We start from the raw sequence: 576,716 nt of genomic DNA on the forward strand, positions 1-576,716 counted from the left end.
TGGTAGCACTTCATTATTTCCACAGTGAGTGCACTTTATGCAATTTAAGAACACTCTATATCACTGGACTATGTTGAATGCATATTGAATGCATCACAGTGTCATCACTAGGAGTGCATTTTATACAAACAGATATTGTATTTGATTAATATACACTTAATTATTAATAACCATTCTAGACCATTCTGAGTATACATTATTTATCACAACCCTTTGGACACGCCCCCCTAGCCAGTTTTCTACGCAGGTAATTACCCTATGGTCCATGTGTACAGTTCTCAGCTTGTAGTTTAAGCGTTTGTGGGGGACTGTATTAAATGCTTTTGCAAAATCCAGACACGCCACATACACGGCCTGTCCAGATGGCAGATCACATCCTCGTAGAAGGTTAATAGGTTGGTTTAGCAAGAGCAACCTTGTAAACCCATTCTGATTACTGCTAATTATGCTTTTTTCATCATCAAATTCTTGGATATAGTCTCTTATCATTCCCTCAAATAGTTTACAAACTAGTTTGTAAACTACTGACGTTAGACTGACAGGTCTATAGCTCCCTGTAATGGATCTCTGCCCTTTTTTGAATATTGGCACTATGTGGGCTTTTTGCCAATCAGCTGGTACCAATCCTGTCAGTATGCTGGCCAAGAAGATTAGGAATAGCGGTCTGGCAATAACCTGACTAAATTCATTAAGGACTCTCGGATGTAAGCCTGGTGATTTATTTATGTTAAGCGTCTCTAATCCTTTTTGGACTTCGGCCTCTGTTAGCCACAAGGGTAGATCCTGTGGCGTGCTGCTAACAATACTGTCTTGGTTGTTATACCCCTCCTTTTTCTGTGTGAAGACCAAGGAGAAGAAAGCATTTAGCACAGCGTTCTTCTCCTTGTCGTCTGTAACCACCTTCCCTTCTTCGTCCTTTATAGGGCCTATTTGTTCAGTCCTCGCCTTTTTACTGTTAATATATTTAAAAAACTTCTTGGAATTATCTTTACTCTCCTCCGCTATGTGTCTCTAATAGTCTTTTTTAACTGCTCTGATTGTGTTCTTACACCTCGCATTGCATACCTTGTATTGTTGAAATGCTGATACTGACCCCTCCACTTTGTACTTTTTTTTTAAAAGATACATTTTTATTAGGTTTTCAAATAGTACAAAAATCGCATGACGTACATTGTGTTACATTTTAACAGCTATAGTGACATACAGAATAACTTTGAAGATTTGCAGCTGAATGAACAGTATACATAGAACTGTGGAGGCAACCATATGTCGTCACCTTATGTGATCTCCTCATAGAAGTAAAGCTGGAGAGCGCAACCTAAATTTGGCAGGGTTCTCCTCTCCACCCAGACACCCCTTACGGGATCAATTCTGTGTCCGGGAGGAGAGCAGTCCCCCCCAAGAAGTGGCTTGGGATCCCAACCATTTCGAGAAACAACTTGTTTTCAAACCATATTACGGTAGTAACATAAGTACAACAACCGAACAATTCAACTCCCTGATAGTGGAGCAGAGAACATCTGTCGAAAAACTGTTAATATAGTAAATAAATATATCAGGGTGAAGGAGGTCATTTTTCCAGTGGAAGAGTATTGGTGTGTGCAATCCATGTTGACCAGGGACTCCATTTTTGGACAGCATGGGCTTTCTTGGAGCTGCTGCGTGCAATTGTCAGTTCATATATGTGATGTAGATGTGTGGTGCTTATTACCTCTGAAAGGGTCGATGGAGTAGGATTCTTCCACCTTCTAGTTATTCCCAGTCTAGCTGCCAACAGGATGTGTGAAATAGAGTGTCTCATCTTCGTCGGATATTGGTCTAGGTTCAGGGATAGTAGAGCTAGGTCAGGACGTGGAGTAATTATAACGTGGGATATAGCAGAAATTAACTGGAAAGTTGATTCCCAAAAGGGTGTCAATTTGGGGCAGCTCCAGAAGATGTGGAGCATATCCCCTTTGTTCCCACACTGCCTCCAGCATTTCGCGGAATGCTGATCAGAAAACTTTGACACCCTGTCTGGAGTTAAGTACCACCGTTGGGTTAGTTTAATGGTCAATTCCCACAATGTGGTGCATCTAGTATTCTGGTAGGTGGCCTTGATAGCTTTGGCCCATTGTTCAGATGTGTACAATAGGTTAAGATCTCTTTCCCATTTGAGCATAGAAGCAGATTTATCAAGTATGTGTTTTTGTTGGAGCAGGGTATAGAAGAGAGAGATGCCCTTGTGTTTGCATGTCGGGTTTGTAAGAAAAATCCATGCAGGGTGGGGGATTTTACAGGTCCAGTTAGGGGAGGCATGGAGGTAATGTTTGGTCCTAAGGTATAAGTAGAGGTCCGAGTCTGGTAGTCTGTATTCTTGTTGTAGGTTAGGGAAGGGTTTTAATTGCCCTGACGTGAATAGATCGTCAACATGTAATATACCCTTATTCTGCCAAGGTGTATAGGATACCAGGTCAATTTTCTTTTGGAGAACGAGTAGCGGTGTTTTAAGGGTGGCCCTGTTGGTGTATTTGTTGGTGAGGTGTAGGAATCTTTTCCAATTCCGGAGGGTGGCTAACATCGTAGGGGGGAATTGTGGATTATTGGACACTTTGTACTTTTTAAAGGCCATTTTTTTGTCCTTTATAAGACATTTTACATTTTGGTTCAGCCACCCAGGTTTAACCTTTGTTCTTCTATATTTATTACCCCTTGGAATGCACTCGGTGATACATTTATTTAATATGTTCCTAAAGCATTCCCATTTTTCCACTGTGTTTAATGTTTCAAGGATTTAGTCCCACGTAACAACCTGCAGCATTGAGCGCAGTTTAGAAAAGTTGGCTCTTTTGAAATTTAGTATTCTTGTACTCCCCTCGTGCCTCCCTTTCCTATGATTTACGAGGAATGTAAAAATTCTGTGGTCGCTAGTTCTCAAGTTGTTCCAAATTTCCCCATCTGCAATCAGATCTGTATTATTTGTAATTAAAAGATCTAGAAATGCGTTAATCCTAGTCGAGGAATTCACCAATTGGAATATGAAGTTGTCCTGTAGAACATTTAAGAAATGGCGAGCTTTTAATGAGATGGCTGTCCCTTCCGCCCAGTCAATGTCAGGATAGTTGAATTCCTCCATTATGATGACATATCTGTTTCAATAGTTTTTATTAAATGTTTCAATAAAACAAAGAAAAAAGAGATCATTTGGTAGAGCAGCGAACAATCCTTGTGTGCGCTCCAAGCACGTATCATAGGAGACATACAACTGAGAGGTTTAATAGAGATTAAGGCAGACCCAGGTTAGGTCTGCTATGAGGTCCAGAACACACTTTAACTAAAATATAAGGCAGGTCCGTTACTGATAATAAATCACTGGTAGAATGTTTGAACTTATTAAGCTCTGCGAGGCAACCGTCCGACTAGCCATCTAGTGTATTATGTGTATGCAAAACAGTGTGTGCACGGATACATAACATTATTGAAGTAAAACTATAGTAAAGTGGTCCTCTTTCCAATGTTGCGAGATCGGTAAGGTTCAATGGTCAAACATTACAACTGTTTCTTATGGGGGGCATGATGACATTTCTGTGAAAGGAGATCCAACTCCACTTCTTCCCACAGGTTAGGGGTTCTGTAACATACCACCACTAGTAATTTCCTGCTTACTTCAACCCTTTGGAGTTCCACTCATACAGACTTCACCTCTCCCCTGCCCCATCACTGATGTGATTCCGTTCTTCGACCCGTAAATCATTCTTGATATATAGACACACCCTTCCCTCTACTATCCTCCCTGTCCGTCTAATACAAGGAATAACCCTGGATGTTTGCCAGCCAGTCATGTAAGCTGTCAAACCAAGTTTCTGTTATCCCCATGAAGTCCACATCCTTCTCATGTAATAGCAGCTCCAGTTCCTACATTTTTATGACTAGGCTCCTGGCATTTGTGAACAATCCCCTGAGTTTTGTATTGGTGCAAAAAATTTTTTCCATATGATCTTTCCAGCTTAGTTCTTAATTTTGTAACTCTTTAATCCCAGGATTAGATGTTATGGATATAATATCACTAGTGTCTCCACTAATCCCCTCTGTCCTATACTCATTGCCGGTTATTTATCGCTACCTCTATACCCTCTCCTCCACCTAGTTAAAAAAGCCCCTCCAACTTTGTGGCCATTTTTCTTCCCAATAAAGCTGTACTATCCCCATTTAGGTGCAGCTTGTATTTACTAAAGAGCCAGTAGCCGACTGAGAAGTCAACCCAATTCTCCAGGAACTTGAAACCCCTCTTTCCTACATCAGTTTCTCAGCCACTTACAGTATTTGCTAAGGTCATCACAGAGGATAAGGTAGCACACTTTACTTCTGGAGGAAAAGAGATTTAACCTCCAAGTAGGGAAAGGCTTTTTCATGAGCTGTGAAAATGTGGAATAGGCTCGCTCAAGAGTTGGTTCTTGCCAGCTCAGTAGATTGTTTTAAAAAAAGGATTCTTTCCTAAATGTACATAATATAACTTGATACTAACATTTAGAGGTAATGTTGATCCAGGGAATATTTGATTGCCTCTTGGGGGATCAGGAAGCAATTATTTCCCCTGCTGTAGCAAATTGGATAATGCTTTATTGTTTTTTTTTTGCCTTTATCTGGATCAACTGTGGGTGTAGGAGTATGTATTTAGGATTGTATACATTTTCTTTTTTCCCTTATATTGGTTGAATTGGATGGACTTGTGTATTTTTTCAACCAGACTAAATAGTCTGGTTAACCCTGGGAATCTTAGAATCTGGAGAAACTTCTGGACTTCTTACTGAACTGACTAGCAAAGAAATGCATGCTACCATTACTTCCAAACATTTCTAGTCTCTCCTTCTTCCATTCTGTAAATTTGGATACATAATTGAAGGCCTCAAGATCATTAGGAGTCTGCACTCTGGTGAGCTCATCTTTTACCTGTTTAGAGAGCCCTTAGCTGAACTGACTTTTTTGTGCTGCTGTGTTTCAAGTGGTATCTGCGATCCAATGTTGGAATTCAGCTGTATAAGTTAAGGGCAACAAATTATATAGTTACATAGGTATGCAATCTTCTTATAGCCTAGGCCAGTGATGGCGAACCTATGGCACGCGTGCCACAGCTGGCACGTCAAGCCCTCCCTGTCGGGACGCCAGGGGAATCCCCCAGCCAGGCAGTCACTTGCACTGATGTTGCAGGCAGGGAGGAGCAGGCTCTCTTCCTTGCATAAGTGTCAGTGACATTGGCAGGGGAGTGGGCAGCCAGTCATCTTATTCCATGTGTGCCATTTAAGAGGGGTGTAAAATTCTTCTTTCTCCACCATCCAGACTTTGTTCAGCAGCTTATTGCCTCCCCCGGACCCCTACACTTCTGGTAAGGCATTCAGGGATTCCTTTCTGCAGGTACCCTATTTCAGCTCCCCCTGCTCCAGGACGACTTTGGTTCAGTCTGTCCTAGTGCAGCCTGTGAAAAAGAGAAGGGGGAGGGGCGGTGCTCGGAGCTGATTTTCCATGGGGAGAAGTGCAATGGCTGCTAGCTGGCATCTAGGCGGCGGGGATATCGAGGAGTGGCCGGATGTCGGGGATTCCTTCAATACTGTCTGGGGAGAGCTGGACGATGAGGCAATAGAAAGGTAAAGAGGAGGGTGGATCCTCCGATCTACATTGTACTGTGTGGGGGCATGTTAGTAGTGCAGGAAGCATGTGTCATGTACAGTAGGTGAGTGTAATGGTCAGGTAGGTGAGTGCATGTGTCATGTAGGTGAGTGCATTTGTCAGGTAGGTGAGTGTAATGGTCAGGTAGGTGAGTGCATGTGTCAGGTGGTGCATGTGTCATGTAGGTGAATGCAATGGTCAGGTAGGTCAGTGTATGTTGCACAGTGCATTGTGCATTCTTTTTGGTCCCTTAGGGCTCATTCAAAGCTGGCAGGTTTAATTCTGTGTTGGCACTTTGAAAGAAATAAGTTGGTTTTGCGTCGCGGTTTGGGCACTCGGGTTCAAAAAGGTTCGCCATCACTGGCCTAGGCCATCTTTATGTAGAGCAACAATTCTTTTTTTCATATCCTCAGAGAGTTCTTTACCATGAGGTGGCATGTTGAACTTCCAATGACCAGTATGAGAGAGTGAGAGTGATAACACCAAATTTAACACACCTGCTCCCCATTCACACCTGAGACCTTGTAACACTAACGAGTCACATGACACCAGGTAGGGAAAATATCTAATTGGGCCCAATTTGGACATTTTCACTTAGGGGTGTACTCACTTTTGTTGCGAGCGGTGTAGACATTATTGGTGTTGAGTTATTTTGAAGGGAGAAAATTTACACTGTGATACAAGCTGTATACTCACTACTTTACATTGTAGCAAAGTGTCATTTCTTCAGTGTTGTCACGTGAAAACATATAATAAAATATTTACAAAAATGTTTTCTGCAGGGGCAGCCCTGTTATTTGTTAAAGAAAATAATTCTACCTTGCATCCGTGCATCGATTAGAGGGATTTGAATAAAATCACTATTAAAACCACTACCCACTTCCCTAAAGCCCCGTACACACGAGCGGACTTTTCAACATCCAAAGTCCGTCAGACCGAGTCCGTCAGACTATCCGATCGTGTGTGGGCTGCAACGGACTTTAGCTTCGCAAAAGTCTGACGGACTTTAGAAATGAAGCATGCTTCAAATTTTCCCGACGGAACTCCGCCGGACCCGGTCCCCTTCGAAAAATTTGCTCGTGTGTGTGCTACTCCGACGGACTAAAACCGACGCTAGGGCAGCTATTGGCTACTGTCTATGAACTTCCTACGTCGAATCCAGTCGTACGTCATCACGTTCGACTCCGTCGGAGTTTGGTGTGATGGTGTGTGGTCAAGTCCGTTCGGTCGAAAAGTCCGCCAGAACTCCGTCGGAACTCCGTCGGAACTCCTTTGGAGGTCTGTCCGACTTAATCCCTCTCGTGTGTACGGGGCATAAGACTTGATTCACACCTATGTATTTTTTGTGCTCTTTGCATTTTGTAGATTTGCACTACAGATCGTGTTCCATAGGAAACAATGTTAAATGGACTGTAGTGCAAATCTGCAAAATACAAAAAGCACTAAAAATGCATAGGGTTGAATCAGGCCTTAAAGTGGTTGTAAACCCTTAGGCCGCGTACACACGCGGGGACTGTTCGCTTAACTTTGTCCGCTGAACAGTGTTTCGGCGGACAGTCCGCTCGTGTGTGGGCTTCAGCGGACAGTTTCAGCGGACAGTCTGACGAACAAAGTTCGAAATTCAAAATTCCGAAAAACTGTCCGCTGAAACTTGGTTTGAGCGGACAGTCCGCCCGTGTGTAAGCTTGTTCGTCAAACTAAGTCTCGCGCATGCTCAGAAAGAATTTACACGCCGAAGGTTGCATTGCAGTGTATAGGACATCGTTTTCTAGTCCCGTCGTACGTGCCGTTCACGTCATCGCCCACGGTTTCAGCGGACTGTTCGTTCGTCGTGTGTGGGCAAGTCCGTCCATGCTAATTTTGAGCGGACTGTCCACTGAAACTGTTTGACGAACAAAGTTGAGCGAACAGTCCCCGCGTGTGTACGCGGCCTTACACACCATTTTGCCAACAGGTAAGCCTAAAATAAGGCTTACCTGTAGTTACTGCAAATATCTCCTAAACCTGCACGGTTTAGGAGATATTTAGGAGATATTTACCATATACTCTTGCGCCAATGTCATCGGTGCATGAGCACTAAAGAAAGGGCACCATTGTGCCATTTCTATAGGACCTGTGCCGTGACCGTCGGCTCCCGCATCACAGAGCCAGAGTCCACGGGCCCGGAAGGGAGAGGGTGAAGATGGACGCGGCCACCAGCGGGGACCTCTCGGACATCATGGGCTTTGTTTGCAGGTAAGTGCAACATCATGGGCTAGTATGCAATGCATACTAGCCTATTATGCTTTTACTTTGCAGGGGAATAAAGAGGAAGTAAAACCCATCAGAGTTTACATCCTCTTTATTTTCTGAAATGCTGGAAAATCAGCGTTCTGCCAAAATCTTTACAAAACTAGATTAACAGGGGGCATATAACCTTGTCTGCATCAGTTGAGGAGACGGACGGAAAACCACCTTTAGAATCAGATATGGGCATTTTAAATCTTTTGTTATGCCTTTGGTCTATGCAATGTTTCCACAACTTAGTAATTGCTTATCTGGATGATATTCTCATATTTTCTAAAAACCTGGAAGAGCATCACAAGCATGTTTGCACTGTCTTCAAGAGATTAGGGAAGAATCAAACTGGAGTAATGTGAGTTTGAACAAACCCAGCACCAGTTTTTGGGCTATATTGTTTCTCCAGAAGGAGTAAGTATGGATCAAGATCAAAGCAGTGATGGATTGGCCTGCCCCTAGAAATGTTAAGGATATATGATGTGTTGGATTTGTCAACTTTACGGAAAATTAATACATTTCTATATTGATTATTGTACATTGATGCACTTTTATATAGATTTATGTAAATTTCAGGTTGTCACTGCAATTATTGCATTTATCGCAATTATCACACAGGGTTGCATATTTCTCTGTTGCATATGAAAACATGTGTATACAGAGGTGCGTATGCTACACAGGTTGATATTGGGAGTATCACATAGGATTGCAATTTTTTATTATGATCGCAATTTTAATCGCATAAGATTTCATTATTATGCTCACTAGATTTTTTACATAGGAATGGAATATCTCACCACCAATTTAACTGCAGTCAGTAATATTAGTATTTAGTATGATTATCATTTGATTAAATTTGGATAGCACAGCATTATATTGGTGTAAATGCTTATTTGACACGAGCATTTAAGACGTGGTCAATGCTAGCAGCTGTCCTTTAATAATCTCTAATTATCATTTGGATGTTCACATGGTAGCTCACAAGAGTTTGTTTGTTTTTTCGATTTTTTTTTAATCTTCAGCAGGTCAGCCGTGGCAGCCAAGGGAGAGGAAGAAGAAGAAAACCAGAGGAAAAAGAAGTGGGGGAAGAAGAAGCCGGAGGAAGAACAGAGGAAGAAGTAGAAGACCAGAGGAAGAAGAGGGGAAGGAGAAGCCGGAGGAGGACCGGAGGAAGAAGCGGGGGAAGAAGACGACATTTTTAATAGAGGACTTGTCAAAAACTGGCTATTGTCTTTTGTCATATGCACAATTTTTTGAGGAATGGGTAGGGGTACGAAGTACCCAATACTCATTCACATGGGGGGGGGAGGGATCTCTTGGCCCCTTTGTTAAAGGGGGCTTCCAGATTCTGATAAGACCCCCGCCCGCTGACCCCGACAACCACCGGCTAGGGTTTTCGGGAAGAGGCTCTTGTCCCCATTAACACCCTCCCCATGTTGAGGGCATGTGGCCTGGTACGATTCAGGAGGGGGGAGCACTCGCTCATCCACCCCCCCTTTTTCTGACCTCCAGGCTGCATGCTTGGATAAGGGTCTGGGTCTAGATTTTTTTTCAATCTATATTGCGGGGATCCACGAGCAAGTTTCAACATTGACTTTTTTCCTTTAGAAATGTCATTATTGTTGTGGCATGTTCTAGACATCGCACAGATGCGCCACTTTACAGGCAGACTAAGGGGATCCCCCAGGCACGATGTTTAAAGGAATTTTAAATTTTTATTGTTTTACTTTAAGCATCATTAAAATCACTGCTCCTTTAAAAACGATAATTTTAAAAACTTCTTTTTGCATTGATACACGTCCCCCAGGGCAGGACCCAGGTCCCCATACCCTTTTTATGGCAAATAACTTGCATACAAGCCTTCAATGAGGACTTTTGATTTTGCAGGTTTGAGCCCCATTGACTTCAACTATTCCCTCATATACTGTTTTGACAGGCATGTTCGCCGGGAATAGTGCGATATTCCATTTGCATGTCAGCCCAGTTGAAGTCTTAATTGGCTTGATTGGCCGCTATTATCATGTACCATGCGATCGCATATTCACGCTTTAGTAAATGACCCCCATAGTGTCCATTTTGTTCCTACACCCTTCTTTCTTTATCCTCTTTCACATATCTTTCTTTAATCATCTGTACAGTATGGTATTGTAAAATATTGTCAAACACCCTCAATCCAGTTCTGTTTGGCAGTGTTTTTGGTTGTTTATTTGATATTTTAAAATGTATATTTTACAGTTTCTGTAGCTTGGATTATTTCCCTTGAAGAGAAGATGAATGCACACACACATACACACGCACACACACACATCTCTTTTTGCTTATATTGTGTATACAATGAAAATAAGGCAATATAAAATTATATATTTTTGTATAGTAAAACAAGAACAAGTAAATTTTACATTATACAGTGCTAATCTTTTACAGCAATACAAAGAAGCAAGCAGCATACTTTCAGGAACTCCTGCATTATTTGGTATATTTGGTATATTACAGCAACAGACAAAGTTAAAATGAAGTAAAATGTTCACTTAACCCTCCTTCTCATCAGCAATTCTTGCCTTTCCTCGCCCTCCTGCCATTCTGATTAGGGAACTTGTCACAACTTACAAAGGACCATGGGCTTCTTTGCCAGCCCCATGTAATAGCACTGGGCCAATCACATATAGGGATTAGCAATATAGATTTTTTAATTTCAACAAATTTGCTACAAAAATTAGGGGACTTCAGCATCACTGGAGTTCATTGAAAAGGAAACATTTTGGTGGATTTATTTGTGGCCTTTAAATTGCTCCTGAGGGTTACAGAAGCCCTCAATATCTGTTCTTATGCCAAAGATTACCCCTAATTAGCTTATTTAATACAATCTTTTTGAACTACAGAAAAAAAAACTTGATATAATGTTATAACAATTTGAAACAACAGTAAACAAGTACAGAATACTAAATGAAAAAAAAAAAAACTCTCCCAAATACACCTAAAAAACACACCTTTTGGGAAATTAAAAGTCGATTTTCTAAACAAAATTGATGATTCCCTCTTCAGCAAAATTTCAACTTTTTGTAACTATATGTCAAACTCAAATTCCCCTAAATCATTCTGCTCATCCCTGAACCCTAAGTGTAGTGAGTCCACTTATTCCCATGATGTTGGGTGTTTAACTCTGCCCCCAGTGGCTAAACTAAATGGTGGGGAACGAAGGAAAGATGTCTTTAGACTGCTGGAGAGGCAAGGAGTTAAGCAAGCCTTCTACATTCTGTTCATGAGCAAAGAAACAGTTCATTTTAGGACAAAAGGCCTCTAAACCTAAAACACAAATTGCTTTACACAACTCTTTTAAAATATAATTTGTTGTTATCAGTGTATACATTCCCATATCTTACAAAAATATAGCAAAAAATATAGCATGAATTCACACAACTGCAACATCTATTGTACATTTTTTTTTGTTATTTCTCATAATAATGTTCAACTCACAAAAATACATTTTGCAAAACATTTATCTACTGAATGCTTCTATTATGCTCATAAATCAGATTTTTTTTTTTCACTATTACCACCATTATTTTATCACCAACTCAAATGGCTCATTTTCTTTGTCATCAGTAGACACTTCACAGAAGTTCATCATTAATGCATGAGAATGAAAATACTTTGAATTGGGACTTATGTGACCATTTGCATTAAACAGATATTCTGCAAAGATGAAAACAAAATTTTATTTTAATCAATCACTTCAAGCTGAAGAGAGGGTGATTGCAGCGTTCTTTGTAAGCTAGACTAGCAGGGGGCGTTGCTAATATTTTACAAGAATTGTGGTACTATGTCTGAGCCTACCTTAAAGAAGAACTAAAATATTTAGGGGCGGCAACTGTTAAGACAATGGACACTTTGGTAAGGACTATGTAATGTACCACATAGTGTGTATAGTGCGGAAGTCTTTAAGGCAGAGCGCAGGGTTGTTCCATGCACAGGGTGCAAGGGTCATGAGCATGTAACAGAAAGAGTGCTGCAGTCAGTGTCAAGATTAGGAACACACATTGCAGCATTCCAAGAGTCATGGTTGTGTAATGCACAGGGTGCTGGTGCCTGAGATGTGTAATGTCAAGTGTTCAAGGGTCAGAAATATGTAACAAACAGAGTGCTGCAGTCAGTGTCAAGTTTAAGAACACATATTACAGCATTCCGGGAGTCATGGGTGTGTAATGCACAGGGTGCTGGTGCCTGAGGTATGCAGTGTCAAGAGTTCAAGGGTTAGAAATATGTAACACCTAGAGTGCTGCAGTCAGTGTCAAGTTTAGGAACACATATTACAGCATTCCAGGAGTGATGGGTGTGTAATGCACAGGGTGCTGGTGCCTGAGGTGTATAATGTCAAGAGTTCAAGGGTTAGAAATATGTAACGCACAGAGTGATGCAGTCGGTGCTGGGTTTAGGAGTCCATAACACACACAGAGTATGTAGTGTACAGAATGCAGGGGAGTGTAATGCAAAATTGCGATCAGGTGTACAAAGCAAAAGAGTGCAGGATTTAAGGCTGTGCAATGCTTTGCATGGGTCAGCAGAATGTAGAATTTCCCCCCCCAAGCAATACTCTCCCCCACTTTTCCCTTTCAGAAAAATATCACCATTTCCCAACAAAATCCAGCATTGATTCTCTTCCACCGCCTAGCACAAACCCCCCCTTCTAGTACAAATCCTTTTCCCTTCCAAATCCTTCCCAGAACAATGCCTCTCTTTCCCCCTCCAATTCATTCCTCCCAGCACAAATCTTTGTAAATCCCCCCCACCTCATCATTGTGTACTCCCTAGTACAATTTCCCCTCCCTCCCAAAAATTACAGACCTCAGATACAGCGCATCTCAAATCTGGGAAATTTCCTTCTTCCCAGGCTTCCCCTCATGTTGTGTCAAGGAACACATCAGAGCTGAGGAGAAGCCTAGTGGTAGCTTACATTGGCTCTGATATGTACAGCTAGTGACAGGCAGCTGGTGGGGAGAGATGCTGGCTGTTGCAGTGTCAACTGTAGCAGCCAGCTGGTGACCCGAGGTACCCCAAAAGAGATACACAGCACTTGAGCTGAGTGACCGGCACTAGTGACCCCACTGATGATTAGACAGAAAGACAGCAGTAAATAGGACATAATCATTTCAAATCACAGCTTTAGTTCAAATATCCTTAGTTCTAACAAATCTCCCAAATCTTAAATACATATATAGATATCTATAAAATTGCAATCAAGCACTATTTTATACATTACAACTTGTGTTTTAGGTTACTTGGTCCTTTAATCCGTTGCTGGTTTATACGAAATACCCTAGACAATCAGGATATAGGCAAGCTACATTTTTAATGGTATTGTCATTAAATCCTATTTGATGTGATAAACAATATTCAGCATAAATTCTGGGGTTCACATTCATAGCAGTCTGTTAGCATTGCTCTTATTCAAATCTTTCACTTTCAGTTCTTTTATTGCTATAACTTTATATTATGATGCTCTTTCATTGTTTTCATGGTTTCAAGTGAAAAAGCCAAATGGCAAAAATGTTGGCAAGCAGCTTTGCCCTTTCTTTTTTCCAAGTCCAAAGTGCATTGTTGTGTAACTCACAGTCTCATAATCAAGTGCATTTCATTAAATGCAACAATATTTTCAGCTAAACACTATAAAATGCAACGCTCATCCCACTACAGGTTATCCTTTGTATAACTCAAGCTGTAGCCATCAGGGCCATGTCCTCTGGCTAACATGAGCTCAAGTAGCTGGTAAAAAGTTAGAGATGTCCAAACTAGTAGTTACTATGGCAGCTAGGGTTTCAGTTATCTATTTTATATATAGTATCCACCAAGCCAGAAGACTAGTCTTTACTCTGCAGAATCATTGTGCAGGCTTTCAGCAGATTCTCCCACATCCGTCAATATATATCTTGCTTGAAAAGTCTAAACCAAAGAAGACATCACTTGGCAGAACCACAACCATCGAGGTAGTCCAATATTTGAGTTCAAATCTTTTTTATTGAAGGCATTACTAAGAAAAGAAAAAAAAATATCAATTGTAATTAAAACATTTGTATTATTTTAATGCTGAATAATGGCAGCAAAAAGTTTACGAAGTAAAAAAACTTTTTTGAAGTATCTTAAATAAAGGTGTTTTCTAGTTTAGATTGAAATTACAGTCCTTCTAGAGACCACATTATACAACAACATTTCAATCCCCTCATAATCGGAAGTGTGACTAAAGTGTGATTATTATTTGTTAGGTGTGTTAAACATACAAATGATCACTTCCAGGAATTCTGTCAGTATATAAATAAAGAAAATGTTTTGGCTGACTTGTTTTTGAAGGTGCATGCTCTGGGCAGCTATGCTTATCTTTTCACTAACTTCTGAGTTGGCACACTATATATACCTTTGGGGCTTCTATACAGTAAATAAATCACCCAGTTTGCCGTGTTAAACACCCAAACACAAAATCAGTGACCAAGTTCAAAAATAATTTTATTGCTAATGATAATAAATTTCTTCAACAATAGCTTGACCAAATAGCCTTCAATATATATTAAAAAAAATCATAAAAATATATCAAAAATAATTCATAAAATGAATACATCATTCTGTGCTCAAAAAGTATGAGACAATTTACTTTCTCAAAAGGTGCAAGATGAATCCAACAAGAGCACCACCCCCCTAATCCATGTGCGTGGCCCCTAATCTCCATGCAGCATGGCAAACGCATGGATTCCAATGTTTTTTTTTTTTTTTTAGAAGCACATGATTAGAGCCTGAGGCTCTAATTGGCTTCAAAAAGGGTGGGCTCGGGGCGCAGAGCACTGTGCCCTGAGCCCACCCAGTTGTATGATAATAGTGAATATTCACTATTGTCTTCCTGATTCTCCTCTCGGCCAATCAGGAAGCGGTCAATTAAGACCTGACTGGCCGAGAGGAGAAGCAATCATTTTGACAGCCAGGGGAAGGAGGAGGGGAGCCACCATTAAGCCAGAAAAGCAGGGTGAAGCTGCCCAGGCGAAGGAGATGGAGGGGAAGCCGCCATGAAGGAGGAGACGCAGGAAGGAGTTGAAGCTGCCGTGACCTAGATGGGGTAAGAGTGGGGCTGGCAGGTGGACAAACAAGTAAGCGACGGGGTGGGAGTTGGGGGAGGGGAGGGGACTGATCAATTGACCAACTTACCGGAATCCAAGGGGTTGATTTATTAAAGGCAAATGACTGTGCAACTTTGAAAGTGCAGTTGCTCCAGAGCTTAGTAAATGAGGCAAAGCTTCACTTTACAAGGAACAACCAATCACATACACAGAAAATAAAAAAAACAGCATTTTTGCTTGCACATGATTGGACGATGGAATCCACCAGAGCTCTCTTTCATTTTCTAAGCTCTGGAGCAACTGCACTTTCAAAAGTGCACAGTCTATTTGCCATTGGCAAATCAGCTCCTAAGTCTCTGCCACCATAAGCTGTTCCTTCAGAGTGCATGCGCCACTGATGTCACTGGCTGCATGTACTGGAAATATCTCCTAAACTGTACAGGTTTAGGAGAGATTTTCAACACCTATAGGTAAGCCTTATGAAGGTGATGGGTCAGATGTGGGCTATGGACACCCACAGGCTTCAGCAGGTGTGTGCTTTGCAGAGTCAGACAGAAAGATATTATTTGTTCTATCCTGGCTAAATCCATGTCTGCTTGTGCACCTTATGTGTACTCTGAACTGCCCTGTGAAGTGCAGATGACTGTTCTGATTCGGAGGTAAGAACTAAAAACTTCTGAAGTGTGTGACACCTAGGGTTGTGATTGTCAACTTCACTGTAGAGCCATGGCATTCATTCCTTCCTTATTCCATTCCAATGCCAGTAAATGTGCATGTGACTCAGTCAAAAAGAAAAGTAGCAGCTGCTCCGGTGATGCAGGAGTCAGCCTGCAGACCTTTGATAGTTTTAAGACTCCCACAAGTACCATAATGGGTCCCAGCAGACATAGAGTAGTAATAGTTGTACTGACTTCTAATCTTAGTGACTTTTAAAGTACAGGGTGCAGGGCAGCTACATGGCTCTAGCAGGAGCATACTCTTGAGGGCCGCAGAAAGACAGAAACTGTGCATCAGCGCTGTCTGTAGGGGGTATAGGCAGTACTCCTCTGCTAAGCCTGATGGGAGTACTGCCTGTACCCTTCTGTTGGCACCCCTACATAACTTTTTTGTACATGCTTGTTCTTGGTCAGTGACCCATCAAAAAAAGGTATGGATGACAGCCTAGATCTTTCATTTTCAAAAACAAGTCAGTAATGACAGCTCCTACACTTGAATCCTCATGTTTTCACATTAAAGTAAACTTGTGGGTAGGCTTGGAGCATTAGCATTTTCTCATCAAGCAGGAAATGAGCCCTCATTGATCTCTGGAGCTGCATGTACTGTGAAGCAATTCACCCTCAAATGAACAGCAGAATTACTGAAGCTGCTCAGTTCATTGTCTTAGCAGCTCAGTTCACCCGTCTCCTCCTTATTAGCAGTGATTCAGCAGCCTTCCAACCACCCATTCTCTAATGTAAATAGACAAGGTGCTCTGAGAGGGGAAGCATGGTGAGCTAAATGCTCAGTAAAGGATTTGAGTAACTTCAGTGCTTCTGCTGTACATTTTGAGAATGAATTACTGCACTGTACCTGCAGCTACAGAGTTCAGTTTAAAACGTGTTTTCTTTCTTGAGTAATGTAATATAAATAATTGAATGCACCTAGCCTCAGGTTCACTCTAATGTACATTTTTTAATAGTAGGAAATCAAATTTGAAATGTATCACCAGTTTTATATTTGCTTCACCAAAAACTCAACATTCTTGATTATATGCATTAATATGACTAACTATGTCAGTCTTATGTTTTACTATGTACAGTAACTAGATCGATGATTCCTTGTTTCTGAAACATATCTTTTCATAGGAGGTAGTTGTGCTGTTTAAGGCCCTTTCACAGGGGTGGACCGATCAAGTTTTTCAGACGAACCCAATCAGACCCATTCTCCTCTATGGAGCGGTGGGTGTCAAGGGACACATGTCCGTTGACGCCTGCCGACATCTGATCCGATCCTGTCCACTAAAAACACATCCATACCCCATCTGTCTGATGGATTTGATGGCAGGCAGGCATAAACAGAAAGGCGGTTCACTTACATTTAAACGCCCATAGAGGAGAGTGGGCTGTGTCTGTGTCCGCTCTGAATAAGTTGAGCGGGCGTGGGCCAGCCATTCACCTGCTCAGCAGGATCAGAGGACAGATTGCCAGCTGAACAGGTGGACTCCAATGGAGCCTGTTTAAGGCACTATAAAAGAATTAAACTAATAGCAACAAGAACATCAGCATCATGCTGATGGTGATGATGCAGATGTAAGATATTTAGGCTGGTTGGTGGTCAATAGTGGTAGTAGCAGTAGTATTGTTTCCTTTCTGTATGATATACAGGATTTGGCATAGTAGGTTGCTCACAAACCAAGCATTTAATTAAAAAATTACCTTTACTTTTCCTTTATCATCCTGATCACATGCTTCACTGTAAAATCCTCCAGTTATCTGAAACAGGAACCATTCTGATTAATACTTTACACATGTACTATTCAGGCTCATCTTGGTGTCCCAGTAGAGAACACTGTGACAATAATGCAAAAAAATCATCACTTTCTGCCATCCCCAAAAGAAGAAGACATCTCCTAGGTATTTAGAATGCACTTCAAAGCATGTTTTGCAATGGAATTTTGAACATTACATTCTACTGCTGTCATAAGACATCATATGGGAATGACCGATCATGATGATTTTTAAGATAGCTACCCTTTAAGCACAATAATTACAATTTCTAACATTGATTAATATAGGTAATCGGATAATAATATAAAAAATAACCATGGTGGATATAACTTTCTTTAGTATAGGTGTAATGCATTTGAAATAATATAGATCTGGTTTAATGGACAGACTCACATAAAACTGATATGTTAATGCTTGAGATGAAAGTTATTTTTGTGCGAAGATGTCCCTTAAATAATCAAATTGATGCTTTTTTGTTGAGACTGTCATACTCAGTCATATGTCATACTCACCATTTTTGTGACATCTCCTGTGAATGTGACTGCTTTATTTGAATGATGTTCCTGTGAGCCGGTACTGCTTCCTCCAAGTGAGTTCTTCCTGATTCCTGTTAAGGTGTTATGAAATAATTTGTATTAGAACACAATATGGACCTTCATATTATTATTTTACAGACTCAACAATTCTTTTGAAGTGTGTATACAATTAGACCAAGAGGGATTTATTACACATAGTTATTCAATACACATCATATGAAGTGCATTTTAGTTAATCCCTCCAAAACTACCAATATCCCAATTGTAGTTGAAATCAAGAATGTATTTAACAGCTTTAGTTAGCACCCTTGGGTGGTATATAATGTATGCTAGCCATCTTGGTTTCAAAGATATAGTAAGTGTTATGACCTCTAATATCATGGAAGCAGTATTTTTGTGTAATTAACTGTACATTTTTCTAAATCTGTACTGATTCCATCTGTTAACTTCAAACTCGGTACATACAATTTGTCAGGAGTAGGAGCACTTTTACATGTTGTGAAACGTTCATCTATGGCACTAACCTTTAAGTATTTCTGGTTTTAGGATATGAAAATCATCTAAATTGACTAATATAGGTGGGGTGGTGGAGAGTTTTTGGAGTTTCATGTTTATGATATAAATTGTTGACTCAGTGGTTCCTTCAAAATTACATAAGATCAACTCAGAGCTGCCATCGAAATGTTGGTGGGAATGTGGTGGTGTGGGAATGCATGCTTATATATGGTGGCATTGTCCAATCAGCCAGTTATACTGCGAAGATAATAATCCTGAAATACTAGAAATCAAAGAAAAAGGCATATCTATCTTGGAGTGGTTAAGAGAAATAGATATAACCAGATTAATGGAAGAGTTGATACATCTACAAAATAAATCCCATGCAAGATTTTATAAAATCTGGAGAAGTTAGATTGAGTTTAAACAGTTTTTGGCATATATAACTTGTAGCTAAATGCATTGGAGGAGGGGAGAGGGGGAGAAGTGGAGGGATCCCCATGATATGGAAAGGTGATGGTGGGTAAGGAAGCAAGAAAGGTCAGATAAGGTAGGTCCCTGCTGTTGTTTTTTTTTCTCTTGGTAAAAATGTATTTGGGTGACACAGTTTGCTCCTATTCTCTCCTCTTGTTGTCCCTATCCTCCTTTTAGAAAATAATTACAGTTGCTATGCTATGACTATGAATGAACAGGGTCCTAGGATACACACTTGTTTAAACAGTGCCTTGCAAAAGTATTCACCCCCTTGGCTTTTTACCTATTTTGTTACATTACAGCCTTTAATTCAATGTTTTTTTAATCTGAATTATATGTGATGGATCAGAACACAATAGTCTAAGTTGGTGAAGTAAAATGATAAAAATATATACATAAAACTATTTTTCAGAAATAAAAAAATGATAATTGGCATGTGTGTATGCACTCACCCCCTTTGTTATGAAGCCCATAAAAAGCTCTGATGCGACCAGTTACCTTCAGCAGTCACATAATTAGTGAAATGATGTCCAATCTAAGTGTCACATGATCTGTCATTACATATACACACCTTTTTGAAAGGCCCCAGAGGCTGCAATACCTAAGCAAGAGGCACCACTAAAGCCGTGTACACATGTAGCCGTCTGTCCGACGTACTTAGTCTGGCGGACTTCCCGCCAGACTTTCCGAACGGGCTACTTGCCCACACACGGCACTTTTTCAGCGGACTAATACGGCGTACTAAGTCCGCCGTACTATCCGCCCTACTTTTGAAATGAACGGACTCGCCCACACACGCGGAGGAAAGTCCGCTCATTTCGAGCGCGTCTCCAGGTAGGCGGGGCCCGCGAAGGAGATGTCGCTGGCCCTGCCGCCTGGTATGGACTTAAAGGGGAACCCCAACGCCGAAAAAAATTGGCGTGGGGGTCCCCCCAGGTCCACATCAGGCCCTGGTCCGAGCACGCTACCCGGCCGGCCAGGAAAGGGGGGGACGAGCGAGTGGCCCTCCCTCCTGAGCCGTACCAGGCCGCGTGCCCTCAACATGGGGGGTGCCTTGGGGAAGGGGGGGCCGCGCGGCCCCCCCACCCCAAAGCACCTTGTCCCCATGTTGATGAGGACAAGGGCCTCTTCCCGACAACCCTGGCCGTTGGTTGTCGGGGTCTGTGGGCGGGGGGCTTATCGGAATCCGGGAGCCCCCTTTAATACCGGCCCCCCACCCTATGTGAATGAGTATGGGGTACAATGTACCCCTACCCATCCACCTGTAAAATAAAGTACAAAAAAAAACACAACACACAAGATAAAATAGTTTATTACACAGCTCCGGGGGTCTTCCATCTTCGGGGGTCTTCTCGCCGGACTCCTCCGCTATCTTCTTGTAGCTCTTTTGCTAGCGGAGGAGCCCGGCTTTCTTCCTCGCCGCCAGCCTCTTCTTCCGACTTCGGGGGTCTTGTCCCCCTCTTCGGTTCTTCTGCCGGGCCACCGCGCCTTCTTCTAGCTCTTTTACAGGCGGTGGCCCGGTCTTCTGTCGCCGCTCGCTCGTCCCCCCCTTTCCTGGCCAGCCGGGTAGCATGCTCGGACAAGGGTCTGATGTGGACCTGGGGGGACCCCCACGCCGATTTTTTTGGCGTTGGGGTTCCCCTTTAAGTCCATACCAGGCAGCGGGGCCAGCGACGTCTCCTTCGTGGGCCCCGCCTACCTGGAGACCCGCTCGAAATGAGCGGACTTTTCTCCGGGCGGGAAAAGTCCGCTCATTTCAAAAGTACGGCGGACTGGCATACACACGGCTGGATTGTCCGCCGAAATGCGAGTCCGGCGGGAAGATTGGAGTGTAAAACTACTTTCTTAGTCCGCCGTACTTTCGGGTCAAAAAAGTATGCCGGAGGCTACACACGGGGGGATTGTTTGGCGGACTTCAGTTTGCCTGACTTTTCCACCCGCTTGTTTGATCGTGTGTACGCGGCATTACCAAACACCACCATGAAGACCAATGAACTCTCCAAACAAGTAAGGGACAATGTTGTTGAGAAGTACAAGTCAGGGTTAGGTTATAAAAAAAATCCAAATCTTTGATGATTCCTAGGAGCACCATCAAATCTATCATAACCAAATGGAAAGAAACGTGGCATAACAACAAACCTGCCAAGAGACGGCTGCACATCAAACCTCCCGGACCGGGAAGGAGGCAGCACAAAAACCTAAGGTAACCCTGGAGGAGCTGCAGAGTTCCACAGCAGAGATTGGAGTATCTGTACATAGGACGGCAATAAGCCGTATGCTCCATAGAGTTGGGCTTTATGGCAGAGTGGCCAGAAGAAAGCCATTACTTTCATCAAAAAACAAAATGCCACATTTTGAGTTTGCGAAAAGGCATTTGGGAGACTTCCAAAATGTATGGAGGAAGGTGCTCTGGTCTGATGAGATTAAAATTGAACTTTTTGGGCATCAAAGAAAATGCTATGTCTGGCGCAAACCCAACACATCATATCACTCAAAGAACACCATCAGTTTTTCAGCAGTCGGGACTGGGAAACTGGTCAGACTTGAGGGAAAGATGGATGGTGCTAAATACAGGGATATTCTTGAGCAAAACCTGTACCATTCTGTGTGTGATTTGAGGCTAGAACAGAGCACAATGACCCCCAACACACTGCTAAAGCAACACTTGAATGATTTAAGGGGAAACATGTAAATGTATTGAAATGGCCTAGTCAAAGCCCAGACCTCAATCCAATAGAAAATCTGTGGTCAGACTTAAAGATGGCTGTTCACAAGCTCAAACCATCCAACATGAAGGAGCTGGAGCAGTTTTGCAAGGAGGAATGGGCAAAAATCTCAGTGGTAAGATGTGGCAAGCTCATAGAGACTTATCCAAAGCGACTTGGAGCTGTGATAGCCACAAAAGGTGGCTCTACAAAGTATTGACTTTTTGGGGGTGAATAGTTATGCACATTGACGTTTTCTGTTATTTTGTCCATAAATAAAAATCTTCCATGTTGTGGCTTGTTCTGTAAATTAAATGATGCAAATCCTCAAACAATCCATGTTAATTCCAGGTTGTGAGGCAACAAAACACGAAAAATTCCAATGGGGGTTTTTACAAGGCACTGTATGTCTGGTATAGTCCTTTTTTCATTGTGTCGTGTATGAGATTGAATTGGACTGTCTTTTGTCATGTATTTATTTGTATTATTTAAAATGAATAAAAAAGAATTTAATATTATGTTTATGTTAGGTTTCATCCTTTACAACCTATTTTAGTACACTTCTTTAATGTTTTGACTGACACTGGTACTGAAGATTGGACCCTTATGTTTGTATAGCCTTCACGATTATTAATATTAAAGTGTTTGTAAAGATTTTTTTTTTTTAAATTCCAAACATGTTATACTTACCTGGTCTGTGCAAGGGTTTTGCAAAGAGCGGCCCTGATGGCTCCTCTTCTTCATCGGGTGCCCCCACGGAGACCCGGATTCCCTGGGGGCACCCGTACAGGCACGCTTACGAGTCCTGCTGCTGCATCCATTGACACAGACAGCAAGCAGGACTCGGCCCGCCCCCCGCTCCCTTGTCACTGGATTTGATTGACAGCAACGGGATCCATTGGCTCCTGCTGCTATCAATTTATCCAATGAGGACCCGAGACAGCGTCTGGAGCTGCTGAGCTTGTGCCCGGCGCTGGAACGATTGGGTTCAGGTAAGACAAAGGAGGGATCTGGGGGGCAGCTGCAGCACAGAAGGTTTTTCACCTTAATGCATAGAATGAAAGGTAAAAAACCTTGAGACTTTACAATCCCTTTAAGTTCATTTCATGGAACATCTTAGGAATGAATACATATCTAATTTTAAACTTTCTTAATAATTCATATTATTCTGTTAAATAGAGCACATGTAGAAAGTTTTCTTGTACATAGGAAACCTCAAATTAGATGGATGTTTTTTTTTCAACCTATACCCCCTTCTAATACTGATTTCTAAATCTGTTTCCTATTTATTCTTCTTTACTGTGAACCAAGCCCCTTACATTGTGTTTAGCCTATATTTGACTCCCTCCTGCACAGTAAAACTGCTTTACATAGTAATGTCAAAGACATATAAGATTTGGGAATTGCATTATAGCATATCTCATTTTGCTTATGATGAGAAAATTCTTTTATAGTGATGCAGTGTTTAAAATATCTTGGTGTTGAAAATGAAGACACAGCACTGGATTTGACTATTACTGGTAAATTTAAATGCTCATGTTTTCCTCCCTAAATCCATCATGGATCACTATGAAAGTCTTAATACATTGCTCCTAATGGTGGTCACTTTCTTGTGGCATCCAAATACTCCAAGACTTTGTTCATCAATCCTCAATGCTATGACATTTCAGTGTGATGTCACATTACAAGGTAGTTATTACTCCTACAACTGGCATTAATTTACTAGTGGCTTTATCTGCTAACAGATAATACTTGCAAATATCTAGACTGATAGCCTAAGGTCATCTCCTATTATTTGTGTATCACCCTCTACTTTAGTTAGGTGCTTAAAGTATTTTTTTTGTAGTGCAGGTAAATTTAATCAGGCCTAGCTGCAGGGACAATGGGAGCTAGTGCTGCCGGTCAAGTCTCCAGGAGGGATCCACCGGAGTGCAGCCAGGAGGGCTGGTGAGTGGCAGGCACAGTTGAGAGAGCTGGGGAGGCATGCCAGAGCGGACTGGGAGTGTGCAGTCTGAGATGAATGTAGAGCCAGCAGGAGAGACTGTGATGTCATGGGCAGTGGAGTCAGGCAGCTGCAGCCAGGTGTGCTGGCAGGGCCTGAAGAGGACTGCCTGGGAGCAGTAGTCCACTAAGGTCAGCTAGCACTAAAAACGTTCCTATTTTTGTTGCTACACTAAAGGGGTTCATGGTCCCTGCCTGCAAATGGCAGTTGTTGGGTCTACCTGTGCAAGCTGTACCAGGAACCAAGTATTGTACAAGAGAGAGAGGAACAGTGTACAAATAAGCATTGTGCTGGGGGGACTGGAAGTCTGGATGTGTAAATAGAGGTTCTATCTGATCATCTTATTGATCCTATTATTGATTCTGGGCATCCCATAATTTCCCTTACCCTATCCAAGTTTAAAATCCCTCCAAAAGATACAAAACAAACATATGGACTGTTCATTGTCTCAAGAGTGACTGGGAAGTGAATGCTAGGCTGGGCAGGGTGGCAGGTGGACCACAATATCCAGCAGCCCCTACGGGGGTACCGTTACATGTGGATATATCCACTTCATAGAAGATGTTAGCTAATGTCTCCTACCATGTGCAGAAATTCTGTATGAAATCATTTTACCTACTTGAATCACCCTTTAAACACATATATGTTCAAATTTAAAATCATATATTATTTTCAACTTTGTAATTCCAATATTTCTAGTGTCAGAGAGTGTTAAGTCATCAGCCCACCTTTCTGCCTCAGCCAATCAGAGGAAGCTTTGTATATTCACAGAATACAAAGCTCTCTATGAATGGCTGAGTACCACTCAGACTGACCCGGAGTGTTCCGGGTGTGAAACAAGAAGTCTCTGTCTCACATCCGGAACCCAGCTGAAGCTACATACAGCTCATACAATACTTAGAGCCAGTGCAGCACTTAGTGAAGGGAATAGTTTTTTTGGACCAGCTTCATCATTTAAAGTGAAAGGAAACAGGAGGAAGGGGGTTAGTCCCCAAAAATCACAAGATGGCCAACATGATGGTGCATCAGGTCAGGCTAGGGGACATCCGCAGTGGATCATGATTTGGTGCATTATTACGCTTGTGTAATTCCTATTTTTGTGAGTATGGATTTATGTTTTTTTTTACTAATAAACCTCTGATAATGCACTAGGTACTTACACCCCCCTATGTGCTCTTTTACAGTCTGGTAATTTGTTCATTCTGTTTGAAGCAGTGGTACACTTCAGTCTGTTCATAAAAACAATGTAAGTTCCCATCATTAAATATCAGTCTGGGTCTCATAGTATACACTCTCTGAGGCTGCAGAATAAACCTACAAAATAAATAGGCAAAACATAAGTTGTGATTAGTATCTCTGGATTCATACCTGCAGCTGGTAAAAGCTCTAATCTCTGCAAGCTGTTCCTCCTTGATGGATTAAAGCTGCCCTTTGATAGACGCCTTTGTCGACTTGACAGCATGGCTGCTGGAGACACAATACCTGGAGGAGGCACTTTTCCCATCCTAAAATACAGCTCCTCAATCTCTTTCTTCTGCAGTGCTTGTAAGACCTGAACTTCAGACATGTGTCTATTCACAAAACAAAAAAGGCATCAGTAAGTGCATGGTCATTATGCAAACTTTTATATCTAGTGTCATGTAAATTTACCATATCCTGTACATCATTTTTATATGATGCAAGCTTACTTATGCCTTTCTGACAACAAAACCATGGATTTTTGTTCGAAGGATGTTGGCTCCAACTTGTCTTTCATACACATGGTCACACATATGTTGGCCAACAATTAAGAACGTAGTGACGTACAAGACTTACGCGCAGTCTCCATTACCAATGCTAGTTATATCTCCGGCTCATACTTGATTCCGAGCATGCACTTCTGTCCGACAGACTTGTGTACACACGATCGGAAAGTCCAACAACAAACATTTGTTGGTGGAAAATTTGAGAACCTGCTAGCACACATTGGTTGGTGGAAAGTCCACCAACAAATGTTCGATGGAGCATACACACGGTCGGACTTTCAGCCAACAAGCTCACATCCAACATTTGTTGTTGGAAAATCCGATCGTGTGTACGGGGCATTACTCTTCCAAAGTTAAAAACAAGACTATTATCGCTCTTTAAACCATGAACATCTTAAAGCTCTTGACAAAACATAATTAACCTTTACATACCATTCTCATCATAAAAGTAAAAATAAACCTCAGATAAATTCTCTTACCAACAGGAAAAGTAATTATTCACTATAGCCAGAGCATGTCCAGTTCTCACCAAAATATAAACACTACACAGTCCTGGGCAGGTCGGGCAAATGAAAATAGAACAATTGGAATAGAACTACTTACTTCTGTCTTAGCTGTTGAAGCTCCTCAAATATCTCCTCATCTTCACTCTCAGTATCATCACTACTGAGATAGGCAATACCTCTGGTGTAATGCAGCCAGACCTGAACTGTGGAGATCTGTTGGGGTGTCCTTTCCTGATTTTCCTCTTCACTAGAAGACCTAGAATCTACATCTTTCATGTTTGCTGAAACTAAAACGCTGTCCACATTATTTTCCTCATTCATAACATGGTCATTATGAATGCATTGTTCATTGCCAGTGATGTCCTTGCATCCATCTTCTGTTGTAGGGTTGTTGTTACTGAAAACACATATACATCCCTCTGATACTTCTACAGTGTTACTTACAGGAGTCAAGTTTTTCATGTCACCAGAATATTGACCCCCGCAGCTTTGGCCACAAACCCCAGAGTCTGAGCAGCTAAGATGCCTAGCATGGTCCCACATAGGTGAGTCTACATTGGCACTGGGGGTGAGTCTTCCGGATTCTGATACATTTCCTTCTGTGTCCTCATCTGTGCTAAAATCTGTGTCCGATGAAGCAGTCTCATACAGCTCTGGAGTGGTGTCCGATCTCGGAGATATATCAAGGCTGCTGTTCACATCCCATGATTTATTACAGTTTGTGGGTTCTTTTGCAGTTGTGACTTGAAATCTCCCAACAACTTTTGGTTGGACCTCTGTAAGAACACAAAGTAAAGAAACTGATTTCAGTGGTTCAGTATATTATTCTGATCTTTAATCATAGTGAACAATTATTTGTTCTACAGTGATCATAAAAAAAAACTACTTTTGAGCTTTCTTCTTAGAAATATAAATAAAATAAATATTTAAATATACATTTTTTTTGGATTCTGAGAAGTATTTCATGCAAACTTTCATTAACAACAAACAATATCCTTTAGCAGTAGAAATGTATACCTTTTCGTGGTGGCCCCTTTCCCTTCATCAACCCAGACATCAAGAATGCCCTGGAACTCTCCTTAAACTTTTTGCAAAAATGATCCAAGAGGAAAACCACTAATTACACACTTTATTGGAGGAGAAACTACAAACCTCAGCTGTATTGTCAGTATTGGGATGAGGAGATAAACTTGGATTTAGTAGGCTTTAACGAGCAGTGCCCTCTGATTCCTACTGTATTAAAATTTATTGTAATTGTACTGTCTGCCCTTTTGTTGTAGAGCACTGTGTAAACTGTACATAATTAATTTCAGAGTATTAGCTTGAGCCTAGCTGCAGCAGAAGTTCTAAAGGTAGTACATTTCCTCCGAGCTGGGGAGAGATTAAACTGTACTGCTAGGAGAGCCAATGGCCCTTACAGCAGCTAAACAAAAGCAAGAGAGACCTATGCCACCACAGGGGCCCAGAACCCTTATACAGAAGCAAATTGAGGGGTGTCATTTACAACCTGAAAGTCTGAGTGATGGACCTTATGGAGGCAATCTTCTCCTGAGGAGGAGGATTCTGCTTTGGACTTTGTCCAAGATTAAACCCAGGTACTTCAAACAGTTTGAGGTCTGGAGGGCACACTTTGGAAAGTTGATTATCCAGCCAAAGTTTTGCAGGAACTGGATGTACCTTTCGACGTTGACAGACAAGGTCCTGGCTGAGGAATCCTTAAAGGGTAAGTTCACATTTACAGAAAAATCTGCAAGGTGAATTTACACAGGACCCCTCATCAACCCTGACCTGCAGCGCAGCGATCTCCTGTTATAAGCCCTGCCATTGCTGCCTCACCGTTCCCATTACATGGGCGGCACCAACCAATCAGAACCCACATAGCCCGTCCTCTTAGGGGCAAGAAGACGCGTGAATGCCGAGGGGATTTCTAAGCCCCAGACCGGTGAGGCAGCTATAGCAGAGCTCATAACGGGAGATCACAGTGCTGCAGGTCAGCGGAACTGGGGGAGTGAGGAGGGGGACCTGTGTAAGTTCACCTTACAGATTTTTCTGTAAAGGTGAACTTACACTTTAAGCAAAGATCATCCAGGTAACCTGTGAAAAGAATACCCTGGGTTCGTAGAAGAGCCAAAAGCGGGGCACACACTTTCAAAAATACTTAGGGTGCAGAAGAGAGCTCCAATTGACGTGTCACAAACTGGAAGTGCTTGGTCTCCCACAACAAAATACAAAACACATTGCTTTGATGGGAATATGGAGATAAGCATCTTGTACATCTACTGATGCAAGAAATTCCCCTTGTTTGAGGGAAGCAATGACAGACTCTAGGTTCCATCTAGAATTTTGGTACAGAAATCTGTTAAGGGATTTTAAGTCCAGTACCGGGCAGATGTCCCCATTTAATTTCAGGATTCTACATAGGAAACCTTGCAACCATTCCTCTGAAGGAACTGGTATAACCACCCCCTTTTGCCTGAAGTTGGTGCAGGAGAAGTCATTAAATGTGTCTTCCTTTGATCTGTAGCTGGAAGACTGAAAGGCAAAAAAGCAAGGAGGGGGCAGGATAGAAATCTTCTTTTGTAGAGTAGAGATAGAAGCCGTAAGAGTAGGATAATTTAGTTTTTTTTTCTTATTGGATACAAGTACCTTCCCCTCAGTTCTTTTCTTGATGAACTTGTCAAGGGATTCCCAAAAAAAGGGGGTATTCACTAAAGGACACAGTGGTGTTGAGTAGTGCAGACACTTTCTCCTTTGTAGGTACTTTTTTAGCAGCAAGTCTATCTAAGCAACATAGTTGTTTTAAAAAATGTCTGTACCATTTCACAGCAGATTAAAGCAATGTGGAAATATGAAATGAGTATTCTGATCATGTACATTATATTTAATGTTCTATATTCTCTGTCTTTTCACATGGCACATCTCCATAACAAAGTATTCCCCCAACTGTGATTGAAAATATAGTATAGGATAAGATATTCAGATTGTCTTAGGATGTACATTCAAACTATTTAATACTATAATAAATTCTACTTACCACCCAAGATTTTACAAGAAGGCACAAGACTTGCTGGGGGTGAAGGTGAGGGAGGACCACATTTAGAGATTAGTGATGGTGCCTAAAAAACACCCCACAAAAAAGTTAAAATAAATATGGTACATACACTTCATTTACAGATCACTATAAATCTTAGAAGAGCAGCTGTATAGGTAGAAATATGCAGTTACATAAATGTTGACGAGGGCATAAAGACCCACTTAAGATGAGTGCAGTATAAGTGTATGTATAACCATAAACCTTTTGGTTTAGTTTTAGATATAAAGTAGGTATAAATTAAAATTTTTGCTGCTAAATGAAAAAAGGGAGAAGGAAGTGGGACTTTGAATGAAGCATGCAGGTGTGAAAAAGATCAAATGTATTATATATGTCAGTAATAAGGTAAAAAGGGTAATCATGATTCATTATAAAATCAAATACAATACATATACAGTAAAACCTTGGTTTGAGAGTAACTTGGTTTGAGAGTGTTTTGCAAGACAAGCATTTTTTTTAAATAAATTGTGACTTGATATACAAGCAATGTCTTAATATAAGAGTAGCATCATGTCACAACTGAGTATAAAAGAGAAGAGAGGCACCGCTAAGCCCTTGTACACACGGTCGGCGATTCCGACGGAATGTGTCCGATCGGACCGTTTTGTCGGATATTCCGACTGTGTGTGGTCTACATCGGACTGTTTCCGTTGGAGTATCCGACGGACCAAGTTTTCCAACTTTTTGGTAAAATTTTCCGACAAAATGCTCCGATCAGACATACTCCGATCATGTGTAGAGAATTCCGATCGGACAAAGTGCCACGCATGCTCAGATCAAATTCCTACACCAAGGCTATTGGCTACTAGCGTGTTCAAGGAGGTCCGATCGCCAAAATTTTCTTTGGCCCGAGGTCCGAATCTCAAGTCTGTGCTATGATTCAGAAAATATTGTAGTAACTGTATATCTATCAAAAACATGAGAAATGTACAATTTCCTTAGCATTTCAACAATATTTATTGTCAAGTTACATCTAGTGTCCCCAGATAAAGTTAAATCTGGTGTCCCCATCACAGTGCCCCTTTACATCAGGTGTCCCCATTACAGTGCCCCTTTACATCAGGTGTCCCCATCACAGTGCTTCTTTAAATCAGGTGTCCCCATCAAAGTGCCCCTTTACATCAGGTGTCCCCCTCACAGTGCCCCTTTACATCAGGTGTCCCCATCACAGTGCTTCTTTAAATCAGGTGTCCCCATCACAGTGCCCCTTTACATCAGGTGTCCCCATTACAGTGCCCCTTTACATCAGGTGTCCCCACCACAGTGCTTCTTTAAATCAGGTGTCCCCATCAAAGTGCCCCTTTACATCAGGTGTCCCCATCACAGTGCCCCTTTACATCAGGTGTACCCATCACAGTGCCCCTTTACATCAGGTGTCCCCATCACAGTGCCCCTTTACATCAGGTGTCCCCATCACAGTGCCCCTTTACATCGGGTGTCCCCATCACAGTGCCCCTTTACATCGGGTGTCCCCATCACAGTGCCCCTTTACATCGGGTGTCCCCATCACAGTGCCCCTTTACATCAGACATTCCTGTCAGAGTGTCCCCTTACATCAGATGTCCCCATCAGAGTCCCCCTTAACATAAAATGTGCACATCAGGGTGTACCGTAACATAAAATCAGGGTCACACTGATGGGTAAATTTTATGTTAAGGGTCACGCTGATGGGCACATTTTATATTAAGGGGCACTCTGATGGACACAACCAAACGTGCCTCTTAACTTAAAATTTGCCCATCAGAGTGCCCCTTTAATATAAAATGTGCCCATCAGTGTTGCTTTTAAAATAAAATATGCCCATCAGCGTACCCCCATCACAGCGCACCTTTAAATCGGGTGTCCCCATCACAGTGCCCCTTTACATCAGGTTCCTCCATCACAGTGCCCCTTTACATCAGGTGCCTCCATCACAGTGCCCCTTTACATCAGGTGTCCCCACCACAGTGCCCCTTTACATCAGGTGTCCCCACCACAGTGCCCCTTTACATCAGGTGTCCCCACCACAGTGCCCCTTTACATCAGGTGTCCCCACCACAGTGCCCCTTTACATCAGGTGTCCCCACCACAGTGCCCCTTTACATCAGGTGTCCCCATCACAGTGCCCCTTTACATCAGGTGTCCCCATCACAGTGCCCCTTTACATCAGGTGTCCCCATCACAGTGTCCCTTAAGATAAAATGTGCACATCAGGATTTCCCTTAACATAAAATAAGTGTCATGCTTAAGGGGCACTCTGATGGACACAACAAAACGTGCCCCTTAACTTAAAATTTGCCCATCAAAGTGCCCCTTTTAATATAAAATGTACCCATCAGTGTTGCTCTTAAAATAAAATCTGCCCATCAGCGTGCCCCTTAACATAAAATAAGGGTCACACTGATGGGCACCTATTATGTTAGGCCGCGTACACACGCGCGGACTGTTCGCCCAACTTTGTCCGTCCAACAGTTTCGGCAAACAGTCCGCTCAAACTTAGCATGGACGGACATGGCCACACACGACGGACGAACAGTTTGCTGAAACCGTGCGCGATGACGTTTCGGCACGCACGACGGATCGAAAATTTCGACGTCCAATACACTGCAATGCAACCTTCCGACGTGGAAATCCTTTCTGAGCATGCGCGAGACTTAGTTGGCCGAACAAGCCTACACACGAGCGAACAGTCCGCTGAAACCTTGTTTCAGCGGACAGTTTTTCGGAATTTCCGTAAGACCTTGTTCGGCCAACTGTCCGCTGAAACTGTCCGCTGAAGCCCCACACACGAGCGGACTGTCCGCCCAAACACTGTTCAGCGGACAAGGTTGGGCGAACAGTCCGCCCGTGTGTACGCGGCCTAAGGAGGCATTCTGATGGACAAATTTTATTTTAAGGGGCATGCTGATGGGTATATTTTTAATGTGCACATTGATGGGCATATTTTGTAGGGCACATTTTGCTGTACCCATCTGCGTGCCCCTTAACAAAATATGCCCATCGATGTGCACATTAAAAATATACCCATCAGCGTGCCCCGTAAAATAAAATGTGTCCATCGGATTACCTCTTAACATAAAAGGTGCCCATCAGCGTGACCCTTAAAATATGCCCAACAGTATACTAGTGTGCCCCTTAAAATATGGCCAACAGTGTGCACAGTAAAAACATTCTGATTTATAGATGACTAATGTGCCCACATACCTTAACTGCAGGAGGGTGGGCACAACTGAAGCTGCCTCGCAATGAGATCCAGGACCCGGGAATCGGAAACCGCGGGCAGCAGGGGGGCGGGGCACGCACGTGACGTCACACCCCTACTGCCCGTGAGTGTCTCTTCAGCTCCGAGAGACGCGGCCAGGAGCAGGGGGCGGGCGCATGCGCGCAGCGTCACTGGTTGCTGGGGAAACCCGCGGTCCCAGCAAACCAGTGATTGCTGCTGTCATTTACTACACTGGCGGCATGGCGGTCCGGGCAGAAGCGCTGCTCGGTCCGGACTCGGACCGCAGGCCGCCATTTAATGAAGGCTGTAATATAGCAAACTCTCATGGCTGATGATTAAAAGAGGCAAATTCAAGTATGCATGCATCTGGGTAAAACCTTCAAAATAGACCATCTGCCTCGCCGCCATTGACGTCATCCCTTCCACTCTGTGCTCCACAAGTTCTTCAAGCCTCACTTTCAGATCGCTCTACTGTAGGGTAGTCTTCCTGGTCACCATTGCAGACTGGCAGTGGTGAGAGCGGGCGGTGTGGAGGATGGTCTATGTGGACAGCTTTACCCCGGATGCCTGCATACTTAGATGTGCAACTCAACCATGTGAGTTGCTAAATGTTGTACCTTCATTAAATGTAACCATATTGCTACACTTAGAGGCGCCTCTCTTCTTTTTTATACTTTGTAGCTCCTGCTGGAATTTGCTTCTAGTATCCTTGTGAAAGGCTGCCATTTGTGGATGGACATTTTATGGTTACACAACCTATCACATTGCTATAATCTTTTTATATGGACTATAAAGTATAAACTGAAGGACTTATGAATAAATAGTTGTGGAATGAATCATCTGAGTTTCCATTATTTCTTATGGGGAAATTCGCATTGATATACAAGTGCTTTGGATTACAAGCATGTTTCTGGAACGAATTATGCTCGCAATCCAAGGTTTTACTAGATATACATATAATAAAACAAAATGTCACATGATTGCAGACATATATATGTATTGTATTTGATTTTATAATGAATCATAATTACCATTTGCACCTTATTACTGACATATATAATAAATTTGACCATTTTTACATCTGTGTGCTTCATTCAAAGTCCCACTTCCTTCTACCTTTTTTATTTAGACAGAGATGTAGGCACTGGACCTTAATAGGTCACTGCCTCATTTAAAGTCCCAAACTGTTCTCCTCCTTTTTACATTTTTGCTGCTAAGTAGTTTCACCCTCACTACTTGTCCTGGTTTCAATTGTCACCAAAATATAAGGTGTTATGAAATTAAACATTTTACAGTTGCAACCATTACAAGAAGTGAGGGCAACTTTTCTAATGGGGACAACTGTTCCTGTGGCAACTTTCAAAGAGGGGATTTCCCCTAATTTTAAAGTGTTTTTCTCTAACTTTCTGTTGTGTCACCAGCACGGGAGTGAAGGGAAATCTCCCAGATAGGACATTGACAGCAAAAAATAAACTGGGAATGGTTTTAACCCCTTCTTTCCCAATCCAAAGTAAGAAAAAAAAGTTTTGGCTATACATACACTATAAACTCTTAAACTACCCATGGCATGATTCATTGCTCAAGAGTCTTGGCTTTTAGAAAATGATTTTTCTAAAAATGTTCAAACTAAAGTCTCTCCAAACCAATAGATACACAATAGATGTCTGTGAGAAACCATGTCAAATGCTTTAGCAAAGTCTAAATATATTACACCAACAGCTATCTCTCTGTCCAAGTTTCTGCTTACTGCCTCATGAAAGGAAATTAGATTTGTTTGACAACATCTGTTATTTGGTTATCAATGCTGGCAATTCTTATAGTACTATTTGCGATCATATGCTTTTGTATGGGGCTCTGTATTTTCCCCTCCAATATTTTCCTAACAACAGAAGTTAAACATACAAGTCAATAGTTACTGGGTGACCTTGATACTAGAGCTGCACGATTCTGGCTAAAATGAGAATCACAATATTTTTGCTTAGAATAAAAATATCACCATTCTCTCGCGATTCTTGTGACGTAAAATCTTTCACATTGTACAAAAAAAAAATGGGCTAACTTTATAACTTTACTGGTTAGTTTTAAATTTTTTTATTTACTCCATTAAAGTAATTTTTTCCCAAAAAATTGCATTTGAAAGACCGCTGCGCAAATACAGTGTGACATAAAATATTGTAACAACCGCCATTTTATTCTCTCGGGTGTCTACTAAAAAATCTATATCATGTTTGGGGGTTTCAAGTAATTTTCTGCCAAAATAAAATTATTTTAACTTGAAACCAACAAATGTCAGAAAAAGGTTTAGTGTTTAAGTGGTTAAACTTTTTCACTTACACACAAAGTCTATTCCATTGACAAATTGTTACAATGTTAACTCTTAAGTTCAACTGAAAAGAATGTTTTGATTCTTGGCAGACTGCCCTGTTTTCTCTTCCTTTCTTTTGACTAATGTGGCTTCAGAAGAGCAGAGAATTCTTTGCATAGAAAGAATTATGAAACACTTTAGTCAAGATCGAGGTAACGATTCTTGATGATTAATTGTGCAGCTCTAGGTTTTCAACTTTAGCTAAACCCTTTTTGTGCAAAAGAGAGCTATCTCTGACCCCTTCTTCTTTGTTTTCTGTCTTAGGGAATAATGCCTTCCAACCAGGTACTCAGGATTCTTCATTCATAGCTATCCAAGAGAACAGCATATTTCAAGCCCAACCATACATAGACCCTCCCTGGCCCCCCGACTTAGATCAAACCCGTTTCTCACTGGACCCTTGGAAGCAGAAACAGCTATCTCATTTCTCATCTCTTTAAGAGGGAATGTTCCCAAACAAGGCCAGCTAGACATATTGTATTCCTCTACTTTAGCAGCATGATCTCTCCTCTCCATTTCCCTTCCTGGCTCAGTGGGAGAGAGATATTGGCTGTGTATTCACCCAGAAAGGAGATGTCCAGGATCTTGACCTTATGTACCAAATCCTCAATCTGTAGTAAATATCAAGAATGCGAATATAAAGTCATGACTCGCTGGTACCAAACACAGCAAGCACTCCATAATTTTTTTCCAGTGGCAGCAGAGATGGACACATTATTCATATCATTTGGTCGTGTCCCAAACTTGACAGGGTCTGGGGGCAGGGTCACTACATTATGCAGAAATTCACTGACCACTCAATATTTAAATCTCCAGGATTCTTCTCACTTCATCATAATAACTTTCCTTTGGGACATACAGGCACTCAGTTTTGATCTATATGGTAAATGCAGCCCATACTTGCATTCCTGCAATTTGGAAAAAAAAAACTGCACCACCATGATAAAACAGCAGTTTAAAAGGGTTAATGACATTATGCCGATGGAAGATCTCACCAGTCATCTCAGATACAGTACTGTTCTGCATAAACTGCTGTCCTTATACAGTATGTCAAAAGCTAAAGCTGTTATGCACTAAATGTCTAAATTGTCATTATCAGCCTGCATTGTATTCTTTTTTGATTTGTATTCCTTTTTAGATATTTATGCCTGGGGTAATTCACCTCTACTTTCTGAGACAAGATAAAGAACTGATAGGAACAGGACAAGGCAGAAATATTTAGCCAGCACTGAAAGAATTGTGATGCTGTCAGACAGAGTACCCTTGATTACTGTTGCAAATGGTGATGCTAAAGACCAACCAATAGGATCAGTAGGTATAGGTGATATTATCTGTCCTACATATTGTTAAGTGCATATAAAAACAGATTTGACTTTGTAAAGCAGTAATTGTTTAGCTCTCAACAGGCATGTAACTATATAACAATATTTCTATTGCAAAACAACATATTTACTGGAATGGTGGCACCAGAGAGTACAGACATATGAGCCATTTAGCTACAGGTTCCAGAGACATCTTCTGCAATGCAATTCTCCAGTGATGGTAAATATGTTATGCATGTTATTTTCTTGGATCCTGAAGCGTTATTGATGCTTCTAGGCTGTCTTTATTCTGTAAAATTCCATGTTTCTCTCATAATTCTATTATCTGAGTTTGACTGGGAATGTGTTTACTTGCTAGAAATGTTTAGGCTAAATAGATCAGTATGGTTGTAATTGTTATGGGAACATGTACATTTATAACTGTACATATTGTGTGATTTGACATCATATGGAGGTAAACATCTTTTCTAGATTGTTATTCTATTTCTCTGTAATCAAACCCTAAAATTTATTGTAACCCATCCTACTTTTATATTGTATAAAACAGCAATCACCCATATTAAACTGAACATGTTTTGGATCACATCTTGTGTGGGTGTCAATTTGTGTCTCCCGGGATCCCGGTGGGGGCAATCCAGCGGTCCGGTTCAAGTCCCCAACAGGCCTGGTGGTAGCGTCGGAATGCAATATTATCTAAGGTGAGTGAATTGTACCTGACTTTTTAGCTCATTCTAACACCTCAGCTCTAATACAGTTTGCAATAAAAGCGAAGAAATTGGTTGGTCCTAGCGGCATGATTTGTTTAGCTGTATTAGCACAGAGCAGAGATTTGTTTAAATACAAATCAGGGTGCGCTCTGCATATAGATTTGTTGAATCAACTCAGGTTTACTTGGCGGAGGCACCAAGTCGTGTTCGGCTGATGGCTGGAGAACTCTCACTGCTGTATGCTGCTTGTATTATATTCTGCATGCTTAAAGCCATTTTAAGATTTGTATATCCTGGATATAGTCAGATCTGTCCTAGTTTGGGTGGAAATGACTCGGATGTTTTAGTTGCAAGACATCTGTTCCCTACTGCCTCGGCCTCTCAAGAGCAATGGGACGTCCTGCCACCGACACCCGTGGTGATCCCACCACTACCGGGCCAGGTCCAGGACCAGGAAGAAGGGATAGATGGTGGTGCCCAAGCCAGCGGAGGAAATTTCTCTGACCGCGCTGAAGCACACCTAGAAATACAGCAGAGAAATGAGTGTCAGAAAGAAATGTTAACTAAAATAGTTAAGTGTCAAACAGAAGAGGTTAAAACTGGCCAGAGAGATGGGTGCCGTGGGAAGGGGGTGAGCGTTTATTTCTGGAGCACGGGTCTCTTCTTGCACCGGACTCAAGACAGCCCACATAGCAAAGAAGCAGGGGAAGCTAGTGAGGAAGTACAGTTAGAAGCCCCCCCTTTAATTTGTTTTAAGACCTTTCTCATTGGAAAGGCACAGTTCCATTTTTTTATAGACAGTACCCTTTGTCTCAGGAAGGGATTGAAGGTATCAGACTTTTTGTGCAATCTTTCCTGCAGCAAAGGATAATAAAGGAGTGATATCTCCATGTAACACTCCCATCAGTCCTGTGCCCAGTGCAGATGGTACCTACAGATTTGTACAGGATTTGAGAACAAGTAGTAACTTTGTAGTACTCATAGTCATAGCCCCAATTGTCCCAGATGTATTGCCGCTGATTGTCTCTATACCCCACAGTGCCAGAGTTTTTCTGTGATTGATTTAAGTAGTTTTTGTCCATTCTTGTTGAAGAGAAGACATAACTGCTTATGGTTTTTCCTTTTTTGAAAAAGACCCAGTATACCTGGGCCGTTTGCCTTAAAGAGACACTAAAGGTTCCCATTTTTTTCTTTTAAAATAACAAACATGTCATACTTACCTCCTCTGTGCAGTTGGTTTTGCACAGAGTGACCCCAATCCTCTTCCTCTGGAGTCCCTCTGTAGTGCTCCTGGCTCCTCCATGCATCGAGTGACCCATCGGAGAAGGGCTCTCCTTTAGGGCACCCATGCGGGTGCGCTCCCGTGTCCTGCTGCTGCGTCCATAGACACAGACAGCAGGACTCGGCACCTCTCCCCGATACCCGTGTCATTGGATTTGATTGACAATCTATCCAATCAAGAGCCGAGACACCAGTCAGAGAGGGTGTGGGTGTCTCCAGCGTGGAAAAGAACAGGCTCAGGTGAGTAAAACGGCTTGTGCACTACAATAGGTTTTTACCCTCAATGCATAGAATGCATTGAGGTGAAAAACCGGGAGGGTTTACAACCCCTTAAAGGCTATGGTGACTCACCTGTAGTCTACTCAATAGCGCTCCGTGAGACTCTACGTTCATGGTCAGCTGAAAATGCTTGTGTCTTCCTTCAGTATGTCAACGACTTTGTTGTGCAGTCCTTCCCCGATAGTTTTTCAGTTAGACACTATTGGTTTTGTTGAATTGCCTGTGAAAAGAGGTCATACGGTTTCCCAGTCCAAGGTCCAGCTTTTTCTCCCACAGGTTGAGTATTTGGGGTTCACACTCACCCCCAGGGAAAAAAGTTCTGCAAGGGTTACAGCTGTCGTGGGAGTGGCAAGCTCACTAAACAAAAGACATGCTGTCCTCTTCAGGTACGATTGGTTACTGCCGCCAATAGATACCTGACTGTTACCATTTTGACAACATACTCAGACAAAGCACTTAGACAGAAGCACTGAACCTGGTTACTTGGGATGATTAGAAAATATATATTTGTACAAGATTAAGAAAACTGCAATGGATATTGCCCCGGATCTGGGACTCTTGGTGTGTTGTAAACCATTTGTACACAGGGAACAACTGTAAAACCATGGCAGCCATCCTAGCCCAAGACTACAGGAGTAAACTGAGACCTGAAGTCTTTGTTTTCCAAAGTAGTTTCAGTTCTGGTACAAGGTATTTTGGCATGTCTATGCACCCTAGGGCCCAGCGCCATGGGTGTTAAGATGTCACCCAGGATGACTCTGTTACATGCTATATATTTACATACCTCACACTAGGTATTATTTTTGTGTAAGAGTCTGAACACTCAACATATGTCTGCTCAGAGGCTCACTGGATATGAGATTATTCTCCTTTCCACTGCAGCTCTGACCGCTAGTTTTGCTCCACCCACCACAGGACCCACCACAGAATTTGGTGGAACAAAATTACTGTATAGACGTTATGCATTCTATGACCTCACTGAGGTCTGGTTCATGTTCTAGGTCCTATGACAACATGTATTACGTAGATAGCTCTGGGGTTATGCTCCCTGATGCTATTCTGGAAGCCAGGCAACTTAAAATCCTATCTGCACAAGTTGGTGACATTAACAGGAGCTGGGTGATGTTCGCTTTTTATCTATCTAATAACAAGCTTGTTTTATCTACAAATCTGTAAGTATAAACTTCTCTTTTTTAAAATAAAAGACCTTATGGTATTACACTATGTGGATCCATTTGTATTTCATGTCTAATGCCACTGGAATAGTTTAACACTTGCCACATGCTTTGAAGCTCGCTTATTTGAAAGTGGGATCATCCATCCTCGAGGTCCACCTTCAATTTAATTGCTTCATACCTCATTGAGGCAGAGTCCTCATCATGCGTGTTTGACCCCTGTTCTGTAGGGTACATGCCTCCACCTTATACAGTAAGCGTGCCAACCTTACTTCACTTCATGATCAAGCACTTTCACAGTTTTCAAACATTCACTTGTGTTGATACCTATTTACACCAGGTTGGTGTTTCCAATTAAGATGGACTAATATGTTGTGCCAATATTGCTTTATTTGCACATGGTTAAGCTTATTTCCATTTTTTTCATTATCAGCAGTTTTCAACTAAAATGGACTAATACGTTGGATTATTTTTTCCTTCATGTTTTTTTTCTTTTATTTACATATGGTTTAGTTCATTTACATCTTTATATTGGTGTATTTTATTCACTGCTTTGAGTGCTACACTATAGTTTTATTTATCATTAACAGGAGCTTGTCAACTTTTTGAGGGACAGTAGGTCAACATTTTACATGGATCCCAAATATACTCATAGACCTGTCCGTGATCTTGGTGGAATCTGGAAACAGAGAGGTTTTGTAGAAGCAGATGGCAATTTTCAATTCTGCTCTTATAGATGATCTCTTAGAAGCCATTCAGATCCCTTCACAGCTAGCCATCATTCACTGTAGGGCACACACACACACACAAACAAGAGAGATTTTGTATCTCTTGGAAATGCACTGGCAGATTGGCCTGCAAAAGAGGCGGATTTATCTTTCCTTAGAACAGTGGACATGGTTGACCTGTCCCCTCCCATTTTATCACATGAGCATATGTTACAGACACTGCAGACTTTTGCAACAAAGGAAGATCTTCTGTATTGGTCTTCACAAGGTTTGGAAATGACTCCGGAAGAGTTCATTGCCAAAGAAGGGAGGGTAGGCATGCTCAGAATAGTGCCCCACTTTTTTTTATTAACTCCTTTCACACATTTGTAGATTGAAATATTTGTTAGTAGTTGTAGTTTTTAAAGTGGCCAAAAGTATTCACCTGTAATAGTGAAGATTCTAAAATAATGGTAAAGATATTAGTAAGGGAAATTATACCAGGATGGGACTGTCCATTGCAGATTAATTCAGACAGTGAGCCAGCTATCATTTCTAAGGTTATTCAGGAACTTTTAAGGCAATGACAGATTGAATAGGAGTTCCACATTCCTTGTCACTTACAAAGTTCTGGTATGGTTAAAAGGATGGATAGGAACAATTGGGAACAGGATTAGGAAGGTTATTGGAGGCACATTTGCCAAATGGGAAATTGTTCTGCCAGCAATACTAGGGGGAAGCACAAATGGCACCTGCTGAAAACATCTAAGCTATCACCGTTTGAAATTATTATGGGAGACCATTTCCAACACCCAGGGAAAAAGGCCCACCTGATTCCATAGTTTTAAATTGAGTCAAGAAGAATATTGTAGTTAAATGATTCAAACTTTGAATGGCATCTATGGTGATGTATCTGTGTCTTCACAGGAATCAACACGCCCTTTCCAACCAAGAGATGTGGTCATAGTAAAGCAACTGAATAAAGTCAAGGGATCTGGATTCCCCTTTGGACCACAAACAATGGTGATCGCAGTGACCAGAACAGCAGGCCAGACAGAACAGTGTCCCCAGTGGATCCAAGCGACCAGAGTAGAGAGAGTAACAAAGAAGGACAAAGCAAGTGATACAAGACGCCGGAAGTGAGACAACAGACAAGCCAAAAGAAGACACAGAAAATGTCCTGGCTACTGTCTCCCCAAACTTCTGGGAAAACACTTTGTGGTCTTCTGATCCTGGTAGTATTTCTGCCAACATGGATCATACCAAACTGTGTGCATCACCTGGAGGAATTGTGTGTTTTGAGGATAATTAGAGTATGAGTTAAAATTGCCCATGACACAAGTTGTTGCTCATATCACTATGTACAAGTTGTACCACATGTAGAATTCTAGTTCACATAACAGAAAGAAAAGAGCTTGGTGTGACACACTCCACCCATGGAATGCTAAATGGTATTGATTTAGAGACTGTCAGAAGTAAACTTGCAGCTGCTGGAAAAAACAGTGTGGACGGTCTCCACATATTGGGTGACTGGAGCCCCATGCTCTTAGCACCCCAGGTGGCACAGTTGAACCTAGATTAACCGATGGTGGCTCAGCTTGGTGGTTTGACTGTGCTAACAGGTAATTTGACTAAGGGTCTTGCAAATTGGAGAGCAGAGAGATATGTTGAAAAACAGACCTGCATGCCCAGGTTCCAGACAACTGAGTTCTCTTTTCAAGATTCCTGCAGATCATTGGGTAATATCTTTTCCTCAGGACACAGTGTGTCACACCAATATATTTAGCGGTATGTCTAGTTTTTATTCAATGGGACATTATAAGGTGTTTGTCTCTAAAGATTATAGAATCACTGTGTGCAAATTGTTTGCTCTCCCTATCCCTATGCCAGATGTATTCATTGATACGGTTGCATAATGGGAACCGAAAAATGATGGATCTTATAAAACTGTAGGTTCAAACAACACCTATAGCTTGGATGACTGTCAGAAAGATAAGGGTCTTATTTGTACATATAGGTCTCCTGTGTTTGAACCCTGTTTATTGTCTAGGCCAGATGTTAACAAGTGTACTTGGACTTTATAACCACAGGGTTTTAATGCACTTATAGAAGTAAGCCCACAGCAGATTTGCTTGGCAATAGAAGTAGGAGTAAACATCACTGAAGTGGATACTCATTTGCCCTTTTCAGGTTGTATGCACAATATTTCACTTTTGTGTTGGCATGGGAAAAATTATGTGTTAGAGTCACAGAACACTTCCACAGTATCTACTGGAGACCAAATGCACTCACAGAGGGTAATTTCACATTGCCCATAGGCCCAATTGTAGAAATACTCAAACAACAGAAGAAATCTTTGCAATATCTTAAGACATAATTTGACAGTACATCAGGCAATCGTAAAAACTACCATTATGAGAGGTAAACTTGAAGCAGCCAGTACCCAGTTAGCACAAGACGACCATCATTTGTGGCATGGTGTCTTCACAGGTTGGTCACCGACAGGAGTTGAGGTGGTGAAAACTTTCTTCTACACACTTGCTGTCTGTGTAATTATTTTGGTTATGCTTATTGCTATTTGAATGGTACTATTAAGAGGAAAATGAACAGAATGATCAATAAGGCTGATGATGAAGCCTGGGCAAGCCTATTTCCAAATTAATATGGAGCAAATGATCATATTCATGATAAAATAGGGGATTAAAGGGTTATTGATGCTTCTAGGCTGTCTTTAGTCTGTAAAATTCCATGTTTTTCTCATAATTATATTATCTGAGTTTGACTGGGGATGTGTTTACTTGCTAAAAAATGTTTAGGCTAAATATATCAGTACGGTTGGAATTGTTATGGGAACATGTACCTTTCTAACTGTAAATATTGTGAGATTGTACATCATATGGAGGTAAACATCTTTTTTTGAATTGTTATTCTATTTCTCTGTAATCAAACCCTAAAATGTAATGTAACTCATCCTACTTCTATATTGTATAAAACAAAGGGCAATCGCCCATATTAAACTGTCAATTTGTGTCTCCCGGGATCCCGGGTTGGGCAATCCAACGGTCCGGTTCAAGTTCCCAACAGATCCATACAGCTGATTATAACAAATGCAGTCTGTTCCTGGGTCGGATCACAAAGCGTTTGGGAGAAGTGCGTGGCTAGGGAGAAAGCTGAAACATCATGGCACAACTCCTGTTGGTAAGAGTCATTGCTGGAGCTGACAACAGCATTGGGAATGAGAGGCAAATGGCAAAGCAGGGCTCAGTGGCTATATAGGCTTTTGCTACCATAGGACAGTAGCAAAAGATAGCAACATTAATATGAAACATGGAATCTGATTTCAGAGAAAAAAATCTATTGCAAGAATTTAATATAGAGTGGTACACCAATAGTGGTAGATGTCTCTGGAAAACTAGCCACAAATAATGCATTACAAAACGTAGGCCAAAACAATGTATTTTTACATTTTATTCATGATATTGTCAAATGTGTCTCAGTTTAGTTTGTTTACAAGTTTGTTACAAGACTGTCCCAATGACAACACTTTCAGAATGGCCTCTAGCAAATTGGCAACTACCTTGTCTCTACATTTGATAAGTGGGCTTTATATACTAACAAAAACAATAAGGTTCTTGAAAGAGTGGTTAAAATAATGTATATAAAACCATTAAAACACGATCTAATTTGTTCGCCATTTACAATGTTTGTTGTTATAAAAGAAATAGGAAGCTGTGTGCATCACAAGTTGTCTCCGTTTACTTAAATTCAATTTTTCTTAACTACAGGTGATGCCACTTATCATAGTGCCCAAGGATGTGCCATAACTGGCTACAACAGGACACAGACATCCCAATACCTAAATAAAGTTTCCCTGCCCTTAAACAGACCCTGTCATCAATAGGTAAAACATTTTAAGTGTGAGCACAAAAAAAAAATCTAATATTTTACATGCTTAAATGCAGTATTTTCCCTTTCCATAATGCCGCGTACACACGAGCGGACTGTATGGCGTACTTAGTTCGTCATACAATCCGACGGACAGTCCGTCGTACTTTCGACTGAACGGACTTGACCACACACGGATGCACAAACAGTCTGTCGAAAGCTTGCGCGATGACGTGTACAGCACGTACGACGGGACTAGAAATAGGAAGTCCAAGACACAGCAAAGCACCCTTCCGCAGTGTAAATCCTTTCTGGGCATGCGCCATTCTTAGTCCGTCAAACTAGCATACTGACGAGCGGATTGTCCGCTGAAACCAAAGTACGACGGACAGAATTTCGAAAAATCCGAAATTCTAAGTACGCCGGACTGCACGCTGAAAAAGTCCGCTGAAGCCCACACACGAGCGGATTGTCCGCTGAAATGTGTTTCGACAGACTAAGTACGCCATACAGTCCGCTCGTGTGTACGCGGCATAAGTCATTTTTTTATTCACTTGCAAACTGTTTTCAAACTTTCTAGAACATTGTAAGGCCAATTCCTTAATACAGTCTCCTATCTATTTGTAAATGATAGCCTTCTCCTCTACTGAGACAGTCTAATTGGTGTTTGTGCTGACCCAGCATATTTGCCCCTCCCATCACCTCCTTAGGCCCCTTTCACACTGGATGGATCCGTAATGGTCCGCCCCGTGAACATCCGCTTGCTCAGCAGGGATCGCTCTGTTTATCCCCACTGAGCCGGCGGATGACATGGCGTTCCCTGCACACTGTGGAGGGACCACCTTGTCAGATCTCCGCTCTCCCCTATGGGGGGATTGGATGAACACAGACCGTCTAGCCGTGTTCATCCGATCCGATCTGCAGACGGATAGAAAAATAGGATTTTCCTCCATCTGCAGAATCGGACAATAGCGGAGACTGACGATATCGGGTGTCGGCGGATGTTCATCCGCCGACACCCACTATCCCATAGGGATACACGTATGTCCGTATTTCATCCGCAAACGGATGGATGAAATACGGACATACTGTCCGCATGTGTGAAAGGGGACTTACTTTAATACAGATGCCAGGGGTGAGGCAAAGGCGAATACTATAGAATGTTACTTGAGTGACAGCTCTGAGTCTGCTGACACCACATCCAAGACCTGAATGCCCAGCAGCAGCCTCAGGGCCTTTGAATGTCTACACAATGAAGGCTTTTACAGGTAACTACCTTGCATAAAATAAGTTAATCCTATGGGAAGATTTTTGTTTAAATAAATGTTCTAGTGACAGGGTTTATTTAAGAGCTTACAATCTATAACTCTAAAATGTGTACAACAGCTTTTTGGGAGCAATTCCCACATCATATGGTCCCCATAAAAAAAATATTGAATTGTCTTCATTATATGTGTTTAACTATACTTGCCAGTAATTTTTAAAAACTAGACAGAACAATCCACACAAACAACAGACACAAGGGAAGCAGCTATTAATGTAATTAATGTAATTATGTGCATCACCACTTTTGAGTTATACTTAAAATGTAAGGAAGGAGTTGCCATCTTTGCCTCTGTTTAATCTAAAACTGCCACGATGCTGCACATGTGATCAGTTATGACACCAGCCATTGGATGGTTTGACAGTTTGGTTGAGAGCACAACCAATGGGAGTGTTACATTTACGGCATGTTTTATGGATGGGGTTACTTTCGCTTTAAAGCTAAAATCCAGGCAAACTGCTAAATATTCAGTCCTGACATTTACACAGCTATGCCACACAGCACATCACTCTCTTGATTGATGTGCTGATTTTCCCTCCTCATCTCTGAGCTCTGTAGTACAGGGACTGCAAGAGGTTGATACACATCAAATGAAGGTACACTGCTTACATTTATAGAATACATTTAAGGATGTAATAATGATTACAGAGCTACATTCATTTGTGTATTTCACATCTGCCTGGAGTTTAGCTTTAATGAGGGGTTAATTAGGGTGTACTACGATCAATAACAGCCAAGCAGCTGGCAAAATCCAGTAGTCTAATAGTATAAAGCTATAACACCTTGGACTTAAGAAGACGGGTCTCCTATGCTACAGATCATAGCATAGTTTATGCCTAAAAAGGCACAGAACACAGAAGTTATCTGCTACACGGCCTGTTACAGCAATGTTCTGCATCATACATGCCAGTATGAATATATGAATTATCTTAACAGTCATGACAATATTATATTGGGAAAAAAAACATTGTCGCTTTGCTTCTAAAACATCTGTATTTGCTGGGATTAGCAGAGCAGACTTCTGACTGATTCAGAATAGTTCAGATCAATGTCAGGTTCATGTCATTGCCTTTTATATAAAAGAGGGAGGATAACTGCAGCTGATGCAGCCTTAAAGTGTAAGCTTACAGTTAAAAAAAAAGAAAAGAAAAGGTGTACTAACACCCTACACCCTTATCACTCTCTGGTCCCTGCTGTACTGATTAGTTGTCTTTGCCTACACAGCTGGTATAACAGTCCAGGGATTTGAAATCCCAGCGCATACTCCACCTTCTTTCTTTAGGTCCCATCATGCCTCTGCTTCTGGGTGTCATGCTTGTGGCTGTCAGAATCTTGCTATGCCTCATGGCATTTGTAGTTTTGCAACAGCTGGAGGTCCACTAATTTCATATCCCTGCTTTAGGGCTTCTTGGACATTTCTGAGTGATTCCAAAATGGTCAAAATGGTCCCGTGCCATTGCTGACCAATTAGAGTCATTCTGATCCGTCATGGAAGCCCTACAGAAAAAAGTAGAAGAGAGGGGATTTCAAATCCCTGGACTGCTACACTTGCTGCACAGCCAGTGACAGTTCATCGCCCGCTGAGAGTGAGGAGGTTCTAGGGTATTAGTTCACCTTTTCACTTTTTGTAAAAAGATGAAGTTACACTTTAACACATTTGAGACCTAAGGAAAATACCAAATGTTGAACTTTAAGTCTACAGCCTGTTTCACCATGTATGCAGGAGACACCGGTGGAAAGAAGAATATTTATTTTGAGGGGAATGTTTAATCAATTTTGGAGCATTATTTATTGGCACATATCAAACGTATTATCAGCACTTATTCCAAAATGTTAGCTGTTTAACGCATGCAATAAAAGCGAATACATCACAGCTCTAGTACGCAATATACTGAGAAAAGAAAAAGGCGCACACATACTCTTAAAGCTGGACTCCAGGCAAGCAGCTCAATATAAAGGTGGAATACATACACTATAAGGGAGCTGTTTTCCTGCAAAATGATTAATAGTTGTGGGTTCATCCAGTCCTGAGATTACCCCATCCTTGCCAGATTGCATAGCAAGATCTTGAATTTTTACAGTTAAAGTATCACTAAAGACAAAACTTTTTTTTTTGGTTTTGGATGGAGTGGCTAGTGATTAGAACACATGTCAGTTTTTATTGCGGTCTGTGGCTCCATTAGGGAGATTCATCCTTCTTTATTTGTCCTGTTTACCATTATCATTGAAAGTGAAAGTAAAAGAAAATAACAAATTTTGGTTTGTCCCCAGAAATCTAAGCCCTTGTACACACGGTCGGAGAATCTGTCGGATTGAGTCTTATCGGACCGTGTCGTCAGATAATCCGACTGTGTGTGGTATGCATCGGATTGATTCCGTCCGAATCTCCGTCCGACCCAATTTCCCAACATGTTGGAAATATTTCCCGACCAACTGGGCCGGACGGACCTAATCCGATCATGTGTAGAGCATTTTCATCGGACCAAGTGCCACGCATGCTCAGATCAAATTCCTACATCAAAGCTATTGGCTACTAGCCTGAATGTAGTCCCATTGTTACGAAAATTACATCATCACATTCTGAAAGATCGGATTTTTCGCCAACTTGGCCCGACCGTGTGTATGCAACAGTTTCGGACACAATCCGTCGGACTAAATCCGACGGGCAAAATCAGACGGATTTGGTTGGCAAAATCTCCGACCGTGTGTATGTGGGCTAATAGGGAGGAAATCTTCCAATGGAGACACTAGTCCCCAAGGAATTTCCTTAATTTGCAGGGATTTCCTTTCACTTCCTGTTTGGCTATGGGGCACGAAGTGAAGGGAACACAGATGGCGAAAAAAATATCTAACTGTCAGGGGATTGCTACAGCAGGTCAGGGATGCGTACACGGGTTCCACTGTTGGTCTGCCGAGCAGGGCCACAGTGCGTGTGGGTGCTTGTGCACAGGTCTACACGATAACTGTTGCTTGGCGCCAATGGGCCTTTAAAAGAACAGTAGCTGCACTTGTGCAGTGGTGTTTGATCTGCAGCTTCCCCGAGTTCTGAACCTGTACCTGTATCCTTATTACCTGTATTGACCCGGCTCTGCTGACTACACCTGCTATGTCCAATCATGACCTCAGCTTGCCTTGACCCTGCTATTTCTCCTATACCTGATATCCTGCTGCCAACTTTTGCTTATCCATTTGACCCTGCTTCAGCCTGCCGCTTGCTATATCTGATTACCTGTGTTTGACCCGGCTTGTCTCACCCTGCTTCAGCCTGCTGCTATCCTGCATCATACAGTGTCCTGGGCTGCTGACCAGCATCCGCATCTGCTGCCGTCCACGTTCCGATCCTTCCTGGTGACCCATCATCTGCCTATCTGTGCTAGCTACCACAGATCACACAGGCACTCCTAGCACCCTGCGCTCTCGGGGCCACAGTTGCAACTCCGATGGCTCCTGAGCCAGGGCTGTAAGAGAGGTCTCCTTCTACAAATAAGGCTCCACTACACAGTATGTGACACTAACAGAGGTTACAACCCACCCGCTGCTCTTTCCAAAATAAAAAATAAAAGTTTTGCCTATAGTTTCACTTTAAGAAAAATAACTTGGTCACCACCATCTCTGTAACTGGAAAGTAAAGGATCAGCAGCAGACAGCTAAAGCTGTCCTTCTGATCACTTTACTTTTTACTTCTGAGAGCATATTGGTAGCACAATGCATAAACAACACCTGTGACTGGACCTTAGTGCTGTCCTCCCTCTCCAAGTGTAAGTCCCGCTTTAGCTTAGGTTCACATATGTGCAGGTCAGAAACACTGCACTTTAGCAGACTCAGGCAAAAAGTTCCCCAGGAGGGGAGAGAAAAGGGGGGCCACTTAAGTGACAGAGGTGCAGGGCACAGTATAAAGGTACAAATACTTTATTTTAATACAAATCATATAACATGTTTTATGTTGCACATAGTCCCTGACTCCCTGCATGTCGTTGAATAATTTGGTCTGTCCTAACAGACAAGTTGAATAAATGTTTGCAAGCCCCTTAACCATAATCATGGCCACTTCATTATGTTTTTAAACAATTTGTGTTACAATAAAGTATTTATACCTTTATACTGTGCCCTGCACCTCTGTCACTTAGGTAGCCCCTCTTTTCTCTCCTCCCTGGGTAACTTTTTACCTATATGCTTTAGGGCTGAGTGACAGTTTAAAACTAGACCGAGCTGCATGAACACAATGTTTTTTTGAATTAAGCCTTTTTTAACAATATTTTTCTCTTTAGCAGACATGCAGGAGTGCCTTTAATTCTTTATGGGACCCGTGCATCGAAAAAAGCGGCAAGTTTTTGCATGCAGGAAACGACATGGCGCTGCATTACCATGTGGTTCCATGCAGCATGCTTTTAGAAAAGACCCATTTTTTACCAGTGTTTCTCGTGGTTACAGCAACCCATTTAAATGAATGAGCTGCTGTACCCATGACGTGCATGCACAAAAGCACCTACAATCGTGTGAACCTAGGCTTACAGAAGACTACAAGAGACTGATACCAAGACAAATGCTGGCACTTATAATAATAAACACACAGCTGCATTATATTGTATTGTTTTTTTGCTTGACGTTCCGCTACACTTAACATAATACCGTAAATATAAATTTGATTATCCCTAAACTTACCTGTTAACCTTAGCCTAACCCCTAACAATGAACTTAAAACTCAAGTGAAATTTATACTGTCACAGCAATGAATAATAATATGGCAATACTAGCTCTGAAAATACTATTTTAACAAAAATGGAATGCATTAAGCATTTTAGTGTCTATCAAGTCTTCAAATGTATTGCACTTCAGTGAAGCAAAAGCTGCTCTGAGTATCGATGCAAGCTCTGTGCATATCAAAATGCCTGGATAATGCTAATTAAATCCCTTTTAAAAAATATAAAATTGCACTAACAATGAAATGACTCGATCTGGTAATATCACCAAAGTACAATATTCACTGGACCACCAGATCTCGCCACCAGTTGAGTGACTCTGTGAAGCAAGCAATTTGGGAGAGCAAGCAAGGCAAGATGGATTAACTGATGTGGAAGTCAGAAGAATCGGTAGGGAGGGACACTGACATCCAAAAGTTGGTTATAAGAGACCGTTGTGGTGTCCTTAGTGTATAAATTGTAGCTCCGCTAAACTAAAAAGAGGTATGAATTACCTTAAATAGGCAGCAGAGGACTATAGTAATGGCACCCACAGGTGCCCCATGTGTCTGTGGCCTTGTTCTGCCTGTCTGCCTATGTGTATGTATATATGTGTACATTTTTGTAAATATTTTCATATTTATCAGTGTATAATACGCACAGGCGTATAACATGCACCCCAATGTTAAGAGAGAAGTTTAAGGAAAAAATGTTTACACAGCCCCATTACAGGACACAGCCCCCCTGCACAGTATACAGCCTCCCTTCCCATTTACAGTACACAGCCCCCCTCCTCCTTCACGGTATACAGCCCCCTCCCCCTACACAGTACACAGCCCCCCGCCTCCTGCACAGTACACAGCCCCCCTCCTCCTGCACAGTACACAGCCCCACTCCCCTTGCACAGTACATAGCCCCCCTCCACCGTACACAGCCCCCTCCCCTGCACAGTATACAGTCCCCCTTCCCCTGCACAGTACACAGCCCCCCTCCCCCTGCTCAGTACACAGCCCCTCTCCCCTTGCACAGTACACAGCCCCCCCTCCACCTGCACAGTACACAGCCCCCCTCGCTCTGCACTCCCAAGAGACTGGGTCTCCTGGGACAGCACTACCAGCATACTCTCTACAGTTACGAAAAAATCACTGGCAGCCCCTTCTACACTGCTCCTCCTCTGTCATTGTCATAAAATGAAGCTTCTAAATACCTCGTTACCTCATTAGCTCTGTTCTTTCAATGACCCAGTCACATGACTGCTCTCCTGTGACGTTTCATAGATGTTCATGTGACCACTCTCCTCCTCCAAGCAAGATACACTTGGAGGAGGAGCAGTCAGAAAAAAAACGATGTATTTAGAAGCTTTGTTGTACAATGACAGTAACACAGGAGAAGCAGTGTAGGAGAAGGGGCTGGCAAGTGATTTTTCTCAACCTTAGGTTATGCAGGCAGTGCTGTCCCAGGGCCACGAGAGGCGGGGCGGCCTGCCTGACACCCCCGCAAATGTGTGGCATCCGGGCAGACTGTCTATTCCCCCCCCCCTGTTGGTAAAAAAAAATCATCTGCGTATAACACGCAAGCACTGTGTACCCTCTATTTTCAGGGGAAAAAGGTACGTTATGCGCTGATAAATTTGGTATATCTTCTCATGTGACAAAACTGAAGAAATTACACTTTGCTACAATGAAAGTAGTGAGTGTACAGCTTGTATAACAGTGTATATAACAGCTGTCCCCTCAAAATAACTCAACACACAGCCATTAATGTCTAACATGCAATTAATGTCTAAAATATCTAAACCGCTGGCTACAAAAGTGAGTACACCCATAAGTGAAAATGTCCGAATTGGGCCCAAAATGTAAATATTTTGTGTGGCCACCATTATTTTCCACCCTTGCCTTAACCCTCTTGGGCATGGAGTTCACCAGAGCTACACAGGTTGCCACTGGAGTCCTCTTCCACTCTTCCATGATGACAGCACGGAGCTGGTGGATGTTAGACCACCTTCCATTTGAGGATGCCCCACAGATGCAAAGCTTGGAGGCAAACGTACAGGAGGCTTCCGCAAGCGCTCCTTAAAAGAAAGTCTTTCTCTGAGTTTGGAGTCAATGAGGATGGCAAACGTGATCAACATCTCCAGCTCAGTGGGTATATCTCGGGCTGCTATCTCATCCTTGATGGAATCCAAGAGACCATGAGAAAAAGCAGCCACGAGGGCCTCATTGTTCCAAGCAACGTCTGCTGCCAGAGTACAAAATTCAATGGCGTAGTCGGCAACAGTTCTCATACTCTGTTTGATGGACATGAGGCACTTGCCAGCAGAAGCGGAGTGTGCGGGAACATCAAATACCCTTTTAAAGGAGGCTGCAAACTCAGGGCAACTCAAGACAACAGGTTTTTGCATATTCCATAGAGTTTGTTTCACTTTTCTAGGGAGCTGCTCTTTGTGTATATTTCTTATTTGTTTTTGCTCACATGGCGCGGAATTTGAGCAGTTGAATTGCAACTGCCTTGTTCACGTCTTCCATAGAGGGTTTGCCCCCAGGCCAAGGCTCTTTCAGAAAGCAAAGATATCACGAAACTTACTTTGCTTCTGTCCATGGGAAACGCCTGGGGTAGCATCTCAAAGTATATCTCAACCTGTTTGAGAAACCCTCTGCATTGAACTGGATCACCCCCAAATCGCTGGGGAAGTGGAGCGGAACCAGACATACCTCTTATAGAGGTAATACTCGAGGCGGGTGCCTGCACAGAGACTGGTGCAGCAGCAGGGACAGCCTGCAACTCAGGTTGTACTGGAGCAGCCACAGTGGGAGATTCCAGGTAAGCCGTGGAACTAAAGCGGGATTCCGCTGCCGAATCTTTTTTTTTTTCTGTGTCTTTGTTATGCGTTTACTAATGTGTTTTTGTACTCACTACTTGTGGCTTTTTACTCCCCGGCTTGCCGATTTCTTGCGGAAGAAACTGTTTTAAAAATTCATGCCGGCTGTTTCCATGTTGCTTGTGGGCATTTGAAGCCCAAAAGCATTTCCTTCCGGGATGCGGTGATGCTGTGCTCCCAGCATTCACCGCTCGATCCCACGCATGCTCATTGTTAGCAGCGAGCAGCGCCATAAAACTTCGGGTTGCCATCACAACGGGCGGCGTCCTCGGAAGTTCCCGCCCTGTTGTGATGGCAACGAAATAAACAATGGTGTCTTCTGACACGTCCTCGTCACATGACCGGCGTCATGTGACGCCGAAATCTCACGAGATTTCGGCAGGACAGCGTTCCCCACTGATTCATGGGAACAATGTGAGAAACCTGCCAGGGGACTTTGCGGAGCCGGGGAAAGGCGATAACCACGCCTACTCCCACAGGAGGAGAGCCCGGAAGTCACCTTTGAAATGTAAATTAAAAGTTAATTACGGCGATCGGATTTTTATAAAGGTTCGTTTTGGCATCTATGGGAGAAACACTATGGCTTGCGAGCTTTTTAAAATGTGAGTACAACACCGCTTTAGGAGCGTTTGTAATGCCATGGCAAACTGATCCATGTGGTGATCTTGCTCATTCAATCTGGAAAAAATTGGAGACATGCTTGACCAGTCCATCAACTTTACCCTCAGCTTTTTTAGCAAGGCAGTGGTCATTTTGGAGGTGTGTTTGGGGTCGTTATCATGTTAGAATACTGCCCTGCGGCCCAGTCCCCGAAGGGAGCGGATCGTGCTCTGCTTCAGTATGTCACAGTACATGTTGGTATTTATGGTTCCCTCAATGAACTGTATTCAACCATGACACTCCCACCACCATGCTTGACTGTAGGCAAGACACATTTGTCTTTGTATTCCTCACCTGGTTGCTGCCACACAGGCTTGACACATCTGAACCGAATAAGTTTATCTTGGTCTCATCAGACCACTGGACTTGGTTCCAATAATCCATGTCCTAATGCCGCGTACACACGACCAGACTTAGGTCCGACAGACTTTCGACTGAGTTCTGACGGAGTTCTGACAGAGTTCTGACAGAGTTCTGATGGACTTTCCGAATGAACGGACTTGGCCACACACAATCACACCAAAGTCTGATGGATTTGAATGTGATGACGTACGACCAGACTAGAATAAGGAAGTTCATAGCCAGTAGCCAATAGCTGCCCTCGCTTCGTTTTTTTGTCCGTCGGACTAGCACACACACGAGCGGATTTCTCGGTAGGAACTGGGTCCGGCGAAGTTCTGGCGGAAAAATTTGAAACATGTTCCATTTCTAAAGTCTGTCAGACTTTTGCAAATCAAAAGTCCGCTGCAGCCCACACACGATCGAATAGTCTGCCGGAATCATTCCGTCAGACTTTTGATGTTGAAAAGTCTGGTCGTGTGTACGCGGCATTAGTCTGCTTGTCTTCAGCAAACTATTTGGGGACTTTCTTGTGCATCATCTTTAGAAGAGGCTTCCTTCTGGGATGACAGCCATGCAGACCAATTTGATGCAGTGTGTGTTGTATGGTCTGAACACTGACAGACTGACCCCCCACCCCTTCAACCTCTGTAGTAATGCTGGCAGCTAGGGATGAGCCGAACACCCCCCGGTTCGGTTCGCACCAGAACTTGCGAACGACCCCCGCGTTCGGAACGAATGTTAGAACCCCATTGAAGTCTATGGGACTCGAACGTTCGAAATGGAAAGTGCTAATTTTAACGGCTAATATGCAAGATAGTGTCCTAAAAAGGGTTTGGGGACCTGCCTCCTGCCTCAGGGGACATGGGTCACTGCAAAAAAAAGTTTTAAAAACTGCAGTTTTGGCGGGAGCACTGATTTTAATGACGATTAAAGTGAAAAAAAAAAAGTGAAATATTCCTTTAAATATGGTGCCTGGGGGGTGTCTGTAGTATGCCTGTGAAGTGCCACGTGTTTCCCGTGTTTAGAACAGTCCCTGCACAAAATGACATTAAACGGAAATAACACCATTTAAAACTGCTTGCGGTTTTAATGTTATATCTGGTTCCTGCAATATGGTTGAAAATCATTGAGAAACATGGCATGGGTAGCCCTCCCTGCCCATTACCAGCCTATTTGGGTCTTGTACGCATATTAAGGGGAACCCCGTACCCATATTAAAAAAAGGAAATGCGTGTGGCCCCCAGGCCCTATATACTCAGAACAGCAGTATACAGGCGGTGCAAACAAGACAGGGACTGTGTAGGTTTGTTGTGTTAAGTTGAATCTGTTTGTCATTTTCAACCGGTACATTTTTAAAGTGTAGCTCCAGTCAAAAAAACGATTTTTAAGCTTTTTGGAAAACATAGGGAAGGGTTATCACCCCTGTATAATTTGTTTTGTCGTCCATCTTTTTTCATCTCACTTGCTGCTGTCTCCTTGCGTTTGCAAGTAGGAGATGTTTGTAAGTTGGATGTTTGAAAGTAGGGGCCTGCCCTATATTATAGCGGTATGTACTGGGTACAGAGCACGCAGACAGCACGCACTATCTCTTAACACTAGTGACTGCAAGCTCTATTATTAACCACTTGACCACTGGGCACTTAAACACCCTTAATAACCAGACCAATTTTCAGCTTTCGGTGCCCTCACATTTTGAATGACAATTACTCAGTCATGCAACACTGGACCTATAGGAAATGTTTGTCCTTTTTTCACACAAATAGAGCTTTCTTTTGGTGGTATTTAATCACTGCTGGGTTTTTTATTTTTTGTGCTATAAAAGAAAAAAGACCGAAAATTCTGCGAAAAAATGAATTTTTCTTCGTTTCTGTTATAAAATTTAGCAAATTCGTCATTTTTTCTTCATAAATTTTGGCCAAAATTCATACTACTACATATCTTTGGTAAAAATAAGTACAAATTGGTGGATATTATTTGGTCTTTGTGAAAGTTATAGAGTCCACAAGCTATGGTGCCAATATCTGAAAATTGATCACACCTGAAGTACTGACGGCCTATTTCCTTTTTTTTTTTTCCACAAAATTGTCATATTATCAGGTTATTTCACACACACAGCATATGCATACCACAAATTACACCCCAAAACACATTCTGCTATTACTCCCGAGTACGGCGATACCACATGTGTGAGACTTTTACACAGCGTGGCCACATACAGAGGCCCAACATGCAGGGAGCGCCATCAGGCGTTCTGGAGCACCCAGGCCAATTCTGACATTTCTCTCCTACATGTAAAAATCATCATTTATTTGCTAGAAAATTACAGAGAACCCCAAAACATTATATATATATTTTTTTTTTTAGCAAAGACCCTGGAGAATACAATGGTGGTCGTTGCAAATTTTTATCTCACACGGTATTTGCACAGCAATTTTTCAAACGCGTTTTTTGGGGGGAAAAAACAGTTTTGTGCTTAAAAAACAAACAAAAAAAACAGTAAAGTTAGCCCAATGTTTGCATAAAGTGAAAGATGAATGAAGTTATGCTGAGTAAATAGATATCAAACATGTCACTCTTCAAAATTGCACATGCCCGTGGAATGGCGCCAAACGTCGCTACTTAAAAAATCCCCATAGGCGACGCTTTAAATTTTTTTTTACTGGTTACATGTTTTGAGTTGCAGAGGAGGTCTAGGACTAGAATTATTGCTCTCGCTCTAACATTCTCGGCGATACCTCACATGTGTGGCACATGCGAGCCCATGGGGACATGGGCGCTTTAATTTTTATTTTATTTTTTTATTGTTCATTTTACTTTATTTATTTTAGTTTGACATTTTTTTCCCCAAAAATATATTTTTGATCACTTTCATTCCTATTACAAGAAATGTAAACATCCCTTGTAATAGGAATATGGGGTGACAGGTCCTCTTTACAGTGAAATCTGGGGGGTCAATATGACCCCACATCTCACCTCTAGGCTGGGAAGCCTGAAATAAAAAATAAAAAAAAGATTCTGGCTTTGATCGTACTGGCGAGTTGGTAGAAGCACCGGAGGGCGGTGAGGGGTGGGGGGCGTCTATGGCTGGGTATTTCAGGGTATCACCGAGTATGGCTGGGTATCTCTGAGTATGGCTGGGTATGGCAATTTATGGCAGGGTATTACAGAGTATTGGCGGGGTATTGGCGGGGTACTACAGAGTAATAGCAGGGTACTGCAGAGTATTGGGGGGTACTACAGAGTAATGGCAGGGTACTGCAGAGTATTGGGGGTACTGCAGAGTAATGGCGGGTACTGCAGAGTAATGGCGGGTACTGCAGAGTATTGGGGGGTACTGCAGAGTAATGGGGGTTACTGCAGAGTAATGGGGGTTACTGCAGAGTAATGGGGGGTACTGCAGAGTAATGGCAGGGTACTGCAGAGTAATGGCAGGGTACTGCACTGCAGAGTAATGGCGGGGTACTGCAGAGTAATGGCGGGGTACTGCAGAGTAATGGCAGGGTACTGCAGAGTATGCACTGGTATTGCAGAGTATTGGCAGGGAATTGAGGGGTTAAATTCGGTGAGCAGCGATGTGGGCACTGCAGATGCAGCCCACATCGCTGCTGACACCGATCTCTTTCCCCTCCGCTGTACCGATCGGTACAGAGAGGGGAGGGAGGAACCGGCGACGCCGGTTTGTTTCCAAGTGATCACTCCGTCATTTGACGGAGCAATCACGTGGTAAACGGCCGCTATGAGCGGCCGTTTACCGTGATCCGTGATGCGCCGGGTCCTGTGGACCCGGCGGTCACGGATGCTCTCGAGTGCGCGCACCTCGGGGCAAGCGAGAGCAGAATTCTGGGAGGCCGTTAATTAACGGCCTCTCAGAGTTAAACAACCGCCCTGAAGCCGTTAATCGGCAATGGGCAGTTGTTAAGTAGTTAAAGCTAGATCACTAGCTATATAGGTGAGGTGAATATAGTGGTGTATACTGCAGTCAGGGCACAGACAACAACCACTACACAGCAGCAAGATAGGAAATCAGCCAAAAACGATTGGTGTGTACTGTGTTGAAGGTACACAGAACACCCACTGCTTCAGATGCTAAGTAACACACTACACGAGGCCGCCTCAAAGGCGGCCTTATATAGTGTGGGGCGTGCACTACACAGCCTGAGCTATGATTGGCCACAGGCAGGATGCCTGTGGCCAATCATGGCTCTCCTCGCTGCCGGCGCTGCGATTGGCCAAGCATGCGGGGTCACAGTGCATGCTTGGCCAATCATGGGGCAGCAATGCACTGCGCGCGCGCGTCACTCGAATTTTGACGCGAACGGCCCAAACGTTCGGAATTCGCCGAACGGCCGAACAGCCAATGTTCGAGTCGAACGTACGTTCGACTCGAACACGAAGCTCATCCCTACTGGCAGCACTCATACGTTTATTTCCCAAAGACAACTTCTGGATATGATGCTGAGCACGTGCATTCAACATCTCTGGTGGACCATGGCGAGGCCTGTTCTTAGTGGAACCTGTCCTGTTAAACCGCTGCATGGTCTTGCCCACTCTACTGCAGCTCAGTTTCAGGGTCTTGGCAATCTTCTTATAGTCTAGGCCATCTTTATGTAGAACAACAATTATTTTTTCAGATCCTCAGAGAGTTCTTTTCCATGAGGTGCCATGTTGAACATCCAGTGACCAGTATGAGAGAGTGAGAGCAATAACACCAAATTTAACACACCTGCTCCCCATTCACACCTGAGAACCCTGTAACGAGTCACATGACACCATGGAGGGAAAATGGCTAATTAGGCTCAATTTGGACATTGTCACTTAGGGCTGTACTCACTTTTGTTGCCAGTGGTTTAGACATCAATAGCTGTGTGTTGAGTTATTTTGATGGAACAGCAAATTGTCACTGTTACACAAGCTATACACTCACTACTTTAATTTGTAGCAAAGTGTCATTTCTTCAGTGTTGTCACATAAAAAGTTATAATAAAATATTTACAAAAATGTGAGGGGTGTACTCACTTTTGTGAGATACTGTATGTGCATACATGGAGGGAGGGTATTTAAATTTTTCTTCCCACCTTCAAATAATTACAGGAAATGGGTTAATTGGGGTGATAATTTGATCACCCTCTTGAAAATCAGTGTGATGCACATAAATAAATACTTTAATAAATGTTGTTAACGTGGTCAACAGTAACAGGTTAAGCACGTTTACCATTAGAAAACTGGAGAAATTACTGCTGAAAATGACTTATGATATATGTGGATATTTAATTGAAATTTAGTAATTTAAAACTGAAATTACCATATGATATATATATATATATATATATATATATATATATATATATACATATATATATATATATATACATATATATACTCTTTAATGCGGCTGTACTGTGTACTCAGATTGATTTTTTTTTAATTCTGCACACTGTGCTATGTGCTAAATACGCTGTCCTGACCACTGCACTTTTTAGGCTGGGAGTCCAGCTGTCAGGACTATGCAATATACACACAGCACATAGAGTGCAGTGGTCGGGAGCTTGTAAAGTACAATGTGTATAGAATACTCCTGACCACCGTATTTTACACTGTGCTGTATGTTACATATTTATGGTCACAGCATTCTGTACACTGTACTCAATGTTGCATGGTCTTGACCCCTGAACTGTATACACTGGGCAGTAAATTCTATACTGCTTACCGCTACACTCTATATGCTAAGCTGTAATTTACAGAAATCTGACCACTGCAACTTGTATTTTACATGCTCCAACCATTGCACACTGTATGCTGACTGTACAATACATACTCCTGACTCCTGAACTTTGTACACTGTGCTGTATATTACTGTTGACCACTGCACTTTGCAAGCTACCTACTCCGGAGCAATACGCTCTATACACTGGGCTGTATATTGCATACTTCTAACCACTGCAGTCTGTAAGGCATACATCATACCCCTGACCACTAATGCCGCGTACACGCAGTTGGAGAATCCGTCGGAATGCATCTTATCGGACCGTGTCATCAGATAATCCGACTGTGTGTGGTATGCAACGGACTGATTCCGTCCGAATCTCCGTCGGACCCAATTTTCCAACATATTGGAAATATTTCCCGACCAACTGGGCCGGTCGGACGTAATCCGATCATGTGTAGAGAATTTTGATCGGACCAAGTGCCACGCATGCTCAGATCAAATTCCTACATCAAAGCTATTGGCTACTAGCCTGAATCTAGTCCCATCGTAACGAAATTACGTCACCACGTTCTGAAAGATCGGATTTTTCGACAACTTAGTCCGACCGTGTGTATGCAACAGTTTCGGACACAATCCGTCAGACTAAATCTGACGGACAAAATCCGACGGATTTGGTTGGCAGAATCTCCGACCGTGTGTACAGGGGCTTAGTGTTACTAAACCTTGGACTCTGCATTCACTATTTCTGGTCTCCTACAGTACACAGAACATGACAATTATTTTAGTAAATATAAACTGCTAAATACCTTTTCTCATCAGCAATATATAAGTCTTGTGATTTCTATCAGTGTCTGGTTAAAGCTTGAAGGGGGAGTTTTCATTCTCCTCCGACCGTCCTATAAGGCTGCAGGACCTGTGCCGATCACATACACCCTCCCCCAAAAACAAAACTCTAGCAATACACACCAGACTGAGCATGTGCAGAGTAACTCCAAACGATCTGTACTATCAGCAAATGGATTGGGGACAGTGGAAGAAGGGGAGGATCGGAAAATGCAAGATCAAACAGGCTTTTTATACAATGCAGATGATTAACCCCATAGCATCTACAGTGAGTATAACAAGCATGCTTTACTGCATATACAGACTGATTTTACTATTGTGGGTTTAGTAACACTTTAACTGTGTACATTACATACTTACTCCTTTACTTATTCCGGACCTTTGCACTCTGTACATGATATACTCCTGACCCCTGCACCATATACACTATGCTGTGTATTACATACACAACCTCTGTGCTATATATATTTTAATTATATATATTACAAACACCCAATCACATCACTCTTATGGGTTCCCAAGGGTGCACATAGTCTTTCACAATGCTAGAAAAGCCCTTGTGTATGGATATATGTACACATTTGCATACATATATGCTTTTTAGAAAAAAAAGCTCCAACTTTGCTGCAGAAATGGGGTCACCTGTATTGCATGTGAACTAAAAAAGTATAAACCATGATCAAACTGACTTTTAAAAAGGCTTCATTACAGAAGGTAGGTATTAGCATTATGAACATAATAGAACTTTTTATTTAAAAAGTCAGCAATCCAATTAAAGTTTAAGTATAGTTAAACATATTTTTGGGGTAACAGCTGCAGTCACATAACTTAACAGTAATGAAGTGTATACTGCGTTCTACGGGCTGATGGTTACAGTAGAAACCTGGTTTATAGCTTTTAGTGTAACATTGCATTTGGCGGCACAGTGGTGTAGTGGTTAGCACTCTCACCTAGCAGTAAAAAGGGTCATTGTTTCTATTCCCAACCACGGCACTACCTGCCTGGAGTTTGCATGTTTTCCCTGTGCCTGTGTGGGTTTCCTCTGGGTACTCTGGTTTCCTCCCACGCTCCAAAGACATGCTGGTAGGTTAATTGGCTTCTGTCCAAAATTGGCCCTAGTATATTAATGGGGACCTTGGATTGTGGGCTCCTTGAAGGTAGGGACCAATGTGAGTGTGTGATGTACAATGTACAGGGATAGGGACAATTGTAGACATTCACTCAGGTTGAACTGGATGGACTGGTGTCTTTATTCAACCTTAATAACTATGTAACTATTGCAGTACATTGAAAAGGGTTCTGATGGAGGTCTGCTTCTTTATTCCCTCTCCTCCATTGACAAAAGTCCTTGCATTGCTATCACAAAATATAGCACATTCTGGCAATAGGGAAAGTGCATAGGAATGGCAGAATCCTCTCCCTATTGTGTTAGCTGTCACCATTGGTGGCCTGTCCATTAGGGGCACTGCCCCCTCTCTACTCGCCATCCCCCCATATGGTAAGGGATAGCTTCATGCATACCAAACCATACCGTGACCACCCCCTATTCATGCGCCTGACCCCTTTCAGGGCACTGGTCGGCATACTGTTTGCCACCCCCCCAAATTTTTTTTCCACCAGCCGCCACTCAAGTAACACTCTAATGTATTCCCCTCCACTCCTGCCCTGGCAACTATATAAATAGTTATGTAGAGAGGTGAAGGGAGGGGTGATGGAGGGTGTAAGAGGAGTTGGGTGACACCCTAATTTAGGGGAATCCCCAGAGGACTTATATTGCATCTCTCATTCCACATATATAAGTGTGAATCACCATACCGAAGAACCAAAATATGCAAAGAAAATTGAGAAGAGTTTCCAGATGGTCAGTATATTGTGACCCCAGGCAGTATGCTATCGGAAAGGATTATGTTTATTGGACTCAAAAAGTCATTTACAACAGAAAAAAATAAATAAATAATAAACCTCCACCTGACACCGCAATAACAACGTTGCTATTGAATCATTTAAAATGTAGCACATACAAAGCCGATGTGCCTAAACTCAGGGGAGCGGGTGAACATATCCTCTGTCTATGATGTGTGTGAAAAATCAATCAAAGGTTTGCTCAGTTGAGCAATATCAATCCCCATTCGCAGGGATAGTGGATCAAATTGCATCACACATAGACAGTGAGAGACCGGCTCAAGAAAGTGTGAATACAGTGGCAGATTGGGATCAATGAGATCGTCTGGTGAGTGCTGGTACATAGCAAACCAATCCCCCTTGTTTGGAATGGGGTTGATGGAGGACCTTGGCCAACAAGGCAGTAATTATGTACTACCAGAAGAGGAGAGGGCTAGGGTATGCGAGAGCGTGGTTGTGCCGGAGAATTGACACTTCTGGAGTAGCCAAATTTTCTAGCAAGTGAATTAAAAAAAAATTACAGTAAAAAAATGCTGCATCTTTAAAAATTTTATTTTAGGGCTACTTTAATTACAATGGCACACCATAACCCATTGTAACCAACCAAGACCAGCTTACAATATTTTAGCTATGTGGAACTAAAACACCTATTGGATTCTACAGGTTTGAGTTCAAGATAGATGGCAGGCATGTTAGTCATCCATTGGCTTCTTATAAAGTATATATCTCACAGACTCTGGTGAAAGCATCTCTGTACCTGAATGGAATACATGGTAGACAATTAAGTATTTTACGCACAAATGGAGGAGCCGTTGCCTTTGGACATGTCCTCCTGGGAGTTTTGTTAGCACTTCCAGGGCAGTGATATTGGGCACATTTATGGTGCCATGATTAATACTCCATATAATAGCTGAAGAGAGTGCACTGAAGGCCATGGCTGGGAACAATTGATGTGCCATTTTTAAAGGAAAAATCTATTTGATTCTCTCTTTGTAAAGATAATTTGTTCTTATAAGTAAAGTTCTTTTGCATAATCCAATCATTTGGACATCACATTTTAAATAGCACCAAAAAAGCTCTTGTAATGCTGGGTACACACAACTTTCCATCAGAATAAACTCCGAAGGTCTTTCTGACGGAGTTCCGATGAAGTTCCAACCGAATGGACTTGCTCACACACGATCACATCAAAGTCCGTTTGTTTCTAACGCGATGATGTACAACGGGACTAGAAAAGGAATTTCAATAGCCAGTAGCAAATAGCTGCCCTTGCGTGATATTTGGTCCATCGGACCAGCACTCAGACAAACTATTTTTCCGATAGAAATTGATTCCATCAGAAAGATTTAAAACATGTTCTATTTCTAGGTCCGTCTGAATTTTTGAAGAAAAAAGTCTGCTGCAGCCCACACACGGAATAAATCTATATATAGTTGTGGCCCCTCCATGGCAAATTAAGAAACATCCCGGTTTGAGTATACTAATGTGGATTAGCCTGTGAAGAGAGTACAAAGTTTTCGGCAGTGGCGGCTGATGCTCCATGTTTTGGGGGGCGGCAAACAAACTGTCTGCCACCCCCCCCATTTGGTCGGTCGATCAGTCAAAGGACAAACCCCCCGTCGCTCATTCGTCAGCCCACCAGCTCCACACTTACCCCATCTAGGTCGTGAGCAGCTCTTCCTCCTCCTCGATGCCTTCCTCCTTGGCAGGCAATACAATCAATTCTCCTCTCAGCCAATCAGGTCTTAAGACGTGCTTCCGGATTGGCTGGGAGGAGAATCAGGAAGACAATAGCGAATATTAATTTGCTATTGTCACACAACTGGGTGTGCTCATGGCACAGTGCTCTGCGCCCTGATCCCACTCTTTTTTAAAGCCAATTAGAGCCTCAGGCTCTGATCATGTGCTTAAAAAAAAAAAAACCCATTGAAATCCATGCGTCTGGCACCCTGCATGTAGATTAGGGGCCGGGCACATGGATTAGGGGGGCGGCGTCCCTGAGCCCCTTATGGACGGGCTGTCCCACTGGTTTCCTGGTAAAAGAATTATGATAGTCATGCATCTATAAGAAGTTATAGTGCCCTATCAGTATAACTGGAATGTTTTCCTTCTTGCATTTTTGGTGTTGTTTCTGCAGGATGATACCGACTACTAGATCTTGTGTCTGGATTGGATGTTATTTTTAGCCTTTTATCTGCTGAGAGGAGGTGTTGAAAGGTTTTAAATAGGTAAACCCTGCCGCTCACCTGCCTTGGATGAGGCAGCACGTTCAAAAAGACTGTAAATGGTAGCTTCTGAGCTGAGATGGTATGTGTATTGTCCCTCTTGCATCTCTAAAAATATGTCCGTCTCCACAGTAACACAATACAGAAGAAGGCATGGTAAATCAGTAATTTGGGGAAAAAAATCAGCTGAAGGGAACCTAGAGGCCTTATGGGCAACTAGTTATTTGTCCTCTGCCTACCTACCACAGCTCCCAGAGTTATGTCCCTCCTTATGTCAATAATTTCTTTTTCATTTTTAATTACATTTTTATAACATTTTTTTACAAAAAGCTTTATAAAACTAAGAGCACACATTACATAACATGTGTGCTTGATTACATTTTTATGTGCCAAATAAAAAATTTAAAAAAAATAAACAATACAAAACACAAAAGAACATACACACATCACTTCTCTAACATATGCCTTTTAGTTAAAAAACAAACAAAAAATTTAATAATGTTGCTCAGGAAACAAGAGGCATACAGTCATGGACAAAAATACTGGCATCGCTGCATTTCTGTCAGATAATGCACCACTTGGTCCAGAAAATTGTTGCAATTACAAATGTTTAGGCATTCACATGTTTATTTCTTTTGTTTGTATTGGTATTGCACAAACAAGTAGAGAACTCCAAAAATTGACTGGACAAAATTATTGGCAACCTCAATTTAATATTTGGTAACACACACCTTGGAAAAAATAACTGAAATCAATCGCTTCCTGTAACCATCAATTACACCTCTTTACTGGAATCTTGGACCACTCTTCTCCACCAACTGCTCCATGTCTCTCAGATTGGAAGGGTTCATTTGCTCAACTGCTGTCAAGTGGTCAAGATCTCTGGAGATGGCCTCGTAACTTTGAGATTGTCAATGTTTTCCACAATTTTTGTTCTCAAATCCTCTGACAATTATTTGCTGCTCTTTCTCTTCTCCATGCTCCGTGTGGCACATAGAGACACATAACAGAAAGGTTGAGTAAATTTTTCACCATTTAAACTGGTTGCCGGTGTGATATTGATATTGATATTATATCTATATTGTCAGCACCTGTTAATTATTACAGGTGAGTTTAATTACAAATCACAGGAGCATCACAAACTTGGAATGCAATTATTTCTTACAATTTTGAGAAGGTGCCAATAATTTTGTCCACTCCATTTTTGGAATTTTGTGTGGAATGTGTCAGAGTTAGTTGCTTTTTTTCACTTTTTTTGTGTCATACCAATACAAACAAATTAAACAAACATGAAAAATACCTAAACATTTGTAATTGCAACAATTCTCTGGGTGAAGTGGTGCATTATCTGACAGAAATGCAGAGGTGCCAATATTTTTGCCCATGACTGTACCTGTGAAACTATAACCATATACTGGGCTTTATATTCTCTGTAGGCCTTGTAGGATGTCCCTTCCCCTTTAACTGTACAACCTGTTTAGTTGGAGAGTGAGGTATTCTCCATAGTTAGGAATGGGATGGGTTAGCTACAGTGTACTGGTGGTCCTGAAAATGATTCAGAATGTAGCAGGAGAGCTGTTGTTGGCTTTCCCCTTTGGATAGAGGCCTAGTCAGGAACTGAGAACTGTGACCCTAGCATAGGAATTGAGCAGAAGACACAATATCACCTTGCTTGAATTTATTGAAGAGCTTCCCTAATAGAGGACTGTTATCATCTGTATGGGCTATTTGGATACTGCTTATAAAACATATGAATTTGCATTGATGCCACTGTTGTGGACTGTTTTCACTTACTTAAAATAAAGAGATTCAGTGCAACAAGCAGCCTCCATGTTGTGTGATGTAAGAGACTAAAGCCCGTACACGATCGGAAATCCCACCAGAAAAAGTCCAATGGAGCTTTTGGTCGGATATTTTGATCATGTGTATGCTCCATTAGACCTTTTCTGGCGGAATTCCTGCCAGCAAAAGATTGAGAGCAGGTTCTCAATTTTTCGAATGGAAATTCTGATCGTCTGTAGCAATACCGACCCGCAAAATTCCTACACATGATTGGAAACAATTCGACGCATGCTCGGAAGCATTGAACTTAATTTTCTCGGCCTGTCGTAGTGTTGTACGTCACCACGTTCTTGACGGTCAAAAGTTCAGAGAACTTTTGTGTGACTGTGTGTATGCAAGCCAAGCTTGAGTGGAATTCCGTTGAAAAAACCATCCAAGATTTTTCCGACGGAAATTCCACTAGTTTGTACGGGGCATAAAAGTGTGAATCATAATGCACAGCCAATATCTGGGGGATGGAGCATTTATGAGTAACTAGTGAAAGCATGATCAGCCTATGAGCTGGTGGTGGTTAGGCAAAGAAACCACTTTCTTGGCCGTGAGAGAGGACCCCCCCCCCATCCGTGAGACATGTGTCAGATGACCCAGACCCCCATGTCTCCTGGGCCCCTGGTGTTTGGCTATACTTCTAGAGCCATAATCTGAACAACAATTGTATTGCAGGACCCTGTGTGATGTGTGCTCAAGTTGTTTGGGGGTTGTTTTGGACTTGTGGATCAGGGGGGTGAAGTGTCTCAAACTGCCATCCGTGCACAGATTTGGCAGGCAGTCAGGACTGCCAAATCTGCAAAGGAAACTGTCTATGAAAGCAAACTGTCTATGGAATGAACTTGACTGCATCTGTCACAAAGGACTGAAGGAGTCCCATTGCTCAGGTATACTCCAAATTTTACCTTGGTTGGTTTAGCATAAATATAATTCATACTGTACTGTGTATAAATGCTGTATATGAACCCCTGACACACAGGGCTCCATATCTTTATTCATATGCTATAATATGATCAATTCACTTAAACCAGTAGAACAATGCTTTTTGAATGGCATTGGTTTACTTTCACACACTTACAACTATGTATATTTAAAGCAATTCTACAAAAAAAAAAATGTACGTATTTTAAAAATACTGCAACGCATCCCTGACTCCCAAAGCAGCGTATTTATCAAGAGCATTCACCCATCAGCTCATGCAAAGATGTAAATAATAAAGTGCATTTGCTGATCTGATTTACCAGCAGATTTACCAGGTTTGGTCCTATTCCCCAAACCTCTGGATCTCTTTGTCTTTGGGGGAAAATCTAGGTCCCAGCAACATTTGCTGTATTTACCAGATTTCATTTATACGGTCTAATCCTGTTGTTGACCTTCTCAACATAAGAAAGGCAAATTGCTTCTGCATCTTCACTTCCCAACGCTCATTAATTCAACATGATGCTCACAAATTAAACCTTTAGCCATAAAATCCTTTGCCACTGCAACCAGCCCAGATGCATATTCTAAATACCATGAATCTGCAGGGCAAGTGGTCAGCGAATGCTAGCAAATGCAGGCAAAGATGGGCATGATGTGCCTACATTTGCTTACTCTTGATATATATTGCCCTTAATTAATGAAGCAAGAATGCAGATATAAACCATGCAACCTGCACCAAGCCAGCTTTAAAGTAAATATTTTAGTTAAGGCTTGGCATAATATATAGTTATCGTATGTACCATATAGGATCATTTGATTAGTAGCAGAGAATCCCTTTTAGGATTGTCAGTTAGTCGCAAGGCTCAGTCATGCGCATAGCTATTTAACATCATATCTAAGCAAAATGTCTATCATAACGTAAGGAAGGAAGCAGTAGTCAACTCTGAACTATGTTTCAACGGTTCTACTGTCTGCTTATTGTAACATTACTGCCAATAAAAGACAGCCATAGTGAAGCAGTATTTGCCTCCATCTACAACAATGATTCCTACTTCAAGTCTGTACCTAATGAATAACACCAACCTCTGAATGTGAAATCAAACACAGCAGTACTATACACAGAAAAACAGTTTTGTTATAAACAAAGGTTCAGTTCTGGCAAGCTCCAAAATATATCTACATATTGTTCTCAGATCCCCAAAGGGATAAATGCATTTATGGATACTTAAAAATAACACTCATCAACCACTAAAGTCCAGTGTATAACCACCATACTGAACGACTCCACAAGTTCCCACACACACACACAACCTGCCATATATAAGTAAGAACAATGCAAGGAACCTGGTAAGGGCTCTCAAAAGCAATTTTCTGCAAAGGCTTTTTTTACTGTGTACATTTTGGGATAGATGCAGGAGCAGTTTTCAGTAGATTAAAAAATATTGTCTTAATTTATGATTTTGGTCCAAAGAATTCCATTTACAGACTGTGTGAACTATAATTGGCTTTTGGGTGGGAATCCCCTAGCCATCCAATTTTATCCAAATAAGCCCACACAGTTAATTTTTAATTTGTATTAGCTGGACTTTGTACATGTGTAGAAGTCAAAAGTAAGTGTGCCTGTATAAAATTTTGTAAAAAATACTTAAAGCAAGATGGTTCGCATTAAAATAAAGTTTAAGAAAAGTTAAACTTTATTTTGTTTTGCGGCCTCCATCCTAAACTAAGGATTGATTTGTTTAGAGTACCTGCCTGGAACTGAACCTATTTATCACACGACTGCAAGACATGGGTCCAGAAATAATGTCTGATACCACCTCACATATTAAAAGCTTATGCTTACAGATTGGTTCATGGTCTGTCCCACCACACATCCAGTAGTTTCCAAACTCTGATTTCCAGTTGGAGCTGAAGATGTCTCACTGAAGCTTCCTATACCTGGCTGCAGTTCTGGTAAGTTCGTCACAAGGCCAGGAGAAGATGGAATTTCCATCTGTTGGGGAAGCTTCATAGGGTATCCTGGTATGTTGGTAGGTGGCACTTGGTGAGGGAACATTCTGCTGTCTGGTACTGAATCTGGGTTCACAAAGGCCTGAGAGAAAGTGTCTCTCATATTAGAAAAAGTTTGCCCCGGTATATTTTGAAGAAACATTCCGCTGCTATTGGTTGATCCAGGATATAGATAAGGGCACTGTCCTTGAAAGTCCTTGACTGGACTTTGAGGTTGAGAATAACTTGTTGGATACATCAGAGGGGGCTGAGCATGTCCAGACATTGGCTGGGAAAAGATAGTTCCTCCATGAGGGATTCCTTGAGGCTGTGTGGTAGCTGTTGATGCCACTGGTAACAAAGTCTGAGCCATGCTCATAGCCAAAGATAAGACATTAGCCAAAGAAAACATGGGTGTGGTTGGAGACCACTGGGTAGCTGGTGGGACATTAGAAACCAAACCACTATTCATATTTTGTGGTACCATCCCATTTTGCATCATTTGTTGCAAGGTATTCCCATGATTAACAGGAGGAGTCATCATGCTGGGAAGCAATGTATTTGGAGGGTTCACATGTCCTACTGAAGATGAAGGCATCATATGTGGTGGCAGGGAGGAGAGGTAGCTACCGCTATGCGCTGAACTGAAAGCTGCAGGTGGGAAGGTGTGGGAAGATGGCATGGAAAAGCTTGTTGAAAATGGTACAGCAGGATTAGATGTAGTTTCAAAAGACGGCCACGTTCTACTTGCAGCCACTGGAGAACCTGAGAAACAGACCAAAAATAGAAGTTAAAATAAAGAATATCAAGGAACATGGTGACACTAAACTTATCTATCACTCAGAAGTATGCAATATCACATTTAAGACCAGCAAATTATTACAATACTAATGCTAAAAAATGTAGATCAAGTGATAAACACTGTGTCTGATTTACAGTAAAGCATGTCCATATTGCATAGTAAATTTCCCATCGCAAGGGAGTTTTCACTTACCTTGGTAAACACAGTGAAAACTAACTTTGCAAAAAAAAAATACCTGGTCACTTGCAAGGGAAAACATTTTTTTTTTGCTTAAGTATGCTTGGATGATTGAAGTCAGCCTAGCTACGCAGATTCACCTCATTCACTTAACTTAAAGGGAACATGCTTTACTCCTCAAGTATACCAGCCACAATGTATCTCTTAGTTGAAAAGGTTAATGCTTAAGGAGTAGGGATGTGCTTGAGGTTCGAATCGAACGTAGGAACGCCTCGAACACCGGTGTCCGCCCGTTCGCCGAACATAGAATATTATGGGGCATTTGTGGGAAATTCGAGTGCCATGGAACGCCCCATAATGCACTAAATATGTGAAAAAAGTGAGCTGCGCTAAAAAAACTCTAAACAGAAAAAATGAATCTAATCACAAAGATTCATCAATAATCACAAGAAAAAAATATTAGTGACAAAAAGGGATACACATAATTGAATTATATCAGTGAATAATCTTTTCACCATATAAGTGACAAAAAAATTGTTTTTAAATCAGTGCCCATAATATGATTAGCATAAATTGCATACCCCTTATATATAAATCACATAAATAATCAGTATTAAAGAAAATAAACCAACACACCCCCAAATTAGTTGTAATGAATGAACAGAAAAAACCAACAAAAAACAGTATTGAGTTAAAGAAAAAAAGAAAAAAATCCCAGAAAAAATGTCCAAAGAGCAGTGTTGATTCTTCCAAAGTGAAAATATGGAGTTAACACCCACAATGTTCTGTGTTAAAGAAAATCCAAACAATCCTCCACCAGTGAGAAGAGGGGCCGCTCCTTTGGGAGGTTGGCGTTCTGACGTCTCCGCGTTCTACGCCCAGCTAGGAAGTGCGGGCGGCATACGAGTCCCGGACCGGCTCGTTTTTCTTATTATACGATCGTATTCTTCTGTGTACATGTGAGTGCAATACTGTTTATTTTTTAATTTCATTAAACTAAGAGGTTTTACGCTATGCGAGTGCCTTTCTGATTTTCTATATGATCCACAATACCCTCGTTCCTTGTCTGGAGGCTTTGTATCAGAGATAAAGGCTGTGTGACTCCTGTGACGGTTCATCCAGAACTTCTGTGCTTTTGCCCTGTTGATCTCATTGACACTGAGATCTATAATTTTGGTAAGCGGCCCCTCTTCTCACTGGTGGAGGATTGTTTGGATTTTCTTTAACACAGAACATTGTGGGTGTTAACTCCATATTTTCACTTTGGAAGAATCAACACTGCTCTTTGGACTTTTTTTCTGGGATTTTTTTCTTTTTTTCTTTAACTCAATACTCTTTTTTGTTGTTTTTTTCTGTTCATTCATTACAACTAATTTGGGGGTGTGTTGGTTTATTTTCTTTAATACTGATTATTTATGTGATTTATCTGACCCCTTTACATTACACAGCCCTTGTACCTATGGATCCCTTTACATTACACAGCACCCTGAACCTCTGGACCCCTTTACATTACACAGCCCTTGTACCTCTGGACCCCTTTACATTACACAGCACCCTGCACCTCTGTACCCCTTTACATTACACAGCCCCTCACAGCTCTGGACCCTCTGCATGTTACACAGACCCCCTACAGTGCAGACCACCCTCCCTACCATACAGACCCCCATCTACAGTGTAGACCCACCTACAGTACAGACCCCCCCTACAGTGCAGACCCTCCTACAGTACAGACCCCTCCCCCTACAGCGCAGACCCCCCTACAGTACAGACTCCCCTACAGTACAGAATCCTCACCTACAGTACAGACCCCCTACAGTGCCGAATCTTCCCCTACAGTACAGACCCCCCCCTATAGTGCAGGACCCCTCCTACAGTGCAGGACCACTTCTACAGTGCAGGACCCCCCCTACAGTGCAGGACCCCCCTACAGTGCAGGACCCCTTCTACAGTGCAGGACCCCCTACAGTGCAGGACCCCCCTACAGTGCAGACCCCCCTACAGTGCAGGACCACCCTACAGTGCAGACCCCCCTACAGTGCAGACCCCCCTACAGTGCAGAACCCACCACAGTAAAGAACCCCCCTACAGTGCACAGCCTCCCCTAAGGACCCATAGTGTACCTCGAGCCCAAGGCAGCGGCATTGCAGGGGGGAGGTGCGAGCAGCACCCGAGTGGAGTGTCACCTGTCGGCTCAGTGATCCGGGACCCGGCGCAATAATCCCCTTCTCTCTGTGGTCACGTGACTCACGTCGTGCCGTTCTGATCAGTCTCGGGCAGCGGCTGTCACTCACAGCCAAGCAGAGTGAAGCCACCTCCCCCTCCTTGTCTACACAGTGCTGTGCATGGAGGAGGGGGAGGCGGCTTCACTCTGCTCGGCTGTGAGTGACAGCCGCTGCCCGAGACTGATCAGAAAGGCAGCGCGACGCGACCACAGAGAGAAGGGGATTATTGCGCCGGGTCCCAGATCACTGAGCCGGCAGATGTCACTCTCCACTCGAGTGCTGCTCGCACCCCCCCCCCCTGCAATGCCGCCCACTGCCAGTGCCTCGGGTTCTCTCTGTGTGGGCTGCGAACCCGTGGCACGGCGCTGTCCCCTCTTTCGTTGTGGAGGGGGGGCACTGGCCTGACACCCCCCCAGTGTGTGGCACCCGGGGCGGCCCGCCCCCCCACTTAGTCCGCCACTGAATCCATATGTTACCTTGTTCTATATCACTTGCTTTTATCGCTGCAGTCTTTGGTTTTCATTTCATGTTTAGATAATTTTAGTGCGGTATAGCACCCTTTTTTACAGAGAAAATATTGGAGTATTGATTATCACTGTTTTCTAATACCATTATTTATTGCTGATTTTGTGGATTACCGGGTTTACTAATTTACCAGCATAGAACTCCATTCTATTCTTCTACAGCCTGGTGAACATGTTGTGGTTTATTTACTAAAGGCAAATATACTGTTCACTTTGCAAGTGCAGTTGCTCCAGATAATACGTGAAGCTCTGCTGCCTTCCATCTCAGAGCTGTTTCCAGTGTTGAGGGAGAACAGAAAAGCAAATATACGAAGTGGCTCCTGCAAGGGTAGAGCTACATTTAATGCTCGCACACTTCAAACTTCAACATTATCTGTCTACAATTATTTTTTATAGCACAGGTACCTTTAACCCTCTGTGTGTATACATTTGCTATGCAAATGTTCTCTATGTAATATATATAATATATATATATTGCCATGGGTGTAATATATAAACTATATAAGATTTTAAAAAATCAAACATTAAGCCAAACCAATTGGTAATCATCTTTCAATACTATGAATACAATAACCTGAAGCCTAATTTGTTATGCCGCGTACACACAACCGGACTTTCTGGCAGACTAGGTCCGACGGTTCATCCAACGGACTTTCGGCGGAGTTTCGATGGACTTTCGGACGAACTGACTTGGCCAGACATGAAGGGACTAAGTCGGTTTGTAAGTTCGTTAGTTTTGAACGTGATGACATAAACGGGACTAAACAAGGAAGTTCAATAGCCGGTAGCCAATAGCTTCCCTTGCGTCGTATTTGGTCTGTCGGACCAGCACATAGACAAAAGTTTTTCCCGATTTTAGTCTGTTCAAATTGAGTTCGTCAGATAGATTTGAAACATGTTCTATTTCTAGGTCCGTCTGATTTATTTTTCAAAAAAGGATCAGACTAGTCCACACACGATCGGATTGTCCGACGGACTAATCCCTTTGGACCTACTCTGCTGGAAAGTCCGGTCGTGTGTATGCAGCATTACAGGAAAAATGGTTGGGTGTTTCCTGTGTCTTAAAGGGAAACTATAATGGTTTTGAATCAGTTTTATTTTATTTAAAACTAATGTATAATATTGCAGGATTCCCAAAGTACTGTGATTTTCTAAAGGGAGAGCTCACCAAAAAGTATTTCCCTTAAGAAACAGGAATTCGTTTTTTACATGCCTAGCCAACAGCAGTAAAAATGAATTCAGCTTATTGAGTAAAGATTCTCAATTCTTTCAGGAAATCAGCCACTCTGTTAATTATTGATCAGTTATTAAATCTGCTTAGAAGGAAGCTGAAATAGATTTTTTTTCAACAGAGCAGAAATGATTATTTGAGCCAAAATCTGGATCCTGCTGTTTGCATATTTATTTATATATTTTTAAAATATAAATAATCTGTTCAGCTGTCTTTATTTAATTTAAACCGTGTGCAATTCGACACTTAACAGGCCAAAAAAAGTCTGGTTTGGTGAATTAAATAGAAAAATTGGTTCCCCAGTAAGACTGGCCTATTTGTGTGTAAAATCTTCATAAAAGGCACTGAGTGTTATGGCATGCTGGAAGCTAAGTCAAGAAAATGCTTTACCTATAAGGTATTTTTCACACAGGAGTACTTAAAGGGATTGTAAGGGTATTTTTTTTTTTTTTTAAAAATAACAAACATGTTACCTCCACTGTGCAGCTCGTTTTGCACAGAATGGCCCCAAAACTGGTCTTCTGGGGTCCCTCAGTGGCTGTCTCGGCCTCCTCCCGCAGGTACTTCTCACGTTCATGCGCGCTCCCGTGATACAGCCAGCAGCTATAGCCACTCGCTGTATCACACGGCCCCGCCCCCGGCGCGCTGCATCATTGGATGTGATTGACAGCAGCGCGAGTCAATAGCTGCACTGCTTTCAATCCATCCACTCCAGCCAATCAGCGGCCAGGCTGAGTGGCGAAGAGGACGTCGGGGGCGAGCGTGGGACTTTCGAGGAGTCAGGTAAGTAAAACAGGGGGGCTGGGGGCGCTGGCACTGTCAGATGTTTTTTCACCTTAATGCATAGAATGCATTAAGGTGAAAAAACATTTACCTTTACAACCCCTTTAAGCATATGCCTGTGCGAGGACTTTGTTTGCTTGCATGAGGAAGCAAAGTTGTTCTGTGCATTCTCATGCAGGCAGTCCCATGCATGTCAAATGGGATGCAGTGGCTGCAGGGGAAAAGCTGTTGCTCCCAATCTGACAGCTGTATCTAGTGCTTAACCACTTGCCGCCCGCCCTATAGCAAATAGACGGCGGCAAAGTGGTTGCATAATCCTGACCGGACGTCATATGACGTGATCAGGATTATGAGCTGCTGCGCGCCCCCGGGGGCGTGCATCGCGGCGATCGTTGTTGCGGGGTGTCAGTCTGACACCCGGCAACTACGATCTCGGTAAAGAGTGTCCAATCACGGCTGATCACAGTGTAAATAGGAAAAGCCAGTGATCAGCTTTTCCTCACTCGCATCTGTCAGACGCGAGTAGAGGAGAGCCGATCGGCTGCTCCTCTGACAGGGGGGGTCTGTGCTGATCGATTATCAGCACAGCCCCCCCGAGGATGCCCACACTGGACCACCAGGGACGCCACCAGACCACCAGGGATGCCAAGGACAAGGTATGCCACCCTAGACCACCAGGGATTCTAGTCAGTGCCACAATGGATGCCAATCAGTGCCCATAATGGATGCCAATCAGTGCCCACAATGGGCATCACTGATTGGCATGCATTATTGATTGGCACTGATTGGCATCCATTAGTACAATATATTATAATACAATACCGCCTATCAGTTCCCATCTGTGCCGCCTATCAGTGCCTACCCATGCCCACCTGTGCCGCCTACCCATGCCCACCTGTGCCGCCTAACCCATGCCCACCTGTGCCACTTATCCATGCCCATCCATGCCAATCCGTGCCAATGTGTGCCACCTATCAGTGCCCATCTGTGTCGCCCATCAGTGCCACCCATCAGTGCCGCCTATCAGTGCCACATATCGGTGTCCATCAATGCCACCTCATCAGTGCCACTTCATTGGTGCCACCTCATCGGTGCCCATCAGTGCCGCCTTATCATTGCCCATCAGTGTAACCCCATCAGTGCCCATCAGTGAAGGAGAAAACTTACTTATTTGCAAAGTTTTGAAACTGAAACAAAAAAAAACATTTTTTTTTTCAAAATTTTCAGTATTTTTTTATTTGTTTAGCAAAAAATAAAAACCGTAGAGGTGATCAAATACCACCAAAAGAAAGCTCTATTTGTGGGAAAAAAATGATAAAAATTTCATTTGGGTACAGTGTAGCATGACCACGCAATTGTCATTCAAAGTGCGACAGCGCTGAAAGCTCAAAATTGGTCTGGGCAGGAAGGTGTTTAAGTGCCCGGTATTGAAGTGGTTAAGTACACCCGTCTGAATGAGGCCTAACTGCATATTGCACTTTAAGAATAAATTGATAGGATAAGGCATTGCAGACCCTTAGTTCTGGATAACTAATAACATTTGTCATTTCCACTTGAGCACATTTTGTACAGCAAATACGATAAAATACAGCGTACCTATGGTCATGGATGGCAGAATGGATTTGTGTCGAAGATCTGGAACACTTATAACAGGTGCAGCTGCAAATACTTCATTGTCCAATATGGGGCTACCCTGACTGAAGAGGCTAGGGGAGACAGTTCCTTTGCTTGGACTCGTAGAGGTCAAATCTTAAAATATAAATATAAACTGAAGAAAATACTTAAGGACACAGACAGTAAATAATAAACAGTAAAAAACAGAGGACTTAGAACTTGGAAGGCAAGTCAAAACCTAACTAAGCTCATCCTACTCCCACTTCCATCCTAGGCCTATTCTATCTACCCTGTAAGAGGAAAGATGCCTATACTTGCCTTTTCTGAAGTCGCTCAGGCCCAGTCACATGACCAGCTTCCAGCGCCGGCTTCAGTGTAGAGTAGGGACATCCGACAATGTATGACCCATAGTAAGCCTATACGTGATGTCATAGCCCAGGCTCTGCAGCCGTTTTCACTGCCTTTCCTCTACAGTGAAGCCAGTGCTGGGACCTGATCATGTGACCGGATCAGTGCAACTTCAGATTAGGTAAGTATAGCTATCTTTCCTTTTACAGGGCAGATAGAATAGGCTTAGAATGGGGTGGCAGTAGGATAAGCTTGGTTTGGTTTTGCCTTGCATTCTATATATACATATACATTATATATAAGCTTTAAAGCTGAAATCCAGGGAGATAAAAAAAAACAATGATGAAATGCTTATGAATGCAGCTGTGTAAGAACATACATTTATATTTGTATATTTATAACACTGCTTTCTAATACCCTGTACAACAGCAATAGGAAGATTCCTTGAATATGGAAGACCAACACTGGTATCCATAGATGGATTATTATTATTATTATATAAGATTTATATAGCGCCAACAATTTGCACAGTGCTTTACAACATTAGGGCAGAGTACAGTCTTGATACAATTCAATACAGGAGGAATACAGCTTACAATCTAAGATATGCTGGCAGGGAAAATGGATGACCCTGTCCCTGGCCTTTTTTGTCAAATCAATATTTAAAGAAATTGCACTTTTGCAGAAAGAACTCACCTCTGTGAGTATTAGGTCAGTACAAATTGGAAACTTTGTGGCCTAACTCTCAAGTAGCTTTGCACGCAAATTATAAATAAATGTAATGTTACTGGAAACACATTGGGGGTTATTTACGAAAGGCGAATCCACTTTGCACTACAAGTGCAAACTACAAGTGCAAAGTGCACTTGAAATTGCACTGAAAGAGCACTTGGAAGTAAAGTCGCTGTAGATCCTAGGGGGACATGCAAGGAAAATAAAAAACAGCATTTTATCTTGCATGTGATTGGATAATAAAATCAGCAGAGCTTCCACTCATTTCAGATCTACCTCTCAGATTTACAGCGACTTCTCTTCAAGTGCACTTTCAGTGCAATTTCAAGTGCACTTTGTAGTGTGCACTTGTAGTGCAAAGTGGATTTGCCATTCGTAAATAACCCCCATTGCAAGGTTTCTGTTGAAAGAAAATAATGGGGTGGCTAGAGTTTTAAATTAGTCCGTTTTGAAAGGGGGTATCTACTGAATGCCTTTCTGAAGTTCAGATACACCCACAATGTATATGGGGCTTATCATTTTAGGATTAGCAGCTTAGGATAGCAGCGTTCATTTAAAATCAAATGACACTTGATGTAAAAAATCATCAGGTTTGAAGGCATACACACGTAGAAAAAATAGTGGCAAGCAGCAACCTCTTAGCTTGTAGGAAAGATTTTGTCTTAAGCTCTATTCACACCTAGGCGTTTGGAATCATGGGCGGAATCGCCCGTGATTTCATTTTGTGTTAAAACGTGGAATGCATTTGCTATGCCATTACTTCTTGGGCTAGATTCACACCTAGGCATTTTTAGTGCTTTTTGCATTTTGCAGATTTGCACTACAGTCCATTTACCATAGTTTCCTATGGAACACGTTCTGTAGTGCAAATCTGCAAAATGCAAAAAGCACTAAAAATGTATAGGTGTGAATCCAGCCTTAATGGGACTGCAACCGCAGAACGATTTTGCCTTTATTGCCGCGTGACAATTTGCAGCAAAATCACGCAAACAAAATCACTGCGAAATTGGGGTGCTATTAAGAAGTAATGGCATCACAAACGCGTTCCACGTTTTGCCGCGATTTGGAATCGTGGGTAGAATTGCTATGATTCCGCCCGTGATTCCAAACGCTTAGGTATGAATGGAGCCTTAGGCTGGATTCACCCCTAGGCATTTTTTGTGCTTTTTGCATTTTGCAGATTTGTACTACAGAACGTGTTCCATAGGAAACCACGGTAGATGGACTGTAGTGCAAATCTGCAAAATGCAAAAAGCACTAAAAATGCCTAGGTGTGAATCAGGCGTTAGTGTCTATAGATGGTCAGATCTATCACTTAGGGCAACACGGTAAGAGATTTGCCTTTCTTCATTCATAATGTCCCCCACCAAGCCCTGCTGCTTTCTTTTTCCTTTGACTGTCTAGGTTGATAATAATATTGTACAAGATGCTATTCCTTTTTCTGTGGAAAAAAGGGACTAGACATCAGTTAAGACACTTTTCTACATAACTCTGTGTATAAAACAAACACTATTATTGCAAGGTATGCTTGCCTTTGTTTGCCTTATTTATCAGGCTGAATATGAGTGTGAAGCCATACTTGGGAACAGTGTTTTTTTAAGACCCTCTTTAATAAAGTAAATGGTTTCACATTTACAACAGCCCATAGGCCCGGTTCACACTGGTACGACACAACATTCGTACGACTTACGACTGTGGATCCGACTTTGCCCTGCGACTTGAAATCCAATGTCAAAGAACGGGGCTCCGACTTTGATCCCGACAATGGCAGGCACTTTGTGTCTGGTATGAATCTTTAGGGAAACTCCACACCAAAAAAAAAAAACATGAGTTCCCCCTCCAAGAACATACCAGACCCTTCGATCCAACTTCAGTGATATTTAATGGGCTGAAGTAGAATCAAAGTCGGATCGAAATAGTGCACGGAGCATCTTCAAAGTCAGACCGACTTGTGTCAGACCAGTTAAAACGGCTCTCACAGGGAAACATTAATTTGCAAACGTCATAAGCTCCCAAAGTCGGAGCGTTTGTCGCAGCAGTGTAAGGCTGGGTTTACACTGGTACGACAAACACTCCGACATTGGAAGCACGTTGCCGATTCCCTAAAAGAGCCGCTTAACTGGTCCGACACAAGTTGGTCTGACTTTGAAAAAGGTTCCTGCACTATTTTGATCCGACTTTGGTCCTACTTCAGCCTATTGAATATCATTGAAGTCGGATCAAAGTTGGATCCTTGTCCTAACCATTCGACTTGTGACATCCGACATGGTGATTACAGCAGCAGTAAAAGGAATTTATGTCACACTAGGTTTGTTTTGATTGGTCAAAGGACAAGTCAGACTATCTCAAAGTCGCAGTCGTATCCTACCAGTGTGAACCCGGCCTAAGCCAGTGATTGTTTTTTCAGGTGGCAATAAAATGAATAATGCTCTTGTCATAGAGAAAGATGCCTGTGCAGATGGAAGACACAAGGGGTCTATTTGGAAACTTTGCTTACCACTGAGAGATGAGCAGGAGAAGGAACGGGATAATTCTTGAAGTTGAGGATCAGTCTGTTCAAATAATAATATGTGGTAATGTCAGTTTCATTGGTGTATTGCAACATTCTCTAGTACTAAGAGACCAATTCCACCCAAACTTGAAAGCTACTCTTGGGCTGAGACACCTGCCAATTTCTTATATTTATCTACAATTGCAAAATTTCCCTTTGTGTCTTCACTCAGAACACACAGAAAAGGCCATATAAGAGGTGATCTGTTTTACTAAATTATTAAAGTGGTGTTGCCACCAAAAAATAAAAAGTTGTTTAAAATTCTTTAAAAAAAAATTGGAATTTTTTTTTTTTTACTCACCTCTAAATACCTGTTGCTAGGGGGTCCCTCATAGTCTGCCTTCTTCCTTGCCCAGGCTAGGGACATCACTTCCCCTAGCGCCGCACAGTCACCTGGGACCTGTCACGTGTCCCAGGTGACTGTACGGCGTATCACGGCGCCCTGAAGCCACAGCCAGGTGCCTACAGTATGCATGATGGTGCCGCGAGCGGAGCGGGGAATGAGGGGGGGCTTCGTTCCCCCACATCGCTGGACCCTGGGACAGGTAAGTGTCCGATTATTAAGTCAGCAGCGACAGTATTTGTAGCTGCTGACTTTTAATTTTTTTTTTGTTAGGGGGTACCCCACTTTAAGTAAGTATCACTTAAAGGGTAAGTCTACTGTCGTGGAAAAAAAATAGCAAAAAAATTATTTACCTATATAGCATATACATTTTAATTGAGTGTTATTAAAATGACCTTTCCTTTACAATCTGCAGCACTGTAATTTTCTGTAAAGTGCAATACAATTTGGCTACCTGGAGGTGTTTTGCACACAGATGGTGTACAGAACGCTCCCCAGAAATGATATTTTCTGCTTGTGTGATTGGCTTACTGTTTTTCCCAGAAGTCTGCACTAAGGCTCGGTTCACACTAATCCATTTGTTGATGCATTTAGCATTTTGCAGAAATGCAGGGAATTATTTTAACATGGGTTCCTATGGGACATGTTCACATCAATGCAATTTTGTGCATGTGCGTTTTTGGAAAGGGTCGGGGACTTCTTTTTCTTCCAAAATGCATAGTTTTGCATGTAATAGACTTCAAAGGACCCGCAACCAAAATTCAAGTACTGTGTTTTTACAGTGTTTTTACTGTGATTTACAATTTTTTTTTACACTGTATATAGCTGGTTGCTAAGGAGAGGCCTGGGAAGCCGGCCACCATGTCCTTAACAACTGATGCATCATCAGCTGTCAGCTGATATAAAATAATAAGAATTGCCTTGCATTGGTGGTGGGAGTGTCATGGTCTGGGGCTGCATGCAGGGCCGTCTTTAATATTGATTGGACCCTGGGCAAACATTTTTTATGTTAATTACATCAACGTATATCTTAACAACCAATCATATTGTACCACATGTATTTCTATAGTAAAACTTAAAAATGGCCTTGGAGTTGTTGGAAATAGCATCCAAAAATTTTGTTGCTACAAGAAAGCAGTTTATGCTAATTTAAGGAATTAGTAATTGGGGTTAAGCACCCCAACAGAAACACATTAGCACTCCGAAGAACAATGAGATTTGCCATTGTGCTCCTGTTGTAGACAGACACCTTATTTACTGTTCTGGCAGCCACAATGGGAATCATAGCAAACAGCCCAGCAGAGACACAAACAACAATACAAACTAACAAAGGTTCTGACCTTTCCGTTGATAACTGCCCTTTAATTTGTCTCTATCTTTAATGTAGGATCATGAAGATCTATGCTACAAACCTGAAAATTGGGAGGAAACGTGCTTTCCACAGTAACTAAACCATCCGCCTCATCTTCTCTGTCTCCACTAGCATCTTTCTTTAGCAAAGCCTCCACACGGTGGATGATGTCCTTAATCCTGTTGGTAAAGCTTTCTCTTTCTGACTGCATAATAAACTCATTGTTCACCTAGGAAAAATAAGAATTTTGTCAAACACAACTACTGCGTTGATAAAGAAGGTCAGAAAGACATAGTGCTGTTCAGCACTACTAAGCAAAAAGCAGAGCCTGCATTTATAATGAACACATATGGCTAACTCCGTAAGCATACAGTGCATAAATAGTTACATAGTTATAGGTGATATACCGCACCAGGTGGCAGTCCAAAAAATTCACCTCCCCTGCACTAGGTGGGTGCTGGCTCTGTATGCAAGATACAAGCAAACAAAAAAAAAAGATCCGGGTAGCCGCACTCCAAGTTGATGTCTTTACTGAATGGAAAGCAGTACAAACAGCATACGCAGTCACAGATAAATAGCTGACACATTTCACATCTCTTTTACCGGTGCTTAGTTAGTAATATAGTTACATAGTATAGTTAGTCTGGTTGAAAAAAGACACAAGTTCCTCTAGTTCAACCAATAAAAAGGGGGAAAAAATATATAATCCTATTTACACAATCCAATACCCACAGTTTATCCAGAAGAAGGCAAAAATAACCAGCAAAGCATGATCCAGTGTGCTCCAGCAGGGGAAACATTCCTTCCTGATCCCCCAAAAGGTACATTTCCCGGATCATCTTTAACTATAAATGTTAGTATCCAGTTGTATCTGGTTAGTAAAGAGTCCAGGCCTTTTTTTAGGACAGAACCAGCTGTTGAGAGAGTCTATTCTACATTTTCACAGCTCTTACTGTAAAGAAACCTTTTCATATTTGGAGATTAATCTCTTTTCCTCCAGATGTAAAGTGTGACCTCTTGTCCTCTTTGATGCTTAAAATGAATAGCCCAAAACCAAGTTCACTGTATGGACCACATATGTATTTATACATGTTGGTCTTGTCCCCCCTAATCTCTTCTTCTCAAGAGTGAATAAATTTTGTTCCTCTAATCGTTCCTCATAGCTGAACTCCTCCATGCCTCTTATCTCTTTGGTTGCTCTTCTTTGCACTTTCTCCAGTTCCCCGATATCCTTTTTTGTGAACCGATGCCCAAAACTGAACTGCATATTCCAGATGGGTCTTACTAATTATTTGTACAGGGGCAAAATTATATCTCTCTCTCTGGATTCCATATCTCTCTTAATAGAAGAAATGATTTTGCTTGCTTTGGAAACCGTAGCTTGACATTGCATGCTATTATTACATTTATGACCTACCAGAATACCCAGATCCTTCTGCACCATTGATTCCCCCAGTTGTACTAGTATGTATGATGCATGCATATTCTTAGCCCCCAAGATTAAACCTAATTGGCCACATAGTTGCCCAATTAAACCGTGCATTTAGGTTGGCTTGTAAATTGGAGACATCCTGTAAGGATGGTATTCCACTGCATAGCTTGGTGTCATCTGCAAAGACTAAAATGGTACTTTTAATCCCAGACCCTATATCATTTAAAATGTATTAAAAAGTAAGGGTCCCAACAAACACTGAACCTTGGGGTACACCACTAACAACCCTAAACCAGAGTATGACCAGAGTATGAAGCATTAACCACTACTGAATATGACCTCTTAGCCAGGTTTCTATCCAATTACAAACTGTTTTTTCTAAGCATGTAGACTTTACTTTACACATTAGCCGCATGTCGGGAATTGTGTCAACGCTTTTGCAAAATCCAAGTGTACCACGCCCACAGCCACCCCTCTATATAAGGTTTTACTTCCTTCCTTATAAAAATAAATCAGATTTGTCTGAAAAATTCTGTCTTTCATGAACCCATGCTGTCTGTTGCTTAAAATATTTTTTTTTCCAGCAAGAACTCATGTATGTGGTCTTTTATTAAACTCTTCAGTAAAGAGTCCACCAAAAATGTTGAAACAATGCTTTGAAATTACAGAGCTTAATTCTTTTAGGATCTGTAGGTGTATGTTATCTGGTCTGGGTTTGGTAGACAACAGGAAATGAGAAGAAATCTACCCCTAGGAAGGGAAATCACTCCTGTAAGAGTTATCATGGGAAAAAGGTGTCTCTGCTGAAGGTTTATGACAAATTTTTGTTTTCACAACCCAACTTTTTCAAAATCCGACTGTCACAGGAACAGAAAGTGGGGTGACATCTTCTGAACGAGGGCACAGACAGCAAAACAAATCTTACAGGGGTGTTAACCCTTCCCTATGCTATGCAAAAAATGTAAAAAAACATTTTTGACTGGAACTACACTTAAAATGTACCTGATCCAACTTACATACAAATTCAAATTAAGAACAAACCTACAGACCCTATATTGTTTGCAACATGGGGACTGCCTGTACATTTTTAGCCATTGTGGATCATTGGGTCTTTGTCAGTACCACCCCAATTATGGTCAGGAGCTCCCCCATGTATTTAATAGATTTACCTTCTCTTTGTCCCCAGTCACCCACTCTAGATTATTTTGTAAAGGGCCTACATGCTCAGACCTGGCCTTTTTACTATTAATTTATATTTGAAGAATGTTTTGGGGGGTTGTCCTATTATCTTCTGCAATCTGTTGTTCTTTTTGAATGTTTGTGCCCTTGATTTCCATTGTACATATTGTGTTATATTCTTTGTAACATTTAAACAATAATAGTGTTCCATCATTCTTATGTTTTTTAAAAGCTCTTTTCTTATTATTTATGTTTTTTCTTTTACTTTGGCCGTGGGCCACATAGTTTTACTTTTAGCCTTTTAAACTTTTTGACCTTGCCATATATGACAAATGTAATATATTTTGCAGTGTGTTCACATACAGTCTTTTTGAAGAATTCCCATTTCTGTTCCGTGTTCAATGATGCCAATATTCTCTCCCAGTCTAAGTCTTGGAGAGGACCCCCATATCCTTGGAAAATTTGATCTCTTAGGGCCTGTACACACGATCCAAAGATCGGTAATAAAATTTAGCCCGCCGAACGATCTACTGGTTTTTGGATTGTTAGTATGGTGCTTTCAAAAGCCGATTACATTTTTTCATCAGACAAAAGCTGGATGTGCAGGCTATAAAACTGTTGTCGCATGTGAACTCAACGTCCGATTTTCATTTAATTAGTATGGTTTTGGTACGAAAAAAATCAGAAGTGGAACACTACGCACGTTCAGAAACGAAAGAATACATGAAAAAGTCAACACATTTCATCACTTCTGAAGTTTAATTCTGTCATACAAGAATTTTCATATGGTGAGTAACCTCTTCACTTTTGACATGAGACTAGCATGCAACAAAAAACGGATGTTCGGTCATCCGAAAATCTGATTGTGTGTGCGAGGCTTTACAGTAAATTTTTTTATCTTTTCAATATGTGCTTGTTGTTTACAGCTAACATTAAATTAAATCATATTGAAGAAATGGATTATGGACAGCCGCACTCCAATAAAAGTGCGGCTCCGATAAAAACTGACATGTTTCACATCATCATTGTTGCTTAGTCATAGCTACGACTGAGCTATGACTAAGCAACAATGATGTTGTGAAACGTGTCAGCTAATTGTCCTGCTTTTGTTATCACATGAACATTGACTATTCTTTACAATATAGGCTTTTATCGGAGTGCGGCTGTCCAGAATCCATTTCTTCAATATTACTCGTGCTGAGCCTGCATTTGGCTTCCACTGTGAGGAGGGGGTTTTCTTCAGTACACCACCTGATTAAATTAAATCATGTTATGGTCACTGCTACCCTGATGTTCTTTTATATGAACATTTAGTAATAAGCTCTGCATGGTCTGAGAACACCAGGTCCAGTGCAGCATCATTCCTCGTCGGAGCCTCTATGAATTGTATCATAAATTTGTCTTTTAATAGGGTTATAAATTTGTGCCCTTGAACTGTTCCTGCAGTGCCATTACTCTGGTCAATTTCCAGGTAGTTAAAATCCCCCATTATTATCACTGTCATGCAGGAATTGTGGTGTAGGAGGAGAAACTAGAGGGATCCTCCCTGCCCCCAAATAACCAATGCCCCCCCCCCCCCCCCCCACCACCCCATCCTAAGTCCCAATTAGGGTATTGGTGACAGTAGCAGAGAGATAGCAACCTGTACTACATCTATGCTTTTGAAGACCTGCACCATATCTTTACAGAGCTACCACAGGATGACAGCAGTGCAAACTTGCAGGCTTAATTAATAAGACAGTAAAAAAAACAAAGGTGATGTGCATAATCTCATAACAATAAACCCAATTCCTGGGTTACTTAAGCTGATCCAAGAAAGGTAAATTCTGGCTGATTACTTTGGGTTACCGTACTTTGCTCTCTGCCTTACGGAATAAGCTTAATAACAATCATATTTGCATAACATTAATGAGTGCAAGCCAGAATAGTTTCACATGCCTCATTTCAAATCAGTTTTCACCAAAAATATCACAATGCACCACTTACCATGACTGCTGCAATATCCTCCGGATTGTCTCCATCTAGATCGAACTTGAATGTAACCATCTTTCCATTGTAGGTTTGCAGCTGACACTCTACAACTCGATCACTCTTATCTGAGATCTATACAAAAAGAAGATCAAAACAATTATTGTTAACAGAAAAAGTTTAGGTTTTTACATTCAAAATAGTTTCCATTGGAGGCACAAATGACGTTGTAATGGGTGTAATTTTGCTTTAAAATGTTAGTGAATTGATATAAGAAAAGCATATGGAAGAATATGAAACCATTACAGTTGGGTTTTTTATTAGTTTTAAAAATCTGAAGATTCATTTTTTTTAAATATTGTGAAATCTTTTACTAAGCCACCAAATAGAACATTTTGGTTATGCTGCTCATAAAATAGATGCTTCAATATTTTTTTTATTCACTCCTCTTCTTTAGCATGGCAGAAGGATTCCCATAATTATACTCTAAGCTTGTTATATTTTCTGCTATCAATATGCATATCAAACTAAACAAATGGAAACATTTATCATTAGCTTCCCTGGAGTCTGGGATGCTTACATAACCTATAGCACCTACATAGTATATTCTTGTTTCAGGAGCCACCTGAACAAACACAGCAGTATTAAGATGCAGAGCATCAGCATATGAACCTCCAGTGGGAATGCTTCACAGAAAAGCACAAATTATAATGGATGGACCAGTGAACGAATGCAAGTAATCAAGTTTATTTATAATTTGCACATATATGCAGCAAAATACCCATTGGTGGAGGTTGTGTATGAATAGTAGAATGGCAGCAAAAGGAAATGGAGACACTGTACATAAGAACCAAATATATGTGCAAACAGAGCATTCCTAAACTACATGACCTTGATAGATGTTGCATATTATCCTTGGGTTAGAGTATTAAAGCAGTGAAGTAGACCTGTGGAGATGCAATGTCTATAAAAATATTGCTCTCACTACCCCCAGCTTCCTTAGCTGCAGGCACTGACACGGACAAGTGCAACTTTTGCAAAATACATCAGGGTGGTTCGCTGGAGGGGACACATGAAGAGAGGATGGGATACAAAAAGCCAAAACAAGCTGAACTGCAAAAGCCATGGAATGCAAACTAAGTTATGATGATGATGGAAAATAACTGAGAAAAGTTTGTTAATCAAGTACTTTGATACATTTACCCAGTGGATTTTAAAAAGAAGTTCATTAGTTCAGAATGCCACTATTAAGCAATGAAAAATCTAGACTTAAGAGTTGGAGAAATCAGTTAAAAAAAAATAGACAGCATAATACTATTGTGTTGAAAGTAATATGGCTTAAATTAACTGTGTTTTAATGCAGTTAATGATTTTCTATAATGACGTTAATGTTTTTATCTAGAAATATATTCTGTAGGTACCGTACTTATAAGGTCATTAAAAGCATTCCATAGCAGCTCATTATAAACATTTTAATTTGCTTTATATAAAATCATGTTGGGAAAAAATATTTTTCCAAATAAGGACTCGACAAACTAAAACATTCTATAATTTATTTATTTCTTTGCAAACTGAGTGCATTAATAACACTTTCCTTTGTTTTAAATACCATTATACACATTATTTTGTGAAGGCTTCAATTCAGTGCATTTGGAAGAAAACCTTACATTTTACCAGAAACTATCATATAGTAATGCCGCGTACACACGATCAGACTATGCGGCAGGCCAGAGTCCCCCGGACAATCCGCCCATGTGTGGGCTCCAGCGGACTTTTTCTTTCGAAAAGTCCAGCGGACTTAGAAAGAAGTTTTGACTCAAAATTGTCCGCCGGACTCGGCAGTCCGGCGGACAATCTGCCCGTCTGTGTGCTAGTCCACCGGAATAAACGGACTTGCCCAAACACGGAGGAAAGTCTGTTCATTTTGAACGTGGCTCCGGGTAGACGGGACTAGCGAAGGAAGTCAATGTCGCCGCCTTCGGCGGCGAGATTGACACCTCGCTGGCCCAGTCACATGGTATGGACTTAAAGGAGAAGCCCTACGCTGAAAAAACAGCGTGGGGGTCCCCCCAAAGTCCATATCAGACCCTTATCCGAGCATGCAGCCCGGTCGGTCAGAAAAAGGGGGTGGGGATGAGCCGTACCAGGCCATGTGCCCTCAACATAGGGGGGTGCTGTGAGGGTCATTGCGGCCAGAGACAGCGTCTATCGAATATAGCGGAGGAGTCCGGAGAGAAGACCCCCAAGACGGAAGACCACCGGAGCTGTGCAATAAATTATTTTAAAACCTTGTGTTGTGTTTTTTTTACACTTTTTTCACCAGGTGAATGGGTAGGGGTACATTGTACCCCATACTCATCCACATAGGGTGGGGGACCAGTATCTGGGGGCTGCCTTATTAAAGGGGACTCCCAGATTCCGATAAGCCCCCTGCCTGCAGACCCCGACAACCAATGGCCAGGGTTGTCGGGAAGAGTCCTTTGTCCTCATCAACATGGGGACAAGTTGCTTTGGCGTGGGGGGCCGCAGGGCCCCCTTCCCCAAAGTACCCCCCATGTTGAGGGCACGTGGCCTGGTATGGCTCAGGAGGGGGGGGGGGCGCTTGCTTGTCCCCACCCCCTTTCCTGACCAGCCAGGCTGCGTGCTTGGATAAGGGTCTGATATGGACTTTGGGGGGGACCCCCATGCCGGTTTTTCAGTGTAGGGCTTCCCCTTTAAGTACATACCAGGTGACGGGGCCAGCGACGTGTCAATCTCGCTGATGGAGGCGGCGACATTGACTTCCTTTGCAAGTCCCGTCTACCTGGAGCCACGTTCAAAATGAACGGACTTTTCTCCGTGTGCCGGCAAGTCCAATAATTTCAAAAGTCCGGCGGAATCCCGCAATAGTCCGGTCATGTGTGGGCAGGTCCGCTCCTTCGGAAAGTCCGGTGGACCTCCTCTGCAAAGTCCGGCGGTTTGTCCGCCAAGCTAAGTCCGCCGGATAGTCCGATCGTTTGTACGTGGCATAAGGGTGTGTAGTGTTGAATTGAGTTTTGGAAAATCACAGATTGAACGAGAGAAATCAATAGATTCTTCCACCCATGTTAAAAAGTGGATGGGGGAGTCTCCCCTGCCAGCTATTGCTTGCAGGGCTGCCTGAGTACCCAAACAGTGACTGTAGAAGTATGCTGATCAGGGTGGTCCTAACCACTCCAATTGTTCAAAGTTTGATCAATTCAGCAGGATTTAGTGCTGAATGTTCTTCAGCACTATCATGTATACTGGCTGGACTTGCTGTCCTTGATTTTTCTTTATTGTCTGTCAGTTCCTATTGGTACCTGGTCTTGGAACACTTGTCATAACTTCCAAGTGGACTTGGTATGACACATTCTCTGTTGATAATTGGCCATGGCATGTCCACATCTGTTACATATTGGATTGTTTTCAGGCAAGACCAAGCAGTGCAACCCTAGCCATTGAAAAATTAAAACTTAAGCTTGTTACTTAACAGTATACAGTTTTTGACAGTGAACAAAGTTCTGCACATCTCACACACATTGTCAAAGAAAAATTGTCACAGGTAGCAAAGGACCGATGGCTGTATATAGAGGTTTAGGAAACTCCAGGGGCTAAGGAACTTGACAGCAGCACAGCAGAAATCCCGGACTGTGCTTTGCACCATTCCTGAATGATAGCTTTATGTAAGGCCGCGTACACACGGGCGGACTGTTCGCCCAACTTTGTCCGCTGAACAGTGTTTGGGCGGACAGTCCGCTCGTGTGTGGGCTTTCAGCGGACAGTTTCAGCGGACAGTTTGACGAACAAGGTTTTACGGAATTTCCGAAAAACTGTCCGCTGAAACCTTGTTTCAGCGAACAGTCCGCTCGTGTGTAGGCTTGTTCGTCAAACTAAGTTCCGCGCATGCTCAGAAAGGATTTGCACGCCGAAAGTTATAATGCAGTGTATAGGACGTCGTATTTTTCGTCCCGTCGTACGTGCCGTTCACGTCATCGCGCACGGTTTCAGCAAACTGTTCGTCCGTCGTGTGTGGCCATGTCCGTCCATGCTAATTTTGAGCGGACTGTTTGCCGAAACTGTTTGACGGACAAAGTTGGGCGAACAGTCCGCGCGTGTGTATGCGGCCTCAGAGTTTTATTCCCTGTTGTGACTAGACAGTGGGGGTTATTTGCTAAAGGAAAATCCACTTTGCACTGCAAGTGCATCTGAAAGTTCACTTCAAAGTAAAGTCGCTGTAGATCCGAGGGGGGCATGCGAGGAAAATAAAAAACAGCATTTTAGCTAGGACATGATTGGATGATAAAATCAGCAGAGCTTCCCCTCTTTTCAGATCTACCCCTTAGATTTAGAGCGTCTGCACTTCCAAGTGCACTTTCAAGTACACTTGCAGTGCAAAGTGGATTTGCCTTTCGTAAATAACCCCCAGTATGTTGGCAGGCAGTCATACAATGTACTGTAATCTACTACCAGTTTCAATGGATGTGACTACTCAGAAAAACAAATGACCTTAATGCTGTTAGATTTTTACTATTCTCTATACATAATGCATGTCTCCTGTTTGTAAAATAAACCCAATCATGTAAAAACGTACATTGATAATACGAAGCCTGGATCTTGCTTTACGTCTGAGAAGTTTTCCAGGTGTCTTCTTTACAGTTGAATTAGCACCACGCTCTCCTGCTGATTGGCCTTCACAACCATCGCTCAGCCCTGAAGTCTCTGATGCATAACTGGAAGGATGAGAATTATGCATGACATTTTAACATTATACTTAAAATGAGATGAAAGAATTATTACAATTAAACACATTATAATAGACAAACTACACAGATCACAGATTTTGATTATTCCACCTCACCTGTCCACAGGAGAGGCGATGTCACTGGGAATTCCAAGAGGGAGTGTGCAGTCTGTGTTCACACTGATAGCAATACTCTTAAGAGACAAGACCATAGACTGAATTACTAACCATTTCTCTTACTGCATATACAGTAACCTTTACATACAATTTTATTTCCTCAGTTTGAATAAGATCTGATAGAAATATGGTTCCTTACTAAAAACACCCTTGTTAGTGTTTAATATTTGTCTACTCAAAATGGGCACAATTACCCTTAAAGATAATATTTAAAAGTGACAAATAGTACAGAAATATTTTAATTGAAGTTAAAAATACCAATATATAATCAAACATTTAAACTAGATGTAAAATCTAATATAAAAAAGAATCACACTTTGAGGGTTATTTACTAAAGGAAAATCCACTTTACACTGAAAGTAAAATCACTGTAGACCCGAGGGGGACATGCAAGGAAAATAAAAAACAGCATTTTAGCTTGCACATGATTGGATGATAAAATCAGCAGAGCTTGCCACTTATTTCAGATCTACCCCTTAGATTTAGAGCGACTGCACTTCCAAGTGCACTTTCAGTGCAAGGTGGATTTGCCTTTGGTAAATAACCCCCCTTTGCGATGTCTATGACCTGTTTCTTTTCTCTGCTGTAGCTCACATAGAATGTAATATCTGGTGATGCATGTTGGAACAGAAAGTTGGAATAGAAACAGAAGATTACTTTTATGACCTGAGGGGTAAGGGTGTATGTATATATATATATATATATATATATATATATATATATATATATTATTATTATTATTATATATTTTTTTCTTCTTTTAACACTTGTAAAAAGCGATCAGTTTGTCAGTTTGATTTAAACAAAAATATGTGTATGAATGTTTTACAAACCCAGTTTCTACATTTACTTAGAGATATACTTCTTTTTAATATATACAATGTGAAGCCATAAGACTCTGTTTCATGCTACAATGTACTACACAATAGTTATTCCTACCGATGCCCATAGTTTGAGACTTGGTGGACAATGACTGTGTGGTGTCATGCCCTAGAAGATATACTCTGCTAAGTATCTCCCAAATTTTTACCCTTCGTCTGAATAATAAAACAAGAGTAAAGATATGGGGGAAGATTGGATATTAATATATATATTGAATAAATGGGGAGTACTCGGAATGGTCAGGGGTGGAAAGTGGGGTCCCACAGGGTTCTGTGCTGAGACCAATCCTATTTAATTTGTTCATAAACGACCTGGAGGATGGGGTAAACAGTTCAATCTCTGTATTTGTGGACAATACTAAGCTAAGCAGGGCAATAACTTCTCTGCAGGATGTGGAAACCTTGCAAGAATATCTGAACAAATTAATGGGGTGGGCAACTACATGGAAAATGAGGTTCAATGTAGAAAAATGTAAATGTAAAATAATGCATTTGGGTGGCAAAAATATGAATGCAATCTATACACTGGGGGGAGAACCTCTGGGGGAATCTAGGATGGAAAAGGACCTGGGCATCCTAGTAGATGATAGGCTCAGCTGCTACTAACAAAGCAAACAGAATATTGGCATGCATTAAAAAGGGAATAACCCCAGGGATAAAGCAATAATTCTCCAACTCTACAGAACTCTGGTCCGGCAGCACCTGGAGTATGCTCTCCAGTTCTCAGGAAGGATGTACTGAAATTGGAGCGAGTACAAAGACAACAAAGCTAATAAAGGATCTGAAGGATATTAGTTATGAAGAAAGGTTGCGAGCACTGAATTTATTCTCTCCGGAGAAGAGATGATTGAGAGGGGACGTGATTTCACTTTACAAATACTGTACTGGTGACCCCACAATAGGGTAACAACTTTTTTGCAGAAGGGAGTTTAAGAAGACACGTGGCCACTCATTAAAATTAGAAGAAAAGACATTTAACCTTAAACTACGTAAGGAGTTCTTTACTGTAAGAGTGGCAAGGACGTGGAATTCCCTTCCACAGGCGGTGGTCTCAGCGGGGAGCATCGATAGTTTCAAAAAACAATTAGATAAGTACCTGACCGATCACAACATACAATGTAATGCTGACATATAATTATAAACATAGGTTGGACTTGATGAACTTGTGTCTTTTTTCAACATCACCTACTATGTAACTATGTAACCCCATTTGTGTTCATGTCAATCAATTTTATTGTAAGTCAGATATGACTGATCATAAGCAATACGCTATTTAGCTGAGATTTTAATTTTGACAACTACTAATCAGAGAGTGATTGCAGTAAAATATAGATCTCTTTAAATAATGTGCAAAACTGTTTATTTAATAAGGGTTGTATGTTTTTATATGTGACTAAATTCTTTGTAGAACCCATGGTATCAATAATAGACAGGTAGATTTTAAAGAAGCTGGTCAGCCTGGACATCTCAGTCAGGGTGCATTTAAGGGAGAGATAGCAAAGGACACATGTAGGAGGGTTGTCTTTGCGAAATGGCCGACAAAGTATTGGACCATTTAGCAGAGGGAGACATACTAGCTTAAAGTCTACACTTGGTAAGACTGCCTAGCAGTGGCGGCTAGTGCTGCATATTTTGGGGGCAACAAACAAGACACCTGTCTCCACATCCCCGGTCAGTCGGTTGGTCCCCTCGCTTGTCCCGCACTTACCCCATCTAGCAGCTTTGGCTTCTTCCTATGTCTGCTCCTCCATGACGGCAACTTTTGTCCTCAGCAGCTACCCTCCTCCTTCCCTCAGCGGCTTCTCTCCTCCTTCCTGTGGCGGCCAATTGGGTCCTAAGACCCACTTCCTGATTGGCTGATAAGATAATCAGGAAGACAATAGCAAATATTCATTTGCTATTGTCACACAGCTGGCTGTGCCCTGGGCGCAGTGCTCTGGGCCCCGAGCCCAATCTGTTTTTGAAGCCTCAGGCTCAGGCTCTAGTCACGTACTTAAAAAATTAACACCCCATTGAAATCCATGCGTCTGGTGCCCTGCATGTAGATTGGGGCCAGGTGCATGAATTAGGGGGGCGGCGCCCCTGTGCCCCTGATGGACAGGCTGCCACTGATACCTAGGTTGGGGAAGAAGCAGTGACAATGACAGGTAGTGTTCTACAGATACCAGCTAACTCTAAGATGGCCCATGTATGTCTCTTTGCTACCCTAGAGGAAGGTTTCCTCAATAAAGGACGGTGCAGCCAGTGATATCCAGTATGGATGAAGTTTCTGTACGGTTACTGATTGAGATCAATTGGTAGTACATATACATATGAAAGTTTCTATACCTATGTAGATTATACCAAGAAAAAGTATATTTAACTTAATTTACTTAGACTCCTTTCACACTGGGGCCATGGCCGTGTTAGTGCTAAAGCGACACTTGTTTTAGCGTCACTTTAGCGCTGTTTAAGCAGCGCTTTTTGGCCACTAGCGAGCTTTTAACAACAAAAAAGGGGTTTAAAACTCCAGTATTGCAATTGTAATGGGCAGGGCATTTTGGGAGCGTTGAAAACAGTGCTCCCAAACCCCCCCAAAGATGCTGCTTGAAGGACTTTTCCGAACGTCCTGCAAGCGCACCGCCCGGGGGCAAAAGCACCCATTGTAATGAATGGGAGGCAATTTACAGGCGCTTTTAGCTAGCGCTAAAATGCCTGAAAACTCCCTCGGTGTGAAAGGGGCCTTAAGCCACATACACACTATAAGATTTTCTGCTGATTTTTGTCTTCAGATTTACCAAAACCATGTAGTGCAAGGGCCTGCCTGATTGCATACACATTGAAACTCCTAAGATTTGACCTCATAGTATATGGTTTTGGTAAATCTGAAGGAAAAAATCTGAAGAAAATCTGATAGTGTGTATGGGGCTGTAGAGGTAAGAGTTAAGAATAGCAATCCTATGCAGCAGTGTTGCCAACCGTCAGTATTTTTACTGGCAGCCAGTAGAAAACAGGCAATTTTCTCCTGCCAGTAAATGCCATGAAAAAGGAAAAAGTTTCCAATAAAAAATATGGCTGTGATGTTCAGCCCGGTCCAAAACCGGCCGAGACCATCCATGTGCCTGCTACAGTGTGTTCGGGGCAGTTCTGGTGGAGGCGGTGCCCAAGCATGTCATGTGATGTCATGGTACAAGGGAGCCAACCAGAGCTGCCAGGTCCTCGTGTGTGGGTAAGCAGGAAAGGAGCAGGGCAGGTCAGGAGTGGAACTGTCAGTGCTGTTTAGACTGGAGTGGACTAAAGGGACCACCTGGCTCGGAGAGAGACTGTCACTGTGATTTAGGAGGGGGACATGTAATGCCAGTGAGAAGTCAGCATCATCTGTGCTGCTGCACACTTCTTTCATTGTCACTGTGAGAGTCAACTTCATGTGTGTGTGTGTGTGTGTGTGTGTGTGTCTGTGTTTGTGTGCCTTCCTATTCTAATTTCTTGCCCTCCTGAGTCCTGTCCCTGAGATACTTACTTACTCTATTGAAAATAAAATAAGAAATATGTTTTTTTGCCCTAATATCTACCTTAAATCACATTGCTAATTGCATATGTAGCAATGACACTTTGGACAAGGTTACTGTACGGTTACTGATTGAGATCAATTGGTAGTACATATACATATGAAAGTTTCTATACCTATGTAGATTATACCAAGAAAAAGTATATTTAACTTAATTTACTTAGACTCCTTTCACACTGGGGCCATGGCCGTGTTAGTGCTAAAGTGACACTTGTTTTAGCGGCACTTTAGCTTTAGCGGTCTTGTGTAAATTTAGTTTTTGCCTCAGAACAGTAATGGGGTTCTGAGGGTTAATTGTGTAGGTTAACGTTGACATCAGTTTGGGCTGTGTTAGAGTTCTGCCTGGTCATGTGTACAGTTAGGTGCACATGACAGGCTCAGAACCAGGCCTGGTTGGACGCTTTGGGTATCGGCGTTCCCCCAATCAGTGGGTGTGCCGGGTCCCGCTGAGGAGTCTGGGGAAGGGTGATTAAGATGTTGAAGTCACGTGTTAAGGGGTCGTTCGTAAGGCCATAGAGGCCTGTTCCTGATACTGGATCGAGGTAGCCCCGCGAGGGGTCCCGGTCACAGGAGTGTATGTCGCTTCGCAAAATGCTTTGGTTGGTTAGCCCCAATAGACCCGCCTGGTCTGGGGTGAGGATCCGTCTGTTCCCGAGTCTCGGAACTGGCTCTGGTAAGAGGCGCAGTAACTGAGGGAGGATTCAAGGCGTCCAGGTGCGCTCTCGGCTTGGAGGGGCACCGCAGCTCGTTTAAGTGACTGGGGGAGGACTCTTCGGAGGAGGGCCGATAATCTGGCATCCTGAGAAGTGCCTGGTTGCTGAGTTGTGGAGGACACTGACGAATTCACGTTTTTCCAGTACTGCCAAGGAGACAGAGAACGTTCCAGGTACTGAGGAAAAAGGTTCCTGTTCACTTCAGTTACAAGTTACTCAAGGTCCAAGGTTTCACAAGTTCTGTCTCAAAGTGCTGACTGCCATAATCTCTGGCTAGAGATTTGTTCAACTTTGAAGCGCCCAGCTGCGAGTGGTTACTCTCTGTATGGTATTAGAGACTTTCTGATATTAGCAGTTCAAGGTGCCTGAGTTTCTTCACCCTTGCCCTCTGTTCCCATATGAGACTGTGTTTGTTGGATGTTACCCCTGAAAATAAAAACCTTTTCTAAAGGACTTTTATGGTGTCAGCGTCCAAAGTTGTTGGGTACTAACTCGGGGAACCCCTAGACGTGGAAGAACCAGCCAAGCGGAGGTAACTGATAAGCCCAAAATTTAGGCCCGCCCTGCCAAGGGTTATGGCCGCTACACATATTGCACTTGTTTGTAGCCTAAATACTAAAATGTGCACTTAAAACTGTGATTTTGTAATTTTTGGAAATGCCAGTAAAAACTTAGCTGTGCCAGGAAATTTTGAGTGTCGTGTCAGTAAATTTCAATCTGGTAGGTTGGCAACACTGCTATGCAGTCAGTTTAACCCTTGTACTTCACCCATGTACAAATAGATAATAAAAAATATTGCTGTTTAGCTAATGTGGCTATATCATGATAATATATTAATCTTTATTAATCTTTAGGACATTCCCCTAAACTGAGGTGTGTTATACATTATCACCAGCTGTATCCCCAATTTACCATTATAACTAAAGTAAGTAGAAATTACCAGTGATGAATGTCTTTTCAGTGAATACTTAGGTCTAAATACATTTAAGGACAGGATGTTAATGTTGATCACCTCGCTCCATCGTCCCTATGTGCACCCCTATCTCGACAAACTTGAAATAAAAACCTGTAATAGCTCTAATAAACCAAGTGGTAGCACATATCTATGGAACGTCACTCACCATACAAACATGATTAGCAAAAAAGATTTATTGGTGTCAAGATTAAGAAAAAGACATTAAAAAACATCATACATATAAAGGCATTGAAGCTATAAAAACAAAAGGACCATCTCTAGACAGGTAGTGCAATTCCACCCAAGTTGCAGGAGTTTTAAAAATGCTGTAATACAGCTGAAATTATATCCCCAGGTCTAAATGACCTATGAAGAGTGACCCAAATGATAAATCAAGGTTGAACTGATATTCAAAAAGTGAGGATGAATGAAGTCAAACCACAAAAGTGCAAGCTATGAGATGATATCAATGGTTCTCCAGATCTCCACTAGAAAAACTGTGGACAAGTAGATGATTGTATTAGGGTGGAAGGTAGCTGTGAAGAAATGGGGGAGCATTGCTTGGTAACAGTGGTCAAGAGGAGGTGTGCAAGTGGAATGGTAATGAATATAAGTATCCAATAAAGGCGCAGACTAGGCCAGAAGTACCTTCATGGAAGTGTTGAGCTTGCAGGGAGCGTAGAGCTTGAGAGCCTCGGAGAGATGACTGAGACGATTTGTGGGATGGAGCAGCTCGGGCGGCCAAGGTTGTGAAGAGCGAGGCAGCTGGACCGGAGAAGATGTAGAACCTTGTGATGGTGGGAGATCAAATTTCAGATCTTGGAAATGGCAAAGTAGCTCTGCTGTATTAACTGCATTGAACTGTCGTTGCTGATAGGAGAAGGATAGCTTAAAAGGAAATCCCCATCTGTACTTTATACCACGAATTTGTAGGATTTGCAGGTAGGGTTTTAAATTCCTCCACTTGGCAATAGTGGTCTTGTAGTGATATGTCCGCAAACAGCTGAAGCAAATGGCCCTGAAAGGAGAGTACTTGCTGTTCTTGGCTGCCTGCAGTAGCTTTTCTTTTGTATGGAAATAATGAAATTTCATGATTACATCTCATGGGGGACCATCAGGTTGTTTAGTGGATAATGCACGGTGTATGCGGTCTAGTTCCAAGCGTTCCAATGGGATGTCAGGTGCCAGTTCTTGGAAAAAGGCAGTAGCTATGACCTGCAGGTCCGTGATCACCTCTGGGAGGCCACTGAGACGGAGGTTGTCTCTACGGGCGCGGTTTTCTGCATCTTCCAGCTTATCCCGTAGCTGGTCTAGTGCATCCTGAATGTTGTCTACCTCTTGTTCATGTGCCTCCAACACTGTGGTTGCAAGGTTCATGCCATTCTCCAGCTAGTTAGGGTGTTGCCCAAGCTCCTTTAAGCCTTCGGCGAGGTCTGAAGAGAGTTTGCGAGAAGCTGCTGTAATTTCCTCCCTGATAATGGAGCGTATTTTCTGGAGCAGGGCATCTGCAGAGGGCTCTAGAGAGCTTCGCAAATTTGAGGGGAATTGCTACAAACTGTTGTCCTGGTATGCTAGAGCAGAGAAGGAGAGCTGCTCTGTCTCCTCGGGAGCTGGAGGCTCCGGCGCCATCTTGTATGTCTTTACAGCAGGAGAAGACTTATGCTGTGCCCGCTCTTTATGCTTAGTTTTGTCACCCCTGTACATGCCCGGTAGTAGTTCAGGCAATTGGGAAGCTCCGGTTGTCAGAACGGGCGCACTGGTAATGAGAGGGAGCCCGCTATGCCGCTGTATGTGTTCAGGTGGCACGGAACAGAGAAATCAAATGGCCATCTTCCACAGGAAAAATTTACTTTTTGTAGACTTGACGATTTTCCTGGACAAGGGCGGTCACATTGGGACAAAATTGTTTAGGAAACAATCCGACAGGGATCGGTGAAACCAGTCCGGCCAGAGCGGCCCATCTCTGGACTACATGCTTTTGACCAATATATGGTCTTACATACTTTGCAAGACTGCTGTTTTCAAAGAAAAAAAGGTGGCAATACAGCGCTGTCTAAACAATACTTGTGAAAAAAAAATTGTGCTTATAAACTAAATAAATAAAAACATTGAGACAAAACGTGACTGGATTGGAAGCTGCAACTCAAATGTGAGATACCCACAATAATATCAACAAGTTTTCCGAAAAAGCTGCGCTATAAAAAGTGAACAACTATATAACATCTAATACATATAGCATAATGTAGAAAAAAAAAAGTAATGTGATAAACCGTTATTTAATTAACCATATGGTGTCAACCCATATGGCATAGGTGAAATGCAAAAATATATGAAATTACATACAACTGTAAATGTTTTTTTTATATAAGAAAAAAAAACATGCACCACAACTGGGATAAGCCCAGAATCCTGGCATGCTGACATCACCGCGATTCTGCGCTGATCCCGGAAGCGACGGGCAGCGATAGTGCAGCCGGCCGGCTGGAGTTTTTATGTATAGGTGCTTTTATATCAGAAGACATGTAAGTGCAATATGATTTTTGTTTTATTAAAATAACTGACAATATTACGCTATGGTGGTTCCTTTCTTTTATATGTGGGAAATGAGTGGTGTGATTGTAGGAGCATAATATTGCCTGAGAGGAGCGTTTTAAAGGATTTACCTTCTTTGCTACCTAAACCTTGGTTGGGTGACAAGCCATTGGCGATATCTGATCTCATCTAAGGGATCAAAACAGCTGGTAAGCAGCAGTATTGTTGGTGGTACAGGATCCTTTCTCTCCTTTTTTTATGACACTTCTTCGTTGGTGTTGTGTGCAATATCACAGTGGAGACCCTATGGAAAATTGTTTCTCCTGGAAAATGGACTAATTAACTCTTTACACTCAGGGAGTTTGTTCAGAGACAATATCCTGATTCTAGTGGTTGTGGTGCATGTTTTTTTTTTCTTATATAAATAAATATTTACAGTTGTATGTAATTTCATATATTTTTGCATTTCACCTATGCCATATGGGTTGACACCATATGGTTAATTGAATAACGGTTTATCACATTACTTTTTTTTTTCTACATTATTACATAGTTGTGCACTTTTTATAGCGCAGCTTTTTAGGAAAAGTTGCTGTTTTCAAAGACAAGGAAGGAACTTACCCTGGAATCCTGGACCTGTGGACTTGATCACAAGCTGATAAGTATCGATACATTTACCATTCGTGGGAAAGGACTATTACTTTTTGGAAAGGATTTCCTCTTCACTTTGCTATTTTATTTGGGGTGTGAGAGCGAGTCCTCATAGGGACTCTGATTGGTACATTGAGAGGGAGGTCAAGGAGTTCTTATGGTTCCAGTGAGCCATACATCACTTTATTGGATACTTATAATCATTCCATTCCACTTGCACACCTCCTCTTGACCACTGTTACTCAGCAATGCTCCCCCATTTCTTCACAGCTACCTTCCACCCTAATACAATCCTCTACTTGTCCACAGTTTTTCCAATGCAGATCGGGAGGACCATTGATATCATCTCATAGCTTCCACTTTTGTGGTTTGACTTCATTCATCCTCCCTTTTTGAATATCAGTTCAACCTTGATTTATAACTTGGGTCACTCTTCATAGGTCGTTTAGACCTGGGGATATCATCCTAGCTGTATTACAACATTTTTACAACTCCTGCAACTTGGGTGGAATTTCATCACCCGTCCAGAGATGGTCCTTTTGTTTTTATAGCTTCAATGCTAATGTATGTATGATGTTTTTTTAATGTCTTTTTCTAAATCTTGACACCAATAAATCTTTTTTGCTAATTGTGTTTGTATGGTGAGTGAAGTTCCATAGTTATGTGCTACCACAGAGTTGGTTGAGCTATTACGGGTTTTTATTTCAAGTTTGCCATTCAATCTCTAACTATACTGTCAGTTCCCACCCTCTCCTTCTCCCCCCTTTTTTCATTTTGTCATTTTTACTCTAACATTTTTGAGGGTATCCCATCCCCATATGTTAGTATTGCTTCACCCCTTTTGACATAATATTTATGTAGGCGGCACCTTGAAGGTCCAGCATATAGTGTATTTTAGTGTATCAATGCTCCCCCACCTCGATATCGCTATCGTCCCTAGTGCGCCCCACCTCCACCTAATTAAGGACCCCCTGGTGCTCCTTCTGCCTGGTCGTCATGCCTCCATTTACCTTATTTGTTTATTGTAAATAATTTTGTAAGTACAGTCAGGTGGTCTGGCATTTTTTGTATAATGAATATAAAATTACATGATTTTTGATTGTACTCTTTAACCTCTATTTAGAAAATATTGTATTTATTACATTAAGCTCCTGAAGAAAAACAACCTGTGGAAAATATGTCAAGCAGAAGCCTGAACTGGATATCATCACCCTTTTTATGACCATCCATGTGTAGTTTACAGTTGGGTTACATGATACCGTGCCATACCTATGGTTAAAAATACTTGGTTGTTTCTATTTCTTTAGTAGGGTTGATGGGATATTCCAGTAAATGAGATTGTCATATGTTGAGTAAACTGTGATAAAGGATTTTTTAATAGGAAAACTTGTTTGTATGTTCAGTAAAATACTTATACATTTTAAACATATTTTGAGTGGTGTTGTGCCAAGAAAGTCTAATTTTTTTTCATTTCCAATATATACAGATTTTAAAGAAGGCAATAACCTTCAATTATATTTATACTTACCCCAGGAAAACATATCTCCGGCTGGGTGCTTGGGGGGCTATTAAGATCCTCTTGATCCTCACTTGTATGCCTCTGGGAAACGTCCACTGGCTCCATCAAACCAGAAGAACTAAGATACTCATCAGTCTCACAGTCCGCTAAGTGAAAAAAAATAGCTATGTTACGAAGTTTAAAAACATGGCTGTTTTTAAATGATACCTTTCTTTAAACACTGTACAGGAAATAAAATGTTTAACAAATTGGATAACTAGTTTGATTAAACGTTTGCTCTAATTATAATAATAAATATACAGTTTTTAAGGCCTGAGGTTTATGTCCCTGAACCTAAAAGCCATTATAAATCAGTTGTTTAGAGTTTGATACAAATTTACTGATAGGATGATCATGTGGAAGGTTTGGGTAGATAGGGAGAACATAAATGCTTACATGTAGTAGAGGAATAACATGTTTGTCTGAAGTTAAACAGGTGATGCTGATCAGCCTCTGGTTCCTCTGGTTCAGGCAGAAATGTGCCACTGTTTACAGACTCTGCGGATTCTGAGTTTGATGGCAGAGAGGTAGCTCCAGGGGTGGTATCAGGAGTGGGTGAAACAGTGGTGCTCTGAGAATCTCTCAGCTGCTCAAGGAGTTTTAGAATGTTTTGCTGCTTCTCATCTTCTTTTTTCTTCAGCTCCTCTTGGGCACGTTTCACCTTTTCTCGTTTCCTCTTTATTGCCAACACACGGTCACGAATAGCCTTTGCCACAATTTTGTAGTCCCCTTCACAGACAAAATTAAGCACCACCTTGGAAACACACAGGAAGTTTCAATACCAGATATATAATATCATATAATATCATAACATTTAACAAAAAAAATATTTTTTCTTATCTCACTATCCTTGTTTTATATTGCCTCTACTGACTCCAGGTGTGATTTGTATTGCATAATTACATTGGTCCAGTTTGGGCTAATGTAAGTATAAGCAAATATATCTCAAACCCAAAGGGTCATTGATGAAGTAATAAAAGTCATCTACTAGGTTCTGTGCCGAGCAGCTTCTCTACTGAATGTCTTGTATTTTTTTATAATGATTACAAGGTGTCCTCTGATTGGACATAGATCATGACATCACCGCCCCTCCTTGTATTCATCAAAAAACATACAAAGCGACCTGTGAATAGTGGCAGTGTTAAACAAGCAACCCTTTTAGGTCAGTGTGGAAGCTACATGGCACAGGACCTAGAACAGTGATGATGAATCTTAGCACCCCAGATGTTTTGGAACTACATTTCCCATGATGCTCATGCACTCTGCAGTGTAATTGAGCATCATGGGAAATTAAGTTCCAAAGTATCTGGGGTGCCAAGGTTTGCGATCACTGACCTTGATCACTGCTATCGCTATAGTAGAGCCAACTTCTACATCGATTGCCAGCTTCCCCAGCGGACCCTCAAGTATAAGATATGCATACTTTATGCATACCTCCCTCCACTCTGTGTACTGTAAGCTCCAGTGCTGGCTGCAGAGCTTGAATGGGGTAGTGCTTCTGCTGGAGGGGGTGAGTGTGTGTGTGTGTGGGGGGGGGGAGTGAAGCTTCACTTGAATGTGATGTTCTACATGCAACAAATGCACCATAGAAGCTCTAGACCCTTATCAAGCATGCACCTTTACAAGTTTGCCAAATGACAAAATGGTGGTCTGCTAACTTCATTTGGGGTGCCAGTAACAATTATTGGCACCACTTGTGCTATGCACATTTGCAGTGCATTTCTGAAATGGGCTATTCCTGTGCACTTTGTTGCACATTCAGGAAATGCCAAGCATGAATGCAGCCAAAGGGCTCTTTTCTCTGGCTTTGCAACCAAATCCTAACAATACTGTAAGACAAGGCTGTATACATGTCATGGCTGTAATACTTTACTTCTTCACAGGTGCAGCATTTTTAATGCAGGTTGCAGAGTTTGACAGGCAGCACCACCTATCAAGCTCCCCATCAAGTTTAATGGGGTCGCTCTGCAACTGCAAGCCAAACACTTGGCTCACAGTTGCAGCGCAGTCTCATGATGTAAAATTGTCATTCAGCAATTTTAAAAAAAGTCAAACAAAAAAAAAAAAGGTGTCAGAAGGCGACTGTAGCGAGGGTATAATTTCTGCCATGGCTGCAATGCACAGCATTGTGACCATAGCATTTTAGTGAAAATATAATTTGCTTTTTTGTGGGGGTGTGACTTCTAACAGCAGCCGAGTACATGACCATTTTGTTTCCATAAATTTAAAGAGACTCTCTACCACAACTAATTGTTTAAACTGATTGTGGACCACATCGCTGATACATAAAGTCAAAACATGAATTCCTCAGATTGGATCTTTAAACTGGGCCATTAACAGCTGGATGGTAAAAAATATTCAAAATGTAATACACATAATATATAGCAACATGAACATGGGGTTACACGCAACAAACACAAATATTGGGAGCAGAAATGGAAACTAGCTGCAACGAAAATCCCAGAGCTTTGTCAGACAGACAGAACATCCAACGCATTTTGAAAAACAAAATGCAGATCTTCTTCAGGGTCAGAGGGCTTGCGGGTTCCTGATCTGTAGCTAATATCCCAAATGTTGATGCTCCACCCATAAAGACAAAGAACATAACGCAAGAATTAAAAGAAAGCTAAGTCCGTCAGAACAGCACACAAACAACAGAGAATGTAAATCACATCAGCCAAGGGTCCATATATTGTAGGATGGTCTTATTATATAAATTAGTAGTAAATTAGTGTAAATTAGTAGTAGTTGGTGGCACATGAGGAGACTGAGGAGACTGATGGAGTGAGTTGAAGGATGGAGAGATAGATTTGGGTGTCGTCAGCGTATATATGATATTGAAAGCCGTGTGAGGCAATCAGCTGACCCAGGAAAGAGGTGTAGACTGAAAATAAGAGAGTGTCCAAGAACAGAACCTTGGGGGACCCTGACGGAGAAGGAAAGAGGAGAGGAGGAAGCAGAATTGTAATGCCCCATACACACGGTCGGATGTTCCAATGGAAAATATTCAATGGGAGATTTTTGTCGGAAATTCCAACCTTGTGTAGGCTCCATCGGACATTTTTCATCGGAATTTCCATCACACAAAATTTGAGATCTGGATCTCAAATTTTCCGTTGGGAATTCCGATCGTGTGTACACGAATCCAATGCACAAAGTTCCACGCATGCTCAGAATCAAGCAGAAGAGCCGCACTGGCTATTGAACTTCATTTTTCTCGGCTCATCGTACGTGTTGTATGTCACCGCATTCTTGATGTTTGCAATTTCCGAACTTTGTGTGACTGTGTGTATGCAAGACAAGTTTGAGCCAACATCTGTCGGAAAAAATCCATGGATTTTGTTGTCGGAATGTCCAATCAATATCCGATGGTGTGTACGGGGCATAAGTGTCACTGAAGGTGCATTGGGAGAGGTAGAGTGATGTGTCACTGAAGAGCACAGTCACAGAGACTGAGGGAGTAGAGTTTTTTGATTTGATTTTTTGAGAAGGAGGGGTGGTCAACCGTATCAAAGGCATCCAAAAGGTCCAGAAGTAGGAGTACAGAATAGTGTCTGTTGGTTTTTGTGGTTAGTAAGTCATTTGTGAGTTTTAGAAGAGCAGCTTCTGTGGAGTGTTGTTGAGGGCAAAATCCAGCCTGAAGGGGATCAAGAAGGTTACTCTTTATGAGGTGGTCATTAAAGTGGTTGTAGACCAGGCGTTCAAGGAGTTTAGTGGAAAAGGGGAGCAAGGAGATAGGGTGTAGATTGTTAAGATTGGTAGGGTGCAAGGACGGCTTTTTAAGTATGTTTTAGAGCATTGTGGAAGATTGTCAGGGCTGGGCTCAGCCATTCCTTCTCAAAGATGGCCGCTCAGCTGTCGGCTAATTGCCAGCTCTTATCTCTCCACAGTGACTCACCTGTTGATGATATCCTGCTCGTTAGTCCCGCCTACTTAAGCCGTCTAGTCCAGATGATCTCTGCCTTCACCTTGGTCACATCTCTAGAGACGCTCTCCTGTGTTCCTGTTAAAGACTTGCTTGGCTGACATTCCTACTGGCTCCAGATCCTGCTTGCTGTTCTACTATGCTCATCTCTGGCTCCCTGACCTTTTGGCTTGTTTGACTGTCCGTTTCCTGAACTCTGACTACGTTTACTCTATTTACCTTTTTTTATTATTATTATTTTTTTATTATTTTTAATATTTTTATATTTTTTTAATTATTATTAATTATTATTATTATTAAACAATTTAACTGTCCTAAACTGTCTCAGTCTGATTCATGGTTTCTGACAAAGAAGAGAGGTAGAGACTGAAGATGTGGGTTAGAGATTGTAGGATAGAATCAGAGGGTGATCGTAGTATTTGAGAGGGAATAGGGTCCAGGAGACAGGTGGTTAGGTGGGCGTTAGAAAGGAGTTTAGCAACTTCGTCTATAGTAACAGGTTTTTATAAGGAGAGTGTCAATTGTACATGTTGACGTGGGGTGTTATATCATATCTTATATCAATTATATAATTCTTCCTTTCCTGATCGTCCGTCATAATTTTTTTCCTATTGGCTGCAGTTAGACTTACTGTAAAAAAAACTCTGCAGATCAGTGAAGATAAAGTTGATCATAGGGCCAATAAAAAAAATGCTGTGCATATGTCTGCAAAATTAGTACAGCTTTCAAAAAGAATATCCATAATTTAAATATATTTATTTATTATGATCGTCAGCTACATCTAGTGGACAAATTCCGGTATTTTACTGAAATACCTCAATCAGGAAAATATTGCATTAAGGCTACGAGATAAAGCTAATGATCATAGGAAGTAAACACATTACACAAATTATGGCAATTATGTGCAGCTGTACAAAAGCTTGAGACATTTGCAAAGTATAGAATTTTAATTTCTATTTAAAATAGACCAACTACGAGTGTAATAATTGCACTAGCAGCAGTAGAGCAACACTTTGTATAGAGATGGCTAAAGCATACTATGCAGATTTGTGTATAGAGCCTTAGAAGATATAAATGAGATATAAAAATGTAAGCTGTGCTATCATGCAAATAACTGCCAAACAAAAGAAAAACAGATTTGTGGATTAAGCCATCATAAATCGTATGTAACACCTAATAGTATTTACTTATTTAAAGTGATACTAAAGACCCCTTGTTTTTTCCCTAAAATAAAAGAGAGGTTTATACTTACCTGCTCTGTGCAAGGATATTGCACAGAACAGCCCCTTTCCTCACCGGCACTGTCTGCTCATCCACTCCTGTGTGTGCCCCCATAGTAAACCGTGTGCTATGGGGGCACACGTGTGGGCACACTTCGAGCTGGGCTGTGTGCATCCCTAGACACACACAGTGATGCTCGGGCCATGCTCCCCACTACCTACTCAAAAAATTTGACTGACAGAAATGGGAGCCAAATGCTCTGCTCTTTGCTGTTGTGTCTATAACAGAATAAAGTTTGTATTTTTCGCTGTTGATGTCCCGTTTTTGGGCTCGCTAGGTCTTCCCTACGCTCAGTAGTTTGTTTGCTCTCACCTTTTACTGTGACAGTTTCTCCCATGAGCAGTATGGGAAGGACAATGAGTTATGAATCTGACTCAAGCAATCTCTGATAGTAATAGTTAGACCATGGGTAGGCATCCCCTGGCATGGTTGATGCAAGCGGCACACAAAGCTTCTTTTGCCAGCACTGGACTCCCTCCCCATCAGCAGAGCAGTGCAGGGAAGTGTCAGTGAGACACTAATGCATTCCAATTTCAGAGTTCCCCATGCCGCACCTGCACTGAGGGGGAGGCACTGTGCCCCCACACATTGTAAAAGATGGGAAACATTGTTTGGTTCTCTAAGGCCTCATGTACACTGCGGCTGGTAAACAGACGTTCAGAGGCAGTTGATGCTTTTTTCAGCTGCCCCTGAACTCATCCAATGTTATCTTATGTGTACATGTACACAGGTTCGTTGAATGTCGTTTTTAGGCAGTTGTGTTTATAGGCTTTTCTTTGAAGGCAAAAAAATTAGTTCAGACGCCGAAGTTTCTGCCGCTTCAGAGACCAAACGCAGCTAAACGCGGTAACTCTCATTTAGATGCCTTTCATTTACAAGCGTTTTTTCATTTTTGGCTATTTTGAAAAAAAAAAAAACACGTGTAAATTCAAAGCCTAACTTTGCTGTAGCTGCGATTGTCAGCTTTTGTGATGAGGAAGAGTCCTGCTAGCTCCGCCTACCATCTGGAGGAAAATGACTCACTTGGTTGCCCCTACCAATCTCAGAAAGAAAGGATTTCACTGTGATTGAGAAAACCACAATCAGGTGACAGTTTGTGGAATTACTGTTGAGCTTCTGGGAACTTTGTTCAAATTATTCCTGAACCTTTGCATCACTTACTACTGAACCTCTGCACTCTGTGTCCCTTTAAGCCACAGCCAGTATTCAGCACAATGAAAACCACACCCAACTTTTGCTGCGGTGCAGAAACGTTCTCTCAGCTGCAGGGGGCCTAACATGATCCTGCACACAGGCCTGTTTTCAGAAAATGCCCCCGACCCGAGCTCATCACTGCACATCCATTCCAGATGCTTGTATGTGACATCACGTGGGCTGGATGCAAGAGGTGGATCAGCGGGATGAGTATGTCAGGACAGGTAGATGTGTCTCATTTCTGCTTCCTTTTACCACTTTGCATATCACGCATATCATAGACTAGAAGAGGGTACAGCGGTGGAGCAGATTAGCAGGAGGGGTTCAGAGGTGGGACAGATGAGAAGGTGATTTGGTAGTGAGACAGAAGAGCATGGGGATACAGCAGTGGAGCAGATGTGCAGGGAGGTACAGTGGTGGGACAGATGAGAAAAGGGGTACATCAATGGGGCAGATGAGCAGGGGAGTTACAGTGGGGTGACAGAAGAGCAAGGGGGTAGAGTGGTGGTGCAGAAAAGCAAGGGTTACAGTGGTGGGACAGATGAGCAGGAGGGGTTCAGTGTTGGGGCGTGAAAGGGGCACAGTGGTGGGACAGAAAAGCAAGGGTTACAGTGGTGGGACAGATGAGCAGGAGGGGTTCAGTGTTGGGGCAGATGAGAAGGGGGTTCAGCAGTGGGACAGAAGAGCAGGGGGTACAGCAGTGGGGCAGATGTGAAAGGAGGTGCATTGGTGGGAAAGATGAGCAAGGGGTTACAGTGGTTGGGCAGAAGAGCAGGGGGTACAGAGGTTTGGCAGATGTGAAGAGGGGTGCAGAGGAGAAGGGAGGTACATTGGTGAAACACATGAGCAGGGGGTTACAGTGGTGGAGCAGGAGAGCAGGGGGAACAGAGGTGGGCCAGATGTGCAGGAGGTATAGTGGTGGGGCAGATAAGAAAGGGGATTACAGTGGTGGGGCAGATGAGCACATAAGTTCAGTGTTAGGACAGATGAGAAGATGGTTCAGCAGTGAGACAGAAGAGCAAGGGGGGTACAGTGGTGGAGCAGATGTGCAGGGAGGTACAGTGGTGGGACAGATAACAAAGGGGGAACATTGGTGGGGCAGATGAGCAGGGGGTTACAGTGGTGGGACAGGTGAGCAGGGGGGTACAGTGGTGGGGCAGATGTGCAGGGTGTTACAGTGGTGGGGCAGATGTGCAGGGGGTTACAGTGGTGGGACAGATGGGCAGGGGAGTACGGTGGTGAAACAGGTTTGGAGGGGGGACAGTGATCTGAGGTGTGAAGGTGCATGAATTGGGGCCGATCTGAAGTTGCAGGAATTGGAGCTGATCTGAAGCGTGAGAGTGTAGAATGTTAATTTCTCACTACTGCTAAAGTAGTTTCCAACATTTACCTTATAAGAAATCCTTTTCATGATTAAAAGTGTGAAGTTGACTTTTTTGTTATAAAATCGGCACGCTCAATTTCTATGAAAAATTTTTCGGCATACTGTGCTCAAAAGATTGTCTACCCCTGGGGTACACATATGGCTTGGGAGATGGTAAATATTTTGGTCTATTGATCTTGGAAAAGGATCTCCCTGCTGAAGAATGTTGCAGAGGAGCTAGGTAAAAACTGCTGTGTAGACAATGGTAAAGAGATTTATTGCCCAAAGATCAAGGTATCTTTGATTGCTTCAAACAGGTCAAGGGATAAACTGACTAGAGAGAGATCAACTGCAAATAAAAGAAAAGGACTGTGGCTGCTCTTACAGAGTCATATATCTGTCTGATTGCTGCTCTCACTGGGTCAACAGTTACTAAGAGTCTGTCTCTAAAGGAACTTACTACTTACAATGCTACTTTGAGAATAACTCTCCTATTTTGTCCTTGTTTTGGGTATCCAGCACCCACACACCCTCTCTCCTAGAACTGAGTTCAGAAATAAAAGGCAAAAAGACGACAGTGACTGCTGCCCAATTTATTTTCTGCCCCACCATACACCAAGGACCACACTCTGAAATTGAAATGTTAGCCTGAAACACTTAAAGAGGGATTCCACCAAAAAAAAAAAATATTAAAAGCCAGCAGCTATAAATACTACAGCTGCTGACTTTTAATAAATGGACACTCACCTGTCCCGGGTTCCAGCGATGCCGGCAGCCGAGGCCGATCGATCGCTCGGCCCACGGCTGCTGCCGCCACCATTCTAGGTGAGGGAATCAGGAAGTGAAGCCAATCGGCTTCACTTCCCGGTTCCCTACTGCGCATGCGCGAGTCGCGCAGCGCAATAGGAATTCTCCGCGCTGTCACTGGGACCCGTGTGTGTCCCAGCAGACAGGGCGGCAGGACAGGAAATGGTGTAGACTCCCACGGGAGTCTATGCCCGGAAGTAGGTGTAAATACCTGTCTTTGACAGGTATCTCCACCCCCCTCCCCCCTGAAAGGTGCCAATTGTGACACCGGAGGGGGGGAGGGATCCGATCAGCGGAGGTTCCACTTTAGGGTGGAACCCCGCTTTAAGGGGTAATTTTGCACCTCCCCAAGAGGAGGAATGCTACACTTAAATTGGTAGTAAAGTCCACTTTGTTATTTTTATCTACAGGTAGAATGAATATCTCCTAAGCGTGCAATGTTTAGAAGATATTCACTTTAACATCACTGGCGCATGTGCTCTGAAGGTCGGCATACCGCAGGAGGGCATTATTCTAATCTAAGTATTCCATAATGTGCTAGTGTGTGATGCACACTAGCACATTATGCAATTGCCTTACAGGTGCTTTTAATTTTTATTTCTCACCAGCCGCGGTTTACAACCACTTTAAAAAAAGTTTTCACAAATGTCATTCTTATATGCCATATGGGTTTTTTAAAATACTTACCATCTCTTGAGATACCTCCTCTGCAATATCTTTGTAAAGGTCAAAGAGGAACTCTATGGCATTGTTGTCTTTGTATTTGCCATGCAGCTTTTTACTATCATCCATCCTCAACCAAAGTTTCAAGGCTGGTTTGACTCCATCATCTTCTTCTGCAAGTTCAACATGAACCCCAGTGTCTTCCTGAAAGAAGGAGTGCTCCAGCAGGTCCTGGATGGTATACCTGTCAACATCCAAAAAGGCTTCTAGTTATATGTCATTGCTATGTATAGCATAAAGTTGATGACTTCATGTTCCCTTTATCTGCATCTCCTGTCTTTATTCAGCATTTGGCTAAAGTAAATTTTGAGAAAGAGAAAACCGAAACCAAATATGATCAAGTAGTGAGTGTGGTAGCAAATAAACTACATGGAGGACTACATTGGCACACAGTAACCTAAGCAGCAAAAAACAAATAAAAAAAAAAACATTATGCCAGCATCACACTATGTGGCCATGGTGGGAATGCTGTTCTCTGGCCTGTTCTGTGCACAAGCATACATAAGACATTAGGCTGCAGCACTGCAATATTCCCTTGCAGTAGGAAATGAGCTGCTACTGGTTAAAGGTACTAAAGCCTAGTACACACTAGTAGTTTTATTTCGTTCAACCCAGCAGGGCTGAATGAAAGAAAAAACTGACTACTCAGGACTCAGGAGGAGCCACTGTACTAACTATGCACAGGGCCGCCATCAGGGGGGTACAGCTGATACAACTGTAAGGGGCCCCCAGAAGAAGGCAAGGCGGGTGAATGGGAGTTGTGTTGTGCACTGCAGAAACGATCCCTGCATCTTCTGCTGCTCTTTGTCATTGAGCTCAGACATCAAGCTCTTTACTGCCACCTCTGGCTACTATGTGCATGTGCACGCCTCGTGTGAGCTGCTTGTACTGTGTTATTTATGGCGATTGGCTCTCCTGTCTCAGCAACATGTCAGCTTTGTGAAAATGAGCTGGGACTAGGTAGGAAGATTTCCTTTACAAGTAGGGGCTGAGAAGGAAAGGGAGGGGGCTGTTTGTGTACAGGGAGGAGCCAGAGCTTTGTGTATCTGGAGGGCTGACATATATATACATATACACAAGTGTGAGAGAGGGTGCATCCGACATACATACAGGTGTGGAGGGGTTTACATATATACAGGTGTGAGGGGGCCGCTAACATATATACAGGTGTGAGTGGGGGCAGCTGACATATACACAGGAATAGGGGAGGGGGGCTGACATATATACAGGTATAAGGGGGGGAGGCTGACATATAAACAGGTGTGAGGGGGGGAGCTGACATATATACAGGTGTGTGTGGAGGGGGGCAGCTGACATCTATACAGGTGTGGGGGGGGGGCAGCTGATATACAGTATCACACAAAAGTAAGTACACCCCTCATGTTTTTGTAAATATTTTATTACCGTGTTTCCCCGATAGTAAGACACCCCCGATTGTAAGACGTATCGGGAGTTTCAGAGGGGTCAGCTAATATAAGCCGTACCCCGAAAGTAAGACATGTGTCTTACTTTCGGGGAAACACGGGGGTATTGCCGCCTCCAGTGGCGTACTAAGAGTGGGGCGGGGGGTGCGGGCCGCACCGGGTGCCACACCCTGGGGGGGGGGTGCCAGGCCAGCGCCCTCCCCCTCCGACTGAAGAGACAGCGCCGTTCTGATCAGTCTCGGGCAGCGGCTGTCACTCACAGCCGAGCAGAGTGAAGCCGCCTCCCCCTCCTCTTGTATGGCTACACAGTGCTGTCCATGAAGGAGAAGGAGGGGGAGGCGGCTTCACTGAAGCCGCCTCCCCCTCCTCCTCCTCCTCCATACACAGCACTGTGTAGCCATACAAGAGGAGGGGGAGGTGGCTTCACTCTGCTCGGCTGTGAGTGACAGCCGCTGCCCGAGACTGATCAGAACGGCGCGACGCAACCACAGAGAAGGGGATTATTGCGCCAGGTCCCGGATCACTGCCGACAGGTGTCACTGGCTCTGTGTCCTCCCGGTACAGGTCAGTGCTGGTCATACAGAGAGAGACCAAGGAGGGGGAGGGGGAGGGGGGGTGTGAAGAGATTCTCTGCAGCTCTTATTATGTAACCGCAAGATGCAGCTGAGCAGGACTACAAGTCCCAACATACCGGGCTGTGTGGGCTTACAGTTCTCCTCTGCTGAGCATAGCAGCTTTGTATGCTTGGACTTGTAGTCCTCCATAGTGCAGCCTTGCATGCTGGGACTTGTAGGCCTCCTCTGTAGTACAGTGCAGCCTTGCATGCTGGGACTTGTAGTCCTCTGTAATGCAGTGCAGCCTTGCTTGCTGGGACTTGTAGTCCTCTTCTGTAGCGCAGTGCAGCTCTGCATGCTGGGACTTGTAGTCCTCTTCTGTAGTGCAGTGCAGCCTTACATGCTGGGAGGTGTGGTCCTCCTCAGTAGTACAGTGCATGCTGGGACTTGTAGTCCTCCTCTGTAATGCAGTGCAGCCTTGCATACTGGGACTTGTAGTCCCCTTCTATAGTGCAGTGCAGCCTTGCATGCTGGGACCTGTGGCCCTCTATAGTGCAGAGTAGCCTTGCATGCTGGGACCTGTGGTCCTCCTCTGTAATCCAGTGGAGGCCTTGCATGCTGGGACACGTAGTCATCTATAGTGCTGTTCAGGTTGTTAATAAATGTTAATTTTATGGTTAAAACAAAAAATTCGACAATTTTTTTCCAATATAAGACATACCCCGAAAGTAAGACATAGTGGGGCTTTTGGGGATAAAAAGAAAGTAAGACACTGTCTTACTTTCGGGGAAACACGGTATATGTTTTTATGTGACAGCACTGAAGAAATTACACTTTACTATAATGTAAAGTAGTGAGTGTACAGCTTGTATAACAGTGTCAATTTACTGTCCCCTCAAAATAACTCAACACCGAGCCATTAATGTCTAAACCACTGGCAACAAAAGTGAGTACACCCTTAAGTGAAAATGTCCAAATTGGGCCCAATTAGCCATTTTTCCCTCCCCAGTGTCATGTGACTAGTTAGTGTTATAAGGTTTCAGATATGAATGTGGAGCAGGTGTGTTAAATTTGGTGTTATCACTCTCACTCTCTCATACTGGTCGCTGGAAGTTCAACATGGCACCTCATGGCAAAGAACTCTCTCAGGATCTGAAAAAAAAATTATTGCGAGGTGTGTACTCACTTTTGTGAGATACTGTCTACAGGTGTGATGGGGGGGGGCAGCTGACCTGTATACAGGTGTGAGGGGGGGCGGCTGACATATATATAGGTGTGAGGGGAGGCTGACATATACACAGGTGTGAGGGGGCTGGCATACATACAGGATTGAGGGAGGGGGCTGAGTGTGTACAGGTAGTGGACGGTGGCCATCTGGCTGGATTGGGTGGGATGGGTCCATCTAGTTCAACCAAAAAAAAAATAATCATACAGTCCCATATACACAATCCTTCACCCACAGTTGATACAGAGGAAGGGGAAAAACCCCAGCAAAGTCTGCTCCAATTTGCTACAGCAGGGGGAAAAATTTCTTCCTAAACCCCCTGAGAGGCAATCAGATTTTCCCTGGATCAACTTTACCTATAAATGTCAGTACCCAGTTATATTATGTACATTTAGGAAAGAATCCAGGCCTTTTTTAAAGCAATCTACTGAGCTGGCCAGAATCACCTCTGCAGGGAGCTCTTACTGTGAAGAAACGTTTCCGTATTTGGAGATGAAATCTTTTTTACCCTAGACGTAAAGAGCGCCCCCTTGTCCTCTGTGATGACCTTAAAGTAAATAGTTCAACAACAAGTTCACTATATTGACCACTTATGTATTTGTACATGTTGATCACATCCCCTTTATCTCCTCTTTTCAACAGAGACTACAGTTCCTTTAATCTTTCCTCATAGTTGAGCTCCTTCACGTTATCACAGCGATCTCCCATGCTGTTCTATTGTGTTGAATGAATGAATGAATGATTTATATAGCGCTACAACTGCAAACTGAATCGCCTCAATGCGCTTGATCTGTCCTATACTTCTTGTTCCTTAGAAGAGGTCGATCTTGAGTTTTTTTCTGAAGGCCCGATGGTTTTCTTCCATGCGGATTTTAGTGGGTAGAGCGTTCCATAGCAGTGGTCCTTGGACTGCAAATCTTTGTTCTCCCTTTGCTTTGTAACGAGATTTGGGGATGAGGAGGAGGTTTTGGTTAGTTGATTGGAGGTTGAGATTTGGTGTGTAGTGTTTTATTTTGTCGCATAGGTATTGAGGAGCGTTTCCTTGTGTGCATTTGTGGGTGATGCAGAGGGTCTTGAAAGTGATTCGATCCTTTATGGTTAGTGAGTGTAGGGTCCTAGGGGATGGGGAGATGGATTCCCAGGTTTTTTTTCCTGTGACTAGTCTTGCTGCCGTGTTTTGGACGACTTGTAGGCGTGCAATCTGTTATTTGGGTAGTCCTATGTAGAGGGAGTTTGCTTAGCCGAGTTGGGAATTGATGATTGTTCCAACTACTACTGCTTTCTCTTTTTCTGGATTGAAGGGGATAAGTCTACATAGCAGAAATGTCGATGGATGCACAAACAGGATCAGTAACCAGTGGATCTCACTGACTACTGATCCTATTTGTGCATCCATCAAAGATGACTCAGAGACTTTTGGCTTTGGTGCTTGGGAGATGGTCCGTCCAAGGATGGTGGGTGGTGTCCAAGGGGTCTTCGTTTTTGGATTTCTGTTTGCGTTGAGGAGAAGAAGCTCTGTTTTGGATCCATTGAGTTTGAGGGAGTTCGTGGTCATCCAGTCATCTATCAATGTGAGGCATTTTTCTAGTTCCTGGTATTGGTCATTTTGTCCGGTGATGCGATAGTAGAGTTGAGTGTCATCTGCGTATGAGTGGAAGCATAGGTCCGTTTTTCTGATGATTTTGAGGAGAGGACAGATGTAGATGTTGAAGAGCATGGGAGACAGGGGTGATCCTTGAGGGACTCCATACGAAATGTCCAGAGTTTCAGAGGTGAAGGCTCCTAGTTTCACTGTCTGTGTTTGATTACCTGAGAAGGATGTGAACCATGGTAGATCATAATCTGTAACTTCTGCTACTTCTTTGAGGCGTATGAGCAGAGTATTGTGGTCCACTGCGTCGAATGCTGCACTGAGGTCCAGGAGTACCAGGAGACATGATTCTCCGTCATCTGCTGCTTCCAGGGCGTCGTCCCATATTTTGAGAAGTGCTGTTTCTGTGCCATGGCCTGGGCAGAAGCCTGATTGAAGTGGGTCCAAGACAGAACACTCCAATCAGTGCTCACAGCCTTTGGCTGTGGGCGCTAATCGTGAGCCGTCCGAAAGACCTTTTTCGGTCATGCACCTTCAACAGGCAGCTGGCCGAATGGTTGGCTTCTGTTGGACCGACTGCAGTACACATGGGCCACATGTCAGACAGTTTCTATTGAACCAGCCAATGCCGCCCGACATTCGGGCCGTGTGTACCAGGCTTTAACCTCCACACACAGAAAAGCTTCTTTACAGTAAGCCCTGCGAAAATATGGATTGGGCTCCCTTAGGAACTAGTTCTGGGCAGATCAGTAGATTCTTTCCTAAATACACAAATTATAACTGTATATTGGCATTTATAGGTAATAACACCTGAGAGTGATAATCCAGGCAATATCTGAATGCCTCCTGGGGATCAGTAAGGAATATTTTCCCCCACTGGAGCAAATGCTTTATAGGGTGTTTGCCTTACCGGATCCACTGTGGGCATAGGATTGTGTATATGGAGATATTCTATTTTTTTTCTATTAGTGTAACTAGATGGACTTTTTTCAACCTGATCAACTATATAACTATATAAAGCAATTTAAAAAGGTTATCTCAGAGCTTCTAGAAGTTCTGCCATTTATGCTAAAGCCCTACAAATCCTGCACTGCATGGAATACATTTTTCTAACAGAGCTTTGGCAAAGCTTAATGTGCTTGGGTTTAAAAAAATGTGAAGCTATTTAATAACAAACAGGATGACAATCCAGTTTAACGGCCATTAAAGTATATTTAAATGGAGAGAAAGCATACACACATTCTTGCCGTAACATTGTATAAATGTAAATATTTGCTAAATCCGGTACAGGAGCTGAAACTTTATTTGCACCAAGCATCCCTATCACCCTTACATCTAGGAGAAACTATTGTCCTCTACAAATTATGCTAGTAAGCGCTTTGCTTGAGGTGATTTTACCTTTCATTTTTGTTCATACGTATACAGCCCTCAATGATCTCCTTGAGCTCAGGAACTTTAACTTTGTAGAAACTGTCTGGCTTCATGCCCTGTGGATAATGAAAGGAAACACAATGTCAGGTCATGCAGCCTTGACTAAGCAATGTTCTGTATGTTAAAAGAAAGCCTCCAAGATAGCCTTAGGAGTAATAATAGAACGAGTGTCGGGTTAAACTTAAAAATTATATAGAAATCCCACATTTGTTTACATTTTATCCTGTAATGTCCTAAAAATAACCAGTCAGTCAACACTGAAAGCATTGCAATTCATACTACTTGAGTAAAAGCAGAAACCCTTGTACAGTTGATGTCATAGCTAAAACAAAAACAAAGATTAGCAGTACATTCAAACCATACTTTGCAATTGTCCACCAATCTACAGGAAAAACGCTCACTGCATCAATGGGCAACCCAGTTAAGAGTTGGTCAATACATGAATATTAAATCCTCAACAGCAGGAAAAACATTTACTCTGCAAGTGGTAAGAAGTGGTAAGTGGTAAGAACACTGCTAATAATTATATTTTAAAGCACTATTGTACAAAAACAGGGCCCAACACTGCCACCCATCAGTGCTCATCACTGCCACCCATCAGTGCCCATCATTGCCACCTATCTGTACCCATCAGTGCCGCCTCATCAGCGTACATCAATGACGGACAAAAATGACCCGTTATAACATTTTAAAACAACATTTAAAAAAAAAATTTTTTTAAAAAACATTCGGCCTTTTTACATTTAAAAAATAAATAAATAAAAAATCGCACAGGTGATCAAATACCACCAAAAGAAAGCTCTATTTGGGGGGAAAAAATTACAAAAATTTCCTTTGGGTACAGTGTGGTATGACTGCGCAATTGTCACTCAAATTGCGACAGCGCTGAAAGCTGTAAATTGGTCTGCATAGGAGGGGGGTTTAAGTGACCTGTAAGCAAGTGGTTAATTAAAAAATAAGACAACAGTAAAGTTAGCCCAATTTTTTTTATATTGTGAAATAAAATGTTACGCTGAGTAAATTGATATGCAACATGTTACGCTTCAAAACTGTGCCGCTAGTGGAATGGCAACAAACTTTTACCCTTAAAAATCTCCATAGGTGATGTTTAAAAAAATTCTACAGGTTGCATGTTTTGAGTTACAGAGGAGGTCTAGGGCTACAATTATTTCTCTCGCTCTAATGATAGCGGTAATACTTCACATGCGTGATTTGAACACCATTTACATATACGGGCACTACTCACGTATGCATTCGCTTCTGCACACAGGATCGGCAGGACGGGGCACATTAATTTTTTTTTTTATTATTTATTTAACTTTTTATTCCTTATTTTTACACTGTTCTTAAAAAAAAAAATGTGTCACTTTTATTCCTATTACAAGGAATGTAATAGAAAAAAAAAAAAGTCCCTTTAAGAGCAATGGGCAGAAGTGACGTTTTGACTTCGCTTAAGCCCTGCAATGGTATAGACCCGGGTGGGGGCCATCTTCCGCTCACTCAGCTCCATACCGCACAGGGAGAAGAATCCGATTGACTCCGTCACTGTCGGCGGCTCCGGTAAGCAGGTGAAGGCACCGGAGAGCGGCGGGAGGGGTTAGCCCTCTCCCGCCACCGATAAAAGTGATCTCTTAGCGAATCCACCACTAAGCCCACGTACACACGGTCAGAGATTTTGCCAACCAAATCCGTCGGATTTTGCCCGTCGGATTTAGTCCGACGGATTGTGTCCGAAACTGTTGCATACACACGGTCGGGCCAAGTTGGCGAAAAATCCGATCTTTCAGAACGTGATGATGTAATTTCGTTACGATGGGACTACATTCAGGCTAGTAGCCATTAGCTTTGATGTAGGAATTTGATCTGAGCATGCGTGGCACTTGGTCCGATGAAAATGCTCTACACATGATCGGATTAAGTCCGTCCGGCCCAGTTGGTCGGGAAATATTTCCAACATGTTGGAAAATTGGGTCGGACGGAGATTCGGACGGAATCAGTCTGATGCATACCACACACAGTCGGATTATCTGATGACATGGTCCGATAAGACTCATTCCGACAGATTCTCCGACCGTGTGTACAAGGGCTGAGACTACTTTTATCTGAAAGCCGACTGCCTGCTGATGAAGTGGATACCAGGGTTATGGCAGCTAGCTGCTGCCATAACAACGATATTCCACTTCAAACAGCCGACGTATAATGAAGGGAGGCGGTCGGCAAGTGGTTAAACCTTTTTAAAAACATTTCTAATTCTATATTCTCTTAATTCTGAAGACAGAACACACTTTCTGTGCTTTCAATGCTGCTTATCCACATATTCAGTACAATGATTCTGCTATGGTTTCCTGGGTCACTGGGGCAGCAATCCGGTTGGGTCACTCACCTACTGCCTGGCTTGTTGTGAATTGTTATACTCTGACTATCATAAAAGTTCTTTCTACTGCAACTGGACCATGAGGGAGTTACTCTAGCTGCACCACACTGCATCCTCCCACACTCATAAAGAATTCTTAAAGTGGGGTACCCCCTAAAAAAAAAAAATTAAAAGTCAGCAGCTACAAATACTGCAGCTGCTGGCTTTTAATAATCGGACACTTACCTGCCCCAGGGTCCAGCGATGCGGGGGAACGAAGCCCCCCCCTCGCTCCCCGCTCCGCTCGCGGCGCCGTCATGCATACTGTGGGCACCCGGCTGTGGCTTCACAGCCGGGCACCCACTGCGCATGCGTGAGCGGCACAGGGCGCCGTGATACGCCGTACAGTCACCTGGGACACATGACAGGTCCCAGGTGAATGTGCGGCGTGAGGGGAAGTGATGTCACCAGCCCGGGCAATGAGGAAGGCAGATTACGAGGGACCCCCTAGCAACCGGTATTTAGAGGTGAGTAAAAAATTTTTTTTTTGCCAATTATTTTTTTTTTATTTTTTTTTTACGAATTTTAAGCAGTTTTAATTTTTTGGTGGCAACACCACTTTAAGTTATTCTATCTTTAAAATGACTGGTGTGAAGAGCAACATCTTTCAATACCCCATTGCCCCACTATAATATATTTTATAAACTCACAACTATTTTTAGAATGGAGGGGGTTATTTTTGAAGAGGGTTGCCAGAAGAGCAAAGTTTACACCAGGTATGGTTAAAACCATACCTCACAACTTTTTGAGATAGGAATGAGGGACGCCTATCAGCAAAAGTATGCAGGCATACCCCTTGCCACGCCCCTTTAAAGGAGAATTGTACAAAAAAAACAAGATTGGTTAAACCCACACGTGCTTTTTTTACCACTAATATTCCTTTATATTGGCTTTTGGAATTTACAAATGCAGCAATTTAGAAATCAGATGAAAGGTTTAGTGCTGGAAAACACCTTTTGAAAGATAAAAAGTGCATTTTATATACATCTATATACATCTATAGATATACATCTATATAGATCAGACCAAAATGAGGGACAGATGAAGAGGAAAAAGGGACAGAGGGACATTGCTCGAAATCAGGGACAGTCCCTCGAAATCAGGGGACAGTTGGGAGCTACGCTAAAACATTAAAAAACATTAAAAATGTGCACATTTCACTTAAAAGGACTTTGGCATGAGAGGTAATAGAGGCTGTCATTGCCTTTTGGGAATTCTGGTTCCCTGGCTGTCACACTGATACTAAAGTTACTAAGAGACACAGCCAGGCTACCAGCACATTGAAAATGGCTAGTAGCTACTGAAAACAGCAATGGCAGGCAGCCCCCACACTTCTCCCATGACAGAGTCACTGTTAGGATTGGAGACCATATATAGGCCATTGTTTTTTTTAATTGGAAGGGGGATTGGAAAAAATCTGAGAATTGAAATGCCAAATGTTAAATGTATCTTACATATATTTATGGGAGCAGTGATGTACAATTTTTAGATTTGGAGCTAAACAATTAAAGAGGAAGTAAACTCTCCCACTCTGATGCTTCTTTTCATTTAGTCTGTTATAATAAGTAATTATCAGACTATAGCCACTATAATCCAGCCCAAATCACATATCACTTACTGTTTAACCACTTGTCGACCAGCGCACGCCGATGTACGTCGACAGAATGGCACGGGCAGGCAAATGGGCGTACATGTACGTCCCTTTAAATTTGCCACCCTGCCATCGGGAGCGCGCCGCCGGCGGCGCGCTCCCGCGCTGGTCGGGACCCCCGTGAGTCCGGTCGCGGGACCCGCGGACTCGATCGCCGCGGGCATACCCGCGATCGTCTCACGGAGCGGCCAAATGAAGAAATGCTGTTGTAAACAGCATTTCTCCATTCTGCCTAGCAACTAGTGAATGAATGAATGAATGAAATACTTGTATAGCGCACAATGCGAACTCCATGTGATTGGAGCAGAGATCAGTGTTCACTAAATGAAAGCCCAACCCCCCCACAGTTAGTAACACACCCCTAGGAACACTTAACCCCTACACTGCCACCCACTGGTTAACCCCTTCACTGCCAGTGTCATTTACACAGGAAGCACTGCATTTATATAGCAGTGATTACTGTATAAACGACAATGGTCCCAAAAATGTGTCAAAAATGTCCGATGGGTCCCCCACAATGTCGCAGTCACAATAAAAATCGCTGATCGCCACCATTACTAGTAAAAAAAAAAATAATAAAAAATTATTAATAAAAATGCTATAAAACTATCCCTATTTTGTAAACGCTATAACTTTTGCGCAAACCAATCAATAATCGCTTATTGCGATTTTTTTTACCAAAAATATGTAGAAGAATACGTATCGGCCTAAACTGAGGGAAAAAAATTTTTTTTATATATTTTTGGGGGATATTTATTATAACAAAAAGTAAAAAATAATGCGTTTTTTCAAAATTGTCGCTCTATTTTTGTTTATAGCGCAAAAAATAAAAATCAAATACCACCAAAAGAAAGCTCTATTTGTGGGAAAAAAAGGACTTCAATTTTGTTTGGGAGCCATGTCGCACGACCGCGCAATTGTCAGTTAAAGCGACGCAGTGCCGAATCGCAAAAAGTGGTCTGGTCTTTGACCAGCAAATTGGTCCGGTCTGAAAGTGGTTAAAGAAACTTTAAAAAACTTGTTTCCAGGGGTTAGGCAGCGCCATCTTAAGTATTGTTTTCTGAGTCCACAGTAGAGTGTATTTCCGCACTTACATCAGGCACTTCCTGTACTGTTACCCAAGCCTCCTTCTCAATCCAACGTTTCTATGGCAACCCTGCTTCCCTGTTCATAGCTGACTTGTTTTATTTCATAGTATTTACTTGTGCCAATTGTCTAATGATTGCCTGTGTCAGTCTTATTAGCTTCAGCTAGTAAGACTGCAGTAATGGCCAGTTTTACACTGCATGTGATGTCACATGGTCACATGGTGTGTAGAAGTAGTGATTAGCAGCCTCCTGGGATATCAGTACTGTGCCGTAGGAAGTCCTGATAACGGATAGACAAGCACAATAGAGAGTGTGCCGTAAATCAGAGGAGATCTGGGCATGCTCAGTGACGTCATTCTAAAGAACAAAAAGGATTACAACAATACTAAGCAAGTAAGGAGATATCTACAAGCAGTGTTCATTTTGTTTTTTTTATGCTGATTTACACGGGACAAAGTTGTGGGGGAGGGTTTACAACCACTTTAAAGGAGTAACCCAATTGTTATTTTAAGGGCATGAAAACAATTCATATATTTCTAAGAAAAGTCAGCATTTCCCAAAGCAGCAAGAAGATTAATATAAAGCCAGATGACAACTGTGAGGAAGAACTGTACAGGAATAAATCTGAAAAACAAGCTGCAGGATAGACGTTTGGCTAAGGTTTCTGACAATCAAAAAAAAAAGGAAATTCAAGAAAAAAAAAAAGAATATGGAAATAGCTTGAAAATTGGGATGCAACATTGGCAATTGAAAAGAGTGAAAAAAAAAAGACGATATAGAAAGTGGATTGTACAATGAAGCAGGAAATACCAGAGGATCCAGTTATCATGTATAGCAAAGCACCTAACCCAAAAGAAAAATCAATGCCAAAATCAATAGATACTCCTAAAAATGGAATAGGGAGGATTAGAAAGGTCTTTTCATGACAAACACGTGTAGGATGTGGTAACAACAAAAATAGGAAGGTGGTTAAAGCTATAACTGATTATGTAAAATGTATTTATTTCATGTATATCACGTTTGAGAAAAGGTGTGGTATATTTTTTAGGATGTACCTGTAGAAAAAGCCATGCATATAGGGTGTGTTATAATATAAAAAAGACTGGGACTCCCACTAGTGCATCTCTATACTTGTTCTATAAGCATGGATCTGAACCCAGGGGATTGGAAATGGTTCTAAAGCCTAGGCATTTTTACCTTAAAATGTTTTTTACCCCAACATTTCATATTCCTGACATGTGCCTGCTGTACCATGTACTTCTATGAGGATCCTGTTCTCTTTGTATTGCTTCCTTTATATGCAATTCCTTAGGTTCCTGTCAGTCTCTCTGCTTCCATATTAAAAGCTGACCACACTAAGTAGGAGAGCGCAGCACATGGTCAGTTTTTTAGCAATGCCGAGAACTAAGCCTGCTCTCTTCCAATAATCAGACTTGTCCTGATACCCCTCTCTGCACAGCCATTCACTGGGGAGTTTAGTATACTGTTACTTCTCCTTCCCCAAGCTCTTATGCAGCTGAGAACAGAAGGAACAGAGGGGTGCGTGATAATGTATAAAAAAGGGAAAAAAGGTATTAATATTTTTTTTTATGTCTATACAAAAAACGTCTTGACTTTCATTTCTATTTGAAACTCAATGGGTTGTTTTACAAGCAGGGGCGGGCAATTGGGCAACCCCCCTGAGAAATTAGTTGCGGGTGAGCTGCGGGCCAGTCAGCGGGTGAGTGAGTGGGCAGCTCAGTGAGGGGCCGGGCAGTTCGGCAGGGGGCGGGTTAATGAGCGGGTGGGCAGATTTGCGGGTGGGCGAATGAGCCGGCGGCTCAGTGGATGGGCAGCTTGGCGGGTGGGTGAGTGAGCGGACGGGCGGCTCGGTGGGTGAGTGGGCGGGCCAGTCAGCAGGTGAGTGGGTGGCTGGCCAATCAGCGGGCCTGCGGGCGGGGGAGCAGAGAGATTACATTATCTCTCACCACCCGGCGCCCGCCCTGCATCCCTGCAGTTCCGTCCTCACTGTGCAGACAGCCGCGGACAGCAGAGACATGATGTAATCACCTGACTTCACTCTTGGACACAGGAAGTGACAATCTCCACCTCAGCAGGAAAGTGACAATTGTAGCAGGCAAGTGACACTCCGCAACGTGTGGCAGGTGATGTGGCAAGTGACAATCTGCATCAGGTCACAGGCGACGTGGCAAGCGACAATCCGAAACGTGTGGCAGGTGACGTGGCAAGTGACAATCTGCAACTTGTGGCAGATGATGTGGCAATTGACAATCCGCAGCATGCATCTGGCAGGTGATGCGGCACGTGACAATCTGCATCTGGTGGCAGGTGACGTGGCAAGTGACAATCCGCAACTTGCGACAGGCGATGTGGCAAGTGACAATCTGCAACGTGTGGCAGATGACGAGTCAAGTGACAATCTTCATCTAGTGACAGGCGAAATGGCAAGTGACAATCCGCAACTTGTGACAGGCGACATGACAAGTGACAATCTGGCACTTGTGGCAGGTGATGTGGCAAGGATACCCAGATTTTGCAACAATCGGAGAGTATTTACGATATAATTCTATGCTTGCTATATACTTTTGTTGTGTTTTTGTTTTCTTTTATGATATGTTATGCTTTTAACTGATCATTATATGTATGTGTGGTCAAATTAATTTTTTATGTATTAATAAATGTTTTTTACTCTTTATTAGTGGTATTGTTGCCTTTAGCAAATCCCATGCAAGGGGGGTTCCTTTTTTCTGGTGGCATGGCAAAACAACAGTCCACATTTGGTCGCAGGTGACGGTGGCAAGTGACACACTCAGGCTCCCATTGATTCTGCATTATGGTGAGTTGAACTATTTAATTTTATATAACAATGTAATAATAGAAATAATGCGCTTCAATCATCCTAACACCATAACAACCATGGAGCCATGATGATTGAAGCGCCAACACCATCCATTTCTCTGATAAATTGCCCGCAAAAACAAATTATTTTATGGCAGTGCCCCTCCCGAGGCTCATGTACCCAGGCCAATGGAACAAAATTACCCTGGTTATATTATAAGCAATACAGCTGGGCAAAACAGAGATAGATAAAGAATACTGGTTAACAATAGGCTAAGCATTTCCGCTCATTGCAAAGTGGCAGCTGGAAAAGTACACAAAAGCTTTGGATATATAACCAGGCAGGGAGATAAAACATACAAAGTTAGTATCACTTGTAGGACCACATATAGAATATGGGGTAATTAGTTTGGCAGCACATCTGAAAAGGACAAAGTAAGTGTGGAGATGGTTCCGAGGCAACTAACTAAACTAATAAACAGAAAATGTAAAAGTTAGATACATTAGGTATGCTCGGTTTTGTAAGAAAGATGTCCTAAAGTAGACTTCATTAACATGTTCACATATATATGTAGTGCCCCCCTGAGTCTACTGGGAGCAAGGAACCTCCAGAGACAGGGGAGTCCATGGCTATAATGGGAAATTAGAAGAGAATTTGGGCGCCAGTCACTTTATATATTTGTAATGCTTTAACCGCTTAAGGACCAAGCCTCTTTCTGAGATTTATTATTTACAAGTTAAAAACATTTTTTTTTGCTAGAAAGTTACTTAGAACCCCCAAACATTATAAATGTTTTTTTTTCTAACACCCTAGAGAATAAAATCGCAGTCGTTGCAATACTTTCTGTCACACTGTATTTACACAGCGGTCTTACAAGCGCACTTTTTTGGGAAAAAATAAACTTTTTTGAATAAAAAAATAAGACAACCGTAAAGTTAGCCCAATTTTTTTTTTAAATTGTGAAAGATAATGTTACGCCAAGTAAATTGATACACAAGATGTCACGCTTCAAAATTGCGCCCACTCATGGAATGGCGACAAACGTTCACCCTTAAAAATCTCCATAGGAGACATTTAAAAAAATCTACAGGATGCTTGTTTTGCGTTACAGAAGAGAGCTAGAATTATTAATCTTGCTCTACCGATCGCGGCGATACCTCACATGTGTGGGCGCTACTCACATATGCCGTCATTTCTGCACGTGAGCTCGGCAGGCCCTTTAAGAGCTATGGGCGGAAGTGACATTTTAATGTCGCTTCCACCCTGCAATGGTATGGAGACGGGTGGGGGCCATCTTCCCCTCACTTGTCTCCATACCCAGGAAGGAGAAGGATCCGATCGCCTCCACTGCTGCCAACAACTCCGGTAAGCGGCGGAGGGCACCGTAGGGTGGCAGGAGGAGGAGGCGATTGTGCCACAGAGACCACTATTATTGGAAACCGGCCAAAGAAGATGATACTAGGGTTATGGCAGATAGCTACTGCCATAACAAAGATATCCCTCTTCAAAGTTAGGACGTATATTGCTGTGTGGCGGTCTGGAAGTGGTTAACAAGGAACTTGAAAGTAGTAGGAGAGAGGGGAGGTTTCAGATAACATTTGCAGATCACTTACAGACTCTTTGAATCCAAAGGTAAAACAGCGTTCTCTTTTAGCAGACCTTGACTACCTGGATAGGCCTTTCACACTGACCTAGCAGCCAGTAGCACTCTTGGATAAGCCTCTCTCACAGATTTAGCAGCAAGGAGCTAGTTACCAAGGTTTAGATTGTAGAATAGGATTTAGCTTCACAGTGTCAGAATCCTTAAGCCACCCGGCAACACTGTAAGAGACTAGCCTTCATCCTGGCTCTCTTCAGCAAGGATCCTTCCCTAGATCTCCTCAGCTTGGCTTGGCTTCTTCCACACAGGTAAGACAAGCCTAACGACCACCACAGGATTAGTACGCCCCAGACAGGCTTCTGGGCCTACTTGCAGAACTTGCAGCAACACATCCCTAGGTAAGAAGAGAGAGAGCACATGGCTCTGCCCAATAAATACCCCCTTCCCAGAATGCAGAGTGGCCAGGATCCTCCTACTGGGCTGTTCTGGAAAAATAATATTCATTACATAGCTCAACCTAGTTCTAATTCTCATACTGGCCTGTGGTACCAGTGACACCTACTGGCAACAGTGAGAAATGCACAACTCAGTGAAGTTTAGAGAAGAACCAAATAAACCAGGGATCTGCAATTAGCAGACCTCCAGCTGTTGCAAAACTACAAGTACCATCATGCCTCTGCCTCTGGGTGTCATGCTTGTGGCTGTCGGAGTCTTGCTATGCCTCATGGGATTTGTAGTTCTGCAACAGCTGGAGGTCTGATAATTGCATATTCCTGAAATAAACTATACAATCAAATCTGAGTTGTTTACAGCTCAGCCAAAAACTAAATTGACACCAATTTTAGGAACAGAGGGCTACATATGCAAAGCCAGTATTACTGTTAACATACTCAAAACACGGATATGAAGTCCTAGGTTTCAGAAGTTAAAGCGTTTATTCTCAGCTCCTATACTTTGCATATACATGGTGTGGTGGTGGCCATGTTTCCAGCATCAGACAAGGAAACGGAAAATCCTCCTTGTAGCTAGGATCATTATAACTGCTGTGAATGGGAGGTGACAAGCTACCTTGTGAAGCTGCTACTAGATGCCCCCAGTAATATATCATGAGTTTAGATATCATCTCATGTCTATCTTAGAGATTAACTCCAGGCAAGCAAAACAAATAGACAGTTACATTACAAATATGAGAACTGTTTTACCTATTTTTTACCTGTTTTATATGTGTTTGGGTTTAAAGGGATTAGGTGGCAACTCTAGCTTTACCTGTCAAAGGATATGTAACGGCATGCAGCCAGGAAATAGATGACAGGACATTGATGTGGATACCTAAACTAGTTCCATTAAAAAATCATTACATTCAATACATAACTGCAACAAATTTATATTTTTCAATATCTGCCTGGAATTCAGACAGAAAGATAGAAAGAAAAGATATGCATGCCCTGCTCATTCCTTCCTGGCAATCCTAGCCTAGTCTAATGAACACTAATCTGATTCTTATCTAAAGGGTTGTCAGCAAGGCTTTATTTATATAACTTGATATTTCAAGAGTTATAGGCGTGCAGCTGATTTAGCTAAAAAAAAAAAATATATATATATATTAAAACGACCATGACACTACTGTAAAAAATAAGTTGCAAACAGTAAAACAGTAAAAAAAAAAGGTATAATTCTCACCTATCCACTGGGCAGAGAGCCAAATCTTCATTCTCTTGAAGTAGTAAGAGCACCGCCAGTATCTGACATTTTCAGGAGTGTCAGATACCTGGTTCTCTGCTGCACGCTATATTTCCTCTCAACGGCAGCTACATCACTACAGGCCATTGTAGCAAAGTAGTGGCCAATGGGAGCAACAACAGCACCCAGTAGAAGACCAGGGGCTTTATTTACTAAAACTGCATGGTGCAAATCTGGTGCAGCTCTGCATAGAAACGAATCAGCTTCCAGGTTTTGTTGTTAATTATTATTAAATCTATATTGAACAAGCTGAAGATATAAGCGGTAACTATGCAAGCTGCACCAGATTCTGAGCGCTCTAGTTTTAGTAAATCTCTTGAAGTGGTGGATACAGTGGAGCTTGTAGTTCTTCCAGCGAATGGTAGATTTGACTCCCTTTCCAAATATAGGAAAAAAAGTGTAAATAAAGAATAAATTCAAAAATAAGGAAATAAATGGAAATAAAAGGATATAGGACTCCCTTTCTGCCAAAAGAAAAATTGTTCCTCCCAAGACCTCCTGCTCTCTAGTTCCCTTGTCATCTCATCCCATGCTCACCTCCAGGACTTCTCCTGAGCCTCTCCTATGCTCTGCGATTCTCTACCCCAATTAGGGTTGCCACATCATCCCTTTAATCCAGGACACATATTAATTACACGGGTTCTGAGGCTGATTTTATTCAGATTAGGCACCAAATGAGTTTAATTACCACCTCAATCAACCACACAACCTGTGTAATTAATGTGTGTCCTGGATTAAAGGGATGATGTGGCAACCCTAACCCCAATCTGTCTGACTCTATCTATTTTTTAGGCGATTCCTGAAAACTTTTGTCTTCAGAGAAGCCTATCCTACCTCCACCTAACAATAGTACTTTTGTAACTCCACAGTTATTACTTTTTTGTATCACTTGACCCTCCCTTTTAGATTGTAAACTCTAACGAGTAGGGGCTTCTGATTCCTCCTGTATTAAATTGTATTATAATTGTACTGTTTCCTCTTATATTGTAAAGAGCTGCACAAACTTGTACTAAATCCTGTATAATAATTTAAAAAAAGGTAAGCGTTAAACCTATTTTTTTACCAGCTGCTTGTGTTTCATTTCTTTTCATAGCAGGAACAGGGTCATTTTAAGTAACATGTTCTTAAAATGTGCCTAAAATGTGCATACTCAAACTCAAACTCTACCTTTTTGAACCACTTCACCTTACTGATAGGAGGCTGAAGGGTGATACAGCCTGCTGGAAACCAACCAGGTCAACTTGCCCTGCTGTCACAGACCCTTACTTTATACTGTATATGTCACATGGCTATCAAGATGTCCTCACTCACTGTTCTCCTGTTGTTGACTCTTAACCTTATATCTACTTTAATTCTCCAGCCCACCGAATTATACAAACTGACTCTCCTGCTGTTACTGACTCTTGCCTGGTATTTGGTTTATGTCTCCAGACCACTAAATTCCCGAATTATGCAATTCATATCAACTGATATTTTAGTATTTGACTATTTTATAGGTAAGCAATATTTCCTAAACTGCTTTCCCACTTTCGGGCTATAAGTAGAAAACCATTTACATGTACCCCTTAACTCTAATTGCTGCTCGGCAGAGGTCTCATGGATTACCTGTTTTAACAGCACCGCTGGAGCTCTCTAATCAAAGCTGCTAAGCTTTTCTCATAGCAATGCAGCTCAGTTTCACAAACCCGTTGCTTTTCTGTGGGTTGCTGAAACATTGGCTACACCTGTACGGCACAGCTTGAAATAAACAACAGTGAATTTTCTAAGCTGGCTGCATGTTACTGAAGAAATCTGAGCAGCTCTTAGAGTGGTGGGAGCTTAATTTGTGTTTCCAGGCAAACAGATTTTCAAGTCGCTGCCTAAAACTTCTTAAAAAGTTTGTTTCTTTCACACCTACATTTACTATTTCTGAAAAATAATCTCAAATCAGACAGCACTTTTGTCACAGCAGATCTTCAGACATATTAGATCTAAACCCTTAAATGGCATTCCCTTTATAGATTTAAGTAGGGTGCCAATGCAAAGTAATCTGCAAAAATGAGTGCCCCTTGCCAAAAAAATACTTGTTTTATTTAACTTTTTTTGAAGCTCTTATTTAAGTATTGTGTAATGCATAGAACAGTATTAGGCTAAAATGCCTTAAGAACAGTGACAAGAAATGACCTCTAAACTTTTTGCACCTTACTTGGCCTCACATAATTTGTAGATTGGAACAGTCAGTACAGGACCTGTAAACAATATTTTTAGCTCTCTCTATGGTTTGTTTTCTCTGGCAGCCTGAAGCTCAGAATGAATGCAGAGCTTGTGCTGCTCTGTTTAATAGCGCAATTCATTGATTCCAGAGTAAAAGATCATTGGTGAGCTTGTGGGAGTGTTGAGATCTGCCTCCTTGTTGATGCAGGAAGCCAAAACAGAGACATCGGTCTAGCTAAGAGCTGTGAAGCCTACCTAAAGGACTGGTACCTGTTTCACACAATGTTAAAACCCAATGATACTTTATAAGATTTGAATAATGCTAGATTAAGGATTACAAAGTATGCTGATGCTTATTTGGTGAATCGCATCCAAATACATTTAAAATGTAATATTAAAAGACCAAGCCATACTGCAATACCCATCAAATCATGTCTAATTAAACAGTATATTAAGCACATTTTAACTTAAAAATACAATATTCCCTTCTGAAAGGAATCTTTTCCTGATAGAAACATTAAAAATGCCTTTGCTACTTCTCATTCGGCAAATTCTAGCTCAAATTTTCAAAAGGGCTTAGAGTGATTGTAAAGTCTTGTTTTAAAAAAAAAAATAACAAACATGTTATACTTACATGCTCTGTTGCAGTGGTTTGAGCAGCCCCGACCCTCCTCTTCTCAGGTCCCTCTTTGGCTCTCCTGGCCCCTCCCCCTGTCAAGTGCCCTCATAGCAAGCAGCTTGCTATGGGGGCACCCGAGACGAGCTTCAGCTCCATATGTCCATTCAGACACTGAGCTGTGGTACAGCCCCACCCCTCTCTCTCCTGATTTTAATTGTCAGCAGCAAGAGCCAATGGCGCCACTGCTGTGTCTCAGCCTACCAGTAGCCAGAGTCCCGGGACTTGTGAACATTGGGACAGCCAAGGGACTTGTGAACATTGCTGGATAGAAATAGGGCTCAAGTAAGAAGGGGGGGGGGGGGGAGGATGCTGCACACAGAAATGTGATTGAAAGTGTAAAAGTGTGCTGACAGGAAATCTGTATATTCCTCCTATACCAGCGCCAATATTACATCGGCCTTGTTAAAGGGGTTGTTAAAGCAGAGTTTTTTTTTTCTTAATGCATCCTATGCAGCATGCAATAAGATAGAAAGCCTTCTATGTGCATCAGTCATCAAAAAATAACAATGCAATTCAAACACAATGTGTATATAATCTAAAAAGGAAAAAAAAATGACAAAAGAGTAAATATATATCAGCAGTCTCTCTCAGGTTAAAAAAAAGTCTATATGAAAGCAAATCAAATTCAGCGAGTGAGTGAGTGGGCTGAATTGAAAACACATCCAATTATCTTATGAGTTCCAAATTGAACAGATGCCGATCCCAAGGTGTGTGGACAGGTTATGAGAATGTATATTTTTGTACTCTTGTAACCATTTTTATAAAAAAAATAAAAAAATAATGTTGTGCTTTTGAGTGGCATGCAAAGTGCGTTGGCAGTGAGTAAGCAGGTGGAAGATGGGAGAGGAAACAATATGTTGTTTTATTTATCTCTGGGCAATATGATGACATTTCAGGATGAAGGCCACCTCTGAGAATGTTCACATAGCACACACATATAAGTCCAACTCTGAATATATTTTATATTTACAATCAGCAGACTCATTTAAGTGGACAACAAGCTTTCCAGGAAAATAGCCACACACAAATTAAACATTTATAAAAAAAAGATTGGTTGGACCTTTACTGTCAACAGTTGCCGTATGTACGAGCAGCTCCCATCATTCATAGATCAACAGATATCCACTCAGACACTGAACAGCCAAGACGGACATTTTTATTGTACGAGGATTGTAACTATGTATGAATGCAATTTTTGTAAAGCTACTTCCACTGTTCACCACATATGCTATATATGTTCAATAGCATAGTCAAATGTCATTACAATCGACATTCTATTGCAAAACCTCCATTTACCTTTCTAGAGAATGGGACTTGGCACATACATATAGTACAAGTGGTTATGAAAATACAAACAACATTGCTGTTCAAATTACATGCATCTTTAACAAGTTTGCATTGTGTGCTCACAGTTACCTCCATTCTACATTCAAGGAGCTAAACAAAGGTTCACTTGTACCTGTACCATACATTGAGCCAATTGAGCTCCTATGTACATTCTCTAGATGTGGGTGTTCTCTGCAGAAAAGGCTTCAGGATTATTTGCTGCATTTTCCCTTATGTAGTCAATGACTTGTCTACGTATGCTATAAAAAAATCTCAACAAAATGATGTAGATACCAGAATGACTAACAGTACCGGTGGTATATAATGGGCAGCATTTATCAGATGTTTTACACTGATTGGAAGACAGAGTAAATGGCAATATTATTGCCATTTAGGTAATGTTCAGCAAAGATACATCCTGTATCCCATACAGTCCCATGTGCAACTATTCAAATTGTTTTGAACTACTATCCTGAGATCATTCATTTTAAAAATCGGGGATTGCTACAAGTGATTTGTTTGTTGATACACAGGTTTGAAAGCCTCACAACTTGCAGATGAATTCCGGGCATGGTATTGGCTGGACCAATGTAACTATAAAAAAATAAACATTGCCTGGAATTCTTCTTTAACTCTTGTGAATTTTGCCTCTTGTGAATTGCAAAACAGCAATTTTTATCTTGGATAATACATGTTTGGGATTCTGGGGAGTGGCCTGTGGGTGTGTTTTTGATATACAAAATGGGCATGCTTGCAACTTCATAGCATTCTCTTGTAGATTAGAAATAGTACAAGATTACCTGGGGTCGCACATCTCAAACCTGTAAGATTTGTCTCAAACCCATTGTAGTGGCATTCCTAACAAATATGCCACATACACACGACCGGACTTTTCAACGGACTTGGTCCGGTGGACAATCCGACGGACTTTGCAGCTGAGGTCTGCCGGACTTTCAAACAAACGCACTTGGCCACACACGATCACTCCAAAAGTTAGACGGATTCGAACGTGATTATGTAGAATAGGGAAGTTCATAGCCAGTAGCCAATAGTTGCCCTAGCATCAGTTTTAGTCCGTCAGACTAGCACACAGACGACCAGATTTTTTGACCGGACTCGAGTCCGTCTGAAAGATCTGAAGCAAGTTATTTCTAGGTCCGCTGGACTTTTGGGAAGAAAAAGTCCGCTGGAGCCCACACATGATCGAATTGTCTGACAGATTCCAGTTCGCCGGACCAAGTCCGTCAAAAAGTCCGGTCGTGTGTACGCGGCATAAGTTAAAATGTCACACGATCAGGGCAATTCCAGAGTAGATGAAAATCATGGGTCAGAATTGAACATTTACAGGAAACTCTCGGTCAACTGGGGTATCCTAAGGGGTCCATGAAGTAGTCTGTAGAACACTAGAAGGATGGAAGTGCCACTAAGCTTGAATAAGTTCATTAGGCTTTTTTTTCACAACACAAAATCAAAAATCCAATGCATTTCAGGGGCCTAAAACTCCCCCTTCATCAGGGCTTGTGTGTTGGCAGCAAGTTCAATTGTAAAACCAAACTGACAGCATGAAATCAGGGTCTACAGAATGACAGAGATCTGAACTGGATGCTAGACATTTTGTTTTGCAATTGTTATCCAGTACAAATTTGAACTTACTTCCAGCACAAACGACCTGATGGAGGGGCAGTTTTAAACTGGCTTTTTGATGTTTTTATTCAAGATTTGTGGCGCTACCATTATAATGTGCAACAGTTTCAATCTGACTGTGTAAAGAAAATACATGGGTACCTTAGGAGATCACAGAAATATTGAGTGAGCTATAAAATCCTTAGCTGATTTCTATTATTATCTGATAATTAGGTAGTGATATGTACAGAATGCCCATTCATTAGCATTATTGAACATATGAGCACATCTGCTAAAAAAAAAAAATGTCCACATATCTGAAGTCTCAAGATGGAATGATATAAAACAGTTAAATGGTTTAAATTTGAAATTAGAAATAACATATGTCATATCAGATCAATGACCTTAATGACAAGGACTAATAAGCATTTTGACTGGCATGGAATTTCAGCGTTTGCTTTTCTGCGTCATTACATAGTGTACACTTTAAGTTTAATGTATGTTATGTTGTACCACATTTGAATCTTTTCCAAATGTCTTTATTTTTCTGTTAAGTATGACAAATTACTCTGATTTTTGTGTGTTCTGCAGAAAGTTTGGAATATATGTGGTTTAACTGTTGCAAAACTTGCAACCAAACACAGCTGCAGTAAGCAAAGGCCCAGAAACCAGGTGTGCTGATCACCAGGGACTAAACAAAGAATCCTGTCTTTATTCAGACCACTCTCCTGCTTCACTTATATCCTATTTATATAGATGTTTAGCATCTAAACCTGCCTATCTGTACTGGGTTTTCTTTGAAAGGGCCTTAGAGAGCTATATTGATCTTGGCATGTTGACACCACACACTTCAGTAGCATAAAGGACAACAGAACCTAGATATTCGAGGCATAAATATGACAGTTTCTACCAGCATGCTCTCTAAGGAGGTTCTAATCATTGGCGCCTACTCTGAAACATCATATTCCAATTTAATGGATTTAATATGGTGGTAAATGTAGGGGTGTACATATTTTTTTCAATATGATAAATCTGCATTTTTTTAATTTAGATAATGAAAATAATTATACCATGTTAATTTTTGTGTAATTTGTTCAGGTATATCACCTTTATCTGTAGGCACTATGTGAATCAAGATCTAATGTTTGCCTGTTCAAATATGTTGAAAAAGTCACTGTACTCTATACACTACAATGTCCTGACCATTGCAATCTATACTCTACCTAGTCCTAACTAATGCACTTTATACACTACATAGTGCTTGCTGAGGCAATTTATATGATATATTGTACAGTACGTTACATAGTCATGACCAATACACTTTATATGATATACTGTACAGTAGGTTATCACTGCACAAGTTCACTAAGTAAACTATTCTATAAGTTCATTTTTTTCCATATATATGACTGCTTCTAATTGCCTAAACATGTGCAAATATGCTGGAGGTATTTAAAGCGATTGTAAAGGTAAATAAAAAAAAAAATAACAAACATGTCTATACTTACCTGCTCTGTACAATGGAATTGCACAGAGCGGCCGTGAAGCTCCTCTTTTCGGGTCCCCTGCCGGCGCTCCTGACCCCTCCCCTCTGTCCAGTGCCCCAACCACTTTAACTCTCTTTATAAACATAATTACTGTATTTTAATGCCTGAAAATACAAAACGATTGTAAAACGGCTACTTCAACTGGTATTTCATATGATGTGATAGTTAAATGTAACTTCTTTTGAATTTTGCTGCTGAAAGTGGTTCTTTTGCGTCCTAATTACCAGCTAAATCTCTACTAGTACGAGAAGATTAAAAGATTAGCCAAGAATTCCTCACAAAGTTTATATTTTTCCCGTGGGCCTAAGTTTCTCTTTATTATGGGATAAAACTGGGGCACTGCTTGAGAACTAAGCAATGTTGGTATTTAGAGTGGAAGACTAATATAACCCCACTAATAGTAAAAAGGCCCTTTCAAAGGCACTCAATAAAAACATACAACTTAAAATAGCTGAGCAGGTATAATAGCTGTACTCCCATGATCCCACAAGACCTTTCTCTGTACTGCTGTTTCCTAATAATCCTCATGATCAGGTAGAAGTTATGAGCGCAGGCATATACACTGTCATGTTTGAAAGTCAAGTTCTTCTGACCTGGACTTTTAATACATGAGGTTTCTAACGTCACATGGACTAAGACAACTCAGTTATGCCCTGTCCCTCCAAGTAATTTGTAACCTATATGTCAAGCCTTTATTCCAGAAAGATATATCATCTGGTTACGCATACCTAGCAGCTTTTGGAATTGGGAATGAGGGACACCTATCAGCAAAAGTATTCAGGCACAGGACACACCCCTTGCCACGCCCCCTTATAGGAGAATTGTACAAAAAATAAGATTGGTTAAACCCACAAGGGCTTTTTTTTACCACTACATTTCCATTATACTGGCTTTTGGAATTTATAAATGCCGCAATTTAGAAATTGGATGAAGTTTTAGCGCTGGAAAACACTTTTTGATAGATAAAAAGTGCATTTTGTATACAACTATATGGATCAGACCAAAATTAGGGACAAATGAGGAGAAATTAGGGACAGAGGGACATTGCTCCAAATCAGGGACAGTCCCTAGAAATCAGGGATAGTTGTGGTTATGGCAGACCTGGTGACACATTATTTGTCTTTCTGATGACAGAACCCCCTTTTCCTGCAACCTATCTACCCCAATAAAAGACAGGCTGCTCTGCCAACTCCTAAGGAAAAGTCATAACTCAGGCTTTCACTTCAGAGTCTTCCTTTCTCACATGTGCTCACTGTGGTATTATATATAGGTGCTGTAACCTGGGGGACAGGTAGCAGGTACAAAGCTCCCTGGGGTGAGCAGTTTCTCAGGCACAGATACCAAATCCAGAGATGAAGTGACAAACAGTGCTGTGTTTATTTGTGTTATGTACAAGTCCAAATACAGGTGCTGTACAGTGTTCCAGAAAACAAAATAAAGGACAAAATAGCAAAACACAAATCCTAGCCGTATCTCGGCTCTAACTATACAATCTGCATGCCCTCACTACCAGGCTGAACAAGCCTAATGCTTGTCAGTCTCTACAGGTTTTACCAACCTTAAGCCCCGTACACACGAGCGGACTTTTCAACATCCAAAGTCCGTCAGACCGAGTCCGTCAGACTATCCGATCGTGTGTGGGCTGCAACGGACTTTAGCTTCGCAAAAGTCTGACGGACTTTAGAAATGAAGCATGCTTCAAATTTTCCCGACGGAACTCCGCCGGACCCGGTCCCCTTCGAAAAATCCGCTCGTGTGTATGCTACTCCGACGGACTAAAACCGACGCTAGGGCAGCTATTGGCTACTGGCTATGAACTTCCTTATTCGAGTCGGGTCGTACGTCATCACGTTCGAATCCGTCGGAGTTTAGTGTGATCGTGTGTGGCCAAGTCCGTTCGGCCGAAAAGTCTGTCAGAACTCCGGCGGAACTCCGGCGGAACTCCGGCGGAACTCCGGCGGAACTCCTTTGGAAGTCTGTCGGACATAAGTCCTCTCGTGTGTACGGGGCTTTACTCTCTTCACAGACCCACTTTGTGTGAATGTCCCAGGCAGAGAGCAAAAGCTGTCTGCTCAGGTGAGCTTAAATTAGCCTGGGGAAGAGGACCAAGACCCGAACTGGACCATGGATCACAGACTTCTGAATGTGTACGAGAGGAGCCTGGGAAACGTATAAATCCCGAACAGGACTTTTCCTGGCTCTCTCTGGGACGCTCTGCTACAGTGCGTATACACAGGAAATGCCTTCTTTATCTGAGACCTCTGAGATTATTGAGTGTTTTTAGCAGATCCATAAAAAAAATCCTGTTTTTTCTTGTAATTGCTGGTTCTTCTTAAAAAAAATGTAAATTCACCGCATACTAGGTGCAAAATGCTGCTGTTCAGATTATGTTATTTGTCCGAGCCAGTTCCAAAAGCAAAAACATTAGACTGGTGTTCGCTGCTCTCTACATACAGCTCCAGGCACACAAGTCATCAACTTGGAAGTTATTAAGTTGTTAACATCAAAATACATAAGTATGAAGATTCCATTCCATTAATAAGTAATTACAGCAATGCCCGATGGCTAGTTGGTCTAAAAAAAAAAATTGAAATACATCAGGTTGCTGCCACAGAATTTCTTTCAGTGGAAGATTGGAAAAGGAGCCTGCTACTAGTTTGGCAGGAATTAAGGTATAACAATATTCTGTAAAACAATGTAATATGGCATAGTAAATGCAGGGTTAATCAACTTCCCTGTGTTGGCAACTACCGTATTTTTCGCTCCATAAGACGCACCTGACCATAAAACGCACCTAGGTTTTAGAGGTTGAAAACAAGAAAACAAGAAAACAAGAAAAATATTCTAAACCAAATGGTATAGTAAAATATTTTCCAGTGCCCATGAAATGCAGAGTGATCATTACCATAGAAAATGCAGAGTGACCATTACCATAGAAAATGCAGAGTGACCATTACCATAGAAAGTATTGGCAGGGTATTGGCAGGGTATTGCAGAGTATTGGCAGGGTATTGCAGAGTATTGGCAGGGTATGACAGAGTATTGGCAGGTTATCGTAAAGTATTGGCAGGATATGGCAGAGTATTGGCAGGGTATGGCAGAGTATTGGCAGGGTATGGCAGAGTATTGGCAGGGTATGGCAGTGTATTGGCAGGGTATTGCAGAGTATTGCATGGTATTGCAGAGTATTGACAGGGTATTGCAGAGTATTGGCAGTGTATGGCAGAGTATTGGCGGGGTATGGCAGAGTATTGGCATGGTATTTCAGAGTATTGGCAGGGTATTGCAGAGTATTGGCAGGGTATGGAGGGATGGCTGTGACTGCACTTGTCATAGAGCAGCGGTGTGGGCACTACAGATGTAGCCCACAGCGCTGCTGCCATCTGATCTCTCCCCTCCACTGTACAGATCTGTACACAGAGGGGAGAGAGGAACCAGCATCATCATGACGCCGATTTGTTTACAAGTGATCGCTCCATCATTTGAGGGAGAGATCACACTGCAAACGGCAGGTGCACCAAGATGGCCGACGCTCTGGAGCTAGGTCGAAGCCACGGCCTTTCCTAAGGCCGAGGCCGCAGAGCGCTCCAGAGCGTGGCGGGGCGGTGCCAACCGTATATTCGCACCATAAGACGCAGGCACATTTTCCCCCATATTTCTGGGGGAAAAAAGTGTGTCTTATAGTCCGAAAAATACGGTAAGTTTTAAACATATAAACACTAATCTGTGTCTTTATAATGTATAAGCGACTGTGATAGTCTATTCCTACAGTTACTAATGAGTGATGTAGACACTTTTCTTTCCTTTTTAATTGTTTACACTAGATCCCTAGGTACTTGAAGGTATAATCCAATAAAACGTGAACGTTACACACTAATTGAACACTGTCAACTTTTGCATATTGTAGCCCCAATAGCTAGATCATGGATCTCCAAACTTTCGAAACAAAGGGCCAGTTTACTGTCCTTCAGACTTTAGAGAGGGCTAATTATGGCCAGGGGGAGTAGAAAATTCCCCTGCATCAGTGATAGTAAACAATGCCTCACACTTGGTGGTGAGTGGGCATAAGGAACATACATAGCATTTGTGGTCAGTAGGAGAAAATAAAGTGTGCTCCTTTATTGGTATGAGTGTCCCATGATTGGTGTACTGGCAAGCAAAACATTTCTGTGACTATACGGTTAATTTTCTCTAGATGGCGCATGTGTGCTTACTTGTTCATTTATTTCCCCCCATCATGCATTATTACATGCTAGCATCCTGTCTATTTTTCTTGCAACTGGAAGAAGATTATCTGTGCTGTTCTCTCAAGGTTTAAAGTGTTTTTTGTGTGTGTAAAGTAAGCCATCTACTAAGAATCTTCAAGATACAAACCCCTCTCTTAGCTCACAAGCAGGCAAAAGTGGTATGTAGATTTATTTCTGTTTAGTTATGAGTTTCAAGTCATGTTTGTTTTAAATGTAATTCACTGTATGTCTGATGATTTGTCCTCCATATTTGTTCTCTTTATTCAGTTCTAAGGTGTTGATGTGTCATTGTAAGAACTTGATAACGACATTAAACATCTCAGCCTTCTCATTGTGACTAAGGGTGGCATAATTGGTGTCATTGGGAAGAACAATGCTCCATTGATGGTGTCAGTGGAAATAATAGTTATCCATCACTAGTATCAGTAGGTGGAATAGTGCCATATCTTTGGAAGGGATAATGTTCCATCATTTATATTGGTGAGAAGAATTATGCCCCATGGTTGGTGTTAGTCGGAGGTATAATGCCTCATATCAGTGGGAACAATAGTACCCCAAAGGCCGAATAAAGGCAAGCAAAGGGACACATCCAGCCTGTGGGCCACAGTTTCAAGACAACTAAGCTAGATCAATAGATATTGCTGCACTCTCTTTTGAATCCAAGCCTATGAGAAGGTAGGCTAGTGTGTTCTCTGGTTGTAACATTATCTTCCCTTTGAACCCACTTCAACCATGTCCACATACGAGTATGAGCTACAGGTTGTGCTTCTCTGAATCATGTGACAAAAGGTGCTTTCAAACCCAGAATCTCTGTAGTTAAAATTTAGATTTGTTGAGGAGCTTTTTAGATAGCATAGGTATTGTTTACTAACTATACATAAGGTATGAAGATTTTTTTTAAGAGAAGGAAAGGTTGGCTTACATTCTAAACTATGTCATAATAAAGTCCATAAAGGATACATGATTGATTACTCAATCTTCCTTACTGAAATGCTAATAATTTATTTGCTAACTGTGTGTGTAAAGAATTAAAAAAAAGTTTTACGAACATGGCCAGATACCAGATTAAAATTAATTTTTAAAAGTATTCTAATCACATCAAGCACAATTTTTGATTACCCATGCTAATAAGAAATTATTTCAGAGATGATGGATACAGGAATTTATCTTCCTGCTCTGTGTAATCAGATCTTAGAATGGACTTCTCATACATTTATTAATGCAAGGTCAATAAAATCAAGCCAAGTATAATCAGATAAAAAGTATTGTGACTACGGTATGTTTAGTATAAAGAAGGCAATGCATGGTCACAGTAAATATTCAATGGATTCCTGCGCTTAAATGGGATTTGTGAGGAATGCTCTTATTTAGTGGATGCAGCAAGCACTTTCATGAGACACCAGCTCATGTATATAGACTAAAAGAAAAAATGGTGGTGCTGCGCTTCCAAAAAAATGGGACCTTACACGAAAATGTTATAGAGCTAATTATTCAGATGGAGATATGTCAGATGGTATATATTCAAACTAGTATGGTAAAGTAGTAAGGGAGAACTCTTATCCTAATGTAGAAATTCTTCTATCAATAGTGCCTGCAACAGTGTGTACACAATAATAACTGTCACAATCCCAAGTGCAACTTATATCTCTATGATATAAAAATAGTGCTAAGTGCAAAACCACATACAGTGGTCTAACTATAAATCAGATACTGTATCCCAGTTGAAGTCACTGGAAGTGATGTAACGCGTAGGATACGGAGACCGGAAGTGACGCTCGCACCAGAGCGGTCGATCTGAACTGTTTTGCTGCTAATGCTGCCTATTTACCCCATTTCGTTTGTGAGTAATTTTAACCTTTTAATAAAGTAGTGATTTTTAAAAACATACTACACTATGGTTGCTCTTATACTTATTCTCTGAGCTATATTGGAACATCTTGCTGGAGTATACTGTGACGGAGATCTGAGAGTGACCCCCTGAGGCCCCCCCTTCCACCCCCTAGGAATCTAGGATGGAAAAGGACCTGGGGGTCCTAGTAGATGATAGGCTCAGCAATGGCATGCATTGCCAAGCTGCTGCTAACAAAGCAAACAGAATATTGGCATGCATTAAAAAGGGGATCAACTCCAGAGATAAAATGATAATTCTCCCACTCTACAAGACTCTGGTCCGGCTGCACCTGGAGTATGCTGTCCAGTTCTGGGCACCAGTCCTCAGGAAGGATGTACTAGAAATGGAGTGAGTACAAAGAAGGGCAACAAAGCTGATAAAGAGTCTGGAGGATATTAGTTATGAGGAAAGGTTGCGAGCACTGAACTTATTCTCTCTGGAGAAGAGACGCTTGAGAGGGGATATGATTTCAATATACAAATACCATACTGGTGACCCCACAATAGGGATAAAACTTTTTTTCAAAAGGGAGTTTAACAAGACTCGTGGCTACTCATTAAAATGATAAGAAAAGAGGTTTAACCTTAAACTATGTAGAGGGTTCTTTACTGTAAGGGCGGCAAGGATGTGGAATTCCCTTCCACAGGTGGTGGTTTCAGCGAGGGGCATTGATAGTTTCAAGAAACTATTAGATAAGCATTTGAACGACCGCAACATACAGGGATATACAATGTAATACTGACATATAATCACACACATAGGTTGGACTTGAAGGACTCAGGATCCCCTGTCAGCTTGTAGAGCTCAGTGTTGTTTATCAACACAGAGCTCTCTGACGTGAATGACGGAACCGTTCAGTGGGTTCTGGCGATCAATCATTGGCTGGGACTCGCTGATTAGTTTGTGCTGTAACAAATGACAGATCAGCTGGGGCAGCGGGGCGTGTATGCGCGCGTGTGCTGATCACGTACCAGATACTTAATCCAGAGCACAGTGGCCACCCAGCTGCAGTAGATGCATGTGGGGTGGTCCGCAAGTGGTTACTTTCCATTATCTACCATTATCTTCCATTATCGCTTTATGTACTGCATGGTACAGCATTAATTTTAGTTTAAAAAATCTAAGTACTAAGTAACAGCCTGATCTTTTTCCTAACCACATGAATAAGGTCGACAGTACTTTCTGTATCAATTAAATGGCTATGAAACCTGATCCTTATGAATACATGTTAGGAGCACATTTCCTAGTTTGAGGGACACAAATTTGGCAAAAATCTTTAGATATAAATTAGAAAAGAGTGGTTGGCTTAAAGTTTAAAGGTCAGTATATGAGCAGGGCCATCTTTAATACTGATTGGACCCTGGGCAAGAATTTTCTTGGGCCCCCGCCCCATACAATTTCACTCTCCACTTGCTCTGAGACATACAATAAATAGCAGCTAGACTTAAAATCAGTTTACTGTATCAGATCAGGCAGCAATTGCGATTGGTTGTCAGTGGTTACAGCATAACATTACTGCTTAATGCCTGGTTGCTAGAGGTTACAGCACACATTACGGTTCACTGATTAGTTGCTAGAGGTTACAGCAAATGATTTCTGCTTGTTAATTGGTTTCTAGAGATTAATGTGCAGTAATACTGCTCACTGATTGGTTGCTAGAGGTTACAGCACATCATCTCCTCACTGCAGGGGAGCACGATACACATATGAATGCCACCTTTATTTACATATCAATGTCGCCGACCGCAGCTATTTACTTAGTAATGCCACCGCTATTTACATATGAATGCCGGTTATTTACATGTAAACACAGGGTCTGCAGGTGAGTCATCTGTACACAACAATAGGGCAGAGCTGTGCAGCATTAGTACCAGCACTTTACACTGACATATCGGGACATAGCACAGGACTAACACTTCAAGGGACAAGGGAATTTAAACTGGGATAATTGGCAAGTATGAGGCGGCTGCTTTGGGCCCCCCAACAATGACAGGGCCCAGGGCAGCTGCCCCTTTTGCCCTGCCTTAAAGACGGCCCTGTATATGAGTATTGGCAGGACAGTGATATAGAAATACTGTATGTGAATCCAGTATTGATTTGCCTTAAAGGAATTCTTTAACGTAGGTGACATGGATACTATTTAACCACTTGCCGCCCGCCCTATTACAAATTGACGGCGGCAAAGTGGTTTCATAATCCTGATCGGCCGTCATATGACGTCCTCAGGATTATGAGCGGCTGCGCGCCCCCGGGGGCGCGCATCGCGGCGATCGTTGTTGCGGGGTGTCAGTCTGACACCCTGCAACTACGATCTCGGTAAAGAGTCTCCGACGGAGACTCTTTACCACGTGATCAGCCGTGTCCAATCACGGCTGATCACAGTGTAAATAGGAAGAGCCGGTGATCGGCTTTTCCTCACTCGCATCTGTCAGACAGAGGAGAGCCGATCGGCTGCTCCTCTGACAGGGGGGGCCCCCGAGGATGCCCACACTGGACCACCAGGGAAGCCACCAGACCACCAGGGATGCCCAGGATAAGGTATGCCACCCTAGACCACCAGGGATTCCAGTCAGTGCCACAATGGATGCCAATTAGTGCCCATAATGGATGCCAATCAGTTCCCACAATGGGCATCACTGATTGGCATGCATTATTGTTTGGCACTGATTGCCATCCATTAGTACAGTATATTATAATACAATGCCGCCTATCAGTTCCCATCCGTGCCGCCTATCAGTGCCCATCCATACCACCTATCAGTGCCCATCCATGCCCACCTGTGCCGCCTACCCATGCCCACCTGTGCCGCCTACCCATGCCCACCTGTGCCGACTACCCATGCCCATCCATGCCGCCCATCCATGCTCATCCATGCCAGCTATCAGTGCCAATTTGTGCCAGCTATCAGTGCCCATCCATGTCGCCCATCAGTGCCACCCATCAGTGCCGCCTATCAGTGCTCATCAGTGCTGCCTATCAGTGCCACATATCAGTGTCCATCAATGCCACCTCATCAGTGCCACTTCATTGGTGCCACCTCATCGGTGCCCATCAGTGCCGCCTTATCATTGCCCATCAGTGTATCCCCATCAGTGCCCATCAGTGAAGGAGAAAATTTACTTATTTACAAAGTTTTGAAACTGAAACAAAAAAAAACATTTTTTTTTTTCAAAATTTTCGGTATTTTTTTATTTGTTTAGCAAAAAATAAAAACCGCAGAGGTGATCAAATACCACCAAAATAAAGCTCTATTTGTGGGAAAAAAATTATAAAAAATTAATTTGGGTACAGTATAGCATGACCGCGCAATTGTCATTCAAAGTGCGACAGCGCTGAAAGCTCAAAATTGGTCTGGGCAGGAAGGTGTTTAAGTGCCCAGTATTGAAGTGGTTCATTTGTATACAACAAACTGTGTTTCTACCTGATGGGAAAAAAACCTTGTAATTTTCTCCTCATCAGATGATAGATTTAAAGAGGCTCTGTCACCATACCATTTATTTTATCAACAATCTTCCTATAAGATTATATGTATATTTAACATATTTTTGGCAAGTTATTTACCTGTAAACACCTTTCTTGTGTAGTCATCCAAAAGTTCTGACACTGCTGCTGGGCACCACCATCTTGGATATGATATCAGCAGTGCCAGCAGACTGTTACTCAGGTAACACTTTACAATACTGTATTCTCCGTCACTCCTCCCCAGGCTGCTACATAAATGTTATATAGGTAGGTAAGGCACTGGGTAGAGATGCTGGGCCAGCACAGACAGTAATTAAACACTTGCAGAAGAGGAGAGGGCTATGACGTGCAAGAAGGGAGGGTGCTGTACTAGGGAATTTACTAGTAAAATTAATTAGCAAGTTTAGAGGCACAAGATAATAAAAAACATTTTTGTAGTGGAAAGCAAAAATGCTATGTAAAAGTATACATGTCATTTCACAGTTTTCCTGGGGTCATATGTAACCTGACCATGATTATTCCCCAGGGCGTAGGGTGCGGAGAAAGCTGACATGTATCTGATTTTGTTGGCCAAGAGCACAGAAACCTTCTTACTTTTGTCATAATAGTGTTGTTTCAGATAGAGCAGATTTTTCTCAAATATGTGAATAATACTTTGCTACTGAGGTGATAGGGAATGCTTTTCATGAATTTTTGCCCCTAATCTTTAAAGCGGAGTTCCAACCAAAAGTGTAACTTCCGCTTGTTGTACTCCTTCCCCCTCAGGAGCCACATCTGGCAATTTTCGGGGGGGGGGGGGGGGGGCAGGATACCGTTCTTTCACAGGTATCCTGTTCCCACTTTCGGGAGCCTCAGCCGAGGGTACACGGGTATAGACGTCATCGACCGGGCTCCCTCCTCCTTCCCTGGCCGCCGGATCAGTAGGAGAGAGGAGCAGGGCCTTGCACATGTGCAGTAGGATTTCCGCCGTAAAGCCGTGAGGCTTCCCTGCTGGATTCCCTTACTCGCAATGGACCAACAGCTGATGCCGACATCGCTGGACTCCAGGACAGGTAAGTGTCCAATTATTAAAAGTCAACCACTTTAAAGCTCAAATGAAATTTGGGTTTGGGCTTGAATATTTTTGTGTGTACTATTGAAATCGAGTATCTTAAATATTAGTTTCTATTTGTGAAGTATTTTTAAGGAGTAAAAAGGCACGTTTAGTCCAAACAAAGAGATTTTGGAGTTGACTAGACTAGCTGACTACAGAATTTGAGTAAGCTCATTATGTAAATTTAATTTATTGAGGTGAAGCTGTGTTTAATTCAATCTAATCATGAGAAAGCAAAATCCTGTTTTTTTTCCCCCTTTAACATGATTGATGAACATAAACTTTGTAGGGAGATAAAAAAAATAGGGAAAGGGGCGTGGCTTGACGCTTGAATACACAGCTCCCACACTGAGAGGACATTCTACAGCCCTAAAGAGGAGCATACACCCGCCAGGATGGATAAGGATGATAGGAGCATCTCCGCTACAAAGTCTTGCTCCCCTCAAAATGGAGAAACACAGTTAAGCCACAACATACCCACGCTGTTTAGAACCCAGCATCCTTCTCACAGGCAGCCTCATGCTCCATGCAGTCTGCCAGCTGAAGCACGGATCAAGACAGGCAAAACCTCCCTGCCTATACAGCCTCATCCCCCAGCAACACAGCACAACTTCTGTGTCTGGGGGACATGCAATCCATAGCGGCTGACATTAAAAACACCCTATCAGCCGCCATAACTGATCTCCGGATCAACATTAATGGTGGAAGGTCTGGAGAGGGTGGAAACCACCAAGAGCAGACAGGGGGCCACCATAACCCAAGTCCAGCAAATAACTGACAACCACTCGTTCCAAATGCGAGAAATGCACAGGCATCCCGAAGACCTCGAAAACAGGGATCGCAGACTAAACATCAGAGTAAGAGGCCTTACTGAAGCTGTGGAACCTGGCAATCTTCACCAATGTGTCTAGGCCATCTTCAATGGCTTACTAGACAGGCCTCCTGATTCACTAACTGAGGTGGAACGCATGCACAGCGCCCTACATCCCAGGGGCAGGGATTCTGACCTACCCCACAATTTAAATCTGCTGCCCGGTAAACTTCCCCCTGAAAGAAGTCATCCTTAAAAGAGCCGGGGAAAGACGTCAGGTCCTGCATGAAAGTGCTGAAATCAAACTCTTTCAGGACCAATCACCCATTACACTTTCTTAGACCTTCTCTGCTTGAGAAACATTGTACAGATGGAAGTTCCCCTTTTGCCTGTCGGCCTCCACAATGGGCCGCACTGCTCTACTGCGGGTCCCAGAGGATATGCAGCAATTTTGCAGTACCTTAGACATACAGATCCCTACCCTGCCTGATTGGTATGGCGAACACCGCATTTTTGCTCTGTGGAACACAAGCCAATGTGAAGACCCCATAGAATGGAGTGCTCAAAGGCTCAAACACCAGAGATCTCCTCCATAACTCCTCCATCTCAAGCATGCTGACATCTACCAAATGAGAGCCCATCGGCATCACCGGTCCACAGGAGACCCCTCCAGGAGGCTTGATCTGGATGACACCTGGACATCTCCTATTCCCCGGAACCACCTGTCTACTGCTACACACTGAGACGCAGTTAGTTCTTGATTATTTGATTGTTACTACAGTTATGATTAAAGCCATGTAGGCTGAAACGCGCCAACCGATGGCATTTGCATACTGTACACTGTGGTTTCCTGAATAAAAGCAAGATTTTAGAGCAGAAACGGTTGTGGGGATCATCTATATGGACTATTGTTCTCAGGTGGGCAACTGCGGATCAAGCACCTGTGAGCTCTGCTGATGGTGGATTATATGGGTAACAGCACTGAAATCTTTATATACAATTTCATGCATTCATATATGGTTAGGTTAGGTTAGGTTATGGTTTATAAGCAAGATTTTAGAGCAGAAATGGTGGTGTGGGTCAACTTTATGGGCCATGAAACTGTATATGACTTTGCTTATAACAGTTCTACACAGGAGAAGAGGGAAAAGACTCGGGAAAGGGTCCCAAATATTATGTTCACTCAAACCACATGAATATAACTTTATTCTCATATACCTGTACACTCACGGTGTGAATGGATCAAATAAAAGGAACTCTACTCCTTTTTATCACTGCACTCAATACCACAATTTCAGTTTGTTCTTAATGTGTGATGTTCTCAATGATGATTCCCTATTCTGTACATCAAGCATTGCAATACTACTATCCCACCCTAGACACCGATTCCTTGCTTACCTACTCCATGCATCCTCCATGCATCCTCTTATCTCCCCCTCCACCCTACCACAGATCTCATCTCTCCTCTGACATAAACGTCTTGGTCCTCTTTAGTGAGACTTGGCTAGACCCATCCAGTCCTTCCACTTCCCCATCCAGCAGATTCTCTGAATCTTTGCTAACCATATACTGTGTACCTGTATACATTTAGATTGAGTGGCTGGTCTATCTCAACCTCCGGATGTGTTTTCCCTCACTTCCCCCTCTACATATATATCCCTGAGTGAAACAAAATGGCATTCCCTGTACAACTCCTCTAAAACGTTTGTCACTAAATGCTAAGGGCCTTAACATAGCTGAAAAACGCTCCCAGATCCTCTCATCTATGAAGTCACACAAAGCAGATATCATTTATCTGTAAGAAACACAGTTCAAAACAAATTGAGTACCTAAACTAGGCAATACTCACTATCCCAGATCCTATCACGCATCAAATCCCATGGCAAAATCAAAGAGATTTTCCATCCTTATAGCGAAACATTGCCCTATAGAGATAACAGACTCCCTGGTAGACCCCGAAGGTTGTTAACTCTTCCTCAAGGGTATCCTATGGAACAGACCAGTCACTTTAGCCAACAACTATTCTCTAAATACTCAGCAGGTTCCCTTTTTCTGCAAAATTGCATCTCTCCTTTCCTCATTTCAAACTACTTCAAAGTCCCCCTCAACCTCATTTTGAACTCCTCCACGGGCTCCTCCTACATTCCCTACTAAGCCCTATGACAGATACATTCGCAACTCCATGACTTACCATTACACGATACATGGTGCACGCTATACCTGAAAGAAGAAGACTATTCCTACTTTTCAGCTCCACACAATCGATATTCCAGAATCGATTAATTCTTCATAACCCAACAGAACCTACAACTTTTAACTAAAGCCACAATCAAACCCATGTTTCTTACAGGTCACCACCCCATCTCCATCCTGCTCACAGTCCCAGAAAATGCAGAAAGATCAACAGTGGGGCATCTAGACACCTCATTATTGACAGACCAAGCCAACACTCTAGTCTCTCTCATATTTTCAGATCAACAACACCCCTGATATACACCCCCCAACTCAATGGGAAGCACATAAAAGTACCATTATCAGAGAAATCTTAACTCTTGCTGCTAATCACAAACGTCAGAACCAAGCTTACATTCACAGACTAACATGCCAGATTAGGAACCTAGGAACCACACACAAAAAAACGCAAGCTGCACAGGTTCTGCAGAAATCTGCACGCAAGCAAGATCACTCCTATTGGACACTGACACGTAAACTATTCTACGAATGCAGTAACAAAAATGGAGCACTACTAGCCAGAGCTCTACAGGCTAAAAAAGCTTACTATAAGATATGACGAATACAAGAACCCGACTGCACCCATGCCGCGAGCAACATAGACATAGCCTCGAGCTTTGTACACTACTACTGAAACTTGTACAATCTTTCACATTCACAACAATCCCAGATCCCCCCAGTATCCAGAACCACACTCATCAGAGACTTTCTAGAACAGTACTCCCCTAAACCACTATCCCAGGATATAGCCCAATCCCTCGAAAAACGTAATTTCTAGTGAGGAACTCACACAAGCGATTAAGCATTTGAAAGCAGGAAAGAGCCTGTGCCCGGGTGGACTCTCCGCCAGGACAGGACACTCTCACCACCCCCTTGCGAAAAAAAGGCATTTGACAGGGTGGCCTGGGACTACATGGAAGAGCGCCTATGAGCTGTTGATCTCGGGGACAACATGCTCAACCTGATTCTAAGGTCCCATACACACTATTAGATTTTCTGCAGATTTTTGTCTTCAGATTTACCAAAACCATGTCATGCAAGGGCCTGCCTGATTGCATACAAATTAAAACTCTTAAGGTTTGACCTTATATTATATAGTTTTGGTAAATCATGCAGGCCATACCCATACACTTACCCCCACCTTTTTTTCCACATACAAGGCCATCTGCACAAAATTCCTTTGGCACAACAAATGTCCATGCATCAAGCATGAACAATTGACACTCCCCAAATCTAAAGAAGGTATTGGTCTTCCAGATCTGCATAAGTACCACAGGGCTTGCCTTCTAACTAGAATAGTGGACTGGAACATCCATGCCTGATCAAAACAATGGGTAAACCTGGAAGAGTCATTATCCAATATCCCTCTTACCACAGCTAACTCCCAAACATAATCCAACAACCATCAAGAACCACTTACTTATAGGCTCTACCCTATGTTGCTTCCATGACACAAACAACAAACACCATATCTTACCCATGCCTAGTCCCATGACCTCGATTCGCTCTAACCCGGATCCCCCCCTGGAATGTCAACGCAATTTCTAGCTAACTCATTGCCACATGTACATGTTTTGGCTAAACACTTTTTCCAAGAAGCCACCTTTAAATCTCACGCTGACCTAGCGTCACAAATGAAAGACCAGAGATTGCCACTATTGGCATACTTCCAACTACAACTACAACTACAACACTTTTTCACAGACCCAAAGCTCAAACCACACTGGTCTCTACAGCTTACACCCATAGACTTTTTTTCCTTTAGAAATATGATTTTGTGCAGTGTATGTTCTGAACACGGGAACAATGTGCCACTTTAAAGGCATACTATAGGCAAACCCCAGGTGCGAAATTTAAAGGAATATTTCACTTTTATTGTTTCACTTTAAGCATTATTAAAATCACTGCTCCTGAAAAAACGGCCATTTAAAAAAAAATGTTTTTCATTGATACATGTCCCCGAGGCAGCACCCGGGCCCATAAACACTTTTTATGACAATAACTTTCATATTAACCCTTAAAATTATCACTTTTTATTTCTCCCATAGACAATCCACTATAGCCGCTATTACTTTTAAATAACTTTTTTTTCCTTTAGGAATGTCATTTTGTGCAGGGACTGTTCTAAACACAGGAAAAATGTGCCCCCCCCCCCCCGGTACGAAATTTAAAGGAATATTTCACTTTTATTGTTTCGCTTTAAACATTATTAAAATCCCTGCTCCCAAAAAAATGGCAATTTTTAAAACTTTTCTTTGCATTGATACATGTGCCCAGGTCCCCAAAACTTTTTATGACAATAAATTGCATATTAACTCTTAAAATTAGCACTTTTGATTTTTAACGTTCGTGTCCCTTAGGCCGCGTACACACGAGAGTATTGTCTGTCCAACTTAGTCCGCTGAAACGTGTTTCAGCGGACAGTCCGCTCGTGTGTGGGCTTCAGCGGACTTTTTCAGCGGACAGTCTGGCGGACTAAGTCTTTCGGAATTTCCGTAATACAGTCCGTCCAACTTTGGTTTCAGCGGACAGTCCGCTCGTGAGTAGGCTAGTTGGACGGATTAAGTATGGCGCATGCTCAGAAAGGATTTACAGGGCCGAAGGTTGCATTGCAGTGTATTGGACGTCGTATTTCTAGTCCCGTCGTACGTGCTGTACACGTCATCGCGCAAGCTTTCAGCGGACTGTCTGTTCATCGTGTGTGGTCAAGTCTGTTCATTCAAAAGTAGGACGGACTGTCTGTCGGATTGTCTGACGGACTTAGTTGGACGGACAATCCTCTCGTGTGTACGCGGCCATAGACTTTAACGGTGCTCAAACTAATTTTTTGCATGTTCTGCTGTGAACCAAACCTGGGGGTGTTTTGCCCATCCTTATTTACAACCACTGAAGTACAATCAAAGGTCCCAACCAAGTTTGACAGCAGGATTGTCAGCCTTGAAAACATCCCCAACTCCAACCAATACTGGAAGCATATCCACCATATCACCCCATAGGCTCACAAACAAATAACCTATCAGGTTTCAAACAACCAGTCCTATCCACAGCTCAGCCAAGGTTAAGGCAACCCATAACTTTATATAGCTTGAGTACTCTCTAGCCTTAAAGGAATGATTCTTTGCTCTCCCTATACTAATTGTTCAGGGGATCAACATGTTCATATGATTTCCATTTTGTTACATTTACCACATAACCGGTAAGAACATCTTGTTTTTACATAGTTAGGTTGAAAAAAGACACAAGTCCATCCAGTTCAACCACAAAAAAAAAAAAAATTACTGACCTTCAGTGTATTCTCAGGCCGTTGGGCCCATGTACCCTATGTTTTACCTTATGTTTTACTCATGTACTTACTTTATTTTCCCTCAGTAAAATATTTTGGAAAATATAAAACAGCTATACTACTATGCAAAGGTTTTAGGCAGGTGTGAAAAAATGCTGTAAAGTAAAGGATACTTTTGGGAATAAAAGTGTTAATAGTTTATCAATTAACAAAATGGAAAGTAAATGAACAGAAGAAAAACCCAACTCAAATCAAATTAAGGGGGACCCCACTCCATTTTTTTTTACTTTTAGTGAGGGGTTCCCCTTAATTTTGAGGGGGACCCCCACGCCATTTAAAAAAACCTGAAGGGCCTGGTATGGAATTTGGGGGGACTCCCACGCATTTTTTTTTTTATTTTGGTTCGGGGTTCTCCTGTGGGGGAATCCCATGCCGGTTTTATCAATGAACTTTTATGTGTATAGCCGGGACCGACAATTCATTATAGCCACGAGTACTTTTAAATTACTTTTTTTCCTTTAGAAATGTCATTTTGCTGTCAGACTGTTCTAAACACGGGAAACATGTGCCACTTTACAGGCATACTATAGACACCCCCCAGATATGAAATTTAAAGGAATATTACACTTTTATTGTTTCAGTTTTTCACTTTAAGCATTATTAAAATCACTGCTCCCGAAAAAACTTCAGTTTTCAAAAAAAAAATTTGCATTGATACATGTCCCCTGGGGCAGGTCCCCAAACACTTTTTAAGACAATACCATGCATATAAGCCTTTAAAATTAGCACTTTTGATTTTTCATGTACGTGACTTTAATGATGTTTGTGTGTTTGAAATTTTTTTTTGCCTGTTTGCGTGTTCTGGTGTGAACCGAAGGGGGGGGGGGGGTGGATGTTTGGCCCATCCCTAGCATCCTAGCATTAAATATGATGAGGAGTCTCAGTTGGTGACGTCCCGCAATCATCTCGTCTTTACCTGTGTTCGTAGCCCGCACTGCTGAAGTATGCCATTTTTACTGGAGAAATGAATAATTTACAAACAGAGAGCACTAGATTTGGTGTTTTTATTCCTATGTCACACTGGATACACCCGAGGGAAACCTGAGACTGGTGAAGCCAGTGAGGAGAAAGAGGGTGATACGGAGGGATTATCAGCTTCATGCTGGGCCGATTCACTGATTAACCCCATAGGGGATAATCTGCTTTGTCTGACCTGCTGGTAAAACAGGGGTCAGATTGTAAGGTGAGCGGCTAGAGCACAGTGATGGAATAGAGCACCAGAACTTTTTGGGTGGAGATTTCACTTTAGAAGAAATGTAAGACTCTTTTTGATATTACTTGAATTTATCACTATTTTTAGGATCACCAATTGCACATTATTATTATTATAGTATTGGTAGCACAGCACTGTGTTGGAAATCACTTTACCTAATGATTAGATTTTATGGAAAGTGATGAATTTCAAAATGCACATGCACCAATAGCAAGACTGGTTTGTTCAACAATAGGACTAAAGTGTAAATCTACCCTGCTGTGTTGACTCCATTCTAGTGGAACAGTGCTGTCTATACTGCCTTTAGATCTGATGCCATGGAGCTGATTTTTTCCTGCAATAGAACACAGAAAATTCTACAGAGAACAAACACTTCTTTCCTCCTTGTTATCTGAAATTCTTATCAAGTAATTATGTTAGATTACATCACACTTCCATGAGCTAAATAAAAGGGAAAAAATCATTAGCTCACTGCATTGGTCTTTGCTGGGTATGATAGTCACATACCACAAGCACATAAACATGCTGTATATGCAAATACAGTATTTTAGACTGAGCCATACCAAAATGTAAAGTGCCATATTATGACCACTGCTGCTAGGGAAAACGCCAAAGCTTAAGAGATATGTGAAATAAAGCAGCTGTATTCTGGGGGTATAGCTAATAGGGCACTAGGAGCTGGGAGCCACTGGGGGACATCATTTTTGAGAATTGTGGCAGTGTAAATCGCACAAACGACCCAACACAGGGCAACATCTGAGGTAGACAGGTATTCATAAAGTGTTTAGTAAACCGTATTACAAAAATCATTTCTGAAGGGTTTCTGTGAAAAGTGTTAAATATATATTATAAACCGTGATATGCAAAATAACCCAGTACACATAATAAGAGTGGTGTGAGTTCAGGTATATACGTGGTGAAATATTATGGAAAAGATTGTACCACCAAGTGAAACTAGAGAAAACCAATACAATGAATAAAAAAAGACGAGGTTGTAGCATGGATAACATATGGAAATGTACTACCTGATAAGAAGATAGAAAAGGCAAGATCCAAAATAGAGTGTGTTGTCCAGGGAAGGAGAGGAAGCAGCAAAGGAACCTGGCCACCTCGCAAAGAAACCTATGTGGGTGCAGTGACAGGACACCCCCAATGCCACACAGGCATGTGGAATTGAGGGGGAGGTGCCAGCACCTGAGAGGTGGAATCGCCCGGCGGTTAGCATCAAACCCTCTTCTCTTATTACATGTGAATGGAGAAAAATGCTCAAACGTCCAGCGGATAGGGGGTGACGTTGATGCGTGATGCAGAGGTATCCGCCCACCCCACATCAAAGGGGAGGAGGGACAGCCCGCAGCACGCATCACAGCTCCCAGAAAATGATGAAAGACCCAGATGGCTCACATCCCTGACCATATTGCACCAGACAATGGAGCATGTTGGGTGACTACGTCTCTATTAAATATATAAAATTCACTACAGGCACCCAAAAGCTGTCATGTAGAGGGAAAGGTGAAAAAGCATATAAAATATGCCAATGGGCCAATGCTTTCCCTTTTACTTTAAATCCAATATTATCCCCATCCCCAGCACATACAGTAGGTAATGATCATGCCATCACTGCTAAAACTAAATATTGGTGTTTAAGCACAGTTACTGCTTGTGACCACACTAGTTGTCACAAGCTCTTCAGTTTTTCATGTACCATTAAGGTTTTATTTTGTTACTTACTGAGGTCACTTTGCGGTATATTTGGGCAGCATTCTGGCATTCTGAGTATGGATATTCAGAAGTGGCCATCTCCAGCATACACATCCCAAAGGCATAGACATCTACTGCTTCATCATACTTCTCCTCGTACATCTCTGGAGCCATGAACTCAGGTGTACCTGAGGAAGTACATATAGACATTTCTGTTAAGGTAACTGAATTAATGGACCAATTCTTGTATTGACATAATAGGCCAGTCCAGCACCCCAAGAAAGGAGAATGGACTGAATGTCAGAATTGAAGAACACAGCTCCTATCTGAAAGCATAGTTTAGGGTTTAGGTTAGGTTAAGGTTTATGGGTTCAGCACGTTATGGAAGGGAGTTAAGTGTAAAGGGTATTATTTTATGGCTTATCTGTTAGGGCGTAAAATAAATCATAACTAAACCCAAGAACAAACATTTAGTTTAGATAGATGTTTGGTTTACCATAAGGGATAGTTTTTTTTTTTCCTGTTGGTGGAGTTGTAGCTCATGTACTTGTTCTTGGGGCAACTGGCTGAACCAAGAAAACTGAGATTCTCCACTCACCATTCTGATCCAGCAGTTTTTAATTTTGCAGGTATAATAAATAAACATAGCAGGTGCAGCCCTGAACCAAAAACTTTGTTTTATGTGTTCCAGCATGTTTTCCTAATGTTTTATGGGTGAATTCCTTTACATCATTACCTAGTACAGTGATAGCCAACCTTGGCACCCCAGATGTTTTGGAACTACATTTCCCATGATGCTCAACTACACTGCAGAGTACATGAGCATCAGGGGAAATGCAGTTCCAGAACATCTGGGGTGCCAAGGTTTGCCATCACTGACCTAGTAAAACACACCAAATTTAGGCGTAACAGCATTATGAACCCTTTAAAGCACTAGTATTCAAGTGTTCCTTCTTTTTAAAAACAGGATATGTTGTTTTTTTCTACAAATATGTAATACAAAAAGAGCTCTAAAATTAAAGCTGCCTAATGTCTCAAAAGAATGATTTGTCTACATTCTCTGTGATCCAACATTGGTACCATTTCTGAACTCACACAAGTTTGACAATTAGCATGACCTACATAGTCAGCTTTAGGTCTTATAAGTCTGTAGGCACCTAAGCAAATCCTTGAAGATCTTGTGTGGTTTTTGTATGCAGTCCCCCAACACTGGAATTGTTTTTACAATGCAAAAAAAAAAACTGTACAGGCTAAAAACATAAAAGGATGTTCTATAATTAAAAACCTTGGTCTTCCAAACTCAGATCCCCAATTGTGTGCACACAATGAGCTGTTCCTTTAATTAGCCCACACCTAGAGCAAAAACCTTATTTGATGTTTCTAACATGTTTCCATGTTTCCCTATTCTGGCTCTTGTAGAAAAAATTCTGTAGGTTCCATAGCTTCCAGCTGTTCATATTTTTGCAGTTCCAGTTGTTGAAAGAACTACATGGTAATTGAGGGATCAAATTCTTGTGTAAGGAAAAGCATTCTATTAATCTACTAATACTGCCATAAGTATCAGTTTTAAAAGACAGTACATTTCAGGAAAATGAAGAACAGAATGATTTGGGGTACAAATAGGGATAGTTGTGAGTTATGCAAGCTTAAAATAAACACATCATCTATCTGAAATTACCATACCTATGACACTCTTTGCAAAGGAGGCACTTTTTAACGTGGCCAGACCCAGATCCCCAATTTTAACAAAGCCAGTGGGCCCAGTGATGAAGATGTTGTCACATTTAAGGTCACGATGTATTATGGGAGGGCATCGGGTATGGAGAAAGTGCAGGCCCTTTAAAATTTGACGACTCCACCTTTGCAGTACTTTTAGTTTCATCTCCTTGAACCTCTTCAAATAGCTAAGAAAGCAATAGGAGAAAAGTATAAATATATGACTTGCACACAAAATGAAACACATAGACACAGATCTGCTCATCTGACCCAATTATTGAGTAGCTGGATATTAAAGCTGAATTCCAAGGAACGAAAACATACCCTCCCTAGACAAAATCAATGTAAAATTCCGGGATAGCACAAACTAATCTTAAAAATACTCCATCCCCCATCCTAACACTTTTTCTGACTAAACTGTGTAAGAAAGGTGCGTACTTACCTGTTTTCATGATGCTACAGTCCGGTCATGTTATCTTCCCTGTGTCAGCCAGGGGACATATGCAGGGGAGAGGAGACAGCTATCGGCAGTGGCTGGTAGAGCCTGAAGCTGCGATGTCACCCATAGTTTTCAATGACCCATTCTTTGTTGGTGTTCCCTCCTTGCCCCTGAAGCCACTGCTCTGGGAACATGGGAGCCAATCACATGACAGACCCACAGCTGCATAGGTAAGTATAAGCATCTTTCTTGCACAGGTTAGTCAGAATAGGCGTTAAGAGGGGGAAGGGAGTATTTTTAAGATTAGCTAGTATTATCCGGGAATTCTACTTTAACACTTGCACTGCTGAGGGAGCCCTTCCGCAAGAGTAATTTCTTCCCTCAGAGAACAGCTTTAAAGATATTTGACCATACTGTCAAGTGAAAAAAAAAAAAAAACATTTCTGAGCAGCCATATTTTCTGACCATAAAGGTCTATATTCAGCTGGATAGCAAAAGACTGCGACTAGAAATTATTGTCGGCTTAAGGAAAACTCACAAATCCCTCAAGGAAATCTGATGACGAAACATGGAGGATGAGACCGTGTGTCATATTTACATTTGGCATTTTATTTGCCAGTGTCTGCTGTGATGAAGCCTGTGTTTTAAACCCTATGAGTGGAGTATTTGTGGAGTGCTGTTACATAGTGCTATGGTGCCCTATCAATGTGTCAGTTTTCTTTGGCTTTATATATTTAATACATTTTAAAAGTGGTATTTTGCTGTTGTGAATTTTCTCTGTCTTCAAAAATACACTATATTACCAAAAGTATTGGGACACCTGCCTTTACACGCACATGAACTTTAGTGGAATCCCAGTCTTCGTCCGTAGGGTTTAATATTGAGTTAGTCTACCCTTTGCAGCTATAACCTTCCTGGGAAGGTGGTGCACAAGGTTTAGGAGTGTATCTATGGGAATGTTTGACTATTCTTCCAGAAGTGCATTTGTGAGGTCAGGCACTGATGTGGACTAGAAGGCCTGGCTTGCAGTCTCCGCTCTAATTCATCCTAAATATGTTCTATCAGGTTGAAATCAGGACTCCGTGCAGGCAAGTCAAGTCAAGTGAGGGATCAGCTAAGAACCACAAGGGAGGAGATTGTGATTGATTTCAAGGCAGTTGGGATCACAAGTACCAAACAAAGCATTGGTAACACAATACGCCGCCATGGATTGAAATTCTGCAGCACCCGCAAGGTCCCCCTCCTTAAGAAGGTAAATGTATAGACACATCTTAAGTTGTCATGATACTTGACAAACTGTATATAAACAGTGCAGCGCTGAAATAGTAAAAACAATTAGTGAAAAACTGTGATAAGTCCTTTGACATGTAGCAAATATATAGAATACATTTGATTTTTTTTTAGCAATTGTAATTAAAGAAAAAAGCACGTACGTCTTCAAAGTTCCAGATGTCATGAGCTCTGTAACCAGGACAATGCAGATCTGTCCCTTTACCAGGGTCTTCCAAGAATCATAAAATCTCACAATGTTTGGATGTTGCAGACCTTTTAGCATCTCCACCTCTTCACTGAACCTCTGGCGCTCTGCTTTAGTCAGTTTCCTGGTCTGTACAAACAGAGAAAAAAACTAAAATCATTCACCATTAAAATGAATGAATCATTTAAATAAATAAATAAAATCATATATTGGATGTAACTTGCGTGACATGATAAGGATGTTAGCATTTTGAAACAACTAATAAGATAATTATTACTCCAAAATAATGAAAGATGAAGGCTTATTGATAGCTGAGGTTTAATACACATAAAGGTACCTTTTTTTTTAACTGTAAGCTGTACTAGCAGAAATACGTATGCTGGCATTACGGATTTGTGTTTTTGACAATTCTTTTTTCTGGGCATCATACAGCTCAAATGGTTTTAACACTTTCAATGCAAAAAAACAAAACGTTTTGGTTATACATATACCCTTGCTGTGAGTGACAGGTGATTTTCTTCATCTCATGCACAGTGTAAGAGAGGCATTCTGTGTTCTTCACACCCCCCCTTCTTTCTTTCTTCAGCTATACCAGGATATAATATCATTGTCCCACTGTATCAAATTTATGACCATTTGCTTTACAAGTCACATTTAACTAAACAATTAAAATAACAAAATTAAACATAATTTAGCAGCTTTCTGTCTACTGGTTTAACTGGTTTAGTATATGTAATAGAATACTTTAAAAAAAAAACAAAAAAAAAATCATTTTGGCCTTAAGCTGTTCACAGATTGTCCAACTATTTCTTTTAACTTTTGTATGTGAACATATTTTTTAATAACACATTAATTCCCTTGATATAAAATGAGACTAGAACAGTGATGGTGAACCTCAGGCATGAAAAATATATAATGAAAAGCTCCCAGGTTAAATGCAGGCACTACACCAGTCACCAGTGTGTAGAGATAAATTCCAAGTTATAAGAAAAAGTTAACAGAACTGCAAACACAATTCTAACTTCTTGCAACTGAGCGATTTAGCAACTTGTCACTAAGATCAAGGTGCTGCTAATGAGATGATAGCCAACAAATGGCTACATTTAAAGGCGTTATTCACTAAAATAGTTTGTATGTTTTATTTTTGCCTGTTTTAGCACTCTGACATCAAACGAGAATCTCTGATTTGCGTAAAATGGCTTCACAAAAGACATTTTCTCTTGAATTAGCACATATGAAATGCAAATTCACATTTTGCAGCTTGTTCAACAATTAGTTTAAGTTGTTAAAGTGGGTTTTCAAGTGGAAAATTGGAACAGCTCGGTTTTTGTTAATGAAGGCAGGTAACATTGCAAATAGGCAATCACATGTAAGGAAAAAATTTTTTGCTTGCCTATGTTGGGATGATGCAAGTTAGCAGAGCTTTCACCTTATCTGGTAAGCAAAGTGAAAATTCCCGCAAAGTGAACAACCTGTTTGCCTTTAGTAAATCACCCTTAGGGCTCATGCATACTGCAGCTAAAATTAAAGCTAAAGGGATTTGAGCTTTTACTTCAGCTTGAAGAAGCTTGTGCTTTTTTGTGCTCTTGTGCAGGTTTTTTTATTGAGCTTCTTCGAACTCCTTCAAGCTCCTTTGAGCTTTTTTGAGCATAAGCGTTGTTTTTTTTTTTCCACAAACCCTTCTAGATAGTATTTTCTTAACCACTGTATAAACAAACAGCTGGAACAAACGTTTTTGTGTGTTTTCGGGCTTCTGTTTTTTTTTTTTTAGCTCTTTTGAGCTCTTTGGGGCACGAGCTACTTTGAAAAACTTGAGTTTGGTGGGGGTTTTTTCTGCCTGTAGGAGCATATGTTTGAAAACGTCTGAAAAAGCCATAATGTGCATGGACACATTGGCTAGCATAGAGGGGAGTTTATAGGCAGAAAAAAAAGAGCTCAAAAGCCTGTAGAAGCCGCTTCTTTGAGCTCCTTTGAGCTGCAGTGTGCATGAGCCCTTGCAGTGTGTGAGCAGGCTCTTAAGAATCTAACAGCATAGTGTAGGCAGGTGCAGGTGTTATTTCAGCCTGTAGGTGGCACTGTGCTGTTACAGATGGAGAGGAGTCTGTTAAAGGAAGACAGCTGTTTGATTGGATGCTGAAATCTCTTGAGATCTCAGGCAGCCATTATGACAAGGGACCCTGCCTGCAATTGTTTTGTTCTGAGAAATACATAAATTTGTGAGTTTGGAGTGCGACAGAGGGGAGTGGGGCGATAGGTGAAATTCTGTAGTCCAGCAGGCAGGTCTAACAAAGCTGGCTAGCATTTCAGTGAATTTAGAAGCACACTGGATTTCTGTCAGATCTACAATTATTTCTCAGTATAAGGAAAGTGATGGTCGGCACTCAGGATGACATCCAAAATAGTATTCCTTTATTAATTACATGTACAGACCTGTAAAACAGCCTACGCGTTTCAGACGTTAGTCCTTAGTCATGGCTATATGGGAAGGTGGTAGCACCTATACACTTGTTTTTCTTTAATGATTTCTCAGTGCTTGCAGTGTTTTGTAAAGGAAAAAAACATGGAGAAATGTGCATTTATGGGAGGCACATACTGAATCTGTTGCTCTTATTTTGCCATGGCATGTACGGTAACCCGAGCCCTAAATAGCCAGAGCAATGCTAGCCTAAGTCTGTATATGATATAGTAATTGCCTTAGAGGATTTTGTTATTGAAATTTGCAAAGTTTTTTCCTTGTCCAGTACCAACTTGTAAAGCAGCATTTGATGTATGAATATGAAACTACTTTCAAGCCTCAAGGAGACATGTTTGACAACTTGAAGGTAAAAAAACATTATGTAACTTGTACCTAAAGTGTCATGTAGTCTTTATCAGCCAGAACTTTTGCTACTCAGCATATCAAGAGATTATCTTTTGATCTTCAAGGCTCCTTCACAACATGAGTGCTATGGTAATGCATAGCATTGCACTGTGTATGCGTGTTGCAATGTGTTGCCATTCTTTAAAGCCCAACTTCAACTTTTCTTGTTTGGGTCAAGCTGGCCCAAACAAACTATTACATGTACCAGCAGTCAGTGCTGTGTAAATTGCATGTAGCATCAGCAGCTACATGTAGTATACAGTGTTGTGTTCTGACAGCGAGATGGGGACTTCCTGTCCCGTTCCCCGAACAAAATTTAGTTGGGCTGAGCACTGTTTAGCCATTCACAGGGAGCCTTATATTTTTCCAGTGAATACAATGCTTTCCCTGAATGTTGGAGAGGAAAATGATGATGTCATCTGTCTGTCTCTCCACTTTGGCCAATCAGAGAAAGCCTTTTATTAATTCATAAAACCTAATATTGTTCAGAAAGTAGGTCAAGAAGTCCCTGTAATGCTGCCAGAACACAGTAAACTGTAAGTACATGCCGGTATTTTACAATCTGACAGCAAACAGCCCATACTCTTATCTTATTCTCAGTTCCGGGTTTGTTCTGACCACATCTACTACCACAGCTCTCATGAAGGGGGAGGCTTTTCCTCTGAAACGCGTTGGGTTTACTTATCACAGATGAACTGTCAACATGGATAAACTTCTTAAATACAACCTCAAATGTGACAAACCTTTTTATTAAGCACGCCTCTATACCCATCCAAGAATACTTTGCAGAGAGCCTTAGTGTCGCTTTCAGAGAGGCAGCAGCCTGCCCGAGACCCCAATAGGGCTCATCTACACTATATCCTTATTGGTTACAAGCCCCTTTGAAGGGCTACACAGCCCAGATCACCTCCTTTAATACTGGTCCAGTGCCGTCACACATACAGTACACTGGAAGCACATTCAAAATGCAAAGGCCGCCTAATGCACATGCAGAATGGGTGTGCTGGTGCACACTACCTTGTGCTGTGAAACTTCTAATGAGACAAGCATAGAGTCTGCCATTGCTGGGCTCACCTTCTGAAAGTGCTGGTTGCCTGGATGTAATGCTTACATTTTCATTTCGATCGTTTAATTCACTGACCTGGAACAAGTATGTATAAAACAACTTCTAACTTTCCTGATCTGCTTGTTCATGATCAGGATCAGCTGTGCCAAAAGTATTGTCTTATGACAGAGTTTCTTTTTTTTTAAAGGTATTTTTCCTTTATTTTTAACTGGTAATCCTGCCAATAGCAATTGGGTGACAATGCTCACTCAGTGAACTGAGAATGTGGATAAGCAGCATGGTTACCCTAGGCTTTGTCAGAGGGGGGTTGGCACTGCCAGACTGGGGGGAGGGGAGTGTTTGATGTACTTGCAGATTTAGATACACTAACAAATTGAAGCCAAACCTCAGCTAACTTTATAATCAGTTAAAGCAACAGTTTTTTTCTTTGGGGGATAAAGGTTTCACATGGATAAATAAAAGCTGACCATTGTAACTACTCCTGTAAATGGTTTGCCTCATCCATCTAACTGCAACATCTGCAAGAGAGATTGTTCTTTTTAAAAAATAGCAGACTTACTGGCAGCCATCACATCGAAAGCCCCATACACACTTATTACATTTATTATATTGCAGCTTACCAATTCTAAAGCCCCTACACACTATCAGATTTTCTGCTGATTTTTGTCTTCAGATTTTACCAAAACCATATAGTGCAAGGGCCTGTCTGATAGCATATAAATTGAAATTCCTAAGGTTTGACCTCATATTATATGGTTTTGGTAAATCTGAAGGAAAAAATCAGCAGAAAATCTGATAGTGTGTAGGGGCTTTAGAATTGGTAAGCTGCAATATAATAAATGTTTGCTTTTGGGTTTAAAGTGGTTACAAAAACAATAAAAGAGAAATATAGGCATTTTTTTAATTTTAGAATTATACTTACCTAGGTGGATGTAGCATCAGTCCGATGCTGCATCTGCCCCCCGCTGGCTCTAAGGCCGAGTGGTCAAAGGCTCTAACCACGCGATCCAACACCACCCATCGCTCAGTTCTTAGAGCTGCCTGAGCAGAGGGCTGGTGACTGTCAATCTCCGCTGTTGGCTCTGCCCCTTCAGCACTCACTGGAGTGGTGTGGAGAGAGCGGAAGCATCTGGCTCAGGCTCTCAGCAGCTCAATAAGAGGCTGAGCCGGGTGCTGATGCAGGCTTGTGGGCGAATCCTGACCATACAGTCATAATTTTTCCAAAGCCTGGCCTGGCTCTGTGACCTCAGCCTGCTGTCTGCTGAAAACGGGTCACAGGAGTGCAGAACAAACTGCACTCCTGTGATCCACAAGAGAAATACAGCCAAATGAGCTTTGGCTATACTTCTCCTTTAAGGTTTTTTACCTTAATGCATTCTATGCATTAAGGTTAAAAAAAAAATCTGTCCTACAGAATTCTCCCCTACATGGAATTCTCCCCCTTAAGCCTCATACACATGATTGGACTTTGTACAAACATTCCCGTGGATTTTTGTACAAAGGGCGTTGGCCGTGAACTTGTATTGCATACGCACGGCAGGACTTTTTCAGCTTTCATCAAATCACGTGGTTTTTCTGCTCTTTACCATCACCTTTGGTCAACTTCTGTATTGTTGTCTGATCTTTTGCATTGATTCTGAACATGTGTGTTTGTACTTAGGATAAAAGTCTGATGGTTTTCTGTACACACGATCGGACTTTGCTCCATCGGACTTTTGTTGCCGGAAAGTTTGTCCGTTTGCACAGCCAACAAAAGTCAGATGAAAACCGAAAAAGTTTGTCCGATGGAGCGTACACACAGTAGGATGTTGCCTTAAAACACCTAATTTGCATGTTTGTTGTCAAAAAGTCTGATCGCGTGGGCCTTTATACTTACCTAAGCCCAATCTTGATCCAAAGATGTGTACGCTCTCTCCCTCCTCAAAGAGTAGATTGACAACAGTGGAATCCATTGGATCCTGCTGATATCAATCAAATTCTTTGGCGAGGGATCAGGGGGCGGGGTTAAGCCTGCGCAAGTGCCCTCATAGGAAGCGGATTTCTATGGGGGCACTCGCTGAAGAGGATAATTGAACAGATAAGACTGACATGTTTATTTTTTTAATTAAAAGAAAAATGAAAGCTTTACAATCATTTTAATACCGCTTTCGGTTGAAACCATTCATTTTGTATGTGTTAAATTTTGCATGTGTTGACAGTAGCTAAAATTTAGGAAATTTTTTAATATATATCTTAGTATTAGATGTCTATTGTTATAATTATATTAAGAAATGAATGCGTAAATGGTGATAATGATAGGGAGGGAATGCTAAATTCATAGAGTCTGTTAATGACACATATATAATTGCTGGGCATGCTAAGGAAGAAAACCATTTAATTGTAGAAAGCTAAAAATTAGTGTTAATGTAGTATTATGGGATTTTGTGAAATTATGGGGACTTTAGAAACCTCACGTTCTAAGGACGATGAGCTGCCAACAACCATGTAACCCCTAAAAAAACTAATTATACATCCTGCAAGCAGGACCAGGGCTTTTCCATTAGAGCTTAAAGTGATTGGAAATGATCACCTTGTAAAACAACCCATTCAGTTTAAAATAGAAATGAAAGGTAAAACATTTGTTTATAGATATAAAAAAAACATTATAATTACCCTTCTCTCCTTTTTATAAGTGATCACATTCCCTCAGCTGTTCTCAGCTGCTTAAGAGCTGGGGGGAGGAGAAGCAGCAGCATACTGTGCTTCCCAGTGAATGGCTGTGCACCGGGGGCGTGTCAGGACAGGTCTGATCATTGGAGGAGAGCATACTGAGAAGAAGAGGGCACACTTTGGCATCTATGTATTGGGTGCCAGGGGACCTTATTTTAGCAGGACCTTGTTCAACAGAGATAGTGTGTCAATCAACAGTAAGGAAATTTAAACATCATTATGATAAACTTAGGTCTATCTAGGGCTGGGGAAAAAATCGATTCAAATCTTGAGAGGTCAAATTGATTAAAGATGTCAGCAAATCGATTTTTTTAGATTTTTTTTTTTCACCAGGACCGGCGCGGTGTCAGTTTTTAGGCGAGGCCACTACTTCGTCCTAGTCCGCGATGCCGAGGCTTCGGCCTAGTCTGAGAGGCCGGACGCTGTGGACTAGGCCGAAGCTGCGGCCTCGCCTAAAAACTCCTGCTCGCAGCTCCTCAGGACCGGCGTTGTGTCCATCAAAAAAAAAAATTTAATCGTGAATCAAGTTTTTTTTTGTTGAGAAAATCGCCCAGCTCTAGGTCTATCTTTAGGCCCCTTTCACACGGGGCGGATCAGTAATGATCCGCCCCGTGATGATCCGCTTGCTCATCGGGGATCGCTCCATTGTCCCCGCTGAGCCAGCGGCGGACAGGGCGGTCTCCGCACACTGTGCAGGGACCGCCCTGTCAGCTCTCTGCTCTCCTCTATGGGGATCGGATGAACACGGACCGTCTGTCTGTGTTCATCCGATCCGCTCTGCAGACGGATAGAAAAATAGTATTTTCCTCCGTCAGTAGCAGAGGCAGACAATATCGGGTGTCTGCGGATGTTCATCCGCAGACACCCGCTATCCAATAGGGATGCATGTATGTCCGTATTTCATCCGCAAACGGATGGATGAAATACGGACACAATGTCCGCATGTGTGAAAGGGGCCTTAAAAGTTTATAAAATAAAAGGCTATATGAGACATACTGTACTTTGGAGTGCTCTCCTCTGTAAGCTGTGCTCTATTTTACATATTTATTACTAATGCACTCTGCACAATATGTTGTAGGTTACCGAAGGATAACTTTTGTGAGCTTTGCTGTACATTATATACTGCAGATCATTAGCTCAACAGTTGCTGGTTACTAAGAAGTCTCCAGCTTTTTCTTGTAATTTCTCTCTTAGGGTCCGTTCACACAGGGGCAACACGACTTTCAACACAACTTTTGGAGGCAACTTGGACACGAGCTGAACACGACTTGGGGTGACTTACAACACGACTTTAAGTCGCCCCAGGCCACTTTTGCCGCGGCCAATCAGAAAATGAGCTCTCAAGGGGGAACTCCACGCCAAATTTATGAAAAAAATTTGGCGGGGGGTTCCCCTTCCGAGAGCATACCAGGCCCTAAGGTCAGGTATGGATTTTAAGGGGAACCCCCTACGGCGAAAAAACGGCGTGGGGGTCCCCCCCAGATCCATACCAGACCCTTATCCGAGCACGCTACCTGGCCGGCCAGGAAAGGGGGTGGGGACGAGCGAGCGCCCCCCCCCCCTTCCTGAGCCGTACCAGGCCACGCACCCCCAATATGGGGCCCACCCCAAAGCACCTTGTCCCCATGTTGATGAGGACAAGGGCCTCTTCCCGACAACCCTGGCCCTTGGTTGTCGGGGTCTGCGGGCGGGGGGCTTATCTGAATCCGGGAGCCCCCTTTAATAAGGGGGCCCCCGGATACCGGCCCCCCACCCTATGTGAATGAGTATGGGGTACAATGTACCCCTATCCATTCACCTGTGGAAAAATAAAGTACAAAAAAACACAACACAGGGTTAAAATAGTTTATTGCATAGCTCCGGGGTCTTCCGTCTTCGGGGGTCTTTTCGCCGGACTCCTCCGCTATCTTCTGCTAGCTCTTTTACTAGCGGAGGAGCCCGGCATTCTTCTTCGTCGCCGCCGCCCTCTTCTTCCGACTTCGGGGGTCTTGTCCCCCTCTTCGGTTCTTCTTGCCGGGCCACTGGTTCTTCTTCCAGCTCTTTTACTAGCAGTGGCCCGGTCTTCTGTCGCCGCCGTCGTCGCCTCCGCCTTCTGTTCTTCTTCTTCTTCTGGAGATGTTGACTCTACGCTCTCCCCGTCCGCAATGCCAGGGACGCGGTGCGCGGCGACTTATATAGGGACAAGGGGCGGGGTCATCGGTTGATGTCACATGGTGACCCCGCCCCCTTACGAAGTCACAGTCCCGGAGGATGCTGGGACTGTGACATCGTAAGGGGGCGGGGTCACCATGTGACATCAATCATTTTTTTTCATAAATTTGGCGTGGAGTTCCCTCTTGAGAGCTGATAATTCTGTCAGAGTCGCCTCCGTATAGACAGAGATCCGACTTGGAGGCGACCTCCATTCAAATCAATGGGTACCGGTTGCCTATACGTCGGATTGAAGTAGTACAGGAACCTCTTCTGAAGTCGGAGCGACTTCAGTAGTGTGCATTAAGACGGCTCTCATTCACTTACATTGATTTTTAAATGTTGTCCGACCTGAGGCGACTAGGGGCGACCTGAAGTCGGATCTGAGTTGGACCCTTACGCTAGGCTGATGCAAAGTGTTACCTCTACATTTATCAATATATTTAAAAAAAAAAAAAATTGTTTTTCCACATTGCCTTTACTTATCGCAGTTTTTTTGCTTGCTTTGTAAGCAAAATTTTCCCATTGAAAATAGCAGCAAACAAGATTCACCTATGTGAATATCACATGAAACAGGATTCACCCAACATCTGCTCTTCAATGGGAAATAGTCCAATATGGTGATATTATTTATTTGTTGAGACATTCACTCAACATTCACACACTTTTCACCTTGAGTATTACACTGGAATAAGTATGTATAAAACAACTTCTGACTTTCCTGATCTGCTTGTTCATGATCAGGATCAGCTGTGCCAAAAGTACTGTCTTGTGACAGACTTTTTTTTTTAAGGTATTTTTCCTTTATTTTTAACTGGTAATCCTGCCAATAGCAAATGGGTGACAATGCTCACTCAATGAACTGAACTCAATGAGCTTTGTCAGCGGGGGGTTTGGGGCACTGCCAGACTGGGGGGAGGGGAGTATTAGATGTACTTGCAGATTTAGATACACTAACAAATTGAAGCCAAACCTCAGCTAACACTTTATAATCAGTTACAGCAACAGTTTTTTTCTTTGGGGGATAAAGGTTTCACATGGATAAATAAAAGCTGACCATTGTAACTACTCCTGTCAGTGGTAAATGGTTTGCCTCATCCCTTTAACTGCAACATCTGCAAGAGAGATTGTTCTTTTTAAAGAATAGCAGACTTACTGGCAGGATCCTCAGGTGAAACTAAAGGAAAGAAAGTCTAAAAAAGAAAACTACTGCAGCCATCACATCGAAAGCGCCATACACACTATCAGATTTTCTGCTGATTTTTGTCTTCAGATTTTACCAAAACCATGTAGTGCAAGGGCCTGCCTGATTGCATACACATTGAAATTCCTAAGGTTTGACCTCATAGTAATCTTGTTCTGGGTACATCATTCTTAGCTCAATAGTCCAGTGTATTATTTTCCATCACTGTGACTGCCAAATCCTATAGCTCTCTTCTAGACAGAATTAAAGACCAGGCACCTAAATCACAATGGCAGTGTTGTAAATACTACTACACCCATCAAAATGAAGGGGACAATTGCTCAATTCAATTTCCATTCAAGTGAACAGGACCACAAATACAGGTATATCACTAAATCACTGGAAACATAATTGGGATTGGAAACACATCCTTGCAGTTCTTTGGAATGGCCTTAGTCTAAGTGTCAGCCTGGTCAAACATGACCGTGTATCCAGTAGGGTTGCCACCTTTTCTTCAAGCCAAACCCGAACACTTTAGTGGCACAGGGCACATTCGTTTTTCGTGGTATACACAATAGGATTATAAAAGACCTGGGACACCTTTGGGTGCCCCATGGAAAGTGGTGGTAATGCAGCTCGTTGTGGCAAACAGTGGGTGTGGCCAAAATGCTCTGACATCATGGCCCCCCCAGTGATGCCAAACCTGCCCCCCGAGACAGTGGCCAGCAGCTCCCGAATGGCAACAGACTTGTGTGACTACAGTGGAACCTTGGTCAACGGGTTAACAAGCGTTTTTAAAGACTTGGTTTGCAAGCTTTGTCTCGCAAAACAAGCAGAATTCACGCTAATGGGGTGTGCATTTTGCCAGAGGTGTGGGGGGCACCAATGACACTCAGAACAGTTTGAAGTCATTTGGAAATACTCGGAAACACTCGAAAATACAAATATAGTATTTTCAGTGCCCCTCACCTCTGGCCACATGCGGTATTGCATGCAATAGAAGTTAATGCGGAACAAATTATCTTCACTTCCATTGACTTCTATGGGGAAACTCGCTTTGATATGCGAGTGCTTTGAAATACAATCATTGTCCTGGAGCGGATTATGCTAGTAATCCAAGATTCCACTGTATCTCAGTTACTTGGGGAGCCACAGCCCAGTCTAAATAATGTGTCCAGGTTTCAGGCAGACTGAAACCCGGACACAAGATTCCAAACCCGAACTGTCCGGGTGAATCCTGGATAGGTGGCAACCCTAGTATCCAGGGGCGGACTGACAACTCATTGGGCCCCCGGGCAATAGGAGATTATGGGGCCCCCAGGCAATCAGAGATTATGGGGCCACACAGTATACACACACACACAGTATACAATCACATAGTATACACATACATGTACACACAGTATACACAGACATGTTTCTATTGGCTAAGAAGGTACTGGAGCGGTGGGGCAGCTATAATCTCTGGATTTTTTGACCAAAAGGATGTCGGTAAGGGACATTTCAGAGACAGATGTAAAAAAAACACAGATTTTTACATACTGTCCCTGGTTTTACTGAAGCTGGCAACCCTGATGGGGCCCCCTAGTGGCCTGGGGCCCTCGGGCAGTGCCCGAGTGGCCGAATGGTCAGTCCGCCCCTGAGTGTATCTCTAAACAGGAATACTATATAACCATCACAGCACTATTGCAGAACTTCTGAGCTATCTTCTCTACCCATTGTATAGATACTGTCACTGTCAATATTGCCATCCATCCAGCCACCACAATATGCGCAGTCACCATCAAAATCAAAGCATCTTCCTGATATTTAAGGAAACTGCGAGGTGTTTCAGTAACTCTGGAATCATACTTTTGCATATTAAAAATGATGTTAAAATGCAAGAAAAGCATTGGGTCTCAAAGCGGTACAAAGTGGTACATTGTTTTGCATAGAAATTTGGAGTTTTATATTGTAGTCCTGTAATTCTTAGGAATAACTCACTTAAATCTGTCCAAACCAGAGTCTAGTAGGTATGATAAAGTTTGAGACACAAAATCATAAATTATAATATAATAAATAACTATAAATAATTATCAAAAATAATAATATAATGATAATAAAATGTATTCAATAGTGTATTCAAATCCAAAACACTGAAATTTACTCAGTTGCAGATTTGTTTCTGTTGTCACTTTCAGTGTCTGATGACGAATTTCCCCACAAATCACTATCGCTCAATTCTGCAAGTGATTCTAATTTACTGTCGCTGTTTTCTAGCTGGTCAAAGAACACTTTTGACGTAAAAGGACACTTTTTAGATGCAATGGACATGACAAGGTAGCCAGATACCTTACTACGCCAATCCATACATGTACACCCCCTTTTATACCTTATTCTATAAAAAATGACACAGACACCTGCTGGATGTAAATGGCCTTTCAGGCCTTTATTTAAACAATAAACCAAACTAAACTTTTTTCTTTAAAACTTCTGTAACCATTTTATTTTACCATATATTTTCCTGTAACCAAAACCAGCTCATCAGATAAACAGTTGTTGATCCCTGACGACCCCATTTCTACTTGAGCCTGTAATCCCAACTTTTTATGGCATTCGTCCCCAGCCGCCAACTTGCCTCGGGGACTTACCAATTGACCACAGACCCCCAACTTATTAGCCCGTCAGTCTGGCCAGCCGCCAGACCACCCGGGAGGACTCCATACCCATGATGGGTCCTAACTTTTCCAAAACCTAATTTGGAACAGATAAATTGCATACCAGCCGTCAAGGACCCTACCGCCACTCGTATTCATGGATACCCCATAGCCACCCAACCTTCCCCATTAAAGGGCGGGCGGGCGGGAACGTTCCTCCTGACCTGCTGCTCCAGACTGCTGACCTTCCTAGACTCACGTGCCTTCACATCAACTCTACTCCACCCCCTCTTACACCATCCTCCAATCAGGTAAGCCTTGTAACTTTCTTAACCCCTCGTACCATTCCCCTGCGTAAGCCTTGCACCCTGTCATGTATGTCCTACGCTTACGTTGCACTACAGCTACGTACATGTCTTTCTCAAGTTCCCAGGCAGAAAGAACAGTATATATAATATAACCACATGCCGACGGCTTATTCTGGGTGGACGTCCGTTGGACCCGGGAACATCCATGACCCGGGTCCTCTGCATCAGGGATCACGGTAAACGGTCGCTGATAGCGGCCGTTTACCACTTGATCGCTCCATCAAATGATGGAGCGATCACTTGTAAACAAACCGGCATCACGTCATGACGCCGATTCCTCCCTCACTTCTCTGTAACGATCGGTACAGTGTGAGGGGAGAGGGGGAGAGATGGCAGCAGCGCTGTGGGGTGGATGTGTAGTACTGCTGCTCAGTAACAATACTCTGCCCATCCTCTGCCAATACTGTGCAATACTCTGCAACACTGTGCAATACTCTGCCAATACTCTGCAATACTCTGCCAATACTCTGATAATACTCACCAATACTCGCCAATACTCTGCCAATACTCTGCAATAAATTTTAACAGAAACAAATCATTTTTTTTTACCAAATTTTTTGTCTTTATTGATTTTTTTTTTGGATTAAGTGCCCAGTGGTCAAGTGGATAAAGGTGGATGCAGGGCACTGGACAAAGCACTAGGGACAAAAGGGAGGCGAAATTGTTTTTATACAGTAATGTATTACAGTGTACTGTATGTGTTATGTGTTTTTCACTTTTTGAATTTACCACCGGGCTGTGCCCCCATGCATCGTGACGCTTGCAGGGAACAGAGCCCAGAGCAATAATACATTGGGCGGAGGACATTGCAGGATCCTGGGGACAAGGTAAGTAAGCTGTACATGTTGCTCAGGGTTACCGCTTTTGGTAATGACAATTCACCCTGAGCCACACTCGGGAATACCGCTAGGGAGGTTAAGATATTGTGGTTGATTTACTAACTCTGAAGATTTCTAAATCTGGTGCATCTATGCATGGTGGCCAATCAGCTTCTAACTTCAGCTTTTCAATTAACCACTTCAGCCCCGGAAGATTTGGCTGCTCAATGACCAGGCCATTTTTTTGCAATACGGCACTGCGTCGCTTTAAATGACAATTGTGTGGTCGTGCGACATTGTATCCAAACAAAATCGACGCCCTTTTTTTCCTACAAATAGAGCTTTCTTTTGGTGGTATTTGATCATCTCTGCGGTTTTTATTTTTACTTATTTATTTTACAAAAAAGAGCAACAATTTAGCAAAAAACAATATTTTGTACTTTTTTGCTATAATAAATATCCCCAATTTTTTTTTTTAAAGCATTTTTTTCCCTCAGTTTAGGCCGATATGTATTTTTCTACATATTTCTGGTAATAAAAATCGCAATAAGCATATATTGATTGGTTTGCACAAAAGTTATAGCATCTACAAAATAGGGGAAGGATTTATTGGAATTTTTATTATTATTATTATTTTTTTACTAATAATGGCGGTGATCAGCAATTTTTATTGGGACTGTGACATTATGACGAACAAATCGGACACTTTTGACACATTTTTAGGACCATTGACATTTATATGTCAATATTTATATGTTTATGCTATATAAATGCACTGATTACTGTGTAAATGTCACTGGCAGGGAAGGGGTTAACACTAGGGGCGATCAAGGGGTTAACTGTGTTCCCTAGGGAGTGATTCTAACTGTGGGGTAAGGGGACTTACTGGCATGCCCCCTCTAGTGGTCAAAAGGCAAACCGACGTAACTTGTTAAAGGGGGCTTCCAGATTCTGATAAGCCAGCAGACCCAGACAACCAATGGCAAGGGTTGTCAGGAAAAACGCTTGTCCTCATCAACATGGGGACAAGGTGCTTTGAGGTGGGGGGCACAGGGCCTTTAGTCCTACTTGATCTCTTTTGATTGCATACATTATTTTTAAATATACATGCAAGGCTTGTGGCCCGCTCCAGCTTCGCCCCATGGGTGCCCCCTACAGCTCTTGAAGCGGCTGATGCACAGTTATGGCGATTCGCCCAGGGGAGCCAACCTTCCGCAGTGTAACTGCGGTGGCTGGTTCTTAAGTGGTTAAAGCATACCTCTGAGTAAAGACTATTTGCACCATTTCATCATGACTGTGCACTAATAATAGAAGTACTTTTAGAAAGGCGCATCCACCTCAAATGTGATAAGGTCTATGAAATCAGACTGCAGTGGAATATATCGAGCTAAAATGAAGGTAAGCCAAGTGAGCTTTCTGGCATTAGCACAAGCAGCATGTGTCCTGGATAGGATCTCTATGATGGATTTGTTGCCTGGGACAATCCATAAAATTATTATTTTATTGCTTTACAAGAGAAATCCTCAATAGCTCTGGGCTGTGACGCCAAATCCAAATTCCAAATCTATGTGCATTAGCTTTATATATGGTTACCTATAGAAATCAAACTGTTTAGCCAAATTTGGAAAAGTGTCTTTGATGTAAAAATACAGAGACACTTCCTCTAGGATGGTGACTTGCATTTTTTTTTAATTGTACATGTCTTACTTGTCATTTAATTGATGTCTGATTGTGATTGTGTATTATTTTCTTCAATGTGGTTTAAGCTCTATGTTTTCATTTTAAATCTGAATGCTGGGATAAGAAATCGTTGGCTAAATAAAAGAGGTATGCGCCCTCTTACCGTATATACTCGAGTATAGGCCGACCAGAATATAAGCCGAGGCCCCCAATTTACCCCCAAAAAACTGGAAAACTTATTGACTCGTGTATAAGCCGAGGGTGAGACATGGCTGTCCATCCCTGTGTGTCCGTCCATCCCTGTGTGTGTGTCCGTCCATCCATCCCTGTGTGTGTGTCCATCCATCCATCCATCCATCCATCCCTGTGTGTCCGTCCATCCATCCCTGTGTGTGTATCCATCCATCCCTGTGTGTGTGTGTGTGTGTGTGTGTGTGTGTGTGTATTCATCCATCCATCCATCCCTGTGTGTGTGTGTGTGTGTGTGTGTGTATCCATCCATCCATCCATCCATCCCTGTGTGTGTGTGTGTGTGTGTGTGTGTGTCCGTGCAGCCTTGTGTGTGTGTCCAGCCTACCTGTGTCCCAAGCCTCCGTCCCGAGCCGCCGTCGTCCCGAGCCTCCTCTGTCCCGTGCCTCCTCTGTCCCGTGCCTCCTCTGTCCCGTGCCTCCTCTGTCCCGTGCCTCCTCTGTCCCGTGCCTCCTCCGTCCCGTGTCGTGCCGATGGATCGCCGCTCTTCTCGGCGGCCATTCTACGATTCAAAAGCTGCGCCTCCGTCCTCCGCCTGTGATAGGCGGAACACTCAATTTCCCAGCAGCCTGTGTTCCGCCTATCACGGACATCCTCTCATACTCGTCCGTAGTATGAGAATGAACGGATGTCCGTGATAGGCGGAACACTGACTGCTGGGAAATTCAGTGTTCTGCCTATCACAGGCGGAGGCGGAGAAGGAGGCGCGGCTTTTGAATTTTAATGTCCGCCGTCTGTCTGCTCGATACGCTGATCGAGCAGTCAGACAGCGGTGACTCGAGTATAAGCCGAGGGGGCACTTTCAGCCTCAAAAAAGAGGCTGAAAATCTCGGCTTATACTCGAGTATATACGGTACTTCAATCTTGGTATGTGCTGTGTATTCCTTCCAGATCTTGCATTAAACTTTGCTTTTATGTGGAAGCTTCCTGTAATAAAGACCAGTAATGACTTGAATTTGCCCCCCTCCTGTAGTTATTATTATTTCAGGTACTTATACAGTGCCGTAAATTTACGCAGAGTTTTACATATATATTGTACATTCACATCAGTCCCTACCCTCAAAGAGCTTACAATCTAAGGTCCCTAACACACATTCATATACTAGTGCCAATTTTAGACAGAAGCCAATTAACCTACGAGCATGTCTTTGAAGTGTGGGAGGAAACCAGAGTACCCAAAGGAAACCCACGCTGGCACAGGGAAAACATGCAAACTTGTTTTCTACAGGCAGTCTTTAACCAGTTCCAGTCTGGACCAACCTTGCCATTTCTCTAATACCTTGAAAAATTTGCATTTTTTTTACTAGAAAATTACTTAGAACCCCCCAACATTACATATTTTTTTAACTACTTCCCACATGGCCAATGTACATAAACGGCTGGGTGGGCGCTCTCTCCTTCTGAATGGACATTCAGGAACGTTCCTCAGAAGGAGGGGGATTGCGCACGTGTGTGCCCGCACAGCGGCGCGATCCCGATGCGCTCGTGTCACCCGGACACGGCGCATCTCCAATCGGCAGGCGGCTCTGTGATTGGCCCTCCTGATCACATGACGGCCATGTCCAATCACAGCCCTCATGTGATGTAAACACTCCTCTCCTTACACAGAAGTTGTCGGTGAGGAGAGGAGAGCGGATTGCTGCAGCCGGCTGGTGATTAGTGAGTATGAGCTGTTTTTTACAGCTTTTTACTCACTGATCACCAACCTTGTGTCACCACACATGTCCCCACACAATGTCCCCAAAACACATGTCCCAAAAAACACATATCCCTAAAACACATGTCCCCAAATAATAAAAACACCTGTCCCCCACATATGTCCCACTAAAATCACATGTCCCAATGATTATCTGCACACATGTCCGCGATCACCTGCACACATCAGTACATGATCATTTGCGCACATTTGTCGGCGATCACACAAACCAATTATTATACACTTAACAGAATTTTTTTTACCAAAAACATGTAGCAGAATAAATTTTGGCTTAAATCTATGACAAAATTCAATTTTATTGGATTTCTTTTAAAACAGAAAGAAGAAAATATTGTTTTTTTTTCCAAATCTCCACTCTTTTTTCACTTATATCGCAAAAAATAAAAAAAGGAGTCGTGAATAAATCCCACCAAAAGAAAGCTCTATTTCTGAGAACAAAATGATAAAAAATTTCATTTGGGTACAACACGCAATTGTCATTGAATGTGCGAGAGTGCTGAAAGCTGAAAATTGGTCTGGGAATGAAGGGGGCGAAAGTGCCCTGTATTCATGTGGTTAAGCAGAGACCCTGGAGAATAAAACGCTTGTTGTTGCAATTTTTTATGTCACACAATATTTGCGCAGCGGTTTACAAAGTGCAAATCTTCAGGCTACACTTTAATTTTAGTGCACACAAACAAAATATAATACCCAACCTTTTGGTAAAAAATAAAAGATGATGTTACACTGAATAAACAAATACCTAATATGCCACACTTGCGTATGCCTGTGGAGTGGCACCAAACTATGGTACAAAAAATCTCCATAGATGATGCTTTAATAGCCTTTACAGGTTACCAGTTTAGATTAACACCGGAGGTCAGGTGCTTGAATTATTGCTCTCGCTCTGATGTTCATAGTGATACCTCACATTTGTGGTGCAATCACCATTCACATATGCATGTAAGACAATTGCCTGTGTTTGCCTTGACAGGGGTGCTTTAATTTTTTTTTTTAAACATTGTACCTTTACATTTTTTGGATCAACTTTATTGCTATTACAAGGGATAAAAAGTATGGGCCATGACAGGTCCTCTTTATGGAGAGAGCTGAGGTCTATTAGACCCCAGACCTCTCCTCTGGCCTTAAAGGTGTCTGATTGAATGAAGATCAGTTTGATCAGATACTTTCACAAGCTGGTAAAGACTTGTTTTTATGTAAAAGCAAAACCAGAAGTGATGAAATCCTCGTCACTTCCAGTTTCTGACATCACACAGTGGGAGGACCATTTCCTCTCACTGTGTCTTGGGTACCAGATTCCTCCGGCCGCATCCTTACCGGGCTCGCCAATGGAAAGGGAGAGCCTAGTAAAAGAGGCTACGGCTGCAGAAGGGGGGCACGAGGATTACTTTTACAGTATGTAGAATCAATGGCTGAAGAAAAAACGATACCGGGATCATGATTGTAGCTGCAGTTATGATCCCGATACAACCACTTCAACCTGCTCTCGTTGATAAATGGCAAAAGGATGGGAAGTAGTTAATGGATGGGCCTGCTAACGCCGGCAATACACGGAGCAAATTTGATGCACGACAGTGATGCAAGAATCCCTCCTCCTGGGCCATAGTCTTCTCCTGGCGGGGGGTGGACGGGGGAAGCTGTGAGAAGACAGTGATTATCACTAGTGGCTATAACAGCCTCTACCGATAATCACAAGAGAATCCGGCAGGCTGGTTGTACCCAAGTTGATCGATGGATCAACTTGGTACATTTAGCCTGCCCATTAACGGTTAGAATCTCAGTTCAGATTCAAACCGTGTATGGCAGTGGCGATGCGTCTATAAAGGGTGCAGGAGCGCCGCCCCCCTCTCCTGCACTGCTCTAATCACCATAGATAGATTCATGCATTACACGAATCTATCTATGGTCACTGCTGCCCATTTTCGGGGTCGGGCATCTGAATTACACTGGTAGGGGTGTTTTTTTGGAAGCACCTGATTAGAGCCATAGGCTCTAATCAGGTGCTTAAAAATGTGTGCATTCGCTTCTCACTCAGCTGTAAGGAATTTGCTTTGCTAACATTGAACCGCCTCTCAGCCAATCAGATTGCTGTCACCTGATTGGCTGAAACAACAGGTGATGTGATTGGACGTGTCCAATCATAGCAGAGGATGAGAGGAGGAGCGGGCGGGAGAAGACATCGGGGTCAGGGAAGAAATGGAGGACACCGGACACAGCTCGCCACCTGCCATCAAGACAAGGTAATGAATTCCTATCGGGAAAACCGTTCGTCTGTATGCTGTTCCGACAGACCAAAACCAGCGCATGGGCAGCTATTGGCTACTGGCTATTTAACTTCCTTTTTCTAGTCCCGTCGTATGTGTTGTACATCATTCTAGACGATCGGACTCAGGTGTGATCATGTGTAGTCAAGACCGTTTCAGCCGAACTCCGTTGGAAAAACCGCCAGAGTTTATTCTCACGAAAAAAAAACGGTTGTGTGTACGCAGCATAAGATGACATTAATAGAGCAGGGAGGGAAAACTAAGATTTAAGGCTTAAGTTAATCAACATGCAAGTATGTTGTACCTAACTGCACATTATGGAAAATGTTCCCATGGCCTATTGGTTCCGCTTTAAAAAGAGAGTGCACAAAAAGCTAATAGTCATTGCCACATCTGAAAGAATAAGGGAAAACTTTGCACATTTACTCGGTTGTATAGAAACTCTTTGGTAACTAGACCTATATAATTTTTCTCAGCCACATATATACTTATTACAATCGGCACCATTCAACACAAATCTTTCCCAAAAGGTTTTGTCACTTTTCCAATGCAATGAGGTAAACTGCGACAAACAGCCACTGTCAGACGTACATAATGACATTTTCCAGGTCCTTGTTACACAACTGAAGTACAACAGAGCTCATTGTGATGGCATCCAAAACTTCTGGAATACCATGTTCTTTTGGAAAAGGTAGCATGAGGCACATAGGTGACAGCCAGGAGCCAGTATGGCAGCCAAAATCCAGCCAACAAAATCTTGTTCTGGGTACATCATTCTTAGCTCAATAGTCCAGTGTATTATTTTCCATCACTGTGACTGCCAAATCCTATAGCTCTCTTCTAGACAGAATTAAAGACCAGGCACCTAAATCACAATGGCAGTGTTGTAAATACTACTACACCCATCAAAATGAAGGGGACAATTGCTCAATTCAATTTCCATTCAAGTGAACAGGACCACAAATACAGGTATATCACTAAATCACTGGAAACATAATTGGGATTGGAAACACATCCTTGCAGTTCTTTGGAATGGCCTTAGTCTAAGTGTCAGCCTGGTCAAACATGACCGTGTATCTCTAAACAGGAATACTATATAACCATCACAGCACTATTGCAGAACTTCTGAGCCATGTCCATCCATCCAGCAGCAGTAACAAAGCAAGGCAGCTGTTAAAGGGAAATGCTACCAAAATGAAATCATTCTAACATAGTAATGTGATGTTACAAGGCCAGCTAAAGTACAGTGGCATTGTTTTTGACATTATATCACTCAGGTTGGACTGGTGTCTTTATTCAACCTTACTAACTATCTAAGTTAGGAGCACATTTAAGCCAATGATTTAGTCTGAAACCTTCTGATCGGCTGTGTCCAATCACACACAGTTCTGTATTTACAAACACACAGAACTCTCTGTACATAGAAATAGCCATCTGCCTGTTTCTTCTCACTGGAAAGCAGGGAAAAATGCAGCCAGATTAGTTAGTAAGAGCAGCACAATTTACACTTGTTAACCACTTGATTGCCATTAAATGTTAACCCCTTCCCAACAAGTGTCATTAGTACGGTGTAAGTATACAGTATTATCACTGAGCCAGTGTCAGTTAGTGTCCTTCCTAGCCAGTGTCTGTTAGTGCCAGATTGGCCGCCACTCTATCACAGTCCCACTACTAGTCACTGATCACATTACAGTATAGCGTCTATAGCTGCAGAAATTCCAGTACATGTAGCGTAGTTTGTAGACGCTATAACTTTCACACAAATCAATTAATGTACACTTATTTGGATTTTTTTTTACCATAGACATATAGCTGAATACCTTTTGGCCTAAATTTATGAAGAAATTAGATTGTTTGATTTTTTTTTTAATGGACGTGTTTTATAACAGAAAGTAGAAAATACTGGATTTTTTTCTTGAAAATTTTCAGTCTTTTTTCATGTATATAATAAAAAATAAAAAACCCAGTGGTGATCAAATACCACCAAAAGAAAGCTCTAATGTAAAAAAAATGTGCATACAGTGTTGCATGATGGTGCAATTGCCATTTAACCTCCCTAGTGGTAATCCCAAGAGTGTCTTGGGCTTAAATTTCAGTACCATTATTGGTAATCCTGAGACACTTTCGGGACTGCATCGCAGTATCCTTGTACAGGTTACCTACCTTGTTCCCAGGATCCTGCGATGTCCCCCAGCTGTGCTTGGGGGCTGGATCCTCCGCCCGATGCTCTGTGTTCTGGGCACCATTTCCTGTGGGCATCATGACGCATGTTGACGGCGGCAATTTCAAAAAAGTGAAAAAAAAAACAGAACATATATAGTACACTGTAATCTGTAAAATTACATTACCATATCACATCATTTCAACTCCCTTTTGTCCCTAGTGCTTTGTCCAGTGCACTAGCTGCAGTTTTATATTATATATACTGTTCTTTCTGCCTGGAAACCTTAACCGTCCCTTAAAGTCAAAATCGGTTTTAGACCAGCTAGAAAACAGCGATAGTAAATTAGAATCCCTTGCAGAATTGAGCGATAGTGATTAGTGGGGAAAATGTCAGTGACAATTCTGCGACGGAGTAAATTCCTGAGTTTCTGATTTTATTACATTATTCAATAAATTGTATTATTATTATATTAGTATTTTTTTTATAGTTATTTATTATATTAGAATTCATGATTTCATGTTTCAAACTTTATCATACCCGGGATGTCTGCTAGACGCTTGTTTGGACAGATTTAAGTGAGTTATCCCTAAGAATTACAGGCCTGAAATACAACTTTCCACTTTACCTTTAACAAATAAGTCAGTTTTGAATAGATGCTGTTGTGTTGTTTCACCCACTATCCTCTTTTATCTCTTGAGGACTGCAGTTGCAACATCTCTAATGCAGCGTACACACGATTGGATTATCTGGCGGACCAGAGTCCGCGGGACAATCCGCCCGTGTAGGGGCTCCGGCTGACTTTTTTCTTCCCAAAGGTCCCGTGGACTTAGAAAGAATTTTTGACTCAAAATGATCTGCCGGACTCGCAGCTTCCTGTCATCTATTGCTGGGAGACGGATGGAAAATCAGTAGGAGCTAAACAGTCTCTGTGGCATGCACATGTGATTACGGGGAACATGCAGGCAGCATGACAGAACAAAGTTAATAGACTTGATGACTGATCAGTGTGTTGCTGCTACTTCATTGTCCAATCAGCAGACTGTGGGTGGGGAGGTGACACCATAGAAATACCTAAAAACGGCCATAGACGGATCAAAATTCAGCTGGCTCTGCAGAAACTGGCTGAATTTCGATCTGTCCAAGAGCAAACTGGTTGTACTGAAGTCGATCCAATGATCAGTAAAACCAGCCTGTTGGGTTTTTTTTTTGCCCGATAACTACCAGCAGCTATAGCCACCAGCAGTGATCATTGTATTCTGCCGGTGGGCAGAAGGGCTGTGTTGATGGGGAAAGCAAGCAATTTTCTTTCCTTCAACCCATGATTGAAGGAAAGAAAATTGTGCAATGTATAACTTTGTATAACAATGTATTAATGTTCAGGGATAGGGACAATTGTAGATACTCACTCAGGTTGAACTGGATGGACTGGTGTATTCAACCTTACTAACTATGAAACTATGAACCTGCCTAACTCTAACTTGGTCATTTAAAATTGTTATATTGTAGACATTTCCAAAAGGCAAAAAGTGTGAAGTTAGAAGAGGTAAATCGTGTGTGGATGCAGAGATCTATTGTACCAAAAAACAATGTCCACCCACAAATGAAAGCCTCCGCAAGGGGATTAGAAACAAAATCCAGCAGGAGCTACAGAGTATAAAAGAGAAGAGAGGCACCTCTAAGTGTAGCGATATGGTTACATTTAATGAAGGTACGACATTTAGCAACTCACATAGTTGATGATTAAAACAGGCACATCTAAGTATGCATCTGGGGTAAAGATGTCCACATGGCCCATTCTCTGCACCGCCGGGTCTTACCGCTTTCAGTCTGCAATTGTGACCGGGAAGACTACCCTGCAGTAGAGCGATTTGAAAGCAAGGCTTGAACCGCTCGTGGAGCGCAGAGTGGAAGAGACCACATCAATGGCGGTGCGGAGGATGGTCTATGTGGACAACTTTACCCCAGATGGCTGCATACTTAGATGTGCCTGTTTTAATCAGTCTTGCAAAACACTCTCAAACCAAGGTTTTACTGTATTTGTAAAACTATCCACAATCTAACCCTAGTGGATAAAATGACCAGCTAAATTAATAAAGTGCAGCCTTTGCCTGTGATAAATCCAGGTAAGTTCAATTGTCATTTCTGGATTAACGAGTGAAGACAACCAGAACCCAAGGAATTACCAGTACAAATAATAAAATGTACTGGAGAGGATAGTCTTAGTGACAGCAGGGACAACTCATGAGTTTTCCTCACTCTGTTAATGCCACCTGTGTGAGAAAATGTACATGTGCCCTGTATGCACACCTTGAGCAAATACTGAACTGTCCTAATTTCTAACACATTGGTAAATAGTTATTTTTCTCTCATGCACACTACAAGGAGGTGATGACCTTAAATTGACACTGTCACTTTACACCAATGCAGGACAGTGCCTCGCTACTCCTTCTTCCAAATTAGCCGACACTCAAATCAAGGACATTGGGGACCAATGGGGTCATTGACATCACTGCGACACTGCTTGCATTCATACATGTAGGATGTGATCAAGACACCAAGTGTAGAGCTACCCCAGAATGGGACCCTGGTATGGAACAATGGACTGGCTTAAGCTACCTTGCGTGGACACAAATAAAGCTATTCTAAAGGTATGGAACACTACACCACAGCACATCCCAAGCATGCACTTAAAAAAAGGAAAATGGAAAATATTATGTTTGCCTGAACTCGTACTGTTCTGCAAATTTTACTAGAAGTGTTGAAGCTTTATGAACAACGACATTCTTCAATAAAAGTCGTTACTACTTAAGTAAATCATCTGGTCTGATTTACTTTTGAAGACAGAGAATGTGTGGCCCTACAGTGAGTGGGAATAGGGAACATAGTGAAAAACTTCATGTTAACCTTCTGGGTAGTGAAGAGTGAAAAGGAAAAGAGGAGCAGCCAACTAAGGAAAGGAGGCGGTGGCGCCCAGGAGATGGAGATTTCATTGAGGGGTGGACGTCTGCCTCTATGAATTTCCCTTTTGAGTGGTTGGGTCCCTATATTAGGGCCCACTGCGAAACAGAACCCTTCCAAGGGCTGGGCTTTAACCATGGAATGTGACGTATATAGCAGCTTCCCGCCATGCCATTGGGCTGAAGAGAGTAACATGTGTTGTGTAAAAAGCTGGTGAAGAGTATCCGTGCTCAACATGGTATTTCACAAAATGTCTCTGTAGTCAGTGCTGAGAAGGGTGTCACTGTCAAGTGAAAAGGCATTATCCTTTCAGTGTGGGGCCTCCAGCCTTGAGCAGAGTTAACTCACACATGATAGCAATATAAAAATGCTAACACTTGGTAAAAGTAATCATATAAATTCACAGCATGCAAGCTCACTCATGCTTTAATGTACAGTATATACATTTCATGAGGCATGGTTGTGGCCAGAGACGTGGCTGGGTCTACAAAAGATCTGGGGCTAGAGCCCATAGCAGCAAAGTAAAGAAAGTCATACGCTTACACTTACATCAGAGTCCCCAGGGAACCTCCCCTATTTACATCAGGGTCCTCACAGAGCCCCTCCTTACCTCAGAGTCCCCAGGGAACCTCCCCTATTTACATCAGGGTCCTCACAGAGCCCCTCCTTACCTCAGAGTCCCCAGGGAACCTCCCCTATTTACATCAGGGTCCTCACAGAGCCCCTCCTTACCTCAGAGTCCCCAGAAAACCCCTCTTACATCAGGGTCACCAGAGAGCCCCCTTACATCAAAGTCCCCAGAGAGCCTCCCCCTTGAACCAGGGTCCCCAGAGAGCCCCCCATTTATATCAGGGTCCTCAGAGAGCTCCACCTTACCTCAGAGTCCCCAGAGAGCCCCCCCTGCATCAAGTTCCCCAGAGAGCCCCCCTTACATCAGGGTCCCCAGAGAGCCCCCCCACTTACATCAGGCTCCCCAGAGAGCCCCCCTTACATCAGGGTCCCCAGAGAGCCTCCCCCACTTACATCAGGGTCCCCAGAGAGCCCCCCCACTTACATCAGGCTCCCCAGAGAGCCCCCCTTACATCAGGGTCCCCAGAGAGCCCCCCCCACTTACATCAGGGTCTCGCTGCTGCCCATGGCTGCACAGTGAGAGCAAACAGAGGGAATGCAGGGCAGGCGGTGAGAGATGATGTCATCTCTCTGCTCTTTTGCCCGCCTGACTCACAGCCCGGCTGCAGAGAGGCCACAGCCATCTCTGAGGGACTCGGGGCTATGGGCCCCAGATTCGGGGCTATAGCCTCAAAAGCCATCCCCTAGCGACGCCACTGATTTTGACACATAAAGGAAGATCTACAGCAGGGGCCTCCGAACTATGGCCCTCCAGTTTTTCAGGAACTACAACTCCCATCATGCCTAGTCATGTCTGTGAATGCCAGAGTTTTGTAATGCCTCATGGGATGTGTAGTTCCGCAAAACAGCTGAAAGGGCCATAGTTTCAAGATCCCTCATCTACAGATTCATAAAGTTCTTCATTCCTTATGGGCTGTAAAGAATGAAGCATACTATCAGAGTTGTGCTGGTTACTCAAAATGGTTTTACACTAGCCCTGGTATGCAGGCACGGGACATTCTAATGCTGCGTACACACGACCGGACTTTCCGGCAGAAAAGGTCCGACGGTCTTCCCGGCGGCCTTTCAACGGAGTTATGACGAACTTCCGAACGAACGGACTTGCTCACGTGAACGGACTAAAGTCTGTTCGAAAGTCCGTTCGTTTTGAATGTGATGACATAAGATGGGACTAGAAAAGGAAGTTCAATAGCCAGTAGCCAATAGCTACCCTTGCATCGTATTTGGTCCATCGGACCAGCATACAGACGAGCAGTTTTCCCGATAGGAATTGAGTCCGTTGGACAGATTTGAAACATGTTCTATTTCTAGATCCGTCTGAATTTTTAAAAGAAAATGATCGCATTATCCCCACACACGATCGGAATGATTCCGTCGGACCTATTCTGCCGGAAAGCCTGGTCATGTGTACGCGGCATTAGTGTTTGAATTAAGTATTAGTTAGTGAAGCATAGTTGTATATCATGTTAGAATATCTATTGTATAGCTGTTCTCAACATTTCTCTTGCTCAAAGAATCCAGACTTTAATTTGTATACAGCAACCACACTGACAGTCGCCCTTTGCAATAGGAACGCAATCCAATGGAAGATTTACGGCTGCCATAACAATTATGTCAAAATAACATAATTATTTTAATTAAAGATTCATCAATAAAATACTGAATGAAGCAAATACAAAACATCCCTTTACATGAAGGTTAATCATGTCTCACTATATGTGCCTAAACAAAGGAGCGGTTGTGCATAAAATCAACCTGCAAAATGATTCTCATCAGCAGAAAAGAAGTCCTTTTGTGTGACATTTCAACATGAGTTGTAATTAATGATGATTTCAAATTTTCTCTTTTCTATATTCCGATTTAATTAAGACGGCAAGGTTGTTCTCCCTTTGAGTGATGCAGGTGTGAGCGTGTGTATGAAGTCTTGTGGAACTGGCAGGACTGAACCTCTCTGTTCTTCAATTCTACGAACAACTTTGTAGAGAAGCTGGCACGTGGTTGGAAGAGGTAATCTACAGTCTTCCCTCACCCGAGGCAAATGTAGTTTACAAGTAAATGTTTAAAAACGTTTAGAGAATTTAACATTGGTTTAAAATATATATCGTTGTAGAACATGAGAAAGACTGGGTGCAGCTTGTTAAACAGTTTTGCTGGCAACTGTGAAATCAAGTTTGATCTCGCCTCTCCTTATTGTACTTTAGGAGTGTTTTATTACGGAAAGGAACAAAGCAAAAACACTGCTAGAAAATGACGTGGAGCCATAAATTAAAGCGGTATTAAACCAAAAATCAAAAATGTATTATATTGCAGTTTATCAACTTTAAAGCCTCATACACACGATCGGACTTTGAACAAACTTTCCCGTGGACTTTTGTACAAAGGGCGTTGGCCGTAAGTTTGTATTGCATACACACGATCTGACTTTTTAGGCAACAAACATGAACGTAGAGACGTTTCAAAGTACTGACGATACTTCAAAAAGAACGTTCACGCCACCCTTTGGTCAACTTCTGTATTGTCTGATCTTTTGCATTAGTTCTGAGCATGCGTGTTTGTACTTTGTACAAAAGTCCGATGGTTTTGTGTACACATGATCGGACTTTGCTCCATTGGACTTTTGTTGCCAGAAAGTTTATCCATTCTCATAGCCAACAAAAGTCCAATGAAAACCGAAAAAGTTTGTCCAATGGAGCGTACGCACGGTCAGATGTTGCCTTGAAACAGCTAATTTGCATGTTTGTTGTCAAAAAGTCAGATCGTGTGTATGGGCCTTTAGATGTGGTGGCTGCATCAGTTTTCTTTTCTTTCGATTTTCCCCTCTGTTTTCACTTGGTGATGTGGCCAGTAATGCACCTCCTGTATTAGTGAGACACCGCTCTGGACAAATGAGCACAGGAGACACAGCAGACAGCAGCATTGTCAGTCTGGGGGAGGAGAGTGTTAAATGTATTCGCAGATTTAGATACATTAACTGATTGAAGCCAAACTCCAGCTCACATTTTATATTCAGTTACAGCAAACATTTCTTTCATTTTGAGATGTTTTACATGAATAAATAAAAACTGATCATTTTAACCACTTGCTTACTGGGCACTTAAACCCCCCTCAGTCCCAGACCAATTTTCAGCTTTCAGCGCTGATGCACTTTGAATGACAATTGCGCGGGCATACAACACTGTACCAAAATGAAATTTTTATAATTTTTTTCCCACAAATAGAGCTTTCTTTTGGTGGTATTTAATTACAGCTCGGAGTTTTATTTTTTGCTAAACAAACAAAAAAAGATGCAAAAAATAAATAAATCATGTTTAATAGATTGTTATAAAATTTAGCAAACAGGTCATTTTTCTCCTTCATTGAAGTGCGCTGATGAGGCGGCACTGATAGGCTGCACTGGTGGGCACTGATAGGCTGCATTGGTGGGCACTAATAGGCTGCATTGGTGGGCACTGATAGGCTGCACTGGTGGGCACTGATAGGCATAGTTAAGGTGGCACTAATAGGCACAGATTAGGCGGCACCGATGGGCACAGATAAGGCGGCACTGATGAGCAAAGATGGGCACAGATAAGATGGCACGGATGGGTGGCACAGATGGGTGGCACGGATGGGTGGCACTAAGGGGCACTGATAGGTACCACTGATAGATGGGACTGATGGGCACTGATAGGTGGCACTGCTGGGCACTGATGGGCAGCACTGCTGGGCACTGGTAGATTACACTGATGGGCACGGATATGTGGCACTGGGGTGCAGCACCTTTGTTGAGGCAGATTGTGGGCACTGCTGGGTGGCACTGCTGGGTGGCACTGTGGGCACTGCTGGGTGGCACTGTGGGCACTGCTGGGTGGCACTATGGGCACTGCTGGGTGGCACTGACGGGGGGCACTTATTTTTAAATCATCTTTATTGATGAGGGGGCAGGTGGGCACTGGCAGGGCTGGCCGTGATCGGGACTGATGTCCCGATCACGGCCGCCGGTGACCGGCTCTTTTTTTTTCTCCTCGCGCTGTCAGCGCGAGGAGGAATAATAGCCGATTACCGGCTCCGTTATATCACATGATCAGCTGTCATTGGCTGACAGCTGATCACGTGATAAGGGGTCGGGATCGACCCCTTGCTCTGATCGGTGATCAGGCGAGTCTCATAGACTCGCCGATCACAGAGCGCGCCGCGCGCGCCCCTCACGGGGCGCGCAGGCCGCTCGTGCACGGGACTACGTCAATAGACGTAGTCCCGGAAAAGGAGATCCGCGCTGTAGCCGTCATTCGGCTATAGCGCGGGTCTCAAGTGGTTAATCACCCTTGCCAGTGTTAAATATTTTTTCTCATCCATGTAAACTAATACATTCTGCTCGAGAACTTGTGTTTGTGAAAAATAATAGACTTGCTGGCTGGATGACCAGATGCAAATAGAAGAAAGAAAGCCTAAGACCCCCTTCACACTGGGGCCGCGCCAGTGCTAAAGCGATGTTCGTTTCAGCTGCACTTTACCGCTGTTTGAGTGGCGCTTTTGCACAGTTTTTTTGCCAATAGCGGGACGCTTTTAACTTTTAAGGTGCTTTGAAAGCACTGCCCATTCATTCCAATGGGTAGGGGCATTTTGGGAGCACTGTATATAGAGATGCAGCTTGCAGGACTTTTTTTCCCATCCCGCAAGCACACCTCCCCGGTTTGAACAGGCACACTGGAATGAATGAGAGGCGGTTTTCAGATGCTTAGCAGAGGCTATTTCTAGAGCTAAAGCGCCTAAAAAACCGCCCCAGTGTGAAAGGGTTCTAAAAAAGAAAACAAACACAGCCGCCACATCCCAGAATTGATAAACTGCAATATAATAAATGTTTGCTTTTGGGTTTAATAATGCTTTAGAGAATAAACATAACCGTAATGTAACTAAATGGAGTAAATCTCTTTATTTATTTAGTTTTTAAGGCTTGGTTCACACTATTAACTGCATATGAATTGCCCAGCAAAGGCACCGTATTCATTCATTGTGATTGGGCTCAAATCACACCATATCACATTAAAGATGTGCATGCACCTTTGTTGGAACTGCACCACAACCAGATCGCATTGTTGTTTTTTTTACCATGCAATCCAATGCAGGCAAATGCACTGTGTCTCTGACCTGCAATTGGGGTGTTGTTAAATTTGTATTGACACCCGCAGCAGATCACACTGGCAGTATGATTTTCCCATGCGTGTTTCCCACACTGCAAAACTGTGAACGTAGCCAAAGAATTGGCATTTTCAGTCAGCGACAAGAGGAACCTTACTGATTTAAGATATGTTAAGCTAATATAAATTTAATAGTGAATTTCAAAGTTAGGGAGAGTTGGCATCCTTCAGTGTAGAGTGAGTTACAAGGCATGGTGGGTGTACTGCAAGATAAAATGGTGGGCACCAGACACTTTTGAATGCAAAGAGATTTACTGTCTCTTGAACAGAACTTTACATCCCTTGTAATATGAATAGGACATGGCAGATCCTATATATGAATATACATATTTACAACCACCAAATTTTATTTTTATTTTTTTTTTATTATCCTCTTTTCCTGTGTGCTGAAGCTTGCCCTCAATTAACTATTAATTGGTAGTAAATACTTGGTTGATCCTGCCATTTCTTGGTGCTTCCCTATTGTGGGTGGCAATGCTAGAACAGTTGATCTTCTGGCTATTGTGTTGCCACTCTCAGTGTAAACGCTTCATATCTTTCCTTTTAGGAAGCCATTCTCTTCTTAATTTGGCCTCTGGAAGACACCCCATGTAACCTGTCAGGGTGATCAGGTTTTCCAACTTGTGTGGCAGCTCCAGCAGGCATAGATGGAAGCATCTTCTCCGCTGATAGCTGCCCCACATGATACACACATAGGTTTGCAGGGCAGGTTTCCAAGTGTGATGCTGTCAGCACAAACCTCACCTCCATCTGAATCAAAATGATTGTTTTTTTTATTTCATTATTTAATTTGATGTTTTAACCAAATAGTAGCTTTCACAACATTTATTTACTCTTTTTATTTGATATTGTATGATTTTATTTTCTTAGTGGCAATGTGCAGCCACAGGAATACATAATTATTTGCTGCAGTGATGTCACAGGTCACATAGGAGGTTTGCTGCTTGTCCCACCCCCTGATCTCACAAAGTAGTGCAGAGCAAGCAGAAGCTGTCATAGGATTGTGGTATACAGCAGGGGAAAAAGTATTTAGCATCAAGAATTTGTTGTGCAATATACTGATGCTTATGTTACATAGTTACATCGTTAGTCTGATTGAAAAAGGAAACAAGTCCATCTAGATTAACCAATAGAAGGAAAAAACAATAAATAAATATATACAATCCTATAACCACAGTTGATGCAAAGGAAGGTAATGTTGTGATAATAGGAGACAATTTATATGAAATAATGGAAATGTGTTTGATGATACTTTAAGGCAGCTCTTTCCTAATAATTTTTTTTACTCACCTCTAAATACCTGTTGCTAGGGGGGTCCCTCGTAGTCTGCCTTCTTCCTTGCCTGGGCTGGTGACATCACTTCCCCTCGCGCCGCACAGTCATCTGGGACCTGTCACGTGTCCCAGGTGACTGTCTGGCGCATCACGGTGCCCTGCGCTGCTCACGCATGCGCAGTGGGTGCCCGGCTGTGAAGCCACAGCCGGGTGCACACAGTACAAATGACGGCGCCGCGAGCGGAGCGGGGAACGAGGGGGGGGGCTTTGTTCCCCCGCATCGCTGGACCCTGGGACAGGTAAGTGTCCGATTATTAAAAGTCAGCAGCTGCAGTATTTGTAGCTGCTGACTTTTAATTTTTTTTTTTTTAGGAGGCACCCCACTTTAAGAAGAGGTTTCAAACTCACAAGAGATAGCTATGACAGTTTTTTGTAGTTTTTCATTTCAGATCGTCCCCTCAGATCTACAGCGACTGCACTTCCAAGTGCACTTTCAGTGGAGTGGATTTGCCTTCAGAAAATAACCCCCATGATCTTTTAAAGGCATTGGACACCATATAAAAAAAAAAAAAACAATGTCCATTGGAATATGTTACCTATTTCACAGACTGCAACTAATATGCAAGAAAAACACAATAGCACAATTACAGCAATTTAAAGCCAGGATCAAAACGTGTTTGCTTTGGGATGTTCCTTGCAAAGAAATCATCAGAAGGCTAAATATGCCACAAAATGCTGCCTAGAACCGATAAAGGTTTGATATATAATATTTACTACCAAGTATGAATGGCAGCTGTTCACAATTACTTGAAATTTTACAATATAAGTGAGAAAATAGTACCGAACATGTATACACTTTAACTGTCATAAAAAAAAAAAAAAAACCTACTGAAATTTAATTATTTTGCAAGGGATGCCTTAAAGTGGTAGTAAGGGCAAACCATAAATATGCTTAAAAACGCTGCTTTCCCCTCCTCCTACCTATGTTGCATGGTGAGATCACATGATCCAGCAGCTCCAGCTCCCTTGGGTAAGGCAGAGCTCAACAGCGGCTTTGAATTCTTGGAACTGTGATGTCCCCCACTTGCTCCCATTGCTCCTCCAGCTTTGGGACTCCCTCCTCTGCCCTGCTGCTGATGCCCTATGACACAGCGGAGCTGGACCTATCTACACAGATTTTTTTTTATACAGGCTATGTACAATAGGTAGGGAGAGGGAGGCAGTATTTTTTCAATCACTGCAAGTTAGCCTTATCTTCCACTTTAAAGTGGTTGTTCATGCACAAGTTTTTTTATCATAATGCATTCTATACATTCCATGCATTAAGATAAAAAGCCTTCAGCATGCAGCAGTCCCTCTCAGCCCCCCAGTACTTACCTAAGGTCACGCTTTGTCCAGCGATGTCCACGAGTGTATCAGCTGTCCCAGATTCTCCCTCATTTTCATCTCCACATTTATGGTGCACTCTGTGTGCCGTGGCAATGCCTATCCTGTGCGCGTGCGCAGGAGTGATGTCATTCAGGAGGCCGAAGATACAAAACCGGAAAGAAGACCAAGTGAAGATGGAAGCCTCTGCGTACCAGGAATATTAGTGACGACGCTGCACTGGAGGGCTCTGTTTACAGGAGAGTTTGTAAGGCATGGAGGAGCTCAGCTATGAGGAAAGATTAGAGGAACTGAATTTATTCTCTCTTGAGAAGAAGAGATTGAGGGGGGATATAATCAACATATAAAATACATAAGTGGTTCATATAGTGAACTTGGTGTTGAGTTATTGACTTTAAGGTCATCACAGAGGACAAGGGGACACTCTTTATATCTGAAGGAAAGGAGATCTCATCTCCAAATACAGAAAGGTTTCTTCACAGTAAGAGGTGTGAAAATATGGAATAGACTCCCTCCAGAGGTGGTTCTGGCCAACTCAGTAGATTGCTTTAAAAAACAACTGAATTCTTTCCTAAATGGCCCATTTTTTTATTTTATTATCTAGAGTTTACTACCACTATAAGCCTAGGTTCACATTAATGTGGTATAGGAAACTTCTCGCACTGCATTAAAATCTCACTGCCCTTGTAGTCCACAGTGGGTGTCAGTCCAATCTCAACGACACCACATAAGCAGTGCGTTTTCTCGCACAGGATCATATGTTACAGAAGTATCATACAATCCAGTTGCAGTGCAGTTCCAAAATTGCTGAATCCACAACTTTGGTGCAAAGCGGTGCAATTTGGGCCCATTTGAAATGAACAGGCTCAAATTGCACCGCAGGGAATCACATTAAAGTAGCATTTGATTGGTTAACATAGGAAAGACCTCAGCTTTTCTTTCATGAAATGTTGTAAAACACTTCTATTTGAAAAAAATTCACTTTTTAAAACACCCATATATTATATGAGGGAGTGCAGACAGGCCCCCAATTGCTCTGAGCTACATTCAGATATCATGCTGATCTAGGCACGCTTGAATGACATGGCATCATTTCATTCAATCTCCTCCCCTTGCGTCATGTGATGACATCACTTCATTCAATCTCCTCCCCTTGCGTCATGTGATGACATAATTTCATTCAATCTCCTCCTCTTGCGTCATGTGATGACATAATTTCATTCAATCTCCTCCCGTTGCCTCATGTGATGACATAATTTCATTCAATCTCTTCCCCTTGCGTCATGTGATGACATAATTTCATTCTATCTCCTCCCGTTGCCTCATGTGATGACATAATTTCATTCAATCTCTTCCCCTTGCGTCATGTGATTAGCATAGTACAAAGTGTAAATGTCATATTGGAGGCAGTATAGGTTCTTCTATACATATATGTATATATCTATCTATATATAGATAAATATATAGATCTATCTATCTATCTATCTATATATAGATAAATATATAGATCTATCTATCTATCTATCTATACATATATATATATATATATATATATATATATATATATATATATACACACACACACACACACACACACACCCACATACATACATACATACAAACATAGATAGATCTATATATACAGAGCTTCTTTTCATCTCTACACATCAACAAACAAAAAAAAAGTGTTTTAACTGTAAGGAGAAATAGAAATGAAAAATAAAGGATTCACCAGTAAAATAATAGTTTAGGGGATAAGGGGAAGAAAGAGTTCCTTATTTCTGAATAAGGTTAACTGTTAATAACAGATTAACTAAGTACACATATTATTTAAAAAAATATTTTACTTGCAAAGTTTATTTGACTGATATCATATTCAGATGAAAGGCTACCCCTTTGATCTGCAAATGAATGAAAAAGAGTAAATACAAAGTAACATTTATACACAAGGGTGCATATAGCAAGAATTTTATCTCACAATGCGGAATCTAAAGCTGAGTGCTGTGAGCCCATAGTGATTGTATTCAGATAATGAGGTTGTTTTAACTCCTTCATAACAGAAGGTAAAATAAATATACTATAACTAGTGTTAGTAAAGTTTTATATATCATCAGCTACTTTGTATATCAAGGTGGATTATACCCTTTTTAGGACAAATTGGGCTTTGATTTGGTGGTAAATAGTAATTGATATCTCCTGGTTTTGTTTATCTATTATCAAGGGAAAACAGGCCCAACATAGTACTGTAAAACATTTATTTTTTATTTTTTATTTAGCGGTATATTTCTTCTTATTACTATAACTTACCACCAAAGGACAACCCAAAATGATTGCAGCAATACCACATATGTAATAAAAAAGAAAAAGTTTTCGGGACTTTAAATGAGGCTGGCACTGAAGGAATGCCTGCCTCCATCCCTATCAATAATATGTTAAGGGAGAGAACAGAATTGGGACTTTAAATGAAGCACACATCAGTAAAAGAGTAAGTCAAGTGACTATAATATTTATTTTATAAAGTCCATGATATGTTATACAAACATTTTGGGCATCAACCTCTAAAATGCTCTGGGCATACAGCCTCCACACAATAACTCATGGACTAATATTACACGGTAAATTACACATTCACATAAAACACAAAAAGCAGTAAATGCATGTATAAACATATCCTACTGTGGTTGAACCCAAAATGGCCAGGATAACCATGGTAAGTGAGTAATAGATTAAAAAAATCAATTAACAATGCCTAAGTAATACATTATAAAACGGAGAGGATCATATAAATCTTGATATTCCATGGTTGAGATAAAGGATAATGGCTAACGGCTCTACGCGTTTCGCGGTATTCCAACCGCTCATCAGGAGCATGCAACATGGAATAATTCTGCAAATTATATATAAAAAAAATTAAAAAATGATGAATTGAATTATTAGATAAAAATTTACAAGGTAATTTGATTATTATAATTAATTTCAAGGCTGGGCGTCCAACTCACGTCTGCATCAGCGGGCCAGTAAAACAGCATCTGGGTCCGCAAAAAGAGCCGCAGTGCATAGCCACCAGGCACCGAGGCTGCCCGCGGGAAAGGTAACCACCAACATAAGCACTTCCAGGGTGGGTAGATGCAATGCCTGTGAAATAGATGCAAATATCTATGTGAGGAATCTATGTGTAACAGACGAGATAAGGATCTGTCTTTATGTAAAATATGTGTGTATAGGAAATTAGTAAGGTGACGTGACAAAGGGGCAAGAAGAGGGGGAGCAAAATAGTAAATAAAATAAAATAAAAAAATAAAATAAAATAATTAAATAAATATAAAAATAGAAATGAAATAAAGTAAAATTAGATAGAATTAAAATTAAAAAAAGGAAAAAACATGAGTGAACTAACAACTTAGCTAAGGACAGTGATCACAATAACATGAAAAGAAAAGAAAAAGGGTGTAAACGAGAAAAAAACTAAACTAAATGATTGGTGAGTGAGCTAAATATCATAAGAGTGAATGATCGTACAGGGAGGAAGAGGGAGATGTGTGTAGCCCAACCTGTGAAACGCCCACAATGGAGAACCATCCTGGTCCCAAACACCGGCGCCACGCTGGCGAATACACCACTGGAGAGTAGGACTGCCTTCACCTGGGCGGCTCAGCCGTCAGGCGATTAGCGCCCATCCATCTCCCAAGTGTGATTGCGGAAGAATGACAATCCGACGGCACCAGAGCGCCACATGGAAGCCTAGTGCCCGGCACATATAACATGACGTCGGTGAAAAGGGACCAATTGTCCGCCCCCTCCACATGACCAGAAGGCGGGGAGAGGGGAGGAAACCCGCATAGCACACCGCGCGCGTGGAGGCCAGCAGTGACAGTCAGATCAGCGAAACCCGAACCGCTGTCAAGGGCCCACGGATGCAGTACAAGCGGGACGCATTAACCAATGTATCATTGAATAAGTAATAAATATAGGGCCATTTATCACAACAGTCTATACATGCTAGCAAGAGTATTATACAGACTACTGATGTGTGCTTCCATCCCGGGTATTTAATAATAAAAAAAAGGAATACCGCGAAACGCGTAGAGCCGTTAGCCATTATCCTTTATCTCAACCATGGAATATCAAGATTTATATGATCCTCTCCGTTTTATAATGTATTACTTAGGCATTGTTAATTGATTTTTTTAATCTATTACTCACTTACCATGGTTATCCTGGCCATTTTGGGTTCAACCACAGTAGGATATGTTTATACATGCATTTACTGCTTTTTGTGTTTTATGTGAATGTGTAATTTACCGTGTAATATTAGTCCATGAGTTATTGTGTGGAGGCTGTATGCCCAGAGCATTTTAGAGGTTGATGCCCAAAATGTTTGTATAACATATCATGGACTTTATAAAATAAATATTATAGTCACTTGACTTACTCTTTTACTGATGTGTGCTTCATTTAAAGTCCCAATTCTGTTCTCTCCCTTAAAATACCACATATGTGTTCGCTATTTGCTGTTTGTACCCATCAGCTCAGAAACAATAGTGTGCATTTTGTTTTGTTTTTATCCTACCTAAAACAGACTCACACTGACACTAACTGACGTTGATACCACCAATTTAAAGAAAGTTTTTTTTTTTTTTTACTCCTACCCAAAATATACTGATCCTGACCTATCACCCTTACCTTGACCTTAACACTAACCTGGCATTGATCTAGATCAAACCTTGATCTAGATATTCTTTTCTTTGCTTTTTTATTTTTTTGTTTTATTTTTAATTTTTTTACACACTTTTCTTTGTTAACATTTTTTTCCCCTGCAAAGAGAAAAAGTTGCAATGGGGTTGTTTTACTAAAACTAGAGCGGGCAAAATCTGGTGCATGGTAGCCAATCAGCATTTAACAGCTTGTTTAGGCTTTGACAAAGAAACAAACAAAAACAAAACAAAACTGGAGGTTACATAGTTACATAGGTGAGGTTGAAAAAAATCCATTAAAGCGGAGGTCCACCCTAAAGTGGACCTTCCACTCATTGGAACCCTCCCCCCCCCCCGGCGCCACAATTGGCACCTTTCAGGGGGGAGGGGGGTGCAGGTACCTGTACAGTACAGGTATCTGCACCCACTTCCGGTGTAGATTCTGCAGAAGGTACGCCCCTTTCCGCAGAATCTACGCCCCTGCTGGGAAACACACGGATTCCAGAGACAGCGGGGACCATCCTTATTGCGCAGAGCGACTCACTCATGCACAGTAGGGAACCGGGAAATGAAGCTGAAAGGCTCCACTTCCTGATTCCCATATCCAAGATGGCGGCGGCAGCACCCGAGAGACGATCGAGAGATCGGCTTCGGGTGCCGACATTGCGGGCGCGCTGGGCGGGTAAGTGTCATTATTTTAAAAGTCAGCAGCTGCAGTATTTCTAGCTGCTGCCTTTTAAAAAAAAAAATGGTGGACTCACGGCAGACTCCAGCTTTAAGTCCAACCTATGTGTATGATTATATGTCAGTATTACATTGTATATCCCTGTATGTTGTGGTCATTCAGGTGCTTATCTGATACCTGGTTTAAGGTTTAACCTCTTTTCTTCCAATTTTAATCATATCGTCTTATTAACCCCCCTGACGGTATTCCCGAGTCTGGCTCCGGGTGGAATTTTTATGCCAAAAGCAGTAACCCCGAGCCAGACTCGGGACCGCATCGTTGGATCCAGGAGGACACTTACTTACCTTTTCCCTTGGATCCAGCGATGTCCCCGGGCTGTACGAGCGAGCCGTGTCTCGCTCGATTCATCACATCGCCGATCTCCGTTCCCTGTGAGCGTTGTGACGCACGTGGATGGAGATCGGTGCCAAATTCAAAAAGTGAAACACACAGTATACATACAGTATAATGTAATCTTACAGATTACATTGCTGTATGTAATTATTTCCCATCCCCTTTGTCCCTAGTGGTCTGCCCAGTGTCCTGCATGCAGTTTTATATAATAAAAATTGTTCTTTATGCCTGGAAACTAGAGATTGTCCATAGCAACCAAAACTGTCCCTTTACATCAAAAATGATTTTAGACCAGCTAGAAAACAGCGATAATAAATTGTAATCACTTGCAGAATTGAGCGATAGCGATTTGTGGGGAGATCCGTCATCAAATATTGAAAAGTAATGACAGCGACAATTCTGCAACTGAGCAAATTTCAGTGTTTTTGATTTGATTACATTATTGAATAATTTGTATTATTGTTATATTATTATTTGGTATAATTATTTATAATTATTTATTATATTATAATTTATGATTTCATTTTTCAAACTTTATCATATCCGGGATGTCTGCTAGACTCTGGTTTGGACAGATTTAAGTGAGTTATTCCTAAGAATTGCAGGACTACAATATAAAACACCAAATTTCCATGCAAAATAATTGTACCGCTTTCAGCACCTAAAATCCGAAATAATCATATCGCCAGGGAGGGGCGGCCCCCCTATTGTGGGGTCACCACCAGTATGGTATTTGTAAATTGAAATCATATCACCTCTCAAGCGTCTCTTCTCCAGAGAAAATAAGTTCAGTGCTCGCAACTTTTCTTCATAACTAATATTCTCCAGACCCTTTATTAGCTTTGTTTCCCTTTTTTGTACTCACTCCATTTCCAGTACATCCTTCCTGAGGACTGGTGCCCAGAACTGGACAGCATACTCTAGGTGCGGCCGGACCAGAATCTTGTAGAGCGGGAGAATTATCGCTTTATCTCTGGAGTTGATCCCCTTTTTAATGCATGCCAATATTCTGTTTGCTTTGTTAGCAGCAGCTTGGCATTGCATGCCATTGCTGAGCCTATCATCTACTAGGACCCCCAGGCCCTTTTCCATCCTAGATCCCCCCAGAGGTTCTCCCCCAGTGTATAGATTCCATTCATATTTTTGCCACCCAAATGCATTATTTTACATTTTTCTATATTGAATCTCATTTGCCATGTAGTTGCCCACCCCACTAATATGTTCAGATCTTCTGGCAAGGTTTCCACATCCTGTTTAGAAGTTATTGGCCTGCTTAGCTTAGTAACAGTTGATGCAGATATGCACCAGATTTTGCACACCAGTTTAGTAAATCAACCCCTGTGTATCTTTCTCTCCATTCAGAGGAGAAATAAAACATAGGTGCAGGCTGCACAGTGACTGATCACTGAGGGCCAATCAGAGGCTATCACAGTGATGGGATGACCTGGAATCTGGAGTCCCAGGTACATCTTCAGCAATAGATAGTGTTATGCCCTGTACAGACGGTCAGACATTCCGACGACAAAATCCGACTGATTTTTTCAGACGGATTTTGGCCCAAACTTGTCTTGCATACACACGGTCGTACAAGTTGTTGGAAAATCCTATCATTCAGAACGAGGTGACGTAGAACAAGTACGTCGGGACTATAAACGGGCCAGTAGCTAATAGCTTTCATCTTGTAATTTATTCTTAGCATGCGTGGCACTTTGTGTGTCGGATTTGTCTACACATGATCGGAATTTAAATGATCGGATTTTGTTGTCGGAAAATTTCAGATCCAGCTCTCTGTTGGAAATTTCCGATAGAGAAAGTCAAATGGAGCCCACACATGATCGGATTTTCTGACAACACTATTCGATCGCACATTTTCCGTCGGAAAGTCCGACTGTGTGTCTTCTTCCACGCTTCTTCCACTTTAGGAGAAGGTGGCAGCAGCTGGTCGCATGAGTGCATATGATTTTTTCCTGTCACCTTCACTCCTGGTGGCAGAATCCCCCAGTAATGAAAGTTGTCATTTCCCATACACTTGGAAAGGCCTGAGACTCATATGTGCAGATGGTCAGGGCTTAACATTAACTTCTGGTGGCCGCGTTATGTACTCAGTACTCCAAGGCAACAAGGTGTAGTATGACAAGTCTGGCACAATCCTCCAATGAAAGCAGGACGTTACAATCCCTTATAATACATATAGCATAGGATATCAAATCAGTGCAACAAAATATTGAAATGCATTTATAGGGCCCATCATCAAAGTCCTTGCAAATGAGTGTTTAGGAAATGTAATCAGGGGCTTTCAGGAAAGTGATAGCGCTAAGAAGATTTTCTGTTATATGGGATACGAAGAAAGCCTTCCAGCTGAGGATGTAACAGAAAACAGAGATTCATTGTTACTGAGGATACAATTTGTCTGGGTGTGATCATGCTTCACTCTCGTATTAAAAGATCTTCTCCATATAGGATCACACCCTAAGAGAACACAAATACACGGGAGTTTGTTTTTATCTGTTTCCTCTCACCCTATCAGAGCACATAAACCTTCTAGTTCTGCATAGGCCGTAACACTATAAATATATATAATGACAGTTTCTGAGCTGTCATTGTATGTGATGGGCAAGTCACATGCACATGGGTGCTTTTATGAAGTGACTTCTACACGTGCTGCAACATGCCGGAGAAATAACACTGATGCTTACACCATTTTTCACGTTTCCTCCTGCTAAATCACCTGTATAGTGCATGTCACAGGGTTTTACCCATACTCATTTATACGATATTATATCTGGCATGTATAGGTGGCAGCACAAAACTTTAGGCCTGGTTCTCACCTATGTGGTGCGCTTGCACTTTAGGTGCGTTTTTCTTCTTTTTTCGGTGCATTACCATTAAACATTCCCATTAACGCATTGCACCTTAAAGTGGTTGTAAACCCTTACAAACCACTTTTACCTACAGGTAAGCCTAGATTAAGGCTTACCTGTAGGTCCAAGAAATATCTCCTAAACCTATACAGTTTAGAGATATTTACCTGAAGACAGCCACCGCCGTAGACAGCGGCGCGTAGGCGCACTGGGCAAGCCGCAGATCGCGGCGATATGCCATGAGTGTCGGCTCCCATGTGCATGCGCAGGAGTGATGTCATCGCTGCTCTGGCGAATCACAGCGCCGGAGCAGCGAGACCCACGGAGATCCACCAAGAAGATGGACACTCAGAACTACGGCGGACAACGGTGACTTCGCTGGCTCCTGTGTCAGGTAAGTGACACATAATGGGCTACTATGCGATGCATAGTAGTCCATTATGCTTTACCTTTGCAGGGAATCAAAGAGGAAGTAAACCCATCAGGGTTTCCTTACTCTTTAAGCGCAAGTAAAACGAACAGGCCTTCATTTTCTGAATAAAACCACTCTTGCTTGGAGACAGGAGAAGATCTGAAGTGGCATTTGTTTTTATTTGATACAGCGAAAAACTGCAGAGCACTTACAGCTTAACTCCAGGAAAACCAAAACTCCTGCATCGTAGTGGTGCCGTGCCTGCTCTGCAAGGGTTAACATGCATCGAGGCCATTGGGTAAGACTGCGTAGGTTAAGCATTTTAATATATAAATAAATAATAATGCTCTTTTGGTCTGGGGAGGGAGGGAGGGGAGGGGAGGAGGGGCATAGCAGAGAGCAGGAGACTGACAGTCCTCAGCTCTCTGCTCATAGAATGCTGAGAACTGATTGATTAGTAGTGTATGATCACTTAGTTCTCACTGCAGAGCCAGCGGGGGACAGATGCAGCATCAGATCGATGCTGCGTCCACCTAGGTGAGTATAAATGTTTAATTTTTAAAGTCCATACTCCACCTTTAAAGGAAAACTGCAATTCTGTTTAAATATGAATGCTGAATTCCATGAGGCCCAGTCAGGATAACAGAACCACATCCCGGCCGTCATTCTGCATACGGCGGGCGGGAAGTGGTTAAGTACATTTAAAGATCTATACATCAGACCAAAAAGAGGGACAACTATGCAGGAATGAGACACAGGGATGCAGGATTTGCATATTTTCTATTCATAGACCTCTATATGTACACCAAGTAGTCATGTGCATGACATAGCTGCTCAGGAAGCTGTTTGATTCGCTGGGAGCTTGTCACTGACAAAGCTTATCAGCAAATAACTGCTCACTAGCTGGTATTTTTTTTTACCAGCTTCAGGTCAAAGAGTGATTTAGTGGCCTGGCCAGGTGGTAACCCAATTGAGGCAACCCACAAATGCTTGATGCAAGGTTGCATGCTTGACCCGTGGCCAAAAGTACTTTGTCAGCTTTTTGCTGCCCTACCCCAACTTTATTGAAATGTGTTGCTGTCCTCAATTTTCAAAATTACCTTATTTTTTTCTTAAAATGGTACATTTTCTTGGTTTAAACATTTGATACATTTTCTATTGTGAAAAAAATATGGGTTTATGAGATTTGCAAATCGTTGAATTCTGTTTTTATGTAGATTTTATACAATGTCCCAACTTTTTTTGGAATTGGGTTGTAAAATACATGAATTATAAATTATAAATAATACAGTGGGAGTAAAGTTAAAGCGTAACTTTTTTTGAGAAAAAAACATTCTCCTCTGGATGAGTCCTACCTTTTGTTATTCTGAAGAAATCACTGTTTGTTCCTCTGTGCTGAGTGGGTCTAATGGGAGTGGTTTCATTATTATCAATCAGCTGTGCACCTGCAGGGCTCTATTGAGGAAAGCTGCTGTACCTGCATCCCTTTAGACATGATTTCCTATTGGGATTATCTCACCAAAAATGAAATTTTTACTGCAGAGGGTGCCTGAAATATGACTTGTATCTTTGGCAGACTTCTGGGGAAATCAGTGTGCCAATCACATAAGCAGGAAATTATGTTTCTGGGGGGTGTTCAGTACACATACTGTGTACAGAACAACTACAGGTAGTTACATAGAATTTATAGAAAATGACAGCGGCTGCAGATTGAAAAAGAAAGGTAATTTTTGTGTTGGTGATTGGTAGTGCTGGACTGAAGTTTCAGAAATAACTTTTATATTATGCAAAGCTGTGATTTCCATCTTTATTTCCTCAACAAACAGTTTTTTTAGGCTTTGCACCAATAAACTGTGAATATGGGTTGGAGATTTATTCTTACTGTATATGAAACATATAAAATAAGTTACAAAGGGGGGGCGTGGCGACCTAGCTCCAAGATGGATGCTTAGGAAAGGAGCTCCGCTCGTCCACCGGAGAAAATCCGCCGCCATGTGAGCCCACCGGCACCATCCACGATCCTACACATCGCCACCACCTTGACATTGCCCAGCTGAACAGAACAAGGATGCCAAGGCGCAGAAAAAACCCACAAAAGCCGCACAAACTGTCCAGCTATTTTGCCACAGCCCCTCGCGGGCTACAACAAAATGGAAGCAGAACAACAGCCCGATTCCCAGGGCTGAATCGCACAATAGCTGCCACGAGATACCATCCACATCATTTCACACGCCCAAACCGCACAGTTAGTCATCCTCTGGGATATCCAGCCCCTCCACGAGAAGTCCAGCCAAGTCTAAGCCACGGAGGGACTCTCCAACCAGGCTGCTGCCAACCTGGGCATGGAGGTAAGCGGGCCCCAACATACTACCACAGCCCAGGACATACATGAAGGTGACCCTATGCCTGACTTCCCCACAGCAGACATGCCCATATCTGACACAATGCTGAAGGAAATCCTACTGTCCTTAAGGTCCTCACTACAAGCTGACATGGTCAGGGGGATAAATAAGTGCCAGAGGGAGGTCCATGCAATAGGCCACAGGGTGGATCACGTTGAAAGAAAGATGGAGGAATACACATATTCATACAACATGATGGTGGATGCCCACACAGCACAGAGGGAAGATATATCATGGATGAAAGACAAAATTGCAGACCTTGAGGATAGATCCAGGAGGAACAACCTCAAACTGCGGGGCATCCCAGAGTCTGTTCCCCCTAACCAAATCCCCTTCCCCCCCGATGAAACCCCCAGAGATGTACTGTTGAGAGTTCATTACTACCACACAAAGGAACAAATACTACAAACATCACGCAAACCATAAAAAATCCCTCTGCAGTACGCCAATATAAGGTCACTCCCTGACCTCTCCAGACACACACTACAACGACAACGGAACCTGGTGACAATAACTAAAGCACTGAGGAATCATAAAATCCGCCATAAATGGAAATATCCAGCAACACTCTCTATCAGCCACAATAGGGTCACCATAATGGTCTGAAAATTGAAGGAAGGGTTCACAGCCCTATAGAAATGGGATATACTCCCTGACCAGGCCACACAATATTCACCTCCAGCAGGTCCACAATCACTACAAAATGAATGGCAAGTAGTATCTCACAAGTTCTCCCAAAAGAAAAATGCCAGTGGAAGCTCATGAAGATGACCCACGACTATACACAAATATCTCCGGGGACAGGAGTTTATTTCTCCTCTTTCCCTCCATAGCACCAGTAGAAGCTACATTTGCACATCAGTTACTAGATCCATTTCTTATGTTACTCCATGTTAACTTTTCATGTTTTTTTTTGTTCCTTTTATTGTTTATTCGATATACACAGACATATCCGAAGCAACCTCTACTCATTTACTGAAGAAAACAAGCATCAGATGCCCTCTTCACATAGCACCGAAGCATTCCTGAGCAATCCCTGCAGACGTAATGAGTACCTACACCACACTATCATCTGCCTCTCAATTAATGCCCAGGGTCTAAATCATCCCACAAAATGATTTTTCCTATAGAAGGAAGCATGCAAACGAAAGGCAGACATCTTCTGTGTACGGGAAACCCACATCCAATTAAACAAAGTCCCGAACTGCTCCTACAAGGACTACCCATATATACTCCTGGCCTGTACACCCAACCACAAAAAGGGAGGTGTCCTATTAGCCATAAAAAACTCCCTCTCCTTCCAACCCAAGGAGACATTTCTGGACGAAGGGAGAAGATACATAATCGCCATTGGAGACATCAACTCCAAACCATACACACTAGTTACACTATATTCCCCGAATTCACACCAACTCCAATTCACAAAGAAGGCGCTCAAAAAAAGCAAACTGTATGAAATACGGAAACCTACTGATATGTGGAGACTTTAGCTTGACCTCAGATCCATCACTGGACACCACCACAAGTAAACCTAAAGGTACTGTATCCCTTCTGGCATTACTCCACAATGAGGAACTGTTCGACACATGAAGATTCCTCCACGCCAATGAAAAAGACTACACCTTTTTCTCACATAGACATTGCTCATATTCCTGTATTGACATGTTCCTGACAGATAAATGGCTCTTACAACAAGTGGAAACCACTAGAATACATGACATCACATGGTCAGACCATGCTGCAATATCTATGTCTATTATAGAACAATGAGTCTCCTCTTCACACCTCCATCTGGTGCTGTAATGTTCCTCTACTCCAAGTACCCCAATCCCACACAAAACTCTCAGCATCTCCAAAATAAGTGACAAAAAAAATTATATAAACATACACAATGCTCTAGACTTTTGATAAAACTATGATCAGCCCTACATGTATTATTTTAGTTTAATAATGCAATAGTTTACTGAGCAGGCACACCTTGTAATTAACATTATCTCTATAGGATGTCTCAGTGCCTCCTAACCATCAAACTTAGTTCCATCCCAGAAATGAGTTTTGGGAACTGCAGAATTATATATAATTGCCTACATCCTTATGTAACTTGATGAATGTCCATAAGGCAATTGCAAAGCTTGTAGTATATACAGTTGTGCTCATAAGTTTACATACCCTGGCAGAATGTATGATTTCCTGGCCATTTTTCTGAGAATTTGAATAACACAAAAACTTTTCTTTCACTCATGGTTAGTGTTTGGCTGAAGTCATTTATCATCAATCAGCTGTGTTTGCTCTTTTTAAATCATAATGACAACAGAAACTACCCAAATGACCCTGATCAAATGTTTACATACCCCAGTTTCTAATACCGTGTATTGCCCCCTTTAACATCAGCTTGAAGTCTTTTGTGGTATTTGTGGATGAGGCTCTTTATCTTCTCAAATGGTAAAGCTGCCCATTCCTCCTGGCAAAAAGCCTCCAATTCCTGTAAATTCTTGGGCTGTCTTGCATGAACTGCACGTTTGAGATCTCCCCAGAGTGGCTCAATGATATTGAGGTCAGGAGACTGAGATGGCCACTCCAGAACCTTTCATTTATTCTGCTGTAGCCAATGACAGGTGGACTTGGTCTTGTGTTTTGGATTATTGTCATGTTGGAATGTCCAAGAATGTCTCATGTGCAGCTCCCTGGCTGATGAATGCAAATGTTCCTCCAGTATTTTTTTATAACATACTGCATTCATCTTTCCATAAATTTTCACCAAATTTCCTGTGTCTTTGTAGCTCACACATCCCCAAAATATCAGCGATCCACATCCATGTTTCACAGTAGGAATGGTGTACCTTTCATCATAGGCCTTGTTGACTCTCCAAATGTAGCGTTTATGGTTGTGGCCAAAAAGCTAAATTTTGGTCTCATCACTCCAAATGACATTATGCCAGAAGGTTTGAGGCTTGTCTCTGCGCTGTTTGGCATATTGTAAGCAGGATACTTTGTGAGATTTGCATAGTAATGGCTTTCTTCTGGCAATTTGACCATGCAGCCCCTCTTTCTTCAAGTGCCTCCTTATTGTACATCTTGAAACAGCAACGCCACATGTTTTCAGAGAGTCCTGTATTTCACCTGAAGTTATTTGTGGGTTTTTCTTTGCATCCCGAACAATTTTTCTGGCATTTGTGGTTGAAACGTTAGTTGGTCTACCTGACCGTGGTTTGGTTTTAACAAAACCTCTAATTTTCCACTTCTTGATTATAGTTTGAACACTGCTGATTGGCATTCTCAATTCCTTGGATATCTTTTTATATCCCTTTCCTGTTTTATACAAGTAAACTACCTTTTCCCACAGATCCTTTGACAATTCTTTTGCTTTCCCCATGACTCAGAACCCAGAAACCTCAGTGCAGCACTGGATGAAATATGCAAGGGTCTGTCAGGAGTCCAGAAACTCATTGACCTTTTATACACACTAATTACAAGCAAACAGATCACAGGTAAGGATGGTTACCTTTAATAGCCATTCAAACCCCTTTGTGTGAACTTGTGTGAATGTTACCAGACCAGAATCACCAGGATATGTAAACTTTTGATCAGGGTCATTTGGGTAGTTTCTGTTGTGATTATGATTTAAAAAGGATAAACACAGTGGATTGATAATAAATGGCTTTTGTGTTATCATTCATATTCTCTGAAAAATGGCCAAGAAATCATAAATCCTGCCAGGGTATGTAAACTTATGAGTATAACTTTATGGACACAACATCTATAAATACCCTCTATTATTTTGTACAACCACTTTTCCTAAAATGCAGTAACATACAGTGGCTAATTAAAGTCAGTATCATACATACCTAGCTAATGAAAATAACGTATTTATCGGTGTATAACACACGCCTGTGTATAACACACGCCCCAAGTTTAGGAGGGAAGTTTAAGGAAAAAAACTTACATCAGCGCCCATCTGCAGCCTTCCCCGGTGTCCATCTTTAGCCTTGCACACTGTCCATCTGCAGCCTTCCCCAGTGCCCATCTGCAGCCTTCCCCAGTGCCCATCTGCAGCCTTGCCCAAAATTGCAGCATGATTGGTTTTTAAATTTAGTGCCGCCAAGATACACAGATGTCGTGTGTATTCGACTCCTCTCAGATCCTCCCCACTGTGTCTGAGGGTAATAGGAGCGCCGACATATATGGAGCCGAGCCAAGTGTACTGTGTACCCAGCTACTTGCCTCTGCTCTCAGTCATGCCCCATCCTGCCCCTTGGCCCGGCTGCTATGATAGACACAACAACGGTCCAATGGGCGTGATTGCGAGTGGAGTCGGGGCTAGCCAGCTGAGTGCACGGTACACTCGGCACGTCTTGGTCAATGTCGGCGGCGCTCCTCTTGCCCTCACAGAGAGCGAGGATTGCCGTATAACACACACCCACGATTTCCCCCTGATTTTAAGGGGAAAAAAGTGCGTGTCATACGCCGATAAATACGGTAAGTTTTCAATGGTTCATGTGAGTTCATGCATTTATGCAACAAGCAATAAATCATGTTTTCTTAATTTCAGCTTAAAGCTGAGCTTCAGGCTCTGTATTCATGAATACATCATCAAATGTTCATTGCCTGAACTTGACTTGGTATCAGCTTCTTGCAGTACCTGTGCAGCATAGCCCAGATAGGGGAGGGAGATGCAGCACAAGGAGCCAATCGGGTGTGTTGCAGTGACCATGTGCTAACAAGAAAAATGCTGACAGCAGCAGAGAGATAAGCTCATCCGTCTGTGGCTTCTCCTTTCACTGTCCAGTCACAGGCTGATTGCAGTGAAGCCAAAAACTAAATTTAGCCTAGCAGCCTAATTAGAGAAGAACCCTACACTTACCTCATTTGTGCAGCGTCTCCTTACCTCCTCTTCAGAATTCCCACCTGGCTTTGTTTACTCCTTCTTTCTCCTGGTGCACCCACAGCAAGCTGTGTGATATGAGGGCACCCTTGCAAGCATGTTCCCGAGCTGGGCTGTGTGCAACTATACACATGCTACACCCCATGCTCCTTCCTCACATGATTTCACTGAAAGCAGCAGGAGACGAGAGAGCAGTGGTGCTGAAGCTAGGGATAGCGATAAAGCATGAGAGGATTCAGGTAAGTGTACAGAGAAGGGGGAGGGGGTACAGGTATTGGAAAGTTTTTTTTTTATTGTGATGCAGAGAATGCATTAGAGTAATATTTTTTTTTTAGTTTAGACCCATTTTAAAGGATAAGTGTCAGATTTAGAAAAAAATAAAACATACATACTCAACTCCATCTCTGTGATGCGGCAGCCTTCCTATATCTGCTCTAAGAGCTAGAATTGAGCTACCATATGACTGCTGATCGCTTAGTTCTTAGTCTGCTCAGAGTAGAGAGCGGCGACTGTCAGTCACCACTCTCTGCTCTGTCCCTCCAGCACTCACTGGAGTACTGGGCTGGAGAGATGATGGTAATGGCTGGCTCTGGCTCTCAGCCACACTGTGAAAGGCAAAGTCAGGCAGATAACAGATCGTACGATTTTCGTTTAGTCAGTACAATTCCCTTCCAAAAATACAATACAAATACATTACAACACATGAAATCACTTCCATTTTATTTATTTTTTTTCTGTTGTACGAGACTTTAGAAACCTATTCAATTACTACTTGCAACTATTAAGCGAAAAAAAGTCGGACGATCTGTCGTCCGATTTTCAGATGATATGTACAGGCCATAAGGGTGGCTGAAAATCAATCATAGTTTTAGAATCAGGCATGCATACAACCTTGTGTGAAGGAAGCCATAGATTGGATTCATGGCGGCTTCTAAAGGAAACATTTGGAAGGTTGTTCTGACCCTTCTAAGCGCCTCTAGAATAACAGGGCCAATTCAGCGAACTGAACAAAAAGACTTCACATGCAAATGATTGGGTGGAATTTGGCTGTCCAACTGTCATTGCAGTGTTTAGGCAACAGTCAAGCTAAAGCTCCCTATTCAACAGATTGCTACAAACTTCTCATTTCACTGCAGTGGCCCTCCCAAAGCTGAAACTCACTGAATCCTCTTCTGTTGAAAGCATTACATCACAAAAAAAAAAAAGTAAAAAAGTAAAAAAGTAAAGTAAAAAATAATGTGTTTTTTTTAATAGATTTTTGTGATTCAGCACTGCATCGCTTTAACTGACAATTGCACGGTCGTGCGACGTTGCACTCCAACAAAATTGACGTCCTTTTTTCCCCACAAATAGAGCTTTCTTTTGGTGGTATTTGATCACCTCTGCGGTTTTTATCTTTTGCGCTATAACCAAAAAAATGTGTAAATTAAAAAAAAAAACATTATTTTTTACTTTTTGCTATAATAAATACCTCCTAAAAATATATATAATTTTTTTTTCCCTCAGTTTAGGCCGATATGTATTCTTCTACATATTTTTGGTAAAAAAAATTGCAATATGTTGATTGGTTTGCGCAAAGGTTATAGCGTTTTTTTTTATTAGTAATGTCGGCTATTTGCGATTTTTATCACATAAAAATGTGACATTATGGGGGATATTGCCCCCCCACTGCCATTGTGCCGACGTACTGTATATCAGCGTGCAGCAATCGGCAAGTAGTTAATGCAACTACCAGATTGTCTGTGTACACTGATTTTGCACTGATAATAGCACACTTAGCATAGTCATCCTTGTCCCAACCTTTGTCACTGTCATTGCTGCTGGTCTACATGCAATGTGGAGGAAATATATATAAAAAGGAATTAATGTACTGAATGGCATGATTATATGTACTTTTCATGAATATATCTATATATAAACTGTCATGTACAGTGCCTTGAAAAAGTATTCCTACCCCTTGAAATTTTCCACATTTTTCCACACACCATGCCCACCATGAAACATGGTGGTGGCAGCATCATATTGTGGGGATTCTTTTCTTCAGCAGGAACAAGGAAGCTGGTTAAAGCGGAGGTCCACCCTAAAATGGACCTCCGCTCATCGGAATCCCCCCCCCCTCCGGCGCCACAATTGGCACCTTTCAGGGGGGGGGGGGTGCAGTTACCTGGATAATCCAGGTAACTGCACCCACTTCCGGGATAGCTGTCTGCGGAAAGGGGCGTAGATTACGCCCCTTTCCGCAACTGCCCGCCCCTTTGCGCAAGTGCCCCGCTGCCTGCTGGGAAACACACAGTTCCCAGAGGCAGCGTGGGACCGTCTGGATTGCGCCGCGCGGCTCGCGCATGCGCAGTAGGGAACCGGGAAATGAAGCCGAAAGGCTCCATTTCCTGATTCCCATACCCAAGATGGCGGCGGCAGGACCCGACAGACGACCTAGCGATCGGCTTCGGGTGCCGACATCGTGGGCGCGCTGGACAGGTAAGTGTCACTATTTTAAAAGTCAGCAGCTGCAGTATTTGTAGCTGCTGGCTTTTAAAAAAAAAAAAAAAAACGCGGAGTCCCGGTGGATTCCCGCTTTAAAGTTGATGGGAAGATGGATGGAGCCAAATACAGGGCAATCTTAGAAGAAAACCTGTTAAGAGTCTGCAAAAGACTTCTCTAGATGTGAAAAGCTGGAAAGGTGGTTCTACAAAGTATTCACTCGGGGGGCTGAATACAAATGCACACCACACTTTTCACATATTTATTTGTAAAAGATTTTGAAAAACATTTATCATTTTTCTTCCACTTCACAAATATGTGCCACTTTGTGTTGGTCTATCACATAAAAGTCCAATAAAACACATTTACATTTTTGGTTTTAACATGACAAAATGTGGAAAATGTCTAGGGTATGAATACTTTTTCAAGGCACTTTATGAAACTGACACAGCTCATAATCCAATAAAGCATATACTATGGCACCCCACTTAAAGTGGTTGTAAAGGCAGAAGGTTTTTTTTATCCTAATGCATTCTATTCATGTGATCAGTTATGACACCAGCCATTTGATGGATTGACAGTTTGGTTGAGAACACAAGAAAATGTGACAGTGACAGTTGGTATTCCAACCATACCGGGAATGTAACTGTTTTTTTAAAACCATTAAATCAATCTCATTAGCCTAGCTTTGGATTCACGTCTCCTACCGAAAAACGTGTTCATATTCATATTTCTTGCCCCATGAGAAAATGTCTCCTGTAACAAATATAATCACATCAGTGCTATAATCTTCTTTGCTAAAGCAGATTTACAATTTAAGCCAGGAAATGCAGATAACAGTATCACCTTTGAAGAACAGTCCAGGATATCGTTTGTAAGATTCCAAGTCAAAACACCAAGGGGCATTTCCTCACTGGAGTAAAAACCCACTTATCCCATACTTTCTTTAACATGATAAGAGTGGGCTACCTTTCCCCATACTGTCATGCTGCGGTCTACCCAAATGTACTCAAGTTATTAACTTACATGCTTGTTCCTCAATTTTAGGTCTTTTAGGCTTACCTATGGGAGGTTACTGTGCAAATTTGTGTTATTTAATTCCCTGTACTCTGTACCTAAAAATACTTAATGTATATTTCTTCCTTTGTTTTCATCTTTATATGTTGGTTCCAATTGCTGATACCCAACAACAAATTTTGAAACAAATTAAAGCGGTGTTCCATCCGCGATTTGTTTGTTTTCAAAAGTCAGCAGCTCCAAACACTGTAGCTGCTGACTTTTACTAAGGACATTTACCTGTCCAGCGAGCCCACGATGTCAGCCCCCCCTGAGGCCGATCCATCCATCAGATTGGCTGTCGGCGCTGCCATCTTAACGAAGGGAAACAGGCAGTGGAGCCTTGCGGCTTCACTGCCCATTTCCTACTGCACATGTGCGAGTCGCGCGGCGCTTTGTGAATGGCCCCGTTGGGTTCTGGGACACACACATGTCCCAGAAGGCAACGGGGCCTCTCGCCGAAGAGGAGGAAGCGACGCAGAATAGGAAGAGGCAGATTAGGAAGACTGCCTAGCAACACGGGTTTCTGGTAAGTTAAAAAACATTTTTTCTTTTTATTTAAGAATATTAATGCAATATTTTTTTTTTGGGTGGCCCTCCGCTTTAAAAAATGCTTCTATACTTATGTTTTTCTGAGTTTTCTACAATGTTAATACATTTTAATTTAACTAAACACCAAGGGACACCTACTTAATAGTTAGGGCTATGTCAAATTGGCCATTCTTCTGCTAGCAACACACTCACCAATGTAGAGCAATCATTTTCATTAGTGGAATTGCTCCCTTGCTATTCTTCTGCACTGGTGTAGCAATATGCCCCATTGTTGGTGTAGCGCTGGCTCCTGAAGAGCATGCGCTATGCTTTTTGAAAGTTAAGGTTACACCTGAACAGCAGTTTGGTTTGGGTATAATTGTTCTAAATTTGGACTTCAGCATCAGTTTGACTGGACTATAGGATGTTCAGCCTGGCCACAAGGGGCACTGTCTCTTCTGGCAGGCATGGAACCACAGGAAGGCTATGGCATGGGGTGCGGATCCACCCGACCTATTGTCTCGGGGCTGGCTAGCCCGAGGCAAGGAAACTAAAGAGGGATTCCGAGGTGGTCCGGTGCCATCTCCGGTAGTTGGAGAGGCCCAGTAACTTCATAGCTATCCAGGGGAGGACTCTTCAGAAGAAGGCCACGTACGGGTTGGCTTCTTAGCAAGAGCCTGGAAGGGCTGAAGTACCTAAGTGAATCCTGTCTCGTGGGTATCGCCAAGCTGGCTGAAAGATCCAAGTATCACACAGGTGTTCCGCAAGTGTTAGTTTCCTGAAGTCTACAACACCGTCTGTGGCAGAGACGTATTCCTGTATGTTCTACAACAACGTCTGTGGCCGAGACTTGTTCCTGAGTAAAGCACCTTGTTGGCTGCTAGGCCTTGTGAGAGAGGGACTATCCAACTTCAGTGAACATCCAGTTGTGAATGGCTATTCTCTGGATTTAGTCAAAGTAAGCAAGTCCTTCATTATTGACTTTGACACTAATGCCGCATACACACGTAGCCGAGTATCCGACGGACTTAGTCTGGCGGACTTCCCGCCAGACTGTCCGTCCGACTTTCCGAACAGGCTACTTGCCCACACATGGCACTTGTTCAGCAGACTAATACGGTGTACTAAGTCCGCTGTACTATCCACCCTACTTTTGAAATGAACGGACTCGCCCACACATGCGGAGGAAAGTCCGCTCATTTCGAGTGGGTCTCCAGGTAGGCGGGGCCCGCGAAGGAGACGTCGCTGGCCCCTCCACCTGATATGGACTTAAAGGGGAACCCCAACGCCGAAAAAATCGGTGTGGGGGTTCCCCCCAGGTCCACATCAGAAGTACGGCGAACTGGCATACGCACGGCCGGATTGTCCGCCGAAATGCGAGTCCGGCTGGGAAGATTGGACTACTTTCTAAGCCTGCTGAACTTTCGGGTCAAAAAAGTATGCCGGAGGCCACACACGGGGGGATTGTCCGGCGGACTTGAGTTTGCCGGACTTTTCCACCCGGTTGTTTGATCGTGTGTACGTGGCATAAGAGTACCTGAACTTCCTTCCTAACCCTCTGATCCTATTTTGAGAGACTGTTCGTTGTCTACGTTTTGCAAATAAAAATCACTTTATGCGGATCTGTTGTCAGTCTCTGAGTTTACTGGGCCATCTACCATGGGAACCCCTAGACACAGATCATGGAGGAGAAGGTAACGGTAAGCCCAATCAAACCAGCAGCTCCTTCGGGGGTCAGTGCTACATTGGTGTCACTAAAACTAGGAATTCCTCCAGCATTGGAGCTCAGAGGTCATTTACCTGGGAGATGCCCATATGCTGCATCACGCCATTAACAGGCTCAAAAATGTCAATGTCAAACCTCCGTATGCATTGTTGGGCAGAAAATCACTCTATGATGACGATGATGGTGCTGCTGACATAGATTTAGTGCCAATCCTGGAACAGAGGACATTCCAGAACCAGAGTCTACTCAGCAGACTGTTCTGGATCCTGCAAGACACATATAATGGAGGACGGTATCTACTGACAGAAACCTAGACAGTTCATCGTATTTTCATAGTTGGTAAGGTTGAATAAAGACATCAGCCCATCCAGTTCAACAGTTGGCAAGAATGGTTTTATAGTGCTGTTAAATATGGAATGAATGACTTATTCTTATGTGCTGGTCACTGATATGCTCTAATATGTGTCCTCCACACTGAGACCCTTTACTCTTTCCACACTTGTTCAGTATATTTTATGTTTTACAAACCAAGTACTGTTCTGAAACGTATTAACTAATGTAGAATGGAAGACTGGAGGCTTACACAGGGGAGCAGGAACTGCAGGATCACACGACCGGACTGGAGTAAAAAGAGGTAAGTATACAAACCTTTTTACACAGGATAGGTAGGACGCGGGCAGGGGGAACTTTTTAAATGAAGAATTATTGGAGGGCCTGTTCACACTGCTTTTAATAGTCTGCATTTTGCAAAGGGATTCAACAAAATACAGAAATAAGTGTGTTCAAAAGAAGCACAAATGTTTAAACTGTATATGAGCTAAATTGCCGCCCATATTGAAGAGTCTGAAGTGCTGCAGGTACAGTGCCATTCCAGTCACTTGGGATCATTTCCAAATGCAGCACTATTGAAAACACATAGAAATACGTGCAAGCCCAACATTTATTGCTACATCTGTTATACTGTGAATTAGCCCATAATGAATTTATAGCAACATTTAAGTGGACTAAAATGTATCTGAACACCACAAACAGAAAATGTTTTTTAAATGTTATTGATTCAAAGCAAACGCTCCCATCCATCCATGTTTCCATTCTTTATTTTGTTCAGAAATAACCCATCACCCCCACCCCCCCCCCCCCACCCCAGCATTTCTTGACCATCTTGTGTAAGGGCATATGATTCATGTAGCATTTACTTCCTGGAATCCATCTGCCCTTAGGTCAGACATGTAGGCAGGAGGATGTGGTTAGCTAAAAAAGACCCTCATACTGAATTTTTTTTTAAATGCCCATGAAGAATCTTGGTAGATCATTTTGGCCTAGGCAAGAAGCCTGGGGGCAACTAAAGAAATGTAAAAAAAAAGCTTAAATATACATTTAAATATAATATATCTTCCTATTTATTTCCTAATGCTAGCAGCATAAGGAATTAAAAAAACATTTTTTTTGATTGAGAGCATTTAGGGGCCTGGTCAATCCAATGGTTAGCACCAATGTTTCTAAATGGCAGCACATGTATCTTCTGATGTCCACTGCCAAAAATGCTGCATGGACAGGTTTTGGTCCATGTAACTTAGATCAAAAATGTTAGATTTTGTGAAATAAAAAAATAAAAAACTTCTAAAAATATTTGTTACATGAAAACTGATTAGTTAATAAGCAGTGTGTAAATACATTAGCTTATCACCTAATTGATTAGTGAGTTCCTGTGCCAAAACAGAGGGTCTGGAGTTAGGTATTATTCTCAGAAGGGAGCACAGAATTCATTGGATTTTGTACCAGGAAAGGCAGGCACTGCCCATTTGGACTGAGGTCTGTGCTGATGTCAAGGTACAATATAGCAGACCTGTGCTCAAAGAAAGGGGTCAGACTATTCAGTTTCCCCCAGTGATGGACACAGGGAAACTCATGTCTCGAGGTTCCACTGGAAGAAGACTAGAAGATATTTAGGACCACATGGTCTGTGTGCTACTTTCTGGACACTGGCACTGCTGGGACTTGCTGTTCTGTATTGGCTGCGCTTACTGCCCCATGGAGTGGACTATTCCCCCCTGCAGTTGCTACTCCATAGGCTATTTCTCTTTGCAGTGTCCTGACTCCTCTCACAACTGTTACCTATGGGGTCCTGTGACCAGAACACAGTCCTCTGAGGAGCCATGATCACCCTGTAAAGGTCCTCTGCATCTGGAAATCATATTCCTGACACCCTATCTGGATCCCCTATGGCTGAAGTTGTCAGTTGGCGAGTCACCTGACTCTTGCTGTGCCACACTTCTACCTAACCTGTTGTGCCCCGATTACTGCCCTGTGTGCTGCACCTAACCCTTGCTGTGCCACATTACTGCCCTAAGTGCTAGACTTACCTCTTTCTGTGCCCGGATTGCTGCCATGTTCGCTGGACTTAACCTATGCTGTGCCCAGATTACTGCCCTGTGTCAGTAGACTTCGCCCTTGTTGTGCCAGATTGCCCTGTTTTCGGTCTCCATACAACCCCATCAGAAGCTATCCATGCCCAACTCTCTGTAGGCCCGGTTTCTCAATAAAGAACACTGTGACCACTCCTGCTCTCTGGGTGTGTTCTGTTCCATTCACACCTCCATCACAGTCCATTGTAATGAACTGGGCATTCAAAAAAATGGGCTTCCTTAAAGTATCACTAAAGGCAAGATTTTTTTGTTTTGTTTTGGATAGGAGGGAAATGGAATAGAACACCTCTCCCAAGAGATCCCCTTAAATCGGTTGTATACCCGTAAATCAAATACAAAAATAAAAAAAACCTGTAAGGAAAAGGCATAATGAACTAGTATGCACCACGGGAGTTCTCAGTTCCAGCAAGGTCCGGCATTATATGCCAGACCTTCGCCGGACCTGATGTCAGCAGCTGCATTCAGGGTGAATATCTCCTAAACCATGTAGGTTTAGGAGATATTCATTTTACCTACAGGTAAGCCTTATTATAGGCCTATTATATCTTCTTGGACTACAGAGTCATCATTTTTGGGCCATCAATGCGGTTTTCCTTTATCAACTTTCTGCTCAGTTTTTTTATATGCAGGACAGTGTACTATTTAGACATGTTCATGTACTTCCTTTTATCATGTGTTTTTATGTGCTTTCAATAAATATAACATTTTTATTATAATGTGCGCCCAACTTCCTTGCCTAATTGGGATTATAGTGGCAACCTTAAAAGTCCATTTTCTTTTTCCTTTTTTTGTTTTATTCAAATACTATTGGCTGCGGTGCCACTCTCTGCAGTATATGTCTTTCTTTGTTACGTATAGAAGTAGTGATTAACCATTTATCTGTGCAGCCGATTTTCACTTTTTTTAAAGTATGGGTCACAAATGTACCCGATATTACCATTATTGCTTCAAGGGTTTTACCGGGGTGGTGCATGCAGCTGCATACATTACCCAGTATCGTTCTTTAGAGCGGACAGTCAGCTTTATTGTAATAACGACCGATGTGGCTCAGCATCCACTCAGCTGTTATTACAATCAGCGGGAGGGGACGTCCCCCTCTTCCACCGGGAGGCCCGAGTAACCAGCCGGAACGCCCGCCGCCTGGCTGAAGACCCAAACAAAACCAATGCTTCATTCAGGTCTCAGATCTAGTAATCTGGAAGCAATGTTATGACATCACTTCCCAGATTACTGCCACCTTAAAGCTAGTTATTACACAGAACTACTCCGTTTTCTTTCTCCACACTCCCATTTCAGATAATACATGAAGTTTAGTTGCTATATTTCTCCTCTCTTGCTATGTTTTCACAATCCAACCCCTTTGTGATTCAAAGTGTGATGACATGGTAAGAAATGTCTCCTTTCTATGGACCTCAAGCTGTAAAAGACTGGGAGCTGGAAATTGGACAGGCCTAAAAGCCATTTTTATTCATTTCTAGCTATTATATAATGTGCTCTTCACCAGTGTCTGCAATACGACTACAATCAAGTGAGAGATTCTTGTTGCTAAAGAGGCCACCACATGGGGACAAGATACTATAATGTTTATGGTACTTTTTAAGGTCAGAGTGTAAAAAGAAATAATGCATTTTTCCCCCCTCTAGACATAAAGACACAAAAAAAAAGAAAAAAAGTGAAATTGTCCATAGAAGACAATTTTCAATTTACGATTCTGTACAAAAAAAAACTAACACAAACTATACCTCCTTTTTTCTTTCCCAAACAAGTCCCAGACTATTCATTTAAAAAGGACACTATGCTATTAAGCGGCTCCAAAGTATGGCTGATGTAAAAGTAGGTGAGTTATTGTACAACTATAACATTTTTATAGATAGAGGGTAACTGCTTTCTTACAGACAGAAAGAAAAAGTATTACATCTTTCAGGTTTTAAATGGTCTCTGGGTTCATGCCCAGTAGATTATTTTGCCAGCTTTAATAAAGTGTATCTAAAGAAAACCCTAAAAATATACATAGATTGCAGAATACCAGTCCTTAGATGTGGTGGCTGCAAGTTATTGGACATAAAAAGGGTACTGCCCTGGAGGACATGTATCAATGCAGAAAAAATATATGTTTTTTTTAAATGAGTAGTGATTTTAACAACTTCAGCCCTGGAAGGATTTGCCCCCTTAATGACCAGGCCATTTTTTGTGATACGGCACTGCATTGCTTCAAAGTGGAGGGCCACCCTGAAAACAAAAATTTTTTAAAAATTACAAAAAAATCTAAATAAAAAAAAATGAAAAAAAAATTTTTTTTTTACTTACCAGAAATGCCTGTTGCTAGGCACATAATCCTAATATTCCTCTTCCTCCTCCGCGGAGATCTTCTGTCTTCTCTCCTCGTCGCTGCATCTTCTGGGTAAAGGGTCGCGCTGTGTTCTGGGAACTGTGTGTTCCAGAACACAGCGCGTCCCATTCAGAAAGCGCTGCGGGACTCGCGCATGCGCAGTAGGAAACGGGCAGTGAAGCCATAAGACTCCACTGCCTGTTTCCCTTAGAGGGAATGGTGGCGCCGGGACCCGAGAGCCGAGGGACGGGTCGGCCTCGGGCGGCCGACATCGCGGGCGCCCTGGACAGGTGAGTGTGTTTATCAAGTCAGCAGCTGCAGTGTTTGCAGCTGCTGACTTTTTTTTTTTTTTTTTTAAACGGCCCTCCTCTTTAACTGACAATTGCGCGGTCGTGCGACGCTGTACCCAAACAAAATTTTTGTCCTTTTTTTCCCCACAAATAGAGCTTTTTTTTGGTGCTATTTGATCACCTCTGTGGTTTTTATTGTTTTAAATGTTGAAAAAAAACCAATATGATTTATTTTTTGCTATAATACATATCCAAAAATTATTTAAAAAAAACACTAGGCCAATATGTATTCTTCTACATATTTTTTGGAAAAATCGCAATAAGTGTATATTGATTGGATTACTCAAGTTATAGTGTCTACAAAATAGGGCATATATTTATGGCATTTTTTTTATTATTATTTTTTTACTACTAATGGTGGCAATCTGCTATTTTTAGCAGAACTGCGACATTGCCGCGGACAGATCAGACACTTTTTGGGGACCAGTGACATTTATACAGCGATCAGAGCTACAAATAGCCACTGATTACTGTGTAAATGTCACTGGCAAGGAAGGGACACTAGGGGGCGATCAAGAGGTTAAGTGTGTCTTAGGAGGTGTCTCTAACTGTGGGGGCAGTGTACTGACAGGGAGTAGAGAGACATCTCTGTTCCTAATCATTAGGAACAGCAGATCTCTCGCCTCTCCCTGACAGAACGGGGATATGTCTGTTTACATTGACCGATCCCCGTTCTGTCTCTCTCAGGAGCGACCGCGGGTGCCCAGCGGACATCGCAGCTGCTGGCCTTGCACATCGGCTCCTATGTCACATGGCCGGCATGCGCGCACGCCTGCTAAAGCTAGTTAAAGACCCGCCGTACAGCTATGGTGATTTGCGCAGGAGAGCTAACCCACCACTGTATAACGACAGCAGCTGGTCGACTAGTGGTTTAAAAAAAATATTAATAAAAAAGGGGCAACACCAGCGTTGTACAAAGACAAAGGGGGCAGGGGGACAACAATAATTAAAAAAGACAAAAAAATAATAAAAAATTAAATGCGCCGTAAACTGTGTAGAAATGGGAACTGCCGCAGACACAAATTGAAAGACTAAAAGAAAAAATATATAATAATAAAAAGGAGGGACACCAGTGTCGCAGTAGGACAAACTGACAATTTGAGAGAAAGGGAGCAGGAGAACAAAACTAAAAAAAAAGGACACACGACAAAAAAAAAAGCATGTATACAGCACTGAATGTAATGCTGTTAAACACTGCGCTACACTGACATTAAACTGACACTACGCTATACTATACTAACATTACACTAACACTCTACACTGACACTCCACTAGCATTACACTGACACTACACTAATTCTACCCTAACAGTCTACACTCACACTGCATTAAGAATATGCATGTATCATACATACTAGGAGGATTACAACTGGGGGAATCCATAGCGGAGAAGGATCTGGGGGTTTTGGTAGATCATACGCTCAATAATAGCATGCAATGCCAAGCTGCTGTCCTTTCTTGTATTGAGCTGTATGGACTCCAGAGGGAGATATCATTTTCCCCCTGTACAAATCATTAGTAAGACCTCATCTAGAATATGCAATTCAGTTTTGGGCACCAATTCTCAAAAAGGATATAAGGGAACTGGAGAAAGTGCAGAGAAGGGCAACCAAACTGATAAGAGGCATGGAGGAACGAATCGAAGACAGAAGCCTCCGGGTACCAGGGATACTAGTGACGGCGCTGCGCTGGAGGGCTCTGTTTGGAGGAGAGTTTGTAAGGCATGGAGGAGCTTAGCTATGAGGAAAGATTAGAGGAACTGAATCTATTCCCTCTTGAGAAGAGGAGATTAGGGAAGGATATGATCAACATGTACAAATATATAAGAGGTCTATATAGTGAACTTGGTGTTGAGTTATTCGCTTTAGGTCATCACAGAGGACAAGGGGACACTCTTTACGTCTAGAGGAAAAAATATTTTGTCTCCAAATACAGAAAGGTTTCTTCACAGTAAGAGCTGTGAAATATTGAATAGACTCCCTACAGAGGTGGTTCTGGCCAGCTCAGTAGATTGCTTTAAAAAAAAGGCCTGGATTCTTTCCTAAATGTACATAATATAACTGGGTACTGACATTTATAGGTAAAGTCGATCCAGGGATAATCTGATTGCCTCTCAGGGGATCAGGGAGTATTTTTTCCCACTGCTGTAGCAAATTGGATGATGCTTTGCTAGGGTTTTTCGCCTTCCTCTGGATCAACTGTGGGTAAAGGATTGTGCATATGGGATTGTATTTTTTTTTTGGTTGCACTAGATAGACTTGTGTCTTTTTTTCAACCTGATTAACTATGTAACTATGTGTAGCACCCTGGAGTTTAGGCAGGGATGCTCCTCACAAATTTACTTGCCAGGAGTAGTTATCCTGGTTGATTGTTAGAGATCTATTGATTTCTCCCAAGTTTGGCCTTGCTGCACTTTTCTCTTCTACCACTACGTGTCCATGTACTTGGTGGTATTAGATATGAGAAGGGCAACTCAAGGTCAGGTTATGGGTACATTGGGTATCACAGCCAATGGGCAGGGGTTTTCTTAAATCCCTTGGCTTGCTGGGAGTGCCTATATATTCGGGTGGAGTCTGGTGATCTATGTTCTGTGCCACCTGGATGGGTAGACATGTGTTGTATTGCCCCGGGCTGCTAGGCCGGAGATTGGGCCTATTCCGGGGGCATCTGGCTGCTAGGCTGTCTGAGGGCCTATCCAGAAGCAATAGAGCAATGCAGGGTTGGGATTGCGGCTTGCAATCTAACCAGAAGTGACGGTTCTGCCGGCCAGAGAACCTGTCAGTGGTCGAAGGTAGAAGGGAAGCTGTCGCCACTAAGGGACCAACCACCTTATTACCAGGGACCACAGTGAGTAACTCAAGCAAGTACCGGAGCAGTATTCTCACCAAACGGGCATGGTGGAGAACCGGGAAACTTTAGGTGGTGATCAAGCCAGGGACCCAGCCAGCAGAGGTTACCCTTGCAGAGCAGCCTTGTGTGTCAACCAAGGGACTGAGCAGGCCAGTGGGGTGAAGCTTGAAAAGTATCGGGAGTGCCAAGCTAGGGACCCAGAAGAGAGGCAGGGGTGACGCTTGAGGAAGATATCACCGGAAAGATTGGAGGAGCTCAGTGAATCAGAGGGTCTAGTGAGAGACCGGGAGCTCGGTCGGCAGAAGAACTACAAGGAGAAGTTGTAGTGAAGGTGAAGGAACTGTTACGCTTTGTGTTAGGAACTGTTAAAGACTGTTGCCATAGGAGACAGCATTCCTGCATGTGCAAATGTGGCTTCTTGCTGAAGGCCTTTCCCTGCAGTCTACTAACTGAACCTGAAACCACTCAAGGGTGTCTTGGCCCTAACCCTCTTTCCCCAAAAAGGCTTGTAAGAGAAATAAACATCTCTTTTGCATTCAAGAAGTGTCTGGCGCCCAATAACTTTATCCATCAAACAACCACTATGCCTTACAACCCACCACATACAGAAGGATGTCAGATATCTCTGGCCCTGGAGGTTCTCATTAAACTGAAGGATGCCCGGAGACCTTGCTACATATGTAACTGGCACTACCCTGACACAATACACTCATACTACACTATACTCACACTACACTGACACGCTACACTAACACTATCTTCAACTTCACACTGCAAAAGGTTCTGTGAGAAGGAACTTTTTATAGTGTGGGGTGTGACTATGAGCACTGAGCTATGATTGGGCAAAGTCATCATGACTTTGTCCAATCAGGGCTCTCACAGTGCTCTGTGCCCTGATTGGGGAAAGCCTTGCACCAGATCAGTGCTCAGGTGCATTGCTTCAACCAATCAGGGCTGTTACAATGCTGGGCACAGTACATTGTGGGGCACTCAGCGGGAGAACATCCCACCAAGCGCCCTGCAAATTCTGCAAACACCCGAATAGGTGCTGTTCAGGCCAAACTGAGGCTTGGCCCAAACAGCTCTCCCAACCCTAGTGACTAACAAATGAAATCCTAAATCTAACGAAGGATTATAGGCTGTTACAACAATCGATTTCTTTTCCTTTTGGGATGAAGGTTTTACCTATGACTCAAAACTGACCATCATAAGCATCCAGTCAATATTAAACGGTTTGTCTCAACAACCACTGCCACTTTTACAACTGCTAAAAAAGGTTGAAAAGTAGTCGATCTACTGACAGGATCAACAGGTAATAAAACCACGCTGCTTAGAAGAACATATACTGCTGTGTTAAGGCAAGTATCTGGTTTGGGTTGGAGACCACACTGGACTGACTGGATCAGTCACTAGTTGTAGGTAGGTGGTTCTGTGGGCAGTGAGGTAAGAATCACTTCCAGTGCGCTGAGCCCAACAGTTGACATTGGTGGTGGACCTTCTTGTGGGCTTGGGTTGATACCTCTCTGGTATGCCCATGTGGTTGTTTCAGAGAGAAGACCTGCATGAGGAGGAGGGAGAGCCTGGTGTCCAGAAAAATGCAACCCTTGATGTAGGTTTTACAAAATGTCTATTGAAAATGTAAACATGTACATTGAGCCAATGCGTTTTGGGGGAATGGACTCCCTCTTCTTCAGGGCTGTTAGTGCAAACTTATGGATGGGGGTGGTTCCCAGAGCAATTTTTAAAGCAGCTGCTGACTTTTTTTTTCATTGTGAATGGTCAAATGGTGATGTGTCCCAGAAGGCCGTGGGGCAAATTTCCACTCAGATCACCACAGTGATTTGGCTGGAAGTGGAAGCGGGTACCTGTCAAAACCAAGTCCCTGCTCCCCCATATAAATTTAAAATGCCAACACATAAAGAGGAAAGGGTGGAAAGGAGGCAGACAAGAGGAACTTCCCCTTTTGGGTGAAGTTCCACTTTAAGCTCCCATTTATATCAAAGCTAAAGATAAACGTACAATTTCCTCAGAGTGAGGGTCCATGATTCAATCCATACCATAGTCCTGGCAAAGCTTTTTTTTGTTTTTAATTGTAATTGCAGTATATATAAACCATATCACGTGTATGATGTATTTTGTATATTTTTCCTACCTAGGACTAAAGTAATTTAACCACTTGCCGACCGCCGCACGACGATATACGTCGGCAGAATGGCACGGGCAGGCATATTGGCGTATATATAAGTCCATGCCTGCCCGCGGGTGGGGGGCCCGATCGGGCCCCCCCCCGGTGCCTGCGGCGGTCGGCATTCGTTCGGGAGAGATCAGGGATGAGGGGACGGCCATTCATTCATGGCCACCCCCTCGCGATCGCTCTCGACGAATGGAAATCCCCCGTGACATCACTTCCTCTCCTGTAATGTAAACACAGGAGAGGAAGTGATGTATTCTCTCCTCCGTGTCGGTATTTTCCGTTCCGACACGGAGGAGAGCGGATCGGTGAGTTGCACCAACACTCTACACACACAGTAGAACATGCCAGGCACACTCACACCCCCCCTTTACCCCCCGATCACCCCCCCAATTACCCCTGCCCCCCAGTCACAGTGACACCAATGTCATTTTTTTTTTTTTTTTTTTTTTTTTTGCATTGGTGTCATTTGTGACTGTAATAACTGTTAGGGCAGTTAGAGTTAGCCCCCTTTAGTTCTAATGTACCCCCCTAACCCCCCCAATAAAGGTTTAACCCCGTGATCACCCCCCGTCGCCAGTGTCACTAAGGCTGGGTTCACATTGCAGCGGTTTATGAGAACGAATGTGATTCGCACCGCACTGCAGTGCAAATCACATCCGATCTCTGTGCGATTCGAGTTCAGCCATTCGCCGCACCCGCCGCACCCGCCGCACCCGCCGCAAATTCGCACGGGACCCTTTTTTTGGCCCGCAGCAGAATCGGATCGCATGGGTGTTCACACCATGCGATCCGAGTTTGCAGATCGCACTGCGATATGCGAACTGATCTGGGGGTGTCAGTAACATTTCACTGACACTCCCAGCAGTTCGCATAGGGCAGTGTGAACTGCCGCCGGGAGGCATGCGATGCGGGAACCCGCCGCGGATTCGCGGCGTTTCCGCATCGCTCCAGTGTGAACCCAGCCTAATAAGCGATCATTTTTCTGATCGCCGTATTAGTGTCACAGGTGACGCTAGTTAGGCAGGTAGGTATTTAGGTTCGCCGCAGCTTTTTATAGCGCCAGGGACCCCCATATACTACCGCATAAAGCCCCCTGATTGCCCCCTAGTTAACCCTTTCACCAGTGATCACCATATAACTGTTACAGGTGACGCTGGTTGGTTAGTTATTTTTTTATAGTTTCAGGGCACCCGCCATTTATTACCTAATAAAGGTTTAACCCCCTGATCACCCGGCGGGTGTCATTTGTGACTAATAACTGTTAGGGCAGTTAGGGTTAGCCCCCTTTAGTTCTAAGGTACCCCCCTAACCCCCCCAATAAAGGTTTAACCCCGTGATCACCCCCCGTCGCCAGTGTCACTAAGGCTGGGTTCAGATTGCAGCGGTTTGAGAACGGATGTGATTCGCACCGCACTGCAGTGCAAATCACATCCGATCTCTGTGCGATTCGAGTTCAGCCATTCGCCGCACCCGCCACACCCGCCGCACCCGCCGCAAATTCGCACGGGACCCTTTTTTTGGCCCGCAGCAGAATCGGATCGCATGGGTGTTCACACCATGCGATCCGAGTTTTCAGATCGCACTGCGATATGCGAACTGATCTGGGGGTGTCAGTAACATTTCACTGACACTCCCAGCAGTTCGCATAGGGCAGTGTGAACTGCCGCCGGGAGGCATGCGATGCGGGAACCCGCCGCGCATTCGTGGCGTTCCCGCATCGCTCCAGTGTGAACCCAGCCTAATAAGCGATCGTTTTTCTGATCGCTGTATTAGTGTCACAGGTGACGCTAGTTAGGCAAGTAGGTATTTAGGTTCGCCGCAGCTTTTTATAGCGCCAGGGACCCCCATATACTACCGCATAAAGCCCCCTGATTGCCCCCTAGTTAACCCTTTCACCAGTGATCACCATATAACTGTTACAGGTGACGCTGGTTGGTTAGTTATTTTTTTATAGTTTCAGGGCACCCGCCATTTATTACCTAGTCTCACTAGTGTACCCCTAAATTTAGGGGTGTCTACTTTCCAAAATGGGGTCATTTGGGGGGGGTTTGTGCCATCTTGGCATTTTATGGCCTTCAAAACTGTAACGCCCTTAGAAAGCCTGAAGGCGGTGCTTGGTTTTCGGGGCCCCGTACGCGGCTAGGCTCCCAAAAAGTCCCACATATGTGGTATCCCCGTACTCAGGAGAAGCAGCAGAATTTATTTTGGGGTGTCATTTCACATATGCCCATGGCATGCGTGAGCAATATATCATTTAGTGACAACTTTGTGAAAAAAAAAAAAAAAAAAAAAAAGTTTGTAATTTTCCCGCAACTTGTGGCAAAATATAAAATATTCCATGGACTCAACATGCCTCTCAGCAAATAGCTTGGGGTGTCTACTTTCTAAAATGGGGTCATTTGTGGGGGTTTTGTGCCATCTTGGCATTTTATGGCCTTCAAAACTGTAATAGGTAGTGAGGAGTGAAGTCAAATATTTACGCCCTTAGAAAGCCTGAAGGCGGTGCTTGGTTTTCGGGGCCCCGTACGCGGCTAGGCTCCCAAAAAGTCCCACATATGTGGTATCCCCGTACTCAGGAGAAGCAGCAGAATTTATTTTGGGGTGTCATTTCACATATGCCCATGGCATGTGTGAGCAATATATCATTTAGTGACAACTTTGTGAAAAAAAAAAAAAAAAAAAAAAAGTTTGTAATTTTCCCGCAACTTGTGGCAAAATATAAAATATTCCATGAACTCAACATGCCTCTCAGCAAATAGCTTGGGGTATCTACTTTCTAAAATGGGGTCATTTGTGGGGGTTTTGTGCCATCTTGGCATTTTATGGCCTTCAAAACTGTAATAGGTAGTGAGAAGTGAACTCAAAAATTTACGCCCTTAGAAAGCCTGAAGGCGGTGCTTGGTTTTCGGGGCCCCGTACGCGGCTAGGCTCCCAAAAAGTCCCACATATGTGGTATCCCCGTACTCAGGAGAAGCAGCAGAATTTATTTTGGGGTGTCATTTCACATACGCCCATAGCATGTGTGAGCAATATATCATTTAGTGACAACTTTGTGTAAAAAAAAAAAAAAAATTTTTTTTTTGTCATTATTCAATCGCTTGAGGCAAAAAAATAAAATATTCAATGGGCTCAACATGCCTCTTATCAATTTCCTTAGGGGGTCTACTTTCCAAAATGGGGTCATTTGGGGGGGTTTTGTACTGCCCTGCCATTTTAGCACCTCAAGAAATGAGATAGGCAGTCGTAAACTAAAAGCTGCGTAAATTCCAGAAAACGTACCTTAGTTTGTAGATGTGACAACTTTTGCGCAAACCAATAAATATACAATTATTGACTTTTTTTTTACCAAAGACATGTGGCTGAATACATTTTGGCCTAAATGTATGACTAAAATTGAGTTTATTGGATTTTTCTAATAACAAAAAGTAGAAAATATCATTTTTTTTCAAAATTTGCGGTCTTTTTACGTTTATATCGCAAAAAATAAAAATCGCAGAGGCAATCAAATACCATAAAAAGAAAGCTCTATTTGTGGGAAGAAAAGGACGCAAATTTTGTTTGGGTACAACATTGCATGACCGCGCAATTACCAGTTAAAGCAGCGCAGTGCCAAAGTGTAAAAAGACCTCTGGTCATTTACCAGCAAAATGGTCCGGTCTTAAAGTGGTTAAACAATGCTTTGATACTGTAGATGGGCCTGACATGCTTCATTTCTATCTTTGTCCCTCTCAGAAAGTAGACCTGAGCGCTGTTTTTAGTTGTGGTCCTGAGATATACATAGTGTTGAGGGGCAAACAGGGCTGCTTTGTTTTCTAAATTCAGAAGAAAGTGATCTAGTATATTCCACAGTAAACAAAAGCCTGTTTTCATGACCCGCAATAACCACAGAGCACTCAGAAGAGGCCTTAGGCCCTTAACACACAAAGATAATGATTGCATTAATTGTATGGTAAATTACTGTTTTGAAGAAAAAATGATAGGGATTATACGTGAGCTATTACAAGGCTGTTGTTAAAAGTCGTGTATGGCCTCCTTCTGATGTGTTTAAAGAAGAAGTAAAGCCAAACTATACAAAAAAAAAAAAAAATAGACCCTGCAAGGCAAAGGCATAATGAGTTAGTATGCACAGCATACTAACTCATTATGAATAACTTACCTGAGATGGAAGCCCTCGAAGCAACCCTCGTTGTCCTCCTTCGATGGCGCCATCTATCCCGGAGTGACTTCTGGGTATCGCAGCTCCGCAGTTGTAACTGGCCGGAGCCCCGATGATGTCACTTCTGCGAATTTGAATTGATCGGCGTTAGCAGCGGCATGCTCAGTGGGCCTGCGCGCCGCTGTCTATGGCACATGTGCCGTAGGCAGCAGTGCCTGTCTTTTTGCAAATATATCTCTTGCACCTACAGGTAAGCCTTAATCTAGGCTTACCTGTAGGTAAAACCATTTAGCGCTGACAGGGGTGCTTACAATGATCAGCTTTTTAAAATTCATATAAAACTTTTAACCCAAAAGCACAAAACTGTTGCTGTAATTTTGTGTATTTGTAGTGTAAACTGGAGTTTGGCCTTAATTTGTTGGTGTATGTAAAACTGCTAGTCCATCTAACACTCCCCTCCCCCCAGACTGACAATGCTTATGTCCAAAGGTGTACCCTGTGCTGCTTCATCCAGAGTGGGGGCACTCTATCACAGGAGGTGTGTTACCAGCCCTATCACAGGTGAAAACAGAGGGGAAAAAAGCATAAAGAAAGAAAACGAATGAAGTCACCATATCAAAGGATGATTGGTAAACTGTAGTATATTACAATTTTGGTTTTGGGTTTAATACGGCTTTAAAGCTGAACTCCAGGCAAACACAGTTGAAATGCATACATTGGAGCTCATACCTGATAAAGGTTTGTGTTTTTATTCATCCTTTCCTGAGATTTACACAGCTTTTTTGAATTTGCTTCCAGGGTTTGTTACATGTTCCAGTTTGCAAATTTTTACTGCACATTTTGCTGTGTTTGTATTGAGTTTTTGTGCACATCAAAACGCATTTTTTCTTCCCGTGTTTGGGGTGCCACTTACAATAAATGGCATCACAAGTGCAATGTACGCTTTTTGTGCATTGCAGGAATGCATGCGGAGATGCTGATTTCTGCGTGCGTTCCCAGAACGTACAGATGTGAATGGAGCCTTAGGGCTTGTTCTTGTGTGACGCCCTCCGAAGAGTGAACTGTGTTTTAACTGAAATTTGATAGGAGGTGAGGGGCCTTATGTCACCTCCTCACCACCTGATTTTAAGTAAAACTTTAGGTAAAACTTTTTTGCTTTTCATTTTAGACAGAATAAGGGATGTTTATAACCCCTGCAAGGTTTATTTTTGTCATCCATATCCCATTGTGTGAGATTTTCTTTCACTTCCTGTTCCATAGCCAAAACAGGAAGTAAGAGGAAATCCCTGCAAATTAAGGGAATTCCTTGGGGACCCCCCAGGTCACCAGAACTAGTGTCCCCAATAGAATATTTCCCCTCTTACTTTTCTGGAGACAATTTAAAATTTGAGGTTTTCTTGTGATAATGGTAAACAGAACAAATAGAACAAAAAACTGACAGATGTTCTAATCCCTCCCGACTCTATCCAAAACAAAAACAAAAAAAGTTTTGTCTTTAGTTATACTTTATCCCTGTAGATGCTGCACTAATGTAGCACAAAGGTATACAGCACTGTCCATAAGCTTCCATAGGTTGCATTCAGCAGAGGTCCTACACTGACTGTCTGATGATCTGACAGAGACAAGAGATGCCCTGAAGAGCTTCTTGTGGCCTCCCATCTACAGACTGCCTGCTATATCTACGGGTCAGTACCCAAAAGTTTCCCAATGATCAAATTTATCAAACACAGAGGTCCTATGTAATATAGCACAAGCTTTAGGACGCAGACCCATGCATGATAGGAACTGTCAGGACTTTGGTTTCACAGTATTACTTAGATAAACGTAAACTGAGTTCATTTCTGTCCTGGGACCAATCCTATTTCGTTTATTCATAAACGACCTGGAGGAAGGGATAAACCGATCAATATCTGTATTTGTGGATGACAGTAAGCTAAGCTGGGCAATCATTTCTCTGCAGGATGCGGAAACCTTGCAAAAAGATCTGAACAAATGAATGGGGTGGGCAACTACATGGCAAATGAGGTTCAATGTAGAAAAATGTAATATAATGCATTTGGGTGGCAAAAACATGAATGCAATCTATACACTGGGGGGAGAACCTCTGGGGAAATCTAGGATGGAAAAGGACCTGGGGGTCCTAGAAGATGATATGCTCAGCAATGGCATGCAATGCCAAGCTACTGCTAACAAAGAAAACAGAATATGGGCATGTATTAAAAAGGGGATCAACTCCATAGATATAAAACGATAATTCTCCCGTTCTACAAGAATCTGGTCCGGCTGCACCTGGAGTATGCTGTCCAGTTCTGGGCATCAGTCCTCAGGAAGGATGTACTGAAAATGGAGCGAGTACAAAGAAGGGCAACAAAGCTAATAAAGGGTCTGGAGGATATATTATGAGGAAAGGTTGCGCGCACTGAACTTATTCTCTCTGGAGAAGAGACGCTTGAGAGGAGATATGATTTCAATACAAATACCGTACTGGTGACCCCACAATAGGGATAAAACTTTTCTGCGCAAGGAAACTTAAAAAGACACGCGGCCATTCACTAAAATTACAAGAAAAGCGGTTTAACCTTAAACTGTGTAGAGGGTTCTTTACTGTGAGCCCCCGTACACACGGCCGGACATTCCGACCACAAAATCCGTCAGATTTTTTCCGACAGATTTTGTCATAAACTGGTGTTGCATACACACGGTCGGACAAAGTTGTTGGAAAATACGATCGTTTGGAATGTGATGACGTTCATTCGTTGCGACAGGACTACATTGTGGCTAGTAGCCAATAGCTTTGGTCTCGTGATTTGATCTGAGCATGCGTGGCACTTTGTCTGATCGGAATTCTCTACAAGCGATCGGAAAAAGTTCAATTGGATTTTGTTGTTGGAAAATTTGAGGTCCTGCTCTCAAATTTTTTCAGTTGGAAATTCTGAGGGAAAAAGTCAGATAGAGCCCACACACGATTGGATTTTCCGACAATATAATCCAAACTGACCTTTTCCGTCAGAATTTCCGACCGTGTGTACAGGGCATAAGAGTTGTGGAGGATGTGGAACTCCCTTCCACAGGCGGTGGTCTCAGCGGGGAGCATCTATAGTTTCAAAAAACGATTAGCTAAGCACCTGAACGACCACAACATACAGGGATATACTGTGTAATACTGACATATAATCACACACATAGGTTTGACTTGATGGGCTTGTGTCTTTTTTCAACCTCACCTACTATGTAACAAATTTTTGGACTTTAGCAGGATTTGTTAACATCAAATGTTTGAGGTTTTTAAAGCCTGGAATTTATTTTTTACTCAGTGCCCCACAAGTCCCAAATCCAGTTACTAAGTGATGCACAAGCCACATAAAGTAAACCATAACCATTTATATATCACACGCTCCCCTTCCCGGGCACTGCAGCTCACAGTGGGGGGAGGGTCAGCAATAGAGGCAGTGTTGTCAACACAGAAAGGTGGGACTAGGTGTGGCCTGGTGCTGACTGACAAGCTACAGGTTTGCGATTCTGCTGTGCAAATGCTTATAGCCACACCCCTGATACTTTTTTTTTTATCTTACTGTAGTGCAAGCAGATACAGCCTACATGAGAGTGGCAACTCTGCTCTGAATTCAGGAGCAGTGCAGTATAATCACTACACCATCACAGGAAGCTGCATTTTGCCTTTGAATAAAGCAGGGAAGGCCTGAGTCCCTGTGTGAAGAGGAAGAGAGGGGAGAAGAGATGCAGCCTTGCACAGCACTGGATCCCTTCTCCCTTCTCTTCCACTTCACACAGGGAGGGGGGAGGACTGAAAATTATTAAACCTTTTTTACCCTAATGCTGGGAATGCATTAAGGTAAAAACAATTTTGGTTTTAGAACCACTTTAACTTCTTTGTCAGTTTATTGTTTGCTGTCTGTGTCCCAATGGGGAGGTTTTCTCTTCATTTCCTGTCCAAGAGAAGCACCAGGAGGTAAGAGGAAATCTCTCAGAGGGAAATGGTGTAACGACATATTCGGCGACCCATCGCAGTTTGCTACAGAAGTGACGTTCCGTCGCCGCCATCTTGCTACACCCCACACTCATCCACAGTAAGGATACACTAAGAAGGGGGAAAGCGGACATGTTGTTACACCCACGGAGTTTTGCATTTTACATGTATTTATAACAGTAAAGTCAGTTTATATAGTAAAATACAGGACTTACAACTCCGTCTGACTACTTAGATCTTGAATTTTAAAAGCAGTGGCAACCCTGCTCATCTCACAGGTTTGCTAATCTGACAGAAGTTCGCTGCTTTTAAAATTCAACATCTAAGCAGTCAGACGGAGTTGTAAGTCCTGTATTTCACTATATAAACTCACTTTGCTGTTGTAAATACGGTACATCTAAAATGCAAAACTCCAGTGGGTGTAACAACATGTCCGCTTCCCCCTTCTTAGTGTAGCCTTACTGTGGACAAGTGTGGGGTGTAGCAAGATGGCGGCGACGGAACGTCACTTCCAAAGCAAACTGCGATGTGTTGCCGAATATGTTGTTACAATGACTCTCTTAAGCTGGCAATACACTAGTACAATTTTCTTCGAAATTTTTGGTTTTAGCAATGCTTGTTCGAATGTGGAATTTGTTAGGGGGACAAATCAGCGTTTGTTTTGACCACTGTGACAAGCAAATCTGAAGGAGTAGGATGGGAAATGTGTCTCAAACAAACACATTTCTAACAGTGAATGGTTTTCATTGAGGAAAATCCATTAATTTCAAAATGTAATGTTAAAATCAAACCCAAGTTAGAAGTAATTTCAAAAGACTTTCGTCAAATCACCAAATGTACTGAGAATGTTCGTACAAATGTTTCTAGGAATGTTCATTTGAAAATCTACTAGTGTATGGCCAGCTTTAGACAGTTCTCATTGGAAACGCTGTCTCCATTGGAAGATTTACAAAACATGCACCATTTCTTCTGGGGACAACTCAAAATGTTGGTTCCATTCATTCCTTTCTCACTGAAAAGGTCACCAGGAAAGATACCCCAAACACATCTACCTATTGAGAACACAGACAGCAGTAAACACAAAGCAGATTTGGTTCTGTATACTGTACACATTGATAAATGCATGCCTTTTTGCTTATGTTAATGTCCCACAAACATGAAATGGCAGTCTTCGGATCCTGATGGATCAATGTGGCAATTGCCTACAGACGTCTCCAGTTTCTCTGGAATGATCGCATGGCTAAAACACATTGTTGGTCACTTTCCTCTGATAAGCCGATGTCATGTTTATACACACCTCTCTGCTCCAGGCTGCATATAAGCTAAGCATGACTGATGAGCCACCTGTTTTTGTTTAACCACTTCAACCCCAGAAGATTTAGCTGCTCAATGACCAGGCCATTTTTTGCTATACGGCACTGCGTCGCTTTAACTGACAATTGCGTGGTCATGCGATGCTGCACCCAAACAAAATTGACGTCCTTTTTTTCCCACAAATAGAGCTTTCTTTGGGTGGTATTTGATCATCTCTTTTTTTTTTTTTACACGCTGTAAACAAAAAAAAGCGACAATTTTGAAAAAAAAAATCTCCCATATAGAGGAGTATAGCTCCCATGGTTCAGAGAAGCAGGATCTCCTAATCTATGGATAGTGTAGGACCCACTAATTATGGGGTACTTTGTCGCAGTAAGTGGGTTTAAGCACCATATAGCAATATGGTGTGACCAAATCCCCATATTTTTTGATAATGTTTTTTGAAAATGTCTAGGTGTTTTTAAAAAGCCTTGCTGGAGGTAAATGTTAGTTTTGCATGTGTGCGCTGTAATATTTTTGTTCAATTTTTAATCAAAAACACAATGTTTTCTACTTTTATGTTATAATAACTATCCCCAATTTTTGAAAAAAAAATTGATGGCATTTTTTTTTTCTACTAGTAATGGCGGCGATCAGTGATTTTTATCGGGACTGAGACATTATGGCAGGCAGATCGGACACTTTTGACACATTTTTGGATAGACCTCCTTTCACTGGGCCTAGCAGCCGATATAGTGTTTGAATAAAACAAAGCCTCTGCCACAGACTTGCTGTAGAACACTTGTGAATAAAGTCTCTGCCACAGACTTGATGTAGAACACTTGTGAATAAGGTCTCTGCCACAGACTTGATTGTAACTGAAACATGTAAATAAACTTAGAGAGCCATCATACGGTACCAGTATCTCGCAGCCGGTCTGGCGATACCGTATGAGTGTAGATTCGCTTGGTGTCTTTCAATTGAGCCTCCAGGCTCTTTCTGAGAAGCCATCCTTCAGCGTGGCCTTCTCCCGAAGAGTCCTCCCCTGGTTGCTTCTCCAGTTGCTGGGCCTCTCCACATATGAGACGGCACCAGACCACCTTTGAATCCTCCTTCCAGTTACTTTGCCTCGGGCTAACCAGCCCAGAGAGTCAGAATTGGATGGATCTGCACCCCAGGCCATGAGGGCCATAGGGGCTGGTCAGGAGGACCAGGAACAAACAGACAGAAAGATCTTCTGGACCGGAACCCAGAAGCACGTGATTTCAGTAACTTGAGTACCCTCTCTCAGATTGCGCAGCAAGATGACACTCCCACTGGGTTAGTTCCAAGAAAGAATGGCACTCAATACACCTAGCTAAACTGTGTTTTCACACTTGCCAGTAATGACAGCACCACCTGTGGCCAAGCAGAACACAGCGCAATCCAGCTAGACTGGTACTGAAACCATAATTTGGTATAATTGACTCTAAAACCCAACTGTGGTTTTAGGAACTTTAAATAGAAAAAAAACACATAGTGCATGTTCTTCAGGAGCCAGCGCTCCAGTTATATAGTGCTAAGCCCACTTACTGCATCAAAGTACCCTGATTAGTGGGTCCTACCCTAGTAATAGAATGAAAGATCCTGCGTCTCAACCATGGGAGCCAAACTCCTCTATGTGGGAGAACATAGAGGAGTTTGGCTCCCATGGTTGAGACGCAGGATCTTTCATTCTAATACTATTTTTACGTATTTTTTTAATATGTTCAGGTGTTTTTAACTAGCCTGCAGGAAATGTAATTCTTGAATTTGTGTGCTGTAATATGTTTTGTACTGTTTGTTGATCTTATAGCAGCACCATCTTGAATTTAAACGCATTAGGGTGTGCCCCCCAAATATGTTTTTTTAGACTTTGACAGGCAACACCTTTAGTGTTTAAAAGCAAAGCAGTTATGAAATTGTATTTACAAGCACAGATTTGATCTTTTTATACTGTGGATAGTTGTAATAACAGCATCCTGTGGAGGGGAGAACTCTTGCCAACATTACAGAATGTGAACCTGTGGTGATTCAGGGAAGGACTGGAAGTATGTGTCTTTAAAGATAAACTGCACATCTGGAAAATACACAGGACAGTACAATTGTAGAAATACTTAAAAACATTACTTCGTATACTGCAAATCATGAATCTGGAATTAAATATATAAAAAAGAAAAGTTATTACACCTATTCTTGGCTTTCAAATAATTTTCCATTACCTAAATAGTTCCACCTAGTTATACATTTCTTCTAAAATTGAATATTTAATAGCATTTTTAGTTCTCTTCATATTCATGCAATGTAACGTTGTAGACACATAAATAGCACCATAAACCCAGCGATGTGTTCACGAGCAAGATCCTAATGTAGTTTTGAATAGTACCTCAGTCTGACATTATATTAGCTTTGTGTAGTTTCCAGCACTGCAGGATAAAAACTCGGGCAGGTGGGGGCAACCAGTGTTTCCTCCACAGTACACAGTGAACTACTGTCTGATAGAGGGGAAACGTACTCATTCAAATGTTGCCGCTTGAGGTTGGGATGGTCCTTGACCAAACTATATTCCTTTAACTGCACAGGTCAGATCCTGGACTACAAAATTGGTTGAACAAAATTACAACTTTTGACACATATCTGAGCTGTCAATTCAGCTGTTTGGCTTTCCGCCTTTTCTTAAAGCTAGCCCAGACAATGCACACTAAAGTATTCATGTATTTTGAACAAGCCATAAAAGCACTTTAAAACAAGCCCTCATTTACCTCTGTAGCCTGAAGAACTGTACGGAAATTCGTTTTCAATTTTCAAAACAGAAGCACTAAATTCTTAGCTTTTTTAAAGCAGAATCTTGTCATGTAAACATTGTAAACATGTGTGATATTCCCTATATGCATGTGCAGATTAATGCAAGAAGAAGCAAAAACATGCATCAAGCCATTCATTACTATGTATACAGCAGCTGTGTATCCGAGTGTGGAAATGTGCTTGCAATTTATGCTATGAGGCCTAAGCTGTTAGAAACCTGCTGAAACCCCACTTCTGAGTCATAGCCCTTGTACACACGGTCGGAGAATCCGTCGGAATGTGTCCTATCAGACCGTGTTGTCAGATAATCCGACTGTGTGTGGTATGCATCGGACTGATTCCGTCCGAATATCCATCGGACCCAATTTTCCAAATTGTTGGAAATATTTCCCGACCAACTGGGCCGATTGGACATACTCCGATCATGTGTAGAGAATTTTGATCAGACCAAGTGCCACGCATGCTCAGATCAAATTCCTACATCAAAGCTATTGGCTACTAGCCTGAATGTATTCCCATCGTAATGAAATTACGTCATCACGTTCTGAAAGATCGGATTTTTCGACAACTTTGTCCGACTGTGTGTATGCAACAGTTTCGGACAAGATCCGACGGACAAAATCCGACGGACAAAATCCAACGGATTTGGTTGTCGAAATCTCCGACCGTGTGTACAGGGGCTTAGAGGAGTTTTGAGAATGGATTGCTCCCCAGTGCAAACAGCTAGAGAGGTCAGCTATGGCTTGTTAAGGATACATAAACACTACCAGGTCCATAGTCTAGGCACAGGTGCACTTCAACCACATATTAGCGCTGAGATGTTATCACAAAATTGTTGCAGCTCGATCTGGTTGCACCCTCAAGCACCATCTCAACTGTGTGAAGTTATTGGCATAACTAAATTAACCAAAGCTAATAAAATGATGTGGTTTCATCAATGTTTCTTGCTAAGGCTATGCAGGCAATTTTTAATCTAACAGACTGTAGTTCTATAGTGCAGGAACGTATTTGTTGACTGTGTGTTAAGGTTGCCATTCAAAATGAATGGCAGCCCAGCAGAATGCGCATACACCAATGCTGTAATGTGTGCTGGAGTAGTGCAAGATAAAACATTCAAATTACTACTACTCTGCAAGTCAAAGCAGCACATGTATACTGTCACCACACAAAGTGCCTGATACTAACACTTAAGCCTCGTACACTCCTCCATGATGACATCACGGAGCTGGTGGATGTTAGAGATCTTACGCTCCTCCACCTTTGGTTTGACGATGCCCCACAGATGCTCAATAGGGTTTAGGTCTGAAGACATGCTTAGCCAGTCCATCACCTTTACCCTCAGCTTCTTTAGCAAGGCAGTGGTCATCTTGGAGGTGTGTTTGGGGTCGTTATCCTGTTGGAATACTACCATGTGCCCCAGTCTTCGAAAGAAGGGGGATCTCTTCTTTAGTATGTCACAGTACATGTTGGCATTCATGGTTCCCTCAATGAACTGTAGTTCCCCAGTGCCAGCAGCACTCATGCAGCCCTAGACCATGACACTCCCACCACCATGCTTGACTGTAGGCAAGACACACTTGTCTTTGTACTCCTCACCTGGTTGCCGCCACACACTCTTGACACCATCTGAACCAAATAAGTTCATCTTGGTCTCGTTAGACCACAGGACATGGTTCCAGTAATCTATGTCCTTAGTCTACTTGTCTTCAGCAAACTGTTTGCAGGCTTTCTTGTGTATCATCTTTAGTAGAGTCTTCTTCTGGGACGACAACCATGCAGACCAATTAGATGCAGTGTGCAGCGTATGGTCTAAGCACTGACAGGCTGACCCCCCACCCCTTCAACCTTTGCAGCAATGCTAGCGGCACTCATACGTCTATTTCCCAAAGACAACCTCTTGATTTGACGCAGAGTACGTGCACTCAACTTCTTTGGTCAACCATGGAGAGGCCTGTTCTGAGTGGAACCTGTCCTGTTAAACCACTGTATGGTCTTGGCCACTGTACTGCAGCTCAGTTTCAGGGTCTTGGGAATTTTCTTATAGCCTAGGCCATCTTTATGTAGAGCAACAATTCTCTTTTTTCAGCTCCTCAGAGAGTTCTTTGTCATGAGGTGCCATGTTGAACTTCCAGTAATCAGTACAAGAGAGAGCGATAACAACAAATTTAATACACCTGCTCCCCATTCACACCTGAGACCTTGTAACCCTAACGAGTCACATGATACCGGGTAGAGAAAATGGGTAATTGGGCCCAATATGGACATTTTCACTTAGGGGTGTACTCACTTTTGTTGTCAGCGGTTTAGACATTAAAGCGGTGTTCCGCCCGCCACTGCAATAATTAAAAGCCAGCAGCTACACATATTGCAGCTGCTGGCTTTTAATAATAGGACACTTACCTGTCCTGGAGTCCAGTGATGTCGGCACTGCAGCTGATGTTTCCGTCATTAGTCGGGTGCATGCCCATTGCAGATAAGGGAACCTGGCAGTGTAGCCTTACGGCTTCACACAGGGAATCTTAATGCGCATGCGCAAGGCTCTGCTCCTCTCTCCTACTGGCCCGGTGGCAGGGGGAAGAGGAGGGAGCCGAGTGGTGATGTCATGGGCCGCGGCCCGGACTCCCAGAAGTAGGAACAGGATACCTGTCAAAGTCTGAAAGGTGGCAAACGTAGCACCTGAGGAGGGGAGGAGACAAATCAGCAGAAGTTCCACTTTTGGGTGGAATGCTGCTTTAATGGCTGTGTGTTGCATTATTTTTGAGGGAACAGCAAATTTACATTGTAGCAAAGTGTTATTTCTTCAGTGTTGTCACATGAAAAGATATAATAAAATATTTACAAAAATGTGAGATGTGTACTCACTTTTATGAGATACTGTAAGTACCTGTAATAAATAAGTTGCCCTAGGGACAGATTTTTGTGGACTAACCAAGTGTACCATACAATTGGAGAGGATGGTAAGGCATTGGCACGGTCACAGTGCACAGTCTATTGTGCATACCTTTTCCCATCTTTCAGCATTAGTATTGACCCATCGGGCAAATGCCCCCCTTCTCACCCAGCCTGGTCCTTCCCTGGTTGAAAAAACTTGAGTCCATTTGCTAAGGAAAAAGCCAAGACAAAATGTGAACGTGTGTCTAATCGCTAGCAAATAAATCCTGGTATCACAGTGACGTAACTGAAAAGTCTGCATGTATCTAAATTATTCATTTCAAATCCACTGATCAAATTGTGTTTTAGGAGCATTAATTATTTAACAGGATGTATACTGATAACATAAAATTAAAAATAGCTCTGTAAATTGACCGATTCATATTTTATACACTAACTATATGCAGATAGGAAGCCACAATGACAGGTACAACTTTAACTACATAAGGACCGAGCCTCTTTCTGAAGTTAAAACATTTTTTTTTCTAGAAAATTACGTGGAACCCCCAAACATTATATATATTTTTTATATATATTTTTTTCTAACACCCTAGAGAATAAAATGGAGGTTGTTGCAATACTTTCTGTCACACCGTATTTGCGCAGTAGTCTTACAAGCGCACTTTTTTTCTAAAAAATACACTTTTTTGAATAATAAAAAAAAAAAAAGACAACAGTAAAGTTAGCCCAATCTTTTTTTTTTATATTGTGAAAGATAATGTTACGCCAAGTAAATTGATACACAACATATCACACTTCAAAATTGTGCCCGCTCATGGAATGGCGACAAAATACATTGCATTCTGATGGAAATACCTGCTGGTTCTGTCAACGACCTCCCCTCTCTGGATAGCAGCGGCAACGTTCTGCAGACTTATCTATCCTCAACAGCGTTGCCACCAGTTCAGACAAACTAACAAAAAACATGCTTTATTCGGGTCATCAGGCCCCCAACTGGTGATTGCCACCAGCAGCACTGCCTGGTAGGACGGATCTTTGGGCTTTGATTGACAGTGGTTCCACAGCCTCATTGTCATTGGTATTCATTGTGGGGCAGACTGTGTTTACATTAGGCACACCCCAGGGAAGCATTTCACTTATGTCCCACACGCCACCTGACCCATTTAGAGAACAAAAAAATCCAGATGGTGAGATGACCTGGATGAAAGTCAGGAAATAAAGATATTTACATGCCTTTTTTTCAACTGTTAATTGCTATATTGGTGCAAACATTCGTTCAGATTTACAACCACTTTAATATACAAAACTAACTGGCAGGCGGGTCATCTAATTCAGGTCTAAAATTGACCAGTATCGAAGGTATTAAAAGATAAATATATCGAAGATATAGCAGATTAAAATTTGACTAACTCCAATAGATGTGAAATTCCTTTTAGCCATGAGTGTCTAACAACAGTGGGCTTTTAAATGACCCAAAACCAATTAAATGAATACCAGTATTGCACACTAACTAATCAACAGTCATCAGCACTCTGGTATCACTTTTATTTTGGTCTACAACATCCTTTTTTGAAAATAGCTTTATTCCCTACAACTGTCGGTATCAGAGCCAAAAGTAAATGAGTCTAACAACCGATAAGCAGGAAGCGATGTGTGCTTTGTACACACTGATACTAGGGAGACCAGACGGAAAAACGCCAATTTGATTACATTACTGTAAGCACACCTTATATTTCATAGTAGTGCAGTACAGTGGCCTAGTGGTTAACACTTCTGCCAGGCAGGATTAGGGTTCTTGGCTTGAATCCCAACAGGGACACTACCTGTATAAAGTTTGCACGTTTTCCCTGTGCTTTTGTGGGTTTCCTCCATGTACTTTGGTCTCCTACCATACTCTAAAGACACGCTGGTAGATTAATTGGCTGCTTTCTAAATTACCCCCATAGTATGTGTGTAGGAACCTTAGATTGTAAGCTCCTTGGGGGCAGGGACTGATGTGAATGTACAATTTATGTAAAGTGCTGTGCTCAGTTTTCTTATCTATAGATTTGGTAAATTGGTTTAATTGCAGCTATATAAGGCTCCATGCACCCTGGTTGTTTAGCTCCAGTGCATGAGGCTCTGGCATTTAGGTGTGGGCAGAAGATGTAGCTGCATTGCCCAGCCCGGACACCAACAGCCTCAAAAACTCTATGATTAGGGGAAAGCTGCTGCAGTTGTGTTACTAACGTTTAGGGCAGTATGGGGGTTATTTACAAAAGGCAAATCCACTTTGAACTTCAAGTGCAAACTACAAGTGCAAAGTGCTGTAAATCTGAGGGGAAGATCTGAAATAAGGGGAAGCTCTGCTGATTTTATTATCCAATCATGTGCAAGCTAAAAAGCAGTTTTTAATTTTCTTTGCATGTCCCCCTCGGATCTACAGCTTCCAAGTGCACTTTCAGTGCAATTTCAAATGCACTTTGCACTTGTAGTTTGCATTTGTAGTGCAAAGTGGATTTGTCTTTAGTAAATAACCCCCAAAGTGTCCAGGTGTCAGAATGCATGAAATCTTGCATTCAGGGCTGTCTGCCCTAAACATTAGTAGCACTTAATGCATTGAATGGCCCAGTCCAGCTGCAGCAGCTTTCAGTCTCTCATAGAGCTTTTCAGATTGCCGATGTCTTATCATATAAGGTCCCCCATCAGATAGCGTCCGCTGTGTACTGCGCATGCGCAGTACACAGCAACACAGATTCCGAAAATAGCCGAGGAGCTGACAAGTCCAGGTTCTAGCCCCACCATCCAAGTGGACATAGAGTAGGAATAAAAAAGAGCCGAGCGCAGCAAGGCCGAGCCCGAAGCGTGGCGAGCTAAGCTCGCCCGCGAGGGGTCCTCTCATTTTCACAACTCTATGTCCGCTTGGATGGTAGGGCTACCACCTCCACTCAGGGCGCAGGCGCTGTTCAGCTTCGGAAATTTTACGAAGCTTCTTCTGCCCCGTACTGCGCATGCTATATGATGGACGGACTGAATATGCCAGAACACCGGCAGCAGAACTGGATGGTGCATTTACAAAATTCCAGAGCCTCATGCACCAGGCTCAGACCTGCACTGCGCATTGGGCCTTGAAGTGGATCTTAATTACCTTTACCCCCCCTTGCTAAAATGCATGAAATAAAAAAGACCTGTAGGGGAAAAAAAAAGAATTCTACTCATATTTCCCCTTGGCTTCTGTGGTGCAGAGGGTGATGTTTTTATCATGCTTAAGGCTGGGTTCACACCGCTGCGGCAGCGAGAACCGGATGTGATTCGCACCGCACTGCAGTGCAAATCACATCCGATCTCTGTGTGATGTGAGTTCAGCCATACAGATAGTATGGCTGAATTCGCATCGCACCCGCCGCAAACTCACACGGTGACCCTTTTTTTGGTCCGCAGCAGAATCGGATCACATGGGTGTTCACACCATGCGATCCGATTCCTGTCCGAGTTTGCAGATCGCACTGCGATATGCGAACTGATCTGGGGGTGTCATTAACATTTCACTGACACTCCCAGCAGTCCGCATAGGGCAGTGTGAACTGCCGGCGGGAGGCATGCGATGCGGGAAAACGCCGCTGATTCGCAGCGTTCCCGCATCGCTCCAGTGTGAACCCAGCCTCAATGAGTACTCCAAATCTCATGAGAATACGCTCATCAAGATTTGAAGTACCCTACATTCCTCAACTCTTGCCAGAAGGAGGATGACATCACCCTTGCCTAGGCATCCAAGAGGAAGCCAGTGAAAGGTGACTATACTATCGAATTTATTTCTTCCAAATTTTTTTTTTAGGTGCAAGGTCTGTTTCTGCACAAATCCCAAATCCATTATATAAAATTCATATTCTGTACATTATCACAATATCAACACAACTCTGCAATGGTAAGAAGACATTAACATTTACTTTCCAGTTTTCTAATGGATTTGCCCTTGCCATGATTTACTTATTTTCAGGTTAACACTTGAGCAAACTGGAGCTCTATGAATAACAGATAACAAATGTCTTACCAAGTAGTAAGGACTGGGTAATCCATCTAATTTTAATGTAATATAGTTGCATGCACATTGTTCATAACGGCAAATATCTGAACATACACTACAGAATTAACACTAGTACTAACACAAGTTCAAGATGACCCAAGGACTTGTGATGAACTGTGTACAATAGAGAGCAGATTCATCACTAAAACAAGGAGTAACCCTTTCTCTGCATTTAGCTGTAGTTACTAAGACAATCCAATCACTAACACATTATAGTAGTATTAAAGTGGATGTAAACCTGAATTCTTTTATTTATTTTTTATGTCATAATGTAGAGTATAAGATTTCCTATCATTTGAGCCCAGTTTTGCCACAAAGAATTAATCCAGCTCTGAGCAATCCTCTTATTGTTCAGTCAGATAATTCTTGACAAACAGAGAAAAACTTTGTCCAATCCTCCCCCTTGCTGTGAGTGACAGGTGATTTACATATCTCGTGCACTAGCCTAAAAGACATGCATTATTTTTTAATTCCCTCCAACTTCTTTCTTCTGTTGCTCTGCAAAAATTGGATGTTCCCCACCTCAGCATAATTGGGCATGCTGAAGTCATGTGGTTACTTTCCTGTCTTTTCACTGGATGTTAGAGATCATAGCAGAAGTACAGTGTAAGAAATACACAGGAGAAAATCCATATTGACAAACAGAGTGTAGAGGTGGGCGGGGAGACTACTGACATCACGACTCCACCCACCAAGCTCCAGACAACAGACCCACCCACAGAATCTGCAGATTTTACGGTCTCATAACAGACAGAGGGGAGACATTTGACAGGTAAAGATACATGTAGGAGGCATGTATATCCTTATAGATAACCCCTATGCCCGTAGTTTAGAAAGGATGACATTGGGTTTACATCACCTTTAAAGACTCACATTTTTTCTCAGGATCATATGCATCTAAGTAATCTGAGCAGAGGATAATGCTTTTTTATTTTTGCTGAAAAATTTATGTTCAGATACACTTATTAGCCTCTTGCTCTGCCCTGCTTTCCTGAACTTCCATTTGGAAAGTGCACAGTGATAACAGCAGAAGACTTCCTGAGTTTCCCCTCCTCAGGACTGAGGAGGGGAAACTCGCATTTACTAAAGGCAAATCCACTTTGCACTACAAGTGCACTTGGAAGTGCAGTCACTGTAGATCTGAGGGGGGCATTTAAGAAAAATAAAAAAACAGAATTTTAGCTTGCACATGATTGGATGATAATCAGCAGAGCTTCCCCTCATTTCAGATCTTCCCCTCAGATCTACAGTGACTGCACTTCCAAGTGCACTTTCAGTGCTTTTTCAAGTGTACTTGCAGTGCAAAATGGATTTACCTTTAGTAAATAACCCCCCATGTTTTTTTTTACTAAAGGCAAATCCACTTTGCACTACAATGTACTGCAAGTGCACTTGGAAGTAAAGTTGCAGTAGATCTGAGGGGGACATGCAAGAAAAATTAAAAACAGCATTTTTGCTGGTAAATGATTGGATAGTAAAATCAGCAGAGCTTCCCCTCATTTCAGATCTTCCACTCAGATCTAAAGAGACTGCCCTTCCAAGTGCACTTTCAGTATAAAGTGGATTTGCCTTTTGTAAATAACTCCCTATGTGTCTCATAAGGTCGAAGTGCCACTGTGCATGCGTGCCTTGTCTTAAAAAAAAAAAATGACATGATGTAGCCTAAAAGTAAAAAAAAAAAAAGAGAGGAAAAAACTGCACAATGGGAAGTCAAAATAAAACAGAACATAACACAAATCAAGCAGCTATTTTCCAGTAATGACATGATTACAGTATAGCAATAGTATAAAAATAAAATCACACTAATAATCATAACTAAGTAACAAATGAATACATTTATTGAATTGGAAACCCCAAACAGTCCATGTAAAGCCCCGTACACACGGGCGGACTGTATGGCCAACTTAGTCCGTCAGACAATCCGACGGACAGTCCGTCCTACTTTCGAATGAACGGACTTGACCACACACGGATGCACAAACAGTCCGTCGAAAGTTTGCGCGATGACGTGTACAGCACATACGACGGGACTAGAAATAGGAAGTCCAATACACAGCAATGCACCCTTCCGCCGTGTAAATCCTTTCTGAGCATGCGCCATACTTAGTCCGTCGAACTAGCCTACTCACGAGCGGATTGTCCGCTGAAACCAAAGTACGACGGACAATATTACGGAAATTCCGAAATACTTAGTCCGCCAGACTGCACGCTGAAAAAGTCCGCTGAAGCCCACACACGAGCGGACTGTCCGCTGAAATGTGTTTCGACGGACTAAGTTGGCCAGACAGTCCGCCCGTGTGTACGCGGCTTAAGAGTTATGTCCACCCATTGATTCAGATAGTGAGCGTTGATTGTCCCTGATGATAAATCCACCATCAACCACCTTGTGTAAGCAGTAACAGTAAGATTAGCTGCTTACCAGCTCCAATTGCCCCCCCCCCCCCATTACAAGGGATCAAACAGTGCCTATGACTTATATCAGAGCCTGGGCCTTTCTCCTATTACCGTTCTCCTGTACTCGGGATGTCACTCTTTCAGATGGATGAGTGGTGTACTACTACTTATATAGTCTAGAAGTAGCAATAACACAGCAGTCCCCCTGTTATATATTTTTAACCTCTTGATCCTGCCTGTATATCCATTCATTTCCCCATTTTGTATTTTTTTATTTGCTCTCCAGTGCAATTGGCCAGCACTGTTGTCACCCTATGGACAGGGTAGACTTAGATGGATGTGTAGTTTTAAAGTGGAACTTTACCCATAACAACTTGATGAAAAAATAATTGGCAAAGTAAGGCATTCCTCCTTATTCTTTTTAGCAAAGGCTACCATTTTGCAGAAGCCCAGGGCCCCGAGCATTAGTAAATCCTTAGGCTGTCAGTAGTTCGGCCTCTAGTGGCTCTGATTTTCGGCACAGTGCCAAGAATAAAGAGCAACTGAGCATGTACAAAACAAGATGAGACAGTGCATTACTGCATTTTAAACAGTATAGACACCTATTTTTAATACACACTATAGCTATACTTGCAAAAGGTTTGATCTAGGAGCCAGCGGGACTTAATTTTCTGACTAAAGTTCTACTTTAAATTGACTAAAAGTAAAAGACAAACACAGTAAAGCCCAAAACCAGCCAACACTTTTTATTTTTTTGCCTTTGCAGGAACAATTTTTTTTTGTTTTGGATAAAAGGTTTAAAGTGGCTGTAAACCCTTACAAACCACTTTGACCTACAGGTAAGCCTAGATTAAGGCTTACCTGTAGGTCCAAGAAATACCACCAAGAAGATGGACGCTCGGAACTACAGGGGACAGCGGTGACTTCGCTGGCTCCTGTGTCAGGTAAGTGACACATAATGGACTACTATGCGATGCATAGTAGTACATTATGCTTTATCTTTGCAGGGAATCAAAGAGGATGTAAACCCATCACGGTTTACTTCCTCTTTAAACAATAGGAAGAAAAACTGACTGTTGTAAGTTAGTAGTTGTAAGATGGGTTGATCTAACCCTGTAATTGCCACTAGACAAATGAGTAAGTCCTGTGCCTCTTGGGTGAAGACTTTGGTAAATATGGCCCATAAATTACAGAGGGGCCCAAAAAAAAAAAGCGGTTCTGTAAAGCTGGGTTCATTCTGCAGCACACTCTGAAAAGCAATCTGCAGTGGATTGCTTTTTAGTGGATGGTTAAGCTGTGGCTTCCATGCCTGTTTTTTCCTCTTTTTGGCCAAACGGAAATAATGTGCCGAAACTATGAGGCAACCATTTGGCGCAACCCTATTGACCTTAATGAGCAAGTCTGGCAGGCGGTCAAGCATCAGGTCTTGTGTACAACCCCCATCGGTTGTATGTTATTGTAGAGGTGGGCAATAAAAAAATGTCTGTTTTTACTGCTCCCTTGCTTTCCATGTGAAAGAGGCCTTATGAAAGCAGTTTGGACCGATATTCACACAAAATAAAAGAAATACAAGAATAATGAGCGTAATGAAGTCTTCCTTTCATAGCTAAGCTGTGGGCTTGTCATGTAGTGAATTATGAGCCAACTGAGTGTCACACAAACTAAGCTAGGTCTTATCACCACTAAAGCAACCTAAAACCATCTAAACAAAGCTGGAGCTGTTCTATAAATACCGAGGTGCAGTCAAGTGCTAATCAAGGCCTCACAATCCTTCCTACAAGTTTTAAAATACTTTGACACCCAGTGCAAATGCCATAAATCAAATTAAAACCCTTTCTGAGGGATCGATGAACTAGGCTGAGCAAGAAGCACATTTCCAGTAGAGATAATCATCTAAATAGAGATGGCTATTTACCAGAATAACAAAAACACCTCCAAAATCCACACTATGGGGGTTATTTACTAAAGGCAAACCCACTTTGCGTTACAAGTGCACTGCAAGTGCAGTCACTGTAGATCTGAGGGGGACATGCAAGGAAAATAAAAAACAGCCTTTTAGCTTGCACATGATTGGATGATAATCAGCAGAGCTTCCCCTCATTTCACATCTTCCCCTCAGATTTACAGCGACTGCATTTCCAAGTGCACTTGTAGTGCAGAGTGGATTTTCCTTTAGTAAACAAACCCCTATGTAGGCTTGTTCACACGGGGTGCCAGGCAGCAGTAAAGGCAGGCAGTTGAAACAGTTTTACTGTCCCCTGATTGCCCACCTAAATAAAGGTATGTGGCCACTAAGGGCTTTGCTTCACAGCTGTGGCAAAAATGCCCAATGAAACCCATTAACTGTGGTTGCAATGTGGTGGTGCAGCACTTACAGGATTAAAAATGGTTGGGAGGAGGCAACATATCACGATTCACATAGCAATCCACGGTGGATCACTTTTCAGGGGGGCAACAAGAGCTGCTTCATGCTTGAATGAGCATTGTTTATACCCCTCATTGGTACTCTTTACATGGAATAAATATACAGTATAATCAGCTTAATAATGTAACCAGAAGTAGTGACATCAATCAGTAATAGTGATGACCTTGGGGTCATTTGCCTGGACACGGAAGTTAGCAGTCATTGCTGGGCCAAAGAGACATGAGATTTCCCATGCTGCAGCTGATGATACACACAACAGAGTGGGGATGCTCGTGATACTATTGACCCAATATGAGAACATGGCCATATGGCCATATTAGGTCCATAATGTCACAGACATCCCTTTTGTATATTGGCATCTCCCATCCATAGCTCATTGGTCCAGAAATGACAACTAACATCCAAGTTTGGACCGAGGCCCCAGCTGTTCTTAGTAGGAATGTCTTACACCTTTCTAAAGTCCACGACTGATTTATAAACTTAGGAGAAATGGAAGGGTACTCCTGAAACCCTAGGATTATCCTATTGCTTTAGAAGTTATAGTAGTGATTGACAGGGGTATTCAAATTTTGGAAAGGCAGCTTCTGTACACCAAGGATCTCCGCTGTTTCCTTGGTTTGCAACTGAGAAAATTTGAGAGCAAATGGCCCCACCAAAACCGTTAATTGACCAGGTATAAATGTATTCCAGGTTCCAATCAAAGGTCTTTATTACAGACCAACATGTTTCGGGAGTCACAGAACACCCCTTTCATCAGGACGCCCCCTTCTTCAAGATACAGTTTTCAAACACAATTGATGGAGCATAATGTCTGTAAGCGTCTGATTCATGCAGCTCATTAACTTCCAGAGTAGCACTCCAGACTCAGATTTTCAAGAATCATTTATGTCAGTGAATCCTGTACATCAGGGGTGCCCAACCAGTGGCCCGTGGAGCCCTCTGATGTGGCCCGCGACCTCCTGCTCCAGGATAGAATATAAAGAATACTCTTATTAAAGGTCAGTTTATTACTAAAATCATAGTGTAGCATATCTTTTCTGCAGTGGTTACTGGGTTGCTTTCAAACTGATCCGCAGGTGCAGAGCAATTGCCTGTACTAAGCCATAGACTTCTATTATTACCTGCGAGTTTGGTGAGCTTTCTGAAAGTGCACCAAACCTGCAGAATATAATAGAAGTCTATTGCAAACTGCAGGAAAGCCAAAGGTACATTGCGTTATACACGTGGTACTAGTAAACCGCTGCGTATCAGTGCGAAAGCAACCTTGGACCACTTTCACACGGTCAATTCCGACAGTCCGACCAAATGGACCCTCCATTCACCTCTAAGTAGTGGCATAAAAAGACTTGTGTTCTACCTCAAATACAATCCTCTAAAAAGTATCATGGGCTGTGTCCGTGTCTGCTCTCCAAATGCAAAGTGGACACGGACATGCCATCATTGTTCCATCATTTTTTTTTAAACAGATAAAAGTGTCACTAAAAGGTTTTTCTTTTGTTTGCTTTGGACAAATGAAGAGGGATTAGAATGATTAGAATACCTATCAGATTTTTACAGTTGTCTATGCCCCCATTGGGGAATGTAACCATCTCTACTCGTCCTATTTGGCCATTATCAATGAAAGTGAAAGTAAAAAGAAAATTCCACATTTTGGGTTGACATCAGAACAGGAATAGGGGGAAATCTTCCAATGGGGGAACTAGTTCTGGTGACCCTTGTGACACCCTGGGATTCTCTAAATTTGGAGCGATTTCCTCCCACTTCCTGTTTTGGCTATGGGAAATTTTCACAATGGGACACAGTTGGTAAAAAACCTGACGGGGAATATAGCTGACCGGAGAGTGTGCAATGCGTACTCTCTCAGCACAGAAATCTTGATGATCCATGGATTCATAGGTGTGGTGTGTAGGCATTAAGGCACACCCCTGTTGCCTGGCACATGTGCTCTATGTGGGTGTATAAAATTTACAGTGCATCTAAAGGCTTCTGAATGACACTCTAGATAAGTACCAAACACTGTTACTTGGGGGGTTATTTACTAAAGGCAAATCCACTGTGCACTTGGAAGTGCAGTTGCTGTAGATCTGAGGGGGACATACAAGGAAAATAAAAAACACCATTTTTGATTGTACATGATTGGATGATAAAATCAGCAGAGATTCCCGTCATTTCAGATCTTCCAGTTAAATCTACAGCGACTGCATTTCCAAGTGCACTTGTAGTGCAGAGTGAATTTGCCTTTGGTAACTCAACGTAATGCACTAGCCCCATAAGGTTGGCAAAAATCGTCCTTTATTTTTCATAACTGTTCCAAATCTTCTTTCATTTGTGTCTCATACACTCCCCCTCCCAGACACTGCAGCTCACAGTGAGGTGCTGCTAATCCAGAAAGCAGTGGGCAGAGCTAGGTATGGCCAGGTGCTGATTGACAAGCTACAGGTTGTGACTAAGTCATTTTTTTCATCCCTCTGTAGTGCAAGCAGGCAAAACCTACATGAGAGTGGCAACTCTGCGCTGAATTCAGGAGCAGTGCAGTATCGTTGCCACACCATGTTAGGAAAGTGCATTTGATGGACTTTACTGGTGGGTATTTGTGGGACTTTAGGGAGGTTAGGGGAACGCTATACAGGCAGTCCCCTAGTTACAAACATCCGACTTACAAACGACTCCTACTTACAAAGGGAAGGAGACAACGGGAAGTGACAGGGAATCTACCCCTAGAAATCTACCCCTGGGGAAAAAGGTGCCTCCACTGAAGCTTTATCACCAAGGCTTGTTTCCGCAAAAAACCCAAAATTTTCAAAATCCCATTCTCATTGGGACAGAAAGTGAGGTGAAATCTTCTGAATAGGGGCATAGACAGCAAAACAAATGTTACAGGGTGTGTGCCCTTCCCTATGCTATCCAAAAAGCTTAAAAATCGTTTTTTGGCTGGAGTTACACTTGAAAAATGTACCTTTTCCGACTAACAAACAGATTCAACTTAAAGTGGTGTTGCCACCAAAAAAAAAAAATTGCTTAAAATTCATAAAAAAATAAAATAATAATAAAATAATTGGAAATTTTTTTTTTTTTACTCACCTCTAAATGCCTGTTGCTAGGGGGTTCCTCGTAGTCTGCCTCCTTCATTGCCCGGACTGGTGACATCACTTCCCCTCGGTGCCACACAGTCATCTGGGACCTGTCACGTGTCCCAGATGACTGTGCGGTGTATCACGGTGCATGTCGCCACTCGCGCATGTGCAGTGGGTGCCCGGCTGTGAAGCCACAGCCGGGTGCCCACAGTAAGAATGCCGGTGCTGCGAACAGAGCGGGGAACAAGGGGGTGGGCTTCGTTCCCCCACTTCGCTGGACCCTGGGACAGGTAAGTGTCCGATTATTAAAAGTCAGCAGCTGCAGAATTTGTAGCTGCTGACTTTTAAAAAAAAAAATTTCAGGGGGCACCCCACTTTGAGAACAAACCTACAGTCCCTATCTTGTTTGTAACCCAGATGCACTAAATAAGAGCCGCAGCACTTTTTTTGTTTGTTTTTTGGAGGCTATAGTTCTTATTTAAGACTTACTGTATCTTCTAAGTAGTTAGCAGATTGTATGTAAAAAAATTAAAAAATAAAATAATACCATTGGTGATATTCGGGCCATTTTAGCAAAACAAATAGGCTTCCATTGCACCTTACATAATGGGATTGTTCTTCTCTATTAGGGAATGTATTTCTGTGCCTTGCTGGAGCCAGGGTATTTTTCATACTTTCTGTATTTATTATTGTAAGCTGTTTCTCTTCAGTGCTGGTTTTGTTTCACACAGAGTTTAGTAGTGTGCATTTTGTGTACGCAGTAGGCAATTAGAGATGTTAGCAGTTGGCTGGGCTACAGTTTATTTGCATGACAGCTGACTGTTTAGGCTATGTGACAGACAAATATATTTCTATGCAGGGACACTGGGGTTGATTTACTAAAGGCAAATCCACTTTGCACTGCAAGTACACTTGGAAGTGCAGTCAATTTAGATCTAAGGGGAAGATCTGAAATGAGTGGAAGATCTGCTGATTTTATCATCCAATCATTTACAAGCAAAAATTCTGTGTTTTTCTTTCCTTGCATGTCCCCCTCGAATCTACAGCGACTGCACTTCCAAGTGCACTTGTAGTGCAAAGTGGATGTGCCTTTAGTAAATAAACCCCACTGACTCTGAAGAGAGACACAGAGGTTGATTTACTAAAGGAAAGTAGTAGTAACTGCACTTTGCAAAGTGCAGTTGCTCCAGAGCTTAACAAAAGAGGTAAACCTTCACTTTTCAAAGCGTACCCAATCACATGCAAGGATAATTAAAAAAAAAACATTTTTGTTTGCCCATGATTGGATGATGGAAGTCAGCAGAGCTTCTGCTCATTTACTAAGCTGTGGAGCAACTGCACTTGCAGAGTATAACTACACATTGCAAAGTGTACAGTCTATTGGCCTTTAGTAAAGCAACCCCATGCGGTTCTTTCACACAGAATTTCTCATCAGATCCACCTCTCTGTTTTTCAGGTGGATTGGATTTTCTGCAGACAAAGCGACAGACTTTTGTCCAAAGGGCGTGTGCCGTGAACTTGTCTTGCATACAAAGGGTACACAATTATCGGCCAACAACCACGATCATGGAATTTCAGCTCTTGAGCGCTACCCTTTGGGCACCTTCTGCTAATGTCATGTTTGGTGAGCATTGATTCCGAGCATGCGTGTTTGTACTTTGGACTTTTGTGTGACGGACTTGTGTACACACCAATGCTGTATCCTGGTCTAGGCCAACCGGGCCCAGGCCTAGGGCAGCACTTTGTAGGGGGACAGCATGGAAAGAGTCCTGCAGGTTGAGATACACTGTTAGTGTAGTGCCAGTCTTATGGAGCGCACTGGGCTGAGAGGCAAATTAGTCTAGCACCCCCATAAAGTGGCTGCACTGCTTCCAGTATGCGGGTGGCCGGCATTTTGCAACTGTGGGGGGTGGGCACCGCTTCTAATTTTGACTGTCCTGTCATCCTGGACCACAAACCTTCCTCACTGTGCTATATGTTTTCTGCTGTACCCTTTGCATGGTTATATATTCTTAGTCCTCTCCATAAAATTATCAGAAATTTGTGCTTAAAGTAGAACTATAGGCAACACTTTTTTTTTTTAGATAGAGTAAGGGAGGGTTATAGCCCCTGTCAGTTTATTTTTTACCATCCCTGTCTCATTGAAGAGATTTCCCTTCACTCCCTACCGTATAGCCAAACAGGAAGTGAGAGGAAATCTATGCAAATTAAGGGAATCCATTGCTTCCCCCTCCCTAGGCCCTCAGAACTAGTGTCTACACTCGAAAATTTCAGGGCGTGTGTTAAACAGCAAGGGGTGTGGCCTTGACAGGAAGGGGTGGGTCATAATTAAATTAGGGGGTCACAAGTTTAGTCAGGCCTAGGGCAGCACAAAACCTGAATACAATACTGGTACACACGATACAAAAATCGTTTGTTTTTGTCCTCCAAAAATTAACTAGCCTGCCATAAAACATTTGTTGGCAGAAAGTTGGACAACAATTTCTGATGGAGCATACTAACGGTCGGATTTTAGGCCAACAGTCTGTCATCACCCAATTCCCAGATGAAAATCTGATTGTGTGTACGAGGCTTTACTTTAAGCCCTTCTTTCTATTGAGAAACACCCCTGTCACACAGTAGTAAATTTCAGCATATAGGGACCCCACTTTAAGTTTTTCCCTTGGTCTTATTTTGTCCAAAAGTAAATAAAGCCCAATGGGAAAGGTGTGACTTTACAAGCTGTGAAGCAATGCCCACACATCGGTGGTGTCTGTTTTTCCCATCTTCCCCTCCTAATTATTTGGAAATGCTATGGACATGGACTAGGCATTTGCAACCTTCACTTTTAAGAGCAGATCAAACGCTGAGTATGCGCTAGTAGATTCCAGTCCATTTAGTAAAAAAAAATCTTTAACAGATTAAGGAGAGTATGAATAAGCAACACTGGGGACCCTTTTAAAAAGTCACGTGAGCAGTGACGCAACGCGTCAGTGAAGAGCTAGGTGTCGTTGTCCCTTCCAGTCGCAGCAGAGGCTGGAAGTATTTTGTTTGGTTTCGTTACTCATCGTTTTTATATGTAAGTTTATATATGTACTAGAATAAAATTGTATTGAATTACTACACATTGGAGCCCCCATCCCTTCCTTTCTTATTTCATCAGTTGTTTGGGATAATAATGTTCGAGCTTGGAGATTGGAGGGCTGGATTGAACCCAGCTGAACGGTGTGACCCCATACAGATCAATCGTTTGAGGGGATTGATTGCTGACTTAAAGTTCTATCGAGCCTCTGGGGGCCACTACTAGAGGTGAAAAGCTGGGGGAAACAGGCGGCGCACCGCAGATTGGACGGATCAGACATTGCCTGTTGGTCTGCATACACCAATCAATTGCTGCACTTGCACTTGGTTATTGCACCTTATTTCACGGATGAACTATTGCAAGGATCTTTGGGTTATATACACAGAGACTATTTATTTAATATAAGTTCAGACTATTAATTTATTGCACCAGTTTTGCACTTTTTGTACTTACTGTCCTATTTGCACATTGCATTTTTTGCAATTTTTGCACATTTTGCACTTTGCATTGATTGCGGGTTGCGATTTTTGCGAGATTTTTGCATTTTTTGCATCTTTTGCAATCTTTGCCTACAGGATATTGTTAATACAGTATCGATTGCAACTTACGCATGCACTTTGTAGGTTGTTCTGTATGAAGTATATTTTGAAGCATTTTTGAAGTTCATTTATGGTATTTATTATTTAATGACATAGCAATAGGATTAGCATCACAGTTGGGTTGGGTAGCGCCACATATTATTTATTACTTGTTTACTGATATTGGGTGAGATCACTATCTATGTTGGCAGCTTCCTACCAGTCCCAGTGTGGTTGTGCGCATTAGTTACCTCTTGTGTTTAACACTGAGTTGTGGCTGTCAAAGCAATCAATGATACGACACAAACTCCAATATAAAACATTAATGCTCTATTATGGGAACCTCTCCGATTATTTTAGAGCAGAACATCCATAGAAATGATATAGCAAAATTTGAATATTTCCATTTCGTCAACCCACTCGGGTATACTTTATAAGGACTGCCTAATATTACCTGGCATTAGAGAAGAGACTGTAAATCAATAGGCCTCAGTCTCTTAGTGAATTTCCAAGAAATGTTTGGCTCATTCCACCGGAGCTGCCCAAGAGGCGTCACAGCATTTGAAGAAGGCTATGCATTAAAAAAGGTGCCCCCCCCCCATAACTAAAAGCAGCATGGCCATTATAAGGGGAGGTGAATGCTGTGTGTTATTCCTTAAAAGCAGGTATAGACGGTGTAATGGGGAGTGTTTATATGAAAGCTGGTTGTAACCAGCCGGATCACACAGAGCCCTCTTCATGGAGTATGAAAAGGGGAGCTTGAGGTATGGCAGAGATGTACTGCACGGAACGTAAGCAGCAATTTATTGGCAACATTTCATTTTAATGTAACCAAGGCAAAAAAGTGTCTGTAATTTTCTAACACAAGTTTTGCTGCAGGTGGTGTTATTTTCTGCTGGAAAATTACTATGTGACCTACATGCGGTATCTCTGGGCATGTGTCCATATTTGCTAGACAATTCCAGAGTTTTGTGTCAAATGTGAAAGAAGTGTTTCCAAAGGCTTAGGACTATATCTATGAGTTGAACATCAAGCCACACTGCAGATGAAGGGTTTGTCCCAACCCCTCAATACCCTGCAGAATATCACATCTAATTTTTATTTAAACCAGTGTGTCAGAAAATGTATAATGTAATTTGTAGTATAATATCATTTGAAACATATTCATTTACATAAATCTCACCAGACTGTTAAACTGTTTTTCTTCTGCAATAACACAGCAGACAATGCAACATTCTAAAGGCTCTTGCCTATGGGCCTGGATGAGCCTGTTCAGAATATACAGCCATGTTTCCTCCTACAGGGCAGCCAAGGTGCAGCGTACAGCCTATTGTCAACATTAATTTCTGTGCACCCTTGTACTCACATATACGTGGGTGCTATTGTAAACAGGAGCACAGGCGTATCCAAGATATAGAACATTTTCTATAGCAAGAGCCCTAACTGACCCCCCCCCCACCCCAACTTTCAGAAAGTGAACACACATCAGATATTTTGACGTGCTCCTTTTCTACTCATCAACATGTCCCAGTAGTAGAGGTGCGCGATTAATCGCGAAACGACCGCAATCTTGATTCACCCCCCCGCGCGATCTAAGTTCTGGGTAACCCACGATTTTCTTTTAGTGCCGCCGGTTCCACGTAACCAGCGTGGAACGCAAATGGTGGATATCAGAACTGACGTCAGCCACCGGAACTGACGTCAGTCATTGGAGCGTGCGATGTGGCGTGCCGCTGCCTGGTTGTGGGCAGGTACAGTGGCCGGGAAACAGCAGTGTGAGTGTGCACTGCTATACACAGTAGTAGGGGTGCAATGGATCATCACCGATCCATGATCCGAACAGGTCACCCCGCTCGGATCTGCACATGCCACGATCCTCGGAGCGCTCCGCGGTCTCGGCCTTAGGAAAGGCCACAGCTTCGGCCTAGGTCCGAAGTGGCGGCCATCTTTCTACACCCAGGCTGTTTACACTGTGATCGCTCCGACAGAGCGATCACTTGTAAACAAACTGGCGTCATGTCATGACGCCGGTTCCTCTCTCCCCCTCTGTACTAATCTGTACAGTGGAGGGGAGAGATCCAGAGATGGAAGCAGCCATCCCTCCATACCCTGCAGTACCCAGCAATACCCTGCCAATACTCTAGCAATACTCTGCCAATACTCTAGCAATGCCCTGCCAATACTCTGCAATACCCTGCCAATACTCTAGCAATACTCTGCAATACCCTGCCAATATTCTAGCAATACTCTGCAATACCCTGCCAATACTCTAGCAATACTCTCCAATACCCTGCCAATACTCTAGCAATACCCTGCCAATACTCTAGCAATACCCTGCAATACCCTGCCAATACTCTAGCAATACTCTGCAATACCCTGCCAATACTCTAGCAATACCCTGCCAATACTCTAGCAATACTCTGCAATACCCTGCCTGCCAATACTCTGCGATACTCTGCCAATACCCTTCCTGCAAATACTCAGCGATACCCTGCCTGTAAATTTTCAAATAAAACAGTTTTTTGAGAATCGTGATCTTCATTCTAAGCAAAAGAATCGTGATCTCATTTTTCCCAGAATCATGCAGCTCTACCCAGTAGTATCAGAGATCATAATGAATAGGGTTAATAATGAATGAGCCCCACCAGAGCTTGCTAGTGGGTCCTTGAGCAATGAGAAATTTCTACCTCTAAGATAAGTAACAACGGACACCAATGATCTTTTTAGCGATCTGTAAGAAGTAGGGGTGCAACGGATCGTCACTGATCCGTGATCCGAACAGATCAACCTGTTCAGATCGGCACACCACGTGATCCGCGGAGTGCGCCACTTATCGCGTGACTTTGGAAAGGCCTAGCTCCGGAGCGGTGGCCATCTTGGTACACCCGGCGGCTGCCACTGTCTCGTCAGGAAGTGACGTTTCGTGCAGCGGACATCTTGTTACACCCACCAGAGTTTTAGATTTCACAGTTATTTTCAACACAAAACTGAGCTTATATGCTTAAATACAGTATTTGTAATTCAAATGGACTGTTTAGATGTTAAATTTTAAAAGCAGCAGCAAACCTGCAGACCTTACATGGTTGCTAATGTGACAGAACACCTCTGATTTTCACATTTAACATTTAGATAACTGTGAAAAATCAGAGGTGTTCTGTCACATTAGGAACCATGTAAGGTCAGCAGGTTTGCTGCTGCTTTTAAAATGTAACATCTAAACAGTCCGTCGGATTTACAAATACTGTATTTAAGCATATAAGCTCCATTTTGTGTTGAAAATAACTGTAAAATCTAAAACTCCAGTGGGTGTAACAAGATTTGTCTTGTCTTTTTTTTTTGCTGATTCAAAAAATGATCCGATCCGTGACTCTGATCCGAGTTACGATCCAATCCATGAGTTTTTTGATCTGTTGCACCCCTAGTAAGAAGGGGTTCTTCTAAATGACAACAAATGTAAGGAGTTTTGTCTGCTTAGGTGATTTGGCACCCCCTCCCCCCAACCATCAGAGACTGCATACATGGCACAAGAGACTATCAGAGACTGTGGACATGGCACAAGAGACCGTCAGAGACTGCGGACATGGCACAAGAGACTATCAGAGACTGTGGACATGGCACAAGAGACTATCAGAGATGGAGGACATGGCTCAAGAGACTGTCAGAGACTGTGGACATGGCTTAAGAGACTGTAAGAGACTGCGGACATGTCTCAAGAGCCTGTAAGAGACTGCAGATATGGCACGAAATACGGTCAGAGACTGCATACATGACTCAAGAGACTATCAGAGACTGTGGACATGGCACAAGAGACTGTGGACATGGCTCAAGAGCCTTTAAAGTGGAAGTAAACCCACTTTTTTAACTTTTACCTACAGGAAAGCCTATAATAAGGCTTACCTGTAGGTAAAAAAAATATCTCCTAAACCTGTACGGTTTAGGAGATATTCCCCTCGGTATGCGCCGCTGACTGCAGCGGCGCATGCGCACAAGGGGGTTCTCTCCGCGAAAATCCGGCAGCGCTCGTCCGGCCGGATTTAAATCTCCCGCGCGCATGCGCGGGAGTGACGATATCGCGGCTCCGGCCACTCACAGCGCCGGAGCCGCGATACCCGGAAGAGACGCCGAGGGAGCATGTCGGCTTCCTCGGCGTGGATCGGGCGAGATGTCGGGGCCTCGTTCTAAGGTAAGTATTTCATAATGAGCTAGTATGCGGTGCATACTAGCTCATTATGCCTTTTGCTTTGCAGGTTTTAAAAAAAAAAAAAAAAAAAATGCGGGTTTACTACCGCTTTAAGAGACTGCGGAAATGGTACAAGATACGGTCAGAGACTGTATACATGACTCAAGAGACTATCAGAGACTATGGACATGGCACAAGAGACTGTAAGAGACTGCGGACATGGCACAAGATACGGTCAGAGACTATAGACATGGCACAAGAGACTGCGGACATGGCTCAAGAGACTGTAAGAGACTGCAGACATGGCTCAACAGACTGTAAGAGACTGCAGACATGGCTCTAGAGATGATGACAGCGAACCTCCTGTCTGCAGCAATTGCAAAAATACTTCTGCTCAGCTGGGGACCGGGGGAAGAAATTGGACTATTTAGCCCCTGGGCTCAAGCCCTTACCTCTTGTAATTCTGTTCACTATTCAGGGCACCAACAGGCTCCATGTGTAGTGGTTAAGACAAATAAATAAGAGTACTGATCTCCTCTTCTATACCACTCTGCCAGGGCTTTGAAATTTCCGGGACCCGCAGCACAAGGATTACTCCTCCTCTGCCCGAAAATCATCAAATAGTCCCGGAGGAGTAATCCTTGTGCTGCGGTTCCGCCAATTATACTAAAGTTTTGGTCCCCTATTCTATACCACTCCACCAGGGCTTTGAAATTGCCTGGAGCCACAGCACAAAGATTACTCCGCTGGGACTATTTGATGATTTTTGGGCAGAGTAGGAGTAACCCTTGTGCTGTGGCTCCCAGCAATTTCAAAGCCCTGGCGGAGTGGTATAGAAGAGGGGGGCTGAACGTTCGTTTAATTGGCAGAACCGCTGCACAAAGATTACCCCACCGGTACTAATTGATGAATTTCGAACAGAGGAGGAGTAATCCTTGTGCTGTGGTCCCCGGGAATTACCCGGAGGCAGGGGCGGTGTCTTCAAGTTGAGGATGTTTCTCTCTCTGCAGAGGAGGAGGAGTACAGTAGTAGCACTAGGACTAGAGTCGGGAAAGGCGAGCGTCTAAAGTTAACGACGCCTGGCCCGGGCTATGCTGTGTGTCAGTATCTGCTAAACGGTGTACAGATGCGGGTAGGGCCAGCCACAGGTGCTAGGATAAGGACCAAGTGGGGAACCCCTGGCTTTGGCAACCCCTCCTCTCCTGGCACCCTCAGGCAGCTGCCTTGGCTGCCTTATACTGGCATTGGCCCTGTCTCAAGCCATGCTAAAAAGTACCTGGGATGTGTAGGCCTTGCATGTGGATCTACCTCAAGTGCTTAGGCTATCTGCCACAAAGTACCCGGCATTTCCAATTAAATACAAAGCGAGTAAACCCCAAAGAGCAATTCTGAAAACCAAACTGTTCAAAATCTGTTTGGATTAATTTGATTCTGTGTAGAGCTGTAAGGCCAAGATTTGTAGGATGCTTCTTCAATGACAAGTGATGCTAATATTGCATCTGTGTATATCAAGCATCTACACAATATTAATCACTGAAATCACATAATATGACAATGGTGCCAGAAAACCGTGAAAAATCTGTCATCAAAAGGTTAATCAGCAACACAACAGCTTCACTCAGTCTGGGCAGTCAGCTGTACACATGGAGAGTCATTAAGGGTCTGTTTTTTTTGCACTCTGCAGCCATGGATACTTAATGCAGCATGGAGCGACTTGGAGCGTATGTCTTGGTGAGTCATGCTGTAAAGTGACATTTGTACAAACTGTCTCGATCAGACATACAGAGGGCTCAGTGTGCACAGCGACTATACTACACCTCAGTCTGTTCATATTCAGCCTCTATACAGAGCATCCCTATCCACAAACGTTAGTACGTCAATGTACATTGTATACATAAGCCTGCATAAAGCTGTGTTTTATCTATATATATAATACCTAAAACATTGATGATGCAATATCTGGGGAAAAAAACAAGAAATAAAATGGAAATATGTTCCAATGATATTTCATTCAATTAATACAAATAAGAAGGGCCTGGTCTCTTTGCTCTCCATATTGCTTTTAAACAAATTTGTGATCACTTTTATTTTATTGGTTTGGGTTGCTTTCTATGCAAATAAATAGCCATTTTTTAATCTTTTGATCTACACCATTGGGAGCGTGTGTGTTTTTTTGTCTTACATACCACCTGCTCCCAGAGATTGATAACCACCTTTGAGTGGTATATTCCCTGTTGATACCTCCGTTCCGCCTTGGGTTCCATCATCCAGAGGTCATCTGACGATACCACTGTGCGGCCTGAAAAGTCGGAGGACCACCCAGGATCCAGTTCATATCTTCTCTTCACTGAGAGCCTTACATGCCTATATGATCTGGTGTTGACCAAACGCAGATCCACAGACTCTGGTAAGAGTATCCATTTACACCATTCTCTTGATGTTATTAAGAAAGAAGTCCATACAACTGCTGAAGTTATCCACCTGGAGGCTGAGCGCTTTATGTGGCGGGTCTTTCCACTCTTTGATGAACACTCTTGTGGACTTATTATTTTTTATATGCAGTCACTAATTAATACTTTCTTCATTATTCATTTCAATTTATGACATGAACATATGGTTTGTGGTATTAGCGCTACATTTTTCACCAATTTTCATTCAAGGAATGACTGTCCCATTACACACTTTCAATAGGCAATAAGAAGGTGTAGTAAAGGTATACTGACATCTTCAGGCAGGGATCAGCTCAAATGGGTTGGGAAGCAGGTCTGAACCTGCCTGAGCTATGCCATCAGGAAGCTGGTAATGTGGACGGCCAATCATAGCCAATGGAGGTGTTCCATTCCCTGCAGCTACATACTAGGGATGCACCAATATATCGTCCGTAAATAGAGTTATCAGAATTTTGCCAATAAAAAAAGGTGCCAATAATGGCATGCTGCGTTCCGTTGACTTCAATGCAAAATCACATCCCATTGACTTCAATGAAAAAATGCCCCCTATTGATTGCAATGCAAAATTGTGTCCCACTGAGTTCAAAGCAAAAACACTCCCTATTGACTGCAATGCAAAATTGTGTCCCATTGACTTCAATGCAAAATTGAGTCCCATTGACTTCAACGCAAATACACCAGCCATAATAATTACATTCACAAAAATGTAAAAAAAATTATCAATTTTGGTTTTTGACCAAATGCATTCTCATAAATGATGCAATAGACCTACATTGTATGTGATGAGTTGCGACCGGTTAGACTGCAAAAATAAGTAACTTTGGGGGACCAGTTGCACAGAGAAAATGAGTCTGTTGCAGTATGCAATCCTGCATTGTACTTGGGGTTGCCAAGGACTCTCCCACAACCCTGGTTGTCAGACAGCGAAGTTGAGCGACGGCTGCCAGGGTTAAGGTTAACTTATCAATGTATTCATCATCCCTTAGGCAAAACAAGCAGTTAACCCTTGAAGTGTGGCAGGAGACCCACTGCAATGGTATCGTTTGTTTTTACCAGGAGTTCATGTTTAACCGGCTAAGTGGGGGTTAAATCTTATTCAAAGAAAAATAATTGCGTTTAGGTTTGCTACCACCAACTACAGCATAAAACTGTGTTATTGTAGTTGAAGGGAAATTATATGCGCCTTCCCTCCCAAGATATGACGTGTTGCCATCATCTTTGCCCAGCCTTCCCCTGGGTGCAGGATCCTTAGCCATCTTGGTTGGCCATGTGTTGGTGAGGTAACTCCCCCACATGCGCAGGAGGTTATTCATTTTGGTACATGACGAAATTGGACACTGAGCTGCATGTGCATTGTCAAAAGGCAGTTAAGAATATTTTAGTAGAGAACATAAATAGTATGTCTCTTCTGCAATAAAACACCTGCCTGTTTTCAAGCATTTTGCAAGTCAGATCATAACTGTTGTTAGACGGATTGGGGTCACACTGACAGCAGGACCCTGTTCGCTAAATCCACTGAAGTGCGACAAACAGAGTTACAAGATTTTGAGACATGCAAGTTATGTAAACTCTGAACCAGATAACAAAACCTCTAGTTAGGACAAATGTAAACCACGAGGTCTTATGTTTGATGCTGTTATAGTTACTTAGACTCTGAACACGTTTGTTACCATAGTGAGTTCAAGCAGTTGACATGACAGGTGCTGTCAAACCTCAGATGGTCTGTCATCTTTGATTCTTGGCTCCAAAAGTCCTTAGACAAAGAAAGTAAAGCTAAATAAGGGACTACAAATAACTCACAGGTGAGTCCACATGATTCTAATAATAATTATACTAAAGTGGCCTTAAAAATAATAATATAATAATTATATAAAGTCTAGTCCTGAAGGCTCTTTGGTTGAAGAGTCACTGGTTGTTAGGATGCTGGCAGGTACTGGTTCCCTAACAACTAGAGGCCTTGAGAAGGAAATTTTCACATTTTGCAGCAATAACAATACCATTGCTACATGTTTCAGTTCTGCTGCTGATGAGCTTGGCCAAACACCCATTTGTTTGGCCATTCGCTCCCACCGAACCTTTAAAACAGGGATTGAACCTGACGTTCAAAAACATTGTACACAGTACAGAGATCTCATATTATTTACCCTTCTGGTTAAATGTTCTGAGCTTATAGTATTTCGCTATTTTCTCTATAAGATGAATGTTCTTTAACTCTTCTGGCAAAATGTTCTTAAGGCATTTTTTTTTCCTCTTGAACTAATAAAACCCATGAATTAACAAATAAAAACATTCATAGTAATAATAGATTTGGTGAAGAGCCAAAAGACTTAATGTGCATGTGAGATTAATAAATTAATAAAATCTAGCAATATCAAACAAAAAAATAGTGAACCAAAAATAAATAAATCGAGAAGTCCAATATGAGTTGTGAATAAATATTAATGTGAAATCCAAGCATAGAAAGTCTTGATATGACCAACAGTGAAATGTGACATCCACCCGTGCCAAATTCAAAGATAAAGTCCATCCATTGTGAAGAAATATCTTCAATCAGTGGAAAGCAAGAGACTGTTGAATCCACCACCTTTAGAAAGAATTACTTCTTACCAGACATCCGTGATCCTCCTTTACAGAGGATCAGGAAAGGCATATAGTATAGGCACAGCTTGCTCCCGGCTACTTCTAATACATTTGCTAGTCTCCAGATGTCCACATTGGTAAAAAGACCCAAACAAGTATACCCGTACCATGTAATAGTGTAAAACCTTCAATTTATTAGACAAGTTAAAAAGTATCACACTTACAGTGTTGCATCAATAGGAATGCCTAGAGTCCAAAGTGCCGGCCGTTCCTCTTAGTATCGAATGTTAGTGAATGTTACATTTTCCTTGTGAAAGGCAACCAAAACTGACTTTTTACACGCATTACAAACATTACAGGTATTATTTGTGACTTTATCACAAATGCTGAGACATTTGAAAATAATTTTTTTTACACAGACCCACGTTTGGTAGTAGGGGGGTGCTGGGAGGGCTGTGCCCCCCCTCTCCCAGATTTTGGTCTTGCTCTTGCTCCCCCCAGGACCTGTAGCATCAGCATGGCGGTTCCTATAATGAGGCACTGAAGCTCAGTCCTACCGCCGTGGTGCACATAGCCACAAAGATAAAATGAAAGGGTGTTGATACTTTGCAGCCCCAGATCAGACAGGCTAGATCTGGCCCTGCACAGACCTCGAATGGTCCCATTATATCATAAGCCCAGCTTTCACTGGCTCCCTTTTAAACTGTCCATAGACATCATGGAAAAGTTGAATGTTCGAGCATGGTCAATTATCTCACAATGTTTGTTCAGATTCAGCTCTACACGGGAATACGTGTTTCACATAAATACTACTGTGTGTGATACGGGAATAGGGAAGGAGTGTTGGGGGTGGTTCAGTGCACAGCCTGCAGACAATCCTGTCATCAGGTTATATTAGTGGAAATAACAGTAATTATACACATTTTATAACATGTTTAAAGAACTGATGGTTAGGACTGTTGGCAGCTGCCTACAAAAATTAGATTGCTTCCACAATTGGTTATATTCAGTGTCTGTGGGAACGTATTAGATAACCAAGAGTCAGCGAAGGCCATGCTGTATTTGTGCCTGTTCCCACCAAACAGCACCACTGCACATTTAAAGAAATTATGACCACATCTGCCAACTGTCTGCATTAATCCACATGTGCATGGTGTGCATGACTGTTAAAGGGATTGTTTTTTTCATAAATTTAGATGTCCATCAATGCTTAAACTTTTTTCAAGATTTTTTTTTTTTTTATTAAATCCATATTAAAATCAAAAAGTTACAATTGTAATAACTTTTTCACCCATAAACCTTAATTGTCTTGTGAACATGTAAAATACAATTTCACTAATGTTAAGTTGGCCATACACTGGTAGAATTTTGTTTGAAAACATTTGTTTTCAACATGTTAATTTGATTTCTAGAGGAGTGTGCCCTCCCTCTCCCAGATGGGGACAAAACTACATTTGTTTTTGACCATATGTACAAGAAAATTTGGGGGATCAGGAGTGACATTTTTTGTTGTTTCTTATCTGGTCAAACTAAATTCTGTTAATGTGGTCCTCAGTTGAAATCCTCAGGAGAAATTTTTGTATAGAATTTGTATACTATTGTAAAGGATGGAAAAGTGAATTTTAGAATTCTATATGTTGATATGGCAGTTGAATGAAAGTTTATTGTAGTCAAATAAAAATTCTTTGAGTCAATGATTAGCAAATTAAATGCTCTGTTGCAGTAGCGGCTGGTGAAGTTTTAGGATGGGGGGTGCCAGATCCTGCCCTTCCTTTTTGGCCCCTCCCACTTCTCATGAGCCCCACCACTTATAGAATCTACCCACTCCATCCCCTGTATTCCACTTGCTTCCACCCATAGTGTCAGGAGTATACGGCTCAGCATCACAGGATAGAATATACAGCTCAGCATCACAGGACAGATTATACAGCTCAGCATCACAGGACAGAGTATACAGCTCAGCATCACAGGACAGAGTATACAGCGCAGACTCACATATCAGGGTATATAGCTCAGCCTCACAGATCAGAGTATATAACAAAACTTCATAGATCAGGATATATAGCTCAGCCTCACAGATCAGGGTATATAGCTCAGCATCACAGATCAGGGTATATAGCCCCCCTCATCAGTACAGACCCCCAGGACAAACCACCCCCCTATAAGTACAGAGCACCCAGGACAAACCACCCCTCCACCAGCAGCACAGACCCCCAGGACAAACCATTCCCCCATAAGTACAGATTCCCTCCAGGACAAAACACCCCCACCATCAGCACAGACCCCCCCTGGACAAACCACCCCCACCATCAGCACAGACCCCCCCAGGACAAACCACCCCCACCATCAGCACAGACTCCCCCAGGACAAACCACCCAAGAGCAGACCCCCCCACCAACAGCATGGACCCCTACAGGACAGAACTCCTAGTCACTCACTGCATGAGTGGAGACAATGAGAGGCAAGCAGAGCACTGCAGACAAGCGCAGGGAAGGGAACCAACTGACTTTGTGAAGGAAGGGTCCAAGCCTCCAGGGAAAAGTGTGAGCTATGGCCACATACAGACTGAGCTAGCTAGGAAGAGAGAGACATAAGCTGACACACACGGAGCCTGAGGCCCGCAGCAGTTTACATACATAGACGCTGCACTGACATTGCTCAGCTCAGGAGTCAGTCAAGCCTTCAGAGTCAATCACCAGTCACCATGGGCCGTCCGTCTCAGTCCACTCACTCCAACCACAGTGATCCAGGAAACCGGAAGTTACACGGTGCTGCAAAAAGCACCGCCCACCGTTCTTCGGGCTCAGCCATTGAAATAAAATAATAGGAGCAGTGACAAATCACTGGAGAGTGGGGGAGTGTTTGTGGGCGCATCGCTTGCACCTCAAACACTCCCTAAACACTGGCAAATCAGCTTCCTAGTTTGAAAGCTGAGAAGCTTTCCATAGACCCAACACTCTTATAATGCCACTTTAAAGCTGAACTCTAGTTCTAGTTAAAAGTTACCTTTGTAGTAAGCTCCCCCCACACTGCAATGGTTAAACGCTCATTTTGGTCTACAGGGAACAGAAATAGCAGTTCTACTTACCTTATCTCTTACTCCCCCAGAAGCCAACACTGCCCTCTTTTCTCACTCTAGGTTTTGGGCAGCTCTTGGCATCCTCACTTACAATGCCACACTTATTGCCCTATACAGTGGTGTGAAAAAGTGTTTGCCCCCTTCCTCATTTCCTGTTCCTTTGCATGTTTGTCACACTTAAGTGTTTCGGAACATCAAACCAATTTAAACAATAGTCAAGGACAACACAAGTAAACACAAAATGCAATTTGTAAATGAAGGTGTTTATTATTAAAGGTGAAAAAAAATCCAAACCATCATGGCCCTGTGTGAAAAAGTGATTGCCCCCCTTGTTAAAACATACTATAACTGTGGTTGTCCACACCTGAGTTCAATTTCTATAGCCACACCCAGGCCTGATTATTGCCACACCTGTTCACAATCAAGGCATCACTTAAATAGGAGCTGCTTGACACAGTAAGGTCCACCAGAAGATCCTTAAAAGCTACACATCATGCCGAGACCCAAAGAAATTCAGGAACAATTGAGAAAGAAAGTAATTGAGATCTATCAGCCTGGAAAGGGTTATAAAGCCATTTCCAAAGCTTTGGGAATCCAGCGAACCACAGTGAGAGCCATTATCCACAAATGGTGAAGACATGGAACAGTGGTGAACCTTCCCAGGAGTGGCCGGCCGCCCAAAATTACCCCAAGAGCTCAGCGACGACTCATCCAAGAGGTCACAAAAGACCCCACAACAACGTCCAAGGAACTGCAGGCCTCACTTGCCTCAGTTAAGGTCAGCGTTCATGCCTCCACCATCTGGAAAAGACTGGGCAAAAATGGCCTGCATGGCAGAGTTCCAAGGAGAAAACCACTGCTGAGCAAAAAGAACACCAAAGCTCGTCTCAATTTCTCCACAACACATCTTGATGATCCCCAAGACTTTTGGGACAACATTCTGTGGACCGATGAGACAAAAGTGGAACTCTTTGGAAGGTGTGTGTCCAAGTATATCTGGCGTAGAAGGAACACTGCATTTCAGAAAAAGAACATTATACCAACAGTAAAATATGGTGGTGGTAGTGTGATGGTCTGGGGCTGTTTTGCTGCTTCAGGACCTGGAAGACTTGCCGTGATAAAAGGAACTATGAATTCTGCTGTCTACCAAGAGATCCTGAAGGAGAATGTCCGACCATCTGTTCGTGTACTCAAGCTGAAACGAACTTGGGTTCTGCAGCAGGACAATGATCCTAAACACACCAGCAAGTCCACCACCGAATGGCTGAAGAAAAACAAATGAAGACTTTGGAGTGGCCTAGCCAAAGTCCTGACCTGAATCCTATTGAGATGTTGTGGTATGACCTTAAAAAGGCAGTTCATGCTCGAAAACCCTCTAATGTAACTGAATTAGGACAATTCTGCAAAGATGAGTGGGCCAAAATTCCTCCAGGACGCTGTAAAAGCCTCATTGCACGTTATCGCAAACGCTTGGTTGCAGTTGTTGCTGCTAAGGGTGGCCCAACCAGTTATTAGGTTTAGGGGGCAATCACTTTTTCACACAGGGCCATGATGGTTTGGATTTTTTTTCACCTTTAATAATAAACACCTTCATTTACAAATTGCATTTTGTGTTTACTTGTGTTGTCCTTGACTATTGTTTAAATTGGTTTGATGTTCCGAAACACTTAAGTGTGACAAACATGCAAAGGAACAGGAAATGAGGAAGGGGGCAAACACTTTTTCACACCACTGTATGTATATGATGATGTCAGAGCGCCTGCAACCAAGGGTGTTCTTAAGGGACCGGATGTGCAGCTGAAAGAAAGCCCGTGGGAAAAGGTTAGCAAAACTGCTTTTCATGTTACCCCTAGACAAAAATTTGCATTCCACCCTTGCAGTGAGGGGTGGAGTGGGGCCACTACAAGGGTAACCTTTGACTTCACGTGGAATCTAGCTTAAAAAAACATACGTTCATTTTTAAGGATCTGCCCAATTGGTGGGGATACACCCTACTAATCACCCACAAGAATAACAAATGATGATGAGCCACATAAAGAGGCAGATTTATTACAACTAGTAAAAAGCCAGGTCTATTACTTTCTAAAAGTGGAACTAAATTTAAGGATATAAAAACTGCAAGCAGGCAGCGCTTTATTGTAGCAGAGACATGCAATATCCCTTCTGCAATAAGAACCACTTACCTGCCTGCTCGCAGTCTTCTTTTGAATGCACGCCAAGCTGCACAGGACTCATAATGACTGACACAGGCATGTGCAGGATGATGTAATTTCACCACTGGCCAATCGAAAGGCCAGAAACTCGGCGCCTGGATGTAGTTGGGGAGAAGATGACAGAGGCTGGCGAGGGATGTAGCCACTGCATTGCTGGAAGGTGGAGATGTGTATTTCTCATAGTTAGTTCCACTTTAAAGCAGGTAAATTAGGTTTTAACTTCCTAGTAAAACAATCATGCTGGCTGCTATGGACAACAGCTCAACTAGTTCCAGCTTCCATAATCACCACCAGTGAAACAAAACCCTATTCAGGAAACTTTCATAAAACTGGAACATGTGAAGATTGGCCTTGGACACATTCATTTGGCCATATTTAATATCATATATCAGAACAATCAAATCCTTATCTTAGTTTGTACCTGTAACCTGTTTGATCACTTTACATTTTTGTATTATTATGATGTCACCGTTCACTTTATGTGTAACTTACAGTGCCACTATGGGGAAAAATATTGTATTCTGGTAAATGTATATGATTACTGCCTATCTATGGTCAAAATGTAAAATCAAATATTAATTTCCACGTTGTATTTCAGTTATCTCTAACCTACTATTATTAATCTGAACAATCCTGAAGTTTGTAAACCTACTTTGTGAAGATCCCCACACTTTTACTTCCTTGAATTCTGTGACATATACTCAGTGCCGAGACAAAGTCATCCAGCGCCCAGGGCAAAGATGCCAAACTGCGCCCCCCTTTCCCTTAGGGTTAGGGTGCCCCCTACCCCTGAAATAAACCATTGCGCCAGTGGCAGCCGCCCTTTCTGCCCACTCCTTGTCCCGGCCCTGCATATACTGTATGTCCTGTGAGTAGGCACTGTCGTGTCACACATTTCACAAAGCCTGTGTTTCGTCAGATTGGGCAACCCATCAGAATTTGTAACGGAAGTGAAGTTCTGTCGCCGCCATCTTGCTACACCCCGCACTCCTCCACAGTAAGGATACATCTTGTTACACACACTGGAGTCTTGCATTTCACACTTATTTTTAACAGCTTATATATGGTGACATACAGTATTTAGAAATCCATTGGACTGGTTACATGTTGAATTATAAAAGTAGCGCTGTTCTGTCAGATTAGCAAACCTGTGAGATCAGCAGGCTTGCTGCTGCTTTAAAAATTCAACATGTAAAAAGTCTGCTTCCTCAAATACAGAGGTGCTGTGAGGAGTTTTAAGAGCCAGAGTCAGTAAATGAATCACTGCTTGCAGGCAGCAAGGTACCATGGGATATGTAGTCCTTGCAAATTGAAAATAAACAATAGAGGAGAGGCTGCAAAGCATGCAGGGAAATCCAGGAAGTTGTGGAAAGAGGTCGCCAGCAGATAGGCAAAACTCACAACATTTTTTTCAAGTAAGCTCACTGCTTTACATTCTTTAGATCTTCTTTAAATTCTTTTTTTATTTTAGAGGTCTTTATATTTTTCCCTGCAAATACATAACAGTCAAGCTGCCCAATAAAAATTAAAAATAGAGGGTTTATGAGGGATATAACTCTGCCAGGGGTGCGCACAGTGCTTAGCTTTTATTTATATGGTTTAAGCCTTTTTTCCAAAAGAGAAATAGCCCGAGTTGGGCTTGAATTTGTTTTTCGCGTATTTAATATTAATAAAAACTTTTGCCATCCGCTGATGCCTATGTGCAGCAGCAGGGTGAATGAGACTTAATGGTGCACTGTTACTGTGTGCAGTGAGCGCAATCCATGCATGCTCCTAGCATTTTAAATAAGCTGTCACTGTGGACTCCCAATCACCATTAAAGGATACATTCACCTTTTATTAAAAAAAATAAAAATAAATACGTTCACTTCTTTTTGCAGGTAAAAAAATGTACATTTAGTATTTGGTTTACCATACATTTGATATGGGCAGGCAGTTACTGAACTCAGCAGTGGTCTGTCCATAAGGGGCACAGGAATCAAGCCAACCATCCCCCCACCTTATGGGAATCACTGCAAGCAGGCAGGTAGGTGCAGTTTATTGCAGAAGAGACAGTATGCAACAGTGGCACTTTAGTCTCGCTTTAAAGGGCCAGTGGCATCGGCAAGGTCAAAACGACATGTCTATCTGGACTATCTTGTTCATAGGGTAACAAGGCGGCTGAGTGATGTCAATGCAGAATGAACAGCACTGTCACCCTGCAAAGGGAAGTGGAAAAATAATGTATCCACTGGCATGATCACAGGTAATAATAATAATGTAATAATATATAATATAATAATAATGTAATGGGGGATTCTGGAGAACATAAACTCCTGCGTTAAAGTTGACAGTCTGTCATTTTTTTATACTGCCCGTAGTTTAACCACACACTCTGTGGGGGTTATCACTGAAACAAAATGTTACACCTTACATAATTACATTGTATATAATTACTCAAGCTGAAAAAAAATTACTCACGCATCAACTTTTCAATGATAAAAAAATCCCGAAAGCCTCAATGACTTTCATTGTGCAATGCACACAGATAAAATAAAGAGTCCATTTTTTTTCTCTAGAGACATCTGTAGATGTGGCTTTGGGTTTCATTGCACTGTCCCCAAGTCTAAAGTCACGAGGTGACAATAGTTTGAGGTGTAACCATGGTGATAACACATTAGCTAAAATAATATGCCAAAAGGATGTGCATGCATTTGATGTCACCTTGAAGCAAGACATCTTTGTTTTGCCAGCATTCTTTTTATTTAGACTGTAATTAAAGCTGCAATATTCAGAGGGAGAATAAAGATTTCTTTTGCATCTGGCCATCTACAGCTACTGGTGTCTCCTGTTAATGATTTTGTCACCATATACTGTGAAAGGCAATAGATGACATGGCTATCTTTATGCATGGGAACACTCACAATGACAGCTCATCCTTGTTGATGAATCTAAGCCCCTGTACACACGGTCGGAGATTTCGACAACCAAATCCGTCGGATTTTGTCCGTCGGATCTTGTCCGAAACTGTTGCATACACACGGTCGGACTAAGTTGTCGAAAAATCCGATCTTTCAGAACATGATGACGTAATTTCGTTACGATGGGACTACATTCAGGCTAGTAGCCAATAGCTTTGATGTAGGAATTTGATCTGAGCATGCGTGGCACTTGGTCCGATCAAAATTCGCTACACATGATCGGATTAGGTCCGACCGGCCCAGTTGGTCGGGAAATATTTCCAACATGTTGGAAAATTGGGTCCGACGGATATTCGGACAAAATCAGTCCGATGCATACCACACACAGTCGGATTATCCGATGACATGGTCCGATAGGACACATCCTGACGGATTCTCCGACCGCGTGTACAGGGGCGTAAACATATTCAACCTTTCAAAGCGGTATCGGTGTGCGCACGCTCTATACTCAGGAAACTATTTGCGTCTATAGCATAGGTGTAAGCAAACGGTTAAAATCCATATGCACAGACTGTCTTAAATGCCAACTATATACATAGTTGTGGCCCTCTGACCGAGAGAGATGTGAATCACAAATACGCGACAAGACTTACAACATCAGTAGACCTGAAGTGTGCCTTGGTGGTCTGGTTGGTATGCCAAGAAAAGGGTGCAAAAGTCTCAGATAGGGAAATACCTCTTTATTTATTTCTTGTGGTTATTGAGCCAGCTTGGTGAAGGCTTGTGCCATTTCTTCCTGAGGATTTGGGATGTAGGTGGCAAAGCAAGTGTATTTCCAGCTTGATTACATCTTGATTAGTTTCTTGATTACGTGTTCCGTGCTGAGGATTGGTTGATAAACTGGGTTATGTTGGCAAGGTGCGATTTTTATCCATCATCAGCAACAAACAGGGTGGGACAGGTGTAGTCATTGGGTCTGCTCCAGGCACCTTCTGGAAAAACAAGGTAAGGTGTAAACGAGACAGAGCATCATCTGCGATATTGCATTAGCCTGGAATATGTCTACAGAAAAAGTGGTGACGTAGAGACAGCTACACGAGCTTGCGCAGAAAGGACATAATAGGGAGTGACTTGGATCTACCTTTGTTAATGATGTCGGTCGTGGCCTGATTGTCCGTGGCCTGATTGTCCGTGGTGAAAAGCACAGTTTGTTTTGTCAAAGTGTGGCTCCAGACTTGGGCAGCTGACACAATAAGATATAGCTTGAAGAGAGATGAAGACTGGGTTTACCCAGGTATGAGGAGAATTTCTGGGGGCCAAGCTTCGGTGAACCAGTGGTGGCCAAATATGGCCGCAAAGCCCGTGGTGGCTGTGGAATCGCTGACACTGCCGGGATGAAATACCGTTCCAGCTGGTGAGGAACTCGTCCCACATAGCCAAGTCTGCTACTGCTGCTTGGTCTAATTTGAGAATCTGGGTCTTGTACTGGTATGAGAAAGACTAAAAGCCGTGATATGAAGGACCATCCTTAAGGAATAATCCTAATTGCGAAGTTCAGCATCCCTGGTAAGGACTGCAACTGCCTCCTGGTGCACCCTTGAGACTGGGTAAAGATGTGGATAGTTGCCCTGATACGAACTAGTTTGTCCAGAGACAGGCTAAACTGCATAGCTTGCGTGTCTAGGGTGACGCCTAAAAATGTAATGGTAGTGCTCAGCTATGGGCACGTTGGGGTTGTTGAAAGTTATTCTTAACTTGCCTAGATCTGCTGGGGGTGTGCCTGGTTGCTTGATAAGCAGCAAGTCATCAAGGTAGTGGATGACCATGTGACTGTGGGCCTGGTGAGACAGAATCCATGTTAGGGCCTGAGCGAAGACGTTGAACAGCCACGGCTGCTCTTGGACCCAAAGATCAACTTGGTGGCGAAGTAGTAGGACTCCGTCCACTTAATACCGTGCCACTGCCAGAGGGATGGCTCGATAGGGAGGAGCTTGAATGCATCAGATATATCTGGTTTGGATAGCCAGGCGCCGATACCTATCTCAATGATGGTTTGAATGGCCAGGTCAACTGAGGCATACATGAGGGAAAACTCCTCGGAGTGAATCTGTCAGGAAGGGCATGCCAGCACCCAAGATGGCTGCCGAAGAGGACGACCTGTTACCTCTGCCCCTGTCAGAATGCCATTGGTGCGCACGCACCCTGTGATAGCTTTTGGTGCCCAAACAGGCTATTTAAACGTATCCAGTTTCCAGACTCAGTGCTGTCTGCTCTACAGTGTTCCCGTTACCTTGTATCTGATACCTGTTCCTGTTAACCAACCCGGCTTGCCTCTGACATTCCTGCTTGCTGCCTTTACCTGGCCTGGATTGTTTGACTCCGCATCTGCCTGCACCCTCTGCCACCTTGCTGCCAGCCCATCACTGATTCGGCCTGTATCCTGACTATGCTTCTGCCTTTGCATCTGCTCCTGACATGCTCTCCAGTGTATGACCCGGCCTGCCTGTACCTGCCTTCTCTTCTGTTTGAACAATCTTACTGAACTACCATCCCTCCTGCAGCTGTCCCAGCTCTACTGTCTGCGATCCACCTGGCACTCATGCGACTCTGCACTCTTGTGCCTCCTGTCTGCTCTACCAGAGGGCCTCAAGTCAGAGGTGTAAGAGAGGCCGTCCTCTGCATATCAAGCTCTACCATCAGGTAAGTGACAGAATCAGGAAATTCAGGCTAGGGATGTGAAACAGATGAGGCGTAGACAAGTCATACACTAAGCGGAGTTTATTACTGAACTTGCCCTTGAAAAACCCAATAGAGCTGACTCTCCAGACTGGGAAAGGTGACTGTGGGAAGGGGCCGATAATAAAGCCTTTATCCTCTTCTGACTGTAGTAAGGAGTCAATTTCTTTAGTTCTCAAATGAGTTACTGGGCTGAGCCTGCATGGTGGAAAAGGGGGTTTATATGTTTTTTTTTTTTAATTTTTTGTTTTTTTTATGATGAGTGAGGGATAGCTGAGACGATATTGCGTTTTTGCAAGAGTCTCAATAAGAGTGACACGTGGCTTCTTTGACGGTTCACCGAACCCCTAAGCGGGCAGTATAAGGGATAAAGACAACATCCAATCAATTCGTAGGTTCTGTATGGGGAACTAACGAAGGACCTGGGGGACAATGAATGGTAACGACAAGATACAGCATAAAGAAAGGTGGTGACGGATCTTACCTGCGACAGTGAGCCATGCGAGTGGTTCGTGGCGGACTGTGGTGGGACTGCAACTTATCGGGAAGGTGTGGTGTGGTGCTGTGCACGAGGCAACAACAAGTTAGGTGTAGAAAGTAATGAGAGAATTGCGAATGATTGATTCGTAAGTTGCATTGCAGGACCCAAACACATGGTATGGGTGACACTTCGAGTGGCTATGAATTGACGTCAGAAAAACATGGTAACGAATCCAATCTGCCACAGTGGCCATGCGACTAGGTTCCGTATCGGTCTGTAGCGGGTATGCAACGTATCTGAAGAGTGTGGTGTGGCGCTGTGCATGATGCTCACAACATGACTCGACTTTGGCAAGTAACGGGGGGAGGGGGCAGGGAAGAGCCGTGTAGGAATGATTCGTAAGGTCTGCGGCAGGAACTGAACACACGACATGGGGGATTCAACAAATGGCAATGATTTAGGACAAGATGCAAATGCAAATTAATGACTCCTACATGCAACAGCGAGCAAGACTTGATCGACAAACCATGAATGAGCAACCGCAACAGACTCACAAACGCGCAGTGAGCTGAAGAGTCGGTGATGTAACAAATCGTGCACAGGAACCTGACAATGAGTATGGGCAAGTGGACTACTTAAATACCCTCAGGGTTCCTCCCATAAATTCAGGCCACCATACTGGCCTTCTTATATATTTATTCACACACTTTTTTTTAAATCTAAACCAGCAGAGCTTAGTGAAGGCTGTAAAGTGAGACAAATGAAGGCCAGTGTGACCAAGTCCTTAAAAAGGTTTTTTGTGCCTTGTTCTAATCAAACACAAGCTAAGGATTGTAGAATTTAGTTGGATTTGTGGTTAAACTCAATGGGCATATGTTCTTTTTCAACCTTACTATGTAGCTAAAATAATACAACAAGAATGTAGAACTGGCTAAAATATTCTGTTCTATCTTCCATGTGTTCCCATATGGCTTTCTCCCTATGCACTTTGTCTGCATAGCTTGAATATGTTTTATTTTTCATTTTGGAGAGGCCTGACTCCCACTAAAGGAAGACTCACCTTTATTCATTCTGGTTCTCACAAACATCTAGGCCATGCTTTTTTCAACCTTTTTCAACATGGAGGAACCCTTGTAATAAATGACTATATATAGTTAATTAGGTTGAATAAAGACACCAGTCCATCCTGAGCGAGTGTCTACAATTGTCCCTATCCTTGTACATTGCACACTCACATCAGTCCCTACCCTCAAGGAGCCCACAATCCAAGGTCCCCATTAACATAATATGGTCAATTTTGGAAAGAAGCAAATTAACCTACCTGCATGTCTTTGGAGTATGGGAGGAAACCAGAGTACCTGGAGGAAACCCACACAGGTACAGGGAGAACATGCAAACTCCAGGCAGGTAGTGTCATGGTTGGGATTTGAACCAGCAATCCTTCTTACTACTAGGTGAGAGTGCTAAACACTACACCACTGTGCTGCCCTATATCAGCTGCTCAATGTAGATAAGAGTAAGGGCTCATTAAGGTTGCATTCACACTGGGCCGCTATGCGTTGACGGTAAAGCGCTACTCGTTATAGTGGCGTTTTACCGTCTTTTTAGCGACACTTTATGGTCAGCCAAAGAAAGGGTTAAGAGTGCCTGTGTTGTGGCGCTTCCACAGCACTTTTCAGGCACTTCAGAAGCGCTACTTATTTATTACTGGGGCAGTTTAGGGATGCTGTATACAGCGCTCAAAGATGCTGCTTGCAGGACTTTTCCGAATGTCCTGCAAGCGCACCGCTCTAGTGTGAAAGCACTCGGGCTTTCATACTGGGGAGGCATGGGAGGCATTTTCAGGCGCTATTGTGAGTGCTAAAATACCTGAAAAACACCACAGTGTGAAAGGGGCCTTATACTTGCATTGAATTTAGCACACATTAAGGTAGAACTGAAGGAAACATTTTTTTTTTGCCTCTGTACAAAAAAACAGCAGGTGTAGAATCACAGTGGAAGCAAGCTGCCAGTCCACCTGTTGGGCCTTAAAAAGAATGTCAAATGCCAAATTTTGAAGAAAGTGTAAACAACCCCTGATAAGAATGCTCTAAACATTTGTAGTCATTGGGAAGAAGGCCCCCTCACCACTGCAGATAGCTCAAAAAATCATTGTTGTCAAGGGTAACTTATCTAAGAGGCAGAAGTTGCTCAACACTCAAGGAACCCCTAGTAATCTCTGCAGAAACCCTAGGGGTTCTGTGTTTGAGAAAGGCTGGTCTATGCACTCAACAGTCTTAGTGCAGTTTAGTCAAGTAATATGGATTCTAGGGATGCACACCATACGAGTAACAATAACAATTACCAATACTGTGCGGAGCGATTTGAGCCCATACAAAATGAATGGGCTCAAATTGCACTGCAAAGTATTACATGTGATTTGAAGATGAATGCGGTGCAATTCCTGCCCGAATCACATGCGGTTTCTTGCACTTCTCCTACTTGAACCCAGGCTGAATTCACTATGACAAGCCTGGGTTCATACAGGAGCGGTGCTGTAAACTGCATGTGATTCAGACAGGAATCACACCGCATACCTGATCAAATCAAATGCGATTCTTTGCAGTGCCATTTGAGCCCATTCATTTTGTATGGGCTCAAATTGCACCATAAAGGTATTCGTTTTAGATATCGGAGCATTTGTATGAGTACAAGTACTTGTGCAAATGCTTAGTATCAGCACCGATACCAGTATTGGTGCAACCCTAATGGATTCAACGGATATCATCCACAGAGGTCCTCTAACTCAGTGGTCATAATAAACCCTGTCCTCAAGGCCCACTAACAGGCCAGGTTTTATGTATTACCTTGGGGAGATGCAGACTAGAATACTGCAATCACTGAGCAGCAAATGATATCACCTGTGATGTATTCTAGTTATCTTGCAAACTTGGCCTGTTAGCACGCCCCGAGGACAGGGTTGATGACCACTGCTGTAACTACATATGGTAAGGATATTATTACAGTCCTTCCTATGAGCACATAGGAATGATCTGCAAAGCATACTCCTTGGAATTTATAAAGACTGGCACAGACAGATTTGCAAAAGTGTCTCTCATTCGTTCTAAAAATGCCACAGCATGCTCCAAATTCATGTACCTGTCTAGAAATGGTACTTAAATTTGTTTGGCGCATGCTGCATCATTTTTAAAACGCATGTGCAAAATGTGTCTCTGCCAAAAGAAAGTTGGTTTTAATTAGCTCCACTTTCGTAAGATACAAACTGTCTGTATTTTATTTTGAATTTAGTGTAGGTGTTGCACCACAATGTTGAGTTGCTGTTGGAACTAAAACTGTTGCAGATGTTTTTTAAATTGAGTGCAACATATCGACAAGTGCAATTAAAGTTGTTGTAAACCTCCATGGGGAGGTTGTACCTATAGATAAGCTTATATAAGGCTTACCTATAGGTACAGTAAATATCTCCTAAACATGCACCATTTAGGAGATATTTAACTTTTAGTGCACCAATGATGTCATTGGTGCATGCGCTGTGAAGAAACGGCCCTCCGTTTCTCCACTAGCGAGTGCAATGACTGATGGAGAGACATCACATGACCCCAGCCAGTCACCGAAGCCCCAGAAGGAAGAGGGCCGAACATGGATGCGGTCTCCAGCAGGGACATTGCAGGCTTCATTTGCAAGTAAGTGGCACATAACATGCTAGTATGCAATGCATACTAGCACATTATGCTCTTACTTTGCAGGGAACTAAAAAGGAATTAAAACCCATCAGGGTTTACTTTCTCTTTAACTCCAGGAAAGTGGCGCAGCAGCTTTATTGATTTCCCCCACTGTTATGTCACTCCATAAAGACAAAAACCAGCATTCCTTGTACACGCACGGTCCACTTTTATCACTCCCAGGATACCAATCCTGATAAATGTCATGCAGAAATCACTGGGGTAAGTGCATGTAGACAGAAAGTGGTGCAAAAGGGCTGCAGGAGATCAGCAGCACTGAGATGCAAAAAAGAATGGATAAAAGGTGAAAACAGTCATTTCTAAAAGAAAAAAGTGTTCATGATACACACTGCTTTAGTAAATTAAAGTGATAAAAAAAGATCCTTGTCACCCAGTTAGGGTTACCAATTATTGTAAATGTTTTCCCATATGTTGATCATACACTTTTTTTTACGTTCAACTAGCTTTAAAGCTGAAGGTGCCAGTATGCCAGTATGTCTTTACATAGTTACATTGGTTCAACTTGTAACTATGCAAAATTATGTATACCTCAACTTCAGCTTTAAACTACAAATGTTTTCCATTACCAAGCGATATTTTTGGAGTGGCTTTAATTGTTCCCCACATTATTTTTGATAATAATGGAAACTAGGAAGAGATTGTGTTTGAAATCCAACTGAAAGCCACCAAACTGTCATTAAAGTTACACTAAAAAGTTATGCTGTGTAGCACATTGTGGATACATTGGCCTCTGTAAAGACACACATTACTTTTCTATACAGGCTCTAATATGATGTGTATTTCCATCTTAAATGCCAGGTAATTGCTCTAGGGACGTCTCATCGTACCTCATTCTATTATACAATTTTCCATGGAACGTCACTTCCAAAGAACTGTGACTACAATATGAGACAGATCGTATTACAATTAAAACTAAATGTATGAGGCTTTAACCCTTTCCCCGCCAGAGCCGTTTTTGCGTCTTTTCCACACGTTTAAAAAATAATTTTAGGCCTGAAGATTACACAAAACTCACAAATATTACATATTTTCTGAAAGTAGATACCCTAGAGAATAAAATATTGGTAGTTCTAATTTTTTATATCACATTATATTACCGCAAAGGTCTAGGAAACACAAAATTTCAGTAAAAAAAAAAAAAACACAGCATGAATTTTAGGGCACACAAACGCAATCGATTACCCACATTTGTGGTAAAATATAAAAGACTAGGTTGTACTGAGTAAATAGATACCCAACATGCCAATCCTTAAATTTTTGTGCGCTCGTATAATGGCGTCAATCTTTAGTACCCTATGTTTTCTATAGGTGACGCTTCAAAGCCCCCTATAGGTATCAGTTTAGTGTTCTGGAGGAGATCTTGTGTTAGAATTATTGATTATTGTAGATGTCCTGACATTTGTACGTATGTATATGTGGGGGTGGGGGGGGCTAACATTTTTTGGGGGGGGGGATTTTATGTGCTTGGGTGAAATTTTCTTTATTTTCATCGCACAGGGGACAAACAGACCCCTATGCGATGATATTTAGATGACCCTGCATGTCTCCCCTGTGCTCCGCTAAATGTTTTGCAATGCAGATTGCATTGCAAAACATTATTTACGGAGACACCAAGCATTTGACTTGGAAGTGAAGTCAGAGACGTTGCTTTTCGGGTCACAAGAAGAACGGACGTTTGCCCACTCTTCTCCATCCCCGACACCTGCCGACACCTGCCATGGAGATCCTGGGCATGCCGATAGACAAGCTGAGCCTGGTAAGTATGGCGGTGCATGGTGGTGGGGGGTGAGCGGTGGTACCGGGGGGTGTGCGAGCAGTTGGGCAGTAGCGGAGCCCCCCGAATGCGCTCACCTGACAGGCAGGAGTCTGCCTGTCAGTTTCACATACAATTATATACAGTATCTCACAAAAGTGAGTACACCCCTCACATTTTTGTAACTATTTTATTATATCTTTTCATGTGACAACACTGAAGAAATTACACTTTGCTTCAATGTAAAGTAGAGAGTGTACAGCTTGTATAGCAGTGTAAATTTGTTGTCCCCTCAAAATAACTCAACACACAGTCATTAACATCCAAACCACTGGCAACAAAAGTGAGTACACCCCTAAGTGAAAATGTCCAAATTGAGCCCAAAGTATTAATATTTTGTGTGGTCACCATTATTTGTAAGCCCTGTCTTATCCCTCTTGGGTATGGAGTTCACCAGAGCATTATAGGTTGGCACTGGAGTCCTCTTCCACTCTTCCATGACGACATCACTGAGCTGGTGAATGTTAGAGACCTTGCACTTCTCCACCTTCCATTTGTGGATGCCCCACAGATGCACAATAGGGTTTAGGTCTGGAGCAGCCTTTCTCAACCTTTTCAACACAGGGAAACCCTTGAAATAGTTCCCCAGTCTCAGGGAAGCCCTGCTAAAAATTAGAGATCTACAACTCTTGATACAATAGTGTGATGGTCAGTTGGAAGAATGGTCCTTACACTTGTGGTCTTTTTGAAGCACTACCTCTTTACAAATATCTAAAAAGATCAATGGTGTCAGTGGGAACTGATCTGAGAGGCAGAAATTGCCAAATGCTGAAGGAACCCCTAACAACCTCTGGAGGAACCCTAGCATTCCAGGCAACCCTGGTTAAGAATCACTGGTCTGGAGACATGCTTGGCCAGTCCATCACCTTTACCCTCAGCTTCTTTTGCAAGGCAGTGGTAGTCTTGGAGGTGTGTTTGGGGTCGTTATCATGTTGGAATACTGCCTTGCGGCCCAGTCTCTGAAGGGAGGGGATCATGCTCGGCTTCAGTATGTCACAGTACATGTTGGCATTCATGGTTCCCTCAATGAACTGTAGCTCTCTAGTGCTGGCAGCACTCATGCAGCCTCAGACCATGACACTCAAACCACCATGCTTGAATGTAGGCAAGACACACATATCTTTGTACTCCTCACCTGGTTGCCGCCACACACGCATGACACCATTTGAACTAAATAAGTTTATCTTGGTCTCATCAGACCACAGGACATGGTTCCAGTAATCCATGTCCTTAGTCTGCTTGTCTTCAGCAAACTGTTTGCGGCCTTTCTTGTGTATCATCTTTAGAAGAGCCTTCTTTCTGGGACGACAGCCATGCAGACCAATTTGATGCGGTGTATGGTCTGAGCCCTAACAGACTGATCCCCCCCCCCCACCCCTTCAACCTCTGCAGCAATGCTGGCAGCACTCATACGTCTATTTCCCAAAGACAACCTCTGGATATGACGCTGAGCACGTGCACTCAACTTCTTTGGTCGATCATGGTGAGGCCTGTTCTGAGTGGAACCTGTGCTGTTAAACTGCGGTATGGTCATGGCCCCACTGTGCTGCAGCTCAGTTTCAGGGTCTTGGCAATCTTTCTATTGCCTAGGCCAAATTTATGTAGAGCAAGAATTATTTTTCTCAGATCCTCAAAGAGTTGCCATGAGGTGCCATGTTGACACCGGGAAGGGAAAATGCCTAATTGGGCCCAATTTGTACATTTTCACTTAGGGGGTATACTCACTTTTGTTGCCAGCAGTTTAGACATTTAGACATTTGCTGTGTTGAGTTATTTTGAGGGGACAGCAATTTTTCACTGTTATACAAGCTGTGCACTTACTACTTTACATTGTAGCAAAGTGTCATTTCTTCAGTGTTGTCACATGGAAAGATATAATAAAATATTTTCAAAAATGTGAGGGGTGTGCTTTCGTGAGATTCTGTAAATGTAGCGCTACCCCCACAAAGGCCGCTGTAATATACGGGTCTTCTGTCCCCCACCAGTGATAACTCGTCCTCACCTGGATCCAAGTAACACCAATACCCCGTTTAAACTTTTATCTGGGCTTTATTAGAACTAGCAATAAGCCCTGGAAAGAGATAAACCGATTAACAGGGTACCAATATTAAATGCAATGATATAATACAACCACTCAGCAAATTAAAACAGGATTGGTGTTTATTCACTTTAATTGGCAGTGAAAGGCCTTGGCTGAAATGCACTGAGCGAGTGGCGAACGAATGCTGTTAGTTGCACAATACAAAAAAAAATTATGTTCAACAATTACCCAAAAGTTATATTACTGACTATAGGAGCCTATCTGTGTCTTGTAGGTTCTATCTAACCACTGACCAGTGGGAATTCTATTCACACATACACACAGTCTGCCAGCCTTGGGGCCTGTTAAATCCTGTGTTTGAGTACTCAGCCTTTTGTGAAGTAATATTTGAAATCAACAGAATGGAAAGGGGTATCTTTGCAAAGTGTCACAGGGTAACAAAGATTATTAACGGATGTTGTGATCCACCTTCAGATAGAGCTGCATTAGCGGTAAATAGGACCTAGCAGGATTAAGCAACATCCACTCACAAAAGGGTGGTATAAGATCTCTCACCATTAGATGCACTTGATATATCCTTCTTCCAGCATTTGGTAGATTGGTCGCTGTTTCAGCTGACTGGGTGGCGATGGGGCAACACAGGCCTCAGAATTCTCCAAACAGGATGATGATTGCTGCAGTACGGAAATTTGTCTCTTGATGTCACTGCACTGTTAGCACATCTTTGGATATCAGGCAAAAAAGGGCAGAATAACACACTGCAAACTCCCCTCTCAAGTCTGCTCCTCTCTTTAGGAGAGTCATGGACAGAATCACAGACTTTGGCAATGCACAGAAGACAAGCACAAGGGACACTTTCCCCTGTCTGGCTGCCCCAATGCCAGTCTGTGTCTCTCTCCCTGTCTCTTCCTTGTGGTGTCTGACCCACCCAAAAAATGGCCTGCCCCCAAATCGCAGCTCTTCTGGGCTGCTATCCAATCATGTCGCTCGTTGCCTTTGCTGTTAAGGGTGGGCTTCCTTCTTAGTTACAGCAGTAACCAATCCACCTTCAATCCTTCAATCCTGCAGCTGTACCCAACAGAGTCTCTGTGAGCTATCAGTTTAGCCAGAAAATGCAGTGAAGGCCCTTTGCACTTCCCTAAGGGAAATGGAGCCTTGACTGATGGAAAAAAGCTCCATTGTGATGTTTTTTCACAGCTTTTGATGTTGCTTTATGGGCTATGACCTCATGTTAAATTCAGAGGTCAGTCGAATGCCTGTTTGGCACTGATGGTAAGGACAGGCCTTACGCCACATACACACGATCGGAATTTCGGCCAGCAAAAGACCAATGAGAGCTTTTTATCAGAAAATGCGACTGTGTGTATGCTCCATCGGAATTTAGCTGTCCGAATTTCCAGCAAAAAATTGATAGCATGTTCTCAATTTTCCAGACTGAAAAACTTTTTATCAGAAATTCCGATCGTGTGTATGCAATTCCGACACGCAAAAACTCACGCATGCTCAGATTCAACTACGAGATGGAAGCTATTGGCTATTGGCTATTGAACTTCTTTTCTAGTCCCCTCATACGTGTTGTACATCACCGCGTTCTTGACGGTCGGAATTTGGTGTGACCGTGTGTAGGCAAGACAGCTTGAGCGAAATCCTGTCGGAATTCCGTCGGGAAAACCATTAGAGCTTTTTTGAACGAGAATTCTGATCGTGTGTACGCGCCATTAGACTATGTGAGTTTATATTTATGGGTGCTCATGGTATACTGCCATTGTTTGGTACATTTGGAAATTTGTACTTTTGAAAAGTTCAATAAAGCTGTGGCCATGCCTTATTTCCAACTTAATCAGCTCCCGTGTCTTTTTGGGGGGGCAAGGTATTGGTTTATGAGTTGGTCATAAATGAGCCTATGCTTCTCAGCAGTCAAGCAATGTTTCATAGAGCAATACTCTGTATATTTTACAGAAGCAATACTAAGCCGGTGCTACATAAATAAACATATATGTTTACAAATCCACGACCACGTTGGGGCGTTGAAAAATGCCAAAAGCATTCCCCTGTGAAACATTACTTTGCAGCTAAGCTCCCGCCACCGATCCTTTTTGACCCACCAACCACTACAGGGAACAGCCACTAAAAGTGTTTTTCCCGTCCCATAGACCTAAACGAGCATTTAACCAAATCACTAAATAGGCAGCCCCACTGCAAGGGAATTGGCCTTTAATACTAAACTTCCACTATAAACCGACAAAAATCTGAAATCAATGGACCATCTTCAAACATTCAGAATCATACGACAACTTCATTTAGAAATAGGCCCTGAAGACACAGGCAATCCTGATTAATCATCATTCTTTCTTTTTTTTTTATCTGTTTTTATTTTATCCTTTTTATTTTTTTAAGAGCACCTTCTTCAGGGGCTAATTCATTCCTTTCCTCTTTTTAGTTAACTATAAGATATATATATATATATATATATATATATATATATATATATATATATATATATATATATATATATATATATATATACACAAATTCAGAGTAATTTCCTTGATTACAATACGTGGTCTAGTTTTAGGCCCCTTTCACACTGACGACCCGTTCAGGCCCGCCTGTCAGTTTTTCAGGCGGACCTGAACGGGTGCTCCATAGAGCTCTATGGAGCGTCGGATGTCAGCGGTGACATGTCCGCTGACATCCGACCCGCTCCGATCCGAAAAAGTGTGACGGAGGAAAAAGCTATTTTTCCATCCGTCTGTGGATCGGATCGGATGACGACGGGCACTGCGGTCCGTCGTCATCCGATCTCCCATAGGGGAGAGCGGCGCTGTGACAGGTCCGTCCCTGCGCAGTGTGCAGAGACGGAGCTGTCATCTCCCTGCTCAGCGGGGATCGGCGGAGTGATCCCCGCTGAGCAAACGGACATCCACGGGGCGGATCAGAACTGATCCGCCCCGTGTGAAAGGACCCTTAGGCTGATTACTAAAACATTCTTGTTTAGTTAAGGAATCACCCACGGCAACTTCGCTGAACTCAGAAAATACAATTTCAAACCGTGATGTGATTAAATAATGTTTCTTTTATTAAAAATATTCTATCATTGAATTCAGTTATACAAAGTACTTGCCTTACATTCCATATCTCATGTACAAATGTTAGTATGATTGTACATCTGTTAATTTTAAATACAAATAAAACTTTATTGTTTCAAAAAAATAATCTGAAATCAGAAAAGATGATAGTGAAGTAAGCTCACTGTGATGTAACGCACCTGTGTATACTTAACCTGATCATATCAGTGAATTCACAGACAGTGAAGGGGAACGTGCTTGCAAGTGTCAACAAAATGCTTCAAAATCGAGAGGGATGTATTTATGTTCTACTGTAATCAATCACACAGCAAACACATTATCACAATGGAGGGAAAATAAGATCTGGACATGATGTAACCTGAATCCAACCAGCCATCTGATGGCACATGTCAGATTAAAATTTTCAGGATAAAAAAAGTGCAAGTTCTCCAAACATTTCATTTTCTAATATATTAAGAAAAATAAGAACAACCTGACATCTTAACAGGTAAGCATGGTGACTAAAACCTTTCTACAATGCCAAACTGTGGCTTGACTCAACACGTTTTCTGGATAGACCTTCAAAAACAATGTAATATTTTATGGGAGGCCATTGTCTGCCAATTCTTAGTTTTAAGAAAGACGTTTTTACAAATGTTGTTATGGTTTGGAAAGCCGGGTAGTATTTAAAGGATGAGTTCACTTTTATACAAAGTGCACTTACCTTTTTTGCCTCCCATTTTACCCAACTAGTCCCCTTTCCTGTCTCCCGATGTACAGTATATGTACCCTACATTAGTGCCTGATGCTCTCTGAGTGTGGGGCAGAAATCACTAGTACCTGTAGTATAAGTTTGTAAAGTTGCTCAACTCAGACTTTAGCTTTAAGCACTTAAGGGCCGCCCCACGTACACATACTGCAGCAGGGAGGCCCTTAAGCGCAAAATTATGTACCTGTACATGATACCACTGATGGGCTCTGGGGCATGCACTAGTGCTGTCGGAGCCCCGCTACCACTGTGATTGTACACAGCGGGAGCCAACCAGCGGCTCCAGCAATCGTTCACAGGAGAGGCAGAACAGCGGTCTGTCTATGTAAACAAGGCAGACCACCATTCTGTGATGGAGGAAAATGGAGATCTTGTGTTTTCTCTTTTTTCCTCCAGTCACAGCACTCCCCCCCACAGTTAGAAAGCACTCCCTAGGACCACACTTAACCCTTTGAGCCCTGATGTTAACTCCTTCCCTGCTAGTATCATCAATACAGTAGCAGCGCATTTTTTTTAGCACTGATAACTGTATTGGTGTCACTGGTCCCTAAAGAGTGTCACTTAGCGTCAGATTTGTTGGCCGCAATGGTGCAGTCCTGCTAAAAATCGCTGTCCGCCGCCATTACTAGTAAAAACAATAAATAAGAAAAAAGTCCATAAATCTGTTCCATAGTTTGTAGATGCTATAACTTTTGCACAAACCAATCAATATACGCTTATTGGGATTTTTTTTTTCACCACAAATATGTAGAAGAATACATATTGGCCTAAATTAATGAAGAAATTAGATTTTTTTTTTTTATTTTAATTTTTTTTTATTATTATTGGATATGTTTTATAGAAGAAAGTAAAAAAATATAGTTTTTTTTCTTTTTTTGTTTATATCGCAAAAAATAAAAACCGCAGAGGTGTTCAAATACCACCAAAAGAAAGCTCTATTTGTGGGAAATTTTTTTTTTATTTGAGTACAGTGTTGCATGACCACACAATTGTCAGTAAAAGTAACGCAGTGCCGTATCGCAAAAAATGGCCTGGCCAGGAAGGGGGTAAAACCTTTCGGAGGTGAAGTGGAAGGCAAATATAATAAACAGAAGAATACAGTTGTAAAGTAAATTAGTATTAAAGTGTTTCTAATAAGCCATTTTTTATATAGAAATAATAAACATGTTATACTCACCTGCCCTATGCAATGGTATTGCACAGAGCAGCCCCGAACCTCCTCTTGGGGGGCTCCCTATCAGTGCTCTTGGCTTCCCCTTTTCTATGTCTGTCCCCATTGTAAACCATTTGCTATGGGGGCAGACATGCGGGCTTGTTTCCGAGCTGGGCTGTGTGCATACATAGACACGCACAGCCCAATTCTCTCCCCCCCTGTTAAGAGGATTTTTACTGATCCTGATCCTCCTATGAAAAAAGAAAGACAAGGGAGAAGAACTGCAGCTGAGCACAGCACTGGATCAATACAGGATTTGGGTAAGTGTTTTGGGGAGGGGGCACAGCAAGGCGCAAAACATTTTTTTTTCTTAATGCAGGAAATAAAATAAACCTTCCTCAGTAAACTATTTGTTAAAATTCTTACCCAAGCACTTGCCATTTACACCGTTTAATACAGCTGGCTCCTGCTCTCCAAGTGCTGCTTTAAGGTAACAGTGGACAGTGCAGTCCCCAGTCAGTCTGTTAGCTTGGAGGAGGGAGCAGGGGAATGCCTTGCCATCCTGGGCTATGGGACTGTGTGTTTATATTGATGCACACAGTGTAGGGTACACAACTCTAGTACCTGCATGCAAGGGTGGCTCCATAGGATTCCACAAGAGAAAGGAGACAACCTGCAACAGGAAACCTGGGGAAGTAATTATGGCACCAGCCTAAACTGGAACATAGGCAAGGAGTAATATATAAAGAAGCTGCATAGTGAATGATTAAATCAGCTGCTGAAAGTGCTTAAAGCGGAGTTCCGCCTGCAAAAAGAAAAGTCAGCAGCTACAAATACTGCAGCTGCTGACTTTTAAAATAAGGACACTTACCTCTCTAGGGCACCCGCAATGTCCTCACCGGAAGCCGACCCGTCCCTTGGCTCCAGGTGGAGGCACCCGCATCTTAAGTAAGGGATTCAGGAAGTGAAGCCTTGTGGCTTCACAGCCTGTTTTCCCTACTGCACTTTCAGCGGAGGTTCGACTGACTTTCTGGACGAGTGGACTTGGCCACACATGACTGGACTAAGTCCGTTCAAAAGTCTGTTAATTTTGAATGTGATGATGTAAACGTGACTAAACAAGGAAGTTCAATAGCCAGTAGCCAATAGCTGCCCTTGCGTCGTATTTGACCCATCGGACCAGCACACAGACAAGCGGTTTTCCCGATTTTTAGTTTATCTGATAGATTTGAAACATGTTCTATTTCTGGGTCTGTTGGATTTTTTTTATAAAAGCGGTCAGATTAGCCCACACACGATCGGATTGTCCAGCGGACTGATCCCGTCAGACCTAGTTTGGTGGATAGTTTGGTCATGTGTACGCGCCATTATACGTACTGGTGCTTGCAGTGCCATTAATTTTGCATGGCACCCCAGTGCACCTCTAAATCAGTAAGGCTAGCAGTAATCAGAGTACCATAGGGTAGCCTTGATGTCAGATCCTTGTGTTTGCACCCTCTAGTGTAGGTACATTTATTTTGGTATGATTCTTGGTAACTGTGCGAGTCCATAATTAGGTTGGGTTACTCCCCATGGATCTAAAAGTTTGGAAAAGGTGGAAGCCAGGAGGTTCTGATCTGCATACTTGAGGGAATCTGGCCAATCCCCAATCTGGCAGGGTGGCTGGGTCAGCCCTTAAATATGGTGGAGCCTGGCCAGTAGGGGAGTCGGGTGGAAGATGGAGTGCTTAGGAGGCTGTTGGTGACCTAGGAGGGGTCCCCTAGGTCTAGGGTGGTGTTGCCTCCAGGCTGGGCATGGGCTGGCTGGGAAGAAGCCTTTCAGCATCTGCTTTGAGAAGGAATCTTGCCTAAGAGCAGCAGGGAGCAAGGAGGACAGAGTGAGTACATCAGCACACCCACAGATTCACAAGGGGAAAGAATACCTGTGTAGTAAGCTTTCAAAGGACAGCACTGTGCTTAATCCTTTTATCCCCTGTTATGGTAGATCTTTGGAGCAGCTGGGTGGGCTGGTAGACAAGCAGCCAGGAGGGCTGATAGTACCTGCAGGCAGTGAAGCTGGGAGCAGTTCTACGAGAGGCGGGGAAATACTCCTGGTCCATAGCAGAGTTTGACACTGGTCCAAAATACTGGGTGTTTCTAGCCAGGAGAGCAGTCCAGGAATGTTTCTCTGTACATAGGAAGGAAGTTGTCCTCATCTGTGTTTTTCAAGTCAAGTTGGGCATCCTATAATCACTATACCCTATCCAAATAGTTTTCCCCAAAAAACAAAACAAAAGCAAGCCCATGGACTGATTTCTTGTGCAGGAATAGGGGGATCCAGTAACCAGCTGCTCCTACGGGGGTAGTGCTATACTTGGGATACCTATTTTCTGCATGGAATCTTATAGGGGAGAGAATTGGTGCTCAGAGGATGTGCTGAGACACAATCCACTTATAAAAGGTACTATTTTTTTTAGTTGGGAAACTGATGCCATTTTGACGCCATGGAGAATGGGCTCTCATTGGTACTTTTGTGTTCATATATGGTAGAGTTTAACCACTTAAGGACCAAGCCATTTTTTTTTTTTGCGATATGGCACTGCGTCACTTTAACTGACAATTGCACGGCCGTGCGATGTAATACCTAAACAAAACGAACGTCCTTTTCTTCCCACAAATAGAGCTTTCTTTTGGTGGTATTTGATCACCTCTGCCGTTTTTATTTTTTTCGCTATAAACAAAAAACTTTGAAAAAATATATTTTTTATTTATTTGCTATAATACATATCCAAAATAATAAAAAAATAATTTGAAAAAAAACAAATTTCTTCATAAATTTAGGCCAATATGTATTCTTCTACAAAAAAAATTGCAATAAGCATATATTGATTGGCTTCCGCAAAAGTTATCACATCTACAAAATAGATTTATGGACTTTTATTTTTTTTATTTGTTTTACTGGTAATGTTGGCAATCTGCGATTTTTAACAGCACTGCGACAAATTACACTTTTTGGGGACCAGTGTCATTATTACATTGATCAGTGCTATAAAAATGCACTGGTCAATGTATAAATGACACTGGCAGGGAAGGGGGCGATCAAGGGGTTAACTGTGTTCTCCGGGTGTGTTCTAACTGTAGGGGGAATGGGCAGCCAGGGACATGACAGAGATCTCTTGTTTACGAAGGCAGATCCCCGTTCAGGTGGACATCAAGTCACATTGCGTTAATAAAGGAAGCTTCCATGGTTCAAAAAAAATGGAATTGTTTTTAAGGCCTATGTGATGATGCCCATAGAAACAAACTTTTCATGAAGAAAGGTATGTGCTAGAAATGTGTTTTGTATCTGCATATAAAGCAGACCCTTTGCGTCAATAGTTCACTCTAATAGTAGATATTAGTGTCTTCATCTTTCATTATGGGAAGCCTTAGTCTTTGGTGTTGAAGAACTCTGTGCAGGAGAGGGAACTAAGCAAACAAGGGGTTATGTTTACTGTACATTAGGGAGACTGAGTGTGTAGGTTGGCATTACAGGGGCACTTAGTGGTAGGGTTACAGGCAAAGGCTTAGGGCAGCCTTTCTCAACCTTTTCAACAGGAACCCTTGAAATAGTTCTCCAGTCTCGGGGAACCCCTGCTAAAAATAAGAATTCTACAACTCATGATACATTAGTGTGATGGTCAGTGGGAAGAATGGTCCTCACACTTGAGAAGAATTACCTCCTTACAGATAGCTAAAAAGATCAATGGTGTCAGTAGGAACTTATCTGAGAGGCAGAAATGGTCCAATGCTGAAGGAACCCCCAGCAACCTCTGGAGGAACCCTAGTTAAGAATCACTAGCTTAGGGCATTGCTCCCAGCATCAGGAGCTCAGTTATAAAATCTGTTCAGTTCAGTTCCAGGTTACTAGCACCAAAAGCTTGCTTGTTTTAAATAACGTAATCATATGACATAATCACATGTCATGAAGCCTGTACAAAAGAGTATTGTCATTCAGGATTGCCATGGGCAGAATGATGTCTAAATCCAGCCTGCACCTGCCTATGAATTCTTTTCTAAGTCTGCAGAAATACAGGTATATTGTCTTTTTCCTGTTCTATTGGTCAAAATATGGTCATGTACTCATGTGACCTAGTATTCTTTATATAAATACTCGGTCAAATCTTCTGCTTTTTCCTTCACAGTCCATCAATGCACATGGCACTGTTACTGGACTAAACCCCCTTTCACATTAAGGTGACCTGAAGCACGTTAAAGTGGCTGTAAACTCTCCCCACAACTTTGTCCCATGTAACTCAGCATAAGAAAACCCTAATGAACACTGCTTGTAGATATCTCCTTACTTGCTTAGTATTGTTGTAAGCCTTTTTGTTCTTTAGAATGATGTCCAGATCTCCCCTCTGTGTACTTGTCTATCTGTTATCAGGACTTCCTATGGCACACATCACTGAACTCCCAGGAGACTGAGAGCTTCATCCTACACCCCCATGTGACCATGTGACATCACATGCAGTGTAAACCAGGGCATTGGACAACATCGGATGCGGGGAACCCACATCCAATTTGTAATGGTTCAAACCCAGCCTTACAGAGGTACTTCAACACTCAGACTTCTACGTTATTCTATTGTAACCATTCACATCCAAGCAATGTGCTGTCGTTCAATACTCAGAAAACATACAGCAGCTTCTTGGGGGCATGATTGCATTTATTTGCCCCAACAGACTTCAATGGAAGTGGCTGAAAATCACCTGAAAAATGTGCATAACAGTCTCCTTCCAGTAACTAGCTTTCCATTGGCCAAAACGAAAAACACTCAAGTCTCAAAACACACAAGGAATATGTGTAAACACAAACCACCCAAAAAATTACCAAAAACACCAACACTCAATTTTGAATGTAGCCAAGGCTAGGTACACACTATCGGTTTTCTTTTCATTCAACCCATTGACTGAGACCGCGAATCGGATGCCAATCAGCAGTTGTTTTTCAGTCATGCCCATTCGACAGAAGCCGGACAGGCTGCTGTACACACGGGCCGATTGTCAGCCGGTTTCTGTTGAACCAGCCAATACTGGCCGATATTCGGCTTGTGTGTACTGGTCTTAAGAGAGACAGATGAGTGTGTTTAGTTCAGCCAGTCAGTAGATTGCCTTTCCTCTGTTTAGCTACAATACAAATGCTCTCGCATTGAAAGTCAACTGGTTCAGCAGGAACCAGCCGATTTTTTTTTTTTTTTATTTTTATTTTTTTTTTGTACATGGATACTGCTGTCTGTTCAGAAGAAGCCAGTCTAACACAGGCTTCCGTTGAGCGGTCTTGCTGAAAAAAATAGTGTTTGATTAGCACTCACAGCCACGAATCAGTGTCTTCTGGTGGGTGGAATGGAGGAGGAGTCCCCACAGTCAGAATAGAATATAAAGGGAAAGATCCCAATATCATACATTGCTTGTGTTGATGCTGTGATCTGTCAGTTGTCTTCAATTCAACCCGCTGGTTGAACTAAAAAGAATTGAAAGTGTATACCATGCTTAACACAGGCAGGATCATTAAAAATAAAAAATGAATATCTTTCTTGCATAAGTTTTTTGTTTTTACATTTATATGTATAGGAAAGCACACCAAATCCCCATGTACACATACATATATCAGTGTATACATTTCAGTAGAGGAAGAGATGCCTGGATATTGTGGCTTGTCAAATTGCCTGTATAGTTTTATGAGATGTTTCTAGAGAGCGCTGACCTCCAACATGGAGGTATAACTCTGAGAATAAAGTGTTGGCTGGCTCTACATTCATGGAAGGCGGAAAACGTTTGGTAGGGAATATATTGCCAAAATGCTAAGTACTGTACACCGCTTTAAATGTAATGCTTAAAAAAACAAAAACAGAAAAATAAGAATATTTACAGAGACAACTGGTCAACTGGTCAACTCTAATGCCCTGTACACACGGTCAGACATTCCGACCACAAAATCCATCGTATTTTTTCCGACGGATTTTGGCCGAAACTTGTGTTTCATACACACGGTCGCACAACATTGTCGGCAAATCTGATCGTTCAGAACGAGGCGACTTAAATCACAGACGACGGGACTATAAAGAGGCCAGTAGCCAATAGCTTTCATCTTGTAATTTACTCTGAGCATGCGTGGCACTTTGTCCGTCTGAATTCTCTACACACGATCGGAAAAAGTATGATCAGAATTTGTTGTCGGAAAATTTTAGATCTAGCTCTCAAACTTTTCCGTCGGAAATTCCGACAATGGAGCCCACACACGATCGGATTTTCCGACAACATAATCCAATCGGACCTTTTCCGTCAGATTTCCGACCCTGTGTATGGGGCTACTTTTCTTGTCATTCCCAGTCATTATACTGGAAAGTATCAATACATTTTATGCCTCCCAAATGATTTTTTTCTGTGTTTAAATGTTCCTACTTTATCCTGTTGCCACCTGCTAACACGTATGTGCGCCGGCAAATCGGTGGGCTTTAATGCCCGCATGCTGCACATATGCATCGTTCACTGCATGCTCCCAGCAAAGAGACCAAGATGTCAAAGATGGCTCTTGGTTTGGACTAAATATCGCTAGCCGGAAGGACTGGCTTCCGATCACATGACCAGTATGACTGCAAATCACAGTGGTAACATGATCGCCCTTCTTTCCCGCCCTTTGGGAATCCTTTTTTTTTAAAGGGCCACTAAGGAGGGTGGAAAGGCATTTAAGCATGTTTAGATGCTTTTACGTGCATTTAGCCACATTTAGCACTTTTAACTGGATTGTGGACACACAGAATTCTGTTTCCTCTAAACGCAGAGAAGCTAAGAGAAGGTAAACTGAGAGAAGCTAAATGCACAGTGTCAATGGCACCATTGAAAAATGATTTCAGGTATTTGGAAATGGCAATATCAAGGTGAATGTACAGTACAAGTATGTCCATTTTTGCAAAAGCCATGTTTCCATTACCAAGCAACTCTATGGCAAAGAAGGAAGATATGGCTCTGTGTTTTGCTGCTGATGACATAAGGTCCAGGGCCGTACACTGCCCACATCAGCGTACAGTATTTATGCAGCGGGTATAGACAGGTGTTCACAATCGTCTGCAGCCGCTCTGCCGATACAAATATGTAGTTAGGCTCCATGCACACAGGACATTCAACAAAGTCTTTCTGGATGTCGGATTGCTGGCAGGAAATGCTGTTCAAAAACACACTTTTAACAGCATCTTTTAAATGCATTTATGAGCGTTTTTGGGGAAAAAGGAAAAGGTCTGGTGTCCCCAGTGACACACTTCCATCCCTGTAACATATAAAAGACAATAAAGGATTCGCCCTGGGACTTTAAATGAAGTGGGTACTGTTTCCGCCAGTAAACATAACAGTAGTAAATAACACCAACGGTTGCCAATTAACCACTTTCAGACCGGACCATTTTGCTGGTAAATGACCAGAGGTCTTTTTACAATTTGGCACTGCGCTGCTTTAACTGGTAATTGCGCGGTCATGCAATGTTGTACCCAAACAAAATTTGCGTCCTTTTCTTCCCACAAATAGAGCTTTCTTTTGATGGTATTTGATTGCCTCTGCGATTTTTATTTTTTGCGATATAAACGTAAAAAGACCGCAAATTTTGAAAAAAAATGATATTTTCTACCTTTTGTTATTAGAAAAATCCAATAAACTCAATTTTAGTCATACATTTAGGCCAAAATGTATTCAGCCACATGTCTTTGGTAAAAAAAAAAGTCAATAATTGTATATTTATTGGTTTGCGCAAAAGTTGTCACATCTACAAACTAAGGTACGTTTTCTGGAATTTACGCAGCTTTTAGTTTACGACTGCCTATCTCATTTCTTGAGGTGCTAAAATGGCAGGGCAGTACAAAACCCCCCCAAATGACCCCATTTTGGAAAGTAGACCCCCTAAGGAAATTGATAAGTGGCATGTTGAGCCCATTGAATATTTTATTTTTTTGCCTCAAGCGATTGAATAATGACAAAAAAAAAAATATTTTTTTTTTTTACACAAAGTTGTCACTAAATGATATATTGCTCACACATGCTATGGGCATATGTGAAATGACACCCCAAAATAAATTCTGCTGCTTCTCCTGAGTACGGGGATACCACATATGTGGGACTTTTTGGGAGCCTAGCCGCGTACGGGGCCCCGAAAACCAAGCACCGCCTTCAGGCTTTCTAAGGGCGTTACAGTTTTGAAGGCCATAAAATGCCAAGATGGCACAAACCCCCCCCCAAATGACCCCATTTTGGAAAGTAGACACCCCTAAATTTAGGGGTACACTAGTGAGACTAGGTAATAAATGGCGGGTGCCCTGAAACTATAAAAAAATAACTAACCAACCAGCGTCACCTGTAACAGTTATATGGTGATCACTGGTGAAAGGGTTAACTAGGGGGCAATCAGGGGGCTTTATGCGGTAGTATATGGGGGTCCCTGGCGCTATAAAAAGCTGCGGCGAACCTAAATACCTACCTGCCTAACTAGCGTCACCTGTGACACTAATACAGCGATCAGAAAAACGATCGCTTATTAGGCTGGGTTCACACTGGAGCGATGCGGGAACGCCACAAATCCGCGGCGGGTTCCCGCATCGCATGCCTCCCGGCGGCAGTTCACACTGCCCTATGCGAACTGCTGGGAGTGTCAGTGAAATGTTAATGACACCCCCAGATCAGTTCGCATATCGCAGTGCGATCTGCAAACTCGGATCGCATGGTGTGAACACCCATGCGATCCGATTCTGCTGCGGGCCAAAAAAAGGGTCCCGTGCGAATTTGCGGCGGGTGCGATGCGAATTCAGCCATACTATCTGTATGGCTGAACTCGAATCGCACAGAGATCGGATGTGATTTGCACTGCAGTGCGAATCACATTCGTTCTCATAAACCGCTGCAATGTGAACCCAGCCTTAGTGACACTGGCAACGGGGGGTGATCACGGGGTTAAACCTTTATTGGGGGGTTAGGGGGGTACATTAGAACTAAAGGGGGCTAACCCTAACTGCCCTAACAGTTATTACAGTCACAAATGACACCAATGCAAAAAAAATAAAAAATGACATTGGTGTCACTGTGACTGGGGGGCAGGGGTAATTGGGGGGGGTGATCGGGGGGGTGTAAGTGTGCCTGGCATGTTCTACTGTGTAGTGTCGTGTTGGTGCAACTCACCGATCCTCTCTCCTCGGTGTCGGAACGAAAAATACCGACACGGAGGAGAGATTACATCACTTCCTCTCCTGTGTTTACATTACAGGAGAGGAAGTGATGTGACGAAGGATTTCTATTCGTCGGGAGCGATCGCGAGGGGGTGGCCATGAATGAATGGCCGTCCCCTCATCCAGGATCGCTCCCGAACAAATACCGACAGCCGCAGGCACCGGGCGGGGGCCCGATCGGGCCCCCGACCGGCGGGAAGGCAAGGACGTACATGTAAGCCCTTATGCCTGCCCGTGCCATTCTGTCGACGTACATCGTCGTGCGGCGGCCGGGAAGTGGTTAAAAAAAATACATAAACAAGGAGTATTGGTACATAAATGTAGTAATAGTACATAGTACAAGGCATCATACTACCCGATTAGTTTCGTGAGATCCAGCTCGCTCTTCAGGGGTGGATGTGTGTAACAATGTTCCTAGGTACATTGTAATGTACACACGGTCGGACTTTCCAACGGAAAATGTGCAATCGGATTGTGTTGTCGGAAAATCCAATCATGTGTGGGCGCCATCTGACTTTTTCCGTCGGAATTTCCGACACACAAAGTTTGAGAGCTGGATCTAAAATTTTCCGACAACAAAATCCGATCATTTAAATTCTGATCGTGTGTAGACAATTCTGACGGACAAAGTGCCACGCATGCTCAGAATAAATTACGAGACGAAAGCTATTGGCTACTGGCACGTTTATAGTCCCGTCGTACGCGTTCTATGTCACCGCGTTCAGAACGATTGGATTTTCCGACAACTTTGTGCGACTGTGTGTATGCAAGACAAGTTTGGGCCAAAATCCGTGGGAAAAAATCATCCGTGTGTAAAGGGCATAAAGAGCCTGCTGGCTTTGCTTGCTGCAGTTTGCCATCTACTAGGACCTCCAGATTCTTTTCCGTCATTGATTATCCCCCAAGGGTTCACCCACTAGAGTGTGACTTCATAGCTCCCAACTGTCCCTGATTTGGAGAGACTGTCCCTGATTTGGAGAGACTGTCCCTGATTTGGAGAGACTGTCCCTGATTTGGAGCAAAGTCCCTCGTTCCCCCTTGTTTGTCCCTCATTTTGCTCTGATCTATATAGAATAAAATGCACTATTCGTCTTTTAAAAAGTTTTTCCCAGTGCTAAACCCTTCATCCAAATTCTAAATTGCTGCATTTGTAAACTTTAAAAGCCAATATATAGGAATAGTAGTAGTAAAAAGCCCTTGTTGATTTAATTAACCTTTTTTTGGTTAATTCTCCTTTAAGGGAATGTGACAGGGGGCGTGTTCTTTGCCTACATGCTTTTGCTAGTAGGTGTCCCTCATTCCTATCTCAAAATGTTGGGAGGTATGTGACTTGCAAGCATATGTTCAGCTACTAAGGCCCCTTTCACACTGGGGCAGTGCTGGCATCAGCGGTAAAGCACCGCTATTTTTTAGCGGCGCTTTACCGTCGTTTTAGCGGCGGTATGTAGCCCCTAGCGGGATGGTTTTAACCCCCGCTAGCTGGCGAAAAATGGTTAAAACTGTCCGCAAAGTGCCGCTGCAGCAGCACTTTTCCGGCGTTATAGCCACGCTGCCCCATTGATTTCAATGGGTAGGAGCGGTTTAGGAGCGGCTAGTAGGACTTTTTCACCGTCCTGCTAGAGCACCGCTCCAGTGTGAAAGGGGCCGGTTTTTTCAGGTGCTACACAGGCGCTATTTTTATCGATGCAGCGCCTGAAAACCGCCCCAGTGTGAAAGGGGCCTAAGTGCATTACAAATACTGCAGCTGCTGACTTTTAATATAAGGACACTTAAGCCGCGTACACACGGGCAGACTGTCTGGCCAACTAAGTCCGTCAGACAATCCGACAGACAGTCCGTCCTACTTTCGAATGAACGGACTTGACCACACACGATGAACAAACAGTCCGTTGAAAGCTTGCGCGATGACGTGTACAGCACGTACGACGGGACTAGAAATAGGACGTCCAATACACAGCAATGCAACCTTCCGCTGTGTAAATCCTTTCTGAGCATGCGCCATAGTCCGTCCAACTAGCCTACTCACGAGCGGACTGTCTGCTGAAACCAAAGTTGGACGGACAATATTACGGAAATTCCGAAATACTTAGTCCGCCAGACTGCACGCTGAAAAAGTCTGCTGAAGCCCACACACGAGCGGACTGTCCGCTGAAACCAAAGTTGGACGGACAATATTACGGAAATTCCGAAATACTTAGTCCGCCAGACTGCACGCTGAAAGTCTGCTGAAGCCCACACACGAGCGGACTGTCCGCTGAAATGTGTTTCGGCGGACTAAGTTGGACAGACAGTCCGCCCGTGTGTACGCGGCTTTACACGTCCAGGGAGCCCGTGATATTCTCACCCAAACCCGATCTTCGGATCGACTCATGGTGCTGCTGCCGCCATTCCTGGTAAGGGAAACAGGAAGTGAAGACTTTTGGCTTCACTCCTGGTTCCCTACAGCGCATAAACGAGTCACGCTGCGTGACTCTGAATGGTCCCTGCTGTCTTCTGGGACCTGTGTGTCTCCCAGAAGACAGCAGGGGGAAGGAGGAGGGGGGAGGTGATCTATGCCCAGAAGTGGGAGCAAATACCTGGATTAGACAAGTATCTGCTCCCCCCTCCCCCCTGAAAGGTGCCAAATGTGACACTGGAGGGGGGGGGGGGGGGAATCCGATAAGCAGAAGTTCAATTTCTGTGTGGAAATCCGCTTTAACCTTATCTGCCATATAGCTGCCCATTCCTCTATTTTAACTAGGCCTTCTTCTTGTAAAGTTGCTATATTGTGTTGTGAAGTTATTTCCCCTTGTTAGGTTGTATTGTCATATGTGTACTATAACGCATGTCTGCTGGTGTGAACTGCCCCTAAATGTATTGTATACAGTACCTTAAGCTGGACTATGTTTATGAGCCAGAAATTGCTTATGTTAACATTTTACATGTGCGCAGCACAGCCTTGACTTGTAGATTTGTGAGGTCATCGGTTTTTGTCTGCTGGTATTTATAACGCCCATAAGAAATATACTTTGAATTAAAAGCTTTACTAAGCTAGATGAACTTCAACAGTTATCACCCTGGAGAGGACGGAGATGACGATGTTTGCAAATGTATAGAAAGTACATAAAAAATACCTTGCATTTTATTACCTATTGCTCAATTATCCGAAGGACAGATTTATAAAGCAGTGGGTCAATTGCTATCATTTAAAAGCCATGCACTAGAATGGTTCACCTGCTGTGAATGTTTGGTGAATGTCACATTCAATGCTTAATACAGTGCCTTGAAAAAGTATTCACACCCCTTAACATTTTCCACATTTTGTCACGTTACAACCAAAAACGTAAATGTATTTTATTGGGATTTTATGTGACAGACTAAACAAAATGCATATATTTGTGAAGTGGAAGGAAAATGATAAATGGTTTTCATTTTTTTTTTTTTTTTTACAAATAAATATGTAAAAAGTGTGGAATGGATTTGTACTTTGTAGAACCACCTTTCACTGTAAGTATTTTTGGGTAGGTCTCACCACCTGTGCACATCTAGAGAGGCACATCTCAATTATGTGCCAATTTGTGTTGGTCTATCACATAAAATCCCAATAAAATACAGTTACCGGTATGTTTCTGGTTGTAACATGACAAAATGTGAAAAATTTCAAGGGGTATGAATACTTTTTCAAGGCACTGTATACCCCCTAATGTTTTGTTTTCTTTGTATACTTTGTATTTCTGTCCATTTAGTCCTGATACCTAGTGTGACTGCCTCAGAGAGTCTCCTCCCCACCCCCATCCTGTGACTGGGCAGTGAAAGGAGAAGCAGCTGATGAGCTTGTCTCTCTGTCACTATGTTCTCTCCACCTATCAACATCCTCCTTGTGCTGCTTCTCCCTGTCACTCCCTCAGCTCTGCTGTTCAGGGACTGCAAGGGGCTGTCAAATTCATATGCTTACACTGCTTGCATATACAAACACATTTATAGATAAATGAATGATTACAAAGCTGAATTCATTTGTGTCTTTTATATCTGCCTGGATTTCAGGTTTAAGGGAAAACAGCAATGCAGTTTAAATAGTTATTGCCTCCCACTGAAAAATGTGGTGCAGCAATTAATTATAAGTACATCTGAATTCTCATAGTCACCCTGCAAAGTCCCAGAAACACCTGCTGATCCCGCCAGTGAAGTCCACCAAATACAGCTCACTATGGTGGGGTGGCAACAATGCTGCCCTGCTACTGAATTCAGAACAGAGCTGCCACTCTAATGTGGGCTGTGCCTGGTTGCACTACAGTGGGATGAGAAAATGTTGCTCGAAGTGTGGCTATCAACATTTTTACTGTTGCCCATTCCCATTCCTGCCCACTGCTTTCTGTATTGGCAGGCTTTGTTGCCAGCCCCCGCCCCACAGTGAGCTGTAGTGTCTGGAGGGGTAGCGAGACACAACAAAATAAGGATTTGCCACAGAGTAACTGGATCTGAGCCTTAAAGCAGAGTTCCACGCAAAAATGGAACTTCCGCTTTAAGGGAGGTGACCCCCTGACATGCCACATTTGGTATGTCATTTTTTTTTGGGGGGGGGGGAACCAGTACCCTCTTTTCAGAGGGTCCCAGCTCCCACTTCCTCACTGCAGCACCAGAAGGGAGATCACCTCTCCCCCTCCCTCTCGGTGCTCATCTGGGACACATCACAGGTCCCAGATGATTGCCCAGCCAGCCACGGCGTGGCCTGCGCATGCACAGTGGGTGTCCCCCTGTGAAGCCAAAGCCGAGCGCCCACAGTTACAATGCCAGCACTGCAGAGAGGAGGGGGGGACGAGCGGGGCTTCGTTTCCCCCACGTTGCTGGACCCTGGGACAGGTAATTTTTTTTACACAGAACTCAGTTTTAAGACATACATAGAGAACAACTGGCCTACCTCCATCATCATGCGGCACAGAAGTTTAACCTTATATGGCAGTACTGGTTAGATAAGCCCAGCCTTGCTCCACCACAGTTAGTGATGGGTAGACTTCTACAATTCTGAAGTTTGGATTAGCCCCCTTAGCTGGGGGGGTCGGGGTTGCTTTTGCCTCACCAAGAGTTTTTTGTGTTTTTTTTTGTTTTTGTTTTTGTTTTGAGCTTGCGGTCTTTTTTTTTCCGGACACAGAAAACATATGTCACCCTGTGTAAGATGTCTAATAATGGGCTCTGGTTAACCTGTTTTATTTATTTTATTTTGCTTCCAAAAGTCTTTATGTATGTTGTTTATAACATTACTAACTATGCTTTTCAGATGTACAGTTATTTTATGACCTTAATAAAAAAGTTTGGATAAAAAAAAAAACAACCTATGCATGAAGTTGCTGCTGACTAGGGATGATCTCAAGCACGAGTCTGAACCTGCCTGAGCTATCATGAGCTATCACGTTCTAGGAATTCTAGGAAATTGTCAAAGTGGACAGCCAATCATAGATGGCAGAGAAATGCCCCACCCTACAACTGCACTTATATAGGGGGCATGTATGTGTGCAGCTGCTGGGCAGGTTATTTCTTTGGTGCCTATGGTTGTCTATCACAATAACATAAAAATAAAAAACACACAAAGCTGGTGTGAAACTCACCACTAAAAACTAGGGATCACCCGATTATCGCGCGGGCGATATTCACTTTTTTTGAAGTATCGGGCACAAAGCCGATATTACTGATATTGCTTCACAGGGTTTTACCGGGGTGATGCGTGCAGCTGCATGTATCACACCGGTACAGTTCTTTAGAGCGGACGGTCGGCTTTATTGTATTAACAACCAATGTGACTCAGCACCCGCTCGGCTGTTATTACAAGCAGCGGAAAGGTACGTCCACCCTCCCCTGCCTTATGCCGCTCGCCCAGGCTCTCCTGTCCCACCCCAAGGCCTGAGCAACCAGCTGGCACGTCCACTGGCTGACCGAAGACCCAAACAAAGCAGGTGGCCAAAATATCGGCATTGCATCGGCCCCAAAAAAAAAGGTATCGGCCAATCCCTACTAAAAACCTAATGGTTAAGTGGTGGAAAAACACTCATGAGTCTGTTTAGTGATATAAAAGTGATATTGAAAGAATGAATGTTGTGCAAAAAGGTAATCAACGAAAGAAAGAAAGTAAATCTTGATGGAATGTTCTGGGGGATGAACCCCTTTGTGTAAGTCTCTGCTGTAAATGCTGGAGATGGTAGCGAGGCTTCTTCAGACACGGGCTGGGGACCCAAAGACTTTGAGAGATAAGAGGGCAGCAAAAAAAAGAGGAGCACCAGGCCAATCCTAGTGCAGCATTATTTTATTTTTTAAAAAGCAAGGTAATGACAGTATAAAATGCACTCACATAGGGCTCAGAAGGTGGGGGCTTGCCATGTCCAACATGGAAACAGGACCACCGGTGAATCCCTTATGCCGCATACACACGAGCGGACTGTATGGCGTACTTCGTCCGTCATACAATCCGACGGACAGTCCGTCATACTTTCGACTGAACGGACTTGACCACACACGGATACCCAAACAGTCCGTCGAAAGCTTGCGCGATGACGTGTACAGCACGTACGACGGGACTAGAAATAGGAAGTCCAATACACAGCAAAGCACCCTTCCGCCGTGTAAATCCTTTCTGGGCATGCGCCATTCTTAGTCCGTCGAACTAGCCTACTGACGAGCGGATTGTCCGCTGAAACCAAAGTACGACGGACAGAATTTCGAAAAATCCGAAATACTTAGTACGCCAGACTGCACGCTGAAAAAGTCCGCTGAAGCCCACACACGAGCGGACTGTCTGCTGAAATGTGTTTCGACGGACTAAGTACGCCATACAGTCCGCCCGTGTGTACGCGGCATTAGATGTTGTGCCACGAGCGCCATGTGTCAACGGGGAGCTGAAGCCTTGAGAGACCTCAGGAGGACGCTGGCTGGGTTACTTGGTGTGCAGGCGATCCGGAGCTGTCACACTTTGAAGCTGTGTTTGGCCAATCAGCAGATATTACTGTCATTACCTTGCTTTATGATTGGCTGTCCGCTTTGACAACTTCCTGATGGGATAGCTCAGCGGGTTCCGACTCATGTCCAAACATGCCTGAGCCCATCCATGCTGCTGACCTGATGCTAGTTTGCTTGCATTTGCTTTCATAATAATTTGTATTGGGAATAAAGCCATTCAAACATAGCAGAATAGGATATTCTATGTTTACCAAACTAGAGCAAATCACATGGAGAATAAACAAAGATGAGCACAGTTCTATAAAAATAAAATAAAATTAAGACATTAAGCCTAGTTTACAAAAGCAAATGAACACCAGCATGGATAATTGTTATCATATGCTAGCTTTGTGTAATATGTGCAGCACAGGCAGATGACAATGTTGTTGTGCATAATGCCTTGCTACAAATGTAATGGATTGACTAACATAGAGGAACCGAGTTTCGAAGTCCATCTCAACTTGGGTTTCAACACGACCTGTCGTTTTGTCACTGGCTGAGGTTCTGGCAGTTTGTCACTGCCTTTTTATGATCTAATCATACAGGATTTTAGCATGTACCATACTTTTACCTATGTGATATATATTCTGTTTATCTCTTGGCTAAACTCGAAGAAATTGGGCAGATCCTCACAAAGGGCTAAACCTTACCAGTGAGTCGCTCTGAATGCACATCGACTGATGTGTGCTGTGAGAAACCATGACCTCACACTGTTTATTTATTTTTTACTTTAAATGGAGCAGTTTGCCACGCTACAGCTTGCTCGTTTTTGTACTGAGCATTTTGTGTGGCATAATGCACTTTTACTTCCCGCATTTGGGGTGCCATTAACAATTGCACCGCAAGCCTGACGTGCATTTTTCACACATTTCTGGCACCCCAAACGCACTCAACAAACGTGCATTTTTGCATACACAAAAACACGCAACAAATGCACTAAAATGACTGGCGCCTTTGCCGTGTGTGGGGCAGCCCATTCAAATGAATGGGCTGCCCTGTGCTGTGGTGCGAAAAACACGCAGATAAAAAAAAACACAAAGAAGCGCGTTTGTGAAACGTGAAGTGTGAATGTGGCTAAAAGCTCAGATCCATTCAGGATTGTGAGTGAGCAGGGACACTTTGTACGCCTGGTGTCATTTGAGTTACATGCAAGGTGAGCACCGACTGATACATTGTTACCTTCAGAAAACCAGATGACGATTATGCAGGAAACATTTACAAATGAGGGTTTCTTTAAGGATCCAGGCACATTCCACAATGCTGATAACACAAGGGCATATCAAGAAGCAAGGCACTGCAGGCACTTTACAAGCTATATGGAGGAATGTCAGCCAGCCTTCACAAGGTCAGAAAATCTATTACAACCAGGGGACTAAATGCCAAGAGACACACAGGGGATTTTACAAGAAGACTGCTCAACCACGACAAAACCATAAACAATCGCTGCATCGAAAGCATTATCTCCAGTAGAATAAAACTTAACAGGGCAATACTGTAGATAAAGAAAGTATAATCACGGTGTGAAGTCAAGCAAACAATAACACTATAGATCAATACACAATATTTTATACAAAGGAACTAGAACAAATGGCTTTGTTAAAACAGACTTCACAATATTTTAAAATCTAAAAGGAGGATTTTTTAAGACCCAACTCCAATCTACCCAAAACTATCTTCTCCCAATAAGGGCCAGTCACATTTTAATGCTGCAGTAATTTGTGGCAAAACGCACATTTTACTGTAGGTTACCCCAATGCACTATTGCAGCAGCCATAGGTGTGCCCAACCCATTGCATTAGGGTGTGCACCCCACAGCTCAAACATGCATGCCTTTCTCTGCATCCTCAGCTGCACAGGGCACTGAATGAATGGGAAGTGCTCTGTGCTGAGTGGCTTCCTGTTCATTCATAGACTGAAGCATATTAAAAAACAGTTTACTATGCTTCAGTTATGAATGGAAACAGTGAGCAAGTGTGTTCACTGTGTTCATTTAGAAAAGGATGGGGTTAGTAAAATACAGATTTACTAACCTCTTCCCCTGCTTTCCATCCTAAAATATCCCCAGCAGGTAGCCGAGGAGAGAGGAAGGACGCCAGCAGCAATGTGGGGGGGGGGGGGCAACAAAGGGGGGGGGGGCTGGGCAGTAGGGGGAATCAGCACCACACATAGTGATTAGGGTGTGCTCAGTTTTACTTTTTGTTTTGCTGTTTGTTAGTATAACACAAAACTCCTAGGCTTCATTCATATGGGTACACAAATCCTGCTTTTTTTGTGCAGGACTACAGCTGAGAATTCAAACACACTATGGAGGAGGAAGTGATTCAATATAGCTGCTTTGACAATTTTCTGGCATTAATCCCTCTAGTTATTGTACCGCGCCAAAATCATGAAGCATCTGCAACACTTTTAGTTCTGACAGCAACTTGTGCAACTAATTCAGGTAGTTCTAAAATGCACCGCTTTTACATTGTGACGCATTGAATGCACCAAATTTAAAATAAATTGCCAACAGTTCAAAAGTGGAAATAATTAAGACCGACTCTCTTTTGGCATACAGAGAAAAAGTGTAAAAGATTTTGCGGAAATGTCTTGCATTCTAAAAGTGGTGCAGCATGTGCCAAATTCAAGGACAACTTCTAGACAGGTACACAAATTTGGCGCATGCTGCACCACTTTTGAAATGCAAGAGAGACACTTTTGCTAAATCTGTCAGCGCCAGTCTTTATGAATTCCAGGGACTGTGATTGGAGCTCTGCATGGGGTTTGCGTTGATTTACACTTAAGACTTGCACACACAATTAGAAAATCGTACAAAAAAATTACGCTTTCTAAGCGATCGTACGATGATCATTAGTACACAGCTTTTGGGAGCTGATCATGATAATTCATGCAAAATGATCTAACCAATAGGACCAGGACTGAAATTTTTCTCGTATGATCTGTCATCCGAAAATACAATACAATACATGACATAACTTCCAAATTTTTATTGTTGTGTGAGAATTGTTGTACCTTTAGTAACCTCTTTATTTTCGATATGAGACTAGCATGCAAAAAGAAAAAACAGACGATCGTTGATTCGATAATCTCATTGAGCGTACAAGGCATAAGGGATGTGCATTAAGATCCCTGCAGCTGTCTGCCTGATGTTGGTTGCACCAGGGTTGCCCAACTCCCAGGACTTGTTCTACTGATACTACATGGACAATGTATTGACAGAGCACATTTTTACTGCCAACCTGAAATATGACAGATCTCCTATTAGACACTTTGAGAAATGATATTTAACCACTTGCCTACAGAGGCATCCCCCTAAACATCCCACCTCACTAATTGCTGGCATTGAAAAAAAAACACAAAAATATCCCTTTTACGCACATAAATCCACATTTACAAGACATGCCAGTCCTCAGTTTTCTTTTGTGTACAGAAGGCAGGTCACTCTTCAGGCGTACACGTCACTGCCTGTGTGATGTGGGCACTTCCTCCTAGATGTCCTATTAGGAATCAGAAAAGGGTGATGTTACCTGAAGAGAACCAGAAGGGACTGGCTCCCTGCACCCAGAAACAGAGGCCACTAGGGACATAGAAGGCAGGCTTGGGTGAGTATGAGATGCTTCAGAAGATAAAAAGTGCAGGGTTAATTGGGGGAATGAGAGGGAGCAGCAGGAGAGATGGGTTTTACTCTGTTGCTGCCTGCATTACATATATGTGTGATAGCAAAAGGGTTGGCTTTAATGCCCATGTCACACATATTTGCCTCTGTGCAGCCAATGTTTCTGAGCTGAGAGCGCGCTCACTGTTTGCTCCCAGCACAGAGTCCAACTGTCAAAGACAGCTCTTGGTCCAGATTAAGGCGGTGTTCCAGCCTTCCCCTCAAAAGATAAAAATCAGAAGCTACACATAGCTGTTGACTTTTAATATTAGGGCAATTACCTGTCCTGGAATCCAGCGATGTTGGCACCGATGATACCACGTCCTGTGGTCTGAGACCAAGATAAACATATTTGGTTGAGATGGTGTCAAGCATGTGTGGTGGCAACCAGGTGAGGAGTACAAAGACAAGTGTGTATTGCCTACAGTCAAGCATGGTGGTGGGGGTGTCATGGTCTGGTGCTACATGAGTGCTGCCAGTGCTGGAGAGCTACAGTTCATTGAGGGAACCATAAATAGCAACATGTACTATGACATAATGAAGCCGAGCCTGATCCCCTCCCTTTGCAGACTGGGCCGCAAGGCAGTATTCCAACATGATAACGACCCCAAACACACCTCCAAGATGACCACTGCCTTTCTAAAGAAGCTGAGGGTAAAGGGACTGGACTGGCCAAGCATGTCTCCAGACTTAAAACCTATTGAGCATCTGTGGGGCATGGATGTGGATGAGCGCAAGGTCTCAAACATCCACCAGCTCCATGCTGTCATCATGGAGGAGTGGAAGAGGACTCCAGTGGCAATTGTGAAGCTCTGGTGAACTCCATGCCCAAGAGGGTTAAGGCAGTGCTGGAAAATAATGGTGGCCATAAAAAATATTGACACTTTGGGCCCAATTTGGAGTGTACTCACTTTTGTTGCCAGCAGTTTAATGAATGAATGAACTTGTATAGCGCTACATAAACAAACTAAATCGCCTCAGGGGTTTAAACAGTAATAGCTGTGTGAGTTATTTTGAGGGGACAGAAAATTTACTCACTACTTTTCATTGTAACAAAGTGTCATTTCTTCAGTGTTGTCACATGAAAAGATAGAATAAAATATTTAAAAAAATGTGAGGGGTGTATGTTCACTTTGTAGAGTGAATGATCGACATGTGTTCATGTCAATCATCCAATCATCTGCAAGCCAAATTTATGATCCTATTTACTTCGCTAAGTTAATATACACTTCCAGTGTGATTGTTCACTTTGTAAATAAACAGCCTCTATCCTACAGGTATATCTGCTACAATGTTTTCAGACAAATGTAATCTATAAGGCTACTTTCACACTGAGGCGCTTTACATGCGTTTTAGCGCTAAAAATAACGCCTGTAAAGCACCTGTAAATCGTCTCTTCTGCCACTCCAGTGTAAAAGCCCGAGTGCTTTCACTCTGGAGCGGTGCGCTTGCAGGACGTTAAAAAAAAGTCCTGCAAGCAGCATCTTTGGGGCGGTTTAGGAGCGGTGAATACACCGCTCCTAAAACGCCTCTGCCCATTGAAATTAATGGGTAATGCGGCAAATCGATTCACGGGGAGATTCTTTGCGGGCGCTATTAACCCCTTCCTGGGCCGCTAGTGGGGGTTAAAAGCGCCCTGCTAGCGGCCAAAATGCGCTGCTAAAAAGACAGTAAAGAGCCACTTTACCATCACCCCCCCCCCCCCCCCCCACGCCTCAGTGGGAAGGTGCCCTTAATTAAAAAGAAAAGACAAATTAAACATTTTAATTGTAAAAAAACAATTGATAATGTTGACAGCTTTGTCAAAACCCGAGGCATGACAGATCTGCGGCTTATTGGAACTGCACAAAAAATTATAATAAATAAATCTATCAATTTTGAAGCAAGGACACAATGTATAAAGACAATCACAAACATTTCAAGGCTACTGCTACAGGCAGTACTTCCCCTTCCATGTGAAAGAATTTAACATTAGACCTGTATCGACACATTTTTGTAATGATTCACAATTCATTATTTCTAAGAAACTTACCAGGACTTTTGGTGACAGGCAGATCATAACTTGTTATAAGAGGAATTAAGGTCATTTTTAAAAACAACTTAACATAAAATACAAGTTCTAACATAGACTCATTAGTGTGTCAAAAAAATATAGATGTCTTACATGACACATTTCCAAAGTTGTTGCTAAAACTCACATAATTCACTTACTGATTTTACAATAACTTACTACTTAAAATATTACTTAAAATACCAAAACAATTCATATATCATATTTTTCTAAGCTAATTATAGGCAATATTACGTAACTAAAAAGAAGAAAAAAGGGTAAATAAACTCTCATCTTTCAATTATTTTACAATTATTCTATTCTATTATATTGTACAAATACAATTTATTCTTTTAATAATGACGCTAAAGGACTATTGAGATCTGTAAATTGTATAACAGTGTGAATTTGCTGTCCCCTCAAAATAACACAACACGCAGCCATTAATATATAAACTGCTAGCAATAAATGTGAATACACCCCCAAGTGAAAATGTCTAAACTGGGCCCAAGGTGTCAATATTTTGTGTGGCCACCATTATTTTACAGCACTGCCTTTACCCTCTTGGGCATGAAGTTCACCAGAGCTTCACAGGTTGCACTGGAGTCCTCTTCCACTCCTCCATGACAACATCACGGAGCTGGTGGTTATTAGAGACCTTGCGCTCCTCCACCTTCCGTTTGAGGGTGCCCCACAGATGCTCAATAGGGTTTAGATCTGGAGACATGCTTGGACAGTCCATCACCCTTACCCTCAGCCTCTTTAGCAAGGCAGTGGTCGTCTTGGAGGTGTGTTTTGGGTCGTTATCATGTTGGAATACTGTCCTGTGGGCCAATCTCCGAGGAGAAGGAGTCATGCTCTGCTTCAGTATGTCACAGTACATGTTGGCATTCATGGTTCCCTCAATGAACTGTAGCTTCCCAGTGTCGGCAGCACTCATGCAGCCCCAGACCATAACACTCCCACCACCATGTGGTGTAGGCAATACACACTTGTCTTTGTACTCCTCACCTGGTTGCCACCACACATGCTTGACACCATCTAAACCAAATATGTTTATCTTGGTTTCAGCACTGTCAATTTACGCAGCGCTTTACATAGTACATTCACATCAGTCCCTACCCTCAATGAGCTTACAATCTATGGTCCCTAACTCACATTCATATACTAGGGCCAATTTAGACAGAAGCCAATTAACCCACCAGCATATCTTTGGAATGTGGGAGGAAACCCACACAGGCACAGGGAGTACACGCAAACTCCAGGCTGGTAGTGTCGGGATGGTTGGGATTTTAACCAGCAACCCTTGTTACTGCTAGGTGAGAGTGCTACCCACTACACCACTGTGCCAACCAAATATATGAGACATTTAAGATGCCAGGGGCGGTCTCAGATCATGAGGCGAGGAGATCTTAAGCACTGCGCAGAATGAGATTAACCTATGTTGGCAATTATCTCCTTTGGTGCAGATTGACTGCAATTTTCTACATTACACCTGTGGTTTTCTCAAAGCCTAGAAACTAAGAGCAGTCGCAACCCACGTACCTCATATCAGACTTAGCAACCTGCTAAATGTAAGCATATTACTAAGCAGCAATTGAGACTTGAGTGGTGCTTGTAGCAGTATTGTAAGGGAACATTTGTAACATAAATATATAATATTATATTTCTCACTCACAGGTCTGAACTTATAATAATAGTTTAAAGTGGAGATTTCCTTTAAACTTAAGGGAAGAAGAGAAATTGGGAAGTATGTCAAATTTCATTTTTATATATTTATTTAAAAGATTATGTTATTTGTTAACCTGTTTGTATATGACAAAACATGTTTGACACTGTTTATAAAGAGGGAAAATGTTAAATTACAAGGATGAATTCCTGTGTAATGTCCGAGTCAAGAAAGGGTCACAGTAAACGGTTGAAAGCCCACAGACATTGTTCACACCACATGCTGGGTAGATAGACATTCATTACACAGTCCTGCGTCTTCCTTCCCCAGTGTCTCTACCTGCCAATTGCAGCATCTCACAGCACACAAAACTCTTTGGCCCTGCTCCTTTATATATTATGCAATCAGTTCCTGTCTAGTGTTTACCCAAAGTGCCACTATGTAATTTGTGCTTATTTATATCTGTGCGTAGTCATGTGGACAGTTTGAGATGATCATCTTATGAAGATAAGCAGTATGACAAAAGGACTGTATTAGTGGAAAGAAGGGATAAAGGATGAGTCTGGAACTACACTTTCCAGATGCCTGCTTACGTTTTAACCCACACTTTACAAATGGTTGTGCAGCAGATCCTTTCATATTCAGAGCCTATTGCAAATAGGAGTTTGTACAATATAAGTGTGCCCATTAATTGTGATTTTCAATAACTTTTGGGCTGCAAATAGGGAATGGGAAAAAGCAAATAGAATTCCAGGATGCATCACTAGAATGAAGAAAGAGGTCCTTGTTCCCCTATATAGATCTTTAGTGGGACCTCGTTTAGAATACTGTGTTCAGTTCTGGGGACTTCACTTACAAAAAGATATTGATAAGATAGAATGATTCCAGAGACAGGTAACAAAAATGGTGAAAGGTGTAGGGCAGGGATATGCAATTAGCGGACCTCCAGCTGCTGTAAAACTACAACTCCCATCATGCCTCTGCCTCTTGGTGTCATGCTTGTGCTGTCAGAGTCTTGCTATGCCTCATGGGACTTGTAGTTCTGCAACAGTTGGAGGTCCACTAATTGCATATACCTGGTGTAGGGGATAAAACATATCAAGAGCGACCTCAGGAATTGAATATGTACAGTCTGGAGGAAAGAAGCGAAAGGAGAGACATGATTGAAACCGTTAAATACCGTATATTAAAGGGCGAATAAGGTTCACAAGGGCAGTTGTTCCAATATGAAACTAAAATCAAAAACATGGGGACATGGCCTCAAACTAACTGGAGGAAAGTTGAAAAACTAACACCTGTTCACATCTGAGTGTTTTGTCCCCTGAACAAACCGCCTGAAGAACCTTAAACTCAAAAAAGAACATGAGCTTCTTTGAGGCAGATTACAGGCGTTTTTCTGCTTTTTACATTGGTGACCTGTACAATATCTCAGCAAAAAAACATGGCAAAATCGCGTTAAAAACGCGTGACTTTGAGAAGCTCAGGTGCAGCCTAAATGAATTAATGCCCAAGCACTTGCTGCACCTAAACAAGTCTCAACATGGCTAAACATGTTTACAAAAATTGTCATTTAGGTTTGTTTTTGACCCTGCTTTTCTCCTGCCAGGGGAAAGGCATTCAGGAGAACTGGGCAGAGCCCAGTGTGCATGAGACCTTAATAGTTTCCCTGTTAGGTCTATTTTACAATCATCATGCTACAGTGTTCTTTCTTTATCACGTAACTTTTACTAAGGTAAGGACTAAAAAATTAAAACGAGAAAATGATTTAAAATAATGTATATCAATGTTATGCTTTCTTATTTTCAGACAGTAGGTGGGGCTTTAGGGTCCTTTTTTGCATGATTTGCAATATTATTCTAAAGTTTATACACAGGATCCTTTTTGTATGAGCAGGAGATCAATACATGGCCATTTAATGAATTTATTTTAGCATTATTGGAATTTATACTAACAAAGAATTACTTTACCTTTAATGACCAATTATATTTGCAAACTCAAGGCGTTGCCATGGGGACCTCCTGTGCCCCAGCGTATGCAAATTTATTTTTGGGGGGTTGGGAGAGACAAATTCACTCTGATGATAAATTTGCTCCATCCCTGGAGGACGCTCTTCTATGGTATCGCTATTTAGATGCTTTATTTATGGTATGGACTGGAACTAAGGAAAGATTCCTCCAGTTCATGCAAGAATTAGATAACAATGAATTCAATTTGAAATTTACGTTTACCTTTGATACAGAGCGGATTCCATTTTTGGATCTCTTTATCATAAAGCAGCCCGATGGCACTCTATATACGGATCTTTATCGCAAACCCACCGCAGGCAATACTTTATTGTTTGCCACCAGCGCCCACCCGGAACCCTTGGTGCGCAGCATCCCGTTTGCACAGTTTCTGCGATTACGCAGAAACTGCAGCCGAGACGTTGACTTTAAAGTCCAAGCTGATGCCTTACGTAACCGTTTATTAGCCAGGGGCTACGCTCCCACTAATTTGAGGAAAGCCTTTAATAAGGCCGTGTCTCATCCAAGAGACACATTATTACATAAACGACCTAAGACGACAAGTAATGAATCATTGAGATTCATCACAAAACCATAAAACTCTGCGGAATATCCTCACAAAAAACTGGCATTTACTCACGGAGCATCATGTTCTAGCTAAATATATACGGCCTACTCCCGAATTAGTCTTTCGAAGAGCATGTTCCCTTCGGGATCGTTTAATGCATAGTCACTATACATCTACTAGTCCTATGCATAGACATTCTAGAGGTACATTTAAATGTAATAACTGCCCCCGTTGCCCATGGGTCCTGGAGGGTAACCAATTTACTCTACCTAATGGAGAAGTTTTTCTACCTCGTACGTTTTCTGATTGCAGTACGAAGGGTGTCATATACTTTATGACTTGTAAATGTGGAGCCTTTTATATTGGAAAGACTATTCGAGAGTTTAGACAGAGGATTGGTGACCACTTATATTATTCAGAAAGTGGGAAACTTACCACAATTGGTAGACATATTGGTTTTTACCATCGTTTTGATACCACAGTGATCCAATTCTTTGTTCTCGAAGTAGTCTTTCCAAACCCTAGGGGTGGAAACTGGGATCGAACGATCCTACAGAGGGAAACCCTGTGGATCGAACGACTCAATGCCACCCTACCACCAGGTCTCAATGAGACAATTTCTTACAAACCGTTTTTATAATAGGTGACGTTTAATATGCCACCAATAAAAAACCCCCCATATCCACCCCCCCCTTCTTCCCCCCCCCCCCCTCCTTTCCCCTCTCTTCCCCCCTCCCCCCCCTAAATTTCCTAGGTGATTCTCTGGTGTACGTTTCTGTCTCTTTTTTCTGGGGTACTATATCCCCTGGTTATAACATGTATATCTTTGTATACTAAAAATGATGTATAATATGTTATATGTTTTTTGGATAAGTTTTTGTTTCCCATGTTATAATTTTCCTATGTGTTGGGAGATGTGCTTTGACCCCTAGAATTGAGGGACAGCGCCCTATGGGTAGTATGGAGTGTCCTTGACTTTTTCCCCCCGGTGGACATGTGTTTCCCCTGGTCTGGACGATTTATTCGCCCGACTTGCAAGGGTTAACCTTTGGATCAATGATCCATTGGGGTTGTTTCCCTTGCGCACTGGCGCAGTAACAGTCTAGTACTGCACCTGCGCAGTGTGGGGCAACAGACCACATGACGTTCGGACGCCGCCGGGACTTGGCGTACGTCCGACGTGGTGATTGCTAGGAATCCGTTCGGGCGTTCTATCAGACCGCCGAACGGACGCACCTGCGCAGTAGCGACTGATCAGTACGTCTGCGCGGTGCGGAGAGGCGCGCCACATGACGTCGGGCGGCGCCGACTTCCGGCGGACGCCAGACGCCGTGTGTGTTGGGGAGTCTATTTAACGGTCGAATTGACCGCCGAATGGACAGGTGCGCACGGACTCCATCAGGGCTGCATTAGGATATTGTCCCCGCTGACAGGTAACCACTATATATGATGCTATTTACTCATTTACGAATTTGTTTAAATTCCTTCTTTGATGCATTGGCTTGGTAATGCCTGCGGTCCTCTTACCTTCTTTATATTTAAAGGTTTTTTATATCCCTTTTGCAGTACTGATGGCCATTAAGCTATCTAACAGTGGACCTGGTATCTGATACTCAGCGAATGGTACAATATCCTTGCAAGCCTGCTTAACCATTTTGGTGTCTTGTTTTTACACGATCTCTTGATTGGCTTTTTGGTAAGCCGACTCGCTTTTATTTTAACCCCCTTTGGAATTAAGGATTCTTACTTGGGTGAAGGGTTCCTCTCTATTTTTCTCTTCACATTACTTAATCCACATGGATACATTTGATTATTCACGTTTGAATTTTTACACATATATTTATATGAGATATTATGGTTCAAATCACTTTTTGATCTTATACCTTTGGAATTATATGTAGCCACTTCAATCTATTCCACCTTCACTCCTTCTCCCCTCCCTTCCTTCCCTTTCCCCCCCCCCCCCTCCTTCTCCTTTCCCCTCCCCCCCCCCTCTCCTTCCCCCCCCCCTCTCTCCCTCCTTTCCCCCCCCCCCTCCCCTTCTTTCTCTCGCCCCCCTCCCCCCCCTAAAATCACGGTTTCACCCATCACGAGGTCCTTCCTTTCTTCTCCCCCTTTCTCTCCTTCCCTTCCCTGTCTCTTTTCTCCCCTTCCTTAAATCCAAGATATACTTTTACCTAATTGATAAACGATTATAATATTATTTATCTAGAGCCGGCGCTTACCAATCCCCCATGTTCACCGTGGGGGGACTTTGTGGATCTCCTTGCCTGCAGCCTGTTCCTTGAAGTGGGGTGAGCGGATCTCCTTTTTTGCATATGGGGAATTTGTGTATGTAAAATCAATAACATCATGATAATTGTATTGCTTATATGTTTACATGTGTTTATTATTTAATGATTGTGATACTTTTGTATAGATATCCTCCTGAAGAAGCGGGCCTTTTCCCGCGAGACTAGTCGAGGAAAATTATTGTGCATCCTCTACGGTTGAATGCTCCCTATGGAGAACCCGTCAGGAATACCTCAACTGTGATGTGCATATTATTGTACTTCTTCAAGTGATATTTCATTGTTGTCTTGTTTTATATTTTGATTAAATATTACCGTATATACTCGAGTATAGGCCGACCCGAATATAAGCCGAGGCCCCCAATTTACCCCCAAAAAAACTGGCAAACTTATTGACTCGTGTATAAGCCGAGGGTAAGACATGCCTGTCCATCCCTGTGTGTGTGTCCGTCCATCCCTGTGTGTCCGTCCATCCCTGTGTGTCCGTCCATCCCTGTGTGTCCGTCCATCCATCCCTGTGTGTGTGTGTGTCCATCCATCCATCCATCCCTGTGTGTGTGTGTCTCCATCCATCCATCCATCCATCCCTGTGTGTGTGTGTCTCCATCCATCCATCCCTGTGTGTGTGTGTGTATCCATCCGTGTGTGTGTGTGTGTGTGTGTGTGTGTGTGTGTGTGTGTGTCCAGCCTACCTGTGTCCCGAGCCTTTGTCCCGAGCCTCCGTCCCGTGCCTTGCCTCCTTGCCTCCGTGCCTCGCCGCCGTGCCTTGCCTCCGTCCCGTCCCGTCCCGTGCCGTGCCGTGCCTTGCCTCCGTCCCGTGCCCTCTTCGTCGGCGCCTCGGCGGCCATTGTAAAATTCAAAAGCTGCGCCGCCGCCTTCGCCTGTGATAGGCGGAACACTGAATTTCCCAGCAGCCTGTGTTCCGCCTATCACGTACATCGTATCATCCTTGTCCGTAGTACGAGGATGATACGATGTCCGTGATAGGCGGAACACAGGCTGCTGGGAAATTCAGTGTTCCGCCTATCACAGGCGAAGGCGGAGCCGGAGGCGCGGCTTTTGAATTATAGAATGGCCGCTGTCTGTCTGCTCGACACGCTGATCGAGCGGGCAGACAGCGATGACTCGAGTATAAGCCGAGGGGGGCACTTTCAGCCTCAAAAAAGAGGCTGAAAATCTCGGCTTATACTCGAGTATATACGGTATATCGATTTTAAATTCTACTGATGTTTTTCTATTACCAAGTACCGGTATAGTCCAATCTATTATAGGGCTGAATGGAACTACATATGGGGTTGGTGTGAGCGACTACCCGATACTTCCATTCGACCCTTTCTCTCTTTAAAAAAACTACAAACTCTGGATGATGGTACGTTATACAATATTTATAATGACTTAGACCAGAGGCGACACTCATAATATGTGATACACAGGTAGCCATGAAACAATTAAGAAATTATTTGAGTTTTTTAAATGTGGTTCAGGTTTGAAGTGGACTTTGCATCAATATACAAGTAACTGCTGTTCTAATCCCCCACCCTAAAAAAAAAAACAAGCAAAAAAAATAATTAGCAAAAAGCAGAAAACATTCTAAAGGCCCGTACACACGATCAGACTTTTTGAAAACAAACATGCAAATTAGCTGTTTTAAGGCAACATCCGACCGTGTGTACGCTCCATCGGACAAACTTTTTCGGTTTTCATTGGACTTTTGTTGGCTGTGAACAGACAAACTTTTCGACAACATAAGTCTGATGGAGCAAAGTCCGATCGTGTGTACAGAAAACCATCGGACTTTACAAACACGCATGCTCAGAACTAATGCAAAAGATCAGACAACAATACAGAAGTTGACCAAAGGTGGCGTTAAAGAGCAGAAAAAACATGTGATTTGGTGAAAGTTGGCTGAAAAAGTCAGATCGTGTGTATGCTTAACAAGTTCATGGCCAAAGCCCTTTGTACAAAAGTCCACGGGAAAGTTTGTACAAAGTCCAATCGTGTGTATGAGGCTTTACCTTGGACACTTGGATCCAGCCTGCTTGCCTAGGTGCCAGTGGCATCACTTAGTCTTCTTGCGGGATCTTGGGAAAGTTGAGTATTTAAAATCCCAGACTATAGTAGTTGCTTGTATTTAATGTAAGGTCCACTTTAATGCCTAATACACACAATCAGAAAATCGGATGACAAAAACGCTTCGGAGGGATTGTTGGATAATCGAATGGTTAGTACACAGCTTTCGAGAGCCAATCACAACAGTTCATGCAACAATTTCCAAAGGGACAAGCACAAAACATTTTATCGGACGATATCAGAGCAAACCATGCTTTCTTAATCAATACAGTATTTGACTGAAAGAAAATGGGAAGATCAAAACCACGCATGCTCAGAAATGAAATAAAACATTACTATACAACATATTACATCAATTCCGATGTTGTATTATGTCATACGAGAATGTTTGTGACTTTAGTCCTCCCTGTGCCTGCGTGTGTTACCTCCCACACTCCAAAGACATGCTTGTAGGTTAATTGGCCCTAGTATATGAATGTGAGGGATCTTAAATAATAAGCTCCTTGAGGGTAGGGACCAATGTGAATATACAATGTATATGTAAAGCACTGCGTTAATTGATGCCACTATATAAGTACCTTTTAAATAATAATTATAAGTACTGTTGCCGTTACAGAATGTGTTTTTTTTTTTTTACCGAACCTGCCCTTTCTTTTGTATAAATATGACATTATTATATGCGATTATATTTTAGATCTGTAGAAATCACAATTTTTTATCAGAGCTTCCAAAATTTTGCCACAATAAGTATGAAAAAATGGCACTCAAAAATATTTATAATAATATTTTTAAATGTATAATTTGTGATATTTTAGGTCAGCCTTTCTCAACACTGAGGAACCCTTGAAATAGCTCTCCGGTCTCGAGGAACCCCTGCTAAAAATTTGAAATTTACAACTCATGATCCATTAGTATGATGGTCAGTGAGAGGAATAGTCCTTACACATGTGGTCATTGGGAAGTATTACCTCCGTACAGATAGCTAAAAAGATCAATGGTGTCAGTGGGAACTTATCTAAGAGTCAGAAATTGCCCAATGCTGAAGGAACGTCTAGCAACCTCTGGAGGAACCCTGGTTGAGAATCACTGTTTTAGGTGATTGTTATTTCAGTGCTCAAGCCCTAACTGGCTTTATGCAAACAAAAAATGCTGTAAATAATATCTAAACAAATGAGCAAGGCATGGAAAGATGTATTGCCCTAAACAAACCATGTGTTTCACTGTTATCAAAGTGTGTACCAAAGTGCTCCTGCAAATTGTATTAAGAATAAGCCCACGTACACACGGTCGGAGATTTTGCCAACCAAATCCGTCGGATTTTGCCCGTCGGATTTAGTCCGACGGATTGTGTCCGAAACTGTTGCATACACACGGTCGGGCCAAGTTGGCGAAAAATCCGATCTTTCAGAACGTGATGACGTAATTTCGTTACGATAGGACTACATTCAGGCTAGTAGCCAATAGCTTTGATGTAGGAATTTTATCTGAGCATGCGTGGCACTTGGTCCGATGAAAATGCTCTACACATGATCGGATTAGGTCCGTCCGGCCCAGTTGGTCAGGAAATATTTCCAACATGTTGGAAAATTGGGTCGGACGGAGATTCGGATGGAATCAGTCCGTTGCATACCACACACAGTCGATTATCTGACGACACGGTCCGATAAGACTCATTCCGACAGATTCTCCGACCGTATGTACAAGGGCTAAGAATTCATGAAAATTTACATATAAAATTAAGAAGTGTGATTTTATGGAGTGATGATAGAGAAAATTTGTAATAAAATAGAATGCTTGAAACTAAAATGATTCCTGGAAAGTAAATCTATCCCTTACTCGACTCTAAAGGAATGAGCAATGCAGCACAAAGCACTCCTATTATGACTTTAGAGGAGAAGTTCAAGGACACGATGAATGGGGTGATAAATAAGATATAGCGGATAAGCACTGAGATTACAAAGTTAGAAACTGAACGTTTTTCATTTAATACTAAGAGAAGCAGCAAGTCAAGGTTAGTCAATTAAAATGGAAAATAAATTGTTAGGAACTTATTACCATACTTGCCAACAGTTCTGGATTTAACAGGACAGTTCCACTTTATAATCACCAGTCCCTTGAAAGGCTTTTCCCCCGAGGCTACAGCGTCATAGCAAGATGCCTGTGACAGATACTACCCCTGCCCAGCTCTGCTCTGTAAGCTTGGCCATAGATGGATAGAATAAAAAAATAATTCTTAGGAAAAGTAAAATACCTACGGATATTCTCAAAACATTAAAATGCTGTCTGAAAGTTTTTTTATTTTTATTTTTTTTTATTTTGTATTAATGGAATTTACTGAATAAAATCCACATACCCTGTTAGAAGTGCGTGCATTTATAATCCCGCTCCTTCAAATTTTCTTGTAATTATGGTAAAAAACAAATGTTGAGTACAGCCACTAATGATTAGAAGAACAAGCAAATTTTCATTCAAAAGTCTACCCATCTATGGCCAACCTTAAGCCAGCCATAAATGGTTTGAATCTCGGTCGGTTCAGCAGGGACCAGCCAAGGTTGATCCATCTATGGACAGGCGGATTGTAATCAGTCGATACACTGATAGACTAGCATGTTGGATTTCCAGCATGCGATTAAGGCCAGTGGCTATAGACACAAGCCATAATCCCCACATTCCCCTGCCGGGAGAATAAAATAGTTCTGCTGGAAGGATTCCCCCATCAACACCTACTGAGAGGAAATGAGCGATTGTCTTTCCAGGAAAGAAAATCACAAAATCTATGGCCAGCCTTAGAGTATACAATTGTAGAGTGTAGAGCCTTAGAGTGTACAATTGTAGAGTTTAGAGCCTTAGAGTGTACAATTGAATTGGGTCATTTATATATGAATATCATGTTATTTACACACACGAATAGGATTCTCGTGTAAATATGGACACTAATAATTAAATTACTCACTCATTCCTATGCTGATCACACTGCCGTGCAGTTCTCACCCACCAACACCTCCTGAATGTTGTCCAGTTGGATGTACACAGTCAGCAGCAGGATTTGGAGTCCTACCTGGTTCTGTACCACAGAGAATACTAAAGGGTGTAGGGTACAGCACTGCAGTAGAGGTGAGCAGAGGGAGACCCATTGGGGTACACGGGTGATCAGGGGGGGTTGGAGTGTAAAGGTGAATAGAGGGAGGAATTTAAATGTAAGTAGAAAGAGGGGCTTTGGGGTGTAAAGGTGAGCAGTAGGGGGCATGTAGATATAAGCAGAGAAGGGGTCTTTGGGGTGCAGAGGTGAGCAGGGGGTGATCTAGAATGCTAAAGGTGAGCTGTAAAGGTGAGCTGTAAAGGTGTAAGGGGGTGGATAAGGATGCAGAGATTAGCAGGGCGGGAGTCACTGGAAATGCCTCTGTTGGGGATCCTTTACACACGTGGCAGCCCATGCCACGCCTCACAAAAGCAATTCATGGTGCATTGATTTTCAGAGGGTCATGTCTGCTTCTCACCATCTATTTAACCCTGAAAAACTGTTTTTAAGAATATATAAATACTTGAGTGCAAATAGTCAGGTTCAATTAAAAGCTTGGCATTTAAAAAGTGAATTGAAAGGCAAGGCTACTAGCAAAGATAACTGATTCAAAGACAAAATGATTATCATAACTGGAGCTCAGCATATTATTCATACCAGTCATGCCATAAAATCCAGGGGAAATAATTATGGTGCCTCCCCCCTGACACTGGATAATAACATTGTAAATTGCAAAACTCTGAGCGAGGCACTGAGAGTTATTTTTGATAAACTAAAGCTGTGACTACATTCTTAGACTGAAGGACATTCTAAGTTACGATATTGAAACCGTGAATAAAAAGCCATAAGCTTGCAATTAGGTTTCGCCATGCTTTTTCTGCATTTGAGATCATTTAAATTACTTAAAAAAAATTAGAACTAAAAATTGCACCTGATTCTCCGCCTTTAGAAACCCAAATGATTTAGGGTCAACATCTAAATATATAGCATTATGATCTATTACATGTACCATGGTCTCCCGCATCCTCCTCCTCCTCTTTTCGGGTCCCTCGCTAGCTCTCCTGGCCCCTCCCTCCTGTTAAGTACCCCTACAGCAAGCAGCTTGCTATGAGTGCACCTGGGCCGAGCCACAGCTCCCTGTGTCCATTCAGACATGGCGCTGCGGCCCGACACTGCCCCCTTTCTCTCCTGATTGGCTGACTGACTTTGATTGACAGCAGCAGGAGCCAATGGTACCACTGTTGTGTCCCAGCCAATGAGGAGGGGAGTCCTGGGCAGCTGAGACACCCCTACAACATCACTGGATCTAGATGGGGCTCAGGTAAGTATTAGGGGGGCTGAGGGGGGCTGTTGCACACAACACGATTTCTATCTTAAAGCGGGAGTCCACCGGGACTCCCCGTTTTTTTTTTTTTTTTTTAAAAGCCAGCAGCTACCAATACTGCAGCTGCTGGCTTTTAAAATAGTGACACTTACCTGTCCAGCGCGCCCGCGATGTCGGCACCCGAAGCCGATCGCTAGGTCGTCTGTCGGGTTCTGCCGCCGCCATCTTGGGTATGGGAATCAGGAAATGGAGCCTTTCGGCTTCATTTCCCGGTTCCCTACTGCGCATGCGCGAGCCGCGCTGCGCAATGAGGACAGTCCCCGCTGCCTCTGGGAGCTGTGTGTTTCCCAGCACGCAGCGGGGCACTTGCTGAAGGGGGCGGGCGCTTGCGGAAAGGGGCGTAACGTACGCCCCTTTCCGCAGAGAGCTAGCCCGGAAGTGGGTGCAGTTACCTGGATTATCCAGGTAACTGCACCCCCCTCCCCCCTGAAAGGTGCCAATTGTGGGGCGCCGGAGGGGGGGGGGATTCCGATGAGCGGAAGGTCCATTTTAGGGTGGACCTCCGCTTTAATGCATAGAAAAACCTTCTGCCTTTATGATCACTTTAAAGTGGTTGTAAACCTCAGACATGAAATATATGAACAAAGCATATCCATCTATAGTGTGTACTTGTCTCAGTTAAAGTGATTGTAAAGGCTCGTTTTTTTTTTCTTTAAAAATAACAAACATGTTCTACTTACCTCCTCTGTGCAGTTGGTTTTGTGCAGAGCAGCTCAGATCCTCCTCTTCTCGGGTCCCTCTTTGCTGTTACTGGATCCACCTCCTATCGAGTGACCCTCAGCCAGCAGCCTAAAACAGGGGACATCCGAGCTGAGTCAGACATGGAGGCGCGGCCTAGTCCCGCCCCCTCTCCCCTGATTGGCTGACTGACTTTGATTGACAGCCGTTGAAGCCAATGGGACTGCTGCTGTGTCTCAGCCAAGCAGGAGGAGTCTCTGGGACAGCTAAGACACTTGTGGACATCGCTGGAAGGAAGAAGGGGCTCAAGTAATTAGGGGGTGCTAGAATGCATTAAGATAAAAAAACCTTCTGCCTTTACAACTCCTTTAGGAGCACTATGTGTCACATTTGTCTGCTGTTTCATTCCTCTGCTATCAGCATGAATTGCTTCTGACAAGTTTTTCTGACACCAAGAGAAAAATAGTGACAGGGGAGGGACCTCCAGCTGATTGACAGCCTCTGCTCTGTTCCTGCGTGTCCCTTCCCTCCAATCAGATGTCAAAGCTTTCCTTGCTGAGTTCTGCAGAATGTAACTTCAGCTCTCTACCCCCTTTATTCTGAACCGTCAGAAAAGCTTTAAAAATCAGCACTTTGAACAGATGTAGAGAAGAAAGGGCTGCAGGTAGATGGGTACAACTTATATAGGAGGATTTGTTTCACCTGAGGCTAGTAACTTCATTGGGTATATGTAAGGGTTTACAACCACTTTAACACACAGAAAGACAACCCAACAGTTACACAGATGTGTCATTGACCATGTATTATATTTATACTGTTATGGATAATCTGATTTTTAGGCACAACTGAGAGAAATATAATGGCTATCTCTATAATGGATTCACACCTTTGTCGGGTGTGTATTTATTAAAATCAACAGAAACACATTAAAATAATGTCAGAGTACATTGTAAATGCTGTAATCATTCTAGGCTGATGTGCATCATGATGCACAGCAATGTATGTTAATACCTATTGATGTGTACATTGTATTATGAGCCATGTTGATGTGAAAAGTAAGGTTAAATGTAACACTTATCTACATGCATGTGTTTCCATTAACCTGGCCATACATGGATTGAATTTGGCAAATTTGAGCTGAATCATTAAAATTTGCTCAAAAGATGGCTCTGGCAGCGCCACCTGGCTCACCTTTTGTTGAAGGAACTGGGTAAAAAATTCAGATACAGACACTATTTGGGTATTTTGACAGTCGCTGGGGCCGGCTGTCAGAATACAATAGCTGGAATTGCAGAGTCTTCCTTCTATGCTGGCCGGCCATACATTATACAATTTTATCACAATTTTGGACCTTGGTACAACATTATCTAGGTCTGGGAAAAGGTGTTCTATATCAAATGGATGTTTAGAATTTGAGAAGCCTGTATTTTACTTTTTCTACCATTGAGTTACATTAAAGCGGAGGTCCACCCTAAAATGGACCTCCGCTCATCGGAATCCTCCCCCCCTCCGGCGCCACAATTGGCACCTTTCAGGGGGGAGGGGATCCACTTCCGGGATAGCTGTCTGCGGAAAGGGGCATAGATTACGCCCCTTTCCGCAACTGCCCGCCCCTTTGCGCAAGTGCCCCGTTGCCTGCTGGGAAACACACAGTTCCCAGAGGCAGCGGGGACCGTCCGGATTGCGCCGCGCGGCTCGCGCATGCGCAGTAGGGAACCGGGAAATGAAGCCGAAAGGCTCCATTTCCTGATTCCCATACCCAAGATGGCGGCGGCAGCACCCGAGTGTCGATCTAGAGATCGGCTTCGGGTGCCGACATCGCGGGCGCGCTGGACAGGTAAGTGTCACCATTTTAAAAGTCAGCAGCTGCAGTATTTGTAGCTGCTGACTTTAAAAAAAAAAAAAAAAAAACGCGGAGTCCCGGCGGACTCCCGCTTTAATATCAGTAATGAACATGTTTCTGGCCACACGAATTGATTATTTTAGTGAGAATAATGTCAGTTAATATGTGATAAGACAAGATAAACAGTAGATTAAATCCAATAATTGCTACACAGTAGAAACAATACATTTTATTGAACCAAAATACTTATCTAACATTGGTATCTATAGGAATGAGTCTATATGCGCATTATGAAAACTTAAAAGCTTTATACAGCAGCTTTATTAACAGTATTTGTTATGGACCTCAATATATATATTTCATGTTACCGTATATGTCTTATCTATGGGTAATGGCAGACTGTTTAGTAAGGGCTGGTAACAGTATATATAGATGGTATGACTCTATGAGTACATTAGGCATGCTGACATCTTTTGAAATTTACTTGGCTTATAAATATAGATGGCAGTCAAGCTGACAACTTGCAATTTACACAATATCACTGATGTGAATAAGACCTCATGCGCTCAAAAACTGATTTTTTTAATTATTATTCTTATACAGGATTTATATAGCGCCAACAGTTTACACATCGCTTTACAATATAAAAAGGAGACAATACAGTTATAATACAATAAAATACAAGAGGATTAAGAGGGCCCTGCTCAGAAAAGCATACAATCTAATAGGGTGGGGCAGGTGGTACAAAAGGTTGTAACTGTGGGGAATGATCTGATGGAAGATTAGTTGGAGACGTGATAGGCTTCCCTGAAGAGATGAGTTTTCAGGGATCGCCTGAAGGTAGCAAGAGTAGGGGATAGCATAACAGGTGGAGGTAGCACGTTCCAGAGGATGTAAGAGGCTCTGGAGAAATCCTGGAGACGAGCATGCATGGGAGGAGGAGGCAAGAGATTTTGAGGGTAGAAGGTCTTGACAAGAGCATAGAGGACGATTTGGGTGATATTTGGACACAAGATTGGTGATGTAGCTCGGGGCAGAGTTGTGAATGGCTTTGTATGTTGTGGTTAGTATTTTGAATTTAATTCGCTGGACGATTGGGAGCCAGTGTAGGGATTGTAGGAGAGGGTTGGCAGACACTGAGAGGTTGGTAAGGTGGATAAGTCTGGCAGCAGCATTCATGATAGACTGAAGAGGGGATAGCCTATGGAGAGGCAGGCCAATGAGATGGGAGTTGCAATAGTCAAGGCGTGAGATAAAAAGGGAGTGAATGAGGAGATTGGTGGTTTAATTTGTTAAAAAGGGGCACATTTTAAAGATGTTACGGAGGTGAATTCTACAAACTTTTGACAACGATTGGACTTTGAGGCTGAAAAGACAAGTCAGAGTTTGATGGAAAAGTCATGGAGGGGGGCACGGGCGCGGGGGGGGGGGGGGTGGGTTAATAATAGCAGCTCAGTTTTAGAGAGGTTTAGTTTAAGGAAGTGGTGTGACATCCATGCTGATATGTCAGTTAGTAATGCGAGAGGAGACTGAAGGAGTGAGGGGAGGAGTAGGAGTAGACAGATTTGGGTGTCATCGGTGTATAAGTGGTATTGGAATCCGTGGGTGGTTATCAAGTGACCAAAGGAGGAGGTGTAGATAGAGAAGAGAAGTGGTCCAAGAAAACAGCCTTGGGGGACCCCCACAGAGAGGGGCAATGGAGAGGAGGAGACAGAGTTGTAGGTGACACTGAAGGAGCGCTGTGATAGATAGGCAGAGAACCAGTATAGAGCAGAATCTCGGAGGCCAAAGGAATGTAGTTTATTGAGAAGAAGCGGGTGATCAACAGTATCAAAGGCCTCAGAAAGGTCAAGTAGTAGGAGTATGGAGTACTGGCTGTTGGTTTTAGCAGTTAGTAAATCATTAGTGGGTTTTAGTAAGGCAGTTTCCGTGGAGTGCTGCGAGCGAAAGCCAGACTGTAATGGGTCAAGAAGGTTATTTTCACTGAGGTAGGAGCTAAGACGGTTGTAGACTAAGCGTTCTAGAAGTTTAGAGGTGAATGGGAGCAATGAGATGGGTCTTAAGTTGTTCAGGTTGGTGGGGTCCAATGAGGGCTTTTTAAGTATGGGGGCGATCTGCGTATTTTTTTGAGGGGAGGCGGAGGTGCCACTAGAGAGGCAGAGATTGAAAATGTGAGTGAGGGAGCTTAGGATAGAAGAAGAGGGTGACCGTAGTAGTTGTGAGGGAACAGGATCCAAGGGACAATTGGTTAGGTGAGCATCTGAGAAAAGTTTTGTAACCTCTTCAGTAGTAGCCAGTTCAAAAGAGGAGAGTGTTGAATGTGCTGTTAGGCAAGGTATGTTGGGTGGGGAAGATGTATGCACAGTGGAGGTGTCCTCACAAATTGCATCAATCTTGTCTTTGAAGTGATTGGCAATCTAGTGAGTGAGTTAGTGGGTAGAGGGGGTGGGGGGCGAAGCAGAGAATTAAAAGTTGAGAAGTGCTGATGGGAATGGATGACAAAGAATTAATAAGAGAGACAAAGTAGGCTTGTTTGCCAGCATGGAAGCATGAATTGTATTTTAGAAGGGCAAATTTATATAGGGTGAAGTCTTCCAGGCATTTGATTTTACGCCACAGTCGTTCAAAAGCACGCCAATGTCTCTTGAGATTTCTAGTGTGGGTCGGTTTGCCAGGGTTGTAACAGTCAGGGCCTGATTCTGCATGTGGTTAGAAGAGCAAGTGCATCTAGTGATGATGAACTATTGTAGACAGAAGTGACCAGGTCAGGACAGGACAGGGGAGATATTATGTCATATAGGTGGTCAATAGCAGAATAGAGAAGAGAAGGGTTAAAGTGGCAAAGGTTCCTATGAGTAATTGTTTGCTGCGTGTTTTACAGGTGTTTGTCATTTTTTTTTTCTGCCTCTGAATACCACTCCATGTTAGCCTACGTGTCCTTGCACACATTGTAGAGGCAGATCAGAGACAGAAAAAAAAATCCATCACTTTCACATGTAATAGAGGAGAAGTTTTGGCAGAGAAAAGTGTGCAAACCTGCCTAAACACGCCTTAATGCTAGGCACATTTAGCACGTGAGTGTTAATTCATTTGAGTGGCCAGAATAAATTATTATTTTGGCCAATGAAATTAATTAATGCCCAAATGCATGACGTTTAGCGTTTGAGTTTCTGCCAAAACTCTACTGCCAGGAGGAAAGGCATTTAGGAGAGATAGCCAGAGATCCCGTATGCATGAGGCCTTAAACACTAATGGCTAATTTGTGTGCAATGTCAGATGATAGAGTAAAGCCCCATACACACTATCAGATTTTCTGCTGAGTTTTTCCCTTCAGAATGACCAAAACCATGTAATATGAGGTCAAACATTAGGAGTTTCAATGTGTATGCAATCAGGCAGGCCTTTCTACTACATGGTTTTGGTAAATCTGATGACAAAAATCAGCAGACAATCTGATAGTGTGTATGGGGCTTTAGGGACAGCTAGTGAGATGTTTTGAGGAGCCATCCTACGACTAGAAGCTTTTCAGTTGAAAGTTTAAGTCTAATCTTAGTGTACAAATAAAAATTGCCTTTACACTTCGTGGGTATGAACATGTGTCAGATGTAAAATATGTTGTGTTCACAATCTGCTTAGACTTATTTATCCAATGCAGTAAAAATGTTTTTACGTAAACAATGAGAAAACAAAATTGCCACACAGATGACAAGATGTAATTTAAACTCCAATGTGTTGCGTCACTAAAGGGATATATGGTTTTACACCACACAGTGATGCAAGCAGACTAGCTATAAACAATACACATGACAGCGACACTCTATTTAAAGGTACAGTGGCATTCTAACTATGGATAGACCTCGGTGGGGTGGATTTCTGGTTTCTTATACAGTATATCACTATATGATACAACAACAGTGTGTTCTCCCTGGCTTTTTCAGTCTACCTGGAACAGCTTTTCATGTTCCAACTTCTTCTGTTGTATTTTAGTACTTTCCCTTCTCCTGTGATTATATCCCCCAATGGTCCAGATTGACGCAGCTATAAGGGAATTCCTATTAGCCAGCTGGCTCAGAAACACGTGGATAGCTTTACCCATGGCTGAGCATATAGAAGACTGGCTAGTGTGCGCCTGCATGCAGAAGTGCACATTCACATTGTGCGTGCTGAGGTATGTGCACACCCACATTCAGTACTGGCCCTAGATGGCCTTTTTAAGAGATGCTACCACTCAGTGCCAGTGCTGATGGGTCTTCAACTTGTTCTTTGCTCTTCTGACCTGTGTCCTGCATATGATTTCTATTATTGACCTGGCTCTCTCTGACCTGATTTTGGATTCTGCCCTGTACTTTTAGTGACCTCAGCTTCATCCAGCACCTTGAATCAACTTGTGATTCTGTACTGTGCTGCCCGCTTTTAGCTGACCCTGGCTTTTTCTGTGACTTTGCTACTGTTTCTGAATCTGTTCCAACCACCTAGTGCCAGCTAGGGATGCCTCTATAACCAGCTAAAGTCATCTATGTGTATTCCTGTCACCTGTCTGCTGGGATCACTTGTGGATTCCATCATTCTGAACCTAAAGCCCATCCAAATTCCCCCTTTTATTGATTGTACAAAGTGGCGGCTTAATTCTATTATATACTACTTTGCCTAAGTGTAGGAACTTAAGTGTAGGGAAGCTAGGTGGCAGTTGACCGTGGGTATTGTATATTCACTTTTGGAGTTCCCCTTATCTTCTGCTGGTTTTCCTCATGGATCTGCTGATCCCTCGACTGACACTTCTAGCCGTATGTTCTGGATTTTTCTGGCCGAAATCTCCAATTTGAGGTTCTGCAATCAACAACATCCCCTGGTACTGTCTGTTCCACTTCCAGGGATGCTTGGTCAGAAGATGCTGGTGAGGCCATCCTGGGTATAACTCTTATGATTGTGGATGTTTAGACTATCTGTAACATCTAAGGACTCCAAGCAAGAGTAATGCTCTTACCACTTTCTCTTGCTTTCTATAACATGATTGCAATGGATGGTGGTGCACTGCAATTACTGGGTAGTTATCTGAACCACACTCATTGGCAAACCAGTAGACAAGTGGGCTGAATACCTAAATGATCAGGGATTTCAAGAACCTATGGTAGTCTGTGGCTGACCTTGGGTGTCAAGTTCTCTATTTCTGGTGCCCCTATGCTGGCCCCGGAGGGTGTATTTTAATGACTCTGCTGCGGTACAGATTACAGTCATGAGAAAGTAGCTCTAACTACACTCCTCAAAAAGCAGAATTAATTTCCAAGGAACATGCTGAGAAAGATCTCCAGTCCACCGTTGCATTGGCATACCTGAAATCCCATTGGTATATTGAGTCTTATGACTAGGTGAGAGAATGCACTAATAATAAGAGGGCTAATGGGTGCTGGGGGGCACTATAGGTACTGGGGATTGGTAATACATTTAACTGTTATTGTGAGTTATGACATTTTAATGTGGGTACCTTAAAAGTCTGCTATTCCTGTGGTATCCCCAGTAATGGTGAGATGACCCAGAAAATCACGCTCAAAGATCTAAACTGAAGTGTTCCCAGAACAATATACGTAACTGTAGTTTTGTGCTGAGGTATCTACCGAAAATCAAAATAGTTTCAGGTAGACTGACCCTTTAAAATGCACCTTCAATGTTGTGAAAATGCTAAGCGACTAAGATGGCAAAGGACAGCTGAACCTGTCATAGATGTATCCTCCTCACATAATCTGTTGGTATGCCACAGTATCACAGCTCTAAATACAGATACAGTGCACACTATTCTTCTCTTATCTCATGCAGCAGAAGAACTTCTAAAAGCATTGTCTATAGCTAAACTGTCCCCTTTACAAAGTTTCTCTGCAGTTTTACAAAAGTAACAACCTTTTCTGTCTGAAAACATTTACTGCAGGAAGGTAGATTATATAAAAAAAATTGGCCCATGCCTATTTTCAATCTGATTCAATCTGCTGCTAACTCCAAAGGTTTCATCTCTCGATGTTACAGTATACTCCTATCTGAATTTCTTAAAAGCCACACGATAAAGGCGATTTTAAATAAAACTGTGTTGCGCGATCACCGTGATATTTTCTTTCTGGCCGATAAAGGCGACGGCTAAATGGGAGAGGGATTTAGGCCCATTAATGGGTGATCGAGGATGAGGAGTTTCAAGCTGTCGTAACTTGTTCACTTAATGTGTCCCAGAAACATTCTCAGATAGATTTTCCTAAGATCACATTACACTCCCTTAGACTACCTTCACGATGAAGGCGGTTTTCAGGCTTTTAGCGCTAGAAATTGCACCCGTAAAGCACCTGAAAACTGCCTCCCATGCCTCCCCAGTGTGAAAGCCTGAGTGCTTTCACACACTGGGGCGGTGTGATTGCAGGACGTTAGGAAAAGTCCTGCAAGCAGCATCTTTGGGGCACATACACAGCGTTCCCTAATCGCCCCGCCCATTGAAATCAATGGGCAGCACTTCCGAAGTGCCTGAAAAGCGCTTCCGAAGCTCCGCAACACAGGCAGTGTTAACCCCTTCTTCAGCCGCTAGCGGGAGTTAAAAGTGCCCCGCTAGTGGCCAAAAAGCGCCACTTAAACAGCACTAAAGCTCTGCTAAAACAAGCGGCGCATTAGCACTTCCATGGCATGGCTACAGTGCCTTATAGCTCTATAAAATGGGTAATATTGCAGAGCCCTATTGCTATGGATTGACCAAAAAATATAAAGTAGGAGCTATTTAAACTATAAACATCCTAATACTTATATATACTAAGTGATACATATCTTACACACTGCTAAAAATCTATAAATTCCAGAAAATAAATTTAAAATGCACAAAAAATGCTGTAAAAAAAACAGCAATAATTATACATGCTTACTGACAATCTGTAATATCCTGGAATGCTTATTTCTAATATTTTCTCTGACTTAAAATAAATTAAAAAGTTGGCTTCCAAAAATAAAAAACTGGAACCTACTCAGCTTGTTTTTTATGATTTTGAAATGCTACTTAATAGAATCAAGAGACCTTAAATAGAATGCTGCTAAGGGAATTACACTGGAATTAAATGTAAGCTGATCTGGTGTCTGACTGGTATGTTTTTCTTTTAACTCTTTACTTATATTAGACATCTGTAGCATGTCTCCATTGGGATGGACAGACAGTATGGATTACTATTTCCACATTACAGGAAAAGAGCTCATTACTGGCCTGACACTCAACAGGTTCATCCTGGTACATCCTTTATACAGTATAGGCTTAACGTGCACACATCTGACATACGTTACAGCTAAAATCAAATTTCTCCCAAGGCCGCCCTCCCACATCTGAAATTTCTATTTCACCATTTAGTTGGACAATTACATTTTTAAATAATTTCTTTCCTCTTGAAGCGGAACTAAACCCATTGATTTAACTGCTTCCCAAAACAGTTACATTCATGCCGAGATTCATGCCAAGAAATGCCGTGAATGATAATGACTAGTGCTCTTACGTTAGCTTTTAACTAAATTGTCAAGCCATCTAATAGCTGGCGTCATAGCTGATCACATGTACATCACCATGGTAACTGCAGATCAAACAGAGGCCAAGATGTCTCCTTCCTTGGCTATAAAGGGTAGGGGGGTTTAGTTCCACTTTAAGACAGAGGAAATGTGATACTACCGTTCAGTGCATTATCAGCAATAATTGCCATGTAATTACTAAATAAATCTAACGAGTCTGTTTAAATTTTTTGACTAATAGCTATAGTTCACGTTTACTCTTTTGTTGCCAGAGTGATTTTTTTTTGTGCACACATATAGTACATAGAGTTAAATGTCCATTGTTGTGTTTTTTTGACTGTCTATGTTCCTACTGTAATAGTTAAGCCGCCCATCAAACCTTTTCCAGTTCAGTGGGGACAGGCCGACATTCAAACTATTTATGGGAGGCTGCGGGAGGGATTCCCCCGTCAACACAGTCAGTGTTGTTCACGCGATTGAATCAAGTCATTTTTTTGTGTAAGGAAAAAAAAATGTATCATTTATGGTCTGCTTTATTCCTCTATTTGTACCAGACACCAATACCATCAAGAAATTAAGTGAGGGGAAATCTAGCATGTGAAAACCGGTGTTTTCCATATAATGTATCAGCCAAAAAATAATGGGTGCAAAAATTAGTTATTACTTGAGAACTATGGAGCCTAGTTCTTTAAAGCGAAGGTACACCCACCACTGCAAAAATTAAAAGCCAGCAGCTGCATATACTGCAGCTGCTGACTTTTAATAATCAGACACTTACCTGTCCCGGAGTCCAGTGATGTTGGCACCGCAGCTGATGTTTCCATCAGCTGTCGGGTGCATGCCAACTCTATTGCAAGTAAGGGAACCCGACAGTGAAGCCTTACGGCTTCATGCCGGGAACTCTATTGCGCATGAACGCAGCTCCGCTCCTCTCTCCTACTGGCACGGGGACCGTGGAAGGAAGAGGGAGGAGGAGGGAGGCGGTGATGTCAATACCTGTGGCTGAGGCTCCCAGAAGTGGGAACAGGATAACTGTGAAAGACACCTCCCCCGAAAGGAGAGGAGTACAACGAGCAGAAGTTCCACTTTTGGGTGGAACAAAGCTTTAACTCCTTTTGCACCACAGAGTCAGATATCAAGGGCTACGCATGTTCTTTGTGTGCTGTGGCATTTCATGGCGGGGGGGGGGGGGGTCCAGGCTGGGTCCTCATCAGAAACCACCAGTTAAAGGCCTGGCTCAGCCAGTGGTTACATGCAGAGTGGCAGTGGTGTGCCAGCTGCTGGAGTGCTCCAGTACCCTACACTGAAAAAAACGAAATTGTCTGACAGGTAGAAAGGCAGTTGTGGTATTGTTATAGCCTGTCACTGATTATCGGCGCTGTTTTTTTTTTTTTTTTATTACAGCCTGGCATTAGGGGTGAGCTTTAAGTTCAGGCAAACAAATTGGCCACATTTGGCCAGTCAGTTTACCCACCGTTTGTAAACAGACATCAGCTATAGATTGTACAGGTACAGCCTGCCACTGACCACCAATGCTGGGGTGGGGTATTATTACAGCTTGCTTCTGACCTGCTGGGGGTTGATGGGGGGGAGGGGTTATGATTACATCCAGTTACTGACAACTAACCGTGTGTTACTGCACATTTTATACAATTATATTTATTGTGGCCATTGACACCAATTCTGAGGGTTATTTTTATTGCCACTGATACCAATGATGGGACCTAATTTTCTCCCACAGTACAAGCACCTCCTACACATCCGGTGGATTGATAAGCCATGTTCCACTTCACTCCATAAAGTTGCATCCGTGCATGCAGCTGCTGCTGTGCCCCCTTTGGACATTTCTGCTTCCTACCCCCAGCATGCCCCATGTTTCATGCCTTAAATAAAGAGAGAATTTTTGATATGGGGGGGGGGGGGGTGCATTAAGATCTGATCCCTATGACTGGGAGTTGCTTTAAGGCTCTTCATGCTCATAAAAGGCATTAAGAAGCATTTAAGATATCAAAATATTATCCAACAGTAGGCCATTTCTGAGAAACGCAAGGTAAAATAAAGGTGAATCCCATTATGTTATTGCTGAACTTGGGCGTTTAGATGATACATATTACATGGTTAATTTGTTTAATTCCGTGCACTTAATCAGCTACAGAACCTGTGGTACCTATAGTTCATCTGTGGTTTTCTTTATGACATAGCAGCAGTTCTATCTCTGAAAATATTAATAAAGTAGACATGGACACCTACCTTTTATTGTCACATATGATTTATATTGGTTTTATAAAAGCCTAACAATACAAAGCACAACAGCCATACAGATGAAAATAGACATTGCAAAATGATATTAGAGGTACATCTTGTAGTAGGTGTACACTGATAGCTGTAAACAGTTACATGGCATATATCCCTGGGTGTATTGAGCTTGCACAGAATGACAGAATGTTATCAAGTAATCAGAAAATGTCAGTAATTATACCAGCTAACAAGGACAAGCTTGTGGAGAATGTCTGATGAAACAGAGGGTGGAAAGTCGATGGCTAAGGCTCTGAACTACTGTAAGGGGTGAAGAATTATTTCCCATTATTGATTTTAATAGGACATTACCACTTGAAGATCAGGACTTTTTGTTTACAAGTAAAAATCTGTATTTTTCACTAGAAAATTACTTAGAACATTACTTAGACATTATATATAGCTTTAGCCTCCCTGGCGGTATGATTATTTCAGATTTTTGATGCTTAAAGCGGTACAATTATTTTGCATGGAAATTTGTTTTTTTTTATTGTAGGTCTGTAATTCTTAGGAATAACTAACTTAAATCTGTCCAAACCAGAGTCTAGTAGACAGCCCAGGTATGATAAAATTTGAAAAAACAAAATCATAAATTAAAATATAATAAATAACTATAAATAATTATACCAAATAATAATAATAAAAATTATTCAATAATGTAATCAAATCAAAAACAATGAAATTTGCTCAGTTGCAGAATTGTCACTGTGATTACTTTTCAATATTTGTTGACGGATCTCCCCACAAATCACTATCGCTCAATTCTGCGAGTGATTCTAATTTATTCTCGCTGTTTTCTAGCTGGTCTAAAACCATTTTTGATGTAAAGTGACAGTTTTGGTTGCTATGGACAATCTCTAGTTTCCAGGCAGAAAGAACAGTTTTTATAATATAAAACTACATGCAGGGCACTGGACAGACCACTAGGGACAAAGGGGATGTGAAATAATATAAAGTAATTTAATCTGTAAGATTACATTATACTGTATGTAATGTATGTGTTTCACTTTTTGAATTTGGCGCCATTCTCCGTCCCCGTGCGTCGCAATGCTCGCAGGGAACGGAGCTCGGCTTTGTGATACATCAAGTGGCGGATGAGCCGCTCACACAGCGGGGGGGGGACATCGCTGGATCCAGGGGATAAGGTAAGCACACTCTTCCTGGATCCTGCAATGCGGTCCCGAGTCTGGCTCGGGGTTACCGCTTTTGGTTCTGAAATTCCACCCCAAGCCAGACTCGGGAATACCGCCAGGGAGGTTAAAATTGCGCACGCTTGTGGAATGACAAAAACTATGTAGCCATAAGCAACGCATTAAAAGCCTTTACAGGTTACTCGTTTAGAGTTACAGAGGAGGTCTGATGTTAGAATTATTTTGCTTGCTCTAAAGTTTGCGGCAACACCTCATGTGTGTGTTGCGGGAATAACGCATATGTTCACCTTTGCACGTGAGCACGGGTGAATGAAGGTGCTTTAAAAAAAATTGTATTGTTTTTTATTTTTTCACTGTTTAATTTTTTTTATCACTTTTAGTGTTGTCACAAAGAATGTAAACATCCCCTGTGACAGCAATAGGCATTGGTAGGTACTCTTTATGGAGAGATGTCTCCTCAGCCTTTACAAGCATCTGATTACACCAAGATCGGTGTGATCAGATACTTTCCAGATTTAAAAATGGCGCTGTTTACATCCAGGAAACCGGAAGTGACGAAAATGCACACCACGCTCTGTCCTTCTGGTCCTCAACAAGCTCTGTGGTAAGCCAGGGAACCCACGGCTTTTGATCTAGGCTCTCCAGTGGGAAGGTAGAGCCCAGAGAGGAATTTGGCAGCTAATTGGATAGAAGAGAAGGGTTAAAAGCTGTGTCAAGTTTTATTTGTTGTTTTTTCTCCATAAAATACAAAAAAGTTGAAGAAATCTCCACTAAACATATTCCCACGTTTGTCTCCAGAAGAGATGCACCAAAATATTTCCTTCACCTCCTAAGTTAATAACTGTAATATTTTGCATTTTCCCCAGTTTGTATGCCTGTAAGATTTGTCACTAGGAAAGGAAGTGAAAAAGAATCTCTGTAACAAGTATGTTCCAGTAAAGACAGGAAATGATTCTGCCCGAGATCCCAAAATGGCAAATGTGAATAGAACCTTAGGTTTGAGTAAAATTTTACTGAAAATTTTTACTCAAAAATTTTACTCAAACCTAAGGCTCTATTCACATTTGCCATTTTGGGACCTCGGGCAGAATCACTGCGATTCTGTCTGCGATCTCAAAACACGCTACAATCGCAAAATGCAGTTTCAGGTACCATTACTTTTAATGGCACCTAAAACACTGCAGTTTTGTCATGATTTATCGTGCGGCAAAACACATCACGTGAAACTTGTGGCCCAAAAATGAGCTTGATTTGCCGCAATTGACATGCAATATATTGCGCGAGAATCTCAGCAAAACTGCACCGCATTTTAGCTATATTGAAAATAACACCACCTGAACCTACCTTTTGCTATTGTAGTGCATTTGAGAAGTGCAGTGATTCTGCCAAAGTTCCCAAAATGCAAAATGAGTCTTAGGCTGGGTTCACACCATTGCAAATTGGATGCGAGGTCCCCACATTTTACTGTTGTAAGTGCAGAGAAAAGCAACCAAACTGATAAGAGGCATGGAAGAGCTCAGCTATGAGGAAAGGTTAGAGGAACTGAATTTATTCTCTCTTGAGAAGAGGAGATTAAGGGGGAGATATGATCAACATGTATAAATACATAAGTGGTCCATATAGTGAACTTGCTGTTGAGTTATATACTTTAAGGTTATCACAGAGGACAAGGGTGCACTCTTTACATTGAGAGGAAAAAAGATTTAATCTCCAAATAGTTTTCCAAAGGTTTCTTCATAGTAAGAGCTGTGAAAATGTGGATTAGACTCCCTCAAGAGCTGGTTCTGGCTAGCTCAGTAGATTGCTTTAGAAAAGGACTTGATTCTTTCCTAAATGTACATAATATAACTGAGTACTAACATTTATAGGTAATGTTGATCCAGGGAATATCCAAGTGCCTCTCGTGGAATGAGAAAGGAATTATTTCCCCTGCTGAGCAAATTAGATTAGGCTTTGCTGGGGTTTTTCGCCTTCAACTGGATCAACTGTGGGTATAGGATTATGTACATGGAATTGTATGATTTCGTTATTTTTTATTTGTTGAACTAGATGGGTTTGTGTTTTTTCTTCAACCTAACTATGTAATTATGTTGTGGGTTTAGTGACACATTGAAAAATGTAGCTGTTGGAAATGGAAGCATCTTAAGTTCAACTCAACCTAAACCGGTTTACTGTTGCCAGAATTTAAATTCAAGCTAGGCCCAAATCGCAATTATGAAGTGGCTACAAAGTCAGAAAAGAGATTTAAAGATAAAAGGTGTACTCTATGTTCTTGCCAACATAACTGAACAAGCCAATAAGCCTTAGGTGCCTTTTTATGTCAAGATCTCTAAAGTTAATATTTAACATTTAATTACTGAGGCAAATGTTGTAAACAGAAAAAAGAAAAAAAAAATATGGAGAAATATGCTATTCTATAATTGCTAGAATCTAGAGAGTAGACCATAACAAAGAGGAATATAGGGTACAACTGGACCCATGATGTCTAAGGACCCAAGTATGATTGCCATTCCCATTTATTTATGGAGTGTAGAATATAAAGGAATTCATTTTTTCCTTTATATCCCATTAACAATTTATTTCTTGTTACTGTATTTAAAGTATAATTAAAGGCTCGCCATTTTAACCCTTTTTCGGCCGTTAGCCAGGGTTAAAAGTGCCCCACTAGTGGGAGAAAACCTCTGCAAAACTACGGTAAAGCACCGCTAAAAATAGCGGCACTTTACCGCCAAAGCCCCAGTGTGAAAGCAGCCTTATGGAGATCCACCCTCTATATTTGTCCTGTTTATTGTTATCAGTGAAAATAAAAGAAAATGACAAATTTTGCGTTGTCCTCAGAACAGTACTAGAGGAGAAATCTTCTGATGGGGACATTAGTTCTGGTGACATTCAGGGATTAATTCACTATGAATGGATTTATTCTTACTTGCTTTTTGGCTATAGGATAAGAATTAAAGCAAAATATCCCCATGGGGTCACAGTTGGCAAAATGACAAGGGGTTTATATATATTCCTTTACTTTATCTAAAATGAAAAAAAAAGGTTTTCCCTTTAGTTCCACATCAATAAAAACAAAACAAAAAAAAAACAATATTGTGACATACAATTTATTTTAAATCCACTTATCCCATAGAAGAGTAGTGCTATCACTTTAGGTCTCTTTATCCTAAAATGAAGAATTAGCTGTGCATATTTGTGAATGTCTTTGCTTTTTCTATGAAAATGTTTTAATGGTAATCTTATATAAAATGACAAAAGAGAATGATACTGCTTAAGTCAGATGACAGAGGAATGCTGATGGCATTTTGCTGTAGGATATTTAGCTAGCCTAAAACTGATCTCTGGGATAAGCAAATATTGTCTAAATATAAGTCATGTGTATTCCTATTTGAATCTTAGTGTGCTTTGTGTTTTTCTTCCAGCTCTGTGTAGTAACCCAGTGTGAAACTTTCCCTTTGTGTAGGAGCTTCCTGTAATAGAGACCAGTCACTGCTGCTCTCTCTCCTTGTGCAGGGTGACTGGTCTTGTCTCTGCCCCCTCCTGTAGTTTTCTGCAGACGGCCTGTAGTGGGTGGGGCCTGCTGGGTCCCACTCACCGCTCTGCTGTCAGGGCAGGCTATGTACAGCTCGGTGATTTTCTGCTACTTTTAGTTCCACCCAAAAATTGAACTTTTCGGAATCCTCCTCCCCTCCGGTGACACATGTGGCCCCTTTCAGGGGGGAGGGGAGAGCAGATACCTGTATAATCCAGGTATTTGCTCCCATTTTCGATACCCGATATCTATGCCATATCCGGCCCCTCCTCCACCCCCCTCCAACCGCTGTCTTCTGGGAGACACACAGGTCCCAGAAGACAGCAGAGACCTGTGGGATAGCGCAGCAAGATTCGCACATGGGCAGTAGGGAATCAGGCTGTGAAGCCACAAGGTTTCACTTCCTTATTCCCTTACCGAAGATGGTGGCGCCTCCACCCGAGAGCCAAGGGACAGATCGGCTTTGGGTGCCGACATTGTGGTAAGTGTCCACATTCTTAAAAGTCAGCAGCTGCAGTATTTGTAGCGGCTGACTTTAAAAAAATAATAATAATTCAGCAGGACCTCCGCTTTAAAACGCATTTGGTGCACAAATTATAATTATATCCTTTGTGACTATTGAGAAATATATTCAAATTAAAGTGCTTGGATATTAGATTTAATATCCCCTTTTATTTAACCTTATTCACCAGACAGAATCTATTTGCTAAGAGAACAATCAGAAATCAGTTTTCAGCGGCGTTGGGAGGGAAAACGATTAAAAGATATGATACTATTGGGCTTTTGCATAATTGCTCTAACCACAAATGATTTTATTAAACTAATTTATTAAACAAAAATAGTGTAGTGCTTATACAACAAATATTATACTATATAAATTGCAACCAAAACTGATCTTATTTATGAAAGCATCTGGAAGAAGAACTATTGTATAAAGCAACCTAAACAGACAAACCCTTTAGCACTATGGAAACTAATCTCACAATAAGTGCAAACAAAGCGTGAGTAATCAGCTACTGTATATCAAAACACCCTCAAAAACCTAAAAAACAAATAAATAAAAACAGCAGTGAAAAAAATAAACACATTGTGTGACAAATGTGTTATAACGTATAAAAAAAATATTAAGTATAATCAATATGAAACCAGATATCAAAATCCAAAAGTGAGGAGCCCAATGGTAAATAAGTTAAACAAAAATCATGCTTATAATCAATGATTTAACATATCGGCACAGGAAAGCAAGTGTACCATTGGCCACCAGTCACTCCAAGCTCCGCCGTTCTCCCAGCTAGATCCACAGATCATCACAGATCAACCCCCCCCCCCCCCCTTGAGAAAGTCATGCAGGACAAAACGCGTAGAAGTCTGAGCCTAATGCTGGAAAGTTCACTTTTTGTGAATGAGCTGTGGATCTAGCTGGGAGAGCAGCGGAGCCTAAAGTGATTGGTGGCCAGCGGTACACTTGGATAATTTATTATAAGCCTGATTCATATCTAACTTAAATATGAGTATATTTGATGTGTTGTGAATAAACTCTGTGGGACTATTTTACACTGTGAGTCTCTCCTTAACATATTTCCTTAACATACAAGACACCCGAGGGTGTGTGCAGCTAGAGGAAAACTGATTTGCTTTAAAGGGAAAGTCTCTGAGAATGCTAGCCTACTTTTGGGATACACAAGCTGCGCTTGCCTTATTTGTTAAAAGAGAGGCATTCATTTTTGGTAAGTACACTTCCTAATGGCTGGTACACACAATGAGGATGTTGGCGGAAAAAAAAAATGCATTCGGATCGATCATCCAATAATATATTTGTTAGTACAAAGCTTTCCAGGGCCGATTACGACAGTTAATGCGAAAATATACGAAGGGGCAAGCACAAAAAGTTTTCTTGCAAGATACCATGAAAATCGTTAATTTTGGTATTTGTACGAAATATAATCAAGCGACCAAGAGCATGCACGCTCGGAAATGAAAGAATATGTTCTAATACAATACAGTACAATACATTATATCACTTTTAGTCTAGGTTCACATATGTGTGCTCTCAGACATGGCACGTGATTTGCACCCGCACCGCAGGTGCCGATCACATGCGATGTCTGTGCAGTATGACTCAACTCGCATTGGATTCGCACGAAAATTGTGCAGGGGCTTTTTTTTCCCCGCACGAGTCAGATTACATGGATGTTCTCACCCATACGATCTGATTCATGTGCAAGTTCACAGTTTTCACTGTTAACGGATCTAGGGGTGTCATTAACAATTTATTGACACCCGCAGCGGTTGGCAGTGTTAACGGACTGCAGGAGAGATGCGATGCGGGAACCGATGCTGTAATCATGCTGGTTCCTGCATCGCACATATGTGAACCTAGGCTCAAAGTTGTATTCTGTCTTACAAGAGTTTTATTCACTTTAGTGACCTATATTTGTTTTCGATATAAGACTAGCATGCAAAAAAAAAAACAGAAAATCATTCATCTGATATTCTCATTGTATGTACTAGGCTTAAGTGCAGCGAAGGGCAGGAATTGTGGAGATAATCAGGAATTTGAAGATTCACTTGGTGTTGCAAGTTTTCATTTTATTCACCATTGGACTTTTATATTTGTATATTAAAATAGGTGGTGGTAATTTTCTGGTAATTTACCCATGGACTTCAGCCACATGTTAAATTTTGGATTTTTATATCTTGTCACATATTCGTTGTACTTTTTTTTTTTTTTTATACATTATATCACATTTGTGACACATGTTTTTTTATGGGGGTTTTTTTTTTGTTTGCGCTGTATTATGTATTTGTTGTTTAGGTATATAAAGCAACCTACTTGAAAGCTGCTGGGGACAGCATGAGATCATTTTACTCTGAACACTTCCATAAATCAGGCCCTTTGTTTTCTTGTAGATTCCAGGTGTGTAGAAGGCACATGTTCTTGGCCTTGTAGGTTTGTTTTTGTTTTTTTTTGCATATAAGAAATGAATAACACCCTTGACTTAAGTACTATGGAACAGGAACCTTTCAGTAAGACATACAAGCAGAGCATTTATACAGTGCCTTGAAAAAGTATTCATACCCCTTGAAATTTTCCAAATTTTGCCACATGTCATGTTATAAAATGTCATAGACCAACACAAAGTGGCAGATACTTGTGTAGTGGAAGGAAAATGATAAATGGTTTTCAAATGTTTTACAAATAAATATCTGAAAAGTGTGGCGTGCATTTGTATTCAGCACCCCTGAGTGTATGCTTTGTAGAGCCACCGTTTTGCTGCAATTACAGCTGAAAGTCTTTTTGGGGATGTCTCTACAAGCTTTGCAGAGAGAGAGAGATGTAGAGAGTGACCTAGAGAGTGACAATTTTTCCCATTCTTCTTGGCAAAATAGCTCTAGCTCTGTCAGATTGGATGGAGAACGTCTGTGAACAGGAATTTTCAAGTCTTGCCACAGATTCTAAATTGGATTCAGGTCTGGACTTTGACTGGGTCATTCTAACACATGGAAATGCTTTGATCTAAACCATTCCATTGTAGCTCTGGCTGTATGTTTAGGGTCGTTGTCCTGCTGGAAGGGGAACCTCCGCCCCAGTCTCAAGTTTTTTGAGGACTGCGTACACACTACCGGACTTTCCGGCAGACTAGATCCGGCGGTCTTCCCGACGGACTTTCGGCGGAGTTCCGACTAATTTTCCGAACGAACGGACTTGACGAATGGTTTTCCCGATAGGAATTGAGTCCGTCGGCAGATTTGAAACATGTTCTATTTCTAGGTCCATCTGATTTTTTTTTAACAAAAAAAAAAAAAAGAAAAAAAACGATCGGATTAGCCCACATGGAATACTTCTGTCGGACCTAGTCTGCCGGAAGTTGTGTTGATGAGGCATAACAGGTTTTCTTCTAAGATTGCCCTGTATTTGGCTCCATCCATCTCCCCATCAACTCTGACTAGCATCCCTGTCCCCGCTGAAGAAAAGCATCCCCACAATATGATGCTGCCACCACCATTTTTCACATTGGGGATGATGTGTTAAGGGTTATGTGCAGTGTTAGTTTTCCGCCATACATAATGTTTTGCATTTAGGCCAAAAAGTTCAATTTTGGTCTCATCTGACCAAAGCACCTGCTTCCACATGTTTGCTGTCTGCCTCACATGGCTTCTTGCAAACTGCAAATGGGACTTCTTATGGCTCTTTCAACAATGGCTTTCTTCTTGCCACTATTCAATAAAGGTCAGATTTGTGGAGTGCACGACTAATAGTTGTCCTGTGGACAGATTCTCCCACCTGAGCTGTGGATCTCTGCAGTTCCTCCAGAGTTACCATGGACCTCTTGGCTGCTTCTCTGATTAATGCTCTCCTTGCCCAGTCTGTCAGTTTAGGTGGACGGCCATGTCTTGGTAGGTTTTCAGTTGTACCATACTCTTTCCATTTTCAAATGATGGATTAAACAGTGCTCCGTGAGATGTTCAAAGCTTGGGATATTTTTTATAACCTAACCCTGCTTTAAACTTCTCCTCAACTTTATCCCTGACCTGTTTGGCGTGTTCCTTGGCCTACATGATGCTGTTTGTTGGCCAGGGTTTTCTAATAAACCTTTGATGGCTTCACGGAACAGCCGTATTTATACTGAGATTAAATTACACTCAGGTGGACTCTAGTTACTAATTAGGTGACTTCTAAAGGCAATTGGTTCCACTAGATTTTAGTTAGGGGTATCACAGTAAAGGGGGCTGAATACAAATGCACGCCACACTCTTCAAATATTTATTTGTAAAAAAATATGAAAACCATTTATCATTTTTCTTCCACTTCACAATTATGTGCCACTTTGTGTTAGTCCATCACATAAAATCCCAATAAAATACATTTACACTTTTTGATTGTGACATAACAAAATGTGGAAAATGTCAAGGGATAAGAATATTTTTTCCAGGCACTGTGAGTCTAATGATATAGTAAAGAGGTGGTTGAAGCATATAGAAGAGGAATATGAGGTTCAGTCGGGGGATGTAGTCTAATGATCAGCAGATAGAACAGCTACAAGTGACAACTTGTGCTTGGGTACTGTATGTGCTAGTGAAAAAAACAACTGGGGCTGAGTCACCTTATTCTTTGAACAAATACTTAATCCTGTGTTCCTAGAATAGTTCACTAGATAACACTATGGATTAGCACCCAGGTGCCCAACCAGTGGCCCAAGGGCCACATGTGGTCCTTTGGTGTTTGAAGGGTGGCCTTTGGGGCCCCAGCAGTCAATAGAGGGAGCACTGATTTGTATGAGGCCCCTTAACTGTAAAAAAGCCTAGCCTAGTTTCATGTAACACGTCCTTAGTCTCTGACGGTCTCCCAAAGCATGACTTCAGTCTCCAACTACTCCAGTAGAACAATCTCTGACCATTTCCTCTAGTAAGTCTTCAGCCTGTGACAGTTTTCTGTAGCATTTGTGTATTAAACATTATATGTCACCCTTTGCAAACATTAAGGGCCATTTGAGGCCCCATTTACTTTGCAGGTTGAAAACCATTAGATCAACAAGATTGTGCACTGACAAATCATATCACAAGTGCATGCACACACAATATATGTAAAAAGTAACAATGTACAGATGAGTATCTCCAAATAACTACACTTGTGCAGACTATTACTAGGAATACTGGGCTCAATTCACTAAAGACTATCGCATGTGATAATCACATGAAACATTTTTTCCAATTATCTCATCTGATATTTAAATGATCAATTCACTGTCACGTTATATAATATTCACTGCACTTCATTAAAATATGCATGGTGAATACCGTATAAGCTGACTCTAAAGTCAATTCATTAACTAAATAATAAATAAATTTGTTGAATAAGTCGTGGTCTAGCCACGCATTATTCAAGGAATACTGTATATTCAATTAGCGCTGCTTGTTAAGGAGCTAGCACTCCCTTGTCCTTAACAACTGGTGAATAACATGGTTGTTAAGGAGGGGGCGGCTGCCGTGTCCTTCACAACCATGACTCATCTGCTGTCAGCAGTTTCTCCACTGACAGCAGAATGTAAACCAGAGAATTGCTGTCATTAAAAATAAAAAAACAGCGCGGGGAACCCCACGCCAAAATTAAACAGGGCATGCAGGTTTAGTGATGTCATAAGGGGGCAGGGTCACCAGGTGACATCATCGGGGACCTTGCCCCTTTGTTTATTTAGTGTTGGGAGGTGGCAGAGCTGTCATTTGGTAGGAGCAAAGCATCAGTGCAGGTCAGGTTTTTTTTCTTTTTACTTTTGGGTCAGCGGCCAGCATTTATCATAATTGATGTTGGATCTACTTCAAAGAACATTTATTTTTTGGGGTGGTTTGCATAAAGGACTTGTCAAAAACTGGTTGTGTGTTTTTATTTACTTTGCACTTTTTTTTGGTGAGTGAGTAGGAGTACTATGGGAGGGAGGGATCTGAGGATCCCCTTGCTAAAGTGGGCTTCCAGATTTCGATAAGCCCCCTGCCTGCAAACCCCCACAACCATCACCCAGGATTGTGGGGAAGAGGCCCTTGTACCCAACAACATGGGAACAAGCTGCTTGTGGCATGTGGCCTGGTATGGTTCAGGAGGGGGGAGCTTGCTCGCCCCCCCCCCTTTCCTGGCCTGCCGGGCTGCATGCATGGATAAAGGTTTGGTATGGATTTGGGGGGGGCACGCCATTTTTGAAAAAAATGTTGGTGTGGGTTTCCCATTAAAATCTATACCAGACCCAAAGGACCTGGTCTGGTTGATCCCCATGCAATTCTTTTGTTTATATTCTCCTGTCAGCAGGGCATCCCACTGAGTCATAATTGTTAACCACTTCTGGACTGCCCACCATCGTTATACGTCAGTACTTTGAAGAGGAATATCATTGTTATGGCAGCAGCTAACTGTCATAACCCCGTTATCCTCTTCTTCAGCGGGCGGTCCGATTCAAGATAAAAGTGGTTTCTGCAGCAGATTCACCGCAAGATCACTTTTATCAGCGGCGGGAGAGGGACCCCATCCCACCGCACTGTGGAGGGGATTGGATCCTTTTCCTAGCCTGACATGGAGATGAGTGAGGGAAATGTGGGCCCACCTGTCTCCATATAATTGCAGGGCGGAAGCAAAGTGAAAAATATACTTTTTTTTTGTATTTTCTTTAAATGACAACTTTTTTTATTGCATTTTAGTGTAAATATGAGATCTGAGGTCTTTTTGACCCCAGATCTCATATTTAAGAGGTCCTGTCATGCTTTTTTTCTATTACAAGGGATGTTTACATTCCTTGTAATAGGAATAAAAGTGACACAATTTTTTTTTTTAAAGAACAGTGTAAAAGTAAAAAATAAAAGGTAAAATAAATAAGATTTTTTTTTCCTTAAACACACCTGTCCTGACAAGTTCGCCTGCAGAAGCGAACGCATACCTGAGCAGCGCATGCATATGAAAACGGTGTTCAAACCACACATGTGAGGTATCGCCGCAATCGGAAGAGCGAGAGCAATAATTCTAGTCCTAGAATTCTTCTGTAACTCAAAACATGCAACCTGTAGAATTTTTTACATGTGGCCTATGGAGATTTTTAAGTAAATACTGCTTGAGCCCACTGTACCATGATAGGAGGAAAACGTAAAGTTAAAGTTTATGTAAGCTTCTAGACCTAATTTTCAGTATCTTTGGCATCATACCTCACTGTATACAGTTTACCTATTCAATCAGTTTTTTGTGAATCAGTTACAAAGTTTCTTACCTGAAGATCCTGCCGGTAACAGCACTTCCTGCTGTAGGCTGACAACACTAAGCTTCTGCCTTAGCAGTGGATCACAGTGAATGTCGATCGCTCATTAGTGTGCATTTGACAGGCGGGGAGGAGGTGTTGCCTGATTTAACCCCTTGATCATTGCACTAGCATGCCAAAACTGCGGGCATTGCACAAGGCTGCGGGGAGCTTGCAGAATGGCCCCAATCACTTGAACGGGTCCTGCGCTTGGCAGGTGCTGCTGAAAGTGACAGGAAATATAATTCTTGCTGTAGGCTTTGAAGCAAAGCATTGCAGTCATGGCATGTGTACTTCCCTGGCTGCTAGGGGGTAGCAGTTGGAGGGCAGTAAAAGTGGAATACAGAGTTTTACTGTCTTCCAACCTCATGTTTAAAAGAGCCCTTAGGGCTTGTTTTGACATGCTTTGAAATTTTAGATCCTATGGAAGCCCATCAACCTGCGTTATTGATGCATTTGTGTTGCATTAAATAACACATTCCAGACACCTCCTCTGTGTTGGTTTTCTATTTTATGGATTCTTGAACTATCATCTCAACTGGTAACGCTTTCTAAAAGCATCTGAAATATGCCTGTAAACTTCATAGGGGCAATCGTGAGGTGTTTTGGCACAATTGCAATGCGTTTACATTGACATGAATGGAGGTAGTTGGAGAGCGGTAAAGCCAGCCAAACATTACATTTCCAATAAATTGTGATATGATGGTGCGGGAAGCAAAACAAACCAGTGAACAACACTGTCCACTGCAATGCACAGAATTGACAGGCGTTTGCGAGGCATCAAAAACCCAGATGAAACACTTGTCGGTGTGTGCAAACAGGTGGGCCACTCCTCGGTCAAGCTTCCCAGGTTGCCATAACGACGACGCATTTCGGCAGCGTGTCCCCCTTTCTCAAGTCTGCCAGCACCACCCTTACCAGACAACGGGAGTGCTATAGGATGGTTTGATTATACACATTCCCGACTGCTTATATGGGAGGCGATCCAACGTATTTGTCAAGCAGTACCGCTAACAAACATGATCCATTTAAATTGTACTCACTGCAACCCTATGTAAGCCACATGGCTGTGGAATGGTTTTGCCTGCTTTTCAGGGATAGAACAAGTGGTGAGAAAGTGATATATCACCATCACAGATCACTTTTCCGAGGGACGGCAAGGGCTGCCACAATTGTGTATGTTGCCCAGGTCTGGACCATATCTGAGGGCCCATTCACACCATTTACTGTAGGCTGGGCTGTGCTGGGCAGCATTGCTTAGCCTAGTCCTAACACAAAGACAAGGAAATGTGACATTTAAAAAAAAGAAGAATGACAATAACTTGTACCTATTGATGCAGCGCTCTGTGTATTCCCCCCATGAATAAAAGGAAACAGAGTAACAAAGCATGACAAAACAAAATCTCATCTCAATCTGTGCAGAAAAAGAAACACTGTAACTTCTTCCACGCCAGTGACCACCCACAACATATCCACGTATACACAGTATAGAGCAGTGATGGCAAACCTTGGCACCCCTGATGTTTTGGAACTACATTTCCCATGATGCTCCTGCACTCTGCAGTGTAGTTGAGCATCATGGGAAATGTAGTTCTAAAACATCTGGAGTGCCAAGGTTCGCCATCACTGGTATAGAGTGTCCACTTCTCTCCTCCACGTGGGAAAATCACTTCACCTGGTCAAAGTGAACACCTCCACCCAAAATTGAACCTCTCTTATTTACTTCCTTTTTTGCCTGATGTGATATCTATAGACACCTCCTGGAACACTTCCTCGGCCCAGGCACGTATATATCCCACCCCCAGTTGGGTTCACTGCATTTCTTTTCCTGCACAGAGTGAGATGGGATTTTGTTTTTGTTTTTCTTTGTTAAAGTTTCCTTTCATTCATGGGGGAATACACAGGGCGCTGCATCAAGTGGTACAGGTTTGTTTTCTGACTTCTCTTTCTAGGTTTTTTGGTATCCATATACAACAGCTTATTGGGGGGTCATTTCTTTAATGTATCTGTCCATTGCTATATGTAGAGTTAGTGTTATTTTAGGGACAGCGTGGAGTGGGGTAAAGTTCTGTAGTCATTTGTAGACATGTGGACACTGAAATATTTCATTTCGGAATTTCGTTTTCGTCCAAAAAATTAATTTATTTAGTTACTCCCGAAATTCGTTTTTATTTATTCCGTTTTGTTAAAAAATGCATTCGTTCGAAAATCCGAAATAATTGAGGCCGAATCTGTCATTGAAGGCTTATGGTGTCTGTCGAATGTTCTAATAAGATAATAGGATATCTTGTAGGCGGAAGATTCCAGGGAGCAGCTAAACTGTACGTCGCTGCAATCGTACATTTCCGGTTGAATGTTCCACCTACAAGCTATAGTAGAATTCTAGTGTTGTATGACACTAGTAATAATTATATTTATTAATCAGTCAACCAACATTAGAATTCTTCTATAGCTTATGGGCGGAGCATTTGACTCGCAGTGACTGCTTTGTCGAATTTTCATGTCAAATCTTTTCTCTCTATGTCGAATAATCTTGGACTAATAGAGTTAGGTTAGGCACATTCGACCTTTTTTTGATGTTGTCTCTATAATGTCGAATCTTTTCTCTTTATGTCGAATCTTTTCTCTCTATGTTGAATCTTTTCTCTCTATGTAGAATAATCTTGGACTAATAGAGCTAAGGTTAGGCACATTTGACCACAGGTTTCGATGGACACAGATTGCTATTGTCAGCGTCATGTCAAATCTCCTTTCTATATTGAACTGTTTCGAAAACGAAAATAAAGCATTTGTTTATGTCGGATCTTTTGGTTTTCGGATTCTGCACATTCATTATCGTTTGTTAAAACGATAACGAAAATACCCGAAATTTGGACGAAAATGCATTCAGACGAAAAGAAATGCACATGTCTAGTTATTTGTCATGTTTACTGCATTGTGGTAAAAAAAAAAACTTCATGTCACTTGAGACATTTCAATACAGTACTAAAAAAAGTAATCAGTGATGCATCTGTATTTTTGTGCGTTGGCACTGATTCCTCCGAGCGCACACCATCCATGCGTTCAATGCGGCTGCTGGTGTTAACTAGCCTAAAAAAGTGACAAACTGAGAGATTTACTAAAACTGGAGCAATCAGAATCTGGTGCAGCTGTGCATGGTAGCCAATCAGATTCTAAAGTCAGCTTGTTCAGTTAAGCTTTGACAATAAAACCTGAAAGCTGATTGGTTTCTATGAAAAACTGCACCAGATTTTGCACTCTCTAGTTTTAGTAAAACAACCCCACTGCGTCTTATTTCATCTTAACCCCTTGCTGCTGCCACCCCCAGCCCTTTAATAGGATCTAAATGCCAGAAGCTGGTGGTGGAGGCAGGCTTTCCTAACTTGTAACTACTGTGATTGGTGGTCACAGCGGTCACATGATTGGAAGCTCCTGATCACAAATATTGGGAGATGCCCATGATAGCTTAGCTATTGTGCTGGCACAATGAGCCAGTGCCCATGAATGCATATATGTGGCGGCTCGGAGCTAAAGCTCACCCACCCGGCTTCTACATGTATGTATACGGCTGGTGGAAGCAGGTTATTATGTTCACACAAAAAAAGTTAAACTTAAAGTGTATCTAAATCCAGCAACAAACAATATATATTACAATGTAGATAAGGTGGCTGCATCCATTTCTTTCCAGGCACTTTTTTTTAACCTAGGACTGCAAGCTAGAGGGAGGTGTTATGCAGTTCAAAAAGTCAAACTAGGCAAGACTTGGGATAATACCGCAGAGGGCAAAGGAACCTTAGTTACATTAATGGCAGGTTCACCAGGTAGTTTTTTGCACTTCAACTACTTTATTTTTGTTTTTTTATCCCTTTTTTTGGTTAAACTAGATGGACAAGTGTCTTTTTCCCCCTGGCTAACTCTGTAACTATGTACTTAATCTTCACAAAATTGTTTTCCCACTGTGTTCTCTGCCTCCTCATGATGTCCTCAGTGAGCTCCAGAACCTCTCCTCTTCCCCCTCACTTCTGTTTGTTTAGAAAAAGCAGTGCACGTTAATTGTGGTTATGTGCACTGCTCTGTGCAAGCTACAAACCCCATAGTCCATAGCTCCTAGACCATCTCAGAAGTGAGTAATGCCCCCTACACACGAGCAGAATTTCCGTCGGAAAAATCTTGAATGTTTTTTCCGACGGAATTCCGCATAAGCTTGGCTTGCAAACACACGATCACACAAAATTTCTCTGAACTTTTGACGGTCAAGAATGCAGTAATGTACAACACTACGACAAGCCTAGAAAATGAAGTTCAATGCTTCCAAGCATGCATCGAATTGTTTCCGAGCATGTGTAAGAATTTTGCGCATCGGAATCACTACAGACGATCAGAACTTTTTCCGTGGGAAAAATAGAGAACCTGCTCTCAATCTTTTGCTGGTGGAAATATCACCAGCAAAAGTCTGATGGAGCATACACACGGTCGGAATTTCTGACCAAAATCTCTCATCGGACTTTTGCTGGCAGAATTTCCGATCGTGTGTATGGGGCATAAGAGTGGGAGATGACGTTGCTGCATACAGTGGGACCATAGAAAGTGAATTTAGCCACCCTCTAACAGTAGGTTAGAACCCATTCAAGTGAAGTTGGCATTGAAATGAAAGTAATACTCTATTCCCTCCACCACACTGTTTGTGAGTTTGTTTATGTACTGTATATTTTTATACTTTCTGCTTTGAATTTATGTGTGTGTTGTTGTGTATGTGCCGTACATTTTTATATTTTAAGATGTGGTTTTGTGTGTTATGGCTATTAAGGGTAAACAGCTAAACTTTGTGGTTGATGAATTAAAATGTAGTATTCATTTCAGAGTAAACAAGCTGGCTTAGTAAGTCTTTTTGCCATACTCTTTACTGGTATGTTAAAGATCAGCTTTTCTCAACCATTTTAAAGTGGTTGTAAACCCTCCTGCGTCACTTTTACCTATAGGTAAGCCTAGAATAAGGCTTATCTATAGGTAGTAGAAATATCTCCTATATGTGCGACGGCACCTCCGTGCGGTTTCTTCACTCGTTTGTGCTGTGATTGACAGCTCCCATGCGCATGCGCGGGAGTGATGTCTCCTGGCTCCGGCCAGTCACAGAGCTGGAGTCTACGGCCCCCTGAAGGAAGAGGGCAGAAATGGATGCACCCTCCAGTTGGGACAGCGCAGGCTTCGATTGCAGTGCAGCTCATTCTAGGTATATGCTTTTTATTAGTCTGATGATTGCACTTTTTGTGGTAGCTGCTCTGAAATATTTTTTTTTTCTTTTTGCACTAATAATAGCATGGGGTTCTTTTATCTAATATAAAATTATAGTGATGTAAGTCCACTCCCATAAACAATGTTAAAGGCTCCATCTAAGAGCTAATATGAAATCTTGAATAAAGATCAAGCACCCACAGTTGCACCCACAGTTTCAAAGAATCCCAGACCACGCAAATGTGCAAAATCTCTTCCCGGGTATACATGAATCATATACTAGCACATTATGAGAGACTTATCTTAAAATAAAGCCTTCCAGCATTGCACTGTCACTGCTGAGAGGTCTTCCATCTCCACCTAGTCTTCCTTCTGGGTTTGTAGTCTCCGGCCACTTGAGTAGCCAGGTGAGCAATGATGTTAGTCCCGCGCATTCGTGCGTAAGCGTTTACTGCGTGGGCTCTGAAGGTCTGGCAAAGCACACATCTCCAGCTGCATGCACTCTAAATATCTCAGAAACCAATCATGTAATATTTTGCAGATTACAAGCCATTGGTGTGGTGGTTGCATTTGTTTTCTTTTTCAAGATTATTTTGCTTTATTTTCTTCGACACCTTTAACATGGATGCGTTTTTCTGGCACTTTTAGGATAGAAATAGCACCTGTAAAGCGCCTGAAAAATGCCTCCCCTGCATCCCCAGTGTGAAAGCCCGACTGCTTTCACACTGGGGCAGTGCGCTTGTAGGACATTAGAAAAAGTCCAAGCAGCATCTTTCGGGCAGGGTGGAGGAGTGATGTATACACCGCTCCTCCATCGCTCCTTCCCATTGAAATGAATGGGCACCGCTGCCGAAGCGACTGCAAAACGCTTTGGCAGCGGCTATACATTGGCCCATTTAACGCTTTATTCGGCCACTAGCGGGGGTTAAAATATCCCGCTAGTGGCTGAATAGCGACGCTAAAACAACGGTAAACCGTCACTAAACCTAGCAGCGTTTTACCATCAAAGCCCACCCCAGTGGGAAAGCAAGCTTCCGGTAACCCTGCACATAACACACTGTGGATGGAGTGTCTATGGTGGGAACCATGTCTATGGAGAGAACAATGGTTGCCACCCTAGGCTGTTGTCCTGATATTGACTACAAACACATCCTTATCTCTTCATCTCCATTACATGAGGGGCAGGGCAGCTGGTAGTTTACTAAAGATAGCTAGGAAGGAAGATATCCTTCTGTACAGCTCACAGGAAGGGACAAGAATGCTGCATTTCTGGCAAAATCAACAGTTATCTGCAGAAAATGTTCTTGGCTTAAGAAAAAAACTAATGAAGCCAGCACATCTAAAGATTGAAAACTGCAACATATTGCATTTTTGTTCTTGGGTTTAGTTTTCTTTTCACTGATCTGGAACAAACATACAGGTCAAGAAAATCAAACTAAAGTCAGAATTCCTGATCTGCATGCTGGTTCTGAACTACAGAAGCCACTGGATAAGCATCACGGCAAGGCGTCTAAGTCATCAATGGAACCCTCCATATGTCCTCACTATATTTTCAATGACATAGTCAATTGCTCAGATATAATACTAAGATACTGCTGGCAACAGTTTGTTTTCAGCAAATATACTTACAATAATCATCAATAGGAATTTTGGTAAATATAATTTTTCCCATATATTGCTGGCTATTGGAATGCCGATGTAAGAGAATGCCTTTCTCTACCATGTGGCTGGCCGACTAGGAAGCCCTCACACACTGTCACACCTTCAGTGTGTAATGTTTTCATAACAATAGATGGGAACACGACAAGTTTACAACTCAAACACCGGATGGGATTTACTCTACTTATACAGAATATACAGTATGCTAGATCTTAAAGTATGTTTTCTATGTTTGGATAGAGTGGAGAGGGATTAGAACACCTGTTAAGTTGTTTTTTTGCTGTCTATGTCTATTATCCTGTTTACTGGTCATACCGAGTGAAAGTAAAGGAAAATCTCAACTGTTGGGTTGTCACCAGGACAGGAATAGAGGGGATATCTTCCAATGGGGACACTAGTTCTGGTGACCCTGCAAAAAAGGTTTTACCTATTAGTTCTACTATGATACTACTTTAATACAAGGCGTTCTGTGAATGGACAAGGTGGGGGGGACGATCGGATAACAACACTAGCCCTTCTATGTATGAGCCACAGCAGGCTGAAAGTATAGCACTATACTCTACAAATAGTTGCACTAACAGGCGTGAATAAAAGTATACCTTTTTAAGAAAAGAACAGCGATCCTGAACATAGCATACACTTCAGCAGAGGTAACTTTTTTTTTCTGCTTTTTTAACTCAAAATTTTTGTCTGGACTTCTGTTGGAGGTTTTGCTCCCCCTACAATACTATACAGGATTTATATAGTGCCAACAGTTTACTGAGCGCTTTACAACATGAGGGCAGACAGTACAATTACAATGCAATTTTAATACACTAGGAATCATAGGGCCCTGCTCGTTAGAGCTTACAATCTAAAATTAGGGAGATATAACCCTTCTTGTGTACTGGTAATCATTGTGATCTAGTAGAAAAGTGAGGGAAAATCCAAAATGTTCTCCCCATAACAAGAGGCATGGAAAAATCTTCCAATGGGGACAACTGTCTAAGGATCAGCATGCATGTTACAATCTGTATCTGTAGAGTCAACTTTAGATCTACCAAAACAATGTAATATGAGGACATACCTAAGCTATCCAATTAATTTGTGTACAATCAGGCGGGCCCTTGTTGGTAGATCTAAAAAACATTGTACAATCCGATTGTAACATGTGTGATGAGCTTAGGAGAAGAAACAATAAAATGACAGGGATTTTAAACTCTATCTAAGACTGAAAAAAGTTATGACTATGCATAGACTAGCTTGTTCACAAGGGCGCATGCTCACAAAAAAGAGTGTATTGCTGCATCCGGAAGCAACAGGTGTTTGCATACAGTCGTCTGTACAAATCAATGAGTCTGCAGCTGTACATTGGTAAGCGCACATCCGAGCGTCTATTTTTATGTGCTCGCTTAGACACAAAAATGTTTGAACTGTTGCACATACAAATCAACCAATAAGAATTCTTGCTCTTCCAAATTTATATCTTACAAAAGCTGGTAGAGCAATTCTAACTTGTATGCCAATAGATTCCACAAGTAAAAGGTTTTTTCTAAAGATACAAATGTATTTGACTTACTTGAAGTTCACACCATGCTACTTCCACTGTTGTTTCAGTATCCAGACCTTTGTAAACTGTTTTAAAAGACCCTCTTCCGATCTCGATGTTAAATTTCAAGTATCTCCCATCTGGCGAAGTGGCTACAGCTTTGGTCTCATTTTCTTCATTCTCTTCTTGCTCCCTCTTGCTTTCTATCACTAAGGGTTTCTGTATGGGAACTGAAGGACTTTTGTGGCTGTTGGCTTCATCTTCTGACTCAGAACTGATGTCCACAATACTGGCCAGGGCGGCCGGAGATGGTAGGACATCTTGTTGGGTAATGAGTGGTGGAAGGCTTGTAGAGATAGAGGAGTTCTGAATGATGGGATCTACATTTTCTTCTAGAGATGAGGGCTCCTCTGGGGACCATGAGGAGAAAGAAGTCCCTGGTGGGTCATACCCCAAAAGTTCAAGCTGAGCAGAGCTTCTTCTGTTGAACTGGTAAGAGTTCCTTCTAGCTCCTTCCTTGCCTGAGAGTCTTCTTCTCCTTAAGGCTGCAAGGGAGGACAGCTCCTCTGGGTCTTCTGAATCAAAGGAAATGCCACAACCTAAATCCACTTCTGTCTGAGACATGGCTTGGTTGGAAGGTACTTCCAAAGTGAACATTGCCCCAGTACACACCAGCAAGGAGACTCTATGCTTTATAAATTGCCCCACTGAACTGCCATGGTTGACTTGTCAATGGTGTTGTCAATTGTGATCAACCTGTGGATCAGATCAGGATCAGATTAGCACATGGTATTGACCCAAGTCACGATGATTCCAAGAAAGCAGGTTAGGTATATCCAGTTGTAAGTGCAGAAGAGCAAGCAAAGAGAAGGAATTGTAGCTGCTGATGTTCAGTTTTGCAAGCAATCCAGAAGACAGATCAGCAGTTGTGTGTGAGCTCCTGTAAATGTTACTTGTGAAGTACAAGCAGCAGGAGAGCAGAGCAGCAAAGCTCTCTCAACTCCTCCTGCCTCTAAAGTCACTGACAGCTTGAGCCGGTATGAGAGGCAATCTGATCTTACATTCATGTGACTGCAGCAGAAAAAGCCAGCCTTCTGTCTCAGCTGGTGAACACCTCCTCCCCCCAGCCCAGCACCTCCCTTCTTCTTTCCAGCAACAGATACACCTAAATACTATTTCTTTCTCATATACACTCCACCTAACAAGGTCACCCCCTCCCTGCACATGTCTTCAGCAGTACCTATGGAACCCAGACTGTTCAGGAAGGCTTCTTTCTCTACTTGCAACCATCTCATGTACAGAAGTCCCCTGCAGGGACACTTGATCCCACATCTGAAGCCTGCTGCGGGGACATTTCAAGAAATCTACTCGGTGACAGCTATGAGAATAACACCTGGCGGCTTACTTTAAAAGAATTAAATGTATCTTAGGTGTATTTCAAGTATTTTTTTTAAACATTTTAATTAATTGAAGTTTTAAATAGAAGAAGGAAGGTTTAGAAGCTGTGTTGTCTTATTTATGGTCATCCCAAGCCCCCTTAGGTTGACGTCACCCTTGCAATCCTGTCCCTGGCAAGCTTTGGCTAGTAGAATGTCAGGAGAACCTAAATGGGCAAAAAAACGAAATTACTTTTTCTTTTGGGATTATCTGATTTAAAGCTGAACTCCAGAAAGCTAAAAAGTCCTCACTTGCAGTGAACTAAATGCAAAATGCTTTTTTTCATTTTGGATAGAGTACGTGAGGCTTATATCCCTGTCAGCATGACTCATAGTTGAGATTCCCCCTACACTTCCTGTCCCATAGCTAAAACAGGAAGGGAAAGGCAATCCCTTCAAAGTGCAAGTACCCCTTGTTGTCATCAGGGTTACATGAGCTATTGTCCTCACTGTAAGATTGCCCTTTATGTCTCTTCTGGTGACAGTCCAAAACTTGGGACTTTCAGTGATAATGGTAAACAGGAAAAATCCCCCGGGGGCATAAAAGGAGGACCTTAGACCGCCAAAGTGCAGGGACTGGTCTAGCAACACAGATGAGACTGCAGGAGTGGAGGATCAGGTAAATTGCATTTCACGATGCCCTAGACATACATGATCAGCTAATCCCTGCAATGTGGGTATATATATCAGTTTAACTTTTGAGCCTAGTACACACGATCGGATTTTCCGCAGACAAAACCTCTGACTTTTGTCCGAAGGGCATTGGCCAGGAACTTGTCTTGCATACAAACGGCAAGGAAATGTTTGCCAACAAACACAAACGTAGTGACGTACTACATGGTTTTTCAGATCTTTAACACCTTTGGGCTCTTTCTGCTAATTTCGTGTTAGTAGAAGGTTGGTGAGTGTTGATTTGCGCTTTTCATTTTGTGCTTTTCAGTTAGTTTCTGAACGGCCATTCATCAACCAGCCATGTTGCAGAATCAGAGGAGATAACTTGTTATTTATTTTTGGTCTTGGAGTTATTGCTTTGACCCAAGTCCAGTCCAGGAACAAGAGGAGGAGGTTTTCTTGGACCAAAAATTGGTTACTTTATTAATTGTGACCAATTGTGTCATATACCTTTGCTGCAGGAGCTCCAGGAGAATAATCAGGAAGATTTTCAGAATTAACTCCAGGTGATGGACCCCTGCATTCACCAAGTCTTGGCATTGTTGACCCCCTATATTAAGAAGCAGAACACATGCATGACGCTTTTCTTTTATTTTTTGGTTGAATAATGATTTGATTTGGTATATTTTCTATATTTTTGGATGCATAGAATGCAGTTTTTTGCTTAAGTTTTATTGGCAGATAGCATGTCTAATGTTATTTGTTTTCTTTTTTTAATGCACAATAAAAAAAATTGTGTAGAATAATACTTGGCTATGTGTTTTACTTCAAATGACAGTTTGGGAGTAGGCAGTTAAAATTTAAAAAAATACAAAGTAAAATTAACAAGGGACATCAACATAGTTGTATTTTGATCTTAAAAACTACGGGATAATGGTGTTGTGGTAACTTTCCCCAAAAAATAAAATAAGCATAATAATCAGAATTTATTTGGGGAAAAGGAACCCAAATATAGGGAGGATGGGACATTAACAGTGCAATATTTTAATTAACGAGATGTAGAGAAATCTTTTTTAGAAAAATATAAAAATATATATTTATTATAACAATTCAGTAAAACAAAGCCAGCCTTATTAGATATACAAGAATGTTACATATAACATGAGGACCATATATAGTAGTTCAGTTAGGATGCTTGTTATCACTTATCCCGACATGTTTCGCTACCGCTTCCTCAGGGGATATACAAGCTAACAAATAAATGACATAAAGGTAAGTAAATTAGTGACAAGATACATTCAAAATACAGATTCAAACAAAATATAATTTTTATAATATATGAATGTAAGCATGACCAGAGCTTTAAGTAGAGGAGTGTGCTTACCCTTACTCCACCACTATATTTCCTGCAGAAAGAAACCATCCAGGTATTATAAAAAATAGTGCACAGGCACCGGATTAGATAGCCAAGCATGCAGCAAAGGGAGCATAGACGGGGGGCCAGTCTGGACAATAGAAAAGATCATAAAAATGAATAGATATTTCTCAACAAGCCAATAAGCTCTATATTTTTTTATATCTCTTTACCAATTTAAAATTGTTTTTAAGAAATAAATGTAAAACAAAAAATAACCTCCAGAGAAATTCTTAATTTTAATTAATTCTGTAGTTATCTAAAGTATAGACATTTAGGCCTTTATGGACTTATAAAGATTAAAGGTATCTTATTTATAAAAAAAGGAATTTTTCTTTTTGAAGAATTATGTTGTAGTAATATTTTAATTACTTACATAGTTGCAAAAATATAACATTAGCCCTTTAATCCACATGAACCAATAAGGATATCATACAGCCACTTGGGGATGGAATACAATGTCAAGCATAATAATATTATTCTTGATATCACTTAAAAAAAAAAGCCTTTGAAAATAAGTTTGGCAGAACTCCATCAGTATCACCAGCAAAGCAGCTTCATTATTATCACATTAACGAAGAAGAAAATTGTGCGCTGTATTTCTAGATTTCATAATTTGCCGCATCACGAATGTTAATTCTCCATTACAAATGCTAGTTTACAAGACCGACCGTTTCTAGCTCGTCCTTGCTTCCGAGCATGCGCGTTTGTACTTTGGACTTTTGTCCGACAGACTTGTGTACACATGCTCGGAAAATCCAACAACAGACATTTGTCCACGGAAAATTTATAAATCTGCCATCCAACATTTGTCCACGGAAAGTTGGCCAACAATTGTCTGCCAGCAGCCTGTCCGAAAATCCGATTGTGTGTACGAGGCTTTACAAGTATAATTAAGGCCTCTTTCACACAGACAAAAAAAAAAAAAAAGTAACGTTGTAGCCATTTTTATTATTTTTTTACATATCTGAACACTAAGGATGGGCCGAACGACCCCCTTGTTCAGTTTGCATCAGAACTTTTGAACATCGGGAAAGTTCAGAACCGAATAACAAACCCCATTGAAGTCTGAGACCCAAATGTCAAAAATCAAAAGTGCCCATTTTGAAGGCTTCTTTGCAAGTAATTGGGCTTACAATGGTTGTGGAGGTCCGGGTACTACCCTGGGGGACATGTATCAATGAAAAAAAAGTTGTACAAAAACATCATTTTTAAATGAGCAGTGATTTATTGATGCTTAGAAAGTATAAAAATGAAAAATCCCTTTCAATATAGTGTCTGAGGGGGGGTCCCCCTAGTCCACCTGTAAAGTGCCACATCTGTACTGTGTATAGAAGCTGCTGCAGCAATAATTGCATTTATAAATCCCAAAAATCTACACCTTGGGTACCTATTTAGGAAACGCTGCACCACCAAATTGAGGAAAAGTGCCAGGTATGACATGTCAACTTTCCCTGTCTAAGGGCAGACAGGAGGTTTGTGCAATTATCACACACCACCATTCCTGGCTCCAGCTGGCATGGTGTGAGCCACCTCTGGATCTGTCCCTGCAGAGCTGCAAGAATCTCTCCTCTGGTGTGGTTCCTGTCCCCTAGACACACCAGCTGAAGCACTACATGGCATCTTTTAGTCTGACTCAGTGAATAGCCGTTTAAACACTTAGGGGGAACTTGAGGTTCATAGGACAATTCAGCAGAGGAGGGCATGGAGGAGGAGGAGAAGGAGGAGGAGGAGAAGGAGGAGGAGGGGGGAGAAATTATGAATCTGGGATCATCACCAGCTGTATGGAGACATGGGGGCACAACAAGCTGAAGCACTGAGCCCTGTCCTGCATCCTTCAGAGTTGCAAGCAGAGTTACCCAGTGTGCTGTGAACTAAATATATCATTCATGCCCATGCTTGCTGGACCACATGTTAGCAGTAACAGGGACTTTGCGGCTGACTGTTTTGCCCAACGATGCCACAACATTGCCTTCCACGTGATGGTAGAGTGATGGAATGGCCTTATGTGAAAAGAAATAGCGACTGGGAATCTGCCATTGCGGTACAGCACATTCTGCAAATTCACAGAAGGGGGCAGAATCCACCAGGCAGAAAGGCAGAAGTTGTAGAGCCAGCTACTTTGACAAGCTTGCATTTAGACGCTGGGGATGTGGGTGGCAGGGACTACATTTTTTTTCTGCTACAGCAGATTGGGCAAGAAATTTATCGGCTATAGTCTACAGCTGGTGGTGTGCTGCTGTCAGATATGCTGCAAGGACCTGGGACACCCTGCACTATACCATCATTCCTGTCAGTGAAGGCTGCTGAGAGATCATGAGGTATAGCAGGGACAGAATGAGGTGAGTAAGGAGGAGGGACAGATTTATGCCCCTTTTGTGTTTCTTTTAGGTGTTCTTGCCAAGGCGCTGAGTGGTGGTAGGTTAAATGCTTTGTCAAGCATGTGGTACCTAAATGGTTGGTGTTTTTGCCACGCTTGATGCACTTGAGACAAAGTTTGTAATGAGCAACAGTATGATAGCTGCACATGTACTAAAAAAGGCCCAGACAGCTGTGAGAAGTGGGTTGGGAGAACAGCTCCACAATGTCTGTCATCTGTGACCTGTTGTGGAAAGGGGTGGGCGGTGCCACAGCTCAATTTCTATTGTAGCCGGCCGACTCCTCCGCTATTTTGTTCCCCCTTGGCCGTCATTAATGGCCGCAGAGACACCACGCTGCTCGGATATAGAAGGGCTCTAATGGGGGGGGCACCTGAAATGTAAGGAAACACTCTGCTGGCTGGGGACAGTGACACCTGAGATGTAAGGAAACACTCCACTGGGGACACCTGAGGTGTAATGAAACACTCCACTGGGGACACCTGAGGTGTAAGGAGGCACTCCGCTAGGGACACCTAAAATGTAAGGAGGCACTCCGCTGGGGACACCTGAGATGTAAGGAGGCACTCTGCTGGGCACACCTGGGATGTAAGGAGACACTCCGCTGGGGACACCTGCTCCACTCCAAGGAATGTAAGTTTTACTGTTAAGCCTCCTGGGCCCGCTAATCCAGCAGTGTCCTAACACAGGCAGCCACATACAGCAGGAGACAGGAGCAGAGCACAGAACACTCGAGCGCGCCTGTGAAGGGACATTGTTTTTGGCACATGAGGTGGCTCTGGAATCTGGACAGGAGGTAGGAAGGGAGTGGGAGACAGACTGTCATCTGTTTTGCACAGTGCCTGGAAAAGCACCTTGTCCCCGTGCAGATGGGCACAAGGGCCTCTTCCCCACAAGCCCTGGGGCGTTAGTTGTGGGGGTGCAAAACTTGAAAAAAACTTTTTTGACTTTACTTACAATATAATGTACTAAATGTAACCTGTAGATTTTATTGGCAAATTTTTGTTTTGTTGTTCGAAATTAATATAAGCTGTTTCCTGGGTACTGTGCCACATGAGTGTGGTAATCTCTTGTTCAATGACATTAGTTCATTTTTTTGTGTGGGGGGGCTGTTTGCAGGGGGGGGCATACAACATTTTGCTGACTCCTCCATGACTGATTCTGGGGCTATGGCAGGAATAGCTGTGGACAAGTAGGCAGGTTTTGCCACTCTGGCAGCTGCAGGGGACTGCACGCTAGTCTCTGCTTGGGTGACAGAGGATGGCGAGGATGAGGATGGTTTAGTAAGCCAGTCCACCACCTCCTCTGCATGCTTTGGCTGGATAACACGGGCAACATCACTAAACAGAGGAAATTATGCCCTGCCTGAGGACTGACCATGTCCACCTTTTCCTGTGGACACATACACTGCTGGCCCCCTTACAGTGCATGGGAACACCTGCCTCTCCTTGCTGCCCTCCCAGACATTATGGGGGGAGTGGGGGTGCTTATTAACAAACAGTAATAAAGATGTGTAATTGTGTACTTGGATGCACTGTAATCAATGGAAGTGGTGTTTGGTGCACTTTCATTTGAGTATTCATGACACAGACACACTCTGCAGTAACGCAATGAGATATACAGCGCTAAACTTGCAGTAACACACAGAACTATATGGCATTAAACTTGCAGTAATGCAGTGAAATATTCGGTGTTAAACTTGCAGTAATGCAATGAAATATACGGCATTAAACCTGCAGTAATGCACAGAACTATATAGCGTTAAACTTGCAGTAACACAATTAAATATATGGCGTTAAACTTGCAGTAATGCACAGAACTATATGGCGTTAAACTTGCAGTAATGCACAGAACTATATGGCATTAAACTTGCATTAACTCAATGAAATATACTGTGTTAAACTTGCAGTAATGCAATGATATATACACTGTTAAACTTGTAGCGACGCAATGAAATATACAGAGTTAAACTTGCAGTAATGCACAGAACTATACGGAATTAAACTTGCAGTAATGCACAGAACTATATGGCGTTAAACTTGCAATAACGCAATGAGATTTACAGCGTTAAACTTGCAGTAACGCACATAACTATATGGCATTAAACTTGCAGTAATGCACAGAACTATGTGGCGTTAAACTTGCGGTAATGCACAGAACTATATGCTGTTAAACTTGCAAGTAACAAAATTATATGCAGCGTTAAACTTGTAGTAACGCACAGAATAGCATGGGCTGGATAGCACAGGCAATGTCACTAAACAGAATAAATGATGCCCTGCCTGAGGACCGACCATGTCTACCTTTGCCTCTGAACACATATGCGCTGTTTACAGTGCCATGGGAAGGTCTGCCTCTCCTTGCTGTCTTCCCAGACATGATAGGGGGAGTAGGGGGTGCTTATTAGAACTATACGGCATTAAACTTATAGGTCGAGTGGCACCGGGAGAGAAGCACAGACACTGGAGCGATCCTCTACACTGCCTCTGCAAGTCAGCCAGCGACCTGTGCTGGAGGTTCAGCACCAGAAGAGAACTGGGTACAGAATATTTCTACAGGATTCAGCTACCTGCATGGCATATACTTTATTACAAATATTGAGAATGTATCTGTATATGATGTGGACGGAGTAGCGAATTAATATATCGCAGGAGTTTTTGATATGCCTGATTGACCGGCTGGTTCTGGTAAGAGCAGTACCAAAAGCCTTATCTGTCACACATCCCCTTGTGTGTGTTCTTTCTGCACGTGTGGGGGTGAATTGGATAGAGGGGCTGTGGCGCACTACATCTTGCAACATAAAGAGACTTGTTGTTCAATATATAATCTGTGGACAAATATCTATATATATTTTATATGAACTTGACTGTTAATTTTATAAACACCTGATATGAAAATTGTTACATACAAAAAATATCAGAGTTTATATTAAGCAACCAGCGCTGCTAGGTCTGTATATAACAATTTGTTTTTAGAGATCTTTTTAGATGATATGTGGCATTAAACTTGCAGTAACGCAATGAAATATATAGCGTTAAACTTGCAGTAATGCACAGAACTATATGGTGTTAAACTTGCAGTAATGCACAGAACTATAAGGCGTTAAACTTGCAGTAACGCAATGAAATTTACAGCGTTAAACTTGCAGTAACGCACAGAACTATATGGCATTAAACTTGCAGTAATGCAATAAAATATACTGTGTTAAACAGTCACTACACTCACACTGACTGAACTATCCTTACATTGATATTCTACACTGACAATAGAATCAGAATAGAACACTATGGGGTTGATTTACTAAAGGCAAATCCACTTTGCACTACAAGTGCACTGCAAGTACACTTGGAAGTGCAGTCACTGTAGATCTGAGGGGAAGATCTGAAATGAGGGGAAACTCTGGTAATTTTATCATCCACTCATGTACAAGCAAAAATGCTGTTTTTTATTTTCCTTGCATGTCCCCCTCATGCCGCGTACACACGATCAGACTATCCGCCGGACAATCCGCCCGTGTGTGGGCTGCGGCTGACTTTTTCTTTCCATAAGTTCGGCGGACTTAGAAAGCGGTTTTGACTCAACAATCCGGCCATCTGTGTGCAAGTCCGCCGGACTTTTGAAATGAACGGACTTGCCCAGACACAGAAAATTCCGTTCATTTTTAACGCGGCTCCAAGTAGACGGGACTGGTGAAGGAAGTGAATTTCGCCACCTCCATCGGCGAGATTGACACCTCGATGGCCCCATCACCTGGTATGGACTTAAAGGGGAAGCCCTATGTCGAAAAAATGGCGTGGGGGTCCCCCCCAAAGTCCATATCAGACCCTTATCCGATCTCGTAGCCCGGCTGGTCAGGAAAGGAGGTGGGGACGAGCAAGCGCCCCCCCCCCTCCTGAGCCATACCAGGCCGCGTGTCCTCAACATGGGGGGTGCTTTGGGGAAGGGGGCCCTGCGGCCCCCCACCCCAAAGCACCTTGTCCCCATTTTGATGAGGACAAGGGCCTCTTCCCGACAACCCTGGCCGTTGGTTGTCGGGGTCTGCGGGCTGGGAGCTTATCGGAATCCGGGAGCCCCCTTTAATAAGGGGGCCCCCAGATACCGGCCCCCACCCTTTGTGAATGAGTATTGGGGTACCATGTACCTCTACCCATTCACCTGGTGAAAAAAAGTGTAAATAAAAAAACACGTTTTTAAAATAATTTATTGGACAGCTCCGGTGGTCTTCCGTCTTGGGGGGTCTTCTTGCCGGACTCCTCCGCTATCATCTGCTCTTTTGCTAGCTCTTTTACTAGCAGAGGAGCCCGGCTTTCTTCTTTGTCGTCACCGTCGCTGTCCGGGGATCTTCTTCCAACTTCGGGGGGTCTTGTCCCCCTCTTCGGGGGTCTTGTCCCCCTCTTCGGTTCTTCTTGCTGGGCCTCCGTTATCTTCTTATAGCTCTTTTACAAGCGGTGGCCGGGTCTTCTGTCGCCGCTGCCTTCTTCTCTTCTTCTCCCTTGCAATGTTGACATGATGCTCTCTCTGGCCACAATGGCAGGGACGCGTTGCGCGGTGACTTATTTAGGGACAAGAGGCGGGATGATGTCACATTGTGACCCCGCCCCCTTATGATATCACAGTTCCAGAGGATACTGGGACTGTGACATCATAAGGGGCGGAGTCACCATGTGATGAGGCGGCGACATTGACTTCCTGCACTAGTCCAGTCTACCTGGAGCCGCGTTCAAAATGAACGGACTTTACGTGTGTGGGCAAGTCCGTTCATTTCAAAAGTCCGGACTCCCGCTATAGTCCGTTCGGAAAGTCCGGCGGACCTCCGCTGCAAAGTCTGTCGGTTTGTCAGCCGGATAGTCTGATCGTGTGTACGCGGCATTAGATCTACAGTGACTGCACTTCCAAGTGCACTTGTAGTGCAAAGTGGAGTTGCCTTTAGTAAATAAACCTCTATAGCACACTAACTGTCTAATAGCACTGAACAGAGCCCTGTTCTATCTCTCTCCACACTGCTGTCACAGTACAAATGGCCGCATTGGAAAGAATACTTTTATAGGGGAGATTAAGAGCTATGAACCATGATTGGATACAGTCATCATGACAGCGTCCAATCATAGGTCTGACAGTGCTCTGTGCCCTGATTGGGTGAAGCTTTTATTGCTTTGGCCAATCAGGGCTTTCACTGCAGCGGTCGAACGATAATAATAATTCAGTTGTTCTGAGAATTTCCAAACAACCAATGCTCGGTCCGAACTGTGCTCCCATCCTTACTGAACACACATGCATTGTTGCCTATACACCTGACAATCTGGGTTTCGACATCTTTTCACAAGCATCTTTAAATAACACGTCACACGGGTCAATATATTTATGGTATCTCAGCTTAGATTTTATGAATAGAGGAGATTGAGTGTGAGTGACACCCATTCATAGAATGTAGTTTTCAGGGGATGAAGTTCATCGCCTACGGCGGTGTCAGAATGAAATTAGGAATTTTTAACTTATTGCAGCAGCAGTGTTCACCTTCTGGAGTTTAGAGTATAAAAACCTGTGTAAGCGTTGTGTCTTTATTCAAAGCTTATATAGGGTTAATTTTCTTCACCCCAATACTATTGAGAGCTTAAGTTGGGCAATTGGTCAGTTAGGCTCTGAGCACTGTATCATGGAAGGAAGGGAAGCAGGGGCTTTGCTAGGATTTTGGAAGACCTGGGGCACCACTGGTCAATAGTAGCAGAACAATGAAGTATCGCGGCTTTGGGCATACTGTAGCCACCTACTCCGCTGGCAGCAGCAGAGACACAGCAAATGTGATAGGTAGCATTGGCCTCAGGATCTACAGCACCCAACAACAGATGTGGAGCATGTGCAACTAGTCTAAATGCAGAACCCTGATTGGAGGTCTTGCCAATAGGAAGACAGAGCAGAGGGAGATAGACTCGTCAGTCTGCTGCTCCTTTTCTGTCCAATCACTAGTTGGGAAAATGGAAGTGACCGAGGTATACTGCTCATACTGCAGTAGAGAAAACAAACCTGGCTGTGCTGTTTCTCTGGCCTGTGTAAATGTCAGAACTGGATAGACAGAAAAAAACATTTGCAGGTAAAACAGCTCTTATATATAAGTGCCAACTATATGTTGCAATTTCAGGATTTTTAGGCTGTCAATTTACCATTAAAACTGAACTTAAAGGGGTTTACTTACCTGAGCCAGTTCACCTGGTGTGCACATCCCCCAGCGTCCTCTTCTCCATGGAGTCTGACCGTTGATTGGATAGATAGCATAGATTGATAGCAGCGCAGCCATTGGCTCGCACTACTGCCAACGACACTGCCGCCGAGGGACCCCAGAACAGGAGGATCGGGGGCACTCTGTGCAAAACGAACTGTACAGTGGAGGTAAGTATAACATGTTTGTTATTTAAAAAAAAAAAGAAAAGAAAAGCCCATACAACTTCTTTCACTCCTAAAGGGAAGTTCAGCTTCTCTGCCTCTTCTCCCATCCCTCTTCAACTTATTTTTTAGGGGGGAGGGGTAGGCACCTGGTTTTGAGAGGTACCCGCTCCCACTTCCTCCTAGATTGCCTAGAAGAAGTGCTATGGGAGTTATCCCCCCACACCCACAGCCTTTTGGGACATGTCACAGGTCTCAGGAGGCTGTGAGACCATTGACAGGGAACAGGGCGGCTCACACATGCACAGTGGGGAGCCAACTGTAAAGTCGCAAGGAGTCACAGCCGTTAGCATGTAGGTGCCAGGGACCCAAAGACTGGCGAAGAACCAGCCTAGGTGAGAACAGTCCTGGGACCCTGGAAAGATAAGTGTCAACTTATCAAAGGTCTGCAGCTACAGTATTTGTAGCTGTTGACCTTTGATATTTTTTGGAGGTGGGGGGGGGGCTGAAGAACCTCTTTAACATAGTCATGTCAAGATATACAATATTTTAGGTGAAGTTTGCATTCTTGAGACGATTAATGTTCTAAGCTTGTGATGCACATTTAAACTAAATTAAATATCATTCTGATAAACATGATGCAGTCACAGTGAGGATATTATGCTCTGATTGAATTGCACAGTATCGTCTCTTGTTTTTATGCTCCTAAATTTCTCTGGCATGACTTGGGTAGATGGACGTTGTAGTCAAATGCTGACTTTTACATTCTAACACACTGTTGCATAAATTAAATTATTATTGTTATTATTCAGGATTTATATAGCGCCAACAGTTTACACAGCGCTTTAAAGCATTAGGGCAGAAAGTACAATTACAATACAATTCAATACAGGGGCAATCAGAGAGCCCTGCTCGGTAGAGCTTACAATCTAGGAGGGAGGGTCAAGTTATACAAAAGGGTAATCGCTGTGGGGAATGAGCTAATGGAGAAAATAGTGCAGTTGTTAGATGGAGGCAGGATAGGCTTCTCTGAAGAGGAAAGTTGTCAGGGATCGCCTAAAAGTCGATAAATTTGGAGACAGTCTGACAGATTCGGGTATTGAATTCCAGAGGATGGGTGAGGCTCGGGAGAAGTCCTGGAGGCGGATATGGAATGAGGTAATGAGGGAGCTAGAGAGCAGGAGATCTTGGGAGGAACGAAAAGGGCGCTTAGATTGGTATTTTGAGATTAGGCTAGTGATGTAGCTGGGGGCAGAGTTGTGGATGGCTTTGTAACTTATAGTTAGTATTTTGAATTTAACTCATTGCCGAGTGGCAGCCAATGGAGGGATTGGCAGAGAGGGGTAGCAGACACTGAGTGGTTTGCAAGGTGGATGAGTCTGGCAGCAGCATTCATGATGGACTGAAGGGGGGATAGTCTATTTAAAGGTAAGCCATTGAGGAGGGAGTTGCAGAAGTCAAGGTGAGAGATAACCAGGGAGTGAATCAGGAGCTTTATGGTTCCATTGGTTAGAAAGGGACGTAGTTTAGAGATGTTGCGGAGGTTGAGGTGGCAAGCTTTGGAAAGTGATTGAATGTGGGTCTGAAAGGAGACTTCATAGTCAAGGATAACACCTAGCATGCTGACATGTGGGGATGGATGGATGGTTGTGCCATTGCTCTTAACAGATAAGTCAGGGGAAGAAGCACGTGGGGGAGGAAATATTATAAGCTCGGTTTTGGACAAGTTGAGTTTGAGGAAGTGGTGTGATATCCATACAGATATGTCTGTTAGTAAGTTAGTGATGCGTGAGGAGAATGATGGAGTGAGTTGAGGGGTGGAGAGATAGATTTGTGTGTCGTCAGCGTAGAAATGATATTGAAAGCCATGAGAGGCTATCAGCTGACCAAGAGAAGAGGTGCAGATTGAAAATAAATGAGGTCCAAGAACAGAATCTTGGGGGACCCCGACGGGGAAGGGAAGAGGAGTGGAGGAAGTAGAATTGTAAGTAACACTGAAGGTGCATTGGGATAGGTAGGATGAGAGCCACCGAAGAGCACAGTCGCAGACCAAGGGAGTAAAGTTTTTTGAGGAGGAGGGGTGGTCAACCGTGTGAAAGGCAGCTGAAAGGTCCAGAAGTAGGAGTACAGAATAGAGTCAGTTGGTTTTTGCAGTTAGTAGGTCATTTGTGAGTTTTAAGAGAGCAGTTTCTTTGGAGTGTTGAGGGCTAAAATCCAGATTGAAGGGGATCAAGAAGGTTATTCTTAATGAAGTGGTCACTCAGTTGGTTGTAAACCAGGCGTTCAAGGAGTTTAGAGGAAAAGGGGAGCAAGTAGATAGGGCATAGGTTGTTAAGATTGGTAGGGTCCAAGGATGGCTTTTTAAGTATGGGGATGACAAGTGCATGTTTTAGTGCATTGGGGAAGATGCCAGAGGTGATGGAGAGATTGAAGATGTGGTTTAGAGAGTTTAGGATAGTCAGAGAGCGACCGTAGTATTTGAGAGGGAATAGGGTTCAGGGGACAGGTGGTTAGGTGGGTGTTAGAAACTTCGTCTGTGGTAGCAGATTTGAATAACAGGAGTGTCAATTGTACCTGTTGACATGGGGTCTTAACTGGGGGAGATACCTTTAGAGTGGAGATTTCATCACGGATTTTATCAATCTTGTTTTTGAAGTGATTAGCAATCTCCTGGGCAGTGAGTGAGTCAGTGGGCGGAGGAGGAGGAGGATGAAGGTGGAGAAGAGATTTGTCACGTACCTAGTAGACGAGCCCGGAATGCAGGGAGCGGCCCCTCGTATCCCCTGGCTAATGAACCCCTGGAGGTGGTAACAGGAATTCAAAAGTTCAGAGGGCACAAGTGCCTGGCAGATAGAGGCAGGTCCGGATAAGCAGCAGAACACCGACAGCGAGTAGATAGGGCTGATGGTAATCGGCTGGTGAGGCAGGCACAAGTGGGTAGACTGGCAGGCAGACGGTCGTCAGCGAAGACAGCAGTCACAGGAAATCCAAACGGGTAGGCAGGAACAGCGGAGTCGGGTGCAGGCCGGGTCAGCAGGAAACGGTCAACGCAGTACAAGAGGATGAGGCAGAGACGTGGTCAGACAAGCAAGAAGTCGTAGGCAGGCAGCAACGGATCAAGGTCAAGAACTAGCCGGGTAACAGGAACCAAGGTAACAGGTACAGGAACTGAATAGCAGGATCTCCGAACACGCTGTAGACTGGACAGCAAGAAGGGAATGGAGCAAGGACCTTAAGAAGCCTTTTGGGCGCCAAAACGGTCGCACGACGAGTCAGCGTGCCCCCGCGAGTGGCCGTACGCCCGTTCGTGACCCCACGTGCACGCGTGCACTCGTTCATGCCGCCGCGAGAGCGTCCGTTCGCTTTAGCGCGCGTCAAAGGGGAACGACGGGTTCTCAACGACAGGCTTCTGCGGGTAAGTCTTCCGTGTGCGACCGGAACGCCAGGACGATCGTGACATTGCCCCTCCCAAGGGGCAGCCTCCGGATGCCCAACTGAGCCATCTTACTCGGGTGAGAATTCTTAAAGGCACGGATGAGTCTCTTAGCGTGGATGTTAGATTCTGGCTCCCAGGAGTTCTCCTCAGGTCCGTACCCCTTCCACTTGACCAAAAATTGAATCTGGTTTTGTCTCTTCCTGCAGTCCAGTATGGATTCAATCTCGAACTCAATTTCCCCATTGACCATCACGGGTTCTGGAGGACTGGTAATTCTGTCAGTGAAGGGATCCGGGACAGCGGGCTTGAGAAGTGACACATGGAAGACTGGATGGATCCGGAAGGATTCAGGAAGCTTGAGCTCAAAAGCCACGTTGTTTAATTTCCTCTTGATCGGGAAGGGACCCACGAATTTTGGGCCCAACTTCTTGGAGGGGCAAGACAGTCTAAGGTTCAAGGTGGACAACCAGACCTGATCCCCAACCTTGAGATCCAGCTCCCCCCTTCTCTTCCTGTCGAAAACTTCTTTGTTATGCTCCTGTGACTTGGTCAGGGTTTCTTGTAGAAGTTTGTTATTTACTTCAAAGAAGTTAAGACTCTCCTGTACCGCGGGTACCGAACACTCGGGGAGATTGCCAGACAAGAACAATGGATGGAAGCCAAAGTTCGCATAGAAAGGGGACTGCTTGGTGGCAGAGTGGACTGTGTTGTTGTAGGCGAACTCGGCCATAGGTAGAAGAGAGACCCAGTCATCTTGGGAGAAGGACGAGAAACAACGAAGGTACTGCTCCAGTGTCTGGTTCGTCCTCTCGGTCTGGCCGTTGGTCTGCGGGTGGTAGGCTGAGGACAGGCAAAGGTCGATTTTCAGAGCTCCGCAGAGTGCTCTCCAGAATCTTGAGGTGAACTGCACCCCCCTATCAGATGTGATGTTGGCGGGGATGCCATGGAGTCTTACAATCTCCTTAACGAAGGTGTTGGCTGTCTCTGTGGCTGAGGGGGTGCCCTTCATGGGCAGGAAGTGGGCCATTTTGGTGAGTCTATCGACTATGACGAAGATCGTTGAACAGTTCTCCGAAGGAGGGAGTTCGACGATGAAATCCATGGAGATCATCCTCCATGGTCTATCAGGAACAGGTAGCGGTTTTAGCAGACCCCAGGCTCTAGACTTGTTGCCCTTACTCCGAATACAGGTGACACAAGCCTCCGCATAACTCTTGCAGTCGTCCTTCATTCGTGGCCACCAGAATGTACGTCGGAGTAATTCCAAAGTCTTGAATACCCCAAAGTGGCCGGCCAATGGGTGGTCATGACAGGAGGCCAGAACCAGAGTCCGAACTTCCTGGGGAACAAAGATCTTGCCCTCATGCCACAGAAGGTCATTACTGGAAGATAACGGGATACCGGATGGAGGTGTTGTGCCTATGGAAGCCTGCTTAACTTGAGACACCACATCCCCCTGGAGCAGAAGAAAGTTCCCTGTAGAAAGGATGGTATCAGTAGGTGGCAGGCTCTCCGGTTGACTGTACATGCGGGATAGAGCATCTGGCTTGGTATTCTTGGATCCGGGACGGTATGTGATGTGAAATGAAAACCTGGAGAAGAAGAGTGCCCACCTGGCCTGACGGGGCTTCAATCTCTTTGCTGTCTTAAGGTACTCCAAGTTTTTGTGGTCGGTATAGACCAGGATCGGATGGATGGCTCCCTCCAGCAGGTAGCGCCACTCCTCGAGTGCAGATTTAATTGCCAGTAACTCACGATCTCCGACGTCGTAGTTCCTCTCTGCCTCCGACAATTTGCGGGAAAAGAAGGCAACCGGGTGGAGTAAGGACTTGGGCCCCTGCCTCTGGGAAAGAATCGCTCAGACTGCTATTTCTGAGGCGTCAACTTCGAGGATATATGGTAGAGCGGAATCGGGGTGTTTCAGGACAGAGGCCGATACGAACAAATCCTTCAGGGTCTTGAAGGCCTCTTGTGCTTCGGGGGTCCAACAAAACTTCTGGCCCTGCTTGGTCAGTCCGGTAATGGGAGAGATAATAGAAGAGAATCCCTTAATAAACTTGCGGTAAAAATTTGCGAATCCCACAAATCGCTGAACTCCCTTTTTATCGGAAGGGACAGGCCAGTCCTGAATTGCGGAGATCTTCTGGGGATCCATCTCAATCCCTCTCACAGAGATGACCAGGCCGAGAAACTGGATGCTCTGCCGTTCGAAGACACATTTCTCGGGTTTGGCGTACAAGCCGTGAAGGCGGAGACGAGTCAGAACCTTCTTCACGTGTTCCCGGTGGTCGGCTAAAGTGGGGGAAAAAATTAGGATGTCGTCAAGGTAAATAATTACAAACAGATCAAGGTAATCTCTAAAAATGTCATTGACAAAATGCTGAAACGTGGCTGGGGCGTTACACAACCCGAACGGCATCACCAAGTATTCGAAGTGCCCGAAGCGGGTACGGAAGGCAGTCTTCCACTCGTCACCCCTCCTAATACGGACGAGGTTGTAGGCACCCCGAAGATCCAGCTTGGAGAACAACTTAGCAGAACCTAGTCTCTGAAAAAGTTTGGGTACTAATGGCAGGGGGTAGCGATTTTTAATGGTGATTTTGTTCAACGCCCGATAGTCCACACATGGGCGTAAGGAGTGGTTTTTCTTTTCCACAAAGAAAATCCCAGCGCCAGCCGGGGAGGTAGAGGGTCGGATAAATCCCTTCTCAAGGTTATCATCCAAGTAGGACTTCAGGGTACTCAGTTCAGACTCGGATAGAGGGAAGATTCTTCCGAAGGGGATTTCTGCCCCCGGGAGTAGTTCAATAGGGCAGTCATATGGCCTATGAGGTGGTAAAGTTTCGGCCCCCTTCTTACTGAAAACATCTAGGAAGTCATGATATTCCTTGAGCACAGCTTGTCGGGTTTCTTCGTCTGCTTCCAAGCAGAGGAGGGCCGAAGAGTCCCCGTTAACTGAAGGGCAACAATGCTGGAGACAGTAGACCGAAGGAAACTCAATCATTCCAGTGGCCCAATCGATGCGTGGGTTGTGTGCTTTCAACCAAGGCATACCTAGAATGATGGGGAACAGAGGAGACTTGATGACATCTAGGCATAGGAATTCTTGGTGAGTCCCGGCGATGACAGCAGATAGGGGACTAGTCTCCTGAGTCACTGGTCCTGATTCCAAAGTAGACCCATCGGCCAGGTATACCGAGAGCCCCTTCTCTCTCGGTCTAAGGGGAATCCTGTTCTTCAGGGCGAAGGACGAGTCTACAAAGCCACTGCACGCCCCGGAGTCAATAACTGCGTGGGTTGGAATAGTCCTTCCTGGAAGCTGCAAAAGAACAGGGACAGCCAGGTGAGAGGTGTTATCAGACAACACAGGTGAGGGGACAGGTGGAACAAGGAGGCACTTACGCATCTTAGCTGGGCAAGTGCGAACAAAGTGTCCTGGCTCTCCACAGTACAGGCAGAGGTTGTTGACCCGGCGACGTTGGCGTTCCTCTGGAGTCAGGGATGGACGGAGTAGCCCCAGCTGCATAGGTTCCGGGGGATCCAAAGTGGCTGCGGCTGGAACAGAAGGAGCTGGGTGGGCGGAGCTAGGCACCCGTGGTAACATCCAGACCGGGCGTGTAGCTGCGGTAGAACGCTCTTGGTGGCGCTCTCTCAGGCGCCTATCAATTTGGACTGAGATGTCTATCAGAGCTTCCAGAGTTTCGGGAATGCCCACACGTGCCAACTCGTCCTTCAGAGGCTCGGACAGACCCATGCGGAACTGATATCGCAGGGCCGCGTTGTTCCAGTCCGTGTCAGCGCTCCAACGTCGGAACTCCGACACATAGTCCTCCACAGGCCTGCGACCTTGTTGCAGGGCGTGTAAGGCTGCTTCAGCGGTCGCAGCGAGTTGGGGATCCTCATAGAGTCTAGACATCGCCAGGAAGAAGGTGTTCCTGGCGTCTAAGGACGGATCCTTTCGTTCCAGCAGACGATGTGCCCAGGCCTGAGGTTCGTTCGTCAGAAGGGAAATAACGAACCCCACCTTAGTCGCCTCAAGGGAGAAGGTCCTCGGTTGCAGGGCGAAATAGAGCTCGCAGGAGTTGCGGAAGGCTCTGAACTTGTTCCGGTCTCCCGCGAATCGTTCCGGAGTTGGGACCCTGGGCTCGGGTGGCATCATCACCACTGATGGTGGGGCATGGGCTCCCGGAGCAGCTGGCGAAGAAGCAGATAGCGCCTGGACTTGTTCTTCCAGTCTGCCGTAGCCTTCTTGTAGACTCTTTACTGCCTGGGTAAGGCCAGCCAGGTGGCTGCAAAGCTCGTCCATGGGGGAGGCTCCCTGCGCAGGCTCGGACATGGCTGTCCAGTACTGTCACGTACCTAGTAGACGAGCCCGGAATGCAGGGAGCGGCCCCTCGTATCCCCTGGCTAATGAACCCCTGGAGGTGGTAACAGGAAGTCAAAAGTTTAGAGGGCACAAGTGCCTGGCAGATAGAGGCAGGTCCGGATAAGCAGCAGAACACCGACAGCGAGTAGGTAGGGCTGATGGTAATCGGCTGGTGAGGCAGGCACAAGTGGGTAGACTGGCAGGCAGACGGTCGTCAGCGAAGACAGCAGTCACAGGAAATCCAAACGGGTAGGCAGGAACAGCAGAGTCGGGTGCAGGCCGGGTCAGCAGGAAACGGTCAACGCAGTACAAGAGGATGAGGCAGAGACGTGGTCAGACAAGCAAGAAGTCGTAGGCAGGCAGCAACGGATCAAGGTCAAGAACTAGCCGGGTAACAGGAACCAAGGTAACAGGTACAGGAACTGAATAGCAGGATCTCCGAACACGCTGTAGACTGGACAGCAAGAAGGGAATGGAGCAAGGACCTTAAGAAGCCTTTAGGGCGCCAAAACGGTCGCACGACGAGTCAGCGTGCCCCCGCGAGTGGCCGTGCGCCCGTTCGTGACCCCACGTGCACGCGTGCGCTCGTTCATGCCGCCGCGAGAGCGTCCGTTGGCTTTAGCGCGCGTCAAAGGGGAACGACGGGTTCTCAACGACAGGCTTCTGCGGGTAAGTCTTCCGTGTGCGACCAGAACGCCAGGACGATCGTGACAAGATTACGGGGATTGGATGAGAAGGTGTTAATAAGAGTTGTAAAATAGGTCTGCTTGGCAGTGTGGAGGAAAGAGAAGTATTTTTGGAGGGCAGATTTGCATTGGTTGAAGTCTTTGAGAGACTTAGGCCGCGTACACACGGGCGGACTATCCGTCCAACTAAGTCCGTCAGACAATCCGACAGACAGTCCGTCCTACTTTTGAATGAACGGACTTGACCACACACGACGAACAGACAGTCCGCTGAAAGCTTGCGCGATGACGTGTACGGCACGTACGACGGGACTAGAAATTCGACGTCCAATACACTGCAATGCAACCTTCGGCCGTGTAAATCCTTTCTGAGCATGCGCCATACTTAGTCCGTCGAACTAGCCTACTCACGAGCGGACTGTCCGCTGAAACCAAGTTTGGACGGACAATATTACGGAAATTCCGAAAGACTTAGTCCGCCAGACTGTCCGCTGAAAAAGTCCGCTGAAGCCCACACACGAGCGGATTGTCCGCTGAAACACGTTTCAGCGGACTAAGTTGGAAGGACAATCCTCTCGTGTGTACGCGGCCATAGTCTTGTGCCACAGATGCTCAAGCGCGACTACGTCTTTTGAGAATTTTAGTGTCATCTGTTTGCAGGGGTTGTAGAGGACAAGGCCTGAGGGAGTGAGCTTGTCCAGGGTGGAGGACAGAGATTTATGTAGATGGAAGTGGCTTTATTGTAGATGGAAGTGGCTTGGGTGGGACAGGACAGGGGAGAGATTTTGTCATAGAGGTGGTCAGTAGCAGAATAGAAGAGAGAAGAGTTGAAGTTGTGAAAGTTTCTACGGGTGATACTTGGCGCTTGGAGGGAAAGGTGGTGGAAGAAAGGGGGAGAGAGAAACTAATAAGGAGGTGGTCAGAGAGAGGAAAAAGATTGTTTGAGAAGTTGCATGGAGTGCATAGGTAGGAGAATACAAGGTCAAGGGTGTTGCCATCATAGTAAGTGGAAGCCTGTACCCATTGCTTGAGGTCAAATGAAGAGGTTAGACTAAGAAGTTTAGAAGTAGCAGGAGTGTTTGTATTAGCAGGGATGTTGAAATCAAAGAGAAGGATTGTGGGAATTTCCAAAGAGAGAAAGTAGGGTAGCCAGGCAGAAAACTCATCAAGGAAAGTCGATATTGGTTCAGGGAGCCAGTAGATCACAGCAATTCTTAGAGAAGTTGTGGAGAATAGACGTATACAGTGAGCTTCAAATGATGAGAGGGAAAGAGAGGGAGGAGAGTGAATAACTTGGAAGGTGCTCTGGGGGATAGAAGGAATCCCATTCCACCTCCCTTGCATCCATTAGGCCTAGGGGAGTGAGTCCAGTGAAGGCCACCCTGGAAGAGGGAAGCAGGAGAAGGGGTGTCAGATTTGTGGAGCCAGGTTTCTCTCTTTGGAAATTCCCACAATCCTTCTCTTTGATTTAGGTTAAAGAACTAGTGACAAAGAGGTCATGAACAGCGGTGAGTTTGTTGCAGACAGAGCGGGCGTTCCGGAAGGCACAGGATGGGGGGGGGGGGGTGGCGTTGGGAAAAAGAGGAATGGAGACTAAATTGTGTAGATTGCGTCTACTGCCAGAGGGTGTAGGGTGATGGTGAAGGGTGTGTTGGGTACAGTTAAATAAGGGAGGCCCAGGGTGGAGGTAGTATGAGAATATACTTGTTGTTCATATTTGTATGAGGGGACATGCTTCAGTATCCTGGGGGGTTTGTTAGCAAGTGGGCTTAGAGTTAGAAAGAGGTGATGAGTGCAGTAATAGGAGGAGGGGTTAAGTGAGGGTGATATATACACATTATGGGGCGGAGAAGAGGGGTGAAGAAAAGAGAGTTTGAGGAGAGAGGCTGCAATTGTGAAAAGGAGGAGAAGTAAAGAGTGCATGTTTCAGAGAGGAAGGTGAGATGAATTGGAAATTAGGTCACCTGCAGTCTGCTGCGGTTTGCTTTGTGCAAATCGCTGAAGTGCAAGAGCGGAAGTGCCACTTATTTAAAGAACCCCACTTCTTTGGAGGAACCCCTGAATATGCAGCCCCCTACATGTGTTCCCCCATAAAGAAGGCCTTGTTTTTATACTGTATTGGGGTGGATTGAATCTGGCAACTAATCAATCAGGAGCTAATATTAGGCACACAGCTAGCAGAGCAAAATGTTTCACACCACAATCAAACTGCAAGAGGACCGAAAGGCCAAAATGGTAAAGCTAAGGGAACCCATAATTTAGGTAAGACTTAATAGCTTAATAAACATTGAAATAATGTGAGCATGGCTACAGATGGAGTTGAAACAGAGGTGACAAATGCAGATTTACCAAATATGCATTTTAGCAGTCAGTCAATGTTCAGTTTAAAGTAGATGGAAGTATAAACGCAGATTTACTAAATATGCATTTGAGCAGTCAGTCAGTGTTAAGTTTAACCCCCTTCCCGCCGAGCGTATGCAGATGTGTTTACTCAAGTTTAGGGGGTTATACCGGGATGATGGCTGCAGGCATCATCCTGGTACCGTTGTTTAGAGCGGGCGATCGGCTTTCCAGATATAACAACCAATTTGGCTAAAAAACGCTTTGCTGTTATCCCCGAGGGGTGGGAGGGGACATCCCCCCTCCTGCCATCTCCAGCCGCTCTTCCCTGGCCTCCCGTTCCACCGGAAGACCCGTTCGAACATCCGCCGCTTCCTGCGGCTAGTGACAGACTGGAATGAAGCCGGACCTGTGTATGGCACAGAAAATAAACAATCATCTACACTAGCTCTAAAGTGAGTTTTTGAAAAGAAAAAGATTTATAAGACTTACACAATGCCTACACTAGTAAATTGCCTCTTAAATTTAAATTATGGTCGCTCTTCACTTTACAAATATGTGCTGCAGCAGTTAATTTGTACTTACATTTTTCTCATAGTCCCTCTGCAAAGTTTCATGTCTACTTTTTCATTTGGCCATTGAAGTCCACCTTCAGCATCTTCCTATGATGGGGTGACAATGATGCTGCAATGCTCCTGAGGTCAGAGCAGAGTTGCAGCGTTGCCACAACAGCATGTAGCTTGTCAATTAGTATCTGGCCAACCCTACTCCTGCCAAGTTCTTTCTTGATTGGCTGCATTGCCTATGTTCCTGAAACCCTCCCACTGTGAGCTTGAGTGTCTGGAGACACGACTGAAGGAGGATATGGCCCAGTCAGGGAAGGTAAACAACGTTTTTCTTTACTTTAAACATCTTGTTCATCACATAGTAACTGTATTTGATTCTTGTTTAGACTGTCATACAGGAGCCTTTCATTGTACTTCAATATTACAAGCTTCTCAAACTATTTGGGTGACAGTACATAGTCCTTGCATTAGTTTGATTTTGCAGTAGAGATTCTCTATTCCCAAGAGCTTTAAAAGCTATAGATCATATTAACAAAAGTAGTGGTAAGTATGAGAAGAATATAGGATAACATTCACACAACACAGGAGAGGAGTTCACATTGCCTTGAGAATGTGTGCCCATACCACAAATTAATTGGTCACATGTATTGGAACTCACACAAAAGGAAATGCAGAACAGTATTGTTGTTTGAGCTAAATATTTCCGGAAAGAACTCAACTGAACACTAATTGTATGTAAAATGGTGACTTAACATTAGCCACATTATAATTTAGACACATCATCCCTTTCTCTTTCAAAGAGTTTTAAACATTTGCAAAATTACAGAATAGTAAAAGCATGTATCAAACATATGAACTTAATTTCAAAAGTAATTGGTTTGTGGATGCATTGTTTTTCAAGGTATGCTTGAAGAACAATGGCCCTTTTTTGTTGTTAGAAAAGCGGAACTGGTAAGGGGAAAGCAGTCCTGCAGTAAGATACGGGACCGTGTCTTGAGTTGCATTTAACCTTGCTAATGATGGACCAATAAGTATAAGCCAGGGAGGCAATGTCTATGGATAAGTAGATGTGTGTGATGATGTAGGATAGTGAAAGAGTTGGGAGAGAGAACAAGAATTGGAAAAGGAGTTGAATTTGTATCGTCTTATGAGTCATCCAGCCATTTGGTCATGAATAACAAACTATATCATGGTGTGTTCTACTTGCAGGGTTAGGGGACCACCATGGTTTTGCCAATACTGGTTTACTTCAACTCTTTCTACAAAAAAAAGAAACATCATGGACAAATCCTCCTGTTGAGAAATATATAGAAAAAGGTCTTATTTTCTTTTTGTGTGGCTACCCCTCGATTTTACTATATCTTAGCTTAAAAAAAATAAAATCGGATGTCTGCTTTTAATCACTATTCTGCTGTTTATTTGGAACAGAGTTTTAATATATATATATATATATATATATATATATATATATATATATATATATATATATATATATATAATATTTACAGTTTCAATAGAAACAGAAAATAATGAAAATTCCTATGCATGCCAGCTTGCAATATTCAGTCTGTATTCATGCGCCTCCAGAGGAGATACAGCACTTTCACAGTCAATGCGCACAGGATGCCAGGTTTACACTATGCAAGTTCTATCGGTGATGTAATCAACTTAATATCACCAGAAATAATCAGACAGTGTTAGAGCCAATGTGGAGAAGTCATCAGAGGTTTTCTAAATGAGCATATGGTGCACAATTATTGTTTTTAGGATAGACAGATCTTGTGATGGCTGATATAAAGAACAGAGCATCAAATTTAGTTGTTTCATAAACTAAAACAGCCTTTATGAACTCTTAAAGTTCACTTTAAAAGTGAATTTCTTTTAACCAGCTTTAGGAATTGTGTCAAAATTGGTAAGCAAAGATATAGCTGTGATGCCACCCAGAGCTACAGTATTTGTGCAGTGCTAACATATACAGCTATTCAAAAAATGTGGCCGCTAACGTCACTGCTCCTACTCTGCCCTGTCTCTATTGGCGTACAAGAATTAAAGCAGGAGTATGGACACAACTTCCTTTATTCATTGCAGTACCACAGAATGCAATTTTCTGTGTTTATGTGTTAGCAAATAGATGGTAAACACAACATTCACAACTCAGAGCAAGATATCAGAAAATTTTAATGGCATTGAGCAGAAAATATGCATTTGTAGGGCAATTACACGCTCTTTACAAAGTCTGAACCAAGTCAAATTTTGCCCTTTTCCACCTTTAAAGCTAAAAGTAACCATTGACTAATTAGAATTACAGTACCTGCTGGCGCTGTCACAGAGGAAGAGGAACCTATCTCCATATCTGGTGGTAGTGTGCTCAAGTCCACCCCTTCTGGAAAGAAATATTTGATTTATACAAGGAAATGTACTCTCTTGCCCTCTCTCCTATGGTGGCCCTACTGTCTATCCTCCCGGGTTCATTCAAATCCCAGAAAAATAACCTCCTCAGGTTTTTCTGTCAGCTGATTGCGAAATTCTGGAAATTAGAGGTAACCCCCCCTTCATAGGTGGATTGATATCCTCAATGACGTCATGCTTATGGAGGAGTTTCAGGCTAGAGAGGGAGACAACTCGGACAAACGCCTTAAACTGTGGTATGTTTGGGTTCACTATTCTGCCTCAGATAGATTGATACACAGGCTAAACAGAGGATGAGCTGAGAGAAACCATAGGTGTTCAATCCCAGAATATCACTGGGGAATGTGGTCCCAGTGAGTTGATGACCATGCTCCAGTGAACGGCTTTCCAATCATTTTGTTTCAGTTACACTAAGAACGAATTATAAACAGGCACACTGTATGTATACCTTTACCTTCCCCCCATACCCTAATCTTTGCCCCTTCCTCTCTTCTCCCCCTTCCCCTGTTTTCATGGATATATGTGTCCAACTACGCAGACACAAAGAATGTTTAATGGCGCTGATTGCAACTTTTGCGCACTGTTATTTGCACTTATGTGAACTAATACTATTTACCGATTGTTGGTGGTATTTTATATCACTACTCTCCCACCCCCCCCCCCCCCCCCGGTTTTTTTTTTCATTTGTATTCTCTATTGCTCTACTTAGAAAATGTTTAATAAAAATATATTCAACCATAATTAGAATTGCAGATGCCTTTGAGGTAATTTGTATTCCACTGAGGTCGAGAGCATGTTGGAGGAAGAGGATTTTGTAATGATTGCTAGCAGAAGAGGGGAAGTAATAGGCATATGTCGCCAAGCAGCCATGCTCTCTGTTCATCACTGGAAGGAATGTAAACATTACCACTTAACAGAGCTTGCTTTAGTGCTTTAGGCAGGGCTAGACAGTCCTTCCTGTGTCCTACCTACAGGAAAGAAAAGCTTTGTGAACCAAGGAAAATGTAGTCCAAACATTAGACCTTCTTCGATGTGCTGGGGATGTCATTGAGCCACTGACAACCTAAAAGTAGTGCCCATTTGCTCTCCTTTTACAGGCTCATTACAAATCAGAGATTAGGAGAATGTGAGGGTAGGTGCATTATATATTCATGCTTCACTGATTTATGAACACTACTGCTAAAAGCTTAAGGAGCTAAAAATGAAATTCCCCATTGCCTATACAAAGAATTGTAAAAGGAAAATTTAGCTTCCCCTTCTCCAACAGCATATACTAAATCATTTTCCATGGTGCCCTGGCCTCTGTACTGGGGCCATGTCCTTCATCAGCTTAGAAACTAAAGTGCTCCCCTTCTAATGAGCTGTGAAGTACATCAGCAGCATAGGTTGCAAGTTCTACCTTTTTGCACCCTCCTGTCCCTGGTAAAGGCGTTGAAGGCAGCAACCTCTTCCACCTACCCCTGAGCCCAATGTTAATGAGCACTTGGCAAATATACCTGCACCCTTTTCTGTAAGTTTTTGCTCACTTTCACATAAAAAGAAAATAGATTGGTTTGACAACTTCTATCTTTTGTGAATTCATATTTGTTAGTGCTTGTGTTTTTGTTTTCCAGCAGATACTCTTGTATGCGTTTTTTTTTTTTTTATCAAGCCCTCAGGTATCTTTCTTACTAAAAAAAACTTAAAACAACAGGCCTGCACTTACTGGGAGAAGACCTTCTTAAAATATAGGTGCCACATTGGTGTTGAACAAATCCATTGGTACTAATCCATTTTCCGTTTTCAGTGCTGTTGCACTTTGAATGATAATTGCGTGGTCATCCAACACTGTATCCAAATGAAATTGTTGTCATTTTTTTCCCCCCACAACTAGAGCCTACTTTTGGTGGTGACAAAAGGTAAAAAGGTAGTGGTGCGCGGTACTATGGTGAAGAATCTAGTTAAAACAGGTTTAATATATTCAATAGGTACTCAAAAGATTAGAAGATAAATGTAATATCGTCTCCACTACAGGTAATAAATGGAACGTAGAAAAAGAAAAGACAATATATGTATATAAAAAATATAAAAAATATATATCTATGTATATATAGTGAGGGACCCTCACTCCTATGCGTAGTAGTATTTTGAGTGGTAGACAAATGGATAAGAAAAACAATTAATGATAAATAAGACTGGTGGTCCCAATGCGATTTTTTAGGTAGCAGAGTTGCATAAAGTGGCAGTGCTGAATATAAAGAAGGTCCGTGAAAATAACTACTACTGTATTTGTTTCAGTGACTAAAGTACTATACATAAAATAGTGGACGAAATAAAAAATATATATAAAATATATATAAAATATTTTTCTACTTTTGGTGGTATTTGATCACCTCTGCAGTTTTTATTTCTTGCGCTATAAACAAAAGAAGAGTGACAAGTTTGAAAAAAACACAATATTTTTACTTTTTCCTATAATAAATATCCCAATTTAAAAAAAAAGAAAATATTTTTTCCTCAGTTTAGGCCGATATGTATTCTTCTACATATTTTTGGTAAAAAAAAAAATCGCAATAAGCGTATATTCATTGGTTTGCTCAAAAGCGTCTACAAAATAGGGGATAGATTTATGGCATTTTTATTTCTATTTTTTTTTTATACTAGTAATGGCGGTGATCTGTGATTTTATTGTGACTGTGACATTGTGGTGGACATATTGGACACTTTTGACATTATTTTGGGACCATTCACATTTATACAGCAATCAGTACTATAAAAATGCACTGCTTACTGTATAAATGTCAATGGCAGGGAAGGGGTTAACACTTGGGGACAATCAAGGGGTTAAATGTGTTACTTAGGGAGTGATTCTAACTGTAGGGGGAGGGGACTCACAAGGGGAGGAGACCGATCGCTGTTCCTCTGTACTGGGAACACATAATTGGTCTCCTCTCCCCTGACAGGACGTGGATCTGTGTGTTTACACACACAGATCCATGTCCGTGCTCTGTGCTTTGTCTACCTTTTATTTTTCCTAACCTTTTCTGGATCACATATATTTTAAGCCTTTGTGGTTTATTAGCAGACCTGTGAATTATTTATTGAATGTAAAAGAACATTTACACTTTAAAGACTCATAGGGGAAGATTTAATAAAACTCAAACACTCAGAATCTGATTCAGGAGTGCATGGCAGCCAATTGGCTTGTTCAATTAAGCTTTGATAATAAAAAACTAAATACAATTTTAATACAATATTATAACATGAATACCGGTGGGTGCAGCAAAACACTTAAAAACACTTTTCATGTATAGCTGATAATAATTTGTAAGTCAAACCCATCAAAAAACCCAGAAGGTAGGTAAAAAACATATGATGGTTAGCATCTAGGGGTGATTAGGGGGTAAAGGAGAATCTCATTTGTTTTCCTCTGCTTATCTGATTAAAAGTCAGGCTGTAGGTAAAACTAAGTGATTAAATCTGAACGTTGCATGCACTCCATCTCTTGGTAATGATTTAAACTGCAGCTTGCTGCGAAACCAGTGAAGAATATACAAAATAAAAACAATTTTACCATCACTGGTAGAATTACTACCATAGCAACCCAACCCAGTGGGGTTCATGAAATGCTAATTACTATACTTCCACACATTAAAGAGGAGCCGCACCTTTAAAAAAAATATTAAAAGCCAGCAGCTACAAATATTGCAGCTGCTGACTTTTAATAAATTGACACTTACCTGTCCCAGGGTCCAGCGATGTCGGCGTCAGGTGACGAGCATTCGCTCGTCTCTCTGCTGCTCCCGCCGCCATCCTCTGTCAGGGAATCGGGAAGTGAAGCATTGCGGCTTCACTGCCTGGTTCCCTACTGCGCATGTGCGAGTCGCGCTGCGCGTCTCCACTGGTCCCCGCTGTGTCCTGGGAACTGTGTGTTTCCCAGAACACAACGGGGTGGGCGGGACATCTGCGGCTAGCTTGTCCCGGAGGTGGGTGCCGATACCTGGATTATCCAGGTATCGGCACCCCCCTCCCCCCTGAAAGGTGCCGATTGTGGCACCGGAGGGGGGGAGGGATCAGATGAGCGGAACTTCCACTTCACTGTGGAGGTCCGCTTTAAGTGCTCATGTAGCTGGGAAGGTCATTAATGTGTCAATCCCTTTATAAAAACACAGTAAAATCGTGATATTTCCTTTTTTTTAGCTTAACCACTTCCCGACCAGCGCACGACGATGTACGTCGACAGAATGGGCAGGCATATTGGTGTACAGGTACGTCCAATATTCAATGCCGCCCTGCCATCGGGACCCCATGGTCGGGACCCCCGTGAGTCCGGTTGCGGGACCCGCGGACTCGATCGCCGCGGGCATCCCCGCGATCGTCTCACGGAGCGGCCGAATGGAGGAAATGCCGAGTAAACAGCATTTCTCCATTCTGCCTAGCAACTAGTGACGCTGATCTCTGCTCCATGTGATTGGAGCAGAGATCAGTGTTCACTAAATGAAAGCCCAACCCCCCCACAGTTAGTAACACACCCCTAGGAACACTTAACCCCTACACTGCCACCCACTGGTTAACCCCTTCACTGCCAGTGTCATTTACACAGGAATCACTGCATTTATATAGCAGTGATTACTGTATAAATCACAATGGTCCCAAAAATGTGTCAAAAATATCCGATCGGTTCCCCCACAATGTCGCAGTCACAATAAAAATCGCTGATCGCCGCCATTACTAGTAAAAAAAATAATAATAAAAAATTATTAATAAAAATGCTATAAAACTATCCCTATTTTGTAAACGCTATAACTTTTGCGCAAACCAATCAATAATCGCTTATTGCGATTTTTTTTTACCAAAAATATGTAGAAGAATACGTATCGGCCTAAACTGAGGGAAAAAAATGTTTTTTTATATATTTTTGGGGGATATTTATTATAACAAAAAGTAAAAAATAATGCGTTTTTTTCAAAATTGTCGTCCTTTTTTTTAGTTTATAGCGCAAAAAATAAAAACCGCAGGGGTGATCAAATACCACCAAAAGAAAGCTCTATTTGTGGGAAAAAAAGGACCTCAATTTTGTTTGGGAGCCACGTCGCACGACCGCGAAATTGTCAGTTAAAGCGACGCAGTGCCGAATTGCAAAAAGTGGTCTTGTCTTTGACCAGCAAAATGGTCCGGTCTGCAAGTGGTTAAAGCAGCCAAAAGTGGAACTTCTGCATGGAAACATCGGCTGGGGTGCTGACATCGCTGGATTCCAGGACCGGTAAGTGTTTTAAGTTACTGCAAGCTTAACGCCATATAGTTCTGTGCATAACTGCAAGTTTAACGCTGTATATTTAATTGCGTTACTGCAGGTTTAATGCATATGGGTTATGATATATTTCTGATCATAACCCAGCTCCGAGGTCACTATTTTCTCCTGGTATGTTCAGAGACTCTCCTCATAAACAGCACATGTGGGAAATGACAGAGGCATGCAATAGCGTGATAGCGTTTAAAAATGTTTTAATTGCAAACAGAACTCCACATATACAGGCATACCCCACTTTTAAGTACACAATGGGGTTCATTTACTAAAGCTAGAACGTGCAAAATCGGGCTAATTTCTGCATAGAAACCTATGAGCTTCCAGGTTTTATTACCAAAGATTAAATGAACAAGCTGGAGTTAGAAGCTCATTGGTTTCTATGCAGCAGTGAACCTGATTTTGCACTTTCCAGCTTTAGTAAATAAACCCCATTGTGTACTTAAAAGTGGGATATGCCTGTATACAACTCACATTTCAAATAAATAAAAAATGCCTTTTAAAGTGTTATAGTGCTGAGGAGTGAAAGGGTCACCTGTGGTCTGGTTCTGCAGCCCCAGTTTACACGGCGTTCCCCCTGTCCTATGCCAGATCTGCAACATTTCCTGGTACCTCTCTCGTCAGCCAATCAAGTTCCTCCTACCAGTTTCATCCTTTCCTCTAGGAATACTCAATACACAAATCTGTCCCTCCTCCTTACTCACCTCAGTCTGTCCCTGCTATACCTCATGACTTCTCAGCAGCCTCCGATGACAGGGATGATGGTATAGTGCAGGGTGTCCTAGGTCCTTGCAATACATCTGCCAGGAGCACACCATCAGCTGTAGACTATAGCTGGCAAATTGCTCTGCCCCATCTGCTGCAGCATAAAAAAAAAATACTGTCCCTGCTACCCACATGCCCAGCGTCTAAATACAAGCTTGTCAAAACTGCTTGCTCTACAACTTTTGCCTTTCCGCTTGGTGGATTCTGCTCCTTCCATGAATTTGCAGAATGTGCTGTACCGCAGTGGCAGGTTCCCAGACAATATTTATTTTCATCATATGAAAGGCAATGTTGTGGCATCGTTAGGTAAGGCAGTCAGAAGTCCACGTTACTGCTGACACATTGTGCAACAAGCAGGCAATATGTACGGTGCTGTGAAGTATTTGCCCATTCCTGATTTTTCCTTTTTTGCATATTTCTCACACTTAAATGATACAGATTATCAAACAAATTTTAATATTACACAAAGTAAATTCAGAATGCAGTTTTTAAATTATTATTTCATTTATTAAGGGAAAAAAGCAGTTCAAACCTGCCTGGCCCTATGTGAAAAAAGTAATTTGCTATGCTAAATGATGAATTAACTGTGTTTAACCACAATTTTTTGGAAAGCTGAGTTAAATTTTACTATTCCACAGCCAGGCCTGATTACTGCCAGACCTGTTGCATCAAGAAATCACATAAATAGAAACTGTCGGATAAAGTGAAGCACGCTAACAGATCACAAAAAACCACACATCATGAAACAGTCTAAAAAAAAATCAAGAACAGATTAAAAACAAAGTAATGTACATGTATCGGTCTAGGAATGATTTCAAAGCCATTTCTAAGGCTTTGGAACGCCAGTAAACCATGGGGAGAGCCATTATCCACAAATGGAGATAACTTGTGTAGCACCCTGGGGCTTAGTCGGGGATGCTCCTCGCAAATTTACATGCCAGGAGTAGTTACCCTGGTCAATTGTTAGAGATCCATTAATTTCTCTCTAAGTTTGGCCTTGTTGCACTTCTCTTCTACCACCAGGTGATATATGGTATATGGGGTATCTCAGTGAATGGGCAGGGCTTTTCTTGAATCCAATGGCCTGCTGGTAGAGCATACAGTTGCAAAAAAAAGTATGTTAACCCTTTTGGAATGATATGGATTTCTGCACAAATTGGTCATAAAGTATGATCTGATCTTCATCCAAGTCACAACAATATACAATCACAGTCTGCTTAAACTAATAACACACAAAGAATTAAATGTTACCATGTTTTTATTGAACACACCATGTGAACATTCACAGTGCAGGTGGAAAAAGTATGCAAACCCTTTGATTTCATAACTGGTTGAACCTCCTTTGGCAGCAATAACTTCAACCAAAGGTTTCCTGTCGTTGCAGATCAGATGTGCACAACGGTTAGGAGTAATTCTTGACCATTCCTCTTTACAGAACTGTTTCAATTCAGCAATATTCTTGGGATGTCTGGTGTGAATCGCTTTCTTGAGGTCATTCCACAGCATCTCAATTGGGTTGAGGTCAGGACTCTGACTGGGCCACTCCAGAAGGCGTATTTTCTTCTGTTTAAGCCATTCTGTTGTTGATTTACTTGCCTACTATGCTTTGGGTCGTTGTCCTGTTGCAACACCCATCTTCTGTTGAGCTTCAGCTGGTGGATAGATGGCCTTAAGTTCTCCTGCAAAATGTATTGATAAACTTGGGAATTCATTTTTCCTTCAATGATAGCAATCCGTCCAGGCCCTGATGCAGCAAAGCAGCCCCAAACCATACTTCACATTTGGGTTTTGATGTTGGTGTGCTGTGCCTCTTTTTCTCCACACATATTGTTGTGTGTTTCTTCCAAACAACTCAACTTTGGTTTCATCTGTCCACAGAATATTTTGCCAGTACTGCTGTGGAACATCCAGATGCAAACTGTAAACGTGCATCCTCCCATAAAATCCATTCTTGTTTAGTGTTTTATGTATTGTAGATTCGCTAACAGGGATGTTAGCATATGCCAGAGACTTTTGTAAGTCTTTAGCTGACACCAGGCCCAGACTGGCCATAGGGCAGACCGGGCATTTGCCCGGTGGGCCGGGGCCGCCCGTGGCCTGTTGATGATCAGGCCACACAGCGGGAGGTAAGCGGCGGCCGCGGCCTGATCCTGGGTAACACAGGCCATGGCCGCTGCTCGCCTACCGCCATACGGCCATGCCTGTGTCATGCAGAACTGGCGGCTGCATGGGCTGTGCTGTGTGTCTCTTCCACACACAGCTCAGCCTCAGCGCCGCGCTGACAGTTCCGCTCTCCTCCTCCAGCCATGGGCGTCTGCATGGTGGGGAAAGCTGCTGCTGTCACTATTCCCCCCCTCGCTCCCCCTCCCCTTCTCACGTCGGCAGCAGGGGAAGAGAAGGCATTCCTGTATGGTCGTTTTCCCTCCCTATTGGCCAAAACAGAGGGCCAATCAGAAGAAACTAGAGGGGCATCATGGGAAATGTAGTCCCAGAGATACATGGCACCATTGGTCTCAGCAGGGAGCAGACTACAGTCCCCAGCATGCACTCTGCTGGGGTGAAAGAGAAAACCCAGAAACAAGCAGAGGAGTGCTGGAGTGCTTGTAGCAGCTACTACAGGAGACATGGAAAATGAAACAGAGGACTGTGCTGGGGGAACTAACAGCTCCAGCACAACCAGAGAGAGAGCTACGCTGTACCTGCACCACCAGAGAGAGAGCTACGCTGTTCCTGCACCACCAGAGAGAGAGCTACGCTGTACCCGCACCCCCAGAGAGAGCCACGCTGCACCGCACCCCCAGAGAGAGCCACGCTGCACCGCATTACAGTGTGGAGGACCAACACCAGCCACCCCCGCTAATGTCCCCCCCGGTCCCTGGAAAGGTTGACTGCTCAGTCTAAAATGCCCGGGCCTATTTTTTGTCCCAGTCCAGGCCTGGCTGACACTCTAGAATTCTTCTTCACCTCATTGAGCAGTCTGCGCTGTGTTCTTGCATTCATCTTTACAGGATGCCCACTCCTAGGGAGAGTAGCAGCAGTGCTGAACTTTCTCCATTTATAGACAATTTGTCTTACCGTGGACTGATGAACAGCAAGGCTTTTGGAGATACTTTTATAACCCTTTCCAGCTTTATGCAAGTCATCAATTCTTAATTGTAGGTCTTCTGAGAGCTCTTTTCTGCGAGGCATCATTCACATCAGGCAATGCTTCTTGTGAAAAGCAAACACAGAACTGGTGTGTGTTTTTTTTATAGGGCAGGGCAGCTGTAACCAACACCTCCAATCACATCCCATTGATTGGACTGCAGTTGGCTGACACCTCAGTCCAATTAGCTCTTGGAGATCTCATTAGTCTAGGAGTTCACAGTCTTTGGCCAATCATGGCTCTCACAGCAGAGCGCACTGTGATTGGCCAAACATGCAGGTCAGGTGCATGCTTTGCCCATCAGCAGCCATCAATGCACTGCGAGGTCACAGGTGCTAGAATTTCCCACGAACGACCCATAATGTTCGGTATTCGGCAAACGTGCGAACACTTACGTTCGTCTCGAACTGCAGGCTCATCCCTAATGTAGAGCAAAGCTGAACATCTTTGACAAGTATGCAGTGGAGGATTCTACCAACGTAATGGGGGATTTTATGCCACCCACCAATAGAAAAGAGGGATTTCTACACTGACACCAATGTAATAAGAGCATTTTACACCAACCACCAGTGTAAGGGGGAATATACAATGACCTCCATGTAAGGGAGCCAGTGCTCGGTTGGCTGAAATTCAGTGGGAATTCCACCTACCTGTAAACTGCCTGATTTGTGAAATGCCCACCAGGTGGAACTCAAACTTCCCTGGATCAACTTTACCTATAAATGTTAGGCCGCGGGGACTGTTCGCTCAACTTTGTCCGCTGAACAGTGTTTCGGCGGACAGTCCGCTCGTGTGTGGGCTTTCAGCGGACAGTTTCAGCGAACAGTCTGCTGAACAAAGTTTTTCGGAATTTCCGAAAAACTGTCCGCTGAAACTTTGTTTCAGCGAACAGTCCCCTCGTGTGTAGGCTTGTTCGTCAAACTAAGTTCCGCGCATGCTCAGAAAGGATTTACACGCCGAAGTTTGCATTGCAGTGTATAGGACGTCGTTTTCTAGTCCCGTCGTACGTGCCTTTCACGTCATCGCGCACGGTTTCAGCTGACTGTTCGTTCGTCGTGTGTGGGCAAGTCCGTCCATGCTAATTTTGAGCGGACTGTCCGCTGAAACTGTTTGACGGACAAAGTTGAGCGAACAGTCCCCGCGTGTGTACGCGGCCTTAGTATCCAGTTATATTATGTATATTTAGGAAAGAATGCAGGCCTTTGTTAATGCACTCTACTGAGCTTGCCCCCTTGTCCTCAGTGTTGACCATAAAGTGAATAAGCACAGCACAGTGGTGTAGTGGTTAGCACTTTTTTTTTTGGAAAGCTGAGTTAAATTTTACTATTCCACAGCCAGGCCTGATTACTGCCAGACCTGTTGCATCAAGAAATCACATAAATAGAAACTGTCGGATAAAGTGAAGCATGCTAACAGATCACAAAAAACCACACATCATGAAACAGTCTAAAAAAAAATCAAGAACAGATTAAAAACAAAGTAATGTACATGTATCGGTCTAGGAATGATTTCAAAGCCATTTCTAAGGCTTTGGAACGCCAGTAAACCATGGGGAGAGCCATTATCCACAAATGGAGATAACTTGTGTAGCACCCTGGGGCTTAGTCGGGGATGCTCCTCGCAAATTTACATGCCAGGAGTAGTTACCCTGGTCAATTGTTAGAGATCCATTAATTTCTCTCTAAGTTTGGCCTTGTTGCACTTCTCTTCTACCACCAGGTGATATATGGTATATGGGGTATCTCAGTGAATGGGCAGGGCTTTTCTTGAATCCAATGGCCTGCTGGTAGAGCATACAGTTGCAAAAAAAAGTATGTTAACCCTTTTGGAATGATATGGATTTCTGCACAAATTGGTCATAAAGTATGATCTGATCTTCATCCAAGTCACAACAATATACAATCACAGTCTGCTTAAACTAATAACACACAAAGAATTAAATGTTACCATGTTTTTATTGAACACACCATGTGAACATTCACAGTGCAGGTGGAAAAAGTATGCAAACCCTTTGATTTCATAACTGGTTGAACCTCCTTTGGCAGCAATAACTTCAACCAAAGGTTTCCTGTCGTTGCAGATCAGATGTGCACAACGGTTAGGAGTAATTCTTGACCATTCCTCTTTACAGAACTGTTTCAATTCAGCAATATTCTTGGGATGTCTGGTGTGAATCGCTTTCTTGAGGTCATTCCACAGCATCTCAATTGGGTTGAGGTCAGGACTCTGACTGGGCCACTCCAGAAGGCGTATTTTCTTCTGTTTAAGCCATTCTGTTGTTGATTTACTTGCCTACTATGCTTTGGGTCGTTGTCCTGTTGCAACACCCATCTTCTGTTGAGCTTCAGCTGGTGGATAGATGGCCTTAAGTTCTCCTGCAAAATGTATTGATAAACTTGGGAATTCATTTTTCCTTCAATGATAGCAATCCGTCCAGGCCCTGATGCAGCAAAGCAGCCCCAAACCATACTTCACATTTGGGTTTTGATGTTGGTGTGCTGTGCCTCTTTTTCTCCACACATATTGTTGTGTGTTTCTTCCAAACAACTCAACTTTGGTTTCATCTGTCCACAGAATATTTTGCCAGTACTGCTGTGGAACATCCAGATGCAAACTGTAAACGTGCATCCTCCCATAAAATCCATTCTTGTTTAGTGTTTTATGTATTGTAGATTCGCTAACAGGGATGTTAGCATATGCCAGAGACTTTTGTAAGTCTTTAGCTGACACCAGGCCCAGACTGGCCATAGGGCAGACCGGGCATTTGCCCGGTGGGCCGGGGCCGCCCGTGGCCTGTTGATGGTCAGGCCACACAGCGGGAGGTAAGCGGCGGCCGCGGCCTGATCCTGGGTAACACAGGCCATGGCCGCTGCTCGCCTACCGCCATACGGCCATGCCTGTGTCATGCAGAACTGGCGGCTGCATGGGCTGTGCTGTGTGTCTCTTCCACACACAGCTCAGCCTCAGCGCCGCGCTGACAGTTCCGCTCTCCTCCTCCAGCCATGGGCGTCTGCATGGTGGGGAAAGCTGCTGCTGTCACTATTCCCCCCCTCGCTCCCCCTCCCCTTCTCACGTCTGCAGCAGGGGAAGAGAAGGCATTCCTGTATGGTCGTTTTCCCTCCCTATTGGCCAAAACAGAGGGCCAATCAGAAGAAACTAGAGGGGCATCATGGGAAATGTAGTCCCAGAGATACATGGCACCATTGGTCTCAGCAGGGAGCAGACTACAGTCCCCAGCATGCACTCTGCTGGGGTGAAAGAGAAAACCCAGAAACAAGCAGAGGAGTGCTGGAGTGCTTGTAGCAGCTACTACAGGAGACATGGAAAATGAAACAGAGGACTGTGCTGGGGGAACTAACAGCTCCAGCACAACCAGAGAGAGAGCTACGCTGTACCTGCACCACCAGAGAGAGAGCTACGCTGTTCCTGCACCACCAGAGAGAGAGCTACGCTGTACCCGCACCCCCAGAGAGAGCCACGCTGCACCGCACCCCCAGAGAGAGCCACGCTGCACCGCATTACAGTGTGGAGGACCAACACCAGCCACCCCGCTAATGTCCCCCCCGGTCCCTGGAAAGGTTGACTGCTCAGTCTAAAATGCCCGGGCCTATTTTTTGTCCCAGTCCAGGCCTGGCTGACACTCTAGAATTCTTCTTCACCTCATTGAGCAGTCTGCGCTGTGTTCTTGCATTCATCTTTACAGGATGCCCACTCCTAGGGAGAGTAGCAGCAGTGCTGAACTTTCTCCATTTATAGACAATTTGTCTTACCGTGGACTGATGAACAGCAAGGCTTTTGGAGATACTTTTATAACCCTTTCCAGCTTTATGCAAGTCATCAATTCTTAATTGTAGGTCTTCTGAGAGCTCTTTTCTGCGAGGCATCATTCACATCAGGCAATGCTTCTTGTGAAAAGCAAACACAGAACTGGTGTGTGTTTTTTTTATAGGGCAGGGCAGCTGTAACCAACACCTCCAATCACATCCCATTGATTGGACTGCAGTTGGCTGACACCTCAGTCCAATTAGCTCTTGGAGATCTCATTAGTCTAGGAGTTCACAGTCTTTGGCCAATCATGGCTCTCACAGCAGAGCGCACTGTGATTGGCCAAACATGCAGGTCAGGTGCATGCTTTGCCCATCAGCAGCCATCAATGCACTGCGAGGTCACAGGTGCTAGAATTTCCCACGAACGACCCATAATGTTCGGTATTCGGCAAACGTGCGAACACTTACGTTCGTCTCGAACTGCAGGCTCATCCCTAATGTAGAGCAAAGCTGAACATCTTTGACAAGTATGCAGTGGAGGATTCTACCAACGTAATGGGGGATTTTATGCCACCCACCAATAGAAAAGAGGGATTTCTACACTGACACCAATGTAATAAGAGCATTTTACACCAACCACCAGTGTAAGGGGGAATATACAATGACCTCCATGTAAGGGAGCCAGTGCTCGGTTGGCTGAAATTCAGTGGGAATTCCACCTACCTGTAAACTGCCTGATTTGTGAAATGCCCACCAGGTGGAACTCAAACTTCCCTGGATCAACTTTACCTATAAATGTTAGGCCGCGGGGACTGTTCGCTCAACTTTGTCCGCTGAACAGTGTTTCGGCGGACAGTCCGCTCGTGTGTGGGCTTTCAGCGGACAGTTTCAGCGAACAGTCTGCTGAACAAAGTTTTTCGGAATTTCCGAAAAACTGTCCGCTGAAACTTTGTTTCAGCGAACAGTCCCCTCGTGTGTAGGCTTGTTCGTCAAACTAAGTTCCGCGCATGCTCAGAAAGGATTTACACGCCGAAGTTTGCATTGCAGTGTATAGGACGTCGTTTTCTAGTCCCGTCGTACGTGCCTTTCACGTCATCGCGCACGGTTTCAGCTGACTGTTCGTTCGTCGTGTGTGGGCAAGTCCGTCCATGCTAATTTTGAGCAGACTGTCCGCTGAAACTGTTTGACGGACAAAGTTGAGCGAACAGTCCCCGCGTGTGTACGCGGCCTTAGTATCCAGTTATATTATGTATATTTAGGAAAGAATGCAGGCCTTTGTTAATGCACTCTACTGAGCTTGCCCCCTTGTCCTCAGTGTTGACCATAAAGTGAATAAGCACAGCACAGTGGTGTAGTGGTTAGCACTTTCACCTAGCAGCAATAGGGTCGTTGGCTCAAATCCTGACCATGACACCATCTGCCTGGAGTTTGCATGTTCTCCCTGTGCCAGCGTGGGTTTCCTCCAGGTACTCCAGTTAGATTGGTAGGTTAATTAGACCTTGTCTAAAAAAAATTGGCCTTAATATGTGTATGTGTTTGTAAGCGTGTCAGGACCTTATGGGGTAAAGGACCATGCAAAAGCCACAGATGGACTCTGGTGGCAAGAAAGCACCCTGAGGCGATTCAGTTTGCATAGGTAGCGCCATACAAGTCACTCACTCACTCAATAACTCAACACCAAGTTCACTATATGGACCCCTTATATATGTATACATGGTGTTCATATCACCCCTTAATCTCCTCTTCTCAAGAGTGGATAAATTCAGTTCCTCTAATCTTTCCTCATAGCTGAGTTCCTCCATGCCTCTTATCAGTTTGGTTGCTCTTCCTCCAGTTCCCCGATATCCTTTTTGAGAACTGGTGCCCAAAACAGAACTGCATATTCCAGATGAGGTCTTACTAATGATTTGTACAGGGGAAAATAATATCTCACTCTCTCGGGAGTCCATACCTCTCTTAATCCAAGAAAGGACTTTGCTAGTTTTTGAAACCACAGCTTGGCATTGCATGCTATTATTGAGCTTATGATCTACCAAAACCCCCAGATCCTTCTCCACCATTGATTCCTCCAGTTGTACTCCCCCCTAGTATGTATGATACATGCATATTCTTAGCCCCCAAGTGCATAACTTTACATTTCTCAACATTAAACCTCATCTGCCACATAGTCGCCCAATAAGACAGTGCATCGAGGTTGGCTTGTACATAGAAGACATCCTGTAAAGACGTTATTCCACTGCATAGCTTAGTGTCATCTGCAAAGACAGAAATGTTACTTTTAATTCCAGACCCAATATCATTTATAAATATATTAAAAAGTAAGGGTCCCAGCACTGAACCTTGGGGTACACCACTGATAACCTTAGACCATTCAGAGTAAGAATCATTAACCACTACTCTCTGAATTCTGTCTTTTAGCCAGTTTTCTATCCATTTACAAACTGATATTTCCAAGCCTGTAGACTTTACCTTACACATGAGCCGTGTGTGCGGAACTATGTGTCAAACGCTTTTGCAAAATTCAAGTATACCACGTCCACCGCCACCCCTCTGTCCAAGGTTTTACTGACCTCCTCATAAAAAGTAATCAAGTTTGTTTGACAACTTCTGTCTTTCATGAATCCATGCTGTCTGTCGCTTAAAATATTTGTTTTCAGCAAGAACTCAACTATGTGATCTTTATTAACCACTTAAGGACCACCGCATAGCAATGTACGTCGGTGCAATGGCACCGACAGGCACAAGCACGTACATGTACGTGCTCGCCTTCCAGTGGGTGGGGGGTCCGATCGGACCCCCTCCTGCTGGATGCAGCGGTCCGTTTCGCTGCAGGAGCAATCCGGGATGAGGGGATGGCCGGTGGTTTCTGGCCATCCCCTCTCGATCGCTCCTGGCGAATGAGAAGCTTCCCCCGCTGTGTATAGTAAACACAGGCAGGGAGGAAGTGATGTCATTCTCCTCGGGGTGGTCTATGAGGAGAACAGTGAAGTAAGTGTGCACCAACACTACACTGACATGTAGGTACACATAGGCACACAAACCCCCCCCCCCCGATTGCCCCCCCCCCCCCCCCCCCCTCCCAGTCACAGTGTCACTGATTGCAGTGATCAGTGATCATTTATTTACTGATCACTGCATTCAGTTTCAGTTGTGACAGTAAAAACTGTCAGGGCAGTTAGTGTTAGGTCCAGGGTAGCCCCTTACCCCCCCCCCCCCTAATAAAGGTTTAACCCCCTGATTGCCCCTAGAGTTAACCCTTTCACCCCCTTTTGCCAGTGTCACTAAGCAATCGTTTTTCTGATCGCTGCATTAGTGTCACTGGTGCCGCTAAGTAGCTAGTTATTTTTTTAGGTTCACCGCCAGGTTTTTAAAGCACTAGGTACCCCGATATACTACCCAATAATGGTTTTAACCCCCTGATTGCCCCTAGTTAACCCTTTCACCCTCTTTTGCCAGTGTCACTAAGCGATCGTTTTTCTGATTGCTGCATTAGTGTCACTGGTGCCGCTAAGTAGCTAGTTATTTTTTTTAGGTTCACCGCCAGGTTTTTATAGCGCTAGGTACCCCGATTATACTACTCAATAATGGTTTTAACCCCCTGATTTCCCTTAGTTAACCCTTTCACCCCCTTTTGCCAGTGTCACTAAGCGATCATTTTTCTGATCGCTGCATTAGTGTCACTAGTGTCGCTAGGTAGCTAGTTATTTTTTTAGGTTCACCGCCAGGTTTTTATAGCACTAGGTACCCCGATATACTACCCAATAATGGTTTTAACCTCCTGATTGCCCCTAGTTAACCCTTTCACCAGCAATCACTGTATAAGTGTCACTGGTGACGCTGGTTAGCCAGTTAGTTATTTAGGTTCCCCGTCAGGTTTTTATATAGCGTCAGGGACCCCCATATACTACCTAATAAAGATTTTAACCCCCTGATTGCCCCTAGTTAACCCTTTCACCAGTGATCACCGTATAAGTGTTACGGGTGACTCTGGTTAGTTAGTTTGTTTTTTATAGCATCAGGGCACCCACCATTTATTACCCAATAAAGGTTTAACCCCCTGATCACCCGGCGGCTGATATCAATTAGGTTTTAGGGTCAGGGTCTGTGTCGCCCCAGGCAGCGCTAGGTTAGTGCCAGTACCGCCAGCACCCACGCGCAAAGCATAAACCTCCCGTAGTGGTATAGAATCTGAACAGATCAATATCTGACTGATCAGATCTATACTAGCGTCCCCAGCAGTTTAGGGTTCCAAAAAAACGCATTGTTAGCGGGATCAGCCCAGATACCTGCTAGCACCTGCGTTTTGCCCCTCCACCCAGCCCACCCAAGTGCAGTATCGATCGATCACTGTCACTTACAAAACACTAAACACATAACTGCAGCGTTGGCAGAGTCAGGCCTGATCCCTGCGATCGCTAACAGTTTTTTTTGGTAGCGTTTTATATTTAAATCCTGAAGGCAGTGCTTGGTTTTCGGGGTCCCGTACGCGGCTAGGCTCCCAAAAAGTCCCCAACATGTGGTATCTCCGTACTCGGGAGAAGCAGCAGAATTTATTTTGGGGTGTAATTTGACTTATGCCCATAGCATGTGTGAGCAATATATCATTTAGTGACAACTTTGTGCAAAAAAAAAAAAAATTGTAATATTCCTGCAACTTGTGGCAAAATAGAAAATATTTCATGGACTCAACATGCCTCTCAGTAAATAGCTTGGGGTGTCTACTTTCCAAAATGGGGTCATTTGGGGGGGTTTTGTGTTATTTTGGCATTTTATGGCCTTCGAAACTGTGATAGGTAGTGAGAAGTGAAATCAAAAATTTGCACCCTTAGAAATCCTGAAGGCAGTGATTGGTTTTCGGGGTGCAGTACGCGGCTAGACTCCCAAAAAGTCCCACATATGTGGTATCCCCGTACTCAGGAGAAGCAGCAGAATATATTTTGGGGTGCAATTCCACATATAACTATGGCATGTGTGAGTAATATATCATTTAGTGACAACTTATTGTAAACTTTTTTTTTTTTTTGTTTCACTATTCAATAGCTTGGGACAAAAAAAAAATATTCAATGGGCTCAACATGCCCCTCAGCAATTTCTTTGGGGTGTCTACTTTCCAAAATGGGGTCATTTGGGGGGGGGGGTTTGTACTGCCCTGCCATTTTAGCACCTCAAGAAATGAGATAGGCAGTCATAAATTAAAAGCTGTGTAAATTCCAGAAAATGTACTCTAGTTTGTAGACGCTATAACTTTTGCACAAACCAATAAATATACGCTTATTGACGTTTTTTTTACTAAAGACATGTGGCTGAATAAATTTTGCCCTAAATGTATGACTAAAATTGAGTTTATTAGATTTTTCTTATAACAAAAAGTAGAAAATATCTTTTTTTTTCTCGAAATTTTCGGTCTTTTTCCATTTATATCACAAAAAATAAAAATCGCAGAGGCAATCAAATACCATCAAAAGAAAGCTCTATTTGTGGGAAGAAAAGGACGCAAATTTCGTTTGGGTACAACATTGCATGACCGCGCAGTTACCAGTTAAAGCAGTGCAGTGCGAAATTGTAAAAAGACCTCTGGTCCTTAGGCTGACAATTGGTCCGGGGCTGAAGTGGTTAAACTCACCAGTATCTTCCCAACTATAGAAGTTAAACTAACAGTCTATAGTTACTTGGTAAAGACTTTGTTCCCTTTTGAAATATAGGCACCACATTGGCCCTACGCCAATCCAGTGGTACTATTCCTGTCATTAATGAGTCCCTAAAAATTAGATACAATGGCTTTGAAATGAGAAAGCTCAATTATTTTAGGATCCGTGGGTGGATGCCATCAGGTCCATGTTCTTTATCCACCTTTATTCTGTTTAAATATTTCTGAACCAGATCCCTTTTGAGCCATTGTGGATCATTTGGGACTGTGTCACTACCACCCCCATTATCTACCCATCCATTTAATTTCACTAAAATTTTTTATCAGATAGACCTTGGATGTCTCAGAATAGAACTGTCACAATGAATATTCTATCACATAGGGCTTTGCCCAGGGCCGGACTGGCCTACCAGGATCCCGGGAGATTTCCCGGTAGGCCGCCTGCCCTGGGGCCGCTACATTGCTCTGCTCTCTCCTCTTATGGATCACAGCGCTGGCTGGCTCTGTGTTCGGCACAGTCCCGCCCCCTCAGACCGGCTCATGTGATAGTAGATAGAATCAACTTTCCACCCATCACACGAGCCGGTCGGGGAGGGGGGGGGGGGGGGCGGGACTGTGTTACAGAGCGGCCGCCGAAAACACAGAGCCAGCCAGTGCTGTGATCCATAGGATGAGATGCCGCCCGTACAGCCTGCCCTGTGTGCTACAGTGCCTGGATAGGAGGATTGGCATATAGAGGAAGTGAGCCTTCTATATTCCTCCATGCAGCCGTTGAATGCTTGTGTAACGGCACCCCTAATATAAAGGGGGTTAACGCCGTTTACGATGTTCCCTCTCCTAGACACACATCCACTCGCTACCAATATCCACAGCTAAACGACCCTTTCCTATAGGAGCCGACCCCTCTGGCAAAAAGACGAGACGTACTCTGTCTCTTCTGTAGTAGGAAATTACTTTATTAATGAGAAACATTGTAACTTTATACACAATTCAAGGCACATGCTTTAACATGAACAAGGGCCCAGCTCCACCCACACATCCCAAGACTATTAGTCTGGGGGTGGTAGGGGGAGCTCAGTAAGGGCTTAATATTGCACACCTTCCACAACTGCCGGGTGAGTACCACGGTAAACTGGGTTCCCTGGTCAGAGAGAATCTCCTTAGGGAACCCCACTCTGGTAAAAATCTTAACCAGGGCATCAGCTACTGTCTCTGCTTCAATGTTGGACATAGCTACTGCCTCTGGGTAACGGGTGGCGTAGTCCACCATGGTGAGAATATACTTCTTTCCGGATGGACTAGGCGGGCCAGGGGACCCACAATGTCAACGGCAATGCGGTAAAAGGGCTCCCCAATAATAGGCATGGACATGAGTTTAGCCTTAGGGTGGTCCCCCCTGTTCCCTATCCGTTGACATGTGTCACACGTTTTGCAGTATTGTCGCACATCCTGGCTAAAATTGGGCCAGAAGAAATTCTGTGTGATCCTATGGGCCGTGCGACGGAACCCTAGATGTCCTGCTAGCGGCACATCATGCCCGATTCGCAGAATCTCCAGCTGGTATTTCTTAGGTACCACCAGCTGTCGTTTCTGCGAAGGGGCCTTACTTCTCTGAGATGGCTTAGGGATCCTATACAGTCTATCCCCATCCCATTCAAACAGCTCCCCATCTATTCCCCTTTCCTGAGTATCTGCCTTAGCCCTATACTTGTGTAAGGTCGGGTCCTCCCGAGTTTCCCTCCCGAATGCTTCTGGGGTATCCCAGCCTAGGCGCGCCTGATCTAAGGTACGTGTCGGGGAGGATAGTCTCACCTGGGTCTCTGCAGCGAGCGGGCCGGTTTCAGCAGTACGTGTCTGTGCACGGGTAGTCACAGGGTTGACTTCATCGGGGCCCATCGGGGTGTAAGCAGAAAGGAGGGGGGCCAAATCATTCCCCAGTAGTACATCCGCAGGCAAGTCCTTCATCACCCCCACATTCACGTGTCCCGAACCAACCCCCCAAATCCAGGTGAACACGGGCCACGGGTAGCCGGAAGATGGTACCTCCCGCTACTCTTATGGCTACAGTGTCTCCGGTGTGTTGGCTCTCTGGGATGAGGTTCTTCTGTAGTAGGGTCATGGTAGCGCCGCTATCACGTAAGGCATTGGCTCCCGTTCCATTAACCCGGACCCTCTGCCTGTGTTGTTGCCTGTTGTCCCGGTTAGCTGCTTGTATTGGATCAGCCTCGTGCAGGACGCCCCAATGTTCTTCCTCCTCAACGCAGTGGGCCGCAGGCATGGGTGTGCGGGGGCTCCCCCTTGCTGGTTGTCTCCATGACTGGGACTGGATGGCTGGATTTAATGGACAGTTTGGCTTTTTGTGCCCTAGCTGTTTACATCCGAAACACCTGATGGGTTGTGCATAGTCCTGGGAGTTGAACCTGGGCTGCTGAGGATAAGTGGCCGCTGGGGTTGGTGCTGAAGCTGTGTTAGAGGCTGATAAACTGGGCCGAGATGGTGGATATCGCTCGCTTCCGCCTGACCTTCGAGAGTCCAGATATTCATCGGCCAAAGTAGCCGCTTGCTGTACAGTCCGTGGTTGCTTATCTCGTACCCAATCCCGTAGTACCGGAGGGGTGTGGTTAAAGAACTGTTCTAAGAGTACTAGTTGGGTGATGTCCTCTATGGTATGAGCGTGGCTTCCCTGGATCCAGCCCTTAAGGTCTCGCTGCAGACGATGTGCCCACTCCACGTATGTTATGTGGGTTTGTTTCCGGGATTCTCGAAACTTAATCCGGCTGGCTTCTGGTGTAATGGCAAATCAGGCTAGCAGAGCTTCTTTTACCCGGTCATAATCTTTAGCGTCCTCATCCTCCAGGGCCCGATACGCATCCGCCGCTCTGCCAGTTAAATTACTTGCCAGTAAGGCGACCCAATCTTGGGGCAGTACTTCATGTATCTGGCATAGTCTCTCAAAGTCCTGCAGGAATGCTTCAATTTCCTCCTCTCCCTCCTTAAATAGTTTGAACGCCCGAAAGGGCAACTTACGGACAGGCGCGTTGTCTCCGATTGCCGTATTTCTGCCATTCTCTGTTCATGCTGCCGCTCTAGTTCTCTCTCCTGTCGCTCATCCTGCAGCTGGATGTCTCTAATGGCATTCTGTATGGCGGTCTCTGATGGGTTAGCACCATATAATGCCACCCGCTGTCGAACTCGTTGCTGAAACAAGTCTTCAACTGACCGGGGTCCTGCATCACCATCCCTCTGATCCATCTCGGTTAGTTCCCTGATCAAGGTGGCCTTGTTCTTTGTCCCACTGGTCCCTCCACGGCTCTCAAGTAAGTCTTTCAGTGTGGCTTTCCTGCAGGCTGCATAGCTGGTCATTTACTGTGGTGGTTTGAAGTGTCCCAGTAACTGGAGGGAAGATCCCACTGCTGCCACCAATGTAACGGCACCCCTAATATAAAGGGGGTTAACGCTGTTTACGATGTTCCCTCTCCTAGACACACATCCACTCGCTACCAATATCCACAGCTAATCGACCCTTTCCTATAGGAGCCGACCCCTCTGGCAAAAAGACGAGACGTACTCTGTCTCTTCTGTAGTAGGAAATGAGTTTATTAACCACTTTCAGACCGGACCATTTTGCTGGTAAATGACCAGAGGTCTTTTTACACTTTGGCACTGCGCTGCTTTAACTGGTAATTGCGCGGTCATGCAATGTTGTACCCAAACAAAATTTGCGTCCTTTTCTTCCCACAAATAGAGCTTTCTTTTGATGGTATTTGATTGCCTCTGCGATTTTTATTTTTTGCGATATAAACGTAAAAAGACCGCAAATTTTGAAAAAAAATGATATTTTCTACTTTTTGTTATTAGAAAAATCCAATAAACTCAATTTTAGTCATACATTTAGGCCAAAATGTATTCAGCCACATGTCTTTGGTAAAAAAAAAGTCAATAATTGTATATTTATTGGTTTGCGCAAAAGTTGTCACATCTACAAACTAAGGTACGTTTTCTGGAATTTACGCAGCTTTTAGTTTACGACTGCCTATCTCATTTCTTGAGGTGCTAAAATGGCAGGGCAGTACAAAACCCCCCCAAATGACCCCATTTTGGAAAGTAGACCCCCTAAGGAAATTGATAAGAGGCATGTTGAGCCCATTGAATATTTTATTTTTTTGCCTCAAGCGATTGAATAATGACAAAAAAAAAAATTTTTTTTTTTTTTACACAAAGTTGTCACTAAATGATATATTGCTCACACATGCTATGGGCGTATGTGAGCTGACACCCCAAAATAAATTCTGCTGCTTCTCCTGAGTACGGGGATACCACATATGTGGGACTTTTTGGGAGCCTAGCCGCGTACGGGGCCCCGAAAACCAAGCACCGCCTTCAGGCTTTCTAAGGGCGTAAATTTTTGAGTTCACTTCTCACTACCTATTACAGTTTTGAAGGCCATAAAATGCCAAGATGGCACAAAACCCCCACAAATGACCCCATTTTAGAAAGTAGACACCCCAAGCTATTTGCTGAGAGGCATGTTGAGTTCATGGAATATTTTATATTTTGCCACAAGTTGCGGGAAAATTACAAACTTTTTTTTTTTATTTTTTTTTTTAACAAAGTTGTCACTAAATGATATATTGCTCATGCATGCCATGGGCATATGTGAAATGACACCCCAAAATAAATTCTGCTGCTTCTCCTGAGTACGGGGATACCACATATGTGGGACTTTTTGGGAGCCTAGCTGCGTACGGGGCCCCGAAAACCAAGCACCGCCTTCAGGCTTTCTAAGGGCGTAAATTTTTGAGTTCACTTCTCACTACCTATTACAGTTTTGAAGGCCATAAAATGCCAAGATGGCACAAAACCCCCACAAATGACCCCATTTTAGAAAGTAGACACCCCAAGCTATTTGCTGAGAGGCATGTTGAGTCCATGGAATATTTTATATTTTGCCACAAGTTGCGGGAAAATTACAAACTTTTTTTTTTTTTTTTTCACAAAGTTGTCACTAAATGATATATTGCTCACGCATGCCATGGGCATATGTGAAATGACACCCCAAAATAAATTCTGCTGCTTCTCCTGAGTACGGGGATACCACATATGTGGGACTTTTTGGGAGCCTAGCTGCGTACGGGGCCCCGAAAACCAAGCACCGCCTTCAGGCTTTCTAAGGGCGTTACAGTTTTGAAGGCCATAAAATGCCAAGATGGCACAAACCCCCCCAAATGACCCCATTTTGGAAAGTAGACACCCCTAAATTTAGGGGTACACTAGTGAGACTAGGTAATAAATGGCGGGTGCCCTGAAACTATAAAAAAATAACTAACCAACCAGCGTCACCTGTAACAGTTATATGGTGATCACTGGTGAAAGGGTTAACTAGGGGGCAATTAGGGGGCTTTATGCGGTAGTATATGGGGGTCCCTGGCGCTATAAAAAGCTGCAGCGAACCTAAATACCTACCTGCCTAACTAGCGTCACCTGTGACACTAATACAGCGATCAGAAAAACGATCGCTTATTAGGCTGGGTTCACACTGGAGCGATGCGGGAACGCCACGAATGCGCGGCGGGTTCCCGCATCGCATGCCTCCCGGCGGCAGTTCACACTGCCCTATGCGAACTGCTGGGAGTGTCAGTGAAATGTTACTGACACCCCCAGATCAGTTCGCATATCGCAGTGCGATCTGCAAACTCGGATCGCATGGTGTGAACACCCATGCGATCCGATTCTGCTGCGGGCCAAAAAAAGGGTCCCGTGCGAATTTGCGGCGGGTGCGGCGGGTGCGGCGAATGGCTGAACTCGAATCGCACAGAGATCGGATGTGATTTGCACTGCAGTGCGGTGCGAATCACATCCGTTCTCATAAACCGCTGCAATGTGAACCCAGCCTTAGTGACACTGGCGACGGGGGGTGATCACGGGGTTAAACCTTTATTGGGGGGGTTAGGGGGGTACCTTAGAACTAAAGGGGGCTAACCCTAACTGCCCTAACAGTTATTAGTCACAAATGACACCCGCCGGGTGATCAGGGGGTTAAACCTTTATTAGGTAATAAATGGCGGGTGCCCTGAAACTATAAAAAAATAACTAACCAACCAGCGTCACCTGTAACAGTTATATGGTGATCACTGGTGAAAGGGTTAACTAGGGGGCAATCAGGGGGCTTTATGCGGTAGTATATGGGGGTCCCTGGCGCTATAAAAAGCTGCGGCGAACCTAAATACCTACCTGCCTAACTAGCGTCACCTGTGACACTAATACGGCGATCAGAAAAATGATCGCTTATTAGGCTGGGTTCATACTGGAGCGATGCGGAAACGCTGCGAATCCGCGGCGGGTTCCCGCATCGCATGCCTCCCGGCGGCAGTTCACACTGCCCTATGCGAACTGCTGGGAGTGTCAGTGAAATGTTACTGACACCCCCAGATCAGTTCGCATATCGCAGTGCGATCTGCAAACTCGGATCGCATGGTGTGAACACCCATGCGATCCGATTCTGCTGCGGGCCAAAAAAAGGGTCCCGTGCGAATTTGCGGCGGGTGTGGCGGGTGCGGCGGGTGCGGCGAATGGCTGAACTCGAATCGCACAGAGATCGGATGTGATTTGCACTGCAGTGCGGTGCGAATCACATTCGTTCTCATAAACCGCTGCAATGTGAACCCAGCCTTAGTGACACTGGCGACGGGGGGTGATCACGGGGTTAAACCTTTATTGGGGGGGTTAGGGGGGTACATTAGAACTAAAGGGGGCTAACTCTAACTGCCCTAACAGTTATTACAGTCACAAATGACACCAATGCAAAAAAAAAAAAAAAAAAAAAAATTGACATTGGTGTCACTGTGACTGGGGGGCAGGGGTAATTGGGGGGGTGATCGGGGGGTAAAGGGGGGGTGTGAGTGTGCCTGCCATGTTCTACTGTGTGTGTAGAGTGTTGGTGCAACTCACCGATCCGCTCTCCTCCGTGTCGGAACGAAAAATACCGACACGGAGGAGAGAATACATCACTTCCTCTCCTGTGTTTACATTACAGGAGAGGAAGTGATGTCACCGGGGATTTCTATTCGTCGGGAGCGATCGCGAGGGGGTGGCCATGAATGAATGGCCGCCCCCCCGTCCCGGATCGCTCCCGGACGAAAACCGACCGCCGCAGGCACCGGGCGGGGGCCCGATCGGGCCCCCGACCCGCGGGGGGCAAGGGACGTACATGTAAGTCCTTATGCCTGCCCGTGCCATTCTACCGACGTACATCGGCGTGCGGCGGTCGGCAACTGGTTAATGAGAAACGTTGCAACTTTATACACAATTCAAGGCACATGCTTTAACATGAACAAGGGCCCAGCTCCACCCACACATCCCAAGACTCAACACCTCATCCTGACGTCTGCTAGGCTTCAAACGATCCCACCCAATCCACATCTTTTCACAAAGGGTTGGCAGCCAGTCTGTCTGGCACTTTACAATACACACAAGGACAGACTTAAATGAACAATAGAAATGCAAAATAACTTAATTCCTCACAGCAATGATACTTAACCCCCATATACAGTATACATCCAATCTATATACAATGTATATACAGCCTTGAATATGGCTATCACAGACCATATCGGGGGTTTCTTTTATTCACCCTGTGTCCAAAGTGACCCCACTGTCACAGCTTGCATGAGTGAGAGGAAGAGAATTGAGCATTTAGTGGCTGCATGGAGGAATATAGAAAGCTAATTTCCTTTTAAATACAGCCCCCTGCCGATTCTCCTATCCAACTTATTTTACTGCCCCCCCAGTTCACCTTGTGCTCCCTGCCCCCCCCAGTGCTCTCCTCTCCCACCACACTTTCCAGCCCCCCTACAATTCTCTCCACCCCTGTTCTTTCTGCCCCCCACTCTCCAGCTCTCCCCATCCTTCTCTAGCCACCATCCCAGTGTTCTCCACTCTCCCCAGCACTTCCCCCATTCGTGCTCTCCCGTGCCCCCTCTATTCTCCTCCCAGTGCTCCCCTCTGTTCGTGCTCTTCCCCAGTACTCTCCACTCCCCCTAGTGCTCTCCCCCCCTGTTCTCCCCCTAGTGCTCTCCACTCCCCCCAGTGCTCTCCCCCCCCTGTTCTTTCCCCCGTGCTCTCCCCCCATGTTCTTTCTCACCCCCAGTACTCTCCAGCTCTCCCCATCACTCTCCAGCCTCCACCTCAGTGCTTTGCAGCCCCCCATTCTCCCCACCCGTTTTTTCTGGCCCCCTGGTGCTCTCAAGCTCCACTCTCCAGCCCCCACCCCAGTGCTCTCCAGCCCCCCATTCTCCCCACCCCTGTTCTTTCTGGCCCCCTGGTGCTCTCAAGCTCCACCCATCGCTCTCCAGCCCCCCCAGTACTCTCTAGCCCCTCGTGCTCTCCACTCCTATTCTTTTTTGGCTCCCCTCCAGCACTCTCCACTCCCCACCCCTGTACTCTCCACTCCCCCCCGCATTTTGCCCCCACCCATGTGCTCTCCAACCCTGCCAGTGCTCTCCACCCCCCATAGCGCTCTCCAGTCCCCCGAGCATTCCACCCCTGTTCTTTCTGGCCCCCACTGGTGCTCTCAAGCTCCCCCCCTGCTCTTTGTACCCCACCAGTACTCTCCAGCCCCCATGCTCTCCACTCCTGTTTTTCTGCCCTCCCAGTGCTTTTGCTACCCCACACTCTTAGCCCTCCCAGTGCTCTCAGCCTACCGTGCTCTCCACCCCTGTTCTTTTTGCCCTCCCCCAGTGCTCTCAAGATCCCCCCAGCACTCTCCACTCCCCAACCCTGTGATCTCCACTCCCCCTGCTCTTTGCCCCCACCCATGTGTTCTCCCCAGGACCAGAGGACAGGCTGACTGGGGCCGGAAATTGAGGATGGCTGAAGGTGCAGGTTGCCAGGGACCACTCCATCTCACAGCAAACAGATCCTCTGGAAGGAGCACCATCTCCATCCAAAATGAGAACAGACCCTGCCAGCTGCTGGCCATCATCGATATCCTGCTGGCATGCAAGGTACCATACCAAGCATCAACAACACACATTCCCACAGACAGGGACTGCAGACTGACATGGGGCACAGGAGGAGCTGCAATGATCGGCACAGTGAGGCTGCATTCATGGGCACAGAGAGACTGCATTCAAGGCACAGTAAAGCTGCATTTGATAGGCACAGTGAGGCTGCATTGATGGGCACAGTGAGGCTTCATTGATGGGCACAGTGAGGCTGCAATGGTGGGCACAATGAGGCTGCAATGGTGGGCAAGGTGAGGCCGCATTTGTGGGCACAGTGAGACTGAATTCACAGGCAGAGTAAAGCTGCATTTGGTGGGCACAGTGAGGCTGCATTGTTGGGCACAGTGAGGCTGCATTGTTGGGCACAGTGAGGCTGCATTGGTGGGCACAGTGAGGCTGCATTGATGGGGACAGTGAGGCTGCATTGATGGAGACAGTGAGGCTGCATTTGATGGGCACTAGTGAGGCTGCATTGAGCTCTTGCATCAAGTCTGCAGTCTCTGACCATTTCCTGTATCATGTCTGCAGTCTCTGAGGGAGTCTGGAGAGGAGTCAAGAGTGGGAGCGCCGCCGGGATGGGGATCATGGGAGAAGTCAGACTTGTGTGGACTATGGAGAGGAGACTATAGGATAAAACCAGAGCCATTGAGCTGGAGCCAACTGACTGAGCCCTGCACAGTGCACCTGAGAGGAGGTCAGTAACAGCGCTGCCAGGCCAATCGGGGGGGGGGGGGGGGTCACTGATGTAAGGGGGAGTGTATATATATATATATATATATATATATATATATATATATATATATATATATATACCTATGTGATTTCTTATCTATATATAATACATTCTTCATCAAGTGTGCTTTAAAATGTATGGTTTTCCCCTTCATGAACGAGAAAATAATGACATTATGCTGTTGGGCTAATATGATAATGCTGTGGGGCTGGTATGAAATTTTTTCCAGGGCTGGTTTTTATTCCCAGTCCGGCCCTGGCCTTGCCTGTTTCCTTGTAAAAGTAATAAAGTTAAGTTAAAAGTGTTCTGAAATAAATAAAAACCTAATCAAATAAACTAAAAAAGCACATGCTTCTAGGAGCAATAAGCAGCCTGCCTTTTGGAAAGCTGATTAGAAAACATAGCATGGCATGTGAAAAGAAGACTAGCCCTCCACCTGCTAAATTTAGGAATGAGAAATATTCATATTTAGTGATTACTCTCATAGGAGCCACTTGGTAGGATGGATTCTCTGTTCTGCCATAACTGTGTAAACTGCTCCATTCCCTCTGATTCACATGAATATAATATTGGAAGGCTGCATACATCCGTATGACTTAGAGTGGGAGTAAACTCCCATGCAGAGGATGCTGGGATCATGACATCATCATGGGCGGGGACATCATCCGGTGATGTCCCTATATAAGTCGCCGCGCGCCGCGTCCCTGCCATTGTGAACGGAGGCAGCGACGAGGCAACATCTCCAGAAGAGAAGAACAGAAGAAGAGAAGAACAGAAGACGGCGACAGTGACAGCAGGGACAGAAGACTGGGCCACCGCTTGTAAAAGAGCTAGATGAAGGCGCGATGGCCCGGCAAGAAGAATCGAAGAGGGGGACAAGGCCCCCAAAGAGGGGGACGAGACCCCCGAAGTTGGAAGAAGAGGGCGGCGGCGAAGAAGAAAGCTAGGCTCCTCCGCTAGTAAAAGAGCTAGCAGAAGATAGCGGAGGAGTCCGGCGAGAAGACCCCCGAAGACGGAAGAAGACCCCCGAAGCTGTGCAATAAACTATTTTAACCCATATGTGTTGTGTTTTTTTTTTTTTACTTTTTTAAACAGGTGAATGGGAAGGGGTACATTGTACCCCATACTCATTCACATAGGATGGGGGGCCGGTATCCGGGGGGATTCCGATAAGCCCCCCGCCCGCAGACCCCGACAACCAACGGCCAGGGTTGTCGGGAAGAGGCCCTTGTCCTCATCAACATGGGGAAAAGGTGCTTTGGGCACCCCCCCATGTTGAGGGCACACGGCCTGGTACGGCTCAGGAGGGGGTGCTCGCTCGTCCCCACCCCCTTTCCTGGCCGGCCGGGTAGCGTGCTCGGATAAGGGTCTGATATGGACCTGGGGGGGACCCCCACGCTGATTTTTCGGCATAGGGATTCCCCTTTAAGTCCATACCAGGTAACGGGGCCTCCTTCGCTGGTCCCGGCTACTTGGAGACGCGCTCAATATGAGCAGACTTTCCTCTGCTTGTGTGGCCGAGTCCGTTCATTTAAAAAATACGGCGGATAGTCCGGCGGACTTAGTACGCCGTATTAGTCCGCTGAAAAAGTGCCGTGTGTGGGCAAGTAGCTAGTTCGGAAAGTCCGGCGGTCAGTCCGGCGGAAAGTCCGCCAGACTAAGTCCGCCGGATAGTCTGCTACGTGTGTACGCGGCATTAGACAGCAAGAAGGCTAAACCAAAGTAACCAGTTCCTGTCCAGCCTATAGTCAAATGACATATTTCACGCCTTGCACACTCCCCTCTGCAGGAGACGTGGATGACTGATCAGTATAGCAGCCGCTGCTGGTACCATGTGATCACTGTAACCAATTACAGCAAATAATAACAATTGTACACATTGAATGGCTTTGATTCATGCCATTAATTGTGTACATTGTGTTGATCTCTCTGTGTCATGGATCTGTCACCTAGGGGTTAAAATAGTACAGACTGATTTTAGTGACTGGCAACAGGCTGCCTTATTTAAACACCTCAGCAGCAGCACTGTGTCTTTGCTGTCTGATCTGCAGCTCATACCTGTTTCCCGTGTTTGACCCGGCTTGTTTTTTTTTTATAAATCTTTTTATTGGTTAAAGACATATACAAATGGACAACACAGTAAAAAGCACAATAGTGACTTTCACATAGGTAACATATATGTACGTCAGTAAAACTAAATTTTGCATTCAAGCGCCATTCACCATTACACTAGGTGAGGTGTGGATCCGACGTATGGAGGTTGGAGAGATGGCGTAGACACCAATCTCATGCTCCCACATATATGCGGAAAGACAAAAGACATGAAACATATCTACTGCCGCGTACACACAATCAGACTATCCAGCAGACTTAGTCTGGCGGACAAACCGCCGGACTGTCCGCCGGACTGCCCGAACGAGCGGACCTGCCCACACACGGGACTTTTTCAGCAGACTAGGTCTGGCGGACTGTCCGCTGTATAGTCCGGCGGACTATCCGCCATACTTTTGAAATGAACGGACTTGCCCGCACACACGGAGGAAAGTCCGCTCATTTTAAGCGCGGCCCCAAGTAGCCAGGACCAGCGAAGGAAGCTTCGCTAGCCCTGCCACCTGGTATGGACTTAAAGGGGAATCCCTACACTGAAAAAAAAGTCCATATCAGATCCTTATCCGAGCACGCTACCAGCGAGCGCCCCCCCCCTCCTGAGTCATACCAGGTCGCGTGCCCTCAACATGGGGGGGTGCCTTGGATGCTGGGACTGTGACATCATAATGGGCAGGGAAATCATCCGGCGATGTCCCTATATAAGTCGCCGCGTGCCTGTCATTGTGACCAGAGACAGCGGCGAGGCAACAGCTCAAGAAGAGAAGAACAGAAGGAGGCGACAACGTGGAGACAGAAGACCTGGCCACCGCTTGTAAAAGAGCTAGAAGAAGGCGCGGTGGCCCGGCAAGAAGAACCAAAGAGGGGGACAAGACCCCCGAAGTCGGAAGAAGAGGGTGGCGAAGAAGAAAACTGGGCTCCTCCGCTAGTAAAAGAGCTAGCAGAAGATAGCGGAGGAGTCCGGCGAGAAGACCCCCAAAGACGGAAGAAGACCCCCGGAGCTGTGCAATAAGCTATTTTTGTGTGTTGTGTTTTTTTTTTTACATTTTTCATTACTCATTCACATAGGGTGGGGGGGTGGTATCCGGGGGCACCCTTATTAAAGGGGGCTCCCGGATTCCGATAAGCCCCCCGCCCACAGACCCGACAACCAACGGCCATGGTTGTTGGGAAGAGGCCCTTGTCCTCATCAACAAGGCACCCCCCCATGTTGAGGGAACGCGGCCTGGTACGGCTCAGGAGGGGGGGCGCTCGCTCGTCCCCACCCCCTTTCCTGGCCAGCTGGGTAGCGTGCTCGGATAAGGGTCTGACATGGACTTAGAGGGGGGACCCCCACGCCGTTTTTTCGGTGTAGGGATTCCTCATTAAGTCCATACCAGGTGGCGGGGCCAGCGACGCCTCTGCTGGTCCCAGCTACCTGGAGCTGCGCTCAAAATGAGTGAACTTTTCTCTGGGCGGGAAGAGACACTTCAGCGGTAATGAGGGGATCAGCATACAGTTCCTAACTGTATGCTGTATGCTAACAGTCCCTACAGTCCTGACCATTCTCTACCTGTCTATATTTACATCTCATTTTCTGTTACCAAACCTGGCTTGTCTGACTACGTAATCAGTGTCTCCCCAGTTCTGCCCCTACTAGCGTGCTTCCTGCTGCACCAGCTGAACTGACAAGACCAAAGACGAACCAGGCACCCATACACCGCCAGGCTCTTGTGGCCACTGTTGCAACACCGGTGGCTCTTGAGCCGGGGTTGTACGAGACAGCCTTCCCACTGCACGTCAGGCTCATCCGGCAGGTATGTAACACTGATTGGTCACCGTGATCACATGCTACAGACAGGGCCAATCACAGCCAATCCGTACCATGTGATTAGCTGTGGCTAATCATATCTAACCACAATAGTAACCAGTGAATTAATCAATTTCATTCAGTAAAAATGGGTGCTTATACAGTGAAATTCACTGGTATAAGCAAAAAAAATGTGTAAAGAAAGAAACACTGATCACTTCCCTTACTATGGTAACTCTGTATAGGTCTGGTCAGTGTGTTTCAGCTTGCTGCAAGGCCATCCATACTATCAGGGGCCCTGGTGAAGAAGCAGGCAGGGGCTTAGACTCTGAGCCCTGGGGAACCCTAAGTTTGCGATTGAGAAGGGCTCACTGCCACAGAATCTTGAAACCGCAGCATTCCACCGGGACTACCATTCCATGATCCTCCTCCCTGCAGCATCATCAACTCTTTTTCACAGCCTTCACTGCTGCCAGGAGGAAGGTGGTGAGTGGGGTAATTTTATACAGAGCAAGTCCAACATCACAGCAGCGGTGGGGGAGACACAGCTCGCGTTCTGATCCTCAGCACAGCCAGCAGCACAGAAACACACAGCCAGCGGGCAGCACCCTGCTACACATACACAATATATATTTACTCTAATAGAAAAATACTTAAAACACATGTGAGTGTTTTTTAGGCCGCGTACACACGGGCGGACTGTATGGCCTACTTAGTCCGTCGAAACACATTTCAGCGGACAGTCCGCTCGTGTGTGGGCTTCAGCGGACTTTTTCAGCGTGCAGTCTGGCGTACTAAGTATTTCGGATTTTTCGAAATTCTGTCCGTCATACTTTGGTTTCAGCGGACAATCCGCTCGTGAGTAGGCTAGTTCGACGGACTAAGAATGGCGCATGCTCAGAAAGGATTTACACGGCGGAAGGGTGCATTGCTGTGTATTGGACTTCCTATTTCTAGTCCCGTCGTACGTGCTGTACACGTCATCGCGCAAGCTTTCGACGGACTGTTTGTGCATCCGTGTGTGGTCAAGTCCGTTCATTCGAAAGTATGACGGACTGTCCGTCGGATTGTATGACGGACTAAGTAGGCCATACAGTCCGCCCGTGTGTACGCGGCTTTAGAGTTCTGGGCAAGGACAAAAGGACTCTCTTTACTTCTAGAGGAAAATAGATTAACTTCCACATATGGAAAGGCTTCTTCATAGTAAGAGCTGTGGAAATGTGGAATAAACTCCCTCAAGAATTAGTTTTAGCCATCTAAGTAGCTTTAAAAACAACTCCTGAATGCATTTGTAAATTAACAAAATATAAACAGGATACTAACATTTTAGTAGTTTATCCAAGGAATATCTGATTGCCTCCTGGTCCTGGGGGACCAGGAAGGAATCTGGTGGAACAAATCGGATCATGCTCTATTGGATTTTTTGCCTTCCTCTGGATCAACTGTGGGTATAGGATTTAGTATATGGACGTTTTCTATTTGTTTGTTTTATTTTTCTTTTGGCTTAGGGCCGGTTCACACAGGGGGCGACACGAGGCGACACTACTTGGGAAGCCAAGTCGGATACGACTTGTATCCGACTTAACAGCGCGACTTGGGGCGACTTACAAGTCGCCTCCAGGACAGGGAACTGTACAAGTGAGCTTTCACCCCTTGTGACATCATTCCTGTTCCTGTCTTCTTCCTTGTTCCTGTTTTTGACAGTTGTTCTGTGTCCAAAATGCTCTCTGTGCGTTACCTTATGTCAGCTGTCCTAACAGCTGGTTTGGCAGTACTGATGGAAGAGGAAGAAGAAGAAATGAAGCGGAGGAGGAGGATGGGAAGAAGACGTCGCTACTGGATCCATCCAATCATTGCCAATCGACATAACAGAGGGCAGTTCTGGGCTATGTATGAGAACTTGCGTAGGTTTGATGACAAGTTTTTCAAGTATACACGGATGTCGATCACAAGGTAAGTACATATGCTGTATGTCATTGTCCACTTTCCACGTCACTTGCCACAAGTTGTGGATTGTCGACCTGCCACGTCCCTTGCCACATGTGCCATGTCACATGCCACGCGACGTGCCGCGCTTGGCACAAGACGTGCCACGAGACCTGCCACGGGTGCCACGGGAAGTGGCACGGGTGACACGGGACGTGCCACGGGTGCCACGGGACGTGCCACGGGTGCCACGGGACCTCCCACGGGTGACACGGGTCGTGCCACGGGTGCCACGGGTGCCACGGGTCGTGCCACGGGTGACACGGGACGTGCCACGGGTGCCACGGGTGCCACGGGACGTGCCACGGGTGCCACGGGACGTGCCACGGGTGCCACGGGACGTGCCACAGGTGCCACGGGACCTCCCCCGGGTGACACGGGAAGTGCCACGGGTGCCACGGGACGTGCCACGGGTGACACGGGACGTGCCACGGGTGCCATGGGACGTGCCACGGGACGTGCCACGGGACGTGCCACCGGTGCCACGGGTGCCACGGGACGTGCCACGGGTGCCACGGGACGTGCCACGGGTGCCACGGGTCGTGCCACGGGTGACACGGGACGTGCCACGGGTGCCACGGGACGTGCCACGGGACGTGCCACGGGTGCCACGTGACGTGCCACGGGTGCCACGGGACGTGCCACGGGTGCCACGGGACGTGCCACGGGTGCCACGGGACGTGCCACGGGTGCCACGGGTGACACGGGACGTGCCACGGGACGTGCCACGGGTGCCACGGGACGTGCCACGGGTGCCACGGGACGTGCCACGGGTGACACGGGAAGTGCCACGGGTGTCACATGACTTGGCACAGATGGGACATGACAAACCAGAAGTAGTGTGTTTGCTAGCAGTAATTGTTCACAAATATGTGGCCTTAAAGTCATGTTGCAAAAGCATTTTTCAGGAGTAAAATAGAGTAGTTTTCCCCTTCGACATTACCTGTCACAGGTGTCACACATTCCACACTTTGTGTATTGTCTACTTAACACATGACTTGCTACGTCACCTCACCCTAGCTAAATCCCTTCAATCGGATGATTTATATTTGGCATATTGTTGATGCGATAATGTGTGTGTGTGTGTGTGTGTGTGTGTGTGTAGATACCAGTGGTTTATATTTATTATTTTCTAACATAGATGATTAACAAAATTTTTTTGGTTTGTTGCAGTTTTGATGAATTGCTTGGTCTGGTTGACATCCATCTTGAGCGACAGAACACAACATACAGGAAGAGTATCTCATCCATTGAAAGACTAATTATTACATTAAGGTAAACTGTCTTTCTGGTGCGCAATACACTTTGCATCCTCACAGCTCAGCGCTACAATTAGCGTGGAGGAGCAGAGCAGGATAGCTGCTGAGTGTCAGCAGCTCTGACATCTTGGAGGGGATAGAAGAGACCCATTGATGATGTTTGATTATTATTTTTTGTGTGAAGGAGCAGCAGATGAAGCTTTGCTCCAATGCTGCAGCCACCTAGGTAATTATTTTTGACATAAAAAAACATAGCATGTAATTAAATGTAATATACTCAAACATACCACACATTAGCAAAACATAAACTTTTTTTAATATTAACATAATTTTTGAAAAAAGCATCAACAAACAGTAAGTAACTTTTAAAGAAATAACATCAGCACATATTGTAAGAAAAATCAAGACATCAATTAGAAAAACTATAAATTCTGGTACGATGGGACAAAATTGTCACCTTCAGTGGAAGGAATGGGGGAAGGTGTGGGTTGGACGCTTTCACGGGTGGCCATTGCAGGGGTAGGAAATGGATAGGGCATGGGGGCATTTGTGCTTTGTGTGTTGTTGCCATACTCGTCACAATATGGCCTATAACGAGGGGAATAGTAGGGGTGGGTTCTGGGTGGCGGGGGATTATAATAGTTAGGGAAGGGTACTGATGGGGGTGGTGGTGGGGCAAACACTGGAGAGGGGGCACTGGTGGCAGGCTGGTGGGCTATATTTGCCTCCAGCATATCTATAATGTTTTTCATAACATAAGCCTGGCGCTCCTGCGGGATTTTTTTGAGCAGTGCTGCCACCATAATACCAAATCCGCTTTCCGCACTCTCCATGTCACTTAACTTGGTATTCATCTTCTCCATTAGTGACGCAAAACGTTCCAAGTTGTTTTGCAATCTAATTGGTCTTCCCGATCTTCCATGGAGAGCGGGACGGTCTGGTTCCTGTCTGCCTTCGGGTTCCTCGACCTCAGCCATGCTGAGATTGGCCGGCTGGGAATCCTCATTTGTTTCCATAGAGTTTTGGCCAAGACTCTGTATTAATGATGGAGAAGGTGCCCCTTCCTCTCCGCTGGGAGCATTGCCCGCTGCAGCACATTGGGCCGATGTACCTGGCTGTTCCGGGTGCGGCATACTGGATTGTGTTCTGCATGAAAGATAGAATACAATTATTATAACCTTATCCAACTGTATAGTATCACTGTCCTAATATGAAAGATATTATCTTACGCTCTAAGATCCATGAACGGCCTCAGGATCCCGTGGCACCCATGGCAGGTCCCGTGGCACCCGTGGCAGGTCCAGTGTCACCCGTGGCACGTCCCGTGGCACCCGTGGCAGGTCCCGTGGCACCCGTGGCACGTCGCACCCGTGGCATGTCACGTGGCACCCGTGGCAGGTCCCGTGGCAGGTCTCCTCGGCATGGACATAGGGTGCTACTCTTTTCCCCCTGGAACCACTTCGTTGGTTCAATATTTTTTTTAAATAGCGATTGTAGCAATCGCGGAGCCCCTTCCACCTGGTTTGTAAGATGGTCACTGCAAAACATAAACAGGAACATAATCAATTCTTTTGTTTTTCAGATACCTTGCAACAGGTCATTCAATTGTAAGTCTACATTATGAGTTCATGGCTGGCAAGTCGACTATCAGCTATATCATCCGAGACACCTGCAAAGTTTTATGGGACGTGCTTAACACCATGGTGATGAAGAGGCCGACACCTGAAACATGGCGTGATATAGCAAATAAATTTTGGAGTAGGTGCAATTTTCCAAATTGCATTGGAGCTATCGATGGGAAGCATATACGTGTACAAAAGCCTGTGGGTAGCGGGAGTATGTACTTTAACTATAAAAAATATTGCTCCTTTGTACTGCTCGCCGTTACAGATTCCAACTACTGTTTCACATATGTAGACATTGGATCCTATGGAGGTAGCTGTGATGCAAGGATTTTTGGAAATTCATCCTTTGGTGAAAGACTACGGGAGAATCTACTTGGTATTCCTGAAAATTGCCCCCTTCCTGGCACAGCTGAACCTGCGCTACCCTATGTGTTTGTTGCGGATGAGGCCTTTGCATCGGGTGAACACATGATGAGGCCTTACTCTAGTAGGAACCTGTCCACTCCTAAAAGGATTTTCAACTACCGGTTAACAAGGGCAAGAAGGGTGGTTGAGTGTAGTTTTGGAATTCTAGCCAATAAATGGCGCTTTCTACATACTACAATAAGCTTAAACATTGAAAATGCTATAACTGCTGTAAAAGCAGCATGCGTGCTGCACAATTTTGTCAGAGTCAGGGACGGATATTGTTTTGAGGATTCTCTAGAACACGACATGGAAAGTGCACGCATCAGTGCTACAAGGGGATCCACTGATGGTGCCACAGTGCGCGATCAATTTAGATCCTATTTCAATTCACCGGATGGTGAATTGCCGTGGCAGATGGACGCCATTTCCTAATCAAATTCATAAATATTTTTACACAAATGTTTTGATTTCATATCAAGTATCTTTTTGGGAATTTTTGAGTACGGTTGTTAACATGTGCTGATATGGATTATTGTTTTGTAATTAAAGTTGTCTGATATGTTTTTTGTTATTTGTTATTATATGTTCAATAAATTTAATATGTTAAAATTAGGTTGAAATTACTTTTGATGTGGTTATATTGTTCAATCATTATTGTAATAAAATTATCATAGTGCTACACATCAGTGACAGACTTCCCAATGTTGCTCCGTAATCTTGCCCTAGAGTTAATAGGCACCATTAGGAACCCCAAGTGCCATGTGACCTGTAATGAGCGCCATGTAAAATGTTACATGTGGCAGGTCCCGTGGCACCCGTGGCACGTCCCGTGGCAGGTCCCGTGGCACGTCCCGTGGCACCCGTGGGAGGTCCCGTGGCACCCGTGGCACGTCCCATGGCACCCGTGCCAGGTCCCGTGGCACCCGTGGCAGGTCCCGTGGCACCCGTGGCACATCCCGTGGCACCCGTGGCAGGTCCCGTGGCACCCGTGGCAGGTCCAGTGTCACCCGTGGCACGTCCCGTGGCACCCGTGGCAGGTCCCGTGGCACCCGTGGCACGTCCCGTGGCACGTCCCGTGGCACCCGTGGCACGTCCCGTGGCACCCGTGGCATGTCACGTGGCACCCGTGGCAGGTCCCGTGGCACCCGTGCCAGGTCCCGTGGCACCCGTGGCAGGTCCCGTGGCACCCGTGGCACGTCCCGTGGCACCCGTGGCAGGTCCCGTGGCACCCGTGGCAGGTCCAGTGTCACCCGTGGCACGTCCCGTGGCACCCGTGGCAGGTCCCGTGGCACCCGTGGCACGTCCCGTGGCACCCGTGGCACGTCCCGTGGCACCCGTGGCAGGTCCCGTGGCACCCGTGGCAGGTCCTGTGGCACCCGTGGCACTTCCCGTGGCACCCGTGGCACTTCCCGTGGCACCCGTGGCAGGTCCTGTGGCACCCGTGGCACTTCCCGTGTCACCCGTGGGAGGTCCCGTGTCACCCGTGGCACGTCCCGTGGCACCCGTGGCACGTCCCGTGGCACCCGTGGCAGGTCCCGTGGCACCCGTGCCAGGTCCCGTGGCACCCGTGGCAGGTCCCGTGGCACCCGTGGCACGTCCCGTGGCACCCGTGGCAGGTCCAGTGTCACCCGTGGCACGTCCCGTGGCACCCGTGGCAGGTCCCGTGGCACCCGTGGCAGGTCCCGTGGCACCCGTGGCACATCCCGTGGCACCCGTGGCAGGTCCCGTGGCACCCGTGGCAGGTCCCGTGGCACCCGTGGCAGGTCCTGTGGCACCCGTGGCACTTCCCGTGTCACCCGTGGGAGGTCCCATGGCACCCGTGGCACGTCCCGTGTCACCCGTGGCACGTCCCGTGGCACCCGTGGCACATCCCGTGTCACCCGTGGCAGGTCCCGTGGCACCCGTGGCACGTCACGTGGCACCCGTGGCACGTCCCGTGGCACTTCCCGTGGCACCCGTGGCACTTCCCGTGGAAGGTCCCGTGGCACGTCCCGTGGCAGCTGTGGCAGGTCATGTAGCAGCCGTGGCAGGTCACGTGGCACATCAAGTTGGTATTGAAACAATGCTTTTTTGAAGCAAAAACGTGGGGAATACAGTTCAGACACTATTAGAACAGTCAATTCATCTAATGTTCATGTAATTGGAGCTTTTGTTGCTCTGGTGTGATATTTTTGATGGCAGGGGGATCTAGGGGGAGGAACCAAGGACTGTTGTGAAAGGGGGCATTTATGCACCGATTCTCTGTGCAAAAGAAGACCTACAAGACCTAAATTGAACTACAAGAATCATGCATAGTGAAGGAGAAAAGACATATAAACTTACTTTTTGCAGAGCGGTCGGCCTGTGACAAGACATCCCAGTCTTCGAAAGAGAGTCTGCAGATCTCCAGCCAGGCACTCTCTCTTTTTTGTATTAGCTGGTATGCTTTGTCTGTCTTTGCATACAGACACCTTCTCTCCCTAACAAGGCGTATGAGGGACTCATTGTCCACTGGTTCTCTCCTGTTCATAGCAGACATTTTGCAGGACTGAGCTCTTGGTCTGTGTGAGTTGAAGATGGTCTGTGTGAGTTGAAGATAAGGAGGAAAACGAAACTAATGTGTATGGAAAGGAGGGGCTGCCTGCAGTGGGGGCTGGGTGACTTCCTGTCAAGTAGCCTGCAAGTAGCCTACAGATGAACAGGAGAGGCGACTTACATTGACATGAATGGGTACAAGTCACCTAGAAGTCGTTTCCAAGTAGTACAGGAACCTTTTTTAAAAGTCGGAGCTACTGCAGTAGCGTATATTAAGACAGCTCCATTGACTATCATTGGTTTTAATGCAGCGCGACCTGGAGGCGACTTGGGGCGACCTAGACCGACCTGAAGTCGGATCGCAGTCGCCCGCAGTGTGAACCGGCCCTTAATTTGATGGACTTGTTTTTTTTTTCAACCTGACTAACTATGTAAGTATACAGTGTATATAGTCTTCCTTTTCCCATCTCATCTGCTCATAAACTGCAGCTTATTGCATACAGTAAAAACCCAAAGTTTCATTCTATCAGAAAAAAACTATCAAGCCATTGCTAAGTACATGGGCACATACCGATTTATAATTAAAATGATCATTTTAGATTAGAAGTTGCATATGTTACGTGGCAGTGATTAATTCTTGTTGCAGGCAGTTTTTTTATTTCTAGCTGAAGAGTATACAGTATCTCACAAAAGTGAGTACACCCCTCACATTTTTGTAAATATTTTATTTACGACACTTTGCCACAATGTAAAGTAGTGAGTGTACAGCTTGTATAACAGTGTAAATTTGCTGCCCCCTAAAAATAACCCAACACACAGCCAAAGTGTCAATATTTTGTGTGGCCACCATTTTTTTCCAGCACTGCCTCAACCTTCTTGGGCATGGAGTTTCCCAGAGCTTCAGAGGTTGCCACTGGAGTCCTCTTCTACTCCTCCATGATGACATCACTGAGCTGGTGGATGTTAGAGACCTTGCACTCCTCCACCTTCCGTTTGAGGATGCTCAATAGGGTTTAGGTCTGGAGACCAGTCTGTCACCTTTAACCTCAGCTTCTTTAGCAGTGGTCATCTTGGAGGTATGCTTGGGGTCGTTATCATGTTGGAATACTGTCCTGCGGCCCAGTCTCTGAAGGGAGGGGATCATGCTCTGCTTCAGAATGTCACAGTACATGTTGGCATTCATGGTTCCCTCAATGAACTGTAGCTCCCCAGTGTCGGCAGCACTCATGCAGCCTCAGACCATGACACTCCCACCACCTTTCTTGACTGTAGGCAAGACACACTTGTCTTTGTACTGCTAACCTAGTTGCTGTCACACACGCTTGGCACCATCTGAACCAAATAAGTTTATCTTGGTCTCATCAGACGGCAGGAAATGGTCCCAGTAATCCATGTCCTTTGTCTGCTTGTCTTCATCAAACTGTTTGCAGGCTTTCTTATGCATCATCTTTAGAAGAGGCTTCCTTTTGGGACAACAGCCATGCAGAGAATTTGATGCAGTGTGAGCACTGACAGGCTGACCCCTCCACTCCTTCAACCTCTATAGCAATGCTGGCAGCACTCATACGTCTATTTCCCAAAGACAACCTCTGGATATGTTGCTGAGCACGTATACTAAAATTCTTTGGTTAACCATGGTGAGGCCTGTTCTGAGTAGAACCTGTCCTGTTAAACCACTGTATGGTCTTGGCCACCACGCTGCAGCTCAGTTTCAAGGTCTTGACAGTCTTCTTATAGCCTCGGCCATCTTTATGTAGAGCAACAATTCTTTTTTTTTCTTTGCCTTGAGGTGCCATGTTGAACCTCCAGTGACCAATATGAGAGAGTGAGATCGATAACACCAAATTTAACACACCTGCTCCCCATTCACCCCTGAGACCTTGTAACACTAACGAGTCACATGACACCGGTGGAGGGGGATGGCTAATTGAGCCCAATTTGAACATCTTCACTTGGGAGTGTACTCACTTTTGTTGTCAGCAGTTTAGACATTAATGGCTGTGTGTTGAGTAGTGCCCTGTACACATGATCGTGTTGTTGGAAAATCCGATTGTGTGTGGGCTCACCTGACTTTTGCCGTCAGAATTTCTGACACACAAGTTTGAGAGCAGGATCTAAAATTTTCCGACAACAAAATCCGATTGTTTAAATTACGATCGTGTGTAGTCAATTCCGATGGACAAAATGCCACGCGTGCTCACAATAAATTACGAGACGAAAGCTATTGGCTACTGGCCCGTTTATAGTCCTGTTGTACGTGTTGTACATCACCACGCTCGGAACGATTGGATTTTCCGACAACTTTGTGCGACCGTGTGTATGCAAGACAAGTTTGGGCCAAAATCCATCTGAAAAAAATCGGATGGATTTTGTCGTCGGAAAGTCTGACCGTGTGTGGGGCATTACACTCAACACTCACTACTTTACATTGTAGCAAAGTGTAATTTCTTCAGTGTTGTCACATGAAAAGATATAATAAAAAATGTGAGGTGTGTACTCACTTTTGTGAGATACTGTAAAACAAAATTTCAAATTACTAACCTGATATAACAAGTTATTTGCCATAAGGCATTACTTTCCATTGTTTTGGCAAATAAGGATTGCCATGGCTTAGTACCAGGGCCGGGACAAGGGGTGGGCAGGAGGGATGGCTGCCCCTGGCGCAATGGTCTATTGCAGGGGTAGGGGGAACACTGACCCTAACCCTAAGGGAAAGGGGGGCGCAGTTTGGCATCTTTGCCCTGGGCGCTGGATGACCTTGTCCCGGCACTGCTTAGTACATTTAGTACATTTAGTGTCATCATATCAGCAGAAACTTTTTTCATTATGTCACAAATGGCATGATAACATAAATTAAGAAAAAAAAAAAAGTAGCATAACAGGTAATTGCATTTTTGCTTTCCTTTTCTAATTGTATGTATTAAATGTATTATTGCAATTGAAGTGCTTGCCATTGAAACAAACTTTACTGTGGGGTCTGATGGGATCTGTATTTCAAACTCTTTCCTCCACTAAAATAAAGAACCAAACCCTTATTTTTGGCACGTGTGATAATAAGTGAGATTTGCAGACGCCTTCTGTTTTAAGAGGGTCCTACTATTCTTCAAAACCTTTCACGTGATTTAGATTGCTCCTTTTACTTAGAAAAATACAGTAAGTATAGTAAAGCTGACTAACTAGAAACATGACACCCTTAGTGGACTTTAATGACAGCCAACTTATCTAACTCTGCAGCTGCTTGCAGCACCCTCCTAAGACACACGTCATTTGTTTATCTTGCAGCACAAGCATGTTTAAAGGGAGCATGTTTCCAAAGCAGTAGCATCTGTCACATACATTTAATAGTATGTTAATATATAGTAGCTGAATATACTTTGTGTAGGTTTATTTTGGTTTTATGATTTTTAGGTAAAATGTTAGTTAAAGAGAAAGGAACATTTTACCTAAACAGCAGGACAATCAAATATCTTTACTAAAATGTAGGGTTAATGATCCCAAGTAACACGATCAGATTTTCTGATGGGAAATGTGTGATGTCAGGCTGTTGGTGGAAAATCTGACCGTTTGTACGCTCCATCGGGAAAATTGTTGTCGGATTTTCCAAGGACAAATGTTAGATTGCAGGCTTTAAAATTTTCCACGGACAAATGTCTGTTGGATTTTATGAGCGTGTGTACACAAGTCCGTCGGACAAAATTCCAAAGTACAAACAGGCATGCTCAGAAGCAAGGCCGAGCCAGTAGTGGTCGGTCTTTTAAACTAGCGCTCGTAATGCAGAAGTAGCAAGATTCTGTGAGGACGTCCCACGGATGTCCACCCAGAATAAGCCGACTGCGCTGTAGCTGTTTTTCAGCTTTGGCCGGATCGGCATGTGGTTAATGGGATAATAATGAAGTCGCTTTGTTGGTGATACTGATGGAGTTAATGCAAACAAATTTTCAAAGGCTTTATTTTTCTAGTGATATCAAGAATAATATTATTATGCTTGTTGTTGTTTTTTTTGTTTTTTTGTGCAAGTTACTAGAACACCATTATACCATAGTTTTTAAAATCAAAGATACAACTATGTTGGTGTTCCTTGTCAAGTTTACATTGTATTTTTTAAAAATCTAACTGGCTACTCCCAAACTGTCATTTGAAGTAAAACATTTAGCCAAGTATTATTATCCACAACTTTTTTATTGTGCATTAAAAAAAAGAAAACAAATACAATTGGACATGCTATCTGCCAATAGAACTTAACCAAAAAGTGCATTCTATGCATCCAAAAATATAGAAAATATACCACATCAAATCATTATTATTCAACCAAAAAATAAAACAAAAGCCTCATGCATGTGTCTTGCTTCTTAATATAGGGGGTCAACAATGCCAAGAGTTAGTGAAAGCAGGGGTCCATCATCCAGAGATAATTCTGAAAATCATCTGGATTATTCTCCTGGAGCTCCTGCAGCAAAGGCATATGACATAATTTATCACTTTAATAAAGCAACCAATTTTTGGTCCAAGAAATCCTCCTCCTCCTGTTCCTGGACTGGACTTGGGTCAAAGCAATAACTCCAAGGCCAATGATAAATGACACGTTATCTCCTCCGATTACGCAACATGGCTGGTTGACGAACGGCCGTTCAGAAACGAACTGAAAAGCGTGAATCAACACTCCCCAAACTTATACTAACACGAAATTAGCAGAAGGAGCATAAAGGGTGGTGCCTGACAATTGAACTTCCACTTTCTCGGCTCGTAGTACATCTAGTATGTCACTATGTTCATGTTTGTTGGCCGACAATTGCGAAGCCTTTGTATGCAAGACAAAATCCAGGCACGCGCCTTCCGACAAAAGTCTGAGGTTTTGTCTGTGGAAAGTCCGATCGTGTGTACGAGGCTTTAGCATGAGGTTGCCAAGAAGAACTTGATTGGTAAGTGATCCGTTGTGCATTTATTAGCTCAGAAATTAAGTGAATACCTGCTATTCTCTTACTGTACTTGCCAACAGTCCCGATTTTCCCATGACAATCCCAATTTTTGGACCCTCGTCCTGATCGGAGCTCGTCCCGGTTAAAATCCCGGTATCTTTCTTTTGGGCGCCACCACTACAAGGTCTCTTTCCTCGTTTATTCATTGGAGAGAGGAGGGGCCTCCCATCTGTGCAGCCAATGGGTTACTTTCTTCAGTGTACAAGTAGACAATTCTCTTGTACTCTGAAGCCAATTGGCTGCAAGGATCGGAGGCCCCTCCCTTCTCCACTGAATATCCGGGGAAAGATGGGAAAATGTGGAGCTGCTGCCAACCGTGCACCTTTTGTGTCCGACGAGAGGGGACACTGATGTAAGGTGGGGCTCCGCTGCCGGGGACACCAGATGTAAGGACTTAGGCTGCGCTGCTGGGGACACCAGATATAAGGAGGGGCTCTGCTGCTGGGGACACCAGATGTAAGGAGGGGCTCTGATGGGGACATCAGATGTAAGGAGGGGCTCCGCTGGGGACACCAGATGTAAGGAGGGGCTCCTCTGGGGACATCAGATGTAAGGACTGGGGCTCCGCTGGGGACATCAGATATAAGGAGGGGCTCCGCTGGGAACACCAGATGTAAGGAGGGGCTCCGTTGGCAAGACCTGATGCAAGGAGGGGCTTCGCTGGGGACACCTGATATAAAGAGGGTCTCCACTGGGGGCACCTGATGTAAGGAGGAACTCTGCTGAAAATGCTTGATGTAAGCAGGGACTCCGTTGGGGGTACCTGGTGTAAGAATGGACTCTGCTGGGGGCACCTGATGTAATGATGGACTCTGCTGGGGTCACCTGATGTAAGCACAGACTCTGCTGAGAATGCCTGATGTAAGGAGGGACTCCGCTTGGGGCACCTGATGGCATCTGGTGGCAGGCGAAGTGGCAGGTGACACACTCAGGGCTTCCACGGAGTCTGCATTATGGTGAGTTGAATGATTTCATTTTATATTACAATGTAATAATAGAAATAATGCGCTTCAATAATCCTGACACCATAACAACCATGGTGCCGGGATGATTGAAGTGCTAACACCAGGTGTTTGGAATATCTTTATCTGTCAAACTTTCTGGAATACACATATTGCTATTGTGCTGTTGGATCTTGGCCTGATGTCCCTCCATCCCTCTTTCTTTCCTTCCTCCTCTCTCCTTCCCTCCCTATCTCTTTCTTTCTCTCTCTCTCCCACTCTAACCACACCCCCTTCGAGCCATGCCCTATTTAAGCCACACCCAATATTCCGCTTAAACCACGCCTGTTTTTCATGCGCCACATTTTTCTTTTCCCTCTATGCCACACCTAAAAATATCCACCCCCTAACTATAGCAAGATTCCGCCTACGGTCAAAAAATGTCCCTATAAATTTTTGTTGGCCGCTATGTATTCTGTTGAATTCTAGGAAATATACAATTTGTTGGACCACAATTTGCCAAGCATTATAGTCACCTTTTTTTTTTTTGGAACTTTCTTTATCTACTCATTGAAATAGAAAAGGGAGAGATGGCGCAAAGACCCAAACATGTATAGCATAAATAATTACACAATATAACAATGTGGACGATAACTAGTGAACAATAAGTCCCACCAATGATGATAAAAAGTCAATGATAAACACCAGCGGCAGCTCCCTTGGGAGTTGAAGCAAACTCTGGAAGACAGAGCACAAAAGAGAACAAGGTGCACCAGACTAAGTGTAGTATGTATAAAACGATTTATTTAAAACACAGCCAAATGGCTATTCACACAGTAGCAGTGAGAAACAGGCATATAGTAATGGTGTCCATAGAACGTGGGGTTACTAGGGGGGTCCGGAGCAGGGTCCGAAAGGAGCGTCCAGCGGGCTTCAGCAAATGGATTAGTAGAACGATACCCAGGGTAAGTCTGGTGTCCGCTTGTTTGGCGTGCGCACCAGCATGGAACGCACTCAGAGGAGGTCATGAACAGCAAGTGATGTATGGGCATGTCAGATGACGCGTTTCAAAGCTTCTGCTTTTTCTTTAGATCTAATTGGTGGTTGGAGGTGTGTATCTTTTATGGACTGGAGCCAACAGCATGCGATGGTGTTTCGGTTAACAATGAAATGTAAGAGGCAAGAGAGATACATTATCACAGGAGGACATAACAACTATTATACACTCATAAATGGATAAAATTAAACAAATGAATAGGCTTATGCACAGAATGTGAAAAGTGGAAGCAAAGATTACCAAAGATGAATGTATAACCATATATGTTCCTGTTTGTGGGTGCCCATGTGCACTAATATGTGAGAGCATGGGCACTCGAACTCTTGGATGTGGTTGCCTCTGGGCCCACTGATAAGTGGGCGCATGGCAACTTGTCTTTGTGTTCTTGTGATCATGATCAGCCCATCATCCTATTGCTGCTCATCTCCACTTACAAGAGTTTGCTGTCCATATAGATTTTCACAATGTTCTACATTCATTTTATTTTGTATTTATGTTCATATGGCGTTCCTTATCCAGCCGTTATTTTATTTAAATTTATTCTATTTAATTATCCCTATATATATTATCCAATCCTTATTCAGTGATTCATCATACCAACTCTCAATTTTGTAATGATTTTAATCATTTTTAGTTAATGATTTTTTATCGATCTAAGAATTTTTTCATAATAATTTGTGTTAATAATATTAGTTTATTAATTACCGCTAAATTATTATAGGATATTATGTTTAATGATATACATATATGGTTATACATTCGTTTTTGGTAATCTTTTCACATTCTGTGCATAAGCATATTCATTTCTTTAATTTTATCCATTTATGTGTGCATTATAGTTGTTGTTGCGATATGGTACATCTCTGGCCCCTTAAATTTCAGTGTTAACCAAGACGTCGTCACATGCTGTCCGCTCCAAAGGGACGTTTCGCCAAGAGTGGACTAAAGAGTTGCCACCATCCTATACATAGAAAAGTAAAGAAAGGTCCCCCAAGGAGGGTTGGGACTGGAAGGCAACCAAGTATAAATATGAAACCAAATTTATAATGCAATTTATTAAATATTATAATAAAAAGTCAATATATGCATAACACTGTGATTGACTATTTAAGAACAATATCAAAGAATACAGTAAATACAAAATGACACTGGTTTTGTCTCCTGAGTAGAGATTGTGCCCGATGCATTTCAGGATCTTGTTGTCAGGTCACCTTGAGGCGAGGTGACAGGTGCACACCGTAGGGATCAGGAGTGCACCGCAAGGTTGTGGACCCTACGGCTAACTGCTGCAGATGGGGGACAGATCCCACTGGGGTTAGAGCGTAAGATTCCCTGGGGCCCAGAGTCTAAGAGCCAGCAGGTGTTCACCAGCGCCTCTAGTGGTGAGGATGGACTTGGCTGCAACTGGCTCCAGGTCACGACCCCCAGGGTCCCCCAGCTCACACCCACAGTAGGCAACAGGAGGATAGGGATGGTGAGGGACAAAGCCAAGGTCGGGGCCACAAGCAGACAAGAATAGTCGGGGACACGCCAAAAGGTCAGGATCACAGGCAAACAGGGATAGTCAAAAACACGCCAAAGTCGGTAACGGAAAACAGTAGAAGAGCACACGGCAGGAAACAGGAAGCTAACACACAAAGGAATACACAATGGTTGATCAGCACTGATGGCCTGCAGTGCACAGGTTAATATAGGGCTCCCTGATAGGGCCTGGGGTGGAGCCATGCTTAGAGGAGAGGTTATAAAAACCACCAGGTGGAAGTGGCTGACCTCTTAGTCTGAACACATGAGGGGAGGTAAGCAAACATAGGAAGATCACTGCATAACCATGACACTTGTCCTTTCTGCAGGGGCATTCCCTTATTGAGAACAGTGTACATCTATAATAAAAACATGCATTAGCATTGAGAAACATAGCATGTAGTGAGCATTGTTGAGGGCGGGGAAGTAATCAGCAAACCACCCACCACCCACATGGTCATGGCGCCACCACCAAATATAAAAAAACACAAATATAACCTTTTGTCAAAAAAGAAGTTAATTCACTGCTGGATGTAACCCGAGAATCGAAGGAGGTAAAGTCCAAACGTCAAGCTAAGGCAATCGTTTAGGACCAAGTAATGATTGGTAACCATTAAGTTCAAGTAGTAGCTGTCAAAAGCACCCAAAGCCGGATGTTTTAATTGTAGGATGTGCATATATGAACATATAAGTGGTCAAAGAAGGGATGGTAATACCTGTATGGTTTATATAGAATGACAAGAAAACATAAGGATAATAAAATGTAATATAACAATATTTAGCTATACTTAAATAAATTGCAAATTTAATGTACTGGAGTAGGTTACAATGATTGGCATAGATCAACTGGCAATTAGCCACCAAAATATACACTAGAGCCATTTAAACATTATCCTCCAGTCAGGGCATAAAAAGTCAATGCCATCATCTGTTTCATCTGAAATGAAACCACAATCCATGAAGTAACAAGTGCTGCAGTAAGCTTCGTATGCAGTGCTAATGGCCACGCAAACACAAGGGCATTAGTCTAAGCTAAAATATAATGATAAAAAATGATAAACATATACTAGTGTGGACTATCAAAAATAAAATAAGGAAATTTCAGTCAGGATGTCTAACTATGTACCTAAGGATGCCGTCAGCAGTGTGTAAGGAGATCCTTCCTTTAGGGAATAGCAGTAACATTAAACGTTCTAACAAAGGGGTTTATATAAGCTGAGGAGATGCTGGAATCTGTATGAACAAAACATCAGCTAAACATAAATTTGGTTTTGTATCTATACTTGGTTGCCTTCAAAGTCCCAACCCTCCTTGGGGGACCTTTCTTTACATGCTGTCAGCTCCAGTCCATAAAAGATAGACATCTCTAACCACCAATTAAATATGAAGAAAAAGCGGAAGCTTTGAAACACGTCATATGACACACCCAATACGTCACTTCTGGTTCATGGACTCCTCCGAGTGCGTTCCATGCTGGTGCGCTCTCCAGCAAGCGGACACCAGGCTCACCCTGTGTATCATTCTGCCGATTCATCTGCTGCAGCCCGCTGGATGCTCTTTCGGATCCTGCTCCCCCCCCTGTAACCCCACGGACTACGGACACCATTACTATATACCTGTTTCTCACTGCTACTGTGTGAGTGGCCATTTGGGTGTGTTTTTAAATAAATTGTTTTATACAGTTTACATACGCCGGCAGAATTTATGATTTATTGGCCATTTTTCAGAGAACATGAATGATAACACAACTTTTTTTTCACTCATTTATTATCAATCAACTGCGTTTACTCTTTTTAAATCATAATGGCAACATAAACCACCCAAATGACTGATCAAAAGTTTACACACCCCAGTTCTTAACACTGTGTATTGCCCCCTTTAACATCAATGACAGCTTGAAGTTTTTTGTGGTATTTGTGGATGAGGCTCTTTATCTTCTCAGATGGTAAAGCTGCCCATTCCTTTTGGCAAAAAGCCTCTATTACCTGTAAATTCTTGGGCTGTCTTGCATGAACTGCACATTTGAGATCTCCCAGAGTGGCTCAATGATATTGAGGAGACTGAGATGGCCACTCCAGAACCTTCATTTTATTCTGCTGTAGCCAATGACAGGTCGACTTGGCCTTGTGTTTTGGGTCATTGTCATGTTGGAATGTCGAGGTACCTCCCATGCGCAGCTTCCTGGCTGATGAATGCAAATGTTCCTCCCGAATTTTTTGATAACATACTGAATTCATCTTGCCAACAATTTTGATCGAATTTCCTGTGCCTTTGTAGCTCACACATCCCCCAAAACATCAGCGATCCCCCTCCTGTACCTTTCATCGTATGCCTTGTTGGCTCTTCTCCAAATGTAGCATTTATGGTTGTGGCCACAAAACTAAATTTTGGTCTCATCACTCCAAATGACTTTGTGCTAGAAGTTTTGAGGCTTGCCTCTGTGCTGATTGGCGTATTGTAAGGGGGATACTTTGTGGCATTTGCATAGTAATGGCTTTTTTCCAGTAACTCGACCATGCCGCCCATCTTTAAGTGCCTCCTCATTGTACATCTTTAAACAGCCAACCATATGTTTTCAGAGAATCCTGTATTGCACCTGAAGTTATTTGTGGGTTTTTCTTTGCATCTCAAAGAATTTTCCATGTCAGTTGTGGCTGAAATTCTAGTTGGTCTACCTGACTGTGGTTTGGTTTCAATAGAACCCCTAATTTTCCACTTCTTGAATAGAGTTTGAACACTGCCGATTGGCATTCTCACGTCTAAGCCAGCTGATGCAGTCACGTGACCTCTGAGTGAACGGGCGCTTGCTTGCCGGCCGGCATACATGCTATATTTTGATTTCTGTTTGTGAGTATAATTCGTTTGTTATTCGAATAAAGTTGTTTGCCCGTTTTCCTCTATGGGAGGCTTCTCTATTTATGTTTCACGAGTTACCATTTGAATTGCTACCTGCCTACATGAGAATTGCCTGGGATAAGTTCCGGTCAGAATCGGTGGGGTTTGTGTGATCCATCTATATACTTAGTGAGCATTTATACGCTTCCTTTTGGTAAGCGTGCATTTTTACCAGCACTTTTGGTTTGGTGAAGGAGGACTGCACATTTGATTAATATCATTCTAAAGGGATATTCCTCTCACTGAAAGGACTTTGTTAGGACTGTTTTACTTTGGGTTGTGGGTTATTTTTCTCACACATGTTTCATGTATAGTTGTTTTTTATCTAATTGATTTATTTATTATTATTTTTTTAGATAATTTTTTATTTTGTTCATATTTATTTTTCACTGGCACTTATTAATTTCTATAATATTTATTAATTTGTGTAATATTTACCTAATTTATTCAACATATTTATTTATTTTATATTTTTTGTGCAATATTCATTTATTTATTCACAGACATTGATTAAGGATTGTTTATGAATTTGTGTAATATTTATTCAATTATTTATTAAGCTTCACTTAGGTTAATTAATTAGGAAAGTATTTACTTATTTTCCACTTAATTTATATATCAAGGAGATGGTCTGCAGGTTGTGACAACATCTGTTGTTCATACTGAGTGGGGTGGGAGTGTTTAGGTAGCACAGCCACATACATTTTTACGCTTATTGACTTTTTGGATATGTAGCACATTCTGGTAGCTGCAGCTTTAGTTGTGTGGTGACATTTTTAAACTCGGAGCGCAGTCATTTTTTATTAATTTTTTGACAGATGCAAGGGTCTGTCAGGAGTCCAGAAACTGATTGACCTTTTATACACACACACTAATTACAAGTAAACAGAACACAGGTGAGGATGGTTACCTTTAATAGCCATTGAAACCACTTTGTGTGAATTTGTGTGCATGTTATCAGGCCAAAATCACCAGGATATGTAAACTTTTGATCAGGGTCATTTGGCTAGTTTCTATTGCCATTATGATTTTAACAGAGAAAAAACAGGTGATTGATAATAAATGGCTTCAGCCAAACACTGTGAGTGGAAGAAATGTTTTTGTGTTATCATTCATATTCTCTGAAAAATTGCCAAAAAATCATAAATTCTGCCAGGGTATGTAAACTTGTGAGCACAACTGTACATACTGTATTTAGTGTGGCACACCTTGTTCTCTTTTGTACCACCTCATTTATATAATAAGACCGGTTTTAAAGTCAAAAGCCGTGACAAACAGACACTGAGTATTATCTCTTGTAGAAGTGCAGAAGCCATGACAGACGTCACACTGTCAGCTATGAAGGGTGGGCCATCTTCTCCCACACAATTTGTGTTATGTAGATTTTGGATGCATTTAGATGTTCCACTGACCCATGCAAAACCCACAACTTCCTGAATATCGATGTTAAAATATGGTAAACCTTAAAGATAAAGTAAGTCATACATAGATTTTACTGCAGAGACATGTGTAAACAAGATCATTCTAGGTGTGACTGAAAAGGGAACTGTACTGTATGTATATGCAACATATATACCTCAGCAATATAAAGATAAAAACAGTTTACCAACTTACTTCACAGACGTGTATAGGGATGGGCAAGTCAGTCTACATGAGTTATGAGTTTGAGGCAGCTCAGATTTGCTAAAGGATGGTGGATAATAAGTGAACGGTGCCATTTTGTAGCCTCTTGTGAACTTGATGTGATGAAGACAATTCCCTTTATCATCCTTAGAATGTTTTCTTAACAGTTTTCAGTTTTCACAGCATTACTAGATAGGTTAGTAATAGAGGGTAACAAATCCAATATACAGTATGGTATTAAAAAATAGTATGGTATTCAAAAATGAGATAAAACAGAACAGACTTTTTATAAACCCAGAAAGGATACAGTAAGTGCATAGTGTACACAGCAAATATACCGCAGCAATATAAAGATAAGAGTTATCAGTCTGCCAACTGAGTATTCTATAGATGATTTACAGAAGTGTATAGGGATAGGCAAGTCAGTGCGTTTGAGACAAATCAGTTATGCTGTAGATTGGTGTATGAGTAAACGGGGCACTCCTTTTTGTGTCATTATGTTGCCACTTGGGCATTTTGTGTGACATACCGTAAATAGCTCCCGTCATTATCTCTAGACTAGTTCCTTGAACGTTTTCTTGGCTCCTACAGCGTTATTAGAAATTTCCCCCCAAAAAAAAAATGGGCTAGTAATAGGAGGTACTACATTCAGTTTATGGTATTCAAAAATGAGATCAAAGCCATACTAGATTTTTAAGAACCCCAAAAGGATTAGTACATAGTGTACACAACATATATACCATAGAAATATAAAAATTAAAGTTAACAGTCTTCCAACTGAGCATTCTATAAATGGATTACAGAAGTGTTTAGAGATGGTCAAGTCAGCCTTCAGGGGTCATGAGTTTGAGGAGAATATGTTTTGCTGTAGGATGGGGGATGATGAGTGAACAGTGGCTCTGTTGTTTCCCTCATCGTCCCTAGAATCCTTCCTTAAAGGAGATGTATGGGGGGGGGGGGGCAGAGCAGACAGTGGTGACTGATGCCGCGTACACACAATCAGACTGTACAAACCGCCGGACTTTGAAGTGGAAGTCCGCCGGACTTTCCGAATGAGCGGACCTGCCCACACACAACCGCCGGACTATGGCGGGAGACCGACGTACCTTTGAAATGAACGGACTTGTCCACACACAGAGGAAAGTCCTTTCATTTTGAACGCGGCTCCAGGTAGCCTGGACTAGCGAAGGAAGTCAATGTCGCCGCCTTTGGCGGCGAGATTGACACGTCGTTGGCCTGTCACCTGGTATGGACTTAAAGGGGAAGGCCTACGCATGAAAAAAACTGCGTGGGGGTCCCCCCCAAGGTCCATATAAGACCCTTATCAGAGCACGCAACCCAGCCAGTCAGGAAAGGGGGTGGGGACGAGTGAGCGCCCCCCCCTCCTGAGCCGTACCAGACCACATGCCCTCAACATGGGGGGTGCAACGGGGAAGGGGGGCCCTGCGGTCCCCTTAACCCAAAGCACCTTGTCCCCATGTTGATGAGGACAAGGGCCTCTTCCCGACAACCCTGGCTGTTGGTTGTCAGGGTCTGCGGGCGGGGGACTTATCGGAATCCGGAAGCACCCTTTAATAAGGGGGCCCCCAGATACTGGCCTTCCACCCTATGTGAATGAGTATGGGGTACAATGTACCCCTACCCATTCACCTGGTGAAAAAAAAAGTAAAAAAAAAACACCAAGGGTTTAAAATAATTTATTGCACAGCTCCGGGGGTCTTCTTCGGTCTTGGGGGGTCTTCTTGCCGGACTCCTCCGCTATCTTCTGCTAGCTCTTTTACTAGCAGAGGAGCCCGGCTTTATTCTTCTTCGCTGCCCTGGGGTCTTCTTTCAACTTCGGGGGTCTTGCCCCCCTCTTCAGTTCTTCTTGCCGGGCCTCCGCTTTCTTCCTTTAGCTCTTTTACTAGTGGTGGCCCGGTCTTCTGTTGCCGCCGCCTCTTCTTCTGACTTTGGGGGTCTTGTCCCCCCCCCCCCTTAGTTCTTCTTGCCGGGCCTCCACTCCTTCTTCCAGCTCTTTTACTAGCGGTGGCCCGGTCTTTTGTCGCCGCTGTCATCGCCACCGCCTTCTCTCCTTCTCCTCTCTTCTTCTTCCTTGAGATGTTGACTCGACGCTCTCTCTGGCCGCAATGACAGGGACGTGTTGTGTGGCAACTTATATAGGGACAATGGGAGGGGTCACCGGGTGATGTCCCCACCCCTTATGATGTCACAGTCTGCCGGATAGTCTGATCGTGTATACGCGGCATGACAGTCGCCAGCTCTCTGCTCAGAGTGGCAGGTAGAACTGAGTATTCAGCGGTGTTTGATCACTCAGTTCTCACCCTTAGAGATGGCGGAGGATGGATGCAGCATCGGGCCGATGCTGCATCCACCTAGGTAAGTATGATTTTAAAAAAAACAAACAAACCTATACTTCTTTTAACTGTTTTCTTGCCTCTATATTACTAGATATACAAAAAACAGGCTAGTAATAGAGAGTACCACATCCAATATATAATTTTCAAAAATGAGATAAAAGCAAGGGCAGAATTTTTAAGTACCCAGAAATCATTTCTTAACAATTTTTTATTGAAAGATCAATATATTTTTAATTGATATCACTTGGATGTACATAAAAAAATAGCTCCTAATTATGTTCACTGCAGCCTCCATTGTATTCAGAACCCCAAACCCAGAACTCAATATCTGTTGCTGTAATTACATTCATGTACTTTCCACTCAAATGACTGGACATTGTATTAGTAATTTGGCTAAGGAGGTGGAATAAAGATCTGTTTTGGAATCTTCAATAACAAACTTTATTTTTCTCCTACAGTGGTCAGTCATCAGAAGTGACAAGCATATTAGCTAGGGAGAAATGTGCAAGAGGTTAATGTGCATCTTATTAGGTATTTGCCTTGTTTTTTTTTTCCTGCAGATTTAAATGCCCTTTTAATTGAGTTTTACATTTCCAGTGTGGATGACTATTGTAAAGCTGGGTTTGACCTGTTTTCCTTTGCATCTCTGGGCATGCTGCCTGTCCTATTCAGATCTGTTTCCGCAGCTTCATAAGCTTCTAAAATGGTAGCAAAAGCAGGTCATGTGCAGTCCCTGAGCTTTCACTGCATTTAACCTGGGATTGCCTCTTTCCTGTTACCGTGTTGGCTTACTTTCTTCTGTGCACTGTGCGCCATGGGATCATTCAGGAGAGTTTGCTCTTCTCTTGTAGATCTATGGTTAGATAGTGAAGATGGTGCTGCATGCTGTGCCCAAGTTGTAACATCAACAACAGTGGTTCCTCCTTTTGTTTAATATAAGGCAGACTTTGCAGTAAAAGGCATATACTGCCCCCCCCCCCCTCTAAAATTTCTTGATGTTACAAATTTAAAATGTACCTGTAAAAATTCAGATTATACTCTTACCTTACTCCCATCTTCTCCCCAAGGCGCCTAGGCGAGGGTGACGTACATTTAAGATCTCATGAGAAGATGCTCTTGCAAAGAAGTGCATTTCCCCATAAATGTTTACTGTACAAAATAAGGTCCGTTGGCATGGACCATAGGGTGAGTACATGGATTGAAAACTGGCTACAAGGGCGAGTTCAGAGGGTGGTCATAAATGTGGAGTAATCGGAATGGTCAGGGGTGGATAGTGGGGTCACCCAGGGTTCTATGCTGAGAACAATCCTATTTCATTTGTTTTTAAACAACCTGGAGGATGGGGTATACCGTTCTATCTCTGTATTTGTGGACAATACTAAGCTAAACAGGGCAATAACTTCTCCACAGGATGTGGAAACCTTGCAAAAAGATCTGAACAAATTAATGGGGTGGACAACTACATGGAAAATGAGGTTCAGTGTAGAAAAATGTAAAATGCATTGGGAGGCAAAAATATGAATGCAATCTATACACTGGGGGGAGAACAGCTGGGGGAATCTAGGATGGAAAAGGACCTGGGGGCAGGGCCGCTGATAGGGCAGTACAGCCAGCCCTACTGTACCGGGCCCGGCAAGCAGGGGGGCCCAGACAACTTTATTCTTCAGCTTTGGTAAAAGCACATTGCCCAGGTGAAAGCATTGATAATGCTCCTAGGCTTGCTGTAACATAATTCTATTTTATCTGGGCCCCATCAGTACAGCAGAGGGGCCCAGGAGGTATTAGCAGAGAGGGACTATTTTTTCAATTTCGGGTGCAGGCGTCTAAAGCCAGCGCCGCACTTTTTTAAAGTTTCTGCTGGCCGCGGCTGATGACAGCCGATCTCAGGGGGAGTGATTCTCCTTTCCTCCCTTAGTAACCGAGGAGGGCAGAGGACGGGCTGTATCTGAGCGGCGGGAGATGAGAGAGAAGTGGTTGAGAGCGCAGGCAGCATAAGGATACCGATGCACGTGCAGGCTCACGTTTTCTGGAAGGTACAGAAACAAACATACAGAGAGGCATACATCTATACTGTGTGATCATCATCATAATGATGATAATCACATAAGCACAGCGAGATGCTCTTAGGTCTTGTTTACGTTTGTGTTTGGGGGGGAAGGCAGTAAAAATGTGCAGCTCAGCCACAGTTTTACCATCTTCCAACCACTCCCCCTTTATGCTGCAAAGACACTACTGCCATAGTGCTGCAGTAGTGATGGGATGTTGTGTAAAACACCCTGCAGGTGTACTACAGAAGTAGTGCCTTTGCTGCATAAGGGGGAGTGGTTGGGGGATGGTAAAAATGTGGCTCAGCTGCATATTTTTACTGCGTCCCCCCACCCAAAACACAAAAGTAATCAAGACTTAACAGTTAGCATCTCCCTGTGCACTGCCAATCATAACTGGAGGAATTACCCACAGCCACACATATACATGGATAAAAGTATACATGTGCCGAATGTCTCGACCACTTATGATTGGCAGGGCACGGGAGGGGGGCCCTGTCAGGTAGGCTGTATGGGGCCCCATGATTTCTAACAGCAGCCCTGCCTGGGGGTCCTAGTAGATGATAGGCTAAGCAATGGCATGCAATGCCAAGCTACTGCTAACAAAGCAAACAGAATATTGGCATGCATTAAAAAGGGGATCAACTCCAGAGATAAAACGAGACTACAAGACTCTGGTCCGGCCGCACCTAGAGTATGCTGTCCAGTTCTGGGCACCAGTCCTCAGGAAGGATATACTGGAAATAGAGTGAGTACAAAGAAACTACAAAGCTACAAAGCGAGTACAAAGCTAATAAAGGGTCTGGAGGATATTAGTTATGAGGAAAGGTTGCGCGCACTGAACTTATTCTCTCTGGAAAAGAGACGCTTGAGAGGGAATATGATTTCAATATACAAAAACAATACTGGTGACCCCACAATGAGGATAAAACTTTTTTGCAAAAGGGAGTTTAACAAGACTCTTGGGCACTCAGTAAAAATTAGAAGAAAATAGGTTTAATCTTAAACTACATAGAGGGTTCTTTAACACGGTCGGAAATTCCGACCACAAAAGCCGTCTGATTGTTTCCGACGGATTTTGTCTGAAACTGGTGTTGCATACACACAGTCGGACAAAGTTGTTGGAAAATCTGATCGTTCGGAACATGATGGCGTTCATTCGTTATGACGGGACGACGTTCAAGGCTAGTAGCCAATAGCTTTGGTCTCGTAATTTGATCTGAGCATGCGTGGCACTTTGTCCGATCGGAATTGCCTACAAACAATTGGACAAAGTCCGATCGGATCATGTTGTCGGAAAATGTTATATCCAGCTCTCAAACTTTGTTGGTCGGACATTCTGATGGAAAAAGTCTGATGGAGCCCACGCACGGTCGGATTATCCAACAACACAGTCCGATCGGACATTTTCCTTCGGATTTTCCGACCGTGTGTACAAGGGCTGAGAGTGGCAAGGATGTAGAATTCCCTTCCACAGGCGGTGGTCTTAGTGGGGGGAATTGATAGTTTCAATAAACTATTCGACGATTTGATGGCAATAGCCAGCAGTTCCACGGCCAGGGCATACAGTAGGGGGGATATTGGACACCCCTGGCGGGTGCCTCTGGACAGTGGGAAAGGGTCGGAGATCCTGCCATTGACCTGGATACGGGCAGTGGGGCCTGGTAAGCAATATATCATTTTAGTGACAACTTTGTGGAAAAGATTTTTTTGTGACAAAGAAATATTTAATGGGCTCAACGTGCCTCTTAGCAAATTCCTTGGAGTGTCTACTTTCCAAAAAGGAGTCATTTTGGGGTTTTTGTACTGCCCTGCCATTTTGGCACCTCTATAACTGAGATAGGCAGTCATAAACTAAAAGCTGCGTAAAATCCAGTAAATATACCATAGTTTGTAGTTGCTATAACTTTTGCATGAAAAATATATTGGTGATCCTGCACTTATGGCAATGAATGGGATGGAAAAAAGAACTGCTGCCCCTACCGGTACAACCACTTAAGTGGAATATAAATGCAAGTGTTAAATAAGGTACAATAATTGCATGCCCCTATGTGACACTCTATGTATCCCTATATTATACTCCCACTAAAAATAATAAAAATCAGAGTTTAACCACTTGACCACTGGGCACTTAAACACCCTTAATAACCAGACCAATTTTCAGCTTTTGGTGCTCTCACATTTTGAATGACAATTACTCAGTCACACTGTACTCATCTGAAATTTTTGTCCTTTTTTTCACACAAATGGAGCTTTCTTTTGGTGGTATTTGATCACCGCTGGGTTTTTTATTTTTTGTGCTATAAAAGAAAGAAGACCAAAAATTCTGTAAAAATGTTTTATTTTTCTTCGTTTCTGTTATAAAATGTAGTAGATTAGTAATTTTTCTTCATAAATTTTGGCCAAAATTTATACTAATACATATCTTTGGTAAAAATAAGTACAAATTTGTGAATATTATTTGGTCTTTGTGAAAGTTATGGAGTCCACAAGCTATGGTGCCAATATCTGAAAATTGATCACACCCGGGCTGTGGCTGTGACTGTGACTCATTTCTTGAGACCCTAACATGGCAGAAAAGTACAAATACCCCCCAAATGGCCCCTTTTTGGAAAGAAGACATTCCAAGGTATTTAGTAAGAGGCATGATGAGTTTTTTGAAGTTGTCATTTTTTTCTACAATTCTTTGCAAAATCAAGATTTTTTTTCCTTTTTTTTTTTAACAAAATTGTCATATTATCAGGTTATTTCTCACACACAGCATATGCATACAACAAATTACACCCCAAAACACATTCTACTATTACTCCCGAGTATGGCGATACCACATATGTGAGACTTTTACACAGCGTGGCCACATACAGAGGCCCAACATGCAGGGAGCGCCATCAGGCGTTCTGGAGCACCCAGGACAATTCTGACATTTCTCTCCTACATGTAAAAATCATCATTTATTTGGTAGAAAATTACATAAAACCCCAAAACATTATATATGTTTTTTTAGAAAAGACCCTAGAGAATACAATGGTGGTCATTGCAACTTTTTATCCCGTACGGTATTTGCGCAGCAATTTTTCAAACAAGTTTTTTTTTAAATCAATTTTGTGCTTAAAAAAAACAAAAACAGTAAAGTTAGCCCAATGTTTTTGCATAATGTGAAAGATGAAGTTACGCTAGTAAATATATACCTAACATGTCACCCTTCAAAATTGCACGCGCTCGTGGAATGGCGCCAAACGTCGCTACTTAAAAATCCCCATAGGTAACGCTTTACATTTTTTTACTGGTTACATGTTTTGAGTTGCAGAGGAGGTCTAGGGCCAAAATGATTGCTCTTGCTCTAACGTTCGCAGTGATACCTCACATGTGTGCTTTGAACACCGTTTTCATATGTGGGAGGGACTTACGTATGCGTTCGCTTCTGCATGTGAGCACATGGGGACAGGGGCGCTTACATTTTTTTTTCTTTTTTATTGTTCATTTTACTTTATTTATTTTAGTTTGACATTTTTTTCCCATAAAAATAATTTTTTTGATCACTTTTATTCCTATTACAAGGAATGTAAACATCCCTTGTAATAGGAATATGGCGTGACAGGTCCTCTTTACAGTGAGATATGGGGTCAATAAGACCCCACATCTCACCTCTAGGCTGGGAAGCCTGAAATAAAGAAAAATGGCAGGGTATTACAGGGTATTGGCAGGGTATTGGGTATTGCAGAGTATTGGCAGGGTATGGCAGAGTATTGGCAGGGAATTGGGTATTGGCAGGGTATGGCAGGGTATGGCAGAGTATTGGCAGGGTATGGCAGAGTATTGGCAGGGTATGGCAGAGTATTGGCAGGGTATTGCAGAGTATTGGCAGGGTATTGCAGAGTATTGGTAGGGTATTGGGTATTGCAGAGTATTGGTAGGGTATTGGGTATTGCAGAGTATTGGCAGGGTATTGGGTATTGCAGAGTACTGGCAGGGTATTGGGTATTGCAGAGTATTGCAGGGAACTGAGGGGTTACATTTCGGTGAGCAGCGATGTGGGCACTGCAGATGCAGCCCACAGCGCTGCTGACACCGATCTTTTCCCCCTCCACTGTACCGATCGGTACAGAGAGGGGAGGGAGGAACCGGCATCATAACATGACGCCCGTTTGTTTACAAGTGATCACTCCACCATTTGACGGAGCGATCATGTGGTAAACGCCCGCGATGAGTGGCCGTTTACCGTGATCCATGATGCGCCAGGTCCTGTGGACCCAGCGGTCACGGATGCTCTCAAGTGCGCGCTCCAGGGGGCGCATGTGAGAGCGGAATTCTGGGAGGCCATTATTTAACGGCCTTTCAGAGTTAAACAACCGCCCCGAAGCCGTTATTTGGCTATGGGCCGGTTGTTAAGTGGTTAAAGTGCAAATCCTAGTGTGTGCAAGTGCTATCAATGCACATGTGCAAGAGTAAATGAGTGTGTTGTAATCAAAAAATTACTAAAGTGACTGGTGCTCATCAAAACCGTGCCTTGGTGATACTCATATATATCAAAACATTATTTTCATGCAAAAAAATCAAAAAATGTGTGTGTGTGTGTGTATGTATGTATGTATATGTGTGTGTATATATATATATATATATATATATATATATATATATATATATACATATACACACACACACACAGTGCCTTGCGAAAATATTCGGGGCCCCCTTGAACTTTTCAACCTTTTGCCACATTTCAGGCTTCAAACATAAAGATATAAAATGTTAATTTTTTGTGAAGAATCACCAACAAGTGGGAAACAATTGTGAAGTGGAACGAAATCTATTGGATATTTTAAACTTTTTTAGCAAATAAAAAACTGAAAAGTGGTGCGTGCAAAATTATTCGGCCTCTTTACTTTCAGTGCAGCAAACTCACTCCAGAAGTTCAGCGAGGATCTCTGAATGATCCAATGTTGTCCTAAATGACTGATGGTGATAAATAGAATCCACCTGTGTGTAATCAAGTCTCTGTATAAATGCACCTGCTCTGTGATAGTCTCAGGGTTCTGTTGAAAGCGCAGAGAGCATCATGAAGACAAAGGAACACACCAGGCAGGTCTGTAATACTGTTGTGGAGAAGTTTAAAGCTGGATTTGGATACAAAAAGATTTCCCAAGCTTTAAACATCCCAAGGAGCACTGTGCAAGCGATCATTTTGAAATGGAAGGAGTATCAGACCACTGCAAATCTACCAAGACCTGGCCGTCCCTCTAAACTTTCAGCTCAGACAAGGAGAAGACTGATCAGAGATGCAGCCAAGAAGCCCATGGTCACTCTGGATGAACTGCAGAGAACTACAGCTGAGGTGGGAGAGTCTGTCCATAGGACAACAATCAGTCATACACTGCACAAATCTGGCCTTTATGGAAGAGTGGCAAGAAGAAAGCCATTTCTCAAAGATATCCATAAAAATTCTCGTCTAAAGTTTGCCACAAGCCACCTGGGAGACACACCAAACATGTGGAAGAAGGTGCTCTGGTCAGATGAAACCAAAATCGAACTTTTTGCCCACAATGCAAAACGATATGTTTGGCGTAAAAGCAACACAGCTCATCACCCTCAACACACCATCCCCACTGTCAAACATGGGGGTGGCAGCATCATGGTTTGGGCCTGCTTTTCTTCAGCAGGAACAGGGAAGATGGTTAAAATTGAGGGGAAGATGGATGCAGCCAAATACAGGATCATTCTGGATGAAAACCTGTTAGAGTCTGCAAAAGACCTGAAACTGGGACGGAGATTTATCTTCCAACAAGACAATGATCCCAAACATACAGCAAAATCTACAAAGGAATGGTTCACAAATAAACGTATCCAGGTGTTAGAATGGCCAAGTCAAAGTCCAGACCTGAATCCAATCGAGAATCTGTGGAAAGAGCTGAAAACTGCTGTTCACAAACGCTCTCCATCCAACCTCACTGAGCTCGAGGTGTTTTGCAAGGAAGAATGGGCAAGAATTTCAGTCTCTCGATGTGAAAAACTGATAGAGACATACCCCAAGCGACTTGCAGCTGTAATCGCAGCAAAAGGTGGCTCTACAAAGTATTAACGCAAGGGGGCCGAATCATTTTGCACGCCCCACTTTTCATTTTTTTATTAGTTAAAAAAGTTTCAAAAATCCAATAGATTTCGTTCCACTTCACAATTGTGTCCCACTTGTTGGTGATTCTTCACAAAAAATAAAAATTGTATATCTTTATATTTGAAGCCTGAAATGTGGCAAAAGGTTGAAAAGTTCAAGGGGGCCGAATACTTTCACAAGGCACTGTGTGTGTATATATATATATATATATATATATATATATATATATATATATATATATATATATATATGCTGATCATGAATAGTCCATAGTTCATTTCATAAAAAATATAAAGTGTAATATAAAAATTGAACATTAAAAATTAAAAAAGTGACAGGTGCTCTTCAAATCTGTGCTCCATGCTCCTTAAATACCTATAGGGGATCTATAAGGAGCACGGGCCACAGATTTGAAGAGCACCTGTCACTTTTTTCATTTTTAACCACTTAAGCCCCGAACCATTTTGCAGGCCAAAGACCAGAGCACTTTTTACAATTCGGCACTTGCGCGGTTGTGCGACATGGCTCCCAAACAAAATTAATTTCCTTTTTTCCCCATAAATAGAGCTTTCTTTTGGTGGTATTTGATCACCCCTGCAGTTTTTATTTTTTGCGCTATAAACAAAAAAAGGGTGACAATTTTGAAAAAAACACATTATTTCTTACTTTTTGCTATAATAAATATAATATAATATAATATAAATAAATTAATATATATATATATATATATATATATATATATATATATAATATAGCGTTTACAAAATAGGGGATAGTTTATTGTCATTTTCATATTATTTTATTTTTATTAGTAATGGCTGCAATCAGCGATTTTTATTATGACTGCAACATGATGGCGGACACATCGGACATTTTTGACACATTTTTGGGACCATTGTTATTTATACAGCAATCAGTGCCACACAAATGCATTGATTCCTGTGTAAATGACACTGGAAGTGAAGGAGTTAACCACTAGGTGGCAGTGTAGAGGTTAAGTGAGCCCTGGGGAGTGTTTCTAACTGTGGGATGGCGTGGCTGTGTATGACATGTCACTGATCTGTGCTCCAATCACAGGGAGAAGAGATCAGTGACACTGTCACTAAGCAGACCGGGGAAATGCTTGTTTACATTAGTATGAGACGATCACGGGTATCTCTATGGCGATCGAGTCCGCGGGACCCGCAATCGGACTCACGGAGGTCCCGACTGGCACGCGCACGTGCCGCCGCCGGCGCACACATGCAATGGCACGGCCACAAATTTAGAGGGACGTACCTGTACGCCCATTTGCCTGTCCATGCCATTCTGCCGACGTATATTGGCGTGCGGTGGTCGGCATGTGGTTAATGTTAAATTTTTATATTTCACTTTATATTTTTTTCTGAAATGAACTATGGATTATTTATGATCACAGTGTATATATACTACTACTACTACAAAATGTATATATACATTTTTATATTTTTTTACATGAAAATAGTGTTTTGATATATATGAGTATCACCAAGGCACGGTTTTGACGAGTACCTGTCACTTTAGTAATTTTTTTATTACAACACACTCATTTACTCTTGCACATGTGGATTGATAGCATTGCACACACTAGGATTTGCTCAAACCAATAAAGATACTTATTGATTTTTTTTTTTTTACCAAAGACATGTAGCTGAATACATTTTGGCCTAAATGTAGGACAAAAATTGAGTCTATTGGATATTTTTTAAAGCAAAAAGTAGAAAATATAATTTTTTTAATAGTTTTTTTTTTGTTTTTATCACAAAAAAATAAAATAAAAATTGTGATTAAATATCACCAAAAAAAACCCCTCTATTTGTGGGGGGAAAAGGGACATAAATTTAGTTTTCGTACATTGTTGCATGACCCCGCAATTACCAGCTAAAGCAGCGCAGTGCGAAATTGTAAAAAGTGCTATGGTTAAGAAGGGGGTAAAACCTTCTGGAAGTCAAGTGGCTAATATCTGTGGAGAGGTAGACATGCTTATACTGTGGGGAGGCCATCCATTATGTATGCAAAACTAGTCCAGTGACCCTACGTAAGTGCTCCATGATACCTCCAGCCCATCTGTCTTCCTTTTCCAGACAAGCAACTCATCTCGCTCTTCTCTCTTTTCAGCTTCCGAATGGAACAGTATGGGTCAATGCCATTATTTATTCGGGGGCATACAGCTGCTTCATCAACCTGACCTTTTCAAACCAGCAGCACTTCCCATTACAACCAAAGACGCAGGGGTTATCGGTATACCTGGTTAACGAATTATGTATTAAGTCAGGACTAGTCACTCAGGAGACAGGGCCCCTATCTGTGACTACACCCACTCAGCATAAGGAACTCCTAAGCTTGGATGCTATTTCATCTCCACTGATTCCAATCATCCTGGGCCTTCCCTGGCTCAAAGCCTGTAAGTCTCAGATTGATTGGATCACTGGAGAGATTAAAGAAAGTTTTAGTGCCAATACTGCCAAACACACTGCTTCCCCAGGGCCTCTGAGGCCAAAACCACCTTGCTATGTATGGACTCCAACCCGGAGATAAGTCAGCCTGTGCCCAAGGCCTATGAGGAATACCAATGTGAAAAAGGAGCAAGAAGGGCGGGACTTTGTATAAAGTGTGTAAGGGACAGAACCAGCAGTAATTAACATATCTCTAGTGTATGATTTTATATATTGTAATCTATTCAGTAATGGCTACATAAGTAACTCTATTCTATTGAAAAATTCATGTATATACACATATGGATAGATATCTGCATAATAGAAAATACTCTAATCCCCAAACATTGGGAGAAATTAGAGAGTATACAAAAATAGAAATAACAGCTTTACTGTACAAAAATGATACATATTTAAGAACAGCACATGCCAAAGTTAAATGTATAATATAATCATGATACAATCCACGAAATAGAGGCAAAAAAGAGGGTAGGTGCAATGTTGTTGGTAGGACACATAATGACATGCAATATCTGTTGGCTCTATGCGTTTCTCAACTTATTGTCGCTCATCAGGAACATACGTGTATTGTATCTCTGAAATGACATGGAAACGTTTTAGGCTAAACCAGTTCAATTATATATTAGAAACAGGAAAGAAAAATGTTGGCTGGTACTTACAGGGTATCCTTGTGTTGATGGCCAGGCCATGCATATCACCCTAAGCAGGGACCGTTCCCCCCAGGGGACTGAGGCGGATCACCCCCCCCCCCCAGCAGACAGCCCCAATGGGCCCAACCCCGGACGGACAGGCACCAGGCTAAACTTGGTGTATAGGCAGAATATAGGTAGCAATCGATGGCTGTGAATGGTGGGAAAATGAACCCGGGATATACCTGTATGGCAGTTCCTGTGGAGTGAATGAAGAATATGTAATAATCAAAAATTATTCTAAACATATGGGTTCTGTTAACATAGCTAGAAAGTTAGGGGAGGGGGGAACATTCATAATAAAGCCACCATAAAAGGATAAAAGATGGGAAAGTGAAAAAACAGGAAAACTGTGAATAAAGTGGAAAAATTTACCAACTAATCAAAATGAGTGATGAGTGATATGTGTATATCCTATGGAGTGTGAAGCAGGCAAGTGCCTAAACCAACCGTGGGTGGCGCCCACTTGCAGGCGCTGCCAGGGGGGACTTACGTCACACACGCAAGCACACGGGGAAGGTCAGTGCCAACACCAATGTGGCAGTTTGGCGCCAAACTCATCTACCATATTGCTCAATGAAATAGTGAAGAAGCGGGGTCAAGGTGAGTGACACACCGCATCCAGCATGAGAAGCGTTAGAAGAATGGAGATACCTACTCAAAGGCGTAGAAAATCCCATACTGATCTACACGGATCCCAAGAACTTTGAATATTTACAATCTGTCCGGTGATTGAGGCCACACCAAGCTCGGTGGACACTGTTCTTCACAAGATTCACCTTCCATATCATGTACAGACCGGGGTTCCAAGAATGTCAAGCCAGATGCTTTATCAAGGATGTATGATGACCCAAGGGACTCGGCTGTGCCAGATACCATCTTACCCACAGGTAACTTTCTGCTTTTACAACCAGAAGTGACAGGAGGTGAATCAAGGTCATCCTTTACTAAAGGTTCAATAAAGGAGGCAAGTGCTTGACTAGAACGTTGAGAGGTAGGGATAAGTTTGTCAGAGTTTTCTCCAAAGGTATCATATGTCAGTCTTTTTGGAGGACATATTTTCTATCTCAACTTGGAGTAGATACTTTCCAGTGGCTCTGTTCCCCAGAAACTACATCCAGATTCAGGCTCAGGTTCCGAACCAGGCTCTGGTTCAGGTTCTGATTCAGGTTCTGGTTCAGGAACAGCCTCTCTCTCTCTCTGCTTCATTAGTAAGAGGAATGGGAGTCTCCAATACATTAGATACTTCATTGGATTCCATCTTGACTTCCTCGTCTCCTCCTAGTGAGTGAAGGTCTGGTGTTTCAATGTCTGACAAGGGAAGACATGTCTTCCTTCTAAAGGGTGTCCCCTGACGGTCTTCCTCCTTAGTGATAGGATTGTCTTCCAAAGGAGAGACCCACAACCAATCAAGAGTTAATTCTTCAGAAGATGGGGGTACTCAGACAGCCTCAGATATGGGCAACAAGTGATTTCGATGCCAGGTCTTCAAATGTCCAGTCCAGATTCGGCCTGAAAGGTCTTCAGGTCGAATCTGGTATACAGGGATCCCAGGTAACCGTTTATAGACAATGTAGGGTTGGGAGCGCCATCGATCATCCAGCTTATGTTTTCCAGGCACCCCTAGGGTGCACAACAACAGTCTGTCTCCAGGTTGTAGATCTTGAACCCTTAGTCTGAGATCAAAGTTTTTCTTGTTCCTCTGTTCTCTTATGGTAGAGGCTTCCTTGACTTTCTCATAGGCCACTTTTAGATTCTTCCGAAGCCTGTCAACATAACCTTGGTAAGAGGCCTGAGAGGTGTGATATAAAGATGTTCCAAAGGCCAGGTCCACTGGCAAACGAGCTTCTATTTTTTACATTAATTGGTAATGGGAGTATCCAGTAGAATCATTTGAAGTGCTATTATAAGCATGAACTATTGCAGCTATATTGTCTCCCCAATGCTGTTTCTTCTCCAAAGGAAGGGTTCCCAACATGTTCAGTAGTGTACGGTTGAAACTCTCAGGTTGTGGATCCCCTTGAGGATGGTAAGGAGGCGTTCTGGATTTCTTTATATTTAGGAGTTCACATAATCTTCTGATCATCTTGCTCTCAAAATCCCAACCTTGATACGAGTGTAAGAAGTAGTGGTGCCGCTCGAGTTGTGTTAATGTCTCAAATGAACGCTCACCCCACTCACAGCTTTAGGTGCAGATTCTGCAATCGTATGGACAATCAACGAAAGTAGCTGAACGGCCACACTCCAAATATGCCACCTTTTATTCGTGGCAAAATAATGTTAAAAATTTCAAAACTGTCACATCATGGTTTTAGTTGGTACAGAAGAAAAGGCTAACATGTTTCACATCATGGTAGATGCTTAATCATAGCTAGTAATCATAATCAGACTGGATATATTTTATATATTGTGAGGGGTTAGCTCGGCAGCGGGTGTGTGTGACCCCCTGGATGGGTTCACAACACAAAATCAGGCACAGCAGACAGCGTTGTAGATGCAAAAAAACAAAAGATGCGGTTTATTTATGCTACATGCAGTGAAACATATAACAGCCAAACAAAAATAAAACATGAAAATAAATCCTTGGTCAGCTTGACCTCTAACTACACTCTTAGATTCCCTATCTAACAACTGAGTGCAGCCTTGTGCAGCACCAGTCCCTGTCTCTGTTGTAGAGGTTTGCCACACAGGCGTTAACTCACCGCACAGAACAAGTGTCACACTCCCCAGTCTATACCACACAAAACTGGTTCCAGGATGGAGCATCTCCCTTAGCATGCTGGGGTTTTTTGTAGAGGTCTTAATGAGCCCACTTACTTCAGCTGGGCTCATTAACTCTTCCCCTCTAATTGTACAAGTCTGCATAAAGCCTGAATCTAGGGCACACACATTTCCCATCCTGGATACAACCAGGTGACTTTACCTGCGTGCTGCCACATACCCCCCCCTCTTGTTTCAACCTTGGGGTTGTAACACAAGCAGTCAGACACGCATGTATCCGAGACAAAGCATCCACATTCCCCATTTTAACACCAGGGCGATGCTTAACTGTAAAGTTAAATTCCTGTAGGGCCAGGAACCACCTATTTACCCTCCTATTGGTCTCCTTGTTTTGAGCCATCCACTTTAAAGGAGCGTGATCAGTCACCAGGTCAAAGTGCCTACCTAGCAGATAGTACCGAAGGGAATCTAGAGCCCACTTCACTGCTAAACATTCCTTCTCAATCGTGGAGTAATTTACCTCATGGGACTTCAACTTCCTGCTGAGGTAAATGACTGGGTGCTCTTCCCCGTTCCAGACCTGGGATAACACTGCTCCTAACCCAACGTCTGATGCATCAGTTTGTACCACGAAGCCCTTAGAGAAGTTTGGTGAGTACAACACTGGCTGGCTACATAAGGCTGTTTTTAAGGACTGAAATGCTTCTTCAGCCTCTGGGGACCATTTAACCATGACCGACTCTTTCCCTTTTGTCAGGTTGGTGAGGGGTACAGCCTGAGAAGCAAAATGGGGATTAAATCGTCGATAATAGCCAGCGATTCCCAGAAAGGCTCGTACCTGTTTCTTGCTGTTGGGACGTGGCCAACTCTGTATGGCCTCGACTTTATTGACTTGGGGTTTTATCACCCCCCTCCCAATAGTGTACCCAAGATATTTGGCCTCCTCCTGTCCAATGGTACACTTCTTTGGATTGGCCGTAAACCCAGCTTCCTGGATAGAGTCTAGGACTGCTTGTACTTTTGGCAAATGTGAGACCCAGTCTGTGCTATGGATAATCACATCATCCAGGTAAGCTGCAGCATATTTCTGATGGGGCCTCAGAATCTTATCCATTTTCCGCTGGAATGTTGCCGGTGCATTCTGTAACCCAAACGGCATTCTCTTATATTGGAATGCCCCATCTGGGGTTACAAACGCAGTTTTCTCCTTGGCCGACTCGGCCAGGGGAATTTGCCAATACCCTTTGGTGAGATCAAGAGTTGTCATATATCGGGCTGTTCCCAGCCGGTCAATCAACTCATCTATACGCGGCATGGGGTAGGTGTCAAATTTTGTAACTTTATTCAATTGTCGAAAATCGTTACAAAACCGCCAGCTCCCATCAGGTTTGGGCACTAGTACGATAGGACTGGACCAGTCACTCTGGGACTCCTCTATCACACCCAATTCCAGCATCCTTTGAACCTCCCCACGTATTGCCTCCCGTCGGGCCTCTGGTATTCTATAAGGTTTTAGTTTTACCCTTTCTCCTGGCGGGGTGATAATGTCATGCTCTACGCCAGATGTTTGTCCCGGCAGCTCAGAGAAAATCTCTTTGTTACGAAGTACAAACTCTTTAACCTCCTGTTGTTGGGCTTTCGATAAGGTGTCTGCTATTCCAACCTCAGGAACTAAGCAGTCAGGCTGTGCTTGTGACAAAGTCTCTGCGACTAGGGATTCCCTATCCCTCCAGGCTTTCAGCAGATTGATGTGATAGATCTGCTCCGGATTTCGCCTTCCTGGCTGTCTAACCCTGTAGTTCACCTCACTAATTTTTTCAATTGCTTCGTATGGACCTTGCCATTTGGTCAGAAATTTGCTTTCAACCGTAGGGACTAGCACCAAGACCCTATCCCCGGGGGAAAAAGTACGGGTCTTGGCCCCACGGTTGTACACTCTCTGCTGTGCTAACTGCGCTTGGGTTAAATGTTCCTTTACGATTGGCATTACCTGTGCAATTCTATCTTGCATCAGGGCGACATGCTCAATCACGCTCCTGTGAGGAGAACTCAAATTTTCCCAAGTTTCCTTGGCGATATCCAGCAGCCCTCTTGGGTGTCTCCCATAGAGCAACTCGAAGGGTGAGAAACCCGTAGAGGATTGGGGTACCTCCCTAATGGCAAACATCAGATAGGGTATTAGACAGTCCCAATTCTTTCCATCTCTATCCACCACCTTCTTTAACATTTGTTTTAGGGTTTTGTTGAATCTTTCAACCAACCCATCTGTTTGGGGGTGATACACAGATGTACGCAATTGTGTCACTTTGTACAACTTGCATAGTTCTTTCATAACCCTGGACATAAAGGGTGTACCTTGGTCCGTAAGCAGTTCCTTACAAATACCCACGCGGCTAAAAACAAGAGATAGCTCTTTGGCTATGGTTTTGGCCGAGGTATTTCGAAGAAGAATTGCTTCCGGATAACGGGTGGCATAGCCCAATATAACCAAAATGTGCTGATGCCCCCTAGCGGACTTCATTATCAGACCTACCAAATCCATTGCGATCCTTTCAAAGGGGACCTCAATGATAGGAAGAGGTACCAGCGGGTTATGGAAATGTGGCATAGGTGCCGACTTCTGACACACAGGGCAGGAGGAACAATAATTTTCTATTTCCTTCATGACCCCAGGCCAATAGAATCTCTGCAATATCCTCTCTCTGGTTTTCTCTGTCCCCAGATGACCTCCCAGAATGTGCCCATGGGCCAATTCTAACACCAACTTCCTGTAGGGTTTGGGCACCACAAGTTGCTCAATGGTTTCTTCTGCCCTTTGAGCCACTCGATACAGCAGGTCCCTTTCCATAGTGAAGTAAGGATAAGTGCAAGTCTTATCTGGGTTCACTAACTCGCCATCTATTTTCACCACATTTTCCCGTGCCTTTATTAGGGTAGGGTCTTTTAACTGCTCTGTGGCAAAATTTTCCCTGTGAACCTCAAGATCCGAAAACTCCACAGACAGCATGTTTTCATCTGAGGATGTTGGCTCCTCCCCAGTTTCTCGAGTTTCCCCCGCCAATACCGACAAGGGAAATTCAGGAGAGTCCTCACCACTCCCAGAGGAATTCTGGTCATCTTCCTGGTTTATAGGGGCACCAGTGGGGGGCTCTGGACAATCCCAGAGTTCCCAGAACTTTGGAAAATCCCTTCCCACAATAGCATCATGTGGTAAGTGAGACACTAACCCCACCTGATGAGAGAGGTTACCTTTGGGGGTCTCAAAAAACACTGAAGTTACAGGATACTCTCGGGTGTCCCCATGCACACAAATAACAGCCACCTTGTTCTTCCCAGAGACCTCTGTGGTAACTAATTCAGCTTTTATCAATGTTACCAGGCTACCTGAATCCAGCAACACATCAACATTTCTACCATTAATACACATTTTACATAAATGTTTCTCAGGTCCCCGAATGGCAGTGCATGCAACTGTCGCAAACAGTGACTGACGTCTCTCCCTTATAAAGTCACATTGCATAGGCTCATCCACAACGGGGCAATTGGCTGCAATATGTCCCTCTTGCCGGCAGCGGTAGCAAATAATCTTTTTCGCTGCCTCTTGCAGCATGGGCTTCCTGGGCTGCTCCCACCAGACCTTAGGTAGAACTCCCACCCTCTCACTCTCTCCACCCTCACCCCTTGGAGTCATCTTACCCGCCACTGGGGATGATCTGGTCTTAGGGTAGAAAGTCCGTGAGTCCCTGGAAGAGGTGGTCAAGTTCTCTGTAGCCAAGTACCTCTCAACCAGATCCACAAGTTTATCTGCATTTTCTGGGTCTCCATGGCTTACCCATTTTTGGATGGCAGTAGGAAGAGCTCTCAGGAAACGATCCATAACCACACGTTCCACAATGTTTGGTGCGGTCAAAATCTCTGGCTGCAGCCACTTCCTGCTCAGGTGAATGAGATCATACATTTGAGCTCTGGGGGGTTTTCCAACCTGAAAAGTCCAATTATGCACACGCTGAGCCCGGACGGCCAGGGTGACACCCAGGGGTGCCAATATTTCTGTTTTTAGTACCACATAGTCTTTTGCTTGGTCAGGCTCTAGGTCATAATAAGCTTTCTGCGATTCCCCAGTTAACAGAGGGGCCACCAGTCCAGCCCATTGCTCCTTAGGCCACTTTTCCCTTTCAGCAGTCCTTTCAAATGTGGTCAAAAACACCTCCGGATCATCCTCTCCAGTCATTTTTGTCAATAAACGGCTCACACCAAAGGATGCGGTATTATTGTAACCACTTGCTTCATTGGTCTGCGGACGTTGCTGTATTAATGTCTCTATTTTCTGTTGAAAATTCTGCTCTTGCTTCTGCAACAGGTCTATGAAGCGGGCTTCAGATTGCTGCTGGGCTTGTTGCTGAGCTTCCAGACTCTGCAGGTGAGCTTTCTGCTGAGCTTCCAGACTCTGCTGCAAAGTTGCATTTGTCTGCTGCTGGGCTTGTTGCTGAGCTTCCAGGCTCCGCTGCAAAGTTGCATTTGTCTGCTGCTGATTTGCATTTGCCTGCTGCTGATTTGCATTTGCCTGCTGCTGGGCTTGTTGCTGAGCTGCAAGGCTCTTTTGTAAACCCGCATTTGTTTGCTGCTGATTTGATCAGCTGTCTCAGTATCTCCTCCATACTGGCCTTAAAAAAAAAAAAACTGCCAAAATTCTCCAACAACTGTGAGGGGTTAGCTCGGCAGCGGGTGTGTGTGACCCCCTGGATGGGTTCACAACACAAAATCAGGCACAGCAGACAGCGTTGTAGATGCAAAAAAACAAAAGATGCGGTTTATTTATGCTACATGCAGTGAAACATATAACAGCCAAACAAAAATAAAACATGAAAATAAATCCTTGGTCAGCTTGACCTCTAACTACACTCTTAGATTCCCTATCTAACAACTGAGTGCAGCCTTGTGCAGCACCAGTCCCTGTCTCTGTTGTAGAGGTTTGCCACACAGGCGTTAACTCACCGCACAGAACAAGTGTCACACTCCCCAGTCTATACAACACAAAACTGGTTCCAGGATGGATCATCTCCCTTAGCATGCTGGGGTTTTTTGTAGAGGTCTTAATGAGCCCACTTACTTCAGCTGGGCTCATTAACTCTTCCCCTCTAATTGTACAAGTCTGCATAAAGCCTGAATCTAGGGCACACATATTTCCCATCCTGGATACAACCAGGTGACTTTACCTGCGAGCTGCCACTATATATATATATATATATATATATATATGTGTGTGTATATATATATATATATATATATATATTGAGATAAAACCAATTGGGGAAACAAACAACCCCTAGAACTCCCCCCATATCTAATAAGACTGAAATGGAAACATAGTGTGCGGAGAGATGGACAGCACGTGAAAACAGAGAAACACAGAGTAATAAGCTCTAAACATATAAGACAAAATATAATAGTGATGATAATAATAAATTTGTTTAACCAGGTCAGTAGAACTGATTCACTTTGCTGGCATGCTATCCCTCAGCAGATGACATAACTGTACAATGTTCTAGTATAGACTCAATATATAACATAACATAACCAAACACTGAACAATGTATTTAAATGCATCTGCAAGGCTAAGTGCAATCAAAATACTGCAGACAATACCAGAGAAAGAAGATCACTACACAAAACCCAAAGTTCATTATTGTGATTTGCCAGTTCATGAAAATACACGTAATTATCGTTACTATATCAGACACATTAGTGTCAAACATATTCCATTAGCAATTTAATAAAATGTAATGTCACAAAACTATGCGTTCTCCCGTCTGCCATGTCTGTGGTAAAGAAAAGGAACCTATAATGAAGAAACAGTTACGAAAAAGAAGGAGAGGAATGCTAACAAACAGAAGACAAAAGACAAAAGGGTAAGAGGCGAATTCAGTCAATATCAAGCAGATAGACTAAAAAGACATACAGGTGCTGCTTGAAAAACCATGTAGACATATGTGTCAAAATATATATATACACAGCATACATTTATACAAAATACACACGACACATATGGATATCTCGCCCCAAATACACACATATGACATGCATGGATAACAGCAGTATGGAAAAACAGTCGTCCGTGCATGTCAATGCAATATACAATATCTCACAAAAGTGAGTACACCCCTTACATTTTTGTAAATATTTTATTATATCTTTTAATGTGAAAACACTGAAGAAAGGACACTTTGCTATAATGTAAAGTAGTGAGTGTACAGCTTGTATAACAGTGTAAATTTACTGTTCCCTCAAAATAACTCAACACATAGCCATTAATGTCCAAAGCGCTGGCAACAAGAGTAAGTACACCCCTAAGTTAAAATGTCCAAATTGGGCCCAATTAGCCATTTTCCCTGTGAGGAGTCATGTGACTCATTAGTGTTACAAGGTCTCAGGCTTGAATGGGGAGCAGGTGTGTTAAATTTGGTGTTATCACTCTCACTTTTTCATAGTAGTCACTGGGCATTTAACATGGCATCTCATTGCAAAGAACTCTCTGAGGATCTGAAAAAAAAGAATTGTTGCTCTACATAAAGATGGCCTAGGCTATAATAAGATTTCCAAGACCCTGAAACTGAGCTGCAGCACGGTGACCAAGACCATACAGTGGTTTAACAGGACAGGTTCCACTTGTTGGGGTTGTTGAGGTTGTTTTTGGGAAATAGACATATGAGTGCTGCCAGCATTGCTGCAGAGGTTGAAGGGGTGGGGGGTCAGCCTGTCATTGCTCAGACCATACGCTGCATATGATATCAAATTGGTCTGCATGGCTGTCATCCAAGAAGGAAGCCTCTTCTAAAGATAATGCACAAGAAAGCCGGCAAACAGTTTTCTGAAGACAAGCAGACTAAGGACATGGATTACTGGAACCATGTCCTGTGGTCTGATGAGACCAAGATAAACTTATTTGGTTCAGATGGTGTCAAGCGTGTGGGGTGGGAAACAGATGAGGAGTACAAAGACAAGTGTCTCTTGCCTACAGTCAAGTATGGTGGTGGGAGTGTCATGGTCTGGGGCTGCATGAGTGCTGCTGGCACTGGGGAGCTACAGTTCATTGAGGGAACCATGAATGGCAACATGTACTGTGACATACTGAAGCTGAGCATGATCCCCTCCCTTCGGAGGCTGGGTTTCAAGGCAGTATTCCAACATAACGACCCCAAACACAACTCCAAGAAGACCACTGCCTTGCTAAAGAAGCTGAGGGTAAAGGTGATGGACTGGCCAAGTATGTCTCCAGACCTAAACCCTATTGAGCATCTGTGGTGCATCCTCGAAGGAAGGTGGAGGAGCGCAAGGTCTCTAACATTCACCAGCTCCATGATGTCGACATGGAGGAGTGGAAGAGGACACCTGTGGTAACCTGTGAAGCTCTGGTGAAATCCATGCCCAAGAGGGTTAAGGCAGTGCTGGAAAATAGTGGTGGCCACACAAAATATTGACACTTTGGGCCCAATTTGGACATTTACACTTAGGGGTGTGCTCACTTTTGTTGCCAGAGGTTTAGACATTAATGGCTGTGTGTTGAGTTATTTTGAGGGAACAGTAAATTTACATTGTTATACAAGCTGTACACTCACTAGTTTACATTGTAGCAAAGTGTAATTTCTTAAGTGTTGTCACATGAAAAGATATAATAAAATATTTACAAAAATGTGAGTGGTGTACTCACTTTTATGAGATATTGTATATAACATGAAAAAGATACAAGTACCATATTTATCGGCGTATAGCACGCACTTTTTTCCCCTTAAAATCAGGGGAAAATCGCGGGTGCGTGTTATACGCCGATCCTCCGCGATTTCTCAGCGATTTTTGGGCTCTGGGTGGCTTTCAGCCGCCTTCGGCCCTTCTCGCGGCTTTCGGCCGCCTTCGGGCGTTCTCGGCAGCTTTCCGCCTTCGGGCGTTCTCGGCGGCTTTCGAAAGCCGCCGAATACGGCCAAAGGTGGCCGAAGGCCGCCGAGTACGGCAGAAGGCGGCCCAAAGCCGCCGAGTACGGCTGAAGGCGCCCCAAAGCCGCTGAGTATGGCCGAAGGTGGCCGAGAACTACCGGGCGCCGCCGAGATACACAGGACATCTCGGCGGCGCAAGGCTGCATGACGGACAGGCTGCATGACAAGGCTGCAATGACGGACAGGCTGCATGACAAGGCTGCAATGAGGACAGGCTGCAATGATGGACAGGCTGCATGACAAGGCTGCAAATGACACTGACAAGGCTTCAGATGGACACTGATAAGGCTGCATTGATGGGCATTTAAATGTAAGTTTTTTTTTCTTAAATTTCCTTCCTAAAAGTTTTTTTCCTTAAAATTCCCTCCTAAACTTGGGGTGCGTGTTATACGCCGGCGCATGTTATACGCCAATAAATACGGTATCTAAATAGATATACGGGCGGTGTTTGAAACTATATTAATATACTGTAAATGCTAGTGTATGTGTGGTATACACATGATATACCCTGCCCTAAATGCACACATATGACGCGCACGTGTAACAGCAATATGGAAAACCACAGCTGACCATGCGCCTAAATGCGATATTGTAACGCAGGAAATGAAAAAATAAATGATATATGAATTTGAAAAGGGCATCAATGTCAATCCAATCCACATCAATGAAGCTACTCATAGAAATAATAAACTTCCCAATCAAAGTTTAAGCCTGCTGGTTTTCGTGTGTGTAAAGTAAACATCCAGTAAACTTCCTTTCTACACAAAATGCCAAACTTATCACCACCTCTGATGGGCATATTTATTTTTTCCATGCCCTGAATGACAAGGCTGGAAGTGTTCTTATTATGGTGTTGGAACAATGCCTGGCTACGTTGGTAGAATGGTCTTTTTCTATATCATGTAGGTGATTATATAGACGGTCCCTTAGATGTCGGGTGGTCCTTCCTACATACTGGATCTGACATGTGGTGCATGTAATAACATACACCACATAGCGTGTATTACAGTTAATAAAGGATCCGATCCCAAAAGATTTACCTGTGGATAACGAAGTGACACGGTTACCTCCTTTGATAAAGAAACAATTGCTTACACCACACTTAAAAGTGCTCTTGAACTGTAGCCAGTGCGCAGGTGGACGTTCACTAGACTAGGTGACAGATATCTACCTAAAATGGGCGATCTTCTGGAGACAACCTGTATCCCATTAGATAAGATCTGTGCATATAAGGGGTCATTGGTCAGGACTGGAAGATACTTGTTGATAACTTTTTTTATTTTCTCAAACTCTATACTGTAGGGCAGGGGTGCCCAACCTTTTGAAGAGCGAGGGCCACTTAAGCGACTTGGTAACCGGTCGCGGGCCACAATGAAAGAGCAGGTGGATGATAGGTCCATGCAGAGTGGGCATGGACACAGCCCACTCTACTCTATGGGTCCTCTGATCTGATCCACCCACACAGAAGGGGATTGATCCCTTCTGTTTTTTGTTTTTTTTACCAAATCAGATTGGAGGTAGGCGGGTGTAAATGGACACAAATCTGTTTACATCTGCCGTTTCATAGAGGTGAATGGAAGGTCCAATTGGGTCAGACAGATTGTGTGAAAGGAGCCTTTCACACTAATGCAGCGCAGTGCACCTGTGTCTTTCCTGCAGGTTAGCTACACTTTGCTATAGACTTCTATTATATCCTGCAGGTGTGGTGCACTTTCTGAAAGCGCACCAAACCCGCATGTAATAACAGAAGTCTATGCCTCAGCGCAGGTAACCTGAAGGTGCACTGCACCTTCGGACCAGTTTGAAAGCAACCCAGTAACCATTGCGAAGATATGCCCATACATACACTGCAATTTTAGTAATAAACTGACCTTTAAAAACAGTCTCCCATTCAGGTATTGCCTGCTGTTGCTGTCCCAGGCAGAGTGCATTTTGTATCACTCTGCCTGTGGCAGGAGACGGCGCTATACAGGAAGCATCAACTTATACAGCTCTGCTCCACAGCCGCCTGCTTTCCTGGCTTCATTAACAACACAGATACTCTGGGCTTGGCAGGTTGGCGACCCATGATCTGGTCTTGCCAATCTGCCAACCCACAGAAGGAATTTGCGGGCCACTGGTTGGGCACCCCTGCTGTAGGGGGTTGAAAATGTGAGTACTGGGGAACTGTGAAGTTTTATGCCTACACTGTTTATTGCCTGCAAATTTGTGGTTCATTAAAGTGTCCCGTGGGGTGTTCTCATTGGTTTCTAGGGCCCTATTGATAATAGAACTGGGATAGACTCTTTCTTTGAATCTGGAGGTCATAAGAATGCCATTCCTTTTAAAATCCGTTTCTTTACTACATAAAAGTTTTAGTTTACAGAACTGACGAACTGGCATATTTCTAATAGTATGACCCGGATTATTATAGTCCGCTTTTAGGAGAGTGTTCCTCACACAGGGATTCCTGTATAGACTGGACGCTATACGATCTCCATCGGCAATAAGCAGAACATCCAAAAATTCAATGGGCGAGGAATCACTGTGACCCGTGAACCAAAGATTAAGCTGGTTATCTTTCATGAAGTCCAGCCCTGTCTCCAAAGTAAAATGTTGCCCAAAGGCAATAAACAACAAGTCTTCTATATAGCCACAGTATAGTACAGTGCCTGCTCGGCAAGGACTATCGCTCCCAAATATGCAGGATCTTTCCCACCATCTCATGTACAATTGGCAAAGGATGGTGAGAACTTAGCTCCCATGGAGGCCCCACACATCTGTGAGTTAGAATGAATGAAATACTTGTATAGCGCACAATGCGAACTGAATCGCCTCTAGAAGGAACTCCAAACTCATAAGAATGAATTCCTGGAGGACAAGAGAGAATTGGCCCAACCTCTTAAGGAAAAAGGAGACTGTTTGTAAACATAGGACTAAAGACTGGATATGTCACAGGTGATCCATCTATAGTCCTCCCTCCACACAAAATCACTAAGCTGGGATAAAAGGCGAGTGGTGTCCTTGAGGAAGCACGGTAACTCAACAACTAAAGGCTGTAGTTGCTGGCACACCCAGTGGCTTAAGCGTTCATTAACCACATGCCGACCAGCCACCGCACTGCCAGTGACATTGTTACAGTAATCAATGCAATTTTAATTGCACTGATCGCTGTATTAATGCCAATGGTCCCAAAAATGTGTCAAAATTGTACGACGTGTCCGCCATAATGTCACAGTCACAATAAAAATCGCTGATCGCCGCCATTACTAGTAAAACATTTTTTAAAATTTAATAAAAATACCATAAAACTATCTCTTAATTTGTAGACGCTATAACTTTTGCGCAAACCAATCAATATACAATTATTGCGATTTTTTTTTTTTATCAAAAATATGTAGAAGAATACGTATCGGCCTAAACTGAGGAAAAAAAAAAATGTTATACATTTTTTGGGGCTATTTATTATAGCAAAACTTTAAAAATAATGAGTTTTTTTTAAATTGTCGCTCTTTTTTTGTTTATAGTGCAAAAAATAAAAACCGCAGAGGTGATCAAATACCACCAAAAGAAAGCTCTATTTGTGGGAAAAAAAACTTACATTTTGTTTGGGAGCCCCGTCGCACGACCGCTTAATTGTCAGTTAAAGTGACACAGTGCCGAATCGCAAAAAGTGGTCTAGTCTTTGGCCAGCCAAATGATGCGGGGCTTAAGTGGTTAAGGGACCCTATCCCAGCTACAATGGGTCTGTTAGTAAGAGAACTTAACCCTTTATGCACCTTGGGTAGGTGATGAAATACAGGCATGATAGGGAAATCTGGTATGAACATTTCTTTCTCTTTGATAGAAAAAATGCCCACTGAAACCCCTCTGTGCAAAAGATTTGAGAGCTCCCTTTTAAAAGGTAACATAAGGTCAGCTTTGAGTCTACGATATACATTAGTGACGACGAGCCTCGTTTTTATATGTAGTAGACTCATGGACCACTACTTCACCTCCCTTATCTGCATTTCTAACTACAATGGTAGGGTCATTATTCAGACTTTTCAATGACTCACTCTCTTCAGATGTAAGGTTATCAAGCCCTTTATTGGATGTGTGGGTATGTGCTAGGTGTGTCAGGTCCCCCTCAACCAATTTCTGGAATAAATCCATATCCTTTCCCCTCTACCCTATTGGATAAAAATCAGATTTTAATACTGCTACAGTTTTAGAATGAGGGTCAGTGGTGAGAGGGTTAGATTCAAGGGCTAGATCCTCAAGATCATAAAGAGAGCAGACATCAGAAAAAGATTGAGGAAAGGGAGTTGACTCACTCGGAGTAGTTGATGTTATTCTAGTGGTGCGATCTGTTATGTGATCTGATACTTTAAAATAATGCTTCCTCAAAGTTAAAGCGCTTGAAAACCTGTTTACATCCAATATTGGACCAAAAAAAATTAAATGGTTAATAGGGCAGAAGTTCAAACCTCTGGACTAGAGTGTCTCTTCTGACAGGGATAATGATTTTTGGGATATGTTGATAACATTGGTAGTTAGTGCTGAGGCCGCTCCCGTAGCTTATAGCAACTTCCATTTTTTTCTCTTATGTTTCCTCCCTCCCCTCTACGTTGGTTTTTCTTCTTCTTGTTGGTGCTTAGAATTCCGTTTTTTTTTTTTTTTTTTTGTTTTTTTAACAGAAACGTTTTTATTTGTCTCCAAAAGGAGAAGCATTTAAACATACAAACATAGAAAACATATTGTGGCTGTACAATACATATTTACAATGTCAGTGAATAGTGCCATACATGGAACAATCAAATATCTCAGGATAGAATTGTGTATGGATCGTATTACAATTATACATTTACATCAGTTTGTGAAAGACATTGCTGCTCATACTGGTACTAGTATCTACACATTAGTACTTTTAGCTTGTGAATTCAGTTAGGATGCTGTCAGATTTCTAAGGAGTCTAATTGTAGGGCTGTGGAGGATTAGAAGGAAGGAAGGGGAGGGGGGAGTTGAGAGGAGGGTGTGGGGGGAGAAGGGAACAGAGAGGGAGAGGAGAAGAGAGAGGGAGGGGCATATCGCCAGGAGTATGATCAGGGCGTGTGGGTCTACACTGCTTAGCCCATGCCCCCCAGATCTTCTTGAACTTTTTAGGGCATTTACGGTTTATATATGTGAGTTTATAAAGTGGCTGCGTGGAGTTCACCAGGGCTCTCCACTGGGAGACCATGGGAGGTTCGGGCTGCTTCCATTTACTTAGGATAGTCTTTCTAGCATAGAAAGGTAGTGTGTGTTAGGTGTGACATTGTCACATGCTCCCAGAAGCAGAACAATCGGATTCATTTCTATATGGAGACGGCCTACTAAGTTGATAACATCTACTACTTCCAACCAGACAACATGTAAAAAGGTACCCAGCTCATTATTGCACTTGGGGCATCTATCTGTTTGGGTAGGATAGATTCTAGAGAGTATCTGTGGCGTGTAATATGCCCTGTGAAGGAATTTGAGCTGGATATATCTATCCCTCGCTGAGACCATCAGGGAAATATATTGTTGATTTCCTTCTTCCCAATCGTCAGCAGCAAGGGCAGGCAAATCCTCCTTTCACTTATTGTATAGTTTGGTCTCCACACTAGATCTCTCATATGATATCTGAAGATACAGGGAGGAAAGGATGTTTCTAAAGATCAGGAATTTCTCTACCACATGAGACTGTAAAGTAACCCCCTCAGGGTATTGTGTCTGCACTGCATGTCGCAAATGTAAGTAACAGAAGAACATCTTTGAGGGAAGTTGGTCTTCAGCGCATCATGGGGGAGAATTCTATCTCCCGACATAATTTGTTGTACTACCTTGATCTGATATCTAACCCACAAGGCCAGATCTGGGACCAACAGGAGGTGGCCCAATTTAGGATTGCCCCATAGTGGTATGTATGGGGAGATGGTATTGGGACCATTTGAGTTTCGCAAACATTTATTCCCAAACTCTGATGGTTGTTCGCATGGGGGTTGTCATTTCGGGATGTGCCTTGGGGCCCCTAAACACTAAATTGCTCAGTGCTGAGTAGGATTCTATTATAGTGACTTCTAAGTTAACCGACTGTTACAACAACTGCTGCCCAATAATACTGTTTAAAACCGGAGAGTGTCAGACACCCCAAGTGAGAGAGGGGGCTGTAAGGTGGTCCGGGCAACCCTAGGGGCTAGTCCTCCCCATACAAACGTGGTAACTATTTGATCTAGTTCATTTAAAAAGGAGTTGGGGATACGGATGGGATTGTTGCGAAAAACATAGAGGAATTTGTGCAGAAATTTAATTTTAAGGAGATGAATCATTCCTACAGGTGAGAAGGGGAGAGATTTCCAAGTTTGGCACCTAGTGGTGAGTTGATGCAGAATCGGGCTCACATTGTCTACCAGATATAGAGAAGGGTCCCTTTAGATCTCGATCCCTAGGTATCTAAATGTGGAGACCATGGTTAGTGGTATCTGTGGCTCCAAGGGAGGTAGGGTCTGGGATAGGGAGAAAAGGGTCGATTTGGTCCAGTTGATCCGAATGCCTGAGAAGGATCCATAATGATTAATATTTTCCAGGGCTGCTTTCAAATATGCAGATGCATCTGGGAGGTATAACAATGCATCATCAGCATATAGTGAGGGCTTCTCATTCAGCAGACCCACTGTTATCCCCTTAGCCCGGGGGATAGTGGGCATTCCTGCCTAGTTCCTCTACCCAAGAAAAGGAAAGGGGAAAGCTTGCCATTTGTGCGGACTCTCGTGGAGGAGTGTCTGTACAGCAGTTTTATCCAGGAGACAAACTTGGGACCAAAATTGAATCAGTCAAGGACCTGCCACAGAAACTCCCACTCCACCGAGTCAAAAGCCTTCTCATCATCTAGGGAGGCCACCACACCAGGAGAATCCATCCTCCCTGCTCGGGATATATTCGTGTATAAGCGGCGTAGATTGATGTCGGTTCCTTTGCCCGGCATGAATCCCGTCTGATCTCCATGAATTAGGGAGTGAATGACTGAGTTGAGTCTATTTGAGAGGATTTTAGCTGGTTATTTTGGCGTCTACATTTAAAAGCAATATAGGGCGGTAGGAAGCACATAACGTAGGGTCTTTATTGGGTTTGGGTATCACCACAATCACTGCCTCCGACATAGAGGGAGGAAGACATCCCTCCTCCAGCATGGTCAGAACCAGGTCGTGGAATTTAGGGACAAGGAGCTCACTATTGGACTTGTAGAATTCTGCTGTTAGGCCGTCAGGGCCTTGGATTTTAGCCGATTGCAGTGTTGCTACTGCGACCTGGACCTCTTTGACAGTGATGGGGACGTCTAGGGTATTGCGGGCTTCATCTGAGAGCTGTGGGAATTCTATTTGATCTAGAAAGTTGTGTAGGCTATCCAGGGTTAAATCCTCTCTAGATGTATAGAGGTGTTCATAATACCTGGCAAATTTCGCATTGATACACATGGGTTCAGATTATAGCACCCCCTTGTCATCAGCAATATGGACAATGTGTGGTATGGGGGAGCGTTCCCTAGCAAACTACGCCAGCAGTCTACCCTTCTTCTCCCCCTGTTCAAAGATTCTCTGTGACTGAGAAAGCAACTGTTTCTTGGAGGTCTCAACTCGCAGCAGGGAGATTTCAAATTTTAAATTTTAAAACAATTTTTATTTTTCTAAAAAGAAAAAAAACAAACAAACCAGATCTCAATACTTCCTATCCTGTCTATCGTATTAGAGGTACATCACATTCTGTATATATTCTCATAGGTATCCAACATAAGGACATTAAGGAAAGATTGACCATCAATACAGAAAATAATTTGCATAGACAGGATAACAATTAAAAATCAGCTCAGAGATATTTAGGTGAATTCTGGGAATTGTACAATTTTTTTGTACCACCCTGTACCTATGAGAATATATACAGAATGTGATGTACCTCTAATACGATAAACCAGATCTCAATACTTCCTATCCTGTCTGTTTGTTTTTTTCTTTTTAGAAAAATAAAAATTGTTTTAAATGTATTTATTTCTTTTCCCCTCTTCTTTTGTTATATTTATATCTATGCCTAAAAAGTCCATAATTGTCAACAATTCTTGTTTAGGTTTTTTTAAGAGAAGCTTCCGGAGAATATTGACAGTGGCTGGGGGAGGTATATAAGGTTCCACAATCAAAAGTTTTAATCTATCACACATTGCATGGACGGCCACGTATCTCCCCTCTGGGTCAAGGGGGAGATCCAGTAAGGTAAATCCAAGCGATTTGTGAACCAGGGCAATGACGCTTCTAGAATATGAGGAATAGGTTGCATGATAATATGCACCCACCCAAGGCTTCCGGAGTGCCAGCGTCCTGCTCCCCTCAAATGGGTCTCCTGTAGTATGCATGCATGGGGAGTATATTTCTTCAGGTAATTAAATACCAAGGACCGTTTAATCTTGGAGTTCAAACCTCGAGATACTAGGTAAATTCGCCACTTTTTCAGGACTAAGAGTGAACTGGGAGAAATTCAGTGTGATGGCTATTGATGCCTCGGGCCCAGGCTCTGGCAACTAAAACAGTTCCCATTTCCTGGGTATCAGAATTCAAGTACCTGGGCATACATATATCTCCCTTAATGTCCCTTAATCTTCTCCCATTATTGGCCAAGGTTAAGTTGCAGCTAGATGCTCGGAGACATTTGCCACTGTCCCTGATTGAAAGCGTTAACCTTCTAAAAATTAAGATTCTACCAGTCTTCTTATATTTCCTGTGGAACACCCCAATCTGGATCCCCTGCTCTTTTTTTAGAAGGGTGAACAGCTTATTTAATGCATTCTTATGGTCCACTGCACACCCCAGGATTGGAATCCGTAGCTTGCAGGAACCCTTGGGTCAGGATTGGGCCTGTTCAAATACTTTATAGCGGAACAAACGGTGATTGCTAGATGTTGGCTGACAAGAGACGATGGGGATTCAGCAGCAGTGTTAGAGGCAGCCCTTATGGGATCATATGAGAGTCTGTTTTATCTAGTATATAGGGGACCCCAGGCCTCGCTGTCTTTGACTGGCTTGATGCGTGTTACTATACGCACATGGGACAGGGCACAGGCGTTGATGTAATCTGTAGATGGGGGAGCAATCTTAGATTAAGCCACTTTTGGTATTTCCTCCGATGTATTCAGTTGAGACAAGCGTTCCTAACTCAGTTCAGTGCAGATATGCTGGAGCTTGGTGCCTCCCCATTAGAGCGCATGCTGGTTAATGAAGTCTTACAAAAATCATTTAAAACAGGAAATAGTGTAGCGCTTCTATTAAGTGAATGTGTAGTCCCATGAGGAAGATCCGGATGTGATCACAAAAAATCAAATTAATCGGTAATCACATGGGAAAGTCGGTAATCACATGGGAAAAGTCCATATACAATCACAAATAATAATAAATAAAGTCCTCTGTAGTGGGACTGGTGCACAAAGAGTGTGATGATGATCATGCCCTGTTGAAGACACTCTATGTCGAAACGCGTCGGGCTCGCTTCTGGCACCCCACATTGCTTTTATTTTGTTCACTTGTGATCACCAGTCATAATTTTTATTTAATTATATGACCTTTTAATAAAACCTGACGGTTAATATTTTTTGACCCGCACCATGTGGAGCTTTCTTTTTTCTTTTTTCTTTTAAAATCTACAAACTTCCCACCCCCCGCTTGGGGTTGTAATTCCAATTGAGTCACATCCGAATTGGACATCCTGAGGAACATTCCGGAGAACCCCCCGTGAGACACCCCCCAAGGTCTTCAGTCGTTTGGAGTCTTCTCAACATCTGGTCGGACCCCCACCAATTTACCATCTGGTCCTAGGTCTGGACCCCAAGCGTTTCCGACTCAACCGTCGTAAGACCGTGTGAGTCCACCATATTCGGTAAGAGTATTTTACCTACTCTTTTGATATCTTCAGACAAGCTGACATATCGGGTTGCACTTGACTAGTGAAACGCCTATCTTTTCTGAAGAATCTTCATCACACTCTTTGTGCACCAGTCACACTACAGAGGACTTTATTTATTATTATTTGTGATTGTATATGGACTTTTCCCATGTGATTACCGACTTTCCCATGTGATTACCGATTAATTAGATTTTTTGTGATCACATCCGGATCTTCCTCATGGGACTACACATTCACTTAATAGAAGCGCTACACTATTTCCTGTTTTAAATTGTTTAACTTTGTTTGTTTGAAGTGTTGGCAGCTGTTTTTTCACTTGTTTTTTTTGTCAGTTTGATATAGCGCGGTGTTTTCCCCTTTTTTCTATTACAAAAATCATTAACAGAAGTTTACAAGGAATTATTTGTGGAAAGGCCAAAAATGCTCAGCAAATGCAAGGATACATGGAGTACATTGGTAACAGATTTGGGGGAGGGGGGGATTGGGAAGACATGTGGGATCACCCATTCCAGACTCTGGTGTCGGCTAGGGACAGGCTCATTCAATTTAAAATACTGCACAGGGTGTATTATACCCCATCAAGGATAGCTGGTATTTATGGTACTGGTGCAGCAGAGTGCTGGCGCTGCACGACTAATCATGCCGATTTTGATCACATATTCTGGCAGTGCCAGCTGATACAGGAGTTCTGGACAGGGGTTACATGCACTATACAGAAATTGCTGTCGATACCAATTCCTCTAACAGTCTCGGTATGTTTGCTGGGCCTGGTGGAGGAGGCAGCACCTCATAGGGCTCAAAGGACTATGATTTCTGTCTCCCTGTTTTGTGCACGTAAAAATGTTACTGTGTTGGAAAAAACCTGAACCACCCATAGTGTCCTACTGAAAAGACATAATTAATAAAGTGCTGCCCTTTTACAAAGCAACATGGTGTCAGGAACTGAGAAGAGCAAGTCTCTGGAGGCAACCCTGCTTAGGATGTCCAAGGGAAGGACAAACGGGAGTCCAGTAGCAGAGTCAAGGCCAGGCCAGGGGTCAAACATGGTAAATCAGTCCAACGATCGGAGCCACAAGTCCAGAACAGGAGGCCGGAGTATTCAGAGTCTGTAAGCCAAGCCGAGATCAGATGCAGGAAGCAGTCAAGGAGAAGTCAGGTGCAAGCCGGTAGTAAGAGCCAGGAGATCAACACGAGCGGGTCAAACAAGCCAGGTTGGTACGCAGGAGATCAGATAGCAGAAATCACGGACACGGGTATACAGGAGAAGCTGATGATAATCCAACAATGCAGCACTGTCAGAGGAGTGTTTAAATAGGCAAGGTGCCTGTGTCATGACGTACGTGCGTCGTTGCGCACCTGCGTTCGTACGACCGTGGTGTAGTTACACACATGCATTTATATAAACAGTATTATCGTGCACGCGCGTTCACTCGAACGCTACGCCAGACATTCCTTTTAGAAAGCACATTGCGCCTCCGTGTGCGCTGACGCACGTTAACACGACCATACCTCGCGAAATTGCACATAGGGATGCGCCTATTTCCCTGACAAACATACTTAAGTAGGGGTTGTCCAAAAAAAATGGAGAAAGTGTGGCAATGCTGGCTTGACGCCAAGGACACGTTGATCTGACCTGCCACAGTGGGGGATTGCTTTAGCTTAGGCGCTCTTCAACCTTAGGTAAATTAGCCATGTAAAATTTACCAAATAAATATCTGACTATTTGATGAATAGGTGCACTATGGACTGCCTGGGTAAAATAATGCCTTATTGGAAGGGCTATGGGCATAGAATGCGATCCTGCAATTGTTGAAATGCTGCACAAGGAAGGTGGGGGGGGGGGGGGGGAGTTGGAGGGGGGGAATTTTGGTACATGTTGTATTGTATGTGTTGTAAAAAAAGGTTAATAAACAAAAATTTTCTAAAAAATCTTGAAGTTCAAACCTCGAACATTCCAAGACAAAATAGTCCGGGGAGATATCAGAGTGTTATGGGGTAATCAAGAGGGCAACAGAGCATCATTAGTAACATACAGGTTATGAGCAAACACAAAAATAATACTGTAGTATATTAGTCACTAGTATGAGAGTACCATCAGGAAGGTCTCTTTCGCCATCTAGTGGTGAGAGATCAAAGCCGCACTTATTCCTGATGAAAAAACTATAGGTATAAAAGCCAACATAAAAATAGTAGCAATAAAGACCCAACAGGGAGTAAAAACATATACTCCAACAATGTCCCCAACCCCCCACCCCGCACCATCCCCCAAATTTCGGTGTGCTTTTAAAGGATCAATGTTCCCTGCAGAATGTGAGATTGCCTGGAAAGAAAAAGAATTCTGGGGGTACAAAACTTAAAACGGTTGCAAACTATCTCAGAGTTCAAAAGGTGAAATAGCTTCCCTTTCTTGACCGCATATAATGTAAGTGCAAAGGTAGTATTCATGTGCATGGGCAAGTCAGGCATGAAACTCTTTTGCTGGGCATCAACAGTATATGTCAGTAAGAGGGGGACAACAGCCCTAGCACAGTTTATTCATGCAGCCAAGGAAGCCGGGCAAATATAAAGGTAAAATACAGGTAAATCAGGCATACCACAAGTTCTTCTCCAGCCAGTGTGATTCATCTTCAGGGGAGGTAAAGAAGCACACAGTCTCGTCATCTTGGACACACAGCCTGGCAGGAAATAGCATGCTATATTTAATCTTTCTATTGCTCAGATTGAGCTTCACATGGTCAAAGGAGCTTCTGGGTGTCCAAGCAATATCATCAGTTTTGCCCCTTCATGTTGCAATTGATCAACTTTTCTTGTCTCAGGCAGGACCAAAATCATAGTCTCTAATGTAATGAACAAAGAACTTCTCCACTAGAGTTTTTGCTACAGTACTGGCTTATTGGTCCCTAGTGGGGAAAGCTTGACCATATCTGGTAAAAGGATCTTTCACAACCAGGACATTACTTCCGCTCAGGTCAGGTTCCAAACACAAGAAATCAATGCACACCAACTCCATTGGTCCCTGGCTTTGAAGATGGCCCATTGGAGCTGCCCTGCCTGGTAAGGTCTTCCTCTGTATGCACCTGATGCAAACAGCGACAGTAGCTTTTTACCTCAGGGAGGAACAGTTGACGAACACCTCCTGGTTCCTCAGATGGACCTCTTCGGTATATGACTCCATCTTCAAACGGCATTCGTTCCCATTCTCTTTGGACTACTTTGGCCCTCTCAATGGTTATATTCAACAGTATCTGAGCTGGGCAGATAACGATTTCCTTATCAGACTCTTCTCATTAGTCCCATCTCATATCCTCTCTTTTCAGCTGAGGAAATTCTTGGCTGCGTGAGTTAGACCCAACTCTTCTGGCCAGTGCTGGTGAAGTAAGGCTTTTGAGAAAGAGCATCGGCGTCCTGGTTTCCCACTCCTAGTTGGTATTTCAAGATGAACTGGAATTCAGACAGGGCTGCCAACCACTGATGTCCAGTGGCATCCAACTTGGCAGTGGACAGTAGGTAAGTTAAAGGATTGTTGTTAGTCTTCACCACAAAGGTAACGCCATACAGATAGTCACGTAACTTATCTACCACACCCACTTGAGGGCCAAGAACTCCATTTTGTGCACAGGATAGTTCTTCTTGGGGGGATGAGACTGCGACTCACATATCGGAGGGTGGGGTCTCCACTCCGATTCTTGATACAACACCCCCCCGAGACCAAGATAAGATCATCAATAAATCGCCTATAGCAGACAAGTTCAGGGGGGCGATTTTTGAAGACAACCCCCTCCTCCCAGTGGGCCATAAACAAATTGGCCACACTGGGAGCAAAACGAGCCCCCATCGCATCCCCCCTTGTCTGCAAATAGTATTACCCATCATACCAGAAATAATTTCTGGAAAGACAAAAACTAAGGCACCTCAAAATAAATTTCTATGTTTCCTCGGGAGAGAAGAAGATGTCAAAGCCCATTGGACAGAGGACATAGCGCCCTCATGGCCTATTATGGTATACAAAAAGCCGGCATCAGCAGTCACTAAAATACTAGATGGAGTACAGTTGATTGATTCTAAAAGTTGTATGATGTGTTTGGTGTCTTTAAGGAAAGCATCTGTCTTACACACAAGTGGCTCTAGGAAGGAGTCAATATACTGTCCAACTCTAGATGAAATAGAGTCGATTCCATTAACGATAGGCCTCCCAGGCGGGTTGGCACTATCCTTATGGATTTTAGGAAGACAGTATATTATCGGAGTTCTACAAAATAGGGGGTCTAAATAGGCTGCCTCCTTTTTATTCAGTATGCCCCTACTTTTACCTTCCTCTACCAACATGTGTAATTCATCCTTAAATTCCAACATCGGATCCTTCGCGAGGATCTTGTATGTGTCTTTATCATTTAATAGCTGCCTCATCTCTGCCTGATAATCAATCTTATTCAAAATCACTAGGCCACCTGCCTTATCGGCTGGGCGTATAATATCTTTACGCTCTTCCAAAAGTTCCATACCCTTCCCGAATATATTGGGGGTCTGACACCTTTCTTATCTTCATCACATCTAAATCATTAAACACCATACTTTTAAACACCTCCAGATACTTATTATCAGCATTAAGGGGGTTAAATGTGGATTTATTGGGAAGATTAGAATGAATCCCTACATCCAATGCGGGGGTTTTAACAGGGTTAGATAAATATTTTTTAATATTTAGACCCCTGATGTACTTGTGAATGTTTACATAAGTCTGAAATTTGTTCAGATTCTGGACAGGGGCAAACTTCAATCCCCTATCCAGAACCCGCATCTCATCTTCACTTAGTGCACAACTACTCAAATTATAAATACCTGCGCCTAATGAGGTTTGTATCTTTTGAACTCTCCTACCCCCTCTCCTTCCTCTCTTTCTTTTGTTTTTCATATTTGTCCATTTCCTTGTGGGGAATGGTTGGACGGATGTTTCCACCATTCTGTTGGATTCAAATGATAAGGAAGTGAACCCCTCCCTGGGCCACTCTGGGCCCCTGTAAAATCCCCTCCTTCACACATAGTCTGGTTTTGTAATGGGGCATATCTATTGCAGATAGGTATTTGATTCCCTCTAGGGTATTGTGGTTTACAACTTCCCTTATTGTTAGTGTAGGGTCCTTGATCATACCAGTGATTATCCAAATTACGGGGGGAATCATAATTTTGATGATATTGAACATTATTCCTAGTGGGGGGGCTGATAATAGAAACCTTTCTTGCCCCTGCCTCTCTTATTTTTTCCCCTCTGATTAATATCTCTAGGGGTTTCGGGGTTACCGAAAGATTTAGGTTCCTCTACATAGTGAACATGGATTGCTTCACATCTCTACTAGTAGAGGGTAAGGGAGAGTTAACATCCTGAGTGGGGACCACTTCCAAGGTAGATAGAGTTGACACATTAGAGATCTGTCACTTAAAAATATTACCATTACTGAAATCATCCAAATCCCTAATATATTTCTTTTTCTTTTGGACCTCCAAATCTCATTTTAAAAGTTTATTTTTCAGCTCTATTGATAATCTCTGGAATCCCTCACTATCTTTGTGAGGTTCCATAAGATTTTTAATATCTTGTATTTGTGATTCTAGCATTACCATTTTCCTTTGTTTGCGCAACAATAAAAAGTCACGCAAGTCTAAACCCTTTCCTGCAAATAAATTTCACCATTCATTCATTGATGCCTCATCCAATAAGCCATCATTAGGCGGTATATCCCACCTTAAACGACATGGAATAATTTTAGCCACCAGATATTGCTCAAAGGAGGTAACATCCCACCAGGTTTTCACTTTTTTCTCAAAGATATGTCCCAGCTTTCTAAAAGAATGGGCTAGAACATTGACCTGATTATTAGGTGAGTCACGGGAGAAGACTTTCCCCAATTTCACTTAATGTTTTTCCAAATATTGGAAGACATCCATAATTGCTGCTAGATTGTAATAAATTGATACAGGTAAATATAAATAGAAAATCAATCAGCACAACAAATATATCACATAACAGCAGCTGAACACTGAGGACAAAAATATCAAATCCCTACAGTCAAATAAATAAAAGCAGTGTAGCACATAAAACTAACAACCACATACAAACATGAGATAAGAAAGTCCATAAGAGCACCAGCAAGTGTCCATAAAGGGTGATCCTATCAGTAGGCAGGCAAGGTGAAAAATTCCAAACAAGTGAAGTCCTCCACCAATTGTAAATGGAAGCAGCTCACCTCACTGAAGCGACCCCTGAACAACAGTAGGGTCAAACAAGCAGCCCCTTATCTATGGGTACATGTACTGGTCCACTTAATGTCTGCTTGAGGGATGAGCCAAACACCTCCCCCTGGTTCAGTTCGCACCAAAACTTTCGAACGGACCGAAAATTTGTATGAACTTTAGAACCCCATTGAAGTCTATGGGACTCGAACGTTCGAAATAAAAAGTGCTAATTTTAATGGCTAATATGCAAGATATTGTCCTAAAAAGGGTTTCGGGACCCGGCTCCTGCCCCAGGGGCGATCAATGCCAATTTTTTTTTTTAAATGGCAGTTTTTCTGGGAGCACTGATTTTAATGACTATTAAAGTGAAAAAAAAGTGAAATATTCCTTTAACCACTTTCAGACCGGACCATTTTGCTGGCTTAAGACCAGACCCCTTTTTGCTATTCGGCACTGGGTCACTTTAACTGACAATTGCCCGGTCGTGCGACGTGGCTCCCAAACAAAATTGACATCCTTTTTTTTCCACAAATAGAGCTTTCTTTTGGTGGTATTTGATCACCCCTACGGCTTTTATTTTTTGCGCTATAAACAAAAATAGAGCGACAATTTTGAAAAAAACGCATTATTTTTGACTTTTTGTTATAATAATTATCCCCCAAAAACATATAAAAAAAGATTTTTTTCCCTCAGTTTAGGCCGATACATATTCTTCTACATATTTTTGGTAAAAAAAAATCGCAATAAGCAATTATTGATTGGTTTGCGCAAAAGTTATAGCGTTTACAAAATAGGGGATACTTTATGGCTTTTTTATTATTATTATTTTTTTTTACTAGTAATGGCGGCGATCAGCGATTTTTATTGTGACTGCGACATTATGGCGGACACATTGGACATTTTTGACACATTTTTGGGACCATTGTCATTTATACAGCAATCAGTGCTATACAAATGCAGTGATTCCTGTGTAAATGACACTGGCAGTGAAGGGGTTAACCTGGGGGTGGCAGTGTAGGGGTTAAGTGTTCCTAGGGGCGTGTTACTAACTGTGGAGGGCTGGGCTTTGTTTTAGTGAACACTGATCTCTGCTCCAATCACATGGAGCAGAGATCAGCGTCACTTGTTGCTAGGCGGAACGGGGAGATGCTGTTTACAACAGCATCTCCTCGTTCAGCCGCTCCGTGAGACGATCACGGGTATCCCTGCGGCGATTAAGTGTGCGGTACCCGCGACAGGACTCATGGGGGTCCCGACCGGCACACAAGCGCGCCACCAGCGGTGCGTTCGCGATGGCAGGGCGGCATTTAAAAATGGATGTACCTGTACGCCAATATGCCTGCCCGGGCCATTCTGCCGGCGTACATCGGCGTGCGCTGGTCGGGAACTGGTTAAATATCATGCCTGGGGGGTGTCTATAGTATGCCTGTGAAGTGGCACATGTTTCCCGTGTTTAGAACAGTCCCTGCACAAAATGACATTTAACGGAAAAAAGTAATTTAAAACTGCTTGCGGTTTTAATGTTATATCTGGTTCAGGCAATACAGATTAAAATCATTGAGAAAAAAAATGGCATGGGCAGCCCCTTTGGGTCTTGTACGGATATTAAGGGGAACTCCGTACCCAAATTAAAAAAGGAAAGGCTTGGGACCCCCAGGCCCTATATACTCAGAACAGCAGTATACAGGCGGTGCAAAGAAGACTGGGACTGTGTAGGTTTGTTGTGTTAAGTAGAATCTGTTTGTAATTTTAAACTAGTACATTTTTAAAGTGTAGCTCCAGTTAAAAAATAGATTTTTAAGCTTTTTGGAAAACAAAGGGAAGGGTTATCACCCCTGTATAATTTTTTGGGTTGTCTGTCTTTTTTGATCTCACTTCCTGTTGTCTCCTTCCGTTTGCAAGTAGGAGACGTTTGTAAGTTGGATGTTTGAAAGTAGGGGTCTGCCCTATATGCTCTGCAGAAATGTGGGCCTAAGGTGTTGGTGTTGCCACAACACTGTAAGCCCTCAAAGTGACTCTTGGTGGGCGCTGGAGCGCCCTGCTGTGAATGATTATATCAAGAATTGTAATTACATGCTATTGTTGAACAGTGGTAGAAAAATTGGGTCTTTGGTGGTTGTGGTAGAGGTGGTGGTGCTGGTGCCACAACACTATAAGTCCTCACAATTACTCTCGGTGGGCGCAGGAATGGGCCCTGCTGTGAAATATATCAAGAATTGTTCAATCAAAAACACCAGCAATAAGGGGTATCTTCAGGTGTATACTGTGCTGAAGGCACACAACACCCAATTTAACTGCTGCAGATGCCTGTATTACAGAACACCAGTAATAAAAGGTAGCTTCAGGTGTATACTGTGCTGGAGGCACACGACACCCAATTTAACTGCTGCAGATGCCTGTATTACAGAACACCAGTAATAAAGGGTAGCTTCAGGTGTATATTGTGCTGGAGTTACATGACACCCAATGTAACTGCTGCAGATGCCTGTATTACAGAACACCAGTAATAAAGGGTAGCTTCAGGTGTAAATTGTGCTTAAGGCACACGACACCCACTTTAGCTGCTGCAGATGCCTATATTACAGAACACCAGCAATAAGGGGTATCTTCAGGTGTATATTGTGCTGGAGGCACACAACACCCACTTTAACTACTGCAGATGCCTATATTACAGAACACCAGCAATAAGGGGTATCTTCAGGTGTATACTGTGCTGGAGGCACACAACACCCACTTTAACTCCTGCAGGTGCCTGTATTACAGAACACCAGCAATAAAGGGTAGCTTCAGGTGTATACTGTGCTGGAGGCACACAACACCCACTTTAACAGCGCTAGGTTCACAAGAAAAGAACACACTGTCCCTGACTATCCTGCTCTCTCCCTGAACGCCGCAACACACTACACAAGGCCGCCGCGCTGGCGGCCTTATATAGTGTGGGGCGTGTACTAAACCCCCAGAGCTATAATTGGCCACAGGCATCCTGATCCCAATTATGGCTCTCCTCGCTGCCGGTGCTGTGGTTGGCCAAGCATGTGGGTTCACAGTGCATGCTTGGCCAATCATGAGCCAGCAATGCACTATTGCCGTTCGCGCCACACGAATATGGTATGAACGGTCCACAGATTTCGCCGAACGGACATGCGTTCGACTTAAACGCCGAGCTCATCCCTAGTCTGTGTCACTGAGAATGTGCTTGTAAACAGTATAGGTTTCATACATCCAGATAATAGACTCCACGGTGTTCCAACGTACATGCAATAATAATGATAGTACAAATAGTGCTCTCCGTATAATAAAATATAAGCGTGTTTATTAAAAATATATTGCACTTACATAGATCTGCACTGTCCCTCAGTGCTAAGGATCAACAGCGTCATAACAATAACAATAGCCACGAGGGTGAACAGAGGACGCGGTCACGTCACGTAGTCACGTGGTTCCATACGCGTTGCGTCTGAGGGGGTGGGACTTCATCAGCGGTGACGGAGTGATGTACACCACCCGCTATTTATACCATACCATGGCGCCACCCAACAATAGCAGCATCACACATAAACACCATAGCAACTTAGTAAACAACTCAGCCGGAACTTCCGGCCCCCAACTAAGCTACTGAAGAACCAGGAAACAATTACGCCTTACATGACGCCATGGCAACACAATAAACAATCAGTGCTGTGACCAATCTACATCCTGCCAATGGCGTCTGCAAAGGTAAAACACATTTTAACTCCCGGGGACCAGAAGGCCAGCAAATATACCGGCATTCACAGATCATTAGAACAAATAACTACTTAAACATAGCTCAAAGATTAAAACACAAAAAATACTAATAAAATACTCTTTGTTATTAAGGGTCAATTTGACTCATTATTTCAAAAATGGGATATAAGATAATTCTACATCATACAATATAAAAATATATGTATATTACCAAAAATGAGCTAAAATAAAATATAACCACCCAAGTCTCTATTCATCTTTGTGTCTATCTTACATCAAGAAAAAAAAAGAAAAAAAAAAGGAAAAATGACCACAACCACTAAAATATATATATAATAATCAAAAAATATCAGTACAGCGCAAATACAAAACAATACAAAAAAATTCCATAAAGTGAAAAATAAAAAGTCCATATAGTGAATAGTAAGGGAAGTTCAGAAAGAGTCCACTTGTGCAATGTGTCTTCAATCAATATATCAAGTGACGATGTGATCCCTTCACCATTGAGCAAGTTGAACTCTCACCTCAACAAGTGGACCCCTGATATATCAGATAGGTCAGAAACGCATGTTCCCATCAAGGGTAAATCATAAGGTTACAGCAGACCAAGCAGAAGCACTTCCAGGTGAGGTTCTCATCCGTATCGTCAGATCAATGTGATATCATATATGAAAAAGAACAGGCAAATCTAGTGCTCTCCGTTGATGCCAATTTATTAAAACAAATAAATAAAAGACAAATACCACTCACATTTGTAAGCACTGATCTCCAGTGCTGAGTGCTAAGACAGAAAAATACCATGCATGGATCAGTGTGTCAGCTGGCGGATGACGTCACGACGCAGGTCACGTGGTCCGTACGCGTTGCGTCCCAGAAAGTAGGCGGGACTTCATCAGCGGTGACGGAATGACGTCGGACGGCCGCTTTTATACCAACACACTAATATAGAACCAATCAAGAGCAGAGTTATGCGCAAGACAGATACCGTAGACAGCACGTATCAAACGTGACACCGGAACATAAATCTGCGCTCACTCCAAACACAGGAAGGAGAGAGAAAATATTAAAAAATATGCTATGGAGAAATTAAAACCAAACCAGAGAGAAACAAAAATATATAGTCTGTTTCTCTCTGGTTTGAGATGTGGGATTTGGTAATTTGACCTACAGTATTCTAGCTGCATTTTTATATATTTTTTTTCACTGTATTTGTTGTGTTTTTAGCGCTGGTTGATTTTTCACTTTATATATATAATAAACATAAAGAATGAAATATAAAATAAAATATCAAAGGGAATTCACCTGGCCCTTTCACGAAAAGGCTTATCTTCAGTTAGCCGAATTTGATGTTGAGCACTCCTGGCACAGCCCACATCAAAGTCATTCTTGGAGAACATTTTCTTCCATCGGGCTTTCTGAGCTTTAATCCTCTCCTCCCATCTGGAGGGCAGATTCAGGCAGTGGATAGTAGTTCCTCTTCCATCTTCTTTTTGAATTAGCTCATCCCCTGCCACTTGGGTGGCAGCACTCACTTTTCCAATCACCATCCGAGGCTTTAGGATGATTGGGCGACTGGTGATGTTTCTGAGACTGACAGGAATTTGTCCCCTGCTTCTCAGTAAGGCCCTAGTAGGTATGATCTCTGGGACCAGTTCTATTCCAACCTCCTTCTCTGTTGAGTCGGCTTCCACCACTACGTAAGGACCCAGCTGGTCCCATGACAGCTTGACCATGGTTTTCAGACAGGCCCTCTGCTCAGACTGAAACACCCTTTCATGGGTATCCAGTCGCCACAGTCTTCCTACTCCTTCCACGGGTGCCTTTTTCTCCTGCAACACTCGCTGGAATGCCTGCCTCAGCTGAGGATGGATCTTCCCTACTGGGGCACCCTCCAAGTCCAGTGGAGTGAGTAGTCTCCTCACAAGGTTGGTGCCTATCAACAAGGAATTTTAGCCTGCCCCAGGAGGTCGGGGCAGACAACAGCCATTGTATCAAAAGTCTCGGGTTTTCCCGCCACTGCAGTATCGAAGGTTATCTTGATGGGTATGTATCCGTCACATGGGCGCTTCTGAGTCCCTATGCCCCAAATCTCTAACTCCTCGAGCTTGCACAAAGGGATATGATTCAAGTACTTGTGGTAAAAGTTTTGATACAACAACGTCACCTGAGCTCCAATATCCAGTAAGGCTTGAGTATAGATGCCCTCTACTTGTACCAAGACTATAGGGGAGGGCCCCACTAAGTTCTTCAGCAGGTTTCCAGCGGGTGACTCAATAGTTTGTGCTCTAATCAGCCTCGTTGGAAGCAGTGGAGTTGGTCAAACTACTTGCTCAGTAAGGTGTGCATTGATTTCCTGCCCTTGTCTTCCCTTCCCTGGGGATTTTGTTTCTCTTGTTTTTCTGGGTAAGGAAGGAGAAAGGGCAGCAGGTGACTTGCATTCTTTTTTCTTCTTTTACCTTTTTTTGGTTTTGGAGTGCATTTTTCCCTCAGGACTCTCAACTAGCTCCTTTATTGTGGTCTCCTGAAGTTTCCCACCGGCTTTGGGAAGAGTCATTTTTGTAAGGCTCTCAGATCTTCCGTGAGTAATTAAGGGCTAATGCCAGTCTTGGGGCACTCAGCTTAGAAGTGTACAATCTCTCCATATCCGTAACATCTCTTTTCCCACCCTTGAAACAGTTTCTGTCTGGGCCGCAGTACTGGTGTCCACCAGCAGGTGTCTCCTGGCAGTGTGGAGCCGACATTATCTGCATCAGGCTTCACCTGAGGCTAATTGCAGGAGATGTGTACTTATGTGTACAAACCTAAACCTGAACTTGTACCTGTTCCTATCCATCCTGTGTTCCTGTATTTTGTACCCCTGCCCTGCAGCCTGATCCCTTCCACCTTCTCCCTGTCCTGTCTTGCTCCTTGCCCCCATCTGCTGATCTCCCGCTTATGACCCTGGCCTGACTATGTTTATGATTCTGGTATTCCCCATCTATTGTATATACCTGTTTGACTGTTATTTGTGGGTCACTGTCTGGTTGTTGGATTGTTGTACACTGTTGTATTGGAGGTGTTTTATATCTATATTCCCTTATCTTAATAAACAACATTATTTCACTTTACATGCATTTGGTCCCCTCTGTTGCAGTCCACACAGTTCTGGTCACACCTGTTTATGACAGAAACACTCCCCTCTCCTATGGTCCATCTTCCCCCACAGGAGTCGGCAACTGCCCTGAGAAAAACCTGAGTCTTCCATAACTCTGGTTGGCATTTCCAGACACATTCTTCAGTAAGCTATCGACTAACCTGCTCATATCTATGTAGAAAGAGAGGGGGGCATTGGCCCCTTGAGAGTCGGCTCCTACAGATATGGCACCCTTCTCCTGAGCCCTGGTCGAAGGCTGCCTCTCAGCATGCTCTCCACCCACTTTGAATGGGATCACTTTAGCAATCACCCCTTCCGCCAGACGTACCTCTTACTCCTGAAAACACACAGGTATCTCTTATTCTCACTCCTGTAGCACCCTGACTTGATCTAAGTCGTATGTGGCTTCTGTTTCCACAATGTAAGCACGGTGTCCTAGAACCAGAGCTCTCAGACATTTTCTGATCTCTCTCTTAGTGTGTTCACTTCCTGAGATCTCCAGAACAGTGCTCCTCTCCATTTGAGCTCCCTTACTTCTGCCCCAGGCAACAGCGTCCACTGAAGCGGCTTCCCACGTGGATTGTGGCTATTGTCTAGGTTGACTAGGGCCGCTGCAGATGGCATCTCGGATGAGCCCCCAAATGAGGCACAACCCCCTTGGGGCCTGCTTGGATTCACCTGCTCATCTGCACCGACATGACCTTTTGAACATTCCAAACCACCTGGGGTCAGACATCCTTGGAATACCTTTAAGTAATAAATCAAACAACTCAATGCGTTTATATTCTATTAAGGTTTACTGGAATAATTCAAAGAGAATATTGTTACACAGATGAGGCAATAGATCTACTGAGCTTTAAGTAACAGTACGAACTCAGGAGAAGTATTCCTCTACAATTAACAAGTCAGGATAATTTGTAGATAACAGTATATTATAAGAATATATATATATACAGTAGAATACTACTTGAACCTGACCTGAAAGGATAAGCAAAGGTTAAGTATTTATACTGGAAACTTCTAAGGCCTCATGCACACGGACGTTTTTACAGCCGCTTTTTTGAGCGTTTTTTGCAGCTTAAAAATGCCTGTCCATGTTAGTCTATGGCTTCATGCCCACCTAGGCGTTTTTGAGCTGCAAATGGCATAGGCGTTTTTAAGCTGTAAAAAAAAACCAGGACCAGTCGCCGATTTTTCCAAGCGTCGGAGCTAGCTTTGCAGCCAGTTTTTTAAAACGTCCGTGTGCATGAGCACTAAAAGGGGAACCTAGGCTGGCCTATATGACCTTTAATCCTAATGAGAGATCAAGTTTAAGAGGAATGGTATGAGGGCCCTTTAAGCAGTAATGACAGCAATGTCCCTGTTGAAGGCCCGATGGTCTTCACAAGCAGTCTGAGCTCAACCACTATATCCAATAAGGTGCAGTAACAAGCAATGTGATTTCTTGAAATGTATGAAGCTAAAGATGTCTATGTACAGTGTTCAAAGATAATTGCAGTAAAGTATTCCCAAGGTAAAGCTATCTGTACACAGTGTCCCAGTGAAGTAGTAAGGAAAGGTTTGCAAAGGTGGGCAATTGCCCTCTTACCAACGATCATGCCAATTCAATGCCTTCTGGTCAGCAGCTCCCGGAACAAAGCTCTTGCAGCTGTGACGATCTTTCAATGCGTAGCTCGAAGCATGGGTTGTCGGATGACTGAAGTGGTGGCTGGATGGATGTCTGATGAACAGCAAGTAGTGATATGCCCTTCTTATCCGGGTTGGAATGTTGTACCCCGAATGTAAGCCACCACCTCTCCCTCCATGCACGGAGAGGTCTGTCACACATCAGGCCCAAGAGGAAGAGAGCATGAGGTGGGTCTCTGGATTCTTTTATAGCTCCTTCAGTGATCTCTCTGATGATAGCAAAGATCCCTGGGATATGGAGTCCAGGTGTATAGTCATGCGGATAAATTGCCATTCTGAAGAACTACCAATCCCATAATCCCTTTGGTTTGGATCACAAATATGATGTCAGTTCGTGATGCTGGGCATTAGAGGGACGACACGATATACAGAAACAACAGAAGATTACTACACTTTGCAAATGTAGTCCACATTGCTACATAAACAAGCTGTAGTAACCAGAAACCGCCGCTAAATGTTAGCATACTACAGGAAAGTAACAATCTCATGCAGTTCAATACAGGATGTGAAAAACACATGAAAGTGGGGCACAACACAATTGACTGTGTGTACAATGCATTGCATATATACAGAAATATGTAAATTTGCTTAAAAGTATGTATAATTGATATAGAGTTTAAGCTTACATGAGCTTTACCACATCATTTTTAATATTTGGGTATATAAAGTGTAGCAGAGTGTCCCAGAGAGAGCGGGAAAAGTCCTGTTTGTTGTATTCCCAGTCTCCCAGGCTCCATTCAGGGATCTCTGATCCATGATCCAGTTCGGATCTTGGTCCTTTCCCCCAGGCTAATTTAAACTCACCTGAGACAGACACACGGTACTCTCGGCCTGGGAAACTCAGACAACTTCTGTCTAGGAGAGCAAAAGGTTGGTAAAACGCTGTTAAGCTGTATCTGTTGAAGCTGTGAAGCTGTAGGCATGCTCAGCCTGGTAGTGAGGACCTGTATATATTGCATAGTTAGTGCTGAGACACGGCTAGAATTTTATTTTGCTTTTTTTGTTTTATTTGTTTTCTGGAACACTGTACAGCACCTGTATATAGACTTGTATATAACACAAATATACACCACACTGTTTGTCACTACCTCACTGGATTTGGTATCTGTGCCTAAAAGACTGCTTATCCCAGGGAGCTGTCAGGAAGATCCTGCCAGTAACAGGCCTCCTGGCCTTGCCGTCGCTCACCTGTTGGCGCCAGGCGGGCTATTTAAGCCTGACTGTCACACTGGGATCTTGCTGTCAGATCTACAGTGTGTGTGTGTTCTGATTCTGAAAACCTGTTGCCAGTGCTTGAACTTTACCCGGCTTGTCTCCGACCATCCCTGTCTTCTGCCTACATCCGACTTCGGCTTGTCTGACTATTCTTCTGCTTGATTCTCTGGTACCCCAGCTGTCTGCCTGATAACTGACGCGGCTTGTCCGACTCTTCGCTTTCAGTGTCCTGGTTCCTGGTCTCTGTCTCTGCCTGCTGCCCAGCTTCCAGCTTGCTGACCAGCTCCTGTCTGCAGTCCAGTTCCAGTCTGAGGTCCTGCTCCGGTGTCCTGGTTCCTGGTGCCTGCCTGCTGTCCAGTTAGTCTGCTGCACCTGCCTGCCGATCCAGCTCCTTCCAGGCTCCTGCCTACCTTCTGATCCAGTCAGAGGTCCTGCTACACAGTGCTTCCTGGGTTCCTGATCCATCTTCTGCTGTTGATCCTTCAAGGCACTCGTGCCACTCCTGACTCTTGTGCTTCATGTTCATCCTACCAGGGCTCTCAAGTCTGAGCCACAAAAGAGGTCACCCCTTGCAGGTCGGGCTCGCCCACTAGGTATGTGACAGTATCAGACAGCCATGACAGAGTCCGTGCAGGGAGCTTTTGTATGCACCTGGCAGGCCTTACCCAGGCTGTTAAAAGCCTCCAAGAAGCATATACAAGTCTAAAAAGAACGGGTCCAAACACTTTCTTCACCCACTACCACCCAGGGGCCTCCTCTCCTGTCTACTTCTGCTTCCAGCACTACTTCTCCCACAGTAGTCATGTTGCCTCCCGAACCAAGAGTTCCCACTCCAGAAAAGTTTTCAGGGGAACGAAGTAAATTCAGGACGTTTCGGAACTCATGTGAACTGTAATTTGCCCTACACCTTTTCACTTGAGGCCACTAAAGTGGGTTTCATGGTGTCTTTACTCCTGGGTGACCCCCAAGCTTGGGTCCACCGTCTGCTGGAAAAGAAATCCAAGGTGTTACCTAATCTGACCACCTTTTTCGACATGATGGCCCAACTCTAGGAGGACCCACAGATCTCTGCAACTGCAGAAGCTGCCCTGCATACCCTCCAACAAGGGCGTAGGGCAGTAGAGGACTATGTCGCAGGATTCTGCCGATGGAGTGCAGATACAGACTGGAACAATTCTGTCCTCCGTTACCAGTCCCTCCCTAAAAAATGAACTAGCTCGAGTAGGAATTCCACAAACCCTGGATGCCCTAATCAACCTTGCTATTCAAATCGATCGGTGGCTAAGGGAGCGAAGTGCTGAAAGAGGTGTTGAGTCCAGGGTTCCTAACTACACCCATCCGCCTCCTACTTCTAGTCCAGCCCCTGCACTTGATACCTCCGAACCCATGCAGCTTGGGGTTCTTCGCCCTTCTCTCATGATAGAGGAATGCCAACATAGTCGGGTCAACAACTTATGCCTGTACTGCGGGGAACCTGGGCACTATGTCAGGAACTGTTCTACCAAGCCCCGTACATGTCTCTTCTGGTGATGCAACTACTTGGCTTAAGACTTCCTCTCACCACGCTCTCTCTTTCTTATTGCAGCTCCCAGGAAGGACTTTACAGGTCCCCGCTATCATTGACTCTGGGGCTTGTAGCTGCTTTATGGACTCCTCTTTTGCCATCAAACATCAAATCCCTCTGCTATACAAGGCCCAAGGACTTTCTATCCACCTGGCCGATGGGTCTGCAATAAAATCTGGGCCAGTTATACAAGAGACTGCTTCCCTTTCAGCCACTATCTCCAACCTGCACCAAGAACTGCTTTGCCTGGACATTATTTCTTCACCATTGTTCCCTATCATTCTTGGTATTCCATGGCTGCAGGCCCATAACCCTTCTATAAATCATGTTCCTCTCTCCGTAATGCCAGCAGATCTGTATCATGAAGGGTTCCTGTGAATCTCCTGTTCTGTTATGTTTGAACTCTGATTCTGAACTACGCCAGTCGGTCCCTGAGCCCTATCATGACTTCTTAGATGTATTTAGTAAAAAGGGGGCAGAGACCCTTTCACCTCATCGGGCTTATGACTGCCCCATTGAGCTCCTTCCCGGAGCCGAAGTTCCCTTTGGCAGGATTTTCCCTTTGACCGAGTTGGAACAAGAGACACTGAAAATATATATAGATGAAAACCTAAAGAAGGGTTTAATTCGACCTTCCACATCCCCAGCAGGTGTGGGCATCTTTTTTGTGGAAAAGAAAGATCATTCCCTTCAGCCCTGCATAGACTATCGGGAACTGAATAAAATTACAGTTAAAAATTGGTACCCGCTTCCCTTGGTACCAGAGTTATTCCAGACTCTGGGAACTGCTACTATTTTCACGAAATTAGATCTCCGATGGGCTTACAACCTGGTCCATATCAGAAAATGGGATAAGTGGAAGACAGCTTTTCGTACCCGCTTTGGGCACTATGAGTACTTGGCAATGCCTTTTGGGTTGTGCAATGCCCCCGCTACCTTTCAGTATTTCATAAACAATCTTTTCCGGGACTACTTGGATTTGTTTGTCATAGTCTATCTGGAGGACATCGTCATTTTCTCTTCTTCTCTGGACTCCCATCGCAAACATGTTAGATGTGTCTTAGCCCGGCTCTGACAACATGGTTAGTATGCTAAGGCTGAAAAATGTGCGTTTGAGCAAGAAAGCATCCAATTTTTGGGACTAATCATTTTCGTAAAAGGAATTAAAATGGATCCTCAGAAGATTGCCGCAATCCTTGACTGGCTGGCCCCCACGGACAAAAAAAGGGGTCCAATGCTTCGTTGGCTTCGCCAACTTCTATAGAAAATTCATGAAGGGGTTCTCAGTAGGGATGAGCCAAACACCCCCCGGTTCGGTTCCAGAACTTTCGAACGGACCCCAAATTCGTACGAACTTTAGAACCGCATTGAAGTCTATGGGACTCGAACGTTCGAAATTAAAAGTGCTAATTTTAATGGCTAATATGCAAGATACTGTCCTAAAAAGGGTTTGGGGACCTGGCTCCTGCCCCAGGGGACATGGGTCAATGCCTAAAATGTTTTTAAAAATGGCCGTTTTGGCGGGAGCACTGATTTTAATGACGATTAAAGTGAAAAAAAAAGTGAAATATTCCTTTTAAATATGGTGCCTGGGGGGTGTCTGTAGTATGCCTGTGAAGTGCCACGTGTTTCCCGTGTTTAGAACAGTCCCTGCACAAAATGACATTGAACAGAAATAACATCATTGAAAACTGCTTGCGGTTTTAATGTTATATCTGGTTCCTGCAATATGGTTGAAAACCATTGAGAAAAATGGCATGGGTAGCCCTCCCTGGCCATTACCAGCCCCTTTGGGTCTTGTACGCATATTATAGGGAACCCCGTACCCATATTAAAAAAAGGAAATGCGTGTGGCCCCCAGGCCCTATAAACTCAGAACAGCAGTATACAGGCGGTGCAAACTCCTCCTCCTCCTCCTCCTCTCTCCTACCAGGCACCCATGTGGAGTCAGTGCCCTCATCATCCCCTTCCTCTTCATCGCTGTAGAAAACCTGGCAATATGCTGCAGCTTGTGGAACATGACTGCCAGATTGCTGTCCTTCTTGAGCATCCCCTCTCTCTGCATTCACGCTACTGCCTTCCTCTAGCTGAGTGTCATCATCAGAGCCTACAAAACACTGGGCATCCTCCTGGAGCATGTACTCAACACTGTGCTCATAGAGTTCTGGAGACTCCTCAGGAGGACGTGGTGGGTCTAGGGAAGGAGTCACTGATGATGACATTGAGACGAGGGAAGACGATGCATTGGCAGCTGCTTTGCTAGTACCCTGAGACTGGGTGAGAGAGGATGAGGAGGATGAAGAGGGCTTGGTCATCCACTCTACCAAGTCGTTGGCATGTTGCGGTTCAACATGTCCAGCTGCCGAAAAGAAGGACAAGCGTGTCCCATGGCCACGTGCTGATGACAATGCACCGTGTCCACGACCAGCACTGTTGTCTCTAGACACAGAGCCTGCTTGCCCTCTTTTATCGGCTCCCACCTGTCTGCCTCTCCTTGCTGGCCTTCCAGACATGGTAATGGCCTGAAGGGAGTTGGGTAAAACAGCAGTTGGGTAGTGTATATTGTGCTGGAGGCGCACAACACCCACTAACTCCTGCAGATGCCTTTAGTATAGAACACCAGCGATAAAGGGGTATACTGTAATGGAGTCACACAACACCCACTAAGCCCTGCAGAGGGCTCTATTAGAGAACAGCAATAAAGGGTAGATACAGGTGTATATTGTGCTGGAGGCACAAAACACCCACTAACTCCTGCAGATGCCTTTATTATAGAACACCAGAGATAAAGGGGTATATACAGATGTATACTGTGCTGTGCTGGAGGCACACACAACTTCCAATAACATCCTGCAGATGGCAAGTGGGCTCAAATAGAGAAGAGCTATGTAGGTGGATATAGCGGTGTGTACTGGGTACAGAGCACGCAGACAGCACGCACAAGCTCCTAACACTACTGACTGCAAGCTCTATTATAAAAGATAGATCACTAGCTATATAGGTGAGGTGAATATAGCGGTGTATACTGCGGTCAGGGCACGCAGACAACAACCACTACACAACAGCAAGATCGAAAATCGCCCGATAACGATCGGTGTATACTGTGTTGAAGGTACACAGAACACCCACTAACTGCTTTAGACGCCAACACACTACACAAGGCCGCCGCGCTGGCGGCCTTATATAGTGTGGGGCGTGTACTACACAGCCTGAGCTATGATTGGCCACAGGCATCCTGCCTGTGGCCAATCATGGCTCTCCTCGCTGCTGGCGCTGTGATTGGCCAGCAATGCACTGCGATGACGCAGTGCATTGTGGGGCGTGAGCGCCACACGAATTTGGCGCGAACGGCCCATAACGTTCGGAATTCGCCGAACGGGCGAACAGCCGATGTTCGAGTCGAACGTATGTTCGACTCGAACACGAAGCTCATCCCTAGTGGACGGTGATTTTCTTCATTAATGTGGATCGGATTATCACATACAAGAGACTTTGCATCTCTTTTTTGGACTTTCTTTCACTTGTTATTTTTCACTTACCTGTAATTTTCACTATACACGTGGTTTTGATTTATAAGAGACTTTGTATCTCTTCTGGTTGTTTTTTTTCCTTATTTCACATTATTAGTGTTTTTAATACACATATGCATATGTCTTGTATATGAATGTATATTATTCTTCATAAGAATGTTATAATATGCCTGGTTTTAGCGCTACACTTTTGTATAGAATTTACACGTTACACTTCTAAATATCCTTGTGGTGTGTTAGCAGCTTCTATTATTTTGAGGATAGCGCAGTGTTTGTTATTGCTTGATAATACAAAAAGTATCGCCTCAATAAACAAAAATTGAAAAAGGTACCATCATTTCAAAATAACATATGAGAAAAGAGAGACGCTCAAGAAAAAGGGGATTACTCCAGAAATACACTTGGAGCATAGAGGATACTAAGGACAGCTCCAGGTAAGATATCTGTTCCTACATATTTATAATACATGGTGTGTGTTTTTTTTTAAGGTGATGTGGATGTTGTGGAAGAAGAATCTCATTTCACCAGTGAAAGTGACCAGATCCTCATTGGGGAGAGAATGGGGTGCAATCGTGATTTAGGAAATCTAAAGCAAAACATCAATGATGTTCAACAAAAAGTGAAGAACATCATTGATGTTTTAGGTAGATTCTAAAACACACACAAATGGAACCCTTTTTTTTGGTTTTAAAAAAAGTTTTAACGTATTTTAAAAGCCAAATTTTGAAGATCTAATGTAGCATGAGGAAGAGGTTGCACCACCAAAACACGTCCATTGATCCCCCATGATGGGAGCTAGCAAATGTTGACATTAGGCATGGGATCAGAAGGGAAATCCCCATTTTGAATGCCAATATGTGTGCATCTTCATAATTTGGTTTTTACAGGGGTGACATCACCCCATCTGATGAAAGCAATATCAAAACAGTTCCTGAGTTCTGTATGTTATGTTTTGAAACATGCCTGTTTAACCAAAAAAGGCTATTTCTAATTAATGTCACAAAAAAATTATGTTATACACCAAAGATGTTGGTTTGTTCAAAAACTATTTTCTAAACGCAGATGTGAATGTGCTTTGAGTAAAAAGTTTTCTACTCAACAATGTGTGGCTTCTTCTTTCAATGATCAAAAGCAGTTTTGGAGTAAAAGTTGGTGTTTACAGTGACAATGGGGGCTATTTACTAAAGGCAAATCCACTTTGCACTACAAGTGCAGTTTCATGTGCACTTCTAAGTGCACTTGGAGTGCAAAGTGGAATTTCCTTGGTAGCCCTGTGAAGCAAAAAATGAGATTAAACTCTCCAGATGCCAACCCTGATGATTATAGTCCGGGGAAGGAGGAAATGGAGCAATTCATTGAATAGAGCCAGAAGCTGGATGCGTTCCCCACTTCAGGCATACATATGACTGATGTTACTATGAAGGATATGATCCCTACTATCAGAGGAGCTATACAACAAGATATGGCTAGATTTATGCACTCCACTAACAAGGAAATTGCTGAGCTGGGAGCTAGAATCGATTTTGTAGAGAACAAAAAGCAAGATTTCACATCAACACAATGAGCTTGTGGATGTCCACTTTGAGGTGGAGGATGAGTTAAAAGCCCTCAGGGATAAGGTCACAGACCTAGAGGACAGGTCACGCAGGAATAACATTACATTTAGGGGGATCCCTGAAACGGTAAAACCAGCAGACCTGCGCCCCTTCCTCCAGCAACTTATGGTGAAAGCTCTCCCATCCCTCACGCCTGCAGATGTCATCATTGATGGGGCCCACAGGCTGCCTAAACCATCCCATCTGCCTGAGAGAATACCCAGAGATGTCATCGCTAGAATCCATTTTTATCACATCAAGGATCAACTAATTTGATTCTCCAGACAAAATTATACCCTCCCGGACCCCTACGCACGTATTACCCTATATGCTGACCTCTCACAAGACACAATGTCAGCCAGAAACGATCTGATTCCAATAACCAAGATGCTGCGAAACCATAAAATCCTCTATAGATGGGAATTCCCAGCCAAACTTCTACTGGAAAGGAATAATGAGGCCCACACCATATCATCCCTGGAAAAGGCATTGGAGCTTCTGCGTAAATGGGGGCTGCTACCCACCGATGAAAACCCTGCATTCCTGGGCCCACCGACCTCCTGAAGAGAACCTAACTCCCACTACCATCTCAAGGGATAATAATCCTGATGCCCACCTCTTACTACACTGCAGGAATATCTCCTTGTACCTACAGTATCTCACAAAAGTGAGTACACCCCTCACATTTTTGTAAATATTTTATTATATCTTTTCATGTGACAACACTGAAGAAATTACACTTTGCTACAATATAAATTAGTGAATGTACAGCTTGTATAACAGTGTAAATTTGCTGTCCCCTCTAAATAACTCAACACACAGCCATTAATGTCTAAACCGCTGACAACAAAAGTGACTACACCCCTAAGTGAAAATGTCCAAATTGGGCTCAATTAGCCATTTTCCCTCCCTGGTATCATGTGACTCATTAGTGTTACAAGGTCTCAGGTGTGAATGAGGAGCAGGTGTGTTAAATTTGTTTTTATCACTCTCACTCTTACTGGTCTCACTCATACTGGTCACTGGAAGTTCAACATGGCACCTCATGGCAAAGAACTCTGAGGATCTGAAAAAAAGAATTGTTGTTCTACATAAACATGGCATATGCTATAAGAAGATTGCGAAGACCCTGAAACTGAGCTGTAGCATGGTGGCAAAGACCATACAGTGGTTTAAAAGGGCAGGTTCCACTCAGACCAAAGAAGTTGAGTTCACGTGCTCAGCGTCATATCCTGAAGTTGTCGCTGGGAAATAGACGTATAAGTGCTGCCAGCATTGCTGCAGAAGTTGAAGGGGTGGAGGGTCAGCCTGTCAGCGCTCAGATCATATGCCGCACACTGCATGGCTGTCATTCCCGAAGGAAACCTCTTATAAAGATGATGCACAAGAAATCCCACAAACAGTTTGCTGAAGACAAGCAAATTGAGGACATGGATTACTGGACCCATGTCCTGTGGTCTAATGAGACCAAGATAAACTTTTTTGGTTCAGATGGAAGCATGAATGCCAACATGTACTGTGACATACTGAAGAAGGGAATGATGGGCACCAGTGGCTGCATTTGATGGGCACAGGTGGCTGCATTTGATGGGCACAAGTGGCTGCATTTGATGGGCACAAGTGGCTGCATATGATGGGTACAAATGGCTGCATTTGATGGGCACAAGTGGCTACATATACGATGGGCACAAGTGGCTGCATACAATGGGCACAAGTGGCTGCATATGATGGGCACAAGAGGCTGCATTTGATGGGCACAAGCGGCTGCATATGATGGGCACAAGCGGCTGCAGTTGATGGGCACAAGCGGCTACAGTTGATGGGCACAAGTGGCTGCGTTTGATGGGCACAATGGCTGTGTTTGATGGGCACAATGACTGCATATGATGGGCACAAATGGCTGCATTTAAATGGGCACAAATGGCTGCATATGATGGGCACAAGTAGCTGCATTTGATGGGCACAAGTGGCTGTATACAATGAGCACAAGTGGCTGCATACGATGGGCACAAGTGGCTGCATATGATGAGTGCAAGCATTTGCATTTGATGGGCATAAGTGGCTGAAGTTGATGGGCACAAGTAGCTGTGTTTGATGGGCACAATGGCTGCATTTGATGGGCACAAGTGGCTGCATATGATGGGCGCAAGTGGCTGCAGTTGATGGGCACAAGTGGCTGCAGTTGATGGGCACAACTGGCTGCAGTTGATGGGTACCAGTGGCTGTGATTGATGGGCACAATGGCTGCGTTTGATGGGCACAATGGCTGTATATCATGGGCACAAGTGGCTGCATTTGATGGGCACAAGTGGCTGAATGTAATGGGCACAAGTGGCTGCATTTTATGGGCACAAGCGGCTGCATATGATGGGCACAAGCAGCTGCAGTTGATGGGCACCAGTGGCTGCATTTGATGGGCACAGTGGCCGCGTATGATGGGCACAAGTGGCTATATATGATGGGCACAAGTGGCTGCATTTGATGGGCACAAGTGGCTGCACTTGAATGGGCACAAGTGGCTGCATATGATGGGCACAAGTAGCTGCATTTGATGGGCACAAGTGGCTGCATACGATGGGCACAAGTGACTGTATTTGATGGGTACAAGTGGCTGCATATGATGGGTGCAAGCATCTGCATTTGATGGGCACAATGGCTGCTTTTGATGGGCACAAGTGGCTGCATATGATGGGCACAAGTGGCTGCATATGATGGGCACAAGTGGCTGCATTTGATGGGCACAGGTGGTTGCATTTGATGGGCACAAGTGACTGCATATGATGGTGACAAGTGGCTGCATATGATGGGCACAGTTGCTTAAAATGATGGGCACAAGTGGCTGTATATGATGGGCACAAGGGGCTGCATTTGACGGGCACAAGTGGCTGCATTTGAATGGGCACAAGTGGTTGCATATGATGGACACAAGTGGCTGCATTTGATGGGCACAAGTAGCTGCATATGATGGGCACAAGTGGCTGCGTATGATGGGCACAGTGGCTGCGTATGGTGGGCACAGTGGCTGAGTATGGTGGGCACAGTGGTTGCATTTGATGGGCAAAGTGGCTGCAATTGATGGACGCAGTGGCTGCATTTGATTGGCACAGTGAGGCTGCAATTGATGGGGGGAGGGGACTCTGTATTTTTCAGTTTATTTGCCCCCCCTAAAAAATTTTGAGCACCAGCCGCCATTGATGTCTACATGTGTCAGAACAGAGGGCACCTTATGTTTGGCTGAACTAAAACTATTTTCCTCCAAATTTGTATGCAGGATTGTCCTGAATTCACCCAGTTTGTAAAAGTTCTAACCTACCTTTTGATAGTTACAATAAGTTTCTGTTTCATTCTTCCATGCTACTGGAACTATATGACAGTTTGTTAAAAATGCAATTCTATTCACACTACTATGTTGGAAAATTAATTTTCCTAGGTCCACTTACTTGATGATACCACTAGATGGCTCTACAGCACTACTAACCAAGTGAATATCTCTTAAGCTAATGTCTCTTAGTACTAGAGGTCTAAACGACCCATACAAACTTAGGACAATGTGGAAAACGGCTTTGGATCAAAAATGTGATGTATTGTGTATACAAGAGATGCACTACTCCAGCCTCGATCCTCCAAAGTGTACCTACAGTAGATTTAAGATTGTCTTCACTGCAAATGATTTTGGAAAACGCAATGGCATACTAATAGCTATCAAGGACACTTCTGAACAAATCTATTGATGAAAATGGTAGGTTTATATTATTGGTGGCTTAACGTAACACAATATGAACTTTGGTAAACTTATATGCACCCAATAAGAAATCGGTGAAATTCATCCACAAAACTTTACAGAAGGCAAAACAATTGCAGAAGGGTAATTTAGTGATATGTGGGGATTTCAAAGTGGTTTTAAATCACAAAATGGACTCCTGCTCATTGGAACAGAGGCAGCGGCCATCACTAGGCCCATATTGCCTGGCACAAGATCTATATGATCCATGGAGATGCCTCCATACCACTGAAAGGGATAATACTAATTTCTCAACAGTACACAAAAGCTATTCCAGGATAGATTTTTTTCTCACTGATAAATATACTCTGTGGATATCCACAATATAACATGGTTAGACCATGCTCCCATCACTGTTGATATTGATGATACGCACAAAATACACCACGCACCGCTATTGCGTAATAACACTTATCTCCTCTCTCATTACCAAATCAAAGAAGTATACCTTTTTTTCACATAGGGGAGAAAAACTCGGGACGTCTGAGGACACCAGGGACCCCCACCTCTAAAAGAAGGGTAGTCACCAAAACACAAGCAGAGGATGAGAAGGGAGACATTTTGGAAGTGTGAGAAATTGTCACCACAACAGGTTAACAGAGACCACAGCTTCGGAGGATATTAATATAATGAGTTTAGATAAGTGGGAAAGGGATCTTGGACAAACCTTCACTCCGGCCCAATGGCAGAAAATAATACATTTAACTTTTAAATCATCCAGATGTATCAAGATACAGGAACTAAATTATAAAGTATTAATGCGTTGGTATTATACCCCATCACGAATGCATACATTCTTTTCAGAGTCATCGGACAGGTGTTGGAGGTGCGGTAAGGAGAGAGGCACTATTGCCCATATTTTTTGGTACTGCCCAGTAATTAGACAGTTTTGGGAAGAAGTTCAGAGAATTTCTCAACTATTTTCTGAATATTATGTTATGGAAGATCCGGCCTTTTTTCTATTACAATGTACACATATCCCACTAGAGAGATACAAGAATTCAATGCTATGTCATCTGGTGAATGCAGCTAAAAGCTGCATCACCACTTGCTGGAAGGAAACAGGGGCACCTCGAATTTCGCAATGGTTAAACAAAGTAAGGAAAATTGGGATCATGGAGAAATTGATCCCTATGCCTCCGGAGGAAAGGAATCTATATTGCAAGTCTGGGCTCCTTGGGAAATATTCCTACAGTCAGAGGAAGGGAAGAGGTTGATTGGAGAGGAACTTGAGGATTAGACTAATTGGTCGAGTGATGCGAACCTTACCCTTTGGTGGGTAGGGTCGATTTACCTCTCTTCTCTCCCTCTTCCCTGTCCTCTTTTTGTCCCCCCCCCTTTTTTTTTTCTTTTCCTCTCTCCCTCTTTAAGGGAGAAGGGGAGGGAAGGGGATCACTATGGGGAATTGATATTGTTTTGTTTATAAAATTGGCAGGAATACATTATGTTGTTTCTTTTCTGATGTTGTCTAATAGAACATGTGGTGGTTAGAAAGTGCTCCGTAAATGTAATTATGACTAATAACCTATGTTTTGTATCTCTGCAAAGAAATAAAGAATAAAAAAAAAAGAAAAAAAAGAATCTAAAACACAAAAATGGAACCCTTTTTTTTGTGTATTTTTGTTTTTTTTTAAAAAGTTTTAACGTATTTTAAAAGCCAAATTTTGAAGATGCACATAGTGTGTCAACATGTGCTATCTGCCATCAGGGGATATCAATGTACGCATTTTGTGGGTGTAACCCCTTCCTCACTACTAAAGTAGCTTGAGGAAGAGGTTGCACCCCCAAAACACGTCCATTGATCCCCCATGATGGGAGCTAGCAAATGTTAACATTAGGCATAGGATCAGAAGGGAAATTCCCATTTTGAATACCAATATGTGTGCATCTTCATAATTTGGTTTTTACAGGGGTGACATCACCCCATCTGATGAAGGCAATATCAAAACAGTTTGGACATACTCATGTCTGATATTGCCTTCACTTTGTCAAAGTTGAACTTTGTAAGTTCCTGATTTCTGTATGTTATGTTTTGAAACATACCTGTTTAACCAAAAAAGGCTATTTCTAATTAATGTGACAAAAAAATTATGTTATACACCAAAGATGTTGGTTTGTTCAAAAACACTTTTCTAAACGCAGATGTGAATGTGCTTTGAGTAAAAAGTTTTCAACTCAACAATGTGTGGCTTCTTCTTTCAATGATCAAAAGTAGTTTTTGCAGTAAAAGTTGGTGTTTACAGTGGCAATGGGGGCTATTTACTAAAGGCAAATCCACTTTGCACTACAAGTGCAGTTTCAAGGTGGAATTTCCTTGGTAGCCCTGTGAAGCAAAAAAGGAGATTAAACTCTCCAGATGCCAACCCTGATGATTATAGCCCGGGGAAGGAGGAAATGGAGAAATTCATTGAATAGAGCCAGAAGCTGGATGCGTTCCCCACTTCAGGCATACATATGACTGATGGTACTATGAAGGATATGATCCCTACTATCAGAGAGGCTATACAACAAGATATGGCTAGATTTATGCACTCCACTAACAAGGAAATGGCTGAGCTGGGAGCTAGAATCTTGTGGAAAACAAAAAGCAAGATTTCACATCAACACACAATGAGCTTGTGGATGCCCACTTTGAGGTGGAGGATGAGTTATGCCTCATACACACGATCAAACAATCCAGTGGAAAAGTCTGGCGGACTACAATCCCCCCGTGTGTAGGCTCCGGCGGACTTTTTTTTATCCAAAAGTCCTGCGGACTAAAAGTATTTTTGCACTCCAATCTGTCTGCCGGACTCAAATTTCGGCGGACAATCCGGCCGTGTGTGTGCCAGTCCGCCGTACTTTTAAAAAGAACGGACTTTTCCCGCCCGGAGAAATGTCCGCTCATTTTGAGCGCGTCTCCAGGTAGCCAGGGCTAGCAAAGGAGGCGTCGCTGGCCCTGTCACCTGGTATGGACTTAAAGGGGAAAAATCGGCGTGGGGGTCCCCCTGGGTCCATATCAGACCCTTATCCGAGCGCGCTACCCGGCCGGACAGGAAAGGGGGTGGGGACGAGCGAGCGCCCCCCCCCCCCTCCTGAGCCGTACCAGGCCGTGTGCCCTCAACATGGGGGGAGCCTTGGGGAAGGGGGGGCCGCGCAGCGCCCCCACCCCAAAGCACCTTGTCCCCATGTTGATGAGGACAAGGGCCTCTTCCCGACAACCCTGGCCGTTGGTTGTCGGGATCTGCGCGCGGGGGGCTTATCGGAATCCGGGAGCCCCCTTCAATAAGGGGGCCCCCGGATACTGGCCCCCCACCCTATGTGAATGAGTATGGGGTACAATGTACCCCTACCCATTCACCTGTAAAGCTGGCCCCAGCTACATGGAGACGTGCTCAAAATGAGCAGACTTTCCTCCATGTGTGTAGGCGAGTCCCTTCATTTCAAAAGTACGGCGGATAGTCCGGCGGACTTAGTACGCCGTATTAGTCCGCTGAAAAAGTGCCGTGTGTGGGCAAGTAGCTAGTTTGGAAAGTCCGGCGGAAAGTCCGCCAGACTAAGTCCGCCGGATAGTCTGCTACGTGTGTACGCGGCATTAAAAGCCCTCAGGGATAAGGTCGCAGACCTAGAGGACGGGTCACGCAGGAATCACATTACATTTAGGGGGATCCCTGAAACTGTAAAACCAGCAGACCTGCGCCCCTTCAACCAGCAACTTATGGTGAAAGCTCTCCCATCCCTCACGCCTGCAGATGTCGTCATTGATGGGGCCCACAGGCTGCCTAAACCATCCCATCTCCCTGAGAGAATACCCAGAGATGTCATCGCTAGAATCCATTTTTATCACATCAAGGATCAACTATTTCGATTCTCCAGACAAAATAATACCCTCCCGGACCCCTACGCACGTATTACCCTATATGCTGACCTCTCACAAGCCACAATGTCAGCCAGAAACGATCTGATTCCAATAACCAAGATGCTGTAAAACCATAAAATACTCTATAGATGGGAATTCCCAGCCAAACTTCTACTGGAAAGGAATAATAAGGTCCACACCATATCATCCCTGGAAAAGGCATTGGAGCTGCTGCGTAAATGGGGGCTGCTACCCACCGATGAAAACCCTGCATTCCTGGGCCCACCGACCTCCTGAAGAGAGCCAAACTCCCATTACCATTTCAAAGGATAACAGTCCTGGCGCCCACCTCTTACTACACTGCAGGAATATCTCCTTGTACCTACAGGTGCTTGTACCTGTATTTGTACCTAAATAACTCAACACACAGCCATTAATGTCTAAACCGCTGACAACAAAAGTGACTACACCCCTAAGTGAAAATGTCCAAATTGGGCTCAATTAGCCATTTTCCCTCTCTGGTATCATGTGACTCATTAGTGTTACAAGGTCTCAGGTGTGACTGAGGAGCAGGTGTGTTAAATTTGTTTTTATCGCTCTCACTCTGTCATGCTGGTCACTGGAAGTTCAACATGGCACCTCATGGCAAAGAACTCTGAGAATCTGAAAAAAAGAATTGTTGTTCTACATAAACATGGCATAGGCTATAAGAAGATTGCGAAGACCCTGAAACTGAGCTGTAGCATGATGGCGAAGACCATACAGTTGTTTAAAAGGGCAGGTTCCACTCAGACCAAAGAAGTTGAGTTCACGTGCTCAGCGTCATATCCTGAAGTTGTCGCTGGGAAATAGATGTATAACTGCTGCCAGCATTGCTGCAGAGGTTGAAGGGGTGGAGGGCCAGCCTGTTAGCGCTCAGATCATACGCCGCACACTGCATGGCTGTCATTCCCGAAGGAAACCTCTTATAAAGATGATGCACAAGAAATCCCACAAACAGTTTGCTGAAGACAAGCAGATTGGGGATATGTATTACTGGACCCATGTCCTGTGGTCTAATGAGACCAAGATAAACTTTTTTGGTTCAGATGGAAGCATGAATGCCAACATGTACTGTGACATAATGAAGAAGGGAATGATGGGCATCAGTGGCTGCATTTGATGGGCACAGGTGGCTGCATTTGATGGGCACAAGTGGCTGCATATGATGGGTACAAATGGCTGCATTTGATGGGCACAAGTGGCTACTTATACAATGGGCACAAGTGGCTACATATACGATGGGCACAAGTGGCTGCATTTGATGGGCAAAAGTGGCTACATATACGATGGGCACAAGTGGCTGCATATGATGGGCACAAGTGGCTGCATTTGATGGGCACAAACAGCTGCATATGATGGGCACAAGCGGCTGCAGTTGATGGGCACAAGCGGCTGCAGTTGATGGGCACAAGTGGCTGTGTTTGATGGGCACAAGTGGCTGCGTTTGATGGGCACAAGTGGCTGCGTTTGATGGGCACAATGACTGCGTTTGATGGGCACAATGGCTGCATATGATGGGCACAAGTGGCTGCATTTTATTGGCACAAGCGGCTGCATATGATGGGCACAAGCGGCTGTAGTTGATGGGCACAAGCGGCTGCAGTTGATGGGCACAAGCGGCTGCAGTTGATGGGCACAAGTGGCTGCATTTAATGGGCACAATGGCTGCGTTTGGGCACAATGGCTGCATATGATGGGCACAAGTGGTTGCATTTTATGGGCACAAGCAGCTGCATATGATGGGCACAAGTGGCTGCAGTTGATGGGCACAAGCGGCTGCAGTTGATGGGCACAAGTGGCTGCGTTTGATGGGCAAAATGGCTGCATATGATGGGCACAAGTGGCTGCATTTAATGGGCACAAATGGCTGCATATTATGGGCACGGTGGCTGAATATGATGGGCACAAGTGGCTGAATATGATGGGCACAAGTGGCTGCATTTCATGGGCACAAGTGGCTGCATTTGAATGAGCACAAGTGGCTGCATTTGAATGGGCACAATTGGCTGCATATGATAGGCACAAGTGGCTGCATACGATGGGCACAAGTGGCTGTTTTTATGGGTGCAAGCATCTGCATTTGATGGGCATAAGTGGCTGAAGTTGATGGGCACAAATGGCTGCATATTATGGGCACAAGTGGCTGCATTTGATGGGCACAAATGGCTGAATATGATGAGCACAAGTGGCTGCATATGATGGGCACAAGTGGCTGCATATGAGGGGCACAGTGGCTGCAAATGATGGGCACAAGTGGCTGAATATGATGGGCACAAGTGGCTGCATTTCTTGGGCACAAGTGGCTGCATTTGAATGGGCACAAGTGGCTGCATATGATGGGCACAAGTAGCTGCATTTGATGGGTGCAAGAATCTGCATTTGATGGGCATAAGTGGCTAAAGTTGATGGGCACAAGTGGCTGTGTTTGATGGGCACAAGTGGCTGCAGTTGATGGGCACAATTGGCTGCAGTTGATGGGTACCAGTGGCTGCGATTTATGGGCACAATGGCTGCGTTTGATGGGCACAATTGCTGCATATTATTGGCACAAGTGGCTGTATTTGATGAGCACAAGTGGCTGCATTTGATGAGCACAAGCGGCTGCATTTTATGGGCACAAGCGGCTGCATTTTATGGGCACAAGCGGCTGCATATGATGGGCACAAGCGGCTGCATATGATGGGCACAAGCAGCTGCAATTGATGGGCACCAGCGGCTGCAGTTGATGGGCACCAGCAGCTGCAGTTGATGGGCACAATGGCTGCATATGATGGGCACAAGTGGCTGCATTTGATGGGCACAAGTGGCTGCATATGAGGGGCACAGTGGCTGCAAATGATGGGCACAAGTGGCTGCATTTCTTGGGCACAAGTGGCTGCATTTGAATGGGCACAAGTGGCTGCATATGATGGGCACAAGTAGCTGCATTTGATGGGTGCAAGAATCTGCATTTGATGGGCATAAGTGGCTAAAGTTGATGGGCACAAGTGGCTGTGTTTGATGGGCACAATGGCTGCATTTGATGGGCACAAGTGGCTGCAGTTGATGGGCACAATTGGCTGCAGTTGATGGGTACAGTGGCTGCGATTTATGGGCACAATGGCTGCGTTTGATGGGCACAATGGCTGCATATTATTGGCACAAGTGGCTGTATTTGATGAGCACAAGTGGCTGCATTTGATGAGCACAAGTGGCTGCATTTTATGGGCACAAGCAGCTGCAGTTGATGGGCCCCAGTGGCTGCATTTGATGGGCACAGTGGCTGCATTTGATGGGCACAAATGGCTGAATATGATGAGCACAAGTGGCTGCATTTTATGGGCACAAGCGGCTGCATATGATGGGCACAAGTTGCTGCATTTTATGGGCACAAGCGGCTGCATATGATGGGCACAAGCAGCTGCAATTGATGGGCACCAGCGGCTGCAGTTGATGGGCACCAGCGGCTGCATATGATGGGCACAAGTGGCTGCATATGATGGGCCCAAGTAGCTGCATTTGATGGGCACAAGTGGCTGCATACAATGGGCACAAGTGGCTGTATTTGATGGGCTTAAGTGGCTGCATTTGATGGGTGCAAGCATCTGCATTTGATGGGCATAAGTGGCTGAAGTTGATGGGCACAAGTGGCTGTGTTTGATGGGCACAAGTGGCTGCATTTGATGGGCACAAGTGGCTGCAGTTGATGGGCACAATTGGCTGCAGTTGATGGGTACCAGTGGCTGCGATTTATGGGCACAATGGCTGCGTTTGATGGGCACAATGACTGCATATCATTGGCACAAGTGGCTGTATTTGATGAGCACAAGTGGCTGCATTTGATGAGCACAAGTGGTTGCATTTTATGGGCACAAGCAGCTGCAGTTGATGGGCCCCAGTGGCTGCATTTGATGGGCACAGTGGCTGCGTATGATGGGCACAAGTGGCTGCATATGAAGGGCACAAGTGGCTGCATATGATGGGCACAAGTGGCTGCATTTGATGGGCACAAGTGGCTGCATATGATGGGCACAAGTGGCTATATATGATGGGCACAAGCGGCTGCATTTGATGGGCACAAGTGGCTGCACTTGAATGGGCACAAGTGGCTGCATATGATGGGCACAAGTAGCTGCATTTGATGGGCACAAGTGGCTGCATACGATGGACCCAAGTGACTGTATTTGATGGGTACAAGTGGCTGCATATGATGGGTGCAAGCATCTGCATTTGATGGGCACAAGTGGTTGCAGTTGATGGGCACAAGTGGCTGCAGTTGATGAGCACAAGTGGCTGCAGTTGATGAGCACAAGTGGCTGCAGTTGATGAGCACAAGTGGCTGTGTTTGATGGGCACAATGGCTGCTTTTGATGGGCACAAATGGCTGCATATGATGGGTACAAGTGGCTGCAGTTGATGGGCATCAGTGGTTGCGTTTGAAGGGCACAATGGCTGCATTTGATGGGCACAATGGCTGCATATGATGGGCACAATGGCTGCTTTTGATGTGCACAAGTGGCTGCATATGATGGGCACAAGCGGCTGCATATGATGGTCACAAGCAGCTGCAGTTGATGGGCACAACGGCTGCAGTTGATGGGCTCAAGTGACTGCGTTTGATGGGCACAATGGCTGCGTTTGTGCACAAGTGGCTGCATTTGAATGGGCACAAGTGGCTGCATTTGATGAGCACAAGTGGCTGCATTTTATGGGCACAAGCGGCTGCATTTTATGGGCACAAGCGGCTGCATATGATGGGCACAAGTGGCTGCATATGATGGGCACAAGCAGCTGCAATTGATGGGCACCAGCGGCTGCAGTTGATGGGCACCAGCAGCTGCATATGATGGGCACCAGCAGCTGCATATGATGGGCACAAGTGGCTGCATTTGATGGGCACAAGTGCTGCATATGATGGGCACAAGTGGCTGCATTTGATGGGCACAAGTGGCTGCATATGAGGGGCACAGTGGCTGCAAATGATGGGCACAAGTGGCTGCATTTCTTGGGCACAAGTGGCTGCATTTGAATGGGCACAAGTGGCTGCATATGATGGGCACAAGTAGCTGCATTTGATGGGTGCAAGAATCTGCATTTGATGGGCATAAGTGGCTAAAGTTGATGGGCACAAGTGGCTGTGTTTGATGGGCACAATGGCTGCATTTGATGGGCACAAGTGGCTGCAGTTGATGGGCACAATTGGCTGCAGTTGATGGGTACAGTGGCTGCGATTTATGGGCACAATGGCTGCGTTTGATGGGCACAATGGCTGCATATTATTGGCACAAGTGGCTGTATTTGATGAGCACAAGTGGCTGCATTTGATGAGCACAAGTGGCTGCATTTTATGGGCACAAGCAGCTGCAGTTGATGGGCCCCAGTGGCTGCATTTGATGGGCACAGTGGCTGCATTTGATGGGCACAAATGGCTGAATATGATGAGCACAAGTGGCTGCATTTTATGGGCACAAGCGGCTGCATATGATGGGCACAAGTTGCTGCATTTTATGGGCACAAGCGGCTGCATATGATGGGCACAAGCAGCTGCAATTGATGGGCACCAGCGGCTGCAGTTGATGGGCACCAGCGGCTGCATATGATGGGCACAAGTGGCTGCATATGATGGGCCCAAGTAGCTGCATTTGATGGGCACAAGTGGCTGCATACAATGGGCACAAGTGGCTGTATTTGATGGGCATAAGTGGCTGCATTTGATGGGTGCAAGCATCTGCATTTGATGGGCATAAGTGGCTGAAGTTGATGGGCACAAGTGGCTGTGTTTGATGGGCACAATGGCTGCATTTGATGGGCACAAGTGGCTGCAGTTGATGGGCACAATTGGCTGCAGTTGATGGGTACCAGTGGCTGCGATTTATGGGCACAATGGCTGCGTTTGATGGGCACAATGGCTGCATATCATTGGCACAAGTGGCTGTATTTGATGAGCACAAGTGGCTGCATTTGATGAGCACAAGTGGCTGCATTTTATGGGCACAAGCAGCTGCAGTTGATGGGCCCCAGTGGCTGCATTTGATGGGCACAGTGGCTGCATTTGATGGGCACAGTGGCTGCGTATGAAGGGCACAAGTGGCTGCATATGAAGGGCACAAGTGGCTGCATATGAAGGGCACAAGTGGCTGTATATGATGGGCACAAGTGGCTGCATATGATGGGCACAAGTGGCTATATATGATGGGCACAAGCGGCTGCACTTGAATGGGCACAAGTGGCTGCATATGATGGGCACAAGTAGCTGCATTTTATGGGCACAAGTGGCTGCATACGATGGACCCAAGTGACTGTATTTGATGGGTACAAGTGGCTGCATATGATGGGTGCAAGCATCTGCATTTGATGGGCACAAGTGGCTGCAGTTGATGGGCACAAGTGGCTGCAGTTGATGAGCACAAGTGGCTGCAGTTGATGAGCACAAGTGGCTGTGTTTGATGGGCACAATGGCTGCTTTTGATGGGCACAAATGGCTGCATATGATGGGTACAAGTGGCTGCAGTTGATGGGCATCAGTGGTTGCGTTTGAAGGGCACAATGGCTGCATTTGATGGGCACAATGGCTGCATATGATGGGCACAATGGCTGCTTTTGATGTGCACAAGCGGCTGCATATGATGGGCACAAGCGGCTGCATATGATGGTCACAAGCAGCTGCAGTTGATGGGCACAACGGCTGCAGTTGATGGGCTCAAGTGACTGCGTTTGATGGGCACAATGGCTGCGTTTGTGCACAAGTGGCTGCATTTGAATGGGCACAAGTGGCTGCATTTGAATGGGCACAAGTGGCTGCATATGATGGGCACAAGTCTCTGCATTTGATGGGCACAAGTGGCTGCATACGATGGGCACAAGTGGTTGTATTTGATGGGCACAAATGGCTGCATATGATGGGTGCAAGCATCTGCATTTGATGGGCACAAGTGGCTGACGTTGATGGGCACAAGTGGCTGTGTTTGATGGGCACCATGGCTGCATTTGATGGGCACAAGTGGCTGCATATGATGGGCACATGTGGCTGCATTTGATGGGCACAGGTGGCTGAATATGATGAGCAAAAGTGGCTGCATTTTATGGGCACAATGACTGCATATGATGGGCACAAGTGGCTGCATACGATGGGCACAAGTGGCAGTATTTGATGGGCACAAGTGGCTGCATATGATGGGCACAAGTGGCTGCATATGATGGGCACAAGCGGCTGCAGTTGATTGGCACAAGCGGCTGCAGTTGATGGGCACAAGTGGCTGCATATGATGGGCACCAGTGGCTGCAGTTGATGGGCACCAGTGGCTGCATTTGATGGGCACAGTGGCTGGGTTTGATGGGCACAATGGATGCATATGATGGGCACACGTGTCTGTATATGATGGGCACAAGTGGCTGCATTTGAATGGGCACAAGTGGCTGCATATGATGGGCACAAGTAGCTGCATTTGATGGGCACAAGTGGCTGCATACGATGGGCACGAGTGGCAGTATTTGATGGTCACAAGTGGCTGCATATGATGGGTGCAAGCATCTGCATTTTATGGGCACAAGTGGCTGCAGTTGATGGGCACAAGTGGCTGCAGTTGATGGGGCACAAGTGGCTGTGTTTAATGGGCACAATGGCTGCTTTTGATGGGCACAAGTGGCTGCATATGATGGGCACAAGTGGCTGCAGTTGATGGGCACAAGTGGCTGCAGTTGATGGGCACAAGTGGCTGCAGTTGATGGGCACAAGTGGCTGCAGCTGATGGACACCAGTGGCTGCGTTTGAAGGGCACAATGGCTGCATTTGATGGGCACAATGGCTGCATTTGATGGGCACAAGTGGCAGCATATGACGGGCACAAGTGACTGAATATGATGAGCACAAGTGGCTGCATTTGATGGGCACAAGTGGCTGCATTTGATGGGCACAAGTGGCTGCATATTATGGGTACAGTGGCTGCAAATTATGGGCACAAGTGGCTGTATATTATGGGCACAAGTGGCTGCATTTGACGGGCACAAGTGGCTGCATTTGAATGGGCACAAGTGGCTGCATATGATGGACACAAGTAGCTGCATTTGATGGGCACAGGTGACTGCATACGATGGGAGCAAGTGGCTGTATTTGATGGGCACAAGTGGCTGTATTTGATGGGCACAAGCAACTGCATTTGATGGGCACAAGTGGCTGCATTTGATGGGCACACTGGCTGCAAATGATGGGCACAAGTGGCTGCATATGATGGGCACAAGTGGCTGCATATGATGGGCACAAGTGGCTGCATTTGACGGGCACAAGTGGCTGCATTTGACGGGCACAAGTGGTTGCAACTGATGGGCACAAGTGGTTGCAATTGATGGGCACAAGTGACTGCATATGATGGGCACAAGTGGCTGCATATGATGGGCACAGTTGCTTAAAATGATGGGCACAAGGGGCTGCATTTGACGGGCACAAGTGCCTGCATTTGATTGGTACAAGTGGTTGCATATGATGGGCACAAGTAGCTGCATTTCATGGGCACAAGTAGCTGAATATGATGGGCACAAGTGGCTGCGTATGATGGGCACAAGTGGCTGCGTATGATGGGCACAAGTGGCTGCGTATGGTGGGCACAGTGGGCTGCGTATGGTGGGCACAGTGGCTGCGTATGGTGGGCACAGTGGCTGCGTATGGTGGGCACAGTGGCTGCATTTGATGGGCACAGTGGCTGCATTTGATGGGCACAGTGGCTGCATTTGATGGGCACAGTGGCTGCATTTGATGGGCACAGTGGCTGCATTTGATGGGCACAGTGGCTGCAATTGATGGACGCAGTGGCTGCATTTGATTGGCACAATGGTTGCATTTGATTGGCACAGTGAGGCTGAAATTGATGGGGGGAGGGGGCTCAGTATTTTTCAGTTTATTTGCTCCCCCCAAAAATTTTGAGCACCAGCCGCCATTGATGTCTACATGTGTCAGAACAGAGGGCACCTAATGTTTGGCTGAAATAAAACTATTTTCCTCTAAGCTACTTTTTAATAGTTACAATAACTTTCTGTTTCATTCTTCCATGCTGAACTATATGACAGTTTGTTAAAAATGCAATTCTATTCACACTACTATGTTGGAAAATGAATTTTCCTAGGCCCACTTACTTGATGATACCACTAGATGGCTCTACAGCACTACTAACCAAGTGACTATCTCTTAAAGAGGAAGTAAACCCTGATGAGTTTACTTCCTCTTTTTTTCCCTGCAAAGGTAAAGCATAATGGACTACTATGCATCGCATAGTAGCCCATTATGTGTCACTTACCTGACACAGGAGCCAGCGAAGTCGCGCTGTCCCCTGTAGTCCGCCGCATCCATCTTGCTGGTGGCGTCTCGCAGCTCCGCCGCTGTCATTTGGCGAAGCCGCGATGACGTCACTCCCACGCATGCGGAGTCGACAAATGCGGCAGCTCCATTTTTGGAACTGCCGCGTTCAGTGCGCCTGCGCGCCGCTGTCTACGGCGCATGCGCCGTAAACAGCAGTGCCCGTTTTCGGGCAAATATCTCCTAAACCTTATAGGTTTAGGAGATATTGCTTGGACCTACAGGTAAGCCTTAATCTAGGCTTACCTGTAGGTCAAAGTGGTTTGTAAGGGTTTACAACCACTTTAAGCTAATGTCTCTTAATACTAGAGGTCTAAACGACCCATACAAACTTAGGACAATGTGGAAAACGGCTTTGGATCAAAAATGTGATGTATTGTGTATACAAGAGATGCACTACTCCAGCCTCGATCCTCCAAAGTGCACCTACAATAGATTTCAGATTGTCTTCACTGCAAATGATTTTTGTAAACACAATGGCGTACTAATAGCTATCAAGGACACTTCTGAACAAATCTATTGATGACAATGGTAGGTTTATATTATTGGTGGCTTAACTTAACACAATATGAACTTTGGTAAACTTATATGCACCCAATAAGAAATCTGTGAAATTCATCCACAAAACTTTACAGAAGGCAAAACAATTGCAGAAGGGTAATTTAGTGATATGTGGGGATTTCAAAGTGGTTTTAAATCACGAAATGGACTCCTGCTCATTGGGACAGAGGCGGCGGCCATCACTAGGCCCATATTGCCTGACCCGATCTATATGATTCATGGAGATGCCTCCATACCACTGAAAGGGATAATACTCATTTCTCAACAGTACACAAAAGCTATTCCAGGATAGATTTTTTTCTCACTGATAATTATACTCTGCGGATATCCACAATATAACATGGTTAGACCATGCTCCCATCACTGTTGATATTGATGATACGCGCAAAATACACCACGCACTGCTATGGCGTAATAACACTTATCTCCTCTCTCATTACCAAATCAAAGAAGAAATTCAGAAAAAACTTGAGGAGTACTTTATGTTTAATGATACTGCCGACTGTAACCCTACCACAGTTTGGTGTGCACACAAGGCTTTCTCTAGAGGAGTCCTAATTCAAATAGCCGCTAGAGGAAAAAAGAAAAAAAAACACAACACATATCACAACTATACAATTGCATTGCTGAATTCGAGACCAAACATAAGTTAGCTAAAACTACTGATAACACGCTTCTAAACCACCTTATTGCCTGTCTTGAAGACCTACAGCAAGCACTAAGAGATGACTATGATCTCTACTTTAAGTGCCTTAAACTTTCCTACCACTCCCAGAGTAATGGAGCATGTAAATTATTAGCATCCCAACTCAAACAATGACAAACCCAAACAAATCTAACAGTGATTAAACACCATCTCTCTAATCGTACCTTTAGAAATAGTGCCAATGCTTTTAAAGATTTTTATGGAGCCTTATATAACCACAACCAAGACCTAAACACGTACCAATCAACTGACAAGGAGATGAATACACTTCTGCAGAAGATTAACTCCCCCTCACTAGATGTGAAATCACTTAAGCAATTAAATAGACCAATCACTTCTTATGAAATCACTGCAGTAATTAAAGGGTTACCAAAACATAAATCCCATGGAGCAGATGGCTTCTCAGTAGAATATTATCAAGCATTCACACCCCTCCTCACCCCCAAACTCGTGGATGCCTACAATGATGCTGCAAAATCAGGCACATTTCCCAACAAAATGCTTCAAGCAATAATTGTAACCATACCAAAACCTGGCAAAGATCCCTCCCACCCCCAGAACTTCAGGCCCATCTCTTTACTAAACTCAGACCTTAAAATTGATGCTAAAGTACTGGCCAACAGACTGATGGAAATTACACCAATTCTGGTAGGATAAGACCAGGTGGGATTTGTAAAGGGACGGCAGGCCCCAGATGGCACCAGAAGAATGATAAACCTAATAAGATATGCAGAAATTGCACACAAACCCAGTGGTTTCTTGGCCCTAGTGTGGAAGAGGCCATTGATCAGGTACATTGGGGGTATCTGTCTAAAATCCTTACCAAATTTGGACTGAGTGGTTTTGTTCACTCAGCAATAATGTCACTCTATTCCAACCCCATGGCCAAAGTATAGACCTCAAGAATTGTATTTGTGTCATGAAGTGGGGTACTCGCCGAGGCCGAGATGCTGAGAGTGGTTCACTCTTGCGACTAAGAGCACTCCATCCCCTGGAGATGGTACAGAGGGTGAATGGCACAAAGAGGCACAAGCTACCAGCAGGCTGGGCCAGACTTGCGTGAAGTTCAGCATGGGACTTGGTAGCTGTGCAGGAACAGGTAACTTAAGCTGAAGAGAGGCGAAGTCAGAACAGGCCGAGGGTCAAACACCAGAAGACAGTCCGTAAGCAGGGTGGAAGCCAAGGTAAATCCGGGTCACAAGCAAGGGGTCAAGGCACAGGAGACTGAAGGTAATCTGGGTCATAGGCTGAGGGTCAAACACCAGAGAAGCAAGCAAAGTCCGTTAAACAAGCCAGAGGTCAGGTCCAGGAGAAGATCAAGGCAGGTCGAGGTCAATTCGGGTCAGAACAGGTAATCAGCAGGAAACGGGAAAGGGTACACAGGAAGCTGAAGACAAACCAACGATTTGCCTGAGGGAGGAGGCAGCTTTTATAGGCAGCAAGGAGGTCCCGTTATGCATGTACTAGTGTGCATGTGAGTGCGCTGTTCAGTGGGGCAACGAACGTGTGTGTGCTGAAAGATGTTTCGCCGTGAACGCACGTGCGCTGCAGCTTCATTCCGCCACGCGCAAGCGTGCAGGGAAACGACGGTACTGGCAAGATGGGTTCAGATTCCTTCTCTGTTTTATTCTTTCCGTCTGTCCAACGAGATGCGTCAGTGAAGCCCGCTTTCCCCAATAATCTTCTCCCTAGTCATAGAGCCACTGGCAGAACTAATAAGATCTAACAAAAGTGTGGAGGGAATTACAATAGGACCCAAGGATCACAAAATAGGGCTTTTCGCCGACGATATTTTATCAACTCTATCTAACCCCAAGTCCTCCGTACGTGCAGTACAAACACTACTAAATGACTTTGGGAAAATGCCCTACTAAAAAGTTAACATGGAGAAATGCTATGCTCTCCTGTAAACTAAGGATAAAGTCCTCAAGATTAAAAACATATTTCCATGCAACTAGATATACAATCAACCTACCCGTCCCCCAACCTATATGAAAGTAACTTCCCCCCATTATTATCTTGCATAAAAGAAGAATTTTCTCAACTCACCAAAGTCCATCTAACATGGGTAGGAAGAATTGCAGCTTACTAGATGCAAATTCTTCCTAAACTGCCCTACTTATTTAGAACCCTCCCTATTCCCATCCTACAAAAATTATTTTCCAACCTAGCAACTACCTTAAGACACTTTATTTGTGCAGATAAAGAAAAACAGGGTAACTCTAACACATCTATATAAACATAGACATCTGGGTGGTTTCAGATTTACTATTAGGCCATATTAATGGACCAATTAAGATATTGGTACTCAAGACAGAAGGATAACTAATGGTCCAACATTGAGCAAGAAATTACTCCAGGACTTGACCTTCTGGCATTATTATAATGCCGCGTACACACGAGCGGACTGTATGGCGTACTTAGTTCGTCATACAATCCGACGGACAGTCCGTCGTACTTTCGACTGAACGGACTTGACCACACACGGATGCACAAACAGTCCGTCGAAAGCTTGCGCGATGACGTGTACAGCACGTACGCCGGGACTAGAAATAGGAAGTCCAAGACACAGCAAAGCACCCTTCCGCCGTGTAAATCCTTTCTGGGCATGCGCCATTCTTAGTCCGTCGAACTAGCATACTGACGAGCGGATTGTCCGCTGAAACCAAAGTACGACGGACAGAATTTCGAAAAATCCGAAATTCTTAGTACGCCGGAATGCACTCTGAAAAAGTCCGCTGAAGCCCACACACGAGCGGATTGTCCGCTGAAATGTTTCGACGGACTAAGTACGCCATACAGTCCGCTCGTGTGTACGCGGCATTAGCCTCTACTATGCATCACACCACTCCCTCTTACCCAACCATACAGGCCATGACTAAGGCCTGGGCATCATTCAGCAATAATAAATTCATAGATGAACAAACCTTCCAATTAGAAATACCTATAGCAACTTATGAATACCTCATACAGGGTTTTTCCACCCATCATTGGAAGCAGAAGGGTATCCACTTCTCCAGAGATGACTTGAAGAACCCAAGTACCCTTGAGAACTTTAAAATCCATAAATGCACCACTACAATAAGACAAACCCAATCCCTTCTACAGAAGTTCTACTTCCTTTATGGAACTTTCTAACAAACAGAAACACTTCTAGCATTAAAGGTATATACTTGTGTTATAGATATTATAACTACCACCCTTTACATTCTGAATTACCAGTAATGGTCAAGTGGGAAAAGGAACTACAAAATACATTCACTTTACCTCAATGGCTCCTGGCAATAAAATATAACAGCAAATCATCAGTTTGTGTGAACCATTGGACAATGCACAAAAAATCTTTCATAGTTGGTACATGACCCCAATGTGTCTGCATATCATGAATCCAAATTTGTCCCTGCTGTGCTGGAGAGAATGCCAATGTCATGGCAATCTCCTACACACACTGTGGTACTATAGTGCCCTACAACCTTTCTGGACAGATGTTCTCTCCCTTATAGCAGAAATGACAGATACCATATGCACTTTAACCCCAGAACTAGCACTGTTAAGCTTAGGCTTACTCTTTCCCTTACTTATCACGGAAAATAGTGATAGACGTATTATATGCAGCCAGTATCTCCATAGCCAGAAAATGGAGAACAACAACCCCCCCAAGTATCAAAGAAGTTGTCTCTAGAGTCAACTCACAGTAGTGTATAATGGAGCGAATGCTTGCATACAAAGAAGAGAGAGCACAGACTTTCCACAAATTTTGGAGCACATGGTTGTCATCCCAAAATGCCTCTGGAGTTACATAAAATACACTAATAACACATATGATTGAGTGAAAACCCAGCTAGTGGTATTGGATATTGAAAATAAATACGCCACAGCATGAACTGACTGGACAAGAAACAACTGCAATATTTTGAGTGTTAATTTTAGTTCCTTACAAATACAGTGGGAAAGTATTCAGACCTCCTTAAATTTTTCACTCTTTGTTACATTACATCATTTAAGTTAATTTTTTTCCTCATTAATGTACACAAAGCACCCCATATTGACAGAAATACACAGAGTTGTTGAGATTTTTGCAGATTTATTACAAAGGAAAAACTGAAACATCACATGGTCCTAAGTCTTCAGACCCTTTGCTCAGTATTTAGTAGAAGCACCCTTTTGATCTAATACAGGCATGAGTCTTTTTGGGAAAGATGCAACAAGTTTTTCACACCTAGATTTGGGGATCCTCTGCCATTCCTCCTTGCAGATCCTCTCCAGTTCTGTCAGGTTGGATGGTAAACGTTGGTGGACAGTCATTTTTAGGTCTCTCCAGAGATGCTCAATTGGGTCTAAGTCAGGGCTCTGGCTGGGCCATTCAAGAACAGTCACGGAGTTGTTGTGAAGCCACTCTTTCATTATTTTAGCTGTGTGCTTAGGGTCATTGTCTTGTTGGAAGGTAAACCTTCGGCCCAGTCTGGGGTCCTGAGCACTCTGGAAAAGTTCTTTGTCCAGGATATCCCTGTACTTGGCCACATTCATCTTTCCCTCGATTGCAACCAGTCGTCCTGTCCCTGCAGCTGAAAAACACTCCCACAGCATGATGCTGCCACCACCATGCTTCACTGTTGGGACTGTATTGGACAGGTGATGAGCAGTGCCTGGTTTTCTCCACACACACCGCTTAGAATTAAAGACAAAAAGTTCTATCTTGGTCTCATCGGACCAGAGAATCTTATTTCTCACCATCTTGGAGTCCTTCAAGTGTTTTTTAGCAAACTCCATGTGGGCTTTCATGTGTCTTGCACTGAGGAGAGGCTTCCGTCAGGCCACTCTGCCATAAAGCCCTGACTGGTGGAGGGCTGCAGTGATGGTTGACTTTCTACAACTTTCTCCCATTTCCTGACTGCATTTCTGGAGCTCAGTCAGTGATCTTTAGGTTCTTCTTTACCTCTCTCAACAAGGCTCTTCTCCCCCGATAGCTCAGTTTGGACAGACGGCCAGCTCTAGGAAGGGTTCTGGTTGTCCCAAACGTCTTGCATTTAAGGATTATGGAGGCCACTGTGCTCTTAGGAACCTTAAGTGCAGCAGAAATGTTTTTGTTACCTTGGCCAGATCTGTGCCTTGCCACAATTCTGTCTCTGAGCTCTTCAGGCAGTTCCTTTGACCTCATGATTCTCATTTGCTCTGACATGCACTGTGAGCTGTAAGGTCTTATATAGACAGGTGTGTGGCTTTCCTAATCAAGTCCAATCAGTATAATCAAACACAGCTGGACTCAAATGAAGGTGTAGAACCATCTCAAGGATGATCAGAAGAAATGGACAGCACCTGAGTTATATATGAGTTTCACAGCAAAGGGTCTGAATACTTAGGACCGTGTGATATTTCAGTTTTTCTTTTTTAATTAATCTGCAAAAATGTCAACAATTCTGTGTTTTTCTGTCAATATGGGGTGCTGTGTGTATATTAACCACTTGCTTACTGGGCACTTAAACACCCTTCCTGACCAGACCAATTTTCAGCTTTTGGTGCTCTCACACTTTGAATGACAATTACTCAGTCATGCAACACTGTACCAAAATGAATTTTGTGTCCTTTTTTTCCCACAAATAGAGCTTTCTTTTGGTGGTATTTGATCACCTCTGGGGTTTTTATTTTTTGCGCTATAAATGAAAAAAGACCGAAAATTTTGAAAAAAAACGCATATTTCTTTGTTTCTGTGATAAAATTTTGCAAATTATAATTTTTTTTTCATAAATTTTGGCCACAATTTATACTGCTACATATCTTTGGTAAAAATAACCCAAATTATTGGATATTATTTGGTCTTTGTGAAAGTTAGAGAGTCTACAAGCTGTGGTGCGAATCGCACAAAATTGATCACACCTGATGTACTGGTGGCCTATCTCATTTCTTGCGACCCGAACAAGTCAGGAAAGTACAAATACCCCCCAAATGACCCCTTTTTTGAAAGTAGACATTCCAAGGTATTTACTAAGATGCATGGTGAGGTTTTTGATGTTGTCATCTTTTTCCCACAATTCTTTGCAAAATGAAGATTTTTTATTTATTTTTTCTCACAAAATTTTTAATGTAATAGGTTATTTCTCTCACATGGCATGTGTATACCACAAATGACACCCCAAAATACGTTCTGCTACTCCTTCTGAGTATTACGATACCAAATGTGTGAGACTTTTACACAGCCTGGCCACATACAGAGGCCCAATATTGAAATAGCACCATCAGGCGTTCTAGGAGCATAAATTACACATTTCATTTCTCAACCACCAATTACAGTTTTGAAGGCCCTGGAGCACCAGGACAATGGAAATGCCCACAAAGTGACCCCATTTTGGAAAGCTAACACCCCAACGTATAATCTATGAGGCATATTGAGTCGTTTGAATGGTTCATTTTTTTTCCAGAAGTTTTGGGAAAATGTGGAAAAAAAATGAAAACTCATTTTTTTTACGCAAAGTTGTCCATTTATAAGATATTTCCAACACATAGCATGTACATAGCAAAAATGACACCCCAAAATACGTTCTACTACTCCTCCTGAGTATAACGATACCAAATGTGTGAGACTTTTACACAGCCTGGCCACATACAGAGGCCCAATATTGAAATAGCACCATCAGGCGTTCTAGGAGCATAAATTACACATCTTATTTCTCAACCACCTATTACAGTTTTGAAGGCCCTGGAGCACCAGGACAATGGAAATGCCCACAAAGTGACCCCATTTTGGAAAGCTAACACCCCAACATATAATCTATGAGGCATATTGAGTCGTTTGAATGGTTCATTTTTTTTCCAGAAGTTTTGGGAAAATGTGGAAAAAAAATGAAAACGCATTTTTTTTACACAAAGTTGTCCATTTATAAGATATTTCCAACACATAGCATGTACATAGCAAAAATGACACCCCAAAATACATTCTACTACTCCTTCTGAGTATAACGATACCAAATGTGTGAGACTTTTACACAGCCTGGCCACATACAGAGGCCCAATATTGAAATAGCACCATTAGGCGTTCTAGGGGCATAAATTACACATCTCATTTCTCAACCACCTATTACATTTTTGAAGGCCCTGGAGCACCAGGACAATGGAAATGCCCACAAAGTGACCCCATTTTGGAAAGCTAACACCCCAACGTATAATCTATGAGGCATATTAAGTCGTTTGAATGGTTCATTTTTTTTCCCGAAGTTTTGGGAAAATGTGGAAAAAAAATGAAAACGCATTTTTTTACGCAAAGTTGTCCATTTATAAGATATTTCCAACACATAGCATGTACATAGCAAAAATGACACCCCAAAATACGTTCTACTACTCCTCCTGAGTATAACGATACCAAATGTGTGAGACTTTTACACAGCCTGGCCACATACAGAGGCCCAATATTGAAATAGCACCATTAGGCGTTCTAGGGGCATAAATTACACATCTCATTTCTCAACCACCTATTACATTTTTGAAGGCCCTGGAGCACCAGGACAATGGAAATGCCCACAAAGTGACCCCATTTTGGAAAGCTAACACCCCAACGTATAATCTATGAGGCATATTGAGTCGTTTGAATGGTTCATTTTTTTTCAAGAAGTTTTGGGAAAATGTGGAAAAAAAATGAAAACGCATTTTTTTTACGCAAAGTTGTCCATTTATAAGATATTTCCAACACATAGCATGTACATAGCAAAAATGACACCCCAAAATACGTTCTACTACTCCTGAGTATAACGATACCAAATATGTGAGACTTTTACACAGCTTGGCCACATACAGAGGCCCAACATGCAAGCAACACGATCAGGTGTTCCAGGGACACATAGCATGCACATACCAAGAATTACACCCCAAAATACATTCTACTGAGAAAAGAGTAAACAAAAGATTACCTGTGGTTTTAGCAGCGCACTTGTCCACAGGATGATAGCACTGGTCCAGGCAGCAGGCAGGGACTTGGTCAGCAAAAGTGAACACAATTTTCCAGGCAACAGGCAGGTATACTGTCCATAGTCAATATTGGCAGCAGGCAGGGATACTGTCCATATACAGTCCAAGGTCAGTGCAGGCAGAGATCGTCAGCATTGCCAAAATATTGGTCCTGGTAGTAGGCAGGAACATGGTCCATCCATGTGGTGTGGTCAGTTCATGCGACAGGCAGAGGCATGATGGTATAGGTCCTACAGGCAGCAGGCAGAAGTAGGGCCTTGTTCAGGACAGAATGGGGATAGGGGTAGAGGCTTCTCCCACCCAAATCTCTTTGAAGCCTCCGAGTCTCCAGACCCTAATCTAGGAATGAGAAAACAAAGGAAATTGTCTTTTTCATCCAAAAAAACTATTCTGGAGCCCCTCACATATGTGAGACCCCTGTTATGAATCCCACTAGTCCACAGAGGGTACAAGATCAGTCCAAGAGGCAGGCAAAAGGCATGGTCAAACAGTCCAGGGTCAGTTCCAGATCAGGCAGAGGTATGTACAGAATCAGTAGGCAGAAGCGTGGTCGAATAACAGTCCAGGGTCAGTTCCAGATCAGGCAGAAGCATAAACAGAATCAGTAGGCAGAAGCGTGGTCGAATAACAAGCCAGGGTCAGTTACAGAGCAAGCAGAGGCATAAGGGGTTTGAAGGTAAATGGCAGGAAGTGAGGGTTATGGTTACCATACTTCACTAATAATTCACTGAAGTATGGTAACGGTGGAAACAGTCACCTATGCAGAGGCCTGGTTGGGAAGGGCATTGGGCACAGTGATAAGTGGTGTCTCTTCTCACTCCTTGTTTGCTGCACACCCGACATTTTTTCTGATGTCTTCGGCCTGTTGGTCTGGGAGGGATTTTATCAGGAAAGTGGCATTCAGAGAGTCTGCTAATTACATCGGATCGAATGTTTTGTGGTGGGCCGTTGGGGTATATAAGGGCAGTGGTGATTTCCTCCTGGTAGCCAAGGAAGGGTATGGGTATTTCTGTGGACTTACGATAAATTACATATGTGTTGTATATGGCCAAATTAAAGAAATAAATTTAATTTTTTTTATACCACTTGTATGTTCTTCTCGTGGCAAGATAGGGTTCGAGCATCTGGTCGTTCAAGTCGACACCCCCCATGAACATGTTGTACTCATGGATACAAGTGGGTTTTTGTATTGGGCCATCCCTCCTGGTGATCTCAACAAAAGTGTTGTTGTGGATCGAAGAAAGCATGTAGACATCCCTTCTGTCCCTCCACTTCACAGCCAAAATTTCCTCGTTCCGTAAACTCGCCGCTTCGCCTTTTCTTAGCCTTTTGTTGACGAGGCTTTGAGGAAAGCCCTTCCGGTTCGTTTTTACGGTGCCACATGCTGGAGTTTGCATTCTATGGAGGTTGCGGAAGAGGGGTAAACTGGTATAAAAATTGTCCACATACAGATGGTAGCCTTTCTCCAGGAGTGGGTTTATGAGTTCCCAAACAACTTTTCCGCTCGATCCGATGTATTCGGGGCAATTAGGGGGATGTAGCTGGGTGTCCTTCCCTTCGTATACCATGAAGGAATATGTATACGCTGTGGCTCGATCACATAATTTATACATTTTCACCCCATAGCGGGCCCTTTTGGAGGGAATAAATTGCTTTAGGCCCAGCCTGCCAGAAAATTTTATCAGGGACTCATCCACACATATGTGTTGGTCTGGGGTAAACAACTGGGGGAAAATCTGAGAAAAATAATTTATTAGCGGCCGAATTTTGTAAAGTTTATCAAAATTTGGGTCATTTCGGGGAAGGCACTGGGTATTGTCGTTAAAGTGTAGGAATCTCATTATCGTTAGATATCTGGTCCGGGACATTATTGAGGAAAAGATGGGCATGTGATAGATGGGGCGGGATGACCAATATGCACATATTTCATTTTTATTGTTTAGTCCCATACAAAATGTGAGGCCCAAAAAATTTTTAAACTCCTCCACTGTTAGGGCTCTCCACTTGTAGGGACGGGCATAAGAGGACGTTGGGTTGCTTTCAATAAATTGTTGGGCATATAGGTTGGACTGGACCACAATGGATTCAAGCATGTCCTCTGTAAAAATTAGGTGGAAAAAGTCCATCAGGGAAAAATTGTGTGTGTCCACCTGGACTCCTGGGTTGGCAGTGAAAGGGGGAACGTTAGCTTCTCCTGAGTTAGGAGGAAGCCACAAGGGGTTCTGCAGGGAATAGGGAAGGCTGGCATGGGACCTAACCCTTTGGGGCCGAGTTGACACCCCACTTGTACGTGGCCTTTGCCAAGGTACTGTGGTGCCGGTGGATGGCACTGGGTTGCCGGTGGATGGCTCTGCGGTGCTGGTGGATGGTACCGCCTCCTCACCAGTGCGCCTTCATCTGACGGGCGGACTATCATCTTCCTCCTCTGAGGCTGTCATGGTACCGCTGCTGAGGACAGGCTCGTAGTCCACGTCAGAGTCACAATCTGAATATGAGGAGGAATCCGAAGCGGAAACCTCCCCGTTGCTCTCGTCGGCTGCAAGGATATCATATGCCTCCTCAGCTGAATACAATCTTTGTGACATTTTTATTGATCACAAATGGCACTGACAGGTGACGCTGATTTGGCAGATGACCCTGACAGGTGACGCTGATGTGGCAGGTGACACTGACAGGTGACGCTGATCTGGCAGGTGACACTGACAGGTGACGCTGATTTGGCAGATGACACTGACAGGTGACGCTGATGTGGCAGGTGACGCTGACAGGTGACGCTGATCACAGGTGACACTGACGTGGCAGGTGGCACTGACAACACGTGGCACTGACAAATGGCACTGGAGGCAGATGGCACTGGAGGCAGATGGCACTGGAGACAGATGGGGCTGACAGATGGGGTTGACAGATGGGGCTGACAGATGTCGCTGACAGATGTCGCTGACAGATGTCGCTGACAGATGGCACTGGGGCTGGCACTGGCAGATGGCACTGGCAGATGGTGCTGGCTATTTGCTCTGGCAAATGGGGCTGGCAGATGGCACTGCGGCTGGCAGATGGCGCTGGCACTAGCGCTGGCAGGTGGCACTGGCAGGTGGCACTGGCACTGACAGCACTGGGGCTGAAGGATGGCACTGGCGCTGGCAGGTGACACTGGCAGGTGGCACTGGCAGGTGGCACTGGCACTGGCAGGTGGCACTGGCAGGTGGCACTGGCACGTGGCACTGGGGCTGACGGCACTGGGGCTGACGGCACTGGGGCTGACGGATGGCACTGGCAGGTGGTACTGGCAGGTGGCACTGGCGCTGGCAGGTGGCACTGGCAGGTGGCACTGGGGCTGACGGCACTGGGGCTGACGGATGGCACTGGCAGGTGGTACTGGCAGGTGGCACTGGCGCTGGCAGGTGGCACTGGCGCTGGTAGGTGGCACTGGCACTGGCGGCACTGGCACTGGCGGCACTGGCGCTGGCGGCACTGGCGCTGACGGCACTGGGGCTAACGGATGGCACTGTCGCTGGCAGGTGGCACTGGCGCTGGCAGGTGGCGCTGGCAGGTGGCACTGGCGGCACTGGCACTACTGGCAGATGGCACTGGGCTGTCAGATGGCACTGGGCTGACAGATGGCACTGGCACTGGGGCTGACAGATGGCACTGGGGCTGACAATTGGCACTGGGGCTGACAATTGGCACTGGGACTGACAATTGGCACTGGGACTGACAATTGGCACTGGGACTGACAGATACAATGTTTCACTCACAGATCCGCTCTCCCTCCTCACACGCTGTCTCTGTGTGAGGAGGGAGAGACACGGCAATGGGAGATGATCTCATATGTTTACATTTGAGATCATCTCCTATTGGCAGCTTCGATCGCTCTGTGGCACTGACAAATGGCACTGGAGGCAGATGGCACTGGAGACAGATGGGGCTGACAGATGGGGTTGACAGATGGGGCTGACAGATGTCGCTGGCAGATGTCGCTGACAGATGGCACTGGGGCTGGCACTGGCAGATGGCACTGGCAGATGGTGCTGGCTATTTGCTCTGGCAAATGGGGCTGGCAGATGGCACTGCGGCTGGCAGATGGCGCTGGCACTGGCGCTGGCAGGTGGCACTGGCAGGTGGCACTGGCGGCACTGGCACTGACGGCACTGGGGCTGACGGCACTGGGGCTGGAGGATGGCACTGGCGCTGGCAGGTGGCACTGGCAGGTGGCACTGGCAGGTGGCACTGGCACTGGCAGGTGGCACTGGCACGTGGCACTGGGGCTGACGGCACTGGGGCTGACGGCACTGGGGCTGACGGATGGCACTGGCAGGTGGTACTGGCAGGTGGCACTGGCGCTGGCAGGTGGCACTGGCGCTGGTAGGTGGCACTGGCACTGGCGGCACTGGCGCTGGCGGCACTGGGGCTGACGGATGGCACTGTCGCTGGCAGGTGGCACTAGCGCTGGCAGGTGGCGCTGGCAGGTGGCACTGGCAGGTGGCACTGGCACTACTGGCAGATGGCACTGGGCTGACAGATGGCACTGGGCTGACAGATGGCACTGGCACTGGGGCTGACAGATGGCACTGGGGCTGACAATTGGCACTGGAGCTGACAATTGGCACTGGGACTGACAATTGGCACTGGGACTGACAATTGGCACTGGAACTGACAGATACAATGTTTCACTCACAGATCCGCTCTCCCTCCTCACACGCTGTCTCTGTGTGAGGAGGGAGAGACACGGCAATGGGAGATGATCTCATATGTTTACATTTGAGATCATCTCCTATTGGCAGCTTCGATCGCTCTATGAACGGCCGCTTTGATTGGCGCGCATTGCGGAAGTAAACACCAGGCCGTCCAGGGACGGCCAGGCGAAGGAAGCCGCCCGCTCTAAGGCCGTCATTTGGCTATAGGGTGGGCGGGAGGCGGTTAATAAGGAAAAAAATTAACTTAAATGATTTTAGCAAATGGCTGCAATATAACAAAAAATGAAAAATTTAAGGGCGCCTGAATACTTATGTCCCCACTGTGTATATATATATATATATATATATATATATATATATATATATATATATATATATATTTACTTTTTATACTATCCTTTGTATACTATGTATAAATGCATAATACCTACATGTTTGTTATGCTTGTACCTCTTTGATGTTTAATTCAAAATCTATGGTTAAAAAAAGAAAAAGAAAAAGGCAATTCACGCCAAAAAATATGACTGTCAGTAGTGACATAGGAAGCACTTCGGAAGTGATAAAATCAGCAATAGGGATATAGGACATTACAAATGGCTAGAATTTTAAAATTATGAAAATCAAGTACCGTATATACTCGAGTATAAGCCGAGATTTTCAGCCTCTTTTTTGAGGCTGAAAGTGCCCCCTCGGCTTATACTCGAGTCACCGCTGTCTGACTGCTCGATCAGCGTATCGAGCAGACAGACGGCGGACATTAAAATTCAAAAGCCGCGCCTCCTTCTCCGCCTCCGCCTGTGATAGGCGGAACACTGAATTTCCCAGCAGTCAGTGTTCCGCCTATCACGGACATCCGCTCATTCTCATACTACGGACGACGATGAGAGGATGTCCGTGATAGGCGGAACACAGGCTGCTGGGAAATTGAGTGTTCCGCCTATCACAGGCGGAGGCGGAGGCGCGGCTTTTGAATTGTAGAATGGCCGCCGAGAAGAGCGGCGATCCATCGGCACGACACGGGACGGAGGAGGCACGGGACGGAGGAGGCACGGGACGGAGGAGGCTCGGGACACAGGTAGGCTGGACACACACACACAAGGCTGCACGGACACACACACAGGGATGGATGTATTTTTAAATGCAACCAATGTGCAAGTACATGCATTGGTCATGATATTGGTATTTTGTGGTCCCCAGCACTGCAGACTGATACAGGAAAGGGTAGAACTAAGAGCCAATGAGTTGTGAGCAGTACATGTGCTGAAAAGAAATATGATGAGGAGAAAACAGGAGGAACCGTGAACTATTACAGCTTTTTGTACAATCCTTTCACAGGCTAAGGGCAGGAAGTTGACCTATCTGTATTTCTTAACTACAACACATATATGTCAGGTCACCAGTCTGTCTGCGCTATATGGTAAAACCGTGTAAAATCTCAGGAGTGGATGGACACACACACACACACACACACACACACACACACACACAGGGATGGATGGATGGATGGATACACACACACACACACACACACACACACACACACAGGGATGGATGGATGGATGGACACACACAGGGATGGATGGACTGACACACACACAGGGATGGATGGATGGATGGACACACACACAGGGATGGATGGACGGACACACACACAGGGATGGACGGACACACAGGGATGGACAGCCATGTCTCACCCTCGGCTTATACACGAGTCAATAAGTTTTCCAGTTTTTTGGGGGTAAATTGGGGGCCTCGGCTTATATTCGGGTCGGCCTATACTCGAGTATATACGGTAGCACAAGCATTGCAGCCTTTAGAAGGAGGCTATAAATATTGTGGAAAAAAGATGCAGTACAATGGGAAGGCTCAAACCACCACCTATATTTTGAATAATGTGTCCCATAGTTACATGGTTTGCTTGAAAAAAGACGCAAGTCTATCAAGTCCAACCAATAATGTTTTCTTGTCCCACAGCAGCTTAATTTCTTTTTGGATTCCCCATGGCTAACTTTAATGAGCTATGAAATACACAACGCGGCCTCCAAGAAAGATTTGGGTTTTGCTGTGGCAAAGCTAAGTGAAGCTGGGATATATATATATGTAAGAAGGCCAGTATGGTGGCCTGAATTTATGGGAGGAGCCCGGGAGGTATTTAACCAGCCCACTCGCCTGTGGTCTTTGTCGGTTTCCTGTGCGCAATACTACGTCACTAGGCCGACTACTCGAATTTCGTTGCCATTCGGAAAACTTTTCTCTACCAGAAGTCTCGTGGTTTTCGTTCCCGTTCGTGTTTTGTACAACGTCTCTGGCTCGACTGCCGCAGGTAAGGGTCTTGATTGACCTTCCTTTACTAAAACATTTTATTTTTGAGTATCGTAAAACTTGAAATATCTCGAGTCATTCGTTACGAAACCGGGTCGTTTATCACTCAAAACGCACCATTTTCGCAGCGCCCTTCATTTCACGGGCCTCATTTCTGTAGGAATTGCTCGAAGAAAAAACTGCACTGTTTTCGTAAATTGTTGTGTTGTCTGCCTCATCACCGTGTTCCACAGACAAATCGTTGCCAGTCGCATCACACGGCACAACGATTCGTACCTCTGCCACAGCTGGCTCACGTAGGTTATTTCATCATTTCACTCATTTCTGTCACTCACTGCGCCCCGATTCGAATCCAGTCGCATTCGCTTAATGCGCCAATTCGTTCCAGTGTGCCCCAGTTACTCGGCCTCATTTCGGTACATGCTCCAGAGCCCGCTCGTTGCTAATCGATCCGGGTCTCTGTCATGGGAATCATTTCACTGTCACCTTTTACATTCCGAATCAAAACCAGTCGCATTTCTCAAAACGCACAGGTTCGATCGACGTGTCCCAGTTGCGTTGGCCTCATTTCAGTACATGCTCTAGAGCCCGCTCGTTGACGGTCGCAGGCTGCGTCCTCTCCGATTCGTAGCTCTATCATGGGAAACATTTCATTGTCACGTAGTGCGTTCAGTTCGAATCCGGTTGCATCCCTGTGCATCGATTCGTCCGGACGGCCCCAGGTATTTTTTCAGCCTCATTTCAGTGCATGCTCCAGAGACCGGTTCGGTTCCAGTCGCAGTTCGTGGCCAGCCGATCCAGGCCTCTGTCATGACAGAAGTTGTTCATTTCATTTCACTGTCACGCTCCGCGCTCCGGTTCGAATCCAGTCGCACATACACATGCACCGATTCGTTCCGGTTCGCCCCAGGTTATTTCCCACATTTCAGTACGTGCTCCAGAGTCCGCTTTGTTGTCAGTCGCACTTGCGACGCGACCATTTCGTGCCTCTGTCATGGCAATCATGCTTCATTTCACTGTCACTTACAGCGCTCCGACTCGAATCCAGTAGCATCCGTGATGCCCCAGAGGGAACGGCCACATTTCACTTTTTCCAACAGGTTGCCTTATTGTACGGTCACAATTACAGCACTTATTCACGCTCCTGCATTGGACACGGGTCATCCCACACTTCGTCCTTTACGCAAATGATACGTCGGATTGGGACAGCAAAAAATAAAAAAAAAAAAAGGGGAAAAAAAAAAAATGATGATGATAAATAAATGGCGGTGATAAAAAAGGAGTGGTGGCGAAAAATGTCTACTCACCGGTGCACTTCGGTCGTGTTAGCCAGCCGTTTACGTCACTCTTCAGTTTACTTGTTAGGCTCCTCACCAATTGTCATCTGTTGTTTCTCTCTCCAGGTCAGTCAAGTTCAGTAGGTCCACCCTGCACCAGCTTGGACGTTATCTTCCCAGGTAAAAAAAAAAAAAGGGGAGAGAAGGGAAGGCGTGGAAAATGCGACAGCAACCATGCTGGCATACATATATATGTATGTGAAGGCTTGTGACAATATATATATATATGTATACACGTTCGCTCTCGCCTTAGTGCTCAGCAATAGGTGGATTCGCTTGGTAAAATAGAGAAACAGTCTTGACTTATGTCACCCTCTATAGGTTCCGGTCGTCCATCCTTCGTCCCCAAAGAGATAGGACATCACTCCTAGGGCACGATTCACCTGGAGCCATGTCCCAACTCGGCAGCGAAGACCTTACCGCCCCCTTGTCTCCTCGCCCGCCTTCAGTGAGCGACAGCATACAGTCCTTCAGGGGTTGGACTATCCCCAGGCTGACAGCGGAGCTGAGACGCAGGGGCATTCCCTTCCCCGCTACGGCTAGGAAGGCAGAGCTTTTCAGGCTCCTCTCTACCCCACCAGCTACGACCGGGCCTAGTACCCCACCGCAGGCTACGCTCCAGTCCATCTCAGCGGCTATAGGCCAACTGCATGCTATGGTGTCATCCCTAACCAATACGGTCACGGACGTCCAGGCCAGAGTGACGTTCCTAGAAACTCTCCCAGCCACAACCACCCCTGTTCCGGTTCCAGTCCCGTCACCACTGCCGACAGGTAACGAAGGAACATGTCCCGTGGTCTGTCCAGCACATCTGGTGCCGGCCGGCATAAGAAAGGACATCTTGGACGGCAAGGATGTCAACCTTGCCTCCCTGCTTATTTCGGTACATGACCTTGCAGAGAACAAGGCTTACACCTGGGGAGATGTCTCCGTAGTCCTCAAAGCTAAGGACCCCAGGCTGAATCGTAAACTTTCCATCCCAGAGTTTGCCCTAGCCTTTGGGATGCTGAGAGACGTCATTTGCTCAGCATCCCCTGCCAGGAGGGAAGAGCTGGATTTGTACCTCCACACGGTAGTGGACCTAGGATACAAATACGGAGGCTTCTCCTTTTACGACTATCATCGGTCGTTCTCAGCCAAGGCAGCCGCTAAACTGGCACAGTTCCAGTCACCCACAGACTGGAGCCTTATGGACACCGAACTGTTCTGCCGGCATTTTGCCGGCCTTCGTTCACCCCTGTGTGCCATCTGCCAGTCCTCCACCCATACCGCTTCCTGGTGTGCCAACATACCGGTTAGTCGCCCGGTAGAGTTCCCCTCCACCTCTGGTGCAGCCCTAGGCCCATCAGGCCCTGCGCCAAAGAATCAAGTAGACAAATTTGGACGTACGGTCCGAACCGTAGGGGGAGCGGCCATCTGCAATAATTATAACTATGGCTCGTGCAATTTTAGCCAGTGCCGCCTACTGCACATCTGTGTCGTATGTCACAGAGCGCACCCCAGAAATTTGTGCGAGGTCAAAGCACACAAGGGCTCATGACTGAGCCGCATAGACGTCCTATGCTTGGGCTTCTACCTCACTATGCACCCCACTCCTTCACTAGCCACCTTCCTCATCGGTGGCTTCACGACAGGCTTCCACACCGGCCTCATTTCCCTACCCCACCAGACCTACGAGTGCAGAAACCTCTGCTCAGCAGCCTCTGACAAGCAGGCCATTGACCAACTGCTGCAGAACGAGGTGGAACGAGGCTTTGTCATAGGTCCCTTCACACAGCCCCCCTTCAATACGTGGAGAGTTAGCCCTATTGGGCTTGTCAAGGGCAAATTTTCTAATAAAAATCGTTTGGTGTACGACCTGTCTGCGCCTCGTTCTTCCCACATTCCCAGCTTAAACTCCTTGATTCCTTCCGAAGAGTTCTCATTAAAATACGCCTCTGTGGACATGGCGATTCAGGCCATCCTTAAAGTAGGCACAGGTGCGTGGCTGGCCAAAGCCGACATATCCGACGCCTTTAAACTATTGCCTATCCACCCGTCCCTCTGGTGCTGGCACGGAATTAAATGGAGAGATCAATATTATTTCGCCACTAAGTTAACGTTTGGCTCCAAAAGCAGCCCGTGGCTGTTCGACACGTTCACTCAGTCTCTCGAGTGGATTCTCCTGCACAAAGTTGGTTGTCAGCAAGTTATCCACTACTTGGATGACTTCCTGTTGATTGAACAGCCGGGCACACCTCCAAGGGACCTCGACAAATTAAGGACCGTCTTTGGGAACCTTAATGTTCCCATCGCTGAACATAAGGTGGATGGGCCCGCGCAATCAATCACCTTCCTCAGAGTCAATCTAGACACCAGCTCCATGCAGGCCAGCCTGCCCCTCGACAAACTGACCCGCATCAGGGCAGTTCTCCACGAGTTCACCTGCACCAGGGAATGTACAAAGAGGCAGCTACAGTCGCTGTTGGGCATGCTCACACCTGTTGGTCTACCTTTCTCAGGCACAAGACCCGGATCAAATCCTATGCCTAGATACCGCAGCCTTAGCAGACCTGTCGATGTGGGACGAGTTCCTGTCCACCTGGAACGGTATCTCTCTGTTCATCCCGTATATCTCACCTCTCTCGCCACAGGTAGCGACAGATGCCGCAGACTCCACAGGGTTTGCGGCAATTTTTGGCCACCATTGGTTTGCCGGACCCTGGCCTTCTCAAATACTCAGAATCCCTGGGTTTAGTCAGTCTTCATCCCTTTTCGAGCTCTACCCCATGGTAGCAGCCGCCCAGCTCTGGGGTCATACCTGGACAGGACAAACTGTAGGTTTCACCACCGATAACCAGGCCACAGCCGAAATTGTCAACAAGGGCAGGTCCAAATCTCTCTCCGTGATGTCCTTCTTATGCAGGCTGGTGCAGCTGTCTCTGCAGCATCAGTTTAATGTTTACTGCACGTTTATCCCAGGAAAGTACAACCGTGCAGCTGACGCATTGTCCCGCTTTAATTTCCTGTCCTTTCTTTCAGCAGGTTCCCAGTGCAGATACGGTCTCAGCTCCTATCCCGCATTGGTCTCAGTTGACCCTGGACTAGAGCCGCATCTACATAGAGCCACTCAGCTCATCAACCGTTCATTATCGGACAATACTCTGAAAGCCTACCGGGTAGCCTGGAAGGCGTTCAATACATTTCTGGTTGCCTCCACAGTAGGCACCCCCACAGATGCTAGGCACATACTAGCCTTCACCTCATACTGCCATAATCAACTGGCCTTGTCATTCAACACCATCCGCTTATACTTAGCTGGCATACAGCACTTTCTCTCACTTCAGGATCCTACCAAACCATCCATCTTCTCGTCCCACGCGATCCGAGCCATCCTGCGCGGCATCCAGAAGCAACAGCCGCCAATAAAAGTCAAACGGCTCCCCATCACCAGTTCCATCTTCAGGGACATGTCCACCATGCTTACCAGCTACCCCTTCTGTGTTCTCCCCAGTCTGGTCATACAGGCAGCCATTTACCTGGCCTACTATGACTTCCTACGGCCCAGCGAGTTCACTCGTAACAGCCCACACACTCCAGTCCTTCGCAGACGTCATCTGCTCCGTCACCAGGACCACTTCATCCTCCACCTCTCGGTAACCAAGACCCAGCAGACAGGCACCGGCGTAGATATCCACCTCTACAAAACCAACAACGCCTGGTGCCCGGTCGCTGTGCTTACACAGTTACTCTCTCGGCTACCCAAGCTCCCGGACTCTAGCCCTCTTTTGCCCTTCCCGGTCAAACCATTAATGAAATGCCAGTTCATTAAACATGTTAGGATTCTCCTCCGCAACTTGCTCCTCAATCCCGGTGAGTATTCCGGCCACTCCTTCTGCATCGGAGCAGCTTCATCCGAATCCCGACATGGGGTCCCGGACCACGTCATCAAAAGATTGGGCAGGTGGAAATCGGCCTGCTTCACTCGGTACATCCCTAACCTACAGGTAGAGATGTCTCGGGCATTCACTCAACTTGCTCAATAAAGGTTAAGCTGGAAACAATAAAACTCTCTTATCCCTACCTAAGTGTTTTGCCCCCTTATTTTGGTATACCGTCCATTAGACCAGGGCACACTTTCAGGTCCATTTCATATAGGGTATCTCATGATAAGTTTGTATTGTTCGGATACGTATCGGTCATAGGGCTTCAGCCATAAGTAAGAAGGCCAGTATGGTGGCCTGAATTTATGGGAGGAGCCCGGGGGGTATTTAACCAGCCCACTCGCCTGTGGTCTTTGTCGGTTTCCTGTGCGCAATACCCACCCTCCCATCCCCTTTTTTAGGGCATTTATCAAAACATTTCTCTTCAAACACATTCATTTCTAATTACTGGGTATGCCCCCTTATTTTGGTATACCGTCCATTAGACCAGGGCACACTTTCAGGCCCATTTCTTATAGGGTATCTCATGATAAGTTTGTATTGTTCGGATACGTATCGGTCATAGGGCTTCAGCCATAAATATATATATATATATATATATATATATATACATATATACATATATATATATATATATATATATATATATATATATATATTTTTTTTTTTTAACAAAGCTGAATCCATGTCTTATTTTTTTCCTATATTTTACAGTGAGTAAAACAAAAGAACTAGTGAGCCAGAGAATAGAGGAATAGAGGATGTGCAGTGGCTTCCATAAAAGAAAAGCTGAAACATACCAAAATGTAGATAGTTGGGTATATAGCCACAAATTCTCCTATCCCAGTGGGGTATGCCATATTAACAGGTGGATTCAAAGCACATCCATAATAATACTGTGTATTTTGTTGTCTAACAATTTGGAAAACTATTACAATGTCTATAGAAATGTTTACTCTAGATGCTTAATGATCTGAAGACATGAGCAAAAATCTTTTTGTTTTGTGGAGGTTATAGACAATTCCAACCCATTGTCTTTTTTTTCCCAGAATGGAAATCCCAGGAATCAATCTTTCAACCCTGTGTATTTTCCTTGGTATTGCACTAGGTTTATGGTAGCGTTCAAGTACAGTACATAGCACGTTTATAAACCTTGTGTCTGTACTCTTATGAAACTAGACCACAAAACCTTAATGTGTTCTCACATTGTCATTAGTTGAGCATGTGATGATTACAATGTTCTCAGGCGTTCTGTATAACTATTATGTAAGTGTTAGGAGTAGGTGATGAGCAGGAAGCAGACACAGAAGCAGGAAAATCAGCCTCCTTGCATTTTCTTTTTTACTTTCTCAGCAATGTTTCTATTAAGAGAGACACGTTGTCCTTTCCTGGGATGTTCCTGTACCTGTAACACATCTGCTCATGTACTCATCACCTCTCAGCACCGATAATTGCAGCGTGCTATGAAGCAAGACTTCATATCATCTCTATAACCACATCAAATCTGTGGGGATTGTGGAGTTTTTTCAACAGAGCAGTGTAAAGTACAAATTCAACGTGCAAAGTAAATTATACAGCAAGTCAATCAAAAGTTAATTTATTGTACAGTAACATGATGAATTCTGACTAGCTATAGGTTAAAACAGATAATCACTACACTTTCCACTGCTTAATTGCATGAACAACTTATGAATATTTGTGAATATAAACCTAAATAAAAAAACAGATATCAACATATAGAAATTGGATTTGTGAATGTAAGTGATTTAATATATTAATAGTTAGGGGTGTTAACATTAATCTCCCCCTACCCCTTTCCAACAGAATTTAAGGCCGTGAAAAATATACTTACCTTTTTTAGAAGTCTTCAGGTTGGCCATATGATGTAAAGGGTCCTCTTCACCTTCTCTTGCAATGGGTGGTCCTTACTGATGCAGAAAGCAGTGCAGAATTGATTATGTGCCTCTCTCTACATATATGCTGAGAATATGCTGTGAATGCAGAGCACAGTGGTGATGTCCCTAACATTGGGCATTCAATTATTACTATAAAAGGGACACTAAAATGGAGTAAAATTTCATGCTTTGCTTTAGATAGAGTAGGAATGGGATACCCCCTTTATTGGGCTTTTATCACCATCTCTGTGCCCACTGTGGAGATTTCCTCTCACTTCCTGTCCCACTATCCGAGAGCCAAAAGCACAGAAAGTGGTGGGAAATTGATCCAATGCAGAGAGAGCAGCAAAAATGCATCTTTTTTTGGAAAGGGAGATTCTCCAGTCAGGTTTTTTATTACTGTGTGTGTTTTCCTATCCCGGAGACACTTATTCCCATTATTTCTAGTCCAGTTGTCAAAGGGGTATCACTGAGGCACACAATGAGGGGCAATCTCCCTATTGGAGTCAAGGACAACAGTAACAAAATTAAATAGGTTCTAACCCATTCCAATGCTATCTAAAACAAAGCAAACTTTTACCTGGAGTTTGGCTTTGAAGGGATTTTCTATATTTAAAGTGTATCCATTCTTAAAGGGATTGTAAAGGCAGAACGTTTTTTATCGTAATGCATTTTATCCAATAAGATAAAAAGTCTTCTGTGTGCAACCAGCCCCCTTAATACTTACCTGAGGTCCCTCTCTGTCCAGCAATGTCCACAAGTGTCTCAGCTGTCCAAGATTCTGCCTCCTGATTGGCTGAGACACAGAAGTAGTGCCATTGGCTGTCGCAGCTGTCAATCAAAGTCAGCTAGCCAATCAGGGGAGAGAGTTGATGGGGCTGGGGTTGGGTCGGGGCTTCATGTCTGAATGGACAATGGACATAGGGAGTTGTGACTTGGCTTAGGGGCCTCCTTAGCAAGCTGCTTGCTGTGGGGTTACTGAACAGGAGGAAGGGGCCAGGAGCACAGAAGAGGGAATGGAGAAAAGGAGGATTGGGGCTGCTCTGTGCAAATCCACTGCAACAGAGCAGGTAAGTATGCCATGTTTGTTATTTTTATGGGAAAAAAACAGACTTTACAATCACTTTAGCGTAATCACTTTAAAGGTGAGCCCTCACCTTGTAAAACAACCCATTCATTTATGGTACTTATAGAGCGCCATCAATTTATGCAGCACTCTACATGTATTGCACATTTACATAATTTACATCAGTCTCTGCCCTCAAAAAGCTTACAATCTAAGGCTCCTAACTCACATTCATATTTACACATGTAGTGGTGTGTTGCCACTAGTTACTAACGTCCACACAAATTCACTCTGCTGCCAGACATCCATCAGTCACACCTGTAGACAATGAAAAGTCTTTTGCTTTGTTTTGTTTTTGTTTATTGGGGGATATAACTTGGTTGGGGGAAAGGAAATATGGGATGCCCATAGAACAGTTAAGGGATAAGGAAATATGGGATGCCCACAGAACAATTATTTTGCCATCATATTTATGAATAGTGATGGACGAACTTCCGACGGGACGTTTCGCGAACGCGTCCAAAAGTTTGCGAACCGCAAAGTTTGTGGCGGACCCCATTGACTTTAATGGCAGGCGAACCTTAAAAACCTACAGGTCATATTTTCAGCCACAAAATAATTACTAGCTGTGCACACATAGTCCCACCACATGGACACTGACATAACAAAAGTATTAAGTGAATCTGGGATCGACAACGACAAGCATTCTTTTTTTATCTGTGAAATTTTGACAATTCAGGAGCGCATGAATGCCATGGAAGAGAGGCAAGGTCAGGGCAGGCTATGAAGGGGGTGCAGGAGATGATCAGTGCTACAGTCAGGGCAGCGCAGTCCTGTGCCAGTGTCCCAGTGTGCCAACCTGTGCTTGAGCCCCTCCCTCTGCACTGCCCTTACCCCCACCTATGCAGGGCTCCACTGCGGTGGTCCGGAGGTGCCAGTCCAGCGCTGATCCTCAGCCATGGTGCTGGTACTGCCTGTTGATTGGCTTCTCCGCTGCTATCTCCCTCACTGTCTGAAACCAGCACCACAATAGAGACTGAGCACTGACACCAGCACCCTGATAGAGAGCACTGACATCAGCACCGAGATAGAGAGCACTAACACCAGCACGGAGATAGAGAGCACTGACACCAGCACCGCGATAGAGAGCACTGACACCAGCACCGCGATAGAGAGCACTGACACCAGCACCGTGATAGAGAGCACTGACACCAGCACCGAGATATAGAGCACTGACACCAGCACCGAGATAGAGAGCACTGACACCACACCAGCACCGAGATAGAGAGCACTGAGACCACACCAGCACCGTGATAGAGAGCACTGACACCAGCACCGTGATAGCGAGCACTGACACCAGCACTGAGATAGAGACCACACCAGCACCGTGATAGAGAGCCCTGACACCACACCAGCACCGTGATAGAGAGCACTGACACCAGCACCGAGATAGAGAACACTGATACCACACCAGCACCGTGATAGAGAGCACTGAGACCACACCAGCACCGAGATAGAGAGCACTGACATTACACCAGCACTGTGATAGAGAGCACTGACACCAGCACGTGATAGAGAACACTGAGACCACACCAGCACCGTGATAGAGAGCCCTGACACCACACCAGCACCGTGATAGAGAGCACTGACACCAGCACCGAGATAGAGAGCACTGACACCAGCACCGAGATAGAGAGAGAGAACTGACACCACCACCACGATAGAGAGCACTGACAGCAGCACTGATACCAGCAACTCACTGCGGCACCCAAAAATATGACACCGCTCAACCTCTTCAAACAGGAGGGTATGGGCATATAGTACGGTGTGCTTTTTTTGTACAAGGAAGTGAGCCAAAGGTAGAAAAAAGGTCTGTGTGCTCGATTAAATAAATCATTTATAGAGTTATGCATATACATGGTCTACTGGTCACTTGTGTTGAATTCCTCCGAGATCCATGCCTCATTCATTTTTATAAATGTGAGGTAGTCAACACTGTCGTGAGCTAAGCGAGTGCGATTATCGGTCACGATCCCCCTGCTGCGCTGAACGTCCTTTCGGACAGGACACTGGATGAGGGGCAAGCCAACAGTTCCATTGCAAATTGGGCAAGCTCTGGCTAGAGGTCAAGCCTGCCCACCCAGTAGTCCAAGGGTTCATCACTCCTCAGAGTGTCCACATCCACCGCTAACCCGATGTAGTCGGACACCTGTCAGTCTAGGCATTCCCTGATGCTGGATCCGGATGAGACCTGTCAATGGGTCGGCTGAAAGAATGACCTCATATCAGAAGTCACCAACACATCTTCAAACCGCCCTCTTCTTGCAGGCGCTGTTGGAGTGGTACCCGCAACTCTTTCTCTGGGAGTGGGAAATCCTCCTCTGCCAGCGCACGCAAAAGCAGAATGCAGCATTTCTCGAAGCAAGGCCTGGAAGTGCTCCATTCTGACAGCCCTCTGTGACGGTGGTAACATTTTCGCCATTTTGTGTTTGTACCGGGTGTCTAAGTACGTTGCCACCCTGTACTGGTCCTTGACCCTTATGCTTTTTATACGGGGGTCCCTGTTAAAACACTAGCCCTAGTGCATTAAAGTTTATTTAACTCAATAAAAGGTTAAAAAAGCCAGGTATGTCACTCACAAACATCCGTTGAGTAGTAGCATTGGTATTTACAGCCTCCACTGTTGCCTCCTTCCCCGATTTTAGGCTCCCTGCAGTAGCTAGCAATACGGATGGTTAAGTACTCGGTTCGCTTGCTGGCTGCAGGTACACTCTCTATCCACGCCTCACACGCACGGACCTGCCGGCTCTGGATGACGTCACTCGCAATGGGGGGCGGATCTCTCAACGTGTGTACTGACTCTGACGCTGGCTATGACTGTTCCCAAGACAACATGTTTCGGAGGCGTGGCCTCCTTCTTCAGGTGACGCCCTAATGTGTGCTTACAGCATAAATACGCTGACACCCTCCCCGCCCTCCCTGCTAGTGCCAATCACAGGGAGCCTAACATCTAGGGGAGGAGACAAGCCCATCTACCAATCAAGAAGAGCGACAAGGAAACAAGGATATTATAAGACTACTATTACAATCATAGCTATTAGAAGTTCTTTCAATGTATATCTGCATGTAACCATAACAAGGTTACATGCAGATATATTATTTTTAATTTTATTTTTATTTTTATATTTATTTTTATTTTTATTATTATTTTTTATTTTTTATTTTTTATTTTTCATTTCTATCTTTATTTTTATTTTTAATTTGATATAAAATTCTTTTTTCTAATTTAATTCTTTATATATACTAATTTTGTTGGTTCAGTTTTTAGTATTATCTTAATTTTATGTATATATAATATAATTTTATTTTATTTCCTTGTTATGGTTACATGCAGATATACATTGAAAGAACTTCTAATAGCTATGATTGTAATAGTAGTCTTATAATATCCTTGTTTCCTTGTCGCTCTTCTTGATTGGTAGATGGGCTTGTCTCCTCCCCTAGATGTTAGGCTCCCTGTGATTGGCACTAGCAGGGAGGGCGGGGAGGGTGTCAGCGTATTTATGCTGTAAGCACACATTAGGGCGTCACCTGAAGAAGGAGGCCACGCCTCCGAAACATGTTGTCTTGGGAACAGTCATAGCCAGCGTCAGAGTCAGTACACACGTTGAGAGATCCGCCCCCCATTGCGAGTGACGTCATCCAGAGCCGGCAGGTCCGTGCGTGTGAGGCGTGGATAGAGAGTGTACCTGCAGCCAGCAAGCGAACCGAGTACTTAACCATCCGTATTGCTAGCTACTGCAGGGAGCCTAAAATCGGGGAAGGAGGCAACAGTGGAGGCTGTAAATACCAATGCTACTACTCAACGGATGTTTGTGAGTGACATACCTGGCTTTTTTAACCTTTTATTGAGTTAAATAAACTTTAATGCACTAGGGCTGGTGTGCGCTCTGTTTCTCTGTGCTTTTTAGGTTTGTCTGCCACCCAGTGGACTTTAATAAGAGCAGCAACACCCAGAGTGGATGTAACAAGCAATATATATTGTGCAGAGGTATTCTGGAGGAACTGGATAGGATGTGACAGCGCCGTACTTGATTTATTTTGTTTCCTGTTGTACCTGTTAAAACACTGGAGCATGAAGGCCCCCATTTTCACTAAACTGGAAGCGGTGTGGTGGCCTGGCTCCTGCTTATCATCCAGGATAATGTCGTCCTCCTCGTTCTCCTCTCCCCATCCATGCACAACAACAGAGATCCCAAAAAGGTTTAAAGCATGCTCTTCTTACTCCTCCTCATCCACCCCGGCATCATCCTCCTCTGACTCCTCTTCAGACTCCTGTTGTTGACTTGTCTCAGAGTATCCCCCCTGGGAATTCATCCAGCATTGCGACTTCCTCATCTTCCTGCTCCTGCTCCTCCACGGCTTGATCAATGACACGATGCAATGCACATTCCATAAAGAAGGCATAAGGTACCATGTCACTGATGGCGCCATGGCTGCGACTGACCAGTTTGGTGATCTCATCAAATGGCTGCAGAAGTCTGCATGCTTCGCACATGAGCAGCCACTGGCACGGTGAAAATAAAACAAGCTCCCCAGAACCTGTTCTGCCGCAGAGTTCGTACAGGTAGTTGTTAACTGCACGTTTATGCTGGAGCAGCCTATCAAGCATATAGAAGGTTGAGTTTCATTGCGCAATCCATGGGGCAATCGCAAATAAGACGTCTGATCGGCAGATTGTGTTGCGGCTGAATGTCAGCAAGGCAAGCCATGGTCGTGTAAGATCTTCTGAAATTTCCTTGCCTGCCGCAAGATGTCCTGGACCCCAGGGTACTGGACAACGAATCGCTGCACGACCAAGTTTAAGACATGTGCCATGCATGGCATGTGTGTAATTTTGCCCTGTTTCAATGCGCTAAGCAGATTGGCACCGTTGTCACACACCACTTTCCCAACCGTCAAATTGAGCAGTGTTGGCCACTGATCTGCCTGTGAACGCAAAGCTGAAAGGAGTTCAGGGCCAGTGTGGCTCTTGGCTTCCAGGCACAACAGACGCAGCACAGCATGGCAACATCTCACCTGGCATGTTGAATAGGTTCTAGGGAGCTTGGGCGGCACAGCGGAAGAGACGCTAGCAGCGGAAAACGAGGAGTCAGCCGAGGAGGAGAGGGAGAAGGATGGAGTAGGAAGAGGAGAAGAAGAGCCAGGCCTGCATGCAATCCATGGCGGTAAAACCAAATCTACACGGGTGCCATGGGTTACATGCTTGACGGTCGTCAGAAGGTTCACCCAGTGGACAGTAAAAATGATATTCCTTCCCTGCCCGTGTTTGCTAGACCACGTGTCTGTGGTCAGATGTATCTTGGCACCGACACTGTGTGCCAGAGATTCATTCATGTGCCACTGAACATAGCCATATAACTCTGGGATGCCCTTCTGTGAGAAATACTTCCTTCCTGGGACCTTCCATTGTGGTGTTCCAATGGCCACAAATTTTCGAAAGGCCTCCGAGTCCACCAGTTTATATGGCAGTAGTTGACGGGCTATCAGTTCTGACAAGCCAGCCGTCAACCGTTGGGCAAGAGGGTTATCCGGCGTCATAATTTTTTTACGCTCAAACATTTGGCCCACGCTAGCCTGCCTTTTTGCAGAAAAATGTGAGGACGGCATGATGGAAGGTGGAGTGGAGGACAATTGTAAGGAGAGAGGAGAAGTAGAAGACGAGGCTGGATGGTGAGAGCCTGGAGTGTGGCTTTGTGGGTTCCGTTGCTCCCACTGGGCTCGGTGATGGCAGCTCATGTGCCTTCTTAAGGTGGTCGTCCCTAGGTGAGTGTTGGGCTTACCACGACTTATCCGTTGACTGCAAAGATTGCAGATGGCAACACTATTGTCAGCAGCAGACACGTTAAAAAAAGCCCACACTGCGGAGCCATGTGCCGGCATCCTGGGAGCGCCAGATGTGACCGTACATGGTTGATGCCTCGCTCCTGATACATTAGCAGTCTGCTTTGTCCCTCCTGTGCAATCTAAGTTCCAACTGCTTCTCCTCCCTATCTGCTGGTCCATATCTCCCTCTAAACTCCCCTCCTCTTCCTCTCATGTGGGCACCCACGTGACATCACTAGACACGTCATCATCAACGTCACCTTCTCCACCGCTATAATTAGAGATCTCGGAGTAGGCAGCAACAGCGGGGACCAACCTCCTCCTTGGGCTAATCTGGGTACTGTCGTCAGACTGCTGAGTGGCGGTTGTTGCTACCTTCTCTTCCTGATCGAATGCCAAGAATGGCTGCGCATCGGAAATGTCTTGTGATGGATCGTAAATTAATTCCTGTGACCGAAGCGGAAGGTATATGGTGGTGGTGGTGTTGGTGGTAGTGTCTTTGGGGGTGCACACAGCAGAGAGTGAAGAGGGTGCAGATCGAGAGGATGAGGAGGGTGCAGAAGAGTAAGGCTGAGTGAGCCACTCAACCAAGTCTGGTGCGTCCTTTGACGTAATCACACGCACCTTCTGCAATTTGCCACTTTGGCTCAAGTCTGTTGCTCCTGCCCTACCCCTACCACCCCTGCAGAAGGGCCTGCCTCTTCCTCTGCCTGTCATTTTTTAAATGACCCTCTGACAAAAGTCTCTCGAGAAGTGCAGTATGTATGTGGAAGAAGGTATATAACACCCCGCTTCAATCTGTTGTTTTTGGGGGCCACTGGTCTATCACACCAGTTATAATACTTTTTTTTATTGCTTTTGTCACTCTTTGTAGTATCGCTGCAGAACCACTCAGCAGTCACAATGTTGCACAGTGGAAATGCACTATACTATGCTTTCTATATGTGCAAGTATTATATACATGTATTACACCACTATATACTGCACACCAAATAGTACATCTATACCAGTCCTTAAAAAGACCTTTGTGGACCTAGTAGCTAGTGATTTGCAGACTGTCCCTCAGTCCCTAAACTGATAAAAGACAGCTGCAGAATCGGTCAGCAGTCAATGAAAGAAAGTATATTATACGTGTAGAACCCTATATACTGTACACCTATACCAGTCCTTAAAAGGACCTTTGTGGACCTAGTAGCTAGTGATTTTGCAGACTGTCCCTCAGTTCTTACACTGATAAAAGACAGCTGCAGAATCGGTCAGCAGTCAAGTATAATATTATATATTTGAAAGAAAGTATATTATACGTGTACAACCCTATATACTGTACACCTATACCAGTCCTTAAAAGGACCTTTGTGGACCTAGTAGCTAGTGATTTGCAGACGAAAGAAATCAGACTCTCCCTTCTTTCTCCTTCGACACACTCACGCACTGCCTCGTGCAGGAAAAGAACAGGCAAGACTCCTCCCACTGGTTCCTCCGGTCACGCAACTCGCAGGCTTTTTTCAACTCTGCCCACAGTCTACGCACCAGGCAGTGGCCCGCAATCAACCCCTTGTAAAAATGGCGCAGTCCAAAAAAAAAACCTCTATTGTGTACATTCAACACAAACAGTTCTCTTTAGTTTGCGAGAGGTAATGGCAAATCCCGGACGAACCCCCATATGTAGCACTGACCCCCAAAGAAGCTGCTGGTTTTATTTGGGCTTACCGTTACCTCGCCTGCTTGTTTCTCCGTCTTGGGGATCCTGTGGTAGATGGCCCAAAGAATGTTGAAACTGACACTGAATACTCTTTTGGGTTATTTATTTAGAACAAGACAAAGTCTCTTAATGGAGGGTAAAGGGTTAGGTCAGGAGTGAGTTCAGGCACTTAGATTGCAAGGTGGAAGAATAAGAGAATAAAACTTTCACAACTTCAGAACTGAATTCAACAACCCCCGGATAGACCTCTCTCACTAGGCCTAGCAGCCGGTGGGATGCTCGACAAAGTCTCTGCCACAGACTTGTGAGATACACTTGAGCATTACTGAGGGATGTGGATAAATTTAAAGAACTGACATACGGTACCAGTTTTTCTCAGTCGACCCGGCGATACCTTATGAGTGTTGATCCAGGTTGCGTCCTTCATCTAAGCCTCCAGGCTCCTTCAGAGAAACCAGCATTGCACACGGTCTTCTCCTGAAAGAGTCCCCTGGGAGGAGTTGCTGGGCCTCTCCCTTCAGATGAGACGGCACCGGACCATCCTTGGATCAATAGGCCACCGAAATTCACTCTGGCCTATCCCTGCAGTTGCATCGCCTCGGGCCAGCCGGCCCTGAGACACAGGATGCATAGTTCCGCACCCCAGGCCAGAGAACAGGATACTTTTTCATTCAAGTACATAATACAAAAGACACATATCAGAAATATGAAATGTTGGTTGTAACATACACTTTAAGATACTATGCTGGGCCATCTCAGCACCTCAACGTGGAATAATCTAACATTGCTAATTCTTGAGAAAGAGTTGTTTTAATCCTCCATACACCATATACAACATGGGTAGATGAGTGTCTGGGTAGGATCTCCCCTCCTTAGCTCCAGGACTGTGTTTCATTAGTCACAGTTAACTCAGCTCCAGAGACAATAGCGGTACACTATATTACCAAAAGTATTGGGATACCTGCCTTTACACGCACATGAACTTTACTGGCATCCCAGTCTTAGTCCGTAGGGTTCAATACTGAGTTGGCCCACCCTTTGCAGCTATAACAGCTTCAACTCTTCTGGGAAGGCTGTCCACAAGGTTTAGGAGTGTGTCTATGGGAACGTTTAACCATTCTTCCAGAAGTGCATTTGTGAAGTCAGGCACTTATGTTGGACCAGAAGGCCTGGCTCGCAGTCTCCGCTCTAATTCATCCCAAAGATATTCGGGTTGAGGTCAGTAAAGTTTCTCCACCCCAAACTTGCTCATCTATGTCTTTATGGACCTTGCTTTGTGCACTGGTCCAAATCATTTGGTGAGGGGGGTTTATGGTGTGGGGTTGTTTTTCAGGGGTTGGCTTGGCCCCTTATTTCCAGTGAAGGGAACTCTTAAGGCGTCAGCATACCAAGACATTTTGGACAAATCAACGCTTCCCAACTTCCTGGAACAGTTTGGGGATGTCCCCTTCCTCTTCCAATATGATTGTGCACCAGTGCACAAAGCAAGATCCATAAAGACATAGATGAGCAAATTTGGGGTGAAGGAACTTGACTGGCCTGCACAGAGTCCTGACCTCAACCTGATAGAACACCTTTGGAAGAATGGTCAAACATTCCCATAGACACACTCCTAAACCTTGTGGACAGCCTTCCCAGAAGAGTTGAAGCTGTTATAGCTGCAAAGGGTGGGCCAACTCAATATTGAACCCTACAGACTAAGACTGGGATGTCATTAAAGTTCATGTGCGTGTAAAGGCAGGCTCCCCAATACTTTTGGTAACATAGTGTATGTGGTGAAGGGCCTCTTGCAAATGTACAGCATATACCACCATTTTACTGTATACAGAGATCACTGAGGGGATTAAGTGTAACTTGATCTGGCCCAGTTAGTATCATGCAAAATTTTTACCGCATATTGGGGGTTATTAACGAAAGATAACTCCACTTTGCACTGCAAGTGCACTTGGAAGTGCAGTCACTCTAAATCTAAAGCCGCGTACACACGGGCGGACTGTCTGGCCTACTTAGTCCGCCGAAACACATTTCAGCGGACAGTCCGCTCGTGTGTGGGCTTCAGCGGACTTTTTCAGCGTGCAGTCTGGCGGACTAAGTATTTCGGAATTTCCGTAATACTGTCCGTCGGACTCGCATTTGGGCGGACAATCCGCCCGTGTGTGTGCCAGTCCGCCGTACTTTTGAAATGAGCGGACTTTTCCTGCCCGGAGAAAAGTCCGCTCATTTCGAGCGGGTATCCAGGTAGGCGGGGCCCGCGAGGGAGACGTCGCTGGCCCCGCCGCCTGGTATGGACTAAAAGGGGAACCCCAACGCCGAAAAAAAATCGGCGTGGGGTCCCACCCAAGTCCACAACAGACCCTTGTCCGAGCACGCTACCCGGCCGGCCAGGAAAGGGGGGCGAGCGAGCGCCCCCCCTCCTGAGCCGTACCAGGCCGCGTGCCCTCAACATGGGGGGGTGCCTTGGGGAAGGGGGGTCCCCGCGGCTCCCCACCCCAAAGCACCTTGTCCCCATGTTGATGAGGACAAGGGCCTCTTCCCGACAACCCTGGCCGTTGGCTGTCGGGGTCTGCGGGCGGGGGGCTTATGGGAATCCGGGAGCCCCCTTTAATAAGGGGGCCCCCGGATACCGGCCCCCCACCCTATGTGAATGAGTATGGGGTACAATGTACCCCTACCCATTCACCTGTAAAATAAAAGTACCAAAAAAAACACACGAGATAAAATACTTTATTGCACAGCTCCGGAGGTCTTCCGTCTTCGGGGGTCTTCTCGCCGGACTCCTCCGCTATCTTCTTGTAGCTCTTTTGCTAGCAGAGGAGTCCGGCTTTCTTCCTCGCCGCCGGCCTCTTCTCCCGACTTCGGGGGTCTTGCCCCCTCTTCGGTTCTTCTGCCGGGCCACCGCGCCTTCTTATAGCTCTTTTACAGGCGGTGGCCCGGTCTTCTGTCACCGCTGTCGCCGCCGCCTTCCGTTCTTCTTCTTCTTCTTCTTCTCCAGGAGATGTTGCCTCGACGATCTCTCCGGCCGGAATGCCAGGGACGCACTGCGCGGCCACTTATATAGGGACAAGGGGCGGTGTCACATGGCTTTATGTCACATGGGTTGGTCACATGGGTTGATGTCACATGGGGACTATGACATCGTAAGGGGGCGGGATCACCATGTGACACCAACCCATGTGACATAAAGCCATGTGACACCGCCCCATTGTCCCTATATAAGTGGCCGCGCAGCGCGTCCCTGGCATTCCGGCCAGAGAGATCCTCGAGGCAACATCAGAAGAAGAAGAAGAAGAAGAAGAAGAAGAAACCCCCGAAGTCGGGAGAAGAGGCCGGCGGCGAGGAAGAAAGCCGGACTCCTCCGCTAGCAAAAGAGCTACAAGAAGATAGCGGAGGAGTCCGGCGAGAAGACCCCCGCAGACGGAAGACCCCCGGAGCTGTGCAATAAAGTATTTTATCTCGTGTGTTGTGTTTTTTTTGGTACTTTTATTTTACAGGTGAATGGGTAGGGGTACATTGTACCCCATACTCATTCACATAGGGTGGGGGGCCGGTATCCGGGGGCCCCCTTATTAAAGGGGGCTCCCGGATTCCGATAAGCCCCCCGCCCGCAGACCCCGACAACCAACGGCCAGGGTTGTCGGGAAGAGGCCCTTGTCCTCATCAACATGGGGACAAGGTGCTTTGGGGTGGGGGGGCCGCGCGCCCCCCCCTTCCCCAAGGCACCACCCCATGTTGAGGGCACGCGGCTCGGACAAGGGTCTGTTGTGGACTTGGGGGGGACCCCCACGCTGATTTTTTTCGGCGTAGGGGGTTCCCCTTTAAGTCCATACCAGGCGGCGGGGCCAGCGACGTCTCCTTCGCGGGCCCCGCCTACCTGGAGATGCGCTCAAAATGAGCGGACTTTCCTCCGCGTGTGTGGGCGAGTCCGTTCATTTCAAAAGTAGGGCGGATAGTATGGCGGACTTAGTACGCCGTATTAGTCCGCTCAAAAAGTGCCGTGTGTGGGCAAGTCCGTTCATTCGAAAGTATGACAGACTGTCCGTCGGATTGTCTTAAGGGGTAGATCTGAAATGAGTGGAAGCTGTGCTGATTTTATCATCCGATCATGTGCAAGCTAAAATGCTGTTTTTTATTTTCCTTGCATGTCCCCCTCGGATCTACAGCGAGGATACTTCAAAGTGCACTTACAGTGCAATTTCAAGTGCACTTGCAGTGCAAAGTGGATTTTCCTTTAGTAGATAAACCCCATTGCTACCTACTATAAATTAACCAGTTGTGTTAGAAAATTTCACATCATACATTTGCTGACATAGATGCAGGGAGAGAAGTCTATGCCCAAATTAAATAGAAAACTACCACAAGGGAATTAAGGAGAGCCAGCCTGTCTGCACTCTGCAGCATTGCCCTCCGTCTTACTCTCTACAAAGAGAATATAACTGCAGCTCTTATGTCAGATTATTATTAGAGGCAAGCTGTCATGGCCCCATAGTTGTATTTCTGTGCTGAATTAAACTTGGCGTTTAGCTGGCACTCAGTAATGAAGGACTACTGTTACATTTAACAGACTATTCTCTTTTCCATTTTTTAATTGCCGGAAATTCCATACAGCAGAAAGTCAAGTCTGCTATCAGACTGAGAGTGCTAATTATCCTGAACAAAACAATAATGAGAAAACCATATTCAGGATACATTCACAAGAGCTCATTGCTAACAATGAAAATACAGTGAACATGAAGAACTATGAATAACACTTAAGGCAGTTTATTGTACTTTCTAAAACTTCCACTCTTCACTTGTCTGGGTATTTGAAATAAGATCTGCATGGCAAATATGGCAAAAAATTACAACAGACATTTTATAAATATCTGTATGGCATAGGAAAACCAGCCCTGCCCTGCAAAAATTAGTGGCTCAAAACTAGCGATGAGCAAAATATGCAGAAATTTGGTTTGATCTGAATTTATTTAATTAAAAACAAGTTTTGGGTTTTTTTTGTCCCTTTTTTTTCCTTCTCCTCTCTTTTCTAGCTTTTTCATCCACCCCTTCTGTACTTCCCCTTTTTCTCTTTAGCTCAAGTAAACACAACATGAATTTACATTGAATATGTCCCGGATTTGTTTTTACATACGCATTTAAGTTTTTTTTATATGTTTTCAATGCAGTAAATTTTTTGCGCATTCTGGTGTCGTTTGGTGCATTTCCATGCATCTTGATGTGTTCTGGACAAAAAAGAAATAAAAAATGCAGTAGGTTGTGCTTTTATTTAAAGCACTGGAACTGACCGCGCTGGTGTGAACTAGGGTCATTGGAATACATGGCAATCACTGTGCGTGAACCAGCCCTTAGTCTTAAACTGGTTGTAAACCCCATTTGTGAAATTGGACCTAAGCACATATAGCTGTAGTGTTTATTTATTCTTTCCAAAGCTCTAAGTGCCATTTCTCCCTGGTGCTCTGTTCCTCTGTTATCAGCAGAGTCACGTCTGACAAGTTCAGACACATAAGATAACAGCAACTGAAAATGTATGTCGAGCAGGGAGCTTAGAGGTAGACAAGCAGAGAGATTGTCTATTCAGCATACAGCTCTGCATGTTCCTTCGTTCCTCTGCCTATGTAGCTCTCACACAGTATAAGCCCAGACTGCCCACCCACTGCTGAAAGAGGAAGAAAGATTTCTAACACGATCTGCACTTTCCAAAGAGTGGAGTAATGTAAAGACGGCAGTTATACAAGTAACTTATTTAGGGAGATTTGTTTAATCTCTGTGTATCATCTGAGGCTATTCACTTCACTGGGTATATGTTTGGATTTACAACCACTTTAATTCTCCAAGCTTGAAAAGCAATATTATTTCCCAGACTAACAGTTAGTATGGCTTCTACATGTTGTGTCTGTACAGTTTATTTTTTTTACTGATGTCCACATACTCACCTTTTATGAAAAAAAATTCTTGTTTTGTATGGAAAATGTCAATAAAAATACATAGAACAAGAAAATAAATTGGAATTGAATTAAAGCTGAACTCCAGAATAATATTTTTTCAGTAAGCTATAGGGGTTCTGGAATAAGGAGAAATAATTACCTGATTTCACACTTCAGCAGACTCCCTCTGAATGACTGGGTCCCTGCATCCTTCTCTCTAAGGCCGCGTACACACGCGCGGACTGTTCGCCCAACTTTGTCCGTCCAACAGTTTCGGCAAACAGTCCGCTCAAACTTAGCATGGACGGACATGCCCACACACGACGAACGAACAGTTTGCTGAAACCGTGCGCGATGACGTGAACGGCACGTACGACGGGACGAAAAATACGACGTCCTATACACTGCATTATAGCTTTCGGCGTGAAAATCCTTTCTGAGCATGCGCGCAACTTTGTTTGACGAACAAGCCTACACACGGGCGGACTGTTCGCTCAAACAAGGTTTCAGCGGACAGTTTTTCGGAATTTCCGAAAAACCTTGTCCGTCCAACTGTCCGCTAAAACTGTCCGCTGAAAGCCCACACACGAGCGGACTGTCCGCCCAAACACTGTTCAGCGGACAAAGTTGGGCGAACAGTCCGCCCGTGTGTACGCGGCCTTAGGCACTCACGGCCACACACGCCTCCTTCCCGTGCAATGCAGGTTTAATAGCATATTGCATTGTGATGATGCAGAGGAACCAACCATAGGTCAGAGTTTCAAGTCTAAGAGGACAACACTGGACCCTGGGTAAATGATGCTGCCTGTTCCTCTACCCTCTAGACCAGTGTTTCTGAACCGGGATTATGCAGAACCCTAGGGTTCCGTGAGAAGTCCCCAGGGGTTCCACCATAATTCAACATTGTGGCAGATGTATATCTGCCCAATGTTGTTTCCAGTGCTCCCAATGCGCATGCCCTCTCTGTATCTCCAGCTCAGAGATCTCAGAGGGCAGAGTCGGGAGCAATGCAGAGGGTGGGAGCTTTGAATTCCAAGCATGGAGGCCGAGGAAGCCGAGAATGGAGGCGGGAGCCGAGGAAGCCGAGAATGGAGGCGGGGAGCTGAGGAAGCCAAGAATGGAGGCAGGGAGTCCTGAATGGAGGCGGGGAGCCAACAATGAGATCTGGAGCCATGAGGGGAAATCAAAAGGTAAGATCCTGTCTAAATGGTAGCAGTGATGCACACTGTGGAGGAGGAAGCAGAGAAAAGGAGAACATGGCTGGATTGGGAGGGGAATCCTGTGTACAGAAGAGGTGAATGCAGACTTTGGGGGGGGGGGGAGCAGAGAGTTGGGGCAAACAGCTGGATCAGGCTGATTGTAGCAGGAGGTGAGATTATAATAGCTTTAAGTTATGCCATATTTGTACATAATGCTCTTATGATCTCATCTCCCGCTACGTTCAGTTTCATCCAGCCACAGGCCCCTGTGCTCTGATCCCTCCTTCTTCAGTGTGCATTCAGTCACTACCATACACGGGATCTCCCTTCCTGCAACATTCAGCCATGTACTCCAACTGTACATCCTTCTTATTTTTGTGACAGTAGGCCAAGCATAGTTAGTTAGTTAGTTAGGCATCTTCTCCCCGCATGCAATGTCACAATTTAAAAAGAATGCGGCGTGCGTGGCTCTGCCCACATGACCGTGGCATTCATTCACAGAGTTCTGTGACTGAATGAACTACAAGTACCAACGGCCTTTGAAGTTGATGGCTTGTAGTTCTAAATTAACTACCAGGGCACTGGTGAGAGCTAGTAGTAGTTTAATAACTCTTCCTGTCATTCAGTAACTGGCTGCCTGTATGAGCAGACAGCTACAGAGTCCGTCTGCAGGAGCATAGGTGCCTGGACACACCTTAATCACACTGTGTGGTGCAAATTCCTCCTTTTTAGACTCCTGATATTTCACCAAAGCCCCCTAATGGGGGTCCTAAACAAATTGTAAAAAAATATAATAATAAAAAATAAAATTGTAAGGAATAATAAAAATAAAAACCTACTGACACCATCCACTGCCCTACTGACACTGTCTGTATATATGTATATGTGTTTGAGCTTTGGGGTGCACACCTTAATGCAATAAGCTGTGTACACCTATGTGCAGGAGCCAGAGATTGCAACCACGATTTGTTGATCATAAGTACAATGCTTTACAGGTTCCAAAAAAAATAAATAATAAATGCACATTTTTTTTTTTAAATTAAAAAAAATGTGCATTTAATATTCCTTTAAAAAGGTAAATGTATCCTTTAAAGTGTACAGGTACTTTTCATTTTTTTAAAGTTACAATCTCACATCTCTTTTTGGCATCTAATATTGTCTTAACCACTTAAGCCCCGGACCAATTGTCAGCCTAAGGACCAGAGGTCTTTTTACAATTTCGCACCGCACTGCTTTAACTGGTAATTGCGCGATCATGCAATGTTGTACCCAAACGAAATTTGCGTCCTTTTCTTCCCACAAATAGAGCTTTCTTTTGATGGTATTTGATTGCCTCTGCGATATTTATTTTTTACGATATAAAAGGAAAAATACAGATTTTAAAAAAAAATATATATATATTTTCTACTTTTTGTTATAAGAAAAATCGAATAAACTAAATTTTAGTCATACATTTAGGCCAAAATGTATTCAGCCCCATGTCTTTAGTAAAAAAAATGTCAATAAGTGTATATTTATTGGTTTACGCAAAAGTTATAGCATCTACAAATTAGAGTACATTTTCCTGAATTTACACAGCTTTTAATTTATGACTGCCTATCTCATTTCTTGAGGTGCTAAAATGACAGGGCAGTACAACCCCCCCCCCCCCAAATGACCCCATTTTGGAAAGTAGACACCCCAAGGAAATTGCTGAGGGGCATGTTGAGCCCATTGAATATTTTTTTTTTTTGTCCCAAGTGATTTGAATAATGACACAAAAAAAAAAAAAGTTTACAAAAAGTTGTCACTAAATGATATATTGCTCAAACATGCCATAGTTATATGTGGAATTTCACCCCAAAATATATTCTGCTGCTTCTCCTGAGTACGGGGATACCACATATGTGGGACTTATTGGGAGTGTAGCTGCGTACGGCACCCCGAAAACCAATCACTGCCTTCAGGATTTCTAATGCCGTGTACACACGATCAAACAATCGGCTGGAAAAGTCCGGCAAACTCAAGTCCGCCGGACAATCCCCCCCGTGTGTAGCCTCCGGCATACTTTTTTGACCCGAAAGTACGGCGGACTTAGAAAGTAGTTTTGCACTCCAATCTTCCCGCCGGACTCGCATTTCGGCGGACAATCCGACCGTGTGTATGCCAGTCCGCCGTACTTTTGAAATGAACGGACTTTTCCCGCCTGGAGAAAAGTCCGCTCATTCAAGCGGGTCTCTAGGTAGGCGGGGCCAGCGAAGGAGATGTCGCTGGCCCCGCCACCTGGTATGGACTTAAAGGGGAACCCCAACGCCGAAAAAATCGGCGTGGGGGTCCCCCCAGGTCCACATCAGACCCTTGTCCGAGCACGCTACCCGGCCGGCCAGGAAAGGGGGGGACGAGCGAGCGCCCCCCTCCTGAGCCGTACCAGGCCGCGTGCCCTCAACATGAGGGGTGCCTTGGGGAAGGGGGGCCGCGCGGCCCCCCCACCCCAAAGCACCTTGTCCCCATGTTGATGAGGACAAGGGCCTCTTCCCGACAACCCTGGCCGTTGGTTGTCGGGGTCTGCGGGCGGGGGGCTTATCGGAATCCGGAAGCCCCCTTTAGTAAGGGGGCCCCCGGATACCGGCCCCCCACCCTATGTGAATGAGTATGGGGTACAATGTACCCCTACCCATTCACCTGTAAAATAAAGTTCAAAAGACGGGGGTCTTCTGTCTTCGGGGGTCTTCTCGCCGGACTCCTCCGCTATCTTCTTGTAGCTCTTTTGCTAGCGGAGGAGCCCGGCTTTCTTCCTCGCCACCCCCTCTTCTTCCGACTTCGGGGGTCTTGTCCCCCTCTTCGGTTCTTCTGCCGGGCCACCGTGCCTTCTAGCTCTTTTACAGGTGGTGGCCCGGTTTTCTGTCGCCACCGCCTTCCATTCTTCTTCTTCTCCTTCTTCTCCTGGAGATGTTGACTCGACGCCCTCTGCGGCCGCAATGCCAGGGACGCGCTGCGCAGCGACTTATATAGGGACAAGGGGCGGGGTCATCGGTTCATGTCACATGGGTTGATGTCACATGGTGACCCCACCCCCTTACGATGTCACAGTCCCGGAGGATGCTGGGACTGTCGCCATGTGACATCAACCCATGTGACATCAACCGATGACCCCGCCCCTTGTCCCTATATAAGTCGCCTCGCAGCGCATCCCTGGCATTGCGGCCGCAGAGAGCGTTGAGTCAACATCTCCAGGAGAAGAAGGAGAAGAAGAAGAAGAACGGAAGGCGGCGGCGGCGGCAGAAGACCGGGCCACCGCCTGTAAAAGAGCTATAAGAAGGCGTGGTGGCCTGGCAGAAGAACCGAAGAGGGGGACAAGACCCCCGAAGTCGGAAGAAGAGGGGGCGGCGAGGAAGAAAGCTGGGCTCCTCCGCTAGCAAAAGAGCTACAAGAAGATAGCAGAGGAGTCCGGTGAGAAGACCCTCGAAGACGGAAGACCCCCGGAGCTGTGCAATAAACTATTTTACCTTGTGTGTTGTGTTTTTTTTTTTACAGGTGAATGGGTAGGGGTACATTGTACCCCATACTCATTCACATAGGGTGGGGGGGCGGTATCCGGGGGCCCCCTTACTAAAGGGGGCTTCCGGATTCCGATAAGCCCCCCCGCCCGCAGACCCCGACAACCGGGAAGAGGCCCTTATCCTCATCAACATGGGGACAAGGCGCTTTGGGGTGGGGGGGCCGCGCGGCCCCCCTTCCCCAAGGCACCCCCCCATGTTGAGGGCACGCTGCCTGGTGCGCTCGCTCGTCCCCCCCTTTCCTGGCCGGCCGGGTAGCGTGCTCAGACAAGGGTCTAATGTGGACCTGGGGGGACTCCCACGCCGTTTTTTTTTGGCGTAGGGGTTCCCCTTTAAGTCCATACCAGGTGGCGGGGCCAGCGACGTCTCCTTCGCCAGCCCCGCCTACCTGGAGACGCGCTCGAAATGAGCGGACTTTCCTCCGCGTGTGTGGACGAGTCCGTTCATTTCAAAAGTAGGGCGGATAGTACGGCGGACTTAGTACGCCGTATTAGTCCGCTGAAAAAGTGCCGTGTGTGGGCAAGTGGCCCGTTCGGAAAGTCCGACGGACAGTCTGGCGGGAAGTCCGCCAGACTAAGTTCGTCGGATAGTCAGCTACGTGTGTACGCGGCATAAGGGTGCACATTTTTGATTTCACTCCTCACTACCTATCACAGTTTCGAAGGCCATAAAGTGCTAAAATAGCACAAAAACCCTCCAAATGACCCCATTTTGGAAAGTAGACACCCCAAGCTATTTACTGAGAGGCATGATGAGTCCATGAAATATTTTATATTTTGCCACAAGTTGCATGAATATTAAATTTCTTTTTTTTTTTTGCACAAAGTTGTCACTAAATGATATATTTCTCACACATGCTATGGGGATAAGTGAAATTACACCCCAAAATAAATTCTGCTGCTTCTCCCGAGTATGGGGATACCACATGTGGGGGACTTTTTGGGAGCCTAGCCACGTACAGGACCCCGAAAACCAAGCACTGCCTTCAGGATTTAAATATAAAACGCTACCAAAAAAAACTGTTAGCGATCGCAGGGATCAGGCCTGACTCTGCGAACGCTGCAGTTATGTGTTTAGTGTTTTGTAAGTGACAGTGATCGATCGATACGGCACTTGGGTGGGCTGGGCGGAGGGGCAAAAAGGAGGTGCTAGCAGGTATCTGGGCTGATCCCGCTAACAATGCATTTTTTTGGAACCCTAAACTGCTGGGGACGCTAGTATATATCTGATCAGATCAGATATTGATCTGTTCAGATTCTATACCACTACGGGAGGTGTATGCTTTGCGCGTGGGTGTTAGCGGTACTGGCACTAACCTAGCCCTGCCTGGGGCGATGCAGACCCTGACCCTAAAACCTAATTATTATCACCCGCCGGGTGATCAGGGGGTTAAACCTTTATTGGGTAATAAATGGTGGGTGCCCTGATGCTATAAAAAGCAAACTAACTAACCAGAGTCACCCGTAACACTTATACGGTGATCACTGGTGAAAGGGTTAACTAGGGGCAATCTTTATTAGGTAGTATATGGGGGTCCCTGACGCTATATAAAAACCTGACGGGGAACCTAAATAACTAACTGGCTAACCAGCGTCACCAGTGACACTTATACGGTGATCGCTGGTGAAAGTGTTAACTCTAGGGGCAATCAGGGGGTTAAAATCTTTATTAGGTAGTATATGGGGGTACCTAATGCTATAAAAACCTGGCGGTGAACATAAAAAATAACTAGCTACCTAGTGACACTAATGCAGCGATCAGAAAAACGATCGCTTAGGGACTCTGGCAAAAGGGGGTGAAAGGGTTAACTAGGGGCAATCAGGGGGTTAAAACCTTTATTAGGTAGTATATGGCGGTCCCGGACGCTATATAAAAACCTGACAGGGAACCTAAATAACTAACTGGCTATCCAGCATCACCAGTGACACTTATACGGTGATCACTGGTGAAAGGGTTAACTCTAGGGGCAATCAGGGGGTTAAAACCTTTATTGGGTAGTATATGGGGGTAACTAATGCTATAAAAAGCAGGCGGTGAACATAAAAAATAACTAGCTACCTAGCGGCACCAGTGACACTAATGCAGCGGTCAGAAAAACGATCGCTTAGTGACTCTGGAAAAAGGGGGTGAAAGGGTTAACTAGGGGCAATCAGGGGGTTAAAACCTTTATTAGGTAGTATATGGGGGTCCCGGATGCTATATAAAAATGTGACGGGGAACCTAAATAACTAAATAACTAACTGGCTATCCAGCGTCACCAGTGACACTTATACGGTGATCGCTGGTGAAAGGGTTAACTCTAGGGGCAATCAGGGGGTTAAAACCTTTATTGGGTAGTATATGGGGGTACCTAACGCTATAAAAACCTGGCGGTGAACCTAAAAAAATAACTAGCTACCTAGCGGCACCAGTGACACTAATGCAGCGATCAGAAAAACGATCGCTTAGTGACACTGGCAAAAGGGGGTGAAAGGGTTAACTCTAGGGGCAATCAGGGGTTAAACCTTTATTGGGGGGGCTAGGGGCTACCCTGGACCTAACACTAACTGCCCTGACACTTTTTACTGTCACAACTGAAAAAAAATCCACTTCCCAGTGTTTGGATAGAGGGTTCCTTTTTTCACTATCTTACATCCCCATCTGCAGTATCTGCACCCCCCTCCCCCCTGAAAGGTGCCAATTGTGGCACCGGAGGGAGGGAGGGATCAGATGAGCAGAACTTCCACTTCAGGGTGGAGGTCCGCTTTAAGTAACAAACCACACCCCAAAACAAGCAAAATAACACTCAATGGGGTCTTAGGGGGAGGGGGTACTTCTCATGAAGTTTTGAAATAGCTTGTCTCGCAGCCCTTCAAAGAGCTAAATGTTATCAGCAAAATTAATTGCGGTCCATGATTAGGGGAAACATAATATATTATATCAATAAATAGTAAATAATAATATATAAAATATAACCATAAAACATTATAACATATAATGATAAAGTATTTAATACAAATAATCAACAAACATGACTGGTACAATAAATACAACGTAAATAGTACAAAACATTATATAAGCATGACTGGCAAGATAAGTCCATAAATCCTCATGCATCAAATGTACAAACAAATACATAATCATATTATTGTTAAAACTCATAATTTGGGCAAGCTTGTCATAAAATAATATGAAGGTGATAATAATTAACTGAGTTACAAATAATGAACTCAGGATGAATGGATATATATGTGTTAACTATAGTTAATTAACTTAGAATACCAAATAGTTTACTAAAGCTGTAGGAGTGTATATGAAATAATATGATGGGTGTGGCAGGTCACTGAAAAACAGGTGTCTTCCACCCAGATATATAGACAACTAAAAACGAATGTGACCTGTAGCAGCCTATAATTAAACAATGGCATACCTCTATCCCTAATATCCAGAGCCACTGTTTATTCCCTTGTAGAAGCTGGGCACAGTTCATGTGCTGCTTTGTGAGTAATTGTAAAGTTGTTTGTTCCTGACATTTTCTTCCCTCCCCCAGAGGGCACTAGATATTAATAGATATTGAAAAAACAGAAAAGAAATACCGCGCTCCTTAGTGACTAAATGTGAACCAGAATATAAGTAATATCCTTTTTTTGTTGTTTATTGAATTTTATATACATTTTTGTTATTGAATTTTTTCTATGTTGGACTTTGTTCCACATAGTTTTTTTTATTATTTCTGTCCTCTACTAATTAATGTTTTTTAGGAATTAATATTGCCTTAGTATTCATATTAATTTTTTGGCCACTTCCTGTTCCTAATGCATAGATCAGGTCCTGCCGCTTAGGTTCACAATGAGGCATGGTTCTGTGTTTCTATTTAAGCCATGAGTCAGTGCATTGCCTGTTCCCTTGACAACGTCTTTCTGAGACGAAACGTACGTCAGATGTTTGACTCGCTGATGTCATCGCTGTGTACCTCCGAGTTGAACGGGTGTCTGCAAGACGGCCGGCTACTGTTTTTACTTGTAAAGTTTTCTATCTACATTTGATGTAAGTGCAATTTTCTATTTTTATTAAATTTGGCTATGCTGATTTACACTATGGAGAGCCTGTTTTCATCTTTCTGGGTCCTACCGTTTGATCTTTCCATATTTTTATCGGATTGCACCATCCTTCCTGCCTCTGGTTCATCTGTGACTGCATTGCTGACTGGCTAACATATTAATTACAAGCTTGCATAGGCTTGCCCTCCGGTAAGCGTGTATTCTCTGCGGTGGTGGACCACATCATAGGGTATTATCTGAGTTTCATTCACCTTCTGTCAGGGCTGGCTTAGCCCTTCTTTCTCTGGGCTGGCTGCTCAGCTGTTGGCTAATTGCCAGCTCTCATCTCTCTCGAGAGTTACCAGCTGTTCCTGATCCTGCTTGTCTGACCTGCCTACTTAAGGCTGTCCAGCTCACTTCATCTCTGCCTTCGCCTTGGTCACATCACAAGAAACCATCTCCTGCGGTTCTGTTTAAATACTGGCTTGCTGACATCCTTTCTGGCTCCTTATCCTGCTTGCTGTTTCTCCACTTGGATCCCTGACTTCTGGCCTGGCTGATTACTCGATCTGGTTATTGAACTCTGAACTGGCTGACTACTCGATCCGGTTACTGGACTCTGGCTATGCTTTGACTACGCTTACTCTATTTACCTTTTTATTTTTTATTAAATAACACATGTGATTTAATTGTACTTCTGTCTCGGCCTGGTTCATGGTTTCTGACACCTTCACTGAATAATCATCTAATTAATATTCACTGACTTATTCTTATTTGGGACGACATTTTTGGGACTATCCACTGTTTTCTTCATAAATATGTTGTCACCTTTATCACTTTTTATCATTGTCAATTGTATATATTTTTTGATTTATTTAGGGGTTCTTCATGGATTCCTTCATCTGATTATTTTTTGTTATTTGGTTAATAAGCGCAGCATGTTTTTTCTTTTTTTCTATTCCACATATTAATAGATACTTTATCCATCTATTTTTTCAGTATAATATTGCATCTTACTCTTGATTAGGGATGAGCCCGATGTTCGAGTCGAGCATAAGTTCAACTTGAACATTGGGTGTTTGCCTGTTCGCTGAACAGTGAAAAATACGCGGCGTTTGCGGCAAATTCAGAAGCCGCGGAATGGCGTTAAAGTCCTTGGGACACTAACATGAAAAACCAAAAGTGCTAATTTTAAAGGCTTAAATGCAAGTTATTGTCATACAAAGTGTTTGGGGACCCGGGTGTATCAAAGCAAAAAAAAGTTTTAAAAACTGACAATTTTTCAGGAGCAATGGTTTTAATAATGATTAAAGTGAAACAATAAAAATAAAATATTCCTTTAAATATCATGCCTGGGGGTGTCCTTAGTATGCCTGTAAAGTAGCACATCTTTCCCATGTTTAGAACAGTACCACAGCAAAATTACATTCTAAAGGAAAAAATGTAATTTAAAACTACTTGTGGTTGTAATGTATTGTCAGGTCCCGACACTATAGAGAAAAATCATTGAAAAAAATGGCATGGGGTCCTTCAGGTCTGGTATGGATTTTAAGGGGAACATCCAAGCCAATGTACAAGAAAAATGGCTTAGGGGTCCCCCCCAAAATCCATACCAGACCCTTATCTGAGCACGCAACTTGGCAGGCCACAGTAAAAATGGGGCGAGAGAGCCCCCTCTTAAACCATACCAGACCACATGCCCTCAACATAGGGAGGATGCTTTGGGGTCCCCCCCAGAAGCACCTTGTCCCCATGTTGATGGGGATAAGGGCCTCATCCCTACAACCCTTTCCTGGTGGTTGTGGGGGGACTGCAAGCGGGGGCTTATCAGAATCTGGAAGCCCCCTTTAACAAGGGAGCCCCCAGATCCCGCCCCCCCATGTGAATGGGTATCGGGTACATTGTTCCCCTACATATTCACCAAAAAAAATTTCAAAATGGTAAAAATTACAGTAGATAATTTGGGACAAGTCCTTTATTCAAAAATAAAATAAAAAATAAACTGTCCCGCAATCTCCATTAATCTTCATTCACAGCATCCGACAGACCAAGAAAAAGAAGAAAATGGAAAATGGCAACAGCAAGACCCACATCAAAGAAAAAGGCAGACTTCTCCTTGCTCCTCATCTGGGATCTCCAACCCCACTATACCTCCAGTCCTCTCAAAAACCTGCACTGAGAGGAATGAAGGTACAGCAATAGGTGTCCTAAGTACTTGCAGCCAATCTGCTCTCAGTACACCTACTTCTGATTTTTGCAGGCAAATTTCCCTACCCCAGTTGCTAAACCGTAAAAAGAAATTTGGTCCCAGCCATCCACATGCACAGTGTCTGAACGCTAGCTTGGCCAAATTGCTAGCAGTGCAACTGCTGCCTTTTCAGCTGGTAGACCCCTTTCGTGAATTTGTGGAATGTGCTGTACCTCAGTGGCAGGTTCCAAAACACCATTTCTTTTCACGGAAGGCCATTCCGGCTCTCTACTGGCATATGGAAGGCAATGTTTTGGCCTCGTTGGACAGGGCGGTCAGCAGTAAGGCGCGTATAACTGCTGACTTATGGTCTAGCAGGCATGGGCAGGGATGTTACCTTTCCTTCACGGTGCACTGGGTAACTCTGCTGACAGCTGGGAAGGATGCAGAACAGGGTTCAGTATTGTTGGAGCTTGTTCCACCATCACGCCTCCAAAATGCTAGTGTTGAATCTGCCACAGCTCTCTCCTCCACCCCCTTATCTTCTTCTTCCTCTGTGGCCTCTTCTACAGATTTGTTCTCTGAACCAGTGATGCTTCATAAGCGTTCAAGGGCCTATGCAAGCACTCAGGCAAAAAGATGCCATACGGTGCTTGAATTGGTCTGCTTAGGGGACAGGAGCCACACCGGGGAAGAGATTCTGTCAGCTCTGCAGGGGTAGGCTCAGAGGTGGTTGACGCCTTGCCAGCTTCTTCAGCCAGGAATGGTTGTATGCGACAATGGCACCAACCTTCTCTCCTCCCTCCTACAGGGACACTTGACCCATGTCCCATGTTTGGCACACGTCCTGAATTTGGTGATGCAGGGGTTCTTGAGCAGGTACTCAGCCTTAAGGGATCTTCTGAGGCAGGCCAGAAAAGTCTGTGGTCATTTCCGTCGGTCATACAATGCTAGTGCCCAGCTGACTGGCATTCAAATGGAATGCAACTTGCCCACCAACCGCCTCATTTGTGGCATGCCTACCAGATGGAACTAAACGTTGACAATGCTGCAGTGGCTGCACTCGCAGCAGAGGCCCATCAATGAGTACCTGTGTGAGTATGACACCAGGACAGGGTCAGGGGAGCTTGGCTTTTTTTGCCACACCAGTGACTACTGATTAAGGATGCATGCACTGTCCTGTCGCCATTTGAGGAGGCCACGAGGATGGTGAGCAGTGACAATGCATGCCTCAGTGATACGTCCCCTCTTGTCTTCCTGTTGGAGCACATGCTTCATGGAATAATGGACAGGGCACTTGAGGCAGAACAGCAGGAGGAAGAGGAGGACTTCCTTAACTCTCAAGGCCCCCTTTATCCAGATAGTATTCCTGCGGGCCTGCCAAACACACAGGAAGAAGAGGAGGAGGATTATGTCAGCATAGACATGGAGAATAACACTCAGCAGCAGTCTTCAAGGGATTGCTTTCAGTCCCCAGAAACCCAAAGAGTTGTACGTGGCTGGGAGGAGGTTGTTACGGATCATGTGATCATTAGTGACCCAGAGGACTCAGAATTGAATGCCACTGCAAACTTATGCTGCATGGCCTGCCTTATTCTGCAAAGTCTGCAAAAGCACCCTAGGATTCGTGGTATCAAGGAGAGGGATCATTACTGGCTGGCAACCCTTCTTGATCCACATTACAAGGGTAAGTTTGCAGAACTCATCCTGCCTTTGCAGAGGGAACAGATGATGAAACACCTTCAGGACCCTGGAAGGTTACAATTTCCTGGCGCTGGACAACGTGTTGCTGAGGCTTCGTTCAGTCAGAGGAAGAAGGGTGGAGAAAGTGGCCGGCTGACCAATGCTTTTAGACAATTTTTCATTCCTCAGCACCAAGGTCTGAGCGGTTCAAGCAACCAACGCCAGCATCTGCATTACATGATGCAGCAATATCTAGGGGCAAGAGCAGACTTGGACACCTTTCTAACAGACTGGCCACTGGGCTACTGGGTCTTGAGGATGGACCACTGGCCAGAACTTGCTCAGTATGCAATTGAGCTACTGGCCTGTCCTACATCCAGCGTTCTTTCTGTCCTGCATCCCCCCTTCTGCTGGAGGGTTTGTAAAGGATCATAGAGTGCGCCTGTCCACAGACTCCGTTGATAGGCTCACATTCATAAAAATGAATCCTTCTTTGATCAGCAGCAGCTACCAAGCCCCTGATGCTGATGTAACTGATTGATTTTTCTGTGGGATGTGGGATCCCTTGAAGACTGCCTATGCTGAGTGACTATCCTATTACTCCTCAATCTTGATGATGCTAGCTTCAAACAATATTTTTGGTTAGGGCACCACCACTACTGCCTAAGGCCCAATTTTTCTGCCCCTGTTCAACAGGGGCATGTAATTACAATTTGTGATCAAATATTTCACAACAGGGCCCGTTCCTGCACCCAACAAGAGTATCTGTGAGGGGTTACAGTGTTGTGGCACCACCACCAACCGAGGCTCAATTTTTCTGCCCCTGTGTAACAGGGGCATGTAATTACAATTTTTGATATAATATTTAACAGCAGGACCTGTTCCTGTGCCCAGCAAGAGAAACTGTGAGAGCTTAAAGTGTTGTGGCACCACCACCAGAGCCCAATTATTCTGCCCCTGTTTACCAGGGGCATGTAACTACAATTCTTGATATCATATTTAACAGCAGGGCCCATTCTTGCACCCACCAAGAGTAACTGTGAGGGCTTACAGTGTTGTGGCACCACTATCACCACTACCACCAAAGGCCCAATTTTTCTGCCCTTTTTCAACAGGGGCATTTAATTACAATTCTTGACCTAATATTTCACAGAAGGACTGTTCCTGCGCCCACCAAGAGCAACCGTGAGGGCTTATAGTGTTGTGGCACCACCACCACCACCCAAGGCCCAATTTTTCTGCCCCTGTGTAACAGGGGCATGTAATTACAATTATTGATCTAATATTTCACAGCAGGGCCCGTTCCTGCTCCCACCAAGACTAACTTTGAGGGCTTACAGTGTTGTGGCACCACCACCAATGGCCCAATTTTTCTGCCCCTGTTTAACAGGGGCATGTAATTACAATTCTTGATCTAATATATTATAGCAGGGCCCGTTCCTGCGCCCACTAAGAGTAACTGTTAGGGCTTACAGAGTTGTGACACCACCACCACCCAAGGCCCATTTTTTTTGCCCCTGTTTAACAGGGGCATGTAATTAAAAAATGTTATCAAATATTTCACAGCAGGGCCCATTCCTGTGCCAAACAAGAGTATATGTAAGGGGTTACAGTGTTGTGGCACCACTACCACCAAAGGCTCAATTTTTCTGCCCTTGGTTAACAGGGTCATGTAATTACAATTCTTTATCTAATATTTCACAGCAGAACCGTTCCTGCACCCACCAAGAGTAACTGCAAGGGGTTATAGTGTTGTGGCACCACCGCCAAATGCCCACATTTTTTGCCCGAGTTTAACAGGGGCATGTTATTACAATTCTTGATCTAATATTTCACAGCAAGGCCCGTTCCTGCTCCCACCAAGGGTAACTGTGAGGGGTTACAGTGTTGTGGCACCACCACCCAAGGCCAAATTTTTCTGCCTCTGTTTAACAGGGGCATGTAATTACAATTTTTTAAATAATATTTAACAAGGGCCTGTTCCTGCTCCTAACAAGAGTAACTGTGAGGGGTTACAGTGTTCTGTCTGTCAGGGCTGGCTTAGCCCTTCCTCCTCTGGGCTGGCCACTCAGCTGTCGGCTAATTGCCAGCTCTCTTCTCTTTCCACAGTTACCAGCTGTTCCTGATGATGCTCATCTGACCTGCCTATTTAAAGCCTTCCAGCTCACTCTTTCCTTTGCCTTCGCATTGGTCACATCACAAGGAACCATCTTCTGGTGTTTTTTTTCAAGACTGGCTTGCTGACATCCCCCCTGGCTTCTTATCCTGCTTGCAGTTGCTCTCCTTGGATCCCTGACTTCTGGACTGGCTGATTACCCAATCTGGTTTATGAACTTTGGACTGGCTGACTACCCGATCTGGCTACTGGACTCTGGCTATGCTTGAGTACGCTTTTTTCTATTTACCTTTTTATTTTTATTCATAAACAAGTGTGATTTGATTGTACTTCTGTCTCAGTCTGTTTCATGGTTTCTGACAGTACGCGAAGGCCATGAATTTAGAAGATACAATCAATCCACTTGTTGGTAATATTTTTTCCAGATTGGATGAGCAAGATCACTGCATGGATCAGTTTGCCTTGGCATTACAAACGCTCCTGAATCGCACGGCTCACCTGAAATTCCCCCATGGTGGCTGCTCCGTTACAACCTGAGTCGCCGGCCGTCCCTGCTGCTGTGCCAGTCTCTGTGCAGGCACCCACCTCGAGTATTACCTCTATAAGAGGTATGTCTGGTTCTGCTCCGCTTCCCCAGCGATTTGGGGGTGATCCAGTTCAATGCTGAGGGTTTCTCAGATCAGGTTGAGATATACTTCGTAATGCTGCCCCAGGCGTTTCCCACGGACAGAAGCAAAGTAGGTTTCGTGATATCTTTGCTTTCTGAGAGAGTCTTGGCCTGGGCTAACCCTCTATGGGAGACGCAAAAATCTGTTGCCCTGAGTTACCCTCAGTTTGTGGCCTCCTTTAAAAGGGTTTTTGACGTTCCCGCACGCTCCGCTTCTGCTGCCAAGTGCCTCATGTCCATCAAACAGAGTACATGCATGCAATCTGTGGCGGTAAAACCAAATCTACATGGGTGCCACGGGTTACATGCTTGACGGCCGTCAGAAGGTTCACCCAGCGGGCAGTAAAAGTGATATAGCTTCCCTGCCATGTTTGCTAGACCACGTGTCTGTGGTCAGATGTATCTTGGCACCGACACTGTGTGCCAGAGATACATTCATTTGCCGCTGAACATGGCCATATAGCTCTGGGATGCCCTTCTGTGAGAAATACTTCCTTCCTGGGACCTTCCATTGTGGTGTTCCAATGGCCACAAATTTTCGAAAGGCCTCCGAGTCTACCAATTTATACAGCAGTAGTTGGCGAGGGTATCAGTTCTGACAAACCAGCCATCAACCGTTGGGCAAGAGGGTTATCCAGCGTCATCATTTTTTTTTGCTCGAACATTTGGCCCACGGAAGCCTGCCTTTTTGCAGAAAAACAGATTTTTGCAGATGGCAACACTATTGTCATTAGCGGACACGTTAAAAAAAGCCCACACTGCGGAGCCATGTGCCAGCATCCTGGGAGCGCCAGATGTGACCGTACATGGTTGATGCCTTGCTCCTGATACATTCGTATTCTGCTTTGTCCCTCCTGTGCAATCGAAGTTCTTCCTGCTTCTCCTTCCTATCTGCTGGTCCATCTCCCTCTGAACTCCCCTCCTCTTGCTCTCTTGTGGGCACCCACGTGGCATCACTAGACACGTCATCATCGACGTCACCTTCCCCACCACTATAATTAGAGATCTCGGAGTAGGCAGCAACAGTGGGGACAAACCTCCTCCTTGGGCTGATCTGGGTACTGTTGTCAGACTGCTGAGCGGCAGTTGTTGCTACCTCCTCTTCCTGATCCAATGCCAAGAGTGGCTGCGCATCGGAAATATCTTGATATGGATCAAGGAGGATGAGGAGGGTGCAGAAAAGTAAGGCTGAGTGAGCCACTCAACCAAGTCTGGTGCGTCCTTTGATGTAATCGCACGTACCTTCTGCAATTTGCCACTTTGTCTGTTGTTTTTGGGGGCCACTGGTCTATCACACCAGTTATAATACTTTTTTTTTATTGCGTTTGTCACTCTTTGTAGTATCGCTGCAGAACCGCTCAATAGTCACAATGCTGCACAGTGGAAATGCACTATACTATGCTTTCTATATGTGCAAGTATTTTATACGTGTATTACACACCTATTTACTGCACACCAAATAGTACACCTATACCAGTCCTTACAAGGACCTTTGTGGACCTAGTAGCTAGTGATTTGCAGACTGTACCTCAGTCCCTACACTGATAAAGGACTGCTGCAGAATAGGGCAGTAATCTACAGCAGTGCACCAGCGCCCTATATATTGCACACCTATACCAGTCCTTACAAGGATCTTTGTGGACCTAGTAGCTAGTGATTTTCATACTGTACCTCAGTCCCTACACTGATAAAGGACTGCTGCAGAATAGGGCAGTAATCTGCAGCAGTGCACCACAACCTTATATATTGTACACCTATACCAGTCCTTACAAGGACCTTTGTGGACCTAGTAGCTATTGATTTGCAGACTGTACCTCAGTCCCTACACTGATAAAGGAATGCTGCAGAATAGGGCAGTAATCTACAGCAGTGCACCAGCACCCTATATATTGTACACCTACACCAGTCCCTACAAGGACCTTTGTGGACCTAGTAGCTAGTGATTTGCAGACTGTACCTCAGTCCCTACACTGATAAAGGACTGCTGCAGAATAGGGCAGCAGTCAAGTATAATATGCTTTCTATATCTGGAAGAAAGTATATTATACGTGTACAACCCTATATACTGTACACCTATACCAGTCCTTAAAAGGACCTTTGTGGACCTAATAGTAATAGCTAGTGATTAAACTGACTGTCACTGCTGCACACAGCGTCCTTTCCCTCCCTGCACTGACAAAAGACAGGCTGCTGCAATCACCAGCACAGCAGTGCACTGAACCCTATATACTGTACACCTATAATAGTCCTTAACCACTTAAAGCGGGAGTCCGCCGGGACTCCGCGTTTTTTTTTTTTTTTTTAAAGTCAGCAGCTACAAATACTGCAGCTGCTGACTTTTAAAATAGTGACACTTACCTGTCCAGCGCGCCCGCGATGTCGGCACCCGAAGCCGATCTCTAGATCGACACTCGAGTGCTGCCGCCGCCATCTTGGGTATGGGAATCAGGAAATGGAGCCTTTCGGCTTCATTTCCCGGTTCCCTACTGCGCATGCGCGAGCCGCGCTGCGCAATGAGGACGGTCCCCGCTGCCTCTGGGATCTGTGTGTTTCCCAGCAGGCAGCGGGGCACTTGCGGAAGGGGGCGGGCACTTGCGGAAAGGGGCGTAATGTACGCCCCTTTCCGCAGAGAGCTAGCCCGGAAGTGGGTGCAGTTACCTGGATTATCCAGGTAACTGCACCCCCCTCCCCCCTGAAAGGTGCCAATTGTGGCGCCGGAGGGGGGGAGGAATCCGATGAGCGGAAGGTCCATTTTAGGGTGGACCTCCGCTTTAAGCCCTGGACCAATTGTCAGCCTAAGGACCAGAGGTCTTTTTACAATTTCGCATTGCATTGCTTTAATTGGTAATTGCGCAGTCATGCAATGTTGTACCCAAACGAAATTTGGGTCCTTATCTTCCCACAAATAGAGCTTTCCTTTGGATGGTATTTGATTGCCTCTTGCGATTTTTATTTTTTAAGATCTAAAAGGAAAAAGACTGAAAATTTAGAAAAAAAAAGATATTTTCTACTTTTTGTTAAAAAGAAAAATCGAATAAACTCAATTTTAGTCATACATTTAGGCCAAAATGTATTCAGCCACATGTCTTTAGTAAAAAAAAGTCAATAAGCGTATATTTATTGGTTTGCGCAAAAGTTATAGAGTACATTTTCTGGAATTTACATAGCTTTTAATTTATGACTGCCTATCTAATTTCTTGAGGTGCTAAAATGGCAGGGCAGTACAAACCCCCCCCCCAAATTACCCAATTTTTTAAAGTAGACACCCCAAGGAAATTGCTGAGGGGCATGTTGAGCCCATTGAATATTTTTATTTTTTTGTCCCAAGTGATTGAATAATGACAACAAAAAACAAAGTTTACAAAAAGTTGTCACTAAATGATATATTGCTCACACATGCCATAGTTATATGTGGAATTGAACCCCAAAATATATTCTGCTGCTTCTCCTGAATACGGGGATACCACATGTGTGAGACTTTTTGGGAGCCTAGCCGCGTACAGCACCCCGAAAACCAATCACTGCCTTCAGGATTTCGAAGGGTGCAAATTTTTGATTTCAGTCCTCACTACCTATCACGGGTTAACTCTAGGGGCAATCAGGGGGTTAAAACCTTTATTGGGTAGTATATGGGGGTACCTAATGCTATAAAATGCTATAAAAACCTGGCGGTGAACCTAAAAAATAACTAGCTACCTAGTGGCACCAGTGATACTAATGCAGCAATCAGAAAAACGATTGCTTAGTGACACTAGCAAAAGGGGGTGAAAGGGTTAACTCTAGGGGCAATCAGGGGGTTAAAACCTTTATTAGATAGTATATGGGGGTCCCTGACGCTATATAAAAACCCAATGGGGAACCCAAATAACGAAATAACTAACTGGCTAATCAGCGTCACCAGTGACACTTATACGGTGATCGCTGGTGAAAGGGTTAACTCTAGGGGCAATCAGGGGGTTAAAACCTTTATTGTGTAGTATATGGGGATACCTAACGCTATAAAAACCTGGCGGTGTTGCTCCGAGATTATCTCTCGCTATGTTTAGTTCTCTGTTATTGTTACATACACTTTGTACTGCAAATCCTATGCGATATTTGATGTACACTCTGCTTGGTCTTCAATAAAATCTTTAAAAAATAAAAAAAAAACCTGGTGGTGAACCTAAAAAATAACTAGCTACCTAGCGGCACCAGTGACACTAATGCAGCGATCAGAAAAACGATCGCTTAGTGACACTGGCAAAAGGGGGTGGAAGGGTTAACTCTAGGGGCAATCAGGGGGTTAAAACTTTTATTAGGGGGGTAGGGGGCTACCCTGGACCTAACATTAACTGCCCTGACACTTTTTACAGTCACAACTGACACTAAATGCAGTGATCAGTAAATAAATGATCACTGCAATCAGTGACACTGTGACTGGGGGGGGGGGGGGGGGAATGATCGGAGGGGGGATGATCAGGGGGTGACAGTGTGCCTATGTGTACCTACATGTCAGTGTAGTGTTGGAGCACTTACAGTGGTGTAGTGGTTAGCACTCTCACCTAGCAGTAAGACGGGTCGCTGGTTCAAATCCCAACCACGACACTACCTGTCTGGAGTTTGCATGTTCTCCCTGTGCCTGCATGGGTTTCCTCCAGGTACTCCGGTTTCCTCCTACAATCCAAAGACATGCAGGTAGGTTAATTGGCTTCTGTCCAAAAATTGGCCCTAGCATTTGAATGGGGACCTTGGATTGTGGGCTCCTTGAGGGTAGGGACCAATGTGAGTGTGCAACATACAGGGATAGGGACAATTGTAGACACTCACACAGGCTGAACTGGATGGACCTTACTAACCTTACTAACTATGAAACTATGTCTTCTCTCCTTGTAGTCCAGTCAAAAAGACCTCCCCAAGGAGAGTGACATCACTTCCTCCTGCCTGTGTTTACACTACACAGGCAGGGGAAGCTTCTCATTCGCCAGGAGCGATTGAGAGGGGATGGCCAGAAACCAACAGCCACCCCCTCATCCCGGATTGCTCCTGAAGCGAAACGGACTGCCGCAGCCAGCAGAAGGGGGTCCGATCAGACCCCCCACCCGCTGGAAGGCAGGCATGTACGGGCACGTGATTGTGTCCGTGCCATTGTGCCGACGTATATTTACATGCGGCGGTCCTTAAGTGGTTATAAGGACCTTTGTGGACCTAATAGTAATAGCTAGTGATTAAACTGACTGTCCCTGCTGCACACAGCGTCCTGTCCCTCCCTGCACTGACAAAAGACAGGCTGCTGCAATCACCAGCACAGCAGTGCACTGAACCCTATATACTGTACTACACCTATACCATAGCAGTCCTTAAAAGGACTTTTGTGGACCTAATAGCTAGCGATTTGTGTCACTACAGTCTCTCCCTGTTCCACACAGCAACCTCTCCCTATAATGACTGTCAGGTCACCTGAGACCCAGGTGACAGATGCACTCCGTAGGAGTCGGAAGTGCACCGCTAGGTAGTGGACCTTAGGACTGACTGCTGAGGATTGTACCCAGGGAGATTCAGGACACAGGTCTACAGGATCACTAACACAGATCCCAATGGGAGCTGGAGCATAGATTCTCCAGGGCGCGGAGTCTAAGAGCCAGCAGGTGTTCGCCAGAGCCTCCAGTGGTGAGGATGGACTTTGCTGCAGTCTGGCTCCAGGTCGCGGCCCCTAGGGTCTCACAGCTCACACTCACAGTAGACTACAGGAGAAGGAAGCAGCAGGCTGGAACGATAAGGATAGTAAGGGGATACGGTAGAGGTCAGGGCAACTAGCAGACAGGAGCAACAGAGTACATGCCAAAGGTTCAGGGTCACAGGCAGACAGGGATGGTCAGGAAAATGCAAAAGGTCAAGGTCACAAGCAAACAGGAATTGTTGAGAACACGCCGAGGTCGGTAACAGAGTCAAACATAGAGCACACGGCAAGCAGGAACCAGGAAGCCGAATACACAATGGATACACAATGGTTGATCAGCACTGTTGGCTTGCAGTGCACAGGTTAATATAGGGTTCCCTGATAGGGCCTGGGGTGGAGCCATGCTTAGAGGAGAGGTTATAAAAACCACCAGGTGGAAGTGGCTGGCCTCTTAGTCAGAAGACATGAGGGGAGGTAAGCAACCAGAGGAAGATCACTGCATAACAATGACATAAGACAGAATGTAAAATGGCCACCAGATCAGGTCTATTTATAAGGTAGGGGGAATGTCCAATTGTCAATGTGCTGAAATGTCTCAATTGGCTGTCCTGTACCCCATGATGGATTTGTCATCATGGGTCAAAGTTCTTTCACACTGTAAACATATGTCCGCCGGGTGAACAGCGGCAATAGTCCGCCGATCGCGCAAATCGCGAACACGCAAAATTTGCTGCGAAACGACCGCCGGGCAAACAGTTCGGCCATCCCTAGCAATAACTTGCATATAAGCCATTTAAAATGAGCACTTTTGATTTTTCACATTCGTGTCCCATAGACTTTAAGGGTGTTTGCACAAACTTTTTGCATGTTTGCATCTTCTGCTGCAAACTGAACCGGGGGGTGTTTGGCTCATCCCTACTTGTCATTCCTGCCTACTTAAGCCGTCCAGCCCAGAGGATCTCTGCCTTCGACTTGGTAAACATCACAGAGACTATCTCCTACATTCCTGTTTAAAGACTTACTTGGCTGACATCCCTTCTGGCTCCAGATCCTGCTTGCTGTTCCACTACACTGATCCCTGACCTTCTGGCGGCGGCGGAACTATAGGGGTTGCTGCAGTCGCACTTGCGACTGGGCCCTGCCGTTCTGCCGCTGTGGGGGGGGGCCCAAGACCTGGCATCTCCCCTGCACCTCTGGCTGGCACTTTAGAAAGCACTGGGGGGAGGTGGAAAGCGGCGATCGGCAGCTCTATGGTGCCTGTGAGCGGCGGGATGTGCCTGGGGCTTGTAGTTCTCTCTTCCCGAGTGTCAGTGTATACAGTGGAGAGGAAAGGGGAGGGGCCTCTGACCCGGGCAGGTATCATTTTTCACTTTCAGTGAGTCGCACTGCTTGTACACATGATTGATACATGCCCTGGTCAGAGGCCCCTCTCTTCTCCACTGTATACACTCGGGAGAAGAACTACAAGCTACAGGGAGATCCCCCTGCCTGTGGACACCATAGAGTTGCCGATCGCCGCCTCCCACCTCCACCAGCCAGGTACAGGGAAACCTCTGGAAGGGGGAGGGGTCAGCTGTCTGGGTACCCTGATGTAAAGGGGGGCCCTCTGGGGACACTAATGTAAGGAAGGGGCCCTCTGGGGAGACTAATGTAAGAGGGGTTGCTCTCTGGGGATACTAATGTAAGTATGGGGCTCTCTGGGGACCCTTATGTAAGGAGGGGGCTCTCTGGGGATCTTGATGCAAGGGGGGCTCTCTGAGGACCCTGATGTAAGGAGGGGCTCTCTGGGGACCCTGATGTAAGGAGGGGGCTCTCTGGGGACCCTGATGTAAGGAGGGGGCTCTCTGGGGACCCTGATGTAAGGAGGGGGCTCTCTGAGGACCCTGATGTAAAGGGGGGCTCTCTGGGGACTCTGATGTAAGGAGGGGGCTCTCTGGGGACTCTGATGTAAGGAGGGGGCCCTCTGGGGAGACTAATGTAAGAGGGGTTGCTCTCTGGGGATACTAATGTAAGGATGGGGCTCTCTGGGGACCCTTATGTAAGGAGGGGGCTCTCTGGGGATCTTGATGCAAGGGAGGGCTCTCTGAGGACCCTGATGTAAGGAGGGGCTCTCTGGGGACCCTGATGTAAGGAGGGGGCTCTCTGGGGACCCTGATGTAAGGAGGGGGCTCTCTGGGGACTCTGATGTAAGGAGGGGGCTCTCTGGGGACTCTGATGTAAGGAGGGGGCTCTCTGGGGACTCTGATGTAAGGAGGGGGCTCTCTGGGGACTCTGATGTAAGGGGGGCTCTCTGGGGACTCTGATGTAAGGGGAGGCTCTCTGGGGACCCTGATGTAAGGAGGGGGCTCTCTGGGGACGCTGATGTAAAGGGGGGCTCTCTGGGGACTCTGATGTAAGGAGGGGGCTCTCTGGGGACCCTGATGTAAGGAGGGGGCTTTCTGGGGACTCTGATGTAAGGAGGGGGCTCTCTGGGGACTCTGATGTAAGGGGAGGCTCTCTGGGGACCCTGATGTAAGGGGAGACTCTCTGGGGAACCTTATGTAAGGAGGGGGCTCTCTGGGGACCCTAATGTGGGGGAGGCTCTCTGGGGACCTTGATGTAAGGGGGCTCTCTGAGGACCCCTTATGGAAGGGGAGGCTCTCTGGGGACTCTGATGGAAGGGGAGGCTCTTTGGGGACCCTAATGTAGGGGGAGGCTCTCTGGGGACCTCAATGTAGGGGGAGGCTCTCTGGGGACCCTAATGTAGGGGGAGGCTCTCTGGGGACCTTGATGTAAGGGGGCTCTCTGGGGGCCCCTTATGGAAGGGGAGGCTCTCTGGGGACCCTGATGTAAGGGGGGGGCTCTCTGGGGACTCTGATGGAAGGGGAGGCTCTCTGGAGACTCTGATGGAAGGGGAGGCTCTTTGGGGACCCTAATGTAGGGGGAGGCTCTCTGGGGACTCTGATGGAAGGGGAGGCTTTTTGGGGACCCTAATGTAGGGGGAGGCTCTCTGGGGACCTCGATGTAGGGGGAGGCTCTCTGGGGACCCTAATGTAGGGGGAGGCTCTCTGGGGACCTTGATGTAAGGGGGCTCTCTGGGGGCCCCTTATGGAAGGGGAGGCTCTCTGGGGACTCTGATGTAGGGAGGGGGGCTCTCTGGGGACCCTGATGTAGGGGGAGGCTCTCTGGGGATCCTGATGTAAGGGGAGATCTCTGGGGACCCTGATGTAAAGGGAGGCTCTCTAGGGACCCTAATGTAAGGGGGGGCTCTCTGGGGACCCTAATGTAAGTAGGAAAGTTCTCTGGGGTCCCTGATGTAAGTGGGGGACCCGTACTCAGATATGTAATGACACATATATATATCTCTAATATACATGTGTATGCCCACCCAAGTGTATGACTTTCTTTTCTTTGCTGCTATGGGCTCTAGCCCCGAGATCTTTTGTAGACCCAGCAACGTCCCTGGTGGGGGCCCTTCATGGTTTCTTGCACCCGGGCCCTGAAGATGCTAGTTACGCCTCTGCCTTCTGGTTTGGCTGACTATCCATTCTGGTTACTGAACTTTGTTTGTTTTAACTACATTTGTTCTATTTTACTTTTATTATTAAACAAGTGTGATCTTGCTGTACTTCTGTTTCAGTCTGAGTTCATGGTTTCTGACATATTCTTGATGAAAGCAAGAATTGGCCCAGCTGTAAAAAATTTTAATTTGATGTCCTATAATAAATATCCCCATTTTTTTTTAAAAAAGCTAATTTTTTCCCTCAGTTTAGGCTCATATGTATTTTCTACATATTTTTTGGTAATGAAAATCGCAATAAGTATATATTGTTTGGTTTGCTCAAAAGTTATAGCATCTACAAAATAGGGGAAAGATTTATGGCATTTTTATTATTATTTTTTTTTACTAGTAATGACAGCGATCAGCAATTTTTATTGGGACTACGACATTATGGCGGACAGATCGGACACTTTTGGCATATTTTTGGGACCATTGGCATTTATACAGCGATCGGTGCAATAAAAATGCACTGATTACTGTGTAAATGTCACTGGCAGGGAAGGGGTTAAAAGTAGGGGGCGATCAAGCGGTTAATTGTGTGTCTTCGGGAGTGATTATAACTGTGGGGGGATGGGACTGCCTGAGTGAGGCGAGCGATCGTTGTTCATACTCAGTATGAACAATAGATTGCTCTCCTCACCCCTGACAGCACAGAGATCTGTCTGTTTAAATTGACAGATCTCCGTTCTGTCTCTGTGTGGAGTGATCCCATCTGCTGGGTACACGCATCAGCTCCGGCGTCACGTGCGCGCCCCCTAGTGGTCAAAAGGCGAACCAATGTAAGGTAACATTGTTTCGCCCAGGGGAGTCAATCTGCCACAGTACAACTGCAGTGGCTGGTCGGAAGTGGTTAAGGTATGCGGTGTAAACAACATGGTATGGCATTACATATCATAGTCAATGATACGTTAAAGAGTCAATGGATATCAACGAAATAACAGGCAAGGTTCCAATACAGCAATAAAAACTAAGGTCAATTGCCTCTATAACAAACATAACCTGTTTTTTAACCTGGTTTTGGTGGGAACCCAAAAAATAGCTTTATTTGGCATACCCATACCAGTAGGAAAAAATAAAATGGAAATAACCCTAACTAGCAGGCACCGAGCCATCATGAGGTTGGGAGCAAAACGTGGATAATCTACAAAATATGTACATTTTTTAACCACTTCAATACCTTAGGGTGTAATATGATGTCTTTGACTTTGTGCTGGGGTATCTGAATGATGCGTGCAGCTACAGGCATCATTCAGATATCATTCTTTTCAGCTGGCGATTCTGTGCACGATAAGAATGATCATAGCGACACCACTTGATCGTTCTTATAGGCAATGCGAGGGGATGTCCACCCCTCCCGCCGCCACCCGGTGCTTCTCCGGGCTTTCCTGTGCCATCGGGGGCCCAGAAAGAGATTCGGCTGGCACCAGATGTTGATGATAGAGATCTCCGGTGACCGTCGGAGGCCCAGGCGCAATGTTATGACGTCACACCCGGGTTGCCAAAAGTAAACAAACCCGCGATCGCGGCTGTCAGCATGAGATCAGTGAATCTTTTTTCTCAATCTCATGCTTTCCAGCCTGGAGGAGAGATGCAGGGTCTAATTGACCCCACATCTCTCCATAAAGAGGACCTGTCACAATAGATTCCTATTACAAGGGATGGTTAAATTCCTTGTAATAGGAATAAAAGTCATCTAAAAAGAAAATTAAGTAAAATAAAAAAATAAAAACGTAAAACGCCCTTGTCCCCGGTAGCTAGCGTTCAAAAGCAAACACACACGTAAGTTCACATATGTAAATGCCGTTCAAACCACACATGATATATCGCCCCCATGCATTACAACAATTCTAGCACTAGACCTCCTCTGTAACCCTAAATAGGTAACCTGTAAAAATTTTCAAAGCATTGCCTATGGAGATTTCTAAGTACCAAAGTTTGGCGCCATTTCATGAGTGTGCGCAATTTTAAAGCGTGACATGTTAGGTATCTATTTACTCGGCGTAACATCATCTTTCACATTACACAAAACAATTGGGCTAACTTTACTGTTTTGTTATTTTTTAATTCATGAAACCATTTTTTTTTTCCAAAAAAAGGCGTTCGAAAAATGATTGCACAAATACCCGCAAGATGTTTTTATTCCCTAGGGTGTCTGCAAAAAAACCCATATATAATGTTTGGGGGTTCTGAGTAATTTTCTAGCAAAAAAATTATGATTTTTACATGTAGGAGAGAAGTGCCAGAATAGGCCCGGTATTGAATTGGTTAATTAGTGCAGCACTTAGTGTATATATACAATCATCCCATATGTGATCATGTGCATACAATGCAAATAACAATAACAAAAATTCAGATGAATGAAAATTTGTCACAATTGTCCATATAGTGTCCTTGTGAAAATATGTTCTAAACCAACGTGCCAGTACTCTTATGATAAAATAATAAAGTAAAAAATTTCAAATTAAAAATAAAAATAAATCGATCGATTATATGGATAACTGTTTGTGAAGAAATTGGTGTCCTTGAGATATTGTGGTATAAATCAACGTGTCAATCCACTTATAATACTTATATATATTACTAAATAACAAAATAAACAAAAATAAATTGATCAATAGATTTCTTCATGAACATCAAAAACAGTGCTGTTTCCTATATTGCTGTGCTCCCTCCACCGGTGTGCCCATACCTTATTTCCTATAAAATCGTGCCTTGTAATAGGTTATTCCTCTGAAATTCCCTTCTTGATGTACATTATCCTTTCTTAGCGATATTGCTTCCAAATCCCAATCAGAGCAATGCCACGCAAAACAATCAAACCTTGCAATAGTACTTTATCCTTTCTAAAATGTATTAAACCATAAAGCACAACATAGCACAACATATGTGCACTCAGGTCGGGAGGAAGTAGAGAACAGACATTGCTGCAAGTAGCCGCAGAGGAGGCGGTATTATGCTATAGTGAGTTTTCTTTTTCTGGGTTTTGTATGATTGCCCATCAGAGTTTCTTGGCCCAGGAGAGCCCTTTGTGGTACCCTTATATGCAGTAGAGTGTGGATCCCCCTGAGACACCTGTCCTGTTTCCAGGATATAAGTCCGGGATCGGAGACATCCTTGGATAAAGGCCCTGACCGGGTTGTAGGTCACAGGCTTTAGTAGCTTGCTATTTGGTAAGCTTGCATTTCTTGTGGTGGTCACAATTCTTGATGCGGTGGTGGATTTGTCACGAAATCAAAACATTTTCTTAACACCCTTTTTTTTCAGAACCTGATTTATGAACTTTGTTTATTGTTATAGAGGGAGGAGTTTCATTATACCTTCCCATCT

General features: G+C 43.7%; 1 protein-coding gene across 1 annotated transcript; it reads right to left on the reverse strand.

The window, feature by feature from the left end:
* Positions 1–10,261: 10,261 nt before the first annotated feature.
* Positions 10,262–358,862, reverse strand: WNK4 (WNK lysine deficient protein kinase 4). Its single transcript, XM_077459518.1, has 21 exons — positions 357,812–358,862; positions 160,091–160,263; positions 158,186–158,406; positions 156,533–156,690; positions 117,778–117,866; positions 111,550–111,769; positions 102,689–103,046; positions 102,263–102,399; positions 91,396–91,472; positions 91,129–91,267; positions 86,556–86,672; positions 82,020–82,187; positions 80,211–80,265; positions 76,616–76,768; positions 69,135–70,045; positions 29,001–29,082; positions 26,064–26,742; positions 25,084–25,286; positions 18,016–18,110; positions 17,432–17,488; positions 10,262–13,945 (listed from the first exon to the last, which is right to left on the reverse strand). Exons 1-21 carry the CDS (start codon positions 358,436–358,438, stop codon positions 13,943–13,945), a joined length of 4,722 nt encoding a protein of 1,573 aa, XP_077315644.1. The 5' UTR covers positions 358,439–358,862; the 3' UTR covers positions 10,262–13,942.
* Between the last annotated feature and the right edge of the window lie 217,854 nt (positions 358,863–576,716).

Source organism: Lithobates pipiens, unplaced genomic scaffold, assembly GCF_037356315.1.
Source record: "Lithobates pipiens isolate NorthernLeopardFrog02 unplaced genomic scaffold, aLitPip1_a1.2 Scaffold_28, whole genome shotgun sequence".
Taxonomy (NCBI): Eukaryota; Metazoa; Chordata; class Amphibia; order Anura; family Ranidae; genus Lithobates; species Lithobates pipiens.

Coding starts and splice junctions, on each gene's coding strand:
- WNK4 (XM_077459518.1), bottom strand. CDS start 358,438: ATGTTCACTTTGGAAGTACCTTCCAACCAAGCCATGTCTCAGACAGAA. Junction 103,047..111,549: donor AGGAGGTATCTCAAGAGATG/GTAAGTATTTTA, acceptor TGTGTTTCCAAG/GTGGTGCTTAATTTTGTCTG. Junction 82,188..86,555: donor AGGATATTGCAGCAGTCATG/GTAAGTGGTGCA, acceptor TATTTTTCCTAG/GTGAACAATGAGTTTATTAT.